Here is a 576,716-nt window from a genome sequence, read left to right as displayed (position 1 = left end):
TTGTGTATTCATATGCAAAATCCAGTAACAAGCTGGATCTCATTCCCCTGACCCTGAAGAGCCCCTAGTGCAACATCATTAGGAGGGCCAAGTCGAGATAGATTTCTAAGATCTCAGGAAAAGGACGAAATGAAATGTTACTGAGACCGCCCGAGAAATCAGTGATTAACAGGATATTGTGATATTGTGATTGATATTATGGAATGAGATATTATCATAGAGCGTGTTAGCAGCATGCACTTTTTTCATTTTTTATTTGGCAGGGAGATGTTTAGCTAAACCAAACTCTGCCCACTGCTTACTCCTGGCTCTGTTTCAGGAATCCCTGTTGGGGATACTTAGGGATTGAACTGAGGTCAGCTGCATGCAAAACAAGGGTCTTAATCTTTATACTATCCTTCTGAACCTACACTTTCTTTTTCAAAAATGCATGTGCTATGGAGTATTATTATTTGGTGATAAGATGAAAAAGTTTGATACATAAAAAAAGAATGAATTTCTGATACATGTTACATCATGGATGAACCTTGAAAAATTACGCAAAATGTATAAATCTACTTGGAGACAGAATCTAGAATAGGCAAATTCAGAGAGGAGAAATAGGATAAAAGTCACTAGGAGTAAGGGCATATCACATAAGTAAAACTTATTAAATTGAATTTTCATATAGATATATATTTATACAAATAAATGATATTTATTTATTAAATAAGAATTTCTTAAGGAATACAAAACTTTTGTTTAAAATAACAAAAATGTTATGGAACTGGATGAGGATGATGATTGTACAATAATCATCAAATAAAGACCTGTGAATTTATTTAATGCCACCAGATTATATCACTGAAATAGTTTATATAAGTTTTGTGTCATATATGTTTTAGCACAATAAGATAAATAAAATGTTAATACATTTTTAACATCCAAAATTCTCTAGGAAAAATTAACAGTAATTTTGTCCCTAACAATGATAATTTGGACCCTTTCTATTCATAGGCCTTATCTTACATTTCAGCATACCAAAGTTCAACTCTCTATTTTCTTTCCTCTCCAACATTTCAGGCGCTAAAACCCTTTGTTAATTTTTCACATCCACAAAGCATTTCCTATGTAATTATAAACTCAGAAATCTAATATTAGTGCCCGACCTATGAAATTTTTATTAACATCAGAACTTCTTAATTGAAATCAATTAAAACATTCTTTTTCAACACCTCTCCTGATATTGTGTTATTGGTTTCTAAGTCGTTACTAAATAAAGAGAATTTTTCCCTCCAACACCACAGAGTATCTTAAGAAATATTTTTTGAATATATATGTTGAAATGTGTATGGGGGATGGTTGGTCACAGGAGGGAGAAGAAAGACTTTGTTAAAGATATTTTTCCAAGTGTTAATAAGTTACAGCCTCTTGTTCCTCTTTTTTTTTTTAGATAGCTATTTATCATCTCACTGAAGTCAACTTGATTAGGTGGTATGATTTCCCATTGCGTAAAGCATACTATTCATCTTCAAATAGAATATTTGCTAAAATGCTCAACAATTATATCATCCGCTACAAATTCTACCAGCTTTCCTGACCTTGAGCTCAATTAAACAATCTGCAATCAAAAAGGATCTCCACTCTAAGGCTTTGACTGGATCCATATAACCAGGAGTTATTTATCATAAGTACACATTGCAAATAGCAGGTAGAAGTACATTAATGTGTGCCTGGCAAATAAAAACCACGATAAACCCACTTATTACTTTATTAATACTCTTTAATTTTTCTCAGTTCTAGCAGACATTTTCTAGTATATCATTATTAATATTGATTTAGTTATATCCTACCACTTTACCCAAGTCATTAATTATTTTTCCTAGTTTTTCATGGGATTACATATGGTTTTACTATGTATATTATCAAGTCATACAGAAGAGTCTGGCAAGCTCCCCATGGCATATTTGATATGTCAAATACAGTAACAATAACAGGTCTCATACCCTTGACTAAAAGAGCCTCCAATCGTTGGGAAAGATGAGTAAGGAGAGACTGCTAAAATCTCAGAGGTGGGACAAATGGTGACGTTACTGGTGCCCACTTGAGTAAACTAGCGAAGAACGGGATGACAGTGACAGTGATACAGTGATTATTAGTATATACACATCATAAAATCCTATTTCACAAAATATCATTACTCCTAGCACTTAATAGATATCTGAAAAGATAGAGGCAAAAATTCGTAACTCTGGAATAGAGAAAAATATATTATTTCCCACAGAACCTAATTTTCTGTTATCAGAATGTATTATAAATCAAGATTTGTTTTTAATGGTACAGCTTTCATTGGCAGAAAAAAATTAAATTGTTACCAGAATAATAATTCTACCAATATGAATACATTCTTAAATTTCCACTGGATATCCTTGGGTTAGTAGCTTGCATGCAAAAACTTTATGTTGAGTTTCAAAATACTCTGTGTTAAAAGTATAGCATAAGTGCAACTAAGATTAATCACAAGATACATTTAACACAGGGATTCAATTTATTGAACTTTCCATATTCATATCCCTTCCCTTGTTCATTTTAATAAAATTTTATCATCATGAGAATAGTAGCAAGTCATTTAAAAGATCACTCATATAAGAAGTCATAAGCTTACATCTGCCTAATGCTTTATTTCCATGGTAAAATGAAGTGGTTCAGAAGAAAGGAGACAAAACATGTGAGCTGACTCCTGGTTCTTTTAGTTGTTTGACCTTGGTTCAAGTTTCATAACCTCTACCTCACTTGTAAAATGATAATAACTAATAGAATCAATTTGTAAAATTTGTGTAAGGATTACATGGATCTGTGAGTCACTGTTGACTTCCTTATCCAATATCCCTTCTCAACCTTTTTTTTTCCTTTTTTTACTCTACTATGAAGTCAGGAAAAGATATAATATTTGATTTTTCCAATTTCCCTTACAACTTGGATGCAAGTGACAGTGCCAGTACTGGAGACACAAACAAATGTACAACTGTACTGTGGTGTGGTGTCTAGGAAAGCTTTGGCTATCAGATGTAACTGGGGCCATCCCATGCTTACCTTTTTTCCTTTTCCCCTGCCTTTTTTGCTTATAACAGCAGTGCTCGGGGATTACTCTGCTCTAGGCTCAGGAATTGTTTCTAGTGGGATTCAGGAGAACATATAGAGTCACAGGTGACTGGGTCAGCTGCAACAGGCAAGCACCATTCCCCCTATTCTATCTTTCCAAGTCCAGGCCTCTTTCCTTACTTTTTTCTTTTATTTTCAGTTGACAGAAGTAGCTGTTTGGCAAGACATCCTGAAACTATGAGAAAGGCCAACAATAAATTATAGTAAGATGTGCTGCCAGAAATCATTGTGCCACTGAACAAATGAGAATTGCAAGCTTTCTTTTAACATTAAAAAAAAGTATAGATGTTCTGGGGCCGGAGCGATAGCACAGCGGGTAGGGCGTTTGCCTTGCATGTGGCTGACCCGGGTTCGATCCCCGGCATCCCATATGGTCCCCCAAGCACTGCCAGGAGTAATTCCTGAGTGCAAAGCCAGGAGTAACCCCTAAGCATCGCTGGGTGTGACCCAAAAAGCAAAAAAAAAAAAAGTATAGATGTTCTTAAGTGGTTAAACACATAAGATGCTTGAAATAGTTCTGAGTCATGGAAAATGTTCAACAAACTATATATGTGTGTATATGTATGTGTGTAATATATATGTAATACATGTATATGTATATTACATGTGTGTATGTGTATGTGTGTATTTATCTGTATTTTTAGTCACATGCTGTGTGATATTCATTGATAAACTATATGCATTTGTAATGTATTTTAACCCTAAATATGATTTTTGTCACAGTATATTAAAACACATATTTTGCTATCTAATTTAATTCAAATCCAGCCGACCCAGGTTCCATTCCTACATCCCTCTCAGAGATCCCGGCAAGCTACCAAGAGTATCCACCTGCACGGCAGAGGCTGGCAAGCTACCCATGGTGTATTCAATATGCCAAAAACAGTGACAAGTCTCACAATGGAGACATTACTGGTGCTGACTCCAGCAAATTGATGAACAACAGGATGACAGTGCTACAGTGCAATTTAATTAAAAATCTATTATATCCATTGAGCTTCTTTTGGAGTTCATCAATGTGATCAATTTAAATATGTTTATTATAGTCAAGTAAATTTTTGAAATGAGGCTCTGTAATTTCATTATCAATTGCCCTTCAATCCATTTTTTAAACTTGAACTTTCTGAAATGCTTTAAGCACAAATTAGGTATTTATGAACATATACTACTCATCAGCAGTCTCCATATAAAGTGCTTGTTGAAACTAAATTTCAGCATACACTTAGGATTACTCTCTTTTGCCATGCCTATATGCAATGCAGTAATTTTATATGTACAAATTAGTCATCTAGGATGATAAAGAAAATTAAACGAGCCATAAAAATTTAAAAGACTGCCTTTATAAGTATAGTAAGAAGTAAATTTCATAACTTACCAAACATGAAACTGAGATAAAGGGAAATACAATTATTCCAAGAAATTAAAATCTACTCAACTTCTATCTAACACCCCATTTGGGGTATATTAGCATTTTCTATATTGTGAAGTGTAATTACCAATAGTCTTGATTTCAAAAACCCCACACATAAATATATTTCTTTTAATTCATCCATTTCTCACCTCTAGTAAATTAAACCAATATTCAACCAAATTTTCACATTTAAAGCTTAGACATTTATAAATTACTTTGAGCAAGATAATCATTTTAACAATTTTGATTCTCCCAATTCATGAGCAAGGAATTTGTTTCCAGTTCTTTGTTTCTTCATTCATTTCTTTCAGAAGTTACATACACTTTTCACTAATGGGTTTTTTGCACATTCCTTGTTAATTCCTAGATATTTGAGTTTTGTTGATTATAAATAAGAGATTTGGGGAGGAGAAATCTTTCTACATCATTATTAACATATAAGAATGTGAAAGATTTTTATGCACTGATTTTGTAGCCTGCTACTTTGTAAGTTTATTGGTTCTAGGAACTTTTTAGTGGAGTCTCTACTGTTTTCTACATCAAATACCATGTCATCTGCAAATAGTGACAGTTGAACTTTTTTACCAATCTGAATCTTTGAGTTCACTCTCTTATCTAATTGTTATGGTAAGTAGCAGTAAACATGTATATGCTCACTTGTACCTGACCTTAAAATAAACTTTTTCGGATTCTTTTCACTAAGTATGTCATTAGCTGTAGGTTTATTTCATTTTGCCCTTATAATATAGTAGCAAGTCCCTTCAATACACATTTTGCTAAGGGGTTTCATCATGAATAGGTTTTGATCTTTGTTAAATGGTTTCTTTTCATCTATGTTTAAATGGTTTTATTCCTTCCTTCTATTAATGCTATGTATTACATCAATTGATTTGTACATATTGAACCACCCTTGTATCCCTGAGATGAATCGTGTTAACTATAATGTATGCTGCATTAATGTATTATTGTATTCACTTTGCTAGATTTTTATTGAGGTTCTTCACATTTGTGATCATTAGATATATTGGTCTGAAATTTTCTTTTTAATAATGCCTCTTAGTTTTTGTTATCAAGGTAATGTTGATCTAATATTTTTCAAAAGGATTCCTGTTTTTTCGACTTCCTGGAAGATCTTTAAAAGTTTGGGAGAAAGGTACTCTTTGAAGGTTTGAAAATGCAACACAATTACCCTCAAACTCATCATGTTATTTTTTAAGGACATAGAACAAATACCTTTAAAATTTGCATGGAGCTATAAAACTCACAGAATATTCAAAGAAATTATAAGAAAAAAGAGAACATGGAAGGTATTGCATTCCCAGACTTTAATCTTTATCACAAAACTGCACAGTACTAGAACAAAGACATACTCAGATCAATGGCATAGAACTGACAGCCAAAGATAAATCTTCAGATTGTTCTGGGAAGTTAATTTATTACAAAGGGACTGGGTTCATGAAGTAGAGCAAGGAAAGTCTCTTCAACTAAAAGTGCTGGGAAATTGTATAGCCACCTGCAGGAGTTGGAGGAGGGAAAGAAATTAAACTTTTTTGTCACACAGTACACAAGATTTATTCAAAATAGACTAAAGACATTAATATCTGATCTTTTCCAATAAAATACACTGAGAAAAAGCACAGGCAGGACATAGAGAAGGATTTTTTGATATGATATCCATTGCAAAGAAAACAAAAAAAAATAAACAAATGAGATTGCATAAAACTAAAAAGCTTCTGTAAGTGAAAGAAATAAGACCTCACATTTAAAGACACCCCATTTATTGGGAGGAAACATTCACATATCACACAAAATACAAAGGGCTAGCTAATAACTATGGATATAAAGCACAGGGAGCAGGCAGTTGGCATAGAGAAAGGACCACAATGACAAAGATAGTTGGTAGGGCAATTGCTTTGCAAGTGGCTAATTCAACTTCAATCCCCAGGGTCCATGTGGTTCCCCCAAGCACTGCCAGGAGTTAATTCCAGAGTGAAGAACCTGGAGAAACACCTGCGGTGTACCAGGTGTAGCCACAAAACAAAAACAAACAAACCACTCTCAAAGCTCAACAAAAACAGCAAAGTAACAAACAACCCTATCAGAAAAATGGGGAGTGGTGATGAACAGACCAATCTCCAAGATGACAGAAAGATAGTCAAAAGGAGTAGGAAAAATTGTTCATGTGATGTGGGGTAACATGGGATTTGTCCTTTTAGCCTTGCCACAGGGAACTTAGTTTACCTTAAAGCAATGTCCTTTCTGTATGGACACAGGAAGACAGTTAAAATTATGCTTTGTAACTTGGGAACTGATTGACTCCAATAATATTTACTCCTCAGCATCTGCTTTCTCAACTCAGTTGCCCTTAGTTCCTAGTACCCCAAAAGTAGGGTCTCCACGAGGGACAGAATGGACCCAGGGCAAGCAGTGAGCTACCCTGGCATCGAAATGGGCCAGGCCAAAGCGCCACAATACTCAACTATAAGTTGAGAGCATGGTCATAGACAAATGCTATCATGATCCAAAAGTAGCAATGAGACTAGGACCCTGCTGGGGTTAGGAAGACTAACCTGGCCTGAGGACTGTGGTCTGGAATGTATAGTGAATGTCCTCAGGAAGAACCAAACTTTAAGTCTGATATATCTCTTACTGTGCTCATACAGAATAACATTGCTAGAAATATTAGAAGTAAATTTACTATAACTATTTTAGCGGATTACTAGCTGAGGAAGAAAGAAAGGGACACACCCTGACACACCCTTGAACGGATCTCCTAGTAATCTCCTTAGATGAGATTTTGTTAATCTCCTTGAGAAATGGTCTTACCCTTCTTTGTTGATTTGTTAATATTAAACCCACCTTTGTGTTACTGCCCTATGTAATTTGCTATATAAACTAAGACTGTGGGGGAAGTTAGGGGAGACAGAAGAAGAAAACAGAAGAGACAGAGAAGAGACAGAAGAAGAGACAGCAAGGGGAGACACACGAGAGGACACGGGAGAAAAACAGAGAAGACACAGAAGCAGAGACAGAGAGAGGTCGAAAGAGACCAGAGGAGAGACTACAGAGACAGAAACAGAGAGACAGACAGAAGAGAGCACAGTGGCACGCACAGAAGGAGGAACCGTCCCAATTCAGTCCTTACACAGCGACTTGAGAACACCGAACTTGAGCGGCGCATTTGAGAGATAACTGCCCCAGTACCCGCAGACAACAGAACAACAGGACACATATCGCATCTCCCGCTCCCGCACGCGCCGCCTTTGTAATTTTTTACAATGTTCATCATCACTGATTATCAGGAGATGTAAATCAAAATGACAATGAAATATCACCTCACACCAGCAAGAAGGGTCTATATCAAAGTCCAGAAACAAGTCCTGGCAAGTATGTAGTGGGGGATAGGGGGAAGGAACTCCTATATACTGCTGATAGGACTGTTATTTGGTTCAGGCCCTTTGGAAAATTGTTTGAAGACTTCTCAAATTTTTTGTAATAGAACCCTTCTTTGATGCTCTAATTCCACTACTGGGCATCTTGCTTTGTGTCCTATAAGGATATGGAGTGAAGTCATAAAAGTCTCTTAGATGGACATGGAGTGTATCATGCTGATTGAAATGAGTCAGAAGGAGAGGGAAGACATGGAATGATTGCACTCATTTGTGGGATATACATAAACATATATATGAGACTAACACCCAAGGACTGTAGAAACCAGGGCCAGGAGGATTGGTCCATGGTTGGAAGCCTACCTCAAGTGCTGGAAGAGAAGGAAGTTGGGATAGAGAAGGAACCACTATGACAATGATCACTTGCAACAATAACTGTGTGCTGAAAGTAGGTAAAGAAACAAGCATGATGATAAACCTCTCAGTACCTGTATTGCAAACTGTAATGCCCGAGAGAGAGAGAGAGAGAGAGAGAGAGAGAGAGAGAGAGAGAGACAGAGACAGAGACAGAGACAGAGAGACAGAGACAGAGAGACAGAGAGACAGAGAGACAGAGACAGAGAGAGACAGAGACAGAGAGAGACAGATACAGAGAGAGAGGAGAGAGACAGAGAGAGAGAGAAGTGCCAGCCATTAGAGGCAGGCTGGGGGGAGGGAGTGCAATGGCAGGATGGAAACTGGGGACATTGGTGATAGGAAATGTACACTGATGGAGGTATGGGTATTGGAACATTGTATGACTGAAACCCAATCATGAACAACTTTGTAACTGTGTATCTTGCAGTGATTCAATAAGTAAATAAATGGAACTGATGCGAAAAAATAATGAAACTTGATCATGTCAGACTTCCCAAAAAACCAACCAACCAAACAAAAAACACCACTCATCTGAAAGGACATATGCACACCTATGTTCATCACAGCATTATTTATATTAGCCAAGATCTGGAACCAACTCAAGTGTCCAAAAACAGGGGATTAAATAAAGGTACTGTGATATATCTATACAATGAAATATTACTCAACTATGAGAAAATACTTTCAGTTCACGAAATTTGGATGGGATTAAAGGAAATCAAGCTTAGTCCAATGAGTTAGAGAGAAAAAGACAAATGCCAGATGGTCTCACTCTTGCAGAATATAAAGGAACAAAGCAAGGAATTAGACTATACAGAGGTAACAACCCTAAGATAAGGTCAATAGAACTCCATGAGTTCTGAGGTCGGGGAACTTGCGATAATAGTGAAGGAACCCTCACACTCTGGTGATAGATATGATATAGCAGCACTTCAAGTATAAAGCAATTATACTGTACTATAAATAACATTTAAGAAATATTATTATGAAGAAAATAAATCCTATATATTCTTTATACCATTTCCCCTTTTTCTTTACCCCTTTTTCTTTTTTTTCTGTTTTTGAGGGGAGGGTGATTTGGGCTGCACCTGGTGATGCTCAGAGTTTACTCTGGCTCAGCACCCCGGGGATCATTCTTGGTAGGGCTCAGGGAACCACATTAGGTACCTGGGAGCAAATTCTGCTGCATGCAAAATAAATACCCTGCCCATTGTACTGTCACTCTGGCCCAAACCTTAGTCCCTTTTCTTCTCATCCCAGTTTCTATCCATCCGCCAGTCTAACTGCTCTCCCCACAAAAAAAAAGTTCTTAATCTGACATCTCACCACTTCTAAATTTAACTGTTCTGTGACTAGTTACCCATATCTATTTATAACCATTTTCAAAGATGTACTGCATATTAAATTATTAGCAGAAATAAATATGAGACAATTGTCCATTAATTCTGGGTATTATATGGTTAATTCCCTTTAACCAGTACCCATTTTTACCATTTCCTGGTGATTTTTGCCTTCATTGTAAATTACTTGGTTGGTTTGCTGATTATACTATGATTCTTAAGAAAATTAATTCAAATAATAATCTATTTCTGTACGTTAGCTTAATTTCAACATGCTGGTTTTTAACATGTATTCAGTGGATATAGATAACTTTAGCCCTTGACCCAGTCTGCTTTATTTTCTTTCCATGTGTTCCAATCCTGACTACTTATTATAATTGCCAGAGGAATTTGAGGAGAAATCAAATCATTCAAACTTTCTATTGTATAAACTTTAAAGGGGACTTACCTGAAATTCTTATTTTAAATTGCAGTTCCCTCTGTTACTCTTACCCCTTTTCCTGATTGAGTTTTCATTATAAAGCATGCAGTTACCTGATATTTAATCCTATATTGACTCTTTTTCTGGCCAGATTACATATTCTGAGGCCTTATATCAACCAACTTAAGCTCCATCCCAGGTACCACACAGGATTCTCGGAGCCCCTACAAAAGTTATCCCTGAGCACAGAGCCAGGAGTAAACCCTGATCCTATCCAAGTGTAGCCCAGAACATGTACTTTCCAAAAATGTTCAAAGGTTCTTCACTGCCTTCTTATGACTTTGTTTCCTATGCCTCAAAAATATATTAAGATTGAGGCGGGGAGCACAAAGAGATAGTATAATAGGTAAAGCACTTGCCTTGCACGGAGCTGACCTGGATTCAATCCTCAGCATCAAATATGCACCCCATGCCTCAGAATTTCAGCAGTGGTGTATGAGCACAGAGGCAGGAGCTAAGCCCTTCCACGTGTGACCCCAGTCCCCCAAATAAATTAATAGATAAATAATATCTCTGTCTCTTACTATCTGTCTCTCATATATAGATGTAAAGAATTATATAAAATATGTATATTGTGCTTCATATATATACACATATATATGTATATATATACATACAAACACACACACACACACATATATATATATATGTATATATATGGTGATACTCAGCCAACTGGGTCAGATGGTTCAATGCTTGGTCCGGCAATGCCATACTGGTCAGCTGAGCAATTCAAAGTTCCACCTGTGCCACCATCATCTCAGAGCAGGTAGGTGGGTCCATAGCAACACCCAGAGGTGTTGGAGGAAGAAAAGGCATGCAGAGCCAGAAGTAGCCCTGGAGCAACACTAGGTGTGATTTCCACCCCTCCCCCAATAAATAAACAGAAGTTTCCTGAAAATCCCAGTATCTCCTGTGATCATGTGTAATGGCAGAATGACCTACATTAGTCAATTATGACTAATGTCTGCTCAGGAGAGCCTAAATTTGAGCAATATTTATTGGATCCAGCTGGGTTCTTGACTTCTTTGTTTTACCAATTTCCTGTCATCATAAAACAGAGAGCACTTCAGTCACTAACAGGTGGGGGTGGCGGTCTGACCCACTCCAGGAAGTCAGCCTGGGGAATTCCCAGATGGCTTCAGACAAAAGCAAATTACCAATTTCTTATCTGGCCCAGAACAAAGCTTGTGATTTACCTGAAATCAAGGTTTATTTTGGGTTTCTCTTACTTGCTGGAAGATGAAACCTGTTTTGGAGAGGAGTATTTCAGAGGCCCTGACACAGTGCGAGAGCAAAATATAATAGTGCTTGAAGTCCTCCTTTGAGGAGAGAGCGTTTTTTTGTGGGCATTTCACTTCCAGAATAACATTGCACCCATTCTGGAGCCAGAGAGACTGCTGGAATTCTCTTTCTCCCCCCCCTCTCTCTCTTTCTCTCTCTCTCTCTCTTTCTTTCTTTTTCAATTTTTATTGAATCACCGTGAGATAGAGCATTACAAAATTATTCATGATTGCATTTTAGCCATACAACGTTCCAACAATCATCCCTCCACCAGAGTAATTTTCAGCACGTGTCCCCAGTTTTCCTCCTACCCACCTTCAAGCCACCCTTCACCCCAGCCTGCCTCTATGGCAGACACCTCTCCTCTCTCTTTCTCTTTCTTTCTCTCATTTTATGCATTATAATTTGCAATACGGATGCTGAAAGGTTATCATCTATATCCTTTTACCTGCTTTCAACACTCAGTTCTTGTCCAGAGTGATCATTTCCAACTAGTATTGTCCTAATGGACCCCCCTCTATCTTAACTACCTTCCATCTCCCACACCATTGACCAACCATTGACAAGTCTTCCTGGCCTGTTTTCCCTTACCTTAGATATTAGTTTCATGATTTTTTAAAAATATTCCACAAATAAATGGAAACTGCTGGAATTTGAGTGTCCTACTTAGCAGTTATATGATTTCAGGAGGCGTAGACAACTTCCTGTTGCATCCCCAGCATCCCATTTGATCCCCTGGTCTTTGCCAGAAGTGATCCCTAAGTGAAGGGCTAGGAGTATGCCTGGGAGTAGCACCCACACCTCCCAATAATAAAAACAGGAATAAGCCCTGAACATAGCCAGATATGGCCATGACACACACCCCCAAAAAAAAAATATTTGCAAGGCTATTTCTAGATTCTCTGTTCTATTCCACTGATCAACGAATTTTTGTCCCTTTTCTAATACCATGCATTCCTGATTAGCTACACAATAAATATTAAAATAAAATATTCTTTTATTTATTATTACTTATTAAAACAGAATTATCATTGTTTATTTTTTACCTTTCACTCACATTTTATAATAATCTGATCTATTGTCCTAAATCTTTGGACTGCTAAACATAAGATCATGTCACTTATAAATAACAAAACCATATTTCACAATTGACGCTGGAAAATCCAAGACCAAGATATGAGTAGACACAGTATCTGGTATGAGCTCACTTCCTTGTTCTGTCTTCTTGTTGTGTTCACCTCTGGTGGAAGGAGTAAGGGATCTTTTTGGGTCACTTTCATAAGGACACTAATCCCATTCACCAGGGCTTTTCCCTCCTCACTTAATCATCACATTTGGGATTAGGTTTCAATATATGAATCTTGGGAGGGACACAAACAGCCAATCTCCAGCCTCATACTTAGAAAAAATCTTGCTGTGTAAATACCAAAGTTCAGAAAAACAGTTATATGTGGTAACACTAAAGTGTGTATTTCTTCCTTTTTTAAAAAAAATTTTATTGAATTACTGTGAGGTAGTTCCAAGCTTTCATGTTTGGGTTACAATCACAATGATCAAACACCCATCCCTCCACCAGTGCACATTCCCCACCACTAATCTGCCCAGTATACCTCCCTTTCCCACCCTCCCCCTGCCTCCACGGCAGACAATATTCTCCATACTCTCTCTATGCTTTGGGCCATTATGGCTTGCAGCACAGACACTGAGAGGTCATCATGTTTGGTCCATTATCTACTTTCGGCATGCATCTCCCATCCTGACTGATTCCTCCAGCCATCATTTCCTTAGTGATTCCTTCTCTATTCCATCTGCCTTCTCCCCTCCGCTCATGAAGCAGTTTTCCAGCTATGGGGCAATCCTCCTGGCCCTTGTATCTACTGTCCTTGAGTGTCAGCCTCATGTGATGTTATTATTTTATACTCCACAAATGAGTGCAGTCCCTCTATGTCTGTCCCTCTCTTTCTGACTCATTTCACTTAGAATGATACTCTCCGTGTCTATCTATTTATAAGCAAATTTCATGACTTATCTCTCCTGACAGCTGCATAGTATTCCATTGTGTAGATGTACCAAAGTTTCTTTAACCAGTCCTCTGTTTTAGGGCACTCGGGTTGTTTCCATATTTTGTCTATTGTGAACAGTGCTGCAATGAATATATAGGTACAGATGTCATTTCTACTGTGCTCTTTTGCATCCTTGGGATATATTCCCAGAAGTGGTATCGCGGGGTCATATGGAAGCTCAATTTCTAGTTTTTGAAGGACTGTCCATATTGTTTTCCAGAAAGGCTGGACCAGTCGACATTCCCACCAACAGTGAAAGAGCGTCCCTTTTTCCCCACATCCATGCCAGCACTGGTTACTTTTGTTCTTTTGGATGTGTGCCAGTCTCTGTGGTGTGAGATGATATCTCATTGTTGTTTTGATTTGCATCTCCCTGATGATTAGCGATGTGGAGCATTATTTCATGTGCCTTTTGGCCATTTGTATTTCTTTTTTGAGGAAACTTCTGTTCATTTCTTCTCCCCATTTTTTGATGGGGTTGGAGGTTTTTTCCTTATACAATTCTACAAGTGTCTTGTATATCCTGGATATTAATCCCTTATCAGATGGATATTGAGTAAATATTCTTTCCCATTCTGTGGGCTCTTTCTGTATTTTGGTCACTGTTTCTTTTGAAGTGCAGAAGCTTCTTAGTTTGATGTAGTCCCATTTATTTATGTTTGCTTCCTAAAGTGTGTATTTCTAAGACCAGATTTTCTTTTGAGATTCATCCTTGAACATCCAACTATCCATTTAGGCAATTACCTTAGGGTGAAAATATGAGTGCTGAGATATTCTTCCATATTCCAGTTTATCCTCTGGTATTCATTTACTTATTTTAGTAAATGGCACGACTACTAGCCAGCTACTTAAACCAAAAGCCTTCTCTACAAAAAAGCTCTTAAATATTTCTCTGGAAATAAAATTCAAGATACTCACTTAAAACCTACATGGTCTCATTATTGCACACCTCTCTCCTAATCTTACTACAGTCTCCTTTGCTCTTTCACTGTTTCTGGCTGGCTCTATCATTTAGGACCCTTCTCAGATCTAACTGTCCTACCCAACAAAACAAAAGTAATATAGTGACTAAGATTTATTTGCCCAGGAGCCCTGGAGACACCTCAATGATCGGAATTTTCAGGACCCATTTGATCCAGGCCCTTGGGACCCATGAATGGACTCCAGAACACCTTCAGGTGTAGTTCTTGTGACCCCCAGCACCACTGAAGTATTAACCTCCACCAAAAATAAATTTCTCTTTCACTAAAATTAGCTCTCTACTAACCACGACTACTTAATTTTAATCTTCACAACAATCATACTGATCAGACACTATCATTATCTCCATATTACAGATACTGAAACCACTGTAGAAGAAAAAATTGCTAAGTAAATTGACCAAGGACACATAGTTACTGATAAAGTGATTTAGCCAAGAAAATGCCTGGTGATTTGATTTCAGAGCGTTTATTTCTGTTGGAGTACTTACAATCTGCAAGTTTGGTTTACTTGTTCCTTATCTTTCCTCATTAAAACAAAGCAAAACAAAATCTAGAGTTCTAAGAGGCAATTCTGTTTGTCTTTGATGTTATCTCACCAAACTTCATTTCTCCTAGCAGTGCTCAATGACTCATAACACGCATTGAATGAATTCACATAGGAAGACAAGCTTACCCCCAATTAACCCAAGTAAACACATATGTCTGAGAAAATCTCCTAAGTGAATAATGTCATTTTTGGTTGTTTGTTTTTTGGGGGATAATCCAGGCAATGCTTAGGATTTACTCCTGGTTCTTCACTTTAGGGATCATTCCTGATAGGGTTTAGGGACCATATGTGGTGCCAGGGATCAAACTGGGTTGGCCTCATGCAAATCAAGTGCTTTACCTACTATACTATTGCTCTCGCCCTAATGTTAAGTTTTTGTTTGTTTTGTTTCTGGGTGATACTTGGAAGTGCTCAGAGCTTACTCCTGACTCTGCGCTCAGGGATTACTCCTATAGGTGCTCATAGTACCATATGTGCTGTCAAGGATAGAACCAGGGTCAGTTGCATTCAAGGAAAGTGTCTTAACCTCTGTACTATCACTCTGGCCTCCCTCATTTCTATTTTTTACCTCAAATATTCCTTTTAAAAACGTGTTGTAAAAACTTTCAAAGACTAGCCTGCAGTTGTTGTCCTTTTAAACCATCTTACAGCACATCCACGTGCCCTGCTCCTTGGTGGATTTGCTTTTTCATGACGGCAAAAAGAATCAAAAATACAATGAACATTTCATCCAGAAGTTAGATGCAGAAAAGTAAGCAAAAGGAGTTTGCAGGTGTCTAGATTACCCTTGACCTCAATGTTTAGAGAAGAAGACAGAGAAGAAAAGAAATCAAGCGGGGGCATGAGAGGAGTAGAGAAGAGAACTGGAAGTAATGGGTGAATAGGTATTAGGGCTTCACTTAACTGGTGATATGGGTAAATGGTCTAGTCATATATTCAAAACACAGACTCAACAAAACCGAAAACATGAGATCTAAGCTGAAACCATGAAAATCTGTAATGTGCTATCAAGTTTATAGGCAGGGATGTAGTGGGGGTGAGATGGAGAGATGTAGTGGGGGTGAGGTGGAGAGAGATTATGGGAACACTGGTGGAGGGAAGTTGACAATGATGGTGGGGTTGGTTGAAATATATACCTGAAACCCAACTATTAATAACTTTGTCAAGTACAGTTTTGAGAGAGAGAGTGAGAGAGAGAGACAGAGACAGAGAGAGACAGAGACAGAGACAGAGAGACAGAGAGAGAGAGGAGAAGAAATAGGAATTTGGGCTGCTTTTGCTCAGACTTCTTTGCAGAAATAGTCCTTTATCCTACATTCTTTGGCTCAGGAAGATCTAGCCTCATACGGAAGTACCTGCCAAGAATGGATGCTTGAAACCTCATAGCACAGAGCCCTTTACATACCGAGTTCCCACCCCGCATAAAACACATACCTATCTTTGAAAAAGCTTAACTGACTATGTAGGTAGGCATGGCAAGAGATTGACTGCTAACAGAACACTGCGATGCTCAGAAATAGATCTATGTATGTGGGCTCTCTCTCTCTCTATATATATATATAAATTAAAGGAATAAGGTATTTTCAGACAATCGGGGAAGGAGGTTCACAAACTACTGAAATTGGGTTAAGGAGTACTTGATCTACCTGCTTTTGGGGACGTATTAATCATCCACCCCAACTTTATCGAACCATCCTCCCTCACGTCTACCTTTAGGGCACCTACGTGATCTAGAGTTTGGCAGGAGAGAAGAAGTTGTAGCCTCTTAAGAGGAGAGCTGAGAGCCCCTGAAATATAAAAGAGGTGTTCTTGGGGGTCCACACTTGGGGACCCCACTCCCACTGCTTCTAGCATTTAAGACTTGTGTCCCACAGAGCTGTCTCTTTGTTCCTCTCCCACAAACAAGTTTTAGCAATCGGTATGTCAGGGCGTGGAGGACGTGACGACGACGACGAGGACGATGACGAGGTCACTAAGGGCGAAATCCTTCTCTGACCCCGCATGGAGTCCCTGCGCTGCTGCTTTCACCCGTGGGCCCGAGCAAAGACGGTACAAAGAACGAGGGGTAAATGCCTGAGGAAAACACTGGAAGCACAGATCTGTAGTCTTGGGCGCGTGAGTCAGTCAGGGCAGCCTGGACAAGCCCCCACAAACCCAGGAGGGCCCGTCAGCTGAGCGTAAGTGCCAGGGGGGCGCCGGAGGGACGGGGTGGTCGCCCTGCGCCTGCGCCTCAGGCCCCCACAGCCCAGCACGCGTGCTCTTCCCGCGCAGCCCGCGACGGATCCGCACCGCGCAGGCGCAGCCGGGGCACGCATGCGCAGTGGGGGCTCGGGGGCCGGCCGCGGGCGAGCAAGCATGGCGGCCAACGCGGTTCGTGGCCTGGCTGTGGCCGGAGGAGGCGAGAGCAGCGAGAGCGAGGATGACGGCTGGGAGATCGGGTATCTGGATCGCGCAGCACAGGTTACTCACCTTCCCCACACCCAGATGGGCCTCGTTCTGTTTCCCTGAACATTCCCCTCCCCCCCAGCCCCCCAGTTCCCGGAGAGCCTGTGGGACGCCGAGACGCGTAGTTGAATTGGACTCTTCCTCCTTCTGCGCTTTCCACGAATGCGCTTCATTATTTTTTTTTCAGTTATTATTATTTTTTTTACTTAAAGCACCGTGATTTATAAACAGTGTTTTGTTTATAGTAGTCTTTCAGGCATATCGTTGTCATTGCCAGTCTCACTGCCCCGTGACTGACTTAATCCCTTCCGCCAGTGGCCACCAGATTCCTGCCACCCCTTAACCCGCATGCTTAGAAAGCGCACACCTTGCATGGGACGGCCCAGGTTTGAAATCTGGCCCGTGCATGTGATCTGATCACTGCCCGGAGTAAGTCCTGGGCACCCCAGGGTGACAATCCCACCCATCTCCCCTTCCCTGCCATAGACTCCAGCTTCAGAGGAGGCTCCTTCACACCTCTTTATTTGGTAGCACTTTGACCCTGGGTTTGTTACGTCACTCTCCATCCCCTACCGGATTAGAGACCTTGCATCCCCTCCTTCTCCCCAAGTTTATATCATAATGATTGATTTTCTTAACACGAAATATCCGTGTTTCCTAGAATGAAAGATAACCAGAATGATTCCCCCCCCACCCCCCGACCTCCCCACCCTGCTTTTGTAGAAATTAAAAGGCCCATTACCCACCGAAGACAAGAATGAAACATTTAAGAAAGCATTGACCACGGGAGATATTTCGTTGGTCCAGGAGCTCCTCGATTCTGGTAAGCGACTAGGCCCATCTTCAGGTTCAAAGTCGTGTCTGATTTCAGGGGGGTTCTGGGCTTTTCAGCCGTTTGGGTCACTTTTCTCATAGCAGTTCAAGAATGTTATCAAGTTGGTTGTCTTTCTACCGTAAAGTTCTTGGGAGGTGCAGATCCTATCTGTCTTCCTACCTTGTAGTTCTTGTAAAGGGACAGATTCTGTAGTTATTTCTGCTCTAGTTTTTCCTCTCAAATATGGAAAATAGCCCCAGTGGCCTTCGATCAGGTCTACCAATTCTGACTAGTCGTAGCAACTAATAATCTTTTTTATGTTTTCAGCGACTACTGCTTATGGATGTGTAAGTGCTCTTGTGGGTCCTGTATGTGGATCAAATTGAATATATCTTTAATTAGTTTGGAATAGAAATGAGGGGTGTTGTTGATTGAAATGATCCAGAGGCCCAGCAAGCATGGACTCTCTACTTCCAAGTACAAAAGCAGTCACACTCAGTGCATTCAGGTGTAGCAAAATGTATTTCCGTTTACAAGCAAGATGCTGCTTGGTTTAGTGGAAAGCAGGTCATTTTGGAAACAATACCATTCTTTTAATTAAAAAAAAACTGTTAAGTTCTTCAGAAGTCTAATAAATAATAGTATAAGTAGAAAGTTTCCTTTGTCCTTACTTGCATAGGTAATTTATAGGTTCTCCTGGGTTTTCTTCCAGATTTCATTATGTAACACTTAATAAGAGTACTTTTGAGTGTCAAAGGGAATTATTAAGAATATTTATACTGAAATGTCATATTAGCTTATCTTTATTTCGCATCTTTTCCTGTCTACTTTTGTTGTCACAATTGGAAAACTAATAATAAGAAAAAGGTGATAAGATAAAATTATCTTTTCTCTGATCTCATTCATGTTTTCAGTTGGAATAGGTCAAAAAGGAAATGTTGGAGTCAGAGAAATAGTACAAAGGTTAAGATGCTTGCCTGCATACAGCAACTTAAGGTTTGATCACCAGCACCATGTAGACCCCAAACACCATCAAGAGTACAAACATCTCCAGGTTGTGCCCCAAAACCACGAAAAATAAAATGGAAAAATTTTCAGACAAGATTGGGTCAGCAGTATAAGTGTGGAGTAAATGGTCTTATGTTGTCTTTTTCCAGTAATTATCAAGCAGTTTCTATTGTGTTTTCCCAGAAATTACCATGCTCTGCATATCCATTATCATCAGTTAAGATTTAGCAACTAAATGGAATACTTTATAGTCAGAGATTTTAAAATCTGCAAATTATAAGGTGTTGAAAGCAGACCTATAATTCAGTGGTTTGCACATACATGTTTTCCTCCTTTGAAGCAGAAAAATATTCTTTCCTCTTTTAGTTATTAACCTTTAGTAGAAAATATTTATTAGATTGAAGAGATTGACCCTTAAACTTTCATCTTTTCATAAAATAAAAAACACCATATATAAATGTACTGTTGTTGTTTACTGCTTCCGTGTTTTCTCTGACATCTCTGTGCTCTGCCCTGAGCAGTTCAGCCATAATTTTCTTTTTTAATTTAACCAGTGTTGTTAGATAAAATCAGATGACTACAAAGATTTGTACCATTAATAATTTAAGGGTTTAGCAAATTTTATCTATTCTTTCTCGTCCCGTTCTGACTATTAAAAACCTTATTCCAGGGCCAGAGAGCTAGTATAGCAAGCAGGGTCTTTACATTGCATGTGTCTGACCCAGGTTCAATCCCCAGAACTCTGTATGGTCCCCCGAGCCCTGTCAGGAGTGATCCCTGAGCATAGTGCCAGGAGTAAGCCCTGAGTACTGCCAGGTGTGGCCCCCAAACCAAAGTAAACAAATAAATGAATGAATCTCCAGAGATGGTATGGCAGACCTCTAATGCAGCTGACCCTAGTTAAATCCCCAGCTCTGCGTGTGTCCTCTGAGATCTGCGAGTCCTGAGTATAACTAGGTGTGGCCCCAAATCAGAACAAAATATTTCATCATACTTTTCACAACAGGTAAGTCCTCTTCGTACTACCCTTCTTACTCTAGCTCGTGATTTGTCATTCCTTTGTCCAAGTCAGAAACTGATAGACATTTTTTGTTTGTGGATCCCATTTACTAGGGCTTGTGGGCTACTTCTGGCTTGAAGATTCCCTCCTGGTGGGGTCAGAACCCTGCAGTCTTGGGGATTAACCCAGGGCTACTGCATATACAACATGTTCTCCATCCCTGAGTGTCTCCCTGGCCCCTAATAGGCATTTTTGACTTCTTTTATATCACTGCTTGTCTACTAAGTATTTTTTTTAAGTTTTGAAATCTTGCCTTTATTATTATTATTTTTAGTGAAGCAAGATAGTTTTTCTTGAATGAAATTTACTTAGACATGCCTTTATTATTTTTAGTAAAGCAAGATAGTTTTTCTTGATTGAAATTTACTTAGGCATGAGGGAGGAAAAGAGGAAGAGGAATACGCTTACAACAGAGAACAAGGACTTGAAAGAGCAAACTGATACTCTTACCCTTAAAATCTTTCGGGGGCCTGAGAGGTGGTACAGTGAGTAGGACACTTGCCTTGCATGCAACCAACCTCAGTTTGATCCCCAGCATCCCTTATGGTCTCCTGAGCCTGCCAGTGATTTGTGAGTGCAGAGCCAGGAATAAACAAAGCAACACTGGGTGTAGCTCAAAGAACAAAAATAAGAAAATAAAATACACTTTTGTATTTTTCGCCATCCCATTGCCACTTCCCTTTTTCTGTCTTCATTCTATACCTCCCCCCTCCCTTTTCTTTTTTTGCTCCCCTTGCTCTAAATTTAGCATTCACTTCTAACCTCATAGTTGGTCTCCCTGCCTTCTGTCTCTCAAAATTGGTACCTGGGTTATCTTTGTAGAACAAATACAAAGATAATCTCTGCATCACAAAGGATGTACTAACTTTTCTTAACAGAATTTTTGTAATCTTGCCCTAGTCTAACATTTTAGCCTCATGTTTGGCCAGTCACCTGTGAGTGAGTTTTGCATTGGAAGTTCAGGGGAGTATTAGTAATACACATGGTGTTTGATGTGATGCAGCACTCTGATAATACCTAATTAAGAAGATCCCTTTGAAGCCCTTTTCCAGATCCCATAGAGTAAAAATAACATAGAAAAAATATTTTCTAGTATAGTCTGTTTCATGTAGTATACGATAAAACATTCATCAGCTCGAGTTTCTTGAAGGAGAGTACTTATGAAATTGAAATCAGCTAACTATAGGAGGGGCGGGGCGGTATTCCCAATCAGTGCTCAGAGATTCCCAGGGCACTTTCAGTGTTACTCAGCTAACCGGTTTGGGAAGATCAGTACTAGGGCCCAGGGAGAGTGGCACTAGTCCTACACTGCAGTGGGCCATTGAGGCCACCCTGGAAATGTGCTGGTGCCTCCATGGCCACACCTGATTGTGTGGGGAATTGTGGGAAGGGTACCTCCAAGGCTATACCTCACAGTGCAGGGAGAGTGAGCTAATGTCTTTAAAGATCTAACTTGGACTTTATTACCAAGAAATTTCCTTCTAAATTAAGAGAACATGATGCTGTCACTGTGCAGAGTACTTTATGCATATCAAGGTAATTATTATTTTTGGTAAGGGACACTTAAAAGCTTATTTTTATATTAACAGGCATAAGTGTAGAGTCAAGCTTTCGATATGGATGGACTCCCCTTATGTATGCGGCCAGTGTTTCCAACGTAGAAATGGTTCGGGTTCTTTTGGATAGAGGTGCTAACGCAAGCTTCAGTAAGGGTAAGTATTTTTTTTCCAGTAACATGCATGAAAAATTACTTTATATATTTCTCTGATTAGAAACCTCATTCTCTTCAGAGGTAGTAATATATTATTTCCATGCTCTGCTTTCACTTTTAAATAAATTTTGTTATTAAATAAAAAAGATGTTTGAGGTATATAACTGGCTATGTTTAGTGTAATTTTATTGATTTTTGAGCAACTAAATTTAAAGAAAAAAAAAACAAAAAAAATCAGTTTCCCTCACTCCAGAAATTCTTCTCAGGGCCAGAGAGATAGTATGGGGATAAAGTACTTGCCTTGCATGCAGCCTACCCCGGTTTTATCCTTGGTACTGCATAGGATCCTTGGACTCTCACCAAGAGCGATCCCTGAGCACAGAGCAAGGATTAAAGTTCTGAGCACAGCTAGCTGTGGCCCCCCAAATAAATTCTTCCCATTGTTGTTTTTTTTTTTTTTTTTTTTTTTTTTTGCTTTTTGGGTCACACACAGCGATGCTCAGGGGTTACTCCTGGCTTTGCACTCAGGAATTACTCCTGGCGGTGCTTGGGGGACCATATGGCATGCCGGGGATCGAACCCGGGTCGGCCGCGTGCAAGGCGAACGCCCTACCCGCTGTACTATCGCTCCAGCCCCCCATTGTTGTATTTTATAAGTAAAAACAAAATCGAGTTAGAAATGTAGTTGTTTTAGAATCTCTTTCCAATGAGGTAGCATTCACTTAAAATCATTTTGTTACCGGGTATGTAACTGTATAGCTTTGGGTCAGGGATCTGGCTAATTAGAAAGACATCTGTCTTGTATGTGTGAAGCCTTTGTTTCTATCCATTGCATTGCAGTGAAATAAGCAAATAAGTAAAGTTTGCATTCATAAACCTTAATTTCTCTGCTTGTTGGATTTGGTGATTTTAAAGAAAAAATACATAGAAAACATTAAAATACCTAGTAATTTGGGGGAAATTTCTGGAAATGTCAGTCTTTGACATTTAAAACTTAATTCTGAAAGAATTTATTTGAGTTATTTAAAACATTTTAAACTTCATATTGTTTCTGCTTTTAATTAATGATTTTTTTCTCAGTTGTTCTCTGAGTACTTAGGAAGAATAATGCATGTGGAAATAGTTTTTTCTATTAAATTATTTATTATTTTTAACATGACAGTATTAGTTTCATAATTTGGGTATAGTTTATTTTTAGGGTTTACACAGTAATTTTGTATCTGTATTGTAAAGATGTATCTATTTGTTTTCTCAATTTTATATTTTACGTAAATTCCTATGTTATTAAGTTTTAGTTTAATTACCTCTATAAAACTTTCTTCTTACTGCATTGTTTTAAGATATCACCATTAAAATGCCATACTTTGGGGGGCTGGAGCAATAGCACAGCGGGTAGGACGTTTGCCTTGCATGCGGCCGACCCCGGTTCTAATCCCAGCATCCCATATGGTCCCCTGAGCACCGCCAGGGGTAATTCCTGAGTGAAGAGCCAGGAGTAACCCCTGTGTATCACCAGGTGTGACCCAAAAAAACAAAAAAAAAATGCCATACTTTGGAATGAGGCTTTTGATTGTATCTGAAATATTCCACTTAAAATAGTGCTTGGTAGTTTTTTGTCACTGCTGCTTGAAATCAGAGGAATACCTTACAATTAGAAACCACGAGTTATCAATCAAAATAATTTTATAACTTAATAATTTTATACATTATTTTATAATTTTGGGCTGGAGCGATAGCACAGCGTTGGGCATTTGCCTTTCAGGAGGCCGACCTGTGTTCGATTCCTCCGCCCCTCTTGGAGAGCTCGTCAAGCTACCGAGAGTATTGAGCCTGCATGGCAGAGCCTGGCAAGCTACCCATGCGTATTGGATATGCCAAAAACAGTAACAATAAGTCTCTCAATGATAGACGTTACTGGTGCCCGCTTGAACAAATTGATGAGCAACGAGATGACAGTGATTTCTTGATTTTATATTTTTTTCATAGTATATTAAGTCTCTCAATGAGAAACGTTACTGGTGCCAGCTTGAACAGATTGATGAGCAACAGGATAAGAGTGAGTGAGCATATTTGTGTAAAGGGTGTATGTATCCTGCAATAGCCCTATTGTGTAAAAAGGACAAGTAGCTGCCTCCTATCTATGTTAGATCTGCTGAATTGATAAGATATCAGGGGAGTCTTTATCAGTGGCAGATTTGAGATTAGAATCTTTATCTTATACTTTGTCAATATTAAATTTGTACTACTAATGTAAAATAGGGTTTCATGACATACTTTGAATCCCTCAATTCTTAATTGAGAAGTCTTTTTGTTTGATCTACCACGATCTCCATAGTGACATAGGAGCTAAGGAACAGTTTTTAGAAAGTGGGGTAAGCTCAGAGGGATCAAATAGAAAAGATTCAAAAGTGGCATTTAGATAATTTTCAGTAAGGTGTTTAGATATAAAATTTCAGTGAGTTGTCAAACGAGTAAGCTGTGCAAGGGCAAAATGAGAGAATATCCATCAGTTTTTCAGCTGTGAAAGTAAGGGAAATTTCAGCCAACCAAACTTCATCTTCACACAGTATCTCCACACAGTCCATACTTTTCATAGCTATGCTGTTCTCTTGAAAAAAGGTAAATGTAAAGTAAAGTAATAAATAATAGATATACCTTGAAGATTAAGACATTTATCTTTGATCTTTCTCCCTCCTCTCTCTCTCCCCTTCTCTTTCTCTCCCCTTCTCTTTCTCTCTCTCCCTCTCCCCCTCCCTCTCCCCCCTCTCTTTCTCTCTGGTGAATGAAATTTATAAAGTTAGCTACTAAGAGCAAGAGACTTTGTAATGAATTTGAAAATTTCAGAGTGCAATCAATATTTAGAGTCTTTTCAAATGCTTAACAGAAGATTCAAATACATCTCCTGATGTGTAAGTTTTCCCCTGCTTTTTCATTTATTATAGATAAGCAGACAATTTTGATAACCGCATGTTCTGCTCGTGGCTCAGAAGAACAGATCTTGAAGTGTGTAGAACTACTACTTTCCAGAAATGCTGATCCAAATGTTGCTTGTAGGTAAGGGTCTTACTGTCTGCTCAGAAATGAAGTGTTGTTTTTTTTTTATTATCAGCCTAGTAAATATTTTATATCATTTTTTTTTAATTATGAACAATTGCATTTAGGTGGCATATGTTTGATGAATAAAGATAGATTATAAATATATGGCTCCAGTAGTATAAGATAACCAACATAAGGGCACATAAAGGTCTTTCAACTTTTAATTTTAGGGGGATGTCTTAAGGATTTGAAATAAGGGCTGGAAAAATAATACAGTAGGGTAAGGCTTTTTTGCCTTGTATGCAGCCATCTCCATTCCTATCCCAAGTACCACATATGGTCCCCTGAACATGCCAGGAATCACTCCTGAGCGCAGAGCCAGATATAGACCATGAGCATGCTAGGTCAGGTCCCCAAACCAATAAAACCTAAAAAGTTTGAAATAAAAGGGAAAGGAAGAGTATAAACTATTTCTCACCTGGTGAAACACTTTGGTCAGTAAAGTATGACTGAACTTTAATAGTAAGCGTCTTGGTATTGTCTCTGTATGTCCTACTAAATAATTTTACACAAATATTAAGAATTCTAAAGTTATATGTCAGAATATTTTCATTTTCCTAAGACTTTTTAAATAGTTATATATGTAATAATGTCTAGTTTGTAGAGTGACAAGCATACATTTTACCGTGCGTCTGTTTAAATGTTAATAATCAAAAGTGAATCAGATTGTTTAAAATTGTTATCACTTCATTAATAATAATGATCTTGTGCTTGGCAAATAAAAATAACTGAACTTGGCAAAACTATATATTTTTCTAATATCATTTAGTGCCTGGATGTCTGATAACAACTTTGGAAGGTATTACACAGATTTCTATAAATTCCAGATCTTTTCTGTGACACATAGATTTTGACTATGTAGAGTGATTCTCAAGTAAGCTCTTTGCCTCTCAGTGGGATTCACGATGTCTGGAAATATTTTTAATGGTCAGTTTGGGAGATTGCACTGACATCTAATGAATAGAATCCAGGGATGCAGTTTAACTACCTATAATGAATAGGGTATTGCCTCAAAACAATTTGCCAATAGAGTCACAGTGAAGGAATCAAATGTGCAAAAAGGCAAAGTTAGAGTGGAATTGAATTTTTTTTTCTTTATTGCTTATTTTGTTTTGGGACCACATCCAGCTGTGGTTGGGGCATACTTCTGGCTTTTCTCAGGGATCACACCTGGTGGGGCCCAGAGGACCATGTGTAGTACTTGGGGGAACAAACAGGGGTCAGTTGTGTACAAGGCAAGGGCCTTACCTGCTCTGCTAACCCTCCAACCCAAATAGCAGAATTAGTATTTTCAAAATAAAGAACTGGTAAAAATGCCTGAATTGTTTTAGGTATCAATTTTTAAGAATTTTTATTTTCTAATATATGCAGTAACTCCTTGTTAGGGACTCTTGATTTGTACCTTGAAATCCTGAATTCTTTACTACAGTAAAGATTGACACGTGCTATCATGATGTCATGTAGATTTGTATCTTTCCAAGTGGCTTGTGATAAGAATTTCAAGGTTTCTTAAAACTTGTTTTTTGATTGGTATTCTTCCGTAGTTTTTTTAACTACTTCTACAAGGTATGATAGTTTGAATTTTTAATATCCCAGTTTCTCACTATTTTGTAGATATACCAAAGGAAAAGTCAGATAATCTGGAATCAGATTCTAGATTATTGTGTGTCCTGTTCTCATGAGCTAGAAAGGTGCCTTTCAGATACACAGGTATTTCTGGAAAGATAAAACATTCCATTTCAATCTGAATGATGCAAGATTAGCAACTCTACCTAAACCTATAAGGCTTATATGTAATTTCAAAACTAAAAACCCTAGAAAAGCTGATGGAATTAAAAGAGCTTGAGGGTTAGATTGCCGTGTGTTCAACTAAAATTAAATTTACAGCGTGGCTGAATAAAATGATTTGTATATTTGCATCTCAATCAAAATGGGATACCTGAAAAACTATACAACTGGTTTTATTTTGATGTTCAAAACATAGAGGGGAAAAAAAGAATTATTTTCTTGCAGAAAGTAGAGGATATGAATAGAGCTGAAAAAATAAGTTATGTAGAGCTCAAAATAATTCATGTTAAGTAATGCTTTTAGGTTGCTGTTTTATGAGAAGGATTGCATTCATGTATGTGTGGGGATAGCATGCTAGCATTGTGAAAGAAAAAAATTTCAGGATGCAAGGAAAGTTTTAAGAATCTGGGGTGATTTTTTAATAAATGATTCATTAGCAATTACAAAAAGATCAAAACCTAGTAGAACACTGGGAGTTATAGATTTTTCTACAAAGTTCCAAAAGACATTAGGGATGTGAAGCAATACTTTAGGTATAAGAAAGGAGATGAGTTTGCTTTTCAGTTGGTGACGGGTCCTATTTTTGTTCAACAGTTCTGTCAAGAAAAATTACCTCTAGAAAACAGAGAAAAATTACTTCTCAAGAAAACAGTTCTATACAAGCTAAATGGTCATATGCTTGATAAGTGCTGGTCATTAGATGTTAAACTTACAGTATTAATATGTAACTTACAGTTACATATTGCCCATTATGATTCATCAGAGAGGGTTGTATATATTTCTAACAGGTGCCTAGGCACTGTCAGTTCTAAAATCATGTCATATAAGTTTACTTGGAGACTATAAGGTTTTGAATGGATCTTGCATAAAACTTTACTGTTATTTTTAATTGAGATAATATGGTTTTTATATAGTATTAATACTTCTATTTTAGGCTTATGGTGTTAACTGTATCACATCTACCACCACAGTACTAATATCCCTACCCCATTATCCCTAGGTGGGTTATCATCTACCACTCCTTTCCCATCCAGCTCCACCCCATGCTTGACAAGCTCAGTTCTGTTGGCAGTTTTGGGATTTATTTTCATAAACCATTGCCTATCACTTTGTTTTGTTTTCTTATATGCCACATATGTATGATATTATCTCGTATATCTTTTTTTACTTGTTTATTTAACATATCACTTCTGATTCCATCTAAGTTGAAGTAAAATGCAAGATTTCATCTTTTCTTTTAACTGAATAATTTTTCTATTTTTTATTTATGCCACAATTTCTTTATCCTTGAGTGTGGTTTGTAAACTCTCTTTTAAATATTCTCTTTTCAAGCTCACCTTAGCCACAGCTCTTTGTCCTGTCAGGTTCTTCTGAACTGACAGATGTCCTAAAATCAAAAGCAACGTTGAGTGCTGGATTTATGTAATAAACTTACTTTAGGATTTTTACATCTGGATATCATCATATTAGTTTTTTTTATTTTAAAAGAAACTATTTTTCACGCTGATTAACTTATTTTTAATGCTATAAATAATAACATCTAATAGCCTTGTTCTCCCTCTTGGAACCTGACAAGCTACCAAAAGTCTATTGCCCGCATGGGAGAGCCTTGCAAGCTCCCCATGGCGTATTCATATCCCAAATACAATAAAAGATACATACATACCTCTCGGAGAGCCCAGCAAGCTACCAAGAGTATCCCACCCACACGGCAAAGCCTGGCAAGCTACCTGTGGCATATTCGATATGCCAAAAACAGTAACAATAGGTCTCATTCCCCTCATCTTGAAAGAGCCTTCAATCCTTGGGAAAGACGAGTAAGGAGAGGCTGCTAAAATCTCAGGGCTGAGTGTAACTGAGACATGACTGGTGCCTGCTTGAGTAAATCGACGAACAGCGGGATGACAGTGATACAGTGATACAATCTAATGGTGCTCAGGGATCACCACAACAGTCACTCTGGGACCACAGGGGCAATTCCAGGTAGTTCCCAGGGGGCCTTGTGGTGCTAGGGCCTGGCATCTGCAAGCCATATCCTTTATCACTTCAAAGACATCCCAGTCCTCCCTGGCTAGCTATTTTAAACGCCTTTACAATTTGGTTCAAATTGATGTAGCCTGCTATTAGAAGTAGAAGAAAGCATCTTGTTTATTTTTAAATTATTTTTAATTTGTATCTTTTGTTAGCTTTTTATGTGTGTGTTTGTGTGGTGCCTGGCAGCACACCTGGGACCTCACTTTTGCACAGCACTGACTCTTTCCATCTTTGTATTTACATCTTTACATCTTTGTATTCTTTTTTTAAAAAAAAAAGTGCAGACTTTTTTTTAAAAAAAAACTTGCTGAAAATGGCACTGACTGTGTTTGTTGAAAATAGTACAAACTGTGTTTGATGGTCATCTATATTATTACATAGATAATTGCTTATTTTCTTTTTTTTTTCTTTTCTTTTTTTTTTCTTATTTAAAATAAGTTTTTCTTCCTATGGAAAAAGTAGTGAAAATACGACATTTTCATTGGAAGCCATTTAACACTATCACATCTTACATTTCTCTTGGATCATTACTTACAAGTGTTATTTAGCACGGTGGGGCTGGAGTGATAGCACAGCGGGTAGGGTGTTTGCCTTGCACTCGGCCGACCCAGGTTCAAATCCCAGCATCCCATATGGTCCCCTGAGCACCGCTAGGGGTGATTCCTGAGTGCATGAGCCAGGAGTGACCCCTGTGCATTGCTGGGTGTGACCCAAAAAGCAAAAAAAAAAAAAAAAAAAGTGTTATTTAGCACAGTGTACTATATGTGACAAGTATGGGAATTGAATGCTGATTTGTTTTGTCCTTATTTTTTGGGGCGTTAGAATTTTTGGTTTGACTTTAAATGAAATAACATATTTTAGCGAAACATATTTTCTGCATCCCAGGAACTAAGTTAATTGTACTTAAATATGATAGTTGCCATAATTTCTATGTTGAAATGTTCATTGATATATAATTTTTATAGAACATGGAATTAACACTTAAATATTTAAGCCTTTGAATGTAGCAGACATCTGATAAGGGAGTTTACAGTAGTTTAATTCAAACAGAGTACACTGTTAAATGTATACATAATTTTCATCTTGTTTTTCCAACACAACTAATTTATAATTACCTTTTATAATTGTTACAAAAAACAGTGTGCTAAAATAACTTATATCTTTAGAATTTTTTCTGCCTTTTCTTTCCCCAAATTATTGTAAGCAGTTGAATACTTTGACTTTAAAAAATGCCCAGAATCTAAGGGAAGTGTGTGAACAGAAAAATTTCATTTCAATTCAGCTTCATCATATTTAGTCCTGAAAACAAGATGGCTTACAGTTAAATTAATTTGGCTGTTGTGGCATAGTACAGATTTATCGCACCTTATTTTCTTTTTAGATCGAGATGCGGTAACATATGACTATAAACGATTAAAAGTTTAGATTACTGGGCCCAGGATAAAATATGAAATCTTATTACTTTTTCCTTAAATTTATAGTTGATATTTTTATTATTTGAGTAGAAAGCCTTTAACATATATAATTAACATTTGTATTTATATATATTGTTTTGCCTCATGTTACTGAACATTTTCTTATATTAAAAGTATGTTTTCTTTATATTTAGAGAGCAACTTTTTCAGGCATAGGAATTTGCTATATTCAGATTTCTCAGTCATGAGATAAGGGTTTTGTAAGGCGATATGGCATTTCAGTTTCAATAGATGTTTTATTGCCATCGATAAGACAGCACACATTAACTAATGTTCAAGGTTTTGACGTAATCTTTGTGTGATTGTTAACTTTTTGAATGTTACTACCTGTTTTAATAAACAGAGAAAGCTCTGAGAAAAATATTCTTTTCTTTCTCAGCATATAAATTTAGTTGTAAATGTCAGTGGGGCAGTTTGATAGATTAAAGTGTAATTTTGGATTACAATATTACCTTGTTTGCTTGTTTAAGTAGATGTGAGCTACATCTGCTTAGGAAACAGACTGGATTACAAAAACATTTTCAGGAAAAAAGTAGTAGCTTATTTAGGAAGCTTTACTGAAATTGTTGTTCTACAGGTTATTTTCTTTATTTCTTTTATTTAAATTTGTTTGTTTTGGGGCCATTCCCAGAAAGCTCAGGACTTATTTCTGGTTCTGTGTTCGCTTTTTCATTCCTGAAAAAAGATGCTAGTATTTAAAATACAGTATTTTGCTCCCATTCTGTAAATTTTCTTTTTCTTATTTCTTGTTTTATTCCTCTGTGGTGGGAAAACATATTCTATAGGAGATTTGAAGTCTGAAATTTTTGATACTTTGTGTGGTTCAGTCTATGCCCAGTTTTTGAAAGTGTTTCTGTACATTAGTAAAGAATCTAATTCGGACTGGAGTGATAGCACAGCAGGTAGGGTGTTTTGACTTGCACATGGCCAACCCGGGTTCGATTCCTCCGTCCCTCTCAGAGAGCCCAGCAAGCTACCAAGAGTATCTCGTCCTCATGGTAGTGCCTGGCAAGCTACCTGTAGCGTATTTGACGTGCCAAAAACAGTAACAACAAGCCTCACAATGGAGACGTTACTGGTGTCCACTCGAGCAAATCGATGAACAATGGGATGACAATGCTACTACAGTGCTAATTCAACCATTGTCTGTGTGTATCAGTCAACCCACATTTATAAATTTGGTTTTTGAAACCTTCTAATTCAGTGACTTTCAACCTTTTACTCCTGTGGATCATTGAAAGTAGAAGGAACGAGGTATGTATATGTACCACCACATATATTTGCCATCATGCTTTCCTTTTCGTTTTTCATGAAAAGACATACCATGTGTAGGTAGCAATAACTTTTTCATAAACTGACAGGAAATCTTCATGGACTGGCTGTTGAAAACCACTGTTCTAAATGCTGATTATTTTTTTCTTTTCTGCTTGTTTGTTCCCAGAATACTATGATTTTTATCTTGGACAGTACTTATTTATATGTTTTAAGATTAATATTTTCATTATTTTATCTTTTAATATAAAATTTTAATATTAAAAATTGCTATTTGTGTTCATTAATACTTTACTACTATATGTCCGCTTTCTTTTAGTGTTGTATATAGTATGTCTTTGTACATCCTTTGTCTATCCATTCTGTGTATTCTTTTTTTTTTTTTAATTTTATTGAATCACCATGTGGAGGGTTACATAGTTCTCAGGATTATGTCAGTTATACAATACTCAAACACCCTTCCCTTCACCAGTGCCCATCTTGCATCACCAACCCCCCCAATAAACCTGCCGCCCCCTCCCACCTCCCTAGTCCCCACTCTTGTAAGTGATAAGTTTCACTTCATTTACGCTTTATCTCGATTACATTCCATGTTTCAACACACAACTCACTACCGTTGTTGGGGTTTCCCCCCAAAAAGAAAGACAGTCTTATTGCCAAGGAGGCATTTGGTAGTTCTCCATTGCTAAGAATATAGAGATATTAAGTCCCGCTGTTTGTTACATAATTTTTCTTTTTCCCCCTTGCCCCGCGCCACCGAATTCACGCCTGTTTAGTAATCGCCACGCTGTCTAACAAAGGGAAAAAAAACCCGAAAAGGATGGTTATTTCCCGTCATCAGCAGGCGTGGGGCTCTGGCTTAGTTGATAGTCTAGTAGAGTGTCTGCAAGCAGTTTCTGGAACCAAAGGTCTTGCGCTGGTATCGGCTCCGGCTCGAGATTCCACCAGCGTCCCGCTGTTCCATGTACATGATTTTCCCCCTTATATCCCATTCTCACGCCACCAGGTCTGTTTGCTTAATGGACATCACACTATGGTTGACGCCACGCCGCGTTTCTTCCCGAGAAAGAAGAAAATTTCTTCTCAGCCGGCATGGGGATATAGCTTAGTTCAGTCTAGAGAGATGGCTACCACCTTGATTGCCTTCAATATTTCAGCAAAAGACTTGCTATTCTTGTTAGGATCTCCCACAAAAGTCCGACCCATTAAAAAGGAACCATTACATATTGCTGATGCTAAGATGACATTAGGTTTTGGGTTTCTGTATAAAGTCCAGGGAAAGTACAACCAGAAATAACATTACTATAAACTTTTACCCTTTTATGGTGCTCATAAGATGGAGAAACCTAGAGAGAGGCTCGGCGCCTCCATTTTGTGCTCAGAAAGCCGCGGACCCTGCGCTGTGCTCGGGAGGAAGGGGTTGAGAGAGAGAGGTTAAAAGAATTGGGGGATGCCCGGTTTCCACTGTCTCAGCCCGCCGTGGGTTCTCCGATCCCGTGCCGGAATTAGTTCAGTGGGCTGCTTGGAGTCCAAGGGCGCTTCCTTGGGCTCTTCCATCATGCTCGCTACGCAGCAGGGTCCAAAGGGCCATTCTGTGTATTCTTATTTAAAGCATCTAGTTCCTTTTTACTTGCTTGATTAACAATAGTTTCCATTTAATTGGAATATTTAGTTTATTTGCCTTTAGTGTACGTAATGTATCCATTTCTTTTATTTAATGTCCATTTTCTTTCAGGACTTCTTAGATCAACCTAAAAATTGTATTTTGCTATTCTGTGCTTTCCTGGTTATTCGTTGTTTTGATATTTTTTGAGTGATACTTTAAAGATTGTAACATATGTGGTATATTTATTTGGTGTATTATAAATTGGAAGTTTTACCAATAACTGGACAGTGGAAGGAATCAGGCTATTTTAATTTTGACCGTTCCACCTCTTTGTGCTATTGTTGCTTTGTATTTTAAATCTACAAAACCTTACCATAATCATTTTATTATTTATTGTTGCTGTCAATTTTTACTTAGTTTTACTCACATACTCATCTTTTGGTGTTCTTCATCCTGTTTTTTTCATGTTTCAGAGAACATTTTTTTCTTTGTATGCTAAATAAACATATACTAGTGTTAGTATATGTATTAGTATATATGTTATTAAAGACATGTACTACGGTTTATATAGTATATGTATTGTTGACTTTTGTTTGAGAATCACTTAATTTCAAAGTTACTTCAAGTCATTGAGTATAGAATTCAGGTTATAAGTTACTTCCTGTGATACTTCAAATATAGCTTTTTGTTATCTCCTGACTTACATTTTTCTATTGTATGCTGGCTACTAGTCTTACTGTTGATCCTTCAGAAGTATTTTATTTTATACTCAGTTTTTAAAAACATTTTTGGTTTTTCTTTTTCTTTTTGACAGCTTGGCTATTGTTTTCTTTGCTAGGTTTTTTCTTTGAATTAGCACAACCTGAGGTTCATAGAACTTCTTGAATCTAGTGTTTGATATATTTCTTGAGTCTGAAAAAGTTGCAGTCAGTTTGTAAAAATAACTGCTTTTACTTCATTCTCTCTTTTCTCTTAATTGGGATTTAAACTACTGTTCTTAAATCATAAATGTCTCTTAACACTTAATTTCCATCTTTTTTTTTGCCTTTGCAGGTTTCATCCTGATTATTTTCTGGTCTATCTTCATGGTTACTAATCTTTATCTGCTGTAGCTAATCCTCTGTTAAACCCATCTATTAACTTCTTTATATCAGTAATCCTGTTTTTCAGTTCTAGAATTTCTGCTTGCGTCTTTTATTTTTAAGTTCAGGTCTCCAAATTTCTCCTTCTACCTCTTTTTTTCTTGAATATTTAATAATGATGTAAATGTGTTTCTGCTAATACTTGTTGAAGTGGTTTTAGTGTCTCTCTTTTGGTCACTGGGTTTTCTCTCCTAAAATATCTGGTGATTTTTGATTGGGTGCAGGATTTTAGTTATTCACATTTGAATAGGTATGTTTATTTCCAGGAAATATATAAATTTTTTGTGAGTGATAGAATGGGGCAGATTGCTTTCCTATAATCAGGTATTAAGAAGGCTCAAGAGTAGGTTTCAAAATTAATCGGTTTCTCCATTATTCCATCAGTGTTCTTGAATCAAATTTAGGATTTTGTTTCTGAACTATTTTAGCGTCATGAATGTCAGTATTTGTCTCTTTAACTTTATAAGAATGCTGAAAGCCCTTTTTATCTGTGGTTGTAGTCTTTCTCCGTGTCCCTCACAAATTTTGTGCCTCTTAGAAAGCTTCAAATGCCTTCAAAGCAAAAGCGTAGCAGATGACTCTCTGCAGATCACTGTTTTCCCTTTTTTTCAGACTCTTCATCCTTTCTCGTAGCCCTGAATTTCTCAATTGGTAATCCTGAATTTCAGTTTTTGAGACTCTAGCCATGTAAGAAGGCCTCAGTATTGTTTTTTGCTTATGCTTCCCAGAAATTGGCGAATCAGTCAAGGGAAAAAGTGACAGACCACATGGGACTCAGTGCAACAAATGCTTTTCTCCCTAGAATTTTGGATTCACATATTTTAGCTGCCTTTATTTCTCTACATTGCCTTAAAATGTATCTATTTTATCAGTTTTGATAGCCTTTATAGTTACAAGATTGACGTAATGAAACTTGTTGGGCTAAAACTCATTTTACCATAGTACCAAGAATTGATAAATGCGTCATTATAAAGTTACCTGTTTCTACTTTTCCTAGTCTGCCCTCTAGTGGAAGTTTATGTTAGTGAAATTACTAGAAAGACAAAAATCTCATGGGGAGAAATTTATTACATATATAAAGGTGCTTGAACCTTATTATTCGTTTCTTTGTTTGAGGACTATAAGCAATGTGGGGCTACTCCCACCTCAGGGTTTGGTTCACTCTCATAGTGCTTGGGAATCCTGTGGTGCAGATTGAACCTGGATCCGGGGTATAAAGTATGCATTCCAGCCTTTACTGCCCTAGCCTAACCCATTTTTCTCTTTTTAATTTCCTTTTATATTTTTGGTTCTCAGGGATTATTCCTGGCTCTGTACCCAGGGCCAGGAATAATCACTTCTGGCAGGGTTAAGAGAACCATGAGGGTTTCTGGGGATCGAGCCTGACTTGACTGTGGGCAAGGCAGCGCTTTACCTACCTACTGTACTATCTCTCCAGCACCAAAACTGCTTTATTCTTAACTGCTCTGCTCCTGACACTAACATTTGTGAAGAAAATCGTTAATGAAGAAAAGAAAACTTTTAGTAGCACTGGCTTATTAAGGTGCAGTTCCTACTTAAAGCTTTTGACAGTATAGCAGTAAAGATTATACATTAGCACGTGTTTATAGCACAGTAAGAATAAAGACAATAGAACTAGTTTTTTAGAGGTTTATCTTTGGAATGAAAGTTTAAAGAATAAATAGAAATGAACAAACTGAAGCTGGCAAAGGAAAGTACTCAGTGTGGAGTAAAGGGTATATCTAGACAGAAGAGGATGAATGAACATTTACATCTAGGCCAGAGATTCTCAAATTTGACTTGCCACCACCTTTTCTGATAAGAAATCACACAATGTCCTCCTGGAAATGTACCACTGATAAGCAAATTGTAAGCACCTCAGCAGGGGAGAGATAACTGTGTAAACCATCCTGAAAATACAACAAACCCAGAGTCTCATATATATGAATTATCCATCCTATCCTTGTGTCTTACTTCATTTTTACAGGGGCTTCACAGGTGGCACTCAGGGACCAGGGGCCATTTTTCCAGCATTGTGGCCCACTGGTCAGCTGGTTGAGTGCTCAGACTAGCCATCTTTGTGGTGCTGAAGATAAAACTGGGCCTTAGAGCATCTCAGGCTTATGCTCCTGAGGCTTAGGATAATTCAAACCCATTTGAATTATCTTCCCTGCACCCATGTTATTATTGGACTTTTATTGTGATTCTGTAAACCAGTTCTTAGAATCTCTTGCTTTTTGGCCATATTGTGTTTCTTTTAAAAATTCCAGATGAAAAATTATGACCTTCAACCCGAATAGAAAATGGCCTGTTCTTGGGCTGAGTAGGTATGCTCCTGTATTAGAACCTCTAAACACGACAGTGAAAATTTGACAAGTCAGGTTAGATAAACATATATAGATGCCCTGCCTGGGAGTGCTCAGGGCTTGTCCCTGGTTCTGTTCTCTGAAACCACTCCTTGTGGTGCATGGGAGCCATATGTGGTGCCAGCGATTTGAGACAGAGTAAGTCGGAAGAAGCCACATGTAAGGCAAGTGCCTTACCTCCTACATTCTCTCTCTGGTCCTAGGCATAACTAGAAGAAATAAAAATTATTTATGAAAACTTTTGTTGAATACTGCATTATAACATAAATTTCAAGTGTGCATTATTGAAGATCAATATGCATAAACTTTATTAAGTTTACCACTGCAAGTCCAGTTTTCTAAAGAAAAATAGTTTGGGCAGGAAGAGATCAAATAGCACTTAACAAGTGTACATAATTTATATTTATCTAGAATTATGACTCCAACGTAGTTTATACTTGTAGGTTATTTTCAAAACAAGGATTATTTTAAAAATATGGCCAAGTTCTAGGCCACAAAGGATATGTATAACCACACTGTTGTGAATTTAAAATTTTATAGGTAGAGCCTACCCTGTGTTTAATTTGGCATTTCACACCTTAAGAATTTCTGGATAAAAGAAATGTTTTAAATAGAAGCGGAAAAACTTCAAATTGAATACCAATTAAAACCTTGATATGAAAACTTGTAGAATTCATACAAAGCAATACTCAGAAGGAAATTGAGTCTTAAATTTATTGGCAAGTCACAGCATTATATGAACAGCAGATTATTTATGTTATAAAATGTCCGCATACATATGTTTATGTAAAATTTGTTCTCTCTGCTGAGATCTGGAGAAATACCCAGTTTATATCAGTTTTCGTAGTGTTCTAAAGGGAGAGTATACATGTATGAGTTAAGTTTTAAAAATTGTTTTGTTAAAAATAAGAGTAATGATACCAACAGAATAGACTTTATATTAAAAATAAATCATAATAATTAAAACAGTATGGTATTAGTAGAGGACGATTACTGATCTCTAGAAGGAAAACAGAAAAGGAAATCTAGGATAGAATCCAAGAACATGTGAAATTGTTGTTTATGATTAATGTGGCATTTCAAACCATGAAAAGAAATGAATCATCATTTGGTGCTAGGGATTTGGGTAGCTAGTTAAAGGTATATGAAATACTGGGTTCCAACCTCACACAGAAATAAGTTTATAGATCTTGAAATATTTAGTGGTGCTTATGGGGCCTCCAACGCTGAATGGGGGTGTGCTCTGGGGACTGTGCATGCCATCCTGGGAGTCAAACTTGGGTCCCTGTGCATGCAAGGCACAGGCCCAGGTCACGGAGCTAGCTCCCCGGCCAACCTTTGAGACTTTTTCACTCTATTCAATTATATCTTATCATGAATTTAGGACAATGAAGTGATAATTGTAAATAATGCATATATACCATGAAAGCTTGAAAAGTTTTAAATAGAAGCAGACATTAGAGAGAAACAACTAGGTGCTCTATGTTGTTACATTTAATATATTTTCATAATTTTCTAATATCACTATCACTGCCCATCCTGTTGCTCATCTATTTGCTCAAGTGGGCACCAGTAATTTTCTAATATAAGCATATTAAAATATTGAGTGTTCGCAAGGGGATTTACTTAGTTATAAATAAAATACTTGGCTAGTCTGGGTGATGGCAAGGTTAATCTTCAACTAAATAAATATGTAATTATGTAGAAGAGACTTGCTGAGTTTTGATAAGTTTGTTTAGATCATTAATTCTATTGTAGTGAGATGCATTCAACTTCAGGATTGAAAAGAATGTTAATCTGAATTTTTAGAAATATGTGTAAATGAGATATTGTGCAAGTATTACTGAGTAATACATTGATGATATTTTTTAAGCTGAAAATATATCATGACATGAAAACACAGGATTCGGGCAGGCTTGTCAAATCTTTATAGATGTCATCGATCTATTTATGTAAGCCTATGGAATCCAAAAAGCTAAAATTTATGAAAAAAAAATCTTCATGCTCCAACTCTTTGGTCTGTTTGTCTTGCAACAATAGCAGCAGTAGCTACGCAACTTACCTAGATGTGAACTTAAACTGGTTAATGGTTTGGGCTTTATATTGCTGTTCCTATAGCACTTAAAATAATGGCACATGGCATGAATATGTGCTTAATAAATGTGTTTTCAGTGAGTGATGATAGCAAACACGTGCGAGACATTTCATGTTTATTAAATTACATGATTTTCATAACAACTTCTTGAAGTACATACTATTATGACCTCCAATTTATAGTTGAAGAAACTGAGTTTTCTCATGGTCATTGTTAGTAAATGTGAGTTTCAAAGAAAAAGCATGGTGGCATGCGGGACTTGAGCATTCAGTGGCCAAAAGCCGCCTCCCTAGGCTAGATGGTGGAGGACGAAGGACCCTGGGAACAGAGAAACTGGGCCTGCGCCCCAGGCTGGTTGGTAATTAGTTTATTTCTCTTTCCTCCCCGGCGTAATCCAATCTCTCCCCTGACAGCAAGATCATAGTCAGAATTTTGGTGGTTTTCCCAGTCATGATAGTTCCGTCATCTTAGTCTCCTCATGGACCTCAAAGTCCTCTACCTTATCACATTCTCTTCCTCGTCTCATTTGGTTTCATAGTCCTCTACTTCCATTCATCATCGTCATCTGCTCCTCCTTCTGTTGCTCAAAGTCCCAAAGTCTTCAAAGTCTCCGTTCTCATCCTCTAGTCAACTTTCTAGTCCTCACAGACCCTCTAGGCCTCAAAGTCCCAACGTCTCAGTTCTCATCCTCCCATTTTTTTCCCCTTACAGCATACTTATTATAGCAATCATGAAGGGTGGGGATAGAGAAAGGTGGGGTAGAACATTATCATAACAAACAGATATAAAGTCACTCACCCCTTCAGGAGATTAACTCAAAGACAGTCTCATCTGAGGGTTCAACACTCAAAATTACTAGGAGATCCTCTCCAGAGCAGGCTTCCGTCTCCAGGGTGTATTGCTTTCTCCTTTCCTCAGCTAGTAACCATTTAAACAATCATAGTAAATTTACTTCTTATGATATTTCTAGCAATGTCGTTTTGCATGAATACAGCAAAAGATCTATTAAGCTTAAAGGTTGGCTTTTCCTGGGGGACATTTTGCTATATATTCCAGACCACAGTCTTCAGGCCAGGTTATTTCCTAATCCCAGCACGATCCTTATTCAGTTACTTCTTTTTTGGGTCATGACAGAGTTTGTTCCAACACCGTGCTCTTAAGTTAATATACTTACGGTGCTTAGCTTGTCTCCTTTTGATGCCAGGGTAGCTTACAGCTTGCCCGTGGGACTCTACTTTTGGAGTGCTAGGAACTAAGGCAACTGAGGCTTAAGTCAAGTAAATATGGATGCCCTGGAGTAGATATTACTTGGAGTCATTTAACTCCCATGTTACAAAAGCATAGCATGAATTATGTCTATACAAAAAGGACATTGCTAAATAAAATATGCAGATGACATAAAGGAAAGAGAAAAGCAATGTAGGATTGTTAGTCCTTGATGGAGTTGAGTGTGCCTCAGGGGCACTGTTATGGGAGTAACTCAGTAAGCCTAAGCTCCATTTGGAAGGAGCAAGGACAACCCAGTGTTATCTAACAAGTAGATCTAAAATTTTGTTAGGCTTCTGATTCTGAAACTCTTACTTTTTTTTTTAATTGAATCACCATGAGAAACAGTTACAAAGTTGTTCACGATTGGATTTCAGTCATAGAATGTCGCAGTACTCATTCCTTTACTAGTGCGCCCTTCCCACCAACTCTTATTTTGAATCATCGTGCTGTTCTGTGAGAGGGGATGAGAAGAGAGGTCAAGACATCTGATTCAAAGTTAATGAAGAATTTGACCAGTAGACACAAATAATTTTGTATGATATGTTATATGTTTTCTGTTTGCTTCAGTTATAATAGGAAGTTCATTTTTGACCTGGTAGGAAATTCATTTTTGACATTGTAAAGATGATCTTTTTATCAAGCTACTATATAGGATATACTTAAGGTATAAAAGACAATGCCTTATGGTTATGGTATTTTAATAAAACATTCAAATAATAGCACACTGGAAACTAGAAGAAAAATATGTTAACCTTTTTTGTTCTGGGGTGTGAAGTGATCAGATTCCACATATATCTTGTATTAAAGAAATATTTTAGAGGGATGTTCTGTTCATAGGTAGTATATGTAACAGAAGCCAAGAACTTCCTTTATATCAAAACAGATTTCTAAGATTATTTATATTTTTGTTCTTTTATGAAAGTTTTGAGATATGAATCATATTTAAAACAGATACAGAAAGACTGGGCCCAGAATCCTTGAACTCCTTTTATTTATTCATTTATTTATTTGTTTGATTATGGAGGTCACACCATGTTGTGCTGGGGCTTACACTAGCTCTATGCTTAGAGATCACTCCAGTAGACCTTAGGGCCTCCACAAGGGGTCCCAGGGATCTACCCCGGTCATGTGTCAGCCACGTACATGGCAGGTGCCTTACCCACTATTCTACCCGCTTACCTAACCCCAGAACTCTCTTACAACAATTGTGATACTAAGTTCAGTGCAAAATATTTGAGTCTTAAACTCTTCCTCTTCTTCCTCCTCTCCCTCTTCCTCCACCTCCTTTCTCCCTCTACCATCCTCCCTCTCTCTCAGTCTTCCCTTTCTCTCCCTCCCTCCCCTGCAACAATCTTGTCTTTACTTTCCATTCTCACTCCTTCCCTTTTGGGATGTACCCAGAACTCAAGAATGCAAGATATGCTCATGACTATTGAGCCTCATGCAGGATATCTTCCTTGATTAAAGGAAACCTCCAAGTCAGTGAAATTCTTTGTTTTACAGTGGAATAACAATGAAATACATTAAGAGATAAGACAAAGTAATAAACATTTAATATGAGGAAATATTGTGACAGGGACCTTATTTTGTTATTCATCAATAAATTGCAAGTGTAAGCATTTTATGGATACTCGTATCTTACTGCATTGAATTATGTGAATTAATAAAACTTTACATTAGAAAGTGTAGTGATTTTTAAAAAAAACATTTCTTCACTAGAGGGTGCTGTTTAAGCAGTCAATACTTTTAAAAATGTCATCTCACATTACTTACTGAGATTGGGTTTTTGAATCACCTAATTTATTAAAACCTTTCATTTCTTTGCTTTTAAAATAATACAGTATTGTGTATGGCTAAATTTCTCGAGTTGAGTTACTATGCAGTAACATCAATGTTTACTTTCTTCCTCCAGGAGATTTATGACTCCAATTATGTATGCTGCACGGGACGGTCACCCTCAGGTGGTTGCGCTCCTTGTTGCTCATGGAGCAGAAGTCAATATTCAAGATGAGAATGGTTATACTGTGAGAATTGCTTGTATACTCCTTTTGTTCCTAAGACATTACCACGAATTACTGTTATCAGTAATCCACTCATTTCTAAGAAGTGAAAATCAAGATGAGCTAATACAAGTTTCCGCATTTATTTGACCTGCCCCCTTTTTCAAGGAAGAAATCACTCGCCATCTCCCTAGAAATCTACCCTCTTTAAGGGAACAAACAGGAAGTACCCGCCATTACCAAGGTCACTATCAGCTCCCCTGGACCATTCCGTGCCTGCTTTAGGAAACTCTGAATTAGAAAAGAAAAACAATAGCTGAAGTAGGAAAGGAAAAGAAAAAATAATGACACCTTTAGACCTTGCTTTTAGACTGAGAAACTGAAAAACACAAGAAAGCGCCTGTGTTCTAAAATCTAGTTGCCATCCCATTATTGAGTCATGTACATGGATGTGGGGTCTGCAAAAATTGGGGCAGCCCTAAAAAGTTCCTGGACATGCAGTAACCAAAGACTAGTTCAAAATCAAACACATAGTGAAGCTAAGGTGTTTCTGGCAGAGCTTGATTGTCATGTCAGGTGAGCAGAGGATGCCAGTGGAAGAAGTTTTAAGAAGCACTGCTCTAAAATACACATAGAATTCTTTGTTTATATTAAAAAAATGGTCCAATGATTGACTTATAAACCATCTCAGTCCATAACATCACTTCACTATTGTACATGTGCAAACATCACCTGGGTTTATAAAATAAACTGCGGACTGCACAAATGGCTCTGTACCAGGAGTAGCCTTCGGGCACTGTCACATGGGGCCCAATACAACCCGGGTCCTAGCTAGACTCTGCTTTTGCAGACACAGCTTTGGAAATAAGTTAACATTATATTGTTAAACAAGATTGCATCACTCCATTAGTGAACTGTGTTCATTTTTCAGGGGATAGGGTCCCACCCCAACTGTGCTCAGGGCTTATTCCTGGTGGAGCTTGGGGGACCTTGCAGGATAGGGGATTGAACCCAGGTCGGCTGCCACTCTTATTTCTCCAGCCCCCTCACCCTTTTTGTTTGCCATAAATACTATTGAAAAGGTTTTCTCTGTGTCTCTTCTACACTCCCTCTCTAAAGATCAACTTTCTCCTGCTCTTACAGGCTCTAACATGGGCTGCACGTCAGGGTCATAAAAACGTCGTTTTAAAGTTGCTTGAACTTGGAGCTAATAAAACACTGCAAACTAAAGATGGGAGGACAGCAAGTGAAATTGCAAAAAGAAATAAACATCTAGAGGTATCCTTCTGTGCCATGCTGCGTTATCATTTATATAAATTCGTTTTAGCATTCAAAACTAAAATAATAGTGTATTTGTCTAATACTATATATTTAAACACATATTTTTCTCCTGCCAGATGATACCAGATAGTACAAAAATTTTTGTAGGATATTTATTATATAAATTAATATATTAAATATTTGTTAGGATATTATTTTTAGCTAGTAAGTAGCTAAATAAGAAGGTATTTTGTGATGTAATTTAAAAATTACATAGCTGTATAATTATGTAAAGGATTATATCTTATTTTACCTTTAGAAAGAAAATTAAAATTATGCAGTTTTATTTTGCATTTTTTAATTATATTTTTGGGGATTTTTGGCATACTGGCGATGCTCAGGTATTAGTACTGGCTCTGCACTCAGGAGTCATTCCTGATGGTGCTTGGCAGACCACATGGGATGCTGGGAATCGAACCCGGGTTGGCTGCATGCAAGGCAAGTGCCATAGCCACTTGTACTATCTCTCTGGCCCCTATTTTTTATTTTTTCAACTATGCAATGTTAAACGTTTCAAATGGGTTCATATTTTAATAAGTGTATTTCATCAGTGTATTTAAAAAGTAGCAGAATTTGAGCATGTAACTAAGCATCATTTCAAATTTTAATTTATGTATATTAGGCAATTTGAATATTAGATTAAGCTGTATTATGCATTAGACAAGGTACATAATAAAGTGATAACTTATTAGCATATGATTTAGTTGTGAATTTTGTAATAGATATTTTCCATCTATTAAATTACTTCGCTGATATAAACTTATGGTATGAGCATTAAAACTTTTAACCAAAGTTCTGTAATTTCTAAGTATCAAATATAATTATAAAACTCTCATAGTTCAAAAGCTGCTAAAACTAAGTTTTATAATTTGAAAGCATATAACATTCCAAAGTCCAAACCTGTAGCAATTAGACCATGCTGCTTTGCATATAAAATAGCTAGCTTAATGTTTTGAGTAATTTGATAAACATATTGAAAATATTTTAACAGGGGCCGGAGCGATAGCAAAGCAGGTAGGGCGTTTGCCTTGCACGCGGCCGACCCGGGTTCGATCCCCAGCATCCCATATGGTCCCCCAAGCACTGCCAGGAGTAATTCCTGAGTGCAAAGCCAGGAGTAACCCCTGAGCATCGCTGGGTGTGACCCAAAAAGCAAAAAATATATATATATATATATATATGTATGTATATATATATATATTTTAACAAAAACTGTTTCAGAATTATTACAGAATAAGTACTAGTCACTAAAGTCATGTGAAACTTCAAAAAGAAATGTGGAGTTTCTTATAAGCAGAAAAATTTGAAAACTTTAGTTTACTGCATTATTAAATACATAGAGTAGTTGCCATTGAATTTATGCGTTCAACACATTTTACAGTATCAGAGATAACTGAGTTCTAAATTGTTTTTTGAACTGAGACGTGATTTTATATTTTTGCTGATTATATAACATAACCTAAATAGTGCAGGTTATGCTACATAATCATTTAAAAATCATTTTTAAGTAATTCCTTATCTCTAAGGTATAGTTAATATTTGTTTACATTTAATCATGCTTATTATTTCCTTTCCACTTTACAGTGTAATGGTACTACCTTTTTAATCTTTCTCAGTCACTATCTAAATGGAATTTTCATTGTATATTTTACTGAATATTATTATGACTATCTTTAATTTTTACTTTTTTGAGTGAGATATATTTTTCCAAATTATTATTTTAGATCATGAAAATAACTTGGTTTCATAAAAGTTGTTCTCAAAGTAGTGAGTTGTTCTTCAAGTAATGAGTTACAAAGTTCTGTCCCTCTCACCTAGCAAAAATTTTCTTTCTGGGTATAAAATCATATGGGTAATTTCTTTTTAAAATTTTTTAAATTTATTGTTTTTTTATTAATCACCGTGAGGGTACAGTTACAGATTTACATATTTTCGTGCTTGTCTTTCAGTCATACAATGCTCGAGTACCTATCCCTCCACCAGTGCCCATTCTCCTCCACTGATGACCCCAGTATCCCTCCCACCCCCCCATCTCATTCCCCCCACCCCACCCCTGTGGCAGGGCATTCCCTTTTGTTCTCTCTCTTCTTTTGGGTGTTGTGGTTTGCAGTAGAGGTATTGAGTGGCCATCGTGTTCAATCTATAGTTTTTCACGGGTCGGACTTTGGTGGGAAATCCTAACAAGAATAGTAAGTCTGTTGCTGAAATATTGAAGGCCACCAAAGTGGTAGCCATCTCTATAGACTGAACTAAGCCATATCCCCACGCCGGCTGAGAAGAAATATCCTTCTTTCTCGGGAAGAAACGCGGCGTGGCGTTAACCATAGTATGATGTCCATTAAGCTGACACGGACCTGGTGGCATGGGAATGGGATACAAGGGAATAAATTATTATGTACTTGGAACAGCGGGACGCTGGTGGAATCTCGAGCCGGGGCCGATACCAGCGTATTACCTTTGATTCCAGAAACTGCTTGCAGACATTCTACCAGGCTATCAACTAAGCCAGAGCCCCACGCCGGCTGATGACGGGAAATAACCATCTTTTTTTGGTTTGTTTTCCCTTTGTCAGGCAGCGTGGTGATTACTAAACAGGCGTGATCTCGGTGGCGCGGGACGAGGGGGGAAAAAAAATAGAAAAGTTATGTAACAAACAGTGGGACTTAATATCTCTACATTCTCAGCAATGGAGAGCTATCAAATGCTTCCTTGACAGTGGGACTGTCTTTTCTTTTTGGGGGAAACCCTAGCAACAATAGTGAGGAACATGGACTGTAACCAGGATAAAGCGTAAACAAAGTGAAACTTATCACTTACAAGGGCGGGGACTGGGGGGGCGGGAGGGGGCGGGAGGTTTAATGGGGTGGTTGGTGATGGAATATGGGCACGGGTGAAGGGAAGGGTGTTTGAGTATTGTATAACTGACATAATCCTGAGAACTATGTAACTCTCCACATGGTGATTCAATAAAATTAAAAAAAAAAATCTATAGTTTTTCAGCACACATCTCCCACCTGAGCAGGTCCTCCAACCACACTTACTTGGTGTTCCCTTCTCTGTCTTAGCTACCTTTTTTCCCAGCATGTGAGGCTAGCTTCCAAGCCATGAAGCATACCTCCTCGTACTTATTTCTACTATTCTTGGGTGTTAGTCTCCCATTCTGTTTTTTATATTCCACAGATGAGTGCAATCTTTCTATGTCTGTCTCTCTCTTTCTGACTCATTTCACTTAGCATGATACTTTCCATGTTGATCCACTTATATACTTATATGCAAAGTTCATGACTTCATCTTTTCTTTTTTTTTAATTTATTTTATTGACTCACCATGTGGAAAGTTACAAAGTTCTCAGGCTTATGTCTCAGTTATACAATGCTCAAACACTCGTCCTTTCACCAGTGCCCATTCCATCACCAAAAAAACCCTAGTATACCTCCCACCTCCCATCCCCCACCCCCACCCCCGCCTGCATAACTGATAAATTTCACTTCATTTTCTCTTACCTTGATTACATCCCATATTTCGACATAAAACTCACTATTGTTGTTGGAGTTTCAACACACAACTTGTTGTTGGAGTTTACCCCCTAAAAATACGGCCCTACTGACAAGGAAGCATTTGATAATTAGTTTTCCATTGATGAGAATGAAGAGATATAAGTCTCGTGGCGACTTATAGGATTTAGGATTTCTGTATTTTAGTAATTAAGCCCAGGGAGATTTATGTTGGAAATTGCATCATTTCCCTTCCTGGGGCAGCATGGGGCAAAGGCTTAGTTCACAGTCTGGAGACATGGCTGCAAGCACTTGCTGGGACCAGATGTACCAAGGTTTCTTTAACCAGTCATCTGTTCTCGGGTACTCCGGTTTTTTCCAAATTCTGGCTATTGTAAACAGTGCTGCGATGAACATACAAGTGCAGATGTCATTTCTACTATACTTTTTAGCCTTTCCGGGATATATTCCCAGAAGTGGTATTGCTGAGTCAAATCAGAGCTTAATTTCTAACTTCTTGAGAAGTGACCATATTGTTTTCCAAGAGGGCTGAACCAGTCAGCATTCCCATCAGCAGTGTAAGAGGGTCCTTTTCTCCCCACATGCACGCCAACACCGGTTGCTTTTATTCTTTGGGATATGTGCCAGTCTCTGGGGTGTGATGTGGTATCTCATAGTTGTTTTGATCTGCATCTCCCTGATGATTAGTGATGAAGAGCATTTTTAAAAAATTTTTTAAATTTTATTGAATCACAGTGAGATAGTTACAAGCTTTCATGTTTGGGTTACAATCTCACAGTGATCAAAAACCCATCCCTCTACCAGTGCACATTTCCCACTACCAAATATCCAGGGTATACCCCCCCTTTCCCACTCACCCCCTGCCTCTATGGCAGACAATATTCCCCATACTCTCTCTCTACTTTTGGGCATTATAGCCTGCAGCACAGACACTGAGAGGTCATTATGTTTGGCCCATTATCTACTTTCGGCATGCATCTCCCATCCCAACTGGTTCCTCCAGCCATCATTTTCTTAGTGATCCCTTCTCTATTCCATCTGCCTTCTCCCCTCCACTCATGAAGTAGCCTTCCAGCTATGGGGCAATCCCCCTGGCCCTTGTATCTACTGTCCTTGGGTGTCAGCCTCGTGTGATGATACCCTACACTCCACAAGTGAATGCAGTCCCTCTATGTCTGTCCCTCTCTTTCTGACTCACTTAGCATGAAACTCTTCATGTTTATCCATTTATAAGCAAATTTCATGATGAAGAGCATTTTTTCATGTGCCTTTTGGCCATTCATATTTCTTCTTTGAGAAAGTTTCTGTTCATTTCTTTGCCCCATTTTCTGATGTGGTTGGATGTTTTCTCATAGAGTTAAACCAGTACCTTATATACCCTTGATGTCAACCCCTTATCAGATGGGCTTGGGTGAATATCCTTTCCCATTCTGTAAATTGTCTTTGTAGTCTGGTCACTGTATCTTTTGAGGTGCAGAAGCTTCTTAGTTTAATATAGTCCCATTTGTTTATCTCTGCTTCCACTTGACTGCTCAGTTGCATGTCATCTTTGAAGATACCTGTATCTTCAGTATCGTGGAGGGTTTTGCCGACCTTGTCTTCAATGTACCTTATGGATTGTGGTGTGATGTTGAGGTCTTTAATCCATTTTGATCTGACTTGTGCATGGTGTTAGGTCGAGGTCTAAGCCCATTCTTTTGCATGTGGTTGTCCAGTTGTACCAGCACCATTTGTTAAAGAGGCTTTCCTTACTCCACTTCACATTTCTTCCTCTCTTATCAAAGATTAGATGATCATACATTTGGGGTTGTGTGTAGGGATATTCCACCCTGTTCCCTTGGTCTGTGGCTTTGCCGTTGTTCTAGTACCATACTGTTTTAATTGTTACCGCTTTGTAGTAGAGTTTAAGGTTGGGGAGTGTGATGCCTTCCATCATTTTTTCCCCAAGAATTGCTTTAGCCATTTGTGGGTGTTTGTTGTTCCAACATATGGTTAATTTCTATTATCTTTAAGTGATAACATATTGTGATGTTAAGTATCTTTGGCTTGTTTACTTTTTCAGATCTTCAGCTTTCTTTCTTTGACTTTAAATCCTTTGGAAGGAAAACTCCAGCAGCTAACTAAAGAAGAGACAATTTGCAAACTATTGACAACAGAACCTGATAAAGAAAAAGATCACATATTTAGGTAATGTGTTTTAGTTTAACAAAACACATTTATGTGAATAAAAATTGTGCATTTTAATTTATTATAGTAAATGTGATAACTTTTAAATTGTGTGGTATTTTAGGCATCTCTATCACTTAGAAATATCTGGATTTAATGGTACTTTGTTTTCCAGAATTTAAGAAAAATTTTATTTGTGCATACGAACATTGATGTGGGTAATTTTTTAGCTTAATAGTAAAAATTAAACTTTAAAATTTATTCTTAAAAAGGCTCTAAGATTAAATATTTATTAAATTTTTATTAAAGCTGTAGTACAGTTTGCTTTCCAGTTTTTCATGTCATATTTCTGATTTTATAATCTGAAGTAAAAAATGTATTTCATCCTGGAAATAGTTGTTCAGGCACAGAATCATTTTCTTCTTACCCAAATTTAAAATAATTGCATTTCACTGTTTAGAATTTAAAGATATTTTCATCTATAGATATTTCATAAATACTATATATTGGTAAAGACTTTCATTTTAGGAGAAACGAGCTAATTTTACTATCAGCATTTTCTTTATGTGTTTAAGAAGCCTTTATCACTCCTTTGGTAAAGTATGCAAATTTGCAAATGCATTCTTCTTGGATTCATTCTTACTGCCATCTCATTTTGCATTGTAAATATATTTTATTGCTTGTGAATTTATAGTGTGTTATGACATTGACATTGCTATAAATATGTGTAGTTCATATACAGCATTTGGAGATCTGGAAATATTTTTACATGGTCTTGGACTTGAACATATGACAGATTTATTAAAGGTAAGATTTTGTACAAACTACAATGAGTTTTGTTTGTTGATTAATATAGCATTAAGCATTCATGAGCAAGCTTATAAAAGAGTACTGATTACATTTTTAATTTCTAGTATATCTCATTTTGAAAATATAATAAGCATTTAAAAGTTGCTTTTGTAGAATGCACATAAATTGGAATATGGTTGGGTGAAATAGGTTTTTCCTACTGCCTGAGCTTTAAAGAATAACTCGTCTAAGTTAAGAATAACCAGTCTTCAGTTGGATTTGGTGTTGCCCATCTTCCTGCTTCATTATAAGCTATTCAACTCTCTGTGGGCTGCGCAAACCCAGCATTTTGGTGTTGCTTACACTCAGAAGTGCGGGTACCACCAAAGCCACTCCCCTGGTACTTGTCACACAACCACCCATGATGTTCTAGAGAAACCAGGCTGTGCCAGGGATTGAATTTAGGGCCTCTGTATGCCGGATGTGACTCTAGCCATTAGAGCTGTCTCCTAAGCTCCCCTCTTTTTTTATAAGGACAGTGAGTCCTAGTGTAGAGTTGTCATAAACATAGAATTGTCATAAACATTAACTTACATCATATACTGTTATACATGCTATTATATAATAGCACTTTAGACATGTAATAAAGAATTTGAGTTAATGACTATCAGCCATTTACCTGATACTGAAACAGTAAAGAGTTATACATCAGGGTAAATTAAGATAGGCTGTCCCTGGGAATATTAGCATTCTGTTTAGGTATTCCAGAGTAGTGATTTATTGTACATTATTGAAATTTCTTCCAATTTGTGAAAATTATTTTTTTCTTAAATCAGTTGGAAACTTGAAATATTCATATAACCTATTAACACTTATAGTGCTGCTTTTTATATGTGTTAATAATTTTCTTTTAAGGGCTGGAGCAGTAAGACAGTGGGTAGGGTGTTTGTCTTGCACGTGGCCAACCTGAGTTCGATCCCCAGCATCCTATATGGTTCCCCAAACACCACCGGAAGTAATTCCTGAGTGCAGAGTCAGGAGTAACCCCTGAGCATCATTGGGTGTGACCCAAAAGGCCAAAAAGTTTCTTTTAGTCTAAACTAATACATACTGTATATAGTGTAGTATACTTTACTCTCTACCCGGTACTATAATTCTACTCTTGTGATTCCTTCCCCCTCTAGAAAGTTGAATATAAGTGGTAGCATATAACTAACTTAATACTTTTATCTACTTCCCCTTCTAATGCATTATTTATATTAAATGATGATTTTCTCCCCTTTTCTACAGGAGAGGGATATAACTTTAAGACATCTTTTAACCATGAGGAAAGATGAGTTTACAAAGGTTTGTATCAATATTTTAAAATTCAGGCATTGGGGCTGGAGCAATAGTACTGACAGTAGGGCATTTGCCATGCATGTGGCTGACCCGAGTTCAATTCCCAGCATTCTATATGGTTCCCTGAGCACCGCCAGGAGTAATTCCTGATTGCAAAGCCAGGAGTAACCCCTGTGCATCAACGGGTGAGACCCAAAAAGTAATAAATAAATAAATAAATAAATAAATAAATAAATAAATAAATAAATAAATAAATAAATGACTCAGGCATTATATTTTATCTATATAAAACTATGGATTCTTTCATCTTTATTTTTTCTCCTTTAAAATTCCTGGGCTGCCCACGAATAACTAAAGCAATTCTTGGGAAAAAGAAAATGGGAGGAATCAACCTCCCCAACTTCCAACTCTACTACAAAGTGGTAGTCATTAAAACACCTTGGTACTGGAACAAAGGCAGAGCAGCAGACCAATGGAACAGGGTTGAACACTCTGACACATCCCCCCAAATATATGACCATCTAATCTTTGATAAGGGAGCAAGAAATGTGAAGTGGAGCAAGGAAAGCATGTTTAACAAATTGTGCTGGCAAAACTGGACAGCTACATGCAAAAAATTGGGCTTAGACCTCCACCTATCATCATGTACAAAAGTCAGATCAAAATGGATTAAAGACCTCAACATCAGACCAGAATCCCTAAGATACATTGAAGACAAGTCGGCAAAACCCTCCACGACATTGAAGCCAAAGGTATCTTCAAAGCTGACAGGCCACTGGCCAAGCAAGTGAAAACAGAGATAAATAAATGGGACTATCTCAAACTAAGAAGCTCTGCACCTCAAGAGAAACAGTGACCAAAGTACAAAGACAATCTACAGAATGGGAAAGGATATTTATGCAGTACCCATCTGATAAAGGGTTGCTAACAAGGATATACAATGCACTAGTTGAACTCCACAAGAAGAAAACTGCCAACCCGATCAAAAAATGGGGTGATGAAATGAACAGAAACTTTCCCAAAGAAGAAATCCGAATGGCTCAGAGGCACATGAGAAAATGTTCCACATCACTAATCATCAGGGAAATGCAGATCAAAACAACCATGAGATATCATCTCACACCACAGAGACTGGCCCACATCCCAAAAAACAAAACCAACCAGTGTTGGCGTAGATACAGGGAGAAAGGGACTCTTCTTCACTGCTGGTGGGAATGCCGACTGGTTCAGCCCTTTTGGAAAACAATATGGACGATTCTCAAAAAATTAGAAACTGGGCTTTCATTTGACCCAGCAATACCACTCCTGGGAATATATCCCGGAGAGGCAAAAAGGTATAGTAGAGATGGCATCTGTATTTCCATGTTCATTGCAGCACTGTTTACAATAGCCAGAATCTGGAAAAAACCGGAGTGCCCCAAACAGATGACTGGTGAAAGAAACTCTGGTACATCTACACAGTGGAATACTATGTAGCTGTCAGAAAACATGAAGTCATGAAATTTGCATATAAATGGATCAACATGGAAAGTATCATGTTGAGTGAAATGAGTCAGAAAGAAAGAGACAGACATAGAAAGATTGCACTCATATGTGGAATATAATGTAACTGAGAAGTACAAGTTCGCAATGATGCAACTTCTGGCAGATATCTCTCTGGACTTAGTTACTAAAATACTAAAATACAGAAACCCAAAACTGTGAGGCCGCTAAGTGTGGTCACTCGACCTCATACCTCTTCATCCTCAGCAATGGAAAACAAATTCTCTAATGCTTCCTTTTAAGCAGGTCCGACTTTAGGGGAGAGACTCTCCAAACAATAATAGTGAGTTTTGTTGAAATATTGAATGCAATCAAAGTGAAAGTAAAGTGAAATTTATTAGTTACACAGGTGGAGGGGGGGCGCTAGGGGCGTGGGGTGGACTAGGGGTGTGGGGGGGCGGGGTAGAGCTATACTGTGATTCTTGGTGGTGGAATATGTGCACTGGTGACGGGATGGGTGTTCGAGCATTATATAACTGAGACTTAAACCTGAAAACTTTGTAACTTTCCACATGGTGACTCAATAAAAAAATTTAAAAAAAAAATAAAAAAATAAAATACTAAAAAAAAAAAAAAGTCCTGGGCTGGAGCAATAGCACAGCTGGTAGGGCAGTTGCCTTGTATGCGGCCGACCCAGTTTCGATTCCTCCGCCCCTCTCGGAGAGCCCAGCAAGCTATCGAGAGTATCTCACTGGCACAGCAGAGCCTGGCAAGCTACGTGGGCGTTTTCCATATGCCAAAAAGAGTAACAAGAAGTCTTACAATGGAGATGTTACTGGTGCCCACTCGAGCAAATTGGTGAGCAACGGGATGACAGTGACAGTAAAAATCCTAATGCTCCAAACTTCAAGTAATATTTTATTAAATCTTTGGATAGAACCATTACAAAATTTTTAATTAGATATGATTATGGAGATATAATACCTAAATTTCCTATGATATTCTTACAGTGTTTCAGTAGCATTTAAGGATAGGAATTATTTTATTAATATGCTATGATAAATACTTAAAAATAATAATTTTCCTGCATGAACTTGTTGGGAACTTGATTTTGATTTTTGAGTTGTTTATTTTGGGTTTTTGGACCACACCTAGAGGTGCTCCATAAACCATATGCCAAGCTGTGATCAAACCCAGGTAGGTCTGCTACTTGCAAGGCAAGCTTTGCCTGCTACACTATCTATTCAGCCCCAGAAATGTGAAATCTAGGGTGTTACAGAAAAGCAAAATGAAGATATTATTTAGTTAAATCAAGGCTAGAAATTCAGCTAATATTAAAGGTAGAATACAAAAAAAAAGAAGAAGACTTCATTTTCTTTCTTTCTTTCTTTCTATTTTTTCAATGTGGTGCCAGAATTGAACCCAGGCTGTGTACAAGACAGATGCCTTACAATACAATCTCTCCAGCTTAGAAGATTTAATTTTAGCTTGTCTATGATAATACTATTTTGAAGAAAACGTTGTTTTTAATGTTTTGATGGGGGAAAATTTATCTTATGAACTACTAATTTTTGTTTATGGATTTTATATTGTAGTTCAATAATTGTATAGTACAATAATTGACTGTAGTCAGTACATATAAATTTTGAACCACACCTACCTGTGCTCAGGACTACTACTGACTCTGCGCTCAGGCATCACTCCTAATGGTGTTCAGGAGAATATATATAATACTGGGGATCAAATCTGGGTCAGCCGCATGCAAGGCAAATTCATTACCACTGAATGCTATCTCTTACTTAAATACCAAAATATTTTAATGATTAATTGCAAGCAAGCCATATGTTTATCATGCGTATTTTTTGCATTATGTATGTATTTTTAAAAAGTGAGTCAAGTAGAAAACTTTTCTTTTAAATAGTAAGTAATTCAAATGCAGCTATATTGGTTCACCTTAAAATTATTTTTGCTTAGAATGGAATTACTAGTAGAGATCAACAGAAAATTATGGCTGCTCTTAAAGAACTAGAAGTAGAAGATATAAAGTTTGGAGAATTACCCGAAGTGGCGAAGTTAGAAATCAGGTAAAGTTAACTCCTTGCTTTACATTAATATTGTTTAGAACTGTTTTTTTAGTTTAGTTTTGATAATGTCTAAATCATTTTTCTTGATACTATCATTTTTCCTAAGGAAATGGTTAGATCATTTTGCACTTTATTGTGTTCTGTAATAGGAAAACTTTATAAATTCAGTTTTTATATTCCATTAACTAAGAATCAAAGCAATGATACGTCTTCATGTTAATTCACATAGAACATTTTTAAATGTTCCATTGTATTTTGAAAAATGTAGTAAATAAAATAACTCTTCCTTTTCATACTGAAGTTCTTATTCAGTGTCAAACTAAAAATACAGTGTAGTAATGTTTTTGTATAGAACAGTAAGAAAGTTTGTCTTATGTAGTTCAGTTCTTTTCCAGCCTTATTGTATAAGTTGTTTTCAGTATATAGAGATTGTTTTCAGTACTATAAACTGTAAAGCACTTACTACTAGTATAAAATATTACCAAAGTGCTTTAATAATATATTGGTATCAATAGATCAATAATATAGTATGTATTTGAGATCGTGATGGTATTGTTTACAATATCTTAATATTGTTTAATTTTAAACTTTTTATTTGAAATTCTTTTGAATTAACAGAGAACATTGAAAGAGATATACAAGTAGTTCCAATGTCTGCATAGCCTCACCTTCTTTTAATATCTTCTATATTGTATCAAAATCAGAAAATTGATACTAGTTCAGTCCACATAGCTGATTCTTATTTTATCAGTTATACATGTACCCACTTGTTTATGTGTATAACTATGCAGTTATATCACATGTAAAGTTGCATGTAATCACTATCATAATCTATATGTAGCATAGTTTTACTTACAAGGTTCCTCTAAAATTCCTTTATAACTGTGCCTCCAAACTCTCAGTCAATTATTTTTCATGATGATATTTTAAGATTGCTATATAAAAGGAATCATACAGTTTGTGCATTTTGAGGTTTGCTGTTGTGAGGTGTTTTGTTTTTTGAACCAACCTAATTTCTTTGAGATTCATTCAAGTTATTTCATATATCAATCATTTTTATTATTTCTAGTTATAAATCTGTGCTATGGATATGTAATTTGTTTAGCTTTTTACCAGTTGGAGGAGTTTGAATAGATTTTGGTTTGGGTCTATTACAAATAAAAATGCTCTGAGCATTCATTTGCAGAAGTTTTTGTGAAAGTTAATTTTCATTTCTCTGGGATAAATGTTCTTCAGGGAGCTTTCTGGGTCATTGATAGTTGCATTTTTTAAAAATATTTTGGAAGCTGCTCACTTTTCTCTGAGAGACTGTACCATTTTATATTCTCGGTGTACTGTAGTGTGTGAGAAATCTGTTGGCTTCGCTTCCTTACCAGCGTTTGATGTTAGTATTCTTTTTCTACTGGTTATGTTGTAGGGAAGAGGGTTGGGACCACAGCCAGTGGTGCTCCCTTAAGGGCTATTTCTAGGTCTACTCAGGAATGACCTCTGGCAGCACTCAGGTGACCGTGTGTGTTTCTGGGGATTCAACCCACAACTGCATGCAAAGCAAGTGCCTTAATCCCTGTACTATGTCTCTGTCCCTAGAACTACTTTGTTTTTACTTTATGTATTTTTTTTCTTCTACAACTATAAAATATTTGTGAGACTTTAATAGGAATTGCATAAATTCTATTAAGTAGAACGTTTCCAGGGATCAAAGCATTGTTGGTTATGTGTAAGGCAAGCACCCTACCCTGACTGTTATATCTCTCCAGCCCCAATTAAATGCTTTCTATAGAAGAATTTTTTGGTAAGATCGAGGAAGATGTTTTTGGAGGGGTACTCTCATTTGGTGTGCACAAGGGACCCAGGGTCCACTCCTGATAATCTCAGCCAACCAGGCTAGTGGTACAATGGGAAGGCCTGCACATCGGGTACTTTTTATAGGCCTCAAGATGCGGGGGGCATCAACCAGGATCCCCTAGAAGTGCTTTAGGGCCTTCAGGGTTTACTTGGAGAACCATCTGGTGTCAAGGTTGCAAACACCTTAACCCCTGTGCTATCGCTTTGACTTTTGTTTTCCTGAGAGTATTGTCATGAATGGTTATTGGATTTTGTCCACTACTTATTCTCTGTCAGTTGATTACATGATTTTTTCTTCCTTGACTGTTTGTATGGCAGAGTATATTATTGGAATTTAAGTAATTGAACCAGCCTTCCAAACCTGGAATTAATATTAAATGTTTATGGTTTATGTAAGAACCTGGCCCTAAGCACTTCTCAGCACTGGTTAGGTTAATATTATCACGTGATTTGCTGTGAAAAACTAGCACTCTTCAAATGCATTAAGAGTAAATAATTTCCAGAATAATTATTGCATGTAATTTCTTTATGTAATGCACTGCTTACTTATTAAAGAATTTAAACGTAGGATAGAATTAAAAACTTCATTTCTTCTACCTCTAAGATGATAATTAATTTTTCAGTATTTTTCATAAGTATTAATACAAGTAGACATTCCCCATATTAAAAATACTTAGATTTTAGAATTCTAGTAACCCACGATAATCATTTGCCTTCCATGAAACCAAATACTTTTTAACTTTCCTCACTTAACATTACTTGCTAACCAACCTATAAAATTTTATTTTTACAGTAACTTTCTTTACCCTTTGGAGAATTATGAACTAAGTGTTTCCCTCATTCTGTGTACTTAGATTAATTATGTTATGTACTGTATTTTATCTCATGTAAGCTTTTCTTTTTTCATTTTTTGAATTATTATTGTAGTTAAGGTAATACGTTTACAGTAGTGTTGACATTTGTGGTTTAGATGTACAGATTGTGGTTTAGATTACTGCCACTTGGACACCCCACCACTGTTCCTAAATTACTCTTGTCTACTCTTCTTTCCTTCCCATCCTCTTACTTCTTCATGATGCTATCAGTTTTGTAATCCAAGACCAAAGGTTTGCAATCAGTCAAAAACAAGCTTCTTTTGTTTCTCATGCACCGTAGATGATTGGGATGACTAGTATTTTTCCTTCTCCCTCTGACATATTTCACTTAACACTACCCTCCAGTTCCATCTAAGTTGTAGTGAACTTCAAGGTTTCATGTGTTTAAGCTGCATATTTCATTTTCAGATCAGTAATTTCACATGTGTGTATATGCAAGAGCTTTATCCAGTCCCTTATCATTGCTCATTTGGATCATTCTCATATCCTAGTTATACTAAATAGAAGCACCTCGGTGAACATAGATGTTGTAAGCATCTCTTCTTAAATCATTTTTCTGCTCACTCTTTTGATGCTAAAATTCTTCTCTTTAAAAGAAATTATCAACATTGGTGGATAGATTGGTGTTTGAACATTGAATGCTTCAAAAACTATTTTTTGAACAACTTCATAAATTATGGTGCTATAATAGTAGTTAAAATATCATAAAGACATAAGCAGAGGAATAAAGCCTATGTAAATGTCAAAAAGGAATTCTTGCTTTCAAAACTCACACAAGTTATCTATGTTTCATGTTATCCTCTTTCCTCATTGTCATCTAATCTTACCTTAATACCAATTTAGTATTTTCTAACTTCTTTGACAGCTGATTAAAAGTGACAGCAATTTAATTTTTCCATTTAATGTATTGGAATACACATTTTAATTTAAAGAGTCCAGTTTAATTCTTCCCCCAAGCATAATGCTTTAGTTATCATCACTTGTCAATGTCATCCCATTGCTCATCAGTTTATTCGAGTGGGCACCAGTAATGTCTCCATTTGTCCCAGCCCTGAGATTTTTGCAGCCTCTCCTTACTCGTCTTTCCCAACAATTGGAGGCTTTTTCAGGGCCAGGGGAATGAGACCTGTTATTGTTACTGTTTTTGGCATATCAAATATGCCATGGGGAGCTTGCAAGCTCTGCCGTGTGGGCAGGATACTCTTGGTAGCTTGCCGGGCTTTCAGAGAGGCATGTGCTTGGGGGATGATAGAGGGTACTGGGGATTGAACCTGGGTCTGCTGCATGCAAGTCAAGTGCCTTACCCCGCTGTACTATCTCTAGTACACATGAACTTTCATATTTTAACTCTAAAGCCTGATTTTAGCATTAAAAAATGTTTCCCGGGAGACAGTTTCAATGATCGACATATCTTTCTTTTATTTTTTTTTAATTATTTTTTTTGCGGGGGTCATACCTAGCAGTGCTGAGGGCTTACTTTTGGCTCTGCACTCATGGATCTCTCATGGAGGGACTCAGGGGACTGTGTGGGGTGCCAAGGATTAAGCCTGGGTCAGCTGCATACCAGGCAGTGCCCTACTGTTGCTCTGGCCTCTCACCTTTTTTTTTTTTTAATTTTATTGCAAAGTTAAAATATTTCTCTTTCTCTTAATATGTCTACTTGTAGCAAATATAGTCAAAAATAATGCCTTATTGTTTCAGGGTAACATCATTTTTAAATATTTGAATTCAAGGATTTCAATGGTGAAGCTTACAAATAAGAAATTTTTCTGTTTCTGTGAAGAATATTTTTTAAAGTGACTACATGATTGACTTGCAAATCAAAACTTTTATGAGTTACTTGTATGATGGCAGATTTTTCTTATAAATTTACTTTGTGGGATTTAAAATGCTTAAAGAATGTGTATCATCCTAAGTGGTTCACCTATGAATAATGTCAAATTTTTTTAAAAAGTAAAACTGGCAGACATATATTTCAGGAATTTGACCTTGTTATTAAATCACAAACTTTGTTTACATGCTGTATGGAAAAGGTTTTACATCCCATTTGTTCAAAGTCATTCTTTAAAGAAGAAATTAGTCATTAAGTCATAAGAAAACTAACAGCAAGAAAAGTTTAACTGATTGATTGTAATCTTCTGGCAATGTGACTTCAGTAGTTTAGCTACTGATATATTTTAAGATACTTTTCTCCTCTGTGTTAATTTTTCTAAAGTATTCTTTTGTGAGAACTTGTGTGTGCAATTCAGTTTTCTATACTTAGGATGTTTGCATAATTATAATGCAACTATAGTTAATAATAGCCTGTTACTACTTTGAGATATTTTAACAAATAATTTTAGTCATGTCTTGATATTTTCAGTAATTTCTTACCTTTTTTTTTTATATGAACAATGTGATCTAAGCTTGAAAGGATCAGAGGCATTTAAAAATTATGTCCAGTTGAAAAACCTTTTCTCCTTCACAAAGAAAATTTCATATATATATATATATTTTTTTAAGTATAGGGCTAGACCAGTAGTACAGCAGGTAGGGCACTTGTCTTGCATGTTTTCGACCCAGGTTCAGTACCCAGCACCCCATATGGTTTCCTGAAACCCGCCATGAGTGATGCCTAAGTGCAGAGGTAGGAGTAAGCCCTGAGCATTGCCTGCTGTGATTTCAACCCCCCACAGATGTATTAAAAGGCGTGGGACAGAGAGATAGTACAGTAGATAAAACCCTTGCCTTGCACATGGTCAACCTGAGTTAGATCCCTGACACTCCATGTATGGCCCATGAATACTGAAAACTTGATCCCTGAACCCAGGGCAAGGAGAAAGCCTTGAGCACCACTTTGGCCCCAAACAAACAAAAAATATGTGTAATAATGACATTGAAGTGAGTTGTTCACATGTAATACTTGTAAATGTCTGAAATTTGGAAATTTTTAAATATTTGCAACTCGAAGAATGATTGATTGATGCATCAATGTGATGATTCTGTGATTAAAATTATTTTGGAGGGACTGGAGAGGTAGGTTAGTGTTGAGCGCATGCTTTGTATGTAGGAGCCCCAGGTTTGTTCCCCACCTGCACGGTAACTTAAGCACAGAGCTTGGTAGTCACCTCGCAGTCCTGGATATGATCTAAAAGCAAAAACAAAAAATACCTTTAGATTTACTATAATGAATAATATTTATAATAAGTGCATTCATAAATAGGCATAATATAATACTGAGCATAAGGTATAATAGCTATATATATATGTGTATGGAAAATACTGGAAGAAATGTATGCTATAATATGTTATGGAAAAAAGTATGTCTAATAAGAGCATTGGTAATTTTATTTTTTCAGATCTTCTACAGTGAACACATAGTACTTTTATTTATAAGAGTACCTATGTTTAAGATAAAGATTTTGGACTATATATTTTTAAGTGGCTTGTTACTGAAGTAACAAGTCGCTTCTGATTCTAAATGATTAGGTATGCTAAACACTTTATGTTTGGATCACCTATGTCATGGGTCAGCTGCAGCAACTCTGAAACAGTCCTTCCTAAGACTCATCACTCTGTGACCAAGGGAGAAGAGAAATGGCAGAACCATTTAGTGGCTCTTAAAGCTCCTGTTGAAAAGTTCCACTGTCACTTTCTTTTGTTTACATGGCCAGGTCTCATGCCATATGTCATAAAATACACAATGGCAAAGCGAGGACTGACTCATTAGAAAAGACATCAAATCTGATGCCATAGTTCAATTTATCCTATGTATGTCATACCTTTGAAATACAAAATTGCCAGGACTTCCACATAACATGAAGGTTGTATATTAAATCACGTAAGTTATATATTGTATAGCTCTAGAGTTGAGAGTGACATAATATGCACTGTGTATGTGGAGTAGAATGATGTAGTTAATGTCTTTTTATACTTGTCTGTTCGTATACTGATAATTAAAGTATATAATTTCCTTCCATTTACTAAAGTGTAATTTAATTTTATTTGCTTATTTAAACTGAGTTGTTAAATTGTCATATTATCCTTAGAGTAAGAACTAATAAGCTTATATTGTATATGTGTGTGTATACATATTAACTAGTTTTTCAAATTCTGAATGACAGTGGCTCTTAATTTTATTGAGCCCAGTAAATAAAAAATAGAGCATTAATGAGTTATTAACTAGTTTATTGATATTAAATAAAGTATTTAAAAATAAAATCTTTAAATTATAAGGGTATCTTGTACATAAGTTACAGAAAATTCATATTTGTAATGACTATTCCTTAGAAATATATTAACATTCTCTAAGATCAGAAAGAAAACTGGAATAATTATTTAAAAAAAATTTATGTATGTCATTTTTGCTGTATAGAACAAGGTCTTACCTAGTTTTTAAACTTTCATTTGCTTTCATAAAATAATAATGAGCTACTTTTTTCTTGGGGGCAGGTAGGTAGTAAGTGGAAACTCCCCATGCAGTGCTCAGGGGCTCCTGGGCTGCTCTTGACCACTGTCTGTCTGATGGGTCGGGAAAGTGCGTGGGCCTGCCGAACTGCCAGAGCCACCCCAGCACAACCTAGCAGCCCCCACTGCTAGCTGCAGTGGTCAGAGTATGTTATGCCAGGCTCAAACTCCGGTTCTTGCACCCTGACTACTAAGCTTTCTCTCTCTCGCCCCCTGGTACCTTTTGTTGTTTGTAACCAGATTACATACATTACTCATATAAAGTTTAAAAGTCTGTTTAACATAGACAGCTTTCTAAAATACATAATTACTAAGAAGAAAGACTTGTTTGTTTTTCAAAAGCAACAATTTGAAGTCTTAGCAACATGCCTTAATGCCATATTTAAACTTTTTTCCCACTGAAATTCAGCACAGGTGAACTTTGCCAGAAACATCTCAGATTCATTACACAATTGTTTGTGAATTAATTTTTGTTCTGTGCATTCTGAGGACTGAGCGATAGCACAGCAGGTAGGGTATTTGCCTTGCATGTGGCTGACCCAGGTTCGATTCCTCCATCCCTCTCAGAGAGCCTGTCAAGCTACCGAGAGTATCCCACCCACATGGCAGAGCCTGGCAAGCTACCCGTGGTATATTCAATATGCCAAAAACAGTAACAAGTGTCCCAATGGAGCGAAGCCATTACTGGTGCCTGCTCAAGCAAGTCCATGAACAACCGGACAACAGTGCTACAGTGCATTCTGAAACATTTTCCTGTTGCCAAATATTTTGCCATCCCACATCTAGTTATATGACCCTGTAAGCAGTCATGACCCAAGGAAACCTCATCTTTGAGAAAAGTTTGGTTTTTCTTTCATTGGAGGCTGACTTGCTTGCTGTTTATAATCATTCCTCCTAGCAATTGCAAAGAAGAAACTACAATGAAAAGTTAAACTTTCTATCAATACAAATTTTATTCATATTCGATATGAGGCCTGTAGTCTTAGATTTTGTGGGGGGAGGGTGAGGGCCTCCCATGCACTGTTTCGGATAGTACTTCACATTCACAATTGAGGGGGCCATTCCCAGCAATATTTGGCCCCATAGTTTTAATGTGAATTTTTATTTTAATTGACGTTGATAAATGACACTAAAATAGTTATCTGACACACTTAGGAATTTACAATATTCATGATCTATTTTTGTCATTCCACTTGAAAGATTAAAATATTTTTTTCTGTAATACAGTATTATCCATTTACATTCCATTTTCTCTTTCTCTGAATCACCTTCATATCAATGTTCCTCTTTTCTGTTATATGTTTCTTTGAAACTATAACTATAAATTGATTTCTCTGTCAGTGAAACTGGTCTACTCACCAATGTATCCTTATTAGTGTAAGTGAACTTACAGTTGTTTGACAAAACTGACATTTTCTTTCTTTCTTTCTTTTTTTTTTTTTGCTTTTTGGGTCACACCCAGCAATGCACAGGGGTCACTCCTGGCTCATGCACTCAGGAGTCACCCCTGGCGGTGCTCAGGGGACCATATGGGATGCTGGGATTTGAACCCGGGTCGGCCGCGTGCAGGGCAAACACCCTACCCGCTGTGCTATCACTCCAGCCCCAAAACTGACATTTTCCTCCCTTCTGAGTCCATCCCTTCATTGCCTTCCTTCATAAGCATATACATGATATCCCCCACTCCAAGGCTAATTTTCCTTTTATAGTTCTTTTTTGTTATATCCCTGTCATTTCTCTCCCCTTCACAATATTCATTCTTTTAGTTTGTAGGTTTCCCTGTGACCATAGTGTTATGTTGATCAAAGTATAGACACTTCTAATAATACTGTAGTTAGTGCTTCCATTCATCTTTAAGGAAAGATTTGATTTCTGTATGAAGAGTTAGTGAAAATAAAAATGTGATTTTTACTTTTCAAGTTCACAGACTACCTGAATTCTCACTAGTCTGGTCAGTTTGTAGGTCCTTAGGAAAAGAACTCCTATAACACTGTCATTTTCTACTGTTAACTGGTCATTGATAACTATTGTCTCATATCATTGCCATCATGAGCGTGATTAAGTTTAGGGATCAGAGTGATAGCACAGTGGCTAAGGTGTTTGCCTTGCACACGGCAACCCAAGTTCAGTCCCAGCATCCCATGTGTTCCCCCTGAGCAACTCCAGGAGTGACCCCTGAGTGCAGAACAAGGAGTGACCCCTGAGCATTTGTCATTCCACTTGAAAGATTAAACAGTCTTTTGGTTTGGTTGGCCCAAAACAAACAACAACAAAAATACACATACATATGTACATATGAGTGTATATATGTGTATGTATATACATATATAATTTAAAGAATGTAATAAATGTTGTGACTTGACATTGAGCAATTATTCCAGAAAATAATTCCAGTAAATAATTTATTATATTCATGACTCCTCCTGTTTGTTTCTTTTTTTTTAGTGGTGATGAATTCCTCAACTTTCTTCTGAAATTAAACAAACAGTGTGGTCATTTAATAACAGCTGTACAGAATATCATTACTGAGTTGCCTGTAAATTCTCATAAGGTATTCTATAAATGTTATGAAGTGAATAAAAGTATGAATCCTGAGAAAATCCCAATAAGTTTAGGATTGAGTAAGCAAGTTTCTTATCTGATAAGATTATGTTTTTTACAAAAAACACGTAAAATCTAAATTTGTTTAATACTATTTATTTACATATGAATTGAAAAAGTTAATGTTCTAGCACTCAAAAAATCAAAGCAAAAATTAAACTGATCTGTGTATTGAACTTAACCATTTTTTTCTTGAAGAGAACCTAATTGTTTAAAATATAAAGTGACAGGAGACCTAAGCGCAAGTTGAAATGAACCAGTGTGTTGAGTGTTATTAAACCATATTGATATGTTTTTTTAAATGAAGGAAGATTTAAACAAACTATAATATATAAAAAAGCAAAATTATTTTGAAGTTTTATGTGCTTGCTTTTAGTTCATCTGTAGTAAAATTATTTTAATGCACTTATTAATAAGAATCATTTGTTCTTAAAATCTGTGTTTATTTTTCATCACAAATATTATTAATCATAGTAGTCTTCTTAAAGTTAGGTATGAATTTTTACATGTATACTTAATAAGTGTATTCAGGAAAGCTAATTTGACTTTATATCAAATTACTGACTTTTCGAAGTCAGAATCCTTAACAAAAGAATGCTTTTTGATGATATAATTTAATGTTTGAAAGTGTATAATTTTACATTTTGATAATGTATAATTTTAATTTTTGTGGACATGAAGTTGTGAAAAGTTGTTTTCTTCTTTTAAGTTTTAATTTTTTGAAACTATTGACAGATAGTGCTAGAATGGGCTTCTCCCCGGAATTTTACCTCAGTTTGTGAAGAACTGGTCAGTAATGTTGAAGATTTGAGTGAAGAGGTCTGCAAACTAAAAGACTTAATTCAAAAGGTACATATTTACCCTGAAAGTGGAAGTAGGGGCTAAGGGGAATTATAGCCCAGTGTTAGAGTGAAGCAGCTCTCACAGGGGGAACTGAAACTATGACCTAACAAGTGGAAAAGGATGGGCCCCAAGCAAGGATATATATATACCTATGTATTTATATGACAAATCTAGTTGTACATTAAAGAAATACATACTGGAAAGACAGTGCTGTTACTAAATTTTATCTTTTAAATTACCAGGAAAAAATGTACAAATTCGCTGTTTCTGTTTGGAGTTCATTAAATGGATATTCTTTTCAAAAAAATTGATTATTGTTGTTAGAGTTCAAGTACCATGTTTAGAAAGGTGTTCATGCTTTGATACCCACTTACTGCACCTCACTACCACCAGAGTGAGGGTACTCTTACCAATATCCCCCTCTACCTCCTCCTCTGCTACTTGGTAATCTCAGTTCAGATGGATATTCCTCTGTGGTGTGTGTGTGGTGTGTCTGTGTGTCTGTCTGTCTCCAGAGCATACAAGGCAAGTACCCTAACTGTAATATTTTTCCAGCTTTTTTGAACAGTTTGGCAAGATGAGCCAAGGTATCTTTAAAAAAAAAAACTTGTACTTTTCCAAAATAATTTAATGATTTTAATATGTATACACGTTTAAGTGTCATATACAAAATGATTGATTTAGAAAATTATGATACACACATTGTTCTAACTATATGCAGCTAGTTTTAAAAAATAATGTATCACCTATTTAAAGATAGTTATACTAGTTTTACTTACATGTAAATAAAATTTGTTGTTATCTCTGAGATTGGATCATGGGTGAAATAATTACTCATCTTTTAAACTTCTTAAACTAGAATTTTTAAGAAGAAATTGAGGGGGTTTTGGCTAATGATTTTATACTGAACTTAAAAATTGGTGATTTTTCTCATTAATATAATTTGTAGTCCAAAATAGGACATGTTAAAATAAAAATCTGTTTTCTACTTAACAAATAATTTTGATATGGTTTCTATAAAATCCTTGTGAATGAGATTATATCATGTTTTTATAGCTTTAATCAAGATCATTTAAATTTTTACTGATACTTTTTATCAAAAACAGTAATTTTTTTCAAAATAATTTTTGTGCATATTTGAGGTGATTTGTTATTCTAAATATTAATGCTAGTTAATAAAAATGAGTCTTTCTAAAAGATAAGCAGAAAATTGTAAAGCAAATTCCACAAAATTTAGGTGCACAAAATATTTTAAATAAGCAGTGTGCATCTAAATTCTTATGAACAATAACTTTTTTCCCCAAGAAGTTGTATTAGTTTATAAATTGTATTATCTCCGACCTTTATTGAATCAGCAAACTTATTATCAGTTACTACTGCTGTTGCCATAGGCTACATGGAGCCTGAATTTGCTGAAAGCATGAAAATGATAGCATACATCTTCACTATTCCATCTCAGCCAGAGGAATTGAAGGAAATGGTTCTGATTTTACTCAGCATGATGATTTTCTTTTTTATTTAAAATTTTGGGCCATACCTGGAGGTGGTCTGTAGCTACTACTGGCTTGGTGCTCAGGGGTGACTTCTGGTGTTATTCAGGAGACCATGTAGTACCAGGGCTTGAACCAAGATTCCAGCATGTAAATCAGTTACTCTGCTCCTTCAGCTATCTCTTCAACCCAGGTGACATTTTTTATGAGAATCCAAGGGAAATTGGGAAGATTGATGTAAAGATACTTCCTGCAGTGCATTAACCTTTAATGTAGGAAATTACCTGACATCTTTGCGTCAGGGTTGATAATACTTTATTTTCTCCAAGATGAGTACAGATTTTTCTTAGAAGAAAGAATAAAAGACTGCGTTGGGGTGACTTTGATTGTAGAGTAATTTCAGTCAGATGCCATGATATTTATTTTGATAATGGGTATCTATAAAGAGATTTCATTCTTTTCGCTGAGTGGAAGATTTTTCACCCCCTATCCTCTCTAACAAGAGTGTTTACATATCTATAAAGGCTGTCCTGAAAAAGCATCCATTGGTTTATGTAATGATAGATACAGTTCTTTAGGAAAGGCTTCAATTTGAAGCAAATTCTGAGTTCATTTTTCTGGATCAGCCTTTTAAATAGTAATCACTGTCATAGAGTTTGATTTAGAGATCTGCGAGAACTTCGAGATTTGGGAGTATGCTACCATGCCTGTTAAATTCTTTCAAAGCTTACCAATAATAACTGAAGGGAATTTTGAAAAGAAACATGAGTTATCACAGATAAGTGTACAGAGGTAACAAAGAGAGAGGGTGGGAGAGGTCAAGGCTAGACTTTAGCACCACATCATTCTCTTTCAGACCAACACACTGACAGGCTCCTGTCAGGGGGGGTCATTCTAAGTAATTGGTTAAGGAAAGGAATGACTGTCTCAGGACTCAGTAAATGGAGCATCAGTGTCGGAAAGGAATCTGTTGCTGAGTGAAGCCATTTGGAAGTTAGAATGTAGAAACAGTATTAATGAGGTTGGCATTGAAGTCCATTTTCTGCCATAAATTTAAAATTAATTTTGCAGTCCTTTTTTTTCATTAAATATTTACACTGTAAATTTTAGTCATTAACTTCTGCTACTGCTAAAAGTATTTTTGTTGCCCATCTAGTACAGGATGTTTCTAGTAAATATCACTCTGTAAATGTGCCTGGTTCTTTTATCTTTCCAAGATCTTTTTGATTTCTGTTCATACTTCATTTCTCTCTCTCTCTTTCTCTCTCTCTCTCCCTCTCTCTCTCCCTCTTTCCCTTCCCCCCCATGTGCCAGCCCACACACATACGTGTATGTTTGTGTAAAAGAGTGTGTCTATGTGTTTTCAAGAAAGTTCTTGAAAGCTTTTACGTGTAGGAATTTAGAAGCTTGCTAGATCATCTGGATCAATACTTTCACTGCTCAGAACTACTGAAAGAACCATGGAAATTTTTGTTGACATTTGTTTCTGTATTTATATTTACCTTTAAATATTTTTATTGGTTTCTGGGCCATACCTGGAAGTACTCACGGCTTACTCATGGCTCTGTACAGGGATCACTTCTAGTGATTTGAGGGGACCATATGAGGCACCGGGGATTTAACCTGGGTTAGCAGTGTGCAAGGCAAGCACACTCCCTGATATATTAGCTTTTGGCCCCTTTTCTAATCATATTTAAATAAAGGATTAAGCTTCTAGCATTACCAATCTTCTGTTTTGTTAAATTTTGTATATTGTAGATATGTCTGAAGCATGATTCACTTTGGGGTAAGAAATCCATTGATGTTTAATAGTGAAGGAAAAAAGTTAACAGTTTCCATTCCGTATAGATATATAAGCTTTAATATTAAACTTTACTTCATGACATAAAAACATTATTCTAAGATATAATCTATGGACACATTTTTAATGTAAAACTTATATTTTAATAGGGTATCAATGAAACAAAGATTGTCTTTCAAAACATATGTGTCCACTTAAAAGTCTTCCATGGGAAGACACGGATATAGCTTTAAAAACTGAGCACATGTTTTGATTTTGGGAGCATTCAGGTTTAGTCCATAATACTGCATGGTCCCCTAAGCACTGAGCCAAGGAAGAGCCCCTGAGTACCAACAAGTGTGACCCCAAAATAAAAGAAAAATACTCTTTAATGGGAAAGAGTTGCCTACACCTAAATTAATACAGATATTTTGACATGCTTTAAAGTCAAAAGTGTATAATCAGTATTCTGTACAATAACTCTTTTTTCTTTCCTATACAAATATTAGTTACAAAACGAACGAGAAAATGATCCAACTCACATACCATTAATGGAAGAAGTATCTACATGGAATAGTAAAATTCTGAAGAGGACAGCTATTACAGTATGCGGATTTGGATTTCTTCTTTTCATTTGCAAGCTAACTTTACAGCAAAAATAATCCTACTACTTTGTTTTGAGTGATATGCGTATGGCTTATTCAAATTAAAAATGTTGCTTTTAACCACTTATGGAAAATAAAACTACATTCTTTTCCAATACTACATAGGAAAAATTATGATAGCATAGAACAGAAAGTTTTTCTTTAGAAAGTGATTTGTCAGTTTTGAGTTAGATATATCATTTGTTATATTTTTGTTAATTTTGATCAAGCAGCAAATTATAAATGATTTTTGCATTTGTCCTATAACTCTAAATCACATTAAAAATAAAAGTTTCTTTTACTATTTTTGATGTTTAATAAGTGTGCTTATTTGTCACGGTAGATAATATAATATTTTAGAGTTAATATATAGCTCTTTCATCATTTTCCCTACAATGATTATTTAATTAGCAGTTTCCTATTTAATCTTCAGTTAGAAAACATAATTAAGAAATTATTTATTTTGAAATTCTGAGTGATAGCACAGCGGGTAGGGGTTTGCCTTGCACACAGCCGAACCAGTTTGATTTCTCCATCCCTCTCGGAGAGCCTGGCAAGCTACCGAAAGTATCCCGCCTGCACGGCAGAGCCTGGCAAGCTACCAGGGGCATTTTCAATATGCCAAAAACAGTTACAACAAATCTCACAGTGGAGACGTTACTGGTGCCCACTCGAGCAAATCCATTAACAACAGGACAACAGTGCTACAGTGCTACAGAGAATGAAATGGATAGAGCAAAATGTAAAATTTAAAACTTTATGGATCAAAATCTAGGAAAAAATATTTTAAGTATAAAGTTTAAAAAGGGAGAAAATTATGGAAAACCCAAAATGCTTAAGAAGTCTCAAAAGTTAATATACCTATTGTAATATATGACATACACTTTGAAAACTGTGTCCATGGGATAGAGGAGTGCTGTGTTTTGAACCCAGGGCCTCACACAAGTAAGACAACATTTGCTTGTTGCATCTTCCACTCACTGCATCCCCAGCTCTGAGTAACATTGTTGAGGGTTGAGGGTGTTATGACAGTTGATGGCATGTGGCATGTCATTTCTCAATCTAAAGACATGCTTCTTTATGGGATTTATTTTTATTTTTTGAAATAAAAATCATGACACCTCAATTTTTACAGTGAAGTTAGCAAACATGATGCCTTATTTCATGGGAATTTAGTAGTTAACTGTATCTTGAGGATCCAAGGGCTCAGTGGGCTGAGATTATGCTTTGTATGCAAAAGGCTCCAGGTCAGTCACCACCTGGTCCCCAAGCACCTCTGGGAGCAGCTCCAGAGCAGAGCCTGAAAATAGTCCCCAAGTACTGCTGAATGTAACCTCCACTGCCCAAGAAACATGAATAAACCTTGCTTTTTTTAGAAAAGGTAGTTGATTTACAAGGTGAACATGAAGCAAAGGGGGAAAATCATATATAAGAAAAGTCAGCTTTCTGTTAAAGCCCGTGTTCTCCGTTGAACATGTATACTCCTTACTTGTTCCTATTTGTTTGATTGTCTATTTCACACTGGAGAAACCCGTTCTCTCTTGAACACACACTTTTTTTATTCCTCTCACATCTTTTCAAAAGTTTCAATGAAACTGATCTTGCTTCTCATTCACACACACACACAAATGAAAAACCAAAAAGAGTCTAATGAACTATGAGTAGGAATTTATGCTTTTGGAAAGCAGCAGCACTCAATCATTCTTTTTGAGAATATTCACATCTGTATCACTTGAAAGAATTAGTGTCTGGCATTTTAACCATAGCAAAACATTTTTTCCTGAGAGCCATCTTTTAAATAACTTTAATACTAAGAGCTGAGCCGGCATTCTGGAGTGAAACCTGCAGTAATCTCCTGGCTGGAAGGAGGAGGTCTGAGACTGGAAAGGAGAGAAGTGTGACGTGTGCACGGATGAGTGTCTGGGGTCCCTTTCTGGCATGGACCCTGGACTGTGTGGGTGACCTGAGCTAATATGATTTGCGCTGCTGACTTGGGGCCCCTTGGGCTCCTGGATCCAGGTAACTGCCACACTCACGCTGCCATTCCTTCACCCAAACTGTCATGAAAACTGCACTTTGCTTTCTTTGCTTTGCTCCATCTTTTCATCTGTCATGTGTCCATGAGACTCGGGACCGTATGTGCCCTGTCTCCCTCTGTCCCTTACCAGCCTGGCTGCACAGACTGCAATGTTAAGGTGCCCTTTTCAGGAGCAGCAGACCCATCTCCCATCCTGCCCTCTCTGTCACTGCCCTTGTGTTTGCCTCGAGTCATTAGGATGGGTTTTGAGCATCCTGAAAAAAAAAAACAATTTTTATTTTGTTGTGGGGCCTAGTGTCACTGAGGGGTTATTTCTGCCGGTGCTCAGGGGTTCCTTTGGGCAGTGCTCAGGGATCAGTCCCTGTCACCCTTGTGTCCCTACCTGCTGTTCTCTCCTGACCCACTAAGAGATTTTCTTTGCCTTTATGTTGAAAAGTGAATGAGAGAGCCCGTAACAAAGCTCATTTGAGGGAAGAACAGTACAGCAGGGAGGGTGTTGGTCTTACCCATGACCATCCGTGATTTGATCCCCAACACCATATAAGCTCCCCCAAATATCACCGGTTCTAGTCAAATGCGAAAGCCCAAGAAGTAGTTTGAGTATTGTAACAGCAATCCTCCCGATGGATCTTATGGATCTTCCCTTTTCTGTAGGCCTGTTGGCACTATGAGAACCACAGAGATGCACCTGCTTGGCCTCACTCAGGGTTTGATCAGTGTTTTGTTTTTCTTTTTTTTACCTTGCTTGCTGTGATCGATTTCAGAACTCAAAACACAGCTTCAGGATTTGGCATTGCTGCAATTTGATTTCAGAATGAGGTCACCAAGTACAAGTGAGCTGGCAAGGTTCACACATTGAAAAGACATTTTTATGATGCCGGGATAGCTCAGTGGAGCAAGTATGTGACTTGAAAGGTGGGGGTTCAGGCTCCATCCCCGACAAATGGTCTCTCAACAGCTCAGGAGGAAATCCAGAGCCTGATGCTGGGAGTGGAGGCTCTTAGTCTCCCTGGGAGCTGAAATTAGTCAATGTGAAACCTAAAAAAATTCTATTATTTTCATACTAATGGAATACTGTGAGTTTGCCTTCTATAGAAAGTTAGTACAAGTGTTAATTGTGTACAAGAACTGGTTTCTGGGCCCTAGTGATGCTGCAGTGGGAAGGGCACTTGTTTTATATGAAGTGGAAACCTGGCATCCATCCCCAACACCCTGTATGATCCCCGTGCCCCACTAGGACTCATCCCTGAGCACTGTTTGGTGTGGCCCCTCCCCAAATAAGAAAACAAAAAGAACAAAAAACTCTCTAATCCTGAGACTAAAGATGTTTGAAATGTCCCCTGTGGTTCATCTTGACATGTCACACCCAGGCCTGTTCGGGGCAATAGCGCTGCATCCACCTTCCACACAGTCCCGGTCAGTGACTTACAGGCCCAGAGAGAAGGTGGTCAGCGACTCCCCGGTGAGGAACAGAGGACTCCTGAGAGCCAAATCTAAGAGATTGGGGGAGGGGGCATCAGTTCATCTGACATCCTGGGCAACTGGGCAAAGGTTTGAACAAAGCGAAGGCAAGGTGATCCTTTGAAGAATCTCTGTGGCTATCCCCAGGGACTTGTTGTGCTGTTGTGTTGTCCACCACCAAATCCCACATGAGCCCCAAAATTTGGGGGGTCATGACCAAAGGAGACATGGAGATAACAAGTAAAATTTGATCAAACGGAGTGTATTCACACCAGCTGGTGGGCTGTCCTGCTAGGCAAGAGCAGCAACCTCCTAGGAGAAGCACAGGCTTTTGGTTAGGTAAAACCACATCCTAGGCTACCTGTTATTTTAATAAGTACCTACAAAATTAGTTTAACTCACCAGGCCCATATCCTGGCACCCAGTAAATTTCTGTAAGCACTGCGAAGCAAGCATTGATAGAGAAGCGAGAAAAAATGATTACACAAAGCAATCATCACTTGATCTCTAACCACCTCACTTTTGTGGACCCTAAGCCATTGTTCCTATTTTACTCGGTGACTGGCAGGCGTCCTTGTGGAGGGGTTACAAGAAATTCAGTGTACTAGAAGCTTATTGAACAAATCCACTAACTCAAAGTAAACTTCTAAACTTAGTAAATTTTATGTTTTAATGTAGCAGAGAGTCTCTTGCCCCCGAGCCTGGCTGTCTTCAATGGGGCCCCTCGGAGGGGGTGGGTTTCAGTTTCTCTCCCCACCCCGAGCAGAGCCCCCTCAACCGAAGACCTCCGGAGCGCAGCCACAGCCATGCTCAAGGCCCCTCTCAACACGTTCAGACAAGCCTCACACATGAAGGAACCAGAAGAGGAACCCAGGTGTGTGGGACCCGGGACTGAGATCTCTAAGCCTGCTCGATCAGGACTGGGCCTCTTCTACCCAGATCCCCTGTTTCCCAGTAGCTAGGTGGTAACACCCAGGGACTGCCTCCGGCACCATGAAATCTCACCAGCGGCCAACATCCAGAGACGATAAAACCAAGCTCCCGGTTTTATTTGCCCAGTTCTCCCTTTGGGAGAACCTGGCAAGCTACCAAGAGTTTTCTTCCTGCATGGGAGAGCCTGGCAAACTCCCCATGGCATATTCATATGCCAAAGCCAGTAACAATGATGGGTCTCATTCCCCTGACCCTGAAAGAGCCTCCAATGTGGCACCATTGGAAAGGACGAGTAAAGAGAGGCTTCTAAAATCTCAGGGCTAGGACGAATGGAGACATTACTGAGACTGCTCGAGAAATTTGACAATCAACGGAATGATGATGATGATGATGATGATGATGATGATGATGATGATGATGATGATGATGAAGATGATGATGATGATGATGAGCTGAACTGGAATATGGATAGGAGAATAAGTATTTCTTTTAATGCAGGTCTGAGTTTTTAGTCAGAGGGGTTGTTTAATGTTAGCTTTAGGTCTGTTAAACTGAGAAAAGTAATCAAGTTTATATTTATATATTAGTAAATTGATTTGTATTCTTATTTACTATTTCTGGTTCTCTTTACTTGGTCCTGTGGATTTAAGCTACCAGATAGTAGTGTTTTTTTATTCTAATATAATTCTTTTCCCAGTACTTCCATTGCACTGCTTTTTATAAATATAATATATATAGGTTATAATCTCATTAATTACATGAATATTTATTTTTGTAATTGTTGCATTAATAATTGAGATATTTTTCAAAATAGGCACTCGTGTCATTACTTTTGACTTTTTTCCCCTCTGGAGAATCCCTTGTTGTCTCTTGAACACAGCTGTCACCTATTGATTTTTCCTGCTTTCAACTTGAAGAGCTTTAATATTTCTTATAAGGTGAATCTAATAGCAATTATAAGTTTTTGTTTATCTGAGAGTATGTTTTGCCTTCATTTTTATTTTTTTATTTTTTTAATTTATTTTTTTATTAATGAGTCACTGTGAGGGTACAGTTACAGAGTTTCGTGCCTGTGTTATAGTTATACAATACTCGAATACCCATCCCTTCACCAGTGCCCATTCTCCTCCACCAATGGCCCCAGGGTCCCTCCCCCCACCCCCGTGCTTCCCCCCCTCCCCCCAAGACAGGGAATTCCTTACTGTTCTCTCTCTGCTTTGGGGTGTTATGGTTTGCAATGGGGATACTGGGGGGCTATTGTGTTCAATCTATAGTCTGCTTTCAACCCACCTCTCCCATCCTGAGTGGATCCTCCACTACAATTTAGTTGGTGTTCCCTTCTCTATCTGAGCTGCCCTCTCCCTGAGCATGTGAGGTCAGCTTGCCGTGGAGCAGGGCTCCTGGTACTTATTGCTACTATTCTTGGGTGTTAGTCTCCCATTCTGTTGTTTTATATTCCACAGATGAGCGCAATTTTTCTGTGTCTTTCTTTTTGACAAATTTCTCTTGGCATGATACTTTCCATGTTGATCCACTTAAATGCAAAGTTCATGACTTCATCCTTTCTGACAGCTGCATAGTATTTCCTTGTGTAGATGTACCAAAGTTTCTTTAACCAGTCATCTGTTCTCGGACATTCGGGTTTTTTCTAAATTCTGTTTGCCTTCATTGTTAAAGAAAGTTTTTCTTATTGATAAAAGGTTCTAGTTGGCAGGTATTATTTCTTCTCAGTGTTTTGAATATGTCACCCCACAACTCACTGATCTCTAAGACACTAGTCTCTGAGAGTTCAAACCCCTATTGGGGTTTCTTTGTGTCTGACAATCCTTTTGCCACTGTCACCATTTCTTCTTTGGTTTTGCATTTTGACATTCTTCCTCTGATATGTCTGGGTGTGGCTCTGCATTTAACCTATTAAAGTTCATTGACCTCTTTGCATGTGAGGATAATTGTTTTCATCGAGTATGGAAAGCTCTCAGCCATTATATCCAGGAATGTTTTTTCTTCTAACTTCTTGGTATTTCTGTCGCATATATATTGATGAACCCAGATGTATCTTAGAATTTTCTGTCCATTCTTCTTTATTCTGTTATCTCTCTCTTTAAATTACCTCAATTCAGTATCTTTAGGTGTAATTATTGTTTCTTCTGTCAATTCAAATCAATTATTGAAGCACTACAATTTTTTTTTTTGGTTTTGGTTTTTTGGTCACACCCAGCGATGCACAGGGGTTACTCTTGGCTCATGCACTCAGGAATTACTCCTAGCGGTGCTCGGGGGACCATATGGGATCCTGGGAATCAAACCCGGCTCGGCCACGAGCAAGGCAAACACCCTACCCGCTGTGTGATTGTTCCAGCCCTGAAGCACTATAATTTTTTTGTTATTTTTATTCATTCTTCAATTAGTGAGTCACCATGAGGGTACAGATACAGATTTACACATTTTTGAGCTTGTTTTTCCCTCATACAATGTTTGCAAACACATCCCTCCACCAGTGCCCATTCTCCACCACCAATAAACCCAGTATCCCTCCCACCCCCCAATCCCATCTCCCCCCCACCCCACCCCGCCTCTATGGCAGGGTATTCCCTTTTGATCTCTTTCTCCAGTTGGGTGTTGTGGTTTTCAATAGGGGTATTGAGTGGCCATTGTGTTCAGTCTCTAGTCTACTTTCAGCACACAAGAATCTCCCTTCCCATGCTGGATTCTGTTTACCCCAGAATTTCTTTGGTGCCTTTTCATGGTTTCTGTATTTCTTTGTGTTTGTTATTCTCTGTGATGATATATTGTCTTTGTGCCTTTTATTTCTTTAAACATGTTTCCCTTTAGTTCTTTAAGCATTTGTAATTATTTTTTAAATGCTTATTAAATATGACATCTGTTCCCTCTCATGCTCTTTGTGTGTGTGTGTAAAGTTTTGTCTTTCTTTGCATGTCTCACAATTTTTTTGTTAAATGTGGATATTTATGTTCCTTGGGATATCTCAGTGGTAGTGTTCTTGCCCTTTAGGCAGAAGATTGAGAGTGTAATCCTAGTACCTCCTGTCGTGTTAGCATTTTTATTTGGAATCCCTGGCCTGCAAGTTCAGTCTCAGATGCATTGCAACTAGGTGTGTGTAAGCACCACAACTTAAAAAACAAAGAAAAACCAAAAAACCCAAAACTAAAAACCTTTAACTTTTGGCAAGCACTGCAATTAAGCATATGATCACAATCAAGTATGTAGCCCCCAGCAAGCAACACAGCCTCCCCCAAAAGTGCAAGTACCGTAATCAAATATGAAACCTCCAGTGAGCACAGCAACCGAAGAATCTTTGAGCTATACAACTAATGTGTGCACAAAATGTGTGAACACCACGACCAACTGTATATTGACTCCAGGAATTTCAACAAGAAAGGAAACGACGGGGAGAAAACTTGAGTATTGTGAATAATCTAATAGTTCTGAAGACTTACTCCTGCTCCCTTCCCACAAGGAGTTACTGTGTGTTCGTTTGGTCATTGACTTAGCTCAACTATTTTATTGAAGTAAGCTTCCTCAGAGGCTGGAGCGATAGCACAGTGGGTAGGGCATTTGCCTTGCACTTGGTCTACCCGGGTTCGATTCTTCCGCCCCTCTCAGAGAGCCCGGCAAGCTACTGAGACTATCTTGCCCACCAGCAGAGCCTGGCAAACTCCCCGTGGCATATTCGATATGCCAAAAACAGTAACAACAAGTCTCACAATGTAGACGTTACTGGTACCTGCTCAAGCAAATCGATGAGCAATGGGATGACAGTGCTACAGTGATACAATGATGCTTCCTCAGAAAGATGGGGATCCCTGGCATCACTTCTCCAATGCTGTAGTCTTGGGCATCCTAATCACCCAGAGATGACTGTGTATTCAGCAGTTTGTTCATATTTTGTCTGAGATAGGTGTTCTGCTCTTTATCTTCACTCCTTAGTGGTTGAATCTGTGTTTCTGTTTTCTTTGAAGTGAAACAAGTTTATTCAGGAAATAAATGGAGAGAAGGAGAAAAATATATACTCAAGAGAGAACATGAGATTCTCCTGAGTGGAAAGCATTACCTGGGTTCCGTAGGACTTCACTAATGCTCAAGGCTTGGCCCGAGCACATGGGGGGGGGGGCAGCCTTGAGCATGGCAGTGGTTGGGTTGTGAAGGTTTTTGGCTGCCTTGGGTCGGGGAGGGCTCTCACCTGCCCCCCTATGGGGCACACCATGTGAAACAGCCTGGTGCAGGGTCAGGACATTCTGTCGCGCTCTCTTTCGGGAGTTTTAGTTTATAATCCCTGGGTCTTGGCCATTGATGAGATTACATGGAACCGGGGGCAGTTTGTGGGTGTGACTGCCAGGCTACTGGAAAACTGGGGACCGGGAGGGAGGAGGCCCACTCCTGAACCAAGCGGGCCTAGAGCTCTCAGTCACAGGTTCCCACCCACCTCTGCACTACAGAACCTAACTGCATCTTTTGATCTCTTTTGAGATTTATGGATCTCTGAAATAAGGCTAATAAATGAGCTTATATAGCTGAGCCAGAGGTGGTTTGTGGTTTGTGGGTGTGGCCCCCACATACCTAACTTTTGACTGTTTAATTTCTTAGTAAACTTGACCCTATGTTGTTGGGCTCTGGCCAAAGGCACAGCAGCAATTTTGGGGTATCAGGAAGTCTGAAGGCACCATCAGGCTGCTGATGCACTCACCCCACAGTTACAGGTTGACCTGCTGGCAGCATCATACCCCCATAGGTTTTCTTTCTTCACTTGTTCTGAGCCCTTAGGACTCCAGAGATTTTAAATAAAGGTGTAACTTTGTTTCTTTAAAATTTCTTTTTGCATTATGCACTGTCCTGATGGATCTATCACATCTTCCAGAAGGGCACTGGAGAGGATTACTCGTGACTTATATTTGGATCTCTTCGATAGCCATGTCCACCTGCTCAAATACCAAATTTCGCAGGATGGATATGTCATTCCCTATGTTCTCCCTTCTGAAATCTGACACAACATTTGGTCAGTAAAGATTTGTACAGCACCTGGTCCAGACAAGGTCAGATCCAAAGACCTAAAGAATCTGCCACCAGTACTTGTCAATACACTGGCTCGGCTCTTCACATGCTACCTGTCGAATGCAAAGTTCCATCCCAGTGGAAAACCATCAGGACCATTCTGTTGTACAAGAAGGGAGACATCCACGACATTGACAGCTATCACCCAATCTGCCTGTTGTCCGTCTAGTTGTTCACTTGAGTCATCCTGAATAGAATAGGCAGAACACTACACGAAGGACAATCATGCAAGCAAGCCAGGTTCCAAAAAGGATTCAGCACCATTGACCACATCCACACAGTGACCAAGTTCATTGAAGTTTCGCAAGAGTTCAAAATGCTGCTCTGTCTAACATTCATTGATTTAAAGAAGGCCTTTGATTCTGTTGAGACTGAAGCTGTCATTGAAGCCCTAGCCAAACAGGGCATTCAAACTTAGTACATCATGATCCTCCTCGGGATATATTATGGATTCACCACCAGGATCTTACTTACAAGGAAGTGATTATTGACGTAAAGAGAGGGGTTCGGCAGGGTAATACCATTTCACCGAATCTCTTCAGAGCCACGTCATGTGACAACTAGAATGGGAAGGAATGGGAGTGAAGATAGACAGTCAGCAACTACACCACCTCCACTTTGCTGATGACATCATTCTCATAACACCAAACATTAGCCAAGTGGCACAAATGCTGGCTGACTTCGACCTCGAGTGTGGAAAGGTCGGATTACAGCTGAATCTCAGCAAAATGATGTTCATGAAGAATGAACTAGTCTCTGACGTTCCATTTGCTCTCAATGAAACAAACATCTCCGAATGCAGCCGCTATGTGTACCTCGTCGAGAACTCAATATGAGGAACAACTTGGTGCCAGAACTGCAGAGGAGGAAGAGAGCAGCATGGAATGCCTTCAAGAGCGTTGAAGAAGTGGTTAAGAGGACGAAGAACCTCCAGCTCCGGGCCCATCTTTTTTACCCCACTGTTCTTCCTGCACTAATATACACCTCAGAGACCTGGGACCTATGAAAACAGGATGAGAACACTATTCAGGTATCCCAAAGAGAAATCTAAAGAGCTATGCTTGGAATATCACATTTCACTCAAGTGAGAGAAGGAATCCAGAGTTCCAACTTCTGTTGATGGTCAAGAATCAGGGACACTATCTTGTTTGCCAAGGCGTTGAAAATCAGATGGGCCGGACACATAATGGGACTTAGAGACAACCGCTGGACTAGAGCTGTTACCAACTGGATTCCATGGGACGTCAAAAGACCGTGTGGCCGCCCACTTTGCTGTTTACAATGACTCTCAGCATGTGAGCCATTGTTTAACAGGTAAATAAAGAATTCACAAGTACACCAATAATTAACAAGTACATTAAGAGCAAAGACTGGGATACTTACATAGTTGTGGCCATGTGGATATAAACAATCAGCAAAGCACCTTTAATGTATAGCTTTGAAGTCAGGATAATCTGTAGCTGAATAAAATGAAAACCTGAATTCATAAAGATATGCACTCTATGTACATAGTAGCATTATAACCAAGGTATAGAAGCATTGTGTTCATTAACTAATGGAATATATATATACATATGCATATGTATATATGCACATGTATATGCCACATACAAAGAAGATATATATACATGTATACATATATACATATATATATATAAAGATGGGACTGGAGAGATATAGTACAGAGGTTAAGACACTTGTCTCATATCCTATTGATCCTGGCACCGCCTATGGTCCTCCAAAGCACTGTCAGGGCTCACTCCTGAGCACAGAGGCAGGAATAGCCCCTGAATATGGCTGAGTGTGCCACCACCCCACCCTGCCGCCATATATGTAAATATATACATATGTGTGTAATATTTGTGTATGTGAATATATATTATATATATATGTGAGGAAAGAAAACTGGCCATTTGCAGCATAGTTGTATCTTAAGTGAAAGAATATGAAGGAAGACAAACATTTTTTTACTTGTGTGTAGAATTGGGGAAATGAACAAACAGAACTAACAGAGAACAGTGTTATGGCTATCATGAGAAAGAATTTAGCTGGGTTCTAGGAAAGAAGAAAATAGATAAAAGGAGCTAATTTTATAATGATGTGTGAAGATTGATGTTTAACATTATTATTAAAGGATACAAATGTCAAATTATGATGGAGAATACCTGAAACCAGTTTTACTTCAGAAAATGTATATAATTAAAATAGAAACAAGATAACCAGGGGCATATCTCAGATCATTTAGCTAGAGGCCCTGAGTTTGTTCCTGGCACCTACATTTTCTTTTTAAGGAACAGTCCTTCACCCCAAAAAAGGGAAATTAGCTAAAAAAATTTTATTTAAGATTTTTCTAGTTCAAAAGTAATGTAGAATACTGCAGTTTCTAAGAGCACTAGAGTCTGAAATCAAACAGAGTAAGTTTGACCTAGATACGTTAGAGGGGGAAAAGGTGAATAATTTGTAAATATGTATGTAAATTAAAATTAGGTAAAGCTGCCTTCTTAATATTTGAAGCTTTCTTGTGGTAGGTATTTCAATTAATATCTAATTTATATATAAATATCTAATTTATATTAATTACATTTCAAATGATATTTCAAAACTTAAAAGGTTATCACTAAAAACTGAAACCACAGTTTCAGTTTCAAGCACCAGAATCAAAATTGAGGAATTTAAAATGTTTAAATATGATGTTTTTGTAGTATCAATTTTTTTAAACCTTTGCACTATGACGAAAGTTAATCTTTAAGAACACAGATATGCATGATGACTTCTGTTTTGCACTCCAAGTCACTCTGTCACTGCTTAATAAATAATTATTCGTAGCTCTGTGGGGGTGGAAGTAGGGTGGAGATTTTTTTTTTGGCACGTCTACCAGTGACTAATACATGTATTTCAAGTGCCAATAAAAATGTTATACTGGACTTATGTGACACATTTGTTAGTTATTACAGAAATTAATTCTAAACTATTTGAGCAGCACTCCATTATATTTCTTTACCCATAGGTTCAGATTATGTTATCAATATTCTAAACAAAAGAGTAGTTTTTAATAGTGTATTACTTCCTAGAATGGATGGCTAAAAAAAAAACACAGCAGAGATTTTTCAGGAATGGCACCATCTCTGAATTTATCTCAATCAGACATTACTATTCACCACCCCCGACCCCACAACTGATCTTTCATAATTGTTTCCATGAATTTTCTTCCTTTCTGGAATCTAGTGTTTTAATCTTAATTACTTTTTTCCTTTTAAAATCCATGTCTATGGTACATGCTGACTTTTTCTTCACCCCTAATCTGTCCCTCATCCTTGAGGTGAGAGAATGAGCAGAAGGTAGCCTTGATTCACGTCCTGTTGTCACTTACTCATATGTTTTCTGGGTCTTGAGTTTCCTTACCTATTAAAAAAAATGATCTCTTAGACCAAATGCACCAGAATAGTGCCATCTTCAAAGATCGATCTGATATAAAATTTTGAAATTGAAACATGTCCATGAAAGACTTTCTGTAAGAGTATCAATGCTCTCTCTTCTCAAGTTTTGAATTTAAGAACCCCTTTTTAAGTTTTGTTTTAGACAGAATACTCAGAATTCTCTCAGGAGAATTACTCTTAACATTTGGTTGCCAATATTTTGTGAACTTGGGAACCTTACTTATAAAAGATATTTCAGCTCAATGACTATGACTTAAAATGTGTGACACTATACCCACACCTTACATGTTTTATATAAGATTTAAAGAACTTGAATAGTTATTAAGAGACATAATAGAATTAGTATTGTTTTAAGAACATAAAAATTTTGTAAAGTCCACTTTGTACAGGCTTTTATAGGAAGGGGTGTGGTTGAGCAGTTTTGCTTTTAATTTTTCTTAAGTAAGTTTCCACAGTTGAGTGTAGGGATAGATTTAATTATCTCTCTTTGTGGGAGTAGGGCTCAACCCCAACCAATACCCTCTTAAACAAAGTAGATACAAATGGAAAATTGGCAATGTTCCCATTGTGTGAAATCTTTTCAGAGGAGATTTGTAACAGACTTAAAGTAAGTTTTTACTCATCATGAATAGAACTTCCTTTAGTGTTCGTTAGGCCAGTTTTTGGATTTCCATGTGTTTGATTTTTCCTGCTCTCAGTGTAAGAGTATTTAAAACACCTAGAATTTTAAATAGCACTACTATCATTAACTTCCCAGTTAGTGATATATGATAATGAACTTTTACTATTACAAATTAATGTCTTATTAGTAGCAATATTACAATGATGTGTGGTTAGCTATGGTCTACCAAGACAAAAGACATGCTAAATCATTAAATGACTTTCTGGGTAAAATCAGAGTAGCTGTAGAGAATGAAGAAAAACTGAGGAGTTTGTTCTTTAAAAGTTTACATCCTGAAGTGGATGCTACATTATCGCTCCCAGCTCCCAGAAGAAACGGCTATTCCCCCAGTTGCTGGAAAGGCAGGTAGCAGGCTGTACTTTTGAAATTTTGCTGTGGCACTCAGTGTTTCTTACAGTATGACCCTGGGATGATTAATCAATGTAAGAATTTTAAGGCCACATCTTCAGTGTCTAGTCACTACCTATGATATCTATGAAGGAACTCCCGTATCAAACAGCCTGGTGGAGATAATTGAGCTTTCACTGAGAGTACATCACAGTCCATCTTTCCCCCTCTGTTCAGTTCTGCTTGCTTTCCTTCCTATGCACAGCGTTTACCCTCCAGGACCTTCCTAATAAACATGCTGGGTGCTGAATGTCTCCTTATTTGTTTCCAGAAACCCAACTTTCACTGACAAGCAATACATTGGGCGAGTCATGAATTTATATTACCTTTGTGTTAATTTACCTTTACTTTCTCTGAAATGTTCACTGAAAATAAAGATCATCCCAAGCAAGGATTGTGGTCAATGTCAAATGCAATAGTATACAAGTGATTATAGTTGTATAATTAATACAGACTCGTGGCCAGATAGGCCTGAGTTCCCACTTCAACTCTGCCATTTGCCATGTTTAGAATCCTTCTAAAACCTCCAAGCCTGTCATACATAACATGAGAATAACCTGAATAGTCATTCAAAACAAAATTGACTTTAGTTTAGCACTTACTATATGCCAATCACATAGCTAATTTATCAAAATCTGTATTTCAATAGACACCCTTAAAATCTTTAAGGATGCAAGGATTAAGTTAATTAAGACATGTATCTGGTGTATGGTTTACAACTAAGTTGTACCCAACATGATTTCTATTGTTTTTACTTATTATAAATAATTTGCCACAATGTTTTGCAACAAAAATGAAAACTACATGAGAATACACACATTTCTAATAGTCAAAACATATTTGTTGAAATATGTTTATTTTTAATTTAATATTTAAATTTTCTAAACCAACTCATAATCCACAAAACATCAGTTAACAGGTCTAGCAAATTCTCTGATAAGACTGTATTTCCCCTCTCCCTTTTTAGCATTCTGCCCTGCAATGAAAGTAGAAAGCATTTGTCTATAAGACCAAACCCATTAAACTCTGTTGTGATAATGAGAGAGACTCCATGTTTGTATTGTTTTTGTTCCACAGATGAAGATTGGTGGTGGTGCCAGGAGAGATGTGATTTAACCTTGGTTAGACTATCTCCTTGATTCCTACCCTTAGACCTACTCACTCACACTTTTATCTCATCGAGTCAGATGATCTCATCTCCCTGAAAAATTTCATAGGACCACTTATCTAAGAAGCACCCTTTCCACAGCATTTTACTCACTGATTTTATCTGATTTTAAAACTGTGCATATTTCATGCCTACTTAAAAATGATGGTAGCACTGTAGCGCTATAGCACTGTCATCCTGTTGTTCATCGATTTGCTTGAGCAGGCACCAGTAATGTCTCCAATGTGAGACTTGTTGTTACTGTTTTTGGCATATCGAACGTGCCACAGGGAGCATTCCAGGCTCTGCTATGTGGGCGGGATACTCTCGGTAGCTTGCCAGGCTCTCCGAGAGGGACAGAATTGAACCCGGGTCGGCTGTGTGCAAGGAAATGATGGTACATGGGAAAATCCAGATTAACCAAACTACCAAAAAAAGCTGAAAATGTCTTAATTTTCAAAAAATTTGGGTCACACCTGGCGGTACTCAGGGTTTACTCTTGGCTCTTCACTTGTAGCAAGGTGTGAGGAACCACAGGGGATGCCAAGAATCAAACTTGAGTCAGCCCCATGTAAGGCAAACACCTTACCCATGATACTATTGCTCTGGTCTAAGAATGTCTGAATTTTAAGCAACAATACAAAGCTGCTACCAAATAACTGAACTTCCTGGACTGGAGAGATTGTACAGGTTGTAGGACACTTTCCATGTATGTGGTCAGCTTGGGTTCAATTGCTGGCACTACACAAGGTCCCCTGTATCTTCTAACTTGAAGAGATGAAAGTGTGAGTCCCCAGGAGTGATCCCTAAGAACAGAGCCAGAAGTAAACCTGAAGCACCACTGTGTGTGGCCCCCAAACAAAAACAAAATAAAACAAAAGAAACACCTGAACTTCTAAAATAGAGACATGGACTCGGAATAGTGAGGGTGAGAGAACTCTGGATATTCTGGAGAAGCTGTACCAGCTCTAAACGGTCTGAATGCAATTAGAGAAAAACCAGCTCTGAACTGAATAAGCCAGTATGGTTAGCTTTTCTATTAATGGTACCAAAGGCATTGTCTACAAGATTAGACTTATGTTACCTCATTCTTCAATTTGCTTTTTTCATCAACCTTGTCTTCAGATGTAACATGCTTTAAAAATGAAGATATAATCACATTCATGACTTCTCTATAGTATTTGGTTATATGTCCATCTCAATTTCACCTACACATGTCTTCACTGATGAAATAGGAGTTATTTCCCACATACTTCTTTTTTTTTAAATTTTTAAAATTTTTATTATATCATCATGTGGAAAGTTACAAAGTTTTCAGGTTTATGTCTCAGTTATACAATACTCAAACACCATCCCTTCACCAGTGCCCATATTCCACCACCAAAATCCCCAGTATACCCCCTGCCACAGCCCCCCACAACTGTATAACTGATGAATTTCACTTCATTTTCTCTCTACCTTGATTACATTCCATATTGCAAAACAAAACTCACTATTGTTGTTGGAGTTTCCCCCCAAGGAAGACAGCCCTACTAAGGAAGCATTTGATAATTGGTTTGTCATTAAAAGATTGTATGTTTTCAGTTTTTAGAAAAGGTCGCGCAGCCGCTGATGCGGCTGCGCGGCTCGGATGTGTTCCAGTCCCACAACCTGGAGCCGTGTTAGTTGCTGTTCAGTGTCGCCAGGACCCCATCCGGAGAAGGTATACCAGCTGTACCTCCTCCGTCTGGATCCCTGGTGATGTTGGCCTGGATTCGGGTCCAGAGCATTTCTCCGGCCGCGTTGCTCACCAGACTGCCTGGCCTCTTCTCTGTTGAAGGTGGGAAGATGGCGCCAAGGGTGGGTCGAGGGCGGGACTTCTGGTGGCCGGGACCATTTGGAGTTCGGGCAGGCTCTGCCCCACTCCAGTGCCCCCCCGCGACTCGGATGTGTTCCAGTCCCGCAACCTGGAGCCGTGTTAGTTGCTGTTCAGTGTCGCCAGGGCCCCATCCGGAGAAGGTGTACCAGCTGTACCTCCTCCGTCTGGATCCCTGGTGTTGTTGGCCCAGATTCGGGTCCGGAGCATTTCTCCGGCCGCGTTGCTCACCAGACTGCCTGGCCTCTTCTCTCCCACATACTTCTTAACAACCTCGCGTTATACATACTGGAACACATCTCCTGATGTACATGTAAAAAAGTGTTTTTAGCTATATTTACTGGTGGTGTAGCTACTTGTAAGGCACAAGGATTTTCAATTTCATTAACTATTGAAATTAATACATACTTCTGTTTGCCCCTTCAGATGCCTCTCCACCTTCCCCCAACTGTAGGATAACATTGCGTTTGTCCTTTTAGCCTTGCTGCAGGGAACTTAGTTTACCTTAAGGCAGTGTCCTTTCTGTATGGACACAGGAAGACAGTTAATTTCATGTTTTGTAACTTGGGAGCTGATTGACTCCAATAGATTTACTCCTGGGCATCTGCTTCCTCAACTATGTTTTCCCTTATTTTATTTATTTATTTGTTTGTTTAGAACTCAAGGTGCACTCAATTTACTTTTCATTAATCATAGCACTTAATGAACCAGAGCATATTCTTAGTTAAGTGTAAAAAATATAAATGCATGTGTGCGGAAGGAGTGATGTGTGTTCATGGGCTCTTGGGTCAGCTCTCTTTCTCTCTCGCCACTCGCATTCAGTGCTCTCGAGATGCTGTGTATGGACCGGATTGGGATGGCTCCTTCTTTGTGCTCTGCTTCTGTGTGTGCTGCTGTGTTCTCTTCTATCTGTCTCTCTATCTCTGTCTCTGTCATCTCTTCTCTGGTCTCTTCTGATCTCTTTCTTCTAATCTCTCTCTCTCTGAGCCCTTCTGCTTCAGTCTCTGGAGCCCCACTTGCTCTCACTTCTGACTCTGACTCTGACTCTGATTCTCACTCACTTTCTGCTCTTTCTTTCCCCTTCTTCTGGCTCTGATGACTCCCTGATTCTCTTTCGCCTTGAGCTCTGCTTTTGTGTCTTCTCCCCCTACTTCTCTTACAATCTTAGTTTATATAGCAATCACATAGGGTGGTGACACAAAGGTGGGTTGAACAAATCAACAAAGAGGGGTAAGACCACTCCTGAGGAGATTAACAAAATCTCATCTAAGGAGATTACTCCAGATTACTAGGAGAGCCCGTAAGGGTGGGATCCTGTCCAGGGTGTGTCACTTTCTTCTTTCCTTGGCTAGTAATCCACCTAAATAGTTATAATAAATTTACTTCTAATATTTATAGCAATGTCATTCTGTATGAGCACAGTAAGAGATATCATGATCACGATCACAAAATCCTGTTAACCATCGATTTCTCGAGCAGGCTCAGTAACCTCTCCATTTGTCCTTTCCCTGAGATCTTAGAAGTCTCTCTGGACTCAGCCCTCCCAACGATGTCACACTGGAGGCTCTTTCAGAGTCAGGGGAATAAGATCCAGCTTGTTACTGGCTTTAGCATATGAATACACCATGGAAAGCTTATAAGGCTGTCCCATGTGGGCAGGAAACTCTCAGAAGTTTGCCAGTTTCTCCCAGAGGGAGAAGTAGGCTACAAGATATCACTTCTAGGAGCTTGCTTTTAAATCTCTGGATGTTGGTCGTTGATGGGATTACACACACCTGGGTTCCTCTGCCGGTACCTTCATGCGTGAGGCCTGTTCGGACCTATGGAGAGGGGCCTCGAGCATGGCTGTAGCTAGGTTCCAGTGGTCTTCGGCCGCCGGGAGCTCTGCTCAGTGCAGGGAGGGAAGCTGGAGCCCATCCCCTCTGAGGAGCCCCAGGGAAGACAGCCAGGCGTGTGGGCAAGAGACTCTCTGATATATCTCTCTGTAAGAGAGATTTCAAACTGAAAGTTTGGCTCTTCCCGAGAACATCTCACTATATTTTCTAGACCATAGTCCTCAGGCCAGGTTAGTCTCCTTAACCCCAGCAGGGTCCTATTCTCGTCGTTACTTTTGGATCATGACAGCATTTGTCTATGACCATGCTCTCAATTTATAGTTGAGGATTGTGGCACTTTGGCCTGGCCCATTTCAATGCCAGGGTAGCTCACAGCTTGCCCTGGGTCCATTCCGTCCCTCCTCGGGTCCCTGCTTTTGGGGTGCTACAAACTAAGGTCAACTGAGTGGAGAAAGCAGATGCCCGGGAGTAAATATTATTGGAGTCAATCAGCTCCCAAGTTACAAAGCAAAATATTAATTGTCTTCCTGTGTCCATACAGAAAGGACATTACTTTAAGATAAACTAAGTTCCCTGTGGCAAGGCTAAAAGGACAAACCCAATGTTATCCTACACCCAACAAAATATGTCAGTGGCCCCTTCTTGTCCTGATCATGTGTATCCAATGGGAAGACCAGCAGAATAGTGGAGATTTTTATTCAATTTCTTCTGTTCCTTGAAACATGTGTCCTTCACCTGAAGGCACAGCTCCTTTATTTTTTTTTATTACATTTTCATTTTTTATTAAGATGCCATGATTTATGGAGTTATTCATAGTTATGTTTTAGGCATATTCTGTTCCAGCACCAGTATATGACCACACTGGTGACATCTTCCCTCCACCTGTCTCTCCAGGTTTCCTCCCACCCTCCAGCAGGTCTCTGTGTCAGGCACCTTTATAAGTTTGATTGTTGTGGTTTTATCTGCTGCTTTAGTGTTGTTGACTCTGTGATCGGTATGGATATAGAACTAGACCATGTGTCTACCTTATCAGTGTGCTTAAGGCCCTTAACCCCTGACTCCTGAACTCCATTACTTCCTATTTGCTTCTTCTTGTTTCCACCCTTTGATTTCTTTCTGCTTCTCTATAATATTTGTTCATTTTTTTCCTGGTCACACCCAACAATGCTCTGTACTACTGAATTAATCCTGGAAGTGATTTGGGACCATATAGGCTGCTGAGGATCTAACCTGGGCCAACAGCGTGCATGACAAATGTCCTACACAGTGTCCTATCTCTCCAGTCTCTGTAGGATATTTTCTTTTTGATTCCCAACAGCCTGCATTCCTTCCTCTTTCCCTTCCAATAGCTTTTCTGTACACCTTCAAAAAGAATCTCTTGGCACCACTGACCCTGACAGCCTCTGAGCACCTCTAGAATGGCCCAGTTGACCCCCAGTGTTGTGGGACCAAGCACCAAACCCACAGGCCCACACCAATGGATCAGGTATCAGCAGATGACCTTAGAACCCCTGAGCACTGAGACCTCCCTCCCACCCCCAAATCCACCCCCAAAACTAGTCTCTTCGAAAATAAAACATACTTGAATTATTCTGCCATCTGTTTCTAGGTAAGAGCCTGGCTATATCAAAGCTGCACGGCTCTTCAAGAACCCGACATGAATTTACAGACCTGTCAGCAAAGGCTGACTGTTAGTATCCAGTGCTTAACATCAATTTTTTTTTCAATTTGATGAATTCAGTAAAGTTACATTTTATCTTATACCTCTGATCATTTGCAGAGTTGAGCATCTCCATGTGCAAAGACCAGTTTTTCCTTGTTCATCGTTTTGTTTTCTTTTTTTTTTGTAATAATTTACTTTTTTTCACTGTTGACATTTTTCTGCCTGACTTTTTGTTCTCTAAATTTCATCTTAAATATTGTTTTGATACCTATTCTGCAGAATGTATTATCTGCTTTACTTTTTATAGTTTTGGACTACAGTTAATGTAAAAATCATTGTTGTGCATGTTGCCAAATACAAGTCTAAGTATTTCAGTACTAACAGTAATTTAATTTTTATAGCATTATTAATGATTGAATGATCTGGTTTTCATCCTTGATTTGGAATGTACCGATTTCCTTGTCTAATTTCTAATATATTTATGGTTTTGAGATTTATGCTTTGTTGCATTCATCTGTTTGCCCATGCCACACTCTTTTGGATACATTTATGTCTAGTATCACAATAGAAATTTACTATTACATTTTAATTTCTTAAGAACTTAGAATTTGAGCACTTTTTGCACGTGGTCTTGAATTCCTATCTATTTTCTATTTTCAGCTACTTAACTGTCTTATTTATTCTAAAAGATCTGCAAATGATGAAAATATTTCCTCTGCCCATGTCATATGCATAGTTTTCTCATTGTTTTATTAGAACATTATAGAATTTCAGTTGTGGTCAATAATTGTGATATTTTTGTATGTGTTTTATTTTCACTTTGGAGACTAATAATTATTAAAAATTACATACTTTAATACAAAAATTATATGAAACTATAGGTCATTGGTGATAGACTTTCAGCTCGCTTTGCAATGGTGGAGATACGAAATGTCTAAGAATGAGCCATGTTACTTAAGCCATGATAATAAAAAAAGTGAAAAATAAAAATATTTCTACTATTGTTCTTAACGTTTTAAAAATATAATCCTGTTGAATGTTTAATTTTTTCAAAATTTTCTGCATAATTTTAAATATTTTTCTTTTTACTGTTTGTATTGGACTGGAGTGATAGTACAGCCGTAGGGCATTTGCCTTGCACGCAGCCTACCTGGATTCTATTCTTCTGTCCCTCTTGGAGAGCCAAGCTACTGAGAGTATCCCCACCGCATAGCAGAGACTGGCAAGATCCCCGTGAAGTATTAGATATGCTAAAAACAGTAACAAGAAGTCTCACAATGAGACATTACTGTTGCACACTCAAGCAAATCAATGAACAGTGGGACGACAGTGCTACAGTGCTACATGTTTGTATTAGGAATTGCATTGAAAGCTCTTTAAGGGCCGGAGCGATAGCACAGCGGGTAGGGCGTTTGCCTTGAACGCGGCCGACCTGGGTTCGATCCCCGGCATCCCATATGGTCCCCCAAGCACTGCCAGGAGTAATTCCTGAGTGCAAAGCCAGGAGTAACCCCTGAGCATCGCTGGGTGTGACCCAAAAAGCAAAAAAAAAAAAAAAAAGCCTTGAAAGCTCTTTAAATATTTAAGCACTGCATTTATTTGCCATAATAATAATACACATTTTGATAATGCTTTATGATACTTATATCTAATTCATAAGTGACATTAGCACTGTTTCCTTTCTTGTGTAATTCTTATCTAATTTTATTATCAGGGTTTCTGTTGACTCAAAATAAGTCTTAGTTATCATTTCTAAAACTTGCTAAATTATAATTATTTCCATTTATAAACTGTATCTTCTTACCTTTTGAAAATAGGGATACATTTTGAAAGAGACTTATCTATTCTAGTCATCTTTTCACATTTTCACATCTGTTTTTGATTAACTGTTCTAATGAATCTGATTCCTATTTCTTGAATTTCTGTTCATTTTCTTCCGTTTTCCCTTTTATTTTGTTATTTTTATTCTAATCAACAACGTGCTTTTGCTTGTTACCTTATAGCACTTTTTACAATATAAATGTTTAAATATAAAGTTTTTTATCTAACTTTAACAACATCTTGTAAATTATCATAGTATTTGAGTCCATTTAAGGTACTTTCTAATTTCTTCATTAATTTTTTGTCAGTTAATTGTTTTTTTTAAAAAGAATTGGATGGGGGTTAGAGTGAGAGTATAGCAAGTAGGTCATTTGGCTTGCACAGAGCTGACCCAGGTTTGATACCCAGCATCACATAAGGTCCCATGATCCCCACCAGGAGTGATCCCTGAGCACAGAGCAAGGAATAAGTCTGAGCATCACCAGATTTAACCCTTAAACAAAACTTTTTAATTTTTGTATCTAATATATCTTATATTTACCTTATAAAATAAGAGTAACGGGGCCAAAGAGAGTTCAGAAGTCTGAATTGTATACTTAGCATTCAGGAGCACTGGGTTTAATCTCTAATACTTTATGATCCCCCAACCATCAATAGGAGTGACCTCCATGTAACAAGCTGGTAGAAGCCCCTATTACTGCTTAGTGTTTCTCAAAACTTAAAAAAAAACTGTTGAGAAATAAGTGAGATTTATTTTTTAAATGAATAATAAACTATTAGAAGATAATACTTATGGGTATTGGGCACTCTTGAACATAGTGAAAGAAAGAAGAGAGCAGAAAACATACTCAGAAAAATAATAGCTGAGAACTTCCCAATCTTAAAGAACTAACTATAAATGTCCAAGGAATTGGGAGAACAACCAGAATACTGAATATAAAATGATTTCTACCAGATTACATCATGGATAAATTATCAAAAGTCAATGATAAAATATGTCAAAGGATCCTGAAGAAAAACTATAATATTTAAAGGTACCTCTATCAGGCTTTCAACAGATTTCTTAAAAGATACCCTTATGCTGAAAGAGAGTTAGTGACATTCACAATGATAATAGAAAAATTTCCAGCCAAGAATACTTTGTCCTAAGAAAATAGATATAAAGAGAAATAAGACTTTCAAACAAGCAAAAACTGATGAACCTGCCCTACAAGAAATATTGAGTTTTTCCATATAAAAATAAACAAAGGAACATAATCCTTGATCAAGGTGATAGTAATACAGAATCAAAAATTTTTAAATGAGAAGAAAACAAAAATGGGAAGGGTAAAAGGAAGGATTGCATAGTTAAATTATGAGTCAATAGCAGAACAAAAAAGACTTAAGTTTGATAAACTCTCATGGTAACCACAAACCAAAAATCTTGAGCAGAGATACTAAGATGAAAAATATGAATAAATTGAGGATATCACCAAGGAAAACCATCTAAATTAAGAGGCAAATAGAAACAAATGGAAAAAGAAATAGATCTAAATCAACTGTAAAAAGAAAGGCAGAATGGCCATAATTAAGTCTCATGTATCAATAATTACTCTAAAGATATGTAGTCTTAACTCATCAATCAAAAGATAGAGTGGCTGGATGGCTATACAAGCAAGTTCATCCATGTTACACACACAAGAGTTCTAGTTTTTATGTAACTACAAACACAAACAGAGTGAAAGACTGGAGCAAGATGTTTCAAGCCAATAATAAAGAGAAAAATAGGCATGGACTGCTATTTTAATATATGATAAAATAGATACTAGCCAAAAGAGTTATTGAGAAACAAAGAGACATTAAATAATGATTAAGATGTCAGTCTATCAAGAAAATATAATGATCATCAAAATATATGCACCCATCTCAGCTGCAAACAAATATATAAAGCAATTATTACTATACCTAAAGGAATACATTGACAGCTACAAAAACATATGATCTTAACACACTACTTACAGCAATGGACAGGTCATCCAGACAAAAAAAACACAAGGAATTAATGACCTTTAAATGAAATAATCAACAAAATGAGCTTTATAAGTAGGAAATTCCATTTCAAAAGAAACAAATGTTATTCTTATCAAGTATACATGGAACGTTCTCCAGGAATAGATCATAGACTGGGGCACAAGACAAACCTCAATAAATTTGTGTAAGTTAAAAGCATACCAAAACATTTCTAATCACAGTGGTATAAGGGTGGAAAACAACACTAAAGAAGAAAACTGACTTAAACATGGAGCCTGAACCACATGCTTTTAAATAACTCTTGGGCCAATGAAGAGATGAAAGGAGAGTTTTTAGGTATTAGAGAACAACAAAAATAAAGAGATAAGCTCTTGAAGTCTATGAGATGTAACAAAAGTAGTAGTAACAGGAAAGTTAATGGTGAATAGAGCCACATAAGAAGTTTCAAACAATCAACCTTTATATCAGAAGAAAATAGAAAAGAAGGAACAAAAAAAAACTATAAGTCAACAGAAGGAAGGAAATAAAAAAATATAAGGTGGAATAGTGAAAAAGAAGCCACCACACAGTACAAAAGATCAATGAAACCATGCAGTATTGTTAGTGGAGATGCTACCCTCCCCGTCCTCATTTTTTCCTAGTCTAAGGAAGCAAGAAAGGAAACTCAGTTAGATCCCAGGGGTAACATGGGTTTGGTGGCCATTTGGGCTTGTCTTGACATGAATAAGGAATATAAAAAAGAGGAGGCAGGAAGGCAGGGGGAAGGAAGGAAGGGAGGGAGGGAAGGGAGGAGGGTAAGAGGGAGGGAGGGACTGAGGAAGGAAGGAAGGACCTTTGATGTTGGCATCCAAATTGGAAAAGAAGAAAGAAAATTCTATTGTTTTCAGGTGCTGCTATTACATATAGGAAGGATATAAAATCAACTTGTGAAGATCAGCTTCATTTTTATATATTAATAACTACCAGTAACAGAAATTAAGATAGCAACCCATTTACAATAGTTTCAACAAAAATAAAATACCTAGGATTAAATTAAATCAAGGAGGTGAGATATTTAATACAATGGAAACTGTAAGACTCTGGTGAAAGAAATAAAAATAATAATAAAAAAATTGCTCATTGATTGAAATAATTGATATTGCCAAAATATTTGTATACATACAAACTATGATTTAATGCAATATTTTTTAAAAATTCAGGGGCATTTTTCAAACATAGAACAAACAAAATGTGTATAACACCAAAAGATCCCAAATGACTCATAAAATTTTGAAAAATCTAAGGCATTATGCTTTCTGATTTCAAACTATAATATAGATACAGAAATCAAAATAATCTGGGATGAAAACTGATGCGTAGTACAATGAAATATGATAGAGATCCCAGAAGTAAACACATATATGGTCAGTTAATTTATGACAGGAAGTGAAGAATACACAATAGAAAGAGATTTGCCTCTTTAATACATGTTGAGGAAATTAAAACATCATATGCAAAAGAATAAGATTTAAACCATTATAAATTGAATATAAAAAGTTAACCAAATTAATTAAAGGCATAAATTTAAAACCTTAAGCTATACCATTTCTAAAACTATGTATTAAGAGCATTCTTATCAGCATTATTATTAATAGTGATTTATTTGTATTGATACTAAAAGCAGAGGCAGCAAAAACAAAATGAATCAAGCTAAGAGACTTCTAAAAAGGAAACCTTCATTAAAGTAAAAAGAAATAGTATGGAATGAGAGAAAATTTTTGTATCATATAACTGATAAAACTGATAAGAGGTTAATATAAAAAGTAATGCACAATTCAAAGGAAAAATAAAATTAAAATATGTGCAAAGTACATTAATAGACATCTTTTCAAAGAAAATTTACAAATGGTCAGCAGGTGCCAGAAAAAGGTGTGAAACATAACTAATTATTAGAGAAATGCAAATCAAAACCAAGAGAGATCAACTTATCCTTGTTAGAATGATTATTACAATAAAGATAAAAAATACCAAGCGTTGCTGAGTTTGTGGAGAAAAGGGAGGCCTGATACACAGTTGGTGGGAATGTAAATGGATGTAGCCACTATAGAAAACAGTATGAATATTAATCAAATAATTAAGCAGAACTGGTAATATGACCCATGTGGTAATATGACTTTTACCCATATGGTAAAAGTTCTACTTTGGAAACTTATCCAAAGGGAATGAAATTATCCATACCTCGACTCCTGGTTTATTGCAGCATTGCTTACAATAAACTAAGACATGGAAGCAATTTTAAGAAATAATATATTATTGGAAAAGTATTTTATTTCTCTAACCTAGAAATTACTATATATATTCTTGATTTATAATATATTAAATGTTTAATAATTCATTTTTATTCAGTTCTTGTGACTTCTTTGAACCATATTTATTTAATATACTTATTGTTTGATTGGGCTGGAGCGATAGCACAGCTGTTGGGCGTTCACCTTTCACGCGGCCGACCAGAGTTTGATTCCTCCATCCCTCTCGGAGACCCCGGCAAGCTACCGAGAATATGGAGCCCACGCATCAGAGCCTGGCAAGCTACCCGTGAGTATCGGATATGCCAAAAACAGTAACAATAAGTTTCTCAATGAGAGACGTTACTGGTGCCCGTTCGAACAAATGGATGAGCAACGGGATTGCTTGATTATTAATATGTTAGAGATTTTATTTCTTTCTCTTACTGATTTTTTTACTTAATTAGGACCATGGAGCATATTTTGTATAGTTTCAATTTTTATTTATCAGTTTTTATACACATTAAATAAAACATCTTAGTGAGAGTTTCATGTTCAGTTTAAAAAATGTTTACTCTATTGTGACATTCTATAAAAGTGACATATTCCAAATCAACCAAATTCAATTGATTGATGATATTTTGTTTGCTATTTGCTAATACCATGTTTGCTCATTTAATTTCTGAGTGTTTACACTAAAAAATTGTGTCTATGTCTTTTATTATCAGTTGATCAAATTTTGTTGCATATTCTTTGAAAATCATATTTGTTTGGTGCATATTTAGGACTGTATTTTTTCCATGGGGAAAAATTCTTCTATCACTATATTGTGTTCCTCTTCAAGGAACCTTCAAGAAACTTTTTCTTGAAATGTAAGATTTTTCTTGAATGTCTACTTCACTATTTATTTTCTCTTCAATACTTTTTTCAATTAGTATTTTATTATTTTTTCTACTTCATTTTTACTAACCTATACTACATTTAAGTGACTTTATTGTAGATTGCATATACTTAGAGGTATTATGTTTCCATTCAATCTGTCTTATAAATTGCTTGAACCATGGATTATACAGTTATGATATGTTTTTTCCTTATTGCTTATTCTTTTTCTTTTTATTGAATCACCATGAGATGCAGTTACAAAGTTGTTCATTATTGGGTTTCAGCCATCCAATGTTTATTATATGTTTTGATTTATGCCTACCATTTAATTATTTTAGTTTAAATTTTATGATTTCAAATGAATGTATAAAGTTCATTATATAATTAAGTCCCATTACCCTTTTCATTTTAATTACCCCTTTCACTTTATAGCAGTTTGTTATGTAGTATCTGTACATACAATGAAAATACTGTCAGACAATGTTATGCTTTTTCCTTCAACCATCAAACATATTTTAAATACCAAGAGAAGTTTATAATATTTACCCAGATATTTACACTTCTCTTGGCCTTTCCTTCATTCCAGATTTTTCAAGTTTCCTTCTTGTATCATTTTCATGTTATCTTAAGAACTAAGTTTTCCTTTGTTTTCCTTCAACAAAGGGCATCATTTTAAACTTTGTTCATGAAGGATATTTTTACCAAACATTGAATTCTGAGCTAAAGATTATTTTCCTTCAGTTAAAAAAATATTGTCCTATTTTTAAATTTTTCATTTATTATGAGAAACCTACAACTAATATCATCTTCCTTTATTCCCCATAGTAATGCATCATCTATCCCTGAACATAAGCTTTCGTCTTTGCTTTTAGCTTTCAACAATTTTATTATTATGTATTTTGACATGAATTTATTTGGGGTTTGCCTGTTTTGTATTTACTGATTTTTAGATATCTAGGTTATGAATTTAGAAAGCTTTTGCTTTTTTGTTGTTGTTAGACTATTTCTTACTTTCTTCTGGGGTTCCAAGAAAAAATATTATACTTTGCATAATTGTTTTCAAGATCTCAAAAGTTTTGAGTTCTGTCATATATATTTCTATCTTTAATACATTTTTCAGCTTGAAAACTTGTAATGATTCTTCCTTCAATTTTCTGTTTCTTTGCTTTTTTTTTCTATCATCTATTTGTATCAAAAGTATTTATCTCTGGTCCAAAGAAATAGTACAGAAGGTAAGGCAATTACCTTGCACAGGGATGACCAGGTTTTGGCTTTTGTCACTGCATTATGGTCCCCCAAACACTAACTACCACGTGTAATTCCTGAGCACAGATCCAGGAGTAGGCCTGAGCACAGTCAGGTATAGCCCCAAAACCTTAAGGAAAAAAGAAATGTTCATTTGTAGAACAAATGAATGTTCATTTTTCCATAGCTGCTTTTAAATATGTGACCATTTCAACATCTGATTAAATAACTCTGGGAATCTGGGAATTAGTTTCTTTAAATTATCTTTTCTTCTTTGAGTGTCGTTTTTCTGATTCCTTTTATAGTCAAAATTTTTATTTTTGTCTATACATTTTTAATAGAATGCTAAAAGAGACAAATGTTTAAATTCTATGGAGAATGTTAATATCCTCATTTAGGTGTATATTCTACCTGATAGGGTTCACACCAAACTCATATCAGCTTTTTGTGGCTTTATATTTTGGTGCTATTACAGTTTTCAAGCCTTTGCAAAGCTATTAATGTTTGTCTCACACATAAAATGCAATAGTTTGAAGGTAAAAGGGAGATAATCTGGAGCATAGTTCTGTTTTCAAAGTCTCTGTTATTTCTCTTTTGTTTTTTCCTTTTTGGGTCACACCCAGCTATGCTCAGGGGTTACTCCTGACTCTGCACTCAGGTCCCTAGCAGTGCTCGGGAGACCTGTGGGATGCTGGGGATCGAACTCAGGCCAGCCGCGTGCAAGGTGTGCAAGGCCCTACCCACTGTACTATCACTCCAACCCAGTCTTTGTTATTTCTTGAGAGTCATTTCTACATTGCATAGCTTGGAGGGAAAACATAAGTGCAACACAGCATTATGGATCACTCTCCAAAGCTTTTCATTATTCATGATTTGCCAGATACTTTCTAATTCCCAAATAGTTGCATCTAGATACAACTCCCCTTTATAGTCTTCTTGCCAGAAATTGTGACTTTGTTCACTCTACTGTTTACTTCCTGCAACTATACCCATGTCTGGGGCCATAGAGCAAAACAACAAAGAGAAAAAGCAATAGAATTTAATCCAGCCTTCTTGCAACCGCAGTTCCTGTTTGGAGAGAAAATCCCCCACCTCTACGTGTAAGTAACATGTGGCTCTCACTGCTGTCACTGTCATTACTGTCAATATGAAAGTAGTACTTCCCAGAGAACTGAAATACGAGAGAAATGGGGAGGGGAAGAAAGGGGTTTCCCCTGTGTTTCTATGTAAGCTCATTTCAGACTCTGTGTCAGAACGAGAGGGCTTTTTCCTATAGGCATCTGTTTGTTCAAGGTTCCCACTTCGAGATTTTGCTCACTTGTGTCCAGGATGGGGACTATCTGAAAAGAAACAAAATAAGAAATTAATTATAACTTACTGGTTTTAAATTTTTGGTCTTCAGGGACAGAGAGATAGTATAGAGGACAGGGCACTTGCATTATATGTAGCAAACCCAGGTTCAATTCCAGACACAGCTTATGATACCCTGAGTCCTGCCAGGAGTTACCTTTGAGCACATTCAGGAGTACGCCCTTAACAATATGGAGTGTGGCTCAAAAATGTAAAATATTATAAAAAATAAATTTAATAAATAAAATGTTGGTCTTCCATTCGCCTGCTGCAGTTCTGTTGTGTGTCCTTACATAGCTTCTTTGCGTGTTTACGACATTAAGAGGAAGAGACAGGAAAGAGTATATATCCTTTATCTTACCTGGAATTAAAGTCCACTACTGCTTTCTGTGCTTAGTGATATTGTGTCTTTTATTTCTATGTGTTTTATTTATTTATTTATTTATTTATTTATTTTAAATAATGTAGGACTGGAGCAATAGCACGGTGAGTAGGGCGTTTGCCTTGCATGTGCTGACCCAGGTTCGATTCCTCCATCCCTCTCAGAGAGCCTGGCAAGCTACCTAGAGTATCCCACCTACACTGTAGAGCCTGGAAGGCTACCCGTGGCGTATTTGATATGCCAAAAACAGTAACAACAGTCTCACAATGGAGATGTTACTGGTGCCTGCTTGAGCAAATTGATGAACAATGGGACAACAGTGCGACAGTGCAGTGCTAATGTAGGATGACTCGAGTGAATAACTTGTAGAATATGGACAACAGGCAGATCGGGAGATAGTTGCCAATGTCATGAATGTCTCCCTTCTTGTACAACAGAACCATCCTGCTGGTTTTCCATTGGGACAGAACCTTGCATTCAGACAGGTAGCATGTGAAGAGCCAAGCTCTTGACTAGTTCTGGCAGGAGACTCTTCAGGTGGTCAGGTCTGACATTGTCTGCACTGGGTGCTGTACGCTTCTTTACCAATGACGTGTCAGATTTCAGAAGAGAGAATGCTGGGAACAACATATCCATCCTGCGGAATTTGATATGTGGGCAGGTGGATGTGGTATCAAAGAGATCCGAGTAGAAGTCGTGGATAACCTTTTCCATTGCCCTTCTGGAAGATGTGACAGGAAGTCCAAGGGCAGTCACCCTGGTCTTACAGTTGACAAGGGACAGGAGGGCATTGGGAATACTTTTCCTGGCTTCTGCCACATTGGCCAACACTGCTGCTTTTCTCTCTTTGAGGTCTTCATTTATCACTTCTTTCCACAGCTTTGTGAGTTTGGACTTGCCCATTTTTGTTAGCTTGTGATTGCCTGAGGCTCATGCCAAACCATGTTGGCGAATGAGCTCGAAAGTTTCCAAAGACAGGCGTCTTTTTGTGGCTTTCTCTCTCTCAGCATTCCTCGCACAATCCTGGAGGTGCTGAACCAATCAATCATATTCCTCATCAATGTTGTCAATGACGGCATCTTCCCATATTGCCGCAATAGTGCTAAAGAGCCCCCAGTTGGTGGTCGTTCTGGGAGTTCTCTTAAACTTTGCAGCTCTTTCTCCCCGCTCCGTGAAGTAGAATTTAAGACGAAGGAGACAGTTGGTCTGATTCCATTTGGAATTTTGGGACAACAGCGACATCAGTCAGGCAAAACCATTGATTGAATATGATATGGTCAATTTCATTGTGGAACTGTCCACTGGGAGACTCCCATGTCCAATGTTTAGATTCAGCCTTAGGAACTGCAAGTAGACCATCTAGATGTAGATGGTCAACATGATGAACTCAGACAGTCTCTCCTCACCCTCTTTGTTCCATTCTAGGCTGAGGGTCCTGATGTGGAGTTCTTCGGGTGACCTTCTCGGTTCTATCTTGGCATTAAAATCACTGACAATGACCTTGTAGAAGGTGTAGTCTTCCTTATAGAACTTCTCCAGCTGCATATAGAGCTTCTCAATTTCTTCTCCATCATAGTTGGATCTTGGTGTGTAGACACCAAAGATAGAAACTGCCGGCAATGAGCCACATCTATTCAAACATAAGCATCCAATTTGGTTGTTAGGCATTCGAACGAATCAATGCTCGTGGTCAAGTTCATGTTGACGAGGACACCAACACCACCAATGCCTCTACTGTCGCATGTTCCCAGGAACAGTTCTTCTCCAGTGTCGAAAATGGTGTGATGTCATTGATGCCTTCTTGTCTCGGTCAATCCAATGATGTCATACTTGATCTGCGCTTGCACCATCCAGTCCTCGATGGATGCTTCTGATGCCAGCATACTAAAAGTGCATTAAAAGTGTATTAACATGCCAGTGTATTAAAATTACAGACAGTCATTTTAGTCCTTCTTCGTTTTGGCAGCTTATTTGGGCCCTGAGATTTTAGCAGCCTCTCCTTGCTCATCCTTCTCAACACTGCCATATTGAGGGCTCTTCTAGGGTCAGGGGAATGCATCCCAGTTTTGTTACTGCTTTTGACATATTGAATACACCACAGGTAGCTTGCCAGGCTCTTCCATGTGGGTGGCATGTTGTAATGAACTGCACGCTGACAAACACACCAGACACCTCATTCATGGACATGCTGCTCACGTACAGAAAGTACTGGCAAGATCGACACAGTTGGTACAAGGAGTCCAGCCCTGCACCTGCCTGAATCTCTGGGCAGCACGTGTTGGGTCGCTCTTTGCCGATTGGCACTGTTGCCACCCCCTCGCCACGATGAGGTGGTGAACCATTGAGGGTTCACTCAAGTCATCCTGAATACGATTGGCGGAACACTAGACAAAGGACAACCAGGCGAGCAAGCTGGGTTCCAAAAATGATTCAGCATGAACAACCATATCCACAAGATCTTTTTTTTTTTTTTTGCTTTTTGGGTCACACCCAGCAATGCTCAGGGGTTACTCCTGGCTTTGCACTCAGGAATTACTCCTGGCAGTGCTTGGGGGACCATATGGGATGCCGGGGATCGAACCCGGGTCGGCCGAGTGCAAGGCAAAAGCCCTACCCGCTGTGCTATCGCTCCGGCCCCATCCACAAGATCTTTGAGGTTTCTTGAGAGTTCAAGATGCCACTCTGTCAGACATTTGTTGATTTAAAGAAGGCCTTTGATTCTGTTGAGACTGAAGCAGTCATTGGAGCCCTAGCCAAACAGGGTGTTTAAACTTAATATGTCAGGATCCTTCATGACCTGTATTACAGATTCACCACCAGGATCTCACCATTCTACAAGGAAGTGATCGACATAAAGAGAGGGTTTCAGTAGGGTGATACCACTTCACCAAAACTTTTCAGTGCTATCCTTGAAAATGTCATGCAACGACTGGAATGGGAAGGAATGGGAGTGAAGATAGATAGTGGGCAACTACACCACCTCCGCTTCACTGATGACATCAATCTAATAACACCAAACATTTGCCAAGTGGCACAAATGCTGGCTGACTTCGACTGTGAGTGTGGAAAGGTTGGACTGCAGCTGAGTCTCACGAAGACAATGTTCATGAGAAATGAGCTAGTTCTTGATGTTCCATTTGCTCTCAACGGAATGGATATCCCCAAATGAAGCAGTTACGTGTACCTAGATTGAGAACTCAACATGACGAATGACCTGGCACCTCAGCTGCACAGGAGGAAGAGAGCGGTGTGGAATGTCTTCAAGAGCATCAAAGAAGTTGTTAAGAGGACAAAGAACCTCCAGCTCTGGACACATCTTTTTAACTCCACCGTTCTTCCTGCACTAACATATGCCTCAGAGACCTGGGCTCTACAAAAAACAAGATAAGACCGCTATTCGGGTCTCCTAAAGAGGACTCGAAAGAGCTATGCTTGGAATACCACATTTCACTCAAGTGAGAGAAGGAATCCAGAGTTCCAAACTCCACTGATGATTGAGAATCAGGGACACTGTCTTGCTTGCCAAAGCATTGGAAATCAGATGGGCCGGACACGTAATGCGATTTGGAGACGACCGCTGGATTTGAGCCATTACCGACTGTATTCCATGGGACGTCAGAAAAATTTGTGGCAGCCCACCTATGAGATGGTCAGACTTCTTTGTTAAGACCCTGAACGAACGGTTTGAGGCTTTTTGTGTTCCTGGAGCAAGCAGACACCATTGGGCTACACTAGCATGTGACAGGGATGAATGGAGACGTTACTGGCGCCTACTTGAGCAAATGATGAGCAATAGGATGACAAGTGATACAAGTGAAATAATGTGTGAGAACTGCTATTTGTTCAGCCATTGATTAATCTGATTGAATTGGGCATAAACTCCACATTAGTTTTTTTTTTAATTGTATCACCGTGAGATAGAGTTATAAAGCTTTCATGTTTGAGATTCAGCCAAATGATGATGGTACATCTTTCAACCAGTGCACCTTTTCCACCACCAATGTCCCCAGTATCCCTCCCCCTCCCTGTAAAACCACTCCACACATCCCAGTCCTCATCCTGACTCTATGGCAGACAGTTTCCCCAATACTCTCTAATTTGGGGCATTATGTTTTGCTCAAAATTTCCTGCCACCATTCAAGCCCACCTACCAGGGGCAGATGCTAGATAATTTATTTTCCATTGCTCATTTTGAATATCATGAGAGCTCGCACAGCCACAATTGTAAATGTAAATTTCTAGATTTTAAATGGTTGATTTCCAGAGACATCTCTGTGTGGCACTAATCCATTTTGGGATTCAACTGGGAGTCTCTGGGCCAGGGCTGTTGGTGAGCTAAGATGGCACCTTGAGGCAAATTGTGGGTGTGACAGCCAGTCTGCTGGGCTGGCGAGAACCTGGGGAAGGACAGCCCCGGTTTGCTGCCATCTTGTGGCCTGGAGATTCAGTCCTGGAAACCACATATCTGGCCTTGCTTGTGGAAGCTCTTGGTCACCGGGATTCCATCCGGAGTAGGCAGGGAGACTGTATCTGCTCCATGTTGGGTGCCCCAGTGAAACTGACTCGGTGTGGGCCTGGAGAGATCTCCGGTGCTGTGGTGTCTTCCAAGACTTGCTACTGTGTCTCTGGGCCAGGGCTGTTGTTGCACTAAGATCCACATTACAAAATTTTCTGCAGATTGTATCTTAGTGAGGTCCATCCTGAGAGTGGAGTCAGGCTGGGGTATGGCGATGATTTTGGATTGTGGAAGCAGGGGGCTCTGCTTGGGTGGGCACAGGCCATCCTGCCTCTGTCCAATTTACCCTGGTCTGTTCAACCATGTACGGGTCCAAGCTTTTCTGCTGCTTTTGATCTCTTTTGAGATTTATTTAGGGGTCTCTGAAGCAAGGCGCCTCAGCAGTAGAGCTTACAGGGTGGCGCTGGAGTTGGGTTTGTCAGGGTGACTGCCAGTGCTTCCATGTGTATTGGAAAGTGGCAGGAGGTATCCCTCCCCAACTCTGAGAAAGCCTGAAGATTTCAGTCACAAAACCCGCATACCAGAATTTTCAGCAGATTATATCTTGGTGAGGTGCATCCTGAGATGCTGGAGTCAGGCCGGGGATATGATGGCAATTTTGAATTGTGGGAACAAGTGACTGCTGGGGGCTCTGTTTGGAAGGTCACCAGGCCAATCTGCCCCCCTCCAATTTACCCCAGTCTGTTCAGCCATGCATGGGTCTGAGCATAACTGTGACTTTTGATCTCTTTCGAGATTTATCTATGGGTCTCTAAAATAAGGCCAATAAATGAGCTTGTATAGCTGAGCCGGAGGTGGTTTGTAAGGTGGCTCCCACATACCAATTTTTTTTGCCATTTAATTTCTTGGTAAACTTGGTCCCAAGTTGTTGGGGTCTGGCCATAGGCACAGCAGCAATTTTGGGGTATCAGGGAGCTTGACGGCATCATCAGGCTGCTAATGCACTCGCCCTGCAGGTACAGGTTGACCTACTGGCAGCACCATTCCCCCTATTACTATGTGTTTTAAACCTCCTAAGACATTATAATTGTTTTCACACGAGTCACGAAATCTCATTAATCGTCCATTTCTCGAGCGGGCTCAGTAATCTCTCATTCGTCCTTTCCCTGAGATCTTAGAAGTCTCTCTCGACTCGGCCCTCCCAATGATGTCACACTGGAGGCTCTTTCAGAGTCAGGGGAATGAGATCCAGCTTGTTACTGGATTTAGCATATGAATACACCATGGGAAGCTTGCAAGGCTGTCCCAGGTGGGCAGGAAACTCTCAGAAGCTTTCCAGTTTCTCCCAGAGGGAGAAGTAGGATACAAGATATCACTTCTGGGAGCTTGCTTTTAAGTCTCTGGATGTTGGCCACTGATGGGATTACACACACCTGGGGTCCTCTGCTGGTACCTTCATGCATGAGGCCTGTCCGAATGTGTGGAGAGGGGCCTCAAGCATGGCTGTAGCTAAGTTCTGATGGTCTTCGGCCACCGGGAGCTCTGCTTGGTGCGGGAAGGGAAGCTGGGAAGGGAAGCTGGAGCCCATCCCCTCAGAGGGGCCCTGGGGAAGACAGCCAGGCGTGCGCACAAGAGACTCTCTGTTTTTGGTGGGTTTTTTTTTTTTTTTTTGCTTTTTGGGTCACACCCGGCGATGCACAGGGGTTACTCCTGGCTCTGCACTCAGGAATTACTCCTGGTGGTGCTCAGGGGACCATATGGGATGCTGGGATTTGAACCCGGGTCGGCCGCGTGCAAGGCAAACGCCCTACCCGCTGTGCTATCACTCCAGCCCCTGAGACTCTCTGTTTTAACTGTCAATATTATATTTTCTACGAATTTACCCTTCCCAATGTTCGTGCCTTCCTGAAACTCTATAATGCTAACTGGAATAATTTCCACTAGCCTATTGATCTGGCTTAACATTTATTTTCTTAGCTTATTTTCAGAATATCTTTATTATGACTTTTTTTGGTTTTGTTTTTGAGGGGAGCTTCACCACCAAAAGAATTAAATTCTTGAGTGCTGAGGTCCGAGGATTCAGCACTGCTCTGACCCTACAGTGCTCAGAGGCCTGCGGGGCTACAGCCAGCAGTGCTTGAGAGGTCATGTCATGCCAGGGATCACCCCAGGTCAGGGGAATGCAAGGCATGCGCTAACCCCTGTATTACCTCTCTGATCCCATCTTGGTCTTTTGAAGGATCTTTACAGTGATCATAAAATTTTGGTTTGGCAGTCACCCCTGCTCTTTTTGAAGAGGTTATTCTACTATCTTCTGATTTCAATCATTTCTCTAGAAAAGGGCGGTTATGGTTTTTGGTTTATTCCTTGAAACGATTATGCATGTTTCCATGCCAAATTAATATTGTTTTCTTGTCTTTGTCAGTGATTTAAATATGGTGTGCCTATGTGTAGTTTTTTGGTATTTATTTTGCTTCAGATTTCTAGACTCCTTGAGTATGTGGCATTATGTCTTCAATTGGTTTTTAAAGACACTTATAGTTGAAAATCTTTCATAGTCCCATTCTTTCTTCTATTTAATTAAATAGTACAATTTGGTCAGAGATTCCCACTCTGTATTTATATTGTTTTCTATGACATGCCATTTTCATTGTTTCTGTATCAATCTAGATACTTTTTATTTATGGTTTACTCAGTTATTGTTCTTCAGATTCTAAATACTTTTTCAATTCATCTTTCTGTTTAATTTTGTTTGGGGTATTTCGGAGGAGGTGGGGGCCACATCCAGCAATGCTCTGGGCTTAACTTCTGGCTCTGCACTCAGAAATTACTCTTGGCGGTGCTCAGGGGACCATGTAAGATGCCGGGGATCAAACCCAAATTAGCTACATGCAAGGAAATGCCCTTTCCACTGTGCTATCACTCCGGCCTCAATTCATCTTTCCAATTGTTAATTTTTCATCACTTTCCTCTCCTTTCTTCAGTTCTGTGATCTTATATAAGTCTCCTGTATGGACCCAATTTCCTGTTAAAATTGTTTTCTTTTTACATTTTCATTTTAATTATTTTGATAAATTAGCAGCACTGTAGCACTGTAGTCCTGTTGCTCATCGATTTGCTCAAGCAGGCACCAGTAACATTTCATTGAGAGACTTGTTGTTACTGTTTTTGGCATATTGAATACGCCACAGGTAGCCTGCCAGGCTCTGCCCTGCGGGCGGGCTACTCTCGGTAGCTTACCAGGCTCTCCTAGAGGGACAGAGGAATCGAACCGCATGAAACCAAACACTAAATGATACTATGTTTTTCCAAAAAGAGTTGAGTTTTCTTTTGACTTGACAATAAAATATGACTCACTTTAATCCTGTTAAGAACTGGGTTTAGACTTTACTGGGATTGTTCTGTTACAGTTTTACCCTTAGTCATAGTATGTAGTCCTTATTTCCAAAGTAAGAAAAAGAAGAAGAAACAAAAACTCTTGCTACTCTTTGTATTTTGAAGGATAGTCTCACAAATTATAGTTTTTTCCCTTTTAGTATTTTTTTCCCTTTTAGTATTTAAAGATGCTGTTACATTGTTTTTAACTTCAATTATTCTTAATGGAAAGTGTGTTGTAATTCATATTCCTGTTTGCCTTTGAACAGGAATATGAATTTTAATTGCAGAGTCATGTCAGATCTATATTCAGCCTAGCTTTAAGCTGGCCAAATATGAATCTCTGTTACAGTCTTGTGGTGCCCCTGTATTTTTTCTTGATTCTCTAGTGAGTTTCTTCTTTATCTTTAAGCAATATGAACATGATGTGTGTAAGAGTGGTACCCACAGATACTGAGCTTATAGTTCTTAAATTTTCAATAATCTTTCTCATCTCACTATTCTTCAGAATAGGTAACTTTTGTCTTTAAGTTCATTATCCATTTCTCTTGCCATTCCATTCCACTGCTATACCCAGTTAGTGAAAATTGCACTTCAGACACTGTGCCTGTGATTTTATATTTTCATTTTTTCCTTATAGTTTCCATTTTTTCACTGAAATTTTTTATCTTTTTTTTTTTTGGTTTTTGGGTCACACCCAGCGATGCTCAGGGGTTACTCCTGGCTTTGCACTTAGGAATTACTCCTGGCAGTGCTTGGGGGACCATATGGGACGCCGGGGATTGAACCTGGGTCGGCTGCTGCAAGGCAAACGCCCTACCCGCTGTGCTATCGCTTAATCTTTTTGTTCATTGTGACAGTGTTTTTCTTTAAATACTTACACATAGTGATAAGATATGTTTTAAAATTTCCTTCCCATGTCTTCCTCTTGCCAGTGTCAGACAGGAGATTTGGCTTCTTTTTTTGAGGGTGGGTCACATCTTTCTTAGGCTTTCACTTAGGCCTGTCATTTGTTTTATTGTATTATTGATGTTGTTAATAATATAATGTTGTCTTCCTTTAATTGGTGTTGGTTTTAGTCTTATAAATTCCTCTTGAAATGTCTGAATCCCTCTTCTTTTTATTTTTTGTGAGATCGTGTGATAGGATAAAACCAATATTCTTAATTTTACATTTACTCTAAAGGGATGGCCTTTATAGCATCTCAGCTGAATTCCTGAAGTGCTTTGAATGAGGGCTCTCCATCCCATTGAACTGAAACACCATTGTCAACACTGCATGACATGCAGTCTCTGCTAAGCATTGCAGAGTTATGCCATGCTACATTCAGCCTAGCTCTTGGCCAAGGACCAATGGTGAGTCTTCATTATAGACTTGTGGGCCCCTGTATTTTGCACCCAACTATTTTCAGATATGTTACCCTGCCAATTTCACCTTCTTCAACAGTCCAAAATTCCGATCTCTCCTTCTGAGTCAGACTACTGCTCTGATTTGGTTCCACTTTTTTTACATCAGCAGAAAACAACAATAACAACAGGATAATTATGGACCATTATGAAATACCTCAGTTCCTTTCTCTCAAGGATTACAGCTTCATGCTGTCTATAAACTAATACATGAATTCTTTGTAGTCTTAGAGTTTCTGTGATTAACAGTACTGTTAATGATAGTTTCTCATGCCCATAATTCTGACACAGCAATATACACCAACATACCCATTACCCTCCCCTAAGGACCCCAACTCTCCTCCCTTTCAATCCCCCATCCCCTACTAACAATTTGATTGTATGGATTAGTTCTCCCTTGTGATCCCTTGTTGCTACTGTGCTTTGTATCTCTAAGTTCCACACACCTGGCGATGCTCAGGGGTTACTCCTGGCTCTGCACTCAGGAATTACTCCTGGCTCTGCACTCAGGAATTACTCCTGGCGCTGCTCAGGGGACCGTATGGGATGCTGGGAATTGAACCCGGGTCAGCCAGGTGCAAGGCAAACGCCCTACCCACTGTGCTATCACTCCAGTCCCCTGGATGGATTTAGTTTTAAGTTAGGTATTATAGGCTTCATTATATACATTTTAGCTTTTAGTGATAGATATTCTGTTAGTTGTTACATTAGTTATTAGGTATGTAAACTATTAAATCTTGAAGGTTAAAAAATCTACTTTTTTTCTCCCTTTACTATCCTTGTCTTGTCCAGTTAATGTGTTCTCTTAAGTTTTTCATGCACATAATTCTCCTAAGGTCACCAAATCTTGGTTGGAGTTACTTGACTTTTGAATCATTGGTTAGTAAGTAGCTAAATTGGCCTTAGGAATAAGTCAGTTCATACTAAAAGACAAATGACCATTTGATTGAAGAAGTTACTCCATTTCTAAAGGGTGGAGATGGTTTGGTAGTAAATTAGTTCTCTTTCTGCCCTGGGAGATTAGACAAACAATGGATCTAACTAGAAAAATAGACTGACTCATTTGGCTACAATACTGTACTGAAGTTACAAGCAAACTAACATTAATCTTCAGAAAGAGACTTGGATTCTGTATACTGTAAGTTTTACAGTCAATTCTGAGGTAGCTCGTTGAAGTATCCAAAATTCTACATTAAACTCAAAGTACCTCTAGAGGTACTTTGAGCCTTGTCTTTCTTTGCCTCATCGGCTGCTATAGCAAGGCTGACGTCATATGCAACTTACTCCACTCTTTATTAACTCTTCTTTGGGACGATAGTTTTCATTGCAAGAGAAGGGAGTTTGTAGTTAACCATCTTTTCCTCCTAATTATCTTGGGCATTCCCTAATTTCCTCCAGTAGTGATCATCTGTTTTCAAAATAGGGTCCGGCAGGAGACCTGATACAGGTGAAGAGGGAGGAAAGGGAGATCTCTCTTGCAGGAAGAGAAGTTGTGCAGAGCTAGGGGAATGCGAGGGAAGCCTGCCTGCAGACAGGTGGGGAAGGGCTGTTTGGGTGCATTTGGATGCAGCTTTCACGCAATTTTTTCAGCCTTTAGCTTTTCACCAGGCCTGCTTTCTCTGCTGCCATTCCTGGGGCACATGTCCACCGCGTCCCAGGATGAGGTCCTAGAAGACGACTGAATTCCTTGAGATGATCCTATTTTTCCCAGAAGGGCGGTTTCAGGTTTAGTTCGACCCTGGCCTCACTACCAACAGGCAGATCTCCTGGCCACTCACGGATTTCCTGGGAGCAGAAGAATGGCCTCTAAGCTGGGGGGTCACACTCCGTGTATTCCTAACTCCCTGGTGTGTGGAGTTGGGTGGAACCCGGAGTGGAGGGATTTTTCAGATGGTTTCAGGTCTCGTCGTCCACATAGCGTTGCCAACCTTCCCCAACAACAAACACATCCACGCCCCCATTCTACCCTTGCTGAGTGACATTCTGACGGTGTAGGGTTCCTCGCAGGCCACCCCATCTTTTCTAGTCGGCCCACACGTGTCTAGGGTTTGCCGGCAGGCTCTGTGGATCGGGGTGGGGAGTGTGCTCATGTGCTCTAGAGTCTTCTCATTCTTGCAAGAACAGAGGCTTAGGAGCAGACGCAGACGAGCCCCAGCTATTTGTTGCTCCGGGGTGCCTATGGCGACTCGGCGTGCGCCCCCTCCCCCCGCCGCGGTCCCCCGCCCCAAGCTTGCGCGCACACAGCCAGCGCAGAAACGCGCCCATCCCCAGGCACTCCGCTGCTCCTCCCTGGACGGCCGGTACAGCCCGACCAGAACTTCCCCTGGGTCGTGGCCCAGCGATACGGAGCGGCCCTGGCGCCGTGCCCTGCTCTTCCCGAGTCGTGGGTGGCGCGGTGCTCGTTTCCCTCCCCTCCCTTTCCGGACCCAAGCGGGGAATGTCTCTGGGTCAGCCTGGGAGGGGCCCGGACCTGCCGGGGACCGGTGGGGGAGCGGAGAGGCGATGACAGCATCGCTCAGGGTTCGGCATTCTCAGCTCCCCCCCTCCAACCCCCACCACCCCCACCCCGTCCAGCCTCGCACCGAGCTCCCGCGGGTCAGGGTTAGTGCTCCGGCCGTCCAGGCCCGGAGGAGTGGGTGCGGTGTGTGTGTGTGTGTGTGTGTGTGTGTGTGTGTGTGTGTGTGTGTGTGTGTGTGTGTGTGTGTGGTGTGTGTTGGAGGGGGAGGGTGGTGATGGTGAACGAGCCGCCCTCTGCGCCCCGCAAACCACGCCGCGCCCACTTTCCGCATTTCCCCAGGCACGTTCCCCGGGCGGGCGGCAGGTCCCTCCACCCCAGGAAAAGAGCCATGGAACAGTTCAGGGCCATAGCGAGTTCCTGCTCTTCCTTCCTTTCCGGTGATAAAGCGCGGGGCTGCAGGCCAGTGGCAGCTCGAGATGCTCCACCCGCGGGCCTGAACCTCGCGCTCGGGCTCCCTCTGGGCGCCGCCGGCTGCGGGGACCGGGGGCCAGAGGGTCCTGCACTCTCCCCCCATCCCCGCCCCTCCAGGAGCACCGAGGCGGAGATCAGCACCCGGGGAAAGCGTCCCCCGCCTCCCCCCCCCCGGCCCCGGGAAATCTCCCGGGAATGGAGGCTCTGGGTCCCCGTTTCCCCAAGAGAGGCCCGACCCCAACCTCTCCCACCTCGCCCGGCAGCCACCCCGACCCGCAAGCGCTCCCCGAGTCCCCGCCGCGGTCCGGGAAGGCAGCGGGGGTCTGAGTTGAGGCTCGGTGCTGGGATTCCGGCCGCCGCCCGGCTTCTCCCCGGAGCCTCCCCGCCGTCGTTTCCGTCCGCCCCAGCCCACCCTCCGCAACATTGCCCGACTGGGGCGGGGTGGGAGCGGCGGGGGGCGGGGGGGACCCTCGGGTTTGCTGGCAGAGGCGGGGGAGCCTCGCGTCTTGGGAATGCGCCTGGCCGCGGCCGGAGCCAGGGCCCCCCGGGTCATGCTCCCGGCTCCGGAGCATCCCCGAAAGGTGCCGCCTCCCCCAAGCGCCCGAGGCCCTCCGCGTCGCCCCGCACCCCGCTTCTTCCCAACCCTGACAGTTCCTGCCATCAGTACATCCACCCGCAGATTTAAAAAAAAAAAAAAAAGGAAAAAAAAAAGTGTGTGTTGGGGTGTGTGTGTTGGGGCGGGGGGGGGGGAACCACCGAGCGCATCGCCTCCCCGCCCGCCCCCCGCCGCCGCCGCCCGGCGCAGGCCCCCTCCGTCGGCGTTGCCCGCGCGGGGAGCGCACGCAGCGGCCAGGGGCGCGCGGGCGGGGGGTGGGGGGGCGGCTCCGGCAGGGGGCGAGGCGCTGCCCCGATCGCTCGCGCCGCGGCTCGCTGCAAACTTTATCAGCGCGTCTCGCTCACTCGCCGGAGACGCGAGCTGGGGGTGGGGGTGCGGGGGGGGGGCGGGGGCGCGGCGCCGGCGGCCGTGACGAGGCGCTCCCGGCGCTGAGCGCTTCTGCTCGGGGCACGCATGGCGCCCGCACCGGCCGTCTGACCTGATGCGGACGCCAGGGGGTTACTATGAACGCCCCCGTCGCTGGGATCTGGCTCTGGCTCCCTCTGCTCTGGACCTGGCTCACCCCGGAGGAGGTCAGCTCTTCATGGTGGTAAGTCCCCGCGCGCACGCACGCACGCACGCACGCGGTAGCGGGGGTCGCTGGGCAGCCAGTGTGTGGGGGGGTGGGGGTCCAGGACCGCACTGGCCGGGAGACCCCGCTACCCCGCGGCCGCCGCGCCTCCCGCCTACCGCGCCAGCCCGAACCCCCCAGCCTCTCCTCGGAAGCCAGCCACAGCTTTGACAACTCGGGGAGTAGGGGTGGGGGGTGCGGGGGGAAGGAAAGGCCACATTCCCCCTCAAATGAGAACGGGGATGTTGGGTCTATTTGGAACCAGCCGGGCGACTGCAAAAAATCAGCTTATTTCATATCCCGTTGACCCTCACAGAGAGATGCACTGCATGGGTATGTGTGTGAGAGAGTGTGTGTGTGTGTGTGTGTGTGTGTGTGTGTGTGTGTGTTGCAAAGGACAGATCTTACCACCATCCCCCACATCCACCCCAAACTGCTTTAAGATAAGCCTAAGGGGGCCAATTCAGGCAGCCCTGCGTTGTAGTACCCAAAGCATGCCATTCTGCGTTATTTCCCGTCCTTCCACATTCCTAATGCTTCACCTCAGTGGGGCTGAAGAGCTGTTGTTGCCTCCAGGTAGAGACCACCGCCTTAATGCAAAGTTTCCAGGCGTTTGGGGGCTCTAAGATGTTATCCTGTTCAAAACCCAGTCACCCGCAAAACTAACTTTCATGCTGTCCTTTGTATGTTGGGGTGGCCATTCATTTATTCAATGTACTGCACGCCAGTTGAAAAGGAACAGGTTTTAGCTTCCTTGCATGCTCCAAAGAGAGATTCTCTTCCCCACCCAGGAGTCCTTCTCCATCCCCTAACCTTCTGATCTGGAAGAGGAGTGGAGATGCATGCGCTGTGATGTTCTGTTTGCGGGATAATTCTGCATCTACAAGTTTCCAAAGAAAGATGTTCAAGTATTGATTTCAGAAAGACCTGTTACTATGTTGGAGAATTGTCTCTCTGTGTGTGTGAGTGTGTGTGTGTGTGTGTGTGTGTGTGTTTCCTTAAAAATCTGGTGAGAGGAAGGAGTACAACTTAGATGAAAGGTTTGAGCAGGGAACTTTAGGAAGACACTGCTGCTCTTCAAAGGAGCAAGGCAGAGTGCTGATAGGAAGAAGCAATCTGGTACCTTCCACCAAGCCACTCTGAACAGGAAGGAGTTTACCCTTGACTGCTGACACAGAATCGAAGATTGATTTATCTGAGTGACCGTTTTTCAATAAAGTGACTATATCTGTTTCCAGGGGTGTGTAAACATTATTTATTACTCAGGCTTTTTGTCACATTGTCTCTCAGCTGTCACGTAAGTATATTTTTTGGAAGTCACAGCTGTAACAATTTTATGATCATATAAAATAATGAAAAATACAAGAAAAAGACATTCTCCTTGTTTGATCGCTTCAAAAGACACCTATGGCAGCTTGGGTTATATAAAAGGTACCTTTCTAAACATTTCACAACTAATAGAGAACATCTGGGTAGAGATGATGATGTAATTTTTTTTGTTAAAGTTTCTTTTCAAAAGTACTTTATGGTGCTATAACACAGTTTGATTTTTCCAAACATTTAGTGTCCTTAATAACAATAGAACTTTTTTCCCAGAGATTTTCTATAAAAGCCAAAGAAGAGCTGGAGAATAGAAGGACTTAAAGGATTTTTTTTAATAGGAGGAAAAGGGCATGTCTGTGAGGAGTGTAACATCAGCTACCAACAGGTGCTGATTGGATGGATATGGACAGTGTCTTAAGACACCTCAGTGTTAGGGCAAATGAATGGAAGTTCTAAAGGTCAACTTCCCTTAAGCATTCTTTCTCCCATGCGTGGATGCCCCCACCATTTTGCTCCTGATTGCAGATGCTGCCTGTACCCCCCTTTCCAGAGCATCATCTGGTGGTCTTGGCTTCGTGTCTAAGGGACACCACTATGTGTGTTTGGGAGCTGAGCCGTTGGGGGGGAGGCTTCTCCCTGACACTGTCCTTGCCTTGCCACCTCACTAAACTGATACACAATGCCCTGGAGGAGAGGGAACTTGGAACGCTTCCCTCTGGGAGAAGGGCCTTCCTGTTCTTGGGGTTCTTACCTCTGTGTCTGTCCTTCCCAGGTACATGAGAGCTACAGGTGGCTCATCCAGGGTGATGTGTGACAATGTGCCAGGCCTGGTGAGCCGACAGAGGCAGCTGTGCCACCGACACCCAGATGTGATGCGTGCCATTGGCCTGGGCGTGGCCGAGTGGACAGCTGAGTGTCAACACCAGTTCCGCCAGCATCGCTGGAACTGCAACACCTTGGACCGGGATCACAGCCTCTTTGGCAGGGTCCTGCTCCGAAGTAAGTCTGCTCCCCTCCCACACCCCCTTTCTCCCCTCACTGACTCCTCAGAGCCTCTGTTCAGCTCCTCCTGCATTGCAGCCATGGGGAGCGAGATCTGTTAGTTGGCTTAGTCCTTTGTTTTACACCGGTGACATCAAGGACCTGGCTGAAAGTTTTGCAGGAGACCGGTCACAGATGAGGATGTAGTGCAGAGACTAGTGCGTTTGAACTCTGTGCTCTGTTCCACCCACCCGGCGACCTAGTGACAATCATGATTTCTTTCTCTCAGGTGCATTTTTTGAGCTCCAGGAGAAAAAGTAGCAGCAGCCACTGGGTTTTGTACTTTTCTTACTGAGACTTGAACCTTGCAGAGTGATTCAAGCAAAAGATTAGGATGAAACACCCACATTTCAGTGTGTTGTATTTTTTTAATTTAATTTTCTTTTTAATTTTTTTTTAGTGCAGTAAAATAGTTCTGAGGGAGGATACTGATTCTAAGGAGAATATGAATTATTTAGGGAGAGAAAGAAAGCACCCCATAAAGTAGAGAAAATTGCATTTCCCAAGTTGTGAGATGAGTGACGCACAAATGGGGTGCACCCACAAAGTAATAGGGCAAACCCAATTACTTTAGAGGGGTGTGGGTAGAGGGGTGTGGGTGACTAGGACATGGGGTTCCTCTGAAAGGAAGGAAAAGTCACACATCGCCAGCTGGTGATTCCAAAACAATATGTACAAGGACACCAAAATGTTTATTGGCTATTGGTACTCATTGTTATTAATGAATGGGAGTGGGGCGTAGGGGTGTGATGAGGACCAAATTCACTGTTGTCAGGATTTCCTTTTGGCTCTGTACTCAGGGATCACTCCTGGAAGGGCTTGGGGAACCATATGTGGTGCATGGGTTGGGACGAGTTCACAACATGCAAGGCAAGTGCCTTAATCTCTGGCCAATCTCATTGGTCCTGAGTCATTTTTATTAAGCATCATTTAAGAGTTAAGAAACTGACAGAAGTCTGGGCTGGAGCCATAGCACAGCGGGTAGGGCGTTTGCCTTGCACTTGGCCAACCCGGGTTTGATCCCCAGCATCCCATATGGTCCCCTGAGCACCACCAGGAGTAACTCCTGACTGCAGAGCCAGGAGTAACCCCAGTGCATCACTGGGTGAGAACCAAAAAGCAAAAAAAAAAAAAAAAAAGAAAAAAGAAAAGAAACTGACAGAAATCTTTGCTCAGCACCTTTGACCTTTCACTTAGCTCTGAAACCTTAGGGCTTTCTGTCTACAGTCCTCCCTCGAGACAGGGCCTACTCTGACTTACTTCACTTGAGATCTTGTGTGTTGCATCACTATTCTTTCATTGTGTGGATTGAATGATACATAGAAGAAGTTCACGTAAGTGGTACTGTTTCCCCGTACCTTCTGGTCAGGATTTCTATAGAAGGTAGTATAGAAAACCATGAATATGTTTTTTTTTTAATTCTTTTTTTTTTCTTTTTGGGTCACACCTAGCAGTGCTCAGGGTTACTCCTGGCTCTGCACTCAGAAATTACTTCTTGCCATGCTCAGGGGACCATATGGATGCTGGGGATCAAACCTGGGTGGGCCACATGCAAGGCAGACACCCTACCCGTTGTGCTATCACTCCAGCCCCCATTTTTTCACTTCTTAAAAGGAGCCGTAAACATCCAATTATATAACAAGTCTCTTATAAAACTCAAATAAAAACAACAGCTAAGGTGATTGCCATGTATGTGACCAAACCAGGTTCAATCCCCAACATACGATCTGATCCTCTGAACTGACCAGGAGTGATTCCTGAGTGCAGAGTCAGGAGTGACCCCTGAGCACCATCGGGTGTGGTTCAAAAACAAAAGAAGGTTTGAATATGGGAAATAGCTCACTGTTTGTATAGAAGAATTGTAGCACTGTAGCACTGTTGTTCATCGATTTGCTTGAGCGGGCACCAGTAACGTCTCCATTGTGAGACTTGTTTCTGTTTTTGGCAGATCGAATATGCCACAGTAGCTTGCCAGGCTCAGCCATGCAGGCAGGATACTCTCAGTAGCTTGCCAGGCTCTCCAACAAGGATGGAGAAATTTAACCCAGGTTGGCCTCGTGCAAGGCAAACGCCCTACCCACTGTGCTATCGCTCCAGCCCATTATTTAATTTTAATAGAAGAATTAAAACTCAGATCTTATTTTTAAAGCAGTGGCCATCCTTAGCCTGCCATTTTAAGCATAATTAACCTGGCATTACCTCTAAGAAGTAGCATGGCCTATTAGCTACTAGGAGATATGACTGAAAATAGCAGTATGTGTGCAAACCCCAGAAACAGGAAACTTTACTCTTGTTTTTGCAACCCCCCTCACACCCCTGTTCCTAAGAAAATCATCCAGAGTGTGCACTTGGTAATGTTTAACAGAGGGTGTTTCTATCATGTAATCATCACAACCCTAGGGTTTTATGAGGCCAAATGCATAACTGAATGTCTCTAAAATCCCCCAAGGGCGTAGTACTCTTACTCTTAGTGTATCCCTAAAGTTAATTTACTGCAATATTCTGCAATTTTATTCTCTAGTTTAAGGACCATATTCTTCTGTATTTCTTTTGGAGTTTCAATATTACATTGCACATTTGGGGAAGGTAATACTAAATTTTATGCTACACCTAGATGTTCAGACTTTACCTAGATTATTAGTTTGTCAACGAATCAATTAAAGTGCTGGATCTTGCCAAAAGACGTAGCAAATATCCAAGCACAATAATTTTTTAAATCTACTATGCACAGGTTCTAGGTGTTTGAGTTGCACCAGATTTTGTCTTTTCAAAGTGCTCACCAAAATTTCCCAATGATCAGTGACTAAACGTAATTATCTAGCTGAAGGATAATTAGAGTTGATCCTTCTGCATGTGTCTGTATGAAAATCCACTAAGATGTCCTTAAGTTGAAAATACCCTGGAGATCACAAATTAGAAGCAGCAGTGTGGACCACTGATTCTAAAGAAGTGTATCTGTCCAAACCAGGAATCCATTCATAAAACGCTTTAGCTTAATCTTGGCCGTGTTTGTTGGCTTATAACTGTGGAGTAGCTACTAAGTGAGAAGAGGCTACAGCTAGAGAAGACCGGACTACTTTGACTAATTCTGGTGCCTCAGATGAATAAGAAATTCTAATAAGAGATTAGATACAAGAGTAAGTAGGATAAAAAAAAAACATGAGATTCTTGAACTTATTTTGAAGTTTTAGAAAATGAGGCTGAATTTTTATCTACAGTACTCAAACCTTAAAACAGTCACACAACACAAATTCTTCACAGAAATACTGATTTGTTCCTGGACTTTCATGTAAACCCCTGTTACTATCAGGGTTGATTTTTGTATTGGTTCTGGGAAAACTAATTTTGGCTTAGAATAGCTTATACTGGAAATAACTGTGAAATTCCAATGAAGTTGTTCAAAGACTCATAATTAATTGCTTTGAGGGAAATTTACATCTAGAGTTGTGAAAAAATATCTCCTTTGAAAATCTAAATTCATCTGCATGATGAATTTACCTAGTTATCTAATAGGACAAAGGACAAAACCCTTTATGGTGAGAACAGCTACTAATAGATAACAGAGAAATGGAGGATCTTTGCCCCCTTACTTTCACAAACTAGAGAAAGCCAGAATAAGTTTTAGAAACATTCATTATTTACTCATTCAGTAGACTATGCCCAGTTAGAGACAGGGAAATGCAAATCTACATCCAGAATTTTAGAAGAACCTTAAAAATCAAAAAGTTTATTAGGTTTAACCCTTCCATATGTTAAGAAATAAGAGAGCAAGAGACTTTGAGCACTGAACAACCCAAGCTTTCTAGAAGCCTTACTTCTAGCTTTACCCACCCACATTACAATCACTTTCCTCTAACAAAATTTTAATGGATATTTCTTGACTTATCTCAATCCCCAAATTAGAAGCTTTCATAGCAACATATCAGGACAATCATCGCTGTTTCAATGAGAATTGTGTTTCATTAGGTGATGACTTTAAAAGAATTAAGATTTTCTAAGAAGAGTCCCAAGATCAAAATTTGTTTTGTTATGAAACCAACTCTTAAAATGTGCTACTATTTCACACATAGCATTTTAGTGATTCATCTAAGTCATTTAACTGAAAACATCTTAAGGCCATATCTGCATGATACCAAAACATCTGGACGTAAAAGAATCAGTTAATGAGATAAGTTTTCTACTTACATAAATATCTAGCTGTGTATTAATGTGATTTAATATGTAATAAATCCTTACAAAGGTCATATTTTTGATTTGTATATAACATCTGAAATATTGATGAACAACTCTAGATGTAAATTTCCCTCAAAACAATTAATTATGAGTCTTTGAACAACTTCATTGGAATTTCACAGTTATTTCCAGTATAAGCTATTCTAAGCCAAAATTAGTTTTGGATGACAGTGCTACAGTACAGTGCTATTTTTTTTCAACTAACAAGTCAATATAATTGTTTACAGGTTATTCCAGGATGGATTTTTTGACTAGACAGTGTTTTCCTCTACTGCTTCCAGAGCATTTTCTGGTCACTGATATCCTTTCATTCACAGTTTCAGGCCTTCCCCTTAAAAGATCACCTCATAAAATTTCTTTTTCTTTTTAGTAAAAATTAACCTCATGATGCAAACATTGAATATTCGGGACTTTTCCCTCTATGCTCTATCTCTCTAATCATGACACTTTCCTTCAAATCCACAGCCAAGCTTGAGTGAATCAGTGGGATGACTTTGGACAAGGTCTAAGTCCCTGAATTTCCTAGACTCTAAAACAGGTATCATAAAAGTTCATTTACCTGAAAGCAGCTACTGAAGATTAGTCCACATTAGCATCTATTAGCCACTTTCTTTTATAAAACACTTGTACTGAGAAAGTTTGTGATCTGGAACTCTTTAAAAACAGTTCCCATGACCATCACATCTCTCTCTGGAGAATGCTACATGTTACCTGCTACCTGTGGCAAATATTCATATAATTGATTTCATCTCCTTAAAAAGTATGATTGATTCCTTTTTTGATGGTAGAGGTTCAGGGGAAGATATTTTTGAAGGCTGAGGTAAGTGCCATTTAATATGGTGTAGATATGTTTCCCTGATTTTTTTTAATAATGAGGCCAGCAAAGCAAATATTGTAAGCTATGTATAATAAATTTTTGCACTGAATGACAAACGGAAACAAGCAGAGCTCTGATGCGAAAAGGTGGTTTATTCTCCCAGCTGCGTGGTTCAAAAAGTCACACTTGTCTTGACATATTGATTGGCCAAATGACTCTCTACTTTCTGCTTTGCATTGGCATCAGGCTGTTCAGCTTCTATTTTGATTGTTAATATGTTTGCTGCAGCAACCATTAATAATAAGGCATGCTAATAACAATGAAATATGGCTCTGCTTGAAAAATGAGGTGCGCATGTACCCTAAAGAGCCTTATATCTGTCACTATACCACAACACCGTGTTATGAGTTACTACAGATTATTAAAATAATTTAATGTAGTTATTGCACTGAAATATGTGCCTTTCAGCCTATAAGTGAAAGTTGCCTGGGCACTAATAAAGAACAATTCTAATAAAGCGCCCCCCACCCCAAGGGTCTTGCCCAAGTCTAATTACAGGCGGTAAATTTGTTTCTTTCCAGAAAAACCAAAGAAAAAATTTTCACTGTCTTTTTACCCAATATCAGTGATTAGTGCAGGTGTTCCAGAAAAACGTAAATTCACCTTAATAGTTAGACATATTGTATAATTTGAGGTTATTGCATTTTGCCTTCAACAATATCTCAATTACTTGTGAAAGTTGATGCCAAGCCAACACTTTTCCAGTGTTAATGCGCAGGCTGGTTCCTTCCTGAATTCTCTTCCCATCTCACTCCCTAGATCTCTGTGAAGTCAGTATATCATTCTCAGCCATGTAAAGGTATATCAGTGTCCATACTAATGCCTGGAGGCTGGGATGCCTTTTTTCACTCAAAAAATAAGTTGAATATCAAAATATCATATGGAATGATACGATGGCGGAATCCAGACTTTATGTCACAGATGAGGAAGCTAAGGTGGAGAAGTATTACACTTGTCTCTACTCAGGAGTATATGATTCTAGGTCAAAGCAAGTAAGCGTGTGTGTGTGTGTGTGTGTGTGTGTGTGTGTGTGTGTGTGTGTGTGTGTGAGACAATCATGAATCCAGGACCTGGACAAAATTATTATTTAAGGATAATGGTCATTGTCTAAACTGATATAGGTTGTAGGAGAAGGGGCTGAGTTATATTAAAGAAAATGCTTTGGCTGTAGTAAAGTGCCTTTCAAAAATACCAGTTCCAGGCTGGAAATGGGGCTCAGCGATAGAGCACTTGCCTTGCATGTGTGAGTTCCTGGGTTGGATTCCTGACATGGTCCTGTAAGCACCACTAGGTGAAGCCCCAAACAAACAAAGATTCCCAGTTCCTCTTCATCGAGTGGCAATGCATGTCCCAGGCAGAGCAAGTATTAAATAGCCAGCGCGGGAAAGTTACTCGGCACTAGAAATTTCAGACCACTTTTAAGAAAAGCATTTTTGTTTCAGGTAGTCGGGAATCTGCCTTTGTTTACGCCATCTCCTCAGCTGGAGTTGTATTTGCCATCACCAGGGCCTGTAGCCAAGGAGAATTAAAATCCTGTTCCTGTGATCCGAAGAAGAAGGGAACAGCCAAGGACAGCAAAGGCACTTTCGACTGGGGTGGCTGCAGTGATAACATTGACTATGGGATCAAGTTTGCCCGAGCATTTGTGGATGCCAAGGAAAGGAAAGGAAAGGATGCCAGGGCCCTGATGAATCTCCACAACAACAGAGCCGGCAGGAAGGTATGGACTACAATGGGGTCGTTTTCTAGACTCTTGGCCTGATGAGTCACTTAAGCCAAGCTTATCTAACACTTTGCTAGAGTTTATCACAACTTCCCACTGTCTCCTAACCCAGAGCTGTTTGTTCTAAGGAATGCCACCCACTGGGTGGAAATTTCTCCAACTCTGCTCCACCTTCCTTCCCACAGCTGAGTGAAGTCATCCACCCATTGCTTTTGGCATTGTGCACGGTCAAGGGTTGCATGGTCCCTCTGGACTCCATCACGGAGACCAAAGTAGAATCTGTAGGTTTGGTTAGTGCCCCATCCATCCTACCTAGTAGTGGTGCCTAGATGCTTGTCTCTAAGGGTATCAGGACTAAAAGACTCACCTTTAAGACTTATCATGAAAGCAACAAGGCATGGTTTCTTGGCTAGTTCTAGACTCAGGAAAACCCATTAGAAATAGACCCAGTTCTCATAAAGACTCACTTTTTGTTTTCTGGTACTGGATGTGTTCAGTGGATCAAGGGAAAGCAGTGCCACAAAGGGTACTCTGGCCCCTTATTCTCTCGTTATGACAGGCCTCTTGATCGATGAGCATCTGGCCCTTATGAATGCTCGATCCACTTCTTAGTAGATGAGGAAACAGGCCCTTAAGGGCTCAAGGTCAGAGGAAGATTTGGTAGTAGAAAGGTCAGGACTAGCACCCAGGTTTCAACTTCCAGCTCAGAAGGTCTGTGGCCCAGAAATAAGCCATTTCAACGTCCATGATCAGATGATCCCTGAATCATGTCTTTGCATGGTAGCGTGACCAGAATAACTCAAGACTTTAAATGCTTCACAGTGTCCTTTCTAGGAAAAGCATAAATAGATGGAGCTGATTAATATTGTCAAAACCATTTTAGAATGATCTAATTGCAAATGAGAATAGATAACCATAATTGGGCTTTTATCAAGATAAAAATATACTTGATATTAGTAAATATATAAAAGATCAGCATAAAATTTAAAGGTCCCCTGTGGGGGGGAAAAATAGAGGGCTTTAATAAGAAAAAAAATAGAAAAGAATGCAGAACTGTTTGGATGAATATCTTTTTACTAGGCTCATGAAGAGACCAGATCTTATTTAAATGAAGTTGGAAGAACTCTTGCTTAGCACACAGAAAAAGATGAGTGTGACCTGAACTGTTTACAAATAGTAACTTTCTTGAACTTTAAAAATCAACATTCCTTATTTGCATGAATTTATGAACTTATAATGACTACTGCCAAGAATATAGACTGTGATTGTGCAACCCAGCAGCTATTGGTAATTACTGTTTGTGCAATGGTTTAAAAAAAAATTACATTGACCTTTGTTTTGACATTGATACCACATGTATAAGTTATAAAGTGTGGTGTCTTTGATAGGAGTCCGCTGCTTAATTATTCAGGCAGGATCTATAGTTAGCTCTCTCAGACTGTAAAGGAAAAGGCATAATGTTATACACTGTATCCAAAAGAATGTGCTTATCAAAATAAATGTTAATTTTTCTTAATAGCTTATTATTAGGTACTGCATGTTTTAACTCCACAAGACAATAGATCTTAGCTATTAAATCGTAGGACTTGAATAAACATGACTTTTAATGTAAATCACATGATTCCTCACTGTGTAGAGGTGAACAGCTGTCAGGCCTCAGATATTCCCCTGCCTACTCTGCAAAACTTAGGAGGCTACTTTTGATTGGAATAAAAGCGCACACGCTGAGTTTTTAAAATGTGGCTTTAATTAATGGTGGGTGGGCAGAGTTTTTCAAGGAGATGCATGATGTCACTGAATATGAACTTTAATGAGAGTAAATGTATTGAGATAAACATGCGTCTTTAATTCTCTTCTTGCAGTCATTAGACCCCAGTCTCTACTCCCCCTTCCTAGCAGCCGAAGGCCTGTGGAGTCAAAATGAGAACAGGCTGGGCTTGTGTTTGAAGGGAGGCCTCCCGAGCTCAGCTCCAGCCAGCCTGATTCTCAAAATCTACCACCTCCCCCAACTGACAAACAGCACCATTCCCTTTATTTTCTTCTTTGTACTTTTCAGTATTCTAAAAACTCTCCACTGTAGACATATTCTGCATTTTTTTAAAAAAAGATTGTTTTCGTCCGTCCGTGCTACAAGTGCTTGCTATTGTATCATTCACCGTGGGCCTTCATTCTATCCTAGTATTTGAACCATTGAATTCATCGGCTACAGCAGTTGGTTAGAGCACCCTCATGTGTCTTTGCACTGTAACATCATTTGGGATCCAGTGCTACTTTCAGTTACAGCTTCCGCAGAATTGGTAGTGTTTCTTACCTTCGTATTTACCTGAAACTCATCCTGGATTGGCTTGATTTTCCTTTTCCAGTTAGGACCATTTGTAAGTCCTAGAATAATAATTGTACTTTCTTCAAAGCAACATTTTCTCATGATGGATATCCCAGGACTTCTCAAAGCAGTTCTAGGCCTAAAGAAGTAATACTATGAAAATTTCTAAACTATATTAAAAAAATGGGTTCTTGATTGATGTCCTCCATTTGTTCCCTTTCATGAGCTTAAAAATGACTTTTAAATTGTCCATTCTTTCCTTTTATATGAAATCACTACACCTTTGACATTTAAAAAAGAGGAGAGAGAATCTATCAAAATAATAATCTCATTCAATATTTCTCTCCAATCACTGGAAATTTCTATAATAAAAATAAGATGTTCACAAAAGTCCTTTTCCTAAACATGTTCAAACCTAAGTGGAAATAGAAGGTGGGATTTTGAATCAGGGTCTCATGTGTTTTAATCTGTTTTAATCTTGCATATATATGTATATATATACATATATATGTATATATATACATATACACAGAACCTGATATGTAATATGTGCTCAATAAAAATTGGTCCCTTTTCCTTACATGAAGGAAGGTTATTTATAATTTAAGCAGTAGAGCTGGACACAAATCTAGGTTTTTGAAGTGTTACTTTGAATTTATTTTAATTATTCACTCCCTCTATAGACTTAACCTTCATTGCAGTTTAGTGTACTAATGAAAACAGGTATATAGTATTTTCTAATATAAAATATTATCAAATGCTTTGTAATTTGATCTTCCAAAAATTATTTTAGCAATGAAAACCAGTTGCCATTAACCTTCCATTTCAGATGAGAATTTGGCCTTAGAGGAATAAAGTAGCTAACCCTGGTCACAGAATCACATAGAGTGGAACTTGAAGTTCAAACATAGCTGTGTTCAACCTATGTCCTTATCTACCTTTATATGTCTCTTGAAAACTGAGAATAACAAGCAGTCACTGTCACTGTCATCCCGTTGTTCATCAATTTGCTCAAGCAGACACCAGTAATGTCTCCATTGTGAGACTTGTTACTGTTTTTGGCATATCAAATATACCATGGGTAGCTTTCCAGGCTCTGCCATGTGGGTGAGATACTCTCGTTAGTTTGCCAGACTCTCCGAGAGAGGTGGAGGAATCGAACTCAGGTCATCTGAGTGCAAGGTAAATGCCCTACCCGCTGGGATATTGCTCCAGCCCTAACAAACAAGCAGTGTGTCTTCATTTTAAAAAGAAGTAATAGTGACTACTCTTAGAAATTAGGAATTTTCTGACAGTTTTTTTTTTACTTTAGTGTCTGTATTTTAGAAGTTTTCCAAAATGAGTGTGTTTTTCTATCTTTAACAGGATAAAAATGGCTTTAAATACCAAAACATAATTGTTCACCATTATTAGTATGCCTGTCATAACACAGCCTTATTTATAGATTTACATAATTTCAGTAAATGAATGGCATTGAAATGTTAAGAGCATCATTCCTTTGTATTGTTGGACAAAAATAGGTTCAGTTGATAATTAAGGAATTGCTTTGAGAAAGCCACTCTTTGACTACTAAGTCAGCTAGCTGCAGGGTAGAAGGACAAGAATTCCCAGACAGAGCATGAGGAATAGAATTCAAATCAGGGAAACAGTGAAATCAAATTTCAAGGCAGAATCTATGTGAGGTGATTTCGCGAGTCCAGTTAGCTGAGGAGAGAAAGGCTGTATCTAAAAAGAACCAGGAGTGAGGCAAGGATGAAGATTGTCCTTGGTTATCAATAGGGAAACACTCTCCAGGACAAATGAGCTTCAAGACACAATTCTGGGACAGGAAGAACATCCTAAAGTTGTCGGATGATGAGGAACCTGGGGTAGAGTTTATGACTGAGTGTTTGTAGGAGCTGGGGCTGCAAGTGTGAAGAAGTCCTGGAAGAGCCTTGAATGCTGGGCTGGGCTGGTAGGATGTCACTGTGTAGCAATGATGTCACTGTGAAGCAATGAGTAGTCTGAATCCGGAACGAAAAATTAAAAATGCAAGCTCAATCTTTTTCATTTTAAAATTATGTTTTATTATTTTGTTGTTGTTAAAACAACAGTTTACAGCACTGTTACTGTTTATTGGTCTTGATATAATCACTGTACCTCATCACCACCAGAGTGCCGTAAATACCTTTAATTCCAATTTGTTTGGGGGGATTGGAGGGGATCACACTCGGTGGTGCTAAGGGGCTGTTCTTGGCTCAGGAGTGATTCTTGACTGTGCTTTGGGAACCGTATTTGGTGCTCGGAATTCAAACCAGGGCTGCAGCTGCAGCAGTGCACGTAAGGCACTTACCTTCCTCTCTGTCACTATCTCTCTGAGTCCCAATTATTATGCACTGTTAATTTATGGGGTCCATCTTGAAAGTACGGCTGATCCCATCGAAGGTCACATCCTCTTAATCTGTTTAAGTTACTATTTTTCAAACACGAAGAAAGGGGGCTGGAGTGATAGTACAAGCAAGCAGGGCACTCTTCTCTTGCCTGCAGTCGACCCAGATTCAACCACCAGCACCCATGGTCGTCTGGGCCTGCCAGGAGTGAGCCCTGAATGCAGAGCCGGGATTAAGTCTTGAGCACTGCTAGGTGTGACTCCAAAACCAAAAACGAACAAACAGGAAAACCTGTACTAGCAAAGTTGGGAAGCTTCTTCCCGAGTTTGTTTTAGGGAAGACCACACCTGCTATTGCTTGTGGGCTGCTTCAGGTACTGCTGAGGATCTGTACAATGCCCACAGCACACCAGGGCTTCTGCAAGCAAAATTATGTGCTCCAGCCCTTTGAGCCACTTCTCCAGTTGATAATTTTATTATTTTTAGCACTACATATGGGCATAAGAATTTATATTCCAGATGGTTATTAATTTAAAGTTAGCTTCTGGGGGTTGGAGAGATAGTGCAGCTGGTAAGGCATCTGAGTTTTATCCCTGGCACTACATATAGTACCCTGGGCACTGCTGGAACTGAATCAGGAGTAGGCCCTGAGCACCACTGAATGTGGCTCCCAATCATAAAGAACATTCTCTATATGCAAGTTAGCATAGGAACACAGTATTATATTTACAATTTGGACACAAGATGCTTATGGGCTACTTGACTCATCAGGAGTTCAAAGCTATCAACATCATCTTGGCCGAGGCTGTCTAGAGGCTGTGACTCTGAAAATAGCACTGAGCACAGGTTACCTAACTTGTATCACTATAGAGAAGAAAACCCACACACCAAAGCCCGAGATTCATGGTCCATTTTTGCCAAGGAATAAACTGAGGTCTGAGGTGGTGCCCAAAATATTGGGAAGTGGGAAGACAGACTGAAGCTACTAACTGAAATGACCCGTATTCAAACTGAGCAGCCTGCATTTTACATGGGGAAAATTCACCAGGTGAGGGCATTCAGAGCGTCAGACTCCATGCTCTTCTCCAACCAGCACTGCTCAAGGTCAAGGTGGAGACCATTCAGGCTATCCCTTATCCCAGTGCCCCTAGGTTAAGTGGATACTGTCTACAGGAAACCTCCAAATCCATCACTGTAGCACTGTAGCACTGTCATCCCGTTGTTCATCAGTTTGCTTCAGTGGGCACCAGTAACGTCTCCATTGTGAGACTTGTTACTATTTTTTGACATATCAAATACGCCACTGAGAGCTTGCCAGGCTCTGCGAAGCGAGCGAGATACTCTCAATAGTTTGCTGGGATCTCCAAGAGGGGTGCAGGAATAGAAGCAGGGCTGACTGCATGCAAGACAAACACTCTACCCGCTGTGCTATCCCTCCAGCCCCTCCAAATCAATATAAATGCAAAACCTAGTCCCAGCTTTGCAGACAATGAACTGTAAGGCCTAATAAAGACTTCCAGACTCTTACCATGCCACTCAAACAAAGGGTGAAAACAAAAGATAAAAGACAAAACTGTGTAGTGATGAAACGGAAATCACACTCTCAAAAAGGAATAGCAATAGAAAGAAATGGTATAAAACGGAACTGAACTACAGAACCTAATTGCTTTGTCCTGTTCATCTGAACCCTCCTATAAATAAGGTGGAGCATCTTTATGAGGCATAAGTTGCACTTAGAAGATCTTTATTTTCTGATTGGTCTCCTTAGTTCATAAAGTTATACTTTTGAAAAATTAGAAGTCTGCCAGGTTCACCTCTGTCTTACTGGACCCCAAAATAGTATGTGTTTGATACTGTAGATCTTTCTTTAGCATATAAATCTAAAACTAAGCAGAATTAAAGTCCCAAAGCAGGGAATAACTCAACAAAATTGTTACAGTGCCATGTAAAGTTCTATTATTCATAGAAAATTTTTGTCAGACTGCCCTCATTAGTCAATGAGAATTATTGTATATATGGTCGGTCAACAGTAAGGTTCTTGAATTCTACACCTTATATTTTCTAACTAAGCCCACCCGCAGTCACTGTTTTTAAAGAATGACAGTGTTCAAGAAATCACAGTGTCTTATGTAAGGTAATAAATGATTACATAAGCAAATAAGCTGCAAAACTTGCTAATAAATATTCCTTATTTTCCTAGTTACAGAGCACACATGTTTGAAAATTTATAAGTTGGTTGATTTCAGCAACTCTTATCTTAGAGATGTAGAACTATCAAAAGGATTTGTTAATAAATGTGTTTGGCTTTAATCCAGCATCTGAAAAATTGAGTATGTTTTTAATATATTTTCATCTCAGGAAAACTGATATAGGACCAGAAATGTTAGTTGTTTTTTGGCATACACCCAACTAAAATGTGAAAGACTAACACTTCTTCGGATGCTCAGGTTTGACTGAATAATTTAATTAAAGAATAGCATCTATAACTAAAATTAAATTCTAAATGCTATTTCTAAGATAAATTCAGTTGTTCCAATGGCATACATTTGACACAATATAAAATATAACTTTCTCTAATAGGAAACGAATCAGTATGACCCCATACAGGGATCAGAGACTTAGCAAAGTGCTGGTACCTACAAGAAAAAGTCTCATGTTTGTTCTGCAAAGATTTTGCAAAGACATCTTGAGTGTTTTTGAGCTTTTCCTTTAGAAAAACTGACTTTACAGAGACATTTTCCTTTAGAGAAGTTTTATAACTTTAACTTGTGAAATAATTCCTTGTACACTGCAATGTAAATTTGTAAGTGGAAACACTTTTGTAGAACTCACTGGACCAGAGAACATGAATTCCACACCTCCCTCACTCCCGGATGGCAATCCCAGTATGAGAAATACTCACAGAATAATTTCAGGCATAGACTCATAGTGTTCCCTGATTGGGCACATTGTCTGTGAGGTGACACACAGTTCTCAACTTGTAGGAATTTAAATGTCCACATCTGAAAATAGGGATGAAATAACACATACCTAATATATTTATGTGGATGAACAATTGATATAAAGTACTCTGCCTGGTTTAATCTCTAACCAGATTCCAATGTTAACTTCATTATTATACTCATGACAGTAAATAAATGTGAATTGTTCTAGTCTGCACAGTGCATGCATTTCTTCCGGTCATAGCCTTTAAAAATATTAAGAACTATCTCTGTGGTATAAAAATTCTAATATTTAGAAACCACTTAAATTCTAGTAGCAGAAAATATCCTTTGCATAGTGAAGGCTTAAAATGTTCAGAATTAAGGGCTAGAGTGGGTAGGATGTTTGCCTTGCACGAGGCCAATCCGGGTTCGATTCCCAGCATCCTATATGGTCCCCCAGCACTGCCAGGTGCTCCTGAATGCATGAGCCAGGAGTAACCCCTGTGCATTACTGGGTGTGACTCAAAAAGCAAAAAAAAAAAAAAAGTTTAGAATCAAAGAGATAATGCATCAACATCTTCACAGTATGATTTTAGCACCAAAGAAATTACAAGCCTACTGAAGGGTTATTATTGATAATTGCTATATGTGAAGCAAAAAAAATTTTTTGAAACTAAAAAACCTAAGTGTCATCCTTGAGATCATCAATTTTTTCTTTTTTCAAAGTAATCATGTTAAATGAGCAAGTATTTCTTGAAAGATTCACAGATGAAATCGTTTGATGGAAACACTGGTAAAAAAAGATGGTAAAGGAAAATAGTTTGATAAGTATTGTGCTAGCTAATTCAGCAATAGAACAGCCAGGAGAGATGGGAGAATGTGGAAAGATAGGCATATAAAGATTAAGACTGGATCTTGATAACAGTCTGAAGGAAGAACCAAGGAAATAAAACACGGATGTTTTTAAAAGCCCTAAAACAGCAACAAAGATGTATGGGCCTTGGGCTATGCTTCTGGGAGAAGCATCATCATCACACACTGAAGAGACAATAAGACTCCGTAACTGATTCTTTCTTGTGTTCTTCTTTTGTTATAAAAATAACATTGGCACAAACCAAAGTAACAAGAGAAACAGTGCAGGATTCTGTGTCATAAAGGAAACTGTTTCTTCCCACCAGTCTTTATGTTCTTGCACAACATTTCAAAGTGCAAGACTGGAGGCTAGGGACAAGACCAACTTCACCTCTTCCTTCCCAAACCTCAGTTGCAATAATGGAGCCTAGAATGTACTAGATTGTATGCCTTGCTGCCTCTATGAGATGTTGGATTCTCCTTTTGGCACTGAAAAAAAGCAAAAAAGTAAAATAAAGTATAAATAGTCATGGAATAAAAAATGCTTTTTGTCCATAATAAGGAGAAAAGTTATAAGCAAATGAAATTGTTAAGGATAAAGAGTGGGAAAATGGTGTAGAAGAGTAAAAGTTGATTAAGAGCAACATTTATGGGACAAGTAGTAAAAGAGGGAACTAAGGATTACCTGAGTAAATTTCAGATGCAGATAAGAACGGGGGACAAGCATTGACCTCCAGATTGGGAGTGAAGAAAATCCAGAGATGGAATGAGTCTGTCCACTGCTCCACCTGTGAGTAAAATTCCTATGTATCTGGTGTAAGCAATCAGGATTTCTGGAAGCTGAGTTCCTTTTTCTTACCCAGAAAACACATCTCTGTGCTCCACATGTCCCATTAGCATAACCAGATCTTCTAACTATCACTTTTCATGACTTTATTCCTAATATGGAGAGACCAAGGGTTGTGATACTCATTATTAAATTTAATAATATGAGTGAGATCCCAAAATAAAAGGACCCCTCCCCCCATGAAAGTTTGGGGAGAAAGGACACAGGAATGGAGCACATACTTCGCCTGTACAGACTCCCAAGTTTGATCTCAGTCCCCCCATGACCCTCAAGGACTACTGGGTATGGCCATGATGGCCCCTAGCATCACAGAGTCTAAGTAGCATCACATCACTAAGCCTGAGCATTGAGCTATCCAACCTATCCAGCCCACTTGGCAAAGTGTCACCAGTAGTACCCCTTGGACTCCTTGAGCATTGCTTAGTAATCTCCCCTCTGCCAAGTAAATCAAGCAAAATTACTCTTAAAAAACGAGCAATAATTTTGGGGTGAGAAGAGAAATTTTTAAGTCTCATTAATCGTAAAGATCCAACATGATTTTTCACAACCATAAATAAGAATGAATGCTTTGGAAGAATGAAAACCACAGATCAGAACTGAATTTGAAAGAGAAAACTAAAGAACTCTCACAGGAAGTATACACCACAGAAATCTCCTATGAAGTATACAACCCCCCCCCCCAAAAAAAAAGCCAGTGACTGATCCAAGAGAACTTCAAGAGCTCCCTGTCTCCCACTTGACTTTGAGACACTTTGGAGAGTGGACAAAGAAGGTGCATAGGCAAAGTACAAATGTCTCCTGTGCTGTGGGGAAAAGCTGCACTGGAAGATGGTCCCCAGCACTCCACCCTAATGGACAGTCTTACTCACACTGTAGAAGATCCCTTGCAGGAGAGCCCCTTGCTGGCAACACTGACTCTCACTCATATTCTCCACAGGCAGACAGATGGCCAGCGAAAAGAAACAGGCCTTCCAGTCTTGCTCCTCTCTCTAAACTCACCAGTTGGACAAATCCCTACTCCCCCCCTGGGGACAAATGAGTAAGGGGGTGGAGAAAAATCAGGAGTGTTACACTAATGGAATTTTGTCCTTAAGAAGCCAGGAAGAAAGTATTTAATATATAAGCAAGAAAGTATGAGACATAGAGAATTGATTCAAAAGGTTCAGTGACTGATTAGACACCAAAAAATAAAAAGTGAAAGGGAAGAAAATATTATGAGACTAAATATTGAAGGATGTGAATTTTTTATTTAAGTACTCACTGAGTCCTGAGGAGAATTTTTTTAATGAGTTTTAAAATCCTATAATTGTTTCAGAATGCCAAGAAAAAAATTTCTAAGAGCTGAATAAGAACAGCCAGACATTAGACTTTCCATCTGCCACACTAACTGTCAGAGCTTGTGGAGCAATGCCTATGGTTGAGGAAAAAAGTATTTTGACCTCCAAATTTTATACCCAACCAAACTATTCATCAAGTGTGAAGTTTGGCTTAAGATATGTTAAACGCACAAGAATTCAGAAATGTATCTTCTGTTCACCTTGAAGGACTTGAAGAAGAGATCCTGGGGAAAAAATTTGGAAATGAACTTAAAGAAAGAAAACACGGCACCTAGCAGAGTGACCTGTCTATAAAGGCATGGGGTCATTCCAGTGTGGCCAGTCCGAGTTGGAGTAAGAAGTTAAAGTGCCCACAGAAATGATAGGTCATGGAGTAGGTGAGAGTGGAAAACATTCAATTTCAGCGAACACGGTTGTTTGCAAGTGAAAATGAGAAAAAGGCAAACTGCATTCTAGGAACATTCTGCTTGGCACAGATAAGGGATCAGAGACTATGAAATGGAGCCCGAGCGTAGTCTTTGATGGAGTAGTTAGCTGTCACATCAACATTATTTTCTGGTTTTAGAGTTAATGACTAGACTGATATGGGTGACATAACTCTTGTAACAGAACTTCAGTGCTATCATCTTTAATAACTGTGAAAGGATGGATCTTCTGGTGGGAGACTAGAATGTAGAAGGAGAAGAGGGAGAAGAGACTGCAGATATTTTCATCTCACCAAAAAGAAAAAAAATGGCCCCTGTAGCTTTTGAAGTGGTGTAAGTCACTCTCTTAAGAACAGAGATCTGGGGCTGGAGCAATAGCACAGCGGGTAGGGTATTTGCCTTGCACGCAGAGAACTTGGGTTTGATTCCCAGCATCTCATATAGTCCCCCGAGCACCATCAGGAGTAATTCCTAAGTGCAAAGCCAGGAGTTACCCCTGCGCATCACCAGGTGTGAACCAAAAGCAAAAAAAAAAAAAAAAAAGAACAGAGATCTTCAGAGATATTACAAAGATAATCAGAGTTCTAGTATAGCCATATGTAGAAAGTCAGGGAAGTGATGACTGAATTAAGTATTCGCCTTCCATAATAAGACGTCTTTTTGAATCAAAGGCGTGTCTCCATTTCTTAAAAAGTTGTGGGTAAGTACACACAGAACTCATGGTATAAGCATAGGGGTACCCACCAGAAGAGCTGAGGGCAGGATTCATTGACAGTGACCACCTCTAGGTCTGAGCTGTTCAGACTTGGAGGAAAGGCAGGAGAAGGAATAAAAGTAAATACAGTGTAATTGTTACAGCTTTCCCTCATGATCTTTCCTCCCTGCCTAATTGTTGTTGTTGTTGTTGTTGATTTTGCTTTTTGGGTCACACCCAGAGATGCACAGGGGTTATTCCTGGCTCTGCACTCAGGAATTACCCCTGGCGGTGCTCAGGGGGACCATATGGGATGCTAGGAATCAAACCCGGGTTGGCTGCATGCAAGACAAATGCCCTACCCACTGTGCTATCGCTCCAGCCCCCTGCCCTGCCTAATTGTTCTGAAATTATGTGCAAGAGTAGCACAAATGGTTGCTGGTGGCAAATGTTTCCTGAAGGTTATGATGTTTGGAGACATAGAGCAGGACACCAGGACTCATTCAAGAATCAGATATTCCTTCTCCTAACATGCTGCAACTCCAGACCAGGGGAGTTCCTCACCACTTCTAACCAGTTCTGACCCAAGGACTAGGCTGTGGGTACTGGGTTTCCCCCCCTTTGCTGCATTCCTGAGTTTGGGTGAGGTTCTTTTACATTTTTTTCTTTTATCATTTAAAATTTTATTTTAGGTTTGAGGCCACACCCAGAAGTGCTCAGTGGCTACACCCAGCTCTCCTTTTGGTGTGGGGAAGCTCCTTTCCATGTTCAGGAGACCACACAACAGGGGATCCAACCAGGCCTCCAGCATACAAAGCATGCATTCTGGCCTGTTGGACTCTCTCTCCTGAAATCTGTGCATCAGGACATCTGAGGACCTTGTGCAGAGCAGTGAAGGGAAGGACCTTGGGATGATAGTGGGGACGTGGCAGTCAGGAAGTGGGCATGGGTTGGCAGCCCAGCAAGTATAAAATAGTAGTATTATTTCCACTGTAAATGTTTAAAATAAAGATAACAGAAAAATTAAAATTAGTAAAAAAAAATTTAAAAAACACCTGAGATACAAGTGCCATCAGGGCCAGGCCTTACCCGTTCTCCAGGTTCTGATTTATTTCGTCTGGGGAGAAACTGGCTGCTACAATCTAGAAAGACTGCCAGGCGACCAGAACATTCCCAGAATGAGGACGTCTGCTGTCCTCTCCCGGGCCTGGGGACAGTCATCAGATCTCTGTTATTTTTCTGTGCAAACTCCTTTTGTGCTTTATCCCAGACCATACAGCCTCCCTCCCCACTCCAGACTGCAGCTGGATTCTCGCCCTTTCTCCTCTGTATCCACACATGTGTCTGGACACAGGCAGGTTTCAAAAGTGGATCAGAATTGAGATGTTTTGCACTTTGCTTTCACCACTTGACTTCCTTTTATGTCTGCATGACTGATCTACCTCATTGTTCCAAGACCACATAAGATTCCATTATTAGCATAACTTACTTAACCATTTTCCTATTGAGGTCATTTGGTTTCTTTTTCTAACATCTTACTATTGCAAAGGATGCTGCAATGAGTATGGAAATGGGTGTGTGTCCTTTAAACCTGGTGCATACTTCCAGAGTGTAATCACCAAGGTCAAAAGATAGATACATTAAAATTTTTGACAGGTCTTACAAAAATGCAGTCCATTTAAGTGGTGTATCACTGCTCTTCCACAATTTGTTAGACTATCTGGCCCCCATGCTCCTTCCCATATCAAATATTCTCTTTTATTTTACTATTTTCCAAACTTATTTTCAAAACTCATCATTTTCCATTGTTTCCCTTTGTATCTGTGATTACTAGTAAAGTCTGACATCTTCTTGTCTTTCTCCTAGTAATTTGTATATTTTTTATGTGAATGGCCTGTTTTGTAGATTTTTGATGACAGTGTGGAAGATGCAATTTCTTTTTATTTCTGATTTGTTTTATTTATTAGTGTCATAGGTCTGTGATGTTCAGTAATTCTAGATTTATTCAAAAGAGCTGAGGTAAACAATATGCATAGTTCAAAAGGTAAAAGTAGCACACTGACATTCCAGGATATTCTGTGTTTAGTGATTTTAGAATATTTCACCTCCTAAAAACCTTTTTGGAACATTTTAGAACAATGTCTAATTCACATTTAACTTCTGGTTCTGCTTCTGGCTAACTGAGTAACTCTGGATTTTGTTTTTTGTACCAATCCTGGGATTTTATAAATGTAGACTAGGATAATGAGTTTGCCTATTTGTGCTAATGAGATAAGGTGTCTGTAAATAGTCTTACCCAGAGCCTTGGCACATAGCACAGTACTTTATAAATATCTGCTGCTGCCATATTACAATAATATTGGAATATTGGAATTCTTCTAAACCAGGAATCCTCGTGTCTCTCATCCCCTCAACTACTGTTGAGAAAAGGAAGGGAGCCCGGCCTGAGAGTAGGATGAGCAGCTATTAGTAGGAGGAGGCCTAGAAAAGAGCACTGACCGAGTTCCAGGAAAGGTGTCACACTTTCCCCCAAGGTTCACCATCAGAGCCTGTGATTAATCCACCCACTATCAAGAACTGACCATGGTACTGATGGAAATTCTTTCAGTTACAAGCAACAGATTCAGTGAGGAAGGGACTCACTCATGAGGAAAATTTACTAGCTTGGAGCTCAAACAGCCAGGAAGTGGGACTGGTGGCTTTATTCAGGCAATTCTACAACATCTCCCAGAGCCCCTTCATCCCTTCTTTCAAGACTGCAGCTTAGCGCTTGCCGGGGCTCTGACAACCTCACGCCCCATGGGGGCTGTCACGGAAAACTGCATCCAGAGGCAGACAAAAGTAGTTCTCCTCACATGTCCCTTTTCAAGAGTGAAGAAATGTTCCTTGCCAGTCCCTTGGCAGGTTACATTTAACAGTATATTGAATCAGCACTTACCCTCTGCCAAAATATTCAGTGGTTGACAATGACATGACACTGATTTGGCTGTCATGGGAGAGACAGAAGCTGGGGCCATTCTGAAGTCCATGCCTGCTAGCAGCTGAAGAGCAGAACAACCATTAGGAAGAAAAGATGGAATTGGCCCTTGACCTTCAACAGTGAAGGATAGTCATGTGCATTTACTAGGAAACACAAGGGACAAGTTGTGTTTGCATATTTTGGGGCCATCTCTGTCGGGGCTTGAGGCTACTCCTGGCTTAGTGCTTGAGTGGGCGCCTGGCCGTGCTTATGGACCAGGTACTGCCCGGAGGAATGAGGACCCAGTGTTCAAAGCATGTGCTCATCCTTTTGAGTTCTCTCCCTGGCTCCAACAAGGGCATTTTCAAGTCCAATTTGAAATTAACATGCAGATCTTTTAATTATACAAATAGCGACTTGAAAGTTTTTAACCTGAAACTTTCACTTAAAAGAAAGAACAGAGATGTCTCCTGTCACTTTTGAAGCTAAGCAGCTTCTGAATAAATAACCCAGTTTTTGGTTTTTTTGTTTTGTTTTGTTTTGCTATTGATTGGGTTGCCACATACTGAAGTGCTCAGAGCTCATTCCTGGCAGTGCTAAGGGGTGCATATGTGGTGCCAGGATCGAACTAAGGTCTGTCACAGGCAAAGCAAGGGCCCTGACCCAGGTACTATCTCTCCAGCTCTGACAGCCCAGATTTTAAAGGAAAAGACTTTGCAGAATGAGCATCCAGAAATACAGTTCAAGCATGGGGCATGAGTGAGTTTTGCAAGGCCATATTGCTATCTTTGAGGGAAGGACAATAGGGTCCCGCTTGGCTGAGTTGGGGAGCCACAGTGGCCCTCCGACAGAGGCCTGGACCCAAGGCCTGGTGTGCCTCATACATTAAAACATTCCGATGTACCTCACACATAAAATTTGGAAGTTGATGGAGGCATGAGAAGCATAGTCCAGGAAAGGAGGTCACGATGACATTTTTTCTTTCTTTTTTTTACATTCTCTTTTTTTAAAAAAAAATTTATTGAATCACCATGAGATAGTTACAAGTTTTCATGTTTGGGTTACAATCTCACAATGTCAAACACCCATCCCTCCACCAGTGCACATTCCCCACCACCGATTATCCCGGGTATATCCCTCCTTCCCCACTCTCCCCCTGCCTCCATGGCAGACAATATTCCCCATACTCTCTCTCTATTTTTGGGCATTATGGCTTGCAACACAGACACTGAGAGGTCATCATGTTTGGTCCATTATCTACTTTCGGCATGCATCTCCCATCCAACTGATTCCTCCAGCCATCATTTTCTCAGTGATCCCTTCTCTATTCCATCTGCCTTCTCCCCTCCGCTCATGAAGCAGTCTTCCAGCTATGGGGCAATCCCCCTGGCCCTTGTATCTACTGTCCTTGGGTGTCAGCCTCATGTGATGTTATTCTATACTCCACAAATGAGTGCAGATGATGAACATCTTTCCAGATGTGCAGATTCTCTTGGAAGACTGTCTTGTGGTGCTCTCTCGCCTTTCCCTGCAGAGCTTGCTCATACTCCAGAGGACAGATTTCCAATCAAACGAACCGGTCCACTGAGCAGGGCAAAGGTCCAGCCTGGAAAGAGGATCCCTGGGAGTGGGTGAACAACCAGAAAGGCATCAGGTCTTGGCTTCTTCAGCTCTAAGATTTGTGGGGGGAGAGGGGCATGGGAATGCTCCCGCATGGTGCTCACGAGGCTTCATAGCTCATCCCAGAGGTTCTCAGCTGACTGGGCTTAGGTTCAGTGCAGTGAGGATGTGGTGTTGTTCGGCTCCTATGGTACCAGGGATTACCCAGACTCTCCCTGCAGTGCTGGGAGACTTCAGGGCCTCAGCTAGAAGTGCTATGAGTGTCCATGTTGTCCTGAAAATCCAATGGGGGTCACCGATGTGAAAGACATGTGCCTTAAGCGCCTGGGCTATCTCTTTGGTGCCTAGATGCTTTTGACTCATTTCCATTTCCAGGAAAGTAAATAGATGGGGTCCGACTTTCTAGAATTAGTAATATCTCTTCCCTCTTGATTCTTCCATAGCACTGGTCAGAAATTAGGAAGGAGAGGAGGCGAAGGCTGGTCTAAGCACCAGGGTGCCTGAGGTGAGGCCCTGAGGACAGGCAGCCTGGAATACTGTGCCCGTGTGTTCTGGGGGCAGGTGGGGGATGGGGTGCTGGGTGCTGTAGGGAGCTTCATTTGGGCGGTGGGTAGAAGCCATGCCCTCACTCCCCAAGATCTCAGGCCATTTCTATAAGAATCTCAAGGAGTGGTCAGAGCAGGGTTGAAACTGCCACCTCTCAGAGACAGAACTGACTCCAGGTGTCTCTCTGGAGGCCGCAGGCTGGGAGGGTCTCCAAAGCCCCCAGGCTGCACCATGTGCCACATTGCTTTGGGGGCTTCATGGGGCAGCACCAAATCTTCATTCAGAATCTCCTTTCAAAGCTTGTTTAACTGTTATACTTTGGAGAACCAGTTAGCAAGCAGTTATTGCTAACTGTTGCAGGAGGGGAAGGGAGAGTTAATGTTAGTGAATCATAGGGAGAAGGGAATAAGAACATTTTTCTCAGAAAACATGCTTTTGGAACTCCACCAACTTGCACATTCTATGGCTTTGAAAGACTGTGGAGTCAGGGTTTGCTTTTAGTTATGCCACATGCCTAGAAATTTGGAGAAGCTCTTACTTGCCTACTCCTTAGCTTTTGAATCTGTAAAATGGAGAAGAGTGACTCAGAACAGTTGTCAGGACCCTATCAGTAACTCTTCTCCTAGGCAAGTCAATGAGAAATGGTCTGTGTAGGCCAAGGAGTGCAGCCCTCACCAAATCACTCTCGAGGGAATATGTCAGTGAATCCTGAGACCAAAGCGGAAACTTGCCTGGACAGCTGCAGGGCACACAAGGGCCAACCCTGTCTACAGACTTGCAGCCCACAGAAGAGGGGTCTTGGAGTGAGGAGCCAGTTGACGGAAACTTGTCCCATTCTCCTTTCCTTCACTCTGCAAAAGAACATAAACTCTACCTATCGTCTAAACATATAAATATTTATATACATATGCCTCTCAGAGAGCCTTGCAAGCTACTGAGAGTATCCCACCTCCACGGAAGTGTCTGGCAAGATCCCCGTGGTGTATTTGATATGCCAAAAACAGTAATGATAACAGGTTTCATTCTTCTGACCCTAAAAAGTGCCTCCAATCGTTGAGAAAGACAAGTAAGGAGAGGCTGCTAAAATCTCAGGGTTGGGACGAATGGAGATATTACTGGTGGCCGCTCGAGTAAATCCATGAACAATGGGATGACAGTGATACAGTGATCATCTAAACTAAGTTACAGATTCAGCTCAGCCAGACTTGATCGAAAATCTCCCAAACTCAGTGTCATCTTCAAGGTCACAGACAGATATCCCCAGGCTCTGTCCTTTACAGCTTTGGGCAAGTGCTTCAACTTTGTTGGCTGCTGCTCCTCTGTCAGCTGCAACATAAATATGAGAGCACAGGATTATTGGGGGAGATGAAGGTCTCTTCATCTTTATGTAGAAAGTGTTAGCACAATGGAAGGCAAGCATATTGTAAATGATAGCAATCATTATTATTGGCTCATTGGCAGATGCCAGCTTAGCTTATTTTTCATAAACTAAAATTCTTATTATTTGAGAAAATATTCTCAGTGATCCCCTCACTCTTTAACCCTATGCCCTATAAATTATGCAAATTAGTCAAAGTTTTGTAATAAAGAGGATAAAAAGAGAAGTGCAGGGGCTGGAGAGATAGTGCTTACCTGCCATGCACCCAGCCCAGGTTCAATGCCGGCATCCAATATGGTCCCCCTTGAGCACAGCCAGGAGTACTTCCTGAGGTGACACAGAACTAGGGGTATCCCCTGAGCATCGCAGAGAATGACCCAAAAACTACAAGGAAAAAGGGAGAGGGTTGTGGTCAAGATCTACCTCTCTACTCTCTCCAGTAGGGAAGGCTGATCTGACCCGCAAGTGACTTCAACCCATCCCAGTGCTCGGTCCCAGCCACTTGCTAATTAGCTGCTCGGAGACAGTCAGAACATTCCCAAATGAGCCCCTATTGAACGTGTCTTCCTTCCTCACAGGCTGTCAAGCGCTTTTTGAAGCAGGAGTGCAAGTGCCACGGTGTGAGTGGCTCCTGCACTTTGAGGACGTGCTGGCTGGCCATGGCTGACTTCAGAAAAACAGGCGATTATCTCTGGAGGAAGTACAACGGGGCCATCCAGGTCGTCATGGACCAGGATGGCACCGGCTTCACTGTGGCTAACAAGCGCTTTAAGAAGCCCACGAAAAATGACCTCGTGTACTTTGAGAATTCTCCTGACTACTGTATCCGGGACCGAGATGCAGGTAAGTCCAGTACATGCGGAGTCATCCGTGTGTCACCCACCCCACCCCACCCTACCCCACCCCACTCTTTAGCCTGTTAGTTTTACTTGCTGCTTTTTGATCCAAAGCTCACATTCTTGAATTCCGTCTTAATAGGACACAAGAGGGCTTTCGTAGGCAACAGGATAAGTGAGTTGATAATGTCAAGATTCTGGAGAAATAAATGGGATCCCAACGAGAATTCATATAGTGAAAAATCAAATTCTGCATATTAGAAATTCTTTTTTTGTTTTTTTGGAGGGTGGGGATGCAAAGCACACCCAGCGATGCTTGGGAGTAACTCCAAGCTCTGCACTCAGGAATTACTCCTGACCTTTTGACAGAGCTTGGAGAACCATATGGGATGTCAGGAATTGAACCTGGGTGAGATAAACACCCTATCTGCTGTGCTGTATCTCTCACTAGTTATTAGAAAAATCTTTTTGGTTTGGGTTTGTTTGTTTGTTTGTTTTGGTGTGGGGGTGGGGGCTATACCGCATAGTGCTCAGGGTCTATTCCTGGCTCTGTGCCCAGGAGTGACCCCCTAGCATGCTCAAGGGACCATATGAGTCATATGTAACCATATGACTCCCCAAGGGAGTCACACCTGGATTGCACTGGTGTACCCAAGTGTCTTCATATTTGTGCTATATCTCTGGCCGCAAAAAAAGTTTTATGCCGGGACAAAACACTAGTAGATTAAATGTGCACTCTGGTTACCAACCCACCATCTTTCCTGTGTGCTGAGGCTGAGGGGGTAACTTTGCTTTGTACCTTCACTCATCACAGACCCGACCTATGTGGCTATGGAAGAGGGTCCCGAGGCTTTAAAGTTAAACTGTTCTGAAATCTACTTCCTTGCTCTTTGCGGGTAATGCACAGAAATTGCCAAATGCTAGAAAGCAAGGACTCATCCTCCCTGGAGTGGCTCCAAAGCCACCGGGTGAGGGCTGTTGTCAGAAGCACTTCATTTATCAAAGCCACTCCCTGCCCTTTGCAGCCTGCACCTTCTCCCTCTTGAAGTCCCTCACACGGCAGCTTGCCCTCAGCTGCCCCTGCCTGCCTGCCTGCAGGGAACAAGCAGTCTTCTCCATCTCTGGGGTTTCCAAGCATCAGATGGTCTTTGCAAAGACTTGGAGACCAAAACAGGAATGAGTTTAAGTCTTATTCATAGGGGAGAGGGAGTCTACAGTCTACTGAGGCTCAAGCCAGCTTCCCAGGCCTCCTAGCAACTAAAGGAATTCATTATCAAGAATAAGCATAATAAGCATCCTAGACTCTATATTTGGAGGTTTTTTTTCTTAATTACCAAATAATTGTAAAGATGCCCATCAAATAGAGAAGCTGGCACCCAGCCCTTAACCGCAGATTGGCGAAGCGGCACAGTTACCAGGGAAAGACACAAGAAGTCCGAGGTTTCTCTTTTGTCCCCGCTTCCTGGTTTGATGAGCTAGTTCTCCGCAGCAGGGGGGGCAGGTTCATACACGCAGCCTATGGATTAATAGCTACTGAGTGAAAGGGCCAGATTCTGTGCCCTGCTACATTCCTGACATGCCTTGGGACCTCTAACAAGTCATCCTACCTGTCAGGCCAAAGTTTCAGCCAAATCACCATGAAACTTGTGCTTGGAGACGGGATCGGCGCAGAGGTGTGGTTGTGCCTCTGCTGTTAGCCAGCCGTCTTCAGCCTGTGCCTCCTCAGTGGCCCAGACATGGGATAAATGATATCAGGATCAGTTTTAGCAATTCTGTCTGGACTTCTGGTACCCAGTACTGGACTAAGATTATCACACACACATGGTCTTATTTCATCCCGAGAGCCGCCCTATGACATCAATGCCTTAAAAGTGGTTATTGAGGGAAAATAAGAAAAGGGTGGCTCCTGGTTGATCCACACCAACTATGTTTGTATCTTCTTCTCTGAAGTCAGATAAGCAGCCCTAGCTGTCATCGTCCAACTTGCAGAGCTGAGCAAAGAAATGGCAAGCTCAACATCTCACTGGTGTTGGGTGTGTGTAGGGGGTAGATAACCGACCCTGTGGCCAGTACTTTTGACCCTTCACTTGCCTTTCCCTAGCTGTGAGGGCATGTATAGAAAAAAAAAGCTCTTGTGAGACCTAATTTCAGGTGTTCCAAGATCTGCTTCCCCAGAGTATCTTTTCTAATTTCTCAATTTGAAGTATTTTGTAGAAGTGAGGCAAAAGGTTAAGGTCAAGGAACACTTCACTGCCTCATGGGTATTCCAAGAAATAACGTTGTTTCCACCTTCCTTCCTGAGCTGTTCCCTCATTGTCCCCACCAAGGAGATTCTGAATCTTATTACTGGGGCTTTCTTGGAAATTTCACTTCCTCTTGCCCATTTGGCTAGGTTCCCCCCCTCCCTATTATGGAATACCATTCCATTAGATTTTGTTGTTTGTTTTATGTGTTTGATTGGTTTTGGGGTCATACCTGGTAGTGTTCAGGGCTTACTCCTGGATCTGTGCTCAGGGATTACTCCTGGTGGGCTCAGAGTAGCATATGGGTGCTGGGATTGAAGCCAAGCACCATACCTGCTGTAGTATCTCTCCATCCCCGTTCTGTTTCTTGATCCTAAAACAGCAGACACTCTGGCAGTTCTATGCACTGTTAGGATGTAATTGACCCTTTATCAATGCATCCCCTGAGGAGTCCCTAAGGTGGTCATGCTACATTGTGCCTTTGATGGGAGAAGGGGCTGAGGCTCAGACAGAGCATGGAATCTGTCCAAGGATTCTTGGTTGGTAAGAGGCCAAGCAGGGACTCGAATCTGAGTCTCTCCATCTTTCAGCCCCTTTGTTCCAGCTGCACCAGTTAGGAAGCCCAAACCTTTAGCTGTAGACATTATAAGGGAAGCTACATCATTTATTCAGTATTTGTTTTTATTCCAATTTAAACTCAGTTAGGCTTATTCATCTTAAGAAAATATGAATTTGGTTCAAAGACAAACTTATTCTTATCATTCTCTCTCTCTCTCTGTCTCTCTCTCTCTTCTTTCCCCTCCCTATCCTTGCCGGGGTGGGAGTGTAAGGTCTTGGGAATCACACCAAGTGATAGTCAGCTGAAGGTTAAGTGCTCAGGTCTGCCTCTGCAGTGCTTGTACCGCTGTCCTCATCATTTTCTACTAGAGACTTTTGTAGGATGTACTATGTTTCTAACATGTCTATCAAAACAGAGAGGCAGGTGAGGCATGTGCATTCTCATGTTAGTAGCTCCTAATGTTTGTTCACAGAGACAGGAAGAGATGACAGAATCTGAGCCTGTGAAAGGGGAAGCTTCTTGTGTTAATTTACTTGCACCTTGCTCTGAGCCCTGTTCTCTCATTATAGACAAAGGTGGCAGTTCCGTGCCGACACCCTTTCCCACTATGCATGTCTTGCATGTCTTACATGCAGTTCCATGGGAGCCCGTCATGAAGGGACTCTTCCTGAGCCTCATGCTTTGGGGAAGAGCCTGTTTGCTGCTCAGTAGAATGCTCGCATGAGTGTGCTGACCGTCACCTGGATTCCTGCATAAAAATAAGTCAGAAGTCTGCAGTCCAGTTTGATCCAAATAACAGGTGTTTTTCCTTTTCTTTTATTAAAACTGACACTATTTTTCCTGTTCTGCTTTGTTGTCACCATTCACCCCACCCCCTTCCTGTTCCTTTATTGCTCCTGTCACCATAACGGGGCTGGCACACTGGTTGGAGGAACTCAGTGGGGATCACACACACTCTGTTAAGGAGCTTCTGTTAAGGGTTTCCTGGGAGCCAGTGCAAGGATCACTTTCAGCCTTTGGAGGCAGTGCCCAGGCTAGAACTACAGGCCTCTGGCTTCCACCAGCAGTGCCATTCCTGGAGCCCTTGTGGGTGGCATTTTTTTTTCAGTGTATGTACAAAGAATTATGGGGCATTTTCAACTTGCCCACACTAACCAAGCAATGATGCTGAACATTGTCACGGTAGAGAGACATGTGGACGGGACAAGTGTGTCCTGCTGCTTAGCACCTGTCTCCTTTTCAGATGAACTCATTTGACCAAAGTCAGTGACTTATTGTGACCGTTGGGTTTGTGCTGTGGGGAAGTCCTATCGCTCTAGTCCACTGTTTTCCAAACTAAGGTCACCTCAGAGACCTATTGAATCAGAATCTCAGGAGACTGTTCCTATGATTCTGTAGCTTCTAGACTTAAACACATTGAAACTTGAAAAATAGGTGATTTAGTAGGCCTCATTCCTAAAATTCCATTCATTATTTAGTAAAAATAAGTGAATAAATAAATAAAAACCCCACACAGAGACTTTCACTTATTGTCTCGAGCTTTATTTTCTTACAAAAGAAAAAAAGTGTTCTGTATTTGAGTCTCCTTAAACATATCTTGTTAAAATAGCCCCACCTTGGCATACTGAGTATAAGAAGCTGTCTTTCCATATCACGGAGGTCTGGAATTTTGGGGAATCCTCTTCTACTCTGAGAGAATACATTGGCATCCTCTTAGCCATCAATACTTAAATGATATTAGCAGAACAAAATCTTTCAAGTCACCTCTGATGAAGGCCTGAACTAATGGTGCAGAGTGGGACAATTTTGATGAGAATTACGAAGTGTCAATCAAGATTCTGGGATGTTCTGGGTAAGAGTAGAGCCACACCCAGGTAGGGAATGGTGAGAGGCAGAAGGAGGGAGTTCCTGCTGAGAAGAGGGTCCTCTGCTGGCGCGTGCTTTCTCCGGCTTGTCACTGCACTTAACTTCCTTTTATAGAATCGGAAACTCAGACTCTGAAAGTAACTTAATTGCCCAGGATTTCATGAGCTGTAAATGGTAAAGAAAGGGAATAAAATCAAAACAAAAATTCATGCTTTTCTCACTATCCCACTTTTTGAAATTCGGACGGGAGTAATAGCACCGGTACAAACTGAAGTGTGTGAGAACATGGACACACCATGGGAATCAGGAAATCATGGGGATACCCAAGACGGAGCGAGGGTTCAACTTGTCAGACCTACCTTTCTGCTATATATAGTTCGGGTTGCTTGGAGGCCCCCTTCACGGTTTCAAGGAAGTTACTGTATTTTAACTATTTCTAAGAAATGAGCCACTAAAAAATTCATTAAGGACAATATTTGTATGGTAACGAGAACAACAAAAGACATTGCCCCGAGTCTTCAGTCGATGAAAGTAGTGCTTCGAGGTTCAACTATAAATACTCACATACAGAGCTCCAATTCAGGGCACAACCGTGTGATGTTGTGCATGTGACATTTTGCAGGCCAAATTGGAGGCTAGGACTTGGAAGCCAGGCTTTCTGGGATGAGTATTCTGGTGGTTCTGTGGTTATCTACTCGGGTTATTGCCCCAGGCATCTGTAAATCAAAGAAGTCCTTAACTTAGAGATAGTTTCATCTCTGACTAAGGAATCTGCCATCCTCTCCAGAGAAGCGTCTGCACCTAATCACAGGCCACTTTCACTGGTTCTGATGTAAAAACGCTGACCTGGGCCAGAGGTCACCCGGAGGTCTCCCCTCCAACTGGTGGGAAAGAAGCAGCCCACCACCTCGTCTGCAGTCAAGTTCACAAAAACAAATGCAGTTCAGCGGTGGTGGTTGAAGCTGTTGCCTGCCAAAAGCCTCACAGATACCTGCCACCAGCTGCTGGCTCAGGGGGTGTCACAGTCAGGTACCAAGGGGTTTTCCCATAGCAATCATATTTGGTAAACTGCTCGGCACCCATGGCAACATAATCCCAGCCGTGTCTGACAAAGATTCATGGTCTAGACATGCCCCGTTGTGGGGCCCCGCTTTCGGAAAACTTTACCATGATTGTGACCTGCTTAAAAACAGGGGAACAACATGTCAGCCAGTAGTAATGGGTGGATCTTATTTTGATACTCGATGTCCAATTCCCATCAGTACGTCTGAGGTCCCTCGTTTCTTCATAGAACAAATATTTATTGAGCCTCTCCTGTATTCCAGACACTATGATAAGCCCCAGGAATGCATGGATGAGGGCGACTTCTTAGTCCTTGGCCTGTGGCTTCGTAACGCCTACAGGCCCTTGTAGATGAGTCAGGAGTCGTCCACCACGAGGCACAAGCAAGGTGCAGGAGAACCTTTGAGTGCAGCCAGGAATGTGGTGGTTATTGAGGTTCAGTCCATACTTCATTGGTTCATTACAAGGTCTCACCTCCTCTGTCATTTTGAAATGTAAAATAAAATCAAATCACCTTTCTCTGATTTGAGACTTGTGTAGACATTCATAAATTGATATCCACAAAGTGCTAAGCCTTGAAGGCTAGAGCAGAACATGAAAAAAAAATGTATGAGTGAAACTTATGTCACCTTTTCCATAGCATATGGATTATGTTGTAAAATTATTACCCAGTGGATCCTCACGCCATCTCTTAGTGATGTATGATACAGTTAGCTTCCTTGTCCTTCCTAAAATACTCTTTTCTTTTCATCCTGCTCATTCCATTTTCTCCCAATTTTCTTTCTGCATCATTAACTGCTCTCTTTAAGTTTTATTTGCTGGTTTCTTTTTTTTTTATTTCCAACTTGTAAAAAGCTTCAGGATTTGGTTGGGGTCTTCTCTGGTTTTCCCCCCGTGGGTGGTCCTCCACTGCTGTGGCTTTGTATAATGTCTCAGTCCTCATTCATATCCTCATCCTGACTCCAAGCTCCCTGCTTAAGAAAAACAGCTCAGCTTGGATCGCCCATGTTTTTATCCATTTGTGTCTGTTCAAAACTGAACTTTTGATCCTGTAACCTGTTCTCCATAGGTCCCCCTCTTAGAAAACAACACTGTCAGCCATTCTCCCGGTAAGGTCAGGAGTCGGCTCATTGTTGGTTGCTGTATTGCCACATGGCTACTCTCAGGCCATCTCTAGATCTCCTTAAAAGATCAGGGATCTGTTGGCTTCACCCTCTTGAAAACTTTACTTTTTATTCTGTTAGGTCATGCCACAAATTTAAGTTAATTTGTTTAGGTATCTGTTTGTAATCTTTCTGTCCCCCTGGACTGTGATTTCATGATGGTGGGAACTAGGTCTCTTCATTCACACTGCATCTCCAAGGCCGCGGCATATAAACATGTGTTGTGTTGAATTGAATTGAAGGACAAGTTTTAAACAATATAAAGTATGTTTGTTATTTTAACTGAATTCTTAGTTATAGTGGTACAGTGTCTGGTCTTAAAGACAACTTGTGTTTTGACAGGTGATTACTGAGCACATCCTTTCTCATCATCGATCACTTTGTAATACGAAGTCTATGAAAATTCCCATTTAAGCTCAAGCTAAGTGTTAAATGGAATTTTGCCTCATCTTCAAGTTCATTAGTGGGATAGTTAAAACTTTAAGATATTCCTAGTGACAGATTTTTTTGGATGTGATGAAAATTTCTGAAATGCAACAACAAACTCTATGTCTTGCTTTTAAGCTACCACCAAATACTCATTTTTATTTCTCTTTAGAAGGCCTTTTTAATTTACTACTCTCAGTAAGATTATTGGGTAGTTCATCTCTTCATTGTTGATACAAGCACAATTACTTTTAAATTCAAAGTTGTTTTATGTTATTGACATGATCTGAAAACTTGTTACCTCTAGAATATAGATTTGTTATAACACACACATTTTTAGGAAGTACCTAATTTTAAATGAAGAGGCAATCAAAGCAGAAGAGAAATTTTCAGAAAAATAAACAAAATTTCATTTTCTTATTTTGAAGTTTTTGAACATCAAAACAATTTTAACTATAACAGAGTTTAACAAAATTAAATCCTTTTTATAGAAACAAAATGCCAATTGACTTTTTATAATTACCTCATTAATGTGTTGTAAAAAAGAAATGTTCTAAAAAGTACTTTAAAATAATACATTTATTTGTTTTGTTTGTTTCCCACAAGAAACCCATTTTGTGTTGGTGTGTTAAATCTTTGCTTTAAATCAATAAGATTCTATATTTCTAAGATGAGAGCACAACACTGAGGATTTAGGAGGCTCTGATGCCACCTCTTATTACTTATCACTATTTTCACTGATTACTAATTGGCTAGGCAGATACAAATTAATATCTCTGGCTTCCAAGATGAGAGTGTTTCCCTGGGTAATTTTTTTCCTTTTCTTTTCTACTTTGTTTTGTATTGTGTGTTGGACCACACCTGACCAGCTCAGGAGTTACTCCTAGCTCTGCCCCCAGGTATCAATCTCCTGGCAGGGCTCAGGAGACCACGTGGGGGGACAGGGATTGAATCCTGGTAAGTCATGTGAAAGGCAAGTGCCCTACCCACTGTACTATCTTTCAGGCCCCTAGCCAGGTAATCTTTAAACCTCTGTGATCCAATAAATGAATGGATAAATTACTCATTTTATTCTTTCCCATAGCAGAACCAAAACTTGATAACACAAACACACTTAGTTGTACTTTTGAATGTCCATCATGTGAAAAACCTGCCTAATTTCTTGTTTAATTTCTCTATATATTCATAAGACTACTGGTGCATATACTTTACTATCTCCATACGGTCTGAGGACTGGATGACCACACCATGGACGCATGTCCTCCTATGAAAAGGGAAGGTAGATCTTACTTCTTTGTTTTGTTTTGAGGCCACACCTGGCAATGCCCAGGCTTACTCCTGGCTCTGTTCTCGGGAATGACTCTTGGGTGGCTTGGGGACCATATGAAGTCAAATTCTGGTCAGCCGTGTGCAAGGCAAATGCCCTGCCCTTCTGCCCTACTATCATTCTGTGCTGAATCTTATTGTTAAGAATAATTTTAGGCGACCCCAGAGCAATTGTACAGCAAGTAGGGCTCTTGCCTTGCTCGCAGCTGACCTGGCTTAGATCCCCAGTATATCATATGATTCCCAAGCATAGCCAGGAATAATTCCTGACTGCAGAGCCAGGAGTAATCCCTGAGCATTTAGGTTGTGGCCCTAAAACAAACAAACAAACAAACAAAAATAACTCCCCCAAAGCCCCAAACACAAAACAATTAAAAATGGAATCATTTTAAGGACCAGAGTAACAGCACAGTGAGTAAGGCACTCACCTTGCACACAGCCAACTTGGGTTTAATTCTCTGCACCCTTTGTGGTCCCTGAGAACAGAGGGCACTTGCATTGAATGAGGCTGACCAAGGTTCAATCTCCAGTACTCCATATGGTCCCTGAGCATGACCAGAAGTGATTACTGAGCCCCAAGCCTAGAGTAAGCCCTAAGCAATGCCGGGTATGCCCCCAAAGAAAAACAAACAAAAAATAAATCAAGATTTATTCCTTTTAAAAACTATTTTTATTAAGACAGTGTGAATTACAAAATTGTTCATAAAAGAGTGGTTTCAGGCATACAATTTTCAAACACCAATCCCACCACCACCAATGTCCTCAGGTTCCCTCCCATCAGCCGGCCTGTTTCCTTGGCAGGCATATAGCAAATATATTTTATATTACTTGCTCATATTTATATTACTTAAATATTGCTCATATTTACCTAAATATTGCTCGTGTTTCATACTAATATTACTTAAAAGGAACAAGAAATGGAATTATCTGAAAATAAACCAGCAAAAGTCAATTTGTGATGATTGATTGATAACAATAGAGATAAAACATTAACTCATGACTGAAAATGTATAAAATCCCTCTGCAAACTTGGAGTAAACATACCTTTCTTATCTTGTAGAGGGCCACCATATGCAACATTAATGAGTGTCACACTCAATGCCACCTGTTGGGAAGTTTGTCCTATTCTTTAGAAAAGCTCTTTTACACTTCTTGCAAAAATGGTTTCAAGGCAATGAAATCCGTAAGCCGTGCCTGAGGGAATCAAGCGCATGAAAAATATACAGTAATTTCAAAATACAGATGAATGCTACTATACGACATGCACTATAGGGCTGAGAAAAGAGATTAGCTGGGCTTGAGCAAATGAGTAAGGAATGTTCTGGAGTAGGCCAGATGAATAGGCAAAATTTTCATCTAAAGAAATGAAAGAAAGGACTAGAACAGCAAGGGACAATAACTGTCAGTAGGAAACAGTTTGCACAGTTGTGATGTTAGGAAGTCACTCCAGGGCCCAAGTGACAGCAGGGTGTTTCCCTTCCGTACCAAACCTGAGTTCAATCCCTCACATCCCATCTAGTACCCTGAAACCTGCCAGAGTGATCCCTGAGTGCAGGGCCAAGAGTAAACCCTGAGACTGCCAGTATGTCCCATGCCCCCTAAAACAAACAAACAAGAAAGTCATTTTAGTGAGGGTACTGAGGAGAGGGCCTGATTATGGGGAGCAATGAAAAATAAATTTTGAGTAAGCTCAGAAGTGCCTGATAGAGAAATCCTACAAGAGTTTGACTCTAAGATTGAATTTGCTAATCTAAGTGATAACACTTTCTCATGCCAAATGTGTCCAAGTGGAACCATTAGAGGTAAGTGAAAATACTCTTTTCTCACTTCAACATCACAATCCTGATGTGAAGAATACGTAGACCTTACAACTAGATGCATGTGCAGTCCCTCACATTTGCTCTTTCACATTCTTTTCTCCCCCGATAAATCTGTGTCATTAGTGACAACACGTAAGTCAAGCAGAAGAGAAACAGGCTATTGGATGCCAAATTTAAGTGAATCTTGCTTTTTTGCCCTAATGGTCAACATATGGGCTTCTGTCATCCTGAAGTGGCAAGAGTTTCCAAAGACACAGGTCCAGCTGGAGAGAGAGAGAGGAGAGAGAGAGAGAGAGAGAGAGAGAGAGAGAGAGAGAGAGAGAGAGAGAGAGAGAGAGAGAGAGAGAGAGAACACAGAGAGCGCCCTTCCTCCAGGTCCCAGAGGCATGGATCTGGGAACTATTAACAAAAGCCCTCCATTCCTCCTCTGCTGTCAGGAAGATGCATGTTGCTGGAGACAGAAATGTTTTTGCACTGGGAACCCTGACTCCATTATTAATTTTATAACTCTGGGGATGGGATGCTCATGTCTGTCAAGTTCCCTCGGCCGGGTTCCACCACAAGTGGGCTATGCAGTCGCACACTTGGCGATGTACAGACTCCCTTTTCCCCTACACATGCGGGCTCCCACGTGAGTCAGAGTGAGGACAGCATCTCTGGGGAGGGGAGCTACGTAGTGTGGATCCTGCATTGCCCACCGTGCAGACATTACAGCCTGTCTGGATCTCACCGGCGCCGGTTCCAGATGGAAGGCTCATGGCAGTGTGGAGTGAAGATGACAGAGAAGGTTGGGCTCACTGAGCCTGAATCTGTCATATGCTGGGGACTGGGGTTTGCACCCATGCAGGCCACACATCTGGGCACACTTCCCACCCGAAAGCTAAATTAACATCTAGCCTGTCACTCCTCTCTTAGATATACTGTGAAAATCAAAGAGATGTAAATAGTAACATTACAAAGTATTAGGAATGATTTTTTTAAATAAACATTGAGTGTGCAAGATCCCAATATATGTGTGTATCTTTTGAAAACATCAAATTGAGAAGACTAATGATAGGGTCATTACTTTTAGAAGATTACTTTTAGGACCAGACACACATGTTTTCAGAGCTACTGAATATTTGACCTGTCAGAATCTGTTTGACTTTTGCAAATGGCTAAGAAGATCTTAGAATGAAATATTCAAGGGAGTTTGAAAGCAATCAGCTCCAATCATTCCTTCTCCCCCCTGCCCTCGCCCTGGTTTTAGGGTCACACCCAGTGGTACTCTGAACTTATCCTGGCTCTGCACTCAGGGATCACTCCTGATGGACCACCAAGGACCATATGGGGTCCCATGCATGAGACCCAGGTAGCTATATGCAAAGCAAGCACCCCACCCGCTCTACTATTGCTCCCACCCTCAAGTCATTCCTTTTATATGGAATGACTATTATGGACCAGAAAAATTTTGGGCCTTCCCAACCTCAAGTCTCTTCATCCGTCGCTATATCAGGAACACCAAGTTAATGAACATCCATCTCCCTTTCTCACATAACAGTAGGCATCTTCATTTGCTTATGTTATATCAGGAGCAGGAGGAAAAGGCCTCTTTCCCCAAAGTTCTGTGTCAGGATCTTGGCAAGTTTTTCGCCTGGCAAAATAATTAAAGGAGAGAGCAGGAAAGATGCTGATGTGCTAATCTCACCATGCGAGTCTACTGTCAGCGGCCTGGTGAGCTTTGTGCCCGAGGCCCTGCTGAGTAGCATCACAGTCAAGCCCTGGAGTTCTGTAGTCAGACAAGCCTGGCTTCACATCCCAGTCTTGGCCCTTCGAGGCCAAGTCTCTGACAATCTACTTCTTTGTTTCCAAAACAGGGACCATAAAAGCACCTAGCTTATTAGCCTACGAGAATCAAATGGTATAATGTGGACAAAATGCTATCACAAGGCCTATTTCATGCAAGTGCTCCATAAATAATGACTCTGATGATGAACCATAAAATAAGATAGAAAAAAATGAAAACAAAAGTGGGGGGAATGGGAGGAAAAGGGTGGATGTAGGATGTAGGAGAAGGATGAATGTACTTCACCTCTCTGACTTTGAGAATCTGAAAATTGATCCTTATGGGCTTATTGCTGATAGTGGAAGCTGACTTTATTAGCCCTATGTTTCCCACTGAGGCTTACAATTTATGAGTCATTACTCACACTAATCAATAAGTTGTTTCATTCACTGTCACTGTCATCCCGTTGCTCATCGATTTTCTCGAGCGGGCACCAGTAACATCTCTCATTGTGAGACTTATTGTTACTGTTTTTGGCGTATCCAATACACCACGGGTAGCTTGCCAGGCCCTGCCATGCGGGCGCAATACTCTTGGTAGCTTGCTGGGCTCTCTGAGAGGGACGGAGGAATCGAACATGGGTCGACCGCGTGAAAGGCGAACACCCTACCGCTGTGCTATCACTCCAGCCCAGTTGTTTCATTATCTTAAAAAAAAACTACCTATAAGTGTGTGACACAACTATTCAGAGTTACAAAACTATTCACAGTTAAACAACTAGACATATCTTAAAACTCGATGACTCCTTTTATAAAAGATGTATGGGTATTGGACCTGAGTGATAGTACAGTGTATAAGGATGACCCCAGTATCCCATATGATTCCTCAAGTTTATCAGGGGTGATCCTTGAGCACAGAGTCAGGAGTAAACCTTAAGCAACGTTGGGTATGCCCCTAACCCGCCCCCCCCAAAATGCATTGGTATGCACACAAATGCTTAGTCTTGATTTTTGTCTTTTAAGTATGAGATACTTTGTTTTGGAAAGGTCCTCAAAACAGCTCAACCCTGCACCTATAATTAATAATGTGTCTTCAGGCGTTGGAGAGGATGCCCAAAGGGCTGGAGCACATGCTTGGTACTCAGGAAGCCTGGATTCAAATCCTGGTACCACATGGTTCCCTGAATACTATTAGGAGTACACCCTTATCCCAGAACCACACTGAGGGGAATAGCCCTGAGCCTTGCTGGGTGTGCCTCCAAATCAAAACAAACAAGTAAATAAATGATTCTTCATTATAATTTTGATGAAGAAAAGCAATGCCAACAAATTTTCTGTAAGTTTTGCACTCTGGAAATGCTTTTGACAGGGAGTTAATGAAATGGCTCTATATACTCTGATCACAGCAAATTTGTCATAACTACCTTTTTGCACTAGAGTCCTGCCATTAGATCTAATGAGATATAATAATATCTAATGGACTGGCCCTCAAAGCAGGGCAAATGTGTCATCTCTCACATTGAATCCCCAGCCTCTCTCCAAACTTCAGAGCCTGCCCTTCCCCCTCTCAGCTGATGAGTTCCAGATGCTGGTGATACTTCAAAGGGTCCCACAACCCCTTCAGGTGCTCCCATCAGTGACTCGAAACCTTCAAACATGCTCTGACATCTTCCTTCATTCCATCCTGTGTGGCCAACCATGGAATCTGTATCGAGATGAATCACAGGGTCCATCATTTTATAACTGGACTTGAACTCTGAGACATCTTATGCCTGATGATCACTTCACTTCAGTTCTCTTTTTTTTTACTCCAGATCAGATTTTTGTATCAGAATCTGACTGAGGCAGAGGCAGAGGGCCAGCCCAATACTCCTCAGACATCAAGTCTCTAAGGAAAATGACTGGGGGCTGGAAGTGAAGAGGGGTGTCTCATTCACACTTGCCAACAGTGCCTACCTATGGGCAAGAGATTTCCTAAATGGCATCACCTTCCTGTCCTCTCCTCTGAGTATCAGAGAATATTTGCTGACACAAATAGTGAAAAATTCCTCCTGGATGACCCAGGTCACAGCAAACTCCTTTTGCCGAGAACCAAAATCATTCTCCTTTCTTTCCCCAGTGATTTCCCACCTCAGGGACTATCCCCACTATTCACCACTCCACTCACGCTGTCGCCCCGCCCAGCAGCCAGTCACTACTGGGTGCTGCCGTTTCTGCCTCCTTCCCTTTTCTGGGGTCCATTTACCTTTTCCATTCTCCCAACACTGTCTGCAGCCCACCACCCTGTCCTGCCCACAGCACTTTCTTTCTCTAATTTGACTACTTGCCTTTGATCCATTTAACCCATAGTGATGTCCTGAAACTCAGGAGGTTGTATCAAAACAAAATAGTTTTCCAGCATCCTTGGACTCACGTTGAGACCTGATCATCCCTTCACAGCATCTTATCTTATACCATTCGCCCCTTGGAACATTACATTCAAGGCCCATCAAATGTCTATCTGCTCCTCCAGATTTTCTCATCTTTTCACAGGGAGCTTGTTCTCTTCCTCCTTTTTGATATAGATAGAAAACATACATAGGGGCCAGAAAGATAATACTGTGGGTAGGACTCTTGCACACTGCCAACCTTTGTTAAATCTTTGCACCTTATTTCATCCCCCAAGACCTTCACAGAGTGATCCCTGGGAGTGCAGAGACAGGAGAAAGTCCTGAGAAAATCTGGGTGTAGCCCAAAACCAGAAAAACAAAGGAGAGAGAAAGAAATGGCATTCAGAAAAGTACAGTGATATAGGTATGTGGTTAAGTGAATTATCTCAAATGAGCACACACATATAATCCAGACTCAGGTTAAGAACCTGAAGATGACTAGAATTACAAAACCCTCCTCATTACTACCACTCCAACAGAACTCAGTACCTTTTTCAGAAGTCACTACCATCCACTCATTTTTAACTTGCGGGGAAAAGCCTGCAGAATCATGTCTGCATAACCGCCCATCAACTTCTGTGAACCCTACAGGACCGAACGAACACTCAAACCCTCCTTGCAGCTCCTCTCACTTTTGGTGGCTTTTTTTCACCAAATTTCCAGAAAATCATTACCACATGACGCACAGTGCCTGCCTGCCTTCTCCTCCCAGTCAATTGGTAATCGACTTGTCCCTAAAGAAACTCATTTGCTGAGGGTTCCTGTCTTCCTGAGGATTTTAATGCACACTGTTTCACCTTCTACAACCCAACATACCCCCAAAGCCGGCGAGATACCAACTCCTCCTGATTTTTCTTTCTTTTTTTCTCTTTCTAGTTTAGGGGTCATTCTAGCCAGTGTTCAGGGATCACTCCTTGTGGGGATCCGAAGCCCAATGCTGTGAAGGGAATTGGACCTACGTGGCCATGTGCAAGGCAAGAACCTTGCCCACAGTACTCTCTCTTTGACCTCAGTTTCTCCCTCTTCAACCTGCCCTGTGTGTGTCCCACTTCTAGTCTCATTAATCCAACACCTTCAAGGACATCTCCCTGCTCTCTTACAGATTCAACATTCCCACTGATTCCCCTGATTAGAAGTCTGGAACAGTCTAGCACTTTTTATGAAATAAAATCTCAACTGCAGTAAGACAGAAAGACTTTTTTTTTGTCTTAATGAGACACCGTGAGATGGTTACAAGCTTTCATGTTTGGGTTACAATCACACAATGATCAAACACCCATCCCTCCACCAGTGCGCATTCCCCACCACCAATATCCCCGGTATACCCCGCCTTTCCCACCCTCCTCCTGCCTCCATGGCAGACAATATTCCCCATACTCTCTCTCTATTTTTGGGCATTATGGCTTGCAACACAGACACTGAGAGGTCATCATGTTTGGTCCATTATCTACTTTCGACATGCATCTCCCATCCCAACTGATTCCTCCAGCCATCATTTTCTCAGTGATCCCTTCTCTATTCCATCTGCCTTCTCCCCTCCGCTCATGAAGCAGGCTTTCAGCTATGGGGCAATCTTCCTGGCCCTTGTATCTACTGATCTTGGGTGTCAGCCTCATGTGATGTTATTCTATACTCCACAAGTGAGTGCAGTCCTTTTATGTATGTCCCTCTCTTTTAAGACAGAAAAATTCTTGAACCTGCTGTTGCTGCAGCACCCCTTGATGTGCTTTTAGACACACACACACACACACACACACACACACACACACACACACACACACCTGGGTCTCTGCCCTACCCCATTGACTGTGCCAGGTTTAATGTACCAGCCTTCTGATCCTCTCTGCTGGGAATGCCTCTCATTCCATTCTCTCTTCAAAGCTTCCACTCACCCTTCATATCATTTCTTTAATGCCATCTCCTTCATTAAGCCACACTATTAACAGGTCCTTCTCTCTTCCTAGCTGCCTCTGTTTCTACCAATACAATGTCATTATTCTCTTATGCTTGCTTCATGCCCCCAGAAAACAAGCTCATTAAAGGCAGAGTCTTGGTTTTCTTAACATACATTTCAAGCCCGCTGAACTGTGCCCTGCACCTAGTAGGTAATCAAACGCTGTTAAGCTCATAAATGGTTAACATTTATTGAGCATTTATTATGCCTGATGTTTCCATTATCTCATTCTATCCTCGTGGCAGCTTATGAGGAAGGAAGTTTTCTTTTTTAATCCATTTTTTTCATGGAAGGAAACTGGAGCTTAATGAGATTAAGTAGCTTCCCCAAGGTCACACATTTGATAGGTGGCAAAAGGGGGATTCGAACCCTGATCTGTCCAGCTTTAAATATCCATATTTCACTACCATCTCCAAGCTTGGACTGAAGTGGAACTTTCCACAGAACTCTACGATAAGTTGCTGTAGATGTCCAGCAATTAGAACCATTATCTCAAAGCAATGGAAATATCTCTTTCCATATTTATCTCTTCATTATATTGAGTTCCCGAGGAGAGGAACTGAATCCTAACTATCTTATTTCCCCACCACCCAAACCCCGAAACAGTGACCTATTCGCAGCATGTTTGTGTCCACCAAATGCTTATTGAATGAAATAATGGGTGTGCTGTTTAGAGGCAGCGTTTGGCAGTGAGTCTTTTTGTACAATCATTCTCGGAACTGCTCTGATAGTTGCCCCAGTGCAGGACCAGCTGCTGCCCCCTCTAACCCTTTGCTTCTTCAGCACATCGAAGGCTCAGGGCCATCCCTGGCTGACCCACCCTCCACCCTGACCCCCCGCCCTTTGCCATCCTTCCTGTCTTCATGAATTCCCCTGCCTGCCTTCCTGCTGTCAGTGGCCTGATCAGGCTGAGCAGTTTCTGCCCAGCCCTCTGCTCTTGTTGACCCCATGCTCCACTTGAACCTGGCTGCTTCCCTGGTCCTTCTTGACAGGCAGGGCAACGTGGCATTTCTCGAGATAATTCCAGCACAGTGTGGATTGTGATAAGCGCAGAGTCACGAGGCATGGAAGGAGTTGTGAAGTGGGAGAACTTCCTAGTTCAATGGTGGCGGAACTGGACATGAATTAAGTCGCTATCTTTTCCCGCGGAGAGAAAGTTGTTATTGCTTTAACAAAGACTTTAGCTTATCTAGGTTTGTCAATGACTAAGAATTGTTGATTGTAAGTAATAGAATCTGGAGTGATTTAAGCTATAAAGAGAAATTTATTACAGGGATAGAGGAACCCCATGGTTGGAATGCAGACAGGCCTCAGGGAGAATTGCAGGCAGGTCCAAAAAATAGTTCAGTCTTGGAACTGGGTAGCTTTCTCCTCCCATGTCTTGTCCCTGCTCTCCTACACCTATGCCTCATTCTTGTCTCTCTGTGGATTGCTTCTAATCTCCAGATCTTAGTGCGGCACATGGCTGCTAATGGCTGTAAATGAGTTTGTACCTGGTTAGAGCTATAGTCTTCCTTAAAATCAACCATGCCCAAGGAAACTTGATTGGTCCAGAAGGTGCCCACCCTTTGTCCATTCAGCAGCTAACAGTCCAGTAGGGTGCATTTTTCAATGTAACTGTAAGCATCCGTCTCTAAGGAGAGGAGGAAGCAGACTCTCCAAAAATGCTGAGTTCCGGGGGCCGGAGGGATAGTATACTCGGTAAGGCACTCATAGCCTACCAGGATTTGATCCCAGGAATTCCATATGGTTCCCTGAGCACTGCCAGGAGTGATCCCTGAGTGCAGAGTCAGTAGTAATAGCTAAGCATCAGCAGGTGTGGCCCCAAAACCAAAAGAAAAAAAACAAAAACACCCCCAAAATGTTGAGTACACCTGGTTTTAACATCAGTAAATGTGCTTATAGAAGAATCTGGGGTACTTCTCCAAGAATAGAATATCTTTGAGTTTGGGGTTTTTTTGTTTGTTTGTTTTTTTCAGAAATAAATGCATGAAGATGAACTGCCTCTTAGCAGACCCACGTTAACTAAGGCCATGTCTGCTGGAAATTGCTGGAGGAGTGTTTTCAATGGCATTCTCTTTATCCAAGGCCTAGAGTCCTGGCTCCAACAGGAGCCTCCCACACATCTGTATGGCCCTCAGAACAACGGGGAAACCCAGCTGGGTGTTGCCCCTCATCTAAGCTTATCAAATAATGGCCACACCTTCCCACCAGCACCCAGAGTTCTGTTCTTCTTACTCAATGAAGTCAAGCCTAAGAAGGCAGCATTATCTATCCTGTGAGGGGTCCACACCCTGACAAATTTTGAGAGATAAATGTGGCCATTGCTTTCTTACTGTGTTTTGAGGTTGTAAGTGAGGGGACTAGGAAAGAGGCTTTTTAAAAATTCTGATCTAGCAGTGATTTCAATTCAAGGATTAGTTAAAAAAGTTTAACAACTCAGCAGTTGACCTGCTGGAGTCCAGTGACAGATCCCAAGCTTTGCATCCAGCCTTCCTGAACTTGCCTCTCTGGGCATTACTGGGCTGACTGCCACTGACTCCCGGGGGTGGCCCATTCTGGTGGCTCTTCGAAGGAGCACTAGGCATCAGACAATGGCTAGTGTCCTGGCAAATATGCATGAGATTTACCTGCTCAAGTCTGCTATATTGCCCACATGTTTTCAGTGACCACTCCGTGGCTTATTTTCCAGGCTCCTTGGGTACAGCGGGCCGTGTGTGCAACCTGACTTCCCGAGGCATGGACAGCTGTGAAGTCATGTGCTGCGGGAGAGGCTATGACACCTCCCGAGTCACCCGGATGACCAAATGCGAGTGTAAGTTCCACTGGTGCTGCGCCGTGCGCTGTCAGGACTGCCTGGAGGCCCTCGATGTGCACACGTGCAAGGCCCCCAAGAGCGCTGATTGGGCAGCTCCCACTTGACGCCAGTGGACATCATCGTCAGCCTCTTCTCCTCTCGGAAGGACGCCAATGGATCTGCAGGGACCTTGGGCCTTTGGGTTCTGTAGGGGAGTTATTTCCAAGGCATGTGACCTTTGTCTCTGCAGAAAGCCTCTCCCTCTCTGGGGACCCAGGACTGAGGTCACATGCTGTATGCAAAGCCTGCCCTCTTCTCTCTGACTTCCAGCATTCAAGGGTCCTAAAAGGCTGTTTGAGGGAAGAGGTGCAGGCCCAAATCCCCGTCTCCAATCTCCTACCCCCTCAGAAGTTTCTTATTTCTAGAGTTGTTGACCAGAGGGGAGAACATCTCAAAGGAGCTCTCTCTGGGTGTTCCAACACATGTTCACCTAAAGAAAGTAGGACCCGCTACCACTGAGTGAACTTAAATTCTTAAAAAGAGCCAGCAAAGGTTTAGCCTGAGCGACCTCCGGCAGTAGATGGTTACTGCTTCGGGAATGGCGACTGTCAAAAAAGACCTTAGCTTAGGAATATATCTTTTTCAAGGCATTTGTGCCCATAGTAAAATTGGATATCACAAGGCAGGGCCATTACTAGGTGGGGCCAGCATTGAATCGTCGTAATAGTACAAGAACGTCAGGAAATGATTGCTTTGCAGTACTGCCCTCTCATAGGTAAAACATTGAAGAGTGAAACTTCTTTCTTGCTTAGGATCTGAAGGGCATTTAAACAGAAGATTGACGATCTGGCAGGATTCTCTTACTATCAGGAGGAGAGGGAGAAAAATTATTTAGTGGGGAAGCAGAAAATGCATCTTGACACAGCAGTGCAGGTGACCTGTGGAATTCTGTAACTGAAAAAGCTTTGAGTGCAGACTTTTGGCATGATGAGATCAGGGAAACTGAGAGCTGACAAAGAGGTTTTCCGAGCTGAGTTCAGGTCTGGAGAGCCTTTCCCATAAGCAGAGGCCTAAAAAAAGTTCGCCACATGGGTAGAGGAACATCAACTAGCCCCCATCACCCTCCGGCATATTTAAAGACCTGTCATAGTTAATTGTGTTCATCTGTTGCTCACACGATGACAAGATACTGTAGCCCAAGCAAATGGCAAGGCGCTTTGTGTATAAAGCCGGGAACCCTAGCATATTGTGTTACACATGCATCGTAACAGGGAGACTATCATTAAAAGATCCAGCTGTAATTATGAGAACATCAGTATACAAATTGTGGTCAGCCCCTGTCTTGTGCCAAAAGATGACATCCAGGGAAAGCGGAGAAGCTGCTTCCCCATTCTGTAGATTCAGTGAGAAAAAGGTGAACTGGATTCTATCCCCTCACTGAATTAGGATCTTGTTCTCAATGTAATTATTCACAGAACTAACAGGATGCTTCATAATATGTATCTGGTCTTAAACTATCAGTGCCTGCTCGTTCTCTCATTCTTAGACTTTTGGTATCTCTCCCCTTGCTTTCTAGAAGGACTTTTAGACAGAGAATTGTAGGAAACATCCTATCAGAGTATTTTCTTGTCTTGATATTTGCCTCCTCATCTCATCTTTAAAAAAGCAGAATTCTTCTCCTTTCCCACACTCCCAAACCTCAGAATTCGCTAATAGTTCCAAAGAGACTCTTTCCTTTTTTTTGAGCTTATGGATTTGGAGTGTGGGAACAGTGGCGGGTGAGTCGCTGCTTTGAGCTTAGTGTGGGTCATTGGGGGAAGTGGTGGAAGGTTTGGCCCATGGGTTCAGTCTGAATCACACTGACGTTTGCTATAAGGTGAGGGGGTTCTTCTGGGTCCCGGCATCATCAGCCATCGTACATCTGTGGAAATAGTGGCACATGGAAACATTCAGAGGACACCTCAGTCCCTCTCAGTTTATATCTAAGGAAACTGACACCGAGAGGTGAAGGGATCTGTACAGACAGCCACCATGACTCCGTGCTCTGTTTCAAACAGTGAAGCCCTTTCTAGAGTAAAGCAAGCCAGTCTCTCAGGATGAACTCAATGGTACCTAAATCATTTTAGCATCCAAGGGGATGTTCCTTGTTTTCTCTTTTCTTTTTTTTTCTCTTGTCTTCCTGGGTCAGTTTAGATCCGATTTCTTTTTTATACTTAACTGCCTTGTTCCTGAGAGGGAGCCGAGAGGCAAGGCATATCCATGTAGAAGTCTGCACAGAGAGTCTGGTGGGTCGGGGGGCTACGGGACAGTGGGAGGAAGCACTGTGGGAAGAAAGTGAATTATTATTCCCTGTGTGTGCTTCTGAAGTAGAGACTCTTCATTCCTGGAAAACAACATTTTGTGAAGATCATTTCAAACTCATCTGCTTTAGAGTGTGGTAGAGGACCAGCATGATTATGATTCTATAATTAAGCCCTTGATTATCTGAGACTTTTAAAAGAATGTATGGAACTAATGACTCAACAAGTAGAGAATAAGAGAATCCACTCAGGTCCAATCCCCTCGCAAATTTCCTCAAGGGGAGGGGGAAGTCTACATTGAAACTTTCTAAGCCAAGATTAATATTCATTCATTTTCAGTGATATACAAAGTAGTTTCTCATATGAGGAAATCTTAGCTAGCTCATGCGTGTTTTCTACAATAACCTGCACATGACTTTGAGACATAGCAAATGTGTTGTTTGCCTCAATATATTCTCCTCTTTTAACTCAGTGGTGCCAGTGGATCATGTCTGGATTCTGTCACCATGCTTTCTTCATTTTCATCACTGCAGCCTGCACATCCCCTAAGGCTAGGAAAGACTGAATTCCCTGCCTTGGAAGACCCGTGCCTTCCCACCAGTGGCTTCAGCTCACACACAAATGCCCCCAGTGGCAATTCCACGCTTGGCTTGGCCTCTGTTTCTACCCCGCATATTATTGAACCACAGGGAAATGGGACACAAGGCGCCCCAGAACACTGTCTGCTTTCCTTTGTCTGTGTGGGTGTCACCAGATTGAAGGGAACGTGCCAGGGAATCCAAGAAAGGATGCTTTAGTCTGCAGGGCACCAGAGGATAGGAGTGAGGGGAAGAGCCCTGTCATTCTTGGGGCTACCTGCCGAGCCTGACGTGGTTGGAGAGTTGTGTTTGTCTGCTCTTGTTGCCAGCTCCACCTTCCTTCTGTTTGTCTTGTTCCTGTGGTATCAGGAGCTCTGAGACTCAGGCAGGTGATCAGGTTTCATTTCTGTCGTGTAGCTTTGCTCTGTCCTGATCCTGTGCTCAGGAGTGAACCCCCAGCAATGATCAGGAGACCTTGACCAGTGCCAGGGATCAAACTGGCATCGCTGCATTACTAGGCAAGCCCCTTAACGCTCTGTACTATCTTTCCAAGCAATCTGTTCCATCCTCACAGCCGTGTCCCTTATGGTGGGAGTTGTCATACCACTTGAAAAAAAGACCCCATTGCTCTTTAAAAGAGGGTAACTTGAAAGTTAGACAACCCAACTTCACATGGCCACTTAGAAAAGAATCCTGCACCGATTCTACAAGACCCAAAGCAGGCTTCTCTGCCAGGAGCAGCGACATGACTGTGCATGAGAGTGTAATGGACGACGACGTTTGCAGGCCCAGATTTTGTTATTACTTCTGTCTCTCCCTCCACTCCCCCACCCCCTTTTTTTTTCTCTCTCTCTCTTTGAGGCTGGCCTGGGGCTGGTGTTGTCTTGCTAAGTGAAGAACACAAATCTCTCCTCTTACCAAAATAAAGGCTCTCAAAATAAAGGCTCAGAAGGATGTCCAATGGACCAGAACCATTCTTTTGTGTCTATTTACTGTACTGCAATCTGGGTTTCCCTATATCAAGAGCAAGAGTTGTACTCTTAACAAATAGACCTCACCAGCTCTCCGGCTGGTAAATTGCTTTTGTCAGGTCTGTGCTGACCTTCTGAAAAGCAATCTGCCAATGCAGGCTGACAGCTCAGATGTGCTTATTTTGACCTTCTCCTTACCTAGGCAGAGAAAATTTTCACTCATCCATGCGAATGTTCTTTACATTTTTCTGAGGATCAGTGAGGTGACAGGTAGTTTGCAAAGCCCAACATGATCACTATTTTTCTAAATCATAGTTGTTCCAACTCTAGTTTTTTTTTTCATGATGTTCACATGGATTCCTGTCTAACCAAACCTCCCACTGCCACAAGCTAATAAAAGTGTCACAGCAGATTGTTTCAAAGAACTATTGTTATTTACAAGTCTACATTTTCTGTGAAATCAAAACATAATAAAGTGAATTTTCAGTGTTGACTTTGTTATTTTAAACTTGTGATGGTCTTGCCAAAGTCTCTGGTGAAAAGAAATCCCTGCAGATTCTGGAAACGATTCCCCTGTCTTTTCTCAAGACTACACTTAACACAGCTTGATTAAGAAGTCTCTTCAACTTTATAACAATTTTCAGGGAAGATAAGAAGACGATTGTCTTATTATCCTAATGACTGCTCTTGTTATTTCATGGGTAAGACATACGGGGGTCAGATTGAGAAATTGTTTGAGATTTTCGGCCTCTCTCCCTTGTGGTTACCATCTCTGTGTATGCCACTCATAGTACCAGCATGATTCACAGGATATATGAATCCATCATCTTCCCCGATAGCGTGAGACCCTCCCCTACCAATGTCTCCAAATTGCTGCTTTCCATGTACGTGCTTGCTCCAGCCTGAAGTGGTATTTTCTCAGCTTGATTGGAAACATACAATGTCCTTCACCTCTTTAATGAGATATTTACAGCCTAATTGTATGTGCTATTTATTTATATGCAAGCAGCAAAAGCTCAAAAAATGGAAATAAACTCTCCCTCGGCAAAGTAAATACACACACCTCCGTTTCTTTTCTATGCTTTGGGGGCAACCTGAACAGGTGAGATGCTGGCTCTGCACCCAAAGATGCCCAAATGCCCCCAAAGTCAAGATGCTCACATCCCTGGGATTTTGTCCTTCCTTTCAGAAATGTTCACACTTGATGGAGCTTAAGAAGAGCTGGTGCCATATGCCTCTATGGTTTTCAAAGGTCTTTGCCCTTAAGTTTCCTCCCAACATTATCAATAAAATTTCTCTTTACCTAACCCTTTTTTTATAAGACAGTTATTTATTTATTTATTTATTTATTTATTTATTTATTTATTTGGCCGCTTAGTGGCCATGCAATATTTTATAGCCTACTTCTCCCTGTGGGAGAGCCTGGCAAACTACTGGGAATTTCCTGCCCACATGGGAGAGCCTCGAAAGGTCCCCATAGTGTATTAATATGCCAAAACCAGTGACAAGCTGGGTTTCATTCCCCTGACCCTGAAAGAGCCTCCAATGTGGCATCGTTGGGAAGGACGAGTAGAGAGAGGCTTCTAAAATCTCAGGGCTAGGACGAATGGAGACGTTACTGAGACCACTCAAGAAATTCGACGATCATCGGGATGATGATTTATTTATTTATCTATCTATCTGTCTATCTATCTATCTATCTATCTATTTATTTATTTATTTATTTTACTCTCAGTAGCTTGTTGGGCTCTCGCAGAGGAACAGAGGAATCAAACCCAGGTAGGCTGCGTGCAAGGCAAACTCCCTACCTACTGGATTGCTTATTTATTTACTTGCTTTTTGGGTCACACCCAGTGATACACAGGGGTTACTCCTGGCTTTGCACTCAGGAATTAATCCTGGCAGTGTTCGGGGGACCGTATGGGATGCTGGGAATCAAACCTGGGTCGCCACATGCAAAACAAATGCCTACCCATTGTATTATCGCTCCAGCCCCACCTAACCCTTTGAGAGACCTCTCTTGATCCTCATTGGGTCTTTAGAGGCAAGCCTCATCTCCACCCACTAGATGCCAGAAACAATTTCCCTGCCACCCAGATGTGTCTCCAGACACAAACAAATGTCCTTCCGGAATGCGGAGTGACAGTGACAACTGAGAATCCTCATCGGCCACTGAGGAGTGAGCCCTCTATTAGAATGCAAGCCTTCAAGAGATAGAGGTGGTAGTACTTACACACAGACTGAGTGGGATCTTCAGCTGAACACCTGGAATTTCTCCATAGTATAAATTTATGATAAATCATTTTAAAAAATCATCAGAGAAAAGCTATTTGATTGCATATGTGTGTGTCTGTATCTCTATTCCTGTAATTTTCAGTCAGCTGCACCTGGTTGGGAATAGTAGTTCTATGGGAGTCATTCTGAGCACGCACCTATCAGAGCAGCTGGGACAGAATGGCTGGGAAACATTTTGATTGAAGGGTGAATCCTTCCACAAGGAAAGTCGCGGGGTTAGAAAGGTTGAATTTTGGCACTCACTTGGGTTTCCACACTCTGCATCCTGGAAGACTGGGAAAGCATGCAGTCCTGGATTTCTGGGGATGGGCATCAACTGGGGGTTCAAAAAGAAAAAAATTCAACAGAAGAGAAACAGTAATGTGACAGAAGTACTCTTGGAACTCCTGAATTTTTACCACATTTGTTGTGGATTGGGTAAGAACCTCAGGAAAAATAAGAAAGTAAGAATATTATGAATTTCCACAAAAATGCTGAGCAATTTTGAGTTTCTCCAAACAGAAGAGAGAGTCACAATAAAGAGGAGCATGGCAAAACATAGAAAGCCCAAGTTAGTGTGGAGATAGAATTTCCACTGCAATGCCAGATCACATATTTGATCAGAAAGAAAGAAAAGAAAGAAAGAAAGAAAGAAAGAAAGAAAGAAAGAAAGAAAGAAAGAAAGAAAGAAAGAAAGAAAGAAAGAAAGAAAGAAAGAAAGAAAGAAAGAAAGAGAGAGAGAAAGAGAGAGAAAGAAGAAAGAAAGAGAAAGAGAGAGAAAGAAGAAAGAAAGAAAGAAAGAAAGAAAGAAAGAAAGAAAGAAAGAAAGAAAGAAAGAAGGAAGGAAGGAAGGAAGGAAGGAAGGAAGGAAGGAAGGAAGGAAGGAAGGAAGGAAGGAAGGAAGGAAGGAAGAAAGAAAGAAAGAAAGAAAGAAAGAAAGAAAGAAAGAAAGAAAGAAAGAAAGAAAGAAAGAAAGAAAGAAAGAAAGAAAGAAAGAAAGAAAGAAAGAAAGAAAGAAAGGGAAGGGAGGGAAAGAGGAAGACTTGAATGCATGCACACACACACACACACACACACACAAACACACACAGCCAGCCATTTGTGACTCACAAGCTGTCCCTCAGATTGCGGAGGGGACACAGGCAGAAGATGAAGTGGAGAAAAAAATAAGGGTAAACCCAGGCAACCAGAGAACTTGAGGCAGGTAACACCTACTTGAATAAGTCCAAAAGCCTGTGTTCTGTTACTGGATAAATTTTCATGGATCAAATAAAATTTATATTTCAGGTTTCCCCCAAAAGCCTGTGAATATTCCTTAAAAAGAGAAGATAGGAACTACTTGAGTGAACAAATATTTCTTCTCTGTTCCTTTTTCTAGTTCTGAATAGCATTGCCTGAATAAAATCTAATCAACATACTCAGTTTACTATGTAGACTCCTTTTGGATTTTAACTTGATTTTGTCATATCTGAGTAGTTCTGGGGCTGGAGCGATAGCACAAGTGGTTAGGCATTCACCTTTCATGCGGCCGACCCGAGTTCCATTCCTCCGCCCCTCTCGGAGAGCCGACAAGCTACCGAGAGTATGGAGCCCGCACAGCAGAGCCTGGCAAGCTACCCGTGCATATTGGATATGCCAAAAACAGTAACAATAAGTCTCTCAATGAGAGACGTTGCTAGTGCCCGCTCGAACAAATCGATGAGCAACGGGATGGCAGTGACAGTGACAGTGAGTAGTTCTGACCCCTGCAGCCAAATCACAGCCTCAAATATCTCCACACAGTAACGCCCACCCACCACCCACCTCCATCCTATTTTAATAGCATTGTCAGGCTGTCTTTAGAGTTGCACATGAAAGGAATCACATTACTGACTATAGAGCCAATTCAAATAATTAAATAAATGCCAAAGATGCATCCAGTATTCACTCGGCTGGATTGCCCACTTTAGTTGGAGAGCACCACAAACCCATCTGTAAATGTTTAGGGGTTTGATGTTATAGGTGGGGGTCACACACAAGCTAAGTAAAAAGCAGAAAATAAAAAAAATAAGAATTGGCATCTCCAAAAGTATACCAAAAGTATACCTGAATATATAAATTTTAGTATCTGCCTCTTGATCATTATTCTCCAGTAGAAATAAAGACTTCAAGGCCTTGAACTCTGATTCGTCATGTGGAATCATGCTTAATCAAGACAAATATTTCCAGATTAAGAGTACAACTTGAAGGAGTATGGGTTTAATTTTCCTATATATTGCTGTAACTATAAACAATGCCTTATCTTCTCAGCAACTCTCATGAAATAATAAGCAGCCGTGTTTTTTTAAAGCATTTACACCAGCCCTTGGAGATTTTATTAGAAGCATGATTCACAGATGAGAAATTTCCTCTTGTACAAGGTTTAATAACTAGAATAAGCATTTCTGTCTATATAGAAAAATGAATCTGAATGCTTCTTCTGGCTATTCATTCACTCTCTTTCTCTTTTCTCTCTCTTTCTTGAACTGATTGAATGGGTCAAGATGGTCCCTTTCATTTGCATATCATAGACATACAATTTTGCAGTTCAAGGTGTTCAGCCATATGGAAATGGTGCCTCAAAAGAGCAGTGAGATTGTTTGACACTTAAAGGATCTCGAAAGTGAATATTTAAGGAATCACAGAATGGCACATTTGGAAGGAACAATGCACATGATTTATTTCAACCTCTACATATTATTCACAGGAAAACAAAAGAAATTTCATGGTTCAGACTGTGATGTAAGCAAGGCGCTCTGAATCATCTTCAGGGAAGAACAGTTATTATTCATTCAGTCGGTCTGTATTGAACATCTCCTGTGACTCAATTGCTGTGCTACATACTGGAATGCAATGGTGATTAAGACAGACGTGCCTTTTGCTCAGAGCCTTCTGGGAGGGCTAACACCAAACATGTGTACTTTACTTTTTACTTTACAAGCACTTCAACATGCATGATTGGAGTTAGTCCGCAGACCCACCCTTAAATGTAAATAAGTTATCCTTTTATTTTTTTCTTTTTCAAAAAGGGCGAGTTTCAGAGATTTAATAATTCACCCAAGTTCATAGGAGGCAGGGCCTGAACTCATCTTTGTCTTCTAACTTGCATTCCACTGTCATTTCCAGTATGCCAGATCGCCTTCTGATTAAAACTCAATAGAGTGTTTCTGGCCAGTGGGCTATTGGAAATGACTTTAGCTGGTCCATGACCATATTTTCCAAATGACAGTGCAAGTGTGTGAACTGCCAAAGGATTTCTGCGATTCCTACTTTTATTTATATGTGATCCAGATCGCAAATTATATGGAGATATACATTTTTAAAAAGCACTTTTGTTTAAAATAGGAATAGTTTTTGAGATTCTTCTAGAATATCCGAGCTTTCTCATCATAAGAAATGTACTTTCACTGCCATGTGAAGATTGAAAATGGTTCAGTACATTATGTATCAATTCAAGCATAGTATGAATCACAGTTTGAGAGTTTTTTGGCCAGGGATGTTGCTCAGCGGTAGCACACTTCCCTTGTCTGTTTTAGGCCACGGATTTTATTCCCAGTACCAAAAATTTTTTTAAACAAAAATATTAATTATCCCATCTATTCATTACTCAGGTTTTATGAATATGAATGTTTTTTTCTGATGGGGTCTGAGGTTGTAGTTCAATGGTAGATCATTCACCTTGCTGGCATGAGGTCAAGGTGTCAAGAGTTTAATTCTTGCCAGTGCTCCACATTATCAAAAGTGATCCTCGGTGCCACTGGGACCCCTGGAAATCTCTTGGCACTGCAGCCAAGTAGATGCACGCAGGAACGGAGTGTGAGAAACTACCACTCCCACACTGCCACCCCAGACACCAACACCGAAAAGGCAAGGGACACATTGTTTTCATAATAGTCTCAGGAAGGCAGTTAATACTTTCTTAGCAACAGCACTAAAATGTTTTGCAGAATTGTATTCAAAAGTAACAATAGCTCCCTAAACAATTTCACTTAGATTCTTTCTTTAGGGCCACTTCCAGCAGAGCTCGGCTTACATGGTCACAGAGCTCAGGTTTGGGGGTGATAGCTGTGGGTCACCAGGACTACCCTGGACAGTTCTGGGATTGTGGTGTCAGGGATCAAACTCTGGGCCTTGTGCACACAAGATAGGCATCTGCTCTGCCACTTGAGTGATCTCTCTGGCTTTTAGAATATTTTAAAACCTGCAAAATAACATATAGCTATATTGGTATCCGGACTGGAGCAATAGCACATCGGGTGGGGTGTTTGCCTTGCACACGGTCGACCCGGGTTTGATTCCTCCATCCTGAATCGAAAGACAAGCTACCGAGAGTATCCCGCCTGCACAACAGAGCCTGGCAAGCTACCTGTGGTGTATTCAATATGCCAAAAACAGTAACAACGAGTCTCACAATGGAGACGTTACTGGTCCCTGCTCGAGTAAATCGATGAACAACAGGACGACAATGCTACAGTGGTATCTATTATTGGTATCTATTAATAAAACAGAATTCCTTATTGTTTAACACAAAGTGATCTTTCCATAAAATAATGTGGGAAGACTTGCATGACCCTAGTTTATTAAATAATGCTAGATTATTCGGTGGTGTTCTAAGAGTAAAAGGAGACGGCTCCTCTCTGTTCTGATCTAGAAAGACTCACTTAGAGGGTGGGATTAATACATATGGCCAGAACTGAACTTCACTTGGTCTTTACATTTCTTCTTACTTAGTAGTGCAACCTTGTGGTTGGGACTATTTCTAATGGTGGTCAAATTAGCAAAAGGAAAGTATTTTGGAATGGAAAAAAGCCAAGACGAGTCTTGACATGACTAGTTGAGGAATGTAGGAGATTAAGAGAAAAATCTTTGTTTAAATGGAATTTTAAATGTTAAATCAAGGGAGAGAGTAAGGTGTTTTGTTGTTATGTTGTTTTGCAATTATTCTGAAAGAGTTTGAAATAGGTTATACTCATGTTTATTAATAATGAAAAATATATTCACACATGTACACATGTATTTTTATTTGTGACAAATCCGCTAAAATATGTGAGTTCACAAAAGAGGTGGTCATTAAGATAAATACATTTAGAAAATCTAGCAAAGGTAATCCCACTTAGAATGTGAGTCATTCTTTTGAAGCAATAAATAGACTGTGACAATGAGCTAAGGCAATTTTCCCATAACATAAATATTTTTCCTTAAGACAACTGTGGTAGAATCAGATCCCTAGGCAGATTATATTGACAACCACAAGGAAGAACTCATTTTCAAGTGTCATTTTCCTTTCACTATCTGTGAAGGTACCTAAAATTCTCATCCTTGCCAATGATATCTCGGAATTGATGAATTATCTCTGAAAATTTATTTCCAAAATGAATGAATTTCTTTTCAAATTTCTTAATTCAACAATTACATTAAAAAGTATCTGACATAGTTTACCATTTATCAAGTGTTTGGGGAAGGCATTTTATTCTTGGAAAAACAGATTGAATAAGAAAAATAAAGTAAATAAAACTTCTCTTTCTCCTAACATGGCAGTTCTGCTAAATTTTGTTTTCAAAAAGATTCTATTGCAAAAGTGACCATAAATTCTCTTTAAGGTAAAATTAGCATCCTTTGAAATATGTAACTCATTCCTACTCTCACAATGTATGAAATCTCAAAAGTCAAAAAATAAAGAGAAATATGTAAACTCAAGTTTTGGAGCCCCAGTAGAGATTTATTAATCACCCTGTGTTGAAGTTTGGGGTTTAGGGTCATGTTAATCCAAAAAACAAGGTCTTGAGCCTTCCAGAAATGAGGGATTAGAATGAAAACAAAATATTCCAACCCTTCCCATCTAAAGTTAGAACTTCCAAAGGGCTAATGAATCATTAAAGAAAAAAATCTGACCGCCAACATAGGGATCAACTCAGAGCTAGACTGTTATGAAATAGGACTAAGATAGAAATAAATTATTTAAAATAAATTTACTCCTCTGGCTAGCATTTCCTCATCCTACTTTACAATTTACATAATTTGATGCTCCAGGAATTCCCCAATCAACACCCAATTAAAAAAATAAGCAAAAATATAAGTGACTATCAATTATAACACTAAATACCTTTTTGAGATGCTTAGAAGATTCTAATGGTAAATTTTAACAAAACCTGATTTGATAATCTAAATATACAACAAACAACACAAAATAAGTATTAACCTAATTCATAAGAAAAGTCATAGATGTATATTCTCAAGAATATAGGATAGTATAATAATCATATATCATTAGACTTTAAACAATTATATTTAGGAATGATAAAATTCAAAATGAATAACAAATGTATAAAAGATACATAATTCTTAAAGTAAAATTATTAATCAAAATGATATTTAAAAAATACAAAAAAGGAACATCCAAATTTTTAAGTGTGCCACTGATTTTTAAACCTTATTACCAAAATCTTCATCATCATCATCATTATCATCATCATCATCATCATCCCATGTCTTCATTCCTCCTAGCCCTGAGATTTTAAAAGCCTCTCAAAATCTTAGCAGATGAAAATCAATGGATTATACGGATCATACACGAGCATCAAGAGGGATTTATTCTAGCAATACAAGGATGATTCAACATATGCAAATTAATTAATGTGACATATGACATCAACAAAATAAAAGAAAAGTTTAAATGATCAATAGAGAAAGCTTTAGGTAAGATTCATTACCTGTTTATGATAATTTTAAGAACTCTAAAAATGAAGATAATAAGAAACTTGGGTTGGAGAAATAGTGCCTGGATTTGATCCTCAGCACCATACATGATCCCCTAAGAACAGTCAGCAGTGATCCCTCAGCACAGAACAAAAGGAACTCTTGAGCACTATTGGATGTTCTCCTCTCATCCCCTGCAAAAGAAAGGACTTATGTCAATAACATATAGGCTATATACCATAAACCCACAACCAACATGATATTCAGTGATGAAAAATTGAGTATTCATTTGAAGTCAATTTATTGGCTCATAGCAGTGAGTTAAGAAAAAGAAATTTAAGGTATACATATCAGAAAAGCAATCAAACTATTTGAAAATAATATGGTATACATAAAACACCTTTAAAACTTTCCAAAATACTCCTAGAAACAATAAAACTATACAGTAAAGTGACAGTCTATAGAACTGATGTATAAAAATATCAGTTGCATTTTTACATGCAAATAATCATATGAAAGACAAAGAAAAAAATTCATTTACAATTATGTAGAAAAAGAATCCCTACTGCCGGCTCATGCTCCACTGAGATTCAACCTGGGTGCCCATGACTTTGCACAGCTGCTTTGCTGCTGAACAACCAGGATCCAGAGCCAGCTATACCATGCTGCCCCAGGAAGAGAAATGATGCAATTTCCAACTTAAATCTCCCTAGACCTAATTACTAAAATACAGAAATCCTAAACCGCCGGCCACTACTGCGGCTGCGCGACTTTATATCTCTTCATTCTCATCAGTGGAAAACTAATTATTAAATGTTTCCTTGTCAATAGGGCCGTATTCTTGGGGGATAAACTCCAACAAGAATAGTGAGTTCTGTGTTGAAACTCCAACAACAACAGTGAGTTTTGTGTTGAAATATGGAATGTAATCAAGGTAAAGAGAAAAGGAAGTGAAATTTATCAGTTGTATCAGTTATGCAGGGGGGGTGGGGAGTTCAGTGGTGGAGGGGGTGGGAGGTATACTGGGTTGTTTTTTCCTTTTTCTTTTTTTGGTGGTGGAATATGGGCACTGGTGAAAGGACGGGTGCTTGAGCATTGTATAACTGAGACATAAGCCTGAGAACTTTGTAACTTTCCACATGGTGATTCAATAAAATAAATTTAAAAGAATTTTAATTTTAATAAAACAATTTATAAAAAAAAGAATCCCTACTTAGGAATCAACTTAGCAAATAAGGTAAAATGTTAATTAATTGAAAAATACAAATCAGTATTAAAAGAAATAGAAGAAAACACAAGGATATGGAAGAATATTCCATGTTCATAGATTGAAAGAATTAACGTTGTTTAAATGGCCATTCTACCCAGAGCATTTTACAGATTCAACATAATTTTCTTATCAAAATTCCCATGGCATTCTTCAATAACACAGCACAGACACTGATAAAATTTGTTTGGAACCATAAAATTTCTAGAATAGACAATGTAATTCTTACAAAAAAAAAAGGATGGGAGTCCTTAAAACTATAGTCTAGTTTCCTTGTATTTATTTATTTATTTATTTATTTATTTATTTATTTAATGGCTGACCAGTTTTCCTATGGGGGTGGTGACTAGGATTGTATATGTAATGGTAAAACAGGTATTTTTGGCAACTGTTCTGTGTAAAGTGTAAAACATTCCAACAAAAGATTTTGACCTATGTTCTTTTTGTTCATATGTTGATTGTTAAATGTGATAATGCAATCATAATACTTGTTAAATTTGTCCAAAAACTCCATGACTGTGGTGAAGAAAAAAGAAGAGATAGCTCAAAGGAAGGGCTAGTAGACTGGAAGATTAACCTAAGGAAATTACCCATAATTCTTACCAAGATATAAAGGAACAGAAATCAAAAGTTTGAAAAAAAATCATGGGAAGTAGAATATAAATCTGTCATATATCTTACAATAGAAATTCCGGAAAGAAAATATTTTAAAAGGAGCACATCCACAATGGATAAAAGAAGAATGGATAAAAGAAACTTCATTTTCAAGAAGTACAAATTTAAAATAGTGTTAAAAAAATAAATACATTGACACCAAAACATATTGCAGAGAAAGTACAGTAATACAGTAATTAAGAGAAACTATCAAAGCTACCAGAAAAAAAAGGACAACTTACCTACCAAAAAAATTTTCAGAAGGACAAGAAAAATAATACAAGTTACTTGCCTTGCAGGCAGCCAACCCCATTTATATCCCTGGCATCACTTGTATTCCCCCATGTCCTTCTAGGAATGATTCCTGAATACAGAACTACGAGTAATTCCTGAGCACAGCCAAGTGTGGTCCAAAACCAAAAATCAGTAGAAGAGGCAATACTTCTCCAAAGCAATGAAATTTTGGCAATGGAACTTCAAAATTTTGAAAAAATAATAATCTGTCTCACTAAATTCAGATGAACTGTCATTTTAAAAGTATAACAAAAAAACATTTTCAATAAATTGATTATGATTCTATTGCTCATAATAAAATAGCTAGAAATAAGCAATCTGCAGAAACATGAGAAATACCACAAAAATAAATACTTTGAATAGAGTGACTGCCATAGAAAGACCTATTGTAAAATGTCAGCTTTTTACTAAAGTTGATTTATAAAGTGGCAGTTCCAATATAAGACCCCCAAGAATGATTACATTGCTTCCTTTAAGTAGACTTCTTTCCCTTTTTTGCCCCGCACCAGTATCTCGTTCCACTTTCATTATGGATATAACTAGAGAATATCAGGCATGCAGCGGATATTCAATGATAATACACTATTAGCAGAGAGGAGCAAGAAGTGGTTGGGGAGATAGCTCAAGTGGTAAAAACAGAGGCTAACATGTTTCAGGATGGGAGTTCAATCACTGGCATCACATGATCCCCGCCCCCAAACTACTGGGTGTAGCCCTGGTATTCCCTGAGACCCCACTGGCAGTGACCCCTGAGCTCCTGGAACTCTGTTGGGCATGGTCCCTATTTTAAAATAAAGAAAAATAAAAATGAATAAATGAATGATTCAAGTGTTCTGTGAACAATTCCTATTGTGTTCTCAAAAAAATTCTCACCAAGCATGGCTCACAGTGCATATCAAAGTAATCCTCAGCTTTGAATTTCTGCATAAAGTATGTAAACAGAGCTCTTGCCAAGGACACTGTAGGGTTTGATTACAATTGGAAAATACTGTAAAAGTTTTCCTGAGGAACATAAATAGATGACAGCATTGAACCTTACTGTTAATCTGATTAAAACTAATCCACACACATCAAAATATAAGAACAGAAGATTATTTTTACTTTATAGATACCTCCCAAGGTCAACAAAATTCTTTAAACAGTAATGTCCTGATCTTCCAATTTGTCATGTGGTTCAGGAAGTGGTCAGGTAATTTTTACATATAAATATATATGTATATACACATATGTGTAAACATGTAAATATAACATATCACCCATAAAAGTTTCAGAAATTCACATCAATAAATTTCTTGCAGATCAGGATTTGGAGATAGTGCAAGATAACTCATACTTAGCGTGTGGCAGCCCTGGGTTCAATTTCCAGCCCTGTATGGCCTCCTGGACACAATTAGATGTGGTGCTAGAGGCCTATATATCCTTCTAGGCTATGGCAGCACAGCATCACTGAGTATCACTGTATCACAGTCATCCTGTTGCTCATCAATTTGCTTGAGCAGGCACCAGTAAATTTTCCATTGTGAGATTTGTTCTTACTGTTTTTGGCATATCAAATACACCACAGGTAGCTTGCCAGGCTCTGCCATGTGGGTGGGATACTCTCGGTAGCTTGCCAGGATTTCAGAGAGGGACAGAGAAATCAAACCCAGGTCGGCCGCATGCAAGGCAAACGCTCTACCTGCTGTGCTGTCACTCCAGCACTGAGTAAAGCAACAAAACACAGTATCATGGAATGTGCTCTCAGCTCCCTCACCCACCAGCAAAGCTAGCCTCTACTTAAAAACAAAAAACAAAACAAAACTAAAAACCTGTAGATAAAAAAGGTCTTGGTGCATAATAGTCCCAGAGAATTAGTTGTCTTCAAACAGGTAAATGTATTGCTGGAATTTTACTCCCCATATCTTAGTCCCTCCTTCCATTACAACATGAATTAGTAGAGTTCAAAGCCGACTCTATCTGGTCTTATACAATTTTCCCCAAGTTATTGCTTGCGGATATTTTATTGATAATATCTCTCTTAAGCTTCCCACTTACATTTGCTTGTTTACTTGTTTTTGGACCACACAGGAGATACTTTAGGAGTACTTCTTGTGGTGCTCAGGGTAATATGTGGTGCCAGGGATCAAACTCACATCTCCTGTCTGCAGAGCATGTATTCCATCTGTCTGCGCTCTCTCTTCTGACCAAGACTCACCCCTGAAAGGTTTCCCGTTGCTCAACAATCCTAGGGACTCACTGTGCTCAGGTGGGCCAGGACTTCCAAAGACCCTAACTGCAAGTGTTCTTCAGTTTACATCATTGCTTCTGAGACTTTTATAGATAGGTGCCACCCTTGAATATGAACCCTAGAGAGCCAGGGGGACTCTGGACCAGGGATCAGGAGATAGAGTGCGTTGTTGGTCCAGATCATGTAGCACCTCATACTTGGGCTACTGAAGTCCAGCTGCCGTATTCAGCCATTGTTGTCAGTAGCTCTAGGTCCTGGTAGCAAGGTTTGTAGCTTCCTATGTCACTGCAGTTTTTGCAGGAACTTCTTAAGTGCGACCAGCAGTTTCTCACATTCGGAATTCCCCTCTGGAGCTCTTGAATGACCTCTACCCGCTGGCATTTGTTAGTGCCACACTCCTAGTAACAGGTTTCTCTCATTTCAATGCTCCAGAAGAAGATCATGGTGTCTCACACTCATTCCTGACCAGTCTCTAGGGATTTTTTTTTTTTTTGCAAACCAGAAACCACAGGAATTTTTCAATGATTCTGTTACATTTTCTCCTCAGGGCAAGGAAGGGTAGTGTCCTTACATTAGCATAAGTAAGATGGGCAAACACGGGGCTCTTCTCCCGAAAAATTCTGCTCCAAACACACCTGTGCTCTTTTATTTATTTATTTTTAATTCCATACTTAGAAGTCACCTGTATCCAGAAGGATTAGCTGAAAGACTATTCTGAGGCCTCTGCTTTCAAAGGAGATGTAGTTAGACTGGAGACTCCCACTAATGAAAATCCATAATTCCTCCTTTTTGCCTCTTCTGAGCTTCTCAGTCCTCCAGGTGCCCAAGTAATAATATGGATTTTAGGTATAAATCCTCCTTTTTATCTTTATTTATTCATTTAGTTTTTGCTTTTTGGGTCGCACTCGGCAATGCATATCACACTCGGTGATGCAATAACAGGGGTTACTCCTGGCTCTGCACTCAGGAATTACTCCTGGCGTTGCTGGAGGACCATATGGGATGCTGGGAATCCAACCCGGGTTGGTTGCATGCAAGGCAAACATCCTACCTGCTCTGCTATGACTCCAGGCCCCCAAAGCCCCCTTTTAAAAATAAATTAACCACACATTAAGGGAGAATTAGACATCCCTTTCAACTCAGGAGGAACCTCGGTGGAGCAATGAATGTAGAGTTCCACTGTCTTCACATCTTTGTAAGGAAATTCCAAGAGTTAGTTACAACTATGCTCAGCCTTTGAAGGTAGCTTTACTACCATCCTCTCTGTGAGCTGAGCTCAACTGGGTTGGATCACTTCAACATAATGTATTGCTCTTCCATGCAATAATTCCATACAATTATTATGTGCAGTACTCTCTATGAGTATTGTAAGTCATCTGTAGAACTTAGCACTCTTTTTTTAAATTTATTTTTAAATTTTGGGGTCACATCCAGCTATGCTCAGCGGCTACTCCTGGCTTTGCACTCAGGAATTTCTCCTGGCGGTGCTTGGGGGGCCATATGGGATTCTGGGAATTGAGCCAGAGTTGGCCGCATGCAAGACAAACACCCTACCCACTGTGCTATCACTACAGCCCAAACTTAGCACTCTTGAGAGCCACTTGGTACCAAGTTGACACTAGGGATTAGTGTTGGAATATTCAGGGGCATGCCTGAAACTCAATTATGAATAACTTTGTAAATAATGGTGACTTAACACATCCTCTTTTTATAGATTGGAAGGATTCATATTGTCAAATAGACAATCTCACCCAAAGCATTATATAGATACCTATAAAATGTACCTATAAAAATACCCATAACAAAATAAATTTTGAAAGAGATCAACAAGTTGCAGACATGTTTTTCGACCTCATACCAGGTTGAGTCATCTGGAGGACCCTGGAGGGGTCAAATGAGCCCACCACCCACCCATATAGAGCCCAGGCAGCTGAAAATCTCCACATTCCACAAAAGCCGCCATGCCCATGGCTGGACTGCACTGCTAGGGATGAGGCTCATCCAAAAAATGATCTGTTGAAAAACTCAGGTCTGAGACTGAAATCTTCACTATCTCATGGAGTCAGGGATGGGCTACCTCCCCAAATCTCCCTGTTCCTCTGGAAGCCTGACAGTCAAGCCCCTGAACTGCCTCTGGTGCCAGATAAACTCATTAATCAGTCATGATTCAGATTCTCATAAATAAATCTCAAAAGCAATCAACATGTTGCAGAGATGTTTCCAAGGACACGCAAAGGCACCATCTAGTTAAAAAATAACTCCAGCTATATCACCCTATTCAGGTTTTTTTGAATTCTTGGAACAACATCTAAAATTATACACCACTGATAACTAGGAGTAGCACAACACATTGGATGGGACGTAAAGTAGAAGGCAACCAATCTTGATTAAGAAAATATAAACACACGAAACTTAACCTGTGACAAATATTATTTGTCTCTATAGAGCTTAATGGCTCCATGGTGAGATATAACAATATTCACACACTTTCTTCTAAGGAAATGCTTTTTGATCATTTTTAGCAAATTATTTATAACAAGCAATATAAAATAAATTATACCAGGACCTGCTATAGGGGCAGGCTTGAAGGATGGTTGGGAAATGGGAAATAATGGTAGTGGGAAGGTGCAATGGTGGTGGGATTGGTGTTGGAATATTGAATGTAATAAATCATCATGAACAACAACAACAAAATATCCGTAACATTTTTTTTTAAATAATAATTTTATTGAATCACCATGTGGAGGGTTACATAGTTCTCAGGATTATGTCGGTTATACAATTCTCAAACACCCTTCCCTTCACCAGTGCCCATCTCCCATCACCAACCCCCCCCAGTATACCTGCCACCCCCTCCCACCTCCCCAGTCCCCACCCTTGTACATGATAAGTTCCACTTCGTTTATGCCTTATCTCAATTACATTCCATGTTTCAACACACAACTCACTACCGTTGTTGGGGTTTCCCCCAAAAAAGGAAAGCAGTCCTATTGCCAAGGAGGCATTTGATAGTTCTCCACTGCTAAGAATATAGAGATATTAAGTCCCGCTGTTTGTTACATAACTTTTCTTTTTCCCCCTTGCCCCGCGCCACCGAGTTCACGCCTGTTTGGTAATCGCCACGCTGCCTGACAAGGAAAAAAAAACTGGAAAGGATGGTTATATCCCGTCATCGGCAGGCGTGGGGCTCTGGCTTAGTTGATAGACTAGTCGAGTGTCTGCAAGCAGTTTCTGGAACCGACGGGCTTGCGCTGGTATCGGCTCCGGCTCGAGATTCCACCAGCGTCCCACTGTTCCATGTACATAATTTTTCCCCTTATATCCCATTCCTACGCCACCAGGTCTGTTTGCTTAATGGACATCACACTATGTTTGACACCACGCCGCGTTTCTTCCCGGGAAAGAAGGATATTTCTTCTCAGCTGGTGTGGGGATATAGCTTAGTTCAGTCTAGAGAGATGGCTACCACTTTGATTGCCTTCAATATTTCAGCAACAGACTTACTATTCTTGTTAGGATCTCCCACAAAAGTCCGACCCATTAAAAAGGGACATATTACATATTGCTGATGCTAAGATGACATTAGGTTTTGGGTTTCTGTATAAAGTCCAGGGATAGTACAACCAGAAATAACATCACTACAAACTTTTACCCTTTTATGGTGCTCATAAGATGGAGAAGCCTAGAGAGAGGCTCGGCGTCTCCATTTTGCGCTCAGGAAAACCTCGGATCCTGCGCTGTGCTCAGGGGGGAGGTGTGGAGAGAGAGAGAGGTTAAAAGAATTGGGGGATGCCCGGCTCCCACTGTTTCAGCGCACCGTGGGGTCTCTGGTCCCATGCCGGAATTAGTTCAGTGGGCTGTTTGGAGTCCAAGGGCGCTTCCTTGGGCTCTTCCATCATGCTCGCTCCGCAGCAGGGTCCAGAGGGCTATCCGTAACATTTTTAAAAGACATAGATAAACACTTGAAACTTATATGGAATGATAAACGCTCGAAACTTATATGGAGTAATAAGCCCCTCCAAAATTTCAAAAGCAATTCTAGGAATAAAAGGAGATGGGATACTTTTCTTTCCCCAACTTCAAGTATATTATTAAATCTATAATAACCAAAATAGTGTGGTACTGAAATAAGAATATATTCATACCAATAGAATAAAATTGAAATCCCATAGACAGATAATGGTATATATGGATGTTTAATCTTTGATAAAAGGGGCAAAAAAAAATGAAGTGGAGCAAGAAAATCCTGTTCAACAAATAATGTTAAAAAAAATTGGTCAGCCACATTGAAAAAAATTCTAACCCCTTTCTAAAATGCATAAGAGGTCAAATAAAAATAGTTTAAAGACTTCAATATTGGACTTATGATTGAGTATAATTTACAATTCAAATTTATAAACTATATTAAGGAAAATACATAAAACGTTTCATGACATTAAACTTAGAGGCATCAACCATGACATCAACCATGTCGTTAATTCAATGACATTAGCCAAACTAACAGAAACAAAGATCAATCAGACAAAGAAGTTTCTATACCACAAAAGAAACAATGACCAAAATAAAGACACTCCACAGACTGAGAGAATATTTGATGTGAAGTTAATTCAAAGGAGGACAAACAGAGAATGATCTCTCTCATGCATAGGATATAATGAAGTGTAGTATAAGAATAATAAATTCCCAAAGGCAATAGAAGCTGAAAACTGGTCTTTAGGAGGAAGCTAACATGGAGAGAATAGGAAATGGGGTGAGGTGTAGAAAAAGGTGGGAGAATCGGGGGTCACTGCTGGTGGGAAGCTGATACTCTGTTGGAGGGTATGGTGCTAGAGTGATGTACTCACAAAACCCTACCATTAACAGTATTTTAAACCATAGTGCCTAAAATAAAATTTAAAAACGAAATAATAATTAATCAACAAAAGTTAAAAGGATAGTGTCAGATTCTTACTTTTCTTGTGTAAGTTCATCAGATTACATAGCACCCCAATAAAAATGGAAGGAAAAAATAGTGGAGGTCAATTTCTAGAATAAGACTAATACCCCTATTCCACTCCCTCTGTTTCCTGACATCCTTAGTTGTCCCTTCCTCCTAGGTGCCACCCTTTTAATAATAAACTCATAGTTACCACCAGTTAATAGCCCAGATTAATTGAAGCAGACATTGAAGATGGGCTCAGTGACTGGAATGAATACTGATGTAGTTAGAGAACATTGATGTCCTCTTATTCCCTATCTCAATAAGACTTCTTAGCCACAAACATACAATTAGGGTAAATTCAAAGTCATCAAGTTACAGAAGGCTTAGAGCAGAATGCAGGGTAAATCTCTCCCTGCATACACGTATGTATTTACCTCCAAAAAATTCTCCTTGATCAGCTTTACTGATACCTCAGCTTGAGAGCAGAGCACTGGCATCCTTTGCTTTCAGGATGGACTGGGGGAAAGTGGGTGAGGAAGGGAAGGAGGCAGCAGCCCACACTCCAAAAGAAAAATACTCCCAGATTCCTACTATTTCTAGTTTCTAAGGCAGCTGGAGCAATAGCACAGCGGGTAGGGTGTTTGCCTTGCACGTGGCCGACCCGGGCTCACTTCCTCGGTCCCTCTCTGAGAGCCCAGCAAGCTACCGAGAGTATCCTGCCCGCACGGCAGAGCCTGGCAAGCTACCCATGGCGTATTCAATATGCCAAAAAGTAGTAACAACAAGTCTCACAATGGAGACATTACTGGTGCCTGCTTGAGCAAATCGATGAACAATGGGACGACAGTATTACAGTGCTATTATTCTGATGCTTATTCTCCAGATGGCAGAACTTCAGAATTACTTTGAGCCCTACTTTTCATAAGGCACCTTGTTCATTTTTCCAAATTTCTCTCCATTTCCGTTTATTTCTCTTTCCCACCAGCTCAACCAGGGCCTATATCAACTCATTTCTAATTGTGTATCATTCATTCCTCGTGAGCCTGGGTATAACCAGACTCTTCTTCAGCCAATTTTTCTCTTTCCAAACAAGTCCCTCTGAAATGTGTTTTCAATCTTTCGCTGCTGTTTTTCAAGCTCTAGCTGATTCCTATTGCTTAAACGGCCCAAAGTCCTCCAACGAGCTGGTCAAAACTCACCCTTCCTGAGCCATCGCCACCTTTCTGCTATAACTACTGGTGGCTTGGACTGCCAAAGATGTTCCAGCAAGTACAAGACATATTCCAGTGTGACCTATGGAGGGCAGGCTTTGCAGTAGGGCCACTGTATGCTGTCAGTCGTGTTCGTGCTCGGGGAGGATATTGTACCTCTCAGGGATTTCCCTAGCTCTGATGAATATGAATATTGACCTTAAAATACTGCTGTGATGATTCAAATGTGTAAAATGATACAAAGTGTATCATTCCTTCAGAGGAATCTAAATTGTCTTCTCGGGCTGTGTTTTGCCCAGGGTAAACTGGCTGAGCTGCTTTTGGGGGACCCAACCTGACCATGGCCAGGACTAGCTTTCTGGCTCTGTGGTCAGGGTCACTCCTAGAAATCACCCTGTCTGTTGCCTGGGATCAGACTGATGTCAACCACATGCAAGGCAAGCACCTTACTATTTCTCCCCTCATCCTGCTGCCACATTGACTGAGTTGAAATTTGTATTTCTGTTGAGCCAGTTTGATTTCCCCTTGGTCCACCCTTCCAAGAAGCAGGCATGTGAGGGAGGCTGCAGGCAGGAGAGGAAGAAAGCATGCTCTAGAAGCTGTTCCTGTAAGCTGTGGGCGTTATTTTGGCCAGTTTTCCTGAAACAGCAGCAACTAGCTGCATTTGCAGGTAGCTCCCTCCCCTTCCCACTGAAGAAGCTCTGAGACAAACCAGCATCACTGCGCATTGCCTCTGGCCCAGCACCTGCTCTCTCAAGGACTAAACTCTAATCACCCTGCCCTCTTCTCTTTGCTCCTCCACCTCTAGTGGTGGTAGCTGCTTCCATCACGTCTTGCCTGTGTATTACTTTAGGGATCCCTCTTGTTCCTCCAGAACATGAAGGCTAACTCTACATGGTTGATGTGGCATGTTTCCTGTTCACATGGCTGGTCTGTTGTGTTTCATCTGCCCGAGCAGATAACATTCCAAAGTTTCTTCTCTTCCCAGTCAATGACACACCTCTTTGTAAGGAGGTCTCTATGATCATTCCATTCTCTGATCTCTTACAGTCATGCTCAGACACACCCAGAGGAAAGCTAGGTGACAATGAAAGAGGCTGTGGTCTGAACATCAGTGTCCAAGGCAGGCCCTCCACCTGGGTCTCTCACCCACCTACATCATTCACTTAGCACTCAAATCATTTAAGATCCCATAGCATGTCTCTTCTTTAGGTTTTTAGGCTACAGTTGGCGATGCTCTGTGCTTACTCCTGGCGCTGCATACAGGAATTTCTCTTGGCAGGGCTCGGGGAACCATATGGGAAGCCAGGGATTGAAACCAAATTGGTTGCGTGCAAGTCAAGCACTCAACCAACTGTACCATCACTCAGGCCCTTGGCATGTCTTTATGTTTAACTGTGACTGTTTAACTTCAGACAGTTTTATAAAGTAAAATTTTATAAAGTTTTATAAAGCACACCGATAAACAGGTGCTTTGGGCTCTGAGTCTTTGGGTTCTGAAAAGTAATTAGTCATAGATTTTATATACTGTGCATTTATAGGCATGTGTGCAGAACCCCAAATGCAATTCACTGACTGAATTACTTAATCCAGAAATTTGAACATACAGGAAGGATGAGTATACCTCTCATATGTTCTAGATTATTGCTAGCAATGACCAACATCTGAATCCAATAACATGTGAGAAGAGTAATGTTCACATATGTCAAAAGGTCTTATGAATTGTTTGTGCCTTAGATTCAGTGATTTCAAAACATTTTATAAGATTAATATCCTGCTCATACATGTAAATGAATGTTTATGTTAATCTATAGCAGTTTTATGGTATTCTTCATTGATAAAAAAATTAATATTTAAGGTTCTAATAGAGCTGGAGAAATTGTAAAGTTGGTAGGGTGCTTGCCTTGCATCTGGCCAACCTGGATTTGACTCCTGGCACCACATATGATTCTCTAAGCCCTGCCAGGAGTGATAATTGAATGCAGAGGTTGGAGTAACCACTAAGCACCAACCAGTGTGGTTCAAATACAATAATAATAATAATAATAATAATAATAATAATAATAATAATAATATAGCTTTGTGTTGTTTTGTTTTCTTCCAGGCCCACACCTGGAAGTGCTCAAGGTTTACTCCTGGCTCCACTCTTGACAGTGCCAGGGATCGAATCCAGGTTGACTGCATGCAATGCAAGCACCTTACCTGCTGTACTATCTCTTTAGTACCTTAATCTTAATTTGCTTAACAAACAAATTTAAGCAACCTTGTTTTCAAATTCATCCCTGAAGCTGTTGGAGTGTTTGAGGAAGCCAAGAAGGTTGTTTTCTTTGGACAAAAATGGCATTGGAGAATCAGTTCACTAAGAGTAAACCTGAGCCTGCACTTCCTAGTATCTATACTGATTTGGGAAATTTCACTAGAAATGAACTTGGGGAACATCTTAGGCAGGTAATTAATTTCCTTCTCTGCTTGTTTTTTTTTGCTTTTGATCTTTTGTTAACTTTATAATTTAAGGGTACAGTGTCCAGTGGACAGGAAATCATTCAGAGAAAAACATGTGCAAAACATGTTTTTTTTTATCGAATCACGGTGAGATACAGTTACAAAACTTTCATATTTGAGTTTCAGTCATATCAAGATAGAACACCCATCCCCCCACCAGTGCACATTTTCCACCACCAATGTTCGTCCCAATCCTCCCCCTGCCTCAAAGGCAGACAAGTTCCCCCATACTCTCTCTCTACTTTGGGGCATTATGGTTTGCAATATAGATACTGAGAGGCTATCACGTTGGTCCTTTATTTACTTTCAGCACACATCTACCATCCCAAATGATCCCTCCAACCATCATTGACTTAGTGATCCCTTCTCTATTGCAGCTGCCTTCTCCCCAGCTCATGAGGCAGGCTTCCAACTATGGAGCAATATTCCTGGCCCTTGTGTCTACTGTCTTTGGATGTCAGTCTCATATTATAGAAAAACATGTTTTCAACACAATGTTTGCCTACCACTTCAGGGAGGACTTGCTGGCCCAGCACACTTATACTCTGAGGTTGGATCACCCAGGCAGCTTCAAAAATTAAATGAACAGACCTGGTTGCCTGGTTATACTTTTATCTATATCAGTTTAATCATAATATACTTGGGCACCCCCCCAAGTGATTTCAACATATGGTGAAGACTGGGAACAATAGACTTACATAAAGGTGACCAAGATTCGAAGTAAATTCCAAATCCAAGTTCCTGCTCTATATCTTTCACCTTCTAGCTGTTTGTGATCATTGAATCCCTGTTATCTCCTTGGCAAAGGCAGATAACCAATGCCACTTTGAAGAGTTATAGCAAAGAGCGTAAGTTAGGCAATCAATAATTGTTGTGGAGAAAAACATAATAAAAAGTATTATCTAAGACAGAGCCCATTCATGCCAAAAAATACTGTGAGGGACACCAGAAGGTCATTTACTAATTTTGTCTAGGGAGGACCAAAGAAATCTCATAGAAGATGGTCAATAATCTAAGATTGGACTTCTGGGAGGATTTGAATTGGCAGAAGATGAAGATAAATATCTTCCTAGATGAAGGAAGAGATAGTAGACAGGAAAAAGAATTAGGGTACGGGGACCATTGGAAACTCACGTGGTACTAGTAAGGGGCAGAGATGGTGTGGTGGTAAATATGGCAGGGATGCTGTGATAGGCTTTGAAGGGTCTTCCATGGAGTCAGAGCCTTCTCCTGTGCACGTTGAGGAGCCCATTCACTCTCTGATGTGGAAATGGTCCAATTAAAGCTTGTAACCATTGAAAAACAGTGCCCCCAAAGTTTCAAGTTTTAAGCTTGAAAAGAAAGGATTTGAGAGGCAGACAAACTAAACAGAGGAAAATGTCAATTTGTCAGGGATGGCGAACTGAGCCCTAAAGTACAGAATAGAAACAAATCTCTCGTGCCACCTGGCAATATAAGCCACTGATCAGCTGTGAGGAATTCAACAGCAAAATTTCTATGTGTGCTGTTGGTTGTGTTGTTGTTTATACAAAATGAAAAATTGGGGGGTGACAGGGGTGAGGAACATGAAGTACTATTTGAGACATACCAAGCTTGACACAAGACGCAGTGCTGACAATTGCTAATGTGGGTCAGGAGCTCAGGAATGATGGGCTGGAGTGAAAGTAGGTGGGGATCACACAGAAAAAGCAGTAGGGGAAATGAACGAACCCTGGGAGAGAGCCGAAAGCAAAAAGGATCCAAGCAAGAGCCTTGGGGAGACTGTTTTCAAATGCTGACAAAAACTATATACATAGATCAGAGTGTTTCAAGGTTAGTCTGGAAAAAAGAACGTTATCAAGGCCAAAAGAGGAGCATTCCCAGGGTTATATTGTAAAATTTCAATTAGGAGTCATTCCCAGTAAAATACAAAATTCTGTCAGAACAATTTGGAGGGCTGAAGAGGGAATTTGTGAAGATACCAGAGAGAGTGAGCAAAAGAGAGAGAGAAAGAGAGAGAGAGAGAGAGAGAGATAGGTGCACAAACTGTAGAAATGACGTGGGGAAGAGAGTCAACTGTAACTCCAAGGAGAAGCAAAACTGAAGAAGGGTTGGTTTCTTATCAAGATAAAAATGTATTTGACTATTCATTGAGGTCTATGAGAAATAGACTGCAAATGGAGAAAGCAGAGAGACTAGAAATACAAACATAGTCATTTCCTGGAGGAGACTACCGGAGGGAGAGTAAGAGTGCAAGCAGAACTTAGACTTGGAAAATACAAATCAGGAATTTAAAAAATAATAAGGGGTCAGAATGAAAGCACAGCAGGTAAGGCACTTGCCTTGCATGCGGCCAATTCAGGTTCAAATCTCAGCATCCTGGATAGTCCCTTGGAGCAGTGCCAGGAGTGATTCCTGAATGCAGAGCTCTCAAACAAAACAAAACCTTTATTTATTTATTTATTTATTTTTTTAAGTAGTGAGTTTATGTGATCAGGAGAAGATAGATGCTCAGACGATGGCCACAAAATATATTAACTTATTTATTTTGGAAAGAATGGCCCACACCCAAAAGTGCTTAGGGGATATTCCCAGCTGTGTGCTCAGGAGTGATCCCAGATGATGCTCAGGGGGCCAGGGATGAAACAGGTGTCAGCTACATGCAAGATAAGCACCCGAACCTCTTGATTTTCTCTCTAGCCCCTCATACAGTATTTTAATGCTCCAGCACAGGATACTAACATCTGAAGCAGATATCTGAAGATAGCTCGGGCCTCTGATACAAGTAAAGGTAAAGATAAGGGTCTTGATGAATCCTCAGAGAAGACAGACTGGGAGAAATTAAAGAAAAAAAAGTGTGAGTCTAAGAGATTGTCTATGTGGAAGGAAAGTTTAGAAACCCAGGCTTTGGAAATGATGCGGTGAGAAGTTTATGACTCTATAACTTGACATTGAGAGTTCAGGACTTTTAAAAAAGAGAAATAAACCTGGTAAAGTCTTAAACTACTACTTATTTTTTATATGTTGTTTCATAATTTTTTAAATGGATAAGTGAAGAACTGGCTGGCTTGATACATACACTGAGGTAGTCCAGAAGGAAGTGATGAGAGAACTTTCTCTGTTTATTAAAGAACATAAAAAAATATACAACATTGGATTGATGAATTATTTTGGTTGGGGACCATAGCTGCTGGTGTACGGGGCTTACTGTGGGCTCTGTGCTTGGGGATCTCCTCTGGAAGGGCTTGCAGGGGGGACAATGAGCCCAGGGATCAAACCAGGGCCAGCTGTGTGCAGCCAAGAGCCTTCCCCACTGTGTCTCCCTACAGCCCTCCCCTCTCCCAGGTCCTCCTTTGAGGGGAAGGACGGTTGCCCCTTAGTACCTGATAGACATACCACACCTCCCAGTATGACTCTCACTATATCAGTTGCAGGCTAAGTGAAGGGAGTGTGCTTCCTTTGTAGCGTGAGAGAGAAGCTGTAGTTTACCCGAGAGTTTCCTGATACGGGTCCATTTAAGAAAGAGTACTATGGAGCGATAGCACAGCGGGTAGGGCGTTTGCCTTGCACGTGGTTGACCCAGGTTCAATTCCTCTGTCCCTCTCGGAGAGCCCGGCAAGCTACCGAGAGTATCCCGTCCGCACAGCAGAGCCTGGCAAGCTACCCGTGGCATATTCAATATGCCAAAAACAATAACAACAAGTCTCACAATGGAGATGCTACTGGCGCCTGCTCGAGCAAATCGATGAACAATGGGACAACAGTGATACAATATTGGATTATATGAAAGAGAATGGTACATTCTCATGAACTTAATTTTTTTTCAAGATTGATTTGTTCTCAAAGGTGTTGCAGAAATAACTGGGAAACATCACTATAGGCTAGAAGAATATTAGTCCTGTTCCTAGAACAAGAGCAGTCTTCACCAGATGGATCACAAGGGCAAAGAAGTCATCAATAATGTTTAAGAAAGACTCTTTTGGTGTTAACAAATAGAAATTCACCCAAAATCGCTCGTGCAGAGGGAAAGCTTATTAGAAGTATAGGGGGAGCTGTCAGAGTTTCTGGACAGGAAGCAAAGTGTAGCTGATCCAAATGAACTGACATTTCAACAAAGATGCTTGGTAGGGGAGGAAGGCAGAGATAACACAAAGGGCTTGGCCTGGCCAAGGCCCCAATTCTGATCCTCTTGCTCCAGGTTTGAGTCTAGAACTAACAGGCCTGCACAGCCAATATCTACTATTCCTAGTAGTGGCCCCAGGAAAGCCGAGACTATATTGGAGGCAAAAAAAAAAAAAAAGGAAAATGAATAGTTGTAGTAGATCATCATAGCAACTCTTGATTCTTTTCCCTCACCTTTATGGCTTCATTGCTTCTCTGTTTTTTATTTACTTAACCTCTCTCTTAACTTGTTTAAGATTTAACATGGCATGACCTCACAGTTGGCACCAACTCTTTATCCTAACCTTGTGCTTCTTTTGCTCTCCTACCTCACCTTGTTCAATGAAAGAAAGAAGTAAAGGCTTTTGCATCAGTCATGTCCAGGATCTCTCCCCCGACTTTAGACTGGTTGTTTAGATGTCTCCCCTTTGGGGAATTTCATAGTCTTCGAGTCCACTAAGTTGACTCTAGAAGTAGAGGACAGAAATGTGGGTTATGTATAACTCAAGAGTAAAGTCAAGACAATTCAATGCCAGGATGAAGCAGCTACTAGAGGGATGCCAAAGAAGTCCATAATGAAAAAGATTCAAGGGAACATTGTCAGAGGACAGGGAGCCAGATTTAAAAAATGATGTATCATCTGATGGTGGTTCTACCTCTGCAGCTTTCTTGCAGAGCAAGAGCACTGGAGTTGAGCTGAGGGAAGGGTGAAGTGTATGTGCATGTGTGTGTGTGATTGTGTGTGTAATTGTGTGGGATGCCTCACCAGGTCTGCATGTAGGTCCATTCACAATATTTTTAAAAAATTTCTTATTAGATGATCACTGTGATGTACAGTTACAAACTTATGAACTTTTGTGTTTTCATTTTCCATTCACAATTTTGAAGGAACCATGCAGCCTTGTCCCAGGTCAGAGTCAATACTAAAGTTCTTTTAATGTTCCAATTTTAAGAGAAAGAACATAGGATCTGGAAAAAAACTCAAATTCAAAGACGTTGACAAACCAAAAAATTATTCACCTCAGTGTGAACTCTCAAGTCAGCTATTGGTCCTAATCCTCACCTGTGCTTTGGGAATAATTCATACAGGTTCAGAAATTTAAACCCATTTGTATTACCTTTCCAGGATCAGATCCCAAACTACAATTATTCTTTCTGCCCATTCCAGGCCAGCCTGTGAAACTATGAAAGTATGCAGGGCACGGAGCTGCTATCGTGTGGCTACCTGTTCTATAATGTTAATGCTTCCAGATATCAACACAGAAACAGAATGGCGATGTGGAGGTAGGGGGAGGAGAGTGGAGATGTGTGCTGGGGGTAATATCAAAGCATGTGACACAATTAGAGAAGCAGAAGAGTCATAATAGTCTGGACCATGCACAAGAGCAAACACATTGGTTCTAAAAACACTATATTTTCTACTAAAAGGAACCAGAGCTCCTTTCAGGTGCAAAGGAAGTTTAAAATAAACTTTGGCTATCTTGTTTTGCTTTCAGAAGGCAAAGAAGTGATCAAAGAATGATGAGGACATGTCAAAATGACACAAACCAACCTTCTAGCAAATATGGCACAATTAGTGCATTGAAATAAAAAATGACCAGAGGTTATAGCTTATTGAATTTAATAGAAATCCACCAATTCTTTTAGGTATAAATAAACACACATATGGAGAGAATTTTCAGGTGATAACTATGAATTGGCTGTGAAAAATTCGAGGAAATATTTCAACTCTAATGACCAAACTACATTTACAAATGTGCGGGTACACCAGTTGAACCTTGGGAAGAAAACAATGATAAGACTCTTTCCCTCTCCCCTCCATTTTTCTACTCAGCACTTGCCAACCACCACCAGTATAATTATTTCAAAAAGACAGAAAGATAAGTTCATAATAGGTGAGAATGACAGGGAGCTATATTAACATAGATGCCTTTTGTTAACAGATGAAATTATTACTGCTTTTATAATGGTGTCAATAGATTTTTGAAAATTGTTCTATAGTTAACAGAGCAAATCACATTCTATTTCAGGATTCAGATATTTTTACAGAGAGATAAAAAACAACTTGGAGTGATAAAATGGAAATAAATTTCTCAAAATTTGGTTTAGTCATCTTTTATATAGGAGAAAATATTGGCTATTTTATGTGAAACTGCTATTAAAAATGCAGTGTTCTTTCTAAGTATCTGATAAGATATTTATAAATCAAAACATATATATATATATGTACATGCATGTGTATATGTGTGTGTATGTTTTTGGAGCCACGTCCAGTAGTACTTACTCAGGGCTTACTCTTGGTTCTGCACTCAGGAATCACTCCTGGTGATGCTAAGGGACCATTTGTAGTGCTGAGTATAGAACCCAGCTTGGTTGCATGTAAGATGGGAGCCTTGGCATCTGTGCTACCTCTCTGGTCCTATATATAATTTAGAAGGAAAAATTTTGAGGTCCAGAAAACATATAAATATGAAAATAATTATTCCTGAGATCCAAATGGTACTTGTTAGTCTTGCTATAGATACTGCAGGGACCCTTGATTCAGTGCTGTGAGTGGCTATAAAAATTAACATAGAGCCAAGTGGAGAAATGAGGGTCTGGGCAGGCATCATTACTTCACTCTTTGCTCCTATTTTCTCTAAATAGGAGAAAGAAAGTGGATCACCCGAATGATTCTTTTTCTATTTTCTTTTTGGGTCACACCCGGAGATGCACAAGGGTTACTCCTGGCTCATGCACTCAGGAATTACTCTTGGCAGTGCTTAGGGGACCATATGGGATGCTGGGAATCGAACCCAGATCTACCTGCTGTGCTATCGCTCCAGCCCATGAATAATTCTTTAAAGATAAGTTTATGGCTATGATGACCAGTGACTATTAAGCCATCTCATTTGACACTTGAATAAAGCAGGTGATTAAATATCGACTTGCCTATAATTTGGCTATTTTTAGATCTTACCGTTTTCTAGGAGCCCCTGACCCAGTACAAATATGGGCAAAGACGCTATGGGAGTGCAGAGGGGAAAAGGGGTCTTCGATAAGTCCTTTATATAAAATTGCCATAGTGTCATTTGAACAGCTGATCCCCCTCCTGGTGACAGCTGCAGATGCATCATCAGAGCTGAGCCAGGGACTGCTCGGCTAATTGAAGTGCCCCGTAGGTCCTCTTTGCCCTTAAGAACTTTTCCGATAAATAGCTCTTGACCAGTTCCTTATATGGCCACAGACAGCCCCAGAGATTGAGATGTATTTTGGACACAATCTGCTTCTCATTTCTCAAGGGTCTCAAGTCTTTGCCTTTGCAGCAGAGGGAGATGGCAGTGGGCTCTCGTGCCCTGTCCCGTGCAGTCCCTTTTCTTCTGAAGAGTCCCCCTTATCTGGGAGAGGAGAGGTGCCTGGTGCTTGTCATACTGTGTTGGGCCAAGGCAGAGAAAGTTTGAAAGGAGATGGAGGAGGATATCAGAATGGTAAAACTGCAGAGGGAAAAAAAAGGCTCTTGGAGCATTCATCCTTGAGAATAGAGTGCTATCACGAGGCCATATACGAGGGTGTAACAGTGCTGAATGTCCAGTTCCCTTTAATCCTTGAAACAGTCACCCTGAGGGGAACAGTCTCTAGTGCTACCTGGCTTCACGTGCCACATGAGAACCCCAGTGTAGGAACTGCTCAGGAGACTGTTTGCAGAGAGAGAGAGAGAGAGAGAGAGAGAGAGAGAGAGAGAGAGAGAGAAGAGAGACAGACAGACAGACAGACAGAGACAGAGACAGACACAGAGAGAGAGAGAGAGAGTGAGAGAGAGAGAAGTACCTGCCATGGAGGGCAGAAATGTGGGGATATTTGTGACATTGATGGTGGAAAATGTACATTGGTGAAGGGGTGGGTATTAGAACATTATATGACTGAAACTCATCACAAACAACTTTGTAGCTGTGTATCTCACTGTGATTCAATTAAATAAATAAATAAATAAATAAATAAAAGACATTTACCCCAGAGAATTGTATCCCTCACTCTAGGCTAAAGATATACTTTTTTCTTCTTAATGAAGTGAAATGCATGACATATGTTGGATGAATGAATGGATTATTGAGACCCTGACCCAGTGCGAAGAAAAGAAATTTGTGGCTCAATTTTGTGTAGGGAGCCTCAAGCAATTAGAAATAAAACTACATTGTCATTGCAGGTCTTAGTGAGGTGACTTAAAAGGTTAGATCTTGTGAAATTCCTAAGCTGTTCTATTCATGATGCAACATGGGTGTTTAAGAGCACACTAGACATGAAGACAAAACCCAATGAGTATAGAGAAAACTAAAATCCTAGTTTAGATGACTATTGCAAAATGAAAGATGTTGTGGTATCTTGTGTATGGCCATGATGGATTCTGGTACCACTGCCCTTCTCCCCTGTTCCCACCTCAGCTCCCCTAATCAAGGAGGCCACTCATATTCTAAGCTATCACTGGCCCAATGGTTACAAATACTCAGTTGTGGATGGCTGCCCCTTCAAGATCTCTCTCTGAGAAAATGCCAATATGATCACACCTTGCCCAGGTAGCTTTTCTTATTGGAGAGAGCATCTTGCTTACAGAGCACAGAACTGAAGGGGAAGCAAACTTCTAGGAAAAACAAGAAGCCAGGAAGGAACAGACAACTCTTCCAGGCTCCACTCATGGCAGCCCATATTTAACATGGAACTCTAACTGTGGAGTGAGAGCTATTCAGAAACGTATACCCAGGAGTGTAACGAACTATAATATATGAACTGACTTTGGAGGAAAATGTAATATGCTTAACATAACATTGCAACCAGGGGAGCCATTTTTTAAGAATAGAACAACGAGGGAAAATAAATAGCCCTGATAGAGAATGAGGAACATGGGAGTTTCCAGCTAACTGGGGATTTTCTCACTCTAACATCAGATTCTGATTGCAGAGGGACCATCTTAGTTGTCATTAACCAGCATTTCAAAAAAAGAAAGAAAGAAAGTAATGCAAAATGAAAGTAATTCAATAGAAGGCCCATAGGCCTTGGGGTGGGTGAAAACCCCATGGGAGTCGGGGCCCTGGGGAAGCCCGCCGGAGACCACTAGTTACTGTCTGGCTACCACAGCCTGAAACCAGCTATCAGGCTCTTTCAGGCACGCTCACTGCATCTTGGATAGATCATCGTTTTTCTTGGATGACTAAAGAGAAAACAGAAGACTTGAATTAAGACAGCTTCCCCCAGCCTTCATTTCTCCACTTTTTTCATTTGTTGGCATCCTTGGACAGTGAAATGATCCAGGGACCCTTCTGCGTGTTGGGGGGGGGGGTGTTCACAGTTACCATCAAAAGGAACATGCTAAGCAGGCCAGGAGGGGACATAGGACATGAATGCCCTGTTTGGAGCACGGCTGAGATGCATGGTTGAATGAGCCTAATTTCTCTTGGAATCCTGTCTGGCAGGCCTCCTCTTGGTCATGATGGATGAGATAAGCAGAAGGAACACACACCTTGTTTGTGAAAACTTCCTACTGACTCAGCATTGGCCTGATCCAAAGTCTTCCAAAAAAGAATGTTGTGTGATATTAGGGAGGATTCCTTATAGAAAGGGATGGTGTCCTATGATTTTAAGTGCTTGGTTAAAGACTTCTTTATTATGGGGTTTCACTGTGCTTCTGACATGGTGAGTTCCTAGAAAAGAGTAAAGCATTTATCCTCCACCAAGAAATGGCCATTTTGCTGGACCAATGTTCCCTAGTGTGGAAACTAATTCACTGGTGTAAATTAGTCTTGGCCTTCTTGGCTAGCCTATCATCTACAGCCGAAGTTTGAAGAAGTGTGAAGTTGGTCTTGCCTTTTGAGACCTGCTGAGGTTCTTTCAGGAGTTTTTGCTTCCATAGCTTCTCAGTGAGGATGACATCCGTAGCAAGTTTTCCAGGATGGTGTGGAGAATTCAAGAATGCCTCATATATCAACTAGCTGGGTGGTATGTGGCACATAGTAAATATGAAGGACAGAATCTTGTGAAGTGACACAAGGAAGATATGGGGAGAAAGATACAAATTAACATCTCAACAATACATTGCCCCTTCAATCTCTCTTCCAATGCAATTTATTTGTTCACTTATTCCTTAATTCAAAAAGCTAAGTGATTGCTTGGGAATGTGGTATACAAAGAAATAATACTTCCCCCCTGATAAAATATTAACTTGACAAAGTTTTCTGATTTAAGAAGTTTCTTTGTATTATTTATCTAAGTTTATTAATCTTGAGGGTTCTTTTGGTCACACTCATTGGTTTCCAGGGACTACTCCTGGCTCTGTGTTCAGAAATGACCTCTGGTATATGTGGTACCAGTAATCAAACTGGGATGAGCTGCATGCAAGTCAAGCCCCTTGGCAAATTCATAATTTGGCCAAGTTTTCACGAAAGCATACGGAACACATTTCTAGTAATTCCCCCCTGTATTTTATACAACAATGTTCACTTCTACTTTGGTGTCATCCTCTCAAGTCTGTTCTGTCCATCTTTCCTGCCAACATTTATTTTGCTTTTATATTCCAGTATATAATCCCATCAACGGCCAACATCCAGAGACTTAAAAGCAAGCTCTCTTTGCGGCAGCACGATATCTTGTAGCCTACTTCTCCCTCTGGGAGAAACTGGCAAGATTCTGAGAGTTTCCTGCCCACATGGGAAGCCTTGCAAGCTTCCCATGGTGTATTCATATGCTAAAGCCAGTAACAAGCTGGATCTCATTCCCCTGACCCTGAAAGAGCCTCCAGTGTGACATTATTGGGAGGGCCAAGTCGAGAGAGACTCTAAGATCTCAGGGAAAGGACGAATGGAGAGGTTACTGAGCCCACTCGAGAAATCGACGATCAACAGGATTTCGTGATTTTGTGTGATCGTGATTCCAGTATATAGACTATCTAGTTAGAATTAGATGGGTACACTGATGTGGAGTTCAGATTCCTGGCAGTCCAGTGGAAGACAGACACATGCTTATATAAGTGAAATATGGTATCTTAAGTTCTTCAATTCAGGATGCAATTGGGAGAGAGCAGTACCCCTAGCATACAATATTTTTTTGCAATAAAGGAATAAGTGAACACACGAGGTTTACGTATACTGTTGTGAAAAAGGTTGTGTATGATTTGAGGCAAAATCTTCGAGCTGTTCGTTCATATTTTCTTTCTGCTTTAGTCATTTCAAGTGTTAATTTAGACTGAAAGTTATTTTATCCTTTTTGTTTGTTTTTATTTTGCCGGGAAGAGCTCACAGTGCTGGGGATTGAACCAGAGACCTGTCCGTAGAGAGCATATGCTCCAGCCCTTGGAGCTCGCCAATTTTTCTGTTCATTACGCAATGAGTATGACTGTGTTTGGAAAGGGCTGTGCGCCAACAATTGTCCTAGCTGTCCAGGAGGGAGTTTGGGGAAGCTAAAAGGTCTAAAAAGTACCTCTGTGAGCTTGTTAGCAGTGCCCAGATGTTGGGAAGGGTGGCTGAGCAACCAGGCCAGGGTCCTTGGAATGTGGGATGGGGGTGGGATGGGGGCTCAGACTAGAGATTGGGTGTTTTTTTTTTTTTTGCTTTTTGGGTCACACCCGGTGATGCACAGGGGTTACTCCTGGCTCTGCACTCAGGAATTACCCCTGGCGATGCTCAGGGGACCATACGAGATGCTGGGAATCGAACCCGGGTCAGCCACGTGGAAAGCAAACGCCCTACCCGCTGTACTATCACTCCAGCCCCCAAGATTGGGTGGTTTTTTTTTTAATATGCAACTTTACACCATCTAAAGCTGTAACTTACTGCCCCCTTCTTGAAAAAACATACTAACCTGAGGTTTACTTGCCTTTTGATAATGGTTGGTCAAGATTTTCAAAAAAATATTTCTGCCTAAAGTTGGTCACACATAAGCTTCAAGTCTGAGAAAATTCAAAAGGATCTTTTAAATCTTTGTGTTTTGTTTCTCTGCTACATTTTTGGCTCTTGAATTTTTCATTCAAGGTTTATTGAAATCTAGGGTTCCAGCTCACGCAGATCAGAATTGCTTTGGATTTTGGTTTCTCCATTTGGTAAATCATATAATTATATTAGACACTGTTTTTCTCCAGCTCAATTTTACAATCCTAAGCCTTCCCTGGTACTTCTCCACTGGAACCAGTTGACCACCTATTATGTGCTTAATCTATTATGTACTTAATCAATTCCTTCAATAAATTATTTGAACACCTGGTTCATGTCAAGAGTTGTGTTGGACTACAGTTGACTAAGAGAAACTGTGGTCTATATATGCAATGAAATACCCCTCAGCTATGAGGAAAGATGAAATAATGCAATATGCATTTCGTGGACAGAACTAGAGGTATCATGCTTAGTCAGAAATAGAGAGACAGATACAGAATGGTATCACTCATATGTGGAATATAAAGAAACATGGAGACCAAACAATGTCCAGATGCATCGGAACTGGAGAGTTGGCCTATAGAACTGAGCTTACCTATTTGGGGAGGGGTTCCAGAATAGGACATCAGGCACCTCTGGTGGTGGGGGTGATGTTGGAATAATGTATGCATGAACTATTTTTTATGTTTATATTTGCAACAACTAGTACTGTGAAGCATGGTACCTCAATAAAAAATGGGATGGGGAAGAAGCAATGAAATCTTGCAGTTCAGTGAATGGAATTAGAGGGCATCATGCTAAATGAACTAAGTCAAAAGAAGGTCAAAAACGGGATGGGTGGGAGGGACACTGGGTTTACGGGTGGTGGAGAATGGGCACTGGTGAAGGGATGGGTTCCCAAGCTTTGTATGAGGGAAGTATAAGCACAAAAGTGTATAAATCTGTAACTGTACCCTCACGGTGATTCTCTAATTAAAAATAAATAAATTAAAAAATATTATTAAAAGGTTAAAATATTTTATAGATAGAAAAATGCTTTTAATTCAAAGACAGAAGGTCCAAAGGCTTCTTAAGACAAATTTGTGAGGTTTCTAATGATTTTTCTGGAACCATAGTCAATGAAATCATTATGATCACAATATTTTTTTTCTGGAACAGTTTTTCTGATTTCAAGACAAGATTAAAATACTAAAACTAGAAAAAAAAAACGGGATCCTCTCATGCTTTTGTGGAACATAAAGAGAAAAAAAACACAAAGGAATAGACAATGGCCAGTGAAAATAAACCCTGAAGTTCTGCCTACAGAACTAAGGCTGCCAAGTGGCAGAGGGGTGGGGTGTGAGGCAGATGAGATGGAAACTAGGGAGTGGTAGAGAAATACCATCATTCGAGTAGTGGGTGAGGTGCACTACACTGCAATCTTGAAACAGTAATACAATGCTACTGTAAATACCAATACCACAAAAAAATGTAGCATGGGGGAGAAAAGCAAACAAGACAGATATAGCCTCTGCCACCAAGAGCAATTCTAGTGGTATGGAAAAGGGGCTCAACCTCTCTCCCCTCAAAATGCATAGTAAATTATCATAATTTCCATAGTAAATTTTCTTCATTTCCTAAGAATAAAAGCGAGCTGCATATCTTATCAGAGGTTTGCACAGAGGAGATACAAAGCTGGTCCAAAGCATGAAAAACCCTGTGTGCCTAAGCATTACCTCCTCATTCGAATTTGCTCTTAGACAAAGGCTGATATGCTTCAGGAAGTGCATCTGGGAAGGAGATATAGCATCACGCTTTCCCTGCACAAAGCCTACTGTTAACACTCGAGAAAAGAATAGCACTGTAGCACTGTTGTCTCATTGTTCATCGATTTGCTTGAGTGGGCACCAGTAACATCTCCATTGTGAGACTTGTTGTTACTGTTTTTGGCATATCGAATATACCACGGGGAGCTTGCCAGGATCTGCCGTGCGGGCGGGATACTCTCGGTAGCTTGTCAGGCTGTCCGAGCAGAATGGAGGAATCGAACCTGGGTCAGCCGTGTGCAAGGCAAATGCCCTACCCACTGTGCTATCGCTCCAGCCCTCTGAGAAAAGAGTAAGGATTCTAAATTAGAGAAAAAACAAATCCCTGTAGAGGACAGTCCTATTTCCAAGTGATGGATTGATATTTTTAATAGAGGAACTTCATAGAGAACGCATAGAGAATTTACTTCATAGAGAATTCAAGGCTAATATTTTCCATCTTTTGCTTAAGTCAAGTCAGCAGGCTTTCAAAGGAAGTGAGCACAATGATCACTTTGGGTCAAATCACTAAACTACTCAAAGAATGCTCACCTATTCATCAAAATGCAAATCGTACATTTTTTTTGTCCTCCTGAAGTATCCTAACAAGAAAGAATTTTTTAAAAACTCCAAGCTGGCAGCATTTTAAAATGGCCAGCCGTCCCAGCACACGGCTTGGTCTATAGTTCTTCTCACAACAACATAAGGAAGAATATTGCATCCAATAACAACTCAGATTACAAAACTGAGAATATCAGCAATGGGAGGTATGTGTGTGGGGGGTGGGTGGGTGGCAGAAAATGAAGTGGAAATAACATAAGGACATTGGTGGAGGGTCTTGGACACTTTGGTGGTGATGAGGTACTGGGATATCACTTGCTAAATCAAAACCATAAATATTAACATTTTTGTAAACATGTGACCTAAACTATAATAATTAAGTTTAAAATAATCCCTCAGAACATTTTTGTTCAAAACCCAAAACTGATTCCTTGAATTACATTGTTGAACACTGAGTTTTTGTCAAAGAGCAGAGTCTCTGAACTAGAATAGCGTGTGATGACACACATATTTCATCGCACTCATGCTGCCTGTGATTCATTTCGGAAACAATTTCTGATTTTAGTATTTGAAGATGTACAGATTGGGGGGGGGCTATAAAAGATGTTACTTTTGAGCCAAACAGACTCCATTTTCTAAGCTACCAATTATAGTTGTACTGCAGGGGCGGCTGAGACGGGATCCATCCGCAAAGTTAACCATCACTGGCGTTAGCAGGCCTGGGACCCTAGTAGCTTAAATATAAGCCAAGAGGTTTATTTAGGAAAGCAACTTTTGAGGACTGGAAGACTCAGGAAGACACAACTGATTGCTGCAATACACAAAAGTTTATTTTTGATTTTTTTTGTCTTTTCTGAAGGCAAAATATAATAGAACTGAACAGTAATGGATTTTGTACAACAAAAACAGCTTTTAATATGGAACAGACTGTCCATGAACATTTTAAAACCTCGGAATGGCTTCCCTTTTTCAGAGTCATGCTTTCTTGCGTCCATGAGGCATTGGCACGGAAGAGGCGGTGGCAGTCCACTGGGTGACGTGAGTGGAAGGACGCGCAGCTTCCCTAGATCCGTGTCAGCTGGTGCCACAAACTGGACGGTAGTATGCTTTCCACTTTATCCATGACAAAGTTTAAGGGAGCAAACAAAGTGCTAAGAAACTGCAAAAACAGAAACAAACAAACAAAAAAAGAACAAAAACAGAAAGGCACAGAAGTCAGGTGACAGCTCATTCAAGACTATACCGTGACCCTCTCCAGCCCTGGCCTATCTCTGATGCTTCTGCATTAGGAAAGTCTCCAGGGGCTGCAAACTCCAATGTCATATTTATGTTTATAGGAAACATCAGCAGAAGAATTCACCTGCATTCCAGCACCCACCGCCCGAGTGCTTGTATAGATAAGGGGGAGACGTGTCTGCAGACAGCCCCCTTCCCCTCCTGACAGCTGGTCTTCAGTTCCACGCCTCCCCACAGCCTCAAGGGCTGCTGACTGTCCCGCAGAAGGACTCACAGAGGGTGGCGAGTGGTCAGAAGAGTTTCAAAAAAGGATGACAACTTAGCTCAACTGCTTGCTTGATGAGGACCCGACCCCCACACATAGAATTCTAAGTGCAAAAGGAAAATAAAAATAATTGTTTAAGAATGGTTGTAAATTGCCTTAGGACCCTCTTTCCTTAAACACCTAGGTAGTCCCAGCGATTTCTGAACTACTTGATTAGTGGGGGCCATCATGGGAGCAGGAGTTGGGGCTTGGGAGGGGGAAAGGGCAGCAAACTGGCCTGTCCATGGACTGACACAGTGATGCTGAGATCTCTAAGCTCTTCCGCTTGGTGCCTTTTAAGGACCTCATCTGAGATCATTTTAACAGACTCTCAAATCTATTCTGATTATGTTCTCGTAAAGAATTGGCTTGCTCCTCTGCCCATTTCCCCTTGTCTCTGGCGACCCAGGGATCACGCCCATAGGCCACCTCCAGTGCCAGATAATCTCATCATTGGCCACCATCCAGATCACAGGGCTTTTTCTCCTGGAAGGGAGCTACATGACAGCCGCCATAGTCATGCCACTGAACCCCGCACCAGGGGACCCAGTCCCAAGGGACCTCCCCATCCCAAGGGACCCAGCCCTGGCAGCCAAAATCCTCCACAACCCAACCACTGCCATGCTTGGGCCAAGCCTCACTCATGAGTGAACGGATTCCTGGACCTCGAGGCCGTGACCCATAAGACACTCCCTACCCATTCTCCATGAGTACCACACATTTGATGGGATTCAAATAGTAGGCAACCAATAATAGAGGGAAATATATATATATATATATATATACATATGCATACATAACTATTTTCAGATATATATAGATATAGATATACGAAAACTCATATCACTCAACCTTTAACATGTTAGTGATATCCTAAAGAATGTCCTAAAGGTCCCTGCCAAAATAGAATAATCTTCACACTGTTTCCTCTGTGGATACTTTTTTGTAGCATTTTCAATGTTTTTTTTTTTTTTGTAACAGACAATACAAAATGTATTATTTTGGTTATGCTTTGGGACAGGGATTGGAACTTGGGATGGAAACATTCCAAATATGGTGGTGGGAAGGTGTAATGGTGGTGGGATTGTTTGAATATTAAATGTAATCAAATATTGTGAACTACCTTATAAAATAAAAAAAATTAAAAAAAATTTGCTTGCTGCCACTAACTACGCAACTGGCAGATGATATGTCCCAACCCACTCAGGCACATGATGACTATTGAGATGATTTCCCTGCTCTGTCTGTTCAGAACCAAGGTATCATCTGGCTATGGCTCAGAAGTTCTCTCTCCTAAGCCCTTGCTCATAATACAGCATTGTGCATACCACCAACATGTCTCAAACAAGTGTAGTGTGGGATGTGAGTACTCTACACTTTTTTGCAGAGGAGGAACGTTGTATTGAGCTCAAACAAACTGGTAAACTGTGCTTTTACTGGAGCTAAAGCAGGCTCCCCTCCTGGCCATATGTTTTATGGACTTGGGACCCACAATTCAAAGTCAAGTGCACTCAGAATCTTTCCTTATTTCCACCCTTCCTTCCTTCCTTCTTTTTCTTTTAAAAAAAATTACCCATCAAATGCAAACTGAGAAGGTATGATGCAAACACCATCAAGTGTAAGATCTGTGTAAAGGAAACTCAAGGTAATGTTGGGATTTGGAATCCTTCATATCAGGGGTTGTCAGAAAAGGGAGTGAATTCATTCTGCAGAAAGGATGAGGAAAAACTTAAAACGAGGCAACACAAAGAGATACCAGAGGCAACACAAAGAGATACCAGTGGATGATTAGAATATGAAAAGACAGAGATGAGTTTAGAGAGCTAAGGGAAGACATGTAAGCAAGTGAGTCCTTTGGGATCCACAACAGCTGAAACAAATGGGAAAGCAGCTTGTCGAACCAGAAGACAGGAAATCATTCAGGTGAGATGAGAAAGTTGAAGGTAGAGTCAAAAGTGACTAGACAATCTCTGAAGGCTTCACATGCCAGGCTGGGCTCACAGTTAATAAACGGTCATGCAAATACTCAAGCAAGTGTGGATGACTATTTCTTCAAGTGGGTGTTGGCTAGCTGACGGTTTCTATAAGCTACTGAAATGGCCCATTCAGAGGGTGAAAAATGTGTACCCTACAGAATGGGTCACCTGTTTTTTTAAGTTTAGAGTTAGACCAGGTGCCACCCATGAGTATAGTAAGAATGCCTCAGACTTAGCACACAAATGAGTAAATGAATGACTGTCCCACTGTCTCTGAATGAGTCTAAAAAGAGTTTAATTTATAAGAGGATCATAGAGAACAAGTCTACCGATTGCATTAGCCCAACATGCTAAAATTATACACATGTTATTATTTACTTACACATAAGTCATCAGAGCAAACCATGAAACATAGATTTATTTCTAACACTCAGTTCTACAGAGAGGAGCTAGAAGTTCAAGTGGTCTGGCTACACCTGAAATTCTGAGTAGGCTTGGAAAATGGGGGTTAATGAATGAAGTAATTAATATTGTGGGTTAAGTGATCACATCTTAGAAGGATTCCCGGATGCTGCATTACAGAGGGAGGAAAGACCTCCTAAATTGTAAGTAGAGCCAGCGCAATTAAGAGGAAGGCATGTGCTCAAAGTAATGGATCCCTTCATGTGCTAGAACGTGGGACACCTGGGAGCTCAACTCTGGCTAGCAGGATGCACGGAGATGCTGTGACCAAGCGGACTGAACAGGAAGGCCTGATAATTGGCTTTGTTTCTGATCCTGACCTGACTTGGATAAAAAGCTCAGGCCTCTGGAAATCAGCCCTGCTGGAGGTGTGCAGCCGGCTCTAATTCCGTCGCTTCATGGTCTCTCTGGGCCACACCTGCCCTTCAAAACCAGGTTCTACAAGAGAAGCAAGTCCCTGTTTGCTGTTCTGTCTCAGATCTTCATGGCTATACTCAAGAGAATTAGAAAAGAATTCCTTGAATCTTTTCCTACAGAGTCTAATTCTCTCCCAGCAACCCAGGTGAGATGTGTAACCTTTATCACTAAGCTATCCTCTTCAGTATCCCGCCCTACACCATCTTCTTCATCCCAGGTCTATAAGGAAAAAGCAGAAGTAGCTGCCCAAACCACTAAGTCCTTTCATTTATAAATCAGATACAGGTCAATGCTTTTTTTTTTTGTTTATCAGGAAGCATCAAAAAAAAAAAATAACATCTCATGGAATTCACTTTACTTGGGGATGCTTAGCTGTACTTCTCAGTGGCCAGGATCCCAACCACGGCTCAGAGAGAAACAGTCTCCCATATAGATTTGGGACATGATTCTCTGAAAAGTTAAGTCTGTCTGAATGAGTGATACCAGGAAACCCTGAAACAGCCCATCTATCTCCACGTCCTAAACTGCTGCCCAGGGGTCACAAAAACATGGTCTAAAATGCACACTAGTTCAATCAGTGTCTTGGGGTGAGAAAAAGCAATGGAAGTAATAAAAAGGCAAAAGTGACACTTCAGTGGCCTGATGCACCTCTTTCAGAAACCCCGTCATTTAGAAGAGGGTCATGCCTCCTGATGGGCTTCGTTACCATGTGCAACGCCGCAGCTTATCTGAATAAGTTCCAGGTGCCCTGTTGCAATTGGACAATTGACATTTCACTGTAATCAATATCAGACTTCAAAGGGGTCAGGGCCTAGAAGTGACGATGAGAGTCAGAAGTCAGGGGGATCGGGCTGAGAAAGGAGAGAGACTAGAGGAGTCCAGACAGGGCCCTTGATGGCAGAAGGGGTCAGGATGCTGACCTTCCCACGTTCTGCAAGGGACTGGGTTTCAGATGATAACTTATTTATATGAGCAACCTTATCTTGCTAGCCAAACATTCTAGGAAGAGCTAGTCCTAAGTCATTGAGGTAGATTAGATTAGCGGGGTGCAGGCACTGGACGCCTTGCATTCTCCCATTTCCCAGCAGCCCTCACTTCACTGTGGGCTGCCTTATGAGCTGCAAATCAACATGTAAACATGCAGAGGGTTCCCAAGCTGCACATGGCAGTAGGGTGGGGGTCGGGCAATCTCTGCATCAACTAAGAGTCATTATCCCAGGGACCTTATCTCAGGCAAGGGCTGAGAAAATCATTTTCACAAGTTGCAAATGGCTACAGGCAGCCTACCATGCCAGAGTGATAACCCGAGGGGGGGGGGGGCGCGGGGGCTGGCTGTGATGAAGTGATGAGGGTGAAAATGTGGGAGGCCTGGTATGGGAAGAGCAGGGAGGGGGCATCCATCTTCCTTCCTCACCAAGTCTCTGCAGACATCTTGGAAACTGCTAAATCTTAATGAAGGGCAAAATGAATGTGAGCCTTCAGAGAGAGGTTTAAAAGCCAATCTATCTAAACCTCCTTTGAAAAATTGTCGGTAGCGGACCAAACTACTACTCCTTGGTAGAGTGTCAAATAGGAAGACAGAATCTGTCTGTGAAGACCGTAAAAGTGAAGGTATCTTTTATTCTGTCAATGAATCAAGGTTGTGGAAATAAAAAAAAAAAAAACATCGGGAGAGTAGCCCTTTGTCAAACATCAGTAATGACCATCCCTCTTGGACTTCTGGAGAGTGTGTCGGCTTTCTGAGCAAACACCCTCACCTGTGTTCTATTTCCAAGCCGCAACCCCCCCCGCCCCCCGCCCACTCCCTGGGGAAAGTGGGTTCAAACCCTCAGTCAGTATCCGGCATGGGTGCTGGCAGTTCTAGGGGCAGGGTCACAGTGCCGGGGGAGATTCTGAAAACCCTGATGAGTATGCTGTCCCTCACACCAGTCAAGTCAGTACTATGGGTGAGGGAGACACACAGCATTAACCTCTAAGCTCCCACGCGATGCCAAGGTCCAGTCCAGGTAGAAGGCCTGACTTCCGGCCAGCATTCACCTCATATCTCTGACAGAACACCACGTACCGACAGTGTCTGCTTGACAGTTCTGCTTTCTTGACGGTGGTGTTTGTTATATGAGCTTCAACTGCTCTTCTTGGACTCCTCTTGGGAGTCCCTGGGGAAACCACATTGATTTCTGGGGCCTAACACTCAGCATTCTGAGTTTCTGCTGGTGGAGACAGGTGACTTTGGGGCACGTCGAAGGCTAAAGATTTTCATTCTGATTCTTGAACTGCTACCAAGTGCTCTGTTCGTGTCATGGATACTGAGCCAAGGACATGCTTATATATTTTAAAACTAGAAAGGTGAAAGGAAGAATGAAAAATTGTCTAACTATAGAGGTATATTCTTTAAAATGTCACTAGTTCATCTGTTCAATATTTGAGTAACTAATTTTACTAACAATCTGGCTTGTGGGTAGAGGGGAAAATAATGAGTAACAGAGGCCCAGAAGTAAGGGAGCGATACAAGGAGGAAACTTGAGTGAAAACTGGGTTTCAAAATCAAAATACAAAAATCTTAAAAAAAAAGTTAAGATATTATCTGTAGCACTGTAGCACTGTCATCCTGTTGTTCATCGATTTGCTCGAGCGGACACCAGTGGCATTTCCATTGTGAGACTTGTTGTTACTGTTTTTGGCATATCCAATACATCATGGGTAGCTTGCCAGGCTCTGCCGTGCGGACAGGATACTCTCGGTAACTTGCCAGGCTCTCCGAGAGGGATGGAAGAATCGAACCTGGGTCCACCACGTGCAAGGCAAACGCCCTACCCGCTGTGCTATCACTCCAGCCCAAGATCACCAGAGAAAATTGACAGTAGTCAGAAATAGCTATGAAAGTATTAGATGTCTAAAGAATTTACAAGAGAAAGACTAGTTCTATAGAGTTTCAGAGGGTAGAAGAGGAACAGTAAGAGGAGCTTAAAGAAAGGCAGATTTTATCGGTATGACATAAGGATTTTCAGTGATTCAACAAGATGGGTTTTGATGTTAAATAGGCAAATTCCCCAAGGCTTCAAGCATTCAAGACAGGACTGCTAGCCTCCCGATGTCACTGCTGAAGGCAATTTTAAGTCCCTTGCAACTCAGCGTCTGTGAGTATAAGTACAGAAGAAGAAAATCAGTGCTAAACTGCATCTGATTGTTACAGTGATTCTTTCTGTAGAAACCACTACCACTTATTTATTTAATAATCATTTATTGAAACCTAGGATGTGCAAGGCACGTGCAAAGCCTTGGGGGTACAGATATGAGGAGGACACAGTCCTGCTCTCAAAGAGCTTACAGTCTAAAAGGGCACAGGCAAGTTTCCAACAATTATCATACAGTACAGTAAATGGAATATAGGTATTCATGGAATACAGTGGGCCTATGGGGCAGAGACGTCTAACTCAACTCAGGGGAAATTGAGAAAGAGAGTTGAGTATAAGAGAATGAAGAGGCATTAGTAGAGTGAGCAAGTAAGAGGTGTGATGGGAAGAGGCATTCCATGCAGAGAAAAACAGGAGGTGCAAAACGACACAGGTGTCCAAGAGTCTGGTGCATCTGGGACTGGTGAGCAATCCATTCAGAGTAGAATCCGAAAGACTTGGGCGAGACGAGGCTAAAGGGACAAGCTAGGGCCAGATTATTTAAGGACCTTGCATGCTAAAGGACTGGGATAGTATTCTGAAGTTGGTGGGGACATCAATGGAGAAATCCAAGCAAGGAAGTGACATGCTCAGACCTAAAATTTAGAAAGATCACATTTGAGTCAGTATGAAGGATAGAAAGATCAACAGAGGATAAAACCGGATGCAAGGTGGCCAAGAAAAACTCTTATGGGAGTTCAGGCAAGAAAGAACAAAGACACGGACTAAGAGAGAGATCGTGAGAGAGAGAGTGGAAGAAGAGGAGAACAACATTTACTGAGTGCCTAGAGGCTTAGGAGGTTAGATCCCAGAGACAGATGCTCAGAGCTAGGATAAGGGGGTGTGGAAGGGAAGAGGGGGGAAGGCAGCTGAGTTACTGGCTGGGTAACTGGGGGGATGTCAGGCAGTGCCACTGTCAGAGGTCGGGCATACAGGAGGAGTGATTTTGGTGGTGGGGGAAGAAGGGTGATGAGTTCAGTTTGGGAAATGTTGAGATTGAGATGCCGGTGGGATTTCCAGTTCATCTTCAACACGCATGAAAATACTCTTGCAATTCCAGTCCCTGAACTCTGCCGAGCAGAAAATGTCAATCATCTGAAAAGGGATTAAATCAACCCAGCCAAGTTAGAAATCATCCTTTCTAACTCCACTCTTCCTGAAATTAGAATGGTGTCCAGGGAAACAACTGACACTCTTTTCCTTGTTCCTTCTGTCTGAAGCTCATCTGTGGCAAGTTAGTGAAACTGTCCTCACTGCACAAACAGGCTCAAGTGGATAGTTTTCAACGAGGAAACAGTGGATCTCAGTGCCGGTGGCTTTTCTTATTAAAACTCCTGTCCACAACTTTCCTTAAAGACTCTAAACTCTGCAGTTCTACATATCATATCTGTACACTTCTTAATACTATCAGTCTGTATGCCTTCTCAGTTTATTTCCTTTATTTCCAAAACAAGTCTAAGGGTTTCAGCCATTAACAAAAACAAAATAAAACAAAACAAAAACCTTAAATTCTCTTTGAAAATGTAAATCTCATCCTTCTTGAAGGAAAGACCTAAGGTAGCTAAGTCAGATGTCACTGGATGTACATATAAGTTGAATAATTACATATATGACACTTTCAAGGAGTGCTTTAATTATTTCTGTAATCCTTCTGGACCTCAAGCATTCAAACGCCTGAGAAGTTTGTGTGTGAATGAGATGAGGCAGGCCATGCATTAACAACCACCTTCTATCTCTTATTTGTGCCTCCACCCTCTGGTTCCACTGAAAAACGACACGGACCCATGATCAGTACAGGCACTGTGAGTTTTTACACAATGGCCCCCACTTCTCTGATGCTGCTTCCTTTCCAATCGCTTGTCCTACCCCTTCCCGGAGGCCTCCCCACCTGGGCACATACTCACAGCTTTCGCGAAGACCCCCATAAGTTCTGGGAACTGGTGTGTCAGGAGGGCCAGCATCGCTGTGAAGGAACACAGTCCAGCAGTAAAGAGAATAAAGAAGGGAAGCTCCTTCTTTGGGTAAACTGAGACCTCGTGGAAAGCTGTGAAGAAAAGGGAAATATTAGGATGAAAGGACAGTGCTTTCTGAAGGGACCGACTCTCCCGAGCAGGGTGTGGAAGCCCTGGGAAACACCACAATAGGGCAAGTTGAACCTGAGTCAAGCCCACGTCTGGGTCAGCCAGCGCACCCTCTCTGCTACTCCCCGGCCCACGGCCAACCTCTCACACTCTAGGCAAGGCACGGTCGGGCCAACTAGGACCGTCACAGTCTCGGGAGGGCCAGAAACCCCTTCTTCCATCCTAAGCAATAGCATCCCTTTCCCCAAAGCTAACACAAATAAAATAAAACTTCATCCAAGTGATACAACACATGCACCATCTGAGAATCCTAGCATGTGTGTGTGTGTGGCGGGGGGAGTCTTCTCCCAGATTTTCACCTTCCTATCATTTTTAACGAGGTGCTCTGAGTTTCTCGTCTATCTTTCCCTTGTTTATCTGCGGATGACAGTGGAGGGTGCCGCCCTGATAGGAAACCCTTCTGCCAGGACCTCACATGCGGGTCTGGTCAGCGCGCAAGACTGGGAACGGGGCTCTGAGCATTCTCTGAAATGACCCAGGGAAATTCTTAATGATCAATGTACGCCCACTCCCTCAATACAGCATTGCTTCTCTTGAGAGTGGCTTTCGTAACGTTGAAGTTCCAGGCACTGGGTTAGGGAGAAAAGACGTTGCTTTACAGAAGCCAAAGATGCCAGCTTTCTGCCTACTGAGATGATGGTTGGAGGGAATGGTGAGTAGGGGAGACAAAGCCGAGAAGTGTGTCTGTGTGCATGCGTGGTGCGTGTGTGTGCACATGCGTGTATGTGTGTGTGCATGCTTGTGTGTATGTGTGTGTGTGTGTGTGTGTGTGTGTGTGTGTATGTAAGGATTCTGTCATCTGCACCAAAAGACTTCAGATACTTTCTTTCCTCCCAGGAGATCCAAGACTAAAGGGCCTTTCCTTACCTCTTAGCTCCTGTTATGTGGAATCCTAAGCAGTAACCCATGCCTTGGAACTAAGATGCGATGGGACTGGGAGAGACATAGCTCAGAGAGTCAGTGCTCCTGGACCCAGGAAACCCAGCCTGCTGGGAGCCCCGCAAGGGCTGGCGGCTCTTGCAGCCTCAGCAGTGGTCGATGGTCACATGTAATGTGTTCCCAGGGTAACGTGTTCACAGTGTTCACGTGCTAATGTGTGTAGCTGTGAAACAGCCAAGCCCCACCATGAAAGAGTTGAAGGGGAGCTCAGCCGTGGATCATTGCATACCATCATATTATATTCCAGGCTTATGCAGATTACTCCTATATAGTTTCTTTGAATTGTGATCTTGTTCTTGTTATTCACATGCAAACTTGGTGGGGATCCTTTAAACTGAAAAGGGTGTTTTTCAGAAGACTCTAACTTCTCCAAAGGGCTCCCTGAAAGTGAGGGGATGGAAGGGAGTTGTCCAAAGTTCAAGACCAGTCCCATTGCCAGGGATTTCTGGAATCATCCCCAAGGCAGTGGGAGGCACTAGACTTTGCGATCAACTTGAATAGGGAGGAACAGCACGTGATTGCGCCTTCCCACTTCCCTCGTCCCGTCTTTGACCAAGTTCATACTGGGACTCACTAGCGAGGTGCGACTGTCTCCTGCTACTTCGATCGCAGACAGTGACCCCTTTCGTACCCAGAATCTCACCGTGCTGGCGATTGGCAGCTGGCCCAGGAATGCTGGTGCAGACAATTCACCGTGCCCCAGAGCTCCAAAGTTCCTCGACTGCTCTGGGTAATGGATTGGCGTATATTATAGCTAGCAGCCCCCTTCCAACTGGGGCTAGTAAGACGGAGGGGAGGTAGGAGAAGGAGAGGACAGCAATGGCAGAAGAGTCAACGTTTGGAGCTTATTATCTGAGGGAGAAAACTATGTCCTAAGTCAGGGCCACATGAAAAGCCTGGACAGGATCCTCCACACAGTCTGATTTGATAATGACTATTCAGCTGCAATTGCCCAAACAAGGGTGTCTCGGAGGCTGAGAAATCACACTTTCCACATGTGGTGAGGGGCGTCAGACGGCTCGCACCATGAGGGCCTGGGAGGGCAGGGTTCTCCCTGCACAGGCCACACAGCTCCCAACATGCTCCTGGGAAATTCCTCTGGCCAAGAGCACTGCAGCGCCAGAGAGAGAGCAGGCTGGCTACACACCGCTACCTCTGACCACGCTTCACCCCCCCTCCCCACCCTGACTCATCCGCAGCTTCCCCTGAAGTCAGCCCATCCTCTGCCAATGCCAGGCTGTGCACCAGCTGGAGAGCTCAGGTCGAGCCCTGCATACTGGACCCGCCCCGTAACTATCTTCCCCCACCGTCCCCCCCGCCACCCACCCCTGCACTCAGAGCTCTGCCTTCAGGCCAAGCAGGCGCGATGCCTCTTCATCTACACTTGAGGCCTCTGGGGCCTGTCCTTTTATGAAGCTGGAGAGACTTGGAGGAGCAGGAAGCCAAACCCACTCACATAATTCACTTTAATGCACATGCTATCAAATGAGGACAGGGCCGGGAGAAGAGCAATAAAAGACAAGGAACATTATAAACATTTATCATTCCCACCTCTCCCGGCCCCACCTCAGGCACGCACGCACACACACACACACACACACACACACACACACACACACACACCAGCCTGGCGGGTCGCCGCGAGGGAGACGGTGAGGTGGGACTTACAGGGAAGCAGCTCTCGGTCTGCTGTTTCTGTGCAGATTGGGTAAGGATAAAAAAGATGACCCTTTTCCAAGGGATACGGGATCATCCGGAAAGCTGAAAAGGAGAAAACAGTAAGGTTAAAGGTTTAATATTTTCCTTGTAATTTCTCAACTTCAAAAAAAAAGGGGGTGGTGGTGGTGGGGGTGGTGTGGGGTTAAGTATTTTTTTAAATAATGGAAAACACTTCTACAGTAACTCCCGGGAAGGATGCAGGGCTTACTCGGAGCCATGTGCCAGATAAACTGTGAGCGCTGCCTTAGGATGGATGACTCACACATTAATCTCACACTATATATTCTGGGCAAACCTCACAGAACTGGGTGGGGCCGGGGGTGCAAAGGAATAGGGAAGCCATCAATTCTAATGCCCAGGGTTCCCTCATCTACAAAATATTATTAAAATGTTACAAACACTAATTCAATAGAGCTTCGCTGACGGTCGTAACACAAACCTGGACGGGAATGCTCCCCCAAGAAGCAAACATATATTGGCTTCTTGGAGCTTGTTGCAGATGGAGAAATATGAAAGGCATTCTAGCCTGTCCTTTTTTTTTTCCAAAAAAATAAAAACCTATGTCAAGGTGGATTAGAATTCCAACCAAGATGGATAAAAACAGAAACGTAAAAATGCCGGACTTGGGAGGTATTTCTAAACTACATAAAATATTTAAATCTTCACTATCTTGTGGGACAAAAAGCGGATCTGGAGAGATTGATTATCTGCATTTTGATGGTGTCACAGCACCGAAACTCTCCTTCTGTGGCATCAGATAACGTTAGGTCTCACACTGAAATACAGATTTCCCATCACTCCATCCCTTCCCATTCTCTGGTCCCTTACTCGCCCTGGTACAATGTCATCAGCATGTAATGTGCTCAGAGAAGTCATTTTTTTCCTTCCACCATCACTTTTTGTAGCAGCACCCTGTATATAGAAAACACAGAGATGCAACCTTGCCCTGGGAAGGCCACGGAACAATCCTCATCTCAATGGTGCCCAAGAGAGTGGCACAGTGCTCTCGGCTGTGGTAAACGCTCCACTTCAAGGCTTCGCTGCCACCTCCTCGACTGTGTAATTAAGCTAAGCCTGTCGCAAAATGCTGTCAATGTACATATTTATCTTTTGCATACTCATTTCAAACAGGAATCAGAAACAAAGAATGTTCTCCCTCCCAAGAAATGACAAGGTTCTATTGTAACCAGCCATCAGTGCACATATGGTATTTATTCTGGTGTCTGAATATTATTTAAAAGTAAAAACATTATGTATGTGATTCCAGCATTTGGAATGCAGTCAATCTGCACCACAGCGGTATCACTCTGAGGTTACAGCACATTGCCACGGAGAATATAAATCACTAGAAACGTGGGATTAGAGCAGAGCCAGTTTGCTGGCAGTTTGCTGAGGTAAAAGTGTTATCAATTTTCCTCTCGTTACAGAAACCTCTTAAACAGAGATTAAAACATTAAAAACACCCGGGACTTGAGCTCTTCTTAAAATGAAGGGCTCACTCTAGTTCAATCAGACCTTCTCTTTCGAGCAAACAAAGATGACTTCTGCCCAAGTGCGAGCAAGAAAGGAGCTCCCAGTATAGGTTCCCAGGCCTCCAGGAGAAGCTAAAGCAAAACAAAACAAAACACAAAACAACACCCCCCCCATGACCCAAAACTTTCAGTGCCTTTTCGCAGGGTGAAAGCTAAAAAAATCTCTCCCGGGAAGCAGGACACTTACATTCCAACCTATCGGGGAGGACTACCACTGCTTATAAATGATGCCATTAGAAGAGCACAACCCCCGCCCCCTGCATGGGGAAAACCCTGTGTGGAAGTTGTTTTTTTTTTTTTGTATTTTTTTTCGTGTTTATATTTTTGTTTATTTAGGGGTCACACTCGCTTGTGCTTAGGGCTTATTCATGACTCTGCATTTAGGAGTCACTCTTTGTGTGTGTTTTATTTTTAATCCACATTTTCCATGTGCAACAGGGCTTTTGTAATTTAGATTCTGAGGATAGAAGGAAACCCTCCATTTTCAAAGTGGCTATAAAGTTTGAAGGCTAAATTTTGTTCAAAATGGACATAAGCTGGCACTTGAGGGAGAGAAGGACTTCAGCTTTCAAACATTGAAATAAGATATAGGAGTACAAAATCATGAGCGTCTACTATAGGCACCAAATGGTTGGTTGGTGTTTTATATATATGTGCATATATATGTGTATATATATGTATGTATATATATATATTTTTTTTAACCAGATGCCAAAATTTTCTTACTCTAGTATTTGGCTCAAAGACAGAATTTTGTGCATCAAATTAGTGCTTCTCTTCTTCTAATCAGTTCCGGTCCTTTTGGAGAGGGTGGAGGGCAATGTTGATTATACGGAATTTAATAAGAGCGCGCACACACACACACACACACACACACACACACAAGCTCGAGCACGCACGCGCGTATGCATGCACACACGCACATTCTGCATTACTCCCACCCGAAATGAAAAAGATGCATATTATGATGTTCTTAAAATCTCTCCTATCAGTTGTCATTTGCATTGAGCTCATAAAATATTAAGACTTCTGGCATCACTAAACAAAAGTAAATACAATCTCTGCTGGCAATTCTATCCTTTACCCACCCTGTTGCGCAGGGTCCAGCAGTGTGAGATAAGCAGAGGTCTGGAGAGAGCAGAGGCAGACCCTGCCAGCTTCACCTCCCATCTCCTGCTTCCTCTCACTGCAAAGACACGTGGACTCTCCCAGGGAGCCGCGGGCCGACAAGGTCCAGAAACCTTGTAAGCTCAAGTATGAACCCACTGACGTGGCAGTGCAAAACAGGTCATTTTATTTATTTTGTGAATTTTATTAGATTCATAACTGGTTATAAACCTCCCCAAAGTGATAAAAGAACCCCAAACATTTCAATGAAGTTTAAAATGTTCATGTAGCACTATCACTGTCACTGTCATCCCGTTGTTCATCGAGTACTCGAGTGGGCACCAGTAACGTCTCCATCGTGAGACTTGTTGTTACTGTTTTTGGCATAATGAATGTTTGTTTAAAAATTGAAAAAAACAAGCCCAAATGCTAGACTATTTAGAACGACTCTATGGTAGAAAAATCATATTTTTACCTTTTCCTTTGTGGGTCATTACCTCCCTCCCGCTCCCCCCCAACCCAAACCATCCTGATTTCTGATGTGCTTTGTTGAAGGGTCAAAATGAAACTGGGATCTAATGAATTTTCTGTCCTGGACCAGATGTTTAGGCTCCAACCAGAGCCATGTCCTGCAGAGACTACGTACTAACACTACGGAAAAAGTCAACTGAACTAAAGGAAGAACTGATAGAATGGATGCGTGGATAAGTTATTTATTTCCTCATCCCCACAAAGACCCCTAAGGACCTCCCATCCTATGCACTTCCAGACACAAGGATAGCAGGTGATGTTTGGTATTCTGACATTTTGTTTGATCCTTTACTTATCTTTATTCAAATTTTAAACTTTATTCTCCCTCTTCAAAGAGGATCACAGGGAACTTAATAGAGAGACAGGTCACTTGTCATTATGAGAACTCAGTCTGAATCCCAACTCTATCTCCTCAAAACAGGAAGGAGGGTTTTTCCTTTCGCACCAGGGGTGGGAAGGAGGGCTGAGCACACAAATCCCTTTGCTAACTGAGGCCGTAGCCAGCAGCCTAAGAAGACAATTGAACCAATAATCAAGAAAATGCATGAGCCAGTTTCTGGAAGGAGAATGCCAGGGGGCTGTGTCCATCAATGGTGGGCTGGGGAGTGGAGGTGATGGCAAGAGGAGGAACTGAACTGAAATGAGCTAAGAGCTTGTATGACTTTGGGCAAGTCACTAATCTATGTCTAGTCTCTGAGTTGGGGCAAATGAGAATCCCGCAGAGCTGGAGAGACCATCAAAAGTGTAACAGCATAGGTCAAGGTGTCGAAACACAGTACCTGAGGACTCAATAAAAGTTTTCATCTTCTAGTTCTACTCAATCTAAACATCATACTTAATTGGGCCATCCTACAACTGATTTGTTTGTGTTACACGTTTCTGAGCAGAAATGCAAATAATATCATGGAAAATAATCATCAAAGAGAAGATATTTTCTGTCCCCACATTCGTAGGCAATGCAGGTAACTGCTGGTGAAGATGATCTGTGTTCAGTGAGACATTTCAGTAGAACAGCAATGAAAATTCAGAAGGCAAAAGACTGGATTTCTTCTGATCTACATTCTTTCACTATCTAGTTATGTGGTCTTGGAAAGTCACTTTCCCTCGGTTAGATTAAATGACATTCCATTCCAATTTAAAAAAGAAATTCTAGAATCTTACAGCAGATTCGCTAACTTTTGTTACTGACTCTCAATGCTCTAACATTTTGACCTTCCCTTCACAACTGTGCTTCTTGGCTCCATACTGTATACACACATGCGCAGGTATATGGGAGTGTGTATGTATATTATTATATTATTACACAACAATAATAACATATTGTTCACTGTATTACTGTCATCCTGTTGCTCATCTATTTGCTTGAGCGGGCACCAGTAATGACTCCATTGTGAGACTTGTTACTGTTTTTTGGCATATCGAACACACCTTGGGTAGCTTGCTAGGCTCATGCTGTGCAGGCGAGATACTCTTGGTAGCTCGCCAGGCTTTCCAAGAGGGGTGGGGGAATTGAACCCGGGTCGGCTGCATGCAAGGCAAATGCCCTACCCCCTGTGCTAATAATGTTTCTCCCATAACCTTTCAGGGTCTTTTTCATTTTGGTATCTCCAAAACAATGGCCACACAAAAAGAGGACTCAATGCATGCTTATTGTCTAAAAAATGAACAAATTAATGTACCATCAGGAATTTAGAAAATGTCCAAACTGGTCAGTCACCAAGACCAAATCAATAGCAGGAGCTGGGTGGTTCTATTGGGCAGTCAGAATGGAAGTATCATTGGACCATTACCGGAAATTATGCGTGTTAGCCATGACCATTGCTCTCTTTCAAGTTACAAAATTCAGTCTTAGATTGATGGGATTGTGGGGTGGGGGCAGGGGTTTCTCTTTAGCTGCCTAAATGATGCCAACCACTTGTAGGAAAGGTTTGGTTAGAGGGAATGCCCAAAGGACCACCTCTTACAGCAAGAAGCATTTATCATTAGGTTCAAAGAGAATAAATTAGAATCAGAATTTCATCCTATGCTTCAACAATGGGCCACTTTCTACTCTCAGAGGAAATACTCTGAGACCCCCCTAAAAATACCACCTTCAAATCTTATACATTATTTAGTGAGTTCTTTGGGGTAGTGGTGGCAGTGGTGGCAGGGGTCTTGGGGAGGATCTCCAAAAAGAAAATAAAGAGTTTCACTTGGTCAAGTGAAAAAATGGAAACAAAGAAGGCCTAAGAGATTTACCCCATGGAATACCAACCCTCTGATATATAGAATTTGAGAATTAAATCTCAAAGTTCAGTTTCGGTCAGCAGACGAGCAGCTTTATAAAATAAATACAGGCAAAGAGAGTCCTGTAAAAATCAAGGTAGGAGGGAGATAAGACTTGTATTTAATGCAGGTAAAACAGAAGATGTGCCATTTAAAACAGGGCCCCATAAGGCGCAACCCTGTTGTAAATAAGATCCAGATTAAGTGAATTCCTCATTCATATACTTTTTTTATATTCAACTGAGATTTGTGCTGGTGTGTGTACGTGTGTATGAGGATAACCAGAACCTACAGTGTTTAAGTATAATTCAGATAAGGTGGCAGCTCTGTAATGAACTAAGAAACTTAATTTTAAATCTTGTAAATGAAAACTTTTCCCCTTTCTTGATTATCTTGACTTTGAAGAACATGTTGTGTAATTTCAGGGGCTGGGACAGTGATGAATCAAACATTTCAGAAACCTTTGAAATGCTGATGTATTTGTGGTTGAGAACTCTCTCTCTCTCTTTTTTTTTTTTTGAACCACCATATGTTTCAAACCCAAACAATCTCTGCCATGCATCAGCTGGAGTTTGGGATTTTACAAAAAAAAAAAAAGAAAAAGAAAAAGAAGAAGAAGAAAGGGGAAAAAAAATGTAAGTTATTTCAGTCTGATTGGTGGGAAATTCACTTAATTCCATGAGATGAGTAATGCTTCAACATAATAAACTCATTAAAAAGCCAGGGGAAAAAAAGTACCTCCATCTCCAGCCTTAAGCAACTCTTTTGACAGAAATAAGGTGCATTTTTAATGTCCATAAGACAAAATAAAAGAACCATTTTTTTTTTAACATAAAACCTGGTGAACTTGGTGAGCGCGGAAGGTGAAATTAGGTACAGTCACTTTCATCCCATGAATTCCCTTTCTACTGAAAAAGGAGAAGCTAGAAGGGAGTTGGGGAATGGCCTTAAATTTCGGAATGACAAAAATGATTTAAAGGAGAACCTTGACGCTGCAGATGTCAAAAGGTGCCACCACGTGGTCTAGTGATGAAAGTGCAGCCTCCTGTGCGCGGACACACGCAGTCAGGGGCAGGCCAGCGGTCCTTGGGGAGAGAGAGGGGCTCAGCTTCTGCTGCCCTCCCTGCACCTGCCTTGAAGCCCCCAGCTTCGGGCAGGGTGGTGGCCTTCCATAGCAGAGCCTCACCGTTTTCAAAATCCTGGTAAGTGACGTAAATTCCACCTGTAGGTAATCCAAGTCCTGCTATTTAAAAGCCTCCGTTTCATCCATGCCTCAGTTTCATTTCCGTTAGCACGGGCACAGGTGTACAGGGGGACACAGAGTGGATTTCACTCTGCACAACGGGCTGAAGCTGCTGTGCTAATTCTTTCCCCAAACAGCTTTGTCAAAACAAAGCGGGTGCTTCCTTTTAAGAAAAAACCCCAAATATTCATGAGAGATAACTTTTCTATATATCTGTGCATGCATACGGACACAAGGACACTCAGGCTTTTGTCTGTAGGAAACACACATATTTGTTATAAAAGGCTGAAGAATATAAATAAGTAAAAGAAACAGTCTTACATAAAGGTGTATGCTCATCTCTTTGCTTTCCTTATACAGAGAATTTTATAAAAAAAAATAGAATTGGGACCATTCTATATTTAAAATGTTGATGTCAGGGGCTGGAGTGATAGTACAGTGGGGAGGGCACTGCACTTAGTCAACCCCGGTTCCATCCCTGGCATCTCATATGGTTCCCTGAGCACTGCCAGGAGTGATTCCTGAGTGCAGAGCCAGAAGTAACCCTTGAGCATCACCGGGTGTGGCCACCCCAAGATAAAGGCAAAAAAAAAAGTTTAAGTTAATATTCAGTAACAAAAGTAGAGTTTTGTATTGCATGATTAACTTTCTAAATGCTAGAAAGAGACCAGCTAGAATAAGTACGCCCTGGTCAGTAGGCTGCGGTGTGTATCAGGGCTTCTAAACAGAAGTCTCAGGATGATGGATCTGCTTATGCTTAAGCCACTGAGCAAAGGCTAACTGGATGCTTTTCCACAAAGGAGCAGGCAGGAAAAAGCAAACCTGGATTTCTGTGCAGTGCCACCAGCAGCGGCTGCCCACCACGCTGCTAGTCTCTGAGCTCAGTGACTCTGTGGGGCGCTGAAACAAGGAGGCCTAGCTGAGAACCGATGGAAAGGCGACACTCTCTGCCAGCTACGCAGCTGTGTGAGCACAGGGCAATGTTCTTGTTTCCCCAAGAGTGGGTCGAGGATCTTGGTTCCCCCGAAACACCTACAAGTTCCCAGTGCTCTTGTCTGAAATGGAATGGGTTGGCTCTCTTCTCGCAGCCTCAACAGCAACGTCACGTTCCCACAGTGCTTCCAACTTACCTGTAGAGCTCAAGTCAGAAGTTTCCAACTCTAATGTTTTATGTCCAGAAAAGGCCACCCTCCTTTTCTCATTCTCATCAAAAGCATACTGGCCATTTAAAGTGTCTATGCCCTCCTCCAGCGGGTAGGGCGTTTGCTTTGCACATGACCGACCCGGGTTCGATTCCTCCGCCCCTCTCAGAGAGCCCGGCAAGCTACCGAGAGTATCCCACTCCTACGGCAGAGCCTGGCAAGTTCCCCGTGGCATATTCGATATGCCAAAAACAATAACAACAAGTCTCACCATGGAGACGTTCCTGGTGCCCGCTCGCGCGCAAATCGATGAACAACGGGACAACGGTGCTACAGTGTTACATGTCGCTCTCCAACACCTTGATTCCGGAGCCCACTCTCTGCCACTTTACCTTTCTCACAATCTTATTCTCCTTCCCAGCTGATTCAGAGCATCTCCATTATTGTCGGCTTACAGTAAAGAGTTTCTAAACAGAATTTCTGGTTCTATCGCATGGGATTTTATGTATTTAATTCATGCTTCTGCCATTCCAAATACTTGGTCCCTACTAGGTCCTCTCTGTTTTGAATCTTCCTAAAGAACTGGTACCTTTCTTATCACTCAGATCCACTCGATAAGCTCTTGTTACTAGGTTTCCAAGATGCCAATCCCTAAGTATGTTCTTACATGGCGAGCCAATCTGGATATTTGATTTTTTCCACAACTAACAGTAGGTGAGGCTTTTCATGTTCAATCTTGCTGGGCCTTTTCTGTCTTTTTTCTCATGTTTAAATAAAAAGTCCCTTTGTCTCATGTGGAGAGAACACCTTCAATGCAACAGTAAACCTAAGCCAGAGAGGTTTGCACACACGCCCATACATGCCCTGAGCAGTGTGTGTTATGTCTTAACATCTCCAAATACCAGGCCCGGGACACCTGGAGTGTGTTATTACATTCATCTGGTGGGGGTGGAAGCACGGATCAAATCAACAGCCCTTCAGTGACAAACAGTAAATTATTTAAGTAGATCCACCACTACTAATTTGCTGTAGAAATGATTTTGAAGCAAAGAAGCAAAAAAAAAAAAACCAAAATCCCAAAAAAACCAAAAACACCTTTCTATCAGCTGAGTCTCACCTCTGTCAACTTACTTTTGCCCTATCCCTTTTGGCTACCCCTACTCCCTTCCTGCACCAATTTGGATTCCTGCTGGGTTAGGGAAGGGCAGGAAAAGGGAGGAGATGAAGATTATCAAAATGAAAATGGAAGCAGCAAAGATAAACAGAGTGAAAAGGATTAAATAGACATTTATTTGTGAGGCTGATCAGAGTAAGGGTGAACCAAGGGGGCAAAAAAAATGTCAGAAGGTTCATACCATCTATTGCTTTGTTTCCCCAGGAGAGGGGAAAACAACACCCGCACTACATGTCATACTTGCTTTGTTTAAATTCCCGATAACAGTGTCAATGTACATGCTGTCCAGGGATCTCTTGGACCTTTTATCTGGATTCACGTTTTCCCAAACAATCCACACAGTAGCACTTCCTTACACGGTGGCCTTGCCTTATACTGTCTTAGTTCTTTGGGGGCTTGGTTTGAATCTCCTGCTATTCATAAGATGACCGGTAATTACTCCACCCTATAGACCTCTCCCCTGTGGAAAATCACTGGGCAGCTGCTATATGCTGCTGGCTGCTCCTCCTAACCAGATGCTTCTGCAGGGCAGGCAGCCCGTTCACCTGCCACGTGAGCCTCCTTCTATCCAGAATGACTGCATCTGCGAAGAGGGCATGCTCAGAGGGACTTACCGTGCACCATCAAGCGGTTTTTTACTCATTAACACATAACAGTGACACCTGTACCAAACACGAGGGGCACAAAGGTTACTTATCACTTGTACTTGTTCGGAAGAATAACCGCTGTTCTTTTGTGTCAGGCTAACCGGAGTTCCTCTAGTGGAGGATAATAGCGGCTCTTCCTTGAGCCCTCCCAGGAGAGCTATCAAGAGGGGTAAGCGGAGCCCAGGTAGGGTCTATCTTCAAACCACAAGCCCGCTGACGGCCAGGAGCTGTCCAGATCTCCAAGGGCTCTCAGATGCAGAATGCTCCTCCGCCAGCACAGTCCAGATTCATCCCCCGCCATGCCATGTTTAAATGCGCCTTTCTGAGCTTAGAGGTGACATCATTTTAGCAACACCCACCATAACTGCCGAGCTGGAGGAGGTGCTTAAGTAATTAACTAGATCTCAGAGATGGAACTTCACAGGGAAGATGTGCTATAGATATGCAAATCTTCATTATTCATCATGAACAGGTGAAAACGGTCTCAGTATCTTTTCATGCTCTTTAAAAGAAAGTTTCAAAGGAGGAAAATTACTTACTGCCTTCCCACGTACAATGCAAAAGATTCAAAGCCCCTTCCACCCGCTTCCAGTGTGCCAGGTGAAAGAATGCATATGCTATTGCTTCACTGTCCCCTCTCTTCAGGATATGTTCTGGGGGTAGGATTAAGCTTTTCATTTCTAGTAGATACTGAAAAAAAAACACACAACAGGCAGGAGACAGATACGTTAATGAATAGTAATTAAAAACAAAGGTTGATTCCCCTGAAGCCACCACTCAGAAGTATCTCATCAAACCCACAACCTTATAAATACATTTGGAGGCAAGTCCTAAACTACCCGACAAGCCAGTGTTTAGACTGATGACTGATATGATATTTTCAGGCTAATATATTCTAATCAAAGAAATACATACATATATAGCAAAGGGAATGTAGAATACAATAATGTGTTATATTTTGATAAGTAGAACATAGGTATATAAAATGGACACATGAAAGTTAAGAAGTCATACAACTAAAATAATAGCACTCGCTCTCAGATTAATTCCAGGTAGTAAATCTGGAGATTTCTTATCCTGCCCACTGTTTCCCCCTGTCCTCCCCCTTACAGGAAACTATCAAAGAAAAGACCAAGTTCTCTGAAAACACATGGAGGGAGAAGCCTGAGCACAGAAAGACCCAAAGGAAGGAGTAATACAGAATCAAACTACAATGTTCTTTTACATCCTTTTTGGTAATTCTCGATTCCTATCTTTACCGTGGAGGTGGAAACATAGGACAAAAACTGGTAACACTTCTTGGGTGCTCAGAGAAGATGTCTCTCTCTCTCTCTCTCTCTCTCTCTCTCTCTCTCTCTCTCTCTGTCTCTTTCTCTCTGTCTTTCTGTGTGTACGTGTGTGTGTGTGTGTGTGTGTGTGTGTCTGTCTGTCTGTCTGTCTGTGTGCTCTTCCATAGTATTAGAAGAAAGCTTATGCTGGAGAGATAAACCAGCAGGGTTTACTTTGAAGGGCTTATTTTGGATGTGACCAACCTAGTCGGACCAGTGCCACCTCATACAGTCCTTCAAATATTGTCAGGAATAACCCGTGAGCTCCCTGAGCCTGGAGTGAGCTATGAACAGCTCTGGGAGTGCCCCCCAAACTCACTCAGCCCCCCTCAAGGAAAGTGAAACTAATTTAGAATTGTATTTTATATTTGAAAATGTTATTTTCTCTTTTTTTTTCCTTTTATGTGGGTCACACCCAGCGATGCTCAGGGGTTACTCCTGGCTCTGCACTGAGGAATTACTCCTAGTGGTGCTTGGGGTACCATCTGGGTTGCCGGGATTGAAACCAGGTTGGCTGCATGCAAGGCAAACACCCTCCCCGCTGTACTATTGCTCCAGCCCTACTTTCTCTTTGTTGACTGGCTTTTCTATGATCACCCTCATTTCTCCCCAACACACATACAAAGACTATCCCAACACACATACAAAGACTATACTGCCAGCAGTCACCCCAAGGCGTCAACCTGCACACCCTCTTTACAATGAAGGTTAGCAGATGAGTAGGAAGGGGTTTAACAGAAACGGACAAAAACAGAAAAAAGTGCTGTGATGAGAAACAGCCAATGGGAAACTAGTACTGTAGAGCCAACAGTCAGTGGAACTTAGGGAAGACTGTAAGGAGTGGAGAGCCTGGTATGGAGGATACAGAGGACGCGAAGGGCTGCCTACTGCTTCATTAGCACCCGGTGGTGGCTTTATACACTTTGTCTTTACCCTTCCTCTCCTGTTGGCACATCTGGGATTGTGCTGTCCAGTAGGAGTCTGGAGGGCACATCCTGACAATCTGGTTCAACAAATGATCTTCCCTCAGTCTGGTCTCCTGCCTTCAAAGCGGAAGAGTCAGGAAGGGAGAGAGACACCCCAGAGCGGCTGAAGCACTGTGACGTGACCCACACATGTGGAGGTGAGCGGGAGAAAGGATCCTCCTCCACGGTCAGCCTGTATAGAAGGAGTTTTCCCTCTCCCCAGCCCTAAGGAGTTTATAACCTGGATGGGTGCTGTACAAGCATGCACTCCAAAAGAACTTGGGGTTCATGTGCTTTTTTGGGTGCTACTCATTTTCTCCCCCCATCTCATGTTACAATAATGTAAGACAAAAATATGGTGGGAAAAGTTATGATTCTTGAATTACTCAGTACTGCAACACACACTATATTTACAATGAAAATCAATCATAATTACGAAGATGGATTTTATGTCAAGAACCTCTTATCATTTTGGTACCTTAACAGAGCGAATACAATGTTGTTAGTGCACACGATGAGCATGAGAGACCCCAAGGCTACAAGTCATGAGAAAAACACAGAATTTGTAGATTACTGTGGACTCTTTTAACTCTCAGAGTGAGTTACAGAAGGAAGATCCTTTGGTCACTTTTAAGAATCCATCAGGCAGGAAATGGAAATTTTCTTGCCTGATGAGAGCCCTAGGGTAAGATTTTGATTTCGGAGTTTCTAATAATTACTAAAGCCATCCCTCTTGCCAGACTGTCAATTGGGGGGATTGGGGGTGCACTGGGCAGTGCGCAGGGCTTCCACCTGTCTCTCTGATCAGGGATCACTCCTGGTGGTCATCAGTCAGGGGACCGTATGTGGTGCCAAGGGTTGAACTGGGGATGGCTGCCTGCAAGGCAAGCACCTTAACTCCTGGACTCTCTTTGCCCCCAAAAGGTCAATTTTTAAATTAGGATCCAACTATATAAAAGTTGATGCCAACTCAATATGAAGACCACTAGTACATGTGTCCCTGATACATAGAAACAGGCTTCTGAGAGCCAGACAGTGGCTGGAAGAAAACTGTGCATTACAACGTCTGTATCTGTATAATTAGGAAAAGCTATTAAATAATTTCATTAAGTATTTATGCAAAAAATTCTTCTCTTGCTCTCAGGATCCTTTGGGGCTGGTATCTGTGAAGAAATTCCCTGTTTGGCATACATATTTGGGGGCAGAAGTCAAGAAAAACTGGGGAAGAGTCTGGGTTAAGGGAGAACTGTGTGCATGTGTGTATGCAGACATATGTGTCAGGAGCTGGGGGGTGTCAGAAAACTACAAAAAGACATTATAGGTCTGCTTCGTCCAATATAGAATCCTCAGCCACAGGTAACTCTCTATATTCAAATCAATTAATATAAAATGAAAACTTCGGCTGCTCAATCCAATTAGTCATATTTCAAGTTCCTCTAGAGCTGCATAGAGTGACAGCTATACTACACTGATTATAAAGAGAACATTTCTAATATTACAAAATGTCCTACTGGATAGGCAACAGAAGCTCCCAATTCTCAAGTTACAGGGACAATTTTTAAGATAAAATAACTATTAGATACCCTAAAGTAGGAATGAGAAACTTACTCTGGATTGGAAATACACAATAGGACAAGAAGCTACAGTAAATGTAAGAACACAAAAATCTATTTTAAAAGCATTTTTGGGCCACTAGGGCATAAGCCTTCCTATATTTGGAAAATAGAAGTATGTATGTGTGCGAGAGATGGATCACTCAGCATGCAGGCTGAACATAGTACATATGGCTTCAAGGACATTACCCTCCACCTCTAATGTGGGCTTGGTAATGGTTGGTTATATGCTAAGCTTCCTCCAATCTTTGTGCATGAACATAAAGATCACACAACACACACATATACATATATACATACATACACATATATGTGTATATACACAGACACATATATATATCATCATCATCATCCTGTTGATGATCATCGATTTTCTCGAGCAGTATCAGTAATATCTCCATTCGTCCTAGCCTTCAGATTTTAGAAGCCTCTCTTTACTCATCCTTCCCAATGATGCCGCACTGGAGGCTCTTTATCTATAAAATATCTTTTGCCTTAGCAGAATTGTCAGTTACCCTAAAGGAGCAAATCTCACTTCTCAATGAGTCTTTGAAAAGTGAACATCCTTGGCCCAGTCACCCTCATGCGGCTATCAAAGCAACAGACCCAGGACACCTAGCTGCCTTCTCACTGCACCTATGTTATGGAAGGAATAGGTTATGCCTATAAGGGGAATCAGACTCCTGTCCAGTTCCAAACAAAATGCTGGCTCCACCCAAATGAGGAAGGCTAATAACAACAATGTGATATGTTTTTGGCCAGCCTTAAAATGGCTGGCAAGATCAGTTCTCCACATGTGCAACATTTAAATTAGAAAGGCATGGAACAACATTTCACATCTTACTTGTCAGGAGGAAAATAAATGGGAGAGGGCAGATCCCTATCCACAAGTATGCAGAAATCAATTAGAGTAACTGTTGCTCACAAATCAGAGAATAATCCCCCCCTGTCTATAATAATTATTTGACTACTACTAGCTAAGCCAGCATTCTGGGAGATCTTGCTTGCCTACCATCCTGCCTCTAACTTCCCTTCCAGATTCTCGAATAACATCGATCTTGAAGTACAAGCTTCTCAAGTTTTCGGAAGCATCTTTTCAACAATGATTTGTGTCAGAACCCAGTTCCATATGCCTAATATATAATGTTTGAACACATAAAGGGAAAGATGATTGCTTCAACTCTTGGGGTGCAAGTACTGCTTACTCATAGAGGTCAACTGAGCTGAGGTTGGCTCACTTGTCAGGAGAAGTGACAAAACAGGGATGGCCTTCAGTGGACCTGTTAGGACTTAACCCTTCTGTTAAGTTTAATAACTAATATTAGCTGAGTGAAAATGATTCCCAAATTATCCTTTACAATAGGAATAAATGCCAAGGAACAAAATCAGGCACCATCTATGCTTGATTTTCAAATAACAGAAGGTCTAGGAAAACTAATAGTAAAGATACAGGAATATACAAAATGTGAAAGGATGAGGTAATCAAATAATAGCACATTTTGGTAATGGCTGTCAAGTTGGTTCCCCACAAACAGGGTAAGAGAACAATATTTATTAACATGGAAAATGTTAATATTGTATTATTATCAAATATATCATAGTAGACGAGATTGGGCTGGAGCTATAGCGCAGCAGGTAGGGTGTTTGCCTTGCGTGCGGCCGGTCTGGGTTCAATTCCTCCATCCCTCTTGGAGAGCCCGGCAAGCTACCGAGAGTATCCCACCCGCATGGCAGAGCCTGGCAAGCTACCCGTGGTGTCTTCGATATGCCAAAAACAGTAACAACAAGTCTCACAACGAAGATGTTACTGGTGCCCGCTCAAGCAAATTGATGAGCAACGGGATGACAGTGATACAGTGATATCATAGTAGATTATATTATTGGGAGTATATTTTCAGTCTTGGCATATATATGTGCAACACAAGCTTACAGTAATACAAGTTCATATTCTATATGTCCCTTAGAATTAAGAAAAGCAAGCCACACCAACAAATAGCAAATTTAGCTAGAGAGAGCATTTACAGAATGTTGGTGAAATTGGTTGTGAAACAGGCTGTGAGCCTAGAAGGGATGTTTTTAAAGAGGTTAAAGAATAAAACTTGTGCTATTTGGAGGACATGCTTTATACCTGAGTTTCAGCATCACCTCTGAACTGAGACACAGAGGACAAAAGTGAGGAAAGCAGCACGTCTCCCTTAGGCCGTGTGGAGATGGGGGAGCACCGCGTCTCAGCCCACACCCTTCATACAGCTTTTCTTCGGACCTCTGCCACTTGGAATCTCTATTGAAATCCTGGCTCAAAGATCAGTGATGAGATCTTAAGTGCTCTCTCTGTGTGTTTGTGTGTGTTTGTGTGTGTGTGTGATGATTTGTTCCACTTCTACATGAAATATTTCAGCAATTTTACCGTAGCAGCAGATCAGCTCAAGAGAACTGCCATATTAAACTTGGTGATCTGTAATACATTGGGGGGTCCTCTCTATGAGGCAATTGCTTTTTGTAGGCTCATTTATTTATTCAATCAATCCCTCTTTCATTCAAAAAGGTGAAAGCCATATTTATTTACTTTTTTTAACTTCATTTTGCTCATCTGCTAAATAAGAATAACAAAACCATATATATGTGTGTATATATATATATATATGTTGACGTTAACTTTTGGGGAGAGGTAAGGAGTAATTTTTGGATGGTTCATGACAAGAAGGAGGGAGTCCTCCTTCTTCAGAGACTCTGGGATGGATGGAAATCGCTGAGCCAGGAGACTGTGAGCTGGGGGCTAGTGGGGAGGACTCCCCAGCATCTGAGGCCTCCCCCCTTTCCCAGGACTGTCTCTGAGCCTGGTCCTCAGGGCTCTTACTCCCGGTAGGTTGTGGGGTCCGCCGCACCCATGAGCCTGTGGGTTTGTCATACCAGAAAAGGAGCTTGACACAGTGGCTGCTCAGGGCCGGGCCAGCCCCAGCATGGAAGGTGGAGGAGTGAGTGTCACTGTTAAAATCTCAGGAGACAAACGGTCCCCAGTATGGCTCCTAAAAGGAATTTTGAAGATTTTAGAAGAAAATATGTGTAAAGAATTCACACAGTTCCTGAAAACTAGGACTCACTAAATAGTAGCAATCTCTGATGGCAACAATAACAATGTGATATCGTTATATCACTGTTGTAAAATGCTCTGTGTGTGTTTGTGTGTGTGTGTGATTTGTTCCACTTCTACATGAACTATTTCAGCAATTTTATTGCAGTAGCAGAGAACTGCCATATTAAACTTGGTTATCTGTAACACATTGGGGGGGGGGTCCACTCCATGAGGCAATTGCTTTTTGTAAGCGCATTTATTTATTCAACCAATCCCTCTTTCATTCAAAAAGATGGAAGTTTCCATAGTGTATTCTAAGCAAAGACATGGGAGAGCCACAATGTACTCCGACGGCCTAATATGGAAGCATCCACAAGTCACCTGAAGGTGTGGACATCTGGCCAGGTCCCTACGTTTGTGAATCACAAATCTTTTTGGATATCCATGTTTGTATATGCATTTACAGACAGAGAAACAGTAAAATTCAACATGACTGCCTTGTCAGAAGTATACACTCAGTTCTTAGAATGTAAATGAAGAGCATTGTTTCTAATTGAGCTGTCACTGTCACCCCGTTGCTCATGGATTTGTTTGAGGGGGCACCAGTAACGTCTCACATTGAGAGACTTATCGTTACTGTTTTTGGCATATCCAATATGCATGGGTAGCTTGCCAGGTTCTGCCATGCGGGCTTGATACTCTCGGTAGCTTGCTGGGCTCTCCAAGAGGGGCGGAGGAATCGAACTCAGGTTGGTTGCGTGAAAGGCGAACGCTCAACCGCTGTGCTATCGAGAGCACCAGAGAAAAAAGGAACCAGAAGTTAGACCTAGTAAATAAAAAAAGAATCCTCTGTGCAAAGATGAGGGGGAGAGATTCCACGCCAGGAACAAGGCTGCACAGTGGGAGCAAACTACCAACAGGAATAATATTCTTAACCTGATAGCATTTTAATACTAAGGATACTAATGGATGACACTGACTGCACACAGGCATTATCTTCAGTATTCCTTCAAATCATGTGAGGGGTCAAATATTCCTACTCCTGTTCTACAGATGGGAAAATAGGGGCACTGGGAAGTTAAGTTTGCTAAGGGATGCCTCCTAATTTATAAGTAAACAACTTTGAATTTTGTGTTTTAATTTATTGGAGTTTAAGTAACTAATGTGCTTAGAATAATATGACAAAGCTACTGTAGCTTCACCCTGGTTTTGAACTCTGGCTCTAAGTTACACTCCCAGGGAGTGACACAGGAAAAGTAGGTTGTGTGTCCTTTACCCTGAGATGGAGAAAAAATGTTTTTGGGAGATTAGACGAAACTTAAAACAGAATCTGTGAAATTAATACAAAGCAGAGGTATTAATTGGTATTAATCCCAAGAGAGGTCTGTGGGATGCTTATGGCTCCCGGGAACAAAATTTGAAAAACTACTGCAGTAGGAAACCGAGAAGTGGGTCATTACACGTTCTCTCAAGGTTGCACGGTTTTGAAAGATACGGGGGCTGGCGGACTGCTGGACAAGAAGATGCTGCAATCAGCATATGCTTCGAGAAGCCCCTACCCTACTTCATCCTAGTGAGGCGGCAGATACAAAGGATTTCACCCAGGATTTGAATCCAAGGGCAGAGAAGAAATCAAAGGTGACAGAATTTTTTAGCTTACAAAAGTTAGAAGAAACATGAGGTCAGTATCTTGGATAAACCCCTGGAAGGAAGAAGGGGCTTAACAGGCAAGAAAGTAACACCTGTTGAAAATGGCTGAAAATTCCCTGGGGGGTGGCAAGAATAGTAGAGATAAGTACCAGGAGGATTACTCCACAGCTTAGAAGCTGGCCTCACATGCTGGGGGAGAAGGCAGTCCAGGTAGAGAAGGGACCACCAAGTAAAGGGCGCTAGGAGGATCTGCTCGGGATGGGAGACACACGCTGAAAGTAGACTCTAGACCAAACATGATGGCCACTTAATACCTCTATTGCAAACCACAACTCCCCAAAGGAGAGAGAGAGCAAAAGGGAATGCCCCGCCACAGAGGCGGGGTGGGGTGGGGGTGGTGGTAGGGATGCTGGGACCATTGGTGGTGGAAAATGGGCACTGGTGGAAGGATGGGTACTCGACCATTGTATGACTGAAATGCAAGCACGGAAGTTTGTAAGTCTGCAACTGTATCTCACGGTGATTCACTAATAAAAAAAAAAGTAATACCATAACCTTAAAAAAATCCCTGGGGTGTGGGCTTGAAGGGAGTGGGCAGGCGGGCCTGCAGCCTGGTAGAGAGGCTGAAGAGAGTGAGGTGGGCGGTGTGGGAGAGGAGCAAGATGAAGCTGTGCACACACATGAGATGGCCAGGGAACTTCAGGTCAGAGAGCAGTGGCTGGGGCTTCCGCAGGGAACCAACCTGAGGACAGGCGGGGATGACACGGATGTCACAGGGTGACACCGTCTCAAGCCCAAATGGTCTCAAGATAGAAAAAGTGGTGAGTGGGACCCAGTGATGAAGGAAAGAGATGAACCAGCACAAGATGTGACAAGAGGCCAAAGGAGTTTGTCACCTGGGTGGGAGTGACCTTGAGAGGGGCACAGTCCTGCTGTTTCTGCTGAGGGAAGAGACTTTAAGAACATTCTCTGTTCCTGAGAAATGTGGATGAGGACTGGTTTCTGTTCATTTTCTTCTGGGTCGTATTTCCACAATGCATTTTCTTTCCTCTAATCCAAAAAAGCCTTGGAACAAAATATGACTCAATTCAAAGAAACGTATATTGAAATAATATTTCTGAAATGTACCATTGATATACAATACCATAGACAATCCTGCCAGGGTATTTTAAATTTCTGCTTCCACGCTTCAAGCACTTTTAAATGCTAAAACTCACTACACATTTTGTTTCCTAAATTGGATTAAAAAGCAATTTTATACTCTGTCAATCACCTTCCCAAGATATAAAGGGAGGATTGCATTAGTGTTTGCATGAAATAGAATTTCCATCACTTTAACAAGGTCCTGTGGGTACTCCATTAGCATATACAATTACCAGGATGCTTTCCCCCAAAAAGCCTCTAAAAATCCCCATGAAATTAGCCTTTATACATTAGCATTAGATGAGCATTTTTCCCCCAAAATGTAAATTTTTAATAGGATTGATATTCTGTCATAATATTTTTCATTCTTTCCTCCCCATTTTTTTCATGATTTTCTGTACTCTTAGATTTATAATTAAAAAATGAATAGCCTCAATAAAATAAATTTTAGAAAAGGGATATAACTTGGCTAAGTCCTCATCTCAATATACCATTAAACTCAGGCTCCCCTGTTGGTAAAAAAAATCTTCCAGAGCATGGTGAACCAAGCACCAACCTGATAAATGCATTTTTTTCCAACCATTTGTGGGAGAAGATTAGAGGCAAATTGAATAACCACATACAAAAGAATGAAATTAGATGATATATTTTACATCATATACACTTCAGTATAAGATATGGAACTATAAAACTAGAATAAAAAACCATGTGGGGAAAATCATAGAACACTGATCTTGGTGTCAGGTTATTGGCAAAGACATGAAAAGAAGAGGCAACACAAGCAAAAACAGACAAATGAAACTTTACAAAAACAAAAAGTTTCTCTGTAGTAAAGGAAACAAAAGAATAAAAACAAAGGAATTAAAACGTACAGAATGAGTGAAATATTTGCATACTTTATCTCTGAAAGGGATAAGTATTCAACATTTATAAGGAACTCCTGCAATTAAATAGTCAGATAAATAAAGAAAAAATTTAAATGCGCAAAAGGTTTGAACAACAATTTCTCCAAACAACACAATACGGCAAGTTAACCTATCCATAAAAAGATGTTCAACATCACCGATCACGAGGGAAATAGAAACCAAAAATAACAATGAAGGATTATCTTACACGTATCTGGATGGCCTACAAATAAGAGAGAATAAAAAGAATGAACAAGAACTAGAACCCTTGTGTATTCTTAATGGAAATGTAAAATGCTGAAGTAATCATATAAACTGGATGAAGGAATGCCACATAAGATAGAACACTAGCCTTACATGTGAACACCCCAATTCAGTCTCCAGAATCACATATGGTCCTGAGCACTGCAGGGTCACTCCAGAGGATACAGTCAGAAATATAAGCCCCTCCACACACCATCCTACCACACACACAGACACTAAAAATAGTAGTACCATATGCTACTTGAAGAAATTCATCCAAAGAGTAATAATTAGAATTGTTTGTAGGAAGAATCCTTCCAAATAGTGCTTAGGAGACAGGGAGTGGGGCTAGAGGGCAGGGGTGGAGGGGCGGGGTCCACTGATTCTTAGCTAAATATGTCAGTGGTTCAATGCTATGGTCACAGGATGAGATGCTGCCTGTAGTACTGGAGATTTTATCCATGTGAGCCAAATAGTGCTCGGAAGCCTCCAGACTACACCCAGGTGAGGCCGGGACCTGAAACGGGGTCAGCTACATGTAGAGAATGGACACTAATACCTGTACAATCACTCCAGCGGCTGAAAACAGGATCGTAAAGAGATATTTGCAAACCCATGTTCAGTGCAAGCCACAGTCAGAAATAGAAAACAAAAGTAAGAACCAAATACCTAAATTTCCATCAATAGATGAATGGAGAAAAAAAAAGATGGAACCAAATGAAGTTATTTAAAACAAAGACATCTTGTTTGGAGCATCAGTATGCATGAACTTAGAGGACATTATGCTAAAGGAAACAAGCCAGCCAGGGAAGTCAATATTGTATGATTTCACTCAGATGAGACAGTCACACTAATGAAGCTCATGCACTGAAGAGTAGTTACTTGAAGATCAGAGAACGGGGAATTGTGGAGAGGCTGTTCAATGGAGAAAGTTCAACGGACACACAAGATGAAGAGGTTCGAGAGCTGGAAGTTACACAGCAACGCACAAGAGCTACCAAATCTGTGCTGTGTACTCAGACAGGGCTAAATAGAGTTGAATAGAAAGTCAGGATAGAGGAGAATCTTTTTTAGGTCAAAGAATTCTAAAAATCTAATGGCTTTCCCTCCTGCACTGCTCAAATAAATATATTCTGAATACCAAAACAACATTCAAGAGCCCTTATGATTATGGACCTCCTAAGATCTCTTGGTATTTAAAATGCATAAGGGGAAAAGGCAAAAAAATCAATATGTTAAATATGTCTTAAAAATGCTTTGATGATTATATTATCACTTTTTATGCTTCTTAATATAAAAATAATTTATTTGTAACCTGCTCTCACAGAGGAGAACAATGTCTAAAATTTCTTGCAACAAACCGACAATATAGTTTTCTTTGGAAATTTGTCAGGAAATGAAAGTTTATCTTTATTACCCAAAGAAGCTGCTACAACATCCTCCAAAAACAACTACAAAAAAAAAATATGTGTGCCTTCTTGCAATGGAGATGCAGCATCTTCAGAATAACGGCACTACTGAATGCAGACCTGTGTCGACTGATGAATCACTGAAGAAATGTCCCAAGACCTGGATAAATCCCACATTGCTAAGGAGGGCCAGAGCAGGTGTGGAAATATTTTCAGGAAAAGGAGAAGAGAAAGCTAGAGCTGAAAATCCAATCAACTTATAACCGTACACAGATGAAGATAAAGAACAGAGATGAAAACAGCCCTTCATCTCTCCTGCCTCAAAAGGGAAATTTTCCTTAGAAAATGGGAAATACGCCCCTTACATTCAGGTCTTCGGTTGTAATTTCACTAAATGGAAAAAGTGCTCCTAATAGCTTAGCAATTTCTTTGTCTTTTTGAAGTGTAAACCAAAAAGTTTTTGAAAAATCACCAGCAACTTTAGAATCCCGACACCTTAAACTGTCTTCAAAACAAACAGAAATACAGTTAAGCACAAAATCAGAGAGGGTGGGGAGTGGGACGGACAGACAGAGAGAAAGCACACAGTTATAGGAGAATGCACAGGCTTCCCAGAGGCAACTGCAAGTTAAGTAAGGGCAGAGAATGAGTAAAGTGATGCCCTTAAGGAAGCAAAGAGGGAAAGGAAGAGAACATTTCTGAAAATGATGAACAGATTATTAGAAGGAGTAGAAAAAAAAGAGCTTGGTCAGAATATAAAAGTCTTCTTTTATATTCTGCTTCTGGAGGGTGGAGGACATCTGCAATTCCATGGGAAAAAGAGTTCAATATCCTCTGTGTTTCTGAAGGCTTCCTCCTCCTCTGGCGCAATCTGAAGATTCTGAAGCTTTTCTATTCCTGAATTTTCAAGAGGCTCTTTTTGGTTGTTTGTTTGTTTTGAGACCACACCTGACAGCACTCAGAAGTCACTCCTAGCAGTACTCAGGGGACCTTATGTGGTGCTTGGGATGGAACCAGTGATGGCACATGCAAGACAATTATTTAACCTCTACTATCTCTCCAGCCCCAGGTTTTGACTTTTAAAATTTATTCTCCAGTCCCATAGTATAGTTAAAACAGAATTTACTCCCAATTCTCATGTACGCAGGTGAAGTGAGTTCATAAGAGTGACCCTCCTGGGGTAAATAACTAATATTTGTTTTTGGATACTGACATATTAATAATGTACCTTTGCTTAGTAGGAATCAAGATGGAAATTCATGGATGGTAGTTAGTTCTCAGGTTGCTAATTGTTTTTTCCTGATCATCTCTACAGGAAGATAGAACAGGTAGGTAGATGCTGAAAATTCTTGTGACAGGTCACTGATAGCTTCCCATGATACAGAGACAACAAAGCCATTGGAGTGTTTTTCATCCAAAAATCTCGAAGAAATCTGAACTCGTCACATGGAATTATCTTTCAGCAGTAACATGACCATTAACATTTACAAGGTTCCATCACAGGCTGATCTGCCACAATTGGGATCCGGGGGTTAGAGGATGATCTTTAAGAATGAGACACCCCAGCCTAGATCACCCTTAGTCCCAGGGTATAAGGAGGAGATGGAAAGAAATAGAATGAAGAGACAGATGAGAAGCAATGGGGGCCAAGGTCAAGGGGATGCAGGTGCATCAGTGGTGTGAAGGAATGATACAGCTAAACACCCAACCACAGAGTCAACAACACTGAAATCGTGAGACCCAAACTTTAATAACCAAACTTAAAAGGTCAAGATGGCAGGTCGGGGCTGGGGGTGGGGGTGGGGGTTATGGGATGAAACCTGCCAACACTGGTGGAGCGAAGTTGACAGTGGTGGTGAAATTAGTGCAGGAACAGGGTATGTCTAAAACTCAACTATAGCTAGCTTTGCAAATTGGGGTATTTTAATAAAATGGAATTTTAAAATATAAAGAATGAGACACCCTGGAATTAACTTAGACTCTGTCACTTACTTGCTGTGTGACCATGAGCAAGTTACTGAAACTCCTCCATTAATGAAGAGCAGGAATGAGATGATACACTTCATGTGGGGTGGTTATAAAACATTAATGATATGGCATGTAGAGTTCAGTTATCACGATTCTTGGCATATATTTAATATTCAACAGAAATCAGTAATAAAAATTGTGACTGGGCATAATTAGGGTAGGGTGTTTGCTTGGCACGCAGCCGACCTGAGTTCGAGTCCTCTGCCCCTCTTGGAGAGACTGGCAAGCTATGAGAGTATCTCGCCCGCAAGGCAGAGCCTGGCAAGCTACCCGTGGCGTATTCGATATGCCAAAAACAGTAACAACAAGTCTCACCATGGAGACGTTACTGGTGCCCACTTGAGCAAATCAATGAGCAAAACGGGATGACAGTGATACAATGATACAGTGATGACTGGGCACAGAAAGCTGCCCCAGCTTACTCAGTGTACTTATGTCAAGGGTGTAAGTGCTTATTAATCTCATTAGAATTATTGATAATATCTGCCTGAAAAGACATCCACTGCCTGAAAAGACATCCACTGTGTGCACATGTATGTTTACTAAAGTACTAACAAACAGTCCAATATAAACAGAAGAACATACATAAAACTTGTTTATAGCAGCCTACATAGAATAGACATGCAATAGAAGGCTTGCGGCTAATTGTGAACAGATGAGGTTAGGGATGGACTTACTGGGCCTTCTCTCCTCCAAAAACTGTCAGTAGGCAAAGAGGATCTGGTAACCAGTTTTCTCTCAGCACAAGGCAACACAACAACAGAGTATTATTGGATGCACCCAACTTCCTTCAGTTTCAGAATTAGAAAGTAGAGAGGATTCAAGGGTCACAGAGACAGAATGGGGGCAGGGGGCTTGCCTTGTACGAAGCTGACCTGAGTTCAGGCATCCCATATGGTTTCTGGAGCCCCTCCAGGCACACCCTCTGAGTGCAGAGTTTGGAACAAGTCCCAAGCACCATCAGATGTGCCCCCCAAAGAAATCAGAACAAAATATCAGAATGTAGAGTGAATTCAAAGCTTCAGATGTTTCTTCTTTCAAGAGAATCCTATATTGCAGGCAGAGTACTAATGGACTGATTTCATTTCTTTTCCCAATGGCAGGCATAAACTGTTAATGAGGGGTGGTTTTAATACTCTTCTTGAGTCTATTATTACTCTCTTATAGAACCATCTGAGAATAATATCATAGAATTAAGCAAAACTTCAAATAAAAATATCCAACCAACAAGCATTACACTTCTTTTCTGTTATGCTCCAGATTACGAGATTCTGGTTTTATGTAGAAAAGTTAAGAGTCATATTCCAAACTTTAGGGGATGCAAACAAGTTATTGATCAATAATAATAAAATAATAATAATAATAATAATAATAACAATAATAATAATAATAATAATTTTTTGCTTTTTGGGTCACACCTGGGATTGAACCTGGGCTGGCTACATGCAAGGCAGATGCTCTACCCATTGTACTATTGCTCTGGTCCCTCGATCAATAATTTTAACAATTTGCAGACATATGGAGCTCATGTATTTTCAAAGAATCTTAAATATATGCTTATCATATGAGGTAAGTAAGAAATATTATTTTTCTGGTCACCTGAAAGATGATGGAAAGGTCTGAGTTCAGAGACACTAAGTCCAAGTTACCAAAGTAAAGTGACACTCTAGTTTCTACAAATAAGTGGGAGCCTGAACTTAACCCCAGGTTTTTGTCTTGGAATCTAGGTCTTTATTGCCCAATACCACTGCTAAGAGAGTCTTACATGCAAAAAATAGTTCTGCAAAGCATTGCATTCAATGAATATTAATTGATGAGCTTGATTCAACATAATTAGGGTTATTTTCATTATTATTTTTATGTTTTAATTAAATTTGAATGAAAATATTTTAGCTGGACAATATTAAAGATATATTTTATACCATGTGTTATGATACCTAAGTCTACAGATACTATGTTGGTCATTATTCATTGGTCATTATTATTACATTATTATAGAACCATCTGTGTTATGATACCTAAGTCTACAGATACTATGTTGGTCATTATTCACTGGTATTATTATTACATTATTATAGAACCATCTGAGAATATCATAGGATTAAACAAAGCTTCAAATAAAAATATCTAACCAACAAGCATTACACTTCACTTCTTTTCTGTCATGCTCCAGATTATGAGACTGGTTTATAAACAAAAGTGGATAAATACATCCTTCTGCAAATGTTATCCCCCAAAAGCTATACAATAAACAAAAGAAGGTAACTTCATTAAGTTATCTCATATGCATGTGTGCACACACACGCATACAACACTCACATACACACACACATACACCCCTTTACTGCAGTATTACAACAAAATAATAAAGTGACCTTTATTTTATATTAACAGTCATTTTCACTAATAAAAGTTTTCATCAGATATTACACAAAGAAAAGTAGGTTTTAACTTCAGGAGTTATGTTCAAGAGGTCAGAATGTGCTGTAGGATATCTATCAGAGTTAAAAACATGCCCTAAGCACTATGCTGATCACCTGGGTAGTGACATTCAGGAAAATCACTAATACATGCTATTCTCTGAAGGAAATATTATAGAAATATCTTCTGTCATGATACACCGCCCTTAATATCAAATTCAGAAAAAATAGAAAATACTGGTACCTGTATCTTGAGCAATCACATGGCTGACAAAATACAGAATTTCTACTAAGCCTATGAAAACGACACTGAAAGTCATTTTTTCAGAAATGCTCAAAATACACTCAACATCAGAAAGATACTGCTTTGGGGCTTACCTTATTATTTCCTTACCAATATGGATCAACTACCATGTATGTATGGGAGAAACAGAATATCACATTAGTCAGTAATTTTTATTACTTTTATTCACAACAAGGTCCGGTTCCCAAGTTGGGTCTAAAGAAGATTTTTAACTGCTGTGAAATTCCTATTAAATGCATCAGCACCCGTGGGACCTCCGTATCTTGCCAATTCCAGATTTCCTGACCTGGCCCGCCTGAGCTAGACCTATTAATTTACCCTGATTATGTGAGGCCTGAAAATTGGCCCCCAAGTCTTTTGAATGCAGCTTTTGCTCCCAAACCGAGGCTAATGACCACAGACTACGTTGAGCCCCGGCATCTGCCGGTTGCGTTTCAATTTTTTATAACTGGGTGTATGCAAGACATGACATTGTGGTCACTGAACACTTTCCCTGCTTTCGTAACGAGTTCCCGTGGGGACTCCACAGACTCACTTTTGGCACGTGAGGATTGAATTCCACAGCTCTATGAATGGCCTCGACCGCATTCATCTCTGCTGTGCTCAGCCCCCGCCGAGATGCAGCCTCGGGAGAGAATCTGAAAAGCAGAAAAAGAAAAAAAAAAACACCACGCAGTGGGGACCACTGTTGTGGGCATCCACCCCGAAAGGCATCTCCACGTGAAGGGCCCATAAAACCACAACGAGCCAATGGCATGAGCTTTTCCAAACCTCCACCTCACGGGATCTCTGAGTGACCCCTCAGACAGAGGCCAACAAAAACCCCAGCAGAAGCAAGGACGCGGGCGTGCGTCTAAGGGAGGCAGGAGTCAGATTTAGCTGTCCAGTCTCTCTGTCTAAATAGCTAATCTAAACGTTCCACGGAGTGGTGCCTGCTTTTAGGTGGGGGAGGAGGTCGGACCCGGGAGGGCAGAGAGTGTAGGAAAAAGAGGAGTCCGGGTTACGGAAGAGCGCGCTTGGTTAAAAACCGAACTGGGGAGAGTTTAAGAGGAGGATGCTCCCAACCCAACTGTCAGCGCTGCTGCAACGGAGGGTTAAGTCGTGCCCCCTGGGCAGCAGGTGGGCCTGCGTGGGGCCCTTCCAGCAGGGGGTCGTGTGCATGCCCGAACTGTGGGCGAGACGCCTGCCCAAGTGAATGGGGGAAAAAAAAACCAGACCATGCAATCTCTTTCTCACCTCACACCCAGGGCTAACTCCAGAGCTGTGCTCGGCAGGCGGACACCACAGGGGAAGCTGTGATAACCCTGGCCCTGCCCTCCCAAACTGGAGTCGCTGTGTAGGGAGAAAAGATGTTGCAGTAGGTACTGGCGATCTACAGGATGAAAAAAAAAGAATGAAAGAAAATTACTTCGGTCTTGAAGTGCACACACACTTAACAGCAAACCTGTCTGACATAGCAGAGGCTGTTTCCTCTTCCGGTGAGCTGGTATCGGGGAAGTGGAAGCATTGATCAACTCAAAAAAAAAAAAAAGAAAAAAAACAAAAAACAAAAAAAAAACCAAAAAAAAATACCCAGTTAAATCACTGAGTCCCTTTCACCCACCAGTCACCATAAGTGTCCATAGAGGGCCCTGGCTGAGCCAAAGAGGCAACTGTCCCACTGAGACGGCAATACAGCATAAACACACTGATGGGGGAGTTAGTTTGGGGACTGATAAGGCCAAGATGGGGAGATGACCAGACCCAATACTAGATCACATACTATGATGACAACTCCCCGGTCTTGGTGGACTGCTGGAGGAGGAAGAACAAGAAGAAGGGGGAAAAAGAACAGGAAGGCATTTTATCTATGTCCCAAGCAGGTCTTTTGGTATCTACTATCTGGCCAAAAAAAAAGGGGGGGAAGGGGGGAAGGAAAAAAGTCACCTCAGAGGCATGGAATTTCAAATAAATCTCTCCTGAGGGATCCATACACTCACAATACCTGGGGAGAGACTTTCCCTCCTTCCAGTAGAGAAAGAAAAGATCAGCAGGTTTTGGAAAATGCATGCTCACAAGCAGGGTCTCTTAGACTAAGAGAAACTTCCAGAGAAAGCCCTCAGAGGAAACACATCTCCTCAAGTCAGGTCAGGCATTTATTTAGTACCGTGCAAGTTATTATTCACTTACTTGTCAGAGACAGCTCTTGCTTTGAGCAAGGCAGCTGTGTAGCATATTGTGGCCGACTTTGGTAAACTTATATCTGTCAGAGAAAAAGAAAGTAGGAAAGATTGTGAATTTGCTGAAACAAAGGACTTTTAATACACTAGCACCTTAATCATGTAAGCCAAATAAAGCATAAATTAAAAATACTACAATGCACCAATCTATGACTATTCCTATGCATAGGGGTGGTGTGTGGAACTAAGAGTAATTCAACTCTTTGTGAATAATTCATGTTTATTATATATCAAACTCTTCAGCAACCAACATTTTCAAATATGGGTTTCATAGTTGGATTCACTAAGCAGAGAACAATGACACATATATAAGTACAAACATTATATGAATATACCCTGGATACAATGAAAGGCAAATAGAAGCTTCTTTGCCATATATTTCTTAATAGGTGTACGAAACAGTACTGCAAAGGGAAAAATATTACCTTGACCATTTGTTTTTGCTCTTTTTGGGTCACACCCGGCGATGCTCAGGGGTTACTCCTGACTCTGCACTAAAGAATTACCCCTGGCGGTGCTCAGGGGGCCATATGGGATGCTGGGAATCGAACCCGGGTCAGCCGCGTGCAAGGCAAATGCCCTACCCGCTGTGCTATCACTCCAGCCCCTATCTTGACCATTTTTAAAACAAAATTTAAGTGGTAAATAAATTATCCTTTGATAGTAGAATTTAAATAAGTTTTCCACTGCATTATATTTTAGGACTATTTTATATGTATATATATACACATGCATATATGTGTATATATGTTGTATGTGTTTTATTTTTCAACAAAACACATACAACATATATATATGAGAAAATGATGTATATATTTTGTATGGACATATATTATGTAAAAATCACTGAAGTCCTTTTATATGAAGCTGAGTTTAGTGCCCAGAAAGGTTGCTTTCAGTACATAGAGAAGATTTCTGAGGGAAAAGTGGAGGCAGGTAACATTTGGATAATGTATTTACAGGGAAATAAAAGTAAACAGTACAACCTAGAATAAATAAATTGAAAGAGGGTGTTCTCTCTGGGAGAAATTTGTTTTTCTTTTCTTTTTTTTTTTACTCTCGAGCTTTAAAAAAATTTTTTTTTTATTTTTTAGTTAGTGAATCACCATGAGGGTACAGTAACAGATTTGCACATTTTCGTACTTGTGTTTCCCTCATACAATGAATACCCATCCCTCCACCAGTGCCCATTCTCCACCACCAGTGAAACCAGTATCCCTCCACCCCCATCCCATCCTCCCTCCCTGGCCCAACTCCCCCCTCCCGCCCCCTCCCCCTCTGTGGCAGGGCATTCCCTTTTGTTCTCTCTCTCCTTTGGGGTGCTGTGGTCTGTAATAGGGGTATTAGTGGCCATCGTGTTCAATCTATAGTCTAACTTCAGCACGCATCTCCCCTCCCGAGCGGGTCCTCCAACCACAGTGTACTTGATGTTCCCTTCCTATCTGAACTACCTAGAAATTTGTTTTTCAATTATGCTTCTAAGTAATTTTTAAAATGGGGGCCTGGCAAGCTGTGTCCAGGAGCTGAGGGTCCGCTCCCAGCAACACTCAGCTACCTGAGCCTGTTTGATGCTTGGCTTGCAAGGAAGATGGCGCTGCTCGGGGCAGGGGGCCTGGGGGCCACCAGGGCAACACTTAGTGGGACTTGGTGGGGGCATCCGGTGCTGGGGATCAAACCTGGATCTGTGTGCGTGCAAAGGTATGTGCCACCGAACCACTCAGCTATCTCCCCAACCCCCAAATCATTCAGTTCTACCAATTCATACTAGAACACAGAAATACTGTCTTTATTCAGACCCACTGAAAAGATGTTATTCCCGAGTTCTGCAAAATTCCTCTAGGTTAGATGGATTCAACACCTGGAATGCCTTGCAAGTTTCATCACAAGGCTGGTTTCAACTTAGAATTATACAACGGTACAAATGAAAAGGAAAGACATATAACTGCCCCTATAGATGAAAGCAGAAGAAGACATTTTCACAAAAACTGATTTCTTACCTAATAAAATGTATTTACCATCATTTGAGCACAAGGGTTTTCTTTTTTGAAGGAAATTTCAAGCATATTAATAAAGTACTACTAACCACAGAAAATACCTAAACAAAATTGAAAGTGAAAGAGACCTTTAAAACCTTGGTCTTATAAATTATATTCAAACAAAATTTTTCCATAATATACATAGCCTAAAATACTGTGGTTAACTGAGAAGGGGGGAAAGATGTTAGCCATGTTACTTTTCTAATACCTTAATATTTAGCTACTTCCCAGTGTGGGAAATCAATATGACATGATCAAATACCTTATTTTTTGGGATTCACTCACTTAAAAATATTGAAAGAGAAACTGTAAATAATACAAATTCTACCTGAAAGTTCATACTTTTTCATTTAAAAACTCCTTATGTCGAAGTCATGAAATTTGCTTATAAATGGATGGACATGGAGAGTATTCTGCTGAGTGAAATGAGTCAGAAGGAGAGGGACAGAGATAGAATGAAGGCACTTTTGTGGGATATATATATATAAAAAAACATAGGAGACTAATGTCCCCGGACAGTAGAAACAAGGGCCAGGAGGACTGGGCCACAAGTGGTGGACGTGGGGAGGGGTGTTAGGATAGAGAAGTCCACCACGGCAGTGATAGCTGGAAATGGTCACACTGGACACAGACTGAGTGCTTTAAGTAGGTAAAGAGATAAACATGATAGAAACATGATAACCTATTAGTGCCTGTATTGCAAACCATAATGCCCAAAAGGAAGACAGGCAGGAAGGGAGGGGGGAGAGAGAGAAAGAGAGAGAGAAGGAAAGAGAAAAGTGCCTAACACAGAGGCACATTGTCAGGTGAAGAGTAGAAGTGCAAGGAGGGAACGGAGTCATTAGTGGTGGGAAATCTAAACTACTGAAAGGAAGGGTATTGGAACATTGTATGACTGAAACCCAATCACGAACAACATTGTAACTGTGTATCTCATGATGATTCAATTAAATTAAAAAATAAAAATAAATTATATGAAATAAAAACAAAATTTATTAAAATAAATAATAAATAAATAAAATAGATTAATGTTATTACTCCTGCATGGCAGAGCCTGGCAAGCTACCCGTGGCATATTTGATATGCCAAAAACAGTAACAAGTCTCACAATGCTTGAGCAAATCGATGAACAATGGGACGACAGTGCTGCAGTGTTAATGTTACTACTAACAATAATATAGAAAAACTACCCATGTCTTGATTAAAAAAAAAACTCCACTCCTCCTGATATGATGGGTATGCCTTTTATATAAACCTATCTATAAAGTGAGGACTAATGGACTAATGGAAAGTCTTAGAAAAAAGCCGAATATTGAAAAGCAATGGTCACAACATAAGATCTGAGATGCCTAATCAAAAGTGATTTTAATCCAGAACCATGCTTCCTCAAGTCCAGACAGGAGAGTCACCACCAGAACAATAGGACAGAATTCAGCAATATTTCAACTACTATAGAACTATTCTTTTCAATATTACAATATTTCAACTATTTTCTCCCCATTAATAATATTTCATTTCTGCCTCTTCATTGTACTTTTAAACCATTGTATGCAATGTTCAATATATATTAATAATCAATAATATTTATTTCTGTATGTAAACAAATGGGAACATTTGTTTCTACTCCATTTCCAAAGCTTCTTATGATCTAGATATAATAAAAACATTTTTATTTTAGTTTTTTTAAAATTTTTGGTCACATCCGGCAATGCTCAGGGGTTACTCCTGGCTCTGCACCCAGGAATTACTCCTGGTGGGACTCAGTAGCATTTGGGATGCCTGGGATTGAATCCGGGTTGGCTTCGTGCAAGGCAAACACCCTACCCACAGTACTATCACTCCGGCCCCAAAAAGACATTTTTATTTTATTTATTTTATTTTATTTTTTATTTTTTAAATTTTTTTTTAGTGAGTCACAGTGAGGGTACAGTTACAGATTCACACCTTTTCATGCTTGTTTTTCCCTCATGCAATGTTCAAGAGCCCATCCCTCCACCAGTGTCCATTCTCCACCAATGAACCCAGTATCTCTCCCACCACCGCCTCATCCAATCCCCCCACCCCACCCCGCCTCTGTGGCAGGGCATTCCAATTTGTTCTCTCTCTCTCCTTTTGGGTGTTGTGGTTTGCAACAGGGGTATTGAGTGACCATCGTGTTCAGTCTCTAGTCTACTTTCTGCACGCATCTCCCTCCCCGTGCAGGATCTCCAATCACATTTTACTTGGTGTTCCCTTCTCTATCTAGGATGACTTTCCACCAACATGTGAGGCCCACTTCCAAGCTACAGAGCCAACCTCCTGGCATTATATACTACTATTCTTGGGTGTAAGTCTCCTACTCTGTTATTTTATATTCCAAAGATGAGTGCAATCTTTCTATGCCTGTCCCTCTCTTTCTGGCTCATTTCCCTTAGCATGATACTTTCCACGTTGATCCATTTATATGCAAAGTTCATGACTTCATCTCCAAAAGACATTTTTAAAGGGTAACAACTAAATGCTAAATGAAGACTTCTATTCAAAAATAGATTTTTTTGAATAGGAACGGAGGAGCCCTCCGTGTGCAGCCACTTGGGGTCACATCTGGGCAGAGAGCGGTGCTGGTAGTGCTCCCCATCCCGAGATCTACTGCGCGTCCTGTCACTGCAAGCTCGTACCTCTCTTTAGTGGGCCTTATAAGATGGCAGTTGCCACGCCACCGCCACTGCTGAAAGGAAAGGCCAAGAGAGAAGAACCTTTCCCCTCTGGGGGTGGCAGGGGGCTGTAGCTTAGTTCACAGTCTGGAGGCAATTCTGCAAGAAGCCCATGGGTGCCAAAAGTAGTTAGTTGGTCTGTGGGATCGTGGGCGTTCAGGAATGGAGGAGGCCTTTATGTGCGGCTGCTCAGGGTCACATCGGCCTTTCCTTTCACCGGCAGCATGGCGACCACCATCTTTTAGAGCCCACTAAACAGAAGTCCGAGCTTTGTAGTGATTCGACTTCTGTCATAAATTTCTCTGGACTTAATTACTAAAATACCAGAAATCCCAAGCCGCGACCTCATATGCTCTTCATTCTCAGCAATGGAAAACAAATTATCAAATGATGCCTTTTCGGCAAGTCTGATTGTTGGGGAAAAATTACAAAGAATATTGAGTTTTCTGTTGAAATATTGAATGTAATCAAAGTAAAGAGAAAGTAAAGTGAAAAATCATCAGCCACACAGGCGGAGTGGGGGGGGCGGTGGGGGGGAGGGATGGGAGGCATACTGGAGTTTTTGGTGGTGGAACATGTGCACTGGTAAAGGGATGGGTGTTTGATCATTGTATGACTGAGACTTAAACCTGAAACCTTTGTAACTTTTAACATGGTGATTCAATTTTAAAAAAATAGATTTTTTTGAACCAAACTGTCTGAAGCAAATTCAGGGTAAAGACACTGGTGAGCCAAGCACAGACATCACAGCAGATAGAGGAGGAAGTTAAATGAAGTGCTACTAGTATGCAGTCAGCTGGACTTATAAATGAAAGTGAGACCTTTTGCAATGCATGCCTGATGCAAAGCACTCTCTCCATTAGCCACATGTTCCTTAGTAACTAACTAAATATTAACTACATGCTTTGGCTCACTTTTAAGAAAAATCATACACGCTCCCTTTAAAATAATGCTAATTATTATGGGCTATTTGCCCAATGAACAAAAAAGCAATAAAGAATGCTGAGTCTTCTCTTCTGTTACCTATTCGAATGTTCAAAGTAGGAATCGGCTCATGGGAAATAGTTACATGCAATTTTATTCTATGATTAGATTTATGAATCCACACCCCATTAAGACAGGCAAAGGCTTCATCACCACCACGAATGGATTACTTCCAGTGACCCCTTTAGGTTGCTACTCTCCCACTCCACACTTGTCCCTTGGTGAGTACTACCTGTTTCTCTATGCCTCTGGCTTTGCCTGCCTATGATTTTAAGCTTTTATCATTAGGAACATAGATAAAGTGGAAATGAAATACAGTAGGTAAGAGCAGTAATGAAACAGCACTATCAAAAGCTTTGAGCAAGTTAGCAGCTTTCCAGTATTGCTTGTAATTTATTCCTAAATTTTATCTTCAGGAAGAGAGTCAAAGTTATTTTAATTTCCATTTTTATGAACAGAATCCAATGATACAGTACCTTTTTTATCATTTGTAAGTAGCATGTAGCTACTATTATTATGACAAAATCCCCTTAAGAATTAGAATCCAAAGAAGAAATACAAGGAAAGGAAATCAGACATCATGTAATTCTATTACTCATAGCAGAAACATGGAATGCTAAATAAATATTTCGCCTAAGCAAAGCTGAACTGCTGGCATTCGTAATTTTCCTTTCATGTCTTTGCCATCTTATATTTCATACATGTTGGTTTCTGAAGGGGGAAAAAACCTTCCCAAGCATCTCGGGCCTACAAAATCAAACTGCCACACAAGTCTTCATTAAAATTTCTAGTCCTGTGTTGGTACAAACACAGTCAAAGAATGTGTGCTCTTGGAGCTAGTTTCTTTCATACAGTTTGATGTTTCTGAGATTTATCCAGGTTTTGTGATTTTCATTTTATGATTTTCATTCTTTTCTTATCTCTTAAGATAGCGTTTCATTGTATGGACATACCACAATATGTTTATTCATGTGTTTCTGGCTATCTGAATTGTTTTCCAGTTATATGAAGAGCTATCAACAATCAAGCTGTTATGGTTATTCACTTTTTATTGTTGCTTATTTGTTTTTAGATCACACCTGGCAGTTCTCAGGGCTTATTCTAGGCTCTGCACTCAGGAATCACTCCTGGCAGGGCTTCGTGGACCATATGAGATGCTGGGGATCAAACCCAGAATAGCCATATGCAAGGCAAGTGCCCTACCCACTGTACTACCTCTCTGACCCTGTGGCGGCTATTCTGATGTAAGCTTTAAAAAATAAACCACTAGTTTCTCTTGGGTATGTAACTATACATGGCATTGCTGGGTCAGAGGGTAGATGTATGTTTAATTTCATTGGATACTGGTCTACAGTATTCCAAAAGCAGTTGAGTGAAGTTTGTAAAACTAATATACAGTGACAGAAAAATAGTGACTTCTAGATTGGAGGGCACTTGATGATTTGAAGAAGGTATCACTGAGATGGAAATTTCTATGGACTTAGTTAGTGGTCACCCAGGTATATAAGTAAAAAGCGATTGAGCTGTATACTTAAGATTTGTGAATGTTACCATACATAAATTTACTTCAATAAAAAACAAGCTTAACAAAAACCCACCTACCTATAATCCTGTGCCACCTGAAACTACCTGTATCATTGTTTCACCATCATCCCGTTGTTCATTGATTTACTCAAGCAGGTGCCAGTAACGTCTCCATTCGTCCCAGTCCTGAGATTTTAGCAGTCTCTCCTTGTCTTTCCCAAAAATTGGAGGTTTTTTCAGGCTCAGGGGAATGAGACCTGTTATTGTTACTGTTTTTGGCACATCAAATATGCTACGGGGAGCTTCCCAGGCTCTTCCATATGGACGGGATATTCTCAGTAGCTTGCTGGGCGCTCCGAGAGGCATATGTATATATTTCCCTCTATGATTTTATGGAAAATGGGTAGGAAGTGTCTTATGATGTGTTGTGCGGCCGCTTTGCAGCGCATGATTCAGGAATATGTTCACTCATGCGTGAGGCTCAGCCTGAGCATGTGAAAAGTGGCCTGGAGTGTGGCGGTTGTTGTGTAGTGGAGGTCGGCTGCCGGGGCTGGGTCCTTTAGGTGGGGAGGGCTCTCACTCAACCCCTCTGGGGCATCCTGAGTGGAAACAGCCTTTGGTGTGGAGTCTGGTGGCATGGTTATGGGAGCCTCAATTTATTTTTCCTTCCAGGAGAAGCAGCCATGAGTTCTGGAGGGTAGCCGATAAGGAGATTATCTGGTGCCGGCAGGAGGTGGCTTATGGTTGTGAACCCTGGGTGGCCGGAGCCTGGGGGAAGCAGGTAGAAGATCTCTGCTCCTAGGTCCCATTGAGCCCAGAGTCCAAGATCACCAAGTTCCACATTATCTGGGTTTGGTGGGATTTCGCTCATGCGTGTGGAAAGCGGCCTGGAGCATGGCGGCAGTTGGGTGGTGGAGGTCGGCTGCCAAGGCTGGGGCCTTAGGACAGGGAGGGCTCTCACCCGTCCCCCTCTGGGGCACCCGGTACCCCAGAGTAGAAATAGCCTCTGGCATGGAGTCTGCTACCTAACCTATAATATTTTACTTCTATTTTATCATCTTGGTCTTCTCCATACTTTCTATATAGTTTAATATAAAAATTACTTACAGGTATTAGGCGGGAGGTTTAATATAAAAATTTCTTACAGGTATTAGAAGGGAGAAAAAACTCAATGAACAAATAAATATCACTCATACTGTGCCCCACAACAAAACAGAATTTAAATATTTCTCAAGGCAGCCTTTCAAATATTAAGATTCTTGAAAGAAAATCTCTAAAACCTAAATCTCCCAGAATCAATATATGCAATCCTCAACTTTCATTATTCTTCAAAACTTCTAACATACTTATTCATGAACCATGACCAATTTCAAATTCTAAGAATCAGGAGAGGAAATGAACTTCCCAAGCCTGGTCAGCACAGAGCTGGGGACAATGTGCAGTCCGCGTTGCAATGCCCTTTCCATGGGCCTGAATTCCCCTCTGAAGATGCTGGGGTGACACAGCTGGAACCCCAGCACTGCTCTTGTGATTGTGTGGTCTGCCTACCCGCAGCCCCACTCCCAGTCTATCAGTCTGATTTAGGGCCAAATTGAGTCTTTTCTCTGAATGTGTACATGAGATTTCACCTTTGACCTCATGAAATTAAAATTAAAGAAGCTGTGGGAGGTAGGAGTGAGAAGTTGATGGATCTGTTGTTACTATATTGTGTATACTACCAGAAATCAATCCCAAGTCTCATACAAGAAGGTATGTTCTCTTCTACTTGAGCTGCATCTTTGGTCCCCAGGTTAAAAATCTTAAAATTAAATCTAAACAATTGTTTTATTATTATTATTACTACTACTACTACTACTACTACTACTACTACTACTACTACTACTACTACTTGTTTTTGAAGGGAAAGAGTTTGGGCCACACTTGTTGATGCTCAAGACCATTCGGTGCTGGAGAATGAACCCAGGGCTCCTGTATGCAAAAGCACATGCTTCAGCCCTGTGAGCTATGTCCCTGATCCCTCAATCCCTATAATCCTCATGGTTTTAACATACCATTCCAGTCTATCGGTCATAGTTCTCAGTAAAATGCTGACTCTCAGCTTTGCTCCACTCTTCACAAACATATCTTCCTCCCTGTATTCTCCACACCAAGAAATGATGGCTCACACTGAAGGTTTACAATGCCCTATTGAATTTTCAAATAAATTTTATGATAGGACTATTAGCCCCATTTTATAGATATGGATAAAATTATTTTAAAATGTGCCAATATTGCACTGTCACACTGTTCTCCCATTGTTCATCGATTTGCTCGAGCGGGCACCAGTAACGTCTCCATTGTGAGATTTGTTGTTACTGGTTTTGGCATATCGAATACGCCACGGGTAGCTTGCCAGGCTCTGCCATGTGGGGGGGATACTCTTGGTAGCTTGCCAGGCTCTCTGAGAGGGACGGAGGAATCGAACCTGGGTTGGCCGTGTGCAAGGCAAATGCCCTACCCGCTGTGCTATTGTTCCAGTCCTGTGCTAACCTCTAATAATAATAATAATTATAATAATTAAGAGAACTAGCAAATGCCTCCCTATAGAAAAAGAATTCTGCCTCACTGCAGTGGCTGAAACCCCCTTCGCAGATCCCTCAGTAGACCTGCACTCCTTCCCTCTGCACTGTATTCACCTCTTAATGACCTCAAGCTAAAAAAGGGCAGGGTATGAATCTGTCGTTCCATTCACTTCGCTTTGTCGTCAGACTGAAGTCCTTCCTTTGCTGAAATTGCCTCCAGGTCTTTCTGTGACCTTTGAAATAAAAGTCTAAGCTCGGTCCAAAATCCTTGAATTGATTCAAGCTAGATGGAAAAATAACTCGCCCCACTCATTTTTGGCCCTTTCCTTCAGCCTCTGCTCTGGGATGTATGAAGCCATGTCAGCCCTGCCCCGGAACCTTTCCATATGCCTCAAGCAATTTGCACGGTCTGGTTCACACTCGGGTCCACCCTCCACCTGAGACTCTGTTACCACCCCCTTACCCAGTAAGGAGTTCCTCGCATTGTGGATCAACACCCATAGTCTTCACACTTTATAGCAACTTGCTGTTTATTCCTTATTTCCCTCACATGTTTTAAGAGTCAAATCTGTGTTTCTTCATAACTTGGTGTCCACAATACAAAGCATCTGAGACATAGTTGTTTGCTAAATGAAAGCCGAAACTAACATTTCAGTTTCATTATTTTCTTTTGTTATGTAAACAGTTATATCTCATGTAGCTTCCAGGAGTCTAAGTGTTCAGTGTTGATGGGGTAGTCAGAGGAAATCAGAAACTTCTTATTTCTCCATTCATCCTTGCATGGAGCATTCCGGCAAAATGCATGCTCTTGTACTGGTGCTCTAAATCTAAGAGTTCACTGGAAACACCAGTGGAATGGAAGAGGGAGGCAGGGAGAATGCAGAATGAAAAGCTGAAACAGGGATGAGAAAAGTAGACTTTTTGGCCAGAAACAAAGAAGGCAAACCCCACCTCTTCTGGCTCCCAAAGACCCTTTCTGGGAATGCCGCTGCTTTGAGAAAAGGTCATCTCAGGGAGAATGATCTGAGGCTTTCAAAAGTCAGAAATGGCTCATAATCACAAACTTGAAAGTCAATGCAATCTTTGGGAGATTTTCATGTAAGTGGGAGAAATTCATGTAAGTACGCATAAAACTGTCAATTTGATGTATCTCAGAAAACTCGAGACAGGCTTTCAAATAGGACAGAACAATTTTTTTTTTCAGTGAGAATACTTTTGACCTACTTTCCTTTTATCTGCAATCATAAGAGGATGCTTAAAAATGGATCTTTACTTGGCACATATCAGAAAGTCTGGAAACAGCCTGTGCCGGTAGGGGTGTGATGAGAAAAGAACCCTCATTCACTCTTGGTGGGAATGTCATCTGGTTCCGATGCTAAGGAAAGCAACATGGAGATCGCTCAAAAAACAGAACACCTATATGACACAACGACACTTACCACTTCTTGGCATCTAGCCCCCAAACACAGAAACATTAATTCAGAAGGATATACGCACACCTATGTTCATTGCAGCACCTAGTACAAAAGCCAAGATACGAAAATAACCCAAATGCCCAAGTATGAATGAGATGATCAAGAAGCTGTGGTACACCACAGAATATTATTCAACTCTAAGAATGAACAAAATCATGCAATTTGCTGTGACTTTAGCACCATCCATAGAGAATACCTAGATATTCACGGAGATATCATATTAAGTGAAATCAATCAGAAGGAAAGGGATCAGTACAGAATGATCTCATTCATATGTATGTGGGACTTAGAGATGCACATCAAGGTAGCAACAAAGGGTCAAGGGAGGGAACTGAGGCACAAAATTGAGTAGGGAGAGGTATTGGGCTGGTGATGGGTGAGGTGTTGGAATTATGTACACAGGAAACCATCATTTATATTGTGAACCACTTGAACCACAGTACCTCAATTAATAGAAAAGAAAAAAAAGAGAAAGGGTCATGACCATGGCCTGAGACAGGTCGATGGGGGGAGAGGTCCATTTTATATGTATAATTCTAAACTAATATTTTCTTTTTTTAAAAAAATTGAATCACTGTGAGATAGAGCAATACAAAATTGTTCATGATTGCATTTCATCATATAATGTTCCAACACCCATCCCTTCACCAGTGTAATTTCCCAGCACCAGTGTCCGCAGTTTCCCTCCCACCCGCCTCAAGTCACCCCCCCCATTACAGCCCACCTCTATGGCAGGCACTTCTCCTCTCTCTCTTTTGCTCTCATTTTAGGCATTATGGTTTGTGATACAGATGCTGAAAGGTCATATTCTATATCCCTTTACCTGTTTTTAACACTCGGTTCTTGTCCAGAGTGATCATTTCCAACTAGTATTGTCATAATGAACCCTCCTCTATCTTATCTACCCTCCATCTCCCACACCATTGACCAACCACTAGCCAGTACTCCTGGATCATTTCCCCTGGCCTTGAATATTAGTTTCATACTGCAAAACAATATTTTCAAGAGTAGCACTGCACTGTAACACCGTCCGCCCATTCTTCATTGATTTGCTCGAGCGGGCACTAAAGCATCTCACAAGTGTTGATATACACAATCTCCACCTGACAAGCCAGTCATTCACCACCGATGTACTCAACAGCCACCTTCATACAGAGTCCAAGATGAGAACACAGGGCTTGCTTTTCAGGGGTTCTTCCCGGTGTACCCCATAGCAAGTTTTAAACAGAGCAGTGATTCATCCCATCCTGACTCACTGCAAGTTTATTTTTTAAATTTCAAATATCTTATCCACTAGAATAAAAGTTTCTTGGTGCCACCAGTTGGATCATATTCTTCTCTAGCCTAAAAGCACCTAAAAGTAATTTTTCATATGAAGTGTACGATAGATTTTTGATCCCTTTTCTTGGTCAGGCAGCCAACTGATATTCTTGAAGTTTAAATTAATTCAACACATGTGGCCTTGACAGATGCTTTGTAGCATGAACTGACCAAACAAACAAAAATGGAAACTAAACAACAACAATAACAGCCAATTTCTTCCTTTTAATCAGTTTGTGGGCTGTGATGTGTGGTTATTGTCTCATTAAGTGATGCTGTCCTGCATGACTGTCTTTAATAAAACTTTCCCAAGTTTACTGCTGTTCATGAAATGATGGAAAGAAAACAATAGAAATGTGGAATTCTGCCCACAGAGGGAGGTTTTTTTTTCCCCCATTACAGACCATGTGAGCTCTTTTTGCCCCACCTTCAGAAAGTCAACCCAAAGTCCTATTTCAATCAAAGGGTAAAATTTCACTGAAGAAATAAAAAGGATTGATCACTAAAACCTCAAAAGATGTGCCACCTGGGAGATCCATGATTCAATCGGGAAATACAACATGACCTTAGTAACTTGGAGGGTGGGTAGGGACGGGCTATGCAGATGCAGCTACAGCCAGAAAAGTTCATCTCATGCTACAAAGCCAAATACCAGATGTTATTTGCAACTTTTGGATTGGATTTCCCCAGAAGGTCTCTGTCAGAGGGCCCTTCTGTGGCTGGTGCCCTGAAGCCAAAGCAGGCAGTTTATATGATGGTAATAGCTGGCTTGGGAGGGATGTTACCTTGGTAAATTATGATAACTGGGCAATAAGGATTACTAAATCCAACATAAATTTAGGGATTTGTTCATGTGCCAGCTATGTAAACTACAGATGAGTGCTTTCACAAAGGGTCTTCCATCATCAGAGGCAGACGATGTTTCTTGAGCATACAAGTCCCTATTAGAATCTCATCCGCTCTCAGAATTCCTGCCATTGTGTGGACAGTGTGTATTCCCTCACAGTCTATCATTTCCTATCCTCAAAGGTCTACTCCTCTTGACAGATCTACCTCTTGGTCCCCAAGTCAGCAGGGCACCCTGTGCAGCATCATGCAGGCCCATCATTTCTCAGTGACTTGTGCTTAGGGACCTGAAGTCACAATCCATGATATTAGTGCTGACAATAATTTCTTCTTTAAGCAGTAATGTGATTCGTTGGCTCATCCTTTACAAAGGATTCTCTTTGTCAGTTGCTTGATACTCTTGTTTTATTACCACAAAAGCTAGTGAAGTAAACTGGACTAGGATTATACAGTCACTAGGACATTAATGTCAAGCTTTTTTTCTTAAATGAATTTTGAGTCGATATATTAATGCATATGATATACTATTTGATATATATTACATGGTACATGTCATATAATATATGTATATATATAATTTTGTAGTGGATAGAGTTTAAATGCTGTTTGTGCCTGTGGCATCAAAGTTCACACCTATACAGATGATTAAAAATTTTTGGAGGACCGGGCCCAGACGAGACCCCTAGTGGCCCCACACGCACGGCTCCTCCACTCTAAAAGACCATGATCCCGGAGGCCCACACTAACTACTTTTGGCACCCAGTGGCTTCTTGCAGAAATACCTCTAGACTGTGAACTAAGCTATGGCCCTATGCTGCCCCGGGAGGGGAAAGGTTTTTCTCTCTCGGCCTTTCCTTCCAGCAGTGGTGGTGTCGTGGCGACCGCCATCTTATAGAGCCCACTACCCAGAGGAACGAGCTTGCAGTGATGGGGCACGTGGGAGATCTCAGAATAGGGGTCATTACTGGCTCACTCTCTGCCCAGACGAGACCCCGAGCAGCCCCACACAAACGGCTCCTCCTCTCCTAAAAGACTATGATCCTGGAGGCCCACTAACTACTTTCGGCACCCAGCAGCTTCTTGCAGAAATGCCTCTAGACAGTGAACTGAGCTACGGCCCCATGCTGCTCCAGGAGGGAAAAGGTTTTTCTCTCTCGGCCTTTCCTTTCAGCGGTAGGGGGGCTGTGGTGACCGCCATCTTATAGAGCCCACTAACCAACCGTAGGTACGAGCTTGCAGTGATGCGACTTCTGGCAGAAATTTCTCTGGACTTAATTACTAAAATACCAGAAATCCAAAACTGCGCAGCCACAACAGCGACTGCATGACCTCACATGCTCTTCATTCTCAACAATGGAAAACAAATTATCAAATGATGCCTTTTTGGCAGGTCTGATTGTTGGGGAGAAATTCCAAATAATAATAGTGAGTTTTCTGTTGCAATATTGAATGTAATCAAAGAAAAGAGAGAGAAAAGTGAAAATCATCAGCCACACAGGCGGGGGGTGAGTATGGGGGTAGGGTGGGAGGTATACTGGGGTTCTTGGTGGTGGAACAGGTGCACTGGTGAAGGGATGGGTATTTGATTATTGTATGACAGACTTAAACCTGAAAGCTTTGTAACTTTTTTCACGGTGATTCAATAAAATAAAATAAAATAAAATAAATAAATAACAAAAAAGAAGTGGACACAAATAAAAAAAATTTTGGGGGGGAGGACCAGACACCCTGTCCCTGACAGTGAAAAGATGAGATGAGGTTTTCACCTTATGGTCTACCTGGCATCTCAAATTATTCTGATTCTTGTCTATTTTTCAAAACAACTAACCCAAAAATTAGGGTATCCAGTGACCATTTCAAAGGAATGATGATGATAGTTGAGTAACTTGAGTTAGTTATAAGACCCTGGATAATAAAAAAAAAGGTTTATGGAAGTTTTGCTTATAATTACACACTTACTCTGCAAAACAATTCCAGCAAAAATCTTATGTTCATGTATAATCTCAACACAGAATGATTCCCTAATGATTTCTCTAGAACTTCTGTTTTTAATCTTCTGAGATGCAAATACTTCTCCAATGTCAGAACCATGCCTTATCCTTATCTTTACCCTCAGCACATTGTCAAATGATAGATAATAATGCTTATTGAGGAGGAGCTTGATGGCATCAGTAAAACGGCCTGGTGCAGATGCTGCATTTACATAACATTCATGACTCTTAAAAATATCAGCTGTCACTCTCAGAGAGGTTTCTACCCCCAGATTTTGGGCAATCCCTAAATGACCTAATGGAGCAAACATGCAAAAGACCTTACATTTGTATTTCCATTGGTGCAAATTGCCCAAAGGCTGGAACAGTTTGTCTTTGGATGGGGATAGAAAAATCTGGCGCTTTTTTTTTTTTCAGTTTTCCTAAAGTTTAAAACGTCTCTGTAGATAAAACCAAGCATTTCTGTTCTTATCAATTGCCTGTACATATACCCTATTGAATCCATAATTTATCTTGACAACAGGCCAAATCAGTACCTATTAGGGGACACAGATTGAGCTCCTATAATCTCATTTTAACTACCATCTTATATGTAGTTCACTATCCATTTAAACAAGATTTATTGAGAACAGTGAGTGATGAAGTTGAGCAGTGCTAGGCTTGCTTCTTAGAATGGCTAATGCCTTTACTATGTAGCTCACACAGCCCTGAACACTCAACATGGATTAGCCACCTTGATCCTCACAACAAATTATCAGTTGTTTAAATCTTGGGCCATCAACCTTCTAAGACTTGATTCTATTTCCACAGAAAGAAAAAGAGATTCTTTTTTTTTTTGCTTTTTGGGTCATACCCAGTGATGCTCAGGGGTTACTCCTGGCTCTGCACTCAGGAATCACTCCTGGTGGTGCTCAGGGGACCGTATGAGATGCTGGGAATCGAACCCAGGTTGGCTGCGTGCAAGGCAAACACCCTACCCGCTGTGCTATCGCTCCAGCCCCAGAAAAAGAGAATTTTAATGCTGAAGTTTTTGCTAAAATTTACGTAGTTGGCGCTTGATCACAGCTGAACAGCATAGCTAGTATTTTTATTTTTATCACCATGATACCATGATAGTAATTTTGTAAACTCTTTTCCACTTTCCCTTTTTAATTAAAATACTTTATTCAGGGGGCTGGAGTGATAGCACAGCGGGTAGGGCATTTGCCTTGCACTCGGCCGACCAGGGTTTGATTCCCAGCATCCCATATGGTCCCCTGAGCACGGCCAGGGTAATTTCTGAGTGCAGAGCCAGGAGTGACCCCTAAGCATCGATGGGTGTGACCCAAAAAGCAAAAAAAAAACAAATTTTACTCATTGTTATTAAACATTTTCTCTTAATTAAAAAACTATAATCAAAACTGTGGTATTTATTTTAAGGAGACCATATTCTATAAGAAATTGATGATGTCACATTGATGGTATGTTAGAATTTTTAAAAATATATTTAAAAAGCCATGATTTTCAACAGAAATCAAAAACCATGCGGCTGCTAGTGTGGCTGCTTGACCTCATATCTCTCATTCTCAGCAATGTAAAACAAATTATCAAATGCTTCCTTTTCAGCAGGTATGACTTTAGAGGGGAGAAACTCCAAATAATAATAGTGAGGTTTTTTTTATTGAAATATTGAATGTAATCAAAGTGAAAGTAAAGTGAAATTTATCAGTTACACAGGCGGGTGGGGGGCTGGGGAGGTGGGTGGGGGGGAGGTATATTGTGATTCTTGGTGGTGGAATATGTGCACTGGTGAAGGGATGGGTGTTCGAGCATTGTATAACTGGGACTTAAACCTGAAAGCTTTGTAACTTTCCACATGTCTGATTCAATAAAAAAATAAATTAAAAAAATAAATAAAAAGCCATGATTTTCAAAGTTACTGATAGTAGTGCTTTGGGCATAAATAATTCAACACCAGTCCCTCCACCAGTGTCAACTTCCTTCCACCAGTAACCACAGATTCCCCTCCCATCCCAACCCCCACACCACCCCTGCTTGTTAACTTGATAGACACATTAGAAAGTTTTAGTGGTTGCCGCTTAGATCTTATGTTTTCAGTTCTGTTGGATCTGTGTTTTGGGTATATGGCTACACCCTTCACTCTTCTTGTTCACTTTCCCTCCTACCTTGATATCTTTCCTTTTCATCTCCTCTCTAAACACTGGGGTCAAGGATGATCTAAGCATCCCCCTACAACATGTTTCCTCATCCAGTTGTCAATATTTCACAGATCAGTGAGATGCTGTGCTTGTCTTTTTTTTTTCTGGCTTACTTTATTCAACATGATATATTCCTATTTCAACCATATTGCAGCAAATTACATGATTTCATCATTCCTTGCGGCTGCATAGTATTCCATTGTCTGTGTACGTGTGTGTGTGTTTATACACCATATCTTCATAAGCCATGGATTTCTTGCCTTTTAATTACTATTTTAATTTTTGTGACTTAATTTTGCAACGTAGGGGGTTAATACATTCTTTGAAAGTCAATACAATCCAATAGAAAAAATAACAACCTTTAAAATGACTTCTAAAAGAAGGAAATTCTTACAACTTAATGCTCTTGGAAATGTTTGCCTTTATAGAAAATATATGACTGATGGGGAGAAGGAAGATAAATCTCAAATTAAATGAACGTGACACATCAAATCCACTTTGTAACTGAAGAAACTGACACACATTAAAGATTAAAAAAATCACATTTTGAATATGCTTTTAGAATGACAAGTAAATATTGATATATCCAATTCTTTAAAAATAATGAAGAAATCCTGGAAGACAATTTGGCATCACTGAAATTTGGCAACACAGTTCCAATCCTCCTAATTCAGGCTTTTGTAAGAAGAGTGTGAGAAGCAAAGAGGATCACTTTAGCAAGACTTAAACTTATGAAAAACACATGGGCTTTTAGAGCCAGACCTGGATTTGAATCCCAACTCTGCAGTTTTCTAGGAATGTGAACTTGAATGTTTTTGCATCTCCTAAAATGAAATAACTACCTCGCAAAGATACTGTGAGAGTCACAGTGAAAGTATATAATGTGCTTGGCACACGGTAGGTTCTCAACAAATTGCAGTTAATAATAACAACAGTAAGAATGGTTTTAATAAAAAATAAAAATATACTGTCAACAGCAAAGATAGCAAAAGTGTAATGGCTAAGAACAAGGACCTAGAGACAAACCACTTCAATTTTGATCCTGTCACTCCTTTTCTTGTAGAATTCACATCCTACTGCACAAAGATTAAACCAGTTTATATGTATATATGTATATTAACCGTAAAGGACCTACGGCTTTACTTTGACATCTTAGGCTCTTCATTTGAGCAAGTTATTTTTCTCTGCTACAGTTAGCTCAGTTATAAAAACGGAGCGAACACTGGTATCAGACTCAAAGACTGGCAGTGAGAGTAAATAAGTTCATACCTGTAGGTTTTCCAATTAGGTGAGACCATGTCAGGTTATAAGAACTCAATACATGTTATCTGTTAATATTTTAGCCACTGCGTAAAGACACTCCAAACCAGAGCCAACCACCTGGATAAAAACTGCCCACCCACAATGAAGGCAAAAAAGTTAAAGAAAAAAAGTAATAAAAGTGCACAAATGTCCCGAGGAGGAACAGACAGCATTTCAGACTGATGGTTGACATAAAATATGATGAAAAGTCATTTCAAGGGCAATCAAAACTGGACTCCTGATTACAAAAAGGGTCCCAGGGGGTTCCCAAACAATTCATTGTGAAAGGAATCTGTGATGGTCACTGGCTTTAAAAGTCAAAGATGAAAAAAAAAACTGAAGAAGGAAATATGAAGAATGAAGAAGAGGAAGGAGGAAGGAGGGGGAGGAGGAGGCGGCAGAGGCACAGAAAAGCATGCTGCCTTCCTTCTCTCCTTTTCTCTCCCTGCCTCCACCCCGCCCCCCCCAAGCCTTGCCATATTTCTAAATCCCACTTTTTAAAGGTCGGAAAGCAGCACAAATCCCACTGTGTCACTTTCCAACACATTACTTAAAAAGTTTAGCCACCGTCACCTAGTAAATGTAATAAGGAAGGATTGCTGCACCCACACGCCATCCAAGAAACAGCTCTCCAACCAGAGAATTCCAATTCGCAAAGATAACATATAACCCTGCCGCTCTGGGTGTTGCTCTGGGAGGAGGGGTGAAGAGGCCGGGATTCAACGCATCTCATAGATCAGCATGATGACATCGGAACCAGGGTGAAGAACAGGGCACCCCCACTGCTGTCTCTGCTCCAGGTCTTCTAAATACCTTCCTGTCACAGGACCAGAGTGCAGGGAAACAGCTCAGCTCAGGTCCTCTGGGTCTCGAGGAAAAGCAGCCGGGGCCAGTGTGAAAGAGCCCACTTGGTGGCATAAGGTGAGAAAAGGCACATTTTTGTTTTGTTTTGTTTTGTTTTGTTTGTACTAGGCTTGCATGGTTGCAGCTGACGCCTCAAGAACAGTAACCTCGGCAGCCACTTCATTATATTTCTACTGTAAAGGATACAGGCCTGTGCCAAGTCCACACCAAAACACCCTCCAGAATTCAGTCGAGATTAGGTCATCTGCAGTCTATTGACAGCTGATCTCAAAACTCTCAAAACTCCTAACGAGGCATCTCAGCAACAGAATGTGTCCTGCCACTAATGAGGCTCTTTTTCCATGAATAATGAATAAGAACATCGTCTCTGTTGCCAGGTACACAACATAAACAAAGCTCAACACTAGGGCCTTGGTATGGTGAGTCTGTCCATTTGCAACAAAAGAATTTTGCAAAGTGTGAGCCAAGTTTTAGTTGGAGGGTGGGACGCGATGTTGTAACAAATAATGTGAACATATGTTATCAGAATCTAATAAATCAGTTTGGGGTTGTTGTGGAACAGAGGCTGTGGCAATGGAATACACGGAGTCAACAGAAGGCTCCAAATGAGTTCATTTCTTTATTTTACAATCATTCTTAGAACACAAGGCTGTTGGTTCCTTTAATGGAAGGAGCCTTAGGAGAATTGAAATCCCAGAGCTCAAATCTTTCTTCTTAAGGCGCCATAGACCAGATTTACTTAAGGTTGATTCTGGAGATGATAAACTGGAACCTTGCTATGGCACTGATGGCTCAGGGTGGCAACTGAAAAAGCATCTGACTATCTCTGAGCCAGTGTATGAGACTGGGGTCCTTTTGGATCCAGGGACTCTCAATGTATGAGCATTTTTCCTATAAAGTAACCTTATGCCTTAAACTCCCAAGGTCACACAGTGAAATTCCAGCATATAAACAGAGAATAAAAGTGAGCTGGAATGAAGGCCAAGCAATCTTTACTTTGTTTACTGTACAGTACACACCACAAATACTTTTCTTGCTAAAATCAGTTCCATATTAGGTAGCCTATATCTTATTACATGTTTGCATAGGCCAAGCGATGCCATTGCTGTTAGTTTCCATCAATCTGAGCAAGAACTAACAAGAAGTCAAAACAAAAGCAGTCTCATAATGCCCTAGTGCTCTCACTTCAGAGGGCTATAATGCCAGTCTATTCCAGGATTGCCTATCAAAAACTGTGTGTTTGCTCTATGTATGTTATGAAAATCTGAAAATAATTCCTTAAGTGCACTAAATAAACATGTTTGCTAAGAAAAATTTTACAAAACAAAAATTTGCCATGGGAAAAAGAAAACCATTCCCTAACATATATTTTATAGAAAATTAATGAAATATAGCAAAAGAGCATACAGAGATTATGCTCTTTTGCTATATTTCCAATAGCGATTCCAATAGCGAGAACATAGTAACCATGTGAATACATTTTGTACAGTTAACCTAACAGTGATTCCACACACAGTATTACAAACAGACGAGTTCTCAAATCTCTAGAATACACAGGTGTATTTTTCTGGATTACAAAAAACAGGCAAGCGCTGGAGAAAGAGTACAGATATAATGAAGTGTGCCTTACACAAGGAATACTAGGTTTGATCCCCAGCAAGTCATGGTCTCCCTTAAGCATCACCAAGTGTGACCCCAAACCCCCCAGCTGACAAAACAGGCAATATGGAGTAAGTTCAATTGCATGGCAAATCACTTCAAAGTCCCTCAAATGAAGAAATAGAGGTATTCTGCCAGTGAGAAGACAGGAGACGAAGAGAACATAACTTTATCTTCAAATATTTACTAGGCAGACATTGGGATAGTCGAGGACTAGTAGCTGTTCTACATTGCTTCAAAGCATCAATGTGACCCAGAGGTAGAAATTAAAATTAGCCTTGTGATAGGGGGTAAGGTAGGGGTCACTGCAGGGGTTAGAACAATTAGTGATATCCCAACAGGCCCTGTACTATTTGCATAGAATTGAATGATTCCTTACCATAAAGTAGATAAGGGGAAAGTGTGAGGGGAAGCGAGAAGAGAATGGCACAGATCACTCAACATTTCTGGGCAACTAACCAAGAGAGCTTAAGAATTTATAGGGTTGCAGGTGAAAGGTTTCTATGATGATAGCTATCCAAGCGTTGTGCAGTTTGAAATTATCCGTCTGTTCTAGGCATTGAAACTCCTGAACAGAAAACTAGCCAACTAGAAAAAAACTCCCAGTGACTTACCATCATACTTTGCTAAGACTGCCTGAACATCAGCATATGCTTGGAGTTCCAGAAGGGCTTCTAAAAGGTTTTCATGGATATTGAACATGCTCAGAAGGGGAAACTCCTTCATCAACTAGGAAAAAAGAAACCATGGAATAATTAATAGGCATTGTTTATTTTTAATATACAAAATTATAAAGTATTAATGTAAAAAGTATCACATAATTTTAAAAGTATAGTTAATATTGAATTATAAGCATCCAAACCCTTTATTCTGTAAGGCCTTAGAAAGAGAAGAATAATTGCGCTAAAAACCGAAGACGATACTCTGAGGTAGTACTCAATGATGTTAGAGGCCAGAGAGGGCAAACAAGATGAAGGCTGAAAATCATCTAGTTAGAGTTAACAATTTAACATTGTCTAGAGTCTGGATGGAAACCAGAGAAAAGAAGGATAAGCAAGCAGCAATGGCTCTCAGGTAGGCTGGTGACAAAGGGGTAAAAGTAGTGAAATAACTAGAAGAGTTATAGGGAGAGGAAATTTGTAGGTAGTGGCAGAGTAGCAGGAAGGCAGTACCTCCTGATGAGTTCTGGAGAGGAGACCTCAATGAAATAGGTCAGTATGATTTTCGGAGACCAAGGAAATAGATGACTTTGAAACAGGCTCAAGAGGTGGATGAAAGCGCAGAATAGCCACAAAAAGAAGGATGGCTTAGGGAAGCAATCAAGGATTACTGATGCCATCTTAAGGGTCTAAACAATTTTGGTGACCATGAGCTTAGAGCCTACAACTGGTACTTCTGTGCCCTTTTAGTTAACAGTGCTCGACAGCTCAGCTATAGTTGCAAGGATGTCATATGACCAGGCTGCACCTGGGAAGATTGAGTCTGACTCAATGAAAAGTCAAAGATAAAGATGGGGCTGGTTTGCTGTACTTATAGCAAATAGGGTATTTGCCTTGCATGTGAGCACAGAGCCAGGAGTAAGTCCAGAGCACCACTGGGTATAACTCACAAACAAAAATAAGCAAAAAGATTAAGAGAGCTGACTATGATGGTGAAAGAAATGGACTAAAAGTCCTAGTCAGGATTGCATGGAAAAGTAAAGTCAGGGCAGTTAAAAGATATAATACTATACGTCACTGGGAAACAAACTGGAAAGCAAAGAAAAAGAAGAAAGCATAAAGAATTTCAGAGGAAAATCTTAGAGAAAAGCAAATAAATGTGTGTGTTGTTTTCTTTATTTCACATCCTGTATGGGCAATTGTCTTCTATCACATAGTTTCCTAAAGTGGGTCATATGGTCCCATGGGAGGTGCTGGAGCCATTCATGATGGTGGCGGTAGTCTTGGGTGCAATTTTATATGTGTGCTTGGGGAAGGCCTCTGTTTGCCCACTTGAAGCAGATACATTTTTCTGAAAACAGACAATAGGTCCAGTAAGTTCATGAAGGTTGAGACATGTGGTGTTGTGGATCAAACTGGGGATCTTGTGCATGCATGGAATAAACTCCAGTCTTTTGAACTCTCTCTCTCTCACCCTGTGATGTCTTTTTCTTCTTTTTTTCCTCTGCGTACCACATAACACTCAGAGGTCATCCCAAGCATGACCGAAGAACCACATGGTTCTGGGGATTGAGCCTAGTACTCCTGCATGCAAACTGCTCTCTCTCTCTCTCTCTCTCTCTCTCTCTCTCTCTCTCTCTCTCCCTCTCTCTCGTTTTTGCAATCAACACGCCTTTAAATCAATTGTGCCCAAAGAAATATTGCTTGAAAATAGAAGTCACTGTTAAATAAGAAAGCAATGGATACAACACAGTGAGACTCCACACTATTCTACATTCTTAATATTTGCCATGCTGTTTTGTTTTCCAAAGCCAAGAATCATTTAGCATATGGCTTAGAAGTTTTGCACTCCAAAGAGTGTCATATTACCAATGAAAAACATCTATCAAAATGATTATATGTCCAATAGGATTGTCTGACCCCCTAGAGACAGTCTGTAGTATTTTCATTGCTAGTATGTGAAGTGAATAAGACTATACCACACATTGTTGATATTCTGGAACCAATAAAATTGTATCTTGTTCTGGTTCACTTTGATTCTGGTTGACATCATCCTTTGATTTTTTTCCTAATTAGAGCTTGTTAGAATTAAATCTCTCTGTCATCCAGCATTTGGCAATACAATAAAGATATTTCTCTAAACTGTAATTTTGAAGCATTTACCATTCTTGGCCAATTTTTCAGGTAAAGATCAAACTTTAAGGACACAAGTAATATTCGTAATCCTATGTATGAGTACACTGAGGCTTAGAAGGAAGGAAGTCTTAGACAATCCAATGAGCCCACATGAGCAAATATGGACGTCTTGACTTCTTTAACAAGAGCTTGAAGACAGAATCTAGGCACTTGGGCGATGTGTTTCTACTGAAAGTCTGGACAGAGCAGATCATATCCAAAAAAGAACTGCAAATATGAGGATGTGACACATGGGAAATAGTAATTGCTGGAAGGGTAACTGCATGTATGTGGCAATCCAGAAATCTAGCAAGCATTTTCAATATAAATATAAAGGGAAAATGAGTTTTCTGCTGCACCACCCACTGAAGCTCTGACCTTGTTCTCTCCAGCCCTTCACAAGGTGGGGTAGAAAATGGCCCAGGGGTACTCCGTCCCCTCAATTCCCTTCAGTCCTCACTTCAGAATTACAGTCTGGCTTCCAGACCCTCAGGCGGGGCTCACTCCACACTCACAGGTGACCTGAAATCACTTCTGTGGACAACCTCCAAATCTTTTCTTGTTTGACCTCTGCAACACTGGACGGTTCGGTGACTTTTCTCTTCAAACACTTGCCTCTTTGGGCTTCCTCCACACCAGACTCTTCCAGTTCCCTTCACACTTCTTAGAGCTCCATCTCTGGTGTCTCCCTTGCCTGCTACTTAGAAGCAGACTTAGAAATCTGTGGGCTTCTGTCCAATCATCTGAACTCCGGGATCTGCCTTCACACCTGCAGAGGGACTCAGCAACAACCTCTGTCCAGGGACGTCTTCCACATTCTCACCTCCTGTTTGACTTCTCTCCTCAGCGCTTCTATCCATTTATCAACTATTTTACTGAAAGTTTGTTTGACAGACCTATTAAGCTCATAAATTCTCCCACTCCAAGTCCATAGTTCAAACTTATTCTTCTTTCTGGGCATTTCCTAATTTGAAATAGAACTCCCGCCTCCCCCCCCCTTTTTTTCTATAACTGATAGAGAATTTTTTTAAGTCAAGATTTTTTTTATCAAGTTTTGTACAAAGTTCTGTTGTGCAAATAAGCATATATGCCTGAAGAACTGTTACCATCTCTTTTCTCTGTCAATATTTAGCTAATGCCCTCAATACTTGGTTTAAGGTGCTCAAATAGTCTTTCTCCTCTGCTTCCCTCCTGATCACCACTTTCTAATCTGCCCTTCACCTTCCAGACTATCATAATGGCTTTGCAAATACATAAATTGGAGTTGTCACCCCCTTCCTAAAAGGCAAACACTGATATGCTGGACCCACTCCAACTGGCAGATGTACATACAAATTTATAAACAAATCTATCACAATATAATTCATAACAATGAAAATGCAAGCAAATTAAAATTTAAACCATTATGTGTCCATGGACTGTAATAACATGTGTCATCTCCAGGGGTTATTATACGTCATTAGTGCTTTAAATTCTCAAATCATTTTAATGGCATGACTTGGGAAATTCTGACCTACAAAGTTATATTGGAAAAAAAGTAGGATAAAGGACCAGGGATATATAGTTCAGTACACTAGAATAAGTATTTTGCATGTAGAAGGTACAAGTTTGATCCCCAATATCACAAGATCCCTGTGCATGACCAGGAGCAACCCTCAACCACAGAGCTGAGAGCAGCTGAGGGAAGAGAAGAAGAGAGGAAATGAGGGGAGGAGAGGCAAGACATAAAACTATTTTTGCAATAAGATCATATTTTTCTTCAATATAAAAATACTTGGTTAGAAATATAAGATGTTGGGGCTGAGAAACAGTACAGTGGGTAGGGCATTTGCCTTACACGCAGCCCACCCAGGTTCAATTCCCAGCACCCAAAATAGTCCCCCCAACCCCTTTAGGAGTGATCTCTAAAGAGCCAGGAGTAAGCCTTAAGCACTACAAAATGTACATACACAAAATCAAATGTGTGTGTGTGTATAGGCATACACATACAAGAGTGGTGATTCCTGGTTTGTGAATTAAAGGTGCTCTTAATTTCTTCCTTTGTATCTTCCATGTTTTACTTTTTTTTTGGAGGAGGGGTCACACCTGTCAATGCTCAGGGGTTACTCCTAGCTCTGCACTTAGGAATTACTCCTGGTGTTGCTCAGGGGACTATATGGGATGCCGGGGATTGAACCCAGGTCAACCACATGTAAGGCAGAAGCCCAACCCACTGTACTATTGCTCCAGCCCCATCTTCCATGTTTTAAAATAATTTAAAGGAGTATTTAATATAAACTGCATCTCCTATGAATTGGGGAGAAAAAAACCTTTTAAAGATACTGATTTATTCACATCATATTCGGTATAAAATACCAAATTCTTAACACCACCTCCTAAACACAGCCCCTTATGACCAGTGCCTACTGAGCCAGCCTCACTCCAAGTCACTTCACACACACACATTTCCCTCCAGCCACTGAATAGCGCTCCCTGAACAGCGGTCACACAGCGGTCACACTCACTGATGCTTCTCTCTCCATATTCACTCTTCCTTGTCTTCTCCTTCTGTCTCCTGGGTTGATCTGGTCAGTTGTTCAACTTCCAGGAACCCTGATCTTCCCCCCAGACTCCAGACTTCTTACTCTCCACCGGCTAGGTGAAGTAATACTACCCCAAACTCCTTTGTCAGCCATGGAATGAGTGTGAGCTCAGGAACTCTCTTATCAATAGATTTTTGGTCTGGTGACACACCCATATATAAGAGAATGTACATAAGACATATTTCATAAATTAAGTGCTTTTTAAAATCTTTTAAAAATTCCATTCCTGGGGTGGAGCGGAAGCACAGCGGGTAGGACGTTTGCCTTGCAAGCGGCCAACCTGGGTTCAATTCCCAGCATCCCATATGGTCCACTGAGCACCGCCAAGGGTGATTCCTGAATGCAGAGCCAGAACTAACCCCTGTGCATTGCCAGGTGTGACCCAAAAAGCAAAAAAACAAAAAATTCCCCCTTAAGTATCCTGAATATGGTCCTCAACCATATAAAAATCTTTCAATGACATTTCATTATCCAAACTTGGAAAGGTGTAGCTCAAACTGATAAGTTTTGGCTCAGTATAGGGAAGCATTCTCTTACTCTCTGAGATGTCTGAAAATGGGTTAGAAGCTTTCGAGGAGACGTATGACTGGAATTGCTCATGTCGACAGAGGCTGGTCACTGGACAGGAATGCTAAAGACCAAAAACCTTCCGAGTCTGTCATTCCAGAAAGAACCACCCGCCTCCTAAGCATGATTTATACACTGCCCTCCTTCACCCCCGTGCTAGACCCCTCGTGCCTCTCCTGTATTCCTCAGGATTAAACTCTACCTTCATCAGATCAGCCATTCCCAGAATTCTTCACGGTTACTAGCCACTGTTTTTGCTCAAATTGTTCCGACCACCTGGAATACCTTTTCCCTTCATTTACAAGGCAACCTGTCAAAATCACCCCACCCTCCGAAGCTCAGATCAAACACCACCTCCTAAATTCACAGCATCACGGAAAGTGAGCGCCAGAAGAACCTGTGGAGATCATCCAAACGCCCTCCTCAGTTTACAGAGGCGCTCCCTCCCACCCCCGCCCAGCCGAAAAACAATGAAGGCAGCAAATTGAAGGGATTCAGCCAAAGTTAGTGCCGGGACTATGATTCAAACCCAGTCATCAGTACTGATTCCAAATTTCAACACATCAGAACTCAGTCTCTGGTCTGCCAAATTCAAGGAAACTAAGCCATTTTGCTTATGCTTCCCTGCTATACCATTTACTTATCTGTTTTGTGTTGTGTTTGCATGAGTATTAGAAGAGACAGCTGTATTACAGTGGAGTCTAGAGTTATTGCGAGTTTAATCCCACTTCTGCCACATGCTCTCGGTGTGATTTCTGTACAAGTCACTTAACCTTTCCAAACCCCAGTTTCCCCATTTGCATCGCAGCTCACAGAGAATCTTCTCAAACTCTCTAGCACTCTTTTTCACTCTCACCCCTCTACCATTTTAAACATCATCTATCACATTCAGAAATCTTACTTCTTTATAGCCTAAATATTAGATTGAAAAGCAAAAGAAATAGAGTGATAATAGGAAATAGTATCACAAGGGTGAGCAAAATGTTTGCAAAGAGCCAAAGAGTAAATATTTTAAGCTTTACGTGCTATATGATCTTCTGCAACTACTTAATTCTTACACCTAGCATAAAAACAGCCAGGGTTGGTTTGCAAATGAGCTGTAGCACTGTCATCCTATTGTTAATCTATTTGCTCAAGAGGGCACCAGTAACGTCTCCATTGTGAGACTTGTTGTTACTGTTTTTGGCATATCGAATATGCCACGGGGAGCTTGCCAGGCTCTGCCACGTGGGCAGGGTACTCTTGGTAGCTTGCCGGGCTTTCTGAGAGGGACGGAGGAATCGAACCCAGGTCGGCCACGTAAGTGAGCTATGCTCCAATAAAACTTCATTTGCAAAAACAATCAGAAAACTGTAATTGAACCACAAACCTTAGTTTGCCAGAACTTTGGTCAAATGAGAAAAAATTTAAAGTAGTAGGCATTTCATTAGTACACATTAGAGAAATCCTCAGAGAGCATTCATCCAAGATTCTGGGGATTTACATATGAGCATATAACACAAGAAAAACAATGGAATGGATAGGTAAAATGAGGTATAAGCTTAAGATGAAAGGCTACTTAATAGAAAAAAGAATTAAATTAACCTTAATATATCTTAAAGTTTGCTCGATAGGAACTACAGCCTTGTATTATTTATTTATTTTGAGGAAAGGTGAGGAGAGGTGACCGATTTTTTTTTCTTTTTGGGTGACACCTGGTGATGCTCAAGGGTCACTCCTGACTCATGTATTCAGGAATCACTTCTGGCGGTGCTCAGGGGACCATATGGGATTCTGGGAATTGAACCCGGGTCGGCCGCATGCAAGGCAAACACCCTACCTGCTGTGCTATCGCTCCAGCCCTGCTGACCAAATTTTTTAACCTACAGATTTTCTACTATTGTTTATGATTAATCATGAATGGTGAGGCTATTTTAAAATAAATAATTTTTGTACTGTTAAAGTTGCTTGCTCAAACTATTTCTCAGTTGCAATTCCTCGATTGATGAAGAGTTCAGTTTTCACCTCTTAGTCTCTGTTTTCCTATTTTTCTAATTGTCTTCTGAGACAAAATGATTTCTTACTATTGGGAATCTTACCTTCTAAATCTTGCAAATGTATTAATCATTGAGTGTTGGCAAGATCGTACAGTGAATAAAGTGCTCGTGTTGCATGTGGCCAACCTACCATATGCATATGGTCCCGCCTCACCCTCCCCCTGCTGCCAGTCACGCCAGAAGTGATCTCTAAACACAGAACCAGGGGTAAACCCTGAGAACAGTTGGGTGTGGCCTTTCCTCCAAATAAACAATGTCCTACTCAAAAACAGTTTGGAGAACTACTTTAAAAGTATTTTTATCTAATAGGTTTAATATGCCGCACTTGAATTCTAAAATGAAATCAAGATGAAAACGGCTAATCTCAGTAGAACCACAGCTTGGAGGGCCACTTCTCAATTCTTTGTGTTCCAGAGAGTATGCTCAACTGTGATAGATGTGTTGTGAGGAATTTTAAGAATTATTATTTTGTTCTGGAGGATGTATCAGAGTTACACCAACTAGGTCAACACGGTCAATTCTTTTCCAACCAACCCTTAGCCCTAGGATTAAGGCTAAACTCAGATAAGGCTACCTGATTTAAAACAAACAGGAATCTTCTGCCATAAAATACTGTCTTGTTTTTATCTCCAGAAATCACACAAATGATTCCCTCATCACACTGTTTTCAGAAACAAGCAAACTTATAAGAGAATCAGGCAACCTGGCAGACAGCACCCAGAGCAGACGATCCTGCCCGGCATAAAGAAGGCCTCAGCCTGATCCCTGGCACCACATGATCTGCCCCGCAGACCACAGGATAGGTCCAGGGGCCCCCGGTGCCCATCAGGCCTGAGCAGAACTGCATCTTCAGACTAACAACTGGCAGGAATGTTCTCTAAGCTCCGAAGTACTGTTGTGGAGCCTCCTACGCCCAAGAAGGCATTGGGGATAGCAGAGGCACTGTTTAAACTGGTTCATTGGGGGAATGTGGCACCTTTGGTACCAAAGAACTGGTTCGTGTCCAGGGACAGTAGTATCTTAGCACTTTAATTCTAATCTAGCTCTCAGTGTATCAGACACAATTATGAAGCTGGAGAAAAGATACTATTATACTTGTGAAGGAAGCTTTCCTTTCTTTCTTCTTTCTTTCTTTCTTTCTTTCTTTCTTTCTTTTTTTCTTTCTTTCTTTCTTTCTTTCTTTCTTTCTTTCTTTCTTTCTTTCTTTCTTTCTCTTTTTCTCTCTTTCTTTCTCTTTTTCTCTCTTTCTTTCTCTTTTTCTCTCTTTCTTTCTTTCATTCCCTCTTCCCTCCATCTTTCCCTCCCTCCCTCCCTCCCTCCCTCCCTCCATCCATCCATCCTTCCCTCCCTCCCTTCCTTCATGATTATCTTTAAGGAATGAGATAAGAGTGGAGAAGGCTAGCAAGGTACTTTACTTATATTGCACTGCATTGTGTTGTACTGTATTGTATTGTACTGCACTTCTTGCAGTGCTGGGGATCATACCCATGGGCTCACCCATACTGGACACACCCGAGACACATCCTGAACCCACTGAAAATAAATGCACCTTCAAATTGCTATTTGTTTGCTTTGCTATGTGCAACTGGTTTCTTTTCAGCTTCTATCGTTTAATATGGCATGTATCAACTTAGTTAATTTACTTTGAAATAATGTACAAAAGATGATTTGGTGACATATTTCTCCTTCTCATGAAGGCACTTGAATGAAGGCATCTAATAAATGCAAAGACCTGTTTTCTATAAGCCAAGTCATTCTAGATAAATTTTAACTTGCTCACTATCTAACATAGTTCTGTTTATTTATTGCCAGCTATCTTCTTCACTATGGTAATTGCTTTCTCCTGGCAGTAAGAAATTTATATGCCTATTTTGCCCAAATATTACAGTTCATGTACAATAAAAACACTAACTCTCCTATGATTCCTCTAATACCTATGGGTAAGAACGTGGGATGGGCCAAGGATAGAATTTCAGTTTCAATTTTACATCATCTGGCTATTGTCAGTTCAAGTTTATTTCAATGAAAGAATTTGAGGCACTTCTGAGGTTAACATTTATGAGCTCAAATAGGAAAAAAGAGGAGAGTTAATTCACTAGATTTGAAATACTCTATGGACATAATTTAGAACAACAGTCTGTATGCTTTTTCTCAGCTGACTTACAGGATGAAAACAACAGTTTAAACCTTTCAAGTTTGATTTGTATCTATTTAAAATTTTTATTAGTTTAGCTATTCATGCATTGTTTCTTGAGTGAGAAAAGCAATGTAAAAATTCTTACATATTTTAAGGCAGAGGTAATTAAAAGAGATCCTCTGCCAGATTCCTACTGAGGTCAACTCAAGCTTGGTTTAATTTAAGTTTACAGAATTTGGCCTGTATTATATTCAGACAGCATATACTATTTTGTTATATTTGCAAGTTTGACATTACCTAATTTGGTTTCAAATAAAGGCATAAACAGAAAATAGAAAAGACACTTTTCATTGCACGGTTATTTTTTTCATGATTCATGACATGAAGAGCCACGAAAGGAAAGAATGAATTGTTTACCAGGTTTTCAGAGGCCCAGGAGGGTTCTGTTAACAAGGACCACTATAAAACGCAGTCATGAGAGGCTTAAACGTACATTAATGACAAAATGTCATTTTCAGGTCTAATCTAAAAGGAAATATTAAACAGGACCTACTGAAAAGTAACATGATCAACACATGATGTGCAGGAATAGACAGTTAAACACAATGCTTATTTCTTGACTGAACTGAGCACATTATGTAAATATAGATAACACAGAGAATAAAGAAGGAACAGTTACAGGTATGATGGCAAGTCATTCAATAACAGTACTGAATCAATCAAAATCCAAAGGACTGGAAGGTTACCTAAATAATAGTCGGAATTTCCTATCAGACTTATGCTCAGTATATTCTGGGCATAAAGGAAAATTTTGCTTAGAATTTTCTAATGAACATGATATTTTCAGCATAGAGCTTCATCTTTTATTTGTCACGTCATCAGTTGCATATTAAATAAGCATAATCTTAGTAAGAACTTGGAAATTGTCAGACTCCTTTAAAACCCCTACCTTCCTTAGTGGATTCTTTTTATTTTTTTAAACCTCATCAAAATATCTAATAATTTGCTTTCCTCAAAGCCAGGGTCTGAGGAGCGCCACTGTGAATCCTGTGTCATCATGGACATCTATGAACTCCATCGCAAACTTTGATGACCCCAAGTATGACTCTGGAGAAGGAGGGAGGAAGACAGCCCCCTCTTCTCTGGATTGAAAATAATGTTTTACCTTCCTCAAACCCACAGGTAACTCTGAGCAAAATATTTTGTCCTTTATCTCACACCGCATATAACAGTGCTGTACCCTAGCCCTGAGCTCATGAGCAAACAGAAATAAGTTAGGGTGGATTTCAAGCGGCTTGGAGGCAGACCCCTGGAAACCAGAGTGATAAGCATCCTTCCCTGTGTGATGACATGGCACAAGCTCTCCTACTCCAGGCGTGGCCTCCGAGAGCAGCCCAGCCAACAATGACTTTCAGAGAGGCGCTTTCCAGGCCAAAGCCACAACAACTGTATTTTGCAGACACCCGCCCACATTCATATGGGTAATGGTAAAGAACTCCATTCAGGAGTAACTCATTCCATGATCTGAGGCAGGGGTGGGGCTGGGGGCGGCACAAGACACTTAGTCTGGCAGCTAGCCCACAACCAGGTCATGCTAACAGTGAACTGTTTAGGGATGTTTCTTTCATAGCAAGGGCAGGAGGTCAGAATGGCAACCTTTGACCTCCATCCCCATGTTTCTCTGAGATCACTTTGTTTTCGAGCATACTCTTTCCTCTCTAAGACTTTCCACTTGACCTCCCTGGAGCCCGAGGCCATGACCTACAAATTCCCAAACCCATCTATCAGCTGTTTGCAGAACATGGAACCTGAGTTCACAGTTCCTGCTGCTGTTATTAACGTCCCAGGACACCTGAGCCTACAGATGTAGGACTGGCTTCTCCCAGGTCACCAAAGCTAAGCCTTTGGGCCATTGGGCAGCAGGTCTCACACTCCTCAGGAGCCCATGTCATGAAGCTTCAAAGCCTTCCTCCACCCTTTGGCCATGTGTTCTACCAGCAACAGACCCTCATACAGTGAAGATTTTGACACCTGGCTCCATCTTGGTCATTTCAAAAAAATCAAGTTTCATGTGTTTTCAATGTTGTGTCATTTGGGGAGTAAAGTGTCCTACCCCAGTCTGTATAAATGTTTTATATACAGAGTTCTAGGGCTAGAGTGATAGCACAGCGGTTGGGCGTTCGCCTTTCACTCGGCCTACCCGAGTTCGATTCCTCCGCCCCTTTCGGAGAGCCCAGCAAGCTACTGAGAGTATCGAGCCCGCGTGGCAGAGCCTGGCAAGCTACCCGTGCGTATTGGATATGCCAAAAACAGTAACAATAAGTCTCTCAATGAGAGACCTTACTGGTGCCCATTCGAACAAATCGATGAGCAATGAGATGACAGTGACAGTGATACAGAGTTCTAATATGTATCACATATCACCAAAGTCTAGTGCCATTACATTAGCCACTTGATCTCTTCTGCCTGTTTACATGCCTACTCCCAGCCTCAAACTTATCCTTGATATAGATGATCACAGTGCATAGAAGCATTCAATTTAATCTCCTGGACTCTCAGCTGTTTTACTTACTCAAAGTTTAGTAAGTAAGCACTAGACTTAAGCCACCCAGAGTCATGGTAGGGTCCAGAACTTGACATGATGACATTCAACATGTTCATCTAAAATATGCAATTCTCAAAAAAAAATATGCAATTCTCAGGGGGCTGGAGTAATAGCACAGCAGGTAGGGCATTTGCCTTGCATGCGGTGGACCCAGATTCGATTCCCAGCATCCCATATGGTCCCCTGAGCACCGCCAGGAGGAATTCCTGAGTGCATGAGCCAGGAGTAACCCCTGTGCATTGCCAGATATGACCCAAAAAGAAAAAAAAAAGCAATTCTCTGGCCAAAGTGTGCCAATCTTCAGTTATCTTATGCAACCATGGACACAGAATTTCTTCTTTGCGGCTGGAGCGATAGCTCAGTGGGTAGGGTGTTTGCCTTACATGCGGCCGACCTGAGTTCGATTCCCAGCATCCCATATGGTCCCCCAAGCACCACTAGGAGTAATTCCGTAGTGCAGAGCCAGGAGTAACCCCTATGTATCACCAGGTGTGACCCAAAAAGAAAAAAAAATTCTTCTTTAACTTTACTATGACTATCAGTGCTTTTATTTTTCTTATTTTATTTATCTTTTTCGGGTCACTATTGTTATCATTCTTTTTTTCCCCCTATTTCTTCTTCTTTTAGCTCCTGTGATAGAGTTTTTTTCCTGTCCTTCCAGGGGCTCCTCAGAAGCCATAGGACACTTTTCTACAATATGTCCATGTTAGAAAACCAGAGCACACTTTGTAACCTTCTTTCTTTAGCTGTATCTCTATATAGGTGATCGCACTCAACACTGTCGAGGAAGCGATAGCTAGATTATGAGAGACCTTGCAGGCCACTTTTATAGTGCAAATTTTGAGTGAAATCAGAAACCACTGAAAATTTTTAAGCCAAAGCAAGCCACAGGCTAACCTATGGCTCATTCTAGCTTCTTTATGAAGAGTCGATACAAGGTGGCAAAAGCGGAAAAATAAAAATGAGTGGGAAGGCTCTTGTAAATACACTTGTAGAAAATTATGACCAAGAGTTTGGCTGTGGACATAGTTAAGAAGTAGAACTCTAGGGGCTGGAGTGATAGCACAGCGGGAAGGGTGTTTGCCTTGCACGCGGCCAACCCGGGTTCAAATCTCAGCATCCATATGGTCCCCTGAGCACCGCCAGGGGTGATTCCTGAGTGCATGAGCCAGGAGTGACCCTTGTGCATTGCTGGGTGTGACCCAAAAAGAAAAAAAAAAGAAGTAGAACTCTAAATTTATCTTAAAGGTAGAGCAAACCCAATCTGTCCATATCATACGCTGCTGATTCTATATCCAAATATATTTCAAATCCATCTACCTTTTCATTAGCACACCCAATTTCAAACTCCCATCAGATCTTTCCTGAACTCCTATAAGTACTGCTTACCTAAATTCCCTGCTTCCACTCCCACCCTCTATTCTCAAGAGTGGAGCTAGTAAACTTATAAAAATATTAATAAGATCACATCCCTCCTGTTTTGTACTTAATAGTATCCTGCTGCCATCATAATGGAATCAAAATTCCTTATTGCTTCCTGGAAAATCTTAAATGACACAGCCCCTTCCTGCTTTTTCACTCCTAGGTCATTTCATTCTAACTTTCCGTTCATCGGAGCTGGCCTTTTTTTTTTTTTTTAACATTTCACCAAACTGTAATCTCAGAGACTCTACATTAGTGCTTTCTCTCCTCCACCCCCCCCCCAACTCTCTTCTCCCTCTTCACATGGCTGACTGTCTCCTTGAGGTCTCGGTAATAATACTATTACCTTGTCATGGACACCCTTCCAGAGTAATGATCAGATTAGCTTCCCACAGTTATCCACCATACATCATCCCTGATAACACTTACCAGCCTATGACTTTATTGTTCATATCTCCTGTCCTCCATTATAACTGTCCCACTGAAGTCATAAAAGTGGTGACTTGTTGTCCCCAATGAATTAGTGCCAAGAATTGGGTCTGGTTCCTTGCAACAATTTATTAGACATTTGTTTTTAGAAAAGAATCAATCCAAGACCCATTGTCTAAATACCTCCTTAACAATCCCTTGAGTTTCTAATGTTCTTGTATTTCTATCCCAACATCAACTGACCTTTGATAAAGCCAGATGTTCCAACAATAAAATCTGCCCCAACATTCAGGCCAACAAAACTCAAAAAAATCAAATGCAGAAAACCCCAAAACCTGTGAGGCTAAAAGAAAATATACTAATAACTAACCTCCACTGGGCTTATATTGTCCAATGAATGTGCAGTACTTCCTTGCATATGTCCTTCCCCCATTCTACCACTCCCCTCTTACTTCTAACTCACCTTCCAACTATCAGCAAATTTTTTTCATGTATGTACAACAAATGCAAAGTCGCTCGGCACCAGTCTTTTAATTCTTCATCCCCATTGCTCTACCACAACACCCATTTGTGTATCCTTCTAGATCCATCTAGGCATCCCTCCCATCCATGAAAGGGAGGGGGGAGTCCATAGAGGATGAAGTCATAGAATCCCTCCTTCAGTCAATCCTTTTCTCCTGTTCTCTGGAATTCATCACTATGCACTCCCTAGGATCTCATTCTATTAATGATCCCTTATATAAATGTTTACATCTCTTTTCTCAGTCTTGTCCCATCAACATTTAAAAAATGCTACAGACTTCTGCTTCCACATCATTTTCACATCCAGAAGATACACTGCCTCATTGTGAAGGGACAGCATAATGCAATCTGCTAGTGTCTTTCATATCTCAAACTTTGGGGACCTTGATTTTGCAAAACTACCATTTATTTGGACCTTAATTTTGCAAAACTACCGTTTATTTGCAAACATATTTTTTCTGTCATGAATATTCACTGACTACTTTGTGTGTGTTAAGTACTACACTAATAATTGTTTTGGATCAAGGATGCAACTAAGTGGTAGAACATATGTCTGGCATGTGTGATACCCTGAGTTCAATTCTGGTACCACAAAGGGGGAAAAAAACAAACATTAAGATCTCATTCATTCATTTTTCTTTCCTGATATGCTTTTCATGAAACAAACATTGAAAGTTCTTCATAACGACACTGGTGACTACTTTTGATGGAAATTTTTTACACTATCCTGCAATTTTATTTTCATTATCTCTTCTCTCTCCCTCCTCATCCACCTTTATCCTTTCTTTTCTTTCACCTATTCCTCCTCCATCTCCTCTTCTTCATCTCTCTCTCTCTCTCTCTCTCTCTCTCTTAATTCTTCCCTGGAACTTGTCATTGTCACTCAAGTCATCTTCTATTATGATCCTTCTCAAAACTTCCTCCAGAAGAGATGTCTCTCCGGAGTTCAAGGTCAAGTCAGTACACCCCACAACCAACTAGCGATTTCCACCTGAACAACTCACAGATACTGCAAAAGTACTGTATCTAAAATTGCAATAATTCTTCCCTCCCTGGTTCCATATTGGCTATTTATGTTTCCAGTCCCTAGGATTGGCAACACATCTCCCCAGACCCTAAAAGAAAAATCCAGATATCTTCCAAGACTACCACTTGCTTTCTCCCTCACAAAACACTCAACTCCCTGAAAGGGAAAACAAAACCAAAACACGTCCAATCAGTCTCCAATGTCTTTCAATTCTATTTCTTAAATCTCTAAAGTTGGACCTGGATTACAGTTGGGATTGCTCTATCAGAACTCATTAAACTAAGCCCCAGGCTTTTGGACATGAGCATTCTCTCCATTATTGAAGAATTGGAGCCAAGATTGAAAAAAGAAATTATCAAAGACAGGAGTCACATGTCTCTCTTTCTGGAAAAGACATATCCTCAGATACCATAGCATAAAATGAACTCTTAAACTTTAAAGAAGGACCAAAATGGGTTGTCCTGACTAAAATCTGGATTGTTTGAGAGTACCAGTTAGGAATTATTAGTGATCACATCAACTCAGTCTATTTAAGAAGACTTTATGCTTCCCATCACTGTAGTATAAAACGTGGCAAAGGACTTACAAATAGAGATATAAGAGTGAATAAACCGGTCTCACCCCTGCTCCCTCCAACAAATCTATTAAACTGGAAAAGTGCTACAAAAGAAGACAAATCTCTAACTCATAAATATAGCAAAGAGGGTAGGAGGAATGGCTGACAAGAGTCATAGAGCTAGAGATCTAGAAATATTTTTCATTAAACCATAGCAGAGGAGGGTAGAGCAAGGAGGGTTGCCCCCAACTAAATACCTGACTACAAACCTGGTGAGATGGTCATCTCTCCTCATCACCACGTTAATAGAAACAAAGTGACTGACTTATCAATAACCAGGCAAATGACTAAAGAAAAAGAGTTATTTGTTCATTGTGGAAAGGATTTTATGTGAAGACATAAATTCTCAGTCAAATCCTCTTCCTTTTGCAGTTGGTGAGATGAGGTGTGGAAGTAGTCAAGTGGCAAAGAAATATATTCTGTATTTTTGCATCATTATTTCTTTTATTGAATCACCATGAGATAGAGCATTTCAAAACTGTTCATGATTGTCTTTCGTCATACAATGTTCCAATACCCATCCCTCCACCAGTATAATTTCCTAGCACCAGTGTCCCCAGCTTCCCTCCCACCCCTTCAAGCCACCCCCCACCCCAGCCTGCCTCTACGATAGGCACCTCTTTTCTCTCTCTCTTTTTCTTTCTCTCTCTCATTTTAGGCATTATGGTTTGTGATACAGATGCTGAAAGGTTATCATGTATATCCCTTTGCCTTCTTTCAAGACTCAATTCTTGTCCAGAGTGATGACTTCCAACTAGTATTGTCATAATGAACTCTCCTCTATCTTAACTACCCTCCACCTCCCACACCATTGACCAGCCATTGACCAGTCCTCCTCATTTCCCTGCCTTGGATATTAGTTTCATACTTTTTTTTTTATATATCCCACAAATATACGCAGTCATTCTATATCTGTCCCTCTCCTTCTGACTCATTTCACTCAGCATGATACTCTCCAAGTCTATCCATTTATAGGCAAATTTCATGACCTCATTTTTCCTAACAGCTGCATAGTATTCCACTGTGTAGATGTACCATAGTTTCTTTACCCATACGTCTGTTCTGTTATTTCTTTTGTTTCCAGATTCTGGCTATTGTGAACAGTGCTACAATAAACATAGAAGTCAGATGGTGTTTCTGCTCTGTTTTTGGACACGCTGGGTATATTTCCGGAAGTGGTATTGCTGGGTCAAGTGGGAGCTTAATTTCTAGTTTTTTAAGAAAAGTCCATATTGTTTTCCAAAAAGGCTAGACCAGTTGGCATTCCCACTAGCAATGAATAAGGGTCTCTTTCTCCCCGAATCCGTGAAAGCACTGATTGTTCTTGTTCACTTGGACGTATGTCAGTCTCTGTGGTGTGAGATGATATATCATTGTTTTGATTTGCATCTACCTGATGATTAGTGATGTAGAGCACCTTTTCACGTGCCTTTTGTTTTGCACTGTTATTGAAAAGGAAAAACCTGGTGGCAGAGAGATAGTATAGCACAGAAAGTGCTTCCCTTAATTTTGGGCCACCTGGATTCAATCCCGGTACTCCACCAGGAGCCCTCAACACAGAGCCAGGACTAGACCCAGTGCACTACTGGGTGTGACGCAAACACCCTACCACCACCACCACCACCAAATAAATAAAATCTCAATGGTCTCCTTGGTCAGTGAATACACTTATAGGTCTACTGCTGCTAATCCCAAATAGCAATTATGTCTGTTTTTAGATCATTATCTCTCTTTTCATCTTAGAAATGAATGGCTTCACTGGCTCTGGTTCACAAAAGCAGCCTGGCGAACAGAAACTTAGACCTCAATATTCCCTCCACATCTCACAGGAAGAAAAGCTGCTCTAATATTTCTTTGCTATGCTGTGTGATTCTAGAATGGAGACAGTCAGGATTGAGTATAGAGTTTGGGATAAGCTTAATAACTGATCAAGAAACATCAATATAAATATGATTCATAGTTTTAGGGACCACAGAAAAAATATATTTTAAATGTTGATCTAGCATATGAATTCAGTGGGGAAGAAGATGAAAGGAGGAAAAGTGTCATATAGAACATAAAAGACAGTAAAAATAAGTCTAAATCAAAATAACTTAGGTAATAAACACAGTTGGGAAAAATATATCAACCAAAGGTACAAAACTCTCACATATAAGTGATGAGAATATCTGGCAAAAAATTTTACATACCTGAATGGCCCACTGAAAATAGATTGAGAAAACTTGGAAATAAACATATCATGCAAATATAAGTCCATATAAGCTAGAGTTTATTGGAGAGGGGAGAACTCCCCAGAAATTCTCAATAGGCAAGGAGCCCTCTCAAAGATTTGCAGCCAACCAGGCTGGTGGCCAACCTTGTGATACTGGGGAATCATGTGATGCCATGGGTCAAACCAGTGTCCTTGCATGCAAAGCATGTGCATTAGTGCCCACACTATCTCTCTGGTTCCTAGAGTAAGTTTTCTTAGACTACTGGACAAGTTAGTAGACTTACTTGCTAAAATTAAAGTTGAGAAGAAAATCCAAGCAGAAAAATAAGAAAAAGAAAAGAAGGGTGTTGATGTTCCATTAAGACAGAATAAACATCAACATGCATGCTTCTAACAAAATAGTTCCAGATATATCAAGTAACAACTGAACACAGCAATAAAAGAAACAAATAAACTGGAAATAAATATTATATGACAGAACTGACAGAATAAACAAACTAAGCTAAAATGTGAGGCTAGAATAAGATGTAGTAAGCTCAAACTAGCAAATGAATATGCACGTTATACTATAATCAACAGGAAATATATTCCTTTCAAAGTTATGACTTTCCAAAACTAACCATGAACCAAGCCCCGAGGAAACTTCCAAAAGTCTTCCCCCAAATCAAGATCACATATTTATGTTCTCTAAGCATAATTAAAAATATTCAATGAAAAGGAACTAAAATATTTTATGGCATAAATTTAAATTATAAAGGAATAAGAAAATACTTAAAATCAAATGGAGCTAAGTTGTTTTACTTAAGAAATTAGTAAAAAAAAAAAAGCAACACATAGGATGGAGGAGGGCAAAAAGGAAAATAGGCAAAAATAGTGCAACTATAGGCATTTTAATAAGTGGAATAAAGACAAAATCAACAAAACCAAGCCCAGACTAAACATGGAAAATAAAATTAAAAAGATTAAAATAATATAAAATAAAAGTGATAAAAACTTCAGTATAATATTCCTTTTTCTTCTTTTTTTTTAATTGAATCACCGTGAGATAGACCATTACAAAGCTATTCATGATTGGGTTTCAGTCATACAACATTCCAATACCCATCCCTCCACCCGTGTTCATTTCAAACCCTCCTACCACTCCCTTCCCACCTCACCTCCCTCCCCACCTGTCTCTATGGCAGGCACCTTTCTACTTTTTCTCTCTCTCCTTTTGTGCACTAGTTTGTGCATTAGTTTGCAATACAGGTACTAAAGTGTCATTAGATTTGCTCAGGGTGTTCAGTATTTTTATCAGGAAGGCACAACTGCAGTAGGGCTTTTTTGAACTGGGTGATGGTTTGGGGTGTGGACGTGAATGCCGGGACTTCTGGAGGTACAGGGAGGTAAGAGGAGGTAGCCCATCCCGACCCTGAGAGAGCTTGGAGATTTCAGTCACAAAACCCACATACCAAATTTTCAGTGGATTAATATCTCAGTGAAGTCCCCATCCTGAGATGGTGGTGCTGGAGTTGATTTGTGGGGGGGTGACTTCCAGTGCTTCCAGGAGCATAGGGAAGTCGGGGAAGGTAGCCCATCCTGACTCTAAGAAAGCCTGGAAATTTCACTCACAAAACCCACGTACCCAAATTTTCAGCAGGCTAATATCACACCCACAAACTGCCTCTGGCGCCATGTAATCCCATCAACAGCCAAGATCCAGAGACTAAAGAACAAAGCTCCAGGGAGCACGAAGACACATTCGCACATTCGCGTACATGCAACCTCTTATTGTCTAGTTCTCCCCCTCAGAGAACTTGGCAAACTACTGAGAGTATCCTGCCCACATGGCAGAGCCTGGCAAGCCCCCGTGGCATATTCAATGTGCCAAAAACAGTAACAATGATGGGTCTCTTTCCCCTGACCCTGAAGAAGCCTCCAATACTTGTCCGTTGGGAAGGACAAGTAAAGAGAGGCTGCTAAAATCTCAGGGCTAGGACAAATGCAGATATTACTGGTGCCCACTCGAGCAAATCAGTGACAATGGAATGACAATGACATAATGATATAGTGAATATCTCGGTGAGATCTGTCCTGAGACGGTCAGGGCATGGTGGCAATTTTGAATTGTGGGAGCAAGCAACTGCCCGGGGCTCTGTTTGGGCTAAATGGCCCTCCTCTGATTTACCCCAGTCTGTTCAGTCTTGAGCAGGTCCCAGATTAACTGCAGTTTTTGATCTCTTTCGAGACTTATTTACTAATGTCTGAAGCAAGGCGGATAAATGAGTTTGTATGGCTGATAGGGCATCAGATAGGGCTTCTGCCTTACATTTGGCTGAGCCAAGATCAACCCCTGGCACCCCATATTATTCCCCAAGTCTGCTGAAAGTAATCTGAGTGCAGAGTCAGGAGTAAGTCCAAAGTATCATCGGATGTGACCCACAAATCAAAACAAATAAACAAGGTTTCATTTAAAGTCTAACTCTAAGACTTGAGAGTTAATATTAATTGGCATTTACTTCTTCTTCTTCTTTTTTTTTGCTTTTTGGGTCACACCTGGCGATGTTCAGGGGTTCCTCCTGGCTTTTGCACTCAGGAATCACTCTTGGCTATGCTCAGGGCACCATATGGGATGCTGGGAATCGAACCCGGGTAGGCTGCATGCAAGGCAAATGCCCTACCCGCTGTGCTATTGCTCCAGCCCCTTGGCATTTACTTCTAAGGCTCACCTCTTCCCTATTTGTAAGTATAGTAGAAATCAACCCAGAAACACTCAATCACTTCAGGAACAATTACTGAAAATTAATATATTTCATTGTAACTTTGTCTTTAATATTATACTCCATCTGATAATCTAAAAAACTTGAAAGAAACCATATTCAAAACATTAAATTTTCATTTTCATCCATGCTTACAAAATAGAACTTCATTTCCATCAGTAATCAACCTTAACATTTATAAATAATTCATCAGCTAAGTTACCCATAATAACTCATGAAAATTTTTAGAGGAAAAAACATTATATAAGACAGAAATAATGTAATTTTAACAGAAATGCAGAGAGAAGGATCCAAACTAGAGGACCTAAGAACAAGGAAAAGACATAAAAGAAAATAGAAATTAACCCTAGAATATTTATTGAGGATTTACCTTCTAAGGGTTTCTTTTATCTACTCTAGAAAAGCATAATTTCTGTTGCAGAATATTTCTAAAAATGAATTTCAAAAACAGTCTGAAAAGGGCATAATCACTCACTTTCACAAATTGATTTCATGAAGCCTTTTTTCCCCATAAACATAAGTAGGCAAAAATGCAAATCATCAGTTCTCAGTGTTCCAAAAACTCTGATTAGTCCCAGTGGCGTTGCTTTCATTAGCAGTACTCCTCTTCACAAATCACTTAAAGGACACCCTCTTACTATTGATACTGTTGAACCACTTCCCAAAGGTCAGTGGCTCATAGGTTAGGATACCCCTAACAACCTAAAAGAGCCATATAATAAACATCCACAAAATGTTTTTTCTAAATATAATTCTTTCTAATTTACAATAATTGAAAAATAAATGTTACCACTTTTAAGGCAAGTAGGTGCAAAACACTGAGAATGATGGTCCTCAGCAAACCATGTATTTTACTGTCTGTGTCTCATGACAAAGTACTGTGCAGTATATAGGAAAGATAAGAAAAACAAATATCATCCCAATATAAGGAAAGCTCAAAAATCTAGTGAATGTCAGTTATCCTTTGCATACTTAAATATCTAGCTTAAAAAAAAACCAACCATATCACTTCCATTTAGTCCTAATCTCTCCTAAATGTGAATAACTGGACATATATCAAGAGTAAAGATAAAATAATTGTGAGAAAAAGGTGAAGTGAAATGGCACTACATTTTCTCAAAACCTGTATGCTAGCTTTAGCAAGATATTTCCTCCCATTGAACCCCTGTAAGATGCTGAGAAATTAAATATTCTATTAATTCTCACATGGAAATTTGGTAGAAATCAATTACTTGAAAGCCTCATGCATGTATAACTGAAGAAACAAAGGGAAGAAAGACTTTCATCCAAGAAGATAGTGAGAACACAGGAGAACACAAGACTAGGGATGAGGAAACTAAATTTTCTCTTTTTTTTTTAAAGAGTGATGCCATGTCTGGGAATATAAGAAAGACTGGAAGTTACAGATGCTTAGCTCAAAAATGGCTTTAGCATAGACAAAAAAAAAAAAAAACACACACACTTCCATTGACCTGATGTAGCTAGTGAAGGTTTAGAAAGGAAAAAAAAAAGTCCTCACAGATGATCAATATTGTTTTTTTATACTGTTTTTTACACATGATGTAGAATTGTGGGTTTAGTTATGTCCTCCAAAAAGACGTGTTCAAGTCCCAACACCCCAGACCTTTGAAAGTCACAATATTTGGAAACAAGGTGTTTTGTCTGTTCATTTTTATTCTGAGGATCACACCTGTCAGTGCTCCAGTGTTACTCCCAGCTGGGGACCTCGGGGTCACTCCTATGGTGCCCTGGGATCAAACCCGATTTCCCACATGCAACACATGTATTCTAGCACTTTGAGCTATCTCCTCTGCCCTAAATGTATTTCATTTCATCTACTGTTTTCTGGCAGTGCCAGGAATCAAACCTCACACAATACAGGGGAAGTGCTCTTTTGCTGAGTCACATCTGGCCTGGGAATGAGGTTTGAACAGAAGTAATTAAGACAAGGTGAAGTCATAAATAGATTTCTGAACCCAGTCTACAGAGTGTCCTTAAGAGGAGATGGAAAATTTAGATATTGACACAGAGGAAACGGGGAGAAGTCCATGTGAACATGGAGGTTGAGACTGGAGTTAGAAATCTACATGTCAAAGACTGTCAAGGATTATCAGCAAAACACACATTGCCTTACATGTATGTAGCTCTGAATTTGAAAGGATGTTTGCTTTTTAGCCACAGTGGCGGTGCTTGAGGGCTACCCTAAGCTCAATGCTCAGGGGTCACTCCCTGAGGCACCACAGCTTCCCCTAAGCAAAATCCTTGAACTCTTCAGCCTAGAGAAAGGATGTTTTCCCCCCTAGTCTTCAGAAGTGGATCAGAGTGATAGCACAGCGGGTAGGGCATTTGCCTTGCATGAGGCCAACCCAGGTTCGATTCCTATGTCTTCTTGGAGAGCCTGGCAAGCTACTGAGAGTTTCCCGCCTGCATGGCAGAGCCTGGCAAGCTACCTGTGGCATATTCGATATGCCAAAAACAGTAACAACAAGTCTCACAATGGAGACGTTAGTGGTGTCCACTCGAGCAAATTGATGAACAACGGGAGGACAGTGCTACAGTGCTACAGTACTTCTAGTTTCTAAAACTGTGACAGAGCAACTTCAGTTGTACACTCTATGGGATGTTTTCCCAGTAGTCCCTGAAAAATGAGTCTGACAATATAACTGAGTCAGAGATTGACATTCAGCTAAGACTTGGGTGGATTATTTTTTCCTTGATATCTATGTTTCCTATGTTTACTCCCATTTTCTACCTTTATTACACTTTTCTCTTTCGAAAGTGGTCTATTTTCACATTTCAGTTCCATCATCACAGGATTTAAAAGTTTTCATAATAATTTGCCAGTGCACTAATTAATAAACAGAGGGCTACAACCTTTCTATGCTCTCTGAATTCACAGTTTTACTCTACAAATGGTAGCCAAAGCAGCAGCATGGTGGGTAGGGCTCTTGCTCTGCACATGGCTGACTTGGGTTCTATCCCTGGCACTTCTTATTGTCCCCTGAGCGGGGTCAAGTGACCCCTGAGGGACTGGAGCGATAGTACAGCGGGTAGGGCATTTGCCTTGCATGTGGTCAACTGGGTTCTATTCCCAACATCCCATATGGTCCCCCGAGCACCGCCAGGAGTATTTCCTAAGTACAGAGCCAGGAGTCACCCCTGAGCATCACTGGGAATGACCCAAAAAGAAAAAAAAAAAGAGTGATTCCTGAGTGCAGAGTTAGGAGTAAGCCCTGATCACCCCAAAATAAAACAGAAAAACAAAAACAACAAGCAGCTCTCATGAGAGGTATAGGAAGCTTAGGGTTCTGAGACCTTTCCAGTGAGTTCTCCAGTCAAAATGATTTCTACCATGTATTTTTCTAATATTTTTCACTCTCACTCTCCCAAGAGCAACAGAGGTATTCTCACATGTACTACGTAATAGTACATGTATTTATGAACTTTGCAAACCACAATGTTTAAGTAACAAATTTTATTTAAAAATGTTTTTCAAATTTTCTAGATCACTTATTCCAAGTAGGGAATACTTTGGCCCCCAAAGGAATGTTAAGGAGTATTTGAAGACATCTGTGGCTGTCACTTTGAAAAGAGATGAGTATGCATGCAGCTTGCTCCTGGCATCTAGCAGGCGGGGGAGAGGGGGCAGGAGGGAGGGGTCGAGGCTGGTAGCTGAGAAGCATCCCGCAAAGCATAGCAGAATTCCACAACAAAGACTCAAATGTCTATAGAGGAATTTGCTCTAGAATAGGTCAAATAATGGGAAGCCATAGGAGCTTCTGGGTTTGTTCAAATAGGCCAACACCCCCATCCATGACAGTTTGTATTCATCAGTTCTGAGCAGGTAGATTAAAAGGCTTTACGAATTTGATTGTAAATCTAATTTACTCAAAGAAAGCAGGGGTGGGAGGTAGAGGAGGGAGTTACAACACAGCTAAAGCAGACAGGTATAAATTTAATAGAAAAAAAATAATCCATCATACAACAAATGTTAAAGAGGCAAATGATGAAAAACTACTTGAAACTTAAGATAAAGAAGGGGCCGGAGCAATAGCACCATAGGTAAGGTACTTGCCTTGCACGTGGCTGAGCAAGGTTCAATTCCTGGTACCCCATATGGTCCCTTGAGCCCAACAAGAGTGATCCCTGAGTGCAAAGCCAGGAGCAAGCCCTGAGCGTGTAGGATGTGGCCCCCAAACAAACAACAATTTAAGAAAGAAGAAAATGTAAATTCTTCCTATTTTGAATAATAAAGAACATCTTTATTTAAAACTTAAGAGTTCTTTTAGTTAGCTGTTACCCACTGCCCAAACATCCCTTTAGGAGAAAGATGCCTCCATATTCTTGACTGCAAAAGGAAGAGAATCAATGTGTGCATTTCGCTTTTAAAAAAAGCATTAAAATTTAAAACAAAGTGTTTTATTTATTTATTTATTTGCTTTTTGGGTCACACCCAGTGATGCTCAGAGGTTATTCCTGGTTCTACACTCAGGAATTACTCCTGGTGGTGCTTGGGGGACCATATGGGATGCTGGGAATGGAACCCAGGTTGGCTGCATGCCAGGAAAACACCCTACCCGCTGTACTATCGCTTCAGCCCCTCAAAGTGTTGTTTTAAAGAATTGAAAGCTGGGGGTTAGTCATAGTAAAGTGGGTTAATGTGCTTGCTTTGCACACAGCTAACCCAGGTTCAATGCCCAGCGCACGATAAAATCATTCAGGCCCTGCCAGAAGTGATCCCTAAGATTGTAGTGCCAGGAATAAACAAACAATTGAAAGCCATAAAGTTGACATTAAAGAACCTCTATGGATGGAATACTATGCAGCTGATGGAAAAGATGAAGTCATGAAATTTGCATATAAGTGGATAAACATGGAATGTATCACGTTAAGTGAAATGAGTCAGAAAGAGAGAGAGACAGACATAGAAGGATCGCACTCATCTGTGGAACATAAAATAACAGAGTGGGAGACTAACACCCAAAAGTAGTAGAGATAAGAACCAGGAGGTCTGCCCCACAGTTTGAAAACCGGCCTCACATGCTGGGGGAAAAGGCAGCTCAGATAGAGAAGGGAACACCAAGTAGAGGATGTTGGGAGGACCCATTCGGGTTGAAAGATGCAAGCTGAAAGTAGACTATAGATGGAACATGAAGGCCACTCAATACCTCTATTGCAAACTACAATACCCAAAAGGAGAGAGAACAAATGGGAATGCCCTGCCGCAGAGGCAGGATGGGGTGGTGGGGGATGGGGTGGGATGGTGAGAGGGATACTGGGATCATTGGTGGAGAAGAATGGGCACTGGTGGAGGTTGGGTAAATGATCACTGCATGACTAAACACACAAAAGTTCATAAGTTTGTAACTGTACCTCACAGTGATTCACTAATAAAAAAAATTTTTAATTAAAAAAAATAAAAGCTTATTTCCAATTGGAAAAAAAAAAGAACCTCTGTGGGGCCAAAGAGATAGTATAGGAGTATATAGGGGTTAAGGCATTTGCTTTGCATTCGATCAATCTGGGTTCTTTGCCCTGCATGTGGTCAAGAGGTCCCTACTACTCAAACTCAACCAGGGAGGTCACTCCTAAGCAAAGAACCAGGAATAGTGCCTTTAGCACTGCCAGGTAGGGCCCACAAACCAAATTAAAAAAAAAAAATAACAGAGCCTATGTCTTTTTACATCAGAGTATTTCACTTATAGTGTCAACAGTTCATCATCTGTATCAGGGCCTTCCTGGAATTCCTTTTCATCCTTTCCAGTGTCTTAGCCATTAACAGCTTTCCTTGCTCCTTAAGGAATTTCCAGAGAAATGTTCAAAAGACTTGCTGCATGGAAGGCACTCTGACTTTAGTATTTCTATTTCCACTTTAGGATCTCCTCTCAGGACATTTCAACCCATGCATATGGAGAAAGGATGGCTAGGTCTCAGCGAAAAATTAAATCCTTCTGTCTAAATGCATTATCAGCAGGCCTCCTGGAACCCTGCGTGCTGTTTTCTCAGAGGAAGCTTCCCAGCCATTTGGGTTATGTGCCTGTTGTTAGAGGGATTAACAACAGGCAAGTCCCTCTTCAGGCAGACTGTGACCTCAGAGAGTCAGGCCTGATTGACAACTGTCCCCTAGTAGGCCGAACAGAACCAGCCGCAGCTTTTCCAGGAGAAGTGTCCTCATCCTCTCCTCCTGCACGGAGGGTGCCGGTGCATGCTGAATCAGGCATTTCTGAAGGAGAGACACATGTTTTTCCTTAAAAGATCACCACAACTGACCATGTCCCTCAATGGCCTGTTACAATAGGAGGAACCACATCTACTAGACTCGCCAGGAATCCAGTCAAAAGGCAGCCATATCTAGTAACATGACTTTTTTTTTTTTTTAGAAAAGCCACGCGAGAGAGAAACACATACAAATATGTATTGTGCTGTGTGCACGGACACAAATATAGAGAAAATGAGAGGTTGCTTGACTGATACACTCAAGAAACAAAAAGAAGTCAGATGCAGGCGATCTGCACATCTGGGGATTGTCAAGAAAATGGAGGGCATGCTTCTATAACGGGGAAGGCGGCTGGTGGAGGTGTAAGCCAGGTCTACTTATCTGTGCAGGGTGTTTTCACATTGTCATTTAATTCCACCAATCTTGTCAGTGACCCTTTCAAGTAAGAGTCAATACTGCCAATGTACGGACTATGGATGAAAAACCCCAAGCAGAGAAGTGGCTGTCCTGGATACAAAGCTAGTGAAGAATCAAGCTGACTTCCACCCAGGTTTGCTGACTCCGTTCCCAGTTATTCCTCCACTGCACCCCAGACATTCCCTCTTTTGGATGAGGTCAACAAACAGAATCACTGTCACTGTATCACTGTCATCCCGTTGCTCATCGATTTGCTCGAGTGGGCACCAGTAGTGTCGCCATTGTGAAACTTGTTGTTACTGTATTTTTATTTTTTATTTTTTTTATTAATGAGTCACCGTGAGGGTGCAGTTACAGAGTTTCGTGCCTGTGTTACAGTTATACAATACTCAAGTACCCATCCCTCCACCAATGACAATTCTTCTCCATCGATGGCCCCAGGGTCCCTCCCTTCCCCCCACCCCGTGCTGTCCGAGCACCCCCTCGTGACAGGGAATTCCTTAATGTTCTCTCTCTCCTTTTGGGTGACATGGTTTGAATGGAGATACTGGGTGGCTATCATGTTCAATCCATAGTCTGCTTTCAACCCGCCTCTCCCATCCTGAGTGGATCCTCCATTGCACTTTGGTTGGTGTTCCCTTCTCTCTCTGAGCTGCCCTTTCCCCCAGCATGTGAGGTCAGCTTCCAAGTCGTGGAGCAGGCTACTATTCTACTATTCTATTTTATATTCTGCAAATAAGTGCGATTTTTCTGTGTCTGTCTCTTTCTTTCTGACTCATTTCACTTAGCATGATACTTTCCATGTTGATCCACTTATATGCAAAGTTCATGAACTTGTTGTTACTGTTTTTGGCATATCCAATACGCCACGGGTAGCTTGCCAGGCGCTGCCGTGGGGACAAGATACTCTCGGTAGCCCCTCTCTGAGAGGGGCGGAGGAATCGAACCCAGGTCGGCCATGTGCAAGGCAAACGCCCTACCCGCTGGGCTACTGCTCCAGCCCAACAAATAGAACCATAAATATAAAATAATGTTTATCAAAAACAAAATCTTAGAATTTTGGAGGCTTGGGTTTTGGTCTTTGAGTTTGGGGCTATGCACAGCAATGCTCAGTAAACAGGATGGAGCAGGGATCTAACCCCAGGCTCCTGGTGGCCAAGCAGGGACCGCAGCCCTTCGACTAGGCTTCCAAGGCCCCAATGCATCAATGTAAATCATGTGATAAAGGTGGTAGAAAAAAAAATAAAGCGAAGCCATGAGCTACTTTTCTGATGAAACTGTTGAAGCATGCAATAATAATTTTTGTTGATCACCAATATCTTTATCTTCAGACAAGCCTGTTCCAGGCAAATTGAGGTTGAAGGAGCCATAAATATGAAACACCGTGTTAAAGAATGAATATGGCTGGGTGGGGCTAAGATAAAGAAATACCCCATATTTTATAAAAATTCTCAGTTCTTTCAAAGGGCTGACAGATTCTCTTCACTCCATCCAGGGAAGGAATTTCCGCAAGTTCAAAAGCTTGAGAGCAAGTCCGTGCCTTTGTAGCAATCCCCTTTATTTATGATTAGCACTTACGCTCCATAATAGACATTCTTTAAATTCTTCCTTCAAGCAGAATAATTTAATCCTGAGCGACCCCTTTGCAGTGGCATTTCCTCAGGAGCGTCTACCACCCTCAGTCACAGTGATCTTGGAACCTTTCTCCTTAATCTTCTCTCACTCCTCAGATCTGCAGACTTCTACCCTACTACTAATCAGCGGGGTAGCCAGAACCAAACACAGACCTACTTCACATGGCGAAGCGTGACATACAGAGAGAAGACAGGAGCAGGCCTGGTGTGCAGGGCCTCCAAAAAGAACTTGGAATTAATTCACACGAATAACTGCCCTTCCAGTTGATGGTGCCGATGCCACCTGAACCCCTCAAGCTCTCCTGTACCAGGCTCACCATCTCGCCTTAGACATCGCGTGGCTCAGCATGCCAGGCATGAAACTCTACGTGTGATCCCTGCTGGAACTCTATGCGTGATTCCTAATGGTCATCGCCAGCTGTTTTGCAAGATTCAGACAAACTGATGTCGGCGGGGCATGGAGAAACCACAGCGGTGGCCTCAGCGTTGCTGCCTGCCCCGGCCGGCCGAGTCACAGCGCCATCAGACATAGAGCCAAAGCGGCAGTGCGTGCAGTGGCTCATGCACTGTGGGGTGCAGTCAGCCAACCACCAGGTAACCAGGGACTCGGTGCAGGTGTTCAACCTGGCGCAGACCCTCCACGATAGATAGGGTCCTGCTCTGCCAGCTGCTTAACAACCTCTGGGCGCACTCCATCAACCTCAAGATCAACCTGAGGCCGCAGATGTCCCAGGTGCTGCCCAGAGACACAGGCAGGTGCGTGTTTGTAAAGGCAGTTAGAGGCCGCCCTAAAAGCCTCAGACCCTCTTGGAGAGCCTGGCAAGCTACCTAGAGTATCCCGCCCGCAAGGCAGATTCTAGCAAGCTACCCGTGGCATACTCGATATGCCAAAAACAGCAACAACGACAGTCCTCATTCCCCTGACCCTGAAAGAGCCCCCTATGTGCCATTGGGCTACACTAGCACACGACAGGGATGAATGGAGACGTTATTGGCACCCGCTTGCAAACTGATGAACAATGGGATGACAGTGATACAGTCAGTGAACTGCCCTTCCAGAGACAAACAAAAGAGGCTCATAGAGCTCTTCAGCCCTGCTCTGAAGCCTGAAAGCTTGGGTAAGAGACAACTTGTATTCTGCCCCTTGTTTCTTTCCTTTTCCATTTTAAATAAGGACATTGACTTACATATCCTAATTCAGAAAGACAAAAGAATAAGGCCCTGACAATGGTTTTCTCATAGTATTTTTTAAAAGACAAGGGCTCACAAATAGAATTCACACTACTGCCAGCTGCTTTATGAAAAGTATTTCATATTGAAGAAAAGAAGGTGGGAGTAAAAGTTCTTCAACTGGTTTCTCTTAAAACAAGAGTTAAAGTTGCATAATAATATCGTCCCTCAGTTCTTTCTGTTTTAAAACTCCTATTTCTTCTCTTTTTATGTCAACGACTAAAATATTCTTAATTCAATAATCTAAAAAAAAACGCTTAAAATGAGTACACTAAGACGATGGGTTGTAGTTCTATTAAAATCTTCTCTGTAACTAAATATAGAAGAAATGTCAGAACAGATGATTGATCTTATTCTTGGTTTCCTACTACCAAACCCAAAGGTTTCCTAATAAGAACATCAATTAAGGTTGAGGATTTAATTAATTTAATTAAATTCTATTAAACACTTTTCATGGACTATCTCTTTTAATCTTCGTATCAATTTAAAATAATAATTTTCAGTAAAGTTATTGCTATCCGTATTTTACAGATGGGGAAACCTGGGCTGAGAAAAGTTGGGTCATTCTCCATGCTGACTTCATCCGTAAGTCAGGCGCTAGAGCTGAACCCCAGTCTGGTTCCGGCCCTCAATGGCCAACCACACCATCACTGGTCTTCACCAACGATGATTCATTCAGTGGCTCCATCCTCCTTCACTGAGCCGAGCGCACTGCCACTATACCCAAACGCAAATTCCGACTCACATCTCTCATCATTTTCACTGCTTCCCTTGTCCTCCCGAGTCTTCTGGCACACATTGCTAGCCTTCTTTTGATGTAGACCAAGACATTGGTGTCTCGTCCTGAAGAGGGAGATATAAACCAAAATTAATTTTTTTTTTAATTTTTAAGTAAAAAAAAAGGGAAAAGAGAAAAGAAAGAGGTGGGGGGGGGAGAAGGGGGAGAGCTTTCAGGTGAGCAGCAAGAAAAAATTCACTGAGGTCTCTCTTTTCCATGCTCTTACAGGAGAGGCTCAGAGAGAGCAGACTGCCCCTTTGGCTTTTCCTTGCAGCCAAGAGCACTGACAACCTTGCGAACAGAAAAATGCAGAGGGAGGAAAGACAAAAGACTTAGACTTCCAAAGGTCAAATTATGTGACTGATTACTAGCCCATGCTCTTGAGCTCGATGCTGAATATCTGATAAATAAAATCATCTGCCACGGAGTGCTGGAAAAATGATCATACCCACATTGCATGCAGTTTACAAGCAAGGATTCCAGCATCTTCAAGGGCGCATGCTTTTGGTAAAGATACAAAGAGGTGAATCTCAGGTTGCATCCTGATGAACTACTTTTTTTTCCTTCTTGACATTAAGTCTGGAGAAGCCTCATCTTGAACTTCTGTTTCATATTATTCTTTCCCTAACACTAGTGACATCATAATCATCTCCAGGTCCCCAAAGCAGTTGATTTTAGATGGCAATATAACACATTCCAGATATGACAATAGAGTATGCAACAAAATGAAAAACTACCCTAGTGTTAGAGGAAGCATTGACAAGCTAAATAGTTATAACAAGAGTCACTAAAATGGCTCTTAAAAAGTACATTAACAACTTCTCATCTTAATCTTTTATTTAATTATACGTCTATTTGGATATGTTTCCAGACCAGTGAGAACATGCATGAGCTTAATCCTCAATAAAAGCACGATGTTTTAGAAAAATATGACACACCTGTTATAGATTAAGTACATGTATAATATGCAGCTATTAAAAGATGTTAAGACAAAAGTCCTAACATTTCAAATTTTAAACAATGAGAACAAGATGTGTGCTGAAAATTTGCCAAGTACCTACAAATTATTTTAAAGATGTGATTATATTTTTTGGATAGATTTAGGCAATAAGTTGAAAGAATTTAATTTGCAGAAGAAAATAAAGAAAATTTCTTAAATTGTATTATAGGGTATGTAATTTTACTATTAATCCTCATTTAGTTCACAAAATAGACATTTACTACAGAGGTCTTCAAAGTTCATTGTGTTACATATAATTTTTAAAAGATAAGCTAGAGAGAGTGATTAGAGACCTGAACATCATATATACTTAATTGAAAAATAGAAAAACTTCTAGACTGATGCTGAGCTTCTGTACTGTACCTTTTTCTTTCTACGACCAATTTTAATGCTAAAAACAGAATTTTAAAAATATTTGTAGATATAAAAATTTACGTTGTATATAATTATAAAATATCAAAAATAAAATAGAGGCACTCTTACTCTCCAACTTTGAAGAAGAAAAACGAGATAAGAGAAATTCCACGTTTGGAGAAACATCCATAGTTGGATTGGACTCTAAAACACTCCCCTCCCAAAAGAACCATTCAATTTCAGCTTAAACAGCCAACAAATTGGCAAGTCAATGGGCTAATGAAGTTCCAGAATTCATTTGCTGTATGAAAATGAATTAAGCTATTCCCACAAAATATCACTGACTCGCAGTTTGATATGGTGAAAAGTAGATGTAACTGCTTTTAATGACCTAACTTAAATAAAGTCATTATTTGAAATGCTAAAACATGAACTAATTAAGGACTCAAGGCTCTTTTTCTCTGCCCATGTGCACTAGTGCTTCTTAAACAAGAGCTTAATACTGACGCAACCATCAATAACTGTTATATTCTTAATTGTCCTATTTCAGGATATTTTGTTAAAGATTCATAAGATTTTTTTTAAATTCCGATAATATTATGATTAGTTCAATCTATTTTCCCAATTACGAATTAAAAGCTATGGCACAGGGCAGCAAAGACAAGCAGAAGGATGGAAGAACTCTGGGGCGAGCCAAGGCTATCCTGTAAACTCACTGGTATTTATTTCTGAGGTTAGAATCTACTGGAAGAAAAAAAAATTGCTCACAAATGAGAACAATAATAAAATAATACATGTACTGTGCTCTAATGAGAAGGAGAAATTTTAAAAAGAAAAAAGACCAAAAAATCAGTATTTTTTTTTTCACCAAGGAAACTAGCAGTGTGAGCCAATAGAAACACTTATTCAGTGGCGTTGCAATTCTATTCTATTGCAGTGTCCTTGCAAGTTCGATCCTCCAACTTGTCAACCTGCAGAAAACCTTACTGTGTTGGGCTTCATACTGGGATCCATGATGCTGCAGCTGCTGAGAGCGCCGATAACAGCCATCTCCAGCCTTCAGGGCCTGCTTAAACAGCTTTTCTGCTTCAGCAATGGTCGTTGCTTCCTCCTCAGCCAAGAGAATATAAGCAGTGGCACACCTGTCCATTCAGATAATAGCTCCCATCAGTAAGAAACGCGTGCACACACATCACAATGCCTGTCAGCATACATGCAGAAGGGCAAGGAACTATGCCAAAACATGCAGAGTGGCCAGCTGGTTCATGCACCCCTGTTCGTGGTTGTGAACACAAAATAATGGTACGAAAGAAACATCTGTATTTTAGCTTGCAAGGTAGGATGTGTAATGTTAAGGAGCAGGGGGCTCACAGTATGAACTCGGCCCCTTATTAGTGCGTCACTTTGGGGCAAGTTATTACTCTGCCTCCCTGGGGGGGGAGAACAACATGGACTCTCTCTATTTGCAGTGTTGTTGTGAAGGTTAAGGAGGGTGATGCATGTAAAGTGCTTAGTACAGTAGCCAGCATGTGGCACATGCTCAGTAAATGTCAGATAATGATGGCAATGATAACAGAGCCTGCTAAAAATCTCCCTCCGACACGCAAAGTAAGAGACACTATAAATAAGTCTACTTCTATTTGCTACACCCAGATGCTTATTAATTTAAGGATTTCTTCGGAATTAGAAATTCATTCGGTTAGGTAAGCAACTCATTGGGGAAAAAAGCAGTGCTTCATTATAGTAGCACTGGTTTTCTAGGTCAGAGAAGAACATTAGAAGAACCTATGGATAAAATTCTTTGTGAAGAAGCTAAACAACTGATTCAGCCTCTAACTAACAAGAACAAAACCTCACGCCTTTAATCCTAATAAATAGATGGGGGTGTCAACCATCCAGATACCTGTTACAAGTCAACTCATTAAATTAGAAGTAGGGTACCCACAATTTATATTAGTAACAATTTATCTCCTAGATGGTAGAGGAAACTCTACTGGTTGTTTAGTATATATTAAGTACTGTACCAGGCACTTAACATATATCATCTCATGTAATCCTTCCAACAAGTCCCTAAGATAAGAAGCCAGAAAAGTTAATCAGTACACTAACAAATAAGGGGAAACCTTGGGAGATGTGCATCTTCCAAATCATATAAGGAACAACTCTCTACCAAAGAAAGGGAATGTAATAGGGAAATGGTGAGGCCAGAGCGGATCAGACAGGTTCTGATCCATAAAGATCCCTGTGCTTTCCTTCCCCACTGCCTCTCTTGTGGTCATTCCCCTACTTATCAGAAGCTCCATCAGACCACAAGGGAGAAAAATCAGCAGAAATCAAAACCAAAAGGTGCTTTCATTCTTTGTAAACCATCATAATCAGATAGGAAAAGGAAGCTAAATTTAACAGTTAATGTGAGGTTTGGGGTTATTCAGTTATCCCTGAGGAAAGGGTCTTCAAAATTCATTATCCAATCCCTTGAATTTCAGGCAGGACAAACCAAAGCAGCTTTACACTTAATATGGGGAGGTAGGAAGAAAAAAAGGTCTGGAATTTAAAATAAACAAATAAAAAGCTGTAAAATCAGTTACTATGGAGGGCAGTAGATTCGAACTGGGAGAGATGCTGAAACTAAACTGCCCAGTGATTCACTCGAGAACTAATAGGCATCAGCAAGCAACATTTAAGGTTCCAGATGCCAATATATAAAAATGGGTCGAGGGTAATGAGGTGAAATTTGAGATTATTATTATACTGAGTGATAAATACTCTATCAGAGGAATTAGCTATAAGACTACAGTGGGAAGGGGACAGTGGTTGGGAAATCAAGATGCGTTGGGGCTAATTTGTTTGCTTGGTTTGTTTATATTTCAAATAGCATTCTTAGGAGGAGAGGCAGAGTAGCACAACGGGCCAAGAAAACATATATCTATGTGGAAACGATGAGTCCAGGGTAGAAACATGCTAAGAGTTTGTGAGTGGAGGAGAAAAGGAAAGAGCAATAGAAGTGCCAATGGTTGGGGAGTACAGAACAGACCGCTCAGCTGGATGGAAGAAATAGATGATGCATCCTCGTCACAACACAATACACATACAAAAGCAAGAAAGTATGGTGATGGGGGTGTCGACCATCCAGATATCTGCTAGAAGTCTCGTTTGGTTAGAAGTAGGGCACCGGACAGGTTCTTGACTTACTTTGGTAACAATTTTATCTCCCAGATGGTAGAGGAAGCAATTAGGGGAACTTCAACTCTGGACCTAATTCTGACCAAGAAGAAAAAAATAGTTGGTGAAATGAAAATTGATAGAACATTTAGAGAGAGTTACTATGTCATTTCGGAGCTTAGGTCATCCAAGAGGGTAAGGTAGACTTCAAAAAATTCAAAGAAAAGAAGCATGATTTAATGGTATGAGACTCAGAAGGAAAAAAAATGATTTAAAGGGGTTAGGTAGCTTCCAAATGTCCAATTGCAACTGCAGTCACAAATAGGAAGAAAAGAAGGGTAGCCAACAAGCAACATCAGGGCTGTAGAGATCTCTCATAAAGTCAGATGTTCAAAGGACATGTGAAAAAGATGGAAAGAGGCCATGTAATGAAGGATGCTAAGAGGGTGAAATGAACTTGTAAGAATGGCAGGAGAGCTAAAATTCCTAATTGGTTGAAGTTTGCAAAGCAAAATAAAAATAAAATAAAATGCTACAGAGACAACAACTATTCCTTCTTTTTGAATTATGTCTAAGGCCATCTGACCACACCCCTTTTCCCAAAACCATCACAAAACAAGCAAAGGACAAACAACACAACAAAAACAATGCCTAAACAAGGGAAGTTTATAGTTACTAACATCAGATAAAAGGGAAAAGCAAAACTCTAACTCTTACATAGCACCTGGCTTCTCCATCAAGTAAAATGACTGTCAGAGAGAAAAGGGAAGAAATTAAAGCTAAAATGAATAAAAAGATGCAAGACAGAAAACAGATGATCTACTCTAAGTGAATCCCTAGGCTGGGATGGTGACATCCCAGGAAACCAACAGGCACAGGAAGGCCACGGGACTGCACTCTGTGGAAATTTAAGGAATCACAAAGAATGGAGAAGCACAAAGAAGATGAGATGTGAAATGCAGAGTGAATGCTCAAAAAGGAGAAAGAGGGCAGACTCCCCAGTCTGTGGAACTTGGATTGGGAAATCCAAGTGCTTGGAAAGATATTCTAATGGATTATTAAAGGGATGATCACTAGCATTTAAAAAAAGAAAGGTAGTGAACAACCGAAGCTAGTTTAAATTCACTAAGAATAAATAAACAGGCTGTGCCAGCTTGTACTGATAGATTTCTATGCATTGAAGATCCACAGCCAACTCTGACATCTGTAAGCTAAAATGAAGAAATCTAGGCTGAATCACAGAACAACGGGGTAGTGTAGGAACTGGTTGAACAATAATAAAGGAGGATGATTCATGAAAACATGAACCTGGAGGGTTCATGGTTTCTATCTCTCATGTTAGAGGCTTCTATCCCTGTCCTTGTTTTGTTTATTTGTCATAAACATGGAGGACGCACAGAAGGCAGGCATGTCAAATTTGCAGATGACAAGAAACTGGAAAATAAATATGTCAAATGACAGCATCAGAAACCAAAGAGATCAAGAAGTTAAAATGGCAGGATTTCCAACTCTCCAGTGAATCTCTTTTTCTAAGACCTCTGAAGAAGAGTCGGCAACCTTCTTCAAAAACTCATAAAATAGTTTAACAATGACTGCTTGGCAGGAAGAGTGTTGAGGTGATTCAAGCACCAGATGGGTGGTTGAGCTAAATGACCTTTAAGGTCTCTGCCAACCCTGAGCTTTTATGAGTCCAATTTTAAGAATCTTTGTCATTTTCTGAGACCTCCAGATGAGGCCTCCGCGTCTTCCTTGGAAACTCATAGAATGGCTAACAACACTAATGACAGCGGTTGCTCCTTGCCTTGACCTCGAAATATTTTTAAAGTGTCATTTTTTTCACCTTATGTTTTTATTATTTCCCCCGTAAGTAGACATTTTTACCTAGAAAATGTGATGGCATAGATGACCATTCTGATCTGGAAATATGTCCCTGTCAAAATGCTTTAGATATGTCAAGACTGTTTGACTTTATGTTCTCACAATCACCCAGGGATAGCCCTTGAGGGAATTAATTAGTCTGAGCACAGCCCTGGAGTTGCTCTCCAAAATGACTAAAACCACCTCGACATATATGTTCTTCAAAACATTTCATCAAGGTATATCCCTAACACAGTTCTTCTCGAGTTCAAATACCTTGCTTAAATGTAAGTGGCCCAGCAATGGCAACTGATTTTTTTTTCTGTAAAGGATAAAACTTCCTTTCTAAAAGGAAGATTTTTTTCCCCACTTACTCATTTATCTCTAAGGCCTCGTGAGCTGCAGAAATCCTAGCTTGGGGATTTCTTTCTCTCCAGGCTTTCTGCATTACTATTTTAGAAAAAGAGGGAAAAAAACAAGTCAATCAATGATCAGGAAGACTCAGGTCATTGCAGAAAGATAGCTAATGGCTTTTATATTTAATAGCATTTAATATTCACTATCTTGAATTATAGAAGAATATTTTTCACTTACCAAGTACATCAGCTCAAATCTCTAAAATCACATAAATATATTCTAATTCGCTATTCCAATGTTCTTCAATTGGTGATGCAAACCTTTTAGTGTTTATAAATGAAAGAAATAAATTTATAAACCAATCTACAGAAGTCTTTAGTCTCAGAAATTTAATCTTGATTAAGATCACTTAATCAAAAAAGAGGCACTTTAACTGATTTAGTATTCTCTTGTTCATTAATGTTAGTTTATGTTGGAGAACATACAGTAGTTTACATGCTGCAACTAATCTCTTTTCTATTTAGACATAATATAACATCTATGATCATTTTCCCAAATACTTGATACAAACATTCTGGATACAAACATTTGAAGTTTTGGTATAGAATTCCAAGTTGGGTCCAAAACAAAAGTGTCTTAGGTTTGTCCTTTACATGGCTTTATATATCAGAATATATTGTGGGAAGCCCAGTGCTTAGAATATTTAGTGTATTTTGTTTAAAGTTCCACACCATGACAAATAGCATCTTTTATTTTTATTATTATGTATTTTTATTTTTTTGCTTTTGGGGGTCACACCCAGCGATGCACAGGGGTGACTCCTGGCTTTGCACTCAGGAATTACTCCTGGCGGTGTTCAGGGGACCATATGGGATGCTGGGAATTAAACCTGGGTCAGCTGTGTGCAAGGCAAATGCCCTACCCGCGGTGCTATTGCTCTAGCCCCAGCATCTTTTAAAGAGAGTAATTACTTGCTGTTCAATTTGTTTATAACTTGTATTTTCCAAAACTTGTTTTTTATTAATTTGTTTTTGGTGGGTGAGGGGCACATCCAGCATAGCTTGGGGCTTACTCCTGGTTCTGTACTTAGGATCACACCTGGAGAGTTCAAGAGACCAAAAGGGGTGCCGGGGATCAAACCTGGGTTATCCATATGCAAGGCAAATGTCCTACCCACTTTACTATTGCTCCAGTCCCCAAAGGTTGTTTCTTAGGAGCATGGACAGAACATATTCCCTTTTAGGTATTTCCCCCCACCTATTCTGAATACAAAAACACTAACAGAATTACTTGAAAATGAAGTAGTGTGAAATACATGATACGTAGTCCTCTCTTGGATGAAAAACAAATACGGACTCCAATAACCAACGTCATGCCCTCATTCAATGCTATATAACCTTCTGGAGCCACAGAATCCCTATTTCTAACTAGAAAATCATTAAGAGAAACTGATCCCTCATGGTTTCTTAATTTTTATTATTGAATCACCTAAAGACATTCATGGTTGATTTTCAGGCTTATAATGTTCCAACACCAATCCCTTCACCAGTGTCCACTTCACTCCATTAATACTCCCAGCTTCCCTCCTGTGCCCTCAGCCCGCCTCTAAGACTTTCTTTTTATAAAATTTTCTTCATGTTTGTCCCTGTGGTGTACAAGAGCGTTGCTGAGAGAGTATCACACACATCACTTTACCTCTCTCAGCACCACATCCTCCAGAGTGACCACTTCCCTTCACCACAGTCATATTTTTCTCTTCTCTGACCTACTTCCGGCCCCCTCCCCGAGGCTGCAAGCTTCTTACTGAAGACCAGCTCTCACGCTCTTCGTTCCTGTTGCCTTTAACCACTTGTTCTTTCCCAAGTATGTTTCTTTATACCCCGCATAAATATATATATATATATATATATATATATATATATATATATATATATATCCATGTCTTTCCCTCTCCCTTGGACTAACTTCACTATGCATGATACTCTCCAGAACCATCCACGTTGTAGCAAATTGCATGGCTTCATCTATTCTTATGGCTGATTGTGTATATGTACCACAGTTTCTTTATCTAGTCATTTGTTCTTGGCCAAGTAGGTTTTATTTTTTTCTCAAAGTTTGGCTATTGTGAATAGTGCTACAATGAACATAAGCATGCAGATATCATTCTGCATCATGTTTTTAGAGCCCTTGGGATATGCCAAGGTCTAGAATTGCTGGGTTATAGTAGAAATTCAATCCTAGCTTTATTGAGGAATGTCTATATTGTTTTCTCAAAATGTTGGACCAGTCAACATTCCCACCAACGGTGAACGAGGGTCCCTTTCCCCCTCCACATCTATGCCAACACCGGTTGTTTTTCTTTTTGATGTGTGCCAATCTCTCTTGGGTGAGGGGATACTTCATTGTAATCAAATCAAATCAAATCAAACTCATTTGATTTGCATTTCCCTGATGATGAATAATATAGAGCAATTTTATATGCCTTTTGGCCATTTGTATTTCTTGAGGGAGTTTCTGTTCATCTTTTCTCTCCATTTTTTGATGGAATTGGGTGTTTTTTTCTTATAAAGTTATACCAGTGCTTTATATACCTTGGATATTAGCCCTTTATCAGATGAGTGATGGGCAAATAACTTCTCCCAATCTGTGGGGTATCTTAGTATTTGTTCATCTTTTCCTCTGAGGTGCAGTAGCTTCTCAATTTAATGTAGTCCCATTTATCTTTGCTTCCACTTAATCAATGGTGTTGCATCCTTGAAGATGCCTCTAGCTTCAAGGTCATTTAAAGTTCTGCCTATATTTTCTTCTCTCTAACTTATAGACTCTTAGATCAATGGAATAGAATTGAAAATCCAGAAACAGACACTCAGGTCAGTTAATCTTTGATAAAGAAACAAAAAATATAAAGTGGAGCAAAAAAAAAAGATTATTCAAATGGTGTGTTGGGAAAACTGGTTGGCCATGCAGAAAAATGAACTCAGACCCCTAATGCCATGAACAAAAGTCAAATCTAAATGAATTAAAAATCTTGGCATGATCTTTCATTCTTAACACACCAAATATTTCATTAGATTTATATAAGATATTATTTCTTCAAAATATTTAAGTCCAACTTTGGTATATTTCTAAAATAATATTTCACATTATAATGAGGGGGGCATATTTCTATGTTGAGTTCACTTCGATGAAACTTTTACTTAAGTAGCAGAATTCTGGGGTTTGGAAGTCTCCAGTTAAACCTTTTAGCATTGGGTTTTTGTAAGTGGAAATTCTAAAAGTAGTAACCTTGATACCTAAACCAAAAAAAGTCCTCCTGTTCAGCAACCACCTAAATGATTTTTCATACTTGCGTCTGCTGGGCGCAGATGGTCTGAGTCACAAGTAAAGAATGTCTGATGGTCCTGGGCAGAGAGATTCATGTCATAGTAAGTTAGGGGCTCTCGTCCTGTCACCCAAGTATACCTGTTAAGAGGAAATATCATGATCAAGTGTGTTTGAAAGAAATGCAGGACCTAAAAAAATGTAGACTGTATAGCACTGAAATATAACCATTGACAACTTCATACTTGCTAATTAAAAAGATTTCTTTTTAAAAAATAATCCTGGATCAGAGGAAGAACTCTCAGCAGATTGAGTGCTTTACAGGGAGTTGCCCTCAAGCACTAAGTGTATCCCCCCTCCAAACCACTCAAAATACATACACACATAAGTAATAAATAAAATTTAAATAATCCCATTCTTCCTTCATTCCTATATAATAGCGGGGGAGAATGTCAACATTTCCTCCCATATCTTTGTCTTAAAATGTTATCAACGCTGGCTAGTGAAAGCCTTTCTAGATTAGTAGTATGAACAGACATCTCCCGAAAGCTCTAAAATTCCAATTTGTGTAATTGCTCCGCAAAATTAAATTCTGACATGCCTCCCGTGGCATCTTTATAACCATGTTCCAGGTCAACTTCAACTGTATAATTTATAATATAGAAAATAACTCATAGAATAATGTATTAAAAGGACACATTTTGTACATTATCCCAATTCCAATGCTAAAATATTTGTAATGCCAAAATATCAAATCATATGAAGATGGTTTGAAGAGTGGAGGCACTACACAGACTGCTGCAATGACCCCGAAATGAACTAGCAAAAACATGTGCTGCTGTCTTTGCTCTCTGAACTAGATCCATTTGTTTCCTAAACTGTCAAAATACTTACCGATTATATTCTGCGCCTCGAAATAAATTTAGCGGATTTCGCCATACTTTGCATTCTGCAACAGAGAATTATGAATATGTTACATACAAGTTCAGAGACACTACAAGCTAATTAATGCAGCAAAACACCCTTCCTGTCTATTTGATAAAGAAATTTTGCTCTCTGTCCTTTTCTTGGGAAACAACATGGAAAAATTCTGGGTGGTTAATCAGGAAACAAAGCTCAGTCACCAGGAGCTTGGAAAATTTGTCTAATCTCTCTGAGTCCAAGTTTCCTCATTTGTTAAATCGAGGTACATGCCAAAGTCATCCAGTTTATAACATCTAAATAGACATTTTTACAGATCTGAAAAGATACTATTAATTCAACTCTAAAATTATAGGTGAGGGGTATAGTTGAAGTAAAACTACTCTGTTGTACTAAAATCTTAAAATAACTTCAAGACGTAACAAATTAAACTTAAGTTTTAGAATGCAATATAAAAATAGACAGCCTGTAAATTAGGCATGTGCTAATATTAATTTTATGATGAACTTTTTATATTGCCAGAAAGGAATAATATGAAAATTAATATTCTTATTGTAGGGGCACATTATTAAGAATTGTTTGAAGGTACTTTAATCTGCTTACTTATAAAATTATTTATACATTCATTTTATTATAATGTCAGCATGTACTAATAGATTGTATGTATATTTACATAAGGACCATAGCAATGCAGAACCATAGGTCTTTAACTTAAAAAAGTCCATCAATAGCTCTTAATATTGTTAGAGTAACTGCTTTAACTAATAAGCTACAACTACTTTTAAACAGCCTATCACTAAACTTTTCTACTCACTCAGGATAATGCATTTCATATGAATAATGTTTTATTAGAAAAATTATCATTTAATAGACTTCCAACATCCATGTGTTGTCAGCCAAAATAACACACCCAACAACATACATACATAAAAGTGAGCAATTACTACCAAAATCAAAGACTTTTAAAGGTCAGGGATGATTCAAGATTATTTCCCCAGCCCCGTTACAGTCAGTATCAATCCTCCCGCCAAATCACTCATCTCATGTATCCATTCATCTATCCAATAAGCATTAATTCAGTACCCCATAGGGAAAACGAATGAGCAAACCATCCATTACGATTCACTGTGAATGTAGAGCACACAAAGCAGGCTAAGACACCTCAGGAACAAGCAGCTTGCATTCGAGCATGAAGTATGTACATATCACAGAACATTAAGCCTTTTAGCTAAGTAAGGTAAGTTTATAATTAACTTAAAATAGGATCTCACCTAATTTTTTTTTATTTTATTGAATCACTGTGAATTAGTTACAAGCTTTCATGTTTGGGTTACAATCTCACAATGATCAAACACCCATCCCTCCACCAGTGCACATTTCCCACCACCAATATCCCCGGTATACCCCCCTTACCCACCCTCCCTCTGCCTCCATGGCAGACAATATTCCCCATACTCTCTCTCTACTTTTGGGCATTATGGTTTGCAGCATAGACACTGAGAGGTCATCATGTCTTGTCCATTATCTACTTTCAGCACACATCTCCCATCCTGCCTGATTACTCCAGCCATCATTTTCTTAGTGATCCCTTCTCTATTCCATCTGCCTTCTCCCCTCCATTCATAAAGCAGGCTTCCAGCTAGGGGGCAATCCTCCCAGCCCTTGTACCTACTGTCGTTGGGTGTCAGCCTCATGTGATGTTATTCTGTACTTCACAAATGAGTGTAGTCCTTCTATGTCTGTCCCTCTCTTTCTGACTCATTCCACATACTCTCCATGTCTATCCATTTATAAGCAAATTTCGTGACTTCATCTCTACTAGCAGCTGCGTAGTATTCCACTGTGTAGATGTGCCAAAGTTTCTTTAACCAGTCATCTGTTTTAGGGCACTTGGGTTGTTTCCATATTCTGGCTATTGTGAACAGCGCCGCAATGAACATATAGGTACAGATGTCATTTGTACTGTGCTCTTTTGCATCCTTGGGAAATATTACCAGGAGTGGTATTGTGGGGTCATATGGATGCTCAATTTCTAGTTTTTGAAGGACTGTCCATATTGTTTTCCAGAAAGGCTGGACCAGTCAGAATTCCCACCAACAGTGAAAGAACGTCCCTTTCCCCCCACATCCATGCCAGCACTGGTTGCTTTTGTTCTTTTGAATTTGTGCCAGTCTCTGTGGTGTGAGATGATATCTCATTGTAGTTTTGATTTGCATCTCCCTGATGACTAGCAATGTGGAGCATTTTTCATGTGCCTTTTGGCCATTTGTATTTCTTTTTTGAGGAAACTTCTGTTCATTTCTTCTCCCCATTTTTTGATGGGATTGGAGGCTTTTTTCTTATACAATTCTACTAGTGTCTTGTATATCCTGGATATTAATCCCTTATCAGATGGGTATTGGGTAAATATTCTTTCCCGTTCTGTGGGCTCTTTCTGTATTTTGGTCACTGTTTCTTTTGAAGTGCAGAAGCGTCTTAGTTTTATGTAGTCCCATTTGTTTATGTTTGCTTCCACTTGCATGGTCAGTGCTGTTTCATCCTTAAAGATGCTTTTAGCTTCAATGTCTTGGAGAGTTCTGCCTACATTTTCTTCTGTGTACCTTATAGAGTCATGTCTCATATTCTCACCTAAAATTTATTCCATGCACATAACCCATGGGCCTAATTTTCGATCACTCAGCTCAACTTGTCATTTAGTAAATGGTCTTTGTGTGGTTAGTTCAGCATGTTTCCTGAGAAACTTAAGAAACTAACACTGCTGCTTCACAAGGCATTCACCAGAAAATTCTGCTTCCCTTAATTAATTCTCTTCTGTCAAGATAAAGTTCCTTAGAGTGGGGTCCTAATATACTGCAGATTGTGGCTTGAATCAGAACTGGGAAACCAATCGTGATTTCAGTCCTTATTCTCTTACAATTCCACGTCCTGACTACTCCCAACCCCTCTTCAGTGAAGTCTTGCAAGATTCAAAATGATCTACTTAAAGTTTCATAAGTATGCAAAGCATCTATTCGGCATTCTTATGAAACAAAATAAAACAAAAAACACACCCACAGATTTGTGTACAAAGAATATTCATGGTAACATTATTTAGAACAAAATGGGCACATCTGGGGCAAGGACTCCCCTCCCCCATTGATTTTCACCTGAAATTTACTACTTAAGGACGGCAAATATATTTCTAAACAAAAATAACTTTTAAAAAAATATTCTGTATCCCTAAAAGATGTTATTTTAATTATACCTAAAGATATTACTTTTATTCAGAAAACACCACAAAATAGTCAGCAGGGGGTGCTGCAAACATTCGGAAATACTGTTTTTATGTTTCAATTCAAGAACTGAACACTTTAAAAAATCATTTTTAACACTGTTTCATATATATGATCTCCATTTTGTTTCTTAAACTATTCCTGAAATTCAGAAATGAGGACTCACATAATTATAATAGGTATAAATACCCTGAATTAGGAAATGCCAGGTGATGGAAAAAAATATATCAAAAAAGCCATGTGGAATTCATAAACGAATTTGAGCATAAAGTCTTATTTAAATTAAGTCATAATTACATTAATTTCTCCTTCACTTATCAGTTTCATAAGCTTTTTTTACTATAAAAACTCAGCGTGGGAACTGGGCAGATAGTTTAAGGAACTGGAGTGCATGCTTTGCATGAGACTCAGGTTTGATCCCCAGCACTGCCTAGTCATCAGAAATGACCCCCTAGCACCAAGATGACCAAGATGCATGTAGACCCCGAGAATGGCTGTGTATGAGCCAAAAACCAAAATGGAAAAGAAAAGAAACAAATAAACAAACAAACAAAAACAATTACAACTCCAGGAACACATGCCATAAATATCAGACTAGCTGGTGGTTTTATAATATGAATAAAACTTGCAATACCAGAGGCATTACAATATGAATATTTAAGCCAATAAGTTAAACTCAGTGAAACTGGAGAGATAATACAGCAGGTAGGGCACTTGCCTTGCACACGACCAACCCATGTTTGATCCCTGGAACCCCATACAGTCCCCCAAGCACCTCAAGAGTACCCTGAGCATCACTGTGTGTGACCCCAAAACAGAAACAAAACCAAAAAAAAAAGAAATAAAACTCAGAAAAAAAATTAACTTTTGTCTTTTTCCAGAGTTGTAAGATCTTTTCACACAACATCCAGCGTCTTCTTCCATTTATTCTTTTAAAGAACTTATTTAAATGAAAATGAAATTTTTGCTCCCACAGAGGAATTTCCATTCTCCACTAAAGATAGACTGGGACTCTAACAAGTGCGTTCATTCTGCAATAACTCGTAATGGAGTCAATAACTGAGAGTAGTCTGGTTAATGAAGGAATTCGTTATGACCTAACTTGAAGAGAAATTTGAACACATTTTATGGTGAAGTAGCAATATTAACCAGAGACAAGTGCGTTCTTGGGTTCCCTTTGCAGTAATCCACAGTGCAATCTCTATCCACAAATGCTGAAGTTTTCAGATCTCAGCTCACTTGCAGAAACACAATTCTTAGAAAAGAGTGAACATCGGAATAGCTCTTGCTTTCATTCCCAAAGTCCCCATAACAAATTTCCTTTCCCGTCATAGCAGAATAATGACCAAGGTTAAAAATCCAACTACAGAGCACTTCTCAATTAACCCCCAATCTTTTTTTTGTCTTTCTTCTCATCGTGTCCTACTTAAAACCTTCATCAGTGATACTTCTTTTCCGTCTTTTCGTTCGAGACTCCGCTGGGGCAGCATTCTTCAACCACCAGTTCCCAGATCGGTACCAGTCCACTGGCAAAGAACTGCTGAAAGCAACATCTACCACCTGGGTTATGGTCCGTGGACTGGTATGCAGGATAGACACTGGTCCCCGGGTGCAAAAAGGCTGAAGTATGCTGCTCTAGAATGTCCAGTACTTGTAGGACAGTGTGGACGAAACATATAGAGAGCAGCTGTTATGTGTTAGTCCCCATGTCCTGGGTTACAGTAAGACATAGCCATAACCCACAGCAACTGAAACCTTTAGCAGGAAAATGAAATGGGCATTGAACCACTATTTGACATCCAACTGAAGAAGCTCTACAAAGAATACAGTATAGAAAGAGGAATCCCCTCTCACCTCAAAGTGAAATATTCCTATTTGGTTTGATGTGGTAGTTTTTGTTTTTAGACTTAGTAGCCCTAAATAATTACTCTTACAAGATCCGTGTGTGTGTGTGTGTGTGTGTGTGTGTGTGTGTTGGCGGGGAGGGTACCCAGTGGCTTAGAACACTTATCCTGCAAGTGTAAAGTTGTGAGCTCCATACCCATTGTCACCACATTCACAAAAGCATTACCCAGGTCTGCTGTCTGTGATCCGCAGGATGAGAAGTGATTTTCAGTCAAACCATAACCAGGGCGTGTGCCACAATTAAAACCAGGGGTGTAACTTCTGGTGAGTGCTACTAAATGATGCACCATCATCACAGCCAGTACAACACCCCTCAGGCATGTGTGTAAACACCAAAGTACCCCCAGAGAGTGTGACGCCTAGTCATGTGTGAGCACCAGAACTGAAGAGTCTAACGCGTGATGAGCAAGCATGCAAGCACCACAACTAAGATAACTCGTTGAGCACTGTGGCCTAGAGGGTGAGCACTGCAACCTACATGAGCCTCACCTCAGCACAGTCAGCAGTGTGCAACCCCGTTCTCCCAAAAACAGTATCAACACTATCTTTGCAGGGCAGGGGAGTGAGGGAGACAATTCCACATAAATTAATGCTACCAGCTACTTTTGGGTAGGGAGAAATCTATAAATGTGCTGAGAGAACCACAGACCCTCACTTTGTCATAGAGCTCAAGGAAAAAGAAAATTTGAGGGGCTGGAGCAATACTACAGCGGGTAGGGCGTTTGCTTTGCACTCGGTCAACCCGGGTTCGATTCCCAGCATCCCATATGGTCCCGAGCATCGCCAGGAGTAATTCCTGAGTGCATAAGCCAGAAGTAACCCCTGTGCATTGCCAAGCATGACCCAAAAAGCAAAAAAAAAAAAAAAAAGAAAGAAAAAGAAGAAGAAAAGAAAATTTGATTTTCAGAAAAGCCAAGACACTAAAGACAAAGGAGTTTTAGTCACATGGAGGATAATCTTAGCCAACTTCACTGAAGAACATTTTTTCCTGAAACTTATATATTTACACACATGCAGATGTAGATGTATATTATGCACACAAATGCATAACCCCTATTCCTAGGGTATTTGGATATATAAATTTGTGATTCATAGCCTTAGAAATTTTCTTACACTAAAATGTTAACCATGTCTCTCCAAAATTTGAAAGTGGATGACAATAAGCTTATCACAATAATAATATTTTAATTATCTCAGAAGTGAATACCAGTTCTCTACACCAAGCAACTCAATTATAAGCAATCATTAAGAGTAATGAGGTATCCATTTTCTTAACTCAGTTTTAAATGTTTTTCATAATTGTTTTGGAAAAAAATATTAGAAGTAAAAGAACACAGTAACATGGAGGTGGCTTTCGATTGAACGAATGTTACTCCCTCAACTACTTTTATGGAACAAGAAAGTAAGTGAATATGGGTTTAACTTCTCTTTTCACTCTTTTGCTTTATTCGGGATGACAAACTATTTTCTTCAAAAACACTGTCAAGATATTTACATTTTAAACTATCTCTCACATATTTCCCAATGATCATTTGTTACACAAGTTGACTGCCTCTCCCAAATAAAATGAAAATTGTGGAATACATTTACTTAATATATGCCCACCAGGCATTTTCACTACTCAACTGGTGATCCAATGTATACCGGAATGCAAATTGTAGGGGCCAAATATTTTTAAGTGTGCTAAGTATTGGTTTAGAGAAACACTTTAACACATGTACTGATTTTAGCAAGTCAAACTCAGTTTTCCTTGACTGGGGAAGGCAATGACATGTAGTAATTTGTGCTTTTACTGAGGGAGGTATTTGAAATGAAAACACAGAAAAGCATGGATATAAGAGTGAGTCACTGAGCTAGTGGGTACAAGCCAAACTGAACCCTCAGCTATTCTCCACGTGGCTGTCATTTTTACAGAGAAGCCAGTTCACGTTGGGGATACTGCCAAATGGCTGTCCGCAACATTGATATTTCTGTACAGTTTCTTTTAATCCTCAAACTTCTCTATGAAGTAGATTCTGATACTGTGTTCCCCGTGGTACGAGTTAAGATTCTGAGAAAGGTCAAGAGACTAATCTCAGGTCACACACTATAAATGATGGTGTCAAGATTATGGCCACCTCAGTCTGACCTCAGAGTCTGAACTCTTGCCCTCAGGATGTCACTAGAGTAAGTTTAGCTAATGTCATTTCATAAGTAAGGCTTACTGTGAATCATGCATTTAACAAAATTACTTAATCATGCAATAATCACATCAGTTGACTTTATAGACCTCACAGAGGGCCTGTACTAAATTTTTCAACTTGGCGTTTAAAAACTTGCGCTGTGAAGAGACGGCTCACAGTTACCAAACATGTGCTCTTGGACTTAATTTCCTGTATCACATCTTCTTCATCAAAAAACTGGAGATAATAGGATGTGAGAGAGAGTGTACAGCAGGTAAGATGCTTGCCTTGCAAGTTGTCAAGCCAGGTTTGATCCCTCACACCCGAGATGGTTCCCCAAATCTGCTAGGAGTGAGCCAGGTGAGAAAAGGAAGAAAAATAGAAGAAAAAAGAAAGAAAGAAGGTAGGGAGAGAGAAATAAATGAAGGACCCTGCTTCATACAGAAGGACCCTGCTTCATACAGTTATTACTAGATTAAATGAAATACTACATATAAAGCTGATAGTTGGCACCAAGAATGCTAGCTATTTTAATTATAAATTATGTGTGGCTTTTTGTGAAGAAAATAATTCGTTCTGTTTTGAGAATTTAAGAATCTCTGAATGTTGTAGGATATATTGCTGAACTCAACCTGAGTTTCTTTATTGATGTTACTTCTCTTTAGTTGATTCTCTTTATTTAACTAGTGTTTGCATGATCTCTGGTAATGTCATGAATTTTAATTTAGAATTAAAGGTGAAATTCCTGTAAAAAACTGAATACCCAAGTGTTTCTATATACATAGATAGACCAAATGAGAATAAAACAAGGTGATCTTTCCACAGAAAACTAAATGATTATAACCAGAGGAGTTTTCTACAAAAGAGGCACTTTAATAAAAGTGTCTCTGAGAATTTAAACTTGATTCTGGCAGATACTTTTCCTATGATAGAGCATCCTCACTTTGCCAAATATCTTGGAAAAGGTGAATGCTGCAAATCTCTGTCTTTATGACAACTCATTTGAGAACAGGGAAAATTGTCAAACAGATGCTCCCATAAGCCTAAACTCTGAATGTTGCTGGGGCCCAAGAATCTCTCCCCTAGACAGGGAGAAGTTGGCCACGGTTTAAATTCCTATGCATCAGCAGCTCATAAACTAAGCTGAATTAAGAAATGACAGCAAGAAATATGGGGATGTGACTAATACAGCACCAGAATTTATCAGAAATGGTATATTTACAAGACAAATAATTTAGCTCCCAAGAAAACAGAACAAGGAAAATGCTCACAAACATTAACCTAAAGCCAACAATCTGGATTAAGGAGCTACATTAACTGACTACATTTCTCCTCCAGCCCATAAGTATTACCACATAATTTTGAGGTCTGCTTTTAGTCCATTGAACACAGATCCCAAAAATTAAGCAATATTTGCATAGTCTGTAGAGAAACAATCACTCCTCATTTCTGCCTCAAATCATTTTTGGTAGGCCAGATGTCTCAGCTTTTAATCAAAACAACTGATTTTGTTTGTTTGTTTGTTTGGTTTTGGCCACACCCAGTGCTTCCCAGGGCTCAGAGAGCTATATGGGGTGCTGGGAACTGAATCTGGGTTGGCTACATGTGAAGAAAGCTCTCTGCCTGCCGCACTATCTCTTCAGCCCCTCCAGACAAATAACTTTGGGGCAGACTATTTGGGACTGCACCTGGTAGCTCAGGGGCTACCCAGCATCTTGCTGGAGGGACTGTGCAGTGTAGGAACTGAACTCAGAACCCGACTCCAGCTCGTTGAGCAGGCTGCCCAGCCCACTGACCGATCTCTCCAGGATCAACAAATAAATGATTTTTTAAAGAAAGAAGCTTTCAGGGACTGGAGTAATATAGCACAGTGGGTAGGGCATTTGCCTTGCACGCGGCCAACCCAGGTTCGATTCCCAGCATCCAATACGGTCCCCTAAGCACCGCCAAAGTAATTCCTGAGTGCAAAGCCAGAAGTAACCCCTGTGCATTGCCAGGTGTCACCCAAAAAGCAAAAAAAAAGAAAGAAGCTTTCAGACTAATGACTGATACCTGCCACTTACATTTAATTTCTCAGTGGTTTTCTCGAGCAAGTAATGCATTAAATTTTTCCATCACCACAAGAGAGATTTTGTTAGACAGATAGCGTTTCACATAGAATTCAGAAAAAAAAAAACCCGAACCTGCTTAATGATGTTCCAATAAAATGAATAGGTTTACACTTCAGTTGATCAATGGTCAACAGAAGGGTAAATTTAAATTGTCCCAGGAAATTTAAATTCAGTAGAGAGAAAAAATTAAAATGAAAAATTTTAATGTATTCTGAACAATGACTTCAAAGGAGGGTACTAAATCCAATAAGAATATTTTCTACCATGTTCAAGGGTCATTCAAGGACTCTAGATAGGAACTTGAATTGGACAAGAGCATGCTATATCTGTGGGGACTTCGCAGCAATGCAATGCCAATTCGGCACCACTGCACTGTGATGATCAGGACTGATCCCTCATTACAATAATGAGCCATATTTAATTATTAGAGTAACTGGCCAAAGCAGCCAATCACTTTTCTTGGATCTGTTTCTTTCACAAAGTGGATAAATCACTAAGTCTCACAATTTCAGTATCTAAGTAGTGTCCTCTTTTACACATGTACCATTTAGGGCAGAATGAATGTGTACCTAGAGGGTTCAAGGTTGACTGGCAGAAGGTATATGAGACCATTTGAAATAACATCAGCAATAAACTATGGAACACAATGTTACTGTTATGAAAGGTTCCTTGAGTTATTCTAGGGAGAAAGAAAAGGAACTTTTAGCCTAGTTCTTTCATTTCTTCCTCTTATCTTTCAAATCTCAGAGCTTGCAGCTTTCATTCAAAGAAGCAAATTTTTTCCTCCAGTGTGGGAACAGGACCTCTCCTCCTTTTTTCACCCTGGAACTGTTCGCTCCCTCAAATAATCAGATCACGTATACTTTGTCTCCATCAGCAGAAAAGAGTTCCATAAAGACAACTTTTCTTTGACTATTAAAAAAATCTTAATATTCATAAAAAGCTGTCCATGGCCCAGTTCATACTGTAAACAAAGACAATTATCAAGCTGATGAAGAAACCAAGTGACATGACGAACGGAGGTTTTGCGCCTCCTGTCTAAGTAAAGGAAGTACAGATGTTATAGGTGCTCATTCCTTTGCTTACAGAATTTAAATGATATACTAGACTTTGTGGAAAATGTTTTTTAAAACACTGCCATAAGTCAGTTTAAACATTCACAAACTCAACAACAACAGCAACAACAAAATGGGGCTGGAGCAATAGCACAGCGGGTAGGGCATTTTGCACGTTGCCTTGCACGCAGCCAACCCGGGTTCGATTCCCAGCATCCCATATGGTCCCCTGAGCACCTCCAGGGGTCATTCCTGAGTGCAGAGCCAGGAGTAACCCCTATGCATCGCCAGGTGTGACCCAAAAAAGAAAGAAAAACAGAACATTAACAAATTGACAAATATTGGCAAAAAAATTAAGACCCAACTAAAGTAAGAAACATTGTACAGCTTATCTAAGAAAGTTTCCCGGGAGGTTATCTTTGAGTTCATTTGTGAAAGATGGATACAGGAGAGGGGGGTTGCGGGAGGGAGGGATACAGAGACAGATGGACAGAGAGACTGAATGACTTCTAGGCAGAATGTCATGAGAGAGACAGCATGATCAGGAAATGGAAAGAAGGACTGAGCTCTGACAAGAGTCAAATTGGGCAAAAAAGCAGTTTTTTGCTGCACTCAAGAGAGAAACAGGACAGTTCAGAGAGTTGGAGCTCACACATACTGGTACATATGTACGGGGGACCGTGTTGGGTCCCAGCACCGTCCCTCTCCCAGCAGCGCCAGGCTGAACAGTACCACATGGCTAATCTGAGCTCCATTGCTCAGATTAGTCCCCCTCCCCCCAGTGGAGAAAGAAGTCTGGACTCCGGACCTTCTCCTCAGTAGGCTGGGATCCGGTAAAGACTTCGAGCAGAGGTGCAACCCGATCAGACAGACCTAGTGAGTCGTGTTTCTCGAGCAAGCAGAAAAGAAAATGGATATACCTAATGAGACGGGAGAAACTCGAGAGGGAAGCACTGGAATCTTTGGCTGGGAAGACTGACCAGAAGGGCCATGAGCTAAATGCAACAGTAGAAAAGGAAAAAGAAAAAAAAAAACCTCTCTTATACTCTACTCTCTAGTAGAGGTTATCAACTCCCTGAGGAAATAAAGTGCATTCGTCTCCAAGACATAACCTATAAATCACGTACTCTCTGTTAGGCATGATAATCTTACAGAAGTGCTTATTTTCGCAGATGAAATGACTTTTCATACCTGAGACACTTTGCCTGTTGGCATCTGAGTCTCCGTTACTGGAGTTGGAATTGTTGGAGGAGTTGTTGTCAACCCCTCCCAGAAGGGGGCGCAAGTGGCTCACTGAGACTTGTTCAATGAAGGATGTCCCATACTTGCGAAAATACCACCACTCAAATATCTGCAACAGAAAATAGGGGGAGGACAGTTTCTAATATTATTAATGACGTGTGTACAAATCCCATATGATTTCTGTATATATGATTTTAAAACTATACCCACTTAAAAAAATAGATAGAATCACACCCACTTTAAGATGGTCAAGATTGCATTTACTAACCACCCCATTTTAAATATTTAATGAATCAATTTTATGCCGATATATATAATGTATCCTAAACACTAACATTTAATTAAGAAATTAATTACTTTTTAAATTGTTGATGTGGTTTACTCCACTTAGCACTGCTTTTCAAAAAATTTTATAAATATAAATACTGGTAAGAATGCAGTCAATTCTGTGACTTATGGAATGATTAACTAGACTTACTATAGAAATCATATCCCATTTGTACAAGTATCGATCATTATACAATACATATTAAGTTACTGTAATATTGTATATTAATTTTACATTAGTTAAAAAAGAGCTCCAATATTATCTTCTTTCAAATTTATATAATAAAAAATTAACATAAATTCAGAAATGCATAAAGATAAACCAGTTTTAGAAGTGTGCCTACACATTGGAGGGAGGCAGTTTAGTCCAGTGCCTGCCCAGACAGAGCTCCTGGCAGCCCCTTGTTCCCACCACCAAAAATCACCACCATGGCCCCAGCCAGACCAGACTCCATCATCTAAGGATGAACCTTGCCAAGATATCAATCTGCTGAAAATTTGGGTGTGGAGGTTTTGTGACTGAAATCTCCAGCCTTCCTTGGAATTAGGATGGGCTATCTCCATCCCCCACCCTATTCATGTACTTCCAGAAGCCCCAGCAGTAACATCCCCACCCCAAAGCTGCCACCCAATTAAAAAAAAGCAGTTCCAGCATTGCCTTTCTGATAAAAATACTGAACACCCTGAATGAAAACAAACACAAGGACCTCTTAGTACCTGTATTGCAAACCATAATGAGACAAAGGGAAAAGAGAGAGAGAGACAGAGACAGAGACAAGGAGAGAGAGACAGAGAGAGAGAGGAGAGAGAGAGAGAAGAAAAGCACCTGCCATGGAGGCAGGTTGTGGGGCTGGGGAGGGGGGGAGTGAGAGGGAAACTAGGGACATTGGTGGTGGGAAATGTACACTGGTGGAGGGATGGGTGTTGGAACATTGTATAACAGAAATCCAATCACAAACAGCTGTGTAACTGTGTATCTCAGTGATTCAAAACCCAAAAAAACAAAAATGAAGTATGCCTTGTGATATACTCCAATTCTTGGCACTTTATGTTATGATAAAGACATGCCTTCACACACAAAAAAATTAAATATAGCAAAATTCTACTGAAAAGACAGACACGTCTCTGTAGAAAAACACTGGTTCGACAGAACGAAAGAACAAAAGCCTTCCATTTCTTCTATGGATTGGACCCAACAGTGTCCCCACTTGCTAAGAAGCACTTTATAAACCTGAGCATTTGTTGTACATCTTTACATTTCCTAGTTCACAGCCTGCCAATTGTATGTACTGTAAAATGCAAAAAGAGAAAAGAAATAACTGTCAGTCATGAAAGGACGGAGGCAGACCGAAATCAGAACTCCCGAAGCACTAGAAAAGTTACCTCCTTGGACCCTCTCACCCGGCCCGCCCTGGGCCTCCAGAGAACACTTCCACTACTCCTCAAAGTCATTCTCCCCCACACCCTTCCCTCTTCTGTTTGATTTGGAATTTGCTCCTTAAGTAGTGACAGATCATTACAGAGATGACACTGAAGAGTCAACTTTATCCCAGAGGCTGGAGAGACAGTGCAGGAGGTAAGATACTTGCCTTGCGTGCAGCCAACCCCAGTTAGGATCCCCACAAATGATCCCCTGAAGGATCTACTAGGACTGTTGAATCAGCACGTGACCCGGATTTGATCCCCAGCATTCCTTATGGTCCCAGTGTACAGCTGGGAGTAATTCCTGACTACAGAACCAGTAGTAAGCCTTAGCATCACCCAGTGTGCCCCCACCAAAAATGTTTTTTTTTTTTAAATCAATGGATAATGAGAGGAAACAAATGTTTCTAATCCTGAACAGTACAACTTATTGATTTTGGAAAGTTATATCTGTTGGTCATATAAATTTTCACTTTTCAAAGCACTCATTTTTAATTCTTCTGGAAAAATAGAAAAGTCAAGAAGGGGAAAGACAAGTCCATGTATGTAATCCATATAATAAGACTAGTCAATAATGTTGGAAACACTGGCAGTAAGAGAGCCTTCTCAAAGAAGAATTTTTTTAAAGGAAAGGAAAAAATGAATGGTAAAATGGCAATTCAGAAGGGAGTTTGTAACTCTAGGTGAGTATTTCATCTATTTGAAGATGATTTCTTCAACCGGAAAGTGAAAATTCTACTACTCACTCAATCGCCAGTGAAATCATATTCTAAAATCCTGCACTGTCATAGCCCATGAAAAACCCACCTTGGCTTTCAAACTTCATCTCAAAAAAGCAAGTTCCTGCTTCTCAGGAGAGAACGCGGCCTTTACCGCAAGGACGCTGTTCACGCCGGCCGTGGGCAGCGCAGCTCACCTCTCATGACTGCTATGCCACACTCATCTATCTGCCCGCCAGTTCCTTACTCTTCCCTGACGGTCTGCTGGCTGAAATCCCTGGGAAGTGTTGGGTACCGCTCACCTTACGGCGTTGCCCTTTTCAGAGGAGAACGCGGGCTCCAAAGACCCATGGACGCTGCTCACAGAACTACAAAGTGGGGCTTTCTTTGCCCCCAACCTTTGTTCTCTTTTCTAAAGCCTGCTGCTTGGCATTTCGCCAGTCCTAATTTTATTCAGTCAGTCACATACCATCTTTGGTTGCGGACAGACTTTGTACAGATATTTCTAAATGCAGAAATAATAGACTTTAGTCAAGACTGAGGGGGGCTTTCTCGGGCCTGTGCTATCACACTCCCCACTGGCATTTTGCCCTCTGGATCCCTCTTTCTACAAGTGTCCCCAATACTCAGAGCAGAGGCTCCAGTAGGTATAAAATGAACAACTACCCCATGGAAATGGGAAAGAGCTCGAGGCCTTCCCACCCCTCAATGCAGGCTCTGAGCTTAGCAATCTGTCTCTTTTTCTGCAACACTGCAGACCCGGGGCCCATCGCTCAGAGTAATCTCAGAGAGCTGCATAGATCCAAATGGGCAGATGGTGTTATTTAACAGTACATATCTGGTGTCAATCTGAATTCTTCTCCCTCGTGCATGACCCACAATGTAAATAGCAAGGCTCACATAAACACATCCAGATTTTAAAATTAATCATTGGACATGCCAGTAGCCACAACACAGCAAAAAGTTTTTGGGGGGGTTTTGTTTTGTGTTTTGGCTTTTTGGGCCACACCTGGCAATGCACAGGGGTTACTCCTGGCTTTGCACTCAGGAATTACTCCTGGCGGTGCTCAGGGGACCATATGGGATGGTGGGATTCGAACCCGGGTTGGCTGTGTGCAAGGCAAACGCCCTACCCGCTATGCTATCGCTCCAGCCCCAGCAAAATTTTTTAATCTGAAAAATAACCACATGCAAAATATAAATGTATTCATTATATAATCTTAAGAATGTATGGGGCTGCTTTTGGACAACAATATGGATGATTCTCAAAAAATTAGAAACTGAGCTACCATTTGACCCAGCAATACCACTCCTGGGAATATATCCTGGAGAGGCAAAAAGGTAGTAGAAATGACATCTGCATTTCTATATTCATTGCAGCACTGTTTACAATAGCCAAAATCTGGAAAAAAACAGAGTGCCCAAAAACAGATGACTTGTTAAAGAAACTCTGGTACATCTACACAATGGAATACTATGCAGCTGTTAGAAAAGATGAAGTCATGAAACTTGTATATAAGTGGTTCTACATGGAAAGTATCATGTTAAGTGAAATGAGTCAGAAAGAGAGGGACAGACATAGAAAGATTGTACTCATTCATTTGTAGAATATAAAATAACATAGTGGGAGACTAACACCCAAGAGTTGTAGAGATAAGGATTAGAAAGTTTGCCCCACAGCTTGGAAACTGGCCTCACATGCTAGGGGAAAAGGCGGCTCAGATAGAGAAGAGAACATCAAGTAGAGGATGTCGGGAGGACCCATTCGGGTTGGAAGATGTGAGCTGAAAGTAGACTATAGACCGAACATGATGGCCACTCAATACCTCTATTGCAAACTACAACACCCAAAAGGAGAGAGAACAAAAGGGAATGCCCTGGTGCAGAGGTTGGGTGGGGTGGTGGGAGATGGGGTGGGGGTGGTGAGAGGGATACTGGGATCATTGGTGGAGGTGAATGGGCACTGGTGGAGGGATGGGTAAACAATCACTGTATGAGTAAAATGCAAACACAAAAGTTCATAAGTTTGTAACTGTACATCAGAGTGATTCTCTAATAAAAAAATTTATAAAAAAAGAATGTATGGGGCTGGAGCAATAGTATAGCGGGTAGGGCATTTGCCTTGCACGTGGCCACCCTGGGTTTGATCCCTGGCATCCCATATGGTCCTATAGCTCCACCAGGAGTACTTCCTGAGTGCAGAGCCAGTAGTAACTCCTGAGCATCACTGGATATGACCCAAAAAGCCTACCCCCCAGAAAGAATTTAATCTCTCTAGTATTTTTTTCCTATTTATGATGTGCCTCAAAGGACTCTTTAGATAAGGCAAAACGAGAACTAAAAAGTATTAATTTGGTTTCACATTTAGGAAGTCAACAGTAAATCTATTATCATCTAGCTGTAAAGTAAAAGTTCTAATACATTATATGACACTAAGCTTAAAATTCAGTTCATTTACCTAGTATGTAAAATAAGGCTCCAGTAAGCACTTGGTTAATGTTAAATGGCTAAGTGGTTGAATAGATAGATGAATGGATGGATGGACAGAAGACTGGATGGGTGAGTGGTTGGAAAGTTAGTAATGGGTGATAAAGTTGGTCTGCTGATTTATTGGGGCATAATTTCAATAACAATGTGGACTAGTGTAAAGTTTGTCTTCATTTTTCTTGTGTATAAATGAGACCTAGACATGTTTGTGAAGGAGAAAGGAATTAGTTAAAAGAGAAACTAAAGATGCAAAATAAGTGTAAACGCAGGCTGTCGAGAAACTAAGAAAACACATCAGCCTTGCCTTGAAAAGATGACTCACCATTTCATTTCTTCCTCCAGAAGAAAAGGAAAAACAAGTGAATAGGGAGATGCAGTGTATTTTGGAAAATAAGGTACTATCAAAGATTCACAGGTACTAAGGCAACAAAATGATGGAAAGAAGTTGATATTATTGTACTGGAGCTGCAGGTACGGTAAGTCTTCTGATAATTCATGAAATGGGGATGAAAATTTCAAAGACGTAAGTTTAGTCTATATCTCACAGAACTGATGGGCCAAAGCTCTTCCATTCTGTAACATACAGAACCCACACCATATTTAACAGGATCCAGGTCATCTGTCAAACAGTTACCCCACTTATAAAGGACTGGCTCATGCCTTGCTACCTCCTCCATTGTCTCTGATGGGAGACAGTCCCCAAGGAGCACTAGAGCTGGGGGCTGGTGGTGGAGATCCAGGTTAGCAACTCGCCGACATTAAAGATTCATCTCATTTTTCACTTGCAAAAAAGGATACGAATCTGGCAAATGGATAACAAATGGGCCATTTTATTTATCTTGCAGGAGTAAAAGCTGAAATATTCCTAAAGATGCCTGGATTTATTCCAGTTCAATAAGACTCCCTCTTCTTGAATTACATTTGGACTTTCCTATATCCTATACCACACTGAAAAATGCTTCTATTGTCCCATATGGCAGCACCCTACTAATTCCACACCAATTCCATTAAACCTATGGAAAAAAACAAAGATGCTATACCAGAAACTGGCAAAGTGCTTCCTAAGCACTAACTGGTAAAGGGCTTCCTATGGCCTGAAGTAGAAGAGGAAATCACAGAAATATAGAGACAGTGATAGAGGCGATTAAAAAGGAAATACAAGACTTTCTGACCACCTACTTTCAAATGGAAAAGCTGCCAAATTGATACCAGCTCCGAGTCTCAGAAATATATCTGGAGGTAAACAGTTCTTTGACAAGAAGAAATCTTCTGGGCTTAAACAAAATAATCCAAGGCAGTTTGACAGAGGTTGGAGTAATAGACACAATCCTTCTAGCTTCCTGACAGTATTCACAAGTACATCCTTTCTTCATACCCACTGAACCTTTCAAGGCCCCACCCCCCAAAAAAAATTACCCTTCCTTCTTGTACTCTGGACATCTGTGTGCACATATATGAAGAGATACAGTGTAATCACTACCTGCTCCCTTGAACACCGTGGAGGGTGACTATGGGAAGGGAAACCAGGAAGCTTTCCACCACCGTTTCCATGGTCACCTAGTGCCAAGGCTTTAAGGAAAGGAAGAAATGGTTCTCTTCCAGGAAACAGTAATTAAACTTAACCCCACTTCAGTGTCTGTGCAGTCACAAGATGCGATTTTTTTCATTGTGGGATTGATCACTGAGGCCTGGAGCGCAGGGTATTGGATATGGAGTCCATTGAGGGGTCGGAAAAGTCGGCCCGTGCATGCACCCCAAGCCGAGCTAGTTAATACTGCGGCCACAGCTATCTTTCAGGACCCTCTCTCCCCCAGAGATTCTGATTCAGTTGGGCTGCCCGGGTGCTCAGAATCTATCATCTCAAAACAAGCCCTCCAAAGAATTCTAACAGTTAATGCCTACCACTTGCTGGGTCTCTACATCCAACTAACTCAGTATTTCTAAGTACTTACTGAGGCATTAGGTAGTCATGTCACAAAACCGAGAGAAGGGCTCCCTGTGGAAATTAGTTTTCATTATGGAGAAGACAAAAAAGATAAAGGACACAAAAATAAAATGTAATTATAGGGCTGGGGATGTAGCTCAGTGGCCAAGTACATGCCTGGCGTGCATAAGAACGAAGTTTGGGGGCTGGAGCAATAGCACAGTGGGTAGGGCATTTGCCTTACATGCAGCCAACCCGGGTTCAAATCTCACCATCCCATATGGTCCTCTGAGCACCGCCAGGAATAATTCCTGAGTGCAGGGCCAGGAGTAACCCCTGTGCATTGTTGGGTGTGACCCATAAAGAAAAAAAAAAACAAAGTTTGATCCCCAACACTAGAAAAAAAGAAAAATGTACAAAGTTATACTAAGTGCTGGTCCATGTTCTAGATAGGCCAAATCAGTGGCCAATACTCTCTCTCTCTCTCTCTCTCTCTCTCTCTCTCTCTCTCTTTGCTCCTTTTTTCCCCCTTTCCTCACTCCCTGATCCACTGATCCATCCCTGTGGGCCTGTGGAAATGCAGCTGTCGAAGTACAGCCATGAACCACCTTCCCAGCAATACCTTTAAGAGAGACAAAGCAGGCGAAAGAGCTGTTTAGTGCTCACTCCTCCCTACCTAGCCAGGTGATCTGAGCAAGTCAGAAGCTTTCTGGACACTTAATCCTCAGGTCTTAAATGCTAGTTTAAAATGAAATGGTTTCGGGAGGCTTCAGCCCCATGAATGCATGATTTTCTAGCTTCTCAATGTGCTCAAATATAAACTGAAAAACAAAAATAATAAAAGAGTACATTTGCTCCTTTATCCTTCAGAAAGACATCCTGATAGGCCTCTCTCTCTCTCTCTCTCTCTCTCTCTCTCTCTCTCTCTCTCTCTCTCTCTCTCTCTCCCCCTTTTCCTCCCCCCTCTCCCCTCCCCTTCTCTCTCCCTCTCTTCACCCCCATCCCTTCCTCTCATTTATTTTTTTCCCAATAAATCTGACAAGGCTGAACTAAAGGAGCCTCAGCTACCTCCCCATCCCCACTCCAAGGTCTGCTGGGTTCCCTGTCAAGTGGCTCCCAAAACGCCTCTCTCCTTCCTCATCTGAGAGCAAGAGACAACGTGCTTCAAAATAGAGCCGCCAGCGTCCATCTGCCGCTCACCACACTCCACAAGCCCTTTCAATCAAGCTTCCTGGAGTTTCTTTCACTCTAATTCCAAGATTACCACCATTGGGGTGTTCTACATGTCTACCAAAGTGCTGTGTCAAATGTAAGTCAAGTTCCTTCAGTGAAAGAAAAAAAAAAAACTGAAAGGTGCCATAACAATCCTCCAGTCTTGTTCCCTTATGAATGGGAGGGGAAGGGGGCATGATCGGAGAGACTAGATTCAAAGCTCCCTATTTTTCTGCTATACATGTAATTTCTGTTTATACTTTGAAGCAATAAAAAAATTGGTTACAGTTATTACTTAAATCTTCAATGAAAATTAAATAAAATAATATATGCTAGTACTTGGCATAAAGTGGGAAAATCAATAAATGTATCTTTAGTTACACATGATTCTTACCTATTTCTTGCTTTCACCAAGATATAATTATTTGACACCTAATCCATATACTAATATGAACACATTCTTATGTGCACTATCCTAACTTTCTCTCCTCCCTTCTTTTCTTGTCTGGGCCGTGCCCAGCAGTGCTCAGGGGCTACTCTTGGCTCTGTGCTTGGGGGCTGCCCTGGCAATATTCAGAGGCCTATGTGGTGCCAGAAATCAAACCCAAGTTTTCCGGGTGAGCTGAGCCCCACTGAGCTCCCACCTCCAATTTTCTCCTTTGTGTTCCTGATTATATTTTATAAATTATGCTCTGGATATCTTTTTTTTTTTTTTTTGCTTTTTGAGTCACACCTGGCGATGCACAGGGGTTACTCCTGGCTCATGCACTCAGGAATTACTCCTGGTGGTGCTCAGGGGACCATATGGGATGCTGGGAATCGAACCCGGGTGGGCCGCGTGAAAGGCAAACGCCCTACCCGCTGTGCTATTGCTCCAGCCCCTGCTCTGGATATCTTTTTAAAATACTTCAATTTCATACATCACCCAGGTGATTTAAGAGCACATCTATACACATATCAGCTGATATCGGGCTTCATGTATGAATGTGAGTACCACATTTATGATTTTCTTTTTTTGGTGTTTGGCTATACTCAGCTGTGCTCATGGATCATTCCCAGTGAACTCAGGGGACCACATGTGGTGTAAGGGACTCAAAGGGATCAAACCTGGATCAGTCATATTCAAGGAAAGTGCCCTACCCACTGTACTACAGCCCCGGCCCAAGCATTTATGCTATTTTACCAACATTTTTAGAAAATTAAGAAGAGTGCTTTCTCCACATATGTGACTTACTCTGAAAAGCACAAAACAATGCCCAGAAATTGTCTCCACTGAAACAAACATTGCCTAGAGAGGCTCCTTTAAGCCCACTGGGCATGTCCCGGCTAGAGCAGATAAAAGACTACATTAGTAGGTGTGGATATGATGCCAGGTATTGCTCCTATGACGAGAGAGGCTGTGCCATGCAAGCTAATTGAGGACAGGGCGGGGAGGGGGAGGAAAAGGAAGAGAGAGATGGAATGGAGCACCGTGCAGTGAAAGCGAGGGGAAGAGCTGGCTTTATGGATGTCTGGGCACAGGAGCCGAAAGGGAAATGTGAGAAGCCGGTGGCCGAAGGAACCCACTGCTGGCTTTCAGCCTGTGACATTTAGAACTTGCAGTGACAGAACCAGGGATACGGCTGACCCCCACGCTGAAGGCAACCCCAGTGACACAGCTGCGGTGACCATAACAAGGTGCACCATCTCTGGTGCTTGCTGAGTGCTACAACCCAGTGTGTGATAGGCAATCAGTACAATAAACAAGGAAGGGAAGAAGGAAGAAAAAGGAAAAGAACTAGGAGCATTATCAGGTAAGAGGCATAATCTTCTTTCCATTCCCCCAATAGGAACTGCCAGGTTCGGTGTGGGTGATCCGCCCTGCCACCAGGATCTCACCGAGAGGGACTGTGTGGTGCAGGGGATCAAACTAAGGGCCCCGGCATGTAACCTGCCATGTGAGTCATAGCCACAGCCCAATCCCCTTCATATTTAAATGTGTAAATATGTATTTAGTGTAAAACCGGCAGTTGCCAAGCATTTGAATGTTATGTCTCTTTAGCCAGTTAAATTGACTTTTCTTCACTAAGGGAGACACCAGGTTGTGATTGTTTCCATCCATCTCCTACATCAAACTGCAGGATAATCTCAGCCTCTGGTACCTTGGGGTCTACAAACACCCATTTGCCCTGGAGGCAGCCCTGTCCCATCAGAGTTCACTGCCTGCCTCTCCGGACTGCTCAGGACAGAACACTTAAGTAATTGCATCTCTGGTGCCAAGAAATAAAGTGCTAAGTGCTTCGAGACATGCAGCTACTGTGTAAAGTGCCTGATCAGCACCTCCAGTGCTGCATCTGTGAAATGCCCTTGGCAGAAGGGAAAGTGACTGAATAAAACCTCCACCCTGAGGAAACATCAAGGCCGGCAAGTCGAAGATTCTGGAGGATGGACACACTGATGTCGACAATGTCTAATGCAGGAACCTAAAACTATCGCCACATTTACTGAGATGTTTGAACAGACTAAAAAGCTAGTTCCCGGCCTCACATGCTGGGGGAAAAGGTAGCTGAGATAGAGAAGGGAACACCTAGTAGAGGATGTTGGGAGGACCCACTCGGGTTAAAAGATGCATGCCGAAAGTACGCTATAGACCAAACATGAAGGCCACTCAATACCTCTACAACACCCAAAAGGAGAGAGAACAAAGGGGAATGCCCTGCAGCAGAGGCAGGGTGGGGTAGTGGGGGGTGGGGTGGTGGGGGATGGGGTGGGTGTGGTGGGAGGGATACTGGGATCATTGGTGGTGGAGAATGGGCACTGGTGGAGGGATGTAAACAATCATTGTATGACTGAAATACAAACATGAAAGTTAATAAGTTTGTAACTGTACCTCACAGTGATTCACTAATAAAAATTTAAAAATTAAAAAATAAATAAATAAAAATAAAATAAAGAGCTAGTTCCACATGTCCGTGCCTCTATATATTTTTTTTTTTGAGTAAATTCTTCTCACACCAAAAAGTTTTCCCTTGCTCAGTGCTTCAACTGATCTGGGGTATCGTTTGCTTCCCAGGAAAGCCGCCAGGCTGAACTCCCGAGCCAGAAGGCCAGTGATCATCAGGCTTCCGAGGCTGTACCCAACAAGGGGAGCCTGGACCACTCGGGCGGGCGGAGTTCAGGGAAACCCCTGGATTTGCAGGACAGAAGCAGTACGCTAGGGGGTCATCATCTCCTCCACATTAGAAGGAATGTTGGGCCCTGCTAACCAGAGTAGAAAGGACATTAGCCACACTCTGGTCATTAATTCCCAGCCCCATTAACCCATACCAAGAAGCTAAATAATGTCCTTTCATTCACTGAGCTGCACAAATGGCTGAGAATTTGACCAAGGGGTTGGCAAAATGAGAATAAGAACATGCATATTCTTTACCACTTGAGCCCTAATCAGTTATTTTTTTCATTCACTGTATCACTGTCATCCCATTGCTCATGGATTTGCTCGAGCAGGCACCAGTAACGTCTCCATTGTGAGACTTCTTGTTACTGATTTTGGCATATAGAATATGCCACGGGTAGCTTGCCAGGCTCTGCCATGGGGGCAATATACTCTCAGTAGCTTGCCGGGCTCTCCGACAGGGACGAAGGAATCGAACCCGGGTCGGAATTCCTCACATAGGAAAATTAAAAGAAATAATGTTATTGAGAATAAAGGAAAAGAAAAAACAAATAGAGACAAAAAACAGTGGGCTCTGGGGTAAGGCCTAGATTGAAAACCTGTTTCAACACTTTATCAGCTACGTAACCTGAGGCAAACTGCTTACCTTCCTGCTCACCTCAGCAGCCTACCTAGAAATCAAATAAGACAAATCTTTGATTAAACTGCTATAAAGAGTAACTGGGTGGGGGTTGGGAGGGCGGCAGAGAGATAATACAGTTGACAGGGTGCTTGCCTGGCATGTGTCTGACCCCAGCTTAATCCCTGACACTGCATACTATTTCCCACCACCACTAGGAGGGATCCTTGAGCACAGAGCCAGCAGTCAGCTTTAAGCACCTATAGGTGTGTTGTTCAAGCCCGATCCCCCCAAACCACCCCCGAAAAGCAATGAATGAGTTGGGCCAGAGTCATAGGACAGCAGGGAGGGCGTTTACCTTGCACACAGCCAACCTGAGGATGCACACAGCCACATGGGATGCTTGAGGTCCCATCTCAGGCATCCCATAAGGTACCTCCGAGCACCTCTAGGAGTGATGAACTGGGTGAATGAGTTAGCATGCAAAGTTCTTAAGCCTGTGCCTGGCATGGGATGCCTTTTCTAATTAAGTGACAGTCTTATTTTTTTTTTTTTTTGGCAGTGCACAGCAGGTGCAGGGATTACTTTCTGAGATAGCCAGACAGTTCGATGCTTGGCAGGGGAATGCAGTGCTGGAGGCCACCAGAGCCACACCCAGAAGAGATGAAGGGCCATTTGGGGCTTTGGACAGAGCAAGTGGTTGTGTCCAGACTCCTGAGTGATGTCCCAAGTCTCAGCAAGCAAGATTCATAATTAAGCCAACATCCAGGAGAGGAACAGGCGCACACAAAGTCTACCTGTTCTCGTCGGGTAGGTCTCACTAGCTTCACTGTCACTGTCATTCAAAGTGTCACCCTCAAACATTTCTTTCCTTAATTTTCCAGAACCAGTGACCTCTAGGTTGGCTTTTATTTCTAAAACCTACACGTTTAAGTAAAAATACTTAGCAGATATTTTGGAAAGAAAATATTAAAGTATTATTTAAATGCAATATTAGACGAGACTTGTAATATCCTCCCCTCAAACATGCACATGCTACAAGGTTGCCACATTTTCATTATGTGTTTGTCAATAACTTATCAAGTATGTGAAAGCATTTTTCTATTTGAAATTTTTCCGATCCACTTAGGAATTTCAACATGGGGTAAATTACGTGAGAAACCGCTATATAAAATGTAGGGCAAGGCCATGTAAACCAACTCAACTGCAGATAAGTGAGCCAAAATCCCACATGTACTGGTTTAAGCGACTCAGCATGGTGCAGTATAAATAATATTTGTTGAATATCTAATAACTAGGGATATTATCCAAAAATTAAGAAAAGCAATTGTGTAACTTGAATACAGTTTAGATTAGCTAAACTTGAACATGCCTAATGAATGAAAGGAAATAACTTTCAGGTATCACCAATTGTTCAGAAAAGACCATAACTTGCCCTTTGCTAAGAACCCTAACTACACATTTTCCTGTCAAACTTCCTGACTGTGCAGGTTGGAAGTGGATCTAACTGAGAAACCGGCAGGTGAGCAGATGCAGGGGAGGGCGGGGAGGGTGGCAGAGGCATGACTGGAATCTTTGCAGAACTGCTGTTAATGATTAAAAAATGTTTCCCTGCTATAAGCGATAGCACAGCAGGTAGGGTGTTTGCTTTGGATGCGGCCGACCAGGGTTCAATTTCTCTGTCCCTCTCAGAGAGCCCGACAGCTACCGAGAGTTTCCCGTCTGCACGACAGAGCCTGGCAAGCTACCCGTGGCGTATTCGATATGCCGAAAACGGTAACAACAAGTCTCACAATGGAGACATTACTGGTGCCCGCTTGAGCAAATCAATGAACAACGGGACAACAGTGCTACAGTGCTAGAAAAACAAAAGGATATTGACAAATGATAAGTCGGTAAAAGTTTTTCCATTTGAGAATCTCATGTTTTCCAAAAAAAAAGAGTGGGTAGAGGTGAGGGAATACTTGCAGATTCTCAGCACTGGTTAATACAACCAAGTCAGGATGTACCTTTGGCTGGAATTCAATTGCAACAAGAAATAGTTTTGTTTGTGGACTTTTTTCAAAGCTCCCTATGCAAGCTAATTATGCTTTTCATCATTTACATGTTATGAGATAGTCTGGAATGACTTAAAAGAATCTAAAATATTCTGGTACACAAATGGGAAGGAGGTAGGGAGGGGGGAGGAGGAATGTTAAGGTAGGAACCTGCAAACATAGATTCTGGGCCTGGCTTTGCCCAAAAGTGTCAACATGAGATTCTTAGGAAATTCTTTCATTGCTTTCTAAGCCATTCTCTATTGCATTCTTATTCGTCTCATGTCCCCCCAGTCCAGGGAAGACAGAGCTGGGTGCCTGCGCTGCAGAGGCATCTGATCGATTACTCCACCCATTATTCTGATCTGTTTCAGAGAGCAGCTGACATTGGCTGCCTAGGCTTCCCTTCCCACTGGCTACGTCTCTGCATCCAGCACTGGGTTTTCCCACTTATACAGCTAGCCCTGAGTGGCTCTTCTTGCTGCTCTCCAAATTCCTGCTCCAACAATACCAACATCAAACGGCTCTTCCCTTGAGTTCAGCACCTCACGTGACACCGAGGAGCAAGATGAAGTCAAAGATACCCTGGCCACAAAGAGATGCTGCCCACTTCCCACCAGCCCTCTCATCCGTTTGCAAATTCTGTCCTAAGTACATTTTTTTCTGCCTTTTTTTCTCTGGTTCCTTAAAAATTCAAGCCTTTGAAAGCCTCCAGAGTGTGAGCTCACTTGTTTCGCTTTAATATCAACTCTAGAATTTATTTCTTCCCCCATTTCTTTAACACATAGTAATCACAGAGTTCACTGTCAGGGTTAGGGTGGGGGAGTTTCCTGAAATCTCTTTCCCCTCAAAGGTCATTTAATTAACGTAATTCTACTGGGTTTTGTTGGCCTTATTTAAGGTCGCTTTAAACTAAATCACTTTGGGCATTATAATTTATCACACCTATGTGAGAATAGAACGCTATTTTAATACTATCTTAATCACATTTGTAACTACTAGAAGAATAACATGCTTATTAACTGTTTTAGAGTCCAAGGTAATGATGCCTTTGTTCCATGTTTGAGCCAGACTTCAAAAACGTGGGTGGGCCTTGGGGGCTGAACCAGGCCCATGCTTTGAAAGACCCCACAGTGCTGGCTACTGAACCTGCGCTTCCCGCACGCAAATCATTTGCTCCAGCCCCGAAAACATTACCTCAGAGTATAAGGATGGGTGATTCTCAAATTGCTTTTTGCCTGTTTGGGAGAATTTTTTTTAAATTAATGTCTGTAACCAACTTTATCCCCAAGGCCCAGGTAAGGGGATCAGGGCCCATGAGTCACATGTTGCTGTGGCAGCTGTTTGGGCCAGTGCCTGGCACGGGTTGGGTAGGCACTGAATTTGACACAGCTGCAGAATTTGGGAGAACTTAATAAAGAAACGATAGGGGAAGAAAAGGGGAAGAAATATGAATCGAAAAAAAAATGAGAGGAAAGAAGATCAAGGCAGGGAGAAGCTTAGAAATATCATTTGTCTAATACTTAGTATCTGCCTAATACTTAGAAATCGAACTAGATTTCTTGATCTGGTCTTGATCATGTCACATCCCTTTCTACGTTCTTGTGGATCAAACCGGGGGGCCTCACGCATAAAAGGAGGAGGCCCCACCATTGAGCCACATTCTAGGTCCTGATCTTGACGATGCCTTAAATTCACTCTGAAACAATGCTGTAATAAAAAGAACATTTTTAGCTTACCTGAGCCACATTTATTTTATAGGATCTTAGACACTAGAATTTGAAGCAGCATTATAGCTTCCTTTATTTTCCAATTTACTTACATGTTGCTCTTCCCCTCCAACAAAAGTATCATACGATTACACAAAATTTTTTAAAAATATTTTATAAATATGTGACCTGGGTAGTGAGAGCCTTCTCTATAAATCTAACCACACTTCTAACTGCAAGCTCCTAGCATTTTTCCAGATTCATTCCTAAACATATAGTAATATATACATATATATACACACATATGTATATATACATATATATCTTAGTAACCAACATATTATTAACTAGGAAAGATTCCACCACTTACCAAAATAAGCCCTGATATTAGTGAGGAAGTGCCTGTCAGGGCCACGTAGAACTTCGGTGTTAATGTGTTCAAAAACATGCTCACTGGAAAAAAAAACAGGGAGAAGAACAAGGAATGCATGAGTATGTCAGGAAGACCACTGAAGAGTTTTCGTGCTTCTTTCTGGTGGAACTTTTTCTTTCTAATGATAAAAACTTTTAGAACCATAGCAAAGTCCCAATAAAATGGTGCAGCGTTGGTGTCTGCCTTCCCAACACTGTTAAGATTTTCGTGGAGTCATCACACTAACTCTGAGCAAAGCAAGTTACCAAGCTGTCAGTCAGAAAGGGATGTTCTTCTGTGTTTTGTTGGACCAACCCATCAGTCTCTGATGAACTAAGAAGCAGCATTTCAACCTTAGAACAAGTGGGAAATGACTGTTTGAAACACATACTAAGCATTGCGATATTATGGGGATCTCTAAGAAGGGATAATGGACAAAAGTTAGCATGTAGTAAATGTAGTAAAAAATGTTCCTGACTTACTTAAAAAGACATTCAACTGCTCATCAAAATAACTGAATTCAATAAAGATAAACCAGTAAAATGAGGATGCACTATAGCTGCCTCCTGACCAAATTCCGCCGCCCTTTCTGTCAATTACACAACTGATCTGGTACAGCGTTTTAAAAAGGGTCATGTATACATTTTATAAATGCTCCATAGTTCATTATCATTTATATATAAGATGCCACATGAAGCAGATTATAACCAAAACAACAACTGCCCTAAAGGACATTATTTCACACACATACTCTCACTCATCACTTTGTTTGTGGGAGGGGATTACACCCAGTCAGGTTGAGGATGGGGGATCATAGCAGTAGAACTTTGATGCCATCAGGAGGAAAGACTTTAAGGCTTTGTTGCAAACTTGGTTCAGAAAGCAGTCACAAATCAACAAGAATGAGGACCCCTCCCCCACATTCACTTATTCAACAAGCATTTCTCTGTTTATGAATGAAACCGTTCACAGAGAATGGAAGTGTGGTCAGAAACCTCTCCCACCCTCTAAAAGGCCCTGGTCCAACTAAGAAACTGACAAGTTCGAGAAGACACTTAATATTTGTTCATTATTAAGATTGTTAAGTACACGCACAAAGAATTTTTTGAAAATACTTTTAAAAGGTGCACATAGGCTGGGGATCTGCGAAGATGTTCTGGAGAAGGGAACATAGAAACTGAGTCCACAAGAATAAGCAGATGAGGGGCTGGAGCGATAGCACAGCGGGTAGGGCATTTGCCTTGTATGCAGCCAACCGGGGCTTAATTCCCAGCATCCCATATGGTTCCCTGGGCACCACCAGGAGTAATTCCTGAGTGCATGAGTGAGGAGTGACCCCTGTGCATTGCTGAGTGTGACCCAAAAAGCAAAAAAAAAAAAGAAATTTTGGTACATATACACAATGGAATACTATGCAGCTGTTAGAAATGATGAAATCATGAAAATTGATTCAAGTGGATCAACTCATTTCATGCTAAATGAAATGAGTCAGAAAGAGAGAGACAGACAAAGAATGACTGCACTCATTTGTAGAATATAAAGTAACAGAATGAGAGACTAACACCCAAAGATAATAGAGATAAGGGCCAAAAGGATTGCTCCACGGCTTGGAAGCTGGCCTCACATGCTGGGGGAAAAGGCAGTTGGGATGGAGAAGGCACCACTAAGTAGATGATGCTTGGAGGGCTCGCTCAGGATGGGAGATGTGTGCTTAAAGTAGACTATGGACCAAATGATGGCCATTCACTACCTGTATTGCAAACCATAACACCCAACAGGAGAGAGAGAGTAAAAGGGAATGTGCCTGCCACAGAGGCGAGGGTGGGGGAGATGGAGGGATGGCGGGAGGAATACTGGAAACATTGGTGGTGGAGAATGGGCACTGGTGGAGGGATGGGTACTCAATCATTGTATGAATGAAACAATCACGAAAGCTTATAAGTCTGTAATTGTATCTCACGGTGATTCATTTTTAAAAATGTACTTGCCACAAAAAAATAAAATAAAATAAAATCTTACCCAACTACCAAAAGGGGAAAAAAGTGAATAAGCAAGAGTCATTCTGTCCAAGGGGGTCAGGAAGGAGGGCTAGAAGGGCCCATGACGGGGACCAGAGCCTGCTCTGGGCGCTGAAAAGAGCATCATGGCCTTTCCACACAGGTGCTTGCTAAAGAGAGGCGCTTAAGCCACAGAGACTTCACAGAGCAGCAGCTGTGGCAGAGAAGACCGTCTCCCTGGCAGTAGGGAGACTTTTCAATACAGACAGACTCACTGAGACCCCCACCCATTTATATGACCCACTTTGACTTCCAGGCTGTCATTTATAGTCACAAGAGTTTGAATTAATACAATAGGCTCAGTCAACATTCAAAGTTTGACTGACATGGTTCTTACTGCAAGAAGAGTCTGAAGGGGAGACCAATCCACAGCTATAAGGGTAGGGCGGAGCCCGGGAAGAAATGGAGTTCGAGTTGAGGTGGTTTTGCCATAAAAACTACAGGGCCAGAAAGATGGTACTTTCAGATGAGACACTTGCCTTACACGCGCAGTCACCCCAGGTTCAATCCCTCGAACCCCATATGGTCCCTGAGTCCTACCAAGAGTCTTCCCTGAGCGCAGAGCCAGGAATAGCCCTAAAGCCAGGGTAACCCAAGAACAAAAAAATAAATAAAAAACACACAGGGATTTGTCATTTCTCACATCCCAACTGGTGGAAGAAAGCAGATATTTTAAAAAGAGAGAAGGGGAACCAAGCAAATAAACTTCATAATTGCCTGTCTCATACTAGGCTGCCAAATATCCTTCAAATCCAACCCCCTCACGCCAGGAATGAACTGCATGATCTTCATTATTAAGATAAAATTTTATTATTATCATTCACTAAAACAGAATACTTGCCTTGCTGTTCTGTAGTTATAAACACTCATATTTTTACCATATACATTGGGTAAGTTTATAGGGAGAAAAAAAAAACTGAGCACAGAAATCAGTTGAATCCCTTTCTAAAAGAGAAAGAGAAAAGCTCTTCGAAGCATTTCAGTAGACCTTCAGGTACATTAAGGTCCAGATCACGCAAACCAACAAAGTAAAGGCACGGTAAGCAGGAAATGCACAGCGAAGACACACGTGAGGGAGTTGTGAGGACAGCAGAGTAGATATGAGGAAATCAAGAAAGATGTCTTTCGACTGCACTCATTTGTGGAGTATAGAATAACATCACATGAGACTGACACCCAAGGACAGTAGATACAAGGGCCAGGAGGATTTCCCCATAGCTGGAAGCCTGCTTCATGAGCAGAGGGGAGAAGGCAGATGGAATAGAGAAGGGATCACTAAGAAATTGATGGCTGGAGGAATCAGTCGGGATGGGAGATGCATGCCAAAAGTAGATAATGGACCAAACATGATGACCTCTCAGTGTCTGTGTTGCAAGCCATAATGCCCAAAGTAGAGAGAGAGTATGGGGAATATTGTCTGCCATGGAGGCAGGGGAAGGATGGGAAAAGGGGACTATACCAGGAATATTGGTGGTGGGGAATGTGCACTGGTGAAGGGATGGATGTTTGATCATTGTGTGATTGTAACCCAAACATGAAAGCTTGTAATTATCTCACAGTGACTCAATAAAATAATAATAAAAAAAAAACTTTTTAAAAAAAGAAAGATGTCTTCCAAGAAAAGTACCCTGTCTAAGGCCTAAACAGATGAATCAGGAATTATCCAGAGACATCTCTATGGCTGCAGGGGTGAAGCACAGTGAGGGGGAGGGCTGCTCAGCATTACAGATACTCTAGACCAGTGCATGTGCCTTTAAGAGGAAGAGGGAGCAGAGGGAAGGGGTCACAGAATTATATCCTTAGGCACTGGTGGGGGAATTACTCATCTATAAATTATGTCAGGAGAAGTAAATGTACAATTAGGAAACATCCTCTTCTTTCCTCTTATTGCTCTTTCAACCTTGCCAATATTTCTTCTTCCTTGTCAGCTTCCATTAAGTAAGGTTGCAAATTCACTCTGTCCTTCCGAAATTAACCGAAGGGCCCAAGATAAAAAATCAGAAACCTGAAAAGCCGAGCTTGCACACATGCTCTGTCAAACAGAGTTTCACCTTGCAGAGTTTTGAAAGTTACAGAACTTGCCCTTTTACTCAGAATGATTCTGTGCCGGGCAAACTCCAAAGGGACTCCGATGACCCCTGCCTCCTCTGCTAATATCCTTATGCAACTCCCTCCCTCTGAATATGGATGGGCAGATGACTTGTTTCTAACAAAGGACATGTAAGATACCATCTGGCTAGCAAACCCGCCCGACTTTCCTGACTAGCTCAGTGAAGCGGCCACGTGGAGAGGCCCATGGGGCAGTGGGCTGACGACAAACCCCCCCAATAGGAAACTGAAGCTCTCAGACAGCAGAGAGACTGCCAGCAGCCCAAGAGAGCTTGGGCAGAGATTCTCTCCTAGAGGAGCCTGCAAATAAGATCAGAGCCTAGAAACCCTTGATTACAGCCTTGTGAGTCCTACAGCATGGGAGCCCCCCACCCCCACCCCAAGTTCTGCCTGTAACTGCTGACCCACGCAAATAAGGAGAAGGCAAATGTGTGTTATATTTTAAGCTGCTATATTTATGTTAATGTGTTATGCAGCAATATAAAAGGGGCATCACCATGTATAATTCATGAAAGAGAAAAATCAATGTGGACATCGAATGACTCTGAACAGCTTCAATAGGCTCAGAAAGGGAGTTGAGATAAGCCAACTCTAGCCACCCCAAGAACTTATTTCTCAGCTATTTATAAGGAAAGTGCAATTTCAGCCTCTGCTGTTCTAACAGAACCTTGCTTCACATGCTTATATATAATTACATTTGCAAATCATTTAAAGGAAATTTTATTTAAAGGAAATACATTTAAAGGAAAAACGGAGATGAAATGTGGTTTTTAAATTTTTTTTTTTTTTTTTGCTTTTTGGGTCACACCCGGCAATGCAGAGGGGTTATTCCTGGCTCATATACTCAGGAATTACTCCTGGTGGCAGTGCTCGGGGGACCATATGGGATGCTGGGAATTGAACCCGGATTGGCCACGTGCAAGGCAAATGCCCTACCCGCTGTGCTATGGCTCCAGCCCCTGAAATTCTTTTTAATATGAAAATCAACATGTTACCTTCAATAGGACATATATTTTAAGTATGTCATTTTCCTTGCCATACAGTTTTCAATACTTGCATATTGTCAAAAATAAATAAATAAACAATACATGGATGTTGAAAAATATCAGTTTGGAGCCAAACACATAGTATAGAGGGTACGGTGCTCACCTTATGGTTTCCCAAGCCCCTCCAGGAGTGATCAGAGCCAAGAAAAAGCCCTGAGCACTGCTGGGTGTCTCACCACTCACTGTCAACATCCCCCCCAAAATTAGTTTTCCATCTGGGCACAGCATCATCTGAAAGCTGACTGACATAAAGCACATGAGTATTTTTCTTCTCTGCTGTTCCTTCTTCTCCTTGCCCCTCCTCCCAACATCCCTTGAGCTTTCCTACATGCCTAATTCCCTTGATAAATTCTGTGGCGTTTACCCTTGTGAGGGGGAAAAAAAAAAAAAAAGATGTGTAAGTATATTTTTAGACCCATTCCTAAGGCAAGAAACCCTCACAGAGCCTTCTTTCTTCTCCCTCTCCCCTTGCTGTTTCCTTGGCAACGTGGCAGGTATACTGTTTCTGCCTTATTGAGCATCTGGCCTGCTGAGGAGTGCAGCCGAACACGGTCCTTCCTTTCGTGACCATAATCTGGGACACGTTATCAGTGTTCAGTCTTCAGCGTTCCTTGTCCCTTGCTGGAGGAAGGCCATCTGTCAAGTCAGGAAGAACCGTCCAGAGCCCTGTCACATACAAGCCTCATTAACCTCGAGGACAAATAAAGCAAAATCTGAGATTATCTGTTCCGCTTTATTTACAAGCAGTCTGAGAACAAGAAAGTATACACGGACCAGGAACAGGAGTCAGGCTTACATAAGTCCGATATCTAGTCGTTGAAAATGTTTTCACGTAAGGGTTGAAGATCCTTTTAAGACTATTTCTCACACTAACAACAGGAAGTAAGACAGGATCTGTCTCCAGCAAGAGAAATATTCCCCCATGGTAAGTTTACAAAGACACAGAGACTCAAAGAAACATCATCATCCAGGATCTGGGAACAGTCAGTCTATAAGCAGTAACTGTTCTGAGTACCCTGAGCACTAAGCACAGAGTCTGCACCACAAAGGTACTTGATGTTTGATGAATAGTGAGTGATGGAGTGATAAGTAGTAAAGCTGTAGCTTGCAGATCAGTGAAACAGAATTGAGAATCCAGGAATAAAACCACACACAGATGGACAATTTGCGATGATGGACAAAGAGTTTTCAATGGCGTGTGGAGAGTCTTATCAATAAACGGTGGGATGGGGAAATCTGCAGAGTGACATTCAAACCAGTGAAACTAGATCATCATCTACCACCATAAGCAAGACTGCGATGTAAGACATGAAACCATAAAATAACTCAAATAAATCACAGACGACACAACCCTTGATATCAGCCTTAAAGGTACACTGGAGGGTCTGACCCTGACAGAAAGGGAAACAAATGGGACAACATCAAACTCAAAGCCTCTGCACAGAAACTTGCATCAGAACAAAAAGGCATCCTACTTAATGGGAGAGCTTCATGGGACACCCGGGTGACCTACAAGAACTATAACCCAAAACTTACAAGGAATCTATAAATCTCAACAATTAAAAATAAATAAAATCATTTTTTAAAAGGCAGATGGTCTAAAGAGACACTTCTCCAAAGAAGACAGATAGACAGCATGAGGCACATGAAAAGATGTTGCTAGATCCTTTTTATTAGGGAAATTCAACCATGAATTTCAACCATGAAATTGAAATGAAATTTCAACCATGAAATATCACCTCCTGCCTGAGCACAACTAATAATCAAAAGACAAGAAATAAGTGCAGAAAATGTAGAGAGAAGGGAGTCTTTACATGGTACACATATAAATTAGTGTGACCACTATGAAAAACTGTGGTTCCCTTTAAAAAAATAAAAGTGGAGAGGCAGCAGAGATTTTATAGGGATTAAGGTCTTCATATGGCTTCATATGGCTAACATCAGTTTATTTCCTTGGTACTACTTATGACCCCCAGAGCACCACCAGAAGTAACTTCTGAGTACCTATGCACTGCCAGGTGTGACCAACCATGCATGCAACACCCCCCCCCAAAAAAAAAGTGAAACTGGAAATTCCAAATGATCCAGTTACCTCACATCTGGATATTTACCCCAAATATATAAAGAAACTTTAATGCTAAGAGATATATACCCCCCATGTTACTGTAGCTTTATCTCTCTCTCTCTTTTTCTCTCTCTCACTCACTCACTCACTCACTCACTCACTCTCTCCTCATACTATTCAGCTGTTAGCTAGTACAGTGGCAAAAGGGACTTGCCTTGCATGTACCAAACCCAAGTCTGATCCCCAGCAACCTACATGGCCTCCCAAGACATGCCAGGAATGATCCTTGAGCGCAAAGCCAGGAGTAAGTCTGAACACCACCAGGTATGGACCTAAAACAACACAACAAGAGCAGCAGAAACAGAAAAAAATAGAAATCCTGCCATTTGCAACAACATGGAGCTAACTAAAAAATATTATGCTTAGTGAAATAACCAAATGAAAAGAGATGAACCATATGTTGTCACTCATATGTGGGACATAGAGAAAACAAACAGATGAACTAAACAAAATTAAAACATTTGGATTATAAGATCAATAAGTGGTAAGAGGAATGGAAACGAGGTAGGTAAAACCAAACCAAGGGAACAATTGTATAGTGAAAGAGAAAATACTTTTTAGCTTTCACACACATTTTCAGTGATGCTCTCCTGAAACTTACCTAATATTACAATACGTTGTTCCACTAACAGGTGTGAGCAACAAGCAACCCCTAGGGAGGTGTAAGCAGAATGGGTACAAATATCACAACTGAATGAGTACAACCACCCAGATGAAAATACAAGTATATGATCTCAGGTGGTCATCACAGCCATATGTACAAACACAATAGGCGTGTGTGTGACCCCTTCATCCCCAAGCCATGGCAACAACTAAAAGAGAAGAGAAGGGAAAGATAATTTAAAACATAATACTGACTTCAAAGACATATGCTCAACTTTGGTCATCCAAGACATAATTATGTTTACTATATGCCAAGCTGTGCATAAAATGATGGGATACAAAGATATAAGACACATAGTTCTTGTTCTGTGGTCTCCTGAGGATAATTCTTGGCGTTTCTCTCACTTTACTATCCAGACTGGACATATTACTTTCAAGATTGGAGTTTGGAGGGAATTAAAAGGCTGAATTACTACATTCTTGGTAGGTGTGGCATTACAGCAGTGAACTATAGGACACACTTACATAGGACACAAAAACAGCTGTAATGAGTGTGATGAAAGATGACTCTGCACATGACCGACCCGGGTTCGATTCCCAGCATCCCATATGGTCCCCCGAGCACTTCCAGGAGTAATTCCTGAGTGCATGAGCCAGGAATAACCCTTGTGCATATCGTTGGGTGTGACCCAAAAGCAAAAAAAAAAAAAAAAAAAGACGACTTGGTGGTTCTTGTGTTGACACGGAAGTGCTCCAGGAAGTCCCATAGCCATCACATATAAAGTGAGTGTGGACTTTTTGTATCAACTCGAGGAAATTTTGGTCACCAACTTTTCACTTACTCCTCCTTTACTGCATCATAAAAAATTACCAAAGTCCTAATAGTGTGGTTAGGAAGATAATATACTGCAATAATTTGTGCTGCAGCAATCTGTTACCTAAAGGGTTAGGACCGAGATAACTACTTAAAAGTTACCAAAATTTCAAGTATTTTTAGAAATCAAGTGTTTTGCTTGAACAGAAAATTGGAAAATCGAAGATGCGTGGAAATAAGAAAGGCAAGACTATTAACAGTAGTAACGGAATAAACATATTGTGAGAAACCTCTTAGGAAACTCTTTATACTTATTAAAATTAGTCTATTCACATGCAAAACAGACTTAGCTTTTTTTTTTTTTTTTGGCTTTTTGGATCACATCCAGTGATGCACAGGGGTTACTCCTGGCTCTGCACTCAGGAATTACCCCTGGCGGTGCTCAGGGGACCATATGGGATGCTGGGAATCGAACCCGGGTCGGCTGCGTGCAAGGCAAACGCCCTACCCGCTGTGCTATTGCTCCAGCCCCAGACTTAGCTTTTTTAAAAAAAAAAAAAAAAAAAAAAACACGGAATCAGACAGTAAGGTTGGGAATTTAAAAAATAATACTGATTTCTGCCTTGACATGCAAAAATAAGAGACCTGAATAAATAACGAGGCCTGAAAAGAAGCCATCAGAAAACAGATAAGAGTTTTTCTGAGAAATCTAGAGAAAGAAAATGACTTTCAGCAAGAACAAGAGAAGCGGAATGCAAGTGACGTGCTTGCTTCTGAGCTTGGAAAGGGTGAGCTCTCAAACATGAGACTGGGGAGTGAAAAGGGTGTGGACGCCAGACAGATATTACAGCACACACAAAGAATTGGGTTGGAGTGCGGGGCAAATGAGGAGAGGCAGAGCGAGAGAATGTCCTCTCAGAGGCCGGATCAGGAAGCCCAAACTTTCCTGCAGACACTGAGATTTTTACTCCCCACTCCTGAAAGGAGAGGCGAAGGAGAGAGAGGCACAGGACAGCTTCGGGAGTTACTGGAGAAGGGAGCCGGTGTCCTCCCACGAGGGCGGGACGTTAGGTCTATCAGATATTGCAGAGAAAAATTCAACAGATGCGGCGCTTAACAATGCCAAGGAGCTTGTGAGTTGGCAAATCGGGGCCAAAATCCAACGCAAGTAACTGAAAACAGTTTGTGGGTATTGAGAAATTATGGCCAGCACAGGCTACTTCTCTGCGGAGCCTGACAGGAAAGAGAGGAGAGCTTATCGCTAAATGTGACTGAAGTTCAAAGAAACTATAACTGGCAGCAAATGAATGAGGAATAAAACTAACAAGCTCTATTCCACTGCAACAACATCAACCTTTTAAGAAATACAATATTGTTTTATTCTTATAGAAAACTTTTAATGACATACGGTTAAGGATTAGGAATGTGTCTACTTTCTCTGGCACTTTTTTTTAAACATACACTTTCAGAAACAATTACATGGCTGGAGAAATAGATCAAAGGGCTGGAGCACAGGCTCCATTTTGGAACACCGAGTTGATCTCCTACACCACTGGCCCAGCACTAATCAGAGGGGTCCCTGACTGTCAGTTCTGGGAGTACTGCTCCCCAACCCAAAAGAGAAAAGAAGAATTAAAATGAAGCACCTCAGCTGGCATGGTTTTGAACCTGCCATTCACACAAGTGGCTATACCTGTTTTAGCAACAGGGATTAAAGGACGGATCAAAACTAAAGTACTTTTCTAGTCTATTCATTCTGATCTCTGCATTTTCCACTGACTTGCACTGTTTTGGAACCATCTGTTCATGTCTTGAAGGAAGAAAATAGTTTGGCTCAGAGAAGCAAGGGTAGGCCAATGGGGCGGTCAAATTCAAGTTTGATTTTAATTTAGGGTTTTCTTTGCATTATATTCAAATACTCAAGACTAACTCAGTTCTTTTCTGAGTGAAAAGCTGCCCACCCCACAACAGAAAGTGTGCAGGCGGCGGTGTGGAGGGTGTGTCTCCCAGAGAGGGTGCCTCGCCCTCCCAGCAAAGAAGCCTCGTGAGAAACCAGTAGACAGGCCCGCATTTGAGAACACCAGGCTGCAGGGGAAGCTGTTAGCCCTGTTGTTTCAAATTCTGGTAACAAGATTTAACTTTGCATCTGTGCCAAATGACCAGTTTCCATTCCAGACAACATCTAACATATCACTATGGCCAGGGCTGGCAGTGGATGATAAATGGGAAGCCACAATTTCACCCGACTTTAAATCACATCTATTGATACAAAGAACCTAGGAAAACTGGACCACTGACATTTTCATATTATATATATAAAATATATACATAACAAATACATATTATTAATATGTATATATGACCATATACATACATGATACATATATATACTATTATGAGCTTAAATATGTATATATACATATGTATGTATACATATATATGGATGCAGCTAAAATTCTAGATGTTCAGTGTTGCCTTTTGTACAAATATTTCCAGTCCCCAAAGACTGCAATTTTCTCCCCTGTTCCTACTGTCTCAATTTTCAGTTACTGTTACCATTGACTTTGAATGGACCATTCATTGCAATCTTATAATAAAAAAAAAGATGAAATTAATCTGCATGTTTTTAATTAGTAACTGCCTACTACCTAGAGGGTAAGCACCAGGTAGTTAAAATCCAAGGTTAATAAGGCATCTCTGACCAGTACTGTTAAAATGAGAATTGTCACTCAGAAGCAATCCCTTGCATGATATAAAAACAAATTCATTTTAGGGGGCTAGAGTGATAGAGTGGGTAAGGCATTTGCAGCCGACACTGATTCAATCCCCAGCATCTCACATGGTCTCCTGAGCACTGCCAGGAGTGATTCCTGAGCACAGAGCCAGAAGTAACCCCTGAGCATTACCAGATGTGACCCAAAAACAAAAACACAAAACAAATTCCTTTTAAAAGGAAAAAATAGATTTTCAATTTTCCCCTCAAAAGTCTATTTTTAATGATGCATAGCTGAAATTCTACTGTAATGTTATTTCACTTTTAACACTAGGAAAAATTATTTTGTCTTTGGTTTTGCTTTTTGGTTTCTAGCCACTGGTATTTAGAAGCATTCCTGGCTCTGTGGCTCACTCCTGGCGGTGCTTGGGGGACCATGTGGCTCAAACCCAGGCCAGCGACATGCCAAGGCAAGAGTCTTAGTCCCGATGCTATCTCTCCAGCTCCTGTGAAAATTATTTTGAAAATTAAAAATAAAATCATACTCCCTGAACCACCACCACCACCACCACCACCACCACGTCCCATCGCCAAACAGAAAGGAAAAGCCGACACACACCACTGCTATTAGCCTTCAATGCATGTTTATGTTTTTTAGGAATAACTGCTAAGATAACACTATGCAAACACCAGATGTAAAGACTAAAGCACAAAGAAATATTTAACCTGATGATTGGGTAAGCAAATACAGCAAGTGATTTGCCAAGTGTCACCCTAACTATAATTTATCACACTCAGCAAAATGTCCACCATTTTTAGGGAGACACAAAAAAAGACTTAGCTCATACTTCTGAATCCTTGTTTTGGTTCCACAAACACACAATGACAACTATTACTGACCATCTACTGAGCATCGTTCTTATGTTTGCAGTATTTTGCCTGCTTTTTTTTTCTCCATTGTTTCATTCCCCACGACACAAAAGGAATTTGCAGTATGCCCATCATTTTAAGAAGACAAAATCGAGGTTAACAGGTAAAATGACCTGCTGAAGAACCTGCAACAAGACTGGACCTTGATTTGAACATAGCTCTGCCTGATCCCCAAACCTCGGCTCTTTCCCATTCGAGACTGGCCTTTCTTTTGAATAGCTGACTCTACTTTGGGCAAGACAAAATAGGGACCAGAGCAGTAGTACAGCAGGCATCCCATATGGTCCCCTGAGCACCACCAGGAATAATTCCTGAGTGCAGAGCCAGGAGTAACCCCTGAGCATCGATGGGTGTGACCCACAAACAAACAAACAAACAAACAAAAACAGAGTAATGCCCAAGATACAAGTGTGCTGCTTTAGGCTTTTGGTGCTCACCAAATCTTTAAGGTACAAGCTTGCAATGATGCAATTTCTGGCAGAAATTTCTCTGGACTTAGTTACTACAATACTAAAGTACAGAAATCCAAAACCGTGCGGCCACTAGTGTGGCCGCTCAACCTCATATCTCTTCATTCTCAGCAACGGAAAACAAATTATCAAATGCTTCCTTTTCAGCAGGTCCAACTTTGGAGGGGGGAGGGAAACTCCAAACAATAATAGTGAATTTTTTGTTGAAATATTGAATGTAATCAAAGTAAAGTGAAAGTAAAGTGAAATTTATCAGTTACACAGGCGGGGTGGGGGGCTGGGGAGATGGGGGTTTGGGGGAGGTATACTGTGATTCTTGGTGGTGGAATATGTGCACTGGTGAAGGGATGGGTGTTCAAGCATTGTATAACTGACACTTAAACCTGAAAGCTTTGTAACTTTCCACATGGTGATTCAATAAAAGAATAAATCAATAAATTAAAAAAAAAAGTCAATGGCAGTGTTTTCTCCAGGTCTGGCCTTATGCCGCCGCAAAGCCCTCTCAGATCTCAGAACAAGGATCTGCAGCAAACCACAGCCTCAATGAGGCAACACAGACCCACTTCCTTCTGAGTCCGGGTGAGGTGGGTGGTGGCTAATTACTGAACCATTCATTACCCCACAAACCTCAGGTTAAGGGACTCTGACTCGCCCTCAAGGCTATCATTAGCAGCAGCGAAGGATGAGGTTTGTCCATTCTGACAGACTCTGTTCTGTAGAATTTTATTCTATAATTTTGTTTCTCTTCCAACACATCAAGATCAAATCCAAGGTCAGATATTTCACAGAGAAAGGGCATCGTAATAGCCCAGACATTAGCATCAACCTTGGAAGGGCTGGTTACTTTCTCAGATTCTTCATTAGGCATCATTCACTCTTACTTAAATTTAGACTTTGAACATTTTCCAATGTCACTAAACAGGCTTTGAAGGCAGGTTTTGATAGTTTCATAATAAAATTTCTTTCAAGGTTTTTATAATTCACATAACCACTTCGGTCAGTTACTGGAAATTTAAGCTGTTTCAAAGTTTTTGATGCTTCTAATTATAAACTAAAATTGATTTATCTTAATTGCCTTACTTTTTATGGTTTTTTTTTTTTGGGGGGGAAGAGAGAGGGGCAGTGCTGGGGATTGAACCCAGGGCCTCATAGAAAGTGGTCTACCACTGAGTCACATTGTTAACCAGCCCTAAGTAACATTCCAGCCCTTAGTACTTCTGATCAAAGAGAAAACATGAAACTGATCTGTATTTCCACCCAATTGGAAGGCCACAGAGAATGCTCTGACTCCACACTATTATTAACACTATTATAGTTACAAAGTTTAAATAGATGAATTAATATTTTACTGGCACAGTAAAATTGATGTCCCCTGTATCACCGTATCACTGTCATTCCGTTGCTCATCAATTTGCTCGAATGGGCACCAGTAATGTCTCCATTGTGAGACTGTTACTGTTTCGTTGTTGTGTTGTTGTTGTTACTGTTTTTGGCATATGGAATGGGAGCATTTATGGAATCTTCATCCAGCATACAGCAGTCAATGGGCTCTAAGCTTTACATTCTTAGCCTGTTTTCACAACTTTGTGAGATAAAGTGCTATTCTTTTTTACCCATTTCCACAGATAAGGGGAGGGGGGGAATAAAGAGTAAATCTCCTGTGTCATGTGTTCAAGGTCAGACAGCTACAAAGAGAAAGTGACAGTCCCTAAACATAAATGTAAGCACGACTGATTCTGCAGCCCGAGTTCAGAAGCTCTGTTCTAAGGACGTCTTTTGTTTTAACTTTATTGGAGGCGCCAGGACTGACACGAGTGTCCTAGGCAGGGTTCCCCTAGGTCACATTCCAGCCCCATGGCCTCCCGCCAGATCTGCTTGCTCTCAGCCACAACTGCAGGAGGACCCCCTCCGCCATAGCACCACCCTCGAGTGTCAAAGTGGGAGCTGTTGGGTCCACACTCGGGTGTGCTGAGGGTTTACTCCCAGCTCTGTGCTCCGGGAATCATTCCTGATGATGCTCAGGGGATGCAAACCCAGGTCAGTCAAGCAAGGCAAATGCCAATGCTCTCTGTCTCTCTCTGTCTCTCTGTCTCTGTCTCTCTCTCTCTCTCTCTCTCCACACCATCCACTCCCTTTTTCTTACCTAACCTAGCGTATCCTCAGACCCATTTCCTTGCTGCCCTCTCTCAGCACCCTACTTACCCCATCCCCTACCCTGCCACCTTAATCATCCTGTAACACATGAAACTCGTAGGTTCCAACTTACAGATCGCTAGCATAAGGCATGCACAAACTCAAATCTGGAACGGCGCCTAGAGGATTCTGAGTAGTACAGCACCTGCCTTGCAAGCACAAGTTTATTGCCAAACCACCCCCCCCCCCCCCACCGTGTGCTAAAAGTGAGCCCAGTGACACAGTCATTGGAAATCTCTGTCACCACAACAAAGTGTGTGATCTCCTTTCTGATGCACCTCGGCCAAGTGCTTGAGAGCACCACAACTAAAGCGTGTGACCTCGAGAGAGCACCGCAACCCAGTGTGAGTGCACCACAACCGAAGTATAGGGGACTGCTCGTCTCATTGCAGCAACAAAGGGGAAGGGGAGAAATTAATTTAGAAAGATTTAAAAAAATCAAAAACAGATGAAGCAGGTAGAGAGAGAAATTGTGCAAGGCCAGTTCAATTCCTTGGCCCCTGACCCCAGTCTTGGATGCTCCCTGAGCAGAAAAGTAGAAGTAAGCTTTTTTTGAGCAACCCCAGATGTATCCTCCCTCTGCCAAAACGAAACAGATGAGAAAACAAACTGAAAGATAGGCTCAGTCGCTTCTTGGTCCATATTCCCAGGTCTTAGCAAAACCTTCTATTTCTTATGCTGTGCCTAAGCTAGAATTGATTATAGTGTTAAAATAGAAAAGTATCATTTCTACCTACTGAATTAGACGCTCAGCCCCATGTATTTGGATGAACATAATGGTTAGTCAGATACCTACATCTTCTACATACAGGCTCAAATTATTTTGGTCTTTTATGATTATCAACTCTAATACTTTCTTTGGGCTGGAGCAATAGCACAGCAGTGGGCGTTCGCCTTCACGCAGCCAACCCCTGTTCAATTCCTCCACCCCTCTCGGAGAGCCCGGCAAGCTACTGAGAGTATGGAGCCCGCACGGCAGAGCCTGGCAAGCTACCCGTGGTGTGTTGGATATGCCAAAAACAGTAACAGTAAGTCTCACAATGAGAGACGTTACTGGTGCACGCTCCAACAAATCGATGAGCAACGGGATGACAGTGACAATACTTTCTTTGATGTCTCACCAGAACTAGGGAAGAGCCCAGGGGAGGAAGCTGTCAATCAGCTTGTCACCTCCTCCGAGATACCCTCCACAAGCTCCCAAGCACATCTCCACACCTGGCTTCCTGTCCTGCTGAGCCACAGATCAGAATCAAATATTGGTTTTCTTCTTTCTCTCTTGTGTGTTGGAGGCATATGCCTCACTTCATGTATCTAACAGAGAAGTCAATATGTAATGCGATCCAGTCAAATGGAGAAAAAGCACATCAATTGTACATAATAATTCTCTAACAAGACTGGCATTCCCTCATTTCTACACTTGTTTTGACTCCTTTGTGGTTCTTAGGAGAACAGCAGAGAAATGGTTCTCCCTTAAAGATATAGCTGATCAATTCCAAACTTTGTAAACTGTGCTGAAATATTCCCTGGCACCAAATGTGAATTATCATGACAAGCAGCGAGCGGGAACACTCTTTATTCAGGGTTGGGGAGTGGGAGACCTCCCAGAGGTTCTTGAGGATCTTGGGGGCCAGACCCGGTGATTCTCTGCCAACAAGGCATTTTGGCTGATGCCTGAGGATAGACTATTCAGGCCATTCGATGCTGCTCAGGCCCTGTCACCCCCGGGACAACCAGGAGGGCCTACTAGGGCCAGCCAGCAGTACTCAGGGACCAGCCGATGCTGGAGAGGGAAGCCACGTAGGGCACATACAATGATGTGCCCTAGCCCTTGAATTACCTTCCTGACTTGGAGAGAGAGCGTTCTAACCAATATACCAGACCGGCTCTGCAAAGGTCAGCAAAACAGGCAGTAGCAAGCTACCGTTCGTAGGTAAAATGCAGCTCACCATCTGTGTTAGTAAATAAAGTTTTGTCAAACTCAGCCTACTCATTAGTTTACATCTGATCTGGGGCTGTTTCCACACCCTAACAACAGAGGGGAACAGCTGTGACAGAACCTCTGTGGCCTGGAAAGATAAACGTGTATTATTTCACCCTTCACGGAATGAGTTTGCTGACCTCTGGTCTACATTAAATAAAAGCAGAGCTCCTCCAGTATTTTCTACTGATGTCCCTGTAATGGGAAGTGAAAATAAGTATGCCCTGCAGGGGAGCGAATGAAGCCAGTTTTCTAGGCATGCATTTAAATGACCATCACCCCATAGAACACTGTTGGGAAATCAATGTATTTCAATGATGCTGCCATTCCTCAAGACGTTTTTCTTTTTCAGTGACTGCAACCTGCTCTACTTTTCAACAATCTCAACTCTAGCCAATCTTGGTGCTTTAAGGACAGATTGTATATTTGGTAACATGCAAAATTTTGAATGGCAGAAACTAGTTACTGAGATAAGCGGTCAAACTGAGAATGCTAGATTGTATAAACTATGATTATGAGTTAATGAAACTGATCATTTTATTTGACTTATTAATGGATTCAGATATCAAATGTACTGGTGAACTCTGTGTATGTCAATGTGCCCAGGCTACAGTCTCTGGGTATTTAATCATGCAACTGACTTAATGTATTGTGTAGGCATGATGGGCTGGAGCAATAGCACAGTGGTAGGGCGTTCGCCTTTCACCTGGCAGACCTGTGTTCCATTCCTCCGCCCCTCTTGGAGAGCCCCGAAAACTACCAAGAGTATCGAGCCCCCACGGCAGAGCCTAGCAAGCTACCTGTGGCATATTCGATATGCCAAAAACAGTAACAATAAGTCTCACAATGAGAGACGTTGCTTGTACCCGCCCGAACAAATCGATGATGGTGAAAGTGACAGTAGGCATAATTAAGGTACACAATCAATGATCTTTAATACAAAAAAAATCATAGACTGGAAATCTAGAGTTGTAGTCTATGAACGTAGACTAGAGACTGAATACAATGGCCACTCAACACCTTTATTGCAAATCACAACACCTATTTAGAGAGAGAGAACAAAAGGGAAGACCCTGCCATAGTGGCGGATGGGGGGGGCAGGGGGAGATGGGATGGTCGGGTGGGAGGGATGCTGGGTTTATTGGTGGTGGAGAATGGTCACTGGTGAAGGGATGGGTTTTCGAACTTTGTATGAAGGAAACATGAGCACGAAAATGTATAAATCTGTAACTGTACCCCCACTGTGACTCACTAATAAATAAATTAAAAATTTTTTAAAAAATCATAGATTATCTGAATGTGCACGATGCAACCAATTCAAAGAATTAGGGACTCCCTGACAAAGAAGAGATTTTCCTGTGGATAATAACTTCAGCTGTGTCCAAGAATTCCATATGAAAATACATCACTCCTAATATACTTGAATTCCTCATTTCCTCCTGTCAAATCAAACTATACAATCAAAAGAAAAGTAAAATCAAGCAATCAAAAACGAATGTGTGAAAGCATAAAATACAGAGCTTTCATGTAAATAATATCTTAGATAAGTGACACCAAGAAGAAAAAAGATAAGATGTTTAATCATTTTACAATATGGCCAATATTACTGTCTTATAATACTTGTGGTGCTGCTCCCCCAAGGTCAACAGCAGAGTGTCAGGATCCCTCATCCCTGCACTGCTGTCTTTAAGTCTTACCCTTAGTATCCTCAGAGAAAATGTTTGAAACTTCTGTTCAATGATACAGCAAAGCAACATTAACAAGTTTCTATGAAAATCCACTAGGCGGGGGAAAAAAGTCTTAACAACCTGAGATAGCCTAACAAATTAGACAGAGGTTTCCCCTCTGTCCTAACCATGAGCCATCCAGGGCTCGTGGACCATGCCTCACAGTCCCAGCACCTGGGTTCTATCTCTGACAGCACGTGCCCTCACCCCCACACACTGGGAGTCACCCCAACAACGCTGAGAAAATTCTTCATGAATAACATTCGTTTAGCTTACATGAAAGACATTTATTAACAGGAAATATGATTTTAAAAGTCCTGCTCACAATAGCACAGCGGGTAGGGTATTTGCCTTGCACGCGGCCAACCCAGGTTCGATTCCTCCATCCCTCTCGGAGAGCCCGGCAAGCTACTGAGAGTATCCCCCATGCATGACAGAGCCTGGCAAGCAACCCGTGGCGTATTCAATATGCCAAAAACAGTAAAAAGTCTCACAATGGAGACATTACTGGTGCCCGCTCAAGCAAATCGATGAACAACGGGACAATGACGACAGTGCTCACAGATGCTGACCACGGAGACCCCACCTTTCTGCAGGTGCTGTCAGAGGAAGAGATGGGGGTGACATCCTCAATTCTCCTCATCTTTATTCCTGAGCACACACGGGCTCTCAGGCTGACTGTCCCAGATTCAGGAGTCTTGGTACAATTTTCTCTTGTGGTCCAGGGGGTATGAGGTGGACAGCAGTGATACCTACCCTGCTTGCACCTTTGGGCCACATCCTGGGTGGCCAATCTGGTGGCATATGGAAAGGACTCATCTGTGTCCACTTTCCCTTTTATGCTACCAGTCACACAGTAGGTGATTTCCTTGCCAGAAAGATCAGTGACATGGACAAAAGTGTCATTGAAGGATGCAAAGATGTGGCAGGTACCAAATACATTTTCTCCTTCAGTCACCCAAGGTCCAAGGCTGATGACCTGTTCTTCCTTCTTTTCCTCGCCTTTGTTAAGGTGCCATTTCTGAACGTTCTTCACTAGACTCCACCACTGGAAATAGCTCTTCATGAATAACTTAAGAAGCATTTGAAATCAAAGCCCTCAGTCTTTTTTTTTTTTTTTGCTTTTTTTTTTTTGGGTCACACCCAGCGATGCTCAGGGGTTACTGCTGGCTTTGCACTCAGGAATTACTCCTGGCGGTGCTTGGGGGACCATATGGGATGCCGGGGATCGAACCAGGGTCAGCCTCGTGAAAGGCAAACGCCCTACCCGCTATGCTATCACTCTGGCCCCCAAAGCCCTCAGTCTTACCATAAATTGCCATAATTTTCCTGGTCTCAGGTGAAAATTATTCCTAAAAATTGCAAAAAGCACTGAGAGCTATGTTCGGTACTTAATATGAGTTCTCGAAACAGTAGTTATTATGTATTACATATATTATGCTATAATACATCTATGTATTATAGTAACTATGCATACAAAATTATAGTACTATTCTAATCTTATGATTATTGCTTAAATCAACATGTGAGGTAGTAGCCATTAACTTTTCAAGTTATGATCTTTTTTTATTTTGAAAAATAAAAATAACAAATGTCCAACATAAAAATTTATTAAACATTATATATCTTTAGTTTGATTAATATAAAACCAAAAATCACATTTTAAGTGACATGGAACTTTTTCCACCACATTTTAGTTTAAGAAATAGATTAATTATGCATAGGTTGAGAGATTTGTAAAAAAAAAAAAGAATAAATCAGAGATTAAACATTTTCTATCCATATAAGTACATAGTATCATAGTATCTGAGCAAACAAGAAGAAATGTGGAAGAATACAAGAATACGAAACAAACATGGACTAGACCAACAGTACAGTGGGCAGGGAATTTGCCTTGTAGGCAGCTGACCTGGGTTCAACTGACCCGGGTTCATTCCCTGGCACCCTTATGCTCCCGAGTCCAGTAGGAGAGATCCCTGAGCACAGAGCCAGGAGTAAGCCCTGAGCAAAGCTGAGTGTGTGCCCAAAACCTAAACAAAAATTTATAAAACAAAAAGTCCAAACCTCCTCACCTCTGAGAGACAGAATTATGTATGACTTACTATTTTTCTACAACATAGACGTGATATTTTTCTGTATACAATGTTACTTTTTTTAATTAGGGAAAGAAAATATTTTTTAAAGAATAACATAAAAATAGACATGAGACTAATACCCAAAGACAGTAGAAAGGAGGGCCCAAAGTTGGAAGCTTGACACAAGTTGGGGGAGGGGAGAGTGCGGGGGAGTGCAGCTAGGACAGAGAAGGGACCTCAATGACAATGACTGTTGGAAATAATCACTCTGAACAAGAACTGAATGCTGAAAGGAGGTAAAATTATATATATATCACTGTCATCCCTTTGCTCATCGATTTGTTAGAGCGGGCACCAGTAACGTCTCTCATTGTGAGACTTATTGTCACTGTTTTTGGCATATCCAATACACACCTGTAGCTTGCCAGGCTCTGCCGTGCGGGCTCGATACTCTTGGTGGCTTGTCGGGCTCTCCGAGAGGGGCGGAGGAATCGAACACAGGTCGGCCCCATGAAAGGTGAACGGCCAACCACTGTGCTATCGCGTATATATATATATATATATATATATATGAATATATATGTATATATATATAAACTTACAGTATCTGCATTGCAAACCACAATGCCTAAAAGATGAGAAAGAGACAAAGAGATAGACAGAAAAAGAAGAAAAGTCCATAGAGGGGGCTGGAGCAAAAATACAGTGGGTAGAGTGTTTGCCTTGCACTTGCTAGCTCGGATTCAATCCCTGGCATCCCATATGGTCCCCCAAGCACGGCCAGGAGTAAATCCTGAGTGCAGAGCCAGGAGTAACCCTTGAGCATCGCTGGGTAGCACTGTAACTCTGTCGTCTCCATTTTCAGATTTGTTACTGTTTTTGGCATATTGAATACGCCATGGGTAGCTTGCCAGGCTCTGTCATGCAGGTGGGATAGTCTCGGTAGCTTGCCGGGCTCTTCCAGAGGGAGGGAGGAATTGAACCCGGGCTGGCTTGTGTGCAAGGTAAATGCCCTACCCGCTGGCATCACTGGGTGTGACCCAAAAGCTGTCCTGTCACTGTCAGTCATCCCGTTCCTCATTGGTTTGCTCGAGCGGGCACCAGTAACATCTCCATTTTGAGACTTGTTACAGTTTTTGGCATATTGAATATGCCACGGGTAGCCTGCCAGGCTCTGCCGTGCGGACGAAATACTCTCGGTAACATGCCGGGCTCTCACAGAGGAAGGGAGGAATTGAACCCGGGTTGGCCGTGTGCAAGGCAAATGCCCTATCCTCTGAGCATCACTGGGTGTGACCCAAAATTGGAAAAAAAAAATAGTGCCATAGAGGCAGGCTTCGGGGGTTGGGGTGGGGAGAGAGGGAAACTTCAGACACTGGTGTGGGAAATGTACACTGGTAGAGGGATATGTGTTGGAACATTGATAACTGAAACTCAATTATAAACAACCTTTTAACTGTATCTCATGGTGATTAGATAAAAATTTTTTTAAATAACAAAACAAAAAGTCATAAAGTAGCTATGTGTTTTGGTGTTATAATTATATGGAAGTTTCATTTCATACGTTTTACATTCTTTGCCGTCTTAAAACTTTGTATGCATGTGTATATTATTATAATAAAAGCATATTTTTACATATCTTTGATTGATGGATAAGATATTCCCTAAAGAAGGAATTTGGAGAATTTTCAAAAGAATCTCTCAGTTTCAATTTAAACTGAAGTATTTCAAGATAATAGATCAAAGCAACAACAGTGACAAACAAAATTGATTAAAGCAACAACAGTGACAAACAAAAGTCTCATCTTTATTAAGAATTTCTAGAACAGGGGCCAGAGAGCTCAGTGGATTGAGTGCACGCTTTGCATGCAAAAGATGCAGGTTCCTGGAACTACGTGGTCGACCAAGCACCGCCATGAGCAACTTCCAAGCACAGAGCCAGGAGTAACCCCTGAGCAACTCTGCTGGGCGCATCCTCCTCTTCACCCCCAGAGAAGAAGAAATTTCTAGACCGTAACAGGAAAAGTCACAAGTTTCCATGTGTCTGGATTCTGAACAGTTTTCAATGATTATATTATTATAGGGAATCACTTGTTTTAGTGCACTTAAGCGTGCATATGGACACACAGATCTATTCAAGATCCTAAATGACTGTTTCCAAGCCAAAGAGTGAGCCAATTAAGAAGCCCGCATCTCACATTTAATACGCAGTCAGCACTGAAGAGTGCCACCCACCGGACCACTATCTCCGTTCTTCAGTATGGCAGTGGCTGGTGGCATGACTTAATTACTGAGCTACCGCTAATTATAAGGCAAATGGAACACTAAGAGAGAATTCACTACAACCAATTAACTAACAGAGTGGACATTAATCGTCTTAAAACGTCCTGCATATGCTAATTCAAACTTGATCACCCATAAAGGCAGCCACACAGCCATGGCTCTTTTTTTGTTCTATTCTTTCTCGAGCTTAATAAAACAAAGGAAGCTCTTTATACAAAGTATCTATCTGGCTACTTGTGACTGACACTCAGCTTCTTCCAAGTGGGGATTAATTTCTATGCCTCACTCTGGCTTGTAAGCAGCACTATTTAAATCATGCAAGTTACTCATCATAGTAATAAATTTATATTAACATAATAACCCCATTCGAAACAGTGAAACTAACAGATAACTTGGGTTCACAATGCTTAATTACAATTCAGCAAGTGCAATTAATTTGTCACCAGAGGAATGAATTAATTAACTCATCTAATCAGCATCTCTCCCAAAACTAAGGTTATAAAACAATGATTATTGTTCTCAAAATCCTTACTTTCCCTATTCCACTGGTAAGCTCTTGTAATACTGAGCAGGCATCTTCTTACAGTTAAAGAGCTGCAAATGTGTTTTGGAGTCTTAGTCAATGGTGTATGTCAGAATTACACAAACAGATGCAATTAAGAATTCTTCCCTCTCTCCTTCAAGGCCTTTTTGCTTTGTGGAACACTCCTAATTCAAATTTCTATTCTAACACAAAGGACAAATAGAGAACAAGATTTAAGCTAAAAATTGCAAACGTTTGCAACTCAAATCAATGAAGAGTTACTAACAAAAAGCCCCCCTAAATAAAAATAATAATAATTTACAATAAAATTCAATCCCACACTGAGCTAGCCCCTTTACATCACTAACAAAAGTCTAAGTTTAATAACTTGCCATTTTTTTCAGGTTGACTAAAAATAAGGCAAATCTACATAATGCCCATAACAACAAAATAATATTACCACTACTTATCATATTTATGTAAATTGCTAAGCTCTATGAAAATCTAATTGGCAACAACTGTGACTTATTTTATAATACTATTTAGCATAAAGTCTCTAAAAGTGGAGTTGCCAGATTCCTACGAGCAACACCTCTTCTGGCTCAAGGGAAGTTCTTTGGAATCGTGATTAAATTGGAGGCACTACCCATGCCTTGTACATGGCATGTACTTGTACAGATGTGCATTGTACATGTACCTTTCTTTAAGGAAATTTTATAAGCCCATGAGGCCGTATTTATCAAACACTCATAAGTGCTAATGAGATGGATCAACACTAAAGACTTTCACACCTGCATGTATGGGATTCACAATGAACTGACATCGTCACTATCTGAAGAAGCGGATCACATGGAAAGGCATGAGTTTTACTTCAGATTAATCAAGATATTATTCAGATCTTTGTCGCATAACTTACTCTCTGGGATGTTCTGAAACTCATTATTTCTAAGGAAGATAAGGAGAAATCGGTTAGAGAAATCTCTCTCCTATAGTTCATACTGGGTTTAAACTCCGGGAGGGAGTAGGATGGGCAGACAGACAGATAAAGAGAATGTGCAGCCAAACTAGATACTAGATTAACTATGTGTGTGGCAGTAGCAACATACTAAACTTTAAAAAAATGCACAGAAAAGTCCACTTAAAGTAACTCATGTGGGGTCTGTAGAAAGCGCTCAAAGGGCTGGAGCACCGGCTTTGCATGTAGGCAATCCAGGCTCAATCCCTGGCACCACATGGTAACCCCAAGTGGTACAAAGAGTGTACACAAAGCCACAGTACACAAAGTACACAAAGCCACAGTAACCCTTGGGCACTGCCAGTTGTGGTCCAAAAGCCAAAATAAAATAAAATAGTAATTGATTTTCACCTTAATTCCAAAAAGATCATGGTCCAAAATATGACCTAATCTGCTAACAAGAATTCTGTAGCTTTTTCAAAGGGCTTGGAAAAAATTTTAAAATGATTTTTGAACAAACATAGTATCCACAAAGGAAACAAATCTGCATAAAATTGAAAGAAAAATCTGAGATTAGATTCTGACTGATTTTTATGAAGCTGAGAGTATATGTTTAATTTATTTGTTTAATATTCTTGTGGAATTATCATGGACCTCTCATTACGATCTGTGCACTGCAAATATTAATTCTCACAACTACACTACGAAGTATGTACTATTATCCCCATTTTATGGAAACAAGTACAAAGTTTAGTGAATTACAAAAACATGTTATTTGTATAACTACTAGTCATGCAAGCCATACAAATAGTCAATGGTGGAAGCAAGATACCACCCTTGTAGCAGAAACATTTGGCCACTTTATACAGACATTATTCAATAATTTTGACATCACCAGGGATAGATGTGTTAAAACAAGAATAAAGGGGCTGGAGCAATAGCACAGTGGGTAGGACATTTGCCTTGCACTCAGCCAACCCGGGTTTGATTCCCAACATCCCATATGGTCCCCTGAGCACCGCCAGGAGTATTCCTGAGTGCAGAGCCAGGAGTAATCCCTGTGCATTGCTGTGTGTGGCCAAAAAAGCATAAATAAATAAATAAATAAATAAATAAATAAATAAATAAATAAATAAATAAATAGACTTTAAAAAAGAAAAGGCAAACAAATATGTGTTCTTTGGAGTTATATCATATCTGTTCTGTGGAAATATACCATGGCTTAGGTATATGCAACCATTCATCTGAATAGACCTAAACATTTCCCAAGTTTCCTTTCACTAAGGCTATCACGTTATCCCCACAAAACTCATATAGTATAATTCATCTGTTAATTTAATATAATAGATAGTTTTCTATTTCAGAACATCAAACATGAAAATCTATCTTATAAATTTAAAATGCTACATGGTGGGGGGAGGTGGAAAGAGAACACAGTGTATAAGGCACTTGCCTTGCACATGGCCAACCCAGGTTTAATACCTGGCACCCCACAAGGTTGCCCGGACCTTGCCAGGAATGGTCACTTAATGCAGTGCCAGGAGTAAACTCTGAGCACCGATGGATATGGCTCCAAGAAAATTAATCAATTAAAAGACTACATAATATTAGGCTGTGTGGAAGTCTAGATACGTTTATAAAGCCTTTTGATTTCTTCAAGTTTTTATTACTGAATTTCTAGAGCTAACTTTCAAGTCTCATTCCAGCAACCTGATTAAAACTTTTTTGACCTTCTTCAAAGATTGAACCACAGCCCCAATATTCCCCTGGTCGGTGCCTATATGTCTCACCTGTACCTGACCATTGTGATCCTGTGATATTGAGCTGCTAAGCTGCACCTCTGCTGATACTCCCTTTTGTGACATCTGACCATATGTCTTACTACCTGAGGTTCTCTTTGGACTTCTACTCTGAGTCGACACACTTCACATCCTGCCTTCATACCCAAACTGGGTCACTGTCAGTAGCTGCCTCTCTTCGCCAATTCTGGCTCCTGCCATCTGCCTTGCTCTGTTAGAGGGAATTAGTTCTGCCTGGAGAGTTCTCAAGAAATGAAAAATCAAACTCCATCAAGAGGTGCTAATTCAACTTCTGCCTCAAAAACCCAGAAGACGCTGTCAATGGAATTTCTTAGTGGATCTCTGTCACTAAACAATGATGTTGGTACTTTTGTTTTGCTTTGTTTTAATTGAATCACTGTTAAATACAGTTACAAAGCTTTCCTGATGGGTTTCAGTCTTACAGAGTTCCAACACCCATTCCCTCCACATTTCCCACTGCCAATATCCCCTTATCCCTCTCCAGTCTCCCTCCAGTCTTCTCTCTCTCTTTCCACCCCCCTCTCTCCAGGCATTACAGTTTGCAATGTGCAATACAGATACTGAGAGGCCATCATAGTTGGTCATTTTTCCCACTTTCAGAACAATGATGTAGTTTAGCTTTTAAACTTAAAAAATAGGATCCTTAAGAAAACATTGGGGGGCTGGAGCGAAAGTGCAGTGTGTAGGGCGTTTGCCTTGCACGTAGCCAATCCGGGTTCGATCCCAAGCATCACATATGGTCCCCCCAGTGCCACCAGGAGTAATTCCTGAGTGTAGAGGCAGGAATAACCCCTGAGCATCACTGGGTGTGACAGAAAGGAAAGAAGGAAGAAAGGAAGGAAGGAAGGAAGGAAGGAAGGAAGGAAGGAAGGAAGGAAGGAAGGAAGGAAGGAAGGAAGGAAGGAAGGAAGGAAGGAAGAGAGAGCAAGGAAGAAAGAAAGAGAGCAAGAAAGAAAGAGAGCAAGAAAGCAAGAAAGAAAGAAAGAAAGAAAGAAAGAAAGAAAGAAAGAAAGAAAGAAAGAAAGAAAGAAAGAAAGAAAGAAGGAAAGAAAGAAGGAAAGAAAGAAGGAAAGAAGGAAAGAAAACATTGGAGAGTGAACAAAGCAAAGAAAAATTTATTAAGGGAAGAAGATCAATAAGTGCAGAAGATAATTTAGGGAGGATGTGGCATATTGAAAATCAAACATTTGTTACTAAATGAATTATGTCTACTGTTCTGATTTTTTTAACATGACCATCATCCTAGTAATTCTCCCCCCACCCCATTTTCCTCAATAGCCTGAATTCTGCTGACAAAGCCCATGATTAGTCTTCTTACTTGTTCATTAATTTTACATATTCCATTACACACATAGGTGAAATCATCCAAACTACCTTTTCTTCCTTCTGACTTACTGTTGCCTGTAACTCCCTTGAACACATTCGATTTTGTTATGATCTGCAACATTTTACCTCGTTAATATCTCAATATCATATCATATAAGGACACACCTCTATCTAATTAGCCAGTAATGGGTACTATGATCTCTTCTGCAGTTTAGCTTCTACAAATTATACCACAATAAATATTGTGGTGGGCATAATATCCTGTGTTAGTGCTTTTAGGTTATTTGGCTAGATACCCAACAGTGCGACAGTTGGATCGTATAGCAGCTCTAAGTTCCTTAAGAAGCTCATGGGGTTTTTCAAATTGGATGCACCAATTCACAGTCCCATAAATGCCCTAGAGAGTCTTTTTTCTCCACACCTTTTCCTATATTTTAAATTTTTGTTTCTGATGTAAATCACTCTCATAGGTCTGATGTGTTATCTCATTCTGGTCTTAATTTGCAATTCCCAGATGATCATTAATAAGTCATCTTTCATATGATGCTCTCAGCCATCTGTAAGTCCCCAAGAGAAGGGCGGTGTATTAAAAACCTATCTTTTGTTGTTGTCTTTGCTGTTCTTGCTGTTTCTGCTGTTAAGTTGCATGATCTCTTCACATATCTTGGATATCACCTCCTATTATATGTATGATGCGCAAGCATCTTCTCCCTTTTGGTAGGCTTCCTATTTTGTTCTGCTTTTATTGTACAAAATGTTTCTTTTATTGTACAAAAATGTTTGGATCTAAGACCTGGTAGTTCTTTATTTTCACTTCTCTCGTTATTAGACTTGAATGCCCACAGACATCTCTACCAGTAAGTTCCCTTGTTATTGTCTATGTACTTTGGAGTCCCAGGTCTAAAATGCAAATAGTTAATCCACTTTGAAATTTTGTATATGGGGGTGATTAATGACATTTCAATTCTAATTCCATGGATCTAATTCAATGGTTTTTATTCCAATACACTGTTTGTATTCCAAAACCAAGTAGTTTTATTTACTGTCACTTGGTACTATAGTTTGGTTAACAAGAAGTCTTCATGTTTTCCTTCCTCAGGAGTGTGATAGTTGAGGCCTTGTATGATTTATTTTTACAAATCTTACAAGTTTTTTGTTATTGTTCCTTATAAAAAGTTCTGGCTTTTTAATTGGATCACATAAAATCTTTATATCTTTTGATAAAATGGAAATGTAATTTTTTTAATTTAGACACCATGATTTTCACAGCTGTTCACAGTAGGCTTTCAGGCAAACAATATTCTGACCTCCAATTCCATCACCTCATATCCCCATCCCTTCACCTCTTGCCTCAGACTTTCTCCCAGACTCATTTATTTCCCCACCCATATATGTGGAACATCTTTTCACCTCTTAATAACTTAGCCTATTATTAAGAGGAACCATACAAGATGGTCCTCACAGAGGTCCTCGCAGAGGGAAAGGACATGTGTTACAGATAAATGCTGGACTTTGCACATGCTAGGTACATGTTGTTCTATTATTTGAGCAATATTCCTGGTCAATCTTGCTCTTTGTCTTTTAAATTGTCTTAATGTCTTCACTATACAGGTCTTGCACTTCCTCTATTAAATTTATTCCTAAATTTAGACTTAATTCTTCAGCTATAATTACAAATAATGTTTTCTTCTTCCCAACCATTATTGACATAGAGAAACACAATCAAGAAACAGTGACTAAAATACAGAAAGAGCCCACAGAACGGGAAAAAATATTTACCCAATCCCCATCAAATAGGGACTTAAGATCCAAGATATACAAGACACTGGTAGAACTTTATAAGAAAAAAACCTCCAACCCCATCAAAAAATTGGGATAAGAAATGAACAAAAATTTCCTTCTAAAAGAAATTCAAAGGGCCAAACAGCACATGAAAAAAATACTCTACATCACTAATCATCAGGGAGATGCAGATCAAAACAACAATGAGGTAGTATCTTACACCATAAAAACTGGCACACATCAATAGGAACAAGAACACCCAGTGCTGGCGTGGATTTGGGGAGAAATGGACTCTCATTCATTGTTGTTGGGAATGCCAACTAGTCCAGCCTTTTTGGAAAACAATATGGACATTCCTCCAAAAACCAAAAATTGAACTCCCATATGACCCAGCAATACCACTCCTGGGAATATATCCCTGAGATGCAAAAAAACACAGATGAACATGGAGTGTATCATGATAAGTGAAGTGAGTCAGAAAGAGAGGGACAGACACAGAATGACTGCACTCATTTGTGCAACATAAAATAGCATACTATGAGACTAATATTTAAGAACAGTAGAGATAAGGGCCAGGAGGATCACTCCACGTTTTGGAAACTGGCCTCACATGCTGGGGGAAAAGGCAGATGGGATGGAGAAGGGACCACGAAGTAAATGATGTTTGTGATGATTGGATGGATCACTCAGGATGGGAGATGTGTGCTGAAAGTACACTAAGGACCAAACATGATCATCTTAGTATCTGTACTTCAAATCATCACTGTATCACTGTCATCCCCCAAATTAGAGAGACAAAAATAAGGAATGCACCCGCCACAGAGGAGGGGGGTGAGGGGGGAGGGAGGAGGGAGGAGGGACCCTGGGAAAAATGGTGCTGGGAAATGTGCACTGGTGGAGGGATGGGTGTTTGATCATTGTATGACTGAAATGCAATCATGAAAGTTTGTAACTGTATCTCACAGTGATCCAAAAAAAAAGAGAAAGAAACACAATATTTTTTATACTGATTTTGTAACCTGGCACTTTGCTATAATTATTCTAACAACTTTTTAGGTCATTAGTTTTTATATATATATATTGTTCTATCACCCGAAAATCAGCAAATAAACATTATTTTACTACTTTTCTAATTTAGATACCACTTACTTCTTTTTTTGTTACTATGCAACTTTTAACACTAAATTAAAAGGAAGTAATTACAGTGGATAACCTTTGTCTTGTTCTTTTGGGTTTGTTTTTAGTCCATACCTGGCCGTAATCAGAGCTTAGTTCAAGCTCTTTGGGCTGAAATCCCTTCTGTTGGTACCATGGGTCTATATGAAGTGTTGTGAACAAAACAGAGTTCAATAGCATACGAGGCAAGTGCCCAACCTACTGTACTGACTCTCTGGCCCCTTGTTCCAGATTTTAAAGAAAAAAATTCTCTCAGTTTTTTTAACACTGAAAGCCCTACAATTATATGTGAGTTTACAGTATATGACAAATACGGTGTTAAAATTTGTCCTTCCTACTCCCATTCTGAGATTTAAATCATAAATGGGTGCTAAATCGTGTCAAATATTTATCCAGAATATATTGAATACTGAATATTTGGCTTTGCATTTATAGTACATTCCATTTATTTGCATATGTCACACTATTCTTACAGGTGTAAAATAAATCTTACTTGACTATGATTTATAACATTTCTATTACATTATTAAATTCAGTTGGCTAGTATTTTGTTGAACTTACATTCATCAGAGATCTGATCTATAGCTTTCTTTTGTGGGACTGGGGCCACACCACCCAGCTGTGCTCAGGAGCTACTTCAGACTTGGTGTGTAGGTGTCTCCTGCGGTGCTGAGGGGACCATGCAGTGTCACCGGTCAAACCTACAGTTCTGGCATGCAACACTGAGCAATCCAGTTCACTGAACCACCTCCCTGGCCCTCCAGAGGTTTTTATCTGTAACAGATTTGGGGGGGGTTGTTTATTTTTGTTTGGAGGTCACAGCTAGTGGTACTCAGGGTTTACTTCTGGCTCTGTGCTCAGGGGTCACTCCTGGCAGGCCTGGTGGACCACTGAAGTGCCAGGGATTGAATCTGATTGAACCTGGGTCAGCTGCATGCAAGGCAAGAGCTCTACCCACTACACTATAGCTCGGTCCCTCTCCGGGTATTTTTAGTCTTAAAGGAAACTGTATACCCACAGAAAAACAACTCCTTATTTCCCCCTCAGTCCTTGGCAACCACCCTCTTAGGGATTGACAAAACATATGCTGGAAAATGTTAAGCTCTTATGGTTCATCCCATCATTGTATAGATGAGAAAATGAGTCTAGAGCTACTCAGTAACTTGTCCCAATTGTGACCCTTGCCTGGAATTCTGACCACTAGGACTCTCTCGGTCTGATCCCCTTTTTGAACACAGAGTTTTAGAAAAAACAGAGGAAACACTATGTGTTTATATATTATATGTTTATTGAACAAGGCCGACAAGATTTCGATTTCTCCATCCCTCTCGGAGAGCCTGGAAAGCTACTGAGAGTATCTCGCCCACATGGCAGAGCCTGGCAAACTACCCGTGGCATATTGGATATGCCAAAAACAGTAACAACAAGTCTCACAATGGAGATGCTACTAGTGCCCGCTCGAGCAAATCGATGAGCAACGGGATGACAGTGACACAACCACTCTATGTTCTAAACATCCTGGGATCTCCCAGGTCCACTGCAAATAAAGAACGACTAAGGATAGAATTTGTTCCATTTTCCAAACGGCAGTAAAGAAAACAAGAGGTACCAATTTAAATAGGCTGCACCCTTCTAGGACATCTATTTTCTCTGTGATTCAATGATAAGTATTTTGATGTTTAAATAATCGTGGATCTTAAGTCAGGATGCAAAATTAGCCTCTTTTCTAAGGGCTTTCTGCCGATCTGGCTTCAATGGCGAGCTGCTTTGGCCTGTGGCCCCAGCTGCCAGGGGTTCCTCCATGCCCTTATCTTTCTCCAGGGTTCCTGACAGGGAAGCACAGGGCGCCGAGTATGGCGGAGAAGAGCCTACAAACTATTGCAGAGCCCAGGACCAGCTAACAAGAGGCAGACTGATTGCCATTAGCCAAGCAGCACTTCCAAACTTCCACATGCCTGCCACTTCTGCTGCCTGTAAGCGCAGTACCTCTCAACGGGCAGCTCCTTAGGGGAGCTGGGAGTTAGGGAAGTCTTTCAGGAATAATAATCAACCAAAAGAACACATAAAAGGGGTAAGACTGTCTGCTGCTTGACATCAAGTTTAGGATAAAGTACGGGAGTTGGAAGCTGACTAACTGGGCTGAATTACATCCCAAGCTCCTCCTTGGAAGACCCATTGTGGGATGACATTTAAATTCTAGCAGCTCCTTCCTCTTTCCACAAATTGCAAATCCATAAAATTTCAAAGAAGTCCTACTGTCGGTCCATGCATTTCTGTAATGGACTTATTAAAACTCGGCGCTATCTAATCCCATCATGAGGGGGTACATGAAAAATGTTTTTCCCCCTTCTTGTGAGAATTATCCAATGAGGGAAGGCACAGTTGTTTCAAAATAATTCTGCAGAGGCAGGCAGGAAAAACTATTACATCTCAAACTTTTCCACTTACATCCACATGCTGCTGCCAATATTCAGAGCCTCAGACATTACTGGAAGATTTTCAAATATAAAATACATAGGGACAATTTTCTTGCCTTTATCTGAGCTGTGCCGAAGCAGCTGGCTCGATGCAGCTGGCAACCCAAAGAGAAGCGCAGCAACGCGGCCAAGCACCTCCTTGACTAGCATCACGTGCCAGGGCATGGTCGGCTTTGGTTCCACTTGGCATTTCCTTTTAACCTGTCTCAAAAGCTCCCTTCTCACAATATCTGCATCAGTATGTAAATCCTGGCACGGGGTTCTGAGTATTCATTCTTTCTTTCCCCAGCTGCTCTCTGCTTCACATCCTCTAAAATCATAGCTCTCCATGCCAAAATGAAAGGCAAAATGGTACATTAGTCAAAGACACAAAGAATGAGCACCACGTAAGGTGAGAGGCATGTGCCATGAATATTAATGCAACCCAGGCAATTATAATGATTACAATGGGAGCTGGCACACATCAACTCCAACCCCACAGAAAAGGCTGCGGTTAACCTTGGGGAAGGTTAGGCAGCTCCGCTCTAGTAACTCCGACGAAGGAACGCTCCAGTTTTCTGAAACAAGTCTGGACTCCTGACTCCCCAAGACAGCCAATAATTTTCAGATGCACTGCTAAGTTCCGAATATAAATTTGAACCTGCATTAAAGATACACAACCCATTGTTGACGGGTAGTGGGGAAGTAGGAAAACCACAGGATGAAAGAGTGAACGTTAAAATTCTTCTTAGCATTCTGTTGGTAAATTTTTAAACAATCTAATACTACTTTAGTAGGTGAGTCAAATTAATAATAGTAATCAAAACACCTTAATACTGAGCCACTATTCATTCTGAGGCACAGGGAAAATGAAAGAAAAAAAGGTTTTCCTAGAAGGAAAGAATCATTTAAAACAAAAGGGAAAATAAAACAAGAGTTATTAAATTTTAAATGTCCACTTATGGTGGGAATAATAATTTATTAAGATGATTTTACTGTTCTAAACTATGATTCCTACAATTATATATACACACAATAATAAAGTCCAATATAGAAAAAAATAATGTATATTCATTATTTACAACCTAAATGAGATTTTTCTAAAAGCCCCGAGATGAGCCAGACAGATGACTCACAAGGTTGAGGCATATGCTTTGCATGCGGACTTGACCCTGGCTTTGACCTCTACACTCCAAGGTTCCGTGAATGCTGTCAAGTGTGTTTCCCCTCCTCTCAAAAAAAAAAAAAATGAAAAAAGAAAAGAAAAGGGCCTAAACTATCAAACTGCTAAAACTTTCCATAGAGATCTAAAACAAGACATCAATGTGTAAGTAGAAAACAGAAAATAAAGTAGCTTCAACAGTCTCAGTAAAAAAAACTTCAAACAAATGTATCCCAGACCTCAGCCCAAGCCACATTAGTATTGCTGGATGATGAATAAAATGTCAACTTACAGGATTTAAGTAAATTTAAAAGAATGTAGTGGGGATAGTGGAGAGTCCAGGCAGTAAGCCACTTGGTTTACATGCAGCTGACCCTTCTTTGATCTCTGGCATCATATATTGCCCCCCAAGCACCACCAAGAGTGAGTATATGCTGAGAAAACCAAAAGTATTCCCTGAGCACTGCCAGGTGTAGCCCAAAACCCCCAAAAAAGTGTTGGTGGGGCTGGAGCAATAGCACAGTGGGTAGGGCATTTGCCTTGCATGTGGCCAACCCGGGTTCGATTCCCAGCATCCCATATGGTCCCCCGAGCACCACCAGGAGTAATTCTGAGTGCATGAACCAGGAGTAACCCCTGTGCACTGCCAGTTGTGACCCAAATAGCAAAAATAAAGCAAAAAATAAATAAATAAGTGTTGAAAACCTCTAGGGTAGTAAGAATTAAGGAAAGGCACTGGAAATAGCAGAATTATGTATCATTGGTCTAACAAAAAGGCTCTCTTTGACCAAATTTTAATCAGTCACCTGTGAGTTGCTTCCCAACAGGCCTCCAATTTTAGACTTGCATAGCTTTATTTCACCTAATTTAACCATAAATTCGTAGTAGTTTTGGTGAGAAATCCCCACGCTAGATAACAAGGTAACTGCAACATCTAACCAAATCGCTCATTGTCCTCCATCCTACACATGATATCAGATCAGACTGGCCTGCCTACAGCAAGAATCCACCTAAGCAGTCAGGTCAAGATTTCCACAGTCCTCAGGAATTTTTCATCTGCTGCCTGGTCCCCAATCCCTACCCTACTCTTTGTCCATAAACTCACAATTTTCCTTATTCCTTGTATTCAGAACTGGTCTTCATTCTATATTGAGGTCTCTTTCCTCCTAATGCAATGGATCTGATAAAATTCATTTTTACACTAGCTACCACCTTGCTTTGATCTTCTTTCATAAGACTTAGTGGTTATCACTGTATCACTGTATCACTGTCATCCCATTGCTCATCAATTTGCTTGAGCGGACACCAGTAACATCTCCATTGTGAGACTTCTTGTTACTGTTTTTGGCATATCGAATACACCATGGGTAGCTTGCCAGGATATGCCATGCGGGTGGATACTCTTGGTAGCTTGCCAGGCTCTCCGAGAGGGGCGAAGGAATCAAACCCGGGTCAGCCACATGCATTGTTCAGTAATTCTTCAAAATGTGAAAAATAAAGAGTTAACACTAACACAATCCCTAGCACTGTATGGTCCTCCAAGAACAACTACTGAGCACCAAATTAGGAGTAGCAAGGCTAGGTATGGCATCAAAACAAAAACAAAAATCCATACAACACAAAAAATTCCACTCCTAAGTATGTGTATGTCTACAGAAACACACACACACACGTGCACAGAAACATCCATAAAAACTGAAAACATATGTCCTTGCAAAATTCTAAACACAAATGTTCACAGCATTTATTCATAAATGCTCATAGCAGTAGCCATAAAGTCAAAAGTAGAAACAACTCCCCATCCAATGAGGAATAAAAAAAAAACTGTGGTGTGTCCACATAACAGAATGATATCCAATAAAAGGAATGGAACACTGAAATAACGCCACAACTGGAGTGGGCTTCGGAAATAGCATGAGACAGCCAGTCACAGAAGGCTGGATGCCACATGATTTCATTTCTACATAATTTCCAGATAAGAAAATCTATAGCCAAGAGAGGAGATTGTTTCAGGAAAGAGGGAGAGAGATAAAGTGAGTCTGCCATCAGTAGAGGATTTCTTTGGAGGGCGGGAAGGTGGGGGATGGGTTGAGATGCAAATGTCCAAAACTACAGCCGGATATAACACAAACCAACAACAGGCAGACTTTTTAAATGGTAGATTTTACTACAGTGGGCTACATTTTAATAAGTTTTTATTTCTCAAAAATAGCCTCTGTCACAAATTTGTTTGCTGAACATATATTTGTAGAGGGCTTGCTTTATGCCAAGCAATGGGAATAAAACCATATACAGATATATTCCCTCCCCTCCCAGAATGAAAGAAGGAATCCGGAGTTCCAACCTCCACTGACAGTCAAGAATCAGGGACGCTGTCTTGTTTGCCAAGGTGTACAAAATCAGATGGGCTGGACACATAATGCGATTTAGAGACGACCGCTGGACTAGAGCTGTTATCAACTGGATTCCACGGGATGTCCAAAGACCGCGTGGCCGCGCCCCCTATGAGATGGTCAGACTTTTTCGTCAAAACCCTGAACAAACGCTTTGAAGCTCTTCATGTTCCTGGAGAGAGCAGATACCATTGGGCTACACTAGCACGCAACAGGGACGAATGGAGATGTTACTGGTGCCCACTCGAGCAAATCAAACATCAACGGGATGACAAGTGATACAAGTGAAGCGATATCCTCCCAGAATTACAGTCTCGTGGAAAAAGTCTAGGGTTATCTGTTTCAGGGTACTTGGTAGTTGTGTCGTTATTGTTAGTTTTGTTGGTTTTATTTTGAGTTGTTTGTAGTTGCTTCAGGAGCTGTCCCTGGCTTGGCGCTTGGGGGTTGCTCCCAGCCGTGCTCAGGACCCTGTGGTGCTGGGGACTGAAGTCGGGGCTCCATCGTGCAGAGCAACAGTCCAGGAAGCCTATGTTTGAATCTTTGTGCATGATCACTTAGGAAAGACTGAATCCCTCATCTACAAAGGGCAGTATTTAAAGGCTGTACTCAGCGCCTGGCACATTGGAGGGCCTCGTAAATGTTAGCTCTTATTATTGTGACTAGAGAGGCAAATTAAGAGGCAGGAGAGATAGTAAAGTCGGTAGAGCACTTGTCTTGCTCGCAATCAACCTGATTTTGATCCTGGGCATCCCATATAGTCCCCAAGCCCTGCCAGGAGTGATCCCGAGAGAGGAGTAAGCCCTGAGCTTTGGACCACCTGGTGTGGACCAAAAACAACAACAACAAAAAGGCAAATTTAAAGTGCCAAAAGAAAAAAAAGTATAAAATAGAAGAGCTCAGATTGGGTGGTTGAAAAAAGGCATCACTTCTATGGGAAATCAAATTTGGATCAAAATCCAAAGCATTGGCTAAAAGTAGAAATATGAAGAACTGCAGGCAAAAGAAAGCTCAAGAGCAAGTCTTGGGGCGAGAAGTGCCTGAGGTGTTCTAGGAACTCTGCCTGCGGGCGGGCACCAGACCGCTGGGGTCAAGAAAAGCAGGAACTAGAAAATGCCAGGTCTCCTTGACCAGAGTGAATGTTTGGGATTTTGGTCTGAATGCAGTGGAAAATCACAGAAGGTTTGTAAGCAGAACGGCAAGATCCAAATTACATTTCCCAAAGATCACTGTCTGCCATGAGAGGGGAAGAGCGTGCAGACAGAAGGCTACTGCTGGGTTCAGGGAAGAGAAAACGGGGGCTTGACTACACCAGACTGGGGATAAGAGACAAAGCACTGAAGAGGAGGGTTTGTGACTAACTCCTTCCTTTTCATCCTAGGTCCACAGACTGTACTAGATAGAACATACAAGGAAAAGTCAACATAATGAAGGAAAGGGACCATCTGAATCTCACTGTCGCTGTATCACTGTCATCCCGCTATTCATCAATTTACTCGAGCGGGCACCAGTAATATCTCCATTCCTCCCAGCCCTGAGATTTTAGCAGCCTCTCCTTTCTCGTCTTTTCCAACGATTGGAGGCTCTTTCAGGGCCAGGGGAATGAGACCTGTTATTGTTACTGTTTTTGGCATATCAAATACACCACAGGTGGCTTGCCAGGCTCTGCCCATGCAGGCCGGATACTCTTGGTAGCTTGCCGGGCTCTCCGAGAGGTATGTCTGAACTCCATCAACTATGCTGTGGTAATTATGAAAAATGGGTAGGAAGTGTCTTATAATGTGTCACGCAGCCACAAAGCAGAAGCACAGTCCGGAAAGCAGCCTCGAGCATGGCAGTGGTTGGGTAGTGGAGGTCAGCTGCTGGGGCTGGGTCCCTTGGGGCGGGGAAGGTTCTCACCCATCCCCCTCTGGGGCACCCTGAGTGAAAATAATCTGAATCTCAAAGTTCTTAAATTCCTCTTCTATTCCCACCAGCTATGATATCTTTGCAAACCCTTGCTGAGCCTCAGCCCCTTTTCAGCGGCATTAGAAAAACAGCCCACCACAGTAGGTTACTCCAATTTTGATGACTTAATGCATGTACAAGTGACCACTTTGAATGCAGCACAGTCTGAAGTGTAAGTCTTAGTCAATTTAAGAAACAAAACCCAAATCAGAATGTCAACTGGGATTGTTATCTGTTCCTCTCTTGCTATTTGGTCCTCAAGGTGGTTCCTGTTGGTTTTTTGTTTGTTTGTTTGTTTGTTTGTTTTCCTATATTTTTTGTCTGTTGTTGTTGTTGGGGAAGGGGACTGAGTCTCACCGAATGGGCCTGGGGGGTACTGCAGGCCCTGTGTTCAAGAGGTTGCTCCAGGAGATGCTAGTGGACCGTGCAGCACAGGAACCCAGACCTGCATGGAAAGCATGCATTCATCCCATTGAGCTCTGTCTCTGGCCGCATTGTTTTAATGAGCACATATAAGCCAGCCTGCAGAGAACAAAGCAGGGTCCCTCTATTTCTCTTTCAAGGCACTATGTTGCTGAGAAAGCCACATAAAAGAGTCCTCTGCCGTAGACACATCCCTAGGAAGCAAATGATATTTTAAGCAACCCTTTTCCTCACAAACCCAGGCCAGGCAATGTACTAACCTGGAGAAAAGGGGTGAACTTTGGCTGTCAAACAGGATTACAAAGCAACCAATGGGAGAATTAATTTTAGAAGACACTCTGGCAAATGTTTTAACAAATTCATCCTAATTTATATTATCCCCAAATTCCACATGAAAAACACACCCTTTGGGTCTTATCTCCGATGAAGACAACTCTGTATACCCCTAAGAGTCACCATTTATCTAAAGCATATTTATAATAAAAGTACACATGGGACTTTTCTCAGGTTAACTAAATAGTTGTGAATAAAGCCAACTCCTCTGAGACTTCTTTGGGAGCCCTAGGCAAGTCTATAGTGAAAAAGTATATTTAATTACCTTGTTATTTCATTAATGTTTTTGTTGACTTTAATATAAATTACATCACTATTCTCCTCTAAATTTTTCTAAGAAAACACTGAGTAAAAATAAAAGTAATGGAATATAGGTTTAATTTACACTATGTTATAAGATAACCAAAAAGAAAAATAAGTTTTCCATGCACAGCGCCCATAAATTTTTATCAACCAAAAAAGAAAAAGATTTTGTTTGTAAACTGATAAAATAGAATACTTAAAAAAATAGCAATAACAAAAAGCTTAAGATGTCATATAATGTGATTATAGCTATGTTACTTATGGAATAAATAGCAGGAATCAAATCCTTTCCCTGGGCAGAAATGTAATGTTCTGAAAATCATATACTTCAAAAAGTATGCAGACCTTATTATAGATTATAAGATTATACATAAATTTAAATCATAAACAATAATACTGACAACATGTTACCTATACTATAATAATTATATTTTTATAATAAAAGTAATTTAAAACATTTTAAGTGTTACTATTTTTGTCTTGGGTCTAATGAAAAAAGTAATGGAATTACATGTTTTCATTTATACAAAATCATCAGTCATGTTATAAATAGAACCTTGCCACCCAGGGTTTTTTCCTAACTTATTTTGTCTAGAATCTGAAAATAAAACTGAGTGAAATTCAAAGCAAAAAAACAAAGCTTTATAAATGTTAGCTTAAGATTTTGGAGAGTTTGGGGTTTGGGGGCTTTGGGTTTGTTTGAGGGGTAAGTGCAGTATTCTTCCATGTACATATCAATGCCTCTATTATGGTATGCCAAACATTCATTATGTTAAAAATAATACTAGATATATATTAATGAGGATTTCAGCAAAATTCAAAGCTAAGAGATTCCTTAACTGTCTCTCTACATCTGGAAAGATTTTTAAAACTAAGAGAAGTTTCCCAGAACTTTTGTACTCCACTCTCCCTATCCTTGTGGGTAGTTAAAGTATCAACAATTCTTACTACTCTTAATTCTTCCATTATTTCAGCACAGGACAAACAGACAGGGTTAGTCACCAGGATGTCAGCCAAGCTTAGCATGTACTTTTCTTTGTTGTTCAAAAGACTGCCCAATGTTTGTCGTATAGAGTACACAAACATTAACTTTTTTCCTTCTACAACTCTAAATTTAATTTAATTTACCTATGATAAGCCAACACAATTTTATCTATTAAGGAGATGCCACAAATTTATCGTATCCTAGAAAAATAAGCATACCTGAAATCTGTGTTATTAACATAAAAATCTATGTTAATAGTGAATTTATGTTCTAGGAAAGGAAAAGAAGACAAAGATTGAACATGAATCAAACCACTGTTGCTTAGAATTCTAACAGAAGGCCAACTCACTGCAAAAGTATGACTGAGTTGGAGACTAACACCTAAGAATAGTAGAAATAAGTACCAGGAGGTTGGCTCCATGGCTTGGAAGCTGGCCTCACATGCTGGGTGGAAAGGCAGCTCAGATAGAGAAGGGAACACCAAGTAAAATGTGGTTGGAGATCTCTCGAGGGAAGGGAGATGCGTGCTGAAGATAGACTAGAGACTGAACACGATGGCCACTCAATTCCCTTATTGCAAACCACAACACCCAAAAGGAAAGAGAGAACAAAAGGGAATACCCTGCCACAGAGCGGGGTGGGGTGGGGGGGATGGGATTGGGGGGTGGGAGGGATACTGGGTTCATTGGTGGTAGAGAATGGACAATGGTGGAAGGATGGGTTCTCAAACATTGTATGAGGAAAACACAAGCACGAAAATGTGTAAATCTGTAATTGTACCCTCATGGTGATTCACTAATTAAATAATAAATTAAAAAAAAAAGAGTGATTTCACCACAGAGACTAGCACACATCCAAAAGAACAAAAGCAACCGCTGTTGGAGAGGATGTGGGGAGAAAGGGACCCTTCTTCACTGCTGGTGGGAATGCCGACTGGTTCAGCCCTTCTGGAAAACAATTTGGACGACTCTCAAAAAATTAGATATTGAATTCCCATTTGACCCAGCAATACCACTGCTGGGAATATATCCCAGAGAGGCAAAAAAGTACAATCGAAACAACATCTGCACATGTATGTTCATCGCAGCACTGTTTACAATAGCCAGAATCTGGAAAAAACCCGAATGCCCCAGAACGGATGACTGGTTGAGGAAACTTTGGTACATCTATACAATGGAATACTATGCAGCTGTTAGAAAAAAGGAGGTCAAGAATTTTGTAGTCAAGTGGATGGGCATGAAAAGTTTCATGCTGAGTGAAATGAGTCAGAAAGAGAGAGACAGACATAGAAAGATTTCACTCATCTATGGTATATAGAATAACAGAGTGGGAGACTAACACCCAAGAACTGTAGAAATAAGTACCAGGAGGTTGACTCCATGGCTTCGAGGCTGGCCTCACGTTCCGGGGAAAGGTCAACTCAGAGAAGCGATCACCAACTACATTGTAGTCGAAGGCCATGTGGGGGAAGGGAGTTGCGGGCTGAATGAGGGCTAGAGACTGAGCACAGCGGCCACTCAACACCTTTATTGCAAACCACAACAGCTAATTAGAGAGAGAAAACAGAAGGGAATGCCTTGCCACAGTGGCAGGGTGGGGTGGGGGGGAGATGGGATTGGGGAGGGTGGGAGGGACACTGGGTTTACGGGTGGTGGAGAATGGGCACTGGTGAAGGGATGGGTTCCCAAACTTTGTATGAGGGAAGTATAAGCACAAAAGTGTATAAATCTGTAACTGTACCCTCACGCTGATTCTCTAATTAAAAATAAATAAATTTAAAAAAAGTAAATAAAAAAAAAAGAGTGATTGAATTCCATACCACAATTGAGCAAAAGATTATCAAGCTCTTATCTTTCATCAAACAATGATCATTCTAACCTCCATGTGGAGAGCAATGTCAATGGGCTTCAGTGTGTGTTTTGCGAGTACGAGAACCTGCTCTGATCCCTAGCAACACACTGTCCCCCGTGCACCTCCAGAAATGACCCCAGCCAAAGCCAGCAGGCCCTAAGCACCACCAGGTATGTCTCCACAAAACTAAAACAAAACAAAACAAAACAAAGAATAAGCTCCTTCCTAAAGGTCAAAAAAGAACAAACGGGGCTCTCGAGAACAATATTACTTACCATCTGCTATGCTATGGAGGAATTTTAACCAAATGATAAAGTCCTTCCATAGCATAAATCATACATTAAAGCTCTAATCTCCATAGGCAGTATATGGAGTTTTCAGGGTATAATTAGTTTGAGGGAATAAGGGGTAGGTGGCATCATGAAATTAGTGCCCTTCTAAAACAGACATCAGACATTCTCCTCACCCCTTTCCTCCCTTCACCTTCCCTCCCCTCCACTCCCCTCCCCTACCTCTCCTGTTCTCTCCCTCCCTCTCCCCCCCCCCATCTCTTTTCCCTCTTCTCAGCCCCAGTAATGTGAGTAATGTGAGAACGTGAGTGTTGTAGCAAGTGGTTGTCTGTAACCCTCCACTGGAGAGGAGATCCCTCATCAGGGAAATGAGTCAATCAGCACTTTGGTATGGAAATTCCCAGCCTCCAGAACTGTAATGAAGTGATGTCTGTTGTTTCAGCACCAAGTCTGGTACTTTGTTATGCTAGACTACATGACTAATCCCCCATAAAATCAAATGGCAAAGTGACTTTTGCATAGAGGATGGTCCAGAAATACAATCTGAAAACATGTTTAGATTCTGAAGCTCTGTCCTACATTATTAATTTTCCAAGTGAGAACAAGTGTAATTACTATTAACTTTCTTTTGCTGGCATGGCTACGACTCCACACTTTCCCTTTAATGTCAATGTCAATGTCATCCTGTGGTATCCATTTATATGTCCTCCTCTGGCCTTGCTCTCGCTATTGTTTCAGATCTGCCATTTACCTATAGTGCTATGTCCGTCAACTTACATTCTTCCCCCTTTATCTGGCACTGTGGCACTGTCATCGAGTTACTCATGGATTTTCTCGAGCGGGCACTAGCAGCGTCTCCATTGTGAGACTTCTTGTTACTGTCTTTGGCCTATTTGATAAGCATCAGCTGACTAAACCTTATGCCTCTGCATGAGTTACTTAACCCATTTTTAAAAAATATTTTCCAATTGGGACTGGAGCAATAGCCCAGCGGGTAGGGCATTTGCCTTGAACACGGCCAATCCAGGTTCAATTCCTCCCTCCCTCTTGGAGAGCCCAGCAAGCTACCGAGAGTATCCCGCTCACACAGCAGAGCCTGGCAAGCTACCCGTGGTGTATTCGATATGCCTCCTTGTCTAAGAAGAAAAATTTAGATGCTTTGGATTATGTTTTCTGGAAATTAGATGGCTTCTGTCCTTTATTTTTATCACTAAGGCTTGAATTAGGGTCATTTGCATAAGTTGTTCTTTGGGTATCTAATTATTTCTACATGGTGACTCCTTTGCATCAAGTCACCTGAACAAAAAAACATGCAAAATTATTTCTACATTCTCCACTACCTCCAGCATATGCACACAGGTACACACACACACACACACACACACTGCAGAAATAATGTTCAAATAAATTTCAGAGCTGCCCAGTGGAAATGCCAGGTAATGGGCCCAGATCCTGTTAAACCTGCCTTTTCTGCTTCATGTATTAGTGAAAAGTCTTTAGAGCTGAATTGCACAAGTGAGATTATAGGAAAATAACCAAAAGACCAATCTAATTCCTCACGACTCACCTCAGGCACCTGAAACTCCATGTCCTAACATTTCAACTCCATTACACTTACAATTGGCTACACAAATGCGGAAATTACATTTCTTTTCTTATTTATTCATGGGAAAGGCAATGTTACCTTAAGTATTATCTTAATTATTTTTAAATATGCTACAAGCTCCCATTCTAATGGAATTACTTTCATTATTGTCTATTAGCTTTTGCACACTTATTACCGTTGAAATAATTTTGTGGCTCTATTCTAATCTACTTATCATTACATCTAAAATATATTTTCCAAGTATTTATTACAGAGTTTATCTTCAGAGTTCTCACTGCAGTGATCCAATGAGATTCTCTTATGTTGCTGTTAGCATCATTCACATATACCAGGTCCCATTCAATAAGCATTGAAATTACTGCCAACAATTTGCTTCAGTGGAAAACAACAGGATCCCATCAAAGAATACGCACATATTTTCTTAAGATGGATTCTCATTAGAATAAAATTAAAAGGCCAAAGAGCTTGAGCCATTTTTAAATTTCTCTTATGACTTGCCTGCTTATTTGAAAGAAAAGCCAATGAGCGCCAGAGTAAGTCTCATCTGGGGTACCCCAGAGGGGAACAGATGAACCCACCATCTGCCCAAACAGAACCCTATCAGCTGAAAACCTCCAGAACCCAGTTGCTGCCATATTCACAGCCCATCTCCACAGGCTTGGGTCAAACCTCATCCATGAATGAATCCATTGAAAAACTCAGGTATGAGTGTTTTGTTATGGAAATTTCCAGGCTCTCATGGAGTGGGGGCTGGTTGACCTTCCCCCACCCCCCTGTTCTTCAGTGAACCTGGCAGTCACACCCATGAACTGCCCTCTGGCGCCGTATCAGCTCATTAACAGGCCCTGACCCAGTCTCATAAATAAATCTCCAAAGAGATCAACCAGTTACAGACATGCCTCCAGATCCAAAAGTTACCATCCAGTTAAAAATTTAACTCCAGCTTTAGCACCCTATTAAAATTTTAGAATTCCTGGAGCGTGCAGCCACAACACCTCACACTCTACACTACTAATGTACCAGGAGTAGCCCACCACATTGCATGGGATGTGAAGTCGAAGGCAGCCAATCTCAATTAAAACAATATTAGCACACAAGGCTCAGCCTGTCACAACATGTTAGTAATCTTTTATTCAAGGGCTTAATGTCTCCAGGGTCAGATACAACAATCTTCACACACTTTCTTCTACGGAAAGCTTTTTGATCACTTTTTGCAAATTATTCATAGCAAACAATACAAAACTAAACTATTTAAAGCCTGCTATTGGGGCAGGCTTGGTGATCACTGTCACTGTCATCCTGTTCATTGATTTGCTTGAGTGGGCACCAGTAACATTTCCATTGTGAGACTTATTGTTACTGTTTTTGGCATATCAAATATGCCACGGGTAGCTTGCCAGACTCTGCCATGCGGGCATTACTCTTGGTAGCTTGCTGGGTTCTCCAAGAGGGATGGAGGAATCGAACCTGCGTTGGCCGTGTGCAAGGCAAACGCCCTACCTGCTGAGCTATTGCTCCGGGTTTGGTGATAGTTGGGAAAATTCAAAATGATGGTGATGGGAAGGTATAACAATGGTGGGATTCTTGTTGGAATACTGAATGTAATAAATTATTGTGAACAACTTTATAAAAATAAAAAATAAAAAAAAATAAAAGAAGGGCCATGGAGCTGGAGCAATAGGGAGAGCATGTAGGGTGCTTGCTTGCATGTGGCCAACCCAGGTTCCATCCCTGGTACCACACGTGGTCCTGGAAGCCCGCAAGGAGTAATTGCTGAGCACAGAGCTTGAGTCAGCTCTGCTCATCGCTGGGCGTGGGCCCAAAACCAAAGATTAAAAATGGATTTAAAAAAAATAGAAAGGAGTCACACCAATTTTCTTGATCAGAAATAAATGAGCTTTCTGGTTTCTTTTCCATAAAAAAATATATAAATTATACTACAAATATGACAACGTAAGATATTCTCTTGTGTGACAAGAGGGAAGAGTACTTTCATAACTATTAAATGAGACTTATTTACTAAAATGCTGATCATGAATAATAGCAACATTTTTCCATGTTCACTTGACTAGTTATACTTCCCTTTGTGTGATTATCTGCTTTATTCATTCACCTATAAAAGTTTGTTTCAATGCTTGGGGGATAAAAACGAACAAAGACTATGTCACAGATATTCATTTTCAGTCACGGTGGTGCAAATCTATTTTCCCACTTTGCTAACTGTTAATTTAAAAATTATCATTGGCTATGCATTTAAAATACTTTCCAAAGCTATTCCGTTAGTGTTATATTTATTCAAAATTAGAAAATGGACGGAGAGATAGTAAGGCAGGTAAGACTGGCCTTGCACACAGCAGACCCGGTTCTCTCCCATGAACTGCAGATGGTCTCCCAAACGCTGCCAGGAGAGACCCCTCAGTGCTAAGCCAAGAGCAAACCCTGAGCACCACTGGGAGTGGCCCAAAACCCAAAAATAAATTTATTAAATTAAACTAGAACAGCTAACTCTTCTCAGACTTATCAAATATTCTATTTTATCCGGTTCTTCTAGACCATACTTTTTACCATTAATGTTGTTAATGTATTAAGCTCACTCACTTATTTCAATTAACATTGGTACACAGTAAAAAATGTTAAAGTAACTATTATTTTGAAGGGCCACACAGCTTTCCAACACCACTGTAATTCTTCCTTTTGTGAAAAGAAAAAAACATTTTTATATTATTCATATATTGTCATATCTATTTCTAGACTCAAATATTGTTCCATGGTACTCTGTTTTTATACCCTTTAACTGTTATTACTCATTGTTCTTCTGGGGAAAGTTCCTTGGGAAGCCCCCGTGTTTACTTTTCCATGAGATCACCCTTTCAAGTTTTTCCCCAAATCCCAGAATGATTTTGACCGGACTCATATTCATGCATACCTTAACTCAAAAGACCAGAGTCTGGATTTATAAATTAGAATGCTGCACATACATAAGAGCAGGGGAAATGTTTTGTCTTTTTCTTACTTTTTTTTTTTTTTAGTATTTCTCAGGGTGGAGAGCTTCACCCTATTTTCTGAGGCTATTATTACTAAATCTAAATTACTAAATTACTAAATCTCAGTAATCCCATATTCATGCACAGCCTTTACTTGAGTGTTTGAGGACCCAATGTCTCTCCTAGCTACAAAACTCCTGGGAAAAGCCAAGGATTTCCACTCTGCTAGAATCATGGGCGAGATAGAAGGAAATTAGTTCCAGCACCATAATAAAAACCTTTCCCTTACATACTGGTATTACAGTCCTGAGTTATCTGCAATTAGACTTGCTTTGTCTTACATTTCCTATTTCTGATTTCCATTAGCCATAGGTTTTTCTTTCTCCAGCCAGGGCCTTAGCCCGAGTCCCACTAAATCATCTCTGGAAGACCCATCCTGCTCTTTTCAGAATATATTATCCCAAACCTTCACACCAAATGATCCCACTGCGCATGTGTTAAATGGTACCCTAATGGATCAAATGGCTAGGACATTTTAAAGACAAATTTTAATAATTAATTAAACAAGTCATGAAAATTTAGTGGCAGCCTAAGGCCCAAAGTAATAGTAAATTAAAATAAAATAATTTTAAAATTAAATTGTTACATAAAAATTTGATTTGATACCAAGACTGTACAGTCCATAGCAGACTGAGTCAAAGCACCACATTGTACAGAAAATTAAGTACTTGGGAGAAAAATATATTTCTCAGTTCTAGTATAAGATCTATTTGTCTAAAATTAACAGAAACGCCATACGTACCTATCTGAAATACACATATACGCCAGAAATACTACAGAAGCAAACACACACACATACACACACACACACACACACACACCACCACCACCACCACCACCACCACACAGAGGAAAGTTTGCCATGATCTTGTTAGCTTACGGCACATTATAACACATGTTAGGTTACAACACATGTTAGGTCCAGGGGCCAGAGAGATAATGCAGCTGGGTGTTGACCTTGCATGTGACTGACACGGATGCCATCTCCAGCACCCCTTACGGCGTCCCAAACCATATGAGGAGTGATCCGTGAGCACAGAGCCAGGAGTAAGCCCTGAGTAGTACTGGATGTGACCCCACCCCCCAGAAAAAAAGGAAAAGGAAAAAAGAAAAAGAATAGTCAAAAAAACAATCCTTTACTTGAACATTCTCTTTTCCCTTTAAATAATCTATTCAAGCACAGAAATTACATTTCTATAAAAATATTTCCTATTTCTTTGACACCACCAACATAATGGTTATAAAAATAAAGCCAACTATTAATAGCAGAGTTAAATATTTTCTCGATTGCAATTTTTCATAAAACACAGCCTAGAAATGAAAATGGGATTTATAATTCTTAAGCACTTTTTTAAAAATTCCTGGCTTCCTCTTCAGAGCTCAACAGCTAGAGCACATGTTTTGATGTAGGAAGCTCAGCTTTAACTCCAACATAGCTAAGAGTGGCCCCCAAATACAGAGGCCCCTGGGCACTGTTGGGTGAAATAACCCCCAACACAAATAAACAAAAAGAATTATTATACTCAATTTCACCACAAGACAAGAAATCAAAGTTAGCCTGAATACAAACACAAATGTGCAGTCATGAAAATGGTTTCCATTAATCAACCTGTAAAAAAAGACTATAAACTACATTTTTTAAAAAACATAATTTAACTTTTAACTCCTTTTTAGGTACACTGACATTGTGAAGGCAGAAAAAAAGCTAAAGAACATTAAATACTTAATATTTTACTGGAAAATAAAAACAATAACCACCATGCAAATTTTACAGTAATTAATTGCTCTTCAACTAAAAGGAACTGTGTCATTGATTTCCCTGCCTTATTTGACTGGCTAAAAAATAATTTACTTTGTTGGGGAGAGAGCTCAAACTAGAGCACAGGCTTTGTAGGTGGGAAGTACAAGGCCCGAGTGATCAGCCCTCAGCACCAACAGACGTTACATCCAAGCACTGAGCAAGGAGTAGCCCCTCTCCCCAAACCACTGGGTGAGACCACCACCCACTGAAAGGTAACAGAGAAAATTAGCATTCACTGGTGCAAATGATGCAGCACACATACATATTAGTTTTAAATGATGCATATAGGAAATGCTATAGAATTACTTAAATTTTTTAAAAGTGAACAAGATCTGGAGAGATAGTACAGCAGGTAGGGCAATTGTGTTGCACATGGCTGAACTGGCTTTGATCCCCAGCATCACATCTGGTCCCCTGAGCCCTGCCACGAATGATGCTCTAAAGAGAGAGACAGGGGTGATCCCTGAAAACTGTGAGGAGCCAAAATCCACCACCAAAAAAGTAAAAAATACAAGAATATTTAAAAATGAATGTAATTGCACCAAATTACATTGCATATCTAAATATAATGACTAATACATGGCAATTGTCCCCATAAAAAATTAAATATAAAAGTATGATGAGATAAATAGTAAAATCTAGATCTAACCTTACTTATGAAAAGTCACAATTTTAAATCTCTGCCTTTTAAATCAGAAGGGAGGGGGATGGAGCAATAGTACAGCGGGTAGGACGTTTGCCTTGCATGAGGCCAACCTGGGTTCGATTCCCAGCATCCCATATGGTCCCCTGAGCACCGCCAGGGGTAATTCCTGAGTGAAGAGCCAGGAGTAACCCCTGTGCATCGCCGGGTGTGACCCAAAAAGAAAAAAAAACTTCTTTCCCCCTTCCCATGAGTAACAGTGATGTAAAACAAACAAAACCTCCTAATATGTGGAAAGACCTTTCCAATTCACACTTCCTTCTCTTTTATCTCATTTATTTTCAAAAAACTCTCTCAACTCTGAGAAGAAAAATATTCTCCAGTAAAGTAAGTCAACACCTGGCTGATTAAAATTGTAATGAAAATTTCAACTGCCAATCTGAACAGAAGGAAGGAAAAGTATCAGAAAGGCAGAGACAAATTTACCAAAATATGAACATCAAAGAACCCAATATATGTTTTCTTGGTTTGGGTGGGGGCGACACCCGGTAGTGGTCAGGGCTTACTCCTGGTAGGATCCAAAGAATATATAGGATGCCAGGGATCGAACCCAGGTCAGGGCTCCAGGGACTGCATGAGATGCTAGGGATCAAACCCAGGTCGGCTGCATCCAAGGCAAAGACTCTACCTGCTGTTCTATTGCTCCAGTCCTGACACCTGATATGTTTTCACTAAATAAATAAATTCTTTTTATATGAATGAAAAAAATGGGCCATAGGTACAACTGAGTGATTAATAGATGTACTGTTTTGCAATTAAAGGATCCAACAACAGCAAACCAGGTGACCTGGGATACTTCATTCAATTTCTCTGCTCCTCCACTTCTCCACATATAAATTGAAGCAGAACAGCATCTGCTTCTTACAGAGGGCTATATTAATCAAATTTTCTCCCGAGTCCAGTGACTTACGTTTAAGTAATTAATTACTGAGTAAATGTCAACCCCCCCATTATACATAATTATGGTTATTACTATGGAACTGTCCAACACCACATGAGAAACAAAAGATGGGTAGAAAGTACTAATGAAGCCTATGGACCAAAAATTATGGCCATTGTACTGTATTGCAAACCATAACACCCAAAAGGAGAAAGAGAGTAAAAGGGAATGAACCTGCCACAGAGATGGGCAGTGGGGAAGGGTGGGATCTGGGGAAGTGGCGGGAGGAATACTGGGAATAATGATGGTGAATGGGCACTGGTGGAGGGATGGGTACTCGATCATTGTATGACTGAAACGTAATCATGAAAGTTTGTAAGTCTGTAACTGTATCTCACAGTGATTCATTATATATATATATAATATATGGCAAATATGTATAATATATGGTAATTTACTACTGAGTAAATTTAAAGTAGAGTGTGATGTTATTGATAAAAAAAAGAGTGGTCCTGAGTAAATACATATTGGTGCAAAGGGGGAGAAAAAGAAAGTATTGCTGAATGTGTGTCTAGGATTTCTAGTACTACACCACCATTAAACACATTATCTAAAACTTCTAATTCATCTCCTTTTTCTTTGATCAAGTCCATATTGTTTCATCTCTATTAGGGAATATCATGAGATGGATATACTGCTAAAATCCAAATTTACTATTAGTCTCATTTCCCTGATTTGTCCAGTGGAGAATTTCCATAGCAGTTACATTATAAAAAAAATAATCGATGTGCTAGAAAAATGTTCACACAAAATACAGCAGGTAAACTGTTTTGCTCCTCATTCATTGAAGACAAATTTGCCAAATTATTCAGTATCCAAACCAAGCAAAAAAAGCACAACATGACACTTTGTCCACAAACACAGCATTTTATAATATAGAGCAAGTGTGATAAAGGAATGATCAAAGGGAAAACTCACTTACATTCTGTGCTCATGGTATCCTTTCAAGAAGAGAGAATTAAGAACAGATCTGTTTTTAAACAGACTACAAACCCAGATCTATCCACATTCACCTTGCCTGTGAGACAGTCGTCTTATCACGGCACCAAAAATACCAGTTTCTAATCCCTGAAAAACAGTGACTCAAGCCTTATAACTCCATAAATGGAGGAGACCAAGAGAAATGCAGCATTAGTAATGCCTCTGGTTGGGGATTCTTTTTGTGTGTGTCTCTGGGGTGGGGGAGGGGAGGGTCCTCATTTTAGCTTTAGCAGATGCAGCTCATTTCTAAAGTGTATGTGCACAGTTTTTAAAATTCATTTCCCACTGTGGTGGAGGAAAGCTAGCGAAATTCACAACAGCCTAGAAACAGTTTTGGTGCATTAAGCTCCTACACTATACATTACCATCACCCAGGCACAAACTATGAGGCCAGCTGTATCGGCCTTCCCCATGTATCCTCAATAGTTAGCCCAATTCCCGGAACGTAAGGTGACTGACTGGATAGATAGCTCGAGTGAGCTAAACCCTGAGGACTGCCATAGAAGAGGGCTGGGTTGAAGATAAAGCAATGCAAAATGGGCAGACAAAACAATAGATAGAGAGCTAACATCTCTCCCAAGTTCCAGCCAGTGCTACAAAGATCTAGAGATATCGGCTACAAAATGAAACAGAGAGATGCTCCAAAGGGCCAGGGCAAAGATCCCAAAAAACAACAGTGTTGAGAAGCTTAGCCAATGGCTTATTTTGCCCCACTTAGCTCTGGCACCTATGGGGAACAAAACAAGCACTGCAAGAGGCTAGCGTCAGATGTACCAAAGTTTCTTTAACCAGTCATCTGTTTGGGGGCACTCGGGTTCTTTGGTACATCTACACAATGGAATACTATGCAGCTGTTAGAAAAGATGAAGTCATGAAATTTGGATATAAGTGGGTCAACAATGAAAGTATCATGCTAAGTGAAATGAGTCAGAAAGAGAGATAGACATAGAAAGATGGCACTCATCTGTGGAATATAAAATAACAGAGTGGGAGACTAACACCCAAGAGTTGTAGAGATAAGGATCAGGAGGTCTGCCCCACAGCTTGGAAACTGGCCTCACATGCTGGGGGAAAAGGCAGCTGAGATAGAGAAGGGAACACCAAGTAGAGGATGTTGGGAGGACCCACTCAGCTTGAAAGCTGCGTGCCAAAAGTATATTATAGATCAAACATGAAGGCCACTCAATACCTCTATTGCAAACTATAACACCCAAAAGGAGAGAGAGCAAAAGCAGAGGGCAGAGGCAGGGTGGGGTGGTGGGAGATTGGGTGGGGGTGGTGAGAGGGATACTGGGATCATGATGGAGGAGAATGGGCACTGGTGGAAGGATGGGTAAACGATCACTGTATGACTGAAATGCAAACACGAAAATTCATAAGTTTGTAACTGTACCTCACGATGATTCTCTAATAAAAAAAATTTTTTTTAAAAGGCTAGTGTCAGGAGACCTTTGCTGTGTGGCTTAGAAATGTGCCATGCAGTCCCACACCATAGTTGTCTGGGAGGACCACAACTTAACAAATTCCTGTTTTTTGACTAGAAAAGTGTTTCCTTCACTAAAGCACTGTATTGTTTTTTAAAAAAATGTTTTCTTCTTAATTTAAAATTTCTCTACAAAGACCAGCAAGTAACCTAAACACTCACCAACAGGAAAATGATTAAGTGCTCCATGCCCAAAAAATAAAAGTACATAACCATTTAAAATCTGATCTTCGAGTAATAGTTAATAAAATATTCAAAAGTCTTAACGGAACATTAGGTGAAAAAAATGGAAGACAGACTGCACAGTGTCACATTTCATGTGCTATGATTGTGTTTTAAAAACTAGAATACTGCTTCAGACGGGGACGACAACTTACTGCCTAACTTCCTATGCTTTCCAAATGAAGTATATAAATATGTCTCTAAGGAAGACAAATGTTATTCACAATAATAAAAAGCATTAAAAAATAAGAAAAATGAGAATAATCATTTTCCTGAAAAACTACCAATGGACAGTGGCATTTTCAAACCTGTACACCTCCCAAATACTTTCTGGTCGTAATTATGGAGATAAAGGACAGGTCTAAATGGAAAGCAAAAGACACCAATCAGCCAGTTTAGTTTCTGACACACAGAATGCAAGGGTTGGCACCACAATAAATATAACTTATAAATGTCCTATAATTAATTTGATGTAAGTTAAATTATACACTTTCAAAAAGAAAGTGACCCTAGGTATAATTTAATTATACCCTTCTCAATTGAAAGAGTCAGAAATGACGTTACTTTGTTTTAAAATCTTCTCTTTCATATCGGTCCTGCAAAATATTCTGGGAAATCAGATCATAATCACATAGCCGCGGACACTCACGCTTTCGCTTGAGAATACTACATGAATTATTGATGACACAGAGGCGGCACTGTGTTCCAAGAGTCTACAGCAGATGAAAAGCACTTCTTTTCGGTTGAAAAAAAATAAAAAAGCAAGAGAACGGGAATGAAAACATGTGGGAGGCCGGACACTGTTAAGGGTTGCCAAACTCCTTATTTCCTTCGGCTTGGTTGTCCTTCGTTCCTGCAGATAACTTCCTAAGCAAACAGCCTTCCCATCCATTCAGTTCCTCCAAGCAAAAATCTGGAAGTCAACCTGGATTTCTCTATCTCCCTTACATCTGCACCCGGGCCAATAAGCGCTCTTGGGTCTAACCTTTCAAAACATGCTGTACACACCCACTTCTTGCTTGCTCTCCACCTTGGTCCATGCCACCACAACCTCCTATCTAACACAATACTTCCTATTTGTCTCCCCTGCCCACTCCTGCCGCCGCCATCCCCCCCCCCCCCCACTGCATTCGGGTGAACTGGCCTCTTATCCTAGATGGAGAGGCCCAAGCTCTCAACCCTGTCAGCTCTTGACCCTGGCTGCTGAACCCCTGCCTGAAATAACCCTCACACTCTTTTGCTCCTGCACCCCTGCACAAGAACTCTCAAGTCCCCGGAAGGCTTTCTCTGACCACCTTGCCTGTAAAACACAGTTATCCTTCATCTTAAACACATAAGACAGACTGTAATTTGTAGTATTTGTACAAGCTTATAATAATTACAGGAAGGCCAGGGAAATTAAATCTCTGACTTCCAAGCTGATTTCTTAATCCATTATTTACTTTTGTATTCGTCTTTTCAGCATAGACCCTCTGGCCAATTTCTAGAATTACAAAGAAAAAAAATTTTCATGAAAATTGTCTTTGTAGTACTCAGGGTTTAAGTCCTGGCTCTGAGCTCAAGGATCCCTCCTGGTGGGTTCAGGGGAGCAGATGGGGTGCCAGGGATTGAAAGTAGGTCATCTATGTGCAAGAAAAGTGCCTCACTGGTTATACTATCAGGTCCTTGCATGAAGATTTATAACCATCGAAAAAGCACGTGCTGGGGGCTGGAGTGATAGCACAGCAGGTAGGGCATTTGCCTTGCATGCAGCTGACCTGGGTTCGATTCCCAGCATCCCATTATGGTCCCCTGAGCACCGCCTGGAGTAATTCCTGAGCGCAGAGCCAGGAGTAACCCCTGTGCATCGCCAGGTGTGACCCAAAAAGAAAAAAAAAAAAGAAAAAGCATGTCCAGTTTCCAAATACCTGTTGTTAGACCATTAATAGCTCAGATATCACCACTCTATTACATCTATTTAATCCCAATTCTTTTATTCCATTATTGCAAGTTTGTGGAAGTTTTCTGATCATTTGAAGAGAGTACAAAGTAGCAAGCACTAAATCAATGTACAGTGTATATCAGGCTCTAAATCATATCACAGCTGGGGTGCACATTGGAGTGATCTTTAAACTTCCATGGGACACTAAAAATGTAAGTCAATCATCTGGACACCATATCTTGGGTCTACCACACAAATTCCAGACAAGCTTCTTGCCATTGCATGCTCCACTGAATAAAACCTGTCGAACCTACTTCATAAGCAGCAGTTTTCAACCTTTTACACCTTAAGGAACTGGCACCAAGTCCAAAGACCAGCGAGTGAAAAACTACCACCAGCAACATCAATAAGATCACCCAGTGACGGTTAGGGAATTGTTCGCAGAAGCACACAGCTCTGAGTTCCAACTGCTTCCCCCTGTAATCATGATCATGTCTACTCCATCTTCATTTGTTTAAGTTTATTCACCCCTTTCATTTGCTTGAACTTACCACTTCAAGTGAGAGTTGGCTGCATTAAATTTTAAAAAAAGACAGAAATCACCCAAAGGATAAACTAACAAGTTAGCACTCAAAAGAGCAGCTTGATTTTTGTAATGATGGATGTCCATTTTGACTAGGTACTTGCTCAGCCTAGTCAACACAATGAAAACTTAGATCATGTGGTACAAATAACAACTCCTCTAGAAAGCTCTGTTGTAATCATATGTGTTTATTACTGAAACAAATGGCAGTCCTTTCGATTATCCATTCCTCCCAGCAACAGTCCAGTATGTACAGCATCACCCATTATTGCATAGAAGAGTGACAAGTTCCCTGGCAATGTCAACTGGAAGTAAGTGCAGAACGAGGGGTGGAAAGCCTAATAAACCCATACACTTACTAAATATATAAATAAATGGCCCATCCCTAGAGAATTTTGGGGGCAGTTTTCTAGACATGTCTCAGATTATAATTATTTTTCTATTTTTAAATTGAAAATCCTTAGGTGTGTCCATTATTCATTATAGACCACACCTCTAGTAAGTGACCTATCCCTAGCGGACTAAGAAGAACTCAGTGGGAAGGGTAAGGACCAAGTGACATTCTCAGAATCATTCTTGGAAGCAGTGTGTCCTGACCCAGGAAGCTAAAGAGGCTTCCTGGAGAAAGAAAAACCCAAGCTGGGATATGACAAGCATAGATTCACCTGGCAGAAAGGGGTAGGGAGAGGGAAAAGCATTTCAGTGCGTGGAGGACACTCTGCAGAAATATGAGACTATAAGCAGATGGCCCCATTAAGTAAAAAGCAATCCCTTAAAGAGAAGCTGGAATTTACAGTGTCCCAGAAGAAAAAGAAGAGCCAAGAATCCCCAGAGAGGCTGCGGGTGAGACTGACAGGGTCTGACAGTCTGTGTTAGGAAACAGGCTCACCCCATAGGCGTGGCAGGGACTGGTGATTGTTGGAAGGAGCTAAGACAGAGGCATAAAGGGTTTCAGCGCTTGCTTGTGTCACACTTCGGGGTACATAATACCCATGAACTACAGCTTCCTACAAAACACAGTTAATATACTCCTCATGGGATTGTTGGAAGACATCAGTGAATGTAAGAAACTTATGATATAAGAAAAAAAAAAGTGCTAGAAATGTATTGGGTCCTTCCACCACTGGGACTGCAACCTCTCTGAGCGTATTTCCCTTTAATGGGAAGATAAAATCCTAAACAGAGTAGAATCCAAGAAAAAACCTTTGTTGGGGGGTGGGGGCGGAGAACAAGGGATGGCACACGTATCCCTCACTATGGATACAGAACTTGATTTTGGGGTTTTTTTTTTGTTTTGCTTCTTTTTTTTTAATTTGGGGCCAGTCATACCCAGCTGTGCGCCAGGCTTACTCCGGCCTCTGTGTCAGGGATCACTCCTGCCGGTGTTAGAAAGACCACTGAGATCTAGCTGGAGTCAGCAGTGCTCATGACAAGAGCCTTAACCCCCATGCTCCATCTCATTTGTGAGTAAAACTATTTCTCCCACAGATATTATTATTAATCACCAAGAGTATCCCAAACCTTGACATAAAATGGATAGACATACACAACAGACAACAAAATAGCTGCCTTTACAAAGCTTTTAGTTCGGGGGCATGGCGGGGCTGTGGAAAGGTTAGAATGAAGGGTGAAGGAGAGATGATATCCATTAATAGACAAATTATATAGTCTACTGAATGGTAACAGTGAAATAAATCTAAAGAGCACGGGAGACAGGGGATGACAGCAGGTGCATTGGTCAGATGAAGTCTCACGTGGAAGGCAAAATCTGCTCAAAGACTTTGAAAGAAATGAGCGTCAGAGAGTCCATTTCCCAGTGAGGGAGGTGAGTCAGGCAGCTGCCTGTACCGCATTCTAGGAAGAAGGAACATGAAATGCAAACACCCTCCGGCAAGTGTGTCTGGCGTGTTCCAGGAACAGGAGGATGGTCTGTGAAGCCAGAGCAGACACGTGAAGGCGAAGGGAACAGCATAAGGGCCAGAGAAGGGACGAGAAAGATGGCGGTGGGCTCTAGCTGAGGGAGAGGGTGATGGAAAGAGAGGTGTCAGACTCAAGTTTCCAAGGGATCCTCCCCCAGATAACAACAAAAAAGAAAGCCAGAAAGATAGTTCAACAAGCTGAGCTCCTGCTTCATATCCAGTAGGGATAGTACAGGCGTAGGGTTCTTGCCTCGAATGTGGCAGACCCAGACCCTCCAGCACTCTGGATGGTCCCTGGACCCCCACAAGGAGGAGTTTGTAAGTGCAGAGATAGGAGTAACCCCTGAATGTCACCGGGTGTGGCCCAAGAACAACAGCAGCTGCTGCAGCAAAAACAAAATAAAAGAAAAATCAAGTTCTGTATCCATAGTGAGGGATACATGTGCTCCTTGTTCTCCGCCTTCCCCAAAGGTTTTCTTGGATTCTACTCTGTTTAGGATTTTATCTTCCCATTAAAGGGAAATATGCTCAGAGAGGTTGCAGTCCCCAGTGGTGGAAGGACCCAATACATTTCTAGCACTTTTTTTTTTTCTTATATCATAAGTTTCTTACATTCACTGATGTCTTCCAACAATCTCATGAGGAGTATGTTAACTGTGCTTTGTAGGAAGCTGTAGTTCATGGGTATTATGTACCCCGCAGAGTGACACAAGCAAGCGCTGAAAGATAGAGCTGGGGATGTAGCTCAGAAAGAGTATATCACTTTGGCCCTGGAAAATGGCTAAGTGGCTAAGGTGAAGGTGATCACCTGACAACCACAAGGTCATGGGTTCGAAATCCCCAGCACTCCCACAAACACTGAGATGATCAGGACAGCGCTCCCAGGGCCAAGAAGATGGCTCAGTGCCTTAGAAAGGACCCAGGGTAAACATGAGGTTACAGACGTAACCCTTGGTACCACCCATGAGGTAAACCTTATGGCCCAAGAGTCTAAGGTCCCAGATTTTAGAGCAACAGTACAGCTGGCAGGGTGCTTGCCTGGCACACGGCTAACCCGAGTTCAATTCCAGGCACCCATATATGGTTCCCTGAGCATTACCAGGAGTGATGTCCGACAGAGCCAGGAGTTAGTCCTGAGAACCGCCGTGTGTGTGTGTTCCTTTAAAATTAATTAATTAATTAATTAAAAGGTAGGTTTTCGAGGGGCACTGAGTAACTCCTTTTCTGAAAAGTAACAGCGAGACAAAGTGTGAGAACTGGGGCTTTTGATCCACCCCAGTGCTGAAAGACTGACAATTCAAGACAGGAAACTCCCTGGCCTACTGCAGGATCCTGCTGACCAGGAAGTAGGAGGCAGCCCTCACAGAAGTGATGGTCTTAATCAAGAAAACATTTCTGGGTTTAAAAATTTAATTTGCTATAAACACAGGATTTACTAAAGTATAACATTATTTTTGAGACCACAACAGGATTTTTTAAAATTTGCTCAAATAGCCCAGTGAAATATTACCAACACTTACTTCATTAGCCACTATTTTTATCAACGAAAGTTTCAAACATGACGATAAGGCATAAATAATTCATCCTTACTCCCTCACTGGGAACAAGCCAAAATAAGAATTACTGAGTGTGAATATTTTTTCCTCCCCCAAAATTGCCATCATCAGATGTGAGATAATCAGACAAGCAGAGCTTCATAGCAGCAAGGTGTTCTAAAAATCGGTTATTAGTATCATGTGACTTGTGATAATTCAATGATAAGTCATTCTTGAGCATCTAATATTTTATGGATTACTATGGCAATTATAAAACAAAGATAAAATATTTTGTGCACTGCAGTGATGTTTGAGACTATTAGCATATCCTTAAGCAGAGATACTGAAAACTTTAAAAGTAAAAGAGAATCATTTATTACCTACCATCACCCGTGAAAGAATATATGTGGGATGGTATCACTGTGCTAAAATAAATTCTTTTTTTCTATTTTGTTTTGGTTTGGAGTCACACCCAGGAGTCCTCAGGACTTCCACACCCGGCGATGCACAGGGGTTACTCCTGGCTCATGCACTGAAGAATTACTCCTGGCGGTGCTCAAGGGACCATATGGGATGCTGGGAATTGAACCTGGGTCGGCCGCATGCAAGGCAAATGCCCTACCTTCTGTGTTATCGCTGTGTTACTCCTGACTCTGTTCTCAGGGATCACTCCTGGCAGGACTGGGGGGACCACATGTGGTGGCATGATTCACTATGGATCAACCACATGCAAGCATTTCGACCACTGTGCTAGCTCCCTGACACGGGTAAGATATAATATGTATATAACAGAAAGGCCCTGGAGTATGCAACGTCTCCTTTTCCAAAACAGTTTTTGTGTGTGAACTCAAGAAATTTTATCAAGTTCTTTTTAATTATTATTATTGAATCACTGTGAGCTACAGTTACAGAACTTTCATGTTTGAGTTTCAGTCACACAATGATCAAACACCCGTCCCTCCACCAGTATACATTTTCCACCACCAATGTCCCCAGTATCCCTCCCCAATCCCTTCCCACCCCTCCCCCTGCCTCTATGGCAGACAACTGCCTCTTACTCTTTCTCTCTACTTATGGGTACTATGGTTTGCAAAACAGATTACAGATACTGAGAGGCCATCATATTTGGTCCTTTATCTACTTTCAACACACATCTCCCATCCTGAACGATCCCTTCAAGCATCTTTGATATAGTGATCCCTTCTCTATCCCAACTGCCTTCTCCCCCAACTCATAAGGCAGGCTTCCAATCATGGAGAAATCTTCCTGGCCATTATCAAGTTCTTAATAATGAAAGAAACAGAAGAAAATACACACAAGAGAGAAAATAGGTTTCTCCATAGAGGAAAGAGATACGTGTGAAAAAGAAATGGCACAAGCCAAGGCGGACTGCTGGTGATTCTAGGTGACTCACATTATAACACCCAACTGCATAAATGTTTATTTGGAAACAGATAAAGATTCATTACTAAGTAAAAGTTTAAAAAGTAAGGTGTAGAAGGAAATACAGGAGGTTTTAATCCTATTTGTAAGACATGCCATCCAAAAATGCCATAAGCAAAAATTTATAAGTCTGACTAGATATTTTTAAAAGCTTACATGAGAGAAGAATGTAATGAATAACCAAAGAATAAATAAATAGCTAGGAAAACTACTTATATGGAAGTTTAAATTTCTCATAAGCAAACATTTAAGATGATAAGAATATATGCAATAAACATTACTGTCAGATCACTGTATCCCTGTCATCCCGTTGCTCATAGATTTGCTTGAGTGGGCACCAGTCACATCTCTATTGTGAGACTTGTTGTTACTGTTTTTGGCATATCGAATATGCCACAGGTAGCTCGCCAGGCTCTGCAGTGCAGGCAGGATACTCTAGGTAGCTTGTCAGGCTCTCCAAGAGGGATGGAGGAATCGAACCCGGGTCAGCCCTGTGCAAGGCAAATGCCCTACCCACTGTGCTATTGCTCCAGCCCACTATCAAAAAAACTGTAACAACAAATCTCACAATGGAAATGTTACTGGTGCCTGCTGGAGCAAATCGATGAACAACAGGAGGACAGTACTACTATCAAATAAGTAACAAGAATTTAATATGATATATAATATAAACAAACATTTTGAAGCATATTGATATTAGGCTGGAGAGACAGCTCAACACGCTGAGTGCATGCAAAGCTCTGTAAGTGGGAGGGCCAGTTCAAACCCTAGCACAGCATGGTTTACCAAACAGCACCAGGAAAGATCCCCCCACTAGGTGTGGGCCAAAAATAAAACAGAAAAGGAGGGGGAACAGTTTCATACATATTTGACAATACTCAAACTCATTCATTAGTTCAAGAAACACTTATGGTCCATAGCGAGATTATAGGAGTTAAGGCACTTGGCTTGGGCAAGGACAATCTAGTTCAATTCCTGGCACTACACGATCCCCCAAACAGTTCCAGGAGTGCGGCCCAAGCATAGAGAGCTAGGGGTAAGTCCTAAGCAATGCCAAGTATATAAATATTTACACACCAGGTATATAAATAAGTAAATAAAATTTTTTTGGCTCACCAAGTTTACAAATATTAGCACTAACATTATTTTTAAAGTTATTTTTCTTATGTATCATATTCTCAAATTTTATAGATTAAAAATTATGCAATCTTCCTAAAATCACAGACCTAGCACCACAAAATTGTCATTTTTAAGGTCATTACAGAGAGCACTAGTGAAAATTAGATGAGCCAGTATTTTCCAACATTAGTGCTAATAATAGCACTGATAGCACTGTCATCTCGTTGTTCATCAATTTGCTCGAGTAGGCACCAATAATGTCTCCATTGTGAGACTTGTTACTGCCTTTGGTATATCAAATATGCCACAAGTAGCTTGCCAGGCTCCACCGTGCGGGCGGGATACTCTCAGTAGCTTGCAGGGCTCTCCGAGAGGGACAGAGGAATCAAACCCTGGTTGGCCGCATGCAAGGCAAATGCCCTACCCGATGTGCTATCGCTCCAGTCCTAGTGCTGATAATATTTTAGAGAAAACTCTAGAAGGAAAATATCCTACACCCCATGCCCATGACTCCAGAAAATGTCACGTGATTTTTTTCCTGCTCACGAGACAAACATCTTATCTGTCATTGAAAAACTAAGATTTGTCCAAGTCCAATATCCATTCCCTCTAGCAAGAGGTTTTATATTTTTAAAACAGCAGAACTATGAGCAGGAATCGTGCACACTCGCTAAAATATTGTCTCCATGTCCATCAATATCCCAAATAAGGGGAAAGACCAGATTGGCTGTTACCCTCTTCCCTCCCCCATGTCTGAGCTGCAGAATCATCCCACGAGAACCAGAGGGCAGGGCGCAGGCCCTGCAACCACTCCACTCTCCTCACTGCCAAGCAGCCATCCCGGCTCTAATCTTCAGATACCTGCATAACTGAAGCCCAGCAATCAGGAAGTACACTGTGTATTTAAAAGAGGATAAAGAGAGTGAAATGAGATCTGATCTTTATCCTTCAGAGGCTTCCAATTTCTACTGCACTGTGACTAAAGAAAAAAAAAAAATCAAGGTTCAGCTAGCAAAGACAGTGCTTACAAAACACACAGTGCTATGGGTGGCCTTTGGGAGGATAATTTGATAACAAGTATCAACATTTTACATACAAGGACTTTTCTAGGTTTCATCACTTTTAGGAATTCATGTTGCAAATACACTTGTCACCAAAGATTGGTATCAGCAAGAGAGTACAGAGGGTAAGGCGCTTGCCTTGCATGCATCTGGCTTGGGTCCAATCCCCAGCACCACATACGGTCCCCCCTCTCCTCTCCCCAGTATCAGAGTTCCCCATATCACTCCCCAAGCACTGCCAGGAGTGATCCCTGAGCACTGCTGGATGTTACCCTCGCCCCTCCCCAAGAAAGAAAGAAAGAAAGAAAGAAAGAAAGAAAGAAAGAAAGAAAGAAAGAAAGAAAGAAAGAAAGAAAGAAAGAAAGAAAGAAAGAAAGAAAGAAAGAAAGAAAGAAAGAAAGAAAGAAAGAAAGAAGAAATTCTAGTATCACAGACTAAAATCTCAAAGATTTACAAGTGGAATAATAACGTTCAAGGTGATGGTATTAGAATGGGGAGGCCCCTCTGGAAATTGATTACAGCCCTGATAAAAGAGTCTCCTAGGGCTGGAGCGATAGCACAGCGGGTAGAGCGTTTGCCTTGCATGCAGCCGACCCGGGTTCAATTCCCAGCATCCCATATGGTCCCCTGAACACTACCAGGAGTAATCTCTGTGCATCGTCCGGTGTGAACCAAAAAGCAAAAAAAAAAAAAAAAAAAAAAAAAAGTCTCCCAAATAGCTTCCTTTCTGCTACATGAAAACACAGAAGAGAGTCTGGTAACTAGCAAGTGGGTCCTCACCAGAGCCCATCCATGACAATGTACTGATCTTGGGCATCCCAGCTTCCCACATGTGAGAAACCCGATGCCTGTTGTTTTAAGTTGCTCCATCTACAGAATGTGCTATACCACCTCAAATGAATTAACTTGCAATACTCAAAACTAAAAGTATGGTGGGTGCATCTGTGTGTGTGTGGCAGGGGTGGAATACATAGTTCAAAGGGGTGAATTCATGCCTTGCACATGTGAGACCCAGGTTTGATCCCCAGCATCATAGAATCCACTGAGCATTGCCAGGGGTGACCAGGAAGGGTCTCCAGGACACTAGGCCGAGCTGCACCTCATGGCTGGGCTGGGAGCCTGATTATCAGGCCCAGAGGGGATTATTCCCTGGGCCCCCAAACACCAAGGGATGGATTCGAAAGTAGTACAAAAATTTTAATTAAAAAGAAACTGAAAACAACTTAACAGTCTATTAATAGAACACTGTTTAAATAGAACCGTGGTAGAGTTATATAAAGGAACATACTATGAAGCTGGTTTGAAAAAAAAAGAAAAGATTGCAATTATCTAGATGGCAATTCTCCACATTGCTTTTCAACACTTGATTTAAAAAAAAAAAAAAGCAATAGCTCCAGAAACAAAACAAAACAAAAAAAAGGATTAAAACAAAAGAACTCCCAATTTTGTAAAATAAAAGAAGAAAATATACATGAATTTGTGATGCAGGAATATCTTTAGGGGCGGGGCGAGGGGGAAGAGAGGGGAGAGGGATAGCCCTGGGTGTGCATGTGTGAGGCCTGGATTCCAGATGCAGCACTGCCCTCCACACCCCCCTACCCCCGAACAGTTCAGAAAGTTTTACATATGATCCCCCACATTCTGCAGCTCACGGCCTCCTCCCATGTTCAAAGCCACACAGCAGGCCAAGTCCTCACACCCCATTACTCTGGTTTCCTCTTCTTCTGCCTCCCTCTTCACATTTTTTAAGATCTGTATACTGACCTTAGGCCCACCTATGTAATTCAAGACGACCTCAATTTTAAATGCAGCTTATTAGCAACCTCAATTCCCTCTGACGCTTTAATTTCTTGCTGACATTCGACGTAACGAATACATATAGTCGAGAGATCAGTACATGGGGTCTTTAGGGCCAATATTCCACTTTACCCATGGATGAGTATGTGCACTTGATTTCAAAAAAGAACCTGCCTGTTTTAATTTTGTTTATTTATTAATTTATTTACCATTATATTCACTATACTTATTTATTCACTTGAGCTGGAGCGATAGCACAGCGGGTAGGGCATTTGCCTTGCACGCAGCTGATCTGGGTTCGATTCTTCAACCCCTCTCAGAGAGCCCGGCAAGTTACCAAGACTATCTCGCCCACACAGTAGAGCCTGGCAAGCTACCCATGGCATATTTGATATGCCAAAAACAGTAACAACAAGTATGGAGACGTTACTGGTGCCCGCTCGAGCAAATAGATGAACAATGGAATGACAGTGATACAGTAATTTATTCACTTATTTACAGGTGTAACTCACAAGCTTTTCTATGCCTCTCCCATCCCCACCCCATCATCCATTATTCTCTACACTCCATTCTTACTTTTCTTTAAGGCAAAATCTGCTTTGCTGAAATAGCCTCTACTGCTATTTCAACAAATCAGAAACATACACATGCACATAGGAGGGCAGTGATGTGTGAGAAAAGTGATCTTTGCGGGGGTGGGGGGAAGGACATCATTCTTAGCTATTATTAATTCGTTAAGCATATTCATACCATGAAGAGTCCTGGCTAGCAGTGACGGTAACATGATGACTTGGCACATAAATACCTCTCGGCTTCAATGAAGGAGAAAAGCAGAGCACTCCAGCGACAGTCAAACTTGCAATGAATAACCAAGCCCTGTGCTCACCTACTAGAATTACATTTATCCCCAGTGTAGAAAAATGAGCATGCAATAAAAATCCAACCTTGCATTTCAGGATGACACACTTCTTACTCCCTTAAATGGAAGTCAGCTAAGAGACTTTCACACACAGCAACCAGACCTTTCTTGCTCAAGGTCAGGAACTTTCACACCACAAGGTAGAAAGACGTCTCCATGAAATCCCTGCATATTCCAGAAAGTACTTTCTAATTTCTGGAATGCTTTCTTGAACTCTGTCTCAATGCAGAAAGAGGAGAGTCTGAGAGATGGCATAATAGGTTGAGCGTATGCTTTGTAGGCAGGAGACTTGGTTTGGATCCCTGGCAATGTATGGTCCCCTGCATGGCCTGGAGCAACGCCCAACACAGAGCCAATCGGCCCCAGAGTATCACCAGGTGTGGCCCGACAAAAGTAAAGCAAAGACAGAAATACAGAAAAGAGAAGGAAAAAATAGTGGAAGGAAGCATTGAAGCAGTAGTACAGTTCAGGGTAGGGTGTCTGCATTGCACACGGCTGACTGACCCAGGTTCGGTCCACAGCATTCCATATGGTCCCCCGAGCACCACCAGGAGTAATTCCGGAGTGCAGAGCCAGGGGTAAGGCCTGAGCATTGTTGGTTGTGGCCCCAAATCAATTAAAAACAAAAGAAAAACAAAACAGGGAGGCGGGAGCTATAGTACAGCAGGTAGGGCGTTTGCCTTGCATGCGGCCGACCCGGGTTCAATCCCCAGCATCCCATATGGTCCCTTGAGCACCTCCAGGATTATTTCCTGAGTGCAGAGCCAGGAGTAACCCCTGTGCATCGCCGGGTGTGACCCAAAAAGAAAAACAAACAAACAAACAAAAACAGAAGAGTGGAACAGGATGGAAGATGAGGAAAAAATGATAAATAATAAGGTTTGATGTTATATGCGTATGTATAATTCCATGAACTAAGTTTTACAGAGGAAACTAAAAAAAAATAATCTAGACATTAGATCAATTCAGTTAACTATAGATATTTTTGGCAATTATATTTTATAAAAACCATTATAAATGCAAATATCAAATGTCTAAATATTTGGCAACCTTTTCCACCATTGATGGCTTCCCGAATAAACTGGTACCTGTTAGCAGTTCAGAGTAAGAGCAAGTATAATCTACCCATTGGTAAAGAAATGAACTGAATCTGCAGATTAAGTGTGCCGAATGTAGACTATAGACCGAACACGAATCACAACACCCAAAAGGAGAGAGAACAAAAGGGAATGCCCACAGAGGCTGGGGGTGGGGGGTGGGGGGATGAGTTGAGGGTGCTGGGAGGGATACTGAGGCCATTGGTGGTGGAAAATAGACACTGGTGGAGGGATGGGTACTCTATTATTGTATGGCTGAAACGCAAACATGAAAGTTTGTAAGTATATAACTGTACCTCACGGTGATTCACTAATAAAAAAAAAAATTTAGGGGTGGAGCGATAGCACAGCAGGTAGGGCGTTTGCCTTGCATGCGGCCGGCCAGGGTTCGAATCCCAGCATCCCATATGGTCCCCTGAGCACCGCCAGGGGTAATTCCTGAGTGAAGAGCCAGGAGTAACCCCTGTGCATAGACGGTGTGACCCCCCAAAAAAAACAAACAAAAAAAAATTTAAAAAGAATCCAATGTTTAAAACAAAGTTTACCTATTTATGTAAGACTCAACTGCCAAACCTATAAGATGGTTCTTTAATTAAATAAAATTTTTAATTAAATATTTTTAATTTTAATTAAAAAAATTAAATGTTTACCTACACCCACTCCTGAGACTTAGGACAAAGCAACCAGCCCAGTTTAAAAGTGTCTCCTAGAGAAAGGATCTACTATGCATAGAGTAACACACCTTACTCACCAACTGACAATGTCTGAATTTCTCAGAATGAACTCTCCTGTGTCAAGCAGGTCAATGAAACTTCAAAAACTCTTCTATCTCCCATGACCTTATTTCTTTGCTACATTACTTCCCAAGGTTTGCAAGACGTTAGGCTAGACGAGGAGGTATGGTCTATGATTATAAAGAATGAGCCAAGACAGACTCACCAAAATCTCAGCCCCTTCAAGAATGCCAACCACCCCAGTGGGACCTGCTCAGGTACAGAAGGGAAAGAAAAGATTCATTTGGCTATTGATCGTTCCAGCTACTCCCTCCCCGCAAAAATGTAAGTTACCCCTTATACTACCTTAACCTTTATAGTATCTCTCTGCCCCTAAAATTAGCACTGTAGCTCTGTCATCTCATTGTTCAACGATTTGCTCGAGCGGGCCCCAGTAATGTCTCCATTGTGAGACTTGTTGTTACTGTTTATGGCATATCAAATACGCCACGGGGCGCTTGCCAGGCTCTGCAGTGTGGGTGGGATACTCTCAGTAGCTTGCTGGACTCTCCAAGAGGGGCAGAGGAACCAAACCCAGGTGGGCCATGAGCAAGGCAAACGCCCTACCCGCTGTGCTATTGCTCCAGTCCTTTGAGGGTGAGAAAGAGCTATGAAGCTTGTCTTGCTCACAGCCAATTCCCATCCAATCTCCAACACCACATGGTCCCCCAAGCATCACTAGACCTGGCCCTGAAAGCCCGTGACCAGGGTCGCCCACGTAATCCCGAACACTGAAGGCATAAGCAGCACTGAATCCTCTGACTCTTTCACTGAATCACCAGCCAAGTTGGCTGAGAATCACTAGTAAAAAAACTCAGGTCCCCTAGAGCACCTCTTGGAAGGGCCCCCAATTTTTTTCACACTTTCTTTGACAGAAAGAAGAAAGTATAGAACCGTCTTTCCTTGACCTAACAAGTTTTGAGTTTATACAGATATACTTAAAAATACATAACAAGTTCGAATTCCCAGTGGTACTAGGAATCAAGCATGTTAGAATTTTACTCACCCTTTTGTCCTTCAATTCTACTTCTAGGAATTTAGCCTGAAAAATGGAAGTAGGGCTGCAGGTAAATTATTAAGCACGAGAATGTTTATATCATCTATTTACTGGAGGAAAATGAAAAAGAGAATCTTTGCAACTGCTAGTTGGCATACAACAAAAAGAGGAGAAGCAAGCATTGGTGCGGATGCAGTGAAAAGGGAGCTCTCATCCACTGTTGGTGAGAATGACATCTGGCTCAGCCTCTACAGAAAACAGCATGGAGATTTCTCACCCCCACCCCCCCAAAAAAATGTAATAGGGTTTCCATATGTTCGAGCAATCCCACTTCTTGGCATTTACCCCACCCCAAAATAAAAACACTAATCTGAAAAGATATATGCACACCTATGTTTACCAGCAGGATACAAAAAATAACCCAAATGTCCAGTGACAAATGAGTTAATAAAGAAGCTGTGGTGAGGATGAAGAGATAGTACAGAGGGGAAGGCTCTTGCCTTGCACATGGCCAACCCTGGGTTCAATCCCTGATACCACCAAGAGGGACCCCTGTGTTACAGAATCAAGCATAAGGCCTGAATACCACTGGGTTTGGCCCCCAAATCAAAAACAACAACAATAATTATTATGGTATAAATATACAAGGGAATATTATGCTGCCACAAAGAAGAATAGACTATGCAGTTCACAACTGATGGAACTGGAGGGTATCAGGTTAAACAAAGTAAGTCTTGTAAAGTACTGAAAGACAAATTCTGGATGATCTCATTTATCTGTGGTGTACAGAGTAACAAGACCAGGGGAAGATATCAGTGACGGCAAACCCTTAGCACAATTACACAAATGAGATTATCAAGAAAAGGCATGTGGGTGGGAAGGAATATTGTAGTGGAAACAAGGGTGAGGAGGTGGCAGACTGATGGTAACATAGGGACATTGACTAGGGCCCTTAAACAGTTTGATGGTGTAGAGGTGAAATAACTGCATACACCAAGACCATAAAAGCCACTATTTGTAAACATGTGACTCAAACTATAATAATTAAAACCAAAAAAAGAACTTGCTAAGAAGGTGGACTAGGGGGTGGGAGGGAACCTTGGGACACTGGTGAAGGGACGCTGACACTGATGATGGGTTCAGAGTTGGAACACTGCATGCCTGCAACTATTATTAAAAGCTTCGTAAATCATAGTGCCTAAATAAAAATGTTCTTCAAGAAAACTGTAGAAGAGAAAATAAAGGCTGAAATACATTTGAAAAATAGTCCTCCTATAGTGAAGAAGATTAGTTAAAAATTGTTTCTACTATTAACAAAATATTCTGATTCTAAAAATTTACGATTGTTGAAAAAATTTACAGAGCATTCTTAATTTTTTTAAAGCTGATTGTAAAGCAGTAGATTAATAATGACAATGCTGGATAGATAGCCCTTTAAGACTATTTTAAATTAAGACAAATTAAAAGAAGTTATCACTAGTTGGGACTGGAGCAACAGCACAGCGGTAGGGCGTTCGCCTTTCACGCAGCCAACCCGGGTTTGATTCCTCCGCCCGTCTCGGAGAGCCCAGCAATCTACCGAAAGTATTGAGCCCGCACGGCAGAGCCTGGTAAGCTACCCTTGATGTATTTGATAAGCCAAAAACAGTAACAATAAGTCTCACAATGAGAGATGTTACTGTTGCCCGCTCGAACAAATCGACAAATCGATGAGCAATGGGATGACAATGATACAGTGATCACTAGTTGGGAGAATTTGGGATGCTATTAGTTGTAACAGTTTCCATTTGCTACCAGGGCATTCAGAGTTAAGGTCAAAGCTGGAGATTTGGGCTAGATTTTATACACACACACGCACACGCGCGTGCACACACACACACACCCCTCTCTCTTTATACAGACCTGTATGATTGGTCATCTACGGAATAGATCACTCAGTGCATTGCTCTATAAAGTACATGTCTCTTTTCATGGATACTTTCATAATAATGCATTCAACACTTAATTATATACAGAGCACTATTTTATTCAATTTACATATACTATCTTTTCAATCCTTCCACCATGGGCTCTGTGTTGTACTCAATAAAAGAAAAATAAAAGTACCAAAGATTAAAGACAGAACCAAAATTCAATTCCAAATCTGGCTCCAAACCTCCTTTTCCTTCTCCCTGTCTCTTTCCCCCAACCCCAACTCTTTGCACTTAAGATCTGTACAATGAAAATTAACTCTGGTGTGTGAAGGAAATACCGTGCTATTGAGTGTATGCTAAAACAGTTTTAAGTGGTGTCGTTTCCAGTTTGGGGGTGAGAGGGTGGCACATCCAGCAGTGCTAGGGGAACATGTGTGCCACGGATAAAGCCTAGGGCGCCTGCATACAAAGGAAGCACATACTCCAGCCTTCAAGCCATCTCCTTGACCCTAAATGGCTTCTTACTTGAAAAGAAATTTTCTTGAGAAACAGCAGTATCACTAGGGTCAACTGATAATCAATAGGAGAGAAATCTTATGTATAAAGAAAACTAAAACTGACCCACAGGTACACACACACACACACACACACACACACACACACACACACACACACACACGGAGTGAATAAATCTTTCTCAGAAGTAGAAACTACTTACTCCTGCCATTTACTTTGTTCCCCCCTAGAGAGGATGCATGGACCATTTTTCACTTAGTTCATGAATGATCGATAACAACAATGGGGACTTTGGGGAAATTATTTAAATGCATCCTGAAGATCTAACTGTAAGCATTCCTTTAAAAAAGATATCACATTAGACTACCCTTTCTATGCGTGTGTGTTAATTTTATTTATTTTTATTTTCTTATTTTTAATGAATCCACTGTGAGTTACACAGTTACAAAATTGCTCATGATTGGGTTTCAGTTATATAATGTTCCAACTCTGGTCCCTTCACCAGGGTACATTTCACACCATCAACGTCCCCAGTTTCCCTCCACCCCTTCACCTCCCTCCACAAACCTCTATGTCAGGCACTTTTCTACTCTTTTAAGTACTTAGTCTTTATCAAGTACTTTTCACTTAAGGCGGTAATGATAAAAAAAAATATAGCCTCCCCATACAAACCATCATATTACTTCATAAGTACAAATTAAAATAAAGTATGAGGTTATTATGACCTTTATGCCACCATGTTCAAGAACCTAAAAGAAATGGACAAATTTTTAGAACCATACAAACTCCGCTCACTGAGCAAAAGCATCTGAATCAAATGAAGTTGTTTTGCTGCTAATTTACCCCCAGAAGCCTACTGCTCAATTTCCAAAATCCTCTCTTTACTATTTGCTAGACAGCCTAAATATCAGAAAGAGTTGAACTAATCTCTAATGTGAGATACTGGAAGTTAGCTAGAAAGCATTTCTTATAACTTTAAATGATGCTATTTACCACATGATCCCTCCTTCACACATTCAGCTGCATAAGCAAGCAGTAAAAACCCTCAGGAGACATAAGGACAATCACATACTCAAACACAACACAATGTGCTGAAGATGTCTTGGAAAATTTTTATCGTAAGTGATTCTAAATAGTTTTGTGAAAATGGAATCAAATATTCCCTCCATATCCAGCAGGAAAATTGTGAAGTTCACGACCACCTTCAGTCTTGGCGCAAGGTCACTCTTGGCTCTGCATTGGGGATCCATCCTCACTGGCTCAGGGCACCACCAGAGGGGATGCGGGAATGATGCTGGGTGAGCTGCATGCAAGACAAGCGCCCTGTCCACTGCACCATCTCCCCAGCCCCATTCCCCAGTCTGGACTCTGGAACTATTGGTAATCTGAGTACAAGGAAGAGCAGAGAAACCCTTGAATCCACCTTTTTTGGCAGGACTTTTTCCGCATAGGCTGGTCAGGTTTCCACTGCACTTTAATGCATGACATTTGAGTGCCCCGCTCAGTTTAAATGGCTCCATAAAATCTTTTTCCTCTTCAGCTTGAAATTGGCTCATCTCAGAAAGCTTTTGTGCCAGCCTCTGTATTAAGGACATAACATAAAATTCGAGGCGGTGTATTTCCATGCGAAATACAGGGTCACAGGACCTTGATCCCAAGTGCCAAACTCTTCTAATCACCAGCATAAAATACCATTGTTTCCGGGGAAGGGCTGCCTCACAGAAAGCGGCACAGCCGATTGTTTCGGTTGCCCATGTGGCTTCCATGGCAGCTGTTCAGGGCAGAGCTGCTCTCTCGACTTGGTGCTGCCAGCATGTCTAGAGCCAGAAAGCTGGATCCAACCAATTGCTTTGGAATTTGGTTAGAAACTTCTTGGGCAGCAAACCTGCTGGATTTTGTAAGGTATTAAGGGCTTTCTAGGCTGAAGTGAGAAACAATAACTTCATTTAAAAAAAAAAAAAAGGCTAACACCGCAATCACATCTACTTCTATTCCCAGGAAAGTATTTTAGAGACTGAGATTAGATTGGGAGATTCACCCAATTGAGACGTTTCCATCAAACTCAAGGTGTTTCCAAATTAATGCAACCACTGTTTGAAAATACTTTGGCGCAGCTCAACTCCAAAGTATAGGGATATGATATTATGTTTGCCCACATTTCCTTTCCCTGTTCCACAGGGCTCTCTGAAGAGGTGGCATAAATGAACCTGTCTCATTATTATCACAGCAGAGAAACTACAAGTACAAAACCTAGCACAGTGGATGCTTAGCATTATTTCTTGTTTGTTTGTTTCTTTGTTTGTTTGGGGGCCACACCCAGCAGTGCCCGGGGCTTACCTCTTTAGCCCAGCAGTCAGAACAGCTCCTGGAAGTGCTCGGGCTACCCTATGGGGTGCACGGGATCGAATCCAGGTCAGTCTCATGCAAGGCCAAAGCCCTGTCCTGTGGCTCCAGCCCCCTTCGAATTATTTCTACCATCAGTTTTCAAAGACAAAAGCATGAGAATCCATTCATGAGGTAAATAAAATACCCAGCAATTTCCTATCCAGATTTTACTGATTCATGATATATGTCATGGTGTCCCTTTCCCCAGACACATTTGGGGAGGTCCCCACAAATCCAAGTGACAAAGTAAATTATGCTGCATCATTTGGGCTGACGTCCAAATCATTTGACTGTCTCAGAGGACTGTCTACCACAAAGAAGCTGGCTGAAGGGCACGAAAGGCAAAACAAAAATTTTAATACTTCTAATAAAACACAGGAAAGGCAATTCTTAATGTGTGAAGTAAGCTTCCCAAATGGTAATAAGCGATTCCCAGAGAGATTTATTAAACAGCAAGTTACCATTTCACTTGTCAGTCTGGGAACTTCACAAGTACAGTCCAGATCAAAAAGAGAAAACCAGTATCTCAGATTTATAATGCTAATATATCCTAGAAAAATTTGAAAATGATTATGAAATAGACATGAAGTCATATATTTCTTTGTATGTTTCTCAAAAAAACCCAAACAGCTAGCTATTCATATGAATTAGAAGAAAATGAATTGATTCCTTTTAGAATCTGCACAAATTATTTAACAATTAACTATTCCAGAGCTTCTTAAACTTTTTCCACTCACAACTCCTTTTTGCTAGAGAAATGTTTTACTCAAATTCAAGTATAGAGGTATAGAAATTAGATATATATGGTGGCAATAAATCAAAGAAATTTGTTTTAAAACAAACTTTCAAAAACTTATGTGACTCCATATGGGATCTTGATTGACAGTTAAAGAAGTTCAGATCTATTTCACCAAAATTTTATTCAGAGAATATATTTTGAACTAAGCTAATATTTTTTAGAACTCAGCTAATTTTTAAAAGAGTGCATTCAAATTAGAATATATTCAATGCCAAAGGAAAGAAATTAACTCTATAAGCATAACTCATTTTTGTCTATTTCTAAATGTCATGTAAAGAAAATCCTAAAAATAATGGCAAGAAAAAAATTATCATGCTGACCACAGTTGTTAAAATACATATATTCCATTTATTTAAAATGAAAGGATCTAAAAATAATACTAAATAATCAAGTTGCTCTGAAGCATTTAAAACTACAAAATTGAAAGACAGTTAAAAGTTGTATGCATATGTGTTAAACAAATTAGGTCTACTGAATCAAATTTGAATTTACGGATGAATTATTTGCTTTTAAAAGACATCTACCCCCCCTCCACATACAAAGCACCCTAAAAATAGAAAATGTTGCTTTCATTCATTTGAAGTAGTCTACTGACAAAAGAAATCAATGCACAATTTCAGGAAACGAACACAAGGCATACTCTACATCCCTGAATTATTGTTCCATTCTGACACACACACACAGCTGCTGCTATGCAGACTCCAACTTCCTCGACCAGAGAGTCTATAAGAGATCAATTTAATTTTTTTTTAAAAAAAACAAACCCTAGTAAGGTGGACACAGATGAAGAAACAAGGCATTGAGAACCTGGGTATGGTAGGTCTTTAAAAACCCAACTCTTCAAAATCTTCTGCAGGGAACCAAAGGCAAGTCGAGAGTCTTTGCTCAGAAAAAAGCTTGACAGACACCTGGGCATGTGGCAAGATCACAGTCAAAGTCTTTGATCTGATACACAAATAGATAGAACAGCACTGCTTTGCCTCTCTCCTTTACAACAGTCCTGAGTGATCCCTTTCCGTGGCCTAAAAGCACTATCTCCATGACGTGCCAATATAAAATTCAAAACAATACAAAAAAGTAAACATGTTGCTCATTCATTTCCCTATTACTTTTCTTTGAAGAGACATAATTCATCTTGATTAAGAATCATGAAGGGTTTATCAAATTCCTAGGAGGAGGAAAATATCTCTTACTTCACTCAAATGAAAATTAAACAAGGCCAGACTTGCTACAGCGTCAATATAAAAGTATAACAAAACTGTTGGCAGGGTGATGGTAGGAGTTGGGGAATATTATTTTATAAGTGAGCTAAATATGGTGGAGGGACTTCATACTAGCTGCTTTAGGTATCAATACATCCATATTTATAATTTCTACAGAAAATATATCAAGGCAATTTCATCTCTATCATATCTGGTTTTACATAATAAGATGGAAAAAAAGGTCATGTTTAATTATTAGAAAAAATTCCTAAATATATCAGCTTAAATATTCATCACCAAATGACTTCATAAAGAAGATGTAGAATACTACTTTGTATTTTAAAAGATAGCTTCAGGTACTGGAGAGTTGATACAGTGAGTAGGATGCTTTCCTTGCATGCAGCTGACCCGAGTTAATCCCCAGCATCCCATGTGGTCCCCTGAGCACCACCAGGAGTAACTCTTGAGCACTGCCAGGTGTGGCCCAAAATAGCACTATACCACTGTAGCATTGTCATCTAGTTGTTCATCGATTTGCTCGAGCGGGCACCAGTAACGTGTCTATGGTGAGACTGGTTGTTACTGTTTTTGGCATATCAAATACACCAAGGGTAGCTTACCAGGCTCTGCCGTGCCAGCGTGCCAGCAAGATAGTCTCAGTAGCTTGCCCGGCTCTCCGAGAGAGACGGAGGAACCGAACCCGGGTCAGCCGCGTGCATGGCAAACATACTACCTGCTGTGCTCCAGTCCCAAGATAAATAAATAAAAAGATATTTCAAAGAGTACAATACCTGAATGCAGGCCCCACTAGCACATGGTACCCCAAGCTGGAGTGACCACTGAGCACAAGTGCTGGCTGGAGTCCCTGAGCACCACTGGATGTGACCCTAAAGCCTCCCGCAAATAAGGTGAAATAGTACCTTTTAAAACAAAACAGATGTGTCTTGAGATGATTATGCTATGTGAAATAGTAAGGAAGTAAAATAAAATTACCAAGTCACTTAGATGTGGAATATAAATAAACAGGCAAGAAACAAACAAACAAAAATTACTACTACATCTGATGTAAACTATAATGGTTGCTGGAAGGAAAGAGAAAATAGAAAACAATATGTGGGAAGCAGGAGGAATTACACTATGCCACTACATTGAAATCGTAAGATATATATACGTATCTTAAATATATACATTTAATTGACAATACCAGATCAAAGGGACAGTACAGTGGTTAAGGCTCTTGTTTTGCACAGAGCCAACCAGAGTGAGACTGCCGGCATGCCATACAGTCTCCTGAGTCCCACCAGAGAGTGATTCCTGAGTATAGAGTAAGGAGTTAGCCTTAAGCACTGCGACTTTTACTCCCCCACTCAAAAAAGAGAATCTAAACAAACAAAAATTGACAATACCAAGTGTTGTTAAGGATACAAAGTGGATGGAAGTATTAAATGATATAACTGCTTTGAAAAACAATTTATCAGTTTCTCAATAATTGAATGTCTAGGTTTAAACTCAAGAGAAATAAAAAGATGAGTGTACACAGAATTATATACAAGGCTCAACTACTATGCATAAATTATCATAGCAGCTTTATTCATTAGAATTTAAAACAGGAAACAACTATAATCAATGAGTAGCTGAGTCACCTATGTTATTCTTAGTATTCAGGAATAAAGCAATAGACTGGCATCAGAACAGGGCATAACAATTTGCTGAGACCTTTGTGGAAAACAAGAGAAACGCACACAAAATACATATCTACTGTATGATGGCATTTATATAAAACCTAGAAACAGATTTACTGAAAAGCTCAGGTGATTAAAACAGTCTATATCTTTGTTGAAATATAACAAAAGTTGCATGTAGGAGTATCTTTATTAAACTTCTCCAAACAGTAAAGTTTAAGTTGATACATTTGATCATATATTAAACTATTCATTAATAAAATATTCAAAAGAAAAAATCTTTTTCTCCGTCTCTTGCATAGTACAGTGTCAACTGAGATGATAAGCAGCCTCAGGTGGGGTGTTGGAGAGCTTGTCTGGACGCCTTGTCAAGAGGGCTCAACAAAATATGACAAGTGCCTTAGAAACCCTCTATGAGAAACAACAAGGGTCCAGTCGATCCATATACACATAAAACACATGATAAATAAAATACATGAAACATATTAACATACACATAGTTAAGCCATTATGTTTGCAAACATTTTATACTATAGTAATAGACACACAGAACACCTTTTTACTAAAAATAATCCAGGGAAGTTTCAGACAAAAAATTCCAGACTTCTGAGTCAACATGATTGAGTGTATACCACTGGGCTAAATCCTTGAAGAGTCTCCCACCCATCCAAACTATTCCAACAGTGACCAGGGATGAAGAAAGTGGTTTTAAACAATCTGAAGACAAGAAATACTGTAACTAGTTACTATGATTTCCCTATCTATGCATTCCCGTGAGGTTCACTGCTCACCAAAACATTCTAAATAAGACTGAATCCTCCTTAATTAAAACCTTATTGATTTACCATTCATTGTTTTTCAAATTTGGGAGTACAGCTTTTCACAAGTGTGAATCCTTACAATCTGCTGCTCTCACAAACAAATGGGAAACAACTTTTCCATTTCCTATAATAATGTCAGAATTGCTAAAGAAACTATTCTCGGTGCAAAAAAAAATGATGCCATTATTTTTATTTATTACATTAAAATAAGTGAACTTAGATAGGATGGAGTCATCAGTGAGAGTAAACTAGTTGTATATTGCCATATCCCTCCACACAAACCTGGCTTAGTCATAGAAGCCCATAAATCAGTCTATTTCTATCACCTGCACATGATCCAAAGGGTGACAAGTAAAAGTTGTTGCAATTATAATTCAACTCAATATTAACTGCCCTATAAAGATGACGCATATTTTCAGTGGCATTTACTTTAAACCACAGCAGATTAAAATGTTTTTAGCAACAGATTAGCTTAGGGGCTAGGGAGGATGCTTTAGCTTGCAGGAGCCAGAGTTGAGTCCCAGTATGGGAGTAGGTCCTGGGTACCAGGAGAATGGTACAAGAAGCAACATTTAAAATAATGACATCCCATTGAATGAGAAATAAATATATGGCAAAGGACTAACATTCAAACGATATAAAGCACTCATAATAGGCCAGGGGGAAAAAGGGACCAGGAGGTCTGGTTGGAAGCTTGCCACAAGAGCGTCTGGGTAGTTAGGATAGAGAAGGGACCAGTAAGACACTAAAAGATGAAAATAATCATTTTAGACAGGAACTGAGTGTTCAAAGTAGGTAATGGTATATATGTGATAACCAATGCCCAAAGGTGGGTGGGTGGGGGAGAAAGATATAGATATATATCATATAGATATAGATATAGATATAGATATATATATAGATATAGATATAGATATAGATATAGATATAGATATAGATATAGATATATTGGCTGGAGCAATAGCACAGCAGGTAAGGTGTTTGCCTTGCACACGGCCAACCCAGGTTCGATTCCTCAGTCCCTCTTAGAGAGCCCAGCAAGCTACTGAGACTATCCCACCCGCACGGCAGAGCCTGGCAAGCCACCTATGGCGTATTTGGTATGCCAAAAACAGCAACAACAAGTCTCGCAATGGAGACGTTACTAGTGCCTGCTCGAGCAAATGGATGAACAACAGGACGACAGTGCTACATATATATATATATATATATATATATATGACTGCATATATATATATATATAGCATACATATATAGAGAGAGAGAAAGAGGAAAGTGACATTTGACATAGAGGTAGGCAGGGTGGGGAGGGAGAACTGAGGACATTGATGGTGGGAAACATACACTGGTGAAGGGCTGGGTGTTGAAATATTATATGACTTAAACCTAATTATGAATAACTTTGCAACTGTGTATCTCACTGTGATTCAATTTTTAATAATTATAAAATAAAACCTCTCAAACAAAAAATTTTAAAAAACCATCAGAAAATGAGGACAAGAACTGAAGAGATATTTTACCAAAGACATAAAGACAGCCAACAGGCACATTAAAAAAAAAAAAATGCCCAGAATCTCTGATTACCAGAAAATGCAAACCCAAATGGTACTGATTTTTATTCTCCATATCAAAAAGACCAAAAAAACAACCAGTGCTGGAGGGAATGTGGAGATAAAGGAAGTCTTGCTCACTACTGGTAGCATTGTAAACTAGTTAAGCCTCTGTCACTGTCACTGTCACTGTCAACCCATTGCTCATCGATTTGCTCGAGCAGGCACCAGTAACGTTTCCACTGTGAGACTTGTTACTGTTTTTGGCATATCGAATATGTCACGGGTAGCTTGCCAGGCTCTGCCGTGTGGGCTTGATACTCTCGGTAGCTTGCCGGCATCTCCGAAACGGGCGGAAGAATAGAACCCAGGTCGGCCCCGTGCAAGGCAAATGCCCTACCGCTGTGCTATCGCTCCAGTTAAGCCTCTATGGAAAGCAATATGGAGAGATCACCAAAAAAATTTTAAATAGGACTACCCTATGATCATGCAGATTTATACCCGAATATCTGTCACAAAAACACTAATTCAAAAACTGCATCCATATCTGTGTTCACTGCAACTCTATTCACAATAGACAAGATCTGGTAATAACCCAAGTGCCCAACAGCAAATGAGTGAATAAATTGTGATTTATAAGTGAATGGAATAGTTCTTACTCATCTGTAAGAAAACATGAATTCTGCATTTTGCTACAACATAGATGGAACCCTAGGGTGTTATGTTAAGCAAAATGAGTTAGAAGAAAGATCAATATTGGATAATCTTCTTCATATGTGGTATATATAAAAAAAAACAAAGCATGGGAACAGATGATGTCCACTGAAACAAACCCTTAAATTCTGACCCCAGCACTGAGGCTACTAACGGAGCAGGGGAGCAGGCAACAGTGAGGAATGCCATGGGTCCCACGAAAAATTGCTAGCAGATTTAAGCAACTTTGGAGTACAGAGTAGAAACATTATGCCCTAAGACTCAGAAACACTTATACCCTTGCAAACTAATGTTATCTACCCCAAAGGTGCATATTAGGAAATACATTCCGTTTGGTATATTTTATTCAAAAAGGTCCAGTAGAAACTTTGAATAATGAATCCATTATCAGCACTAAGAACCATAACACAAGAGAAAACAATATGTTAAAGAATATTATGCGGGGGCCTTGTGGATAGTTCAGTGGAATATCTCCTGCCTTGCAGGTATGAGACCACGATGTCAATCCTTGGCAACATCCCCACATAGCAAGCTCGATCCCAATCATTAAGCTGTGTGAGAACCATGACTAAAGTGTGAGGCTCCCGACAAGCAACAGTACCAACCATACAATCAATGCCACCAAGAGTATATGCAAGACAGTCAAGCACACAACCTCCAACCATCACAACAAGGGAAAGGGAAGGGAAACATTATTTCCAATTGCAAAGAAAAAAAATTAATTAAATTTGAAATAAAAAAGGCATATTATTGGAACACTTATGTCACTGTCACTGTCACAGTCCTAAATTTGTTCTTAATCTAGTCATTGTTTACAAGTGTATTTAAATCTTTACATGACTATTGTTCAAACTAATGTGGAAAACTTTGGCACAGATAGTGTTTGAAATATAAAGCATTCCAACCTTTAGTGGCTTCAGCCAACCCTAAGAGTGCTGCAACTAATAAGCAATCATGACCAAAAGGAGCAAGTAGTGAAAAATACTGTGAATATTGCCACCTCTGACCCATTTTATCCAGGATCATGGAGTCTCTTCAGATCTACTAAAAATCTTCAAAGACCCCCATGAAAGAACTTGCACCCATCGTAAAAAGTGAAATTTATCTTCCTGCAGCCATATTTCTCCACTGCTAGTGTGTACCTCTCACCTCCACTTCATGACCCACGCTGGTACAGATGTCCGAGCAGATATCTCTAACACCCAGAGACCACCAGATAAGCCACACTGAGAGCCAGAATAGCTTAGTCATTAAATTGCCAGATCCTGGTAGAATACAGTAAAAACCATTTGAAAGCAAGAAATTAGGCAAAAGAATCTTTACATGTAATCAGTTATGTCTAATATACTAGATTTTCATGTTTCAACGTATAACTGTCTCGATCCATTATTATTACTAGGAAAATATAAAGATCCCAACTTTCTATATCTAAGCAAAAAAATGTGTTATTGTGGGAGTTTTAAATAATTCAAATGTACGTTTTCTAACTAGAAAACATGCTAATAAGCCCACTTATGAACACTTTATACCTAGTAGAGGGGGAAAGGTGGTCAATAAATACTCAATTTTAAAAGACATGCTGTGTATACTTTTATGTCCCATATGATCTCAGATGAAAAGTTTAATAGTATTTAAACATAATTTAATTCAGTGTCCATGAGCAATGTTAAAAGCAGGCATTATCAGTAACTTTTATACTCAGAACCCATAACAACAAAGAATCCTATTCACATCCTGTATAAGTCCATGGGAAAGTTTCCATTTATGGTCATTTTTCCCCATAGAAGCCCCATAGTTTACACAGGATATGAATCTGGTCCATTGTGACAATGAAAACAACAGATCACTGAAAACTCATATGTAATTTGTGCTGAACAACTACAGACTATTAGGGAAGTCAATCCTCAAGTGAAAATAAGTAATTTAGAATTTAAGAATAACCATAGGGGGTTTTTACTCCATTTCTATACTAGCAGGAAAAGCATATAAATACCCAGAAGAAAAAATATTTTTCTATCTTATTTAGCTTAAAATACTCCCTTGATACTAAAAATTGTCATGTCAACTATAAACAGACAAGAAACCCAAAAAGGAAAGTTAAAAATGTTATATGAGCTTTAGTTTCCCAGACTCCTATACAGTTAGGTTCCAATTAATCTCTGTAAGCTGTAATTGTTTTTCCATATTTGTAATTTTAGCACAAAAATTCTATGGAATTTTACTTATCTAAATGCATGTACAACCTTTACATTCAGGGATTCAAGTGTAGAGCAAGAGGTTAATTCTTTAGTGTATACTTAAATATTTATATATTTACTTCATGTAAGATGAAAAGCAATTAAAATCCAATAGGGCTATTAACAGCTATATTAAAGTTGCAAGGCAGAAAAATGATCATGTTCCTAAATTTCCTAATTTCATGTAGCAAAATTCAATTAAAAAGAAAAGACAAAATATCAAACCAATATGTCAAACATACTAAGCAAAAACAGCAGTCACTGAAATAAATATTTAATAAGAACTATGACTTCCATTAAAAATTAATCCAATGGTGAAATTCAATTTTTAGTTGACCATAATATTAACATATCAACCAACTCACAGAAACTAAGCACACACAAATTTAATTTCATCCACACATAGACACACATAAATTTAACTATACACACGTAAATTTAATGTCATAGATAACTAGCCATCAAGAAAAGTCTGTCAATGCACACACATAAAAATAAGTGTGCGAGCTTCTTTCTCTAAAAAAGAGACTCTCATTAAATTATAAACTTTCTTGATGCTCTAATATTGCTAGAGTATATTCATCTAACTATCGCCTACACAATAGTTCAAAATTTCTAAACAAGGACGTTGTTCTTGGAAACACGGTACTACACTATTAAAACTGAGAAGCAATTTGAAAGCAATACATCCATCAGTAATGAAAACAAAAGCAACAGCAAAATTGTTGGTGAATGTCAAAGTAATCACCATTATCCTTTCCAGAGTCTAGCTGCCTACCCAAGATGATGTGGGCATCTAGAGATGGCAGAGATCTGTGGGCCAGTCACATAGGCTAAAGAAAACACACACACACACACACACACACACACACACACACACACACACACATACACATACACACAAACACACCCCATTTCCCTATCACCACTAACCACACAGAACACTACTATTTTGTTGACGCTTTGGTGAGGAATGCTTTCCCTTTAACTGTGTTCTACTATGTTCTTTTTAATCTGTTACAACTCTAACAAAATCATGGCAGGAGGGATTAAATGAAATGATTTGACCCAGAGGCACTCTGACTCTTAAAAGATAAGGTGTTGCTCTCTTCACAGGACTAATACAGCAGGTGCTTTGGAAGACATTAATTTATTAGACCAGGGCACAATTCCCACCACAGCACATCGTAAATGGTACCCCTGAGGTTTGAAAAAGTTAAGCATGGAAGGGGAGAAAGGACTAAGCCAGATAAATGCTAATTGAATACATGTTCACGGTACTTGGAGTATTTACTCTTTAAAAAATAACTAGCTGCGTTGGGAATATGGTTTAGGAGTGGAGTGCATAAGTCACAAGTATGAGGCCCTAAGTGAGATTCCTGGACCAAAAGACAAAACTAGAGCCTCTTAGGAAGGAAGTAACTGACTGAGAGTGTTGCAAACTAATTTGTCTCACTCTACAAAAAAGTGGGGTTTTTTTCCTTTTGAAAAGTCTTTAAAAGACAATTTAATTTTTTAAAAAAAATTGTGAAATACCACTTCACTGATTATAGAACACAGACTATCCTGAAATCAAATTAAGGCTATTCAATTCCACTGAGTAAGGATAGCGTCACTCCCCTCAACAAAACGTTATTCATAGTACTTTCTCAAACCTAAATTATTATAACTGCAGAAACGAAAGTTGTATTTCCTCAAAGCTGATAAAGAGCAAAACTATTAAAACTATGCTCCAGTTTTAGACATGGGATGTTTCAGTGAAGGAAAGCTCAGTGAAATCCATCAAGATGGCAACAGTTATGGAAACTACACTTCCTGCTTTGTAATGATGAATCTACACATAACTGAGAACCGTTTCCATTTCGAAAGGACCCAAAATAGATTGTGGCTCAACTATGGATATTCAGATCCACTGAGTGAGAAAAAAATAAAACTGCCACTTTTGGAGATAATGCATTACCAGGGGGCGGAGAATAGTATAGGGGTTAAGGAACTGGCCTCATTACACTGGCCCCAGTGAGATCCCCAGCACCACACACAGTTCCTTAATCCCTCCAGAGTGACATCTGAGCACAGAGCCAGGAGTAGGCCATGAGTGTCACCAGGTATAGCACCCAGGCCCCTAAAACTAAATAGTAATAATAAACCAGACAATTCATTTATTTATCCTGTTTCCATAATTGGACTGGAGCCATAGCACAGCAGGTAGGGCGTTTGCCTTGCACGAGGCCAACCCGGGTTCGATTCCTCCATCCCTCTTGGAAAGCCCGGCAAGCTACCGAGAGTATCCCACCCGCACGGCAGAGCCTGGCAAGCTACCCGTGGCATATTCGATATATCAAAAGCAGTAACAACAAGTCTCACAATGGAGACGTTACTGGTGCCCGCTCAAGCAAACCAATGAACAATATGGGACGACAGTGCTACAGTGCTACAGTTTCCATAACTATGTGTGTCTTTAATTTTGATCAAAAGGATCCACACTTGGGGCAGAGAGCCAGTCAGAGGATTAAGGTGCACAATCACCTGAGCATGGCTGGGTGTGGACCCAAGATCTCTCTGAACACTACTGGGGTGATCATGTACTGTAGCAGAGCTAAGGAAAACTGCATCCATAGGCCCTTGGACAGAAAGTAGACAGGTTGATCAAGTAATATCACACATGGTCTCACAGCCCCCTAAAAGCTTCTTGGGAGGTCCTGCTAAAAGTGAGGGGTCTACTCTTTCAAGTTAATTTTTGGACATTTTAAGACTCTGCATTTAGAGAAAGAGGTATTTTGATTAGACAATACTATTCCAGTGAGGCAAGGTATCTTATAATGTTACACATGGGTCACTATAGATCCCTGGCCTCAAAGGCCTGAAAACAAAATCAATTTAATCAATCCAATATTCAAAAATTTTTTAATAATTGACATTGCCTTCTCTTACGAGCAAAGAGCAAGAAGGAGAGAGAATTTAAGAGTCATTTACATGTGATTGTATTGACAGAAGCAGTCAGAATAGTGATGGAGTACCTTCGGTGAGGAAGAGAAGTAATATTTCTTAAAACCTTTTTTAATGGAATCACAGTGAGATACACCCTTACAGATGATGAGGTTTCTGTCATACGGCGTTCCAACACCCACCCCTCCACCAGTGTCCATTTCCCATCACCCCGCAGCCCCACCCCCTGTCAGCCTCTATGGCGGGTACTTTTCTGAAGAGAAGTAATATTGACTGGAAAAGATTGTGACACGAAAATTTTCTGGTGAAAAAGAAATATTTTGAATCTGGGTAGTGGCTCCATTGACACAAGTATGGACATAGAAACTTTAGACTGCACGCTATAGCATTGCATCGTACAGACCATACATCATCTTCAAAAGTAAGAGCATCCAAAACAAGTCAGGTACTGCAGCCAGAACTTAAGAATATGAACCATAAAAGTAGAAATGCAAAATAAAAAATTCAACCTTTTCATGAGCTAGAACAACAATGTAAAAAGAATAGTTAAGGGGCTGGAGCGATAGCACAGCGAGTAGGGCGTTTGCCTTGCACGCAGCCGACCCAAGTTTGAATCCCAGCATCCCATATGGTCCCCTGAGCACTGCCAGGGGTGATTCCTGAGTGCATGAGCCAGTAGTGACCCCTGTGCATCGCCGGGTGTGACCCAAAAAGCAAAAAAAAAAAAAAAAACCACTGACTACAAAAACTTTAGAATACCCAAAGTGGGTAGGACGATCCCTTCTGAGTCAACCAGAACTTCAAATCTGACCAAATTAGACTATTTTTCTGAACATTCTACATACAAATAGAAACAGCTTAAAAATGTTTATATCATTTTAACTCTGAGTACCAATTTAAGGCATCACCTGGTCATTCTCAACATTTATGACTCTTAACCGTATGAATCTATCTATGGTGTTCGAGTGCCAAACAAGAATCAAAATTTAAGTAAAGTATCTAAAAACATTAAAATCCTGCCTGATAGTGTTCTGCCTTCTGAATGGTATTTTTTTGTTCAGTAATCTGGTAGCTATGGAGACCACAAGCAACCAGAAGTTTTCCAACATGCCACACAGCACATGAGTGATATTATCAGGAAAGCAGATTTGACAGTGTGGAAAGGCTATGTCTGCTTGGTAAACCTGGCCAGGGTTCCCAGTCCAAGAAGCCAGACTCCCACCTTGAGTTTCAACTTCCATTTTCCACCAAACAAATGAGACTAACTTTCCTTAAGTAAACAAATATACCCAGGTTCACAGATAAGTGAAATTCCGTGAGGTGAAATCTGCTACTAAACAGTCTGTTGGCATGTTTTCCGTCACAGTCATTTCAAAGGCAGCGTTCAGTCAGTTGGACAAATATTTTTAAATTATTAGAAACTAATATTGTCACGTGCCGAATGGGACATGACATCTCATTTTCGTTTTCTCTGATCTCGTTTAGGCATTGTGGCAGTTTCAGAAATGGAAATCTTCCACACTGAAATAACAAAAATAACCCTTTTTTAAAAAATACAATCGAGAAACAAAGGAACTGAGGCTTAGGAGCGCTCCTGAAATACTTCTATTGTGGGATAACCATCACAGGCACCCTGAATCACCTGAGATCAGACGGAAAAGGCTGAATCATAACTTCGTAAGAAATGTGTTTCCTAAATTCCTTCCCCTAAGCCTCTCCTCACTACAAAGAGCTTGTCTTGCGGATTTTTTTTTTATGTCCTAGGCCAGCAGGTTGGGTCTCTTTAGAAATCCTTCCCTCCCACCTCCGCTTCGGGAGAGAGAGAGAATAACAAAATATTATACAGGGCCTGTACGGCTGTATTGAGAAGTTATATTATTACACAGCCCACTTAAATAATCTTCAAACTATGTAGGCCAGTTTTTTTTTTTTTAATACCAATTGTCCCTGTCTACAACTGCTGTCCAGCCCAACCCATTGTACAGGGCTGGCTCTGCACCAAAGCCATTTCATTGTATAAGTTTTAAGATAGGATGCTCTAGGGATGAGGACTAACCAGCATATCAAAACTCAAGCTACTGTGTAAATATATATATACATATACATATGTGTGTGTCCATTCTCAAAATTAAAGCATATTTCTTCTCATTAACAACACTCCTATGATTTTGTAAAAATATGGAGGAAGAGTATAGAATGAGAGCTTCACTCCTTTAAGATTTGTAAAGGTAAGGAAGCCCTTCTTGCCTTTTTAATAAACACGATCATCTCATCCTCACAGCATGGATTTGGGGATTTAAGGGCCATTCATAGAACCCCCGACAATAGATCAGTGGCAGACTTCAGCCCATCAATTAACACATTCAAGGAAGGCTGCCTGGAATTCTGTCTCCTCTCTCCCTCCTGGAGGCCTAGTTTTGACCACATTGACATCCCTGGCCTTCAGGTTGAAGAACCCAGTGAAGGGGGAGCCCCTTCCCCCGAGACCGATTCCTTGGTAATCAGAGTCAAAATACAAAGCCTGCTAATGACCCAAGGCAAATGGATCTGAACTCCAAGCCAATTAAACCATGACAGCAAGTAGATTTCTAAATAGCAAAGAAGTGGGATCCATTTACTTACATGAAGATTCAGTGCCAAACATGGCTGGCTCCAGAGAGGCTGCTTTTATAAATTAGAAGAACACCACCAGGAAAAAAAACACGGCGAGAGAGAGAGAAAAAGCGAGGAGGAGGGTGTGCGCGTGAGAGAAGAGATGAGCTGCCACACAGCAGGGGTCATGAAGACAGACAATGCAGTTCAAGCTGTGTCCAGCTGCCAGATTCTCCTCTTACAAGCGCCAGTGTTCTCCCATGTGATTGAAAAGCAGGGTCTCCTACAGCACCCCAAAAAAAAAAAAAAAAGCAAAAGAGCTGCTTTTTAAAAAAAAAAAAATCCAGTAAGGCAAGGCAGGCTGGCGGCTCTTCTGGGATGCAGTGAGGCAGGGCTAGGTAAGCCGCCAGGGGCAGGACGGGAGCAGCAGCAACAGCGGATACTGCAATCCCCAGCCCTGCCGTAGCAGTAAGACAATAGCAGAGCTTATGCATACACTGATGACGTCAGGGACACTGCACAGACCCGGCTGCGCTGCTGGAGCCAGAGGCTCCGGGGGCTTCAGGAGAGCAGGCGATTCAAAGGGAATTCCTTTGTCGCCAAACACACAGGACCCAGAGCCACACATTTATTCCCCTTCCTGCCCATCTCTCTCTCTCTCTCTCTCTCTCTCTCTCTAGTCTGTGATTCCAATGCGCTCAAAATGACCCGAAAGAAATTCAAAGACTGGACTGATTTCTCATCCCGAACTACCAATAGATCATGCAGATCAGGGACCTCGGTTTCAGGCAGCCAAAGTAGAACTTTTCAAGAGAATTAAGGCTGTTCAGCAATGAAAGAACAATCCCACTCCGAAAAATAACTACAGAACTCATTGTTTTCCTCCAGGCTTCATCACGAGTAAGTGATAGCAGGTTTACTATTGTACGCACATTCGGACTAGATGAATGCACACACACATGTGGCAGCACGGTCACAGAATGCACACCGTGAGCACCCACATTATCACTAATGTGGCCGCTACCACTCAAAGCACTACACCAGGAATATTTTCCTGTATATGTATTTCTCCTACCCTACTCATTGGGCTTTGTTTTTTTTTTCTTTCATCTTCTGAGAACTCCTGTTGTTTTTCAGAGTAACTCAGTATCTTAAGACTGTGCGCGCGCACACACTCACACACACTCACACACACACACACACACACCCCTGTGGACACCTACCCGTGAGCTGGCATTTCTAAACAAAAATACATTCATTTCCTCTTCTAATGCCAAAAACACCTACTTGAAGCCCCTGACTCATTTGACACGTAAGATCGTGTGTCTTTTTAATTCTAGAACTCTAGGTTTAGATAGCAAAAAGGCTTCACGTTCATTGGAATGGCTAACACAAGCAAACTTTAATATTTTTTTAAATACTGAAATGTGCAAAAGGAATATACCTGTGTATATACAGGTAATGCCACAGTACCACAGTTTCTAAATCATATAAAATAGGAAGCCAAGAAAATTTGAAAATTTCTTTCACCTAATTTTTCCCATGTTTCCATATGTTTACAAGGAAAAGTTTTGTTTGTTTGGTTTCTGGTGGTTTTTTTTTTGGGGGGGGGGGAGCTGGGGAAACAACAACCGTACTCAGGTCTTACTTCTGGTTCTGTGCTCAGGGATTCCTGGTGGTGCTAGGGGGACAATACTGGGTAGTACTGTAGCACTATTGTCCCGTTGTTTATCGATTTGCTCGAGCGGGCACCAGTAACATCTTCATTGTGAGACTTGTTGTTACTGTTTTTGGCATATTGAATATGCCACGGGTAGCCTGTTGGGCTCTGTGTGCAGGCAGGATACTCTTGGTAGCTTGCCAGGCTCTTTAAGAGGGACAGAGGAATCAAACCTGGGTTGGCCGCATACAAGGCAAACACCCTACCCATTGTGCTATTGCTCCAGCCCACAATACAGGGAAACTGGAATGAAATTTATATCAGTTGCATTCAACACAAGCACCCTACCCACTGTACTGTCACTCCAGACAAGCACAAGCTTTTGCACAAGTTTTAAAACATTAAATTCTGAGAAGTAGTGCAGTTGGGGCCTGAGAGATAGTATAGAGGTTAAGGTTTTTGCCTTGCATGTGCCAACCCCAGTTAGATCCCTGATACTGCATATGACCCCCTGAATACCACCAAGTGTGGCCCCAATAAGGGAAGAATATAATAAATAATAAATTAAATTATGATGAATGAATTGTGGAAGAGATGAAGCAAACTGCCCAGGACTGTACATGATAAAACTTTGGGGTAGTGTTTGTAATATTTGTGTTGTATTTTAAAGATATGTGTTATAAAAACAAAAGATAAACACATTTTGATGAATATATAAGAGCAGATTACCAAAAGTATTATTTAAAACTTTTCTGATCAGTATTCATAGGCCAATTCATCTTTCTATGGCAGTTTTCCTTTTTCAGCACATATATGGTATATGTATATGTACTTGTGTTTGCATAAGTGTACATATGCAAATATAAATGAACTTTTATGGTAGTTTATTATTTACTGGTGCAGACTGTTAAGAATAAGTTAAAGGTTGCAACACTTTTTAAGAAGTCTACTTTTAAGAATTAAAACAATATCAGTGCATGTTAACAAAAAATAGGCAAATAAAACCCTGGCAGTCCCCCCTTCCACTCCTCTACCCCCAACCTGCCCAGCCAAAAAATAATCAGCTGAACTGTAGCTTGGGCCTCCTTGCACCTGGGAAGTGTGTACCTGCCTCCCCAGAATACTATGAGGTATCTCACTTTCCACAAAGCTGAGAATGACATCTCTTGACTGCTGTTCAGATACCTGGAACATCTAGAGGCCTGTATCCTAAAGCACTTTATGAGTTCTATATCACCGAAGACCCAATATTTAACAAAACTGTACCCCATCTTCCCTCAGTCATGAAGATGAAATCAGAATGAAGACAAATCATAATGTGCTGCTAAGAAAAACAATCAAGGAAAATGAATCTGCTCCCTCTAAAATAGCACCCTCTAAAAGCATCACATAATACTTCCCAAACCAAAGTAATCTCTGGGTTATCGCTTTCATTTGATTATGCTCACCTGCCAGCAAATTTGTTCTTCTATTGGTAATGAGAGTTCTGCTAATTTCAGAATAAGCTTAATAATGAAGGAAATGATCAATATTCACCATAACTTAATCATCAAAATAATTATTGTCAACTTACATAAATGTTATTTTAATTTTTTTTAATGGACAAAAGACCTGAACAGGAACTTCTACAGCACAGTGACACAAATGACTTCTCCATACATGGAAAAACTGTACAATATTCCTTATAATTAGGGAACTGCACATGCACACTTACAAATAGGCGTGATGTCCTATCAGTGAGAATGGCCCATAAAACAAAGACTGGATGTTAGTGTTGGTAGGACTCTGGAGGGAATACAGATTGCTATAGTCACTATAAAAAAATTATAGTTTATTTTTTAAAAAATGGTGTACCTGGATGTCTTCACTAGGGCCTAGTTCTCCCTCTCAGAGAACCTGGCAAGGTACCGGGAGAGCATCCTGCTCACACACAGAGCCTGGCAAGCTCTCCGTGGCGTATTCAATATGCCAAATACAGCAAAAATGATGGTCTCATTCCCCTAACCCTGAAGAGCCTCCAATGTGGCAACACTGGGAAGAACGAGTAAAGAGGCTGCTAAAATCTCAGGGCTAGGACAAATGGAGATATTACTGGGGTCCGCTCGAGAAAATCAATGATCAACAGGATGACAGTGATAGAGTGATACAGTGCTTAAAAAAAATTAAATTCCCGACGATGCATCAGGGATCTAAAGCACTAAATTTGAGAGAATATTTGTACCCCTATACTCATGGAAACAGTATGCACAAGTCAAATAATGGAATCAACCTAACTGCCTATCAACTGGTGACTGGATAAACTTTTTGTATATATTCAATGAAGTACTACACTGCTGTCCAAAGGTGATGAAATACTGTCTTATACAGGAGTGGGGGCCAGAGAGATAGTGCAGTAGGTAGGGTGTTTGCCTTGCAAGTGCCTGGGTTTGATTCCCACATTCCTGATGCCCCCAAGCACTGCCAGGAATGAGTCCTGAAAGCAGAGACAGGAGTAAGCTGTGAGCACTACTGGGTGTATCCCCAACACAAAATTAAAGAAATAAAAGAAATACTGTCTTTTGAGATAAATTGGATGCATACTGATGTGATTATGCTAAGTGAAAGGGGATGGAGGTGAAAGGTGGTTTCATTCATACTAGATTTAAAGAAATAAGCTAGCCAAAAAAAACCACAACTAATTAATTTCCAGCACAGTGAAAACTATGGTGGCTACCAAAAGGAAAGAGAAAGTGGTGCAAGCATGACTAACGGGTTCGTTTTGCTGGTGAGACAGCACTGGAGCTTGAAGGAGGTTGAGAATTATGCACAGATAAAGGTTTGATGCTAAACTCCTGAAAATCCGTAACTGTAAACCAACAACAAATCAATTAAAAAATAATGATTTAAATTGAAGTGAAATACCAATCTAACTAAAAAAAAAAAAAAATAAAAACACTATCAGGCCCAAGCAATAGTACAGTGAGTGCAGTGTGTGTCTTGTATGCAGCCAACCCAGGTTCAATCCCTGGATCCAGAGCCAGGAGAATGCCCTGAGCACCAACAGGTGTGGCGCAAAAAAAAAGGAACAAATGAAGGAACAAACCAATAATTATCTAATTCACTCCATTACATTAACTCTGCCTAAAAGATCTGGCCACTTACACAAAACTACCACCACACCACCAGAGAAATTTTGCAGAAACCAAAAACTCTGTAAAGACTGTCTGAACTCAACTGTTCATACTTTTGAGTCTCCTGACCAGAGGGGAGAACGGTGAGTTGATTACACTTAATTTTCACCCCAAACTTCAACTAGAAGAAACTATAACGGTATGCCTGCGAGAGTCACTTAAGTACCTATTCTATGCTAATCACAATTTTTAAACAACTTCAGATACATTCAGCAATCAAATTATGCATAATGTTTTATAGTACACATATAATCAGCATGATTTCTACAATATAAATTCAAAATACTATAGTTTAACTCATTCTATATGACTGGCAAATATTTTAAATTTAACATTACCTGTACAGTCATCCATAACGGAGAAATAGGCAGGAAAAGAAACGAGTTGCCAAGGTGCAATTCTGCCAGACACAAAAAACGCCACAGCCCCGACACATGCTACTCTGGGGAAAGCCTCTGCCATGTGACGCTAAACTCACGCACACTTCTGCTTATCTCGACTCAAGCCGGGGCTCCTGCGCCTGTTCTTGTAGAGTCATCCTTTTAAAAAGTCTCTCAGGAAAAACAATATTTCATTCTACTTTATTCCTGTACTATGAACTTAAAACTGGGGGGGGACTGGGGGAAGGGAGTCAATTCTCTTCTTTAAGCGTAAAGCACACAGGATCGCTCTGCTTCTTGCTGGGGCTCATTAGTAAAAGTCCACAACAGAAAGGAGCCACGTCCACATTTCCAGGAAGAATTATCATGTGGTCATTCTGCTCATTCGTTTAAGAGCAGTCACCTGCGAGCACTTCTGCATACATTTGATTAAGCAATGCTAATAAAGGTTAAAATAATAATAACAATAATCCTTTCGAGTTTATCTAAAATCTTCAGTTCATGTGAGTCTGGTGAAAGGCAGCCTTTGCAAGGGCCCTATGGTCACTGCTGAGACAGACTATCTGATGTAATCCTGAATGTCACAGTGCCACATACCTTGAGCCATCTTGGCTTCTTTGCCATGGTTTTTAATCTGGAATATGTCGTGGTTAAAACTTTAAGTGACCTTTAACAAAGGCTACCTTCATATCGATATAATCTTTCACCTCACTGGGCAACAAGAAAGAAATTACATTCAACCTTACATCTCTCTTTTTCTTTTCTGAGCAACCTGGTTGGAAAATTTTCAACTTAAAGATATATTAAATACCACTCCCTCCCCCCCCCAAAAAAAATACACCTTGTAACTACTTTGAGGAAGATAAAACACTGGTTGTTTTCAAAGCAGTTTGGTTGGTAGTGACATATTCTGTTCTGCTTTCATTTTGCTGCTTCCCTTGACATTAACTTTGTTAAGATAATGACAGACTTGATAACACTATTTCATACTGTAATATGATTTGCAATAATCTAATATCTAAGCGTTCTGGGTTAGATTTTAACAGATTGCTCTGTTGATTTCATAGATTACTAAGAATGTCTCCTGGTCAATATTTCTTACCATATAGAGATCCCATTACCACTTGTCTGCTAGCAGTTCAATGCTCTAACCCCTAACAACCTCATCTGTCACAGCTGCGATGCAGTCCTGTCTCACTTGGGTCTTCATTCTCTTTATCTTAGGGTGCATATTGGGAAGGTTCCCAGCTCCAAAAAAAAATTGATACATTTCTTCTTCAAAGTTATTAGGTGAAAACAGCTAAAACACGTCAAAAAAAAAAAAAAAAACAACACAAGTGCCTGAATTTCCATATGGCTTCCGGTGTATGAAAACACCCAAAAATATGATCAGATGTCACATGAAATGACATGTCTTTCAAAACTGAGTATTGTTAGCATGGATTCTTAAAGCATTTACTTAATCATCTGAGTAGCATTAAGAGAAATTGTCCTATTTTTAATCTTTCTTTATACCTCTCCTTTCAGTCACAGATATTCTAAAAAAATGGCATTTGGTGAACATAATGAAAAAATCTCACTAAGAAAGTATAAGGCAGCACAGCAGTTAGACAGGCTTTGGGCCAACGAAGGCTTAAGAAGAAAGTCAGCCATTCATTAGCTGAATGATCTTAAGCTTTTCAATCTCTCTGAGCCTTGGTTTCTTCATAAATTAAGTGAAAAGGGGCATATATCATCAAATGTCTAGGACATGATGATAGCTGATAGTTAAAAAGCATTTAAAGTGTTCCAACTCACACTATTTTTTTAATGAATCACCCGTAAGATACAGTTACAGGCTTACAAACTTTCGTGCTATGTTTCAATCGTACAATGATCAAGTACCCATCCTTCCACCAGTGCCCATTCTCCACCACCAATGTTCCCAGTATCCCTCCCACCCACCCACCCCACCCCTGCCTCTGTGGTGGGCAGATTCCCTTTTATTCTCTTTCTCCATTAGGGTGTTGTGGTCTGCAATGCAGGTATTAATGGCCATCATGTTAGGTCTATAGTCTACTTTCAGTACACATCTCCCATCCCGAGCAGGTCCTCCAAGTATCCTTTACTTGGTGGTCCCTTCTCTATCTGAGCTGCCTTTTTCCTCAGCATGATTCACACACTATTTAAACTTCACAAAAACCTCTGAGATACTATGCCTCATTTCACAAAGGAGAAAACTGAGGCACGGACTACAAACAATTAGCTAAGGCCACATCTACATACAGCAAGGTCAAGATTCACTACAAGAAGCCTCGTTCAGAGTCCCTGTGCTTAGTTACTACAAGATACTGCCTTTATCTAGAAGAGGTGGTAAATACATGAAAGAACAAAGCACTTCAAAAGCTTCGATCCTGGGGGAACAGGAACAACAGTACAGCGGGTAGGGCATTTGCCTTGCATAATGCTGATGGGAGTTCAATCCCTGACACTCCAGAAAGTCCCTCAGAGACCACCGGGAATGACCCTTGATCGAAGAATCAGGAGTAAGCCCTAAGCACCACGGGTGTGCCCCCCACCCCCAAAAAAATCCCCAAACCTTCTGGGGCTGGGGAGATCATTTAGAGGGCTGAAACGCATATACAGAGACCCAGAGTTGGATCCCTGTTACTGCATACTTTTCTGAGCACTGGAAATAGCCGAGGGACCCCTGAGCATTGCTGAGGAGGTCCCCAAAGTTTAAAAAATAAAGAAATAAGGGGCTGGGGCAACAGCACAGCGGGTAGGGCGTTTGCCTTGCACGCGGCCTAACCGGGTTCGATTCCCAGGATTCCATACGGTCCCCCGAGCACCGCCAGGAGTAATTCCTGAGTGCATGAGCCAGGAATAACCCCTGTGCATCGCCAGGTGTGACCCAAAAAGCAAAAAATAAATTTAAAAAATTAAAATACTTATTAGGGCTACTCTTTCCAATAAAACCAAACTTGCAATTTGCTAACTATTTCAATTCAGAGTTTAGAAATTCTTTTTATAGTCCATTTCCATTCCAGCATAGGAAGATTTTCATCTGAGACGTTAGAATGAAAGGGATACTGCTTAAAGTTATTGTGATCGATTCCAGCAGAAGTTGCATAGGCCAGTTAAGCAGAAACAAGTACTCAAGTGCAGAAAGCTATGGCCAAAAAAGAGCCTGGACTCCCCCTCTGCTCTCCCAGCAACCACTGAGGCTGCCTGCCTCTGCCTTTCAGTTCCCCAAATGCTACAGGAGATGCTAATCTTGCTAAAGAGTTGGAGGGGATTCCTCTATGACTTCAAAGGTCCCCTTAGAAGAGAACTTTCAGCTGAGTCTCTGAGTCAGCTGACTTCCCCCCTCTGGACTTCCCCCCCCGCAACCCAACTAGTGGGTGTGCCAAAATGGGCCCTGGGCCTGGCCACCGTCACTTCACACTCCTCCCAACATGCAGTGACAAGTGAGGGGAGTCAGAAGCTCCTCTTTGATCTCCTGGAGAAGCCACAGGCCCACAGAGCACTGTCCTAACAGTAACTGATCCCCCCAGTTACTCGCTGTATCCCTGCATCCATTCCAGATTCCTGCTACACTCTAACCCTTCCGGGTCCGGCTGAAAGAAGCCTCCTTACTGAGGCTGTATCAGTATCCCTGCATCCATTCCAGATTCCTGCTACACTCGCTATAGCCCTGCATCCATTCCAGATTCCTGCTACACTCTAACGCTTCCAGGTCCAGCTGAAAGAAGCCTCCTTACTGAGGTCAAGACCTGGGGGGGCCAGTCTCCATCCACACTTCTAACCATTACTGCTCTGCTCTCAGATACGTGCCAGAACATCCAAAAGATGTCCACTGCCTCGCTGGTAATATGGAAAGGTTGAATGATCCCCACACTCGGATCAACCCCAGTGATTGCAGATTCTACGTTAAACCGGCTAAAAGGGGCTCCTGTAACTCAAATAAACTCCCTGCAGGTAAGCACGGCTCTGGCTCATAGTCAGCTCACAATCCAGCGAGGTCTTGCAGAACAGCCTTCCTGCCAAAGGCTCATGAACAAACCCAGAGCACTGACACTGAATGGCTGATGTTCTCGGGAGCTCACCGGCCCTGCCCCAGAAAGGGAGATCCCCAAACACACTCAGAAGATACACAGAAAAAAACTGCAGGAGGGGTAGAGAAAAAGGACAGGCATCACGATGCTTGTCTTTTACAGGCATAATCCTGGGTTCAATCCCCTGCACCAGTTTAAGGTCTCCTAAGCACCACTAGGCACAGCCGGGTGTGACCCACCCATGCCCCCACAAATAATAATAATAATAATAATCACTGTCACTGTCATCCCGTTGCTCATCGATTTGTTCGAGCGGGCACCAGTAACGTCTCTCATTGAGAAACTTATTGTTATGTTTTTGGCATATCCGATACACATGGGTAGCTTGCCAGGCTCTGCCGAGGGGGCTCGATACTCTCGGTAGCTTGCCGGGCTCTCCGAGAGGGGCGGAGGAATCGAACTCAGGTCTGCCACATGAAAGGCGAACGCTCAACCGCTCTGCTATCGCTCCAGCACCCCTGCACCCCCGCAAATGATAATAATAAAAATAATAATAATAATAATAATAAAGAACTGCTGAGGGCATTGGAGGGGTTATGGGCTTCAGTGATAGACCCCAGGTTAGACATCCAGCAGCACATATGGTCCACTGAGCACAGAGCCTGGGGTAAGCTCCGAGCACCAATGGGTGTGCTCCCCAAACACTGTCCGCCCCCAATTTCTTTTTGAAGAAATAACTGCTGGAGAGCCTACCTATTAAAAGGTTTTACAGGCTGGTGGTGTGGCAGGAATCCACGGATATGTGCAACGTGCGACACGTGGGGCACTGTGGTGAGAGCAGGGGGAAAAGTGGGGCGCTGTGGTGAGAGCAGGGGGAAGCAGTTCATCCAGGAACCAGTCTCCAGCTAGTTGGCCAGTTAGCGGGCAAGGAGCGTCCTTATCTAGCATGATCCTGCTTCCTGCTTCTGAAACTTGGTGTGCTGCGGGGTGGGGGGGATTGGTATAATTATTTAAGCTGCTCACCTTCTGCTCTCTATTGGATATGAACGAAGCCTCCAAGCTGAGCCTGTGTAGACATATTTAATGAAGCCACTTCCTGAGAAAGCGCTGACGCCTGCCACTTGCTGGTGCATGCAGCAACGGTCACCCTCTTAGGTCACTGAGGCCTGGGTGCCAGCAGCAAAGCTTTGGAAGGAGTTTCTTTCTCCCAGGAGTTGAGTAAGGGAGCCGAAAGCGGAGAAGGGGGCGGCTGCAATCTGGCCCACTCGGGGTCTGAAACCCACCTCCATCTCTCCCTGGTTGGCTTTCTGATAGGAAGTCCAACCTGCTGGGTGGACCCGATGCCCTTTACACTGCCCAGGAAAACTGTCCCCACTTCCCTCTTCCCATTTAAACCTAAAAAAAAAAAAAATGGGTCTGCCATGATATCTAACATCATATTGCCAAACTCTGGGATAAGCCATTTGCTGCACATTTTAAAACCCCAGAGTTGGATTATGAATTTTAACTGTTTACTCCATAGCTCCCATCCAAGTACAACAACAAGTCTCCATTGTGAAATGGAGACGTTACCAGTGCCCGCTCGAGCAAATCGATGACAGTGATACAGTGATACTCCATAGCTCAAAAATGATAGTACAGTGGGTTGAGGCTCTTGCCTTCCATGTGGCCAACCCAGGTTCAATCCCCAGCACCTCTTATGGTCCCTAGCATCACCGAGCATAATCCCTGAGTGCAGAGCCAGGAGTAAACCCTAAGCGTGTGCCCCATCCCCTGCTGCCACCCAAAAAAAAGGACAAAGAAAAATGGGTTTTCCCTTCCAAATCCTTTCTCACACTCCACACTAAGCAGTCAAAAGTTGAAAGGTCTTAATGTTATCGCTCGTCCTAACTTCCTGTTCCTAGTAAGTCAGGACATGCTTTCCCAACGACGCTGTTGCTCTCCCGAGTTTCTTACCCCCACTCCAGGCTGCCCCTGCTCCTTCACTTCCTTTCCATATGCCGTGACATTTCACTGGCTTTGCTGACAGAGTCCAGGGCAACCTCATGGCCTACGCTACAGAGATGACTCCCTTTGCAAAAGGAGTCTCTGACACAGAGAGGGTGCAGAGTGAGCCCAATTCCTGTCTCGAGTTCTACCTTCCAGATCTTTTAAGAAAGCAAAGACAGACAAGAACCAGGCACCAACCGGGCAACAAGATAGCCCTGTGAAATAAGGAGGAATCCAATGGCTCAATTCAATACCATGACCCAGATCTATATAGTTTTCATGATCAAAGTCAAGAATCGGCCTCAGCAAGATATAAAAAGCTCAATTATGACCAAAGGTATGTGGAAATCTGCTGTGTCCCACTCCAATATTTTTTGTCCCTCGTCAGAGATACGCAAGAGTGAGCCCAGGTGGTGCTTGGGGGGTGATGGGAGGTGGGGTTTCAGTATTTGAGGTGCTGAGACTCAAACTGGGTTGGCCACATTACAAGGAAAGTACCGTACTTCCTGTGATATCTCTCCAGTCCTTGGGGGGGGGAGAGGGCATCCCTGGCAGTGCTCAGGGGCTACAACTTGCAGTGCTTGGGGGACCATATCCAGTTTCGGGATTCAAACCAGTGTCAGGGCCACAGTCACATGCTATTCAAGTGCCTTAACCCTTTATTACCTCTGGTCCCATGTTGAAATCTAATCAAAGATTCACTTTACCAAATTCCAAAGTTTTTAAGAAGGGCTTTTTTCAGACCAACAAGATCTCAGTCATGCTTGAAAGAATACTGGCAATCCTAACAAGTCCAAAGCTTTCCGTGGCTGCAAAGACTGGATTTCCTGACAAAGTGGCTGGCAGGGTCTTTGCCATGAACAAGAGAACTGATATCATCTAACCCCAACTGAAAAGTGGGAGGAAACAGCATTTTTCCATCCAGAAATTAACTTTTCTAAGAAGTATAGTGTATTTTTCCAACCACTGATGTTTTGACACAATCAGAAGATGACATTTGTAAAAAATAGAGACATTGGTTAAAATGTTGACAGCTGGGGCTGGAGTGATAGCATAGCGGGTACAGCATTTGCCTTACATATGGCCAACCCTGGTTCAATTCTCAGTATCCCATATGGTTCCCCCGAGCATGCCAGGAGTAATTCCTGAATGCATGAGCCAGGAGTAACCCCTGTGCATCGCCGGATGGGACCCAAAAAGAAAAAAAAAACGTTGACAGCTAACCATTTTTTTTTTTTTTGGAACTGCTGTGAGATAGTTACAAAGCTTTCATGTTTGAGTTTCAGTCATGCAATGATCGAAAACCCATCCCTTCACACTGCTATTTTGCACCATCAATGTTCCCAGTATACCCCCCATCCCAACCCTCCCCCTGCCTCTGTGGCAGAAAATCCCCCCATATTCTCTCTCTCTACTTTTGGGCATTATGGTTTTCAGTACAGATACTGAGAGGCTATCACGTTTGGTCCTTTATCTACATTCAGCACACGTCTCCCATCCCGAACTATCCCTCCAACCATCATTGACTTAGTGATTCCTTCTCTATCCCAGCTGCCTTCTCCCCCAGCGCATGAAGCAGGCTTCCAACCATGAAGCAATATTCCTGGCCCTGTCTCTACTGTCCTTTAACCATTTTTTTTTTAAAAAGAATATATGACAACTCATATAGGTAAACCCACAAATAAGGATTCAGTAATAAAATATTTATTCCATTTACACATTGAAAATGAGGAGTGAAAAAGAAAAAGAGAAAATGTGACTATTTTACAAACATCTGAATAAAAGTTCCAGCACAAAGATCAGAATCAGAATCCCAGTTACACAAGCCAGACACAACCCTTTGCTTTGAAGCAAATCACTGTCTTTCCTGTGTTGTCTGTTCACCCGAGTGGCAAAGGGAAAGATTGGAAAACAGGGAAAGGAAGTCATGAAAGCAGTTACAGACTACTGTGTGTTGTTCTAGAGACCAAAGGGGAAAAAAGAGGCAGTGGAAAACTTATTCAAAAATATAGTAGAGTTGTTGATAAGCAAGGAAAGTCATAAATTTCCAAAGCACTCCAAAACATAAATCATTTTCCATATTAACAACAAAGATCAGTACTCTTGTTATAATTATCAGACCAAACATAAATATCCTAGATTTTTATGAGACTGTGTCTGGTCTCTGTGAAATTTATTCAACTCTTCCATTCTAAAAGTAGCCATATGCAATATAGAAAGTAAATGAGCATAGTTTATAAGAATACAATTTTATTTAGACTGTTAAATTTTTAATAATTTCCATAAATCATAAAACATTCTCTTTTTTTCTTTTTGGGTCACACCTGACAATGCACAGGGATTACTTTTGGCTCTGCACTCAGGAATCACTCCTGGCGGTGCTCAGGGGACCATATGGGATGCTGGGAATCGAACCCGGGTCGACCGCGTGCAAGGCAAATGCCCTACCCGCTGTGCTATTGCTCCAGCCCCAAATCACAAAACATTCTTTTGGAATGTTTGCCCAATTAATTTTTTTTAAATAAACAAATTGTGAGTTTGCAAGTCAAACAAAAAATGGGTATGTCTTCTCATATACATCTCCTGCCCATAATGATTCAACAGAAATGAAAATCCCAGGCCTGGAAGAGAGCTCACAGGGCTAGCGCACGTGCTTTATATACAAGAGGCCAGAGCATCTCCAAGCCACCACTGAGCACATGTAGGTCCCGAGTATGCTGTTGGGTGTCCCCCCAAATAAAGCAAAACAAAAATGCCTGTGGTGGAGGACATTGATACTATGCTAGTGGGTATGACAAGGTAACACTATACCCCCTAAAACAAAAAATAGTTATATTCTCACATCTAAGAGTATAAATATACACTAATATACCAATTTTACCTCATTGCATCACTGTATCACTGTCATCCCATTGCTCATCGATTTGCTCAAGTGGGCACCATTGTAAGACTCCACTGTAAGACTTCTCTATTGTAAGACTTTTTGTTACTGTTGTTGGCATATCGAATATGCCACAGGTAGCTTGCCAGGCTCTGCTGTGTGGGCATGACACTCTCAGTAGCTTGCCGGGCTCCCCGAGAGAGATGGAAGAATCGAACTCAGATCAGCCGAGTGCAAGGCAAACACCCTACCGTTGTGCTATCGCTCCAGCCCTCACGAAAAAATAAACTGAAAAACAAGGGACTAGGCAGTAATGAATGACAGCAAATCCTTAGGCCTGAACTAAAAGACTCCTATTATCAAGCAGGAGGGGGAAGAATGAAGAGGGGGATTAGAAGTAACACGAGGACTTTGGTGGAGGGTATTGGGCACTTTGTTGGTAGTGAGGTAGGTAACGATACATCAAGGTCATAAACCTTAAGAGTATTATAAAGATGCTACCTTAGCTACAACAATAAAATAAATAAATGAGGACCTGGGACTCTGGTTTAATAGTAGACCACATGCCTTGCATGTATGAGGCCCAGGGTTCAACGTCTGCTCCTTCCACATCACCAAATGCAACCCCAGTGCAACAACATGTTTAACTCCCAGCTCCGTGATGAGAGTTGGAACCCCAGCAAAAAGAAAAAGAAAAGCTATCAAGCTATCAGTCTGAAAAACAGAGATCATTGCTTAAGATTTCCAAGTCTCCTCATTCACATATAAGCTTATAAAAAAAAAACACTTTCCCTAAAGGATATTCAAAGTACAAAATAAAAGCAATAATAGCTAGTTTAGTATGAGGTGGGGGGGGGGGAGAATCTGGTTAAATTCACCAACAATAACTGAAAGAGAACTCTTAAGAAATAAGAAACTTACAGGTCAAACCTAAGTATAAAGCTAACTACTTTGGTAAGCCATTTGGCAGCAGTAACTCACTTATGCAACGAAGAGGTAGGTTGAGGCCAGGGGAGAGCACTCAAAGGCCTGAAGCACTTACTTTGGCTCAATAAATACCCAGCACAAGGTCTCTGAGGCACCAGCAGGTGTGGTTCAAACAAACAAAAGAAGAAATAGGTTTACACACATGCTGACTTTAATGATTCTGGTCTTCATTATATGTTAGAAAGCATCGTTACTTCGATTTTTAAAGATGGAAAAAAAGGAAGAAGGTTAAAAATATCTCTGAGCTCTTATCGAGATGCTTATAATGAGCTACACTGATATTTGATCTAGCTCACTGAGAGTTTCAGCATTTTCCACTTTTTATTATCCTTCAGATAAGAGGCAGATAACTTTCTCTCTACTCTTTCATTTTTTTAGCTTTTTGAAAGAGCATTAAAAATATTTTTTCTACTCAGAACAATTGCTGTCCTCTTAGAAATAATCCACTCTGAACAGAAGATCTAAGTGATTCCAAGAGAAAAGGTAATGCAGTATTATAAGATGTTCTAAAGATGCTTGTGCGTGCTACATAGAACATCAAAATTTCGGAGCCCCCACCCATAATGTAAAAATTACAAGACTTTTCGTTAAATGTTGCCTCAGTTTTCCCACAACAGTGACAACTTTGACCTAGTGCAGAGGTGGGGGACGAATGGCCCTGGTGCATGATGGGAGACACATGAACTTCCTATCAGCTGCCCACAGTCCACCTGCCTGTAATAGCATGGAATGATGTTATTAGTCATTCTACTTTTTAATTGAGTTCTTCACCTCTATGCCTTATTTTTGCCCATCCATGGGATAGCAACACCCCTCTTGGTAGCAACAGAAATGATAAATACTGACCAGTACGTAATGACTGATATCTTTGGGGAAATACACCTGCAATGCAGTTGGGTCTGAGAAACCATTCACAATGATGCACTCCAGAGGGGGCCTGGCCAGTAGGGAAAGGCTCCAACCAGGCAGAGTCCCAAGACAGGCTGTCAAACAATGTGCTGGTTAATGCTGACGTTCCCAAAATATTTATTTTCTAACACTTGATAAGACTGTAGATTCTATTAATATTTTGCCAGAATTAAATTTTTAATACTTTTTAAAAATTTCACTTTTAAACACATAAAGAACACACATTTATATGTCTGGCAGAAATTTACACATTGACTTTTACTTTCTACTTACCGCTGTTTTGACTCTTGTAAATGTCCAACAAACTGACCATGACAAACATTCAAGAGGGAAGAGAAGGGTTTCCATTTTACACTTGAACTGAGCTGCCAAGCCTGAAAGCTCTGCAGCGGGAGCAGTAACAGCAGGTCAGGCCCTAGCCTTGTACATGGTCGACCTGGGCTTGATCCCTATGGTCCCTTGAGCACTGCCACAAGTGGCCCAAAAATCAAAACGAAATAAATCAGAAAGCTGTAAATTTAAGTAATTAAGGGCTGTTAGTCTTTTTTTTCTTTTGGGGTCATACCTGGCGATACCCAGAGGTTTCTCCTGGGTCTGCACTCAGGAATCACCCTAGCGATGCTCAGGGGATCATATGGGATGCTGGGAATCGAACCCGTGTCGGCCGCGTGCAAGGCAAATGCCCTACCCGCTGTGCTATCGCTCCAGCACCCCCAGTTAGTCTTGAGATTAGAAATAAGTACTGTAGCCAGGAACTATATGCAAAAATGTCTATGTTTACAAAAAATACAAATACCTGTTGTTGTTGTTGTTGTTAATTGCAGTGCCTGGCAATGCTGTTGAATGATTAGAGACAAGTTTGAGTAGAAGCAACTCTTTGATTCTCAAAAAACAGAAAAAATGAATCAAATAAGACTATGATCTTCTCTTAGGATATTCAACTAGTGGCAGCATCACTTACATGCAAGAACTATAACTAGGAAAGACATGTTCATTAGTGAAGCTTAAAAGAGACTTAGTACAGAGGAAAAGGAGCATGCGTGCCTTTCTCGCGCCAGGCGTGATCCCTAAGCACAGAGCTAGGAGTCAGCCCTGAAAACCATGGGTGTGAGCCCCCCAAACCAAAAATAAATTCACGAAAGCTGTGCGTAATCAGGCGACAGACTAAACACGATGATGTGCCTGAGCAGTGAAGACACTAGGCTGCGGTGGAGGCACCCTTGAAAGAGTAAAATGGCCATATTTAATATCAGTGTTCATTACATTACTACCTTTGACTTTTTCACTTAAAATCTCTGAAACTTCCCCATTTATGGTCTATGTATTTGCATATTGTGTATGTTTAACAAAAACCATGTGCAAGCTGACTGAATGTGTGGGATGCCTAATTGAAGGTCAGAGAGTGGGGGTGGGGAGACAGTGGTCAACAGGACTAAGTGAGAGCCTGCTGCTGAAGGGTGCATTGGTACCCTCCTCCCTGCCCCCCCTCCACCCCGTCCCCGCCAGCACGACTAGGTGACTCTGGCATCACAGGGTCCTGCACTGCACTACCAGCAGTGTATCCCCAGGACCCGTGAGAACTACTTAAGAAGCTCCCCCAAATTAAAGGTACTTAAAAATAGTAAGCATAAAACAATAGCAAATATCTGTCCTTTACTGTGTTGTTCTTTATATTATACTTCATCTTTTTGATTCAATTCAGATACTATTTTTTTTTAGCAGAAACATGCCCTACATACTTTTCCTGAACATAATTTATTTTTAAATTGATATCTGGGAGTTCAGCATACTGCGTCTTAAAACAGAGCTCCACGTTAGTCACTGTTTCCACAGTCCATCAGCACTTGGGCAGGAAGTGAGATATGCGAAAAGGAACTGAATCTCATGTCCTTTAACATTTCATAAAAATCTGATCCGCACAATAAAACGTGAGAGTTGGAAATGTTCTCAAACGAATGACAGCAGCCAAGGTAAAAACAGAAAAGAAAATACGGGCCATATGTTTGTTTCATATTGTCACAGAAGATAACTAAAGATGAAGTGGTTGAAACTGGGGCTAGACTTAGAATCCAAAGCTTTTAAATGTTTCTGCTCTATACAATGTTAGAACAGTATTCATTTTAATATATTAAATATATTATATTATACAATATATAATGTATCACTGTCATCATCACTGTCATCCCATTGCTCATCGATTTGCTCAAGCAGGCACCAGTAACGTCTCCATTTGAGACTTGTTACATTTTGGGCATACTGAATATGCCAAAGGGAGCTTGCCAGGCTCTGCCGTGCAGGCAAGATACTTTCGGTAGCTTGCCGGGCTCTCCGAGAAAGATGGAGGAATTGAACCCAGGTTGGCTGTGTGCAAGGCAAATGCCCTACCCGGTATATTATTAGTTACATAATATGAATTGCTAACATGTAAAACATGCCCTCAAAGTAAATCATTAGTAAATGATGGTCGAATAAAACAGGCGGAATTTTTAAGTTGTCAGTATCACAACATACTAACAAATTCTACTTCAGTGAAACAAGATTCAGAGACCTGTGTTTTAGCATTTCAATGAAAATACAGTCTAAGAATATGCATGTGTTTCTTAAAAAAAAAAAAGCCACCCTGAGCTTAGATGATGTAAGAGTGCATAAAATACCACCGTGGGATAATGAGATAATACAAAGATCACAGAGCATGCCTAGCATGTAGCTGAGTTCGTAGCAACCCTGTTTTAGTCCAGGGAACTATACAGGCTCATTCCCCAACCCAGCACTGCCAGGCGAGCTCCCTGAGCACAGCTATGTGTAGCCCCAAAACAAAAAAATAAAACAGAGGCCAATGAACTTCTAGGCATTATATAGTAGCAACACACTATATAACATTATTTCCCACACACCATCTAAAATACTAATTCTACACAAATCAAGTACTTTGGAGGCTGGAGCGATAGCACAGTGGGTAGGGCATTTGCCTTGCATGCGGCTGACCCAGGTTCGATTCCCAGCATCCCATATGGTCCCCTGAGCACCGCCAAGGGTGATTCCTGAGTGCAGAGCTAGGAGTAATCCCTGTGCATCTCCAGGTGTGACTCAAAAGAAGCAAAAAAATAAATGAATATAATTAAAAGTATTTTATATATTTTATATAAATATAAATTAAATGTTGACAGAATTTTTTCCTCCCCAACATAATTGTAAAAGGTCAGCGTTTTTCATTATTCACTATAACATCCATTTTAAAAGTTAGGTGTTATTTTAAGCCATATTAAAGCCCCCATCTCAATATATTTTAAGAAAAGAACAGTAACTTATGGCATGATAAATAAGTCAAAATTAACTTATAGACTATAAAACAACTAACCGGAAGGGAGAGGAGGACGATGTTAACACAGTAAAAAAGGATCCAGTGTAGAATGAAAGACAGAATTGGCCTTTGAGTGGTAACTTTAATACAATATGCAAAACAAGCTGATTTGGATGATGTACATCTAAAGGAAACAATATGATTTCCACTGAAAACTGATGGAAAAGCCCAGGAGATGCCTCAGTGGGCTCGAACACCTGCCTGGCATGCAGAAGGAACAAGCTCAACCCTCGGCATTGCACAGTCCCCTCAGCACCCACCCTGAGGCATTTCTGGGGAAACCCAAGATCTATTTTAATTATTTTTTAAATAAGTTGTTAAAGTTCTTCTTTCTTTTTAAGACATCTATTTATTTAGTTTGTTTTTGGACCACACCTGGTGGTGCTCAAGAGTTACTCCTGGCTCTGCACTCAGAGATCATTCCAGACAGGCTCAGGGGCCATATGGGATGCTGGGAATTGAACCCGGGTCAGTCGCCTTACCTGCCTTACCTCTTGTGCTATCTGTCTGGTTCCCTATTTTAATTATTTTAAAAACAGAAATTCTAAGGCATGTGCAAAGAGAAGGATAAGCAAATGATAGCTAATATATGTTTCTTAACACCTAACATTAAGAATAAGTTTACAAAATGTCAAACATGAAATAATTGTAAAAAAGAAAAATAATTTTATGTTCAGTCTACAACCAAGATTATGTTAAGATATTCATCAACCAGGGGCTGGAGAGATAGCACAGCCGGTAGAACATTTGCCTTGCAAGTGGCCAACCTGGGACCGATTCCCAGCATCCCGTATGGTTCCCTGAGCAAGGCCAGGAGTAATTCCTGAGTGCAGAGCCAGGAGTAACCCCTGAGCATCGCTGGGTGTGACCCAAAAAAGCAAACAAACAAACAAACAAGATATTCATCAATCAGACTGAATGACTATTCAGAAACAGTGGTCTGAAAATGAATCGATTATTTAAGTCCCCTGGAGATAAAATCAATAGCAGTTTCTGCTTTTTTCTCCCTGAGCAGAAAAATAAGAACTCACTCCACAAGTCCCTTAGATCTACTCAAAGAATGATATATGATAAGATAGGAGTGAAAAGGAGAACTTTTAAACTTAAAGTCATTGCCTGTAGACAATGACTTTGTCTCTTTCTTGGTACTGTGTTTTGGTACTAGCGTGTCAATGTCTGTTATGAATTGGCAAAAAAATATTCTACTGTAGGTATTATTTATCCTACTACTGCCTGCTTTCTGGTTTCAAGGAAAGAAAACATTTTCAAAGGAAAAAAAAAAAACAAGAACATTTACAGAGTACTTTAGTATGTTAGAGGCCCTGAAATGCTATGACAGAAACTATCACACATTAAATTTTCACAATCATTTTTATCATTTCTGCCATAAAACTATGATGACCTTTACAGTAAAAAGGCATACAAAACTTATTTGAGAACTCTAAGTCATTAAAAATTTTTCTTTCACTGGAGTAAGAAAAAAAATTCTATTGACTGCTCATTTCTGCTCAACACACCCAACCCATTTCTAAATTAACAAGGATAACGAGGCCTCCGGAGACCGTGCACAGCATAACGAAATGAGAAAATTTTAAGCCAAATGAATAAAATAACCAACACAAGGTCAAAGATCTCTTGTACTATTTCTCAAAACCTCTGATTATCATTGTCCGGGAAAACATTTTCTAGACATTAGATTTAATTGCCATATTTCCCAAGCCAATAATTTCTCATCCCCATCAAGTTATTCCGTCAAAGTTATATTATGTCTTCTATTCAAACTTCATCTATGAATGTAAAGAAATTTTTATCACTGTATCACTGTCATCCCGTTTCTCATCGATTTGCTCGAGCGGGCACCAGTAACATCTCCATTGTAAAACTTGTTACTGTTTTTAGCCCGTCAAGCTACCGAGAGTATCTCACGTGCACGGCAGAGCCTGGCAAAGAAATTTTTATAAAAGAAAAAAAAAACACAAATGTAATTTCTACTAGGATAACAGTCTTTTGGGGGGCTAAAGAGATAGCACAATGGTCTAAGTGCATGCCTTGCATGCAGGAAGTTGAGGCTCCATCCTTGGCATCACATAATCCACCCCCCACGCACAGCGAGGAGCAATCTCCTGAATATCAGGAAGAGTCTCTGAGCAGAGGTGTGTGTGCCCTTACACATACAAAAAAAAAAAAAAACTTTTCCATTTAAAAAGGGTAAAGATAATGACAAAAATGCAAGTGAGATCTCTAAAGAAATTATCGCCACCTATAAAGCCATGAATGTGCATGAATGAAACCAGCAGCAATTATGACCCCAAAAATAACCTCTTCAAAATGCCTTCCTACAGAACGCTTTTTTTCAAAGCCCAACCCCATGAAGTACCAGTTCACCACATAAAAAGCATACATCATTATAAAAAAATAAACTGACTCCCCAAATACATTGACACTGTGGAACAGAGGACAGAATGTGAAGTTACTGATTTGCACGATTTTTTTCATTCAGTGCTTCACAATGAGGAAATTCAGCCTGTAACATGTTGTATACACACTGCTCACTTTAGTGAGCTAGTAGAGATTCTACATTCTTGATCAATTTGAAGTACGTTACTATAAAAAGATATGCTATCAACTGAATGTGAAGAAAAAATCTTGAAACATAACCAAATATTATACAAAAACCAGACTATAATAGGAACTTGAAATTCCCATACACAATAAAAAACTGATACTCTTACTTGATCTATAGCTAAAGTATGTTGATAAAATATGATGCAGTTTCAAGTTTCCATACATTTTAAAATATTTTTGTTTTTATGCAATAAAAAAATTTTATTTTAGCTTGCTATAACAAGATAAGGTTCCTCCCATTACTATGGCACTCATGGGAAAAATAAGGAAAAATTTTTTTGTATATACACTCCTTATAATGACACTTTTGCAATCATCAGTTAATCACTCAAATTTACAATAGAACAGAAACAAATGTTAACACTCCTGTGTTCAGAGATGAGCTGATCACATGATGTGCACATAGGAGGTCTGGGTTCCATCTGTGGCACCAAATGATTCCCCAAGCACTACTGGAAGAACTCAGCGCAGAGCCAGGTGTAGCCCCCAAACACTGCTGGGTCTGACACAAAAACAAAACAGTTGAGTTAACATGACATACTTTCCCCCTAGTTTAGTCTAAGAATAATCCTGAAGACTTACAGGCAATCTACGTAGATTGCTTCTGAAAGCATCATCGGCTGATCCCTACCATGATATCAATCTTTACTTCCAGTCCTTTCTGTGCTGTAACTCTGGCAGACAGAACACCACCTCTGCCAGTTCATCTGTTAATTGAAAGTTTCCTTTCCAACAAAATAAGACACCTGAGCTCCAGGAACCATGAGAGAAAGACGGCAAAAAAAATCCTTTCAACTACATCTAGCATTGGGAGCTTTCTGTTCTACTGCTGTTCCTAAACAAGGTGGCCTTTACAGTTGGAACCATATTCTATGAATAAACACACACTTGAAGCCATTTGACTCATTTGTCTTTAAGGTGGAAAGAAAGCGATACCAAGTGAAGGTTCAGCTGAGGATGAGTGAGACTCCCTTCCCTTTATTTGCAGAGCAGGTTTTCACTCATCCAGGGATTTCTATGCACACTGGAGAAGTTGCCTGGTACTGAATCCTAGCTTCACAACTCACAAACTACAAGAATAGGGAAAAAAAACAGCCAGAAATTTTAGAAAATATTTTCCAGAAACCTGAGTTTTTTTAAAGAGAGTGAGAACGATACCCTTGAGAATGCTTCGTATATCTTATCTATTAATCCTTTACCATACTGTGTGCAATTATTTTTCTTCCAGTGAGATGATAGCTCAGACCAGTGAGGACAGCACACAGGAAGGACAGGGACAGCCTAGGCTGGTGGGGACGTGGTGAAAAAGAAAATTCTAGGGCACTGCTGGTGAGAAATGTGCTTAGTTCAACTGTCATGGAAAACATCCTAGAGATACTTCAAAAAACTAAGGATAGACCGTCCATAAGACCCAGTGACCTCACTCTTTGGTATCTATCCACAAGACACAAAAACATTCAAAAGATATATGCACACCTATGCTCATTGTAGCACATAAGTACAATAGCCAGAACATGGAAACAACCCGGGTGCCAACAACAGAAGAATGGATAATGAAGACATGATATATATTATATCACATTATGAAGCTGTGATATACTTCACATTTAAATATATATGCATATATGTATATGCTTATATATACATACATATGGAATACTACTCAGCCATAAGGAATGATGAAATCACTCAATTTGCTATAACATGAGCAGAACTGGAGGCTCATCAGGTAAGTAAAGTCAGAAGAACAAGGTCAAATACTAATTGTTCTCATTAATCTATAATATTTGAAAGAATATGTCTAGAGAAAGGCAGAATTAGCAAGGATGGCTGTACACTGGGTCTAGGTCACAGAAACAATAAAGCCAAGGGAAGAGAGAAATGGAGGCAGGGAGCAAGAAGAGGAGAACTAGGAGCACCACAGGGACTCTGGGTTCCTCTATGAAGTGGACAGGAAGCATCTGTATATACTAAATCAGTGGTTCCCAAACTATAACAATCACAGTTTAAATTGTAACTGTTCTGGGGCCAGAGAGATGTGACAGCAGGCTTGCACATGGTCAATCAAATTCGATCCACAGGTCTACAGGACTGGGAACAGAGATCTTCCATCCCTGGCTGGTGCCAGATAATCTCGTCATTGGCCACCATCCAGATCACACGTCCTTCTATCCCAGAAGGGAGCAACATGACGCTCGCCATAACCATGCCTCCAGACCCTGCACCAGGCTGTTTCACTTAGAGCACCCCGGGGGGGGGGGTAGGTGAGACCCCTCCCCACCCCAAGGGACCCCCGATCCAGCAGCCAAAAACCTCCAGAACTCAACTGCCACCTTGCTCATGGCCGCTCTCCACATGCTTGGGCCAAGCCTCACCACAAGTGAACCTTTCCCTGGACCACAAGGCCGCATTTGTGACCACATGACACTTTTAGGACACACCCTACCCGTAGTCCAAGAGTACCACACCACATTTGATGGAATTCAAAGTAGGAGGCAATCAACCTTAGAGGGAAATATTATATTATTTTGGTTCTCCTTTGGGGCAGGAACTGGGGTTCGGAATGGAAACACACAAAATATGGTGATGGGAAGGTGTAATGGTGGTGGGATTGGTGTTTGACTATAAAATGTAATCGAATATTGTGAACTACTTTATAAAATAAAAAGATTTTTAAAATCCGAGAAAATTTAAAAATATATATATTCAATCCACAGCACCCATATGGGCCCCCCAACCCCTGAGCACAGAACCAGAAGTAAGCCCTGAGCACTGCCAGGTGTGGCCCCAAAATCAATCAATAAATTAAATAAAAACACAACTGTCAAGAAGTGGATTGAGAGATGGGAGGAATCAAAGATCAGCAGTGAAGGGATGGGGACGCAGGTGGTGACACTGGAGGTGGGAACAATGTATTTCTGAAAACCCATTGTAAACAACTATATAAATCACAGCATCTAAAACTGTTTAATTTCAGAAGGGCTGGAGAGACAGTACAGTGCGTAGGGTGCTTGCCTTGAATGTGGTTGACCAGGGTTCAATGTCCAGCACTCCAGATGTTCTCCCAGTCCCCCAAGGCCTGCCATGAGTGAGGAGTAATCTCTGAGCACAGAACCTGAAGTAAACCCTGAGTTCTGCCAGGTGTTATGCCCCTTGCCCCAAAAAGTTTATTTTTTCAATAACAAATTAATTGTTTTGTTTTGTTTTTTATGAGTAGATAAAATTTATTTGTTTATGATGTTACTGTATTGGATATGCCAAAAACAATAACAGTAAGTCTCTCAATGAGAGACGTTACTGGTGCCCACTCGAACAAATTGATGAGCAACGGGATGACAGTGACAGTGATGATGATTTATTACATTCAATATTCCATCATGAATCCCACCACCATACACCTTCCCACTACCATTATTTCTTTTTTTTTTTTAATTTTTTATTGAATCACCATGTGAAAAGTTACAAAGATTTCAGGCTTTGTATCTCAGTGCTACAATGCTCAAACACCCATCCCTTCACCAGTGCCCATGTTCCACCACCAAGAGCCCCAGTATACCTCCCACCCCACACCCCCCGCCTGTTAGTTGATAATTTTCACTTTACTTTCTCTTTACTTTGATTACATTCAATATTTCAACATAAAACTCACTATTATTATTTGGAATTTTCCCCCAAAATCGAACCTGCTGAAAAGGCAGCATTTGATAATTTGTTTTCCCTTGCTGAGAATAAAAAGATATGATTTCTGTATTTTAGTAGCTAAGTCCAGGGAAATTTCTACCAAAAATTGCATCGTGGCAAGCTCGTACCTCTGTTTAGTGGGCCTTATAAGATGGCAGTCGCCACACCGCCCCCCACCCCCACCCCAGGAAAGGAAAAGCCAAGAGAGAAAAACCTTTCCCCTCCTGGGGCGGCATGCGGCCATGGCTTAGTTCACAATCTGGAGGCATTTCTGCAAGAAACTGCTGATGCCAGAGTAGTTAGATGGCCTCTGGGATCATGGCTGTTCAGCAACGGAGGGGCCACACATATGCAGCCACTCGGATCACATATGGGCGGAGATCGTGCCGGTATCGCCCCCCGCCCCCATCCCGAGATCTCCTGCTCGTACCATTGCTGCAGGCTCGTACCTCTCAACAAATTAATTTATTTTTTAAGACAACCTTTGGTTGCTAGGATTTCTAGGTCTTAGAGTAACCCTTACCATTGAAAAGGTCCACCAACAGTCCTCAGAGAGCAGAAATTTTTTTGAGCAGAGTCCTATTAGAGTGGACAGCCCAATACCCCAGCAGTGGAGACCAAGGCACTGACGGGTCATTGTGACAGCACAAAGCCCACACATACACATTCCCCCTGCCCCGAACAGGACAGCACCATACTGCCAAACCCACACGGGGACCTCCCCTGCTTCCTTCGGGGACCCGGTAACAGTCTGTGAAGCTTGCACTGGGGACAGGATGATTCCACTGGCCTACACAAATGTCTGGGCAGAGAAATGAAGACGAGGTGGGAGAAGGCATTCATTCCCAAACGACTGCTTGCCACCATGCTTGAAAGAGGCCTGAAGGTCATTTTGCTTTTTCATCACTTATTGCTTCCTCACAAAAGTATTGATCTTACCTGCAAGCCTGGGGCGGGGGGGGGGGGTCCAATACTGCAATCACTGGCTAGCTGTAACTCTTTAAATTTAAGGAAATAGTCTTGTTCTCTAAGCCAGACTGGCCACACAAGCAAGGGAGATGATCTAGTCCAGGACACTCTTATTATCACAGAAAGTTATACCGGAAAGCCCTAATCTAAGACTCCCTTATGCACGTGACAGAGCACCTCAAAGCAGTCGCAGAAAGCATTTTCTACAATCACAGTTCTTTTAGTCTCCATACTTCCTGTACTACTTGACTTTGGAACACATTTCTAGACAGAACGTTAAAGGCAGAAACATGGCTGGTATCATGACTCAGAGCCTGACACACGGGTTAGCTTGATCCTCAATACCACATGGCCCCCTAAATACCAATAGGTGTAGCCCTGATGGTTGCCCCGGCACCATCGGGCATGATCCAGGCAGACCACAAGCACCACCAGGCCCTGAGCTCGGCTACAAGTGGGCCCTGGGCACCAAAGCACTGCTTAGGAATTAAAACGAAAACAGCAACTGCAATCACAATAGGATATCCATTTGATCAGGACTCACATAATGGGTAAGTTCTCTTACAGTCTCTCCTACATAAAGTGTTCTAGAAGATGACGTTCATCGGCGGAAAAGTACCGAGGCGGCACCTAATCGATCTTCTCCAGATGCAAGGGCCAAAATTCATTTTCTTCACAAGACAGGGTTGGGCAGTGGAGTCCGTGGAGACACAGAGGTGGAGATGTCTATTTGCTCCTCCAAAATCCATGCCTGTGTCATCATTCAAACGCTCTTCCCCACAAGGTTTGCAGTTTGCACTCTTGGCACTGAGCACGTCTACACCTTGGAAATGTGCCTAAGAGGAGGGCCAGAAAGCTGGACTCCAAGGATCTATGATGTTTGGTATGTAATGTCTTTAAAAAGCATTTGCTGAGATTGAAAAATACTGTTTTATATCTTACCACCTGAAGCTAAGAACAGTGCCGTAAATCTTTCATTCCTTTTAAACCATTACTTTTCAAATCAGCATACTAATTTAATATTAATCATATAATAAAGATTTCTTTTCTTTGTTTATTTTTGGGTTGGAGGTCAGCTCTGTACACAGTGATCGCTCCTGGCCGTGCGTGGCATAGGGCCCATATGCACTGCGGGGGATTGAATCAGGGTCATGAGTGTGCCAAGAAAGTTGCCTGAGTTGCTGTACTCTCTGGCCCTTAAAGGTTTCTTAACAGACCTAATACCTAAAACGGGGAAAGGGACTATTTCAATCTCAAAGAATCTGACATTTCAGCATAGAAATATGAAATAGAAATCGAGTGTCATCATTGCTACAGCACAAATACTCTGAATTTAGGGAAGAAACCTTAGGAACCCAGGTAAGTAAGGCTCTCATCTGTCACATGGGTGGTAGACAATACTGCACAAAGTGGTATATGTTTCTTTGTGGGCTACAACCGGTGGTGCTCAGGGGTTACTCCCTGCTCAGTGCTCAGTAGCTGCTACACCTCTGAAGGGTGCTCAGGGAACCATATGGTGCAAGGAAATCTAAATTGGGCTTTGAGCATGCAAAGCACTCACACTAGCCCTTGGTTCACAAAGAGCTTTTGAATATGATGATGAGACACAAGGTCCCTCATCAGTACTGCTTTGACTCACAGCATTCCTTTTGCCTGGAAATTCATGGGTCCAGTTTCTTCTCATTCTTTCAAATCTCAGTTTAAATGTCACCTGATTAGAGAGAACCTACCTACCTGTTAACATTCAGTCTATGCCCCTGGTATTCTCTAGCTTATGTTTAGTTTTTTCCTGATACTCATCACTACTTCTGAGGCATTTCTCTTGTTAGTTTAGTGTTTCATTACTACCTTTTCTCACCAAAGGTCAGTTGCATAAGGACAGCAAATCCTGAGCAAATAACACAATGTCTGGCACAGGGCAGATTCTCAATAAATAGTTGACAGATAGAACAGAGTTAACTGCTTCCTTCCCAATTAACTCTTATACTTCCCCTAGCAATAATGCAGCGTGACTCTCTTAGAAGGTCATGAGGCATCGCAGTACATCTCTAACTTATTGGCCATTGAAACTTTCTCTTACAGAACATCTTCATGTCTCTCAAAATTAGTGTTTTAGGGGACACAAATTGGTGGAGGGAGGAGAACAGCTGAATACCCATTTAGTTGTGTATTAGAAAATGTAAATAATATTCAAATATTATTCAAAAACTCTAGAGACTTTATAGACAAGCTTGGCAAGTGGGTGTTGAAAAAGCACCAAAATAACTGAACTGAACTTTGTGGCATTCCAATCTCTGCTGCTAAGAACAACTGACAAAGAATTCCAAAAAAAATGGACTGTAGAGAAAACATAGCAAATATTTTATATTTGCTTAAGAAGTTTGTATAGAGGTAGGTAGATAATTCAGCTGTCAGGGTTCATGCGAGCACAGACATTACCCTGAGCATTGCTGAGTGAAAATCTGGATACCCCGGACAGTTGGGGTGACCTGGATAATCCCCATGAATCTTAGGCACTTGCACTAAACCACTGACCAAGTTGGTTGAGATGATTCCCCCAGGACTTCCTGAGCACCACTTGGACCACCACCCCCCATCCCACCCGCCCCCGAAAAAGGAGACTAAGTATACAAAAAAGGAGTCATGGGGCCAGAGAGATAGTATAGCCGGTAAGGCTTGCCTTGCACACACCAGCCTGGGTTTGATCCCTGGCAACCAATGTAGTCCCAAGTCCCCCCACTCAGAGTGATTCCTGAGTGCAGAGTCAGGAGTAACATCTGAGTATCACCAGATGTGGCCCCCAAACAAAAACAAAACAAAACGAAAAACCCCAAAGTTTTTAACCCTACAAGGAAGCAGTGCTAATAAGTTAAAATCTTCTATCAAAGAATCACTTCTATAGAAGCTACTCATTTTTAGTTACATTTCCTACAGGTTTTTTTCTAAGACCTATCACGGGACAATTGACACTGTCAGATATAAACAATTCAGAATGTGCATATTTAATTCTAGAAACCAAAAAGTTATTAACTCATCAATCTGCTATGGAGTAGGAAGGGTAGGAACTATTAACTAATCCAGAAAGTCACTAAGACAGAATGTCACTAAGAAGTTCATAATGGTCATACAACAAAAATCAAACATATATCACTAGCCCACTGGTCATACCTAGCCTTTAGGCATATTTTATTGAGCCCAAGGAGTATTGAAATGTTATTGAGCTGAATGCAAATATTTACATATTGGGAGACCTTTTTTGAGGTGGGAGCAACACCTGGCCTGGCGGTGCTCAAGACTTACTCCTGGCTCTGCACTCGGGAATCATTCCTGGGGGTACTTGGGACCATATGAAGTCCCAAGGATCATACATGGATCAGAAGGTGTCCTGCTGTACCAAACTGGGAGACTTTCTATAAAAAAGACAATTACAAATTTTTCTTGAAACTTTAGAATATGCCAACCACATGCTTATATAGAAAGTTACCAATCTTTTTTTCTGGCCTTTTGAGTCACACCCAGCAATGCACAGGGGTTACTCCTGGCTCTGCACTCAGGAAGTACTCCTGGCGGTGCTCTGGGGACCACATGTGATGCTGGGAATCGAACCCGGGTTGGCCGAGTGCAAGGCAAATGCCCTACCCGCTGTGCTATCGCTCCAGCCCAGAAAGTTACCTACCTGACTTCCTCCCCATACACACACATACACGCATACACACACACATACACACACACACACACACACACACACACACACACTATAGGCGCTTGATCTTGGATCCACACCAAGAATTCAACACCAGGACTTAGGAAGAAATACAGTCAAGCTAATGAAACTAAGTGAGTTTACCACCAGCTTCACCCCTTCAGCTTGGAGCTACACTCCACACAAGTGTCAGTCCTTGCCATTTAAGACTTATCTGTCACCTGCCTGCACATTTGAATCACCTCATCAAGATGGAATTTATTCCCCTCACTTGGCATTCAACACTGGCCTTGAACATAAAGATAATGTCTCTCCTCTACAATAACTTGTTTTCCAAGTAGCTTTTGGGTAAGATATATATATATATATATATATATACATATATATATAAAACTACAAATTTTTCAGAAGAGGAAGACCAATACTACTCATCCTAAATGGTCAAATAGTAAAGACACAGGGCAACTGTCTCTTTACCCACAAGTAGGAGCAGAGTCAATATTAATACCCATATTGCCCAAGTAGCTGATTCTTTCCTCTCTTCTACCTTCAAGATTGTGGCATATTAGTCAAGGTTCCAGCAGGAAGCAGCCATTTCCCCCACATTAGAATACTTTGAAGAGACTTGAATAAAGGAACGGTTCACAGTGACTTGAAAAGGGCAATTCCCTGAAACGGTTACCATCCCTCAAATGGAAAGAGTGTACAGGGGTTTACCAGAACTGAAACATAGACCAAAGAGTGGAAACCACATGGAGATATGTGGCTTTGGGAGGGGCTAACGTCAAAAGACTTACTCTCCCTTCTCCAAGTTCCTACCTGGCTTTTTCACATTAATCAACCCAACCACATGATGGAAAAATAAGACAACTGATTGAACCAGTCCTTATTAAATCGTCTCCAAGGCCAGAAAGTAAGGATAACAAAAAATAAAAGTAAAACTGACTCAGACATTCATTAAGCAATTGCTAATCATTTCTATTTTTATTTAGTTGGGAGTCCAGCGTGGAGAATGGTTTGAACCACAACCAGCAGTGCTCAGGCTACTTTTGGCTCTCTGCTCAGGGGTCGCTCTTGGCAGTGCTCAGGTGACCAACAATCATTTATTTTTAAAAAGGGAAAGATCATAGGCATCACTAGCATCAATATCACTTTAGAAACCATCTAGCACATTATGTTCCAGCAGCACGTTAAACTTCTTTCCCCTTTTGAGTGTATCTCTAAGATAGCGCTTCTCCATGTCAATGTAGTTCCTCTTTTAAAATGTCTTCATGAAGTCACATTGAATAGTCTTTGATATTAAAAAAATAACACCACAGGAGACTGGAGTGAATAGTACAGGGAGTAGGGCATATGCCTTGCACATGGCTGACCTGGGTTCTATCCCCAGCATCCCATATGGTCCCCTGAGGACTCCAGGAGTGATTCCTTCATGCTGAGCCAGGAGTAACGCCTGGGTATGGCCCAAAAACAACTCCAAAAAATATCGCCACAGGAGCCACAAAATAGACTGGAGCACATGCTATGCGTGCAAATGTCTGAATTCAATCCCTGACACCACATGCTATCCTGAGCAGAGTCAGGAGTGACCCCGGAGCACCAAGTTAGGACTAGCCCTGAACACTACCAGGTGTGGCCCCAGAACCAAAAATAATAAAATTAAACTAAAGAGGTTGTTTTTTTTTATTACAATCACCAAAGTTTTCCTCTTAATTTAAAACATTATGTCTAGAGTCGGAGTGATAGTACAGCGGGGAGATGTTTGCCTTGCACACAGCTGACCCAGCTTCGATCCCCAGCATCCCATATGGTTCCCCGAGTACCACCAGGAGTAATTCCTGAGTGCAGAGACAGGAGTAACCCCTGACCATCGCTGGGTGTCACCAAAAATTTAAAAGTAAATAAGATAAAAATAAATATGTCCAATCGTTTCTATTGATAGAAGGTAAAAACAATAAAAATTTTAAAACTCAGATACATCTAGGAGAGCCTGTTCTAAAAGTCAGGTTATCTTCACAAGGATCTCTCTCATATATGGAACTTAAAGATACCTCTTAATTCTTTGCTTTCACAAAGAGAGAAAGAAACATAGATGAAAGAAATGACCCATCCAACTGAGTTGGTGGGGGAGGGTGGGTCAGAAGGGAGGGGCACTGGGGGCGGGAGGAGGACTCACTGGTGAGGGGTGTGGGATTGGAATTATGTGCATGAGAAACCATCCTTAAGGGTACTGTAAATCACAGACCCTCAATCAATAAAACTTTTTAAAATATTAATAAAAATCAGCCCATCTTTCTTCAGAGAATTATAGTTGCTTCTTTAGCCAATGACTATATTATCCTTAATTGAAAAAAATCACTGGTTTGCTATTATATATTTTGGCAAATAACTATGGCTTTAAGTTTTTTAGATACTTTTGGAATGATGTCTCTGAATACCAGAAAGTTAAATATACTTATTAATAAATCCTAAACATCCCCCCCATCTATTTGCTTTTAAAGAAGATTTAGAACTTTGAAGACCTTATGCCAAGAAAAACAAACCAGTCACAGAAGGACAAATATTGAATGATTCCATTTGTATTAGGTTCTTAGAGTGGTCCAAGTCACAGAGACAGAAATTGCCTCAGTGGCTGCCAGGGGCTGGAGGGAAGCAATAGGGAGTTTGAGTGTTTAATGAGTACAGAATGTGAAACATTGAGGAGAGTCTGGTACTGTTCACTGCATAACAATGTTTAGGCACTTAGTGCCACACCTAAATACAAATCTCAAAAGTTGTGCGTATGTGTACACAACACAAAACACTCAATTGTATATTATACATATTCTACCACAGTAAAGAGAAACTTTAGAAATGAGAAGGTCTACCTGACATTACAGCAAAAAATCATTTAGGACCCACTTTCCCTCTATGAAAATACCTTTCATGGTACAGTCAAGGTGTGGCACAGATTCCAGAGCCGTATTTACATCTTCAATGACTGCAAATGTATTCTTACTGCTTGCCTGGCTTTAAGATTTTGCATAGCAAGGCTCAATTTCATCACTGAGCTTTTAAGCAAAGTATCTTCACTACAGCCTCCTACCCTTCTGAGAAGTGTCTGATTCCCAGCATTTCATATGGTCCTCTGAGCACCGCCGGGGGTGATTCCTGAGTGCAGAGCCAGGAGTAACCCCTGTGCATTGCCGGGTGTGACCCATAAAGGGGGGGAAAAAAAGCAATCTTTAGCTACTGTGTCTGTAGCTCATGCTAAGCACTAACGTTTCACAGGTGACCAAGTCAAAATTTCTGTCATCAGGGAGTTGTTACTCACAACTATGACTGGACAGTTCCTCTTCCCCCAATTCAAGAGGGTGGACAGTCCTTCTTATTAGCCCAGGGAAGAATACACAGCAGCAAACCTCTTAGGCTTTTCCAAGCCAGAAGACCAATTGCTCACAATAGCCCTAAATGAACACCACCAAATTCACATCAAAAGTAGAATGGAGAGGCCAGAGAGCTAGGACAGGGCTTAAGGACCGTGCTAGCAAGCGGCTGATCCAGTAACCCAGAGTTCCCTGAGCACCACTGGATGCAGTCCTGCAGGCCTCCAACCTCTGCCAGGGCAGCCAAGCTTATCCCCAGTGCAGTAGGTCCTGAAGAGCACTGCATTCTGGAGTCCTTGCACTGAACCACCCAGAGGGCAGACAATTGTGAGGAGAGGACCTGGGTCTCCTGAGTTTTTGGAGCCCCCAACAAAAAAGTATAATGGATAGGGGCTGGAGTGATAGCACAGCGGGTAGGGCATTTGCCTTGCATGCGGCCAACCCGGGTTCGATTCCCAGCATCCCATATGGTCCCCCAAGCACCGCCAGGAGTAATTCCTGAGTGCAGAGCCAAGGAGTAACCCCTGTGCATCGCCGGGTGTGACCCAAAAAGGAAAAAAAAGTATAATGTCAATAATCATGTCAACAGTGGAGTACCACAGAGCAATGAAAATGAATAAACGATTGCTCTGACAACATGGTTGACCAAGTATCGCAGGGAACAGTCCCAGGACCCTGAAGGTAGCTTGGGAAACCATGCAAAAAAAAAATATATATATATATATATATATATGATACCATCATCATCATCATGATGATCCCATTGATCGTCGAATTTCTCGAGCAGTCTCAGTGCAAAGCCAGGAGTAAACCCTGAGCATCGCTGGGTGTGACCCAAAAAGCAAAAAAAAAAAAAAAAAAAAGACATCTCAGAGAGATTTTTGTTTAATGGCATTTATTAGAACGTTGCCTTGGTGGCTGACCTGGATTCAATCCCCTGCCTCCAGCCCCCCTAAGCAACACCAGGAATGATTCCCAGGTGCAGAGTCAAGAGTAACCCCTAAGCATTGCTGGGTGTGACCTAAAAACCAAAAAAGAAAAAAAGAAATAAATAAAATACCTTGGGACAAGAACAAATTGTATGTTTTAAGAAGGTGAGGGCAGAATTGCATACCTACAATAGACAGATTTCACAGTCTATACATGACAGCTCAATAAAGATAGTGAGTCATGTTCCAAATGTCCCAGAGACATTATTGAGACCACTGAGAATGAGCTGCATTGCCCAAACAAGTAGCCCTGAGCTACCCAGGGAATCCGAAATATGGCCAATCTGATTTAAGGTGTTCTGGAAGTGTTGCATACACAGAATCTCAAATTCTTAGTTCAAAAATATTGTACTTATCTCAACAACAACTTTTATTTTACTGTTAAGTAAATACAAGTTGAAATTATAGTATTTGACTCACATATAAAACACATGATTAAAATTAATCATACCTGTTTCTATTTAGCTTTTAATATGGCTTCTAGAAAAATTCAAGTTTTCATGTGCAACACATCTGTAGCCTATATATTACATTCCTATTAGAAAGCCCATGATAAATCATATACTCACTAAGGATAAAGGTCATAGCTAAGTGATTTTTGCATCTACTTGGGAGCCTATAGCAGAGGCTTGATTAAGTCAGGGTAAATATTATATGCTTCCATGGGCTTTGTTTCCAAGCATGTCATTTTATTTGGGGTGAGAGGGCTGGAGTATCTCTCAAGCACTGCTTAAGGGATCCAAAGGCCACTTCTGAAGATACAAAACCTGGTGCTACTGTCATTTTTATTTATTTTATTACTCAGCAGGTAAGGTGTTTGCCTTGCACGCGGTCGACCCAGGTTTGACTTTTGTCCCTCTCAGAGAGCCCGGCAAGCTACCGAGAGTATCCAGCCCACACTGCAGAGCCTGGCAAGCTACCCGTGCATATTTGATATGCCAAAAACAATAACAACAAGTCTCACAATGAAGATGTTACTGGTGCCCGCTCGAGCAAATCGGTGAACAACGGGACAACAGTGATATAGTGATGCAGTGATTTTTTATTTTTATTTATTTTTGTATTGAATCACCGTGAGATAGTTACAAAGCTTTCATAACTGAGTTTCAGTCATACAATGATAGAACACCCATCCCTCCACCAGTGTACATTTTCCACCACCAATGTCCCCAGTATCACTCCCACCACCCATACCCCACCTTACCCCACCCCCTGCCTCTATGGCAGACAATTTCCTTCTTATTCTCTCTCTAGTTTGGGGCATTATAGTTTGCAATCCAGATACTGAGAGGCCATCATTTTTGGTCCTTTATCTATTTTCAGCACACATCTCCCATACCGAACAATCCCTCCAACCATCATCTACTTAGTGATCCCTTCTCTATTCCAGCTGCCTTCTCCCCCAGCTCATGAGGCAGGCTTCCAAACCTGGATCAATCTTCCTGGCCCTTTCCTCTACTGTCCTTGGGTGTTAGTCTCATATTATGTTATTTTATATTCCACAAATGAGTGCGGTCATTCTATGTCTGTCCCTCTCTACCTGACTCATTTCACTTAGCATGATACTCTCCATGTCCATCTACTTATAAGCAAATTTCATGAGCATGTCATTTTTAAAATGTGCCTTTTGGAAGCGCATCCTAGGGCCGGCTGGGTAATTGATACAGTTAGATTGTCTTAGAGTCCATCTAAGTAACCAAGATTATTTATTCTTACCATTTGGTGGTTATTTTAACTGTTTTTGACTTTGGAGAATATATACCCATCAATTTAATCACTAGTTTGAATAACGATGATCTCCAAGATTTCTCAAACCGAGAAATGAAGAGATCAACTGCCTTATCTTTTAATGCCCTCTAGTGCTCATAATATTATTAGAATATACTTGTCCACAAGAGATCAATTTGCTTTACAATTTAAATTTAAACCCACTTTAACTATGATATCTGCACAAAATATATGTTAAAAGATGCAGAAAAACTTGGTGAAAAATCTATATTGCAGGTGACTAAAACATTGGCCTCGAGTAAACCAGTAAGAGAAGGCATGGAGCAGAGAACGCTCAAAGAGCTGGAACACATGCTTTGCGTGCCGGAGGTCCAGGCTCAATCCCCGGCATCTCATAGTCCATCAAGCACTGCCAGGAGTGACTTCGGAGCACTGAGAAGGGAGAATCCCCTGAGTAACAACAGTCCACGTGTCTCCCCAAAGGAAAAAAGAAAATATCTTCTAGAGTCCATTTTTAAAGGGTGATACCCAGCAATCCTTGGGAGCTGGGTGGGGTGGTGTGGGGGACAGAGCCACTCACAGCAGTGTCCGGGCCCACCACAGCCAGAGCCTTGCTCTGCGGGGACACGAAGGGCCACACAGTGCAAGGGAGCTGGCTCCGGGCTTGCACCTTCTCCCTGGCCTTCCAGTACCATGTGTCTATTATTTCGGGCTACACCTGGTGGCAGTCAGGGCTTACTCCTGGCTTTGCACACAGAGACCACTCCCGGGGGGCTTAGGGGAGCATCGGGGGTGCCAGGATGGAACTGGGCAGGCCACATGCAGGACAACTGCCCTCCCCACTATACGATCTCTTCAGACTCTCTAGTGCTGTTACTTAAATATGAGTAAGCATTCCATTTTATGAACGTGGACACACCTACAACCTAATTTCAACCAATTATTCCATACTCAAAATAAATGTTCAAAGGCATACGAGATTCAGCCAGGCAATTCATCATCAAATGAATTTCAGGGAGAGGGACAGACTCAAGAACACACTTCTGGGGGCTGGAGCGATAGCACGGCGGGTAGGGCATTTGCCTTGCATGTGGCCAACCTGGGTTCAATTCCCAGCATCCCACATGGTCCCCTGAGCACTGCCAGGGGTAGTTCCTGAGTGCAGAGCCAGGAGTGACCACTGTGCATCGCCGGATGTAACCCAAAAGGAAAAAAATAAAAGAACACACTTCTGGCACCTTAGATAGAATCATAAACATTCTGAATTTTCCCCATTTAGAATTAAAGTTTACATTTTCAGGACCCTGAAGACAAAGCAAAGGAGAAAAGCATAGTGTTAGAAGTGGTTATGTTTTGGGGACATAAGAAGGGAGTGAGGTCCTGGGGAAAGATTACTGGTACCAGCTAGGGACTGGAAGCAGGAGTAGGAAGAAAGAGGCTGTGGGCGATGGATGGGCTTCCTGTGAGGTGGGTCTGAGCAAGCAGTGAGGTCAGTTAGACGTCTACAGATCTGACAGCTGAGAGCAATCCTAGGGGGAATCACATCTGTGAGTTCTGGGAAGGACGCAGAGGGAAAAACCAACAAAAGGGTCAGTTTGCAGTGACATGAAACCAAAAGTCCAGGAAGCAGCAGTTGTCTTGCTGCATCTTGGAGAAGAGAGCGAGAGATGCCACACACGTCAAAGACACGGGAGAGGGGCAGGAAGACAGCTTGTCAAGGAGCACATTCTCAGACGCAGGAGGCCGGCGTTCAGTCCCTAGGACTCCACCCTTCAAGAAAGGGCTTGGGCCAGAGATAACACAGGGCATAGGGAGGTTGGCTAGTCCACTTGCAACCTGTGTTCAATCCTCAGCCCCCATACAGTGCCCTGAGCACCACCAAGAGTGACCCCAGATCCAGAAGTAAATCCTATGGCTTTGCTCAGGACTTACTCTTAAGGAGGAGGCGGAGAAGGAAGAAGTAGAAAGAGGAGGAGGACAATGATGACGATGAGGAGGAGGAGGATGTAGCACTGTAGCACTGTCATCCCGTTGCTCATCGACTTGCTCAAGCAGGCACAATAACGTCTCCATTGTGAGACTTGTTACTGGTTTTGGCATTTCGAATGCGCCATGGGTAGCTTGCCAGGCTCTGCCATGCAGGCGGGATACTCTTGGTAGCTTGCCGGGCTCTCCAAGAGGGGCAGAGGAATCGAACCTGGGTTGGCGGCGTACAAGGCAAACACCCTACTGCTGTGCTATCGCTCCAGTCCAGGAGGATTAAAAAAAAAAAAAAAAAGGCCTACTGAAATGATGTGCATGCTCGTGAAGCATTTTGCCTAATAGCTCTCCTGTCCCTCAAGTCAAGCATGGCTTCATGGGAACTCTCCTCGAATTGGGTCTATGTTTAGAAATAAAAAAAAGTACCAAAAATTCTCCAAGTACCCTTGGACAGCTCTACAGAACACTTCAGCGTACCCTGGAGTGGCTATATGGATAGTGACGAGAGTGTGGGCAAAAGTTTAAGTCATTGTTTCTATTCACACTGTCCATAAGGAAAAAAGGTTCGGAATCTCTAGGAGTTCCTGAGTGATGGCTAATATCCTGCTGAACATCAAAGATTTGAAAGGCCTGACTAGGATGCACGACTGGACACTGGGAACGACGAATGGACAGACTATTTGGAAGGGCGCAGGGGAAGGGCCAGGGTGCCGCTCGGCTCCGTGACAGAGCACTTGCCTTGCACGTGTGAGGCCCTGGGTCGAAATAAGGATATACACATGAATTCTCAGTAACAAGTCAGTCTGCATTAGTTCCAAATGATCCTTCTCATTCTCCTATGTTGGTTCTTCCTCTTCTTCCCAAATTCTTTCCGTTGGAAAGTCGCAGAACTCAATCCATGCCTCTTCTCTTTTTTACACTCATACTTTTGGCAACCTCATTTAATCTCATGACTCTAAATCATCTTATGAATAGTTCAAAATCTATTTCTCCCTATTTCCAAAGGATTCAAATACTCAACTACCTACCTGACATTTCTGTGAGAAAAATCTCAAGATGTATAACTAAACATGGCGAAATCATCTTCCCTTCAAAACTGCTTCTCCTTGGGGGCTAACGCAATAGTACAGTGGACTGGGCTTTTGCCGTGCACTCAGCCGACCTGGGTTCAATCCCCAGCACTTCATTTGGCTTCCCGAGCCTGCCAGGAGTGATTCCTGAGTACAGTGCCGGGAATAACCCCGAAGTATCACCAAGTGTGTTTTCAAAACAAAAACAAAAACATTTTTCCTTGTGTGCTGGAGTTACCAGCTGGTGTGTTTGCGTTGCATGCACAGATGTAAAACTGCTAACATTTTTATACCAAATAAAGTCTAATCTTTTTCTATTTAAAAAAAAAAGTTCCTCCTTCCTCTCAAACAGGTCTTCCCACCTCGTACGATGCCAAGGGGGATAAGATACACATAGGCTCTCGGGGGCTGGAGAGATAGCACAGCGGGTGGGGCGTTTGCCTTGCGCACGGCCGACCCGGGTTCGAATCCCAGCATCCCATATGGTCCCCTGAGCACAGCCAGGGGTGATTCCTGAGTGCAGAGCCAGGAGTAACCCCTGTGCATCGCCAGGTGTGACCCAAAAAGCAAAAAAAAAAAAAGATACACATAGGCTCTCTCCAAAGAAGTCACATTACGTACTGATTTGAGAAAAATATATATTTTGAAATATCTGACTTAGCTATAATTCACTCACAGAGACAGTGGTCTCTGAGAAATTCTTTAAGTCCTGCTACCTAGATCCCAGAAGATGCAGTAAGTTTCATCCTTCCGAAAATCAAATTCTTTAGCTTTTCATTCGTTCAACTGTGAATTTTTCACTTTTCCTTACATTGGCTGGGCCAGTTTCTCTTGTTTGTGACCAAATCACTTCCGCCAGACAGCCATGAGCTCTCTGCTCACTGACGCTGGTTCACCACCACCACCTCCAACTCCCACTTTGCCACCGAACCCTATCTGAGATGCTCCTTCCCAGGGACAGGAGGCAAAAGCAGGGTCACCCCACTTTCAACTCACACAGGTCCAGACCCATTCTGTACAGTCTCTGAGATACTACAAATAGTGAGTATCTTTCACCAAAGGTTTGTCCTCAAATGGTTCTCTCCAGTCATCCATGAAATTAAAAAAAAAAAAAAAAGAGTGGGGTCCGACTGGATTCTCCTGTAGCTCATCTGAAAGAGTCCCAAGCCACAGAGGATGATAATCTTCCTCTGATCCCTCACGGGCTCTAGTGCAGAAGCTAACCTCAGACAAATACAATGAATTATTCATGATTTCAAGAAAAGAAGGGGCCTTATTTCCTCACCTCTGTCTACCCCGAGGAGGCAGCCTTTTTAACGGTTTGCTGAATTCTGTCAGAAAGTAAAACAAACTATTTCCCATCTCAAAACAACAGCAATACTTGAAATGATAGGCACCCTGAGTTGAACATAACATTGTTCATTCTCTAGAAAGAGTATGAACTCTCTGCTAAGTCTTCCTGATCCATCAGATTCAAAGAATGAATTAAAAAGGCTTTATCAAAAGGAGCGATACTTCTAACTAATATATTAAGCAGTCTAGCTCTTTTCTGTGTATTCCTCAAGGTAGAAATACTATATTAATACACATATTTACAGCCACCGCACCTTTCTAAATAAAGATTTGTTTATGTGGATAACAGAATGATTTAAAAGAACTTTAAGGCTCCATCCAATTTCGGCCATTAACCTCTAGCTTCATCTTTAAAAAGCTAATCAACAGATTGTCCATAAGTATGACTACCACATATATAATTCTCCAAGGTCAACAAGATGTGTTTCCCCTCCAAATACAGAACTATATAGAGAGAAGCTTCACAAATGAGTGGACAAGCACCATCTAGTGGCAAAAAGAATTACTCCAGATAGACAATTAGCATTATGTAAAACTCCCTATCAAAAATCTAAATCCTAGGTACTTTTTCCTTTTTATCTTTCTTTTTTTTTGTTTCTTTTAGGGTCACACCTGGCAATGCACACGGGTTAACTCCTGGCTCTGCACTCAGAAGTGCACTCAGGAATTACTTCTGGCGGTGCTGGGGGATCTTGTGGGACGCTGGAAATCAAACCGGGATGCTGTGGTATCGCTCCAGCCCCGCTAGGTACTTCTTTTTAAAATGCCTAGTACTGGGGCTGGAGAGATAGCACAGTGGGTAGGGTGTTTGCCTTGCAAGTGGCCGACCGGGTTCAGGTCCCAGCATCCCATATGGTCCCCTGAGCACGGCCAGGGGTAATTCCTGAGTGCGGAGCCAGGAGTAACCCCTGTGCATCGCCAGGTGTGACCCAAAAAGCAAAAAAAAAAATAAAATAAAATAAAATAAAATGCCTAGTACCTATGTGACAACTGAATCAAGGGCCTTAATGCCAGCTCTAAGACAGAAATCCAGCCCCAGAGGAACCGCCCCAGGCTTAGAGTACCTACCTTGTGAGTATGAGGTCGCAAGTTCAAATCCCTGGCATCCTACATATGCCAAGTGTGGGCCTGGCAGCCCTGCTCCATAAGACCCAGCACTGCCGAGTGATTTCTGGTTGCACCACAGACAGGTGTGTGGGAACACAACTCAAAGGTATGGGACAGTGTGTGAGCACCATCGCAATCACAGACAGTACCACAGCCATAACCTGAATGCCTCAACTGAGTGTAAGCATGGGCCAGCACTAAGACCAGGAGTGCAAACTGGTGGGCACCTCGGCTGAGTAGGCCGGTATCACGAACCTGTCGTGCAACTTCCAGCTAGTGCCATGGCCGGAGTCACTACAACAACAAAGGGAAAGGAGAGGGAGGAGTTTTCTCAAAAGATAAATATCAGAGGCCGGAGCAATAGAATAGCAGGAAGAACATTTGTCTTGCACGTGACCGACCTGGGTTCGATCCCCAGCATGCCACATGGTCCCCCGAGCACCACCAGGAGTAATTCCTTAGTACAGAGCCAGGAATAACCCTTGAACATCGCCAGGGGTGACCCAAAAAGCCGAAAAAATTAAAGAACTAAAAAATAATAAATATTAAGACTAAGTAACCAAGGCCGGAATGATACTACAGTGGGTAGGCTGCTTGCCTTACATGTGGTCAACTCACGTTCCATCCTTAGCACCCCATATGGTCCCCCAAGTCCACTAGGATAATCCTAAATGCAGGTCGAAGAGTACATCCTGAGCACTGCCAGGTATGGCCCACAGACAACACAAACCAAACAGACAAGATTAAACTAAGTGGTCATTAGCTTAGCAGCGCAGATTTAGCTGTTTTAGTGTCTGTGAATGAACCTCTTCAGATGGCAAATAAGTGAATGAACACTTGTATTACATGCGCACTCTCAGGCAAGTCATCGCAATTATATTTTCTATATGCATTGCTAAGAATTAGAATCTTGGTTGTCCCATTTGTTGTCATGTAACTGTTCATAATACTCTCTTCTGGTCCTTAGTAGTTTACAAATACTGGCAGTCCCCAAGTATTTGAAACCCATATGTCATGGGGCTGAAATCTCTTAGAAAAATCACAAATCACATTCGTTTTTGTTCCTTCCTTTATTTTTATTTGGCATCGAGGTGGCTTAATTATTGGGATTTATGGTACCTAAGCATGTTGTAAACTTTTTTTTATTTCTTGTTTGTATTTTTAGCCAGAGCCTGGCAAGCTACCCGTGGTGTATTCAATATGCCAAAAACAGTAACAATAATAGGCTTCATTCCCCTGACCCTGAACGCGGCAGGGACAAATGGAGACGTTACTGGCGCCCACTCAGGCAAATCGATGAGCAACGGAACAACAGTGATACAGTAAAGTATTTAATTTCAGCCGTATCCCACTGACTCAAAAAAAAAAACACGAGATTACAGGTAATCCCTCAGACTTTGGGAGTAAATGAAAAGAGACCGTTCTTAGTCTTCACATTGAGGTGTAGTACGAAGGTCCTGCGCTTTGCTACAGACCCAAGTACAAATCGGTGTCCACAAGCTAACAGTCACTGACGCCCTCCAACAGCAGCAGGGCACTGGGCTGGGGCTGGGCACACCGCGACGTCCAAAGTCGGCACAGCCGCTCCCACCCTCCAGAGCCTGCCCTTGGTTATCTTCCACGGGGATGGTGATGAGATGACTGTGTCCTGTTGGCACGGGGTGAGGAGAGCTGCAGAGCACGTGCTGCGGAACCCAAGCTCGTTGGAGAAAGAGGGGTGAGAAGAGCCACGAAGAGCCCCTGGCGCTGTACAGAGCAAGCCTGTGTGCAGCGGAGCACATCAGGACGCGCCTCGTGGGGGCATGGTGCAAATACAGAAAAGGTAAAAAACTGGAATCAATCCTCGAGGTATTGGGTGGGGAATCTAGGATTCAGTGTGAACCCAAGAGCTAAAGGCAACAAGTATAAAGAATTATCCCTGCTAATGTGAGCATCTCCTGATATACGGGTACACAGGTACTCCCTAACTCTAGCCCATGACGGGCCGAGAAGCAAGACCCCAGCAAGCCCACCGGGCGCCCGAAGACACAGTTTTCTCCATCTCTTAGAGATGAGCCAACGCTGCTTCCATGGCTGGAGCCAGTAAAGGACAGCGGAGATTGGGAAGAGCTCGCGACTAAGTCCTCGGAGAATGAGAGGCTCATCAGGACAGAAAGTTAACGCGAAGGGGCTCACGAGGGCCAAAGCCATGCTGTGGGAGAAACAAAATAGTGATGTTGGAAATAAATCAGAGCATACCCCAAAAAGCAGGAGCTGAGTTCACACCAGCACAAAGAAATAAGCTGGGCCATGGAGAGAGCAACGTCGTGAGGGAGGGGCTTGTGCTTTGCACGCGTGGGATCCCAGCGTGATCCCTGGCACTATGAAGTAGAACCCTGGAGGCTCCAAGGATAATCAGGTGTGGCCCTGGTGACCTACAAATACTGGTAATGGCCCCTGGGACCTCCTTGAATATTGCTTGGGAGCCCCCCGTCCCAAAAGAAAGAAATTACAGTTAAGGGATAATGGTGAGAGATCCTGGAACTTCAACTACTTGTATTATTTTTTTGTTTTGTTTTTCTCTTTATCTCAAATTTTAAAAAAAATACACCTGGAAGTGGTGGAGGGTCCGGAGCACTTTGGTGTAGTAACTTCATGCATCAAAACCATCGGTATTAGCACTATTGCAGTCATTTGTCCAGAGAAATAGTACAGCAGGTAGGATGCATACCTTGCACACAGCTGACTCAGATTTGACCCCCAGGGACCCATAGGGCTCCTTGAACCCCACAAGAATGCTCTCTGAGCACTGCCAGGTGTATTCCAGTCCCCCTCATACACACACACACAAAAAAAATTTAGCTGAAACAGTTTAAAAAGTGAATCATGGGCTGGAGCAATAACACAGCAGGTAGGGCGTTTGCCTTGTACGCGGTCGACCCGGGTTCGATTCCCAGCATCCCATATGGTCCCCCGAGCACCGCCAGGAGTGCATGAGCCAGGAGTAACCCCTGTGCATTGCCGGGCGTGACCCAAAAATAAAAAAGTGAATCATGAGGGTCCAGAGACCTGACTGAGTAGGAGGTGCCACCCCCAGTACCTTCCTGCACTCCAAGCACTGCCACTTAAGACCCCAGAACAAGCATCACAATGACGGCGCTCAGTCCCCACAAGCATCGTGACCAAGCAAGGAGCACTGCAGCCCAACTGCAACCAAGTCCGCAGACCCTGCACAGCACAGCAGCCACAGCCAAGGAAGGGTTGAAAAGTAGCTGCTTCAAACTGCTAGAGGGGGTCGGGGTAGACCTCCACGGCTCCCGCTGAGCAACATGAAAAGGGGAGGGCCTGGCTTGCCAGGAACATGGACTGATGGAGAGAAAACCCAGAACTTCTTTGAGTTCCGACAGGCCTCCAGGTCAGCATCAGGGGGCAGGACTGAGGCTTGGTTTCTGGTTTGATGTGATCTGTTTGGGGTGATTTGGGTTGGGTTGGGTTGGTGGCCACACCAAGCAGTGCTGAGGACTTCCTCCTGGCTCTGAGCTCAGGGACCACTTCTCGTGGGGCTCAGGAAACTCTATGGGATGAAGAGGGTTGAACTGGGCTCGGCCACGTGCAGTGCAAGTGCCTTCCTTGCTGACCCTTATTATCTCTCCAGCTGCCGAGTGAGACTCTGAACAGAAAGGCTGCTGTCCTCGGGATAACAGACCCAATGGCAGAGTGGTATATGTGGATTGCATACCCAATGGTATATAAGGGTGACATGGCAGAAAACATGAAGTCATGAGATTTGCATATAAGTGGATCAACATGGAAAGTATCATGCTGAGTGAAATGAGTCAGAAAGAAAGAGACAGACATAGAAAGATTGCACTCATATGTGGAATATAAAGTAACTGAGAGGTACAAGCTTACAATGATGCGATTTCTGGCAGATATTTCTCTGGACTTAGTTACTAAAATACTAAAATACAGAAATCCAAAACTGTGCGGCTGCTAGTGCGGCCTCCTGACCTCATATCTCTTCATTCTCAGCAATAGGAAACAAATTATCAAATGCTTTCTTTTCAGCAGGTCGACTTTAGGGGGTAGAAACTCCAAATCAATAATAGTGAATTTTTTGTTGAAATATTGAATGTAATCAAAGTAAAGTGAAAGTAAAGTGAAATTTACCAGTTGCACATGCAGGGTGGGGGGCTGGGGAGGTGGGGGGGAAGGGGGGAGGTATACCGTGATTCTTGGTGGTGGAATATGTGCACTGGTGAAGGGATGGGTGTTTGAGCATTGTATAACTGAGACTTAAACCTGAAAGCTTTGTAACTTTCCACATGGTGATTCAATAAAAGAATAAAATAAAATAATAAAATAAAAAAAAATAAGGGTGACATGGGCCATTTGGAATCTGGGACATGTAGAACCATTTAGACTCAGATAAACCAGAGAGCTTCAACTTACACCTCAAGGAGCACCTGGCCGGCACAAGAGCCGTGAAGAGCATTTAGGATGAATACGAGCATGCCCCAGTGGGCAGTGCAAGCAACAGCGTTCACAGCCTGCAGCTGCCCCAGGGAACCCACGCACAGTCCTTGGCAGTGAACATCCACGTCTGCTCTCATGCTGGCCCTGTCTTAGGCTCCCCTTTTATGCAGGTGTCGAGGGACAACTCCAGGGCACGGTGGCAGCCATGGGCCACACAGGTCCAGTTCATCATGTCCATCCACACCAAAGTACAGAACAAGGAGCCTGTGACTGAGACTCTGTCAGTGAAGTTCAGTTCCCTTGCTGCGAGATGATCCGTGTCTCCTAAAAGAGGGGCTTTACCAAATTTAATGTGGACACGTTTGAAGATCTGGGTGCTAGGAGGCAGCTCGTACCAGAGGGCTGTGCAGTCACCAACATCCTCAATAGTGGGCTTCAGACAAATGGTGGGCACTGCCCTCCTGAGAGTCTCAGAGCTGCCCTTTCTGTGTGGCCCTAATTCCATCCCTGCCCACCCCAAAGCAACAGATCCTGACTTTTATTATCTGTAGCACTGTAGCACTGTCATCCCGTTGTTCACTGATTTGCTTGGGCGGGCACCAGTAACGTCTCCATTGTGAGACTTGTTGTTACTGCTTTTGGCATATCAAATAGAACGATAGCACAGGGGGCAGGGTGTTTGCCTTGCACGTGGCCGGCATGGGTTCGATTCCTCCATCCTTCTAGGAAAGCCCGGCAAGCTACCAAGAGTATCCTGCCCACACAGCAGAGCCTGGCAAGATTCTTATTATGAGAAAGAAAGAAAGAAAGAAAGAAAGAAAGAAAGAAAGAAAGAAAGAAAGAAAGAAAGAAAGAAAGAAAGAAAGAAAGAAAGAAAGAAAGAAAGAAAGAAAGAAAGAAAGAAAGAAAGAAAGAGAGAGAAAGAGAGAGAGAGAAAGAAAGAGAGAGAGAAAGAAAGAGAGAGAGAAAAGAGTTGCTGGAAATAACAATGTTATGTAAAGTAGCACTGTCATCCCTTCCCATTGTTCATTGATTTGCTCAAGTAGGCACCAGTAACATCTCCATTGTGATACTTGTTGTTATGTTTTTGGCATATCAAATACACCATGGGTAGCTTGCCAGGCTCTGCCATGCAGGCGGGATACTCTCGATAGCGTGCTGGGCTCTCCAAGAGAGGGACAGAGTAAAGTATTCTTTGAAAAAAAAGCATAGAATATGAAGATTTATATTTAGTATAAATAATTTAGATTTCGTTTCAAGCCAGAAGGTTTGCTGGAGTTAATGGAAGAAGTATTAAAATATTAGATTTAGATGTCTCTTGTTTGCTAGTCAACAGAAAGACATAAAAGGATTTGAAAGCAAAAGCTCACTAGACAGGGTCGATTAAAAGAGATTAGAGATGGGCAGATCAGTTGGGAGATTAGTGTTATGAGATTATCAAGAACAATAAAGATAGAAGTAGGAATTGAAGAGAGATTCATGGGCCCTAAAACTTTGACAGGATTTTCCAAGCAAACAATGCAAAGGAAAGAGTTGATGAAAAATACTATGAACCTTGGATGTGACAGAATCCTCCAGATTGAGTTCGGTTAGGGAAAAGGAGGGAGTGTGAGCGGGAGATCTAGGTCTTGATGGAAATACCCAACCACAGGGAAAAGTGCAGGTCTGGACGTTGGAGCAGGAGGTCAGAAAGGAAATAGTTACAGCCCGACTTTGGGCTTTATCGGTTGAGAGTACTGAAGGGAACAGCCCAAGAAAAGGAGGGCGGTGAAATGAGAGCCGCGGGAGAAAGGACCTTACGCTAGACCTCCCCCCCACAGCCCTGCTGGTTTCCCCCTCCCCCCTTCCAATCCTGAGCCCTGGGGCTTCTGGTCACTGGGGACTGGCCAGTGGAGGATGCCAAAAAGGACTGGGATGGTGGGAGGTGAACAGGACATTTGGCCACCGGGCCACAACACTCGTCCAGTATGTCCTGCATCACCTGAGTCTCAAATCAGTCCAAGCTCCCAACTGAAGGGGCTTCGTGGGGACAGCCACCTGTCTGTCCCACAACCAGTCTCTGCCAGTTGCTGCTGCCCCTGCAGGCCTAAAGATGGCAACAAATAGACTTAATCGAGGGACTATTTGTTAGGGGTGGGGAGGGTCCTGAGAAAGGATATTGTATCCATAGTAAAAGTCTGGTGCCTCATTCAGCTGCACCCCAGATTAAACTCAGCCCTCTAAGGACCAGCCAAGAAGGCTTCCTTACATGAGGCTGACAGCGCGAAGGGGCTAGGGGATCAGGGGCCTGGTGGAGACTGACCAAAACTAAGCTGTGAGAGTGGGTTAAAAGGCACAGGAATCCCACTGAACAGTCCAAGAACCACACAGAGAATGTTAGGGATCAAGCCCTAATAAACAGCTGCCCTGGCAGAAGGAATGGAGCCAGTCCTTAAGGAACATTCTATGGGCTGTCGTAGAGCAAGACCAAATCCCACCAGCCCTAGGACACAGAAGCAGCTCACTGGCCAGCTCTTTGAAAGCCTGCCTCTTACCCCGAGGCGTCTTCCTGAAGGCTGTCCCTGGCCCGGGGCCGCTGGGGCAATAGGAAGGTCTGGGGACCCTCCTAGAGAACCAACCGGTCTCACCATCACTGCAGAGCCCGCAGTGCGGGCACAGACGCTGTGACCCTGCCCGCAGCTGACCCAGAGAATTCAGATCAACCTTCCCCGTACTGGGCCCCGCCATCCAGGAGATTCTCCACAGAGCCTCGGCTTAAAAGCAGTCAAGAGAGAAAAGAGACTGGAGTGGCAAGAGGGAATCCAAGAGGCGCTGGCTGGAAGAGGCTGAGTCTACCTTTGTGGCAAAGCATGGGATGGGAGAGGGTGTTGGAGGGCCAAAACCCACCTGAGAACTAAGTGAGAGCGAAGGAGAGTGAGGAAAGAGGAGAAACCAGAGACCAAAAAAAGGCCATTTGACAAGCTGCTGCAGTTGTGAACTGCATCTCCTTGAAGAGCACTAGGAGAGAGGCTGGGGTGATGGTTCAAAGGACCGGAGGCAGCCCTTGGCCCAGATAAGATCCGGAGCTGCTGCTCGAGAAACAGACCCTCTGCTCCTAAAGACTATGATCCAAGAGGTCTTCTAACCCATCTTGGCACCCAGAACGGCTTACAGACATGCATCTAGACTGTGAGCTGTACTATGACTAGGTGCCGCCCGGGGAGGGATTTTCCCTCTCCACCCTGTTTTTCTGCACAGAAAATGGCGGCAGCGGCATCATCCATGTGGCGAGAGCCACCCCCTAAGACTTCCACCCAGAGGTAGGAACTTTGCAATGTTGTGGCTCATAGGCAATCATGGGAAGGGGGCATTACCGGCACACCCTCGGCCCAGATAAAATCCGGAGCTGCTGCTCAGGAAACAGACCCTCTGCTCCTAAAGACTATGACCCAAGAGGTCTTCTAACCCATTTTGGCACCCAGAGCGGCTTCTTACAGAAATGCATCTAGACTGTGAACTGAACTAAAACATCAGAAATCCAAAACAGTGCGGCCGAGACAGCTCATAGAATGTTCATTCTCAGCAGTGAAAAGAAATTATTAAACGATGCCTTTTCAGCAGGCCTGATTGTTGGGGGAAATTCCAAACAATAATAGTGAGTTCTCTATTGAAATATTGAATGTATTCAAAGTATAGAGAGAATAAAGTGAAGATCATTAGCTACTTAGGTGGGGGGTGGGTGGGAGGGGGTATATTGGGGTTCTTGGTGGTGGAACATGTGCACTGGTGAAGGGATGGGGGTTCAATCATTATATGACTGCGACGTAAACCTAAAAGCTTTGTATGTTTTTTCACAGTGATTCAATATAATAAAATAAAATTTAAAAATAAATTAAATTTTTTTTTAAAAAAAGGGCCGGAGGTCTTGTTTTGCATGTGGGGGCCGGGGCAGGGGGAGCACAAGAGCCAGCTCTGAGTTTGACTCCAGAGGCCACTGCAAGATGCAGTTCCCACAGCCCCAAGACTCTATCGAGCCGAGCAGCGCGGAACCTGCCCACATGCACAGCTGGGACAAGCACCACCTGGAGGGGTCCCCACATGGCCCCAGAGTACTGTAGGGAGGACCCCACAAAAGAAAAGTGCCAGTAGAGAATGAAGTTTCTTCCTAATCTGTGTTGCTATTGGTATGGACTGTGCTTCTTTTAAAAATGCGAGGGCTGGAGAGATAGTTCAGCAGGTAGGGCGTCTGCCTTGCACACCTGTATTCCATCCCCAGCACCCCATATGGTCCCCCGAGCACTGCCAAGAGAAATTACTGAGTGCAGAGCCAGGAGGAACCCCTGAGCATCACTGACTCTGACCCAAAGAGCCAAAACATAAAATAAAATAAAATAAAATAAAATAAAATAAAATAAAATAAAATAAAATAAAATAAAATAAAGTAAAATAAAAAAAATAAAAAATAACCACCACTGTAGACTGGGTATAAGTGCTAATATCTATAGGCAGAACCTCTGAAAGCACCTTTCCTCCTCACGGCACTCGCCGAGCTAGAGCTGGTCCGCGAGAACGGTCTACATCAGACCATGAGAGGAGCGCGTAAGCGCTTGTAAACAGGAAGCCCTCTCCCCAGAGAAACACGCCAGAACTCTGGAGTGCAACTCACAACATCTGCATATTTGGCAAGACAGTCACATCTTCAAAACAGCAGTTTGGAATTCTGAACTTATCCCTTATTTACTAAATGGGTTCAATAGAATTAGATTACTAAGTGGAAAGGAAATTGCCAGCACGTCATGGCCACAGAATTAGAATATTAGGAATTAGAGGGCCTTTCAAGAATAGCTCACATTATGCAAGTAAAAGAAAAGAAGAAATTATTTGGTAGCTGAACCTTGCAACTAAATTATAACCATCATATGGACTATTATAATCTCAGATTCCAAATTTTGTTTTGATCACTGAATCATCCTATTATTCTTAATAACTGACTTCAGTGGAAGAAAACCAAATTCTTTAATATATTATAGTAAATGTTTTCAATAGAAATGTATATACAAAAAATATAAATCAAAATAACAATATGCTATTTGGCACCCTTCAAACTAACAAAAAATGTAGAAATTTGGTTAAATTTGGGTAATATCATTAACTAGGAAAGAAACAGCTTGCATGGATTGCTGGTGGAGTGTAGAGCAATAAAACCACTGCAGCAGAATGAATCATGATTTTTTTTATACTCTCCATGTGTTAGAATTATGGTCTCTATCTTAATGATTCTGCAAAGCTACCTACCTGAATGAACAGAGTACTCTTGTCTTCCCCTTCCTCTCATTCTCTCTTCCTTTCATTTTCTCTTTCATTCTTTCATTTTGGACCATACCCATCTGTGCTCAGGGCTTACTCCTGGCTCTATACTCAGGGTCCAATCCTGGCAGTACTCAGGGGACCATATGGAGTGCAAGGGATCAAACTCAGGTCAGCTGAGGGCAAGCAAATACCCTACACACTACATGATCTCTGGCCCAAAGGGGTAAACTTTCTTCTACCTTCCCTGACCTCACTCATGCCCCAGGACACGCATGTGCATACACACACACACACACACACACACACACACACACACACACACACACACACACACTGATGCTGGGTGTGGCTCTGCTGTGATCTGCTATAGACAATGGAAAGCAGCAAGAAGTGAAAGTGACCCAGTTCTATATATGGGTCACAACAGGTCTTGCATATTTCCACTTGCCTACTTTATGCTTTAGATGACAACAGATAGTGATACGGCAGAAAGAGTAAGAAAGGTAGACCAGACCTGAAAACAGTCTTAACCCAACATCCAATCAACAAATAGGGGAGAACATGTATTATTTTTTGGTTTTTTTTTTCTTTTTGGGTCACACCTGGCAATGCACAGGGGTTACTCCTGGCTCATGCACTCAGGAATCACTCCTGGCAATGCTCAGGGGACCTTATGGGATGCTGGGAATCGAACCCGGGTCGGCCGCGTGCAAGGCAAACGCCCTACCCGCTGTGCTATCACTCCAGCCCCGAACATTTATTGTTTTAAGCCACAATTTATTTCCTTTTTTGGGGGGGATGCCACACTCAGCTGTGCTCGGGGCTTATCCGGGCTCTGTATTCAGGGATCATTCCTGGTGATGCTCAGGGGACCATATCGGTGCTGGGGATATAACCAGAGTCGACTGTGTTCAAAGCAAGTGTCTTACCTGCTACCCTACCTCTCCAGCCCCTAAGCCACAAAATGTTTAACCAGGGGCTAGGAACATGGTATAGTGGTTAGGGCATATACCATGCACACGTGAGACCCTAATTCATTCCCCATCTCCACGTAGTCCCCTGCCCCAAGCATTGACTGCCTTTAGCTCTGGAGGTGCCCAAGCACCACCCAGTGTGGCCTTGGTGATTCACAAACACTGAAGGGTACAAGTGTCAGTCTCCTAAGCCCCAGCATTCAACCATGTACTCTGGTTGTTAGAGAACTGCCAGGGTGCCCAGAACACCACTTGGAAGGACTCACCACCAGACGGAAATTTAGTGATGAGGCTGGAGATAATACAGGAGTATGTAGAATGCTTGTCTTACAGCTGACCCGGGTTTGATCCCCAGCATCAAATCTAGTCCCCTGAGCCCCACCAGGAGTGATCCCTGAGCGCAGAGCCAGGAGTGAGCCTAGCACAGGCGGTGCTGCTTCTCATTTGCCCATCTCCAACCTCGACAAGGCCAACAGCCTCCACTCGGGAAATTCCTTTCTTCCACTATACAGCTTGTCCACTTCTCTTCCTGCCTTTAAGTCTCTGCCAAAAGCAGATGAGAGTGCCTTTGCCGTGACTTCCTTGTCATAGCAATTCTGAATAAATACCCCTTACTGGTTCCCATTTGGAAAGTCGCTGTTTATTTCCACATGGGAAAGCAAAGCTCTTCTCTCCCTGAGTGTGGACTATGTCAAGTGACTTTCATCCAGAGTCAAATATTTGGAGTGGGGAGGGGAGTAACTCGACAAACACAAACACAGCCAAGTGATCAGGGTCAATATCAGAAGGGATGACCAGTGGATAGTAGGTACCTCTCCTGTGCGATGAAATGGTACTTTACATCTGTGCTCTTCCTCCCAAAAACTAAAATCCCATAAAAATAACAAGAAAAAGAGTGAGCAAATCATAATCGTAAGACTGTTTACAAAAGACCTACCCAATACCCCTTAGCCAATACCAAGAGTCAACGTACCTACTTTGCATGCAGCTGACCCCAGCCCTATTCCCAGCATCCCATGGTCCCCATGGCATCTGCAGGTGCAGCTGCAAAGACCCCTGAGTACCACCAGCATGGCCCTGGTGCTCCCTGGCACCACAGGATCCGAGAGGCACCACATCCCCATGGCCTTGCATTAAACAGCCCTACTGGTCAGCTACGAACAGCTGGGAGGGAACTGGCCCCCCCGAGAACTGCCTGGGAGGCCCAAAAAAACAAAGAAAAGTCTGAAAACAGACAGAAGGTACACAGGACCATGACTTTTTAAAATTAAATCACTGTGAGATACACAGTTAGAAGTTGTTCATGATTGAGTTTCTATCATACAATGTTCCAACACCCATCCCTTCACAGTGTACATTTCCTACTACCAATGTCCCCAGTTTCTCTCCCACCCCCTTCTATCACTCTCTCTGTCTCTCTCTCTCTGCCTTTCTCTGTCTCTCTGTCTGTCTCTCTCTCTTTCTCTCTCTCTGCCTCTCTCTGTCTCTCTCTCTCTCTCCCCTTCTCTCCCTCTCCCTCTTCCCCTCCCCCACCCCTTTGGGCATTATAGCACTTAGTTCTTGTCCAGAGTGATCATTTCCCAACTACCACTGTCATAGTAGGAACCGTGGCTATTAAATGTAAAGTGCTGCCCCTGATATAATTCTGGGAAATAAACAGACATTTGATAAAAATTAAGAAAAGTGAGATACATTCTGGGTAACTCAGGGAAGGGACCACCAAGTAAAATGTGGTTGGAGGTCATGTGGGGGAAGGGTGAGGCGGGCGGAATACAGACTAGAGACTGAACACAATGGCCACTCAACACCTCTATTGCAAACCACAACACCTAATCAGAGAGAGAGAACAGAAGGGAATTCCCTGCCATAGTGGCAGGGTGGGGTGGGGGGAGATGGGACTGGGGAGGGGGGGAGGGATGTTGGGTTTACGGGTGGTGGAGAATGGGCACTGGTGAAGGGATGGGTTATTGAACTTTGTATGGGGGAAGCATGAACACAAAGATGTATGGATCTGTAACTGTACCCTCACGATGACTCTCTAATTAAAAATAAACTAAGAAAAAAAAAAGAAAAAAAGAAAAGTGAGATAAAGTACCAACTTCAGCTAATGTGTCCATGTTGTTTACTAACTGCAACAAATGCACCATACTAATTGCAGTCAGCAGGGGAATCTGGGCCTAAGGTATATGGGAGCTCTCTATGCTCTCTTAGTAATTTTTCTGTGAATCTAAACACATTCTACAAAGTACAGTTTATATTAAGAAGACAGAAAATCAATGTGAGTACTTAGAGTAAAATGCTGAAAACTAAATGTGTAGCTGTGCTTTAAAATTAAAGTTGTCCAGGTGATGAATCTGTGCTTGTTAAACTGAGTCTCTGCACAGAGGAACCTCAAATTTGAGTCAAATACTGCTGGTGGGATGACTGGAGCGAAAGTACAGCAGGTAGGGCGTTTGCTTTGCACACAGCCAACCAGGGTTCGATTACTCCACCCCTCTCAAAGTGCCCGGCAAGCTACCGAGAGTATCCCGCCCGCACGGCAGAGCCTGGCAAGCTACCCATGGCGTATTGGATAAGCCAAAAACAGTAACAAGTCTCACAATGGAGACATTACTTGGTGCCTGCACAAGCAAATCAACGAGCAACGGGACGACAGTGCTACTGCTAGTGGGGAACCCTGTTACACTATCTGCTCTCTTCTTCAGTATAGGTAAAATAATAATTAGAATTTAATTTTTATCCCTTATGAGGAAGCCAAACAGATTTCACCTTTTCTCTCCTTCCCACCATCCCATCAGCCACACTTGCAATTTCCTGAAGGCAACAAGTGATTAGGCATTCCTCAGTTACAGCAGCTCCCAGGGCCGGAGTGACAGTACACTAGACTTGCCCTGCATCCTGCCGACCTGAGTTCCAGTCCCAGCATCCTAGATGACCCCCCAAGACTCACCAGGAATAATTCTCTAGTGCAGAGACAGGAGTAACCCCTGAATATCTCTGGGTGTGGCCCCAAAACAAAAGACAAACCAACAAACAAATCCCAGGCTAAGTTTTCTAATTTAGCCTGGGATAATCTGGGATTTCTAGAGCAAAGCCCATCTCAGCCAGGAGAGCAATGATTTTTCACCGTCAGGTATTTGTCTGTCCCTGCAGGGGCTACGCATTTCAGTCTGGGTACGGGCTGGCTAGGAGCCTGCGTCTCTTTCCCTTTCTGAACTAAGCACCTTGAGGACAGCGCCAACACCTGCTCATCTCTCTATTCTGCCACACCTACGCCACCAACTATGACTTCTGAATAGTGAATCAATCAAGTTATTGTTTGACGGCAAGGGACCAAAGGTTCAAGTGGAAAAGTCCTTTACCATACGCAAAAAAAAAAAAAAAAAAAAAAATCAATAAGAACAAAATCTAGGAACAGATTCATGATTGAAATTGTCAATGAGACTTAAGCAGCTCTGGGAATTTTTTTTAAATAGGCACTGGGGCCAGATAGATAGCAGAGTGGGCAAGGCACTTCATTTGCATGCAGCAGATCCCAGGTCAATCCCTGGCATCACATATGGTCCTCCAAGCACCACCAGAAGTGACCCCTGGGTACAGGGTCAGGGATAATCCCTGAGCACAGCCAGTCTGTTTTTTGAGAGTGGGGAAAAAGAAAAAACTAAAAGATAAACAAAAAGAACTAAGCACAAGAGAATGGAGGGGTAAAAGTTTAAAATAGATCATAAAAGCATAATTTTGTAATCAGGAACAGAGCCTCTACTGCTGTCACAAATTTCTCCCTAAAACTGAAAGGAAACAGAAAAAAGACTGGAAAATGAACAGAAAAATATACAGGGAAAAATATGCATGTAACTATGAAGAACAAGATGCATTTCAGGGGGGGCTGGGTGGAAGAAACTGAATGGGGGCGGCGCAGGGGGACCAATCTATAAACCGGCTCAAGAAAAATCTCTGACCCAGTCGGACCCTGAGAATTACCGAACAAGTAATAGGGACCACTGCTACGGTCCTCTAGATTGTACTGAACACTTAAATTATGCCAGGTGCTGTGATAATGGGTTGCAATATTAGCGCCTATAATTCTCATTATCCTCCATTGTAGATAAGGTAACTAGTCTTAAGATGACAGAACTGGTAAAGTACCTTGATGTTGTGCTGAAATGGGGAAAGGGCACAACTGCGTTTTACTGAAGTCGATAATTCCGAAGTAGTCAAACAGGATACTACGATTAGCAGAAAGGCGGGTGGACCAGGCCCTGTAACGCTGACTGGACCAGCCAGCCCTGGAACCTGCCCACTCGGAAATAACTAACACTGCTTGACCAAGTTACTCTTTAATGTCCCCAGCTACCATGACAACAGAAACCGGTGACAACTGCAACCCAAAGCATCAGGATCCAGAAATGACGGTGGCCAGCTAGTATGCTCACAGAGAGGGCTGTGCTGGTCCACTCAGGCTCAGAGTTGTGGGTTTTTATTCATGCAAATCTATCCCTCATCCTATGCCTCTAGCAAGAACAGCCTGAGAAACCCAGGCTGTTTCTTAGTGAAGGTAAGTGTATCCCTTGGTGAAGCAAAGTGTATCCCTGAATATTTGCAACAATTTACCACATCAAAAGTAGCTTGGGATTTTTTGTTTGTTTATTTATTTCTTAGATTTTCTGGTTGTTGTTATTGTTCTTTGGTTTTTGGTTTGTAGGCTACCCCTGGCAATGCTCAAGGGTTACCCCTGGCTTTGTACTCAGGAATTACTCCTGGCAGTGTTCAGAGGACCACGTGGGATGCTGGGGATCAAACCCAGGTCACAGAGTACCTAGGCAAAAGTACCCCCTGTCACAGAGTCACAGAGTACCTAGGCAAAAGTACCCCCTGTACTGTATCTCTGGCCCAGACTGCTTATTTCGAAAAGCTACACAAGCTACAAATTTTTTAATTGATCTGAGAATTTTGCCCTTCCATTTGAATAATTTACTACATCTAGCAGTTTAAAAATATATATATATAGAAAGAAGTTGTAGTTACATAATACTGGCGGCAAAATGCAAAAGTTATTCTCTTAAACCTCCAAGAAAAGAAGGCTGAACGCTAAGACAGCAGTTCTCCTTTAAATGCAACGCTAAAATAATTTCATTAACATAGTTGTGCTTTCTTTCTAGGAAGGCATAAGAGCTTAGCTTATACTATTAAAACCTCCAGTTAAAGGGGCCAGGGAGATAGCTTAGCGGACAGCAGCACAAACTCTGCAGGTTTGGGTTCAACCCCCTGGCACTACATTGGACCCCTGCAAGCACCACTGGGGATGGCCCCCAAAGCAGCAAAATAAATATAAATAGAATCTCTAACAAATCCATTTATCGTAAAATATAGACACCATCTACTTTTTTTTTTTTTGCTTTTTGGGTCACACCTAGCGATGCTCAGGAATTACCCCTGGCAGTGCTTGGGGGACCATATGGGATGCTGGGAATCGAACCCAGGTTGGCTGCGTGCAAGGCAAATGCCCTACCCGCTGTACTTTTGCTCCAGCCCTCTCCATCTACTTTTTAGTTTTCAATCTTCTTGCTGGTTAGTCAATACTAAAATGCTGAAAAATTACTTAAAAAAATATGAAGTCAAGTACATAGTTTAACATAAAATCATATATATTTAATGAAATATAACATTTTATTGAAATAACATGGTTTCAGCAAAGGAATGTAACCACTAATAGACATGCTGTCTCTATGTCTTCATATTTTTATGCCTCCTTTTGTTTTCACTACAGAGGAATGTATGTTAAAAATAACTTTATTTTTTACTTCTAGGTCATGTTTATTTCTGGAGCCTGAGCTAGACAAGAAACAACGGACAACCACAATATTCAAGACACAGCAGGCAAGAAAAGCATTTCCTAGGACAGCGGCTGCATGCTTTCCTCTCCCCGAGGGCCCCAGCCTGCTAATCTCTCTACTTAGTAATATTATTTGTTTCCCCTTCGGACTAAGTAATAAGAAATCTCTGTTGCCTCACAGAAGCCGGAAGATTTTCTTGCAAGTTTTGAATTTAAATCCCCTCCTGCTTGAGCGGCAACATGCTCTCTCCTTCTCTTCTCAAAGGATCTTACTACCCGTCACCCTCACATACATTCTTATGGTGCAAACTAAAAGTGTTCGTTTTTCATCATTTAGCTGTCTTGAAATTTACCAGAAAGGGTTACATTATCTTCCACAGACAAACAATAAGAGCTGCGGTTTTAAGAAAAGACATCTTTTGAGATGGTTCTAGAGGCCAACTAATTAAACATCCTACCGTCACTCACCTTTCATTGCTGTCATGTGGTTAGCAGCTCTGTACCTTCTCTTATCATGAAAGAGAAAGGCTTCATTTTTGGAGACTGACTTTTTCCTCCAGTTGATTTGATTTACTCTAAGATTTTTTTTTTCACATGGGATTCCCAAGATTTTACTGAATGCTGATGCATAAACAAGTTCCAGAATAGCGATAATGAAAGTTGAGAAGCAAGTTTCTGATATTACAAATAAATTAAAATTTTGTCTCACACTTTGCTTCTTCATGCCAGGGTCCAATCTGAAACTTTCTCCCTGCTAAAAGAGCCATTACAAGCAAAGGAAAAAATGTCTCTCTCTAACCTATTAAGCCTTCTGAGTATGAACTAAGTGAAATATAGTAGTCTCATTTTGTTGTTGTTGTTGTTGTTGTTGTTGTTGCTTTTTGGGTCACACCCGGCGATGCTCAGGAGTTACCTGGCTCTGCACTCAGGAATTACTCCTGGCGGTGCTCAGGGGACCATATGGGATCCTGGGAATTGAACCCGGGTCGGCCACATGCAAGGCAAATGCCCTACCCACTGCGTTATTGCTCCAGCCCCAGTAGTCTCATTTTTTAATAAAAAAAAAAAAACTATGGGATACATGGATATTCCTGATAACCTTTCATTATACGTATTGCAAACCATAAGGCCCAAAAGAAAAGAGAGAAAGAGAAAAGTGCCTGCCATAGAGGCAGGTGTGGGAGGATGGGGTGAGGGACATTGGTGATGGGAAACTGTACACTGGCGAAGGGACGGGTGTACAGTTGGAACATCATCTGACTGAAACCCAATCACTAACAACTTTATACTTGTGTATATCACTGATTCAATTTAAGGAAAACAATTTTATAGATACCATAGGAATCCCCTCTCCCTCCCACAGAGAACAAGGGAAAAGTACAACATAGATCCCAACGGTTCTGAGTAGGCAACACACGAGATTGTGTCTGCACAGAAAGAGCACCGAGTCACGTGTTTATGATGAACTGCCAAACAATCCGAGAGCATCATTTTATTAGTTCTATCGTTAATGTTCAATGACCAGCAACCAACAATTTTTTTGAAAAGATAATTTTAGTAGATAAGAAACACTCTCTCATTCCCAAGAGAAGACAACTAGAAAACTGGGAAAGCTTCAGAACAATCACCTATTGCTAATTAATCTAATAGCATATTAGAATGGAATATAAGCAACTTCCAAACACAGTCCCAAAAAAGCCCTCTAACTTAGAAATCTAGATACTAACACACTACTTGCTTTTCAAAGCCACCGTTTTAAAGATACTTATGGTTCCAGATGCTGCAACTGTGAGATTTTTTACATTGCCAAACTATTAATTATTTTAAGTCCACATTACCGACCTAAGAGAGTTCTTTAAAGTCCTCTATGGGCCTTCACAATTTTTCCAGAAGACTGACACTTAAACAAGATTCTTTATTAGATTTGAAGGTCAACTTAAGAAAGGAAGCTAGGGTTCTCCACAGAGTACGCTTATACTTAGCACACTTTCAGTTTTCTAAATTTCGGAAGGGGAAAAATGCTCTCTCAGATAAATGCTGCCTTATTTAGTTGCAAGATTTAGTAACCTCAATTAAAAAAGTGACTCCTCTGGCAGGGCCACAGCTAATATAAAACACTGCCAGAGCTAACTGGGGCCTGTCAGCTTCTTATTTTAGCACAGTAGGTCATACAGGAATCTCTACTCTGTTTGAATGATTGGTAAGAGTAATGCGTAAACAACTACCCAACTCCATTCTAACACTCAAAGATGAATGCTGCAAAATAGTCTCTCACTTTGGGAAATGCAAAACTTTAGAGAGGTCCCTTTATAGAGACCTCTGAAGATCTGCAATAAGGATGTTGGAGGTGTTTCAACGTTTCCACAATGATAATATTCTATAGTATGGTTACAAACAACTGAATGGTTCTTTATTCAGCTGTGTGCAATTTTGGAGTCTTCCTTTAAAGTAATTTTACTGTGAGAGGCAAATTCCATAGAAGACAAGCCTCAAAAGAAACAAGCTACTAACTGTGAGTTTTGTGGCTGTTGCTTTAGGGCTTACTCCTGGCTCTGTGCTTAGTGACCACCACTGGCAGGACTCAGGGGACCATATGAGGATCTGGGTGTTGGACCGAAGTGAGTCCACATGCAAGGCAAGCACCTTACCCACTGCACTATTTTTCAGCCCCACTAACTGAATTTAAATAGTGGCTGACAGGGGCTGGAGCAATAGCACAGCGGGTAGGGCGTTTGCCTTGCACGCGGCCAACCCGGGTTCGATTCCCAGCATCCCATATGGTCCCCCGAGCCCTGCCAGGAGTAATTCCTGAGTACATGAGCCAGGAGTAACCCCTGTGCATCGCCGGGTGTGACCCAAAAACAAAAAACAAAAAAAAATAGTGGCTGACAGTCCACAAAGCACTTTCTCATTCACCATTTCACATCAAGTTGTGTTCCGGTCTAATTCTCTACAAGCCAAGAACCACCTGCTCAATCCACACAAACAATCAAAGAATACTCTGGTTTGTGCCATTTTGCAGTTTAAGTATAAAATAAATAGTTGCATTTGTCCATTTGTACACATTCTATCAATCCCATTCCAGGTCCTCACCCTTACCCCACCCCCAATAAGACAACCACATTACCCCTTCCAAGGACCTCACCCTTACCACATTACCCATTCCAGGGTCCTCACCCTTACCCCACCCTTACCCCATCCCCAATAAGGCTGGACCACATTACCCATTATCGCTTCTCTCCCTTAGAGTTCTCCTCTTCTTAATTTCTCCATTATTTTCACTATGAGCAATCATACCCTCTGAATACATGGGAACATGGAAACTCGTCCTTGTCTTTGAACTCTTGCCCCTGTTACATTACAAAGATCTTTCTATGTCTTTCGGTTATAAGTCAATTAACCCACCCTCAAATGCTGAGTATTAGCAATGTCTCTTTGAATCTAAGGCTGTTCTTTTACAGCCTTAGGTGGTAAGGTGAAATAAGCCCACCAATGTCATCATTCTGAGATGGCCTTTTAAATACCCTAATTAAGCCATGGATGGGGTGGGGGGGCATTTATTTGGCAAGGCTGGGGATCAAATCCAGATCTCCTTACTGAATGCCTATTATAAATCATCATGAACAACTTTGCAAACCAGTGTTTATATAAAGTGTGTGTGGGGGGGGATTTTACATAAGTAAGCCTTACCTATTTCATGTAAACTCCAAAATATATTAGCACAGAATTTCTTTAAAAGTTTTCTTAATGACAGGTAAGGCCTGGTTATTTCCATAATGAGATCCAAATGTAAAATGAAATTGAATGCAATATACTTTAAATTCCAGAGTTAAAAACTTACTTATGTAAATGAGAATAAGCATCTTATTATATTATGTTAAAAGTTTTATTTTCCTTATTTACTCACACAGGTTAAAATTATATAGCAATCACAAATTGACTCTTACTGATTTATTTTCTGATCATTCTATTTTCCATTTCTTAAAGTTTTGTTGGAACAAGCAACATAAAGCAAATTTGTTATGTGCCTAAGGAGGTAAGCTAGGGATGGGAGAATGGGGATATTGGTGGAAGTAAGGTCATGCTGGTCGTGTTGGAAAACTAAGTGCCAAAAACAACTGTATGTTAAACAATTTTGTAAATCATGGTGTTTATAATAAAAATAAAATTTTAAAAAAATATTCAAGTTCCCTGCATGCTGGGATGCACCATTAAGAAACTAATAGATTCAGGCTCCATTTTTTTTAAGTCAAAAATATTTGTGGGTAACCTTATCCTACACTCTTAAATCACAAAAGTGCCCTTTGCCTAATTATAAGCACATCGCCAGGCTCCTGTTTTTTACACATATCACAGAGCAATAACCATACAGTGGAAATAAAAAGAGGCAAAACTCATGCTCTTAAGTTTTTCTGAATATAGTAAGGGATACAGTCGCTTCCAAAAGTGACCACGCTTTCATAGGCACTCATAAATTCAGTTGCTTTCCCATCCAAACACATTTCCCTGTGTGTTCTCTTGCACTGCCTCCTTTAAAGGACAACATATGACACCAGTGCCCATTTTGCTTTGAATTATTTCCATTCCCCACGTACAAAGAGAACTCTGGCTATTTTATGAGACAAAACAGACTTCTATGGACACACCCGGGGAGCCTGACAACCAATAATACAGCAGGCAGCACTGTGCCTGGTTCCTGTAAGAAGTCAATGAAGGCTAATTCTCCATCCCTTTCTAGTTCCAATCAACCGACTTATCCTGGATCCTGTTTTGACTGTGCCTCTGACATTTCTGCTGCTGTTCTTCAGCTCAGTGGGAGCCAAACGAACCCAGAAGCATTAGTGCACAGCTCAGAACATTAGAGGATGCTAGATGCTAACTGTTGACTACAGGAACTGAAAGGAGCACAACTGATGTTAATGCTGAGGCCAAAGACAAACTTACAGCAACAATGCAACATCCACTCCACAGGTGCCTGCCTCTCCAAATAAATGGAAAAACAAACTTGTGACTTTATGAACCAGTACTTTTATGAATTAACCAACAAAGAATAGCTCCAAGTTGGTGAAAAACCTGGAATAACCAGGAGTCCACAACACAATTGCTAATACAATTTTTAATTCATTTTGTTTGTTTGTTTTTTGTTTTGGGCCACATCTGGCAGAGCTCAGGAATCACTCCCGGCAGGACTTGGGAGGACTGTATGGGGCGCCAGGGATCAAACCTGGGTCAGATGCATGCAATGCAAGCACCCTACCCACTGCACTATCCCTCGAGTCTGCCAATGTTATTTTTCAGCTAAGTTCAGGACTCCGTATTAAATATAATCTCATTTGAAGTAAAAATATGATTTTAAAATGGGCTATTGTCGCCAGGAAGATGATTCAGTGATATGATACTTGCCTAGCATGTGTAAGGCTTTGGGTTCAATCTCTGGCACCACAAGCACACCAGAAAAAGTAAAATAGAGATTATTAAATTCATCTTCTAAAAGAGGAAAGAGTCCTATGCAGTAATTTGCCTAAGGTTTCCCAACAGAGAACAAATCAGAATTTACATTAATCCTTTTTATTTTTTTTAATCTTCTAATTTTTAAATTCAGCAAATGGCATCTCATCACATCTGGTACTTATTTCTTTTAATAGATACATATTGCTTGAATGAGAAAGCATTTCAGTCAAAGTGGCAATAAATTTATTTCTATTGCTAAAACTATTTCCACTCTAGTTTCTCATTAAACTCAAGAATGGGGGGGACTGGAGAGATAGCACAGTGGGTAGGGCATTTGCCTTGCATGCGGCCGACCCAGGTTCAAATCCCAGCATCCCATATAGTCCCCTGAGCATGGCCAGGGGTAATTCCTGAGTGCAGAGCCAGGAGTAACCCCTGTGCATCACCAGGTGTGACCCCAAAAAAAAAAGAATGGGTTTCTAGAGAGAGAGAATATGCAAACATATAAGCTTAAAATTGTGATTAAAGAGCCAGAGCAATATTATAGGGTGTTTGCCTTGCATGGGCCAACTCAGGTTTGATCTCTGACATCCCATAATATCCAGGAGTAATTCCTGAACACAGGGCCAAGAGTAACCCTTGAGCATTGCTGGGTGTGGCCCCAAAACTAACAAAAAATAATAATATAATTTAAAATTAAAAATAAATTGTGCTTAAATATTTCTAATCACTTTAGATTATGTATCTGCTAAGTTCCATCATGTCTGGCAAAATTGTTGAGAAAACTTCTCCACCAAATATTTCTTCTATTATCCTGTCCTATTATCCCATCCCTATCCTACCCTACCCACAGACAAGACCTTTTTCCATATTAGCAGAATCCCAGATTCTATCCTAACATAAGTGTTGACGTTCCAAGATGTATCATTCAAACTGGTTCCCAATGTGATCAACATTTGTTAACATTTTATGTTAAGCTTCGTTTACAGTATGAATCAGGAGAATCTTTCTTAAATTCTTCTGTCCAGAATGGATTGAAACATTAACATTTGGAACAGCAGTTAAAAGTCAGGTAACATTTTTTGATGGCTTGTTCTGCTTGGGGACCAGACCTGGTGGTGACCAGTGGGGCCCTGTGGCATGAAAGGCCAAAGTCAGGCCTCCCCTGTGCAAAGCATATGCACTAGCCCTTGGAACTGCCAGGGTCATTTCTTCATTTAAAACCAGAAAATCCAATTCAAAATCTAACAAGAAATTGGGGCTGGAGAGATAGCACAGAGTAGGGCTTGCCTTGAAGGCAGCGGGCCCAGGTTCAATCTACGGCTAACCATCTACCCATATGGCTAGTCCCAGGAGCAAAGGAATAATTCCTGAGTGCAGAGCCATAAATAATCCTTAAGCATTTCACTGGATGGCACCACCACCCCCACACACACCCCAAATAAAAGAAATAACTGCATGCTAGATCATAAAATTGTTTCCGAGAGGATAGTGTTACTACTGAGTCAATAACCAATTGACATCATTTTTCATTCATTCAACAAATGCATAGTGAACGTGTCAGACACTCACTGTTCCAGATCCGAGATAAATAGGACAGACAGACAAAACAAGATAAGGAGGTCCCTATCAGACAGTTTATAGTCAAGTGGGGGACAACTCTGAGAATGGAATAAATAAATCACAAGCAAGAAGCATAATAAACGAGGCTGAGAGATAGCGCAACAAACTGGAGCACGAGCTTTGCATGTAGGAGCCTGAATCTGCATCCCCACCACATGATTTCCCCACGCAGCCAGCCCTGAGCCAGGACTCACCCCAAAACACGGCTGGGTGTGGCCCTAAAACACAAAACAGAAAAGAAAAGGCTACAATAATCAAGGCTAAGTGCTATTCAGGGAATTCGAATCTGGTGAGTGACAGGATAGGTGGTTTAGATTGGGTCGTGAGGGAAAGTACTGTTCGCAGAGGTAAGATTACTAAGAAGAATGAGCAAAAATCGACTAGGAGAGGCTGGAAAAATAGTATAGCAGTATGGTATTTGTCTTGCACAAGGCTGACCCAGGTTTGATTCTTGGCAACCCATATGGTCTCCTGAGCTTGCCAGGAATGATTCCTGAGCAAAGTCAGGAGTAGCCCTTGAGCATCACAGGATGTGACCCAAAAACATTTAAAAGAAAAAAAAAGAAGAGATAAAAAAAGAGAGAAAGAAGGAAAGAGAGGAAGAAAGAAGGAAGGAGAAAGAAAGAAAGAAAGAAAGAAAGAAAGAAAGAAAGAAAGAAAGAAAGAAAGAAAGAAAGAAAGAAAGAAAGAAAGAAAGAAAGAAAGAAAGAAAGAAAGAAAGGAAGAAAGGAAGAAAGAAAGAAAGAAAGAAAGAAAGAAAGAAAGAAAGAAAGAAAGAAAGAAAGAAAGAAAGAAAGAAAGAAAGAAAGAAAGAAAGAAAGAAAGAGAAAGAGGAAGGAAGGAAGGAAGGAAGGAAGGAAGGAAGGAAGGAAGGAAGGAAGGAAGGAAGGAAGGAAGGAAGGAAGGAAGGGTGGGAGATGGAAAGAAAATCAAGTAAGAAATTATTTTGGGTAGAAAGCACAGCTAATTCAAAGCCCTAGGGCAGGGACAAGCTACACATGTTTAAAAATAAGAAAAACAACATTCCAGATGGTAAACTCAAGAAGAGGGGTGAAAGTTCAGAGGAGAGGGGTAAGAAGAGGTCAGAATATCAGACTTTATAAACCACGGTAATGCAATGTGGATTTTTTTCAGGGAGATGGAAAGTCACTAAAAGAAGCCACAGAAAATCTGAATTCTATGTGATTCTAACTCACTTAAGAATTGTAGGGGCTGGAGCAATAATACAGAAGGCAGGGCTCTTGCCCAGCACATGGATGATCCAGATTTGATCCCTGGCATCCCAAATGGTCCCTTCCAGCCCACCAGGAGTAACTCCTAAATTCAGAGCTAGGAGTAACCCAAGCAATTCTGGGTGTGTACCCTCAACCAGGAAAAAAGTAGCAATTAGATTCATTTACATTCATTAAGTCTGTGTATTGCTTTGGTTCTACACCCAACAAAACGTATTCTAAGACAATAAAGAGAATCCTAGAAATATATATTTTTTAAAGAAAATTAAGGGACCTAAAGTTACATTGTACATGTAAGGGAGTAGAGGGTCCTAGAAAAATTTAAAAAGCATCACATTGACCGTCGGTTCCAGCGACTGCTTGCAGATACTCTACAAATCTATCAACTAAGCCAGAGCCCCACGCCTGCTGATGACGGGAAATAACCATCCTTTTCGGTTTTTTTTTCCCTTGTCAGGCAGCGTGGCGATTACTAAAACAGGCGTGAACTCGGTGGCGCGGGGCAAGGGGGAAAAAGAAAAACTATGTAACAAACAGCGGGACTTAATATCTCTATATTCTTAGCAATGGAGAACTATCAAATGCCTCCTTGGCAATAGGACTGCTTTTCTTTTTTGGGGGAAACCCCAACAACGGTAGTGAGTTGTGTGTTGAAACATGGAATGTAATCGAAATAAGGCGTAAACGAAGTGAAACATATCATGTGCAAGGGTTGGGACTGGGGAGGTGGGAGGGGGCGGCAGGTATACTGGGGGGGTTGGTGATGGAAGATGGGCACTGGTGAAGTGAAGGGTGTTTGAGAACTGTATAACCGACATAATCCTGAGAACTATGTAACCCTCCACATGGTGATTCAATAAAATTTAAAAAAAAAAAAAAAAGCATCACATTGTTTCATTAACAGTAGAGAGAAATATTTCCAGCAAAAAAAAGTAAAGATAACTGCAAAGTATGGAATATACACCCTAAACTGGAAAAGCAGAAAATTATTCCGTTGGGGTTGGAGAGACTGTGCAGGAATGTAGCACACGGCTTTGCAGAGGGAGTCCTGGGTTCAGTCCCTGCCCCTGCACGGTCCTCCAACGCCTCCACCTTTCAGAGCAAACCCCAGGCAACGAGCAGGGAGTAGCCCCCAAGCACCGCTGGGGAAAAACCAAAATCAAGTAAAATTCAACATGTTCGTAAATTGGACGGTCGTCAATTAGACCCATCATAGCACTTCCTTGTGTGGTGGCTACCATGTTAATCAAAAGCTGAAAACTTGGATGAGGCACATACCCAGGAAAGATTGGTCCATTTCACTACTGCAATCCCAACACACTAAGGAGGAAACGATTTGGAGAGGCTGCAACTGGTGAATGGTAAAAACATACTGTGTGCCATGAACTATACTGGAAAATAACTAGAATCTTTAGAAGCCATAAAACGTGTACAGAGAGACACATACATGGGATATAATCCATAAACACACAACTATAACTCATGCAAGGTAAAAGATTATCAAATTACTCTCAGAAAATAATATCACCATGAGAAATGGACAAACTCTGGTTTGAAAAGATCGTACAGCAACATTCACCGGGTCCTAGTAAGCTAGGTGGGTTTTACAGATGAGAACAACTTTTTAAACAAAATACCTAGCAAGAGGAAAAGAACTAAGCAAAATGCTACCACACTGGTGAGGTGGTGGAGAGTGTCCACTAAATTTAGAACAACTATTTCCAAAATGAAAATACTCAAAATGGAGCTGCACTCAAAGTTATGTGTTATTTCAGTTCAATGTCAGAATTCTGCATGTATAGTTACATTAACACATACCAATAAATGGTTAATAGTAACCTCGGTCAGACTAGGTCAGACTATTACATTTGTCTTCCAGCAGAAATAAAATAGTTTTTAGAAAAAGTAATAATACATTGTTACCCATGGCATATTCGATATGCCAAAAACAGTAACAACAAGTCTCACAATGGAGACATTACTGGTGCCTGATCGAACAAATCGACGAACAACGGGATGACAGTGCTACACTGCTACAGTCTAAGCAAGATATTCAGGTCTTTTTTATTTCTTTTTGGGTGACACCCAGCAATGCTCAGGGTTTACTCCTGGCTTTGCACTCAGGAATTACCCCTGGTGGTGCTGGGGGAACCATATGGGATGCCGGGGATGGAACCCGGGTCGGCCGCGTGCAAGGCAAAAGCCCTACCCGCTGTGCTATTGCTCCAGCCTCTCAAGTCATTTTTAAAAGAGAGAAACAGCCAGAGGCAGAGCTATCTCAATGAGCCGAGTGCATGTTCTGAATACATGAGGTTCAGGTTTGATGGTGCCCCATAACCGCCAAGAGGAGCCTTCCAGCACAGAGCCAGCGGGACCCAAGTGTGGCCCCAGAACAAAAAAATACGAGGGAGAGAGAAAGAATGAATGCAACAGAAATTCAAAGATCTTTGAAACCCAGGTTCGATTCCTCCATCCCTCTTGGAGAGCCCGGCAAGCTACCGAGGTATCACGTCCACACGGCAGAGCCTGGCAAGCTACCCGTGGCGTATTTGATATGCCAAAAACAGTAACAACAAGTCTCGCAATGGAGATGCTACTGGTGCCCACTCGAGCAAATCGATGAACAATGGGATGACAGTGCTACACTGCTACAGTGCTTGTAAGGAAAGAACTTAAGTAGAAAACCTTTAATTTGCTAGGATAAAAAAAAGGCAAAGATGCATGTTTTAAGAAAAAGTTATCAAACAAAGTTTTAAATTCAGCATCTAAAAATTTCAAAGTGCCTATTAATTATATAGTATAAAGCAAATTATGGTACTTTTTTTTTTGATAGTGTGTTTTATGGGGTTGGCAAGATAGTAGAGGGGGAAAGAACTTGCCTTGCATGCAGACAGCCTGGGTTCGATCCCTGGCACTCCATATGGGCCCATGAGTACTTCCAGGAGTTAATCCCTGAACACAGAGCCGGAAGTAAGCCCTGAATATCACAAAGGATGGTCAAAAACACATATGTGTTTTATTGTTTCTCCTGAATAATTTCCTGCATGACCACTACTATCTATGCCTAATTTTCTTTCCTTTTTGGAAAAGCAGTGCTTCAGGATATTAACTGACTCAAACGCTGTCAATTAACAATACAATTGGGTTTTTTTTTTCTAGATGTTGTTTGAAGTTCATTTTTTTAGTTCAGTTATGAGTAGAACTGTTTTTACACTCTCCTATCCAATTTAAGGGCAAACATTAAACATTAATCATCAGTGACCACGAAGACAGTTAAAAAGACTGAAAAAATGCTTCATATGCAGGGATCCCTGGTTCAATTCCCAGCACCATACGGTCCCCGAAGCACCAGGCTGACAGTAGCCACTGAGCATCAACTGGTGTGACCTCCCCTGCACCCCAGAAAACAATAATCAATTAATAATCTAACCAAGGTGTGTTACTCCTAATATGTTTTCTTTCTCTCGTCTTTATCAAATTGCTGAGGGTCACGGTTGGTGGTGTCAAGAGGCCGGGGCATCCCAGGAGCTCAACTTCCCGAGAATTTACTTTTCACTACAAATTCCAGGTGAAGTTTTCTCAGAATAGTTAGACAAAATATGCACCTAGAATGAAGGTTGGGCAAAAGGAAAATGAGAAAAGTAGAACAAATGGGCAGGTAGTCACACCAGAAAAAAAAAAAAACTTTAATGGGGGCTGGAGTGACAGCACAGCAGGTAGGGCGCTTGCCTTGCACACGGCCAACCCGGGTTCGATTCCCAGCATCCCATATGGTCCCCTGAGTACTGCCAGGGGTAATTCCTGAGTGCAGAGCCAGGAGTGACCCCTGTGCATCGCTGAGTGTGACCCAAAAAGAAAAAAAAAACAACTTTAATGGTAAACTTAACTTGAAAAACTCAGAGCTGCAAACATTTCATTGTGCATGACTCTATACCACTTGCCATACCCTGAGTCTTCATCTGCACCTACTTCACACCTTCCAGTCTTGGGGGCGGAAAAACCTCACCCTACTTGAATCCCCAACTCACAACCTCGGAATTCTGTTTATCCTTCAAGGCTCATTCAAGAGACATCCCTGCCAGAGCCAGTGACCACTGGACCCAGGTTGTACATTTTTTTACTTAGCTTCAGTTTTACAAACTTTTTACAGACTCTTCCCCTATCACAGCCCTTGTCACATCAGGAGGCATTTGAGAAATTAAAAAACCGTATCAGATGAGGCACATTCAGCACAAAACGTGATCCTGTTAAGACATCGATATGAAAGTTGCTACCGGAGACCAAGAGACTAAGAACATGATGAGTACATGTCCAAAACAACTGCAGCACATTTAATATATATATACATATATAGATAAATAGATAGGTGGAGCTATAGATATAGATCCCACAACCTTTTAAATGCAGCACTGGACCTGTGTCAGGAATGGCTACCTCACCTGCCCTGGCCTCAGCTCCCCTGAGGAAGGCGGGTACCACACAGGCTCCTAAAAACAGCTCTGGAGTCTGCAGCCTCTCCAGCAAGGGCCTGGGAAGAGCATGCACCGCAGGGCTCAGCCACAGACTAATGAGGCCCATTAGAGCACATTTAGATGGCGCTGGAGCCAGCTCCCCCACTGGACAGCAGTGCCTGGCCCTGCGGGGGATGGGGAACTTCCCAGCAAAATCCCAAGTAGCAAAACCTGCAGGAGGAGGGGAGCGGGAGCAAGGAAAAGTGGGGGAAATTCACCGATAGCCATCTTGGGCGATTTTCCTACTTAGAACATCTCCCGTTTATTTCAAAGGAGAGGCGGGCCTTGAGCTTCTGATGTCTGCCACTGTCTGTTTTTGAAAACCTTCACTTGTCCCGGGGTGGTTTCTTGTAACTGCAGGCCCCAAAGCTGATGCCCAAGACACACGAGCCACGCCCACCGTCTCACCCCGAGAGAGGTGAAAGTTCTCCCTGTTCTTCCTTCTCCTCCGACCCTCTTTCTAAGACTGCAATGAGCATCGAACAGGAGTCCAGCCTCCCGGGAGAAAAAAAGAGTCCCAGCAGCCCTCCAACGCTGCGTCTGCCGAGGGTCAGCCCGCCTAGCCCGTTTCCACCGCGTGGTCCTCCAGAAGCCCAGTTGTTCACAGGGTCCCCCCTGCAGGTGCTGCCAAAGGCGCTGGCACAAGCGCTCCGTGTCCAGGTGCCAGGAGCACACCTCCCCGTTTTCGCCCGGTAACTCCAGCCGCTGGCCCAGTGGGAGAGACATCTGCAGCTTCCCACCCTCCGGGGAGCAGATGTCCAGGACGCCCAGGACGGCAGCCCTCCCCGCAGGCCAACCACACCAAGGCCTGCCCGAGTCGAATCCGCACTGCTCCTGGGGCTGCTGGATCTCGGGGCTCTTCCTCCTCCAGTCCCCGGGCCCGCAGGCCGCGCGGGTTGGGACCCGCCGCTCATCACCTTCTTCTGCGTGCACACCTGCGGCCTAAACCTAAGACCCTGGACGTGACCGGTGAGTTAGTTCCTCCTGACCCCGTGCGGTAGGGGACTGGGAACAAGGGACTGGGTGGGGGGTGGCGGGGGTGGCGATGATTAAGAATCCCCATAAACTGCAGAAGACGTGCCGTCTTCTCCTTCCGGTGCCTCGCTAACCCGACACGTCTCCCCAAGTCCCCCGGGGGGCCTTCGGGGCTCCCCCTGGCCTGCAGGAATCCGAGCTCCTCCTCGGAGCGGTGGGGGTGGGCTTTGCACCGACTCCGAAGGTGGGTGGGCAAGTACCAAGGGGGGCGCCCAATGAGGACCCAAGGAGAATATAGAGGGGTAGGACTCGATCCACCACGGCGGGGGGACCCCTCGTTTTTGGGGGGTCAGGAAGTGCATCCCTGGCTGGGCACCCCTGACAGTACCCCAAGAGGGCGCCCGCGCCCGCGACCTCTCCCCCCACCCCACCCCCAGTCGCACTCCGCTTGGGACGCTCCGCACCCGCGGCCCCGAGGGGGTGACTGGGAGCTGCGTCGGGCGCGGCGGGGCCGTCGGGGGACCCCGCGGGACACCGCGATGGGGGTTGTGCGCCCTGCCACCCGTCGCCCTCGGCCACCCACCCGGCGGCGGCGGCGGCGGCGGCGGCGGCTGAGCGGCGCGGCTCCCGCCAGCGCTCGTCCCCGCGCGCTGGGCCGCCGGCCTGCGGGAAGGCCACGGGCCGCCCCCCGGGCCGAGCCGAGCGGCCGTCGGCGTCCGGGGGCGCGTCCCCGCGCGCTCGTTCGCGCGCGCGCGCCCGCGGGCCCCCGTCGGCTCCCCACCCCCCACCCCCACTCCCGCCCCCGGCGGGCCCGCGCGAGTTGCACTAACTTTCCGGGGCCGGGGGGAGGGGCGGGCGGACGGGCGGGCGCCCGCGCGGGGCCCGGGTACCTGTGCTCAGGTTGTCGTTGATCTTCAAGGGCACCCGCAAGACGTAGACGAGGAAGAGCACGACGAAGAACCACACGGTCCAGAGATAGGTCCACGACCAAACTATGCAGGACTTGAGCTGCTCCAGGAAGCCCGTGCCCGCTTCAGCCATGTTTCGGCGCTGCTGCGCGGGGCGGCCGCGGCGCTCGGCGTCGGCCGGGATGATTCACCCCCGCCCCGGGGCGCTGCTCGCCGCCGCCGCCGCCGCCGCCCGGGCGCCCCCCCGCCCGGAGCCCGCCTGGCCGCCCGGGACGACGCGGGCGCGGCGGGGACGGGCGCGCGGGCCTGCTGCTCCCCGTGCAAAAGCGCTGCTGGCCCACTCGCTGCCCGCGGCCGGGGTGGCGCGGTCACGTGGCCGCGGCCCCCTCGCGCTCCCATGCCCGGTCCAGCGCCGGGCCCCGAGGGGAGCGGCCCGGACGGGGACCGCCACCGTCGGTCCGGCTCGGCGCGGAGGAAGGGAAACCGAGGCCGCGGCCCGCACGCAGGTCCTCGCCGAAAGGGCGGGCTAGAAGTCGGTTCCCCACGTCGGGTCGGTGGGGGGGGGGGGCCCGGAGAGGGAGCGGGGGCTGCCCTGCGGGCTTGTGGTCTACACTCCGAGCACACCCCCCGCCCCGCCGGGTCCCCTCCTCCAGAGTCAGGCTCGGGAGAAAGCAAGTCGGGGCCACTAAGGAAAGGAAGATGTGATCTGGGTCGTAGGCCCGAAGGGAGCCCACCCGGGGAGCAGGTGCGGGGGCCCACACGCGCCCTCCCTGGAGATGCGCGTCCTGGAAGCCTCGCTGGGGTTTCCAAAGCGACCGTGACAGCTGGAAAGTTGATCCGGTTTTGAAGATGATCGTGGCGGTGCGTGCGTGTGCGTGTGCGTGTGTGTGTGTGTGTGTGTGTGTGTGTGTATGTGTGTGTTATGCACACATTTATAACGCATTCCCTGGGATGATTTTGGTATAATTTTGAAATGGCAGTGTTTAACCAAAAAAGTACATTTCCAACTTTTCTTTTCTTTTTTTTTTTTTTGGTCCGTACGCAATTCAATATTTTCTTGATCAGATAAAAATTGGGAAACGTTTTCTCCCCAAAATTTCTCTTTGTTGGTATCAATGGTAAGGAAGTCCTTGTGGTTTTCCAATCTACAGCCAAGCTATTTTTAGAGTTCTGAGCACTCCACAGAGTGTTTTACGCCAACTTTTCTCACGGCGGAGCGTCTGATGGTATACATAAAAGAAAACTCTCACAGATGCCGGCGCTGCTTTCTCCATGCATCTGATCTGCTACTGTAGTGACAGGCAGGATGTCAGAAACTGACTTGCACAGTTTTTAATCGTTTTTCATAATTATAAATTGGTCTTTTTGGGTGAAGGTTTGGGGCACCCCCGGTGGTGTTCAGGGCTTACTTCTAGCTCTGTGCTCAGAAATCCCTCCTGGCCGTACTCGGGGCATCATATGCTGTGCAGGAGATCAACCCTGGGTCAGTACAAAGCCAGTACAGTCAGTACAGTACCCCCTGTACAGTACCCGCTGTGCTATCTCCCTGGCCCTCCACCAGTTTGTTTTCATGAGAGGTAATTGTTTATTGAGGTAATATCGACTCACACTCGTCTATAGGTTCATAGCTCTCTAATATCTGCCCGCCACCAAAGTCCCAATTGCCTTTCTCCCCACTCACTTCCCCTCTTCCACCCATAATCGCACCCACTATTTACTTTTGCCTCCTATTCCAGTAACTTGCAGTGAGGAACCAAGGTTTAGTTTGGCCTGTTTTGTTGCTTTCTTGACAGTCCATATATGAATAAAGTCATTTGTATCTTTCTCTTTCTGACTAATGCAGAAACTCCTCCAGTTTCATCCATGCTATTCCAATTGCAAGATTTCATCTCATAGCTGCATGATATTCCATTGTGTTAATATACCTCATTCATCTCAGTTTGTTTCCTTATCTTGGTAATTGTAAATAGAGATGCAATGAATACAGAGGTAGAATATTTTTTTCAAATTAATGCCAGCAGCAACTTTTGTATCTAACAAGGATATCTGAATTCTCAATAGATTGAAACAACATGAGCCATCTATTTTATGTAATGATTAAGGGTCTCTGCAATAGAATTGCCTACTTGAAAGAAGCATTGTGGTGCCTGGTTCCCCTTGACTTTTTGCGGGATGCAACGACAAATGGAGGTGGGGATTAAAAATGTGTCTTTATGGGGCTGGAGCAATAGCACAGTGGGTAGAGCGTTTGCCTTACATGCGGCTGACCCAGGTTTGATTCCCAGAATCCCATATGGTCCCCTGAGCACCGCCAGGAGTGATTCCTGAGTGCAGAGCCAGGAGTAACCCCTGTGCATTGCCGGGTGTGACCCAAAAAGCAAAAAAAATAAAATAAAATAAAATAAATAAATAAACAAAAATAAAAATGTGTCTTTGCACTTGAACCCCCAACAGAGGGGGTGTGATCTCTTGGGAGCTCCTGTGACTTTGGGCTCTGTGAGGAGTGGTGTTGAAAGAGATTCTGGTTTTCAAAGACGGCAGAAACACTTAGGTTTCAGTTACTTAGCATTGCACACAGTAATCCAAAGAACCAACCACAAAATTACGTAAACGGCAATTAAAGACATAGAAGGGAGGGTTGACAGAACCTTAGAGATTGGGAGAGCCGCAGGGTGAAGTGAAGGTCAAAATGGCTCTGAAGTGGGACCATTCATAAATAATTACATCCCTAATCATCTCTTGACCACCTCCCCGTGGGATGGCCCACAGCCAGGCCAACTCGACCACATCCACGGTTCATTTCTTCCTCACCTCCATACTTTCCTCCTTCTAGAGTTCCACCAAGGCACTGACACCCCACTTTTAGCTTCCTGATTCAGAAATCTGAAGATCATCCTACATAGATCCCTCTCTTACCTTCCGTCCTATCTACATTCAACCAGACACAATTTAAAGATACAACTAGAAACTGTCACTTCTCTCTATTTCAGATTCTTCACCTGTTTGTCATCTCCACCACCCAGTCATCTCTCCGAGGACAAGGCAGCGGGGATTTCAGACTTTTACTTTGACACACCACCACCGCCACCACCATCACTGCTGTCATCGTCATCATCTCCATCACCACATACTCTCTCCACCCATCTTTATTCTCACTTCTCTACCAGAATTAACTTCTTAAAGAATAAATCTGATAAGATACCCTGCTTAAAATCCTTTATACTGGATAAACTCAAGATGGTTCACAGAGTCTTTGCAGGGCATTCCCACCAACCCGTGTTGCCTCACATTCTACCCCTTTCACGCGTGTCACCAGCACTTTTTAATTTTAATCATTATTTCTTTTTTATGAATCACCATGGGTTACAGTCACAGACTTACAAACTTTCGTGCTTACATTTCAGTCATACAATGATCAAGTACCCATCCCTCCACCAGTGCCCATTCTCCACCACCAGTGATCCCAGTATCCATCCCACCACTCCCACCCCACCCCCCTCTCCCACCCCCCTCCCCAGCCCTGCCTCTGTGGCAGGGCATTCCCTTTCGCTGTCTCTCCTTATGGGTGTTGTGGTTTGCAATAGAGGTATTGAATTGCTATCATTCAGTCTATAGTCTACTTTCAGCACACATCTCCCCTCCCAAGCGGGCCCTCCAAGCACCCATACTTGGTGGTCCCTTCTCTATCTGAGCTGCCTTTTCCCCTAGCATGTGAAGCCGGCTTCCAAACCGTGGAGCAATGCTCCTGATATTCACCCCTACTATTCTTGGGTGTAAGTCTCCCATTCTGTTTCTTTCTATTCCACAAATGAGTGTCGCCAGCATTTTTGATGAACATGTCTGCCATCCCTTTAACAATTTCTGAGAACTGCTCCACAGAGCTTGCCTCTAGTGTTCCCTGTATATCCCTCTTCCTGCCTCAACGGATAACAACTTAGTAGAGATGCATTTAAAATGCCACCTCCATGGTGACTCCAGCTCCCTTCTGTACCCAGAGTTCACCATTTCCTGAGATGTAGCAAAGCAGAAAATTTAGGGTGGGTTATTAGGATAGAGGCTTGGAGAGAGAAAATAAGGGACAGACTCTATTCCTAACCCTGCCATTCACTAACTACCTGCTTGTTGAGATTTTCTAGAAAGTTTCTTCCTCTGTATAACGGACTACCCTGGTATCTATGTCAAACTGTTGTTGGGAAGATTCTGTGAGATCCATAACAAGAATGTTTGGCACAAGTCTAAGTAATTTGTTTGTGTGTTTTTGTTATCTTCTTATATCCTAGTAGAAATTTAGCACATCAGACACGCTTAGTGAATCCTGAATATTGTACAAAGGAAAAAAATCAATTACTTCAGTTCAAATTTCGAAGCTTACATTTTACAAAAAATAATATACTTGGGACTGAAGTGGTAGTACAGCAAGAAGGGCATTTTGCCTTGCATGTGGCCAGGTTCAATTCCCAGCATCCCATATGGTCTCCTGAGCATCACCAGGAGTAATTCCTGAGTGCAGAGCCAGGAGTAACCCTTGAGCATCGCCGGGTGTAACCCAAAAAGCAATAAATAAATAAATAATATACTTAAAATATTTAATTCATACCTCTGAAGCAGATACTGAAATGAATAAAAACTAATATGCTAGGAAAGAACTTTAAGAGTTCTTTAAAGGGGCAGCGAGTAGCTGAAAGGAGTAGAGCATGTGCTTTTCATGAGGGAAACCCAGGTTTCATATCCAGGACTACATAGTCCCAAAGTATAGCCAGGAGCAACCCCAGAGCCAATCCCCTAGGGTGTGGCCCCAAAATAAATTTTTTTAAGTTCCTTAAAATATATCTTCATTGAACATGGACTGTAACCAAGATAAAGCGTAAACGAAGTGAAACTTATCACTTACAAGGGCGGGGACTGGGGGGGCGGGAGGGGGCGGGAGGTATAATGGGGTGGTTGGTGATGGAATATGGGCACGGGTGAAGGGAAGGGTGTTTGAGTACTGTATAACTGACATAATCCTGAGAACTTTGTAACCCTCCACATGGTGATTCAATAAAATTTAAATTTAAAAAATAAATAAATAAATAAATAAAATAAAAAATTTAGAATCCCCACAGCCACATGACATTTCATTGTCTATATGAGGGCTTACTAGCTTCAGGGTGATACAACAATCTTCACACACTTTCCTCTAAGGAAACATTTTTTGATCATATTTAGCAGATTATATATAATAGCAATACAAAATAAACTATTTAGGTACTGTGTTGGGGACAGGCTTTGGGGATTGGGGTAGAATAATCCTAAACATGGTGTTGAGAAAGTGTAATGTAGTATGATTAGTGTTGGATTATTGAATGTAATCAATTATTGTGAACAACTTCATAAAAATAAAATATTTTTTAAAATATATATATATATCTTCATTGTTTCTTTTTACTTTATTTTTTTTCAGTTCTGGTTTTTGAACCGAGGGCCTCACAAATGTCAGGCATGCATCCTACAACAGAATCACAACCTGTCTCTCTAGTTTATCCGTTTTTGGTTTTGAAAGTGATGTTTGGACATATGTACATATACTGACTGTTATCTTTAGTTTTATTTTTCATTTTAAGTTTAAATTATTTTTGTTTAGGGGTTTGTTTGGGGGCCACACCTGACGTTACTCAGGGCTTACTCCTCTTGATGCTAAGAGGACTGTATGAGGTGCCAGTGGTGGAAGTGGAGCTGGTCCTATGCAAGGACCTTAACCTCTAAACTGTCTCTCTATGCTCTAAAATATAGTTTCTAAACAATCTTCAGAACCCCTATAATATTTAGATTTAAAAATAACGTCTGACTTTGTTTCTCATTTAAAATTTTAAAGTATCTCCCATGCTCATAATTGCATTTATGAATTCAATATCAGAAGTTTGTGAATAACAGTTGCCACCTAAGTGGTTAATATTTTAGTGACTTGCCTAGAACTGAAGAAGTGATAATGCAATCAAGTGTATTTTTGTGAACCGATAAGCAAAAGAATAAAAGAAAGAGAAAGGGGCTGGAGAGATAGTACAACAGGTAGGGCATGTGCCTTGTACACGGACTCCAGGGTTCAATCCCTGGTGTCCCATTGGACGCTGAGCAGGAGTAATTTCTGAGTGCAGAGCCAGGATAATCCCTGAGCATCACTGCTTGTGACCCCAAAACCAAAAAAAAAAATAGCGGGGGGTGGGGGAGAATAAAGAAAATTTTAAAATGTCCCAGGAAATTTATCATTTTGTAATTTCTACAAGATTAGATATACTTTCTCATAGAATACTGAAGATATGTAATTCAACCAAACACTGATGGTTGAAAAGATGATTCAGATAGCAAAAGATCTGGGTAGAATGTCCTCAAGACAAAATTCTATGTTTGAAAAGAATATATCTCTAGCATGAAGTGGTAGTGAAGGATTCATGATGAGCAGGTTTAGAAACTACGTAAGGAGAACTGGAGAGATAGCACAGTGGACAGGGCACTGGCCTTGCATGCAGCAGACTCACGTTCAACCCCCAGCACCTCATATAATCCTCTGAGCCCTGCTAGGAATAAGGTCTGAGCACAAATCCAGAAGTAATCCCTGAGCATGGTGGGGTGCAGCCCTCACCAAAAGAGCCATAAAAGAAATTATAATCACATTTGCCACTTATCCCCTACCTAAAAAATAATAACAATAATTTATTTCCAGGTGCAACCTTTTATGGACATGTCCACACTAGTGATGTTCCTTGCATCCTCATTGTTGACAAAACCAGTCATTTTAATTAAATAAGGTTGACTGATACACATAATCATTCTGATAGCAAGAATGCTAAAAAAAAAAAAAAAGAATCAGTACCTTGAATAAAGAATCTGAAGGCACACTCACCTTAACTTCACCCCTCAAAGACCTGCTTCAGATCATTCCACATTTTTAAAGAAAAAGAAAAAGTAAGTCTCTTTGCAGTTCTGTCAAGTGGCTCAAAAAACTGCAGTGTGTGCTTTGCATACAGGGGACAATCCCAGCGTTGTGTAGTCCTCAGAACTACTGAGTGTGGGCCCAAAACTGAAAGATAAATAAGTAAATAAAATAAGAAATAAAATAGGTTTCTACAACACCCAAAAGGAGAGAGAGAACAAGAGGAAATGCCCTGACACAGGGGAGGGGCTGGGAGGATGGGGATGGCATTGGGGGTGGGTGGGAAGGATACTGGGTTCATCGGTGGTGGAGAATGGGCACTGGTGGAGGGATGGGTTCTTGAACATTGTATGACGGAAACACAAGCACGAAAATGTGTAAATTTGTAACTGTACCCTCACGGTGACTTACTAATAAAAGAGAGAGAGAGAGAGAGAGAGAGAGAGAGTGCTCTCTCTGGTACTTGAGGACCACATGATGCGAGAAATCAAACCCAGGTCTCCCACCTGTGAAACCTGCTTTGAATGCTCTCAACATCTTGAGCTATTTTTTCAGTCCTGAGAATTTTTTAAAAATGGAACAAAACCGAAAGATCTGTACACAATCAAAATAAGGTCGGAACTATTTACTAGAACCCTTCTGAAGTTCTCTAATCCTTTCTTTCCTAAGCTAACCAAACAAAAGTGGTAATGGTAATGGAACACTTCATTTGTTCTCTTTGTTCTTTACTATGGTACTCAGTATCTTCACTATTGAGAAGATTATCAAAGATGGGCTAGTTTTTCCTTTGCTCTTTTTGTAATATAGAAAGGGGAAGAGAATACTTCTTGTAAATGCTTGATAACCAAACTCAGGCACTAATTGTAACATTTTCAAGCACTGTCATCCCATTGTTCATCGATTTGCTCGAGCGGGCATCAGTAACATCTCCATTGTGAGACTTGTTGTTACTGTTTTTGGCAAATCGAATATGCCACAGGTAGCTTGCCAGGCTCTGCTATGCGGGCGGGATACTTTCGGTAGCATGCCGTGCTCTCCGAGAGGGACGAAGGAATTGAACCCAGGTCAGCTGTGTGCAAGTAAAATGCTCTACCCACTGTGCTATCACTCCAGTACATAGCACAGCGGCAGGGCATTTGCCTTGCACGTGACTGACCCGGGTTCGATTCCTCCGCCCCTCCCAGAGAGTTCGGTAAGCTATGGAGAGTATCTTGCCCGCACGGCAGAGCCTGGCAACATTTTCAATCATACTGAAAAAAAAAATCTATCATCTAAGTCATGAAATTTGCTTATAAGTGGATGGACATGGAGAATATCATGCTGAGTGAAATGAGACAAAAAGAGAGGAACAGATATGACTGCACTCATCTGTGGAATATAAAATAACATAATATGAGATTAACACCCAAGGAGAGTAGAGACAAGATCAAGAGGATTGCTCCTCAGTTTGGAAGCCTGCCTGATGTGTTGGAGGAGAAGGCAGTTGGTATTGAGAAGGGACCACTAAGTCAACAAGTCAATGATGGTTGGAGGGATTGCTCAGGATGGGAGATGTTTGCTGAAAGTAGACTAAGGACCAAACCTGATGGCCTCTCAGTATCTATATTGCAAACCATAATGCCACAAACTAGAAAGAGAGTAAGAAGGCACGGAGGCAGAAGGTGGAATTGCGGGGTAGGGTGGCCTGAGGGATACTGGGAGCAATGGTGGTGGAAAATGTAACTGGTGGAGGGATGAATGACTGAATGACTGGTGAATGACTGAAACTCAATCATGAAAGCTTTGTAAATGTATCTCACGGTGATTTAATCAAAAATAAATAAATAATAAAATAAAAATCTATCATCTGAAATTTTCCATATGTATAAAAATATCATCAGTCACAAAAATTTTATTATTTCATTTTAAAATCAATTGCATGTTTGGGGTTGATGACTGACTAGAATTCACGAGCCACAATCACATCTCAACAGTTCTTTGCAAAAAAAAAAAAAGCATATGATTTCAAATTTTTGCAACCCTCATGTTAATCATCATATAAAATAATTCTAAGCTAAGCACCAAAATAATATCCTGCATATTTACATACTATGTGTATATCAAATTATATGGCGGGTTTGGCTTCAAATGTCAAATTCATATACACATATGTCCAGGCTCCTGATAAAATTATATTTATCCACTAAAAAAAAAATGCAGTCTTGAAAAAACTCAGAAATCAGGTTAGTGTTACAGAATTAGAAATAAATTAAGAAAAATATAGCAATTGTGATATAAAGTTAAATGTTTTTATTGACAAGGAAGATTTATTCATTAACTTTTGAAATTAATTCCACTCTTTAACAAGATAAATCAACTATTGGTTACTTTATTGGTTACATTTTCATATTGCTAGCTTTTCTAATATGCAAGCCTATAGTCAAGCCTATACTATACTATGCACAAATCAAAACATACATTTCAAAATCATTTAGTATATTTGGCCTATGTGGAAACCTAATCTAAAATAAAGAAAGAAAAATCAAATTAATTTCATCTTGAAGTACATTTCAGGCCCACATTAAGTAATGTGCTTGCCCACGCCAGTCAAGTTATTTGTATTTCTAAAATTAGTCCTAACCTCTCTTCTTTACTTTGTCTTGCAAAAACTATTTCAGGTTTCCCTTCTATTTTGCATTTCAATGCTACTGCACAGCCTCTAACTTTAGCACATTTAACTATAATGGTTTTGACCTCCTTGTTAATAATGACAGCTCATGAATATGCATTATAATTGAAGCTGTGGCTTTTCCAGAGTTTTTTCTCCCCCTCAAAATTATCTCGGGCTGGAGCAATAGCACAGCAGGTAGGGCGTTTGCCTTGCACATGGCCGAACCGGGTTCGATTCCCAGCATCCCATATGGTCCCCCAGCATTGCCAGGAGTAATTCCTGTGCATGAGCCAGGAGTAACCCCTGTGCATCGCCGGGTGTAACCCAAAAAGCAAAAAAAAAAAAAAAAATTATCTTCATATTATTTTTACGGTACAATTGTTTTGATCAAAGTTTGTCACTCAGGCTTGGAGCTGAATATGTCACCATAAGAGAACAAGTCCATTTAAATAAACTTGTCATGTCCAGTTGGACAAATGTAGCAAGTAACTTGCTGGCGTCTGGAATTAATCATCTACACTTCTATTTCTTGAACCGGTTATGCCCATGTTTAATGTATTGATCAAGTACTTTTCAGAACTTGCTCATTGGTTCAGATGCTCTTTCTCTTTGGGGAGTCCGGGGAGTGTTTGGGCCATACCTGGTGGTGCTTGGGGTTTATTCCTGGCCCTGTGCTCAAGGATCACTCCTGGCAATGTTCAGGGGGCCAAGTGGGGTGCTGGGGATCAAGCCCAGGTTGGCCACATGCAAAGCAAGAGCCCGGCCTGCCGTGCTATCCCTCCAGCCCCTCCTCTGTTCTTTAATTAGCACTTCTCCTGGGTCCAGGACAGGCCTAATTATTGAATTAAATCGAGATGACTAGATTGAGTTGGGGAGCGGGGGAGAGCTGGGCTTGGGGGAGCTGCAGTGCAGTACTCGGTGTCCTCGGCCCGGTGCTGTTGTTTTGCATTTGTGCTGCTGGTGCCCTGTACTCGACCTGCAGTGCTCAGGGGACCCAGTGGAGCCAGACTCAGGGCCCTGCACCTGCCCGGCATGCGCTGCACAACTTTGCGCCGCAGTCCCAATCCCTTATTTGTTTGAGTTTTTGCCCCTCAAACAAATTGGCTTTCCAGAGTCACAAAATAAGATTCACAAAATAAAACAATTCACAAAATATATGTTTTTCAAATGAGGACCAAGGCCTGTAAATCATAAGGAAATATTTCCACTTGAAGAAAAAGCCTCTAGGGAAACCCATGAACTACCTTCCCCCTCTGAGCATCTTCTTGCAGGAGTCTGTCCACCAGCCTCACCTATACAATGGGAACAATACTAGCATACATTTCCCATGTAGGAGGGGATCCTTACAGAGAGGGAAGTTGCTCCTTCCTTCCTTCCTTCCTTCCTTCCTTCCTTCCTTCCTTCCTTCCTTCCTTCCTTCCTTCCTTCCTTCCTTCCTTCCTTCCTTCCTTCTTTCCTTCCTTCCTTCCTTCCTTCCTCCCTCTCTCCCTCCCTCTCATCCCTTTCTTCCTCTCTAGTGCAAATAAAAAATTGAATTTAGCACACAATGTACATAAGGCAAGCACTCTATCACCGAGCTACATTTCCAGGCCCACTTTTACATTTTTAAAAATGCAATTCCTGTGTCCTGTTTAGTTGAGGTAAATGATCTCTATATTTTTCTAATATTCTTGATATGGGAGCAGCAGAAATGGCGCAAAGCCCTGAGCATGTGCTTTATATATGTGAGGCCTGAGTTCTGTCCCCAGCACCATGTGATCTCTGGAGAAACCTCAAGCTCAGAGCAGGCATGGCCCCAAATGGTTTGTTTGTTTGTTTGTTTGTTTGTTTGTTTGTTTTAAAGATTCTAAACACAGGGTCCATCCCTATGCAGAACTAGGAGGACATCTGCTTTTGCACACTTCTGGGAAAATTCACTCTTCTTCATTTGCCTACAAACTTTACTTCATTCATTTGTATGCTCATATGATATACTCTCCTATCAATTTACTCATCATCATCATCATCATCATCATCATCATCATCATCATCATCCCATTGTTTATCGATTTGCTCGAGCAGGCGCCAGTAATGTTCTCCATTCGTCCTAGCCCTGAGATTTTAGCAGCTTCTCTTTACTCATTCTTCCCAACCGTGCCGCATTGGAGGCTCTTTCAGGGTCACAGGAATGAGACCCATCATTGTTACTGGTTTTGGCATATGTATACACCATGGGGAGTTTCCAGGCTCTCCCATGCAACTTGAATTTATCTTAGCTCAAAGATGTTCTTCTTAGTAGAATACCAGAGAGCAATGCCATACATAAAAGGAAGCTTCCAGGCATCAGTATATCCTGGTAGCCAGGAGATCCTCAACAAAGACACCTGCCATAGTGACATGCTCAATTCCTTCCTACAGGTAAGAATTAGCATACGCATATATTAACACATCTGCAAGTCCCTGCTATGAGCCTTTATCCATAAAAGGAAGTGTATAAGAAAAATCTGTACCTTATTGTTTCTTTTATCACTAATGTACTACTTATCCACCTGTTTTATTACTCCATAGGACTCTAGGTAAAAAATATGAGCAATAGGCAAAGGTCTAATGAAATTTGTGTGGGAGAAAATGAGCCTCTTTTCTGAAAATTAAATTTGCCAGTTTAGCTTAGTTCCCAAAACACCTAAGGAAGGTATAATAAATTAAACAAGGAGAAAACTGGGCTAAGCAAATGCAATGCTCAATTCCGATATCAACCAGTCAGAGAAGATTTGATTATGATATAGTAGAAGCAACATGAATTTAGTGAACACATACGATGTAGGTTTTAAATTGTGTTCTCCAAACTTTGGTCGGCAGTAAAAAAATTTTTTAATTCACTCCCCAAATTAGTATCTATATCTACTACTGTAAGTTAGTGAGTTCGCCAATATACCAAGATACTACATACATAATTATAAATAGAGCCTGGCAAGCTACCTATGTGTATGTCTCACACTGGAGACATTACTGGTGCCCGCACAAGCACATCGATGAGCAACGGGAGGACAGTGACAGTGATACAGATATGTTGGGGCCAGGGCTATAGTATAGTCGATAGGGCATTTGCCTTGAATGCAGCTGATCAGAGTTCAATTTATGGCACTCCATATGGCCCCTCAAGCCCATTAGGAGTGATTCCTGAGTTCAGGAGCCAAGAGTTAGCCCTGAGCACTGTTCAGTGTGAACCCAAAACCAAATAAATAAATAAGCGTGCATTTAAAAGATGAGCTGAACATAAACATAAATTATAGTATTTCTTCCCTAAGACCTAATAGATAGTCAAGATATATCTGGGCTGCCTGCACCTCATTTTAAGAATCAATGGATTGGAGAACTTTCATATTTATTCTTACCTTATTGTAGCTAAGTTCTCTTTAATTGAGTAACTATGTGGGGCCTATCTGCAAATTCTGACTTCAGTTTGAATGAGACTTACTTTGTTGACCTGTTCTTGAAGCGGCTCTCTTCACCCTGTTCCTCACAACTTCCCTGCAGTAATTCTAGTTCATTAGCTTGAGACTGCAGACGTCTGCCCCTCCACAGCCACTGTCACTGTCACTGTCATCCCATTGCTCATCAATTTGCTCAAGTGGGCACCAGTAATGACTCTCATTGTGAGACTGATTGTTACTGTTTTTGGCATGTCGAGTACACCATGGGTAGCTTTCCAGGCTCTGCCATGCGGGCGAGATACTCTCGGTAGCTTGCCGGGCTCTCCAACAGGGGTGGAGGAATCGAACACGGGTTGGCCGTGTGCAAGGCCAATGCCCTACCACTGTGCAATCGCTCCAGCCCAACCCTCCACAGCAATGCAACTAAAGGATCTCCTCAACATCTCTCCAGTTTGGCTTTGTTTTTTCTATTATGACTCGCTTATTTGCTATTCCTAAAAACATAATTAAAAATGCAACTTAAAAGTTTTTTAATTGAATATCTATGAGAAAGATCGTAACAAAGCTGTTTATGATTGGGTTTCAGTCATGCAATGATCCAACGCTTGTCTCTTCACCAGTGTACATTTCCTACCACCAATGTCCCCAGTTTCCCTCCTGCCACTGCCCTCCCCCAGCCAGTATCTTTTTGTTTTTGTTGTTTTGGGGGCCATACCTGGCTGTGCTCAGGGCTTACTCTTGACTCTGTGCTCAGGGAACATGCGTTGTTAGGCTTGGGGGACCATGTGGGTGCTGGGGATTGAACCCAGTCTGCTATGTGCAAGGAAAGCAGCCTGCCAGCTGTCCTTTCTCTCCAGCTCTGATAATATTTTTAAATCAGCTCATCTTTTGCAGAGATTCTTTTAAGTGAATGATCTTAATCATTAACTCTGGTTTTAGAATTTTAATTTTGTTCTTTAATTGAGAGCATAAAAAGTTCTTTTTATCTGTTATTTCTATCATTTCTCTATTTTCTAGGACATTAATCAGAGTTGTTTTAAAATTATCATTAGCTTATTATTGATCACCTGTGTATCTGTTATTCGAGGATGTTTTTCCCTTCTGCTCTTGGCTTGATCTTGGTAAGTCTCACAGTTATTAAATATGGATGCTTCATGTTGCGTGTAAGAGGAATGGCAGCGGCTGCTTTACAGGCTGTTATTCTCTGCTAGAGAGGATTAACTTTTCCCCTGCTTGTGAGGAACATGAAAAGTAAGTTTCTGTGTATGAAATACAGGACATTTGAGCTATGGGGCTGGCTATGTTATGTTAAAGATACACTGTCAGGATCTGGCAACAGTTCTGGGACCAGTTAATAATTCGAAGGTTGGTTGCTTATTGCTTCGTGTTAGCTGTATGCTTAGCTTACGCTTAACTAAATCCTGTTTCTCTAGAGTTTTCTCATGTAAGGGTGACAGAGCACCTACCTTTTCAGAGAGTGGGGATTTGATCGAGTTACATAATAAGTTATATAAAGTCTTAATATGTGTTTTTAATAAGTGCTTGACAGCACGTTTAAAATTGGCTTGAAGTTTCCTTTGATTCTGAGATAGTGTCTGGTGTGCCTGGCTGCTGAGACAGTGAGGATTTAGGATAAGAACAGGAGAGACAAGCTTCAGTTACTTGTTATTGATAATCAACCCAAACCCAAAGCGTCCCTAAACATGGCTCAGGTGACAGAGCACTGGTCTGCATGTGCAAGGCCCTGGATTCCATCTCTGCACCATAAGCCTCCACCCTAGGACAGCCTGTGTGACCCCAGGACTCCCTGACAGGGCTCAGAGTGATACCCCAGTCATAGCTACACACACAAAAAGAAATGCTATTGGCTGCATGATTAAATTGGCTTTCATTAGTTCACAGGGTCAGCCAAAATAATCATGGTCACAGTTGGAAATAAAATTTGGTTTATAAAGAAATATTATCCTACCTATTTCTATTAGTGTTTTAATATATTTCTATCAGTTTTCCATGCATAATTTTAAGCTGTTTTAATTAATTTTTGCGACTGCCCTTGCATACTATTATTTAAAAAATTTTCCATATTAAGACATAGCCCTCGAAACATATCTAATGATTCATGATATTCCATAAAACATATTTATTTTGCTTTAGGGCACAACTAGGGATGCTCAGGGTTTACTCCTGGCTTTGTGTTTAGGGCTTACTCCTATGGGGCTTGGGGGACAAGATGGGATTCCGGGAATCAAACCCAGGTCAGCAGTGTGCAAGAGACTTTCATGCTGTACTCTCTCCCTGGCCCCCCAAGTCTACATTTATCTTGATTGCATCAAACCTTAAATGATTAGTTTTAAATTGTAGGATAGATAAAAATGACTGTGTGACATATTTTCTGTGATTTGTCCTGTGATTTAGCTAAGTTGGATCTGTATATCTACCACTACTGATCCAAATGAAATTTCCTTCTCTGTGAATTTACTCAAAGCTACAGAATGGCCATTTGGGGGCAGAAGATAGGGGAAAGATGACTGACTATGAGCTGAATTCAAAGCAAAATCTCTCACTCCAAGTCCCTCATAAACCAGAACAGAAGAGAATTTATTCCTCGGGGAGTTAACAGTCATCTTCCATCATCCTTTTAGAAAAAGTCCACAATCAGGCAACACTGAGCTCCACGTGATCGGGATGACATCATTCCTTTGGAAATAACATGTGATTCTCAAGAATATTAGACCATTACCAGGAGTCAACAAAAAGACGCATCGGAGGAGTAACCTTGCACAGAAATGCCTGTGACAGGTAACACTCCTCTGGTCTGGCTCATTCTCTGGGCTGTCGCAATAGATGATCATATATATGGTAGACTAAAATCACACAAACTTATTCTCCCTGCCTGGAAGCCAGAGTCAGATTCTAATATCCGATGGGTATCGCTCCCCATGAAGATTTGAGGAGTGAATCTATCTTGCCTCTTCTAGCTTCTTGGTGACCCGGTCTGACACGGGAGAGCACTGTTCCCATCTGCCTGCTCGAGGAAAAACATGGTGGGAACAGAGCAAAGGCCCAGCCCTTCTCACTCCCAGCCTGGGACAGGTGGTGTCACAAGTGAGCTCGCTGGGTTAGGGAGTGGCTCATACTCCTGATCATGGTGCTCATACACTGATTTTGTTACTTGCAGCATTGACTGGGGCTCACAACCTTCAATGTCTTCCTGCACAATCAATCCTCCCCACCCCGCCCCCACCACCCCACCCCCCGGCAGGAATCTCAGATGCAGGATGGAGCTGCCAGGCTCATCGTGAGAGCATGTGGTGGCGCCAGGGAGCAAACTCTAGGCCAGGCAGCCCACTGGCCTCTGAACCACCTCTTGACCCCTACAATGATTTTATTTTATTTATTTATTTATTTATTTATTTTTTACACCAAGTATAACCTTTAAGGTTAACCTCTAACTCTGGCGGACCCCACAGCCCCAGCCTAAAGGCTGCTTTTGTTTCTTTTTTTTGGGGGGTCTTTTTTTTTTTTTTGCTTTTTTTGGGTCACACCCTGCGATGCACAGGGGTTACTCCTGGCTCTGCACTCAGGAATTACCCCTGGCGGTGCTCAGGGAGCCATATGGGATGCTGGGAATCGAACCCGGGTCGGCCGCATGCAAGGCAAACGCCCTACCCGCTGCCCTACAATGATTTTAGAAGAAAAATTTCCAAATTTCTTTCCCTTAGTCCCACAAACCACATGGTTTAACTCGCTGAGGAATCTGAACACCGTCTCTTACTTGTAGCTCTTTATAGGTGCCCCAAGCGGGGGGTGAGGTGGAGGTGGGGGGGTGGGGGAGAATTGCTTTCAAAGAGCACCTAATAAAAATGAACTACACACTCGGCCTGTGTTTAGAATTCAGAAATAACCCTGTGTTATTCGGCAGATGAATAGGGCTTTATGAGTGAATAAATCGGTGCACTAATTGGTAGGTGTGCCGTGGCCACAGACCGTACTTTCAGCCCTTACCCCAAGCGGTGTCCGCCTTGAACCTTGTTGAACATTTAGGAAGCGAAGAAGCGCAGTGACTGTTTTTTGTTTTCTGACATTCTACAACTAGATCCCTGCAAGTCATGTCTGGGGATAACAATGCGATGCAGCAAAAACAATCTCCTGTTTTTCAGGGGTTATGTAATTACTTATTTTGCATTTTATTTGGTATTTCACCCATATTTATACTTCGATTCACACATGTAAAGTAAGAAAGTGCACTACCATTGAGAGACACCCTCGGCCCATCTTCGGAATTATGTTATGACTTACTTCTCATTAGAAATCCCAGAGCCACGTTGCCCTTCTCGACTAAATGCCCAGAGCCCGTTTTTGGAAGATCCACGTATGTTTTAGAGAATGTTTGCTAACCATTCTTCATTGATGTAACGCATGTAAAGAACTGCCATGCATTGCTTTAAGTCCTGTATGGCTTCCCTACAGGGCAGCACTCAGCTGTGCACCTTCAGATTCCTGGGCCAGGCCAGGGCCCTCTGAGGCCAGCACGTCTATGGCTGCATCACCTTCCTCCATCCAATTCACTCACTGCCATGGGATTTAGTGCTGCTGTGTTTCCTCCATCCATTCCACCGATGACGACTGAGAGCCCTCTACATCAGCCCCATTTGACGAGCTGGGAGCTCACATTTGTTTTCATGAAGAGTGTTGTCAGCAGTCTGGGAGATTGTAGGCAGCTCACTTGGGTTTGATTCTTGGAACCCCATAGGGTCCTCCAACCCTGCCAGGATGATTCCTCAACCCAGAGCTAGGAGTAAGTCCTGAGCACAGCGGGGTGTGGCCCCAAAACAAAAGATTGTGCTTCGTTATTAAAAAGTCCATGCTGGCCCAGCCAAAGAGTACTTCTTTGCATGTTTAAAAAGTAAAAAAATAGGTGAAATGGGTGAATTTTATTTGGGAGCCAGGTGGATAGCTCAAAGTCCTGGAGAATATGCTTTGCAGATTTGATCCCTGGCACTGCAAGATCTCCTGACACCACTGGGAACAACCCCAACACAAAAAGAGCCTACAGAAAGTGGTTTACTGAGCAGGTCTCCATCCAAAGAAAAGTTTGAAGTGTAGGCTTCCACAGCTGCTTAAGAAACTCTCCACATCCAGGTTTCTCCCGTTGCTCCGCTTCTCTGCTTCTGGACAGTGAGGGGTTTATATTCCCAGGCACACTGCCAGGAGAGAGAAGGGCAAAGGGCCGGGGGCCAAAGAGAACACAGCAGAAGGGCTGATTTCTTTTTTTTTTTGCTTTTTCGGTCACACCTGGCAATGCACAGGGCTTAGCTTCTGGCTTTGCACTCAGGAGTTACTCCTGGCGGTGCTCAGGGGACCATATGGGATGCTGGGAATCGAACCCGGGTCGGCCGCGTGCAAGGCAAACGCCCTACCCGCTGTGTTATTGCTCCAGCCCCAGAAGGGCTGATTTCCTTGACAGCATTTCCGGAAGTCCTACCCCATTTCTTCTCTTCACCTCTCTTAGCCCAAGTGCAAAGGGCACCAGAAACATGTATTTTTTTAAATTGAGTCATTGGTATCCCCAATATAATGTGGGATCTTTTAAGAAGAGAAAAGAAGAAGAAGGGGAAGAAAAAAATAAGGGAGGAAAAAAGAGGGAAGGAGAGAGAAAGGAAGCAAGCTGCAGGAAGGAAGGGGGAGAAGCATCTGGAGATAGGCAAGGGTCTGCCAAGTGCTGCAGTGAGCTCAGACAAGCTATCTACCCTGGGACAGCCCATGCTCTCCTTTGCTCTCCTCTTTATCCTGTCTTGTCCTGTCCTTGCAGCCACAAGCTTGCAGGTTGGAAGAGGACGAACCCCTCATCTCCCCAAACCCTCACCTTATCTGCACACTCAGAGTAAGAGGTTTTTATCGAGAGAATAGGGAACATACTTGTATAAAGCGTGGCTGCACATCCGTGGATGCCAGAAAGAAGAATAAATTCCCTCCTGGCCTGGTCTCCTGAGGCGCACTATCTTATCTGCAAACCTTAAACAAAGTCAGGGTTCGTCTCAACCCTGGGGGGTGGGGGTGGGGGTGGGGTGGGGGAGGCACAAGATGAGGAGAATCGAGCTTATCTTCAGGCTTTGAGAGAAAGGGCAGTTGTCTTTGCCTCGACGTGTTTTCTGCTTTCTAATACTGAAGTCAGCACTTAATCTCTTCGGGCTGGTTTCAATTTGAACAGGATCTCTCTCAGGAGGTGCTGTTTGATCTGACCTGGAGGATATAAACCACAAGGCCCGGGAAAGGTGAGGCAGGGGCAGATGGTGAAGGGGGGAGGGGGGTGAAGGGGGAGAGAACTGGGGAGCAGCATGTATGACGGTGCAGAGGTGGAGAGCACTTAACTCATCCTCAGAAACAGAAAGAGTGGAAGGGTGGGAGGCGCAGGAGGCAGAGGGAGGCCTGGAAAGAGGGGACGAAGGCTTTCAAGCAGGAAGGAGACATGACAAGATTTGCACGATAAAAATATTCCTCTGTCGTGGCTCCTCGGGAAGTGGATTAGAGAGAAATAAGATGAGAAGCCGAAAATGAGGTTATTTCTATAGGTTATTTGTATAAAGGTGAAGACACTCAAATATGCTTTGTGAGCAAAAAGATACTTTGTGAGCTCACTCAAACATATTTTGTGAGCAAATGAACAGGATACTCTGTCAAGTGGATGTGGGATGAGGAAAAGGGAGAGACTGAGGGAAAGGTCTGTGACCTACCCGCCCAGTTCAGCCTCGCCGGAGCTGCTGCCTGGTTAGATAGTCTCTTTCCTCGGTGCTTTTACTCCTCTCCACTTATCTTGCTGTGCACCCTGTCTCTTCAGAGGGGCCTCTCCGCTGGATTATTTCCTTTTTATACTTTTCACCACCCAATGCAAGAACCTTCCATGCCTGTATTTCTAAGTGCCGACAGTCTGGTACTAGAAGACATTGAAGAAAAGTTTTTCAGGTAAAGGAATTATGATTTAGACATAATTACACACCATAAATGCATGCCTTTTTTTTTTTCTGTAAAATGTCTGAGCAGTTCCCCCATCAGGAGACAGTAGATCAGGGAGGCCGTGACCTTCCTTAAATTCTATGTGAGAGTGAGAGGCAGAAGGAGAGCAGTGTGGAGAGACACATGCATTTCCTGAGCGGGTTTTTTCCCTCCATATATGCAAAAGAGTCTTTAATTTAAAACAAAAACAAACAAAACCCCTTTGACTTAAATGCACACTAAAATCTCCACAAATGTTAGTGGGCAACGCCCGAATTTCTTGCTGAATATTTGCAGATCTTAAGGCTATTTCCTCAGACGCTGTAAAAAGTTTCTCTCCCACAGCTGACCGCTCCTACTGAACCACAGTTGTCAGGACAAGCCCAGGTGCCCCATGCAGCCTGTCCCAGCATGTGGTGGCCTCATTTCTACCTTTCCATTGCAGGAGCTGCCATTTAGCCTGAAATGAGAATAGTGACATCTGCTGGTAGCTCTCCCAAACTGCCACCCTAACGTCCCGTGAAAGTTACAGAAAATTACACGCATGTCGTCAAACACTAGCTCAGAAACAAACTATTTTCCCTCTCAAGAAGAAGGTTGAAATACTCATGTCACAGTCACTGTCACTGTCATCCCTTTGCTCACCGATTTGTTCAAGCGGGCACCAGTAACGTCTCCATTGTGAGACTTGTTACTGTTTTTGGCATATTGAATACTCCACGGGTAGCTTGCCAGGCTGCCATGCGGGCGAGATACTCTCAGTAGCTTGCCGGGCTCTCCGAGAGGGGTGGAGGACTCAAACCTGGGTCGGCTGCGTGCAAGGCAAGCGCCCTACCTGCTATGCTATCGCATAAAATAATTTTTAGTCACCATAGATTTCTCTGTGACTGAAAAAAGTTAAATTTTTGAAAAAAATCTAACCATCTTTTAATTTATGGTTTCTGAGTTTTATATTTTTTAGGAGCATTTCTCCAAGTCAAGACTATTAGTTTCAGGAAAAACAAATTTTTTTTTTTCCCCACTGTTTGATTCTATCTGCAGCCTAACTGAAACGATTATCTTCAACATCACATAGGTTGCAGAGGAGGGCTCCATCTTTTAGGATTAGGTTAACTGTGGACAACACGTAACAAAGTAGTATGGTTTAAACAAGATTGTGGAGAGCTAGTACAGAATGTAAGGCCTTGCATGGGGCTGTAGCTGGCCCAACACTGGGATCACATACAGTCTTCTGGGCACAGCCAGGGGTCACTTCTGAGCACACAGTCCAAAATAGGCCCTGAGCACCTCTGGGTGTGACCCCAAAGCCCAGTCCTTCCCTCATGAAGGCCACGGAGGATGATTCCAGCCGGCACTCTGCTCCGGAGTCTGAAAGAGCAATGTTCACAGACCACGCGTGTCTACATCCGTGGCCCTCAGAGGCTGGTGCCCAGGGTTCAGGCAACAGGACAGGGGGGCAGACAACAAATAGTATGCACTCCTAGGAACTTCTCAGAAGTCACTGGAAAATGTGTTTGCATATCCACTTAGCCAGAATCTCTGAGAGAAGTTGGAAAATTTGGGGTTTATTCTATCAGATGGGCTAGAGCGATAGCACAGCAGGTAGGGCGTTTGCCTTGCACGCAGCCGACCCGGGTTCAATTCCTCCGCCCCTCTCGGAGAGCCCAGCAAGCTACCAAGAGTATCTCCCCCCCAAGGGCAGAGCCTGGCAAGCTACCCGTGGAGTATTCGATATGCCAGAAACAGTAACAAGTCTCACAATGGAGAAGTTACTGGTGCCTGCTTGAGCGAATCGATGAGCAATGGTATGACAGTGACAGTGATTCTATCAGAGCTGATGAGCGGCTAAACCTGGAGGTAAGGGGCGACTAGTGTGTCAGAGAGATGGTAAGCAGGTAGGCACTTGCCCTGTATGGGGCTGATTCTGGTTCCGTCCCTGACACCACATAGGGCTCCCCAAATTCCACGAGGAGTGATCCCTGAGCACAGAGCTAAAGGAAGAAGCTGTAAGCGCTGCCAGGTATGGTCCCCAAGCGAAACAAAAAAGGAGAAAAAAGTTCGAAGAGGCCATCTAACAATTTTTGTGTCCAACAGGCTGGAGCAATAGCACAGTGGATAGGGCGTTTGCCTTGCACTCGGCTGAGCCGGGTTTGATTCCTCTGCCCGTCTTGGAGAGCCTGACAAGCTACCGAGACTATGTCACAGGCACGGCAGAGCCTGGCAAGCTACTTGTGGCATATTGGATATGCCAAAAACAGTAACAACAAGTCTCACAATGGAGACATTACTGGTGCCCACTTGAGCAAATCGATGTGCAATGGGATGACAGTGACAGTGACAGTGATTCCTGGCACCTATGTGAATAAATACTCTAGAACGCACACAGTACAGGGTGATTCACCCTCCCGAGGGAGGCTCCACAATCCTCCTCTATCAGCTTGGAAGTGGGCATAGAAATATTATCAGGAAAAAATGTTTCTCCTCATTGCCTAGCAAGCCATAAACTAGAAGATATTCTGTGCCCCTACACCCATTATGAACAAACGTGCAGGAGAAGAATAAGGACAACCCCCCACTTGGCTCCTTTTGGGGGGTGTCCTTATTTTTTTCCCGAACCTTTGTTAGGCTTATCAAAACCCAATCTGAGGGTAAACTCAGGCCTCCTTGCTCTGAGGCAGAGGCATACCCTGTTCGGCTCTCTGGGAAGGACTTGTTCTCCATTACTCTTCCCAACTGCAGCGCTGGAATTTCTCTTCAGTATTTCTCTGGAAAAATAAGAGAAAAAAAAGAAAAACCTCCTCACTTTCTGGTAGGTATCTGGAAAAGGGATGCGTTAAGTGATCGAACTATAAGATAAGCAAGTTAACTGCAAAAACCCAAGCCCAAAGGGGCAGAGATTTTTGCTCCTTAGTCAACAACTTTTAGGGGTATATACTCAGTAAGAGAATTCCTTTGATATCTGTCTTGTTTCAAATTTTACAAATTTCCTTAAAACATGACCTTCAGATATACCAACTTTGTTTCTTCATTCTTTTTTGGGTAACATTGGTTTGTCCTTTCTCCCTGGTTGCAGGGAGATTAGGCTTATTGGATTACACCCATCACAATGCTCCCGAGAGACACTCCCATTTCTCTGTTCATTGGAATAGAGCCCTAAACATTTTAGGTTTAACATTGGTATGTCCTTTCTCCCTTGCCATAAGGATTTATTGGGTTACACCCATCACAGGGCTCCTGAGGCACTCCCATTCCTCTGTGTTTATCTGTAACCTCTTCCCTGTGCTTTTGCTTGCCCCACCTGTCAATCAGTTCATCTGCTAATCAGACTCTGTTAACTTGTAAGGTCAGATCCTTTGGAGGACTCTGGGTTTGTATTTGTAAGTTAAATATTGCTTTTCTCTTCTCCTTATGTCCTTTGCATAGTTACTTTAGAGCAATGTCCTTTTTTGTATAGATACAAGAAGACAGTTAATGCCATGCTTCTGTAACTTTGGAGTTAATTGATTCCGAATAATATTCACTCTTGGGCATCTGTTTTCTCGACTTAAGCCTTAGTTGTCCTTAGTTCCTAGCGCCACAAAAGCAGGGTCCCGATGAGGGACTGGATGGACTCAGGGCAAGCTGTGAGCTACCCTGGCATTGAAACAGGCCAGGCGAAGAGACATAATACTTAACTGTTAGTTAAGAGCACAGTCATGGACAAATTCTGTCATGATCCAGAGTGACAACAAGATTAAGACCCTGCTAAAATTAGGAAAGACTAATTTGGCCTGAGCACTGTAGTCTGAGATCTATAGTGAGACGTCCCCAGGAGAGCCACCATGTAAGCTTAATGTATCTTACTGTATCTATACAAAATGACTAATATTATCAAGAAGTAGAATTAAGATGAATGTTTAGGGGCTGGAGCGATAGCACAGCGGGTAGGTCGTTTACCTTGCACGTGGCCAACCTGGGTTTGATTCCCAGTATCCCATGTTTCCCTGAGCATTGCCAGGATTGATTCTTGAGTGCAGAGCCAGGAGTAACCCCTGTGTGTCGCTGGGTGTGACTCAAAAAGAAAAAAAAAAGATGAATGTTTAAATGGTTGTTGGACTAAGGAAAGAAGAAAAAACAACGCACCCCTAGATGGTATTTCGCCCTTAGGCGGGCCATCTTGATGAATAAGAATTTGTCCCAGAAACGGCTTCCCCTGAGAGGACTTTACCTGTGTTGATTGTATGACTACAGCTATGTGTAATTGCTACTCCATCCCCCTCATGATTTGGTGATAAAACTAAGGCTGTAAGAGCGGGCAGGGAGAGGAAGAATCTGGGAGAATCGGGAGGAGAATCAAGGAGAATCAGGAAGAGGAGAATTGAGGATGGAGAGGAATGAAGGAGAATCGGAGAAGGAGAATCAGAAGAGAATGGAGATGAGATTGGAATAAACTGCACCTTATACCAACCAGTCTGCCCATTGCATTCAGCCGAACCGAGGAGCGATGTGAGATCTACCAAAGCACAGGCGGCAATCACCAAAGCGCAGGCTTTGTATTCATTTCTTTGTATACCACCGATACTTAAAACAATTGGTCAATTTATTTCACTAGACATAATTATTACCCCTAGGGCCACCCATGTTTACTGCAAATGGCAGTATTTCATGGTTTTAGGTTTTTTTTTTTTTTGCTTTTTGGTCACTCTTGGCAGTGTTTTTACTCCTGGCTCTGAGCTCAGGGATGGCTCCTGGAAGGGCTTAGTGGTTTAGGGGTGTGCTTGAAATTCAGATTAGCTGTGTGCAAGGTAAGAGTGTTACAGACTATACATTCCCTGGCCCCCAGGATTCCATCTTTAAAAAAGAAAACACTCTATTTTGTTGTGTATATACACACCTTTTTTTTTTTTTTAGTTTTTAAAGGAGGTTTTTATCGGCATCAGTATTAGAAAGGAGAGAGTAAAATCAGTATCCAGAGAGACAAAGTAGGCTTTACACACCTTTTTGAGAAGGGCAGAACTCAAGCAGTGCTCAGGGACCTGATGGTTGGATGTTATGACCAATAAGGCCGTGCCAGAAGCCAACATGGGACAACAGAGTGGTACCCAGGACTTATGAATGCAAAGCATGTGCTCCAGCCTCACACTAGGTCTCAGTCCCACAAAGCACATCATACTTTTTAACTTGATGGGGGTAGGGGGAATGTCATACTTGCAGGTGCTCAGAGCTTAGTCTTGGCTCTGTGCTCAGGGATCACTCCTGGTGGGGGTTGGGGGTCCATTGTGGTGTGCCAGGGTTCAAACCCAGGTCAGCCATGTGCAAGGCAAGCATCTTGCTTTTTGTACTCTTCATCATTATCATCCCGCTGATCGTCGAATTTCTCTAGCGATCTCAGTAACCTCTCCATTCATCCTATCCCTGAGATTTTAGAAGCCTCTCTCTACTCTGCCTTCCCAACGATGCCGCATTGGAGGCTCTTTCAGGGTCAGGGGAATGAGATCCAGCTTGTTACTGGCTTTGGCATATGAATACAACATGGGAAGCTTGCAAGGCTCTCCCATGTGCGCAGGAATCTCTCAGTAGCTTACCAGGTTCTCCCAGAGGGAGTAGGTTATAAGATATAGCGCAGCCACAAAGCGGCCGCGCGCTTTTGGGAGCTTGCTTTTAAGTCTCTGGATGTTGGCCGTTGATGGGATTACACACACCTGGGTTCCTCTGCTGGTACCTTCATGCGTGAGGCTTGTCCGAACGTGTGGAGAGGGGCTTTGAGCATGGCTGTGGCTACATTTCAGAGGTCTTCGGCTGCCCGGAGCTCTGCTCGGGGCAGGGAGGGAAGCTGGAGCCCATCCCCTCCGAGGGGCCCAGGGGAAGACAGCCAGGCGAGTTTTTGCCCTTTTTGTACTATCATGTATTTTTTGTCTCATTTCAAACTTTACAAATTTCCCTGAAATATGACCTTCAGATATACCAACTTCATTTCCTCATTATTGTCTATTGTCTATGTGAACAGGTTTCTAGTATAGCTCCTTCTAGGATGTCATAGGTTAAGTTTTTTAGCTCAAAACCAAAATTGATAAAAAAAAAAATCACAGCATAAAATAGCACCAAAGGGTAAAGATAAAAGTTATCTGTGGCACGGCATGGCTCCTCTAGCTGGACTGGGAAACACTCCCCAGGAAGAGCTGAAATAGCCTCTGAGTATTGCCAGTGTGGCCCAATAACCCTGAACCCCCAAAGAGGTTTCACTGAGATGCAGGGTTTCTGCCTCAAGATGCATCGAAACAAAAAAAAAATTGTGTTTCCAAGTAGTTTAAACATCTTTTCCAGGAGTTTAGTTAGTTAGAACACTAAATATGGACCGAAGTTCATCTTTCAAACTTTAAAGTACTTGATTTGGGGGCCAGAGTAGTACAGTGGGTAAGGTGCTTGCCTGGAGTGGTCCCAGAGAGCAGAGCCAGGAATGAACCTGAGCACTACTGGGTGTATCCTCCCTCAAAACAAAATTACTTGGTATTATCCAAAGCTCACCTCACCTTTCTAGAAAGGACTAAGTTGTGCAAAGGTACTGAGACCTTCAGCTCTTAGAACTGGCCAGCTGCCTCATCCCTGTCCCAAAATGCCTTCCAAATACTACCTCCTATGTGATGATGTGAGAACGGAGAAAATGCACAAGGAATCTTTGCAGATTCCTTTTAAGAAAGTCCTACATTTTCCTTACAGCACAATGCCTACAACAGTCTTCAGAATGGTGTTTAACCTTCAATGACTTGACATCAATTGCTTTTGGTTTCAGGACCACTCCACGGTGCTCAGGGCTTACTCCTGGCTCTGCGTTGAGGTAACCGCATGGGGCGCCAGAGATTGAACCCAGACTTCAAGGCAATGGCCCCTTGACATCAATCTCTAATAATTAGATCTTCAAAGTTTACTGGTGGACACGTATGTCTGTGTTCGAACATGCAGGTGCTGTCCAGCAGTGCTGGGGGCCACCCAGGACTACACTTGGCTGTGCTCAGGCTGTGTGGTGCTGCTAATAGAACCTGGGGCCCTGTGCATGCTAGGCACACACTCTAGTCCTTTGGGCTACCTCCCGGATCACTTCTATATTTTTGGGTGAATACTTTGCATTCTCTCCAATGCTAGTAGCACTGGCCAATTCCATTATGAAGCTTTTGCTAAACCCAGCTAAAGCTTTTGACATAGAACATTAAAAGCAAGTTAAAAAACTTCATTTTTCCTTAACACACACACACACACACACACACACACACACACACACACACACACACACACTTCTTGATTTCAAGGACTCAAATGCTACACTTTGTCAGCTTCACTGTGATTCTGGTCTTTTTGGTCTTTTGGTTTTTCAAGAGGAAGCCACAAGAGGTGTTGTTCAGGGGCCATTTGGCAAGTCTCCAGGGGCTGAACCTGGGGCTTTTGCATGCAGAACATATGCAGTCCAGCCAATAATTAGTTGCAAGATTCTGTGTTGAATTGACCCACGATGGAGACTTAAAGAGAAACACTTTCTTCTTGAGATGTTTCCTAACATGCAAATGTCTTTGTTAACTGCTGACAAAACAAAGCGTTGCAATTTTATGCCTGCTGGTATTGTTAACTGGCAGATTAATAACCAATATGAAAGATCTTTCTTTTTTTGTTTGTTTTTTTGGGTCACACTCGTGATGCACAGACGTTACTCCTGGCTCTGCACTCAGGAAATATGGGATGCTGGGAATCGAACCCAGGTCGGCCGCGTGCAAGGCAAATGCCCTACCTGCTACACTATCACTCCAGCCCAATATGGAAGATCTTTCAAAGGATCTTTCATCATTACAATGTTTCTGGTGTGACTATCAAAAGTAAGGCACAATTTTATCTGGCAGTTAAATGGCAGTGAAGACAATCATACAGAGTATAAAGCTAAACTCTGAAATTCCATATTGTAAACCACATCTATTAAAAAATTTTAACCACAGGAAAGATCACTCAAATGTCACAAAATTATAGAAGGTCCTTCAATAGTTCACTAAGAATTTTACCTTTCAAGAACATTAGCAGTAAGGCATAGCCTCCAGGACAGCATTTCGTTGAAGCACTACTATACGAAATGGGATTTTTCAAAATCCAAAATGAAAAAAGACCCCTGAATGTCTACAACACACATAATTAACAGATTTTTTTCTTTTTGCTTTTTGGGTCACACCTGGCAATGCACAGGGGTTACTCCTGGCTCTGCGCTCAGGAATTACTCCTGGCGGTGCTCAGAGGACCATATGGGATGCTGGGAATCGAACCTGGGTCAGTTGCATGCAAGGCAAATGCCCTACCCACTATGCTATCGCTCCAGCCCCCCGTAATTAACTGATTATTAATGCATTACAAACATAAATTCAAATTGGAAGATCGTGTTCATGTTAGAAGCCTGAAGATTACTACCTCTGGTTTTCTGAATTGAACCCAAGGCCTCATACATGCACAGCAGGCGCCTCCCACTGAGCTCCTTTCGCATAAAGCATTTGCTCCTATTGATTTCAGTATTCACAGAGTTCCAAACTTCCCAGGTGCTCGGACTCCTGACTGTCCTCTCCTATCTCAGTCACACTCCTTGGATCAGATCATATATATATACACATATATATGTATATATATGATTTTTTTTTTCTTTTTGGGTCACAGCCGACGATGCACAGGGGTTACTCCTGGCGGTGCTCAGGGGACCATATGGGATGCTGGGATTCGAACCCAGGTCAGCCATGTGCAAGGCAAACGTCCTACCCGCTGTGCTATAGCTCCAGCCCGACCAGATCTAATATTAATAACTCCCCCAAACCTTAATTTTCAGCACTTCAACATAACCACCATCTCTCTACATTTCAAGGTGATTCCTTTTGGTGCTTCAATTCTGAACATACACCTATAATCAACAATACCAAACTGCTGTGCCATTTTCACTACTTCCCCATTCGCCATTCATGTCCTGAACTTCCTTACCTAGCTTAAAATACTAACATTAGAACCTTCCCCTTCCCCCCACCCTACCTTTTCATCTGGTCAGTTAAAATCAATCTAATTTATTCCATGCCTGCACTCAAGCAGCTCTGCATAGCTAGGGGTGAAAGTGAAACTTGAAATTCATTATCCTTAATCTAAAGTTTTCAAATTTTTCCAGGCTATAAAACTGTTTCCTATTCACTCTTTTAGCCCACGGCACTCCCTTAATGTTTCAGGAGCTGGCACCTCCACCCAAATCTTCCACTCATCTTTTAGTGTAGGTGAGTCAAGTAGGTAGGGAGAATGGAGGTCAGCTCACGTACTCCTGCCTATAGAGCTTTCTCCTCACCCCAGGCCATTTTCTCAATAATTCAAACTCATCTTGATGCCTCTGCTTTCAATGTCTACCAGAACTCTTCAGCCTAACAGTCTACCATTCTCAACAAAGGCGGAGACAGTATTCTCTCAACCAGATTACTCAAGAGTCTACTTATTTTCTCCAGTACTTTGCCCTAGTCCCTACACTTAAGCCTCTTCACAGTAGTGCTTATGACTGTGATTAAAATCACAACTCTGAGCTTTAACAGACTTTGGGTTGCATTCTTCTCCCACTTCCAATAAAATGCTATTCTTTTTTGTTTGGTTTAGGGGGCCACACCTGACAATGCTTCAGGGGTTACTCCTGGCTCTGCACTCAGAAATTACTCATGGTGGTGCTAGGGGGACCATGTGAAATACTGGGGATTGAACCTGGGTTCGATGTAAGGCAACCTCCCTACACACTGTACTATTGCTCTGGTCCAATAAAATGCCTTTCTGACAGTAAGAGAGACCATATTGTATAGCTATAACTTCAAACTGAGTTCAGAGTTCTTTGATAATATAATTTCCTTTCATATGCACACCTTAAAAACAACTGATGTATTTTTCAAAGAATCCTAGGCCATTAAAAAGAGTTGACCTTTTTAAAAAAGTAACTGACCTTCAGGGGACACTAACCCCTGATAACCAACTAGACATAACTAAGCTAACTTAGTTGACAATAATCAGACATTTGAAAATGTCTTTTTAAAGAAGGTAATAGCCAATACTGCCAATTCATTTTCTCCTTCAGGGATTCCCAATACAGTGAAACACATATTTTAAAACTAGTGAAAACAATTTAACCAAATATTTTATGATTTCCTATTATATTCTTCATGTTTTCAAAGCCCAACAATGTTTTTTTAAAAAAGAATAAAACATGCTTTCATTGAAGTTTTTTAAAAATCTATACAATTCAAGCTAATGAAATATTTTTATTATACAGAATAAAAGTGGTGTTAAAAAAAAAAAAAACATTTCCAAGCCCAGACATCTGCAGGAGTATGTGAGGAAAAGATCCCATTAGAGTATAATAAGCAATACTCGATTGAATGAAACCACAAATCCACACCCACCTCCCTATTGTAAATACTAACATTCACCACAGGCTTGAAATTCCTGCAGTATCAGAAAATGTATTTTTGAAAAATATTACAAACATGCTTATAATGCATTGTAAGATGGAAAAATTTTGACTAAAACCGTACACCATATGTACTCCCAGCTTTTTTGATTTACAACCAATTAAGAATCACAATATTCAAAGAAAGTATTTTTAAAATAGTATATGACTCACTTGGTAAGTGATTTTCTATTCAAATAAATAGGAAATTTTTCATTTTAATGTCACATTGAATTTCAGTATTTTCAATCCAAGAAAAAAAAATAAACTGAGACATGGTCATGAGTTCAGGATTATATATATTACAATTTGCCTTGTTATAATACATTTGTGGCTTTATGATAAAAATAACTCAGGGACCTATGGAATTCAAGCTAATTTGCGCAACTGTCACAAGAAAAAAAAGCATTAAATGCATTTCTGAAATAAGTATTTTCATTTAATTTCAGAATCCCAAAATAGCATTAGACCTTGGTCTTGTTTAAAAAAAAGTTTAGTTAAACACTAAGCTAGCTAAATAACCTTCTTGAAAGGTTTAAACACAATTGATATAAAATGCTTTCCCTCTAATCTCAATCCTACATGAATGGAAGAGGTAAGGGGAGAAAGGTAGACAATTTCTTTAGCAGCATATATGGCTAAATCCATCAACCACCTTGAACTACAATGTCCATTATTGACCCCATTAAAAAGAACTAGGCAAGTATCAAAAGTTGCCCACTTCATAAACCAAAAGACAGTGAATTTAGGGTTACAGTAAGTAAATTGTTTTGGAAACACGTCAAAACTTTAAACATTAAACTAGAGAAATCATCTCTTCATTTTAAGAAGGCATAACAGAAAGTAAAAGACATTTAAAGTAAACTGATTTCAATCTTCTGAACAAAAGAAATGAAAATAATGGTTGATTAGCTAAGCTTTGTGCTCTAACCAAACTAATTAATTACAGTGATTTTTTAATGGCAACAGCCCATCTGACTGGGTAGCTTGACAGTTCTGAATACTTCTGCAATGATTTTTTTTAAAAACGCAAAAAACACTAAAATGATCCGGTCATGCAATGTTCCTCTTATGCGTTCTGCATCTCTTTGCCAATCTTGTAGCTAAGAATCTTGTTCCAATCAATCTTAGTGCGTGTTACTGGCAACTGTCGACGTAAGGCTTTGAAAGTAGTGTCCGACATGGTCTGGTAGTTCTCACTGATGGCGGTCTATGAAAAACAGTAGTTAAAAGTTTAAAGCAAATAAAAAGAATTCATAAAATGTACGCATATAAAATATCTTATTTAAGAAACCAATTTTAATGCTTTTAAAAAATCCAATAAAATCCGCAATATATTTAACTAAAGAGGTGAAGGACCTACACAAAGAAAACCACAAAACACTACTTCAAGAATTAAGAGGACATGAGAAACTGGAGACACATACGCTGATCATGAATTGGGAGAATTAACATCAACAAAATGGCAATATTTCCCGAAGCATTAAACAGATTCAGTGCAGTCCCTATATAGACACCCATGACATTTTTCAAAGAAACAGATCAAACACTCTTAATTCATATGGAACAGTAGCACTGTCACCCCGTTATTAATCGTTTTGCTTGAGCGGGCACCAGTAACATTTTGAGACTCGTTGTGGGTTTTTGGCATATTGAATACACCACGGGTAGGTTGCCAGGCTCTGCTGTGCAGGCAGGATACTCTTGGTAGCTTGTTGGGCTCTCCAAAAGGGACCTGCATACTACAAGTGGAACAAAAACCCAAAGTACCAAAAGACTTAAGAACCAGTGCTTTCTGGGGCTGGAGCGATAGCACAGTGGGTAAGGTGTTTGCCTTGCACTCGGCCGACCCGGGTTCGATTCACCCCACATGGTCCCCGGAGCACCGCCAGGAGTAATTCCTGAGTGCACGAGCCAGGAGTAACCCCTGTGCATCGCCGGGTGTGACCCAAAAAGAAAAAAAAAAAAGGAATCAGTGCTTTCTGGGTTATGGAACAGGTTGGCCTAAGACCTCCTAACTGAAGCAGGCCTCCTAACTGAAGCAGGGATATAAAGCTAGAATTCTCTCCATACCCAACACAAACTGAAGTCAAAAAAAAGAGCTGTTGATTACCCAGAAGATCAGCATTAAAGTAAGAGTCAAATTAAAACACCACTTCATGAGGCTGAACAGATAATACAGGGGTTAAAGCACTTGCTTTGCATACAGCTGACGCCAGTTTTATCCCTAACAACACAGATGGACCTCAAAAAACAATAAGTCCCCACAAATAACAAAAGTAATCCTTGGGAAAAAGAAGATGGGAGGCACCACCTTGCCCAACTTCAAACTGTAAGACAAAGCAGTAAAACAGCGCAGTACTGAAATAAAGACAGACCCGCAGATAAATGAAATAGAATTGAATATCCTGACACAGACCCTCATACGTGTGATCATTTAATCTATGGTAAAGGAGCAAGAAATACAAGTGGAGCAAGGAAAGCCTCTTCAACAAGTGGTGCTGGGAAAATCGAGCAGCTGCATGTAAAAATAAATGAACTCAGACCTCTTTCTGTCTTGCACAAAAATCAGATAAAAATGGACTGAAGACCTCCATATCAGACCTGAATCCATAAGGTGCAGAGGAAAATGTGCACAGAACCCTCCATGGCATTGAAGTTAAAGGCATGCTCAAAGATGAAACACCATCAACCAAGTAAGTGGAAGCAAAGGTAAACAAATAGGACTACACTAAACTAAGAAGTTTTTTTTTTGTTTTGTTTTTGAGTCACACCCGGCGATGCACAGGGGTTACTCCTGGCTCTTCATTCAGGAATTACCCCTGGCAGTGCTCAAGGGACCATATGGGATGCTGGGATTAGAACCCGGGTCGGCCGTGTGCAAGGCAAACGCCCTACCCACTGTGCTATCGCTCCAGCCCCTAAACTAAGAAGTTTTTGTACCTCAAAAGGAAACGGTGACCAAGATACAAAGAGAGCCCACGGAATGGAAAAAATTGTTTACCACTGTCCATCAGATAAGGGGTTAATATCCAAGATATCTAAGGCACTGGTAGAACTTTATAAAACAACAATAAAAAACCATCCAACTTCATCAAAAAAATATGGAGAAGAAATGAACAGAAACTTCCTCAAAGAAGAAATTCAAATGGCTAAAAAGCACATGAAAAAATACTCTACGTCATTAGTCATTTGATACGAATCAAAACAACAGCGAGATACCATCTCACTCCACAAAGATTGGCATACATCAAAAAGAACAAAGACAACCAGTGTTGGCATGTATGTGGGGAAAAACGGACTCCCATTCATTGTTGATGGGAATGCCAAGTGGACAGCCATTTTTGAAAACAATATGGACATTCCTCAAAAAAATAAAAACTGAGGTTCCATATCACTTCTGGGAATACACTTTAAATGCCCAAAAACACAACACAGAAAAGCCATCTGCACTTCTATGTTCACTGAGCACTATTCACAACAGCCAGAACTTGGAAACAACCCGAGTGCCTGAGAACCAGTAACTGCATGAAGAAACAATGGTACATCTACAGAATGGAAAACTATACAGCCACCAGGAAAAATGAAGTAATGAAATTTGCTTAAAACAGACATGGAGACTATTATGCTAAGTAAAACAAGTCAGAGGAAGAGGCACAGATACAAAATGACTGCACTCATTTGTGGGATATTAAAAAAAAACACCCAGTATGAAACTAATACCCAAAGACAGTAGAAAACAGGGCTATGAGTGGCCCATGGTTGGAAGTTGGCACAACTTGGGATAGGGGGTTGGGGAGGGAAGAGCAGTTAAAACAGAAATAAGACTGCTATGGTAATATTAGCTGGAAATGATCAGTATGGATAAGAACTATGTGCTGAAAGGAAGGAAAGAGATAGCCTTTCAGACCTGTGCTGCAAATCATAATGCAAAAAGAAAAGAGGGTGAGAGAGAAGAGTGTCTGCTGTAGAGGCAGGCTGGGGTGGGGGGCGGCAGGAGGTGAACTAAGGATACTGGTGATGGGAAATGTACACTGATGAAGGGACGGGTGTTAGAACACTGTATGACTGAAATCTAATCATGAACAGATTTGTATCTGTATTTCACAATGATTCTATAAAAAAAGCCCAATAAACCCACCCAACATGGTATTAAGAGTTTCTAAAAGCAACTAAATAATTTTGGGACTGGAGTGATAGCACAGTGGGTAGGGGATATACCAAAAACAGTAACAAGTCTCACAATGGAGACGTTACTGGTACCCGCTCAAGCCAATCGATGAACGAGGGGATGACAGTGCTACAGTGCTGTAATAATTTTGAGTAGTTAAATGCAATAAAACGGAAGTATTAAATGGATTTACTATCGGTATATCTTTTGTTACACTGAACTATTTAATTCAGAAGAATTTATAAAGTACTATTGTAGGAATTCATAAATGCTTTTAAAAGAGTAGCTTAGAAGGAAATAATGTAAAAATGTATGATACAATATATAATATAGTTCAGAAAGATTATATATAATCCATTGCTTTATAAGACCCTATCTGAATAAGATTTCCAATCAGAAACAAAATGACTATTTAAAATCTTGACATTCTGTCCAATATTTAGAAATGACAGTTGGCTAAAACTGAGTTTTGACTACCATTTTACAAGTTTGCCTATCTTGTTAAGAATACAAAAGAGAGGGGCTGGAGCAAGAGCACAGCGGGTAGGGCGTTTGCCTTGCACGTGGCCGACCCGGGTTCAAATCCCAGCATCCCATATGGTCCCCGGAGTAATTCCTGAGTGTAGAACCAGGAGTAACCCCTGTGCATCGCTGGGTGTGACCCAAAAAGCAAAAAAAAAAAAAAAAAAAAAAAAAAAAAAAAAAAGATACCCAAAAGATAATACAATAACATATTTAACAGTGAAAAATTCAGGCTTGTGACTGAGATTAAAATTCAGTGCCACTATTTATCAGCACATATAGATTAGTCTCCTAAATTTATCTGGCCTATTGCTAACCCCCGTTCAGGAAAAAAAAAAAAATCACTCAGTGTCCCCCTGGAACTCTACCTTCTTTAAGTGAACAAACAGACAGCAACCCCCAGTTGCACTACTGCCCCTGGGTCATTCTAGCAATTCCTTCTCTCCTCTCCAGGCTGGGGTAGAGTGGTCGTAACATCCACTCTGGGAAACAATGAATGATTTAGACTGTATTAATACTTTTGAAAATCATACCTGGTATTCATTTTCTGCAGCTTCTACAATCTTTATAAACTCCTTTGCTGTTTGCACTTCATTCTGAATGAGAAAGAAAACAAAAAAGTAGATGAAATAGTTAAAGCTATATATTATTTTCAAACAGGTATGTCAATTAGTTAAGAGTTTAATAAACTGAAATTACAACAACATGAAGCCACTGTAAGATAAATTATTTTACATCTCAGAAGAACTAGCAAAAATCTACAAAATGTGCCTGGTTTTAGTGGTTTAATGTCTATCAAAAAGTACAATCTTAATAACATACATTGATAAAAACTCAATTAAAATACCTGAATTCATTCCAACAACCTTAATCAGTACGAAGTTAGCACCTGGCTCTACATTTTAACACAAAACTAAAAAGGAACTTTTCAAGGGCTGAATAGTAGAGTGGGAGAGGTGCTTGCCTTACAAGGAAATAATTTTCTAATGTATGGTATTAAAAAAAAAAAGTATGATATAATGTGAAACATGATCTAGGAATCTATCCCCAGTACCCCAAATTAAATTCCAAGTGCCGCCAGGAGTAATCCCTGAACACAGAGCCAGAAGTAAGACCTAAGTACTACTGGGTCTAATTGTAAAAAAATTACTGAATTATACTTACCACCTTAATTATGCATCAAAAAAACTACCACTTGGGTAAAAAAAAAAAAGGAGTGTGTTTATATTTTACAATGAATTTATTTCAGTGTTTAAACAGTCCTGGAAAAATTTATCTTTTGCATTCTAATATAGAAAAACAACAATGCAAACATTAAGATAAAGTTAAAAGTGCATTCCAAAAATACTTGTGTATTAGTTAAGCTTAACATATTAACACTGCTGTAAATCACCAGGGCTCATACCTAAATGTAGCATCAATAATACAAACTGAAGTGCTTACATTGATGTGTTAATTACTGTGACCAACTCTCATGTTTGGTTAATATTAAACTCCCTAGCATCCCATAAAGTGAGCCCTGCCAGGAGGAATTCCTGAGCCCAGAGCCGGGAGTATGCCCTGAGCATCGCCATATGTGGCTCACACCCCCCCAAAATGAATGTGTGCCTATATGTATAGCAATGTGGATTAATCTCAAAAACATTATGTCAAGTGAAAAAAGGTAGTCACAAAAGATCACTTATCATAGGACTCCATTCACAGTGTACAGAATAAATAAAATCAGAATCAGGAAATTCTTATGGTTTCCTAGAAGTAAAGGTGTTTGGGGGAAGGACTGAGAAATAGAAATGGAGAGTGGAATAAGGAATCTTAATGGGTATGTGGTTTTGGATCATAGTGTTAGTTCTGATACAATACTTCAAAATGCGGCGTGAAAAGTTTTGGGCTAGAAAGATGGCTCAATGGATACTGCATACTTTGTAGGTTGGAGACCTCAGTTCATCCACATAGGTCCCAGTGTTGCCGAAGCAACCCCCTAACACCAAGCTAGGAGTAGTCTCTAATCACTGCTGAGTATGGCCCCTAAATCAAAACAGAAAATGGTTCCAGTATGCAATTGCTCATCACCTTTAATCCATCTGAAAAAGTCTTAACCCAAAACAAAAATACTATTTAAAATATTGAGTCTAACACTGCTCAAATATTATATATATTTATATATATAAATTGTTCAAACTTTATTTTACTGGGGGCTGGAGTGACAGCACATTGGGTAGGGTGTTTGCCTTGCATGCAAGGAGTAACCCCTGTGCATTGCAGGGTGTGACCCAAAAAAGCAAAAATAAATAAATAAATTTTATTTTTACTTACGGACACTGTTAGGGAATCTTGTATATCTTTATGACTCACTAGCTGGACATTACCATCTTCATAATAATGAACCTATTAAAAAAAGAAATTACAGAAACCACATTATAGGAGCTATCATTATCCCCATGGCTTCAGCAAATACATCCATACAGATGACCACTACGGACTGCTCTGCTGAGCTCTTCTCAAGTCCAACAAGACCCTTCCTGTTTGCAATCTAGTGAGACTAATGAAGAATTCCTGTAATGACTCAGGCAAGCCCCAGTGACTTGCCAGCTGGGCATTCTCTACTAGTACTTAAATTTAAGATTTTCAAATTGAGATTTGCAATACTCTCTCCCAAAAAGCACTGTTTCTCTTCCATACATTTATATGAACCATTTAATTCCTCAAAAACAAAGACATTCAATGAGTATAAACTGATTACTAGATAGCCTGTTTCTATGAAATGGTTTAGGGACAGTTTTGATAAAGACGATTCTTGTGACCTCATATTTTAACACAATGTAAAAGGCAGGTAACAAACACATTAGCAATATTCTAGACACTCTAAGCAGAAAAGAAGCAACGTTAGGGGGGCAGAGCAACGCTGGGTTTGCCTTGCATATGGCCAACCCCAGTTAGGGACAAAGAGGAAGAACTTGAATGATACATAGGTAGGGGACAAGTCAAATTTGGGTTTTGCATGGTATGCAAATATATCTAGATGAAGTGGTGGTGAGTGTACCACTAAAATGGTGTTTTGGTTAACATCTAAAACATATCCAGACTTAAATTTTAAAAAGGCATTTGTCAGATTAAGGAATGGCAAAAGATCCATTAATTAAACAAGTAAAGTAACAAATGTCAGTGGTGTAAATTTAAAGAAACAGCTGTAAATCATACCATTTAGGGCCCCTAATCACCTTATGTCTAACAGAAAGTGACACTGTTTTAGAAACTGTGATAATAATCCAGGTGACAGCATAAAATAGTATATACAAAATGGTTAAGATTTAAGTACTTTGTGTCTGGCTTCGCTCTAACCACTTCACACAGATTAATTTTTAGCTAACCATGAGCACTATTTTTTGCTGTTTCTCCTTTTCACATGATAAAGAAATTTTAAAAAAATTAAATGACTTCATGATGTCACAGAAGTAGTAGTAGAGATGGGATTCAAACTTGGACCATCTGTTTTCAAAAATCCATGTTGCTAACCTCTATCCTTTCATTCCTAGTGGATAGGACCAAAACCTATTATCAAGATGTAGTATTTTTACCTGTGTATCTATACTATGTTAACTTATGTACATTTGTCTATACTGAAGTATGATTTATATAGTACAGTAAGAAAGTAACAATATTTAATAAAGCACAAATTGTAACAAAATTCTGTCCTCAAAATTTATGAATAACTATTTCTTAAAATAACTTACTTTACAAAAAATTTTTAGATTGAGGTTGACCAAGCTGACAAAAACTGCAGAAAGCAAAATACTAGATAAGGGGATTGCGGGGACAGTAATACTTAGTCTTAATTACCTAATGCTTTTTGGGGGGCATGTATATGTGGTCCCACCTAATAGTACTCAGGGTTTCCTTCTAGCTCTCGGTTCAAGGATCACTCCAGGTGGGACTCAAGGGACAATATGGGGTGCTAGGCTGGCCGCATGCAAAGCAAGTACCCAACCCATTGACATCTGAGGCAATGCACAAGAGGGATGTTAGATGAAATGGGTAAAGACGAAACAAAGGATTCAAAGTCTAGTTATAAACTCTAATTCCTGGTATACCATGTATGGTAAGATGACTTTCACTGACAATACCATACTATTTATTTAAATGTTCTAAAAAAATGAGGGGTTTTTTTTGGAGGGGGAGAGGGGTCACTATTGCTGTGAGGGCCACATCCAGCAGTGCCTGAGATGGGGTATGCAGTGTCAAAGATTAAACCAAAGACACTGCCTATTCGATACATGTGTTTAACTACCTTGATCCAAGTCTCTGACCAAAAAGTTGTTTGTTTTGAGTGGGGTCTTGCACACGACAGTGCCTGGAGGCTGTTCAGGGCATAGTGATCAGAGGTTATTTCTAGCAGTGCTCAAACATGGGCCTCCATCAGGCAAAGCATGTACTCTATATAGTCCCTTGAGCAATTTCCCTGGCCCCTGAGAGAGTAGATCTTAAAAACTCTCATTTTAAGGGGAAAAGATTATAATTACACACGATGATGGATATTAAGTAGACTACTGTGATGATCATTCCATAATATATACAAATTTCAAATCATTATATTGGCTTGGTTTTCTTTGGGGACTGCATCCTACCGGTGCTCAGGGTTTACTCCGGGCCTTGCACTCAGGAATCACTCCTGGAAGGCTTGGGGGGACCCATATGGAGTGCCTGGGGTTGAACCAAATGCAAGGAAGAATCTGCCTGCTATATATCTCTCTAGCTGCATAAATCATCTTGTATACCCGAAACCATATAAATGCTCTATGTCATTAGATCTTAATAATTGAAAGGTAAAAAAAATTCAATTTCTGTACACAAGAAGCTAAATATAAGTTTAGAAGACACTGAAAACATAAATGTAATATGTATAGTATCATATAATACTTACATATTTACACAGACATTAATACGATAATTTGCTTAATTCTATCCAAATCAGAATATTGAAACAGCACAACTGAAACACAGAGAGGAAGCTTGGACGAACAAATTGTATGAAAAGCAGACCAAATGGTAGCATCTAATTTTAGTTGTTTTTTAAATCTGCCAGCAATCCTTACAGATTTTTGATGACTAAGAAATGAACTGCAAGATGGGTCAGAGCTAGAATACAGCAGGTATTTGCATGCAACCATAGACTTGGGTTCTATCCCCAGCACCAGACATGGTCTCACAAGCACCATCAGGAGTGATCCCTGAGCACTGCTGGGTATACCCTCCCCACACAAAAAGAGAAAACCCAAATAAAATGAAGAAATGAATTGCAAGAATACCTGAAAGATGTAATCAGCACTGCCTGCTTTTTCCCATTATGCCAAAACAAGGATCTTAACCAAAAAAATAGTTATTTTTATAGCATGAGGATTTCAATTTATGAATTAGTTATTACTCTGTTCAAATTAGGATAGAGGGTCTCTTTCGGTAGTCGAATGGCATTAGGGTGCTTGTTTAGCTATACTCGACTGCACAAACATGGAGAGGAGTAAAGCTATAGTCACAAAATCTTATAGTACGCTTTATCCATGAAAAATCAAGAGTCAACTAGAGATAATTAACAAATTCCTTTTCTCTCATACCTGAATTTTCAAGATGCCAACCACTTGAGTGGTTGAAGGAGTGATTGTAAACTTCCACTCTGACCTCCAACGACCATTCCTTAAAAATAAAAACAGCAGCTGTAAATAAGGTAGGGAAAATAATTTGAATAAAGGTTAAGTCAGAGACTAAATTTAATACTGCAATATCAGGGAGTGTGTGGCATGAATGCTGGACATTCAATTTTTAACTGCTGAAATATTCAAGATAAAATGGTTAACAACTTCGGTTATGAGCTACATTGCATTTTCATCCTACTAAAAAAAAAAAAAAGACTGCATAATGGACGCAACTTCAGAATTCTAAAGCTGTAACTTAAAATAAGAAGTCGAAATTGAATCATGTATTTCAGTCAATGCAGTTACACCCATAGATACAAAATCCAAATAACGGGTTGTGTTTTGTGCAGAGGGCACTCTGCCATTACTCAACTACTCCTTGTAGTGCCGGACCAAACAGTTTTGTTGGTTTGTTTTAAAGAACGGTAAGCAGGAGCCGGGGCATAGTTCAAAGTGCTGGAGTGTATGCTTTGCATGCAGGAGGGCTAGGTTCTATCCTTGGCTTCACAAGGTCACCAGAGCACCACAGGAGTGAACCTCAACCACCACTGGGAGCAACACCCAAGCATTACGCTGAGTAGTTCAAGCACTGCCAGGTGTGCACCCAAAACAAACACACTCGCTGGAGAGATAGTACAGTACGTAGGTGCTTGCCTTACACACAGCCAACCAGTATTCAATCCCCAGAAGCCCATATGGTACCCTGAGCATCACCAGAAGAGATCCCTGAGCATCCAGTCATGTGTAAGCCCTGAGTACTGCCGGGCAGAGCCGCCAAACCACCTGTCCTTCCTCCTGAAAACATACTAAGAATGGCTTGGAAAGAAAACGTTTTTACCACAAAGTTTGACATCTGGGAAGGAAAAAGGCTATAAAGAAGTAGACATGTCTGATTTTCTCCCCTTTCTCAATTTCAGGTTTAAAGTTTCAGATAAAAGGTACTTTTCTTCTCCTAGAAATAAAAAAATCTATAAAGGGGCTGGAGTGATGTACAGCAAGTAGAGTGCTTGCCCTGCATGTGGCTGACCCAAGATGGATTCCTAGCCCTGCTAGGAGTGATCCTTGAACAGAGTTGGTTGGAAGCCCTGAGCACTGCTGGGTGTACCCCACAAAACAAACAACAGAATTATGAAATATACAAATATATTGTTTTCTAAGGAATTGTGATGAGCAACTCAATTGTTACTCAATTTTGACTTTCAAATAATAATAATAGAATATCCTACTATGTTTCACAGATTTTCAGAGCAACTCTTCTTTTTTTGCAGGTTGCATATGAAAGGTATATTGACATGCAAATTTATAACTTAAGTTTTTTAAAACAGTATATACTTCTAAAAACAGTCACAGGGCTAACGGATAATTATACTTACTTTGCTATAAGAATAATTTTGGTTTCAATTGTCTTGCAGTGAACCCAATCATAAGTATTCTTGTATGTAAAGTGAGTATTTGAAAAGTACTACTTTGAGAATAATGTACCAAATGAAAAAAAAAAAAACCTGTAAGACGTATTGATTTGCACAATCCATAATAACCCACAAAGAGGCTCAGGGACAACTCAGCGACAGAGCTCCTGCTTTGCAACAAAAGCTCAATTCCCGGGCTAGCTCACATGAGCGTTAACAAGAGTCTGCAGCCTGCCCTGTGATAATCTGGTGCCACACCAAGTGTGCAAATCTTTTTTTTTTTTTTTTTGCTTTTTTTGGGGTCACACCCGGCAACACACAGGGGTTATTCCTGGCTCTGCACTCAGGAATTACCCCTAGCGGTGCTCAGGAGACCATATGGGATGCTGGAAATTGAACCCGGGTCGGCGCGTGCAAGGCAAACGCCCTACCCGCTGTGCTATTGCTCCAGCCCCAAGTGTGCAAATCTTTAGTGTGTGAGCAGTGAGGCTCAAGAGTGTGTTCTCCAGCAAGTGCTGCAACTAAACTACGATCAAGAACCAGTTAGGGGATGGATCGACAGTACAGTGGGTCAGGTGCTTGCCTTGCACATGGCCAACCTGGGTTCAACCACAGGCATCACATATAATTCCCTAATCCTCACCAGTAGTGATTTTGAAAAGATTAATTTTTTGATACATGTTAATGATGTGTCTGGGGAAAAAACAGAGATATTTATGTCCACACAATTAACTGTGCATCAGAATGCTTAGGAAATAATAGGTCATCATTAAGGTTATGTTTATATTAGAACTGCTTTTCTAGCTGCAGGTTAAGAATATATTTGCTTTGCATATGTGAGGCCCTGACTCTGATCCCAGGTACCCTCCTAAGAAGTGTATTCATATTTTAGGACTGGAGAGTGAGAGTGCATAATTTGCCACTTGCTCCTCTCACTGCACAGTCCCCTGAGAACCCCCAGCACCGAATGGAGCCCCAAAGAGCACCTGGATAGTGAAAAACCACAAGTATTTTCCTTCAGTGACATTGAATTTATTTTTATTCTCCCAGACATTCCTGGTCAGCAGTAAAATCTTACATTGATTTTTGAGATGGTTAAGGAATAACCTTGTGCCACAGAACAAACCGGTACATAGGGCGTTACTGATACTTGTTAGTTTATCCTCAATAGCACCACCAATCAGCTTGGCTATCAATTAAAAAGGAAATATAAGGGGCCAGAGCAATAGTACAGCAGGTAGGGTGTTCGCCTTGCACGCGCTGACATGATTTGACCCCCCCCCAACACCCTCTGGTCCCCCAGGTGCACCAAGAGTGAGTGCAGAAACAGGAATAACCCCTGAGCGCTGCTAGGTGTGGCCCCGAAAGCAAAAGAGAAAAAAAAGAAAATATTACACCTATACTAACTAACTCTGACAATCTTAGCATGTTATTAATAATAAAAAGGAGGGGAGTGAGATTAAGGTAAAGAATTCATCCATAAAGGAATTCTGAATATGTCAAGTTTTGGAAAACCCTCAGAATTTAACAGACTTTCTTTCAGAAACAGTATTATCCCAGAATAAAACATCCAAATAACTTGTCCAAGGTCCATGATTAATAGGACAGGCAAGTCAGTGGGCAGTTAGATAAGGAATAACCGAACAACTTACATGCAAAAATGAGAAGGTTTGACTGTAATTTGTCTCATAGAACAAAACAAGCCATTGTTTCTTTACAGTGGTTAACCTCGAAAGCATCTATTTCAGAGCCCTCACAAAGTTCACCCCCAAATTCATCACTCTTCACTTCAAAATTACATCTGTCATCCACCATGTAAGTTCCATCCATAAAACAAACTGCCTCTGAGAATGTGCATGTGGGCTTGTCAACTGGTCTGCTTATAGGCACACATGTTCCACTGGGCTGCAACTTCCTAGTCTAGGAAACCTCTATGCACCCACACTCCTTCAGAGTGTCAATACATTAACTGCTACTTGAAACAATTAGGACAATTATGGAGCACTCCTGCCCACCTCTTGTTGTCTGGGTCACACCTGACAGTGCTCAGGGATTACTCCTGGTTCTGTGCTCAGGAATTGTTCCTGGCAGGGCTCAGGGACACCTGGGGTGTCAGGGATAAAACTAGGCTCAGCTATGTACAAGGCAAGCACTGTTGTACTATTTCTCCAGCCCTGCTGATACCCTTTTTAAATCAAAAGGCTGGAGTTTTACTTATCCTTAGATTGTTTGTAGTCCATCATTCACAAACAAGGTACAGATTCAATTAATAAAGCAAGATCACAGGGCTAGGGATATCACTCAAAGGGCACGTTTTGAGTGCAGGAGACATGTATTCAATTCCTGCCACCTCATGGTCCAGAGCATTAGAGTGACCCCCAAATACTGTGCCAGGTGTAGCCATGACCCTCAAAACAAATTCTAAACACAGGTATAAGAAGTATAATTAATTTTAGACAAAAAATAATATAAACAATGTCAAAGTCCTTCAGTATATAAAACTGTCACTTACCAAAAGTTTTTTGCTTGGAACTGATGGCTTTCTATGCATGCAATAATGGTTTGCTGTCCATCGATTTTTTTACCGTATACCTTTATTGGCAAAGAAATGAAACACAAATGTGAACTCAGGGTCACAGGCTGGCCAACTTAACATGTACAAAATAAATGCATATAACTTTGGCAGAATCACATAAAGGAATATAAAATACATAATCAATTCAATATTGTAAGAAAAAAATGTACTCAAATAGGTATATGTAATCATAGAACCTTAGTGGATTGTAAGAGGTTGCAATGAATAAAGTACAATTAAGTTAAAGTAATGGAACTTAAAGGTATTAATTAACGTCCTGGAAATATACTATTCATTCTAAACACAGGTATCATAAGACGTATAATTAATTTTAGACAGAGATAACAAACTGGCTGTTTCCATGCAAATGAAAGTTAGACTTGGATTATCATCTTTGTTTCCTTAACAACTTGGGACTTGCTATTTCTCTAGTCACTTAAAAAGGTTGAATAGCCAGCTGGAAACAACTTGAGTGCCCGAGAACAGATGACTGGATATAAAAAACTATGGTACATCTATATAATGGAATACTATGTGCTGTTAGGAAAAAATAAGTCATGAAATTCACTTATGAATGGATGGGCAGACATCGAGGGTATCATGCTCAGTGAAATGAGTCAGAGGGAGAGACACAGAATGATTGGACTCATTTGTGCGACATAAAAAACCACAGTATGAAACTAATACCCAAGGACAGTAGAAACCCAGCCTAGGAAGACTGGTCCATGGCTGGAAGCCTGCCTCAGGTGTTGGGGTAGAAGGCAGTTGGTATAGAGAAGGAACCACTAGGGCAGTAAGAGTTGGGAATGATCACTCTGGGTAAGCACTGTGGTGTTGAAAGTAGGTAAATGGACAAACATGATAACCTTTCAGTACCTCTATTGCAAACCATAAGAAAGTGAGAGAACTAAGTGCCATGGAGGTAGGCTGGGGGAGGGGTGGTGGTGGCAGGGGGCATGGTATAGGAAATGTACACTGGTCAAGAGACAGGTGCTGGAACATTGTATGACTGCAATCCAATCATGACGATTTTTGAAGGGGGGGCAGGGGGGGAGGGAGAGGAGAAGAGAGGGAAATAGGGAAAAGGGTGGAGGGGGCTGAGGGAGAGAGGCAGAGAAGGAGAGGGTGCAGGGGAAGTGCCTGCCACTGAGACAGGCTGGGGTGGGGTGGGGGGAGGGAAACTGGGGTCATTGGGAAATGTGCACTGGTGGAGAGATGGGTATTGGAATATTGTACGACACCTTTGTAACTGTGTATCTCATAGTCACTTAATTTTGAAAAAAAGGTGAATAGAGGTAAAGAAGTCAGTTTATTTATAACTGAGAAAAATCATTAAAAGGATGTCTGTGATGGTATGGCATTACTGCATGCTACTTCTTTATAAAAGAATAGGTAGAACAGAGGTAAGAAACTGAGTTTACTTATGGCTGATAAAAGATCACTAAGAGAATGCCTTTGACAATATAATACGGTATTATCTCGAGTCTACTACTTTAACAGTAATAAAAAGTGCATTTCAAAATCCACAGGAGCAAGAATTTTCTAAGTCTATCTACATTACTTCCAAAATAATCCTCACCAGCAAAGCTATAGTCGAAGAAATGTTCTATTTTAGGATCTAGAGTGACCATATAATTTTTCATGCTAAGAAACCTCTGAGAGCAAAGGAGGTACCATTAGTAATATTACTCATTTGGTTTGAAAAGTAGGTATAAACCAAGATGTAGATCTGCCTTAAGTTGGAGAGATAGGCAGAGGCGAGGTCACATGTAAACCATATTTAGAAGCTTGGACTCTACCCTCAGAACAAAGGGAAAGTCAATTAAAAAATAGAATAAAATAAAATTTAATTAAAAAAAGAACAAAGGGAAATCTGTAAAGAATTTCAAGCAGGCAAGTTTCATGGCATGATTTAGATTTCTGGAATTCACTCTGGCTATAGAGAGGACTATAAAAGCAGAGGGAAACCTTAAAAACTATCTGCGTTCCAGAGATATATCTTTATATCTGTATTTAGGTTTTTTGGTTTAGTTTGATTTGGGGTTTCTTTTTGTTTGTTTTTTTAGGCCACATCGTTGGTGACTGTGCTAGTCCCAGCAACACTAAGTGGATGATACAGTGGTGGGGATTAAACTCAAGCCTCTGCACGCAAAGCATTTGTTTCAGGTTTTTGAATTACATTCCAGATTGTACAATTAATAAAAAGGAGAAAAATCCCAAAGGAAAAAGACCCCTCATGTTTCCTATCACATTTCAAACTGAGATATGCAAATAAAAGCTTTGAATAAAAAGCTTACGAAAAACATACAAAAGAAATACGAAAATTAAGAAATTAATTATAGAGACATAAAGACATAATTGTAGTTCTAAATAATTATTTCTGTACTAAGATTTCATAGCTTAAAGTTTAATAAAAAGCAAGAAGCATCATAAACAGAAAGATTAAAAACTCATCATACCATGCTTTGCTAAAACAATTCAAGAACTCCTATTTGAATCTAATTCAAGGGATGAACTTTTTCCCATTTGTGTTCACTATTTAAATTTTCTTTAAAAACATTCTTAACAGGAAAAAGCTGCACATTGATGACTTACAGTGCACACCCCATTTGGATAATGTTCTTTTACATAAGCTCGAAGGGCAGTTTCTACTGAAGTTCTCCATGATTCGATTGCATTTTCTGCTTCGTATGGTCTTGGATCAGTTGCTTCCTTTCTTAAATGATCAAATTTAAAACAGACTCTGTTTTTTGGATCCAAAAACTTTCCATTTCCCAAGTCACCATGTTCTGTTATCAACACCTTCAATGGTACAATGAAATTGTGGGGGGAAAAAAAGGTAGTTAAATTAGCATTTAAGTACTGATAATATTACTATATGAATACTAATACTCTATAATCCACAAAATGATTCTACTCCAAGCAACTGTTATAACTACATGGCAGAACTAAAAAATTTCAAATGTACAGACTATAAAAACAATGAGGTTAGCAGATCTGACTGCTTCCACCAATCTAGGATAACTTTCAAGCTACCTGGTGAGGGGAAAAAAATAAAAAGGCACTTTTTAATATAATGCTGGAGTACTCAGGTTATTGGGGGGAAAGAGGGAGAAATAAACATATCTATTTGTTACTGTAAGTCGGAACTTGGTAATAATTTTCAACCAGGATGGTTATAGAAATCTAGGAAGAATCTTCAGTGGTTTTGATTATAAGCTGTTCCCAAACCTCATCTACTTAGAAATGCCCCCGCCCCCAGGATTTTCTTAAATATGGACTCCTCCCCTAGAAGTATGTGGTGTGGCATCCTCAATGTGTGGAGGGTGGCGAGAATTAGGGCCACAGCCACCCATGCTAGAGGGTGGAACATGCAGTGTTGGAACTGAACACGTGCTCTATCATTTTGAGCTAACTCCCCAGCCTCCCTGCCATTTTTTAAAAAATGAGCCAATGATGGGCAGTTTATTGATTTTAAAAGTAAAAGAAATAAATTCAGCTATTTGTACATTTTAATTACATGTGCATAAACTTAACATTTTGTTACATAAAAAGAGACATTTTTTTCATTAGATGTTTTTTAATTCTCTGAAATAGATCCTTGGCGGTGTGCACAGTAGGTGAAGGGCTTACATTTCTGATACACAATTAAATTGCCTTACAAAAGTATCCAGTATTTTTTCAGCTGAGGCTTTTTCTCTCAATTTATGAGTCTTCGTTAAAATAGGATTTCATTCTATAATTAAAACTATTATGTAACAAAATGTGTCTTTCCCTACACAGTTTGAATTTGTCTTAAGATGGTTTTCCCTGTCTTTTTACTGCACATACATATACTCTTCTGATACTTCAGTCATTTTAAAAAATTTCATTTACTTGAAATTCTATGAGAGTTAAATTTAATTTTGTTCTTAACTGTTCCATTGTTAAAATTATATTTTATGTTTCAAGAAGATAACCACCATTTTCTTCACAATCTAGGGCTTACTTAAATATTTTTTTTGGGGGGGGGCTTACTTAGTTTTATGGCTAAGTTTATCATTAGTTAAAATAAAATATTTCCCCTGGCCCTGACCTGAAGTCCCACCAATTTTAGTTTACAGCATTTCCTTGTTGCAACAGAGAAAAGTCAGTAAGTTTTGTAGACTAACCTTAAAATGAGTCATCTCAGGAAATTCTTTTTTTTTTTTTTTTTTGCTTTTTGGGTCTCACCTGATGATGCTCATCACTCCTGGCTCTGCACTCAGGAATTACTTACTCCTGGCTGTGCTCAGGGGACCATATGGGATGCTGGGACTCAACCCCGGTCGGCCGTGTGCAAGGCAACTGCCCTACCCGCGGTGCTATCACTCCAGCCCCATCTCAGGAAATTCTTTTAAGTCTAATAACATTTTTCAATTGGGAGATTGTTTACTAGCGTTTCTCATATTTCTATATCAATTTTTTTTATTTCAAGGTTTTAAAAAGTCCCATTTTCTTTTTAGCTATATCTTCATTTATGACTAATGGTGATAGTAGACCCAGAATAATTTTCTGCTTTAACTAAAACTTCTCTAGTTTGCAGTTGATCATACTTACTACTGACTTTTGTTAAACAGCATTTTACACGTAAGAGGTTCTCTTCTATATACTGGCAGAAGGAATAGTTAGGACACACCTGGATATACTCAGAGCTTACTCCTGGCTCTGTGTACAGAAATCACATCACATCAGACAGTGCTTGGTGGACTGAGTATGCGGTAGCTAAGATTAGAACCAGGGTTGGCCAAGTGCAAGGCAAGCTTAACCCCTGTATACTATTTCTCAACCCGTATTTTTCTTTTTGATTTGTAAGTTCTTAGGTAAGACAAACAGCACTGTTCCATGGAACACGCTTGCATTCTTGTAATACTAACTGGTCTGCTCTTTTATTGGGTACAGAGGGATAGTAGGCGTGGGTATCCTCTGAGCAGTGTTCAGAGAGCAGAAGGCCACTTTTGGTGATACCTGGTCAAACAGGGTTCAACATTAGGGCCTGAGGATGCAGAGCTACTTGGGCCCTGAGGTGCTAGGGACCACAAGGGTCACCAGACAATGCTCAGAGGCCATCTACACTTAACATTGCTAGGGGTACAATGCAGTGCCAGGATCGTATCAGCGTGCCCAAAGCCCTAATGTATTAATCTTCTCACACTCCTAGATTCTATTTGATAATATATTTTGAAACATTATTACCTATAGTTATATAGGATTATTACAAACCTTTTTATATTAAGTTAAATACGAAAATTTTGTTAGATGTGTAAAATAAGTTTGTGAGATAGCCAACATTATAAAAGGATTCATTCCACCAACCCAAAAAATCTCTTACGGATTCTTTTACTTAGGAAAATAATGGTAGGGGCTGGAGCAATAGTACAGTGGGTAGGGCGTTTGCCTTGCATGCAGTCGACCTGGGTTCGATTCCCAGCATCCCATATGGTCCCCTAAGCACCGCCAGGAGTAATTTCTGAGTGCAGAGCCAGGAGTAACCCCTGTGCATCTCCGGGTGTGACCCAAAAAGCAAAAAAAGAAAAGAAAAAGAAAAATAAGAATGGTAGTTTATGACAGTCAAAAAATGTTTAATTTCCTGAGGAGGGGAAATAAATTCTGGAGATTAACTAATCACTATGCAGCTTCATATATTTGAGTAAACACATGCATATATAATTATCTAAACTTATTTCTGTTCAACATCAAGTTGTTGCTGCCTAGTCTCACTGTTTCCCACAGAAGTTTAAGATTACAGACTATGTAATGAATAACGTGAAGCACACATTCTGACATAATTAACCACTGAGACATAATTGTTATCATTCTTTCATGTTATACCTACCAATTTCTCCATGCTGTTTTAGATATGTCATGCTTCTCACAGGAGTATTCTCATTGCAGCATTTGTTCAAATAGTTACTCTAAACCCTCCCAAATTTTTTTTAAATTAAGAATATGGTGCTGAAAAAAAAAATGGGGCTGGAGCAATAGCACAATGGATAGGGCTTTTGCCTTGCATGTGGCTGACCTCGGTTCAATTCCCAGCATCCCATATGGTCCTCTGAGCACCTCTAGGGGTGAGTGCAGAGCCAGGAGAAACCCCTATACATTGCCAGGTGTGGCAAAAAGGAAAAAAAGAATACTTTTGACACTTTGTGACTTATTTTTGCATTGTTCTAACTTGCACTTAGGAATGAAAGGATTTAACAATTACTAAATGCTAAGTTACTCACATGAAGAATTGTAGAATTCCAGAGCAACCAAATTATGATACAAATCTTACTAATATATAGTCTAGATTTTGATTAATATAGGATTTTTCCCTATAAAAAATAAGAAAGTAGGTTCAAAGAAAGTATTTTCTAAAATTTGGAAAGAATTGTATTAGAAAATTTCTAAAGGGAAAATTTTTTTTCTAATAGCATTATTGGTCTCAACAGAAGAAACAAAGTTTTCAATAATTTTCCCTATAAGTAGTTACAATAAATATAAACTTAAAAACAATCTCTAAATATACCTCCTCAGAATTTGTTTAGAATACATTAACCATTACAAATAAAATATGCAGAATCTGCATTTTTATTAACATACCTGATCTTCATAACCATCAATTTTTACTGGTGTAAACTGGTCCAAGTTATACTGTGCGAAAGCACTAAAAAAAAGAGGAAAGGCCAATTGTATAAAATATAAAATTTACTGCTTTTAAATGATTCAATTGTCAATAAAAGTCTCCTGCACTGCACATGGCAAAGTAAATAATACTCCATTACATTAATTATAAATAGTACATAGATATGGTCAATAAAAAAACACATATCAAGCTTTTAATATTTAGAGGAAAATTAAATTAGTAAATACCGGCCTTTTCAAAGGTTGTCATTTACATGCTCAATTATTCTAGTATATATTATCATACAATACCAGGTAAGAGAATATGTATGATTAAAGATGCCGAAGAATAATGACAGGTCCTATGATCACAGGATGTACAGTAAGAGGACAGATAATAAAATCAGAATCACTATCACTATCATCCTGTTGATCGTTGATTTGCTCAAGCGGGCCCAGTAATGTCTCCATTCATCCTAGCCCTGAGACTTTAGGTTAACGTACACCAGAGAAAGAACCACCATTAATGCCTGACACATGGCAGGAATGAGGTTCTAGTACAAGAACTGATTTAAAATGTCTCAAAAGAGAGAATTAAGTATGGACTTCATTTGGGACGTAAAGCAAACAGAAATCATGGAAGTTGTTTGTTTTCAGGGGGTGGGGAGTGGGGGTGTGGGTGTGGTGGTAGGCGGGGGTTGTTAAGAGCATCCACTAAGTGCACAAAGAACTTGGGGTTCGTTCGTGATGATTAGAGTTGTACAAGGTAGATGGTTCAATGCTTGAGCTCAGGAACCACCCAGGCCGCATCTGGTAGTATCAGCGAACATGTGATACTGGGGGATGGTGGGTTTACTACCTCCCAGTGTTTTCAGTTGATGTGACCAGTGATTCAATGCAAGGACCTGTTGCTCAGGCTCTGCAGTGCCAGGAAAAACTGGGACACCCCTGTAGTTATGGAAGAGGATGGGGATTGACTGGCGCAGGGAGGGTAGGGGCAATATCCAGCAGTGCTCATGAGAGCCTAGCACTGTAGCACTGTCGTACCGTTGTTCATCAATTTGCTCGAGCGGGCACCAGTAACGTCTTGATTGTGAGACTTGTTACTGTTTTTGGCATAAAGAATATGCCCGGGTAGCTTGCCAGGCTCTGTCGTGCGGGCGGGATACTCTCAGTAGCTTGCTGGGCTCTCCGAGGAGGACGGAAGAATCAAACCCGGGTCGGCCCCGTGCAAGGTAAACATCCTACCCGCTGTGCTACCGCTCTAGTCCATGGGAGCATATAGGGATAAAACTGGAGCTGGTAGCAGGCAAGCATGTCCTTTAATTCCTGCATTATTTCCCTCGCCCCTCACTTCTGGTTTTTAAGTCATTAAAACTGCAATTTCCAGGATCAAGAATGACAATATAGCAGGTAGGATGACCAATGGCCACATGACCAATCAAGGTTTGAGCTCTAGCACTACACATGGTCCCCTGAACCTCACCACGGAGTGATCCCTGAGCACAGAGCCAGGAGTAAAACCTAAGTAAAACAGTTAGGTGCAGCCCCTCCCCCGCCCCCAAACCTAAAACAAACAAACAAAACCCTATAATTTCCGGGAACAGAGAGCACAGTGAGTAGGGTGTCTGCTTTGTAGGCAGCAACTCAGGTTTGATCTCTGGCACAGTTCCCTCAGTCCTGCCAGGAGGGATCCCTGAGCACATCCAGGGGATGCACGGTCCCAACAAAAATAGCCCCCAAATCCCAAACTTCAACTTACCCCAGAATAGTTGTAACAGTCATAAAGTTATTAACCCTTAAATGAATTTATTTCAAGTTTCAATTTTTAAAAGTATTCTAAGCCACTTAAAATACAGAATTTATTTTCCTGTAAAAGCCATTATTTAACTAGTAATTTGATCTACAGCTTTTTACTATTAATATCAAAAACCCTTCCATTTATGAACTGGGGGGGAGAAAAGTAGAAAACATAGAAAGGAAACAAAAAATATGAAATATGTAAAGTTTTACCTTAAATGCCCAAAGCATAAATAGATCATTAATACACCGAAATAGGGATGCTACTCACCAACCCAAGGCGTCAGATCTTGATTTTGTTCCACCTTGGCTATTAGCTAATGTGGGCACCACTTACATGATCAACACAAAGATGGGGTTAGCCTAGATGGCTTTCAAAGTTCTTCTCCTTAAAAAAAGTTATAGCATCTATCCATTCATTCTCCACTCATCACCTCCCCCCTCTTCTATGCAAATATTTAAATGCCAACCACTCAGTTAGACATCTTGAAAACAATGATTTCTCTATTCTTGTGTAACTCATTCCTTTAACTTTTTATTTTTATTCCATTTTATTTTTTTTGGTTTTTGGGTCACACCTGGCGATGCTCAGGGGTTACTCCTGGCTCTGCACTCAGGAATTACTCCTGGCCGTGCTCGGGGGACCATATGGGATGTTGGGATTTGAACCCGGGTCGGCCGAGTGCAAGGCAAATGCCCTACTTATTATGCTATCACTCCAGCCCCTCCTTTAACTTTTTAGCTTCTATTTCCTTCAGTTTAGCCAAATCATTTTTCTTATTTCCTATTAAAATAGCTGTTCATCATTTAAACAGCTCAAAAAATTCACCCCTACTAAAATTAAGTGTGAATTCCATAGGATTTCTAAGCCTTTAAAATGGATTCATATTTCATTTGACTTGACACCAAATATGACTGACTCCATATAGAAAAATCCCTCACAGGCTTACTTATCTCATCATAGAGCAAATTTGTGAAGTTCAGTATTCACATGCCAGTTGAGTAAAAAAAGTTATTTCTGGTGTTTTAAGGTGTATTATTTTTGAGACTACCAACTCTTCAGGATGCCTAACTTTACTAAAACATGAAGAAAATTTATACCCTTTGGTAAAGATGATCTATTAGAATCATTTATAAAAATTTCAGATTTTTTTTCTCATTTAAGAAAAGGGGAAGGGACAAAAATTCAAGTGATAAAGCAAGAAGCAAATGTAGGAAGGAGAAAAGGTATAGAGATGTGGCAAAGAGAGATTCTTGTGTAAAACAGGTTCAACAAAAAAAAATGCAATTGAAAATGGAATAGTACACAGCTGTTAGTAAAAAGATGAAACTGTGAAACTTGGACAGAACTGTAAGGCATCATGAGCAAAACAAGCCAGAGGGAGGACAGGCACTGATGACGCCACTCATCTGCAGTGTATCGGGAAAGAAGGGGAAAGTTAGGATCAATGGATAATATGGTGTGGGAGTACAAACTGAGGTGAGGGGAGATGGACTGGAGGTGACACAAAGGCACTAGTAAGTGTTGGGGCACTTTGGTGGCAGTGAAGTAACTATGTATGCCAGAATCATAAATGTCAATGCCATTGTAAATATTTACGTTATTTTAACTAAAATAATTTTTCATTTAAGGCATTTCTCTTCTAACTGAAAAACTAATGCAATTAATTGGAAACCTAATTATGGCTACTGTTTGCTCTAGTGAAACTGAGCAATGATTGTACAACAATGTTATACAAGTTTATGTTATACAGTTTTTGAACATCTCAGTAAAAGGTGACAGATTACCTCGTGAGGGTGAATCCCAACACTGGATAGTTCAATACAACACTGAATTACTTTCCAAAAAACAATTCAAAACCAAATCTAGTGGAAATGAGAGCTAACACAACTTTTGCTTGGAACACCACCTTTAAAGTATTTTCCCATGACACTTCAGTTATTTTGTTATAATATATATTGCTATATACAATACTTACTGGGCTGCTCCTTCCCTGAGAAGATTATCGTTATTAAGCAGTAACCGAACATCTGTAAAACAAAATTATGTTTTCTGAATTACTACTTTTCAGTGTCTGAAATTTCTATGCAATGAATGCAAGTTATTTTGGTCCCTCTTCTCAATGTAAACAAGATGAAAATATCAATCTGATGACCAAATAAGCACAAACACACATCAGGGCACAGCAATAATACTGGCCAGGAAATTAAATCAACATACTTTTATCTTAACATCAGTGTAGACAGACTAAAATGCAGCTCTCTAAAATGGAGAAAAGCTACACAAAAAGGAAGATGTGATAAATCTACAAAGAGGACAAAGAACTTAAATAGCTAAGCAAAAGGAGACCTGGGTTTAATTCCTGGTACCACATAGTCCTCCGAATACTGCCAGGAGTGAATCCTAAGCACAGAGCTGAAACCAGCCTCTAAGTACTGCCAGGTGTTGTTCCAAGTCTAATTCCCCACTGCCCAAAGAAAGATCTGTAGAGTACTGACAATACATTTCCAAGTTTGGCAATACTATTTATCATGAGTTTAAAATAAAAATGCTCTATGAAAAAGTGATTCAAGGGGCTGGAGCGATAGCAAAGCGGGTAAGGCATTTGCCTTGCACCCGGCCAACCCGGGTTCAAATCACAGTATCCCATATGGTCCCCTAAGCACCGCCAGGAGTAACCCCTGTGCACTGCCAGGTTTGACCCAAAAGGAAAAAAAAAGAAAAGAAAAAGTGATTCAACAAGAAACAGCTTTCAAAAAGGTCAAATGACAAATGAATGTTTAGGACCTTATGAACAACTCTCCTTTATTTGATACAGTAGTATAATTAGTAACTGGTTCTTAAATCAGTATTAATTTTAACTTCAATTAATCTACCTGCCCATTAATTAAAACATTACTTTAAAAACTTTAAAGAGATCTCAAAAGCAGTGTTCAGGGGATAACTAGGGCCACAAATGGTGTTGCTCAGGGGACCAAATGATCTTGGGAATCAAACCCTGGGCCTAATATGCAAAGCATGTATTCCACTCCTTTAAGCTATCTTCCTGGATGAAAAATAATACTATTAAGCACTTTATAAAAGGCAAAGAACAAAAAAAGCAGCAGTTTCACAAACTCAAGCTTATTTTCTTTCATTAGTTGTTTTATATATTGGAGTCTTTTGGATGACTGACATCATAAAGCAACTAAAACAACGTCCCCAAATATTTTTGAGAGGACAGGGGCTCCCAAGTAGTGCTCAGAAGGCCTGGGGCCCTCTCCAGCAATAATCTGTTCACTGACTTTGGTGGTTAGATGTTAGACTGGTTTCACGGTGAAGCCTGGGCCCAGAGGTGAAAAAAAGGTCACCATGACGACTGGTATTCAAGGACCTCTGGCAACGCGAGGGATAGGAGCATGTGATGCCAGGGATCAAACTGAGGTCTTGTGCACACAAAGCAAGAGTAATTCAAATTTTAAAAATGAAAATAACAAAATAATCTATACATTTCCCAACAACAAAGTGCTGCAATTGGTCACTGTCATCCCGTTGCTCAACGATTTGCTCGAGCGGGCACCAGTAACGTCTCCATTGTAGAACTTGTTACTGTTTTTTGGCATATCGAATACACCACGGGTAGCTTGCCATGCGGACAAGATACTCTCGGTAGCATGCCGGGCTCTCTGAGAGGGGCGGAGGAATCGAACCTGGGTTGGCCACGTGCAAGGTGAACGCCCTACCTGCTGCACTATTGCTCCAGCCCACTGCAACTTGTAAACAGTAAAATTAAGTACTCATTAAAAATAAGATTGGGGCTGGAGTGACAGCACAACGGGTAGGGCGGTTACCTTGCACGTGGCCAACACGGGTTTGATTCCCAGCATCCCATATGGTCCCCTGAGCACCGCCAGGAGTAATTCCTGAGTGCAGAGCCAGGAGTAACACCTGTGCATTGCCGGGTGTGACCCAAAAAGCCAAAAAAAAAAAAAATTGAAAATTATAAAATAGCTAAGTTCTGCTTGGGATAGGGAGGGAGACTCACTCAACAACCCCCCCCCCCAAGGGGCTCCAGCTAAAGGCCACTGTCCACATGCTCTGACGAGCCTCATGCATGAAGGAACCGGCAGGAGCCCAGGTGTGCAGGACCAGTGGCTGAGATCTCCAAGCCTGCTCCGATCGGGACTGGGCCTCCTCCACCCAGATCCCCGGTTTTCCAGTAGCTTGGCAGTCACACCCTCAAACTGCCTTCGGCGCCATGTAATCTCTCTCATCAATGGTCAAGATCCAGAGACTATAAAACGAAGCTCCCGGAAGAGAGCAATACAGAATCTTGCACAGCAGATACTGGCAAGCTCCCCGTGGCATATTCGATATACCAAAAACAGTAACAATAATGGGCCTCATTCCCCTGACCCTGAATGCGACAGGGACCAATGGAGACGTTACTGGTGCCCACTTGAGCAAATCGATGCTCAACGGGATGACAGTATTAGTGACAAAATGGCTTAAAATTTTATATTTAAAATATTTATTGAGGTTAATTCACCCAAAATAACACAAATCATAAATTCATCCTACTTTTAAGAAAAAAATATTTTAATTATATAATTTAATTCTTCAAACTAGTAAGTTTTTGATATATCAGCCTTAGTGTTATAAACACTCACCATTAAACACCTCATTAAATTCTCCAGGAGGAGCATGAATGATGAATTTTGCTGCTATGCGCACCTGAAGGAGAAATGAAGATATTAATGTTCCACAGATAAGCCTCTGCTAAAACACCCCTCTAAAAATTACAAAAGTATACACTTCAAATTCTGATTTCAAAGTGATATTCTTTTTTTTTTTTTGGTTTTTGGGTCACACCCAGCGATGCACAGGGGTTACTCCTGGGGCTCTTCACTCAGGAATTACCCCTGGCGGTGCTCAGGGGACCATATGGGATGCTGGGATTAGAACCCGGGTCGGCCACGTGCAAGGCAAACGCCCTACCTGCTGTGCTATCGCTCCAGCCCCTCAAAGTGATATTCTTAAAGTTTACTACTATTTTAACCATTTACTATAATACAAAAATGGGCTTAGTATGTTATAAAACATAACTAATGCATTTAAGGATTCAAAGCTACCTACAATACAATTTCTCAAAATAAATTTTTTATTTTAAATTATGTGAAGAGTGGGTGATGGCTCAAAGGGTTAAGCACATGCTCTGCGTACAGGAGTCCTGAGGTTTGGGTTCAATCCCTGGTTCTAGGTGGTCCTGAGTATTACTATTTTTCAATAAAGCAATTAATCAGTAATTAAACCATACCTGCAAATTTAAATACCAATATTATACATCTGGAAGGGGGATAAGGAGCATCACATTCAGTGGGGCTCGGGGCTAACTACTGGCTCTGTACTCAGAAACTACTCTCTTTTTTTGTGGTTGACTTTATTTTAAATTTTATTATTATTTTTTTATTATTATTATTTTTATTTTTAAATGAATCACCGTGAGGTACAGTTACAGACTTACAAACTTTCATGCTTACCCTTCAGTAATACTATGATTGAGTACCCGTCCCTCCACCAGTGCCTATTCTCCACCAGCAATGATCCCAGTATCCCTCTCCCCACTCCACCCCGTCTCTGTGGCAGGGCATTCCCTTTTGCTCTCTTTCTCCTTTTGGGTGTTGTGGTTTGCAATAGAGGTACTGAGTGGCCATCAGGTCAGAAACTACTCTTGATGAAACTTGGGGGCTATATGGGATGCTGGGGATGGAATCTGGGTCAGCTATGTACAAGACAAAGGTCTTACTGTATTATCCCAATACCATACTTAAATACAGCAATCTTGTGCAGTTGCATGTACATAGACTGATGCTAGCTCACAGACACATCTTGCTGGTCTGTGAGAAAATTATTACTGCTAAAGATATGGTACAGTTGGGGTCATATTTGGTACTACCTAAATACTGGTAAATAATTATAAACGTTTTGTTTTGGTTTTTGCCTATGAAGTCTGAGAAATACTTTTCTCACAGGAACACAGTCGGCAAAGCTGAAAACTACTGGTCTTGAGTACTTTTTTTTTTTTTTGGGGGGGGGAGCCATCCCAAGCACTGGACAAGGGGCCACTCTGAATACTCTGATATTTCAGTGCTAGGGCCTGGCAGGGTGGGGGATGACTGAGTATCTGATGGTGCTCAGGTGCTCCAGAGTTACTACACTGGTGATGCTCAGGAGGATATGTGTCCTGGGCTGGGTTACAAGCCTTGTACATAGTTAACTCCTGTGCTATTTACCTGGCCCTGTCCATTTTAACTGATTTTCTAGTAACTACAGTTCCTGAAGATCCACAGCTGAAGTGGTCTTGTTAGGAAAGTAAACTCAGAAGCCTTACTGTGCTCTACCAGAATTAAACTCTCACACAAGGCCCAGGAGATACCAAATAAGCTTTCCAGGTAGTATTTTTATATACGTCAAGTATTGGTGGAATTAAAGAGAGATCCTTGGCATAAAACAACAGCCTGGATGACTTATTTTCCTATCCTCTGCTTTACTGACACTGTTGCTGTTCTTTAGTATGCACACATGCATCTTGTGATTTTCAGAGTAAAGAGATGAAAAGGAGGTACAGGAAGACCATTAAAATATCTGTGGAGAAGCCAAAGAGACAGTACAGAGGGTAAGGCTTTGCATGTGGCGGATCCCAGGTCCAATCTCTGACATTCCATATGGTCCCCTGAGCACAGAGCCAGGAGTAAGTACTTGGTATTGATTGTGTGCTCCCCCATTGCACCCCAATGCCTATCAATCTGATATAGATATGTACATACCTATATGTACATACAGATATACATAGAATGTGAAACTATACACAACACCAATGAAAGAAATCAAAGAACTAATAAATGAAGAGACATGTTATAATCATGGATGGGAAGATTCAATACTGTAAAGACATTTCTCTCCCAATTATTCTACACATTCAATCAAACTTCAAGTAAGATTTTCTGGATACACATTCTATTCTAAGACTGACAAGTTTTTTGCTATCAATTTTCTATATTGGATAAACACAGATTTGGGACATGTAACAATTTACCTTTCCCTCACAAAGAAAGATTTTTTTTTTTTTTTTTTGTTTTTGGGTCACACCCGGCGATGCACAGGGGTTACTCCTGGCTCTTCACTCAGGAATTACCCCTGGCAGTGCTCAGGGGACCATATGGGATGCTGGGATTAGAACCCGGGTCGGCTGCGTGCAAGGCAAACGCCCTACCCGCTGTGCTATCGCTCCAGCCCCTCACAAAGAAAGATTTTAAGAAAAAAGTCACTGATACCCAAAATACCCCATAAAAACATGAAGAATATTAAAACATTAAAAAATATTAGGAAATAAGGCAAGTGAAAGGAAAAAGGAGGTCTGTGAATAAATTATAATAAACAATTAGATACACAAGACAAGAAAATGAAGTGAAATTTAACCTCATGCCATATACAAAAATTAAATAAAAATTATCGTAACTCTAAATGCAAAATCCAGGCCTCCCATACAAAAATCATGTATCAAGACTGTTGAGCTCTCTACACAGCCCTATATAAAATAATTTTAAACAGGGCTGGGTAGGGAATGGGAGACAATACACACTAAATATATGTTTGCATCTATTATGATTATGTAAACATCACAACTTCCTAAGAGCATACACCACAAAACTTGCAAAAATAGAAAGCATCAACAACAAGCAGTTGTGTGTGTGTGTCTTTCGTGTGTGTCTGTGTGTATGTGTAAGATCAATGTAGCAACTCAATGAACTAGTTGGGATTAAAAAAAGTTTAAAGAAACATACCATTTAGAATTTTAGTCAATTTTGCTTTGAATTTTTTTTTTTTTTTTTTTTTTTTTTTTTTCTTTTTGGGTCACACCTGGCAATGCACAGGGGTTGCTCCTGGCTCTGCACTCAGGAATTACCCCTGGCTGTGCTCAGGGGACCATATGGGATGCTGGGATTTGAACCCGGGTCGGCCGCGTGCAAGGCAAACGCCCTACCCGCTGTGCTATCTCTCCAGCCCCTTGCTTTGAATTTTTATAAAGAAAACAATCCATATTTTATCTTCAGACTTACATTTCCTTACTACTACACTAAATTTATGCAGAATCCCAAAGGAGTTAACAGACTGTTTCACACAATCCATACTGAATAGTTGGTCAATACCCCACTTACAGGTTAGAAAGGCACACGAGCAGTCTGACTGAGAACCAAAAGAACCCAAAGAACAACTGGAAATTGACAGTTACATTCTAAGGATTTTTAAGCTAGTCTGTGAATTTCACCTTGCAACAAGAATCTGATTTTCAGATACATGGGGGGGATGGAGGGGGCGTTAGGGGGAATCTATTTGCAAGGGGGAGGGAGTTTAAAGGTTTGGAGTGCATGCATTGCATGTGGGAGGTCGAAGGTTCTATCTCTAGCACTGCATGGTCACCGAGCACCACCAGAAAGAGCCCTCACAGTCCAAGGGCATCACTGGGACTGAGGAGTTTTTCTGAGCCTAAACCCCAAAAGTGTAGGCCTCCAGTATCACTGGTAGTGGCCTTCAGATTCCTGAGCACTGCTGGAGAGCTCTCCCTCCTCCAAAGATGTGCTTGCTACAGTAAAGGCTTAAATGTCTTCCTAAAAAATTATTCAATAATCACAATATTTTCTATACACTGTATACACTCAATATTTCCCTATATCCTTCTTTGCTAATTTTAATTAAAAAAAAAATCTGAACCCAGAGATAGATAATACAGTAGGCAGGGTGCTTGCCTTGCATATAGCTGATTTGGGTCCAATCCCTAGCACTCCATATACTCCCCCGAGCCCTGCCAGGAGTGATCCCTAAGTGTAAGCTTGGAGTAAGCCTAAACACTGCTGAGTGTGGCAGAAAACAAAAAACCTAGCCTACTTCTAAATCCAACAAAGAAAATGGGTCATACAAATTAACAAAAATATTAGAAATTTCTGAAAGTATTAAAGAACATATTTTCAAAAAGTTTGTTATATGGAGCTAATTCCTGAGAATTTGAGCTTTTGGGGGAAGAGAACAGTGATAAAACACTAAATTAACTACCAAAATACTCTATATTAAACTACCATCTTACTCCACATATTATTCAAGATCCTTCCAAAGTAGAGTCAGTATCAGTAAAGAATGATTACTTTTATAGTAATTCAGGATTGGAGTGGGAGATTTTGGGGAAGCAGAATGCTAAGTTGGAGAGGAACTCTTTTTGTTTTTGTTTTGGGGGAGTCATACCCTGAGGTGCTCAGGAGTTACTCACGGCATGGTGCTGGGAGACCATAAGGTGCTGGGTATTAAACTTGGGCCTCCTGCATACAAAACAACACACACTACCCCACTAAAGCTATATGCCCTCCCTTGGAGAAGAACTTTTCAGTTTTCTGTTCTGTTAGTCACTGGCAGCTGATAATATCTCATCACCATGGCACCGATGCTATTACAATGTGAACCCCTACCTCCCCCATGTCCTCTCGATGGATTCAGGGGACAGGATCATCCACTTTGGGAAACACTGATGCAGAACTGTATATTAATTTGAACAAAAAGCGCAAAGAGCTGGGATTTTTGTTTTTCTTTGTCTTAGACCCAAAGATTATTTCCTCTTTTTGTGAATTATGAAATACACAAATAGCTGCAATGTTACTCATAAAGTGACAAAGTGGCATACTCAACCCTTACCTAAGTGCTGGAGAGAGAGTTTAAGGTACTTGCCCCAGCATGCAGCTGACCACAGCTATTCTCCAGCATCACATACAGTCTCCCAAGCACTGCCAGGGGCCACTCCTGAGCACACCCACCCCCCATGTAATTGAACACCCTCTTAAAAAACACAAGTAAAATGTCAGTATATATTTTGCCCTAAGAAAAATAGTTTCTGCCCATCAGCTGAGATAACACAGAAGTATCAATCACTATACTTTATTTTTTTCTTAAGGGCTTCCTTCTTCGTTTTCTGTTTGTTTGGGGGTCACATCCAGCAATGCTGTGGGATTACTCCTGGCTTTGCATTCAGGAATCACTCCTGCATGCTCAGGGACAGTAAAGAATGCTGGGAATTGAACCCAAGTCAGGCACATGCAAAGTGCCTGCTCTACCCGCTGTACTACCTCTCTAGCTCCAAGAGCTTTCTCCTTTTTTGAAACAAAATAAACAGAAAAGAAGCATTCTATTAATCAATTCTAACAACATTGAAAATTCTCTCATGACCCAGCAATTGTCAGCAAATGACAATAGTTATAAAATAAAAACAATAAACTAAAAATAAAGTATACAAAGCCGTGAGTACATAATGACAAAAATGCAACTAGGAGAAAGAGGAAGTTCTTCATTATGGTAGCTCTTCATTTTACACATATAACGAATATAGAAGGAATGACTACATTAGAAAATAACCTTGGGTAATCTTTCAGCTGCAGGTCAAAACCACCATTCGAAATAAGATTTGTGGTATAAAAAAAAAAAGGGAAAAGGGGGGGCTGGAGTGATAGCGCAGCAGGTAGGGCATTTGCCTTGCACGCGGTCAACCTGGGTTCGATTCCCAGCATGCCATATGGTCCGCCGGGCACCATCAGGAGATTCCTGAGTGCAGAGCCAGGAGTAACCACTGAGCATCGCTGGGTGTGACCCAAAAAGAAAGAAAAACACATAACAATAAAATATTTATCTGGTCTAAAAGTGGTCTCCATATGATTAATTACAGAAGGATAAATTGTAATTTTAACTGAGGATACCTGTGATATCTTTACTAAATGATCTCTAGTTGCAGCTCGCCATGCTCCCAAATTGAATTTGCTGAAAACACAAGATCATTTCTGTGACTGTCCTCCCGAAGAGTCATAAGCATACCAACAACATCTTCTCATAAGAAAGTATCAAACACAAAATTGAAAATTCTCTCATGACCCAGCAATTTTATAGCTAGTTATTTAGGTAAGCCTAAGAAAAATGAAAAAATATGCAACAAAAGAACATACATGAATGTTTACAGAAGTCTTACTCATAATAGCATCATGTGGGGACATGGCTCAAGAGACAGAGCACATGCCTAATATTTTGGAAGCTCTGATATTGATGCCTAAGACCAAATGCTCAGCCCACCAGGTATAAAACAAAAAGCAAAACAAAAACCTTTTAAAACAAAACAAAAACAGGGAACAGATCAATTTGGGTACTGATACAATAATATCATGAATCTCAAAATACATGTTGTTGAGTAGAAAGCAGACACACACCCAGGATTCATTCATTTTTGGGAAGTGATACTGGACAGTGCTAAAGGGCTTTTCATCATTCTGTGCTTAGGAGTGACCCCTGGCCATGCTCAAGGAAAGACGGATGGTGCCAGGATTGAACTGGAGTTGGCCGAACGCTGAGGCCAGCACCTTTTCTACCACTCCAACACTACGTAATATTTTAAACTAGGAAAAACTAAAGTATGGCAATAAAAATTAAAGAGTGTGGCAGGGAGAAGTGCAGGGATCAATCAGAAAGAAGCAAGAAGGAATTTTCTGAGGTGATGAAAAATGTTCATTATCTTATCTTGAATGAACGATGGATGCACAGGTGAAACTGCAAAAATGCACTGAACATTTTAAGACTTGTGCCTTTTATGGAAAGTAAATTATATTGCAACTAAAAAAAAAAACCACAGAGGTGTCTCATAAGGGCTCAGGGATGGACCTCAGTGGGCGAGAGTCTTGCTTCAATGTAAGAGGCCAGGGAGTTCAATGCCAGGCACCACCCCATGTTGACAAGCATATAAAACCCCTGGCACAACACAACTGCAAATGAGCACAAATAATTGCTAAGTACTAACACCAAGTATGAGAACCCAAACATCACAGTAACAACAAACAACAAAGGTGAAGGAAGGAAGTAAAAGTATCTTATGTATATAGATTACATATACACAGTCCTATTTTTTATGTATAAATGTTAATTTTAAAAAAATCTCAGCAACCAAGATAATTAAGAATGAAATATTACTGGGTTCGTTTCTATTAGTAATTAGTCCAAGTTTTAATTTTTTTTAAAACTTAGACTCAAAAAGATGTATACAGTGTAATTCTGATGCCTTTAAAAAAAAAAATACTTAGCTTTGGTTTTGGGGAAAAAAAAAAACAGCAGTGATTAGAGAATCATGTCACTTTGGGAATTGAACCCAGATCTCCCACACAGAGTTAGACTTGGCCCTGTCCTTGCCCCCAACACACACAACTTTGGAGCTTTTAGAATGGAAAATTTTAAAGAAACCGTAATTCTGGACTTTAGGCTTTTATTCTGAATTACAGGAAGCAGTATGCTGGCATATATCTAAACTGAGCATTTGCTTCAGTCTCTTTAAAAACATAAGGATATTCTTGCTTAAACTGAGGGCTCTAGTCAGAAAATGTTTTAGTCTACTTACTATATTTCCTTTACCAAAACATGGTTAATAAAGAAATTGCAGTGCATGCATTGAATAAATTGAAGCTAATGGAACCTAAAGTCACCTTCCTAATCAAACCCCACAGTAATACAATTTCTATATCCTGAACTACAGAATTTTCACTACCTTCTGTTTGGGCTGGAGCGATAGCACAGTGGGTAGGGTGTTTGCCTTGCATGCGGGTTTGAATCCTCCACCCCTCTCCGAGAGCCCGGCAAACTACCCCAGGCGTATTCAATATGCCAAAAACAGTAACAAGTCTCACAATGGAGACGTTACTGGTACGCACTCGAGCAAATCGATGAGGAACGGGATGACAGTGATACAGTGATATCTTCTGTTTACAGAGGAGACTGAGCTGAGTGTTGAAGTATAATGTCCTAGGCAATAAGATATAATGAACAAAAACCTTACCATTCAGCTCTAATTACTGAACCAAACTACGTAACATTTGAGGTGAAGAGGCAATTTCATTAGCTTTTTTTATTTAAATAAAATTCCTATAAAGGTTATAACCATATTTAACTTAATGGGAAATATGCTAATTCTCTCCTCAGGAAATAAAAATCTGCTATGAAGGTTCTTAAAATATACAGGGTCCAGGGAGAGTAGAGGAGCAAAGCTACATGCAAGGCAATCTGGGTTCTATTCTCCCCTGCCACCACATGGCCTGCCAAGCATCTCTGGGTGTAGGCACTGCAGGGTGGTCCTGGTGGTTGCTGACACAACATCCTGGGGCCTTCATATTGAACCACTGACCTGGTTAGCCAAGTACTGTCAGCAGTGGCCCTCAAGCCCCTTCAACGCTGTGTGGAAGTCCTGGCCCCCCAAACAAAACAAAACCAATTAACATAACTACAATCTTCTAAAGTCTTTATGACTAGCATGGATTTAATAAGGAAGAGAAAGAAAAAGAAGAAAAGGAAAAAAGAAAACTGGAAAGGGAAGAGCCTTTTTTTTCACCTAAACACACTGCATTTATCTGAGTGTGTAGAAAGTTGCTGGGCAGATAGCCAAGTGGCAAATATTTATTAAGGAACTGAAGAGATACCTCCAAGAGTTAGTGCACATGCTTTGTATGCAGGAGGCTCACGTGCAACCCTGGCAAGGTAAGGTCCCCCAAGCACCATTGTGACTAACCACTAACCGCCAAGCACTGCTGGATGTGGCCCCCCCGAAACAAAATAAAAACAAAACATTTGTCCAACAACTATTTGTTCAATTAGGCAGGATTCTGCTGCCTTTACCCTGTATTCAGTACTTAGTAGATATCTGTTATGAGTTCAATATATCTATAAGAATAAAACATTTAAAACAGGGGAGGGCCGGAGCAATAGTACAGCGAGTAGGGTGTTGGCCTTGCTTGCAGATAACTGGGTTCGATTTCTGGCACATGATATGGTTTCCCTGACCCAGGAGTAATCCCTGAGCAGTCAAGAGTAAATCCTAGGCACATCCAAGTGTGCACCCCTCCCCCCACCCCATGCATGAAAAGGAGCCAACAGGGAATACAGCATTTCCATGGAATTTTTTTTAATGGTGGCAGGGGTGGAGGGTTGGCAACATGATGGTGCTCAGCTCAGAGTTTACTCCTGTCCTACCAGGAGCTAGGGACCATGTGTGGTGTCAGGGATTAAACCTGGGTGAGCTGCATGCAAGACAAGCACCCTACCCACTGTACTATCTCTGTTGCTTAAAGCAATACATACTCTGGGAGTTCTCAATAATGCAATTCTGTATGTACTCTGCTAATTTCATATATCCAATGTTAAAAATCAATTTATACTAAGATAAAGAAGCAGTATATAATAATGTCTTGATCTAGACCGTTGAATTTCATCTCCATTACTGATTAGCTATGTGAAGCAGAGTGAATAAATTCCATTAGTAGTATTATCAGCAATAACAGTAGTAGACATTTAGTGTACTAAAATTAGCGTACTTCTGGGGCCTGAAGTAACAGTACGGCAGATATGGCTCCTGCCTTTGGTTCAATTCCTAGAATTCCATTCTCTTAAGTCTTGCCAGGAGTGATCCCTGAGCATGGAGCTGGAAGTTATCCTGGACACGGCTGATGTGGCCAAAACTGAAGGGCAAAAGTGTAGTTCTGGTATTGTAAAACATGTCTCTGGAACATACTTATTTTTGCATACATGTTAGTTTCTCTGTGCCCCACAGATCCTATTTATTTTTGTACATTCACTTCCCAGACACTGATAACCTTCTGCCTCACTTGGGAAGCATCTCTTCCTTCCATGGCTCTGCTCACCTCAAAAACAGAGACAGCAGAAGAAAAGAAAGAAGCATTTTTGTGGCAATGGTGTGCATATAAGGTTAAAGTTTTTATCTAAACCAAGACTAATAATCTTTACTGAAATTTTATTTTAAACTTCTATAAACCTCCACCTTTTATGGTAAACCAAAGATAATAAAATATACCATAACTGCTTTCAAAATTTTTTGTTTTAAGGCCATCTCTAGAGGTACTCAGGGGTCATATGAAATGCTGGTCATAATGAGATAGTAAAAGTGGCTTAACTCCTGTGCTATATAGTTCTCTGGCCTTCCAAAAGAATTTCTTAATTTTTTACAGTCCATTTCTGGGAGAGAGGGAACACACACACACACACACACACACACACACACACACACACACACACACACACACACACACACACACACACACACACACAATTAAAACATGTAATGCAGTGGTAGAGTTCATGCCTTGCTTTTAAGATGTACTGAGATCCTTGGCACCCACAAAAATATCTACAATTATTCCGAAAATTACCTTTATTAATTTTTGGGTGGGGGAAATGGGTCACACTTGGAGATGCTTAGAGATAATGTAATACTAGGAACAGAACCTGGACCTTCCATAGAAAAGTATGCAATCAGTGCTTTAAGCTACCTATCTCTCTAGAACCTTTGGGGACATATCTGGTGATGCACAGGGGGTTACTTCTTGCTTTGCACTCAGGAATTACCCTTGGCAGTGCTCAGGGGACCACTGGGATGCTAGAAACTGAACCCGGGTCGGTTGCGTGCAAGGCACACGCCCTACCTGCTATGCTATTGCTCTAGCTCCTAGAACCTTTAATCTTTATTAAAAAATTATTTTTATAAAGTTGTTCACAATAATTCATCACATTCAATATTCAGAACCTTTAATTTTTAATAAAATTAATAATTTTTTAATGTTTTGGGGTCATGTAGCACTGACGATCAATCACAGGCCCTAAGCATGCTAGACATGTGCTTTAGCATTTAGGCCATATCCTGGCTCCTTGTTATCGTTAACTTATCAAAGAGAAAAGAGTGGTCTAAAATTAGGATCTGAAGGAAGTCCTCAGACGAAGTTCAAAGATTTCACGTTTCTGTTATGCCTCCCATAACAGAACTCTATGCTGTTCACAAGGTAGACTGGGAAGGTAGATGGTGTGGGGATCACAAATCTTAAATCAATTTATCTGCGACCAAAGTCTCCCTGAAGATTAAGATCCTTTTTTGAACTATAATTTATCTATTAGAACTCTTCAACAAAATGTTTCAAAGATATCTCAGGGTGTGCCACCAACTCCCTTCTGTTCTTAATTATTGGCATCACCTAGCAATCATTTCACACTTTTCTCTCTCGCCCACAGTCACATGATCATGTTGTTCTTGCTCAAATCCAATCCCTTTCTATTTAATTCCATTCCAACCAGATCTGGTGACTTTATTTCTGCATTTTTATAATAGTTTCCTGACTCTAGTCTCTTCTTTCTCCAAAATTCATTTTCCATTCTTCTAACTGCTATTTCTCAATGCAAACTCTACTGATTTTCAGGCTTAAAATCATCAAACAATTCCCTACTACCAACAAGATAAAAGAGTATAACATATAAAGCTCTTCTATATCTGAAGGCTATTAAAATCCAATTAACAACTTTAAACTCTAAAATTTGAAAAATTTTAGATTATCACCAAAAATTCTTTTGGAAATATAAAGCGATAGCAGTCAAGTGTCAGGCTGTAAAATCAACACACAAAACCCAGTTGACATTTCTATATGCAAGCAACAATTTATTAGAGAAGGGAAAAAATGTTCAAATCCCATTTAGAGAGGTCAGAAAGATGATACAGGGTTAAGGAGCTGGCCTTGCCTGCAATCAATTCAGTTCAACACCCAACACTGCATATGGTCGGTCCCCCAAGCCTTGTCAGAAATGATCCCTGAGCACAGAGTCAAGAGATAGCCCTGAGCACAAGCACAAACCACCCACCCCCAAATTCCATTTAGAACTGTAAAAAAGCATACAAAAATGCCTAGAAATCAGCTCTTAAAGATTCATACATCAGGGGCTAGAGCGATAGCACAGTGGGTAGGGCATTTATTTGCCTTGCACGCAACAGACCCAGGTTCAATTCCCAGCATCCCACATGGTCTCCCAAGCACTACCAGGAATAATTCCTGAGTGCATGAGCCAGGAATAACCGCCGTGCATCATGGGGTGTGACCCAAAAAGCAAAGAAAAAAAATATATATATATAAACTCATAACTCAAAAACTGAAAGTCATTATTAAAACAAATGGAAGTGAACACGAAGAAATGTAAAAATAAATATTCCAAGCTTATGAATTGAAGAATTAGCAGAGTTAAAATGATCATGCTACCCAAAGTCTCACCAATATTCAATATAAACAAAATTTCAATAGCATTCTTCAAAAACGAAGAACAAATACCACTGAAAATTTGTAAGGAACCATAAACATTCCTATTACCTATCTCACCCTCAACAGCCAAAGCAATCTGGATCAAAAAAGAAGATAGGAGGTAGCATATTTCCTGATCTTCGAACTATGCCACAAAGCTACAGTTATCAAAAAAAATGTGGTACTGGAATAAAAACATTAAGATGAACTGAATAGAATTACAATAGTTAGAAGCAAACCTGATTCAAGGAAGAGTTTACGCAGGTGCAACAAAGGAGTCAAGAACATAAAGTAGAGGAAGAAAAGTCTCCTCAACAAATAGTGTTTAAAAAAAAAATCAAATTGGACCACTATTTCAAACTAAACACAGAACTGAATTTAAAATGGATTAAAGATGTTCATATAATACCCAAATTGATAAAATATATCAAAGAAAACATAGGCAGAACACCCCATGTCATCAATTCTGGAGGTGTCTTCAATGATACAACTTCATCTATAAGAAATACACAAAATGATAGATACTGGGTGGGGGAGGGTTCCGGAGCGAGAGCATAGGAGGGAGGGTGTTTGCTGTACTATCCCAGAAGGTCCATGTACTGTCAGACGTGATTGCTGAGTCTAGTCAGGAGTAAGCCCTGAATATCCCTGGAAGTGGCCCCAAAAAACAAAAACAAAAAAAAAAGAACAAAAGAAACAAGACTAAACAATCTGAAAAGTTTCTCCAGTGTGAAAGAAACTATTGTTAAAGACAGGACTGGGGAGAGAGTACAGTAGGAAAGCCTTGCTTTGCATATAGCTAAACTGAGTTCAATTCCCAGCACCTTTAAGGTCCCCAAAACACTGCCAGGAATGATCCCTAAACACAAACAGGTAAGAGTTAAGTCTCTAGCCCTGCTGGACATGGCCCCAAAAGTGAACCAAAAAAAAAAAAAAAAGATAGAAAGATACTCTACTGAAGAGGAGAAACTATTTACAACCCATACATCTGACAATGGGCTAATATCCAAGTTATATTAAGTACTCAAAATTTGAAAACAACAAACCCATCCAAAAATGGGGGGGAAGAACAGAACAGACATTTCTCCAAAGAATACATAGTTATGACTAACAGGTACATGGGGGGGAGAAAAGCTTATTACATATTATCACTAATTAACATGGTTTTCTGCTTACCCATGCAAAGCCAGTCAAATTGGGATTACTCCATCCTCACGATACTACAAAACCTGCCTCTCAAGCAAGACCAAGCATGTTCCAGACTGCAACCCCTGTACAGACCTGCATTGAACACTGTGTCCCTCTCTACTGGACTACTGAGTATACGGGATCAATAAACTGCTATTTATATCATCTGTCTAATGTCAAGTTTTAAGTGTTCGCTCATCCCCATAATAACACTGCAAGAGAAACCCTTCAACAGCGTGAAGAGGATGTGAGTAAAACAAGACCTCACGAATAGCCTACTGGTGGGGTGGAAGTGTGTTAGGCTCATGAAATAAGACCTCATTTATTTGAGCTCAAATTTAAGACACAAAGTTTGGGAATAGGAAATGAACTCTGTATTTTACATACATTTTAAATAATTAAATAAGCTAATACATAGGGCCAAACATTTGAAAGGTAAGATGAATGATCTCAGATCTTTGATTTTCAGATACAAATTTCTAAGTATTATCCTCAGCACTGCATATGATCCCTGAACAAGGCCAGGGATAATCCTTGAGCACAGAAACAGGAATAAATCCTGAGCAAGGCCAGATGTGTCCCTAACCTCAAAAAGAATGAAATTGTGTATTTGGTAAAAACATAAACATAAAGGTAGTTTACAATTATTTTTTCTACTAACTGTCAATAGAAATAAGTAAACTACAATGTCTAAGAAAAATTCTGTCATTGGAATTACAAGGAAAAATATAAATAAATGCCACAACAAATAACATGGAGAATGTGTATGTAACCTTCAAAATAAAAATTGTAAAAATGTCCTTTTTTGACAACTATAGGTAGTTCTATAGATCTCCTATGAATCTGTGATAAAATTACTACTTTGGGAGACAAGATTTTAGGTCAAAAAATGGAAATCAGAATTTTTATTTTCTTATCAGGTTTTCAACCTTGAAAATTACTTTGCATACCCTCTCCTCTATGTGTTCTTTGAATGTAATGAAAATACATTCAAACGTGCTTCAATGTGCAAAATCTAAAAAAAAATTCCAGTAATGTTATAGCAGTTATCAAGTTCCTGCTTGTGAAAGGACTTTTTTTTTACATTTTATTCGTACAATGACAGAATTTCTTCATCTTCAGAATGAAACAGGAATATTTTTTACATAAAAAGGATACTAGTTGAGAGCTAGAAAGCTAGTACACTGAAGTAAGGCCTGTGCCTTGCTTGTGGCCAATATCTGGTTCCGCAATGTTTGGATCTGAGCATCTTCTGGTGCACCCCTAGAGACCTCTGAGCACCCCTGAGCACTTTGATAACCCAGGTAATCCCTGACATTGCAGAATCGAAGCTGTCTTTGGGCCCTAGCATTGAGTCACCTGGTCTATTGGCTAAAATTTCCTTGGAGGAGCCCTAGGACATCCTGTGAACAGTTTGGGAGGCACAAAATCAAAGACAAAAAAATAAAGACAAAAATCACCCCCAAAAGCTTACTGAGCTTGGGACTGGAGCACAGCGGGTAGGGTGTTTGCCTTGCACGCCACCAACCCGGGTTCAATTCCCCACAACCCATATGGTCCCCCGGAATGCAGAGCCAGGAGTAACCCCTGAGCATCGCTGGGTGTGACCCAAAAAGCAGAAAAAATTAAAAAGCTTACTGAGCTTACTCTTCAGTAAATAAGAATTTTATATTAATTATATATTAATTACGACAATTATGATAGCAACTTTGTCTTTACAGACACACATACCCTCAAAGAGCACTCAAAGGAGTTCCATTTGTTTCTCTGAATCAATGTCTTCCAAAGTAGAAGATAACCCCCGTGGGGGGCAATGGAGGAGTGCAGGAGCAGCCCTGGGTGTGATTAGGAGGCACTTCCTGTTTATTCACTTAAAAGATTTCCAAGGACACTATGGGATTTTTTCCCCCTAAAAAGTGGTGAGATGACAAATAAATCTGGAGTTTCTGTATTAGAAACTTTAATATTTATGGAATTACTAAAAATGAAACTTGTTGTTACTGTTTTGGGCATATCAAATACGCCACAGGTAGCTTGCCAACAAGTCTCACAACAGAGACGTTACTGGTGCCCGCTCGAGCAAATCAATAAGCAATGGGAAGACAGTAATACAGTGACTAGAAGTGAAACATTTGGCAAACAAATATTTTTCTCTTGAAAAATTGCCTTCAATATTGGACCCCTTTCATGAAAATTATACTTTCTCTTTCTGGAGGGAGAAGGGTCAGGTGTTCAGGGAACCATTAGTGCAAGGGAACTGAATCAGGGTTGCTGCTGCAGCTGCATTCACTGCACATTAAGTGTCCTACCTCCTGTACTATCTCTCAAATCCTTACATTTTCTCTAAGTGTCGCAAATCCATGATTCCTTTATTCATTCATTGAGAACTACTTACTCATCAATATTCATCCTAATGGCAGATGCTAAAGATAATATTATTTCTGCATTTAGGAATTCCAACAGAATGGTGGGGAGGTATATAAACACCTATAATGAAAACTGATGATGCATTACAAAGTTCAGATTAAAATAGTTCTGTGACCTGATCTAAGTCTTGAGGAATGAATAGTATCTGCAACTTTTCAAAAAGGGGACAGACTAGTAAGGAGTACCAACATTCAGTTACCATGCTAGACAGCACTTACACTTGCAGCAACTTTAATAAGATATGTAGCCAAGAGGGAGAGGTAAGGGGCTGGAGAGGAAGTACCTCCATGGGGACGGTACTTGCCTACACTAGGCGGGTTGGATCCCCACCAGGAGTAATCAATCCCTGAGTGCAGAGTCAGAGTAACTCCTGAGCATCACCTGGTGTATCCCCCATCCTGCCACAGGAAAAAAAAAAATTATGTAGCCCTTATTTCAGAGGAAACTGAGGTTGAGAGTTAGTTTACCTGGGGTACTAAAATAGATTGCAAACAGGTTATCTCCAAACTCACAGAATGATTATTGGAAATATAATTGAATATACTGGAAATGTCTTAACTATTAGGTTAGAATGGCATAAAAGGCCACTGCCATCATTCTTATGAGCTGAGCTTCCTTGTAATGGCAACTACAAGTTGCAGTGTAGAAAAACGATTTATTCAAACAGGCTTAGACACTGGAAATTTCAGGGATTGATCTAGAAACCTTATCATAAAAACCTAACTAGCAGAGAAATGTAACAGAAGAGAAGGACCAGATAACACACAATCTCATAACACTATTTGCCTCCCCCAGTTTTCTTCTCTCTTGCATTTTTTGTTATTTTGGTTTTTGGGCCACACTGGGTGATGTTCAGGACTTACTCTTGGCTGTGCTCAGGGATCATTCATAGCAGAGCTGAGGACCTCATGAGGTACTGGGGGTCGAACCCCAGCCAGCCACATACAATGCAAGCTCCCTATCCACTATACTGGCCCTTCAGCATCCACCTTGATTTTCTTTATATTTCCTCCATTAGGAGGAAAATTCCTCAACTGTACTCTCCTCAACTGTACTCTCACAGAACAGGCACCACTTATATGCATTGTTCATACAGTAAAAAGGTGTTACTAATAGATAACAGTTAAAAACAGTAACAAATAAAAATTTAATAATCCTGTTGACTAAGAGATAAGTTAGTATAAACAAATGAACCTTTCAAGCAAGAAATTAATTGTATAAAACATTTTGATGATGCAAGTGAAAATGAAAACACTGACTGCAAAGTATAAGGCTGGGGAGGGCTTGGGGTGGGGATGCTGAAATAGTTTAAGTTAAAAAAAACTACATGTCTGGACATGGACCCAAGGATTGTTCAGTGGCAAAGAGTTGCCTTGTAATAGGCTGAGAGTTCCAATCCTCAGCACCACCTCACAGGCACCTAGCATGAACCTGGGAACACTGACTTTGGGGACCCCATGCCACAACAATCAGTGTGAGAACTCTGGTGCACTGCATCGAAGTATGTGCAAACAATACAACTGAAGGTATGCAAGTAACACAACCAATTATGCAGCCTGTAATGAAATATATAGGCAATGAAACCTATGTGCCAGCACCATAATTAATTAGTGCGACCCCCAGCCAGCACAAACATAAACAGTATAAACATAATAGAGTGCAACTACTGCAACAAATTGTACAAGCCCTGGTAAGCAGCATAACAAAGTGGGTGTGACCCCAGTCATTGCAGCAAGATGATATAAACATAAGAAGAATTTTGTTTTTTAAAGTTTATTTAAAATAGCAGGAGGATGGGGGCTGGAGTGACAGTACAGTGGGTAAGGCTCTTGTCTCTTGTATAGTTGCCCGGGGTTAGATCCTTATCGCCCCCATATGGTCCCTCTGGCCCACCCTGAGTGCAGGGTGGGTGTCACCCAAACCAAAATAACAAAAAAACAAAACAAGGGGCCAAAGAGATAGTATAAGATAGTATAAGATTTAGAGTATTAGTCTTGCGCTCAGTCGCTCAGTCAACCCTGGTTCAATCTCTGGCACTGCAGATGGTTCCCTGAGCAGAGCCAGGAGTCAGCCCCTAGCACAGCCAGATGTATCCCCAAACCTAAAACTCTGGAAGTCTGGAATGAGAAGGGGTAAGTAAAAGCCAACAGGAGATTGGACTGCTGCCCCCTCTGTGTGGGTGGGAAGGAATTTATTTCTAGGTAGATTCTATTTGAACACATCTTATTAACTGTCTCCTGTGTAAACGAACAGCAAATAAAAGTGTGCTTAAAAAAAAAAAAGGAAAAGAAAAATGCTCAGGAAAAAAGTAAAGGGTGAGCTATGTATTTAAGAGACATTTACATGACAAAGTTCCAGCTTAAGGGAGTGGATCACTCTAATCATCACCAGAGGAAGGTGGGAGTGGCTGCAGGAAAAACATCTTTTCCAACCAATTACTTACTAAGCCTCTTCCTTATACAGCCCGGGGTGAATTTTTTCTATTTTCTTGTCTGAAGAAGGGCTCGGAAATGGTTCTCCTCATTTAAGCCTTCCACCACAATTTCATAAATTCACAAAAATGTTTACTGTATAACACAGATGACCCAAAAAATGGAAAATATGAACAGTTTCTGGTCTGAGTTTATATAGAACAGTTTCTATAACTATGTAAAAAAGTCTGTGGGACAAACTATATAGGAAACAATTTAGTTTCCTATATAACTATAGGAAACAAACTATCTAGGAAAGAACTATATAGAAACAAACTATGTAGGAAAGAACTTTATTGTGCTTCTTCAAGTAATCCTATTTAACCCAGGAACTAAAAGTGAAAATGTTATTAACTTTCACAGTGCCATCTTTAAAATTGTATACATTTTAAGAAAGTAAAGATATTCTAGGTTAGGGGCTGGAGCTATAGCATAGCGGGTAGGGGGTTTGTTTGCCTTGTACGCGGCCGACCCAGGTTCGATTCCCAGCATCCCATATGGTCCCCTGAGCACCGCCAGGGGTAATTCCTGAGTGCAGAGCCAGGAGTGACCACTGTGCATCGCCGGGTGTGACCCCCCCCAAAAAAAAGAAAAAAAAAGATATTCTAGGTTAATTTCTAAAATACTTCCTTATCATAGGGCATATAACACTGAACTAGTAGCATAAAACTTTTAAATGCTTAATGATAATAAGCCTTTTTTAAAAAATGATTTAAACATTAAATTGAAAACAAGAGATTTAGAATTTGGTATTTATGGTTATTAAAAAGAAAACAATGATCGTCCTTTTTCAAAATAAGTTGTCAACAAATACAAAGAGAAAAGCCCGGGGCTGGAGTGATAGCACAGCAGGTAGGGCATTTGCTTTGCACTGGGCCAACCCCGGTTCAATTGCCAGCATCCCATATGGTCCCTTGAGCACTGCCAGGAGTAATTTCTGAGTGCATGAGCCAGGAGTGACCCCTGTGCACCGCCGGGTGTGACCCAAAAGGAAAGAAAAAAAAGAAAGAAAAGCCCAAAAGAGGATCCTATAATGTTGAAAGGAGAGTAACGCCACAAGATCTCCACTTTTGATCAGCCAAAATCTGGTTTATATAAATACCATCTTTGCCATCATAACCGGATATTCTTAAAGAATTACTGCGATGAGTTAAAACGTAAAAAGCAACGAAAACTAAATGTTTCTGAAAGCATACACGCCCACTACTTTAGCAATGTGTTGTCTCTCAGAGCCAGGCCCATACAAGGTACTATGAGACTTCCAGGCTTTAAATCTGCATTCACGAATGGAAATTCCAAGAGCTAAAAATGATCAAAAGCTCATTTTTGAAAATCACAAACGCTGCAGAAAGACTAACATGACTTAACTATTAGTTTTAAAATACCACCATGAATTCCTCTCAATTTTCATACCTCACCTCCTCCTCCCGAAAGTACATTTAGATAATTAAGTGGCCCAAACAAATGTTAGAACATCACTTACATTTTAACCCAAAAGTGTAGTCAGTGCTTTTCTTAAATGACCAATAAAGCTATTAGATATATAAGTTATCTATAGAATATTCTTATGAGACCACACACCACTACCAAATGCCTTCAAGCGAACATTTCCCCAATGTTATTATTAATTTTATTTATTACTTATTATTAATTAATATTAATTTATTCCCCAAACACAATGCTAAGCAAGTTTAGGAACGAAGACTCCCCTCCCCCACCCCCTCATGCCGATGGTGCTTAACTGCCTGGAAAGTGCCAGAGAATAAGGAATCCTGTCATCTCCTTTAGAAAAAACAAAAACAAAAAACTAAAGCTATTTTAGGCCCTTACAACACATGGCAGGGTCCCACACATGTCGGCTAGATTCCCGGCCCACTTGAGTTACCAAGCACCCTTTCAGACCAGGGAAGCGATGCATCGCGGTGCCCTGAAATCCTCTCTCTCTGCACTTCATCCTAAACACGCCTGCCTGTGCGCTTTCAGTCCACTAACTCGGGGCTAAGCACGGCTGTTCCCCCGGCAGGCGACTGCTGCGGGGCAAAGGCCGTGCATGCAGAGAGCAGCCTCTCTGGTCTGCGGACGGTGGGGCGGCTCGTCCCGGTCCCCGACTCTGCGGCTGTTTGTTGTTACCGCTTCCAGCAGAGCGCACATCCTCAGCGAGCGCGGAGGAGGCCTGGGCTACGCACATCTGCACGTTCACAGGGGAAAGGGGCTCTGGCTCGCAGCTCGGGGTCAGGGAGAGGAGGAAAAACACAACCCGGAGCCGACTTCCAGGCGGAATCTAGCCCCAACGCTCGCAAGCAGGATTTCTGCAAACCCTTTTTACTGCGTGTGAACAGTCTCAGATGTGGCTGCAACTGGCCTGGGACTTTTCCAAACAAACCAACAACAACAACAACGAAAACAACAAAAACCAAGCAATAACTTGGGACCCAAAGCGGACGCCGTGGCAAGCGTCTGGGCCACAGACTAGGTCACTTCGGGAGTTTGAGAAACGTCAAAAGCCCTAGCAAAAAAAAAAAAAGGAAAGGTGTCTCAGTCTCAGTCTCTCTCCCTCTCTCCAACACACACACCCCTCCCCCACCCCCACCCGGGGCCCGGAGTCTCCCGGCAGCCCGAGAAAAACTGCAAAGGAGAGCGGACGAGTCGGACGATCAGATTTCTGGCTTTTTAAACGCCCGAGAACTTGAGTCGTTCAGCGGGTTCCGGCGCTGTCGCGGCGGGCGCGACGCGGCAGTGGCGGCGGCGGCGGCAGCAGCAGCAGCAGGAGTTGCACCATCACCCTCCCGGCAGGGCGTGTGGGGGGCGTCGCGAACTGGCCCCTCGGCGTCTACGTGTGTGTATGTGGGAGGAGGTTGGGGGGGGGGGTGTTGGGGGCTGCCCACCGCGGCAGGACACACCGTGCCCGGGGGATGCGAGGCGGGGGGGGGGGGGGGGATGGGGAGTGACGGCCAAGGAACTCGGAAGCGGCGGGGCCCGCGGCCCCGGCCGGGGAAGAGCAGCGGGCGGCAGGGAGAGTGGCGGAGACAGGGAGGCAACGTCGACGCCCCGGCACGGCACGACGGCGCTTCGGCTCGGGGAGGGGAGAGGCGGCGGGAGGGGGGGCAGAAAGGGAGCGAGGAGTCGGAGGGCCCGTTCCTGCGCCGTTCTCTCTCCCCGCTCCCGCCCCTCGCACCCCCCCTCCCCCAGCCGCCCCGAACCCTGGCCACACTCTGCGGCCAGGCCGCGCCACCCGATCCCCGCGCAGCCCCCCGGACGCCGGCGCGGGGAAGAGGGTCCCGAGGCGGCAGCCGCGCCCTGCGGGCGGGGGTGGGGGTATGGGTGGGGGTGGGGGTGGGGGTCGAACGCGGCGAGCAGGCCCGGCCGAGAGCGGCGGCTCTCCCCCACCCCACCCCCGGCGCGCACGGGGCCGCGGCTGACTGACAGGGGCCAGGAATCGCACGACGACGACGACGACGACAGGGCGCGACGCGATGGCCCAAGTCCTCCCCCCCACCGCCGGCCGCCGGACTCCGCTGAGACGCCCGAGCTCTGCGGCCGCCCGGACCGCTGGACTCGGCCGCCCCCGCCGCGCTTACCTTCTCCTCGTCAGACAACTGCTCCTCTAGATCCGCCATTTTCCTTCTGGCGACAAACCGCGGCGGCGGCGGCGGCGGCGGCGGCGGCCACCTGACTTCCCCCTTTCCAAGCGAGCCTCAGCGCCGCGCGCCCCCGCCAAGGGAGGGGCCGCCAGTCCAGGCCACTGCGCAGGCGCCCCGGGAGCCCCGCCCCTTGCCCCCCGCCCGCGGGGGCCGGGGCGCGGCAGTGCGCGTGCGCGCGGCGCCCGGGCGTCTAGGGGCGGGGGTGGGGCGGAGGCGGGGCGGGGTGGAGTCATTTGCCACCTCCCGCTGCCGGCTTGTCAGCATCCTGAGTAGAGGATCCTCTTCCCCACCAGTGACCAGATGGACGTGCTCTGAGACAAGTACATTCTGAGTCCTGGAGTTTGTTCCCATCAAGTCCTGAACAGCTAAAAATGTGACTAGTCTATGAATAGAAGCCTTTGAAACCTCCTGTTTTTTTTTTTGAAAG

General features: G+C 41.1%; 4 protein-coding genes and 1 non-coding gene across 12 annotated transcripts; 2 read left to right on the top strand and 3 right to left on the bottom strand.

The window, feature by feature from the left end:
- The first annotated feature begins 17,398 nt into the window (after positions 1–17,398).
- On the top strand, positions 17,399–69,683 carry ASZ1 (ankyrin repeat, SAM and basic leucine zipper domain containing 1). 2 transcript variants are annotated; one of them, XM_004602068.2, is made up of 13 exons: positions 17,399–17,516; positions 18,225–18,324; positions 21,973–22,095; positions 25,037–25,148; positions 42,150–42,261; positions 43,381–43,515; positions 49,135–49,259; positions 49,970–50,045; positions 51,318–51,374; positions 54,825–54,934; positions 64,546–64,651; positions 65,437–65,550; positions 69,324–69,683. In XM_004602068.2, the coding sequence occupies exons 1-13, from the start codon at positions 17,412–17,414 to the stop codon at positions 69,474–69,476; spliced, it is 1,428 nt and encodes a 475-aa protein (XP_004602125.1). In that variant the 5' UTR covers positions 17,399–17,411; the 3' UTR covers positions 69,477–69,683. The 2 variants fall into 2 exon arrangements, with proteins under 2 accessions (XP_004602125.1, XP_055000724.1); XM_055144749.1 differs by lacking the exon at positions 43,381–43,515.
- A 43,191-nt stretch (positions 69,684–112,874) lies between these two features.
- Positions 112,875–217,188, top strand: WNT2 (Wnt family member 2). Of its 2 annotated transcripts, none has more exons than XM_055147588.1 (5): positions 112,875–113,291; positions 115,408–115,634; positions 122,229–122,506; positions 141,361–141,625; positions 216,925–217,188. In XM_055147588.1, exons 1-5 carry the CDS (start codon positions 113,206–113,208, stop codon positions 216,930–216,932), a joined length of 864 nt encoding a protein of 287 aa, XP_055003563.1. In that variant the 5' UTR covers positions 112,875–113,205; the 3' UTR covers positions 216,933–217,188. The 2 variants fall into 2 exon arrangements, with proteins under 2 accessions (XP_055003563.1, XP_004602126.1); XM_004602069.2 differs by lacking the exon at positions 216,925–217,188 and adding an exon at positions 160,923–165,930.
- Positions 202,130–496,444, bottom strand: ST7 (suppression of tumorigenicity 7). 6 transcript variants are annotated; one of them, XM_055147191.1, is made up of 16 exons: positions 496,166–496,439; positions 334,801–334,883; positions 318,771–318,930; positions 307,048–307,102; positions 306,179–306,294; positions 302,850–302,925; positions 300,649–300,717; positions 298,444–298,598; positions 296,070–296,167; positions 264,693–264,807; positions 242,576–242,648; positions 240,942–241,044; positions 223,865–224,015; positions 213,634–213,726; positions 210,790–210,929; positions 202,130–202,476 (listed from the first exon to the last, which is right to left on the bottom strand). In XM_055147191.1, the coding sequence occupies exons 1-16, from the start codon at positions 496,314–496,316 to the stop codon at positions 202,381–202,383; spliced, it is 1,734 nt and encodes a 577-aa protein (XP_055003166.1). In that variant the 5' UTR covers positions 496,317–496,439; the 3' UTR covers positions 202,130–202,380. The 6 variants fall into 6 exon arrangements, with proteins under 6 accessions (XP_055003166.1, XP_055003283.1, XP_055003143.1 ...); XM_055147168.1 differs by lacking the exon at positions 202,130–202,476 and adding an exon at positions 208,976–209,980 and having other exon boundaries at positions 496,166–496,441; XM_055147367.1 differs by lacking the exons at positions 202,130–202,476; positions 496,166–496,439 and adding exons at positions 208,977–209,980; positions 423,019–423,443.
- On the bottom strand, positions 333,985–334,118 carry LOC129400936 (small nucleolar RNA SNORA5). Its single transcript, XR_008627983.1, has one exon. It is a non-coding gene; the product is annotated as a small nucleolar RNA SNORA5 (small nucleolar RNA).
- A 29,956-nt stretch (positions 496,445–526,400) lies between the features above and the next one.
- CAPZA2 (capping actin protein of muscle Z-line subunit alpha 2) lies at positions 526,401–576,385 on the bottom strand. Its single transcript, XM_055141064.1, has 10 exons — positions 576,227–576,385; positions 554,044–554,107; positions 551,373–551,424; positions 547,573–547,636; positions 543,565–543,771; positions 540,907–540,986; positions 536,908–536,986; positions 533,615–533,686; positions 531,835–531,897; positions 526,401–527,818 (listed from the first exon to the last, which is right to left on the bottom strand). Exons 1-10 carry the CDS (start codon positions 576,263–576,265, stop codon positions 527,678–527,680), a joined length of 861 nt encoding a protein of 286 aa, XP_054997039.1. The 5' UTR covers positions 576,266–576,385; the 3' UTR covers positions 526,401–527,677.
- Positions 576,386–576,716: the final 331 nt, after the last annotated feature.

This window comes from Sorex araneus, chromosome 1 (assembly GCF_027595985.1).
Source record: "Sorex araneus isolate mSorAra2 chromosome 1, mSorAra2.pri, whole genome shotgun sequence".
NCBI classification, from domain to species: domain Eukaryota; kingdom Metazoa; phylum Chordata; class Mammalia; order Eulipotyphla; family Soricidae; genus Sorex; species Sorex araneus.
Note: the sequence above shows the minus strand (reverse complement) of the source record. Positions and strands in the feature narration are given on the sequence as shown.

Bases quoted from the DNA above. Each gene is read 5' to 3' on its own strand.
- ASZ1 (XM_004602068.2), top strand. From the start codon at position 17,412: ATGGCGGCCAACGCGGTTCGTGGCCTGGCTGTGGCCGGAGGAGGCGAG. The intron at 54,935-64,545 runs GTAAAGTTAACT...CTTTTTTTTTAG, and splicing joins GTGGCGAAGTTAGAAATCAG to TGGTGATGAATTCCTCAACT. The intron at 65,551-69,323 runs GTACATATTTAC...TACAAATATTAG, and splicing joins TAAAAGACTTAATTCAAAAG to TTACAAAACGAACGAGAAAA.
- WNT2 (XM_004602069.2), top strand. From the start codon at position 113,206: ATGAACGCCCCCGTCGCTGGGATCTGGCTCTGGCTCCCTCTGCTCTGG. The intron at 113,292-115,407 runs GTAAGTCCCCGC...TGTCCTTCCCAG, and splicing joins GAGGTCAGCTCTTCATGGTG to GTACATGAGAGCTACAGGTG. The intron at 115,635-122,228 runs GTAAGTCTGCTC...TTTTTGTTTCAG, and splicing joins TGGCAGGGTCCTGCTCCGAA to GTAGTCGGGAATCTGCCTTT.
- CAPZA2 (XM_055141064.1), bottom strand. From the start codon at position 576,265: ATGGCGGATCTAGAGGAGCAGTTGTCTGACGAGGAGAAG. The intron at 551,425-554,043 runs GTGAGTGTTTAT...TTTGTTTTACAG, and splicing joins ATTTAATGAGGTGTTTAATG to ATGTTCGGTTACTGCTTAAT. The intron at 540,987-543,564 runs GTAAGTCATCAA...TTGCCAATAAAG, and splicing joins ATCCAAATGGGGTGTGCACT to GTATACGGTAAAAAAATCGA.
- ST7 (XM_055147168.1), bottom strand. From the start codon at position 496,316: ATGGCTGAAGCGGGCACGGGCTTCCTGGAGCAGCTCAAGTCCTGCATA. The intron at 318,931-334,800 runs GTAAGTGGTGGA...TTTCTGTTGCAG, and splicing joins TAATATCAGGGCTTATTTTG to ATATTTGAGTGGTGGTATTT. The intron at 298,599-300,648 runs GTAAGTCAAGAA...CTGAATGGACAG, and splicing joins GAGATAAAATTGTTACCAAA to GTGTGCCACTGCTTATATTC.